Here is a 576,716-nt window from a genome sequence, read left to right on the forward strand (position 1 = left end):
GCGGCGTGTCTGATCGCCACCTCCATCCTTTCTTTCCACCCGCTAGCGGCGTGGAGGTCATTTGATAGCGCTAGGACGCTATCGATATCAATACGGTCCAAAAATCCCGTAAGGGACTCTAGTCCCGCACCTAAATCTGTCATACCTGCCCTGGGGGTGAGTTTTCTTGCTGCTGGTGCTGGTGGTTGCGGCCTTGCGGCCGCCGCAGCTCGAGCTGACTGGGTTCCCGGCAGGGGTTTGGCCCATGCCGAGACTAGTGGAGCCGGTGCCGGGCGCAGCGGCGCTGGCGGTGGCTGGGTGGCGGTTGTGGTACCGCGTGGTTCCGGGCGGGGGCGGTGCTGGTAGCGCTGATTGCGCTTAGCACCCCCGCGGTGCCTGCGCGGAGCTTTGGAGCATCCGCGATAGTTCGCGGGATGTCCTTCAGCCTTACACAGGCAGCAGGTTGGTGGGTCGGCCGAGTTGGCCGGTCTATCGCACTTAATTGTGCTGTGATCTCCATCACATTTGACGCATCGGGGGCGGGCGTAACAGTTACGCGCCGAATGTCCGTAGAGTTGGCAGTTGTGGCACTGCCCTACCTGTCCTTTCCTATGCGGGGTTTCTATTTTAATGCCGCTGAGCTGGCACAACGTTTTTACGTTGTATACTTTTTTGCCCTCCGGAGAGAGCTCAATTGATGCCATCAACAAGGGGATGGGTTGTTTTGTCCTAGAATTGGACATCCTGTAGACACTCCTCGCCGGAATGCCTTGTGCCTTAAGGTCTTCGAAGGCCAGGCCTGCGTCAACCTCAAGAGGGATGCCTCTGATGACAACCCTTAGCTGTTTGTCCTCCGGGAGAGCATAGGTGTGAAACCCTATGTTCTGTGCCCTGAGGTGCTTTGTAAGTTTACGGTAGTCGTCTACCGTACCTATGTTGATAATGATACCCTGCTGGGTATTTTTTGCCTTAAGGCAAGAAATTTTATTTCTGGCTATCCATTTGGATAGCTCATCCCATTTGCCCTTCTCCTGAAGGATAATGGGCGGAGGGGGTTTGGGACCCCTGGGTGCCTGTGGTTCGATTTCTTGCGGAGCCTTGCGCTCCGTCTGGGCCACTTTCTTAGGCGGCGATGCGCCTGGTGATGGGAGGACCGAGGTGTCCTCGGTTTCGCTTTTCTTGAGCGCACGTTTGCGCTTTTTAGTAACGAGGGTGAAGCCCTCGTCACCTGTCGAGTTAGCGTGTTGTTCGACCTCCATGTCGGAGCCGCTGGACTCTGACTCTGAGGTCGTTTTGGATCTCCCGTAGGAGGTGGAGGGCCGGCCCTGTGGGGTCGGACGGGTCTCTGGCCTGTGTGCGGCCCTTGGGTTTTTATCCGGCACTGCTGTGCCGTCGTCGGTTTCGCTTCCTAGGAAGCATTTATGCTTCGCTATGAAGCCTTCCCATAGTTTGGGGTGAGATTCCTGGAGGAAGCGGACTAGGTGCCTCCCTAGTTCCTCCATCTTGATGCTGTTGGATGGTTGCGTTAGTTAGTTACTCCCCGCCTAGCGGCAGGGAGAGAGAGTCTTTCCTCCCTCGGTAGCCTGCTCGCTTGCGCGGCAGCCACCAACGGGAGGTAAGGGCGTCGAATTGGTCTCCCAAGGGAGACGAAATAAATGGTGTACTTACCCCACTGGAACCCAGCGGCGTTTTCCACCTCAGCGTGGCACGTGCACACTCACACACTCGGGCGCTCTGAGCGCACCGTCGGCTGCGCGCACTTGCACAAGACACGACCGCCCGGCGGGCTGTCGCGTCGAACACTGAATCACACAACTACTCGTCGGTAACTTTGGCGGGCAGCATGGGCTGCCGGGGACTGCACTATGGGAGCGCACGTCCGTCCGCGTCGACTACCTGCGAGCGAGTCCCAAAAGAAATAGGAATAATATTAAAAACGATAGTGTATTGATAAGATGTGTGATATTGTATGTATTGTACAAAGTGAAGGTCGCCGGTAGCAGTGAGCGCAGTTCCAGTCATCGTGGCGATCTGTGGGGAAGGCTCATGCTTTACAGCGGGCGTCTATCAGGTGAAAAGAAGAAAGGTGTCTTGCGGCCATGATAAATTTTAAGTTTCTACTCTTATTGTGATTTTAACGATTTTTATATTCATTTAGATAATTCGAAACAAGATTTTTGTTGACAAAAGCACATTAAACATAATTCATTGTATTTTTTTCAAATTGTATATATTAAGATGTTTTATATTACTATACATTTACTTTCTATATCTAATAGATTTAAGCCTTACTTTGCGGAAGTCCATCCTAAGTAAGAAAAGGACTAATGTATAGCTACTTCCACTATGCAGCAGTAGTCGTGCAATGAAGTGTCAAACACCAAGTCCATTGCGAGACTCGGTGTTTGGCATTAATTGATGTAACATTACTCCTAAGAATGCCCCGTGGAGGAATGAAACACGCGTTGAGTGAATTAACGGTGGTAGTTGTGTAATTCGCATTGCTTGTCGCATGCGCATTTATCAGCGGGCTGGAAGGTAGTGCACTTTATAGCACGACTACTGCTGCATAGCGGAAGTAGCTATATATTAGTCCTTTTCTTATTTACTTTTTATTTGTTTCGCTTTGGGTGCGCGTTAGATGAGTAAGTATATTATATTTTTTCTTGTCTTTATTGAGCAATGAAGCATTTTTGCTAAGGTTAAATTACGGTTTACATAAAGAAGATGAACTGATTGACATATATACATACGTGTATCTACATGGTTCATTCATAAATATAATACCTTTTATAAAGTGAAGGAGCTTTGGCATCCCAACGACAACGACTGGGAAGTCCCATCGCAATCGCAAGTGCGCAATCGCAATCGCAATAGCAAGTGCGATCCTAAGTGGCGGGTCCGATTTCCAGGATACCGTTCTTTACAATAACATATATGCAATAAAGTATTGTCAGTTCCAGCATCCACTGCGTATCATAATAACACACTGAGAGCGCCTGCCAGGTGTGGCGATGATAGTATATCCACACATAAATATCTTTGGAGAAGGCCTATAGCCGTGTAGCTGTGTAGCCTAAGGCCGTGTAGTGAGCGTCTATGGTCTAAAACGACGACGATGATGTTGATAAAGTGATCGTTTTAAAACATGTTACATTATGTTCTTTATTTGAATAGAACAGCTCAATAAAATCTGGCAATACAAAGTCTGAAACAAATAGTACACAATAAAATATTTTTTGGAAATACGAGTAAAGGATTTAGAGCTTTTATTGAAAATGGAGTTTACATTCACCGCTTTAATCTTTTACCCCGTTAAAAATCAAGAAGAAGCTTTTCAAAAATAATAAAATAGAATAGAGAGATAGAATACTAGTTGACGGTTGTCAGAGTGAGTAAGGAAGTTTAATTGGCGTGTAATGACTTAAGCTTTTGTACCTTTTGTCCTCGAGACAAAATGAAAACAACGATGAGTTGCCCTTTGCTGTAAATCAAATTCGAAATTGAAGGAACATTTAACTATGTACATAATGTTGTACATAGTATAATTTAAATGTTGTTTGACCTATAAACAAACACATAACAGAATCATTATTTATACGACAACTTGTACGATGTTAATAACTTATGTATACTGCTGGTATATCTAAATAAATTATCAGTACGGTTAAAGAACGAAAATAAACATTGATTTAATACCGCAAAATTTACGTATTCAAAAGTCTTTGTAATAATTTCAGAAAAATTTGAATCTATATGAGTGATATCAATTGAATAAATAGGTTCGCCGTTAAAGCTTTCCGGGGAAGCTTTAGGTAATGGTCATTGCCAGCGCTGTGATCGCTTCAGCGTTCGCAGTACCATGGACAAGGGCAGCAAAACGATTACGGTCGCTGAATGTGAGCTGTTTTAATTCAAAACAATGGTCACGGCAGTCCTTTCATGATCTGTGAGAAGGCTGGCCGTTGAGGCATGCGCGGACGGTCGGTCGATACCGGGTGACGTCAGTGGGAGACGGGCCTCAGTCAGGCGCCGCAAGCCGCAGCGCGAACATGTGGCTGCAATGCTTGGCTACTACGGTGCTCATCGCCGCCGTCACTTCCCGCGAGGTCTTCACCAACTCGTTCCTGGTCCGCTTCAAGCGCTCCATCCGTCACGACGAGGCGCATGATGTAGCACGTAACCATGGCTTCGATAATCTTGGACCGGTAAGTTACCACGTGGATTTTCGTAAACAACCACCGGCTCGCGCTCATATTCGCCGATATTATGATTTATGGCGGCACCACTGAATCCGATCAAATATCGTCCTTAAATCATGATGTGGTGATTCATTTCCGGTATTATTAATAGATAAACTTGAGACAGAGCGCCATACGAACATAAGGCTTCTCGCTTCGAAACTTTCGATTAAGTTTTCACTTATATTAAAACTTTATTATGAAATGGCAAAAATTAAACATTTTCAATATATGAAGAAGTTCGCTTTATTTATATAATTTTGGCTTAAATTTAGAATTAGTTTCAAATTAACAATAATTGGAGCTAATCAATTTCTGCCAATTTCGAAAGATATTAAATAACATATTGATATAACTCGGTTATTGTAAAAAAAAACATCTACATATTTTGGATGAATTTTTTTTGGACACAGAAAGGAATTTGTGTAAATAAATCTATTTTTCAAGACGCTACACAATAGCAGAAAATCAGTAGACCGTAGGCATCAAAGTTTTTCTTTTTACGGGTGCCGTCGGTAGAAAAATGACTGAATTAATGAAATATATATCGTCATATCGAAGACAAGGAACGCAGACGAGGCGTTGTGGAGAATTTTGAATTTCATGTGAATAATTTTAACGCGATATTATTCAAAACTGAAATGATAAATTATCGTTTGAATACATTCATTCTTTGACCTCAGACTTTCTGTTATATCTTAATATCTTTCATACTTTTTCTATGAGTTATGTATTCCGTAATCAGCTCATGTTAAAACAAAACAAAAGCTGCTGTTCGATATCTTCGTCATGCGTGTTAATACGTACATCATTTCAGTCGTAGAATATCAACTGGACACAGGCGTCTTTAGTTTTCCGATATGACCGGTTGAAAGCGGCCTGCATTCAACGTCTAGTCATATATTATAATGCTGGATAATTACTACATTTCTATTTATTATGGAACGACGTAAGCCAACAGGATTATGATGTAAAGGTAGCGGTTGGTTGTATCATAAAGTTACTTTATAACAATATTTCCCACGTATAAGTGAGATTATTTTTTGGCGTCGAGTACATTTATATATATTCAATTATAGTAATTATCAAAACCATTAATACTAAAAAGTCGTTCTACTATTCAAGCTTTTGCCTTCAATTTTTAAATTTTACTTCCATAAATTATGTTAATATTTATATCATATTTACACTGATGTTAAATATAAATATAAACTAGATATTAGTGAAAATGTTTACATCATAATTTAAAATCTAAGCTGAGATATAAATAATTTGATACTAATCGTTAACTTTTAAGAAGAAAATCATTCATTAAATATTCGTAATAGGGTTATAATTTTTCTTTTCTATTTTCCATTATATTTTACATTTCGAACGCAGTAAAACTTAGCATAGCAACTTTGTCTGTTTATTCGAAGATTCGCTATGTTTCATTGCGGTTATTTACATACTCGTATTTGCGCAATGAGCTTTGAGATTTATTATTATACTATCAACATATTAAATTAAATAAACGATATTGATCATTCACCGTTGTGTAAAAGTAAGATTAAAAACTCAGTTATGGTCTTAAAAATATAAAAATTAAAGGTTTACGAAAATTTTAAATTAATCATACCTTAATGTAATATTACCAGCAAAGCTTTTTGCAAAGGTTGATTTCCTTACATTGCCGTAACACAATCATTTGACTACCATGAAAGGTTAAGAATACGATGGCCGTACCTTAAGATATTAATTATATACAATAAAATGTAAGAAACGGTAGTAAAAATTTAAATAAAGAATAAAGAATATAAATAATGGCTTGACACACCTAAAAATTAATATTAGAAATGACAAATTTATAAATAAATTTGAAACAAACTTAAATAACTGTTATTACGAAAAAATTGCTATTTTAAAGAGAAAGTACTCATGAAATTTATCAATAAAGTTTTGAACAGTGTGTTGGCATTTGTTTTGTTTGATAACGGTGAATATTACGACAGATTTCGAGTTAATTATTATCCATTGAGTACAAATCGGAACACGGCTCCATTAAAACATGAAAATAAATAAAACATCGTTTGGGGACAAAGCAATTAATGGTATCACATACTGTATTCGCGTAAAAGATCTTCCGACCTTATTCAGACGAGATGTATCCAAAATGTCATCTTAATGATTGATGGGATGATTGTTTATACAAGGAAAAACTTTAAAGAGGCGAATTTAGAACTCATTTTCTGTCAAATAAAGTACGATACACCCCATTCAAAAAATATTGATTTGAGAAATAACAAATAGCTTAATGATGATACAGGAAGAAAAAGCAGTTTCAAAATTCGAATATACACATATTAAAATTAATTATTGTTAGGTGTAGAAGTTATTGGCCTGTCGCATTCCAATAGAAAAAATAAATTTATTTATCATATTTGAGAGCCATTACTTTATACGGAATGTTTGGAAATAGGTGTTGCTGCGTGCTTTAAAGTTATTTTGCTGACAGTGAGCACCTTCCAATCAAACACCTTACATTATCTTTAAATATATTTATTCCAAATTATAAAATCGATTTAATCCGTCAACTTTACTGAATAGCCGCGCCTCCGTTTATCTAATATAACAAGATGTCAACTGTGACCAATTGGATATAAATTTAGATAACTAATCAGTGACGACGAGATATCGTTCAAATTTGCACAAAAAAAAATGTTGACGATAAAGTTAACTGCGAATACAAGAAAACGCAAACCAAATCAATTACGTAATAGTTTGTAATGATACTTGACAATAAAATGCATAAATAAAAATATATATCTTTAGCCATCATCAATTCAATTGTGGAACATTTTCAGCTAGACATAAAGCTCTATCACAGATTTTATAAAGGACCGCTTACAACCGACCTGAATTCAGGATCTTCAAGCGGCCTAATTAAGGTCCCTGGTTCATAGTCTCCACCCCAAAACCTTGAAGCCTCAGTCCGTCTGTTCTGCGCGTTATGGCCTACCTACTTCCAATTCAGCATGCCAACGATGAGCTATCTGTTAATTTAGTTCGTCTTCGGATCCTCATTCCTGATTTGAATTCGTAGCGAAACGTGTTGGTAAACATCTAATAATGTACAGAGTGATTTGATATAGGTGTTCATACACCTAAAACACTTAAAAGGAGCCAGTGTGTAGTCCATTTGTAAGCGAGCTATTAATCTATTTATCCTCACTTCCAATCCACCTATATATAGTGATCAAATTTGATTCTTTGAAATATGTTACATGATTTTTTTTTTCATCATGCGATAGGCTAATGTCTTCAGGAAGTACAATATCTGCAGCGACAGACAGTAAAGAATAATAAATTTTAGTTTTAAAAAAAATTCTTATCAAATTATCATTAGGCTATTCATTGTTTCTGAAACTATTGATATTTGGATAGAATACACCATACATTAATTGACTATATATATGCTATAAATTCACCCCTTCAAAGCTTTTACATCACGGTATGGCATATATAAATAGTACCTAAGCCAACGCTGTTACACTCTTAAATTTTTGTTAGGCTATCGTACTTTATATATTCATCTCACAGAGTGTTTCTGAAATTATGGAATCTTTACGAGAAAAATAGAGTGGTTGCTTACAGCCTCTGCCATTTGTATTCATAGATACATTCGCAAAGTTTATAGGAGAAAGTTGTGTAAGATTAACAAAACATTTCTTTATCTTATTTACAAACATGAAAGGTTTTTTTGTAATTATGTAATTTTAGTAACTTATATATAAAGAAAATCACCGCGCTATCATCGGAGTCTAGATATTATCACAGCTGACAGTTGTGACATTTGTTTTAAAATAAATCAATTGAAGGTTAAACTGAGAAATTTTAACAGGTAATTAAAATGAATTAAGAACCTGAAATAAGAGCTTTAAATATAGTTTCTTTTGTTTTTCAGGTAACTATCTTGCCTAACAAAATAATATTAATGATTAAGTGTCGTAGCACATTTTAACTTATAAAAACGATAAAAAAAAGTTTAAAAAAACGAATTTTCAAAACCTTCCCGGAGATGTACCTAATAATTTTCAAAATTTCCACGGCGAATGGATGTATGGTTTTTGAATGTGTCGTGTTGACAGACAGATAGTGGACGTTAATTTTTACACATAAAGATAAATATTTCTTTGGGGTTTTAGGTGAGTTATAAAAATGTTTTTCCTTCAAAGGTGGACTAGACTAACGAATACAGTAACGTTTTTCTTTTTTAATAATTCACTTCTTTATTGGAACATTTTGTTATCGAATTTTTGCGACGGTGAAATATTTTTGAATTGCATCATTATTATACTGTTAAGATTAAACTCTTAAATGTTTTATACTCGATGTATAATAATCATACTAATTATAGTTAAATTGTGCTATAAACCATTTAACACAATTAGTGAAACAATTAAAGCTTACTTCCACAGACAGAAATACTTAACCAATATGTTGAAGAACCCATTTAAAATTTCTACAGCGATGAATTCAATTAATCAATGTTCTTTTACTTGAACAAAATATGACTTAAGCTGCGTTACAAAAAAGTGATTACTATTGTAGATCCCTTAAAAGTACTATTAAAGATCTAGCTAAAGATTACCAAAAAAAATTAAAAAATTCTTAATTAAAAATATCTTTATTAAAGGGAGAATTTATATACGCTTTTGAATCGCCGATTATTTTAACATTCTATCTAGTAAGCTACCACTAGTTTGGAATGCTAATTTATTGAGAAGAGTCGACCAGAAACACAATGCTCTTTTAAATAAAATTTCAACAAGTTCCTTACAAGATTCTTTATTTAATAAACTAGTTTTAATTTCATATTTAAAACTAAGAAAACGAAGGTTTGATATATCTTGTGGAACATAAATATATATAAACACGGACTCATAACGGACTTGTTAACTTTTTGAAGACGAAATTAAGACGTTACGAATTTATTTTATTTTGAAGTGTTTATCATCTGTGTTACTACAACTATTTTTCATATATGACTTTAATTTACGGCGCATTAATAATATGTCATTGAAAATATATTGCGAAAATATAAAGGAATTGCCTGTTCATTATTATAAAACTTTTGTTATTTAATAATAACTACTATTATAAAAAAATATGTAACCTGAAAATTTTCAATAATTTTGTTATCTTTTTCTTAAAAATATTTTGTCTTTAACTCCTTTGCGTTTTTAGTAGCATACCAAAAACATGTAATTGATTATGTTTTAAAAATCTGCTATTCGTTTTACAACACTACAATATAGTGATTTGTAACTAATGGTGCGTTGTTTTAAACATAACTTTTATTTTGGATTTTAATGCTACATTATGGAAACACGTCGTTTTATTATTACTTTTTATATTTTACTTTCATTTGTCATAAGCAATAAACTTTAATTATATATGTTATAATGATTTCAATAAATATAAATACAAGAAATTTTTGTTTGCAGAAATTGCTATAAATTGCTTATGAAATCAATAAAGTAGAATAAAAAAGATATATAGATAATAAAAACATATAAAACAAATATTAGCCATTTGTAATGACGCAGAAAGACAATAATTATCCAAAATGGCATCACGCTGGTAGAAATGATTCCAGCTTCATTATTTTGTAACGTTTGATCAGATAATTACTATATTTATGCTTATTGCGCAGTGGTAGTCTAGATATACAGAGTGATTGATGTAAAAGCTTTAAGGAGACTTTTACACCTACATATTTCCAATCGCCCTGTATAAAACACTGAGAAACAAAAACTGGAGCAACAGATGTTAAACAATAATTAATTTTAATATATACTAGCTCGAATTTTAGAAACACTTTTTCTTATTATATTGTCATTACATTATTTATGATTTCTGAAACCATTGATATTTTGACAGGGGCTACATATGAATCACTAGCAAATTGGCTATACATTGAATGCTCTTATAATTTTCATAACTTTTTTAAAATGTCTTTAAAATGATTTACATGCATGTATGTGTATCGTAAGAAATCTGGCATGATTTATTTTACTTGGCCGTTTCACATCAGTGGCAATTTTGTCGTTTCAGCCTATAGTGCCCACTGCAAGTCAAAGTCCGCCCCCGAGGATATATATGGGGGGTATACAATAATCGCCTCGCTTGGCATGCGAGTTGGTGATCGCAGTGCGGTGTTATAGCACAAAGAGCACGCCGGTCGTCATCCTCTGGAAACTTGTTTTAGGACCAGTGACAATCCTATATAATTAATGCAAAAAGTGTTATTTATATAAAATTGTATTCCAGGGATCTTACCCGCAACAGTTCAAGTATTCCAACGGTAGGCTACAACTGGACGTTAAAATGTTGTAATATATAAATGAAGGATCTTTCTCACTATCAAATTTGACAAGATATATTATGTTTAACTTATTTATGATTATATGTTTTGTAAATAAAGTTAGGTTATATTTTTCATGTACTTATATGAAAAGTCTATTGAAACATAGATTGTGGCGGCGAACCTGTCTTTATATATGCGAGTGAGTTTTATTTCGAAACATTCGTCGACATCAGTGGGCATTGCGTGATAAGTCGACTTTATCCCTGACATTGATAAGGCAGTTTTACAATTGGGTAGTTACTACGTGAAATGCGGGATGGTTCACTGTACTCACAATTTTGGCTGTTAATGCTAGAAAACGTATTTAAGTACAAACATTTGTGGCCCCCTTAATAGATTCAACTTTCTATTTTATAACTTCTAAGGATTATATAAATAATTGGTGATATTGTTTTGTACAAATGACTGTCACAAATCAAACATAATACATTTTCAAGTATCGTTCAAAAATAAAACTAAAATCGTCAAATATTGACAAAATAAATGGTGGTATTTGTTACATTTACACTTACGAAGTAACTTGAGAAAATGGCCATTTGGGCGGAATCTAAACTTAATATATCTAATTAGAAATAAATTCCTTTACTGACAAATCACATAGGTAAATTGTTATACTGTATAGTAACTAAAAGCACAAAGATACCATTACATGACATTTTATTTATGAAATCTACATTCTACAGATATTAGCGTCTGTGCCTTTGTTTTTACAATTACATTTAATATTTACGCATCTTTTTGCACACGTTTCTGCGTGTCACAGTAAATTAGTCTAGTCTCTTAAACTATTGTCTAACTTAAATCTTAAACTATTTAAAACTAAATTGAAGTAAAGTGATTATTATTGTTTTTTTTTTAATAATTGGTGTCTTATTTGTTTTTTACCTCGCTCTAAAAATATCCAGTTTTGAACATAAAGGATCGTGCGTGCACTTCCTCATCTGTATACCATATTGCCATCCTCGGGTTTGTATGCTAGTATCTGTGCGGTCGTTATATCTCTTCCGTGTAATGACGCGAGTTTGTATGACGCAGTATTGCTATCACTGCATGATGGACATTGTTTTACTGCCCGATGGTGTCTATTGTTCAATGAATAATGTTCTTTAGCCTCGGTCTTCATTCCCTGAGCCACTTGGATGATGAGCGTCCTTCCATGAGATTTTAGATCCTTGATATTTTTATTACTGTAACACTATATGCAAAAGATTAAAGTAGAAAAAACTAGGATAATAACCAGTCAGACCCAAACCTCTGCACTGTGCGTTAAATATTTAATTGTACCCAAAGCGCCGTAAAGCAGTTTTCGTCGATTCCAATCGGACAAAAAATAAAGTTTTTCTTAAAAAATTCCTTCTTTTTTGAAATATGCTTATTTGTTCTGGGCCTTAATTTTTTAACGGATATGTTATTATAGTCAATCTTTTTCCCACAACGTACTAACTGTGAATTACATATAAAAAAATTAAAAATCAAAATGTCATATGAATATTTTTTTATTTGTAACGGCGCCTAAGTGGCAGTAACATGACACGGTTTACGTCATTAGGCTTTTAAAAAGTTGCAGGGTGCCCCACTCACACTAGCAAAAGTTGCCGCATAATAGATGGCTTGCAACTACGTGACCTAAATACGCGACTCGGTACGCAAATGTATGAATATATGTGTTTGACACAATAATTATTAGGTCATGATTAACGCGTGTTATTCCGGAAGTAATAATTTTTTTATCTGCTTATAAGTGTGTCGTAAGGGACTCACTTTTATGTGTAACACATTCAAAACAATGTAATTTATATTTTTATCAATCAACTAATTGTCTTTTAAAATCAAAATATTAATAGGGTTGTAACAGCCGTAAAATAATATAACTTAAAAGTCTAAACTAAAAAACTTGTTCCAAATATATAAGTAACACTACTAAAAATTTTTAATTCGTCATTTGAAACACTCGAAAATAATATATAACAACTTTAAGATTACAGCAAACAGTACGTGATAGGCAATATGAAACTGGTGGTAGTTCTTGCGAATGACTGTATGGCTTATTTTGTTTCTGTATTCTTTTTCAATGCCGTTTACCTTTATTGATAAGAGTCGCGCTCTTCCTACATAGCCTTGATTGTAGATTCGACGAGTTTCCACAGGTCTCTATGACACTTTTTTTCTTTTTTTAATATGAGACTTGTCTCCACAAACAGAGACCGTCCATCGGGTAGGTGACGAACTCTGGAACCAGGTCCTTCTACTTTTCCTACGACAACCAGCTCATCGATACTCTACGGTTGCATCCGAATGATGTGACGGAAGTAACAGATGGTGACTTTATACTTGACTTGATCGAGAACAGTTTATTTTCTTCTGTTTTTGTTTTAATTTTTATGCAAAAATAAGTGTAAATATTCTTCGCTTTTTACATTGATGAACTTATAATACACACGTAGGCAAAAAGGCGAAACGATCTAAAAAGCCAAGATAACTCTTCCGCACCCTACGACAACGATAAATGACAGCATTACGTATGGCCGCCGTGTGGACGCTTGTATAACTGGTAATAATTAACCAAAGATATAAGTTTTGTTTCTGACCGGCGAATAATACATCAAGGAACTACAGCATTTCAGTACAAAACAAACCTCTTTTTATTGTTAAGAAATAAACCCATCAAATAGATTTCACAAATATCTGAAAACTTTTATAAATAGAAAAATCAATTAGGATTACGTTATTATCGTTTGTTAAAGTCACCTTGAAAAATTCAATTTAACCTTCTTAAGATGTTCATCAGTTAAATGATTGATTATATATTTTCTTCAGAAAAAGATTTCAGTTGTCTAGACATCTTCAATCATTGTTTTCTAACTCGTATAAGAATCGAGAGATATAGCTCAAGTGACTTGAAAAATAAAGATAAGTGAGTTAGTTTTGCAGACGGTCTAACATACATTTATAAAAACAGATATGTTGACTATATAAAGAAAATACAGAAGAATACACAATCGTAGAGAAAAGAGTTTTTAATAAGGATTTCACATTAATATTGTAAAATTTACATTCATTATTATCTGTAATAATTTCACTTTCACACAATATATACAAAATCTTTATTACGTATTTTAAAAATAAATTGAATTAAATTTTCCTTAACATTTATATAGCCTCAAATATTTTGGACTAGTAATTACGTACTGTCAAAATTACTCTTAAACTGTAAACCGATATGAAAAAAAAATTGAATTTTTTTTTCATATCGGTTTACATTTTAAGAGTAATTTTTTTTCATATCGGTTTACAGTTTTTTTAATATGAACTGTGTGCATTTGACAGTTCGCATTTAACTTCACGCGTTTCAGGTTACACACCCCATATTTATTTTTTCGTTTAATACACTACTTTTGACAAAATAACTAAATTCGTCGTTCGGAAATATGCTACGTTATTTATATTATTTAATTTTTTTTTTTTTTGGAAGCATCCTATCAGATACTTTGGCGGTAGAAAGTCTTTCTGGATACTTAGCTATTTTTGGTAATAAAATACAATAATGAGAATAATAAACATATATCATCGAATTTTTATGTAATAACTAATAGATTCGCCAACGACATAAATATACAATTTTCTCCACTACATCGTGGTAATAGTGGTTTTATTGCTGAATAGAGCACACATATTTTACTCAGCATTTGTTCGTTCATAATAACCCGGCGAAAGCGTTGTAGACATTTATCATTGAGTTACGACGTGCCATCTCTTAGCTTTGTGAATTCTACATCAATATGCTTTTGGTTTCTGAATGAGTTTGCTTTTTATATTTAGATCGCGTTCTTTTATTTTTATCTACGTCACATTACGATCTTGAATTAACTTTTGTGATTATAATTTTGCTGTGATAATTAAAGTTATATAGAGTTCCTATTTCCAGTCACCCTGTACAATAACTGTTTACTTTATTTATTTGCTTACATTTTGAAAAACTTATATGTAAAAATAGTCGTCGTATTAGCCTATACGCGCCTTCTGCAAGGTATAGTCCTCCCCCATAAATATCAATCGGGTTAGACCATAATCGCCACGCATGGCAGGTGGGTTGGCAATCGCAGCGCGGTATTATAGTATGCAGAATACGCTGCCTCCTTCTAGAAATTTGTTTGTGAGAAGTAACAATTTATAATTAATGAACAAAGTATGAATTATATGCTTCGATCCTAAAATCGCATGTCTTAGTTATCTTAAAGTACTATTCATATTAAATGTTTAGGATATAATATCATTATCTATATTTTAGAAACAGAGAAAGAAAAACAGAGGAAAGAATGATCAACCGCTTTTTGCTTTTAAAATTCGAATTATGTGTTAACATAAAATTGTATTGAAAAACCATTTTAAACGAGAAATTGAACAAGCAATTTTTAAATATTTTCCTATAAATTCAAACAGCGTAATACTCTGACCATAAACCGTAGCCAGCTGAAGTGGCAATATGCGATCTCGTAAACCTGATAACTGTAAGTGAAGAGAGGTACCGAGTTCAAAAGGGAAACGTATAGTGTAATAGAAACATAAAAATGCATTAAAACTATGCAATTTAAAATAAGTACTTTCACTTTACTGGTTTTAATTTTATAACAGAAATTCAGGGCAATTGGTTATAGATATAGAGGTTTTTTGAGGCGATTGGTTACAGATATAGATATCGAGATATATAGATATAGAGCTTCTAAGGAATGAATCTGTGAATACGAATGCGCATTTGTTAGCAAAAAGCTTTATAGATTTTACATCCGTTTCCGACAGCCCTTTATATAGCTCATGTACTGACATTTATTGTGTAGAAAGCGGTATCCAAAAATCATTATACCAAAATAAATTAGCCTGTCTCATTTCAATAGTTTCAAAGTGATTACTTTATACAGGTTGATTAAAAAGAGGTGTAAAAACTTTAAAGGTTTTTGATGACAAATGCGCTAAACGCCTTTATTGTTTTCACATCTATAACCTATCACCCGATTTATATATAAGAATAATGTTGATGTAGATATTTTAGGTTCCACATCTTTCTCAAGGCTCCATGGAACATTCTCGTGTAATCAATTTTAACATCTTTTTTTAAGAAATGTGCTGTAATAATTGGCAATATAATTTAATTGTATATACATAGTTCGGTAAATGAAAAAGAAGAGAAAAAACGATATTAAAACATTTGAATTGACATGAAATATAGAAGACCTTTGTGAAATTGTTCAAAAGTGGAATAATACACAACGGCTTTCCTCAACAACGAAAATATATTGCTTTTTGGTGTACAAATTAATGGACAAGTTTCGTAGAGAATCAACATTTGTTATGTTAACATTCACCATTATTTATATAGTTTGACGTTTTTCTGAAAGTAACTGATTTTATGTATAAAAGTTATAGAGTAGGAAGTATTTAATAAATTCGTAGCAATTAAATCGCATAAACAGTGCTTTTTAATTTATATGTATTTATTTCGCAGTAACTTGATTATAAACAATATTGTAACATGTATCAAAATATGTTTAAAATAACTATAAGAATTAGTTTGTGAAATGCCTTCTAAATTTTATTAAATTCATGTGCTTATTACAGAAAACATATACATAATCGATATTTATTCGATTCGATTAATGAATTAATATTTTTAGAAATATTTTCTTATTGTTTTTTAATCTGTATATAAATATTAGTACCACATGCATAAGAAAGAGATAACTACTGAATAATACAATACAAGTACTTGATATGCTACACAAACGAAAATAGTCTATGGAAAAATTAGAAATTTATTTTGCGCCACAGAATAATTTCCATTATTACTCCACGTTACAATTTGGTGAATGTGGCCATACATATTATATCTGATATATTTTTCCGAATTCCTGTTTAGAACCTAAGCCTTATTACTACATATAGATATACATAGGGTAATGTCACTGATATTATTTGTAACGAATCTTGGTATATCTACAGCTAATTTGCTATTATCGTTTCAGTCGTAGTACTATCCAAATCGTATTAACGTTATTATTAATATTAATATTACAAGAATTTAATAAACATTGAAAATGCCTCTAATTATTTTACCGTTGCAAAGGCTAAAAATTAGTGGGGGTTAAAACGCAGCTTTGAATTCCATTTTTAAAATCCGTATTGAATACATGGATTTTCAAATAGAATTTGTTTTATAACAAATAATCATATCTCTATCACAATGCGTGACAATAACGTTAAATCCAAATTCGTGACGTCATTATCGAAACAGCTCCGCCATTTTGCTAAACAATCGACATCACCTGTATGTGTTAGACGTGACGTCATTCCGATATCATATATAATTATTCATAGTTGCACATATTTTTAATTGTTAATGATAGAACAAAGTTGGTGAAAAACACTATCACATATTATGGTTACAGCATATTGATTATAGCCTTGTATTGGTCTCTAAAATCATGCTCAAAACATCTCTTATTTAAAATTTATATTATTATTCGTACTTTAAAACTTGAAACGAAAGATTATTCTAGGAAAACTTTGAAAATTTAATAATAAACTGTTGATTACATAACGTGCTTTCAAGAAAGTTTTAACAATACAAATATATAATTTACCAATTTTGAAAGTATACTTTGATTATTTACTTATAATGATTACTTGTATATGTCATGACAAGAATGCCAGAAGAGCCCTCGTTTATGGAAACTAGAATAAAATTTAGCTCCCTGTTATGTCTTGTATTGTTGTGTGTATCTTGTAGTGTTGTATCTTTGTGAACATTTTTATATATATAATTATTTATATATATATATATATATATATATATATATATATATAAGTGGTATCTAGTAATAGATAATTCAATTGTTAAAACTATCCACTATTCATTCCTAAGCTTTAATATCACTTATGTAAACAACAATAAACTCTTAATTCATTGGGTATATTGGGTATATTGGTTCGATATACCATAATTGTCAGGGCAGGCGTGCTGTGTAGTATGATGATACGTAGAAGATTCTGGTAACTAATTTCTTTATTGCCTTATACAACACCTACGCGAGGAAATATGATAAGGTTATTATTCTTTGCCGGGTTCGCAAGGTAAAACGGCGTAGAAAGCCCTTCCTAGGTGGACTAAAGCCATAGTTAAAGTTGAGAGAAGTCGGGCAACGCAAGAGCGATCTTTGTGGCGAGCCTTACAGTGGGAGTCCATCGGCTGAAAAGAAGACGAAGAACACTTTTTGATTTTATTATATTTTGATTGAAAGTTAAAAAAATTACTAGTTTAGCCTAAAGAAACATGTAACAAGCTTGTTTATCTTATGCTTATCCAATAGTGTCTCTTGGGGCTAATGTTTTAATTTTCATATTTTAATTATTATTTTTATGACCATAATTAAAGATGTAATACAAACATTTCTCGTATAAAATTTATCAACAGGTTTATAAAATATCTGTTCTATTAATATATCAGATCCAATTCACATGAGTTAAAACACATATTCAAAGCTGTACAGACTTGTCATTTTCTATTCATTAACTTTGTTAGTCTACGCATCACACCGGGAACTAGAAACGCACGTTACTAAAGTAGGTCGCCAAGAGCTTTCAGATTTTTTGATTGCAATTAAATGGTATCTAAGAGATCATAACTATATAATCACTTTAATAATGTTTCTACTTTTGTCACAAGGCTGTATTCAAATTAAGAACGCAGTACATAATTCAGTGAGTGTAATGAAATTAATAAATGTCTCACTATATTATATATAGACAATATATTATTAATAAATTAATTTAATAGTACTATAAAATATATGTTTAACAATATATTTAGAAAATAAGACTATTATATGATAGTTTTAATATTGTTTTTATGTATATTTTCGAATAGAAGAATGAACGATTTCCAGTTTATACACAATACGTATTTCAAGCTGTCGAAAACAAAGTCTGCGATAGGAAAGTTATTCATCGTCATGTTTCTATGCTAAAATTACGACTTGGACCCTTTGTTTTGTGTGGCAAACAAGCTCATAAAGCGGCCTCGTACTCGTTCATATAACATGACATATATATACATACCAATACATGCTCTATACACACTAATCCCGTGACCTACATCCTAAGTCCGTGACTGTCTTGTATTAGACGAGACATATAGCATCGATAAAACATATAAATATTTTTCGTTTACTTAATACTGTTTTGGTGAATGATTTTGAATTGTGTTAAACTATGTTATATATAATAATTATTTTTTAAAACAGTGTCACTAATAATAAAAGACTAAACATTCATAAGACAAAAACGATATCAAGTGCCCATTTCATGCCCACCCCAATATCTATCGTTGGGTGGAAGTTTTAGATTAGTACCTATATCTACTACATCACAATCAAACTAAGTAACTCCCACTTCGAGAAACAGGTCAATTGTCAAATCTATTATAAATCGATATTATACCTTACCTCTCTATCAGTCAACCCAATTAATAATAACCGAATGAATCTAAATATTATATGAATATCTCAACAAATCCACTTAGTAAAAGGGAATTCAACTCTGACATTTTACAAAGTGTATGTGCATAAATATATATTGTTGTTTTTTAAAAGATGTATTGTTGTGGAGTTTCTTCCTGCTTCTTCTCCACAACACTTAACAGCTAGCGAAGCAAAATCAAAAAAAAATAATATAAAAAAGTTGACGATTCATAAGAGTCCTATCAAATGTTCCAATGTCGATTAAATAAATTTAAATATGTAAATTCATACAGGATTAACGTTCCCCGTGAAAAAAAAAACAACATTTAATTAAATACAAAATAAACAAAGTTTGTTTATTTTACTTTAAAATATCACTAAGCTAAGAAAAAGGTTTTTTCTTTCGTTGGCGTGTTGCGTGAATGTTATCCGAGTAGAGCTTAATTAAAGGGGGATAAAATTGCTTGTTAATTAAGAAAAAAAACTGTTCTCGTTTTCCTTTTTTTAAGTAATTTCCTGTGACATTACATAAACCTTTTGTAAATAAGAATTTAAAGTTTTAAAATGGAAACGCTTTTTGTGATATCACATTATTTGTAATAAATTTAAAATAGGAAGTTTTTTATTTCGTTTTAGTCTTATAACATGTCTTCAAAATCATGACACCGTTACATATTTTCATATATATAAAAATTTCACAATAAATAACATTACTACGAAAGTAAAGACATTAGATCGATTACACCGATCTAAAAGTTGTATCAAACATGTTCTCTTTATATCTTAGAATGAGACGTAACAAGATATTTTACATTTGACCTTTAGAGTCCAGACAGCAGAGATCAGGTACAATATTATTTCCAAATCAATAAACATGATCTAAGTTTACAAGTATAGAATAATAAATCAAAAGTTATCTAAATTGTTGTCATGTCAAATTTGATAAAGCTATTTGTAAAACGTAAACCAGTCATTATGTATTTGAGAATCAATTCAACGCTGTAAAAAATTATTACTTTACGGTACTCGTAATAGAATTGGGCCTGGGTTATTTATTGTTATAAAATTTATTCTAAGAGCACTAATAATGTTTGCGAAGATAAATCTTTTTTGTTACACCAAAAGTATGCCTTCTTAAGTCGTTCTTAATAATGAGGGTCTTGGACTCTTTTCACTAGCTACTGCTGGATGATGTCATGTTATCAATCCCGACTGGTGCCTAGTGTGATGTAGATCTGATTGGACCTGATAGGCCACGTCTATGGTGCTCCGATCCTGGGGGCAACCCCTACATTCGCCGGCAACCATCATTTTCCGAATTGTCTCTCGTCTTATTGGTAACACGTTCAAAGTATTCAAACACACTTCGCGCCGTCTTGAGAGCCAGACACAAGCTTGATTCTCCGGACGAAAGGACGACATTTAGATAAGCTAAGTAAAATTAATACAAAAATCAACCAGCCATATCGGAAAAAAAGTCGGCTCTGTTATAGTTATAATAGGGGACGCCAAACCCAATCATATTAGACCAGAGCGTTGCTAGCGTGTCTTACACCATTTCTTCGTGTAGCGTTAACGCTTTCCGAATTGATAGTAATATCAAACCAGGAATTATAAAGGAACAATATAAATTCAATCCCCATCCATCCAGGTACAAACCGAGGTTACTCAATGGAACGTCCACGTAAGCAATGTATAGGACTTAACTGCGTCCCAATTATGTAATACAGTAGAACGTAACCGCTCTATCCCAAGCTACCGAGCGTGCCCTCTAGACTCGATACCTATAAAAGAGGGTTACAATAAGCGTCATCTGTTCCGTACCTTCTTGAACCCGCGGGAACGGGTCATATGCTACTTTTGTAGCAGTGTAGCCCAATGTCAGCACTGTCGTCATAAATCATAACTCAAAAGCGCCAATTCATCTGCCGCATTGAGAATCTACGTCTCAGTACTAAGGTATACATAAAAAAAAATGAAGAAATCGATGTGCACAAGTTTGATTATCTGTATAAGTAAAATTTATATTAATTTATGTAAAAAAAAAGACAACCCTACGAAAAAGACAAATTGTTCAAAGCCATTAGGTAAATCGCCTTCTAAGCATTATTACGTCCATTTCGTAAGCACAAAACACCTGTTTTATGACGTCGTGTAGAAGTATTTAACGTCTGAAAACGTTTCGATAAGAAATTACGAGCAACCCTTGCCATCTGAGCAATTAGCAACATTCGCATTAGAGTTAATGTTAATGACTATTTGTACTTGAAGATCCCGAGACCTAACTAAATATTAGCTAACATTTCATTAAGTAGTAAAGTCTATTAGAGAAACTTTATATACCAATTTACAAATATTATACCGATTTATTTTGTATTAATAAATCAAGTACAATTTGTGTTTTAATAAAATCCCCAGTCATACTTCATTTTAGGTTTTAATGTTTATGTTATATCATCGCCATCATTTCTACCGTAGAACATCCACCATTTTTGGTTAACGTCCGACACTGCGCTTTAAAGTCCGTGATTTCCACTTGAGTCTTAAAACCCCGGCGTATAATATTTTCACGAAGGCAATAAACGTCATAAATCCATTAGAACGTGTATCCAAATTATAGTTTTGTAACGACTGCAGAGGTTTTATATTACAGCAAGAAAATTGCCAATGTAATTCCAAACTTTCAAATTTAAAATTATTACACACTAGCATGTCATTGACGATTATAAAAGCCAACGCTTGGGGCATTCTAGGTCAGTCTACATCCTGAAGAGAAGTCAAAAACAAGTAGACTCATAATAGTGGGAAAGAGAGTAATAGAGTAATAATAGTAGAGATAATGCTGAGTGAGAACCGTAGAGAAAGAGCTGCTGTTAGAGAGCAGAATCACTGCCAGTTTCGTTGCCTAAACTCTAGAAAATTAAAAGGCTTTTTTTTATTGAGGCTGCGTTCCCCTATCCCCAACCTGCGATCGTGCCAATATTTACCGTGATTATTGTTATTTTCTAAATAGCGAATACTAAATTAATTCAAAGCAAACTAAGCACGTAGCCAGCTGAACAATTAGTTTGCTTTCGGTTGGATAAATATACATTCATTTGTATGCAAATACTCGAGATAATTGAAAAGGCTATGCGCAGAACTTTGCTGCGAGATCGAAATATAAATGAGATCCGCAGAAGAAACAAAGTCACATCGTCAGTGTAATGGATGGCCGTAGGGACCGAAAGGTTCTCCGAGTGGCGATCATAAGCCGGTAAACGTAGCGTGGGTAGGCCTCTCATAAGGTAGACAGACGACCTAGTAAAGGTAGTGGTTACAGCAGTAACCAGACCTGAGAAGAATAGGCGAAAGGAATAACGCGAGACTAAATAATCGACAAGGATGCTTGCCAATGTTACGACTTTACAGTAAAGTTTTTCCCATATCTACTCAGACACTGTTCCCGTTGGGAATCCAAGAACCTAACCATCCTACACTTTGCGGAAACCTTAATAAACAACTGTTCAACTTACCCGAACCTCAAGAAAAAATCTATTTCAGAATCCTTTGACGATCTAGACCGGTACAATGTCATAATCTACAAGGCATTTAACAGCCACTTAAAAAAATTAAGAAATGCAATGTATAAATAAATGTAGAATTAATAATAGCCATAAATTTTAACTGTTTTTACCCATAGGAAAAATTATATATAATGAAAGGATGTCGACAGCAATCGACAAGTAGTACTACCAGTTATGGCGGTCTTTTAGGAAAACCTTTGCCTTGCAGTGGGCATCTATCGGCTGATATTATGATGGTAACTAGAGATAATAGTAATTAATAATACTTTCTCCTTATAAATATACAAAACATGTAATTTCATACCTTGACACACAGAGATAAAAGCGTATCATTATTTTTATTGTTATTAGTTCACATGTTAATGCCAAAGTACTTTATTCAATTCTAATTTTACTTTCAAGATGTTATGAATAAGAATCTGATGATTAAAATAATTTCAATGGTAGGAAAGTCGTGTACGAAAAATCAACGCTTAAATTTAAGTATCCTCAAAGAAACTGAATCTCATAAAAAGTTACACAAAGAAAACTCCGGGAGTAAATAATTTTATGCGATATATCAGGTTACTCTCCCGAATTACTTCTCCAAACAAATATTAATAGCCATCATAAGAGGCAACATCATTCTTACGACGGGAGAGAAACAGTTTTTCTTTTTAATTTTATAACCATCGAATGTATATACGTAAACACTAAAAAAACTAAAAACAAGTTAAAGCATTGTATTCTTATTTCTGTAAGTTCATATATAGGACACTATAATAACTAAGGGATGTTTTTTTTATTTAAAAAGCTCGTCTGTACATCGTAAAGTTTGTTTGAATTTGAACAAATTTTAACGTAGTAGAATGTCATAAAATCACAAAGAGTATAAAAGTTAAAAAAGTTAAAAACAGTTATTAAAAATAAAGAAAATACTCACTAACGGCCAATAAAGTTATTAAAATTATCTGTATTTTTAATGTGAACTAATGAACGCTTGTTTCATAACAATCTTCTTGTGATTCCACGTGCTCAGCTCCGTAATTAATTTACGCCGGCTTTGATAGTCCCAAGTACATTTATTAAGGTTTAATGAAGGACCCAAACTTGTTAGTGAAGTGGCTTTTATGAATTATTAACGCCTTGTTGTGCCACCGTGCTATTATTTTTACAAGATGTTTTTAGTCCATGCCTTGCTTATTGTTGAATAGAGTTACAGCGATCTACGAAGTACATAGATATTATTTATCGACACTTAACTTAAAGAAACAAAATATAGTTACTATCCAGAGAATTATAATTAAAAAAGAAATTCTGTTAGTTTCACATCTGAGCTACGTCATGAACGCGTTATTTCTCTAGTCAAAACTTCAAACCTGGTTTTACACAACTGCTTTATTTAGAAAATAATTCTAATAGCATACCAAAGTACAATGACTTATTTTATACGCAATTTTGTATAAGAGGAACGCCACCGCAACAGGACGTCGCCTCAAGAAATTGGAACACTTTATGATATTACATTTACTTCACACAACAGTCTTTCATTTTAGTTAGGTTAGAGAAAATCTTTACTCCTAAAAATCTTTCTGGTACATTCACATTTCACTTCGGCGGTAACACAAAAGCAAATTTATTGCAAACTTGATGCCGTAAACATTTACTTTTATAGCGAATCATGGACGTGTACAATTTAATATACTCACGCAATGATTTAATCGCCAATGGCGTAAGGGAAAACAAATTTTATTACAACGCCATAAAGTTCAAGTGGCTGTTATTTTTACAACAGATACATAGCTAAATTGAAACATTTTACTGGGATCGCTTCTTACATCTAATAAATACAATTTGAGTAAAATTTCAATGTCGATGTCTAAATAGAAAATAATTGCAATAGACTTTCGTATTTTCTGATTTTTAAATGGTAACTACATTAATCCGGGTAAATTTTATCATCTCCTATCGACATTTAAAAAAAATATCAAACATTGTTTGTTTGTCAAAAATTTTCACTTTAAATTACTTTTTCATTGAGATTTCATTTTTGGCATTTAATCACTTTCACTTTCAATAACTTGGGGATGATTTGCTCGCCTCCAGCTGTTTTGTTAATGAAACATGTAATTTTAAATTCTTTGAAAAAATATATAGTCTCGCGTGATTTTTTTATTAATTATAATTTGTATCGCTATGGTGTTTTGCCCACAATGTGTTTTTTCGTGTTTACTGAGCGTAGACAGTCGAGAGAGGGTTTGCTGTTATTTGATACGGAACTTTCTTCTTCCAGCTGCTTACACGATTGTCTTTTATTATATATAATTTTTCCTATGGGTAAAATCAGTTGAAATTTATGACTATTATTAATTCTACATTTATTTATACATTGCATTTCTTAGTTTTTTTTAAGTCGCTGTTAAATGCCTTGTGGGTTATAACAATGTGCCGGTCTAGATCGTCAAAGGATTCTGAAGTAGACTTTTTCTTGAGGTCCGGGTAAGTTGAACGGCTGTTTATTAAGGTTTCCGCAAAGTGTCGGATGGTTAGGTGTTTGGATTCCCAACGGAAACAGTATCTGAGTAGATATGGGAAAGTCTTTACTGTAAAGTCGTAACATTGGCAAGCATCCTTGTCGATTATTTAGTCTCGCCTTATTTCTTTCGCCTATTCTTCTCATGTCTGAGGCATCAGGCATTGATTTTTTATTAATGTGCAAACACGTGGTAGACTCATTTTCAAGAGAGTAAGATACGTCACATATGTTTAATCAATTTTAATACTGAAATCATTACACCTGGTCTATGTATAATATCGATACAATATCTTTATAATTAACTTTCCTTTTTATTGTAGAAATTTCCATGCAACAATTGTACGAGGTACTTGAACATATATACAGCGGAGTTGCAATAATTAATATTAATTTTATTACGCAGCGCCTATGTGCAAAAGACTTAGAAGCAGTAAAAATTTTAAAAACATATATATATATATATATATATATTTATATATATATATATATGTATTATATAGGTCTTGTCGCTAAAAGCGTTCCCTTCCAGATAATCATAGTAAAGAATCACTACTAAAGAAATCTGAGTGTTTGGATGCACCTACTGATATGCATATGGTAAATAAATATTTAGATATAAAACTCATTAAATGTTGTATAAAATAAATGTAGAATTCGTACAAATAAATTTCCAGTCAAATATAAGTTAGGAGTATTCAAGACAATAGTTAATAGGTTTTTTTCTAGGCAAGCATGTACCATCATAATCATCGTCATCGCTTAACATTAGGCGAGACAGAGGTCAAATAGCCCATAAACAATAGGAAAAAGGAATATTGCCGAAAATCATGTCTTGAAATACGACTGTTCATGCATTTTATTTAATTTCTTTTAACTTTTTCGTTTTTATTTATAGATTTTTGTGTTCCATTAAGCTTTTGTAAATTTAACTTGCATAAGAAATACTAGTTAATTCTATTGTTCGTGATAAAATGTTTTCATGCGAAAAACTCGAAATATTTCTGGACTTTTACCGGGTACCTTTATTATTACTGTACAATATCATTATATATGGTACAAAAAATATTTTTTGTCATTCAAGTCAACAAAATTAGATGAATAAATCCAACGCAATTGTTTACAAGAAAAAGAAAAGTCCAATTTTTTTATTTCGCTATAATTTATTCTAAATACCCGACTCTTACAGTTATTGTTTATGCTGTAAACAAAGCGAAATAATGGTTATTGTTCATAACAACTTTTACGGACTGCTTTAAAGTCTAAAATACTAAAAGCTTATCCAAGATTTATACATATAGTTAAATTAGATTTTGAAAATATACGGAGCGCAGCGTTTTGAAAGTAACGACTGAGTGTACATCTGTTATACAGGGTGATTGATCATTGGTGCAAAAACTTTAAATGGGTGAATGTATTGTCCATTTGCTGTCAATATATGTTAAGCCCTATCCTAAAATCAATGGTTTTAGAAATAATATATCACATAACAATAACATAGTAAGAAAACTCCATCGAAATTAATTATTATTATCTATCTCTGTAGACTTTGTGCTACCACAAGGCATTAGCCTGTTGCATTGCAATAGAAAAAAATATTTAGAGTTGTTTTGAGTGATCACAAGTTGATAGGAAATAGGTGTAAAAGATTTAAAACTTATTGCTGACAAATAAGCTAAACTAAAGCAAACAAAAATATAACGGAAAGAATCAGCTTAAATAATTTTTACTCATTTTATATTTCTACTTATATTTTGTATATATTTAAGTAATAACGACACGCTTAGTCTAAACATTTTAACGGCTAAAGTACATAAGCAGGATTAATTTAAATTACCTTTTTTATTCAAACGAAACCCCTAATCATTAAACAAACGAAATTAAGAGACAGCGGGTCCGAAAGAGATAAAAGAGAAAACAAATCATCCAATTATAATTAAAAAACAGCTCCTTAACTTCATCAAATTGAAAACAACAAAATATGCTAGAAGTATGTAATCTGATGAAATTATTTTTTTATAAATTTTAGCGTATGGCCTTGCTCACTTTTTGAACTTTGTCCATCAAGGCATGTAGATTAAAAATTCTGTAAATTCAAATAAGCATTCACAGGCACTTTTAGATCGTCGACTATATTAACCATGTAAATGTGTCAAAACACTAAGTTTCCTACATTTTGATCAACTAAAAACTCTTGAATGGCTATAATAAGATATAATCAATAACATATTTTCATTTGTAGACCTTGATTTATTGGAGATTCTTACCAAAGTCTGCTCGAAAGAATAAATATATGTTTCATTATTGTAATGAAGATTTAAAACTAAGAAATGGAAGGCTTAGTAAAAGAATATTTACTCTTCTCTTTAAGGCACCCACGTTTGTTGTCATTCGGAAACAAGTACGCAAACTATTTCACTCCTTAGCTATACTCATTTGAAAGGGCGCTTTGTTCGCATACGAGGAATGTCTGCCCCAACGGAATGATCCCAATAACTCAACCTAAAATATAAACTTACAAACAACTTAGTAAAATTAAATCACTTGCCGGCCGCTCTTGAAGTGGATAACACAGACCAGCGCAATGGAGGAGGTCCACTCTCAAGTTTGACAGATGAAGTTATTAAATTCGTCAGAATACGTTGGACGCAAGCAACTTCATTCCGATCCTTTTGCAAAAATAGTCCAGCAGTGGATATCCGGCTGATGTGGCGTTAAATGATGAAGATGATGAACGAACTCCACCAAGTCTATCGCATTAGATCCTGCGCTTTGTACAATGACAGAAACTAACCCAACTAACATACACAATAGATGTAATAATTCTGTGAGGACTTCAAGCTTCCGTTAGATTGCTTTTGGTTCAGAGAGAATGATTCTGTGTTTGGCACTAATCGGTGTAACATAACTCCTAAAGATGCCCCGTGGAGGGGTGAAACACGTGTTGAGTGGTTTGGCGGTGACGGTTGTGTGATTCGCATTGTTTGCCGCATACGCATTTATCAGCGGGCTGGCGGGCGGTGCACTTTATTGCACGACTACCACTGCATGTGCGAAAGTGGCTAAATATTGGTCCTTTTCTTACTTAGGGTGGACTTCCGCGAGGTAACGCCTGAATCCATTAAACAAATAAATAGAGTAATACGTTGTAGATGTAAAGCTTTAAAGGAGTAGATGTTTGGTCATTTATCAGCAAAAAGATTTAAAGTTTTTTACACCTATTTCTAATTTACACGGGATAGAATGATCACTTTGAAATATGTGACATTAATTTATTATTTAGTATTTTTAATTTAACTTGTGGCAGTAGAAAGTCTACAGGATCAGAAAGAGAACAGTAATTGATTCTAATATATACACGTAGCAATCCAATTTTTGAAAACATTTTTTATTACATTTTCATAAGGTTATATATAATATCTTTATAAGCTTTTGAAATTTGTTTGAAATTGGTAGAAAAAGAGCTATACGTTCACCCCTTTAAAGTTTTAATACCTATAAACAATCATCCTGTATTACAATAGTACATGTATTTTGGTTTGATATAAATAATTATTCAATAAAGAAAATTTATTATTTATCAAGGTAATACAAATATCTACACATTTATCGTTCAAACTCTCCGCGATGAAATATTCAATAAACTTGTTTAGTTGTGGAAAAACCCTTGACCATTACACGAACTAGCGAACGTCGTTACACTTGACTTAACCTAATCCAATATGAAAGGCTATTACGGAACTCTTAAAGTAGTTCGATGGTAAACTTGACCCCATATTTCACGGTCAAGCGACGGCGTTCAAGTAATCTTCGCAGACCTTTGTTCATGGTCACTAACGTGACTTTGGCGGAAGAAAGGTTATTGGTTTTATATTTACATTTATATAAAGAAAGTTGTAATAGACGAAAGCATTCCAATGAACAAAGTTATGTAGCCATTTATAAGCATGTTTCGTAAACTAACTTTAAAACAATGGAAGCTACTGGTGGTGACCCCCCTTTAAGCGTAGTCTTTAGCCGTAAACTGCTATGTTCTGTAAGTTCTGTAAATAGATACTTAATGATTACACGATTATATTCAAAGTTGCTACAATGAGATAATTTCGAAAAATATGCAGTTCCGTAATTTCATTTACTTATTCAAACTATAATGGAAAGAATGCTATAAAGGCCCAATTTGATAGAAACGTTCTAATCTGAGGAGATCCTATGAAATACTCAGACGAGTTTTTACCATGGTCATTGTTATCAATGTTCTCGAGTGCCCACCATGAGCCAGTACACGAGGCGTGGGTAGGCCTAAGTGGACCAACGACCTAGGTTAGGTCGCGAGAAATCGCTGGATATGGGCAGTGCAAGACCGATCATCGTGACGATATTTGAAGAAAACCTATCCTTGCAGTGGGCGTCCATCAACTGAAAAAAGAAGTAAATGATACATGCACAATTCAGTCCAAAAGGCATTTATCTGCCCCGCTTTATATTTACCGCAGAATATTTATAATTAATATAAATAGATTTGAAAGCGAACACTAGTAAAGAGATCGAATTCTATTTTCAACAGGGAACAAAAGAAAGAGGTCGCTTCGGAAAAGTCTTATTGTTATTGCCTATAAACGCTATAGGCGCCTGTATTTTTATTTAGTGATACCAAAAAAAAAATATCAAAAACATCTACAATTACTTCGCAAATTAAAAATATACGTTTGTGTACCTCATAGCATAGTATAGAGTACATGCGTAAAAATCACTAGATTAAATGCAATAATTTTATTATTTATATCTTATTAAATAAATGTTCTTGTGTATTTCTGTTTTGTTACTTATTAGATGATTTTACAGGATGTTGTTAACAAACATATACTGTAAACATTTTACTTTAATGTTAAAGTCCATGTCACAACTCTTAATAAGTAACTGTTTGTTTATCGAATAAATAAAGGTTATCAATAAAGCAATTTAGAATAAATTTTATATAAGAATATACAATAAATTAATAGTCGTCGTAGTTTCAACCCGTAAACGCCCACTGCAAGGCATAGGTCTCCCCCAAAAATAACTATTTGGGGGAATATACCGAAATCATTGGCAGTCTGGTTGGCATTCGCAGAATGGTATTATTGTACGCATAAGACACTGCTTCCCACCATCTGGAAACTTATTTGTAGGCAGTGGCAGTCCCATCGAAGCCCATGATTGTAAATCTCAGTCCACGATCAGTATTATCGTTTATTTATTCATTCAGTTTTTGATCGACTTACGATCATTTAAAGTTACTACTTGTGTACGTCATGGGAAAAATGACTGGAGAACAAAATTTGATAGAAATATGAAGGATATGGATGGATGGATGGATGGATTTTTTTTGCTAGATTTATTTCATGAATTTATTACAAGACAATTTAGAGTCCTTAGATGTATTATAATACACACAATTGTCCACAAAACTGTTACTAATTTCATAAAACCTAGAGAACGATATAACTAGCTTATATCGTTCTCTAGTTATTAATTCTTGGTATAAATTCTAGGTATTAATTCTTTGTTTACCTTACGTCCTTCGATATGTTTTTAAATATGTTAATGTTATTATGTATATAGACCGGATTGTCGTATATATATCGACTATGTACCGTCTAATTTTTTTCTTCGTTATTTTTTTCTGTAATAGATACTGTAGATTGCAATTTATAATTCAGGTGCTGAGTTCAGACACGGAATGGCATTTCGCGCATCGCGGGCTGCCCCACGCACGCCCTCGTCGCTCCATCGCTCACACACGCCTACTCAAGCAACATCCACTGGTGAGCACTTTCAACATGTATATATCATCGAGGAATCAAATATGTTTCACTTTCAATAGCATAACTATCAAGTACCTAATGTCACGCATCGCATATATTTCAAAGAGCATTTTATTAAAATATTATGGGGACCGGAAAATAATGTCGTTAATATTTTAAAGAAAAGCCGATTGATTTTTACCGCTCCAACATTGTAAAATTTGTATGTTTATATTTGTATATTTGTATTGTAATATATGGTAAAAAATTGTTGATAACGAAGATGAAGATATTGTTGATAAGAAATAAAAATTTGTTAAAAATATAGTTGTGTCAATTTAACTAAATAAAGATACATAACATTCCGGTCCCCTTAATATTTAAAAGATTTATATGAGTATTATTATTGGAAATCCTGTTATTTGTACCTTACAAAAATTTGTGGACAATTTGAATTTATGATTTTTTTACTCCAAAACGCACACAACGCAAGCTAACTACATATTTACTTACGTACGTTACATATGAAGGTACCACTTATCATTTGAATCCTTGGCTAATAAATAAATTATCCCCTACATTAAAATGGATACCAACCCAACAAAATATTAAGTCTAAATCAAAATTAAATGTCCTTTAGCAACAAGTTTTTTCTCTGATTTATCGACATATATATGAATGCAATATTTAACTAGTGTATGTCGATATAAAACATACATATATCATTACTATTTACCCGATTCAGAACATAAATGTCACCGGAAGAAGCTGGGTGTAGGCCGCTTCAAACCGGTCCATTTAAATGATATACCTCCACTAGACCGATTCAGAAAGTTGTTGACAACATCTGCGCGTTTTTAAATGCTTTTTTCGTGAAATTTTAAATTTGGTTCTGTAAACATGACAAAGATATAAATTAAAATTACTAACTTACGACACTGTCAAATCGATTTCCGCGTCCTATTTTAAAATAGCAACTTAATTAACAGGTCCACACAGCAGTGCAGCAAACTGGCTTCAAGCGAGTCAAGCGAGGGTTTCGTCTCCTGAGAGTACCAGAACCTGTCCCAGCTGCTGAACCTCGTGATCCATACTTTCCATTGCAATGGTATTTGAAGAACACCGGACAAAATGGAGGCAAACCAAAGTTAGACTTGAATGTAGAAGCGGCGTGGGCGCAGGGATATACGGGAGTAAATGTTACCACTGCCATTATGGATGACGGTATGTATTGGTGTAAGAGAATCAAATAAAATACTGTATGTATATGGCTCCTTTATTTTGTATTATGTATGTAAACAATTTGTTCAGTTAATATTTTTAGCGAAAAACCTAATTCATATAAAACCATATTTACGAATAAGTAATTAAATGGGTAATTTTGTTACAATGTTCTATTTTTTTTAAAATTTTAATATTTTAACTCGTAACTACGCATCGACATCTACTGTACTATATATAATAGATAATTTCGTTCCATAAGAAACTTTATAGATATATACAACTAATATCACAAATTACAATAAAAGTAGATGCGTCCTTTAACACCATACTATGATGGTCAACCAGCCTGCTAAGCGTGGCGATTATGATACATCTCTTCAAGAATCATGAACGCACAAACATATTAGTAAATAAAAATAACATTTCTGTTTTAGGTGTCGATTATATGCATCCAGACCTGAAGTACAACTACGTAAGTAATTAGATTATTTATATTCCGGGAGGCGTTAATAAAATCTGTGTATTATTATCACCTCGTCGCGAAACCTGGTTACTTCTCTGTGGAATGGATTATGGAAATGTTTTATTCATGACCCTAGCGCCGTGTTATACTCAAAAGCTCTCCGAGTAATTTTCGGGAAAAAAACTTTATGAGTTAAATTTAATTCAAGTTAATAAAAATCTTGTTTACGTTGTCAATATAAATACAAAACCAGTTTTAATATTTAATTAAGTAATTTCCTTATGCACATTAACAATAAAACTATATATTTATTATCAAAAGTTTTAAATGACATTGTATAAATTTGAACATTTAGTGTAGGTGTATAGAGCTCTGGTCATAATTCTGCTTGCCTATAAGTAAACATTTATAAATAAATAAAACAAGACAAAAATAATCGACATTATATTAATTATAAACCAGACAATATAAAGTAAAACTGTATATTTATAATAATCCCTTTTAGTTCTTCTTTGTATATAAATTCATTACATTATTGCATTAGTAGCGAACTAACATGGCGCCTAACTAAAAAGAGTTAGATATAATTTACAAAGTTCGTCGTATGTTATTTTCATTAAATAAACATTCATTAGCAAATATCAACAAACTTGTTAATGGAATCTATGTTAACATTGCCATTACATGAGTTATTCCCTTTTGCAATTAATTAATCTTGTTAATTGGGTCTGAGTACGAGGTAATCTAATCGTACTCTTTCATATACAAAGATGCCTTTGACATTTGTCATTGAACGGTATTTCAATTATATCTGTAAACGTGCTTTGATTTGTAATATCAATAGTCTTCAGTCTATTTTTGAATACTTTTACAAAAATTTGTTCAGGAGTTGGTCAAAAAAGTCTTATCACAGATAGTATAAACATGCGATAAAATCTCTATGAATTTACTCTATTAATTTTACTATTTGTATCTGGCTGGTTATAATGACATAAAAAAAGCAATTTTAAAAAAAAGAAAAAAGTATATCGTGGTATTGCAGTGTAGAAAATATGCCGATTACACCACATGAGTGTACTTTCGATAACGGTCTTTAGTAGCAGATTTATGTCGCGTATTATATAAGTATATTGTAGATTAAGATTTATTATTATTTTCCATTAGCCTATGGCAATATTAAGCTTATAGCAACATGCTTATTATTATTTTTTACTTATTTTTTACAAAGATATTACAAACATGATTATGTTAGCTGTTGTGGTTATGATGGTGTAATACCATCCACAAAACTTTTGCAGAATATTTATCGGTACGGTAAAATCTACAATAAAAAATAAAATACGTAAGTATTTTTGATGCATTAATAAAACATTCATTTTGTTGTTTTTTTTTTGCTTTAATTTTTATCTAAAGTTAATATATCCAAATTAGTAAAATTGATAATAATAAGCTTACTTTCATTTTTAAATAATACATTTTTGTACGGATCCGTAGCGTGAAACTTCATACTGTAGATAAAAGAATTAAGTGGTCTCTTGAAGTCGAGTTACCGGGATTTTTATTCTCCATATTATACCCCAAGAAGCACTCTTAAAGTTTAAGAAAGATTTTTAACTTCCTTGAAGTATAACCGCTAAAAAGCTTTATAAAGAATTGCGCCGTCAAGAATTGTCTATAAAAGGCTTTGTACTTTCCATGCGTATGTTTTTTGTTTCAAAGCATTTATTTACTTTTTATTGTACATCAATAAACATACAAAATCATACGTAAAAAAAAATTAAGTACAAAAGGCGCTTTTGTTTCAAATTTCTTCAATAAAACCATACAACGTATTACTCTTTAATCCTGATTTTTTTTCTGGTATTCGCAATAGTATTCGCTGGATTATATATCTATGTTATCACATAAATAAACCACAAAGTCGGTTTATACTTGTAAATATAATATGCCAAGGTTTAATGAGTATTACTTAGTAGACTTAAAAAGCTAATTACATACCTTCTAAATAGTTATTTATATAAATCGTTCCTGACAAAGCTGTTGAATCAAATAAAGTCAAGTTTGTTAGATAACAGATTATTAAAAAAATATATTTAATAACTTGGTAATATTTATCAGGCATCTATGTATGTATATTGATTCCTATGCATGATAATATGATAGGAAGTAAAGAATCGCTATATTCCGCTACACAAGTTGAGAAAAAAGTTTAGAACATTGCATTAGTACATAATTTTGTATTTACTTCTAAATAAATTTAAAACAATGTCATGAATGGAGATATAAATAGACTGTGATCTAGAGTTCGGTTTTATGCAGATCGGTGGTAGATTATTGACTATACTCATAGACTGAATAAGTTCTACAGATATTTGACGCTAAAATAAAAATTAAAGATAAAATTAAAGAAAAGAAGATATTTACGTAGACGACTTACTAACAGCTTTTTTAACAGAATAACAAAGCGCATCCTAACTCTACCCGCTGAACGACACTAACATCTGCTTTTATAAGCGATGTTCTCACAACAATTTTTTTCTGATGAGGTAGCCCAGCGGTAGAGAACTAAGACTTGCGATCGTACGTCACGGGTTTGATTACTGGGATACAATCTTGCATTAATTGCATTAATTATGTATGATTGCCACTGTCTACAAGCAAGTTTCTTGAGGATGGGTGGTAGCGTCCTCTGCGTGTCGTAATACCACAGTGCGATCGTCAACCCGCAAGCCAAGCGCAGCAATTATGGTATATCAACCTATAAATATTTGGGTTTACCTTTTGAGTGAGTCTACTGGCTGAAACAATGACGATATCATGCAAGAGAACCTGCACTTAACTACGTAATATTAAAATAACACAATGTATTAAATTTATTAGCCTAGATATAATTTGTAAAATATATCCGGACGCTTTCAAGTGAGGGTGGAGAATTAATAAATCAATTTGTTTCAGAACGCAGAAGCTTCGTACGATTTTAGCAGCAATGATCCATACCCTTATCCGCGGTACACTGACGACTGGTTCAACAGGTAACGCTTTGATTAACAACCAAAAGCAATCTCCAGGCTTAATTTTTAATTACAGCCGCGCTTAAAACGGCGCGAGTCCAATTGGGCGTGGAATTAATCAATTAATTATGTAACGAACTTCGAAGCTTTTTATAATTTACAGTGATAGAATCAAAATTTTAGATTTAAAATATTCATTTACAAGCATTTTATTTTGCATAAAGTCTTATTTAACTATCAAGATTAAAATATTTTTTTCAGTGTCAATAGTTTAATTTCTAAAATAACTTTCTTTAACTTCTCAGTTTTTATATTTGAAGTAAGGAAGCGAATTAATCTGAAAAAATAAAATTATTTTCTTAAAAAACTTAATTTTGTTACATATTATCCACATGTAAAAACGAAACTAAAGTTAAGAAGTCGATATCACAGATATGCATTGACGTTATTTTATTAAATCAAAAGAGAAGATAATTTTAAATTGAATTTTTAAGTACAGATGGAATAATAAAAAACTTGTGAAGCATATCATTGCTACCGCAGACCGTGTCATAGTCATTTCAGTTTTAGGGCATTCACTGCTGTAATAGACTTCCCCACAGATTTGTAATTGGTACGGGTAGAAGCGGTCTGCATCTACCCTTCAATGACCATTAAAAGTCTGTCTACCATGTGGATAAAAGAGATACGTTTCATTTGTCAGTCCGTCTCCACACCTTAAAACCCCAGCGATCATCTGTTCTGCAGTCCTGCCCACTACTTATTATGAGTTGTAGTATAAAAATATCTGATGACAAAATTATTTAAGATAGCGTTAAAAGTATACATTTGTTTGTTTGTTATTTGATACAAAAAGATCGATTTAAACTACTATTAAATCTTCTATAAAAAGTGTGAATGGAATGTCTCTGGATATCAACGTATTTGCTACATAAAGAGCTTAACATTGCGACAGTATAATACACCCAATGTATTCAAAGAATTTTATTCGTGCATCTTAAAACGTTGAAAGCGCTCAAGTTATGTACATACATGAATTCTACATCTCCATCTTTACTTTGGAATAATTTCAGACGGAATAAATTTTAAGACTTACATTCACTCGCAATTTTTTGGATTTCAAACGTATTATTTGTGTTATACACAAATGTATAACAGACATCTGGTGTAGATTATCATCAAATGTCATAATACTATTTTACATTTACACAAGAAAAATTACTTACTCAATAAAAAAACGATACTTTTCACAAAACAAACATTCACGCGTAAAAAATAACTTAATTAAAATTTAAAATAAAAATAGAGCCCATTAATCGAATTAATCACCTATGCACTTAAAATATAAATAAAGATAAATAACATTTGTACTAACCAAAAACTTCGCGACAGTATTTCAACTTGTAATCTTGACACTTACCACCGATTTTCGTACAGTGAAGCTATGCTATTTTCGTTTCAGTATTATATAATTATATATATATATATATATATATATATATATATATATATATATATATATATATATATATATATATATATATATATATATATATATATATATACATTTACGTGTATGTATATACATATATGTTATTAATTATTTCTAAAACTATTGATTTATGAATGTGACATACATTAATTTATTTACCATTTCCTCCTTCTACACTGAAAAAGTTGATCATAGTGCTATAATAACCATGTCTTAGGAAAGAGGAGCGAAGTAGTGGTCAAAGAAAAAAGATCATAAGCTGCGTCGGGCGTTAACTTACAGCGATTTCAGTTGGAAACATTCATATACCAGAACATTTTTACAAGTTTCTTATTACGTTGTATTTTTTGTAGCCACGGAACACGTTGCGCGGGCGAGGTATCCGCAGCACGTGACAATGGCGTGTGCGGCGTCGGTGTAGCTTATCACTCCAAAGTTGCTGGTGAGTACCATCTTTCACAAATAAGCGACGCCAATGAATGTACTGCGAGTGTTGCGGAATTATAGACGCTAGTTGAGTTTACAAAAAAAAACAATTTTCAGAGGGGAATCTTTTGTGCACAAAATAGACATTGAATTAACTACGAGGGAAGGGTTATCACCGACAGTACTTTGAAGAGACGTAACTGTTCCCGCCAAAGGCGCGGCTCAGGACAAGACTGGTGCTACACTGACATCACGCTTTTCTATACCAACACCAGAGTTCTTTTATTGCTGCCCTTCTCGGGTTCCAATTGTTAACGATGATCATAGGGTTACAACTCTCACGTACCAGAATTTAACAAAAGACAAATAGACAGATCCAATGCTACGGAACTCACAATTGTACGTCACTAACATAGATAATAAATTTCAATAAAAAATCTTTATCATTGCATAATTTATGTACTTGTGTAACTATAATGGAAATAAGAAAAAGAATAACCAGACATTAATAAAAAATACTCTTTTACAAATGATGGACGTGGTAAATATTAATTCTTAACTATAAATAAAAAAATAATGCCTATTCCCTATGGTCATGGACCTTACCGATTTTATTCATCTTTTTTATAAGTATACTGGTAACTTGTGAAAACTCATAGGGATAAAGAGAGATAAAATAAGAATAATAAAAGATATAAAGAGAGAAAGATTATAATATGCTAAAAAAATCTTTCGATAATATTATATACCTATAAATCATTGTGCAATCAAAATGTCGCGTAAGCTGCCCTTATAGATCACAATATTATTTTATTTAATTCAGATTTAATTTAAAATAAAGTTACTACTCTGAAATATCGAATATTAATTTTATTATTGGAATGCGACAGCGCAATTATTTCTGACAGTGTTAAGTCCTTCTGAACAGCTAATAATTCATAACCGTACTAAAGAACTAGATTTTTGAGCTTATTTTAGTCTATCTAATAACAAAATTTTAAGTTAAGTATGTAAAAATTAATAAAAATTAAATTTACTTGTATATATGAAGTAAGTCGTTTAAACCTCTGTGAAATCGTCTATGAAAACAAATCTAAGATGAATAAAACTTAAACTATACGATTATTTTTCTAAGTGTCAAGTTAATATTTTAAAAACTTAGAAGCTCTGCGATGGGCGAACATAGATCTTGTGGGCAGCGATGAACCATGTGGTCGCTGATCTAAAGTTGATACAAGGCAGTTGGCTCTTAGGAAAGCGGGAGACGTTATAAATACTTCTCCGATATGTAATTGGAACAAAAATAACTCTATTTGTTATAAACTAATATATTAGAAAGTAAACTACTTGAATATCAAATTTAATCTCAAGTACATATATATATTATTTTTCATTTTCTACTTATTTATTCTTACAAAGTCACACGCGACAATAACTTGATACTTTTCATAGTTCGTAATAGCTAACTTTTAAATCACGCTTTTACAAGAATATTGATGTACACTCAATACAGCCACCGTAGCATTAACTTATGCTCTGATGAACCGAATGATTGGCTTTATTAGAATTTTTTTATATTAATATACCTTGTTAACGACAAATTTCTGAATTCTACTTTTATTTAAGTTAGAAATGAATCCTCGAATAACTTTTGCAATCTTATAAATAACTTTCAAAATTACTTAATATATATAATAAAGGTTCAAAAAACAATAGACATTTGTTGCCGCTGTCCCACTTGTTGTTTCAAACAATAGAAAATCTAGTCTTATTTAAGTCTAAAGCTTGCTGAATAAACACAATAAACTAAAAATATGGAGTCAACATTACCGGGACTTGAAATTCTTATAATGTTAATATTATGCTATTATGCTTTCCTCTACGATTTTGCTTTATAACTGTTATAAATATTCTTGCAATACAAATCTCAACAGGTGTTTTTTTTACATTTCATACTATTGCATAGGACTGAATAAGGATCTGAGAATAGAAAGGTATACACCCGCGGAAAGAATATTATAAAAGGACGAAAGGATACCGTTTGTTGTGGTCTGTTGTGGTGGTATTCTTTTTCTCATTTTGAAATCGTGTTAAACAAGATATTATTAAAAGCGTGCCGTTGCTCTGAGCTGGAGGGCTAACATTTATGCGACGTGTGTAACGTTTGTTGTGGTATTTATAAAACCTCAAAAGGTAGAACGTTTTTTAAAATATTATATTAAATATTTATATTTTTAATATAAAATTTATGTAAATATAAACGAGATTTACATCATGTTTACTTGTAGTGCAGATTTTCTATACCTGCGCCATATTGATAAATATAACACTGTTTATCTAATATACCATAGTATATTTCAATTGAATATATTATCTCATATCGATACACAAAAAGCCAATACATAACGTAGTATCAGATAAAACACTTTCACAGTTAAAAGCTTGATATGTTAAAACAGGTATCAGAATGCTGGACCAGCCGTACATGACGGATTTGATAGAGGCAAACTCCATGGGGCACGAACCTCACAAGATTCATATATATAGTGCGTCTTGGGGACCAACGGATGATGGAAGGACAGTTGATGGACCTAGAAATGCTACCATGAGGGCTATTGTACGAGGCGTTAATGAGGTAATTTCTTCTACATTAACTTTTTATTATATTTCTTTTTGTACAATGTTAAAAAGGCTAATGACGGCGACGAAGAAGTAGTAACCTAACAGCGACGAGAGCATATAAAAATTGATAACATTTTTACTTGTTTCTTTTCCTAACTTTCACTGCTGGCTAATTCCAATAGACATTTGCTGATACCATCAGAGCGAGAGGGCAGGGCTCAGGAGTGCTTGGCTAAAAACCTCGTTTAAAGTATCGAAGCTCGAAAATTCCTCTGAGAAATCCCGGTTAGGGCTGCTACATGCCACAATTTCAACAGATTGGGACGCCAGTTTTTATTGGTCCTAACAGCCAAAGCCAAAAAAAAATGTCCATTCTCGAAGATTTTTGTACCAGGTTACTCCATAAGATGCCCACGTAAACGATCTAAGAATCCCAATCTGGTAACAATGCATGTACCAAGTTAATTCAATCCTCTTAACGCCAGTGAAATCTGTAAATACTAAAAAGACAATAACGTAGATTCAAAAAAGTTTAAAAGTGCTTATACACATTTTTAAAATCTGTTGTACTCATTATAATTTATAACATAAAAACTGAGTGTCTGACTTTTGGAGTCTAGACCAGTTATTTAATTTAGAAATATATTAGATATAAATCTTCGACAATATTCACATTCATAAAATCACTTTTCTGATAATATCGTTTAAAATAATATTTCCTTCGTTCAATATTCTTTTTATCTAACGGATAATGTGTATAGCCTTTCACTGATGTTTGCCGTAGAAAATACACCGTTCGACTAGATTCCATTATCCATTGAGTGGTTTTGCTCGAAATGAAAACGAGTAATTCTATTGATATTTACATAAACTATGAACATTAAACCCGAAGTACCTTTGTTAAAATATTATAGACCTAATTTTCCGTTGTTATTTTGTCTACTTTGATTATTATTCTCTCTTCTTCTGATTATTATTCAGCATGATTAAATAAAACACTTAGAACATAATTCAACTAAATATATATTTTTACTCTAGCAGTATGTTACTCTAGCCGTTGTATCGTACGCCGAGTACACTAATGTGTAATTATTAATATGATACATTTAACCGGCAATAAAAATATACATTAATCAACCTATACGCAACAAAAGACGAAACTCCTGATTGTAACCTTGACAACGCCCTTATGTGCTGGGAACTGACATCCTATGCTTGTTCTTGCTTACTAAATCAGCAGGTTTCAAGTGACAGTGGCGAAGGCACTTAACCTGGAAGTCTTCACAATAACTAAGCTTAAAAATTCCTTTGAATTCTCAACTTAGGATTTTTTAATTACTTTATTAAATTAGGAGGTCGCCTAACTTTTGGATCACCTAGAACGCTCTTTGCAATAATATGTACAGACAGTTTATGTAATTACGTTTTAAACATTTAATCCTCGGTTAGAATATTTAATACATTTTTATGTTTTACTTATTTCCATCTGATTTTAATTTATGAATTGAAGCAAGAATCCCATTAAAATATTCAATCGACGCAAGATTTATTGTTAGCTCGCTCCCAGATCCCAGACTGACGCTTAATTTATTTTTTTCATCTAAAGAAGCTTTACGAAGCGGAGAAAATTATGTTTGCGAGTAGAAAATGAAAATGTCTAAAATGTCTGTGAAAATTTGTACAATTATGTTTTTTAAATATTCTTTAGTTAAATTTTTGATAAAAAAAAAATCCGTATTATAGAATATGTTATAAATATGAATATTTTCATCATCAAAGTTGCAAGTGTTGCAATCCGACAAAGTGTCTGGAAATCAATAATGCTGAACAATTTTGTAAGACTTTTTATTTACACACAACAGTTTAACTCGTCGTCAGTACTTTGGAGGGGTCCAAGATCTCTACAACGCACTTGTTCCAGAGTTGTATCAATTCCATAATATCATATATGTTTCTGACATTTTGTTGGATAGTGTATATTCTGAATATATTTTTGGATTTTCGTCGTTTTTATCATTTCAATCCATAGAGGCCCACTGCAAAGCACCTCTGCACCCAAAAACATCTATGCAATAATCGTTACGCTTGGTAGGCGCGTTGACAATCGTGATGTTGTATTATGGTACACTGAGGACGCTGATGCCCATTCTCTAGAAACTTGTTTGTGATTAGTGGCAATCCTAAACAATTAATGCACAAAGTGTGGCTTATATAAGATTGTTTCTCTACTGCTGCACGTAAAAATAGAAATACATTGCAATTTTTAGTTTACCATTTTTTTCAATTTATAATCAAGTTTAGTTCATACTTCTTAACTAATGTGTCATTGTACATAACATTTATTTACAATAGGCATAATTACTACTAACCACTGACTAGTTTTTTTCGTACTTTTAGTTATTTTTCAAGATACCATTTTCATATACATAATTCTATTACTTTATTTTATTAAATTAAATACAGTAAATAAATTACATAGCGCAGACAACCGCGCAGAAAACAATGTATATCTTGTACATTGTTTTGTCAATATTTGACCTAATTCTGAAGATCTTTCTAAAATTATACTACAGCTCCGTTAAAGAAGACGATAAATCTTATACTTATAACGTCGTTCTTATGTATCACATAATATGATGTAAACAAAATTTATTAATTCTTTTTATTAATATTTCTTTTAAAATATCAATATGTGCGCGCTTATTTAAAACAATTATTATGTTATACATAACAACATTTATTACTTAATTTATTTTAAACATTACAATTAGAATTGAAAATTTACAAAAATATCTTCATTTAAGTAAATAAATTTCTGGAAGCAACTGGGTTTAGCTTCAGGCATTATGAACTATATATCATGTACTTTTGCAACATCTTACACCAAATAAAACTGCTTTGATGCACTTTTTTATATTCCTATCTAAAGATTTCTTTGTGTAAATCAACTAATAATAATTTTTCTATCTATGTAATTAACAAATATAAAGAAGCATTTGATATTTTATTACATAACTCGGTGTAGCAGGTAAACAATCAACGTTTTCTATTAAAACATTCTATCAGACTTGCAAAATATAAAGAATGGGAAGTTAACGTACAAAATTTTTCACAACATAGAAATAATTATTATATACCGTAGTTCTCGTTGTTGATCAATAGATGGTGCTAGAAGTAAATGTTAGTCAATCTTGACACATTCAAAACGTCACGAAGAAAGACACATGACACATTAGTCATTTTATGGTTCATACACTTTTAGTTATTATGACTGATTTTGAGTCGAATAATCGTCATTTATGAGAACTGTTCATTTTTTTAATCTATTCAAACAAAACGTGACAGTATATTATAAATATAACAGAGAGGGCGCTAGTGTAAATCCTTATACAATGAAAATACCTCATTGTTATATCTGACCGCGATTAATGCGGTAACCACAGTCTATTGTGGAGGGAATCCAGCGAAAGAGAATCGTTTGGCCCGAGGTTTACGCAACTAATGTGTGTACGCGAAAATACGTCTCGCTCCGTATAAACAAAGGAATTATTCGGCGAATATTCCCTTTATTAAATCCCGACTCGATATCAAAATGAATGACTCATTTAACATTCTATGTATAACAATAATTTTGCCCTGTACCGATATATACCTGTATATATACCGCTACTCGTTTTATTACGAGAGCTTTCATTTACGTCACACGTTTTGTTTTATGCGTGTACTTAATTAGGTAAATGCAGTATATTTTCCTAAAATAATAGTTTGTTTAAATTTAATATTTTGAATTTCGTGAATCGATTAAAAATAAACTTCACAAGAAAATGAAATATATACTATAATATTATAATATAACCTCAAACAAAAACGGACATAAAATTTTGCTATTTTAAAATTAACCTTATTATTATTAGTTATTTAGTAAATATACAAAGGAATAATTTGTATTGAACAACATTTATTTTTGTTATCACTACGCGATTAAAAAATTACGATTTTTATAATTACGCTTTTATTCAACGTTGGAACACCTGCCATAGTTATTTATACAAAACAACGCCTAACAAACTTTCCTCCTTTTACAATACATCGAGATAAAAGTATTCTTTTGTTTATTCTCTCACAAATAAAAGAGGTCGGCGGAACGAAGGATAATATTTAATATAATCCCTTGAGATCTCTACAAACAATGAGTTATTTCTTGTGCCTTAGGCAATTCGAATACAAAACAATAAAATTGACTTTAGTGTTTATTTATTGTTCATAAAATAACAAACATTTTCGACTTAATAACTTGACAGCTAATTATACTTACTTAATAGACAAATAACAATTGAATAGAAATATTAATATTTAAACGCTTGGCATGAGTCGAGAGCCCTACCACTATACGTATACAAAAACCTAAATTTTCTTGAACAGCTGAAAAATATTCTATGTAGGTGTCAATGCAAAACCATGTACCATATCAATTACTAAATTTTTCAGAACAATAAAATTATGTGCAATTTAAGATTTGTCGCAAAAATCAAACTTCACATGGACTCATCCAACATGGTTTCAAGACCTTTGATGCGATGATGAATGAAGCTAAAAGATACAAACAGTGATTACCTTTTAAGTTATCTTTTGTAAGTTAGTTAAACACAAAATTATGCAACATCAATCTTCTTAATGTCGACTTCTTACAAAAGTCAGCGACAAAGAGGGCTTTTATAATTTGTACTGTAATAAATTTTCTTCAAAATGTAAGGTTTCTGACAGTTTCTTTTAAGGAAATACATGGTTTGTATGACAGAATTATCGTCATGATTAAATTTTTTACAATAACTACTCAAAAACATTAATTTAATGTGTATCCAACATACATCTACAAACAAAAACATTTTCTTGGGCGCCCCGTAGAGAGAGCATAGCTCCGTTCACGTAACATACGAGTACTTGATGAAGCGCGTTTAAAAATCGCTACGCACGTCACAAATTAATATATGTGAAGTTGCATTTCATTCTTTACCAAAATGAAATATTTTGGAGTAATACTTTTATATAAAAATTGATTTATTGTGAGTATATTGTTATCAGGGTCGTAACGGACTGGGTAATATCTACGTTTGGGCCAGTGGTGATGGCGGTGAAGACGATGATTGCAACTGTGATGGATATGCAGCATCCATGTGGACGGTGTCTATTAATAGGTATTTTAACGTAATTTTCTTAGATCACAGGCCATTGTAATTTGCTCAAAGGTATCCATACCTCATGAAGTTTTTCTTCGTCATTTTCGAGCAGAGGTAATGTATTCACTCTTAATCATCTTTACCATTTCAGCACTAGACGTCTTGTGCGGCGTACACATTCTCAGTATCACTCATCATTAATAATATGTTTTTTATTTCATATATAAAGTGCTCTAAATCGAACGAGCTATGTAAAACCATAACTCATGTACCGCTTGACTACAACGGTGTTATATAAATTAAAATTATTGTGTCGTATCGTGCATTCTTAGTAACGAATGATACACTTTGCAGTGCTATAAACGACGGCCAGAACGCTCACTACGACGAATCCTGCTCTTCCACCTTAGCAAGTACTTTCAGCAACGGTGCACGAGACCCCAGCACTGGAGTAGCCACCACAGACTTGTACGGAAAATGTACTGCAACACACTCCGGCACTTCAGCTGCCGCGCCGGAAGCCGCAGGCGTTTTTGCTCTGGCTCTTCATGCAAAGTACATAATTATTCTTTACTAGTCTTGTAGTGTTAATAATAGTCATTTATTAATTTTATAATCCGCATAGGATCACATATAATAAACTACTTGTATATGTCACGAAACAAAATCCAGAAAAGTTCAGTTTGATAAAGACTAGATTGACATTCCTAATAATGACATCTTTCAACTTGAAGCTACAAGGATTCCAAAAGAGCGCTGATCTGCCACATGTCCTTACTAAACTCAAACGGATTTTTTGTGGTCCCCATCCTAATGTCTTTAATAAAGTTAATATTTATGTAGACTTCTTTACGATATATGTTTATAAAAAATCACCATAAGTATTTCTAAGCTTAAAACACAAAAACAGCTTGATTAAATCGGCTAATCTTTTGTTATATTTTCATCAAATCCCGACGAAATTTTTTATGAAGAAAAAAATGAAAAAATTCCAAGAAAAAAAAAGAATTTCGTTTTTCATACTAGCCATATAATAAATAAAACATCTATCTATCGATTCCAAATACAATTTGGCTACAACCAAAACTAAATAAAATATATTTGTTGATTGCAATGAAAATATCATGTCATCAAGTCATTCAGTGTACGAAATAAAATTAAAAACTTAATTTTGTATTATAAGTAATCATTATTTAATGTTCAAAAGTCTACTATAGATAAAGGCTGTTTTTCTTAATGTTTCGAATTCAAAAAATATCAAAACGTTTTATTCAGCTTCTAACAAGTGGAATGGTAAGCAATTTCTTTTATGACGTAAAATTAATAACCTTTTTGTTTTAGCCCGAGTCTCACTTGGCGTGATATACAACACTTAACCGTTCTTACGTCAAAGAGGAATTCTTTATATGACGCAAAGGTAGGCAATAAACGTGTGATATATTTAAAAGCATAGAACTATTACCTATTTAATTGTTCAGTAAAAATCACAGCTGTAGAAAAAATTGTACGAATGTAACATTTGTATAATAAAAATTAAAATTAATTTGGTTTTTCTTTATAAAACCATTTGACAGTACAATTACAGATTTTAAGCAAAAATGCATCTGAAGATTAATTTTAAAAAATCTATCATGCAAACCTATACAGTAGACTTTTTGTTATAAGCAGTCGTCCCATAGTGACCAAGAACCAGCAGACGCGGCGTAAATCAGCCGCAGAGTCAGGAAGTGTGAACTATTGTGGCGATCTTTGGAGAAGGCATATGCCTTGCAGTGGAAGTCTATCGGCTGATGTGTCGATGATAAATATTTCTGAATAGTATTACTAATTATGTAGCATGAGTATGTACTTAAACACACATATATGTACCTATAAAATCCTCGTAATTTAAATGCAAGTTTCAAAGCAAATACAATTATAATTTTGAATATATGAAACATTAATCAACGTTAGAGTCAATTTAATGCAATATATTACGATAATTCATCGTCGCGTGTCACGCTTTTATATTTTAGTTTCTGTTTTAGGGTCGTTTTCATTGGACAATGAATGGAGTGGGGCTTGAATTTAACCATTTGTTTGGTTTTGGCGTTCTTGATGCGGGTGCCATGACAGCTTTAGCGGCGAACTGGAGGTCCGTGCCTCCGCGGTACCACTGCGAAGCTGGCTCCATAAATACTCACACGTGTGTATATTAATGATCTATTATAAAAGATATCAAAGCTCATAGCTAAGTCAGTTGTGCTCGTAAAGTTACATATTTACATTAACACGTTCACTGCGGGCCCAATTTTGAAGAACTTTCAGCTGGTGCGGCTGAGGTCGAATCAGCCTCAAGTTGAACTTCCTAGTAGTGCGGTTGAGGCCTTTTCTGCCTCATGTTCATCAATATTTTTTTACAATATTGAGTCAATGCTTCGCAGACATAAAGAAAGCTATATTTGTCTTTGTCATACCTCATACGGTTGAGTGTAAACAGCCGCCGCACTAGAGAGAAAACACGAGTTTTACGCGCCGCACCAGTGCAAAGTCTACCATGAGGCTGAATCGACCTCAAGCCGCAGTGAACGTGTTAAGCACTTTATGCTAAAGTTTTATTGTAGATACACCACCACAGCACAATATTGTCTTGATGGGCTATTTGCTACTACAGGGCTATTTGCACAAATAATTTAATCATTATACCACGTCCATACGCTTATTAAACTGTAAAAAATTGTTCGAAATTCAAATGTTCAAGTAGAGAATTTGTCCGTGTTTTGCAAGCGTTTGTATTTAATACGATCGAAGGTCAAATAAAAAGGCTTTTTCAAAACATACACGTTTATAATATTTTATTTTTAAGTCACGTTATGTTACAGGAAATCTTAAAATAAGAATATACGTTAATAACAGATATATAGAACATCTTAATTTCAATTAGGTATAATAAAATACTATCCTAATTGAAGCTACAAGCATAGCAAAAAAAAATAAAACAAAGACAATACATGATAAAAATACATGGTAAATAATTGTAACTGTGTTATAGACAAGAGTTTTCTTCTGAATGCTCTGGTAATGTCGTGTAAAATGTCAAAAACAAGCAGTCTACGTCAACTTTAAAAATTATTTACATTCCGTCGCTCATTAAGTTATGTTTTATGAAGTTCAAGGCAATTCAGAAGTTTTTGACGTAATGTCAAGCTAATTGAAAGGTTAATAGATCTCCAGTGTAACAATGTGGCTTATTTGGGAAACACTGTGCCTGTTCATATGAACTTCTGTTACGATACCAGATGCCTTATGTACGCTTGGAAACGCTTTTGGTCTATACAATCGAGTGTCGATTTTTATTTACAAAGAACAGGGAATTATCTTGCCTATTCAAAACATACATCGCATTAGTATACGTGTGGTAGTTTTATTTGTAAAATAAAGCCAAAAGTTTTTGTGTGGGTTTGGAGTGCAAAATCAATTGCAATGTTTGTCGACGTGACATTAGACTGTTGATGGTTATCTACGGTTTAAGTAAGATGGGAAATAATTAAAACATTGGTATCCAATAGAGAAATCCCGTCGGACGGTAGCGTGACCCTTCGAATCGAGACAGCGGCGTGCGCAGGCACCGGCAGCGAAGTGCGTTACTTGGAACATGTTCAGGCTGTTGTCAGCGCTAACGCCAGCCGCCGCGGTGATCTGGAGTTCTTCCTCACCAGCCCCATGGGAACCAGGTACTAGCGTCGACTTCGGAATTCCAGAGTTTCAAGACTCTTATCATTTTACGACTGTTTTATAGTTTTATTTAGTTCGTAAACTTTTATGTAACCTTATAGAGATGAAGATCATATATATTCTCCGATAGACGATCCGCCTTTATTGTATATGCCATTCTTACAATAAGAATGGCATATACAACGTCATAATATAATTATAATAAAAAATAAATAATATATCAATAGTTGAAATAGATATTGCATAAATATATCATAAAATCCTATTAAAACATACTACGCATCGCAACATTTTTGTAAGACGTATTACGAATTAAGACCTATTACTTAAAATTTAATGAAGAAGAAAAAAAAATATCTGAAAATATATATTTCTTTATAACTAAGACCACAAGAAAATTAGTCACTTTAAAATGAAAGACAACTCGTGCACAGAATTTTCTTACATTCTAAATTTCACTATAACAATTCACACGTTGTCATAAATTTTATATTAGGTCCATGATCCTGAGTAGGCGAGCCAATGACGACGACTCCAAGGACGGATTCACTAAATGGCCTTTTATGACAACGCACACATGGGGCGAATATCCACAAGGAACTTGGATGTTGGAGGTAATTAATTATACTTTTATTACATTAAATCCACATTCACGGAAGTGATTTATTACTTTAGTAATTAATTTTGTAACAGTTATGATAATTTGTGTTTTATCATTGTATATCTGTAACGATCTTAAGCCGTCATCGTCATCATTTCTTTCGCTCAACCTCCTCTAATGGACGTAGACCTACATTGACTCCCAAAAGCGTCTTCCGGTCTTATCAAATTAGTCTGTCCACCTTGTGGCCAAGTGTTTTACTCTGCGCTTGCCAGTCCGTAGTCTCTACAATTTTAACTTGCCAATCCGCTATGTTATGCCGGTTACAATACTTCGTTTTACGAATCTCCTTATTCCTGATTCGATCTCGTATAGCAATTGAGCATAACCTTTTACAAGGCTCCTTAAGCTTTCCAATGAGTCCCGAAACGAGAGAAAACGTTTCAGTGCTATAAATCAACACTTGTATCTGCAAGTTTTATTATTAAATTAAACAGTATTAATGGATGAAAATCTTAAGATAATTTTAAATTACGTGTTTCAGAATAATAAGAGATTCTCTGAAATTCGTGGCTAAACGTATAATTCTCTATTATGATTTTTGTGCAAGCTTTTCTAATTTCGGAAAGTTTTGACGATCCGTGCATGGTTGTGTTGCGCGCTTTTGAAATGGCGTCAGTTCAGCGAGTAGCTGACCGTTCTCTATCCCTTTAATTTTCTACATTGCTTATAACTATAAGCCTTTTCAGATTTTACGAGCTCGTTCTTGCAATGTGACTGACGATTTTACGCAGACTAAAGTGAGGTCCTAGTTTTAAGATCTTTGGGAAAAGTCAAATTAGTGCAGCGCCCTGTCCACGAAATTTTTATCATTTAGCGCCAACACTTAAAACTCGTCTACGCTTTGCCTTGTACGAGATTTGATAAGAGATAAGCATTTGTAACTTCAATATATTTCATTACAAAAGGCGAGATTCAATGGAGGTTCGGGACCCAGTTCAGCATCAGGTTGGCTGCGAGGCTGGTCACTAGTGCTCCATGGAACCCGAGCTCCCCCTTACGCGCAACTCCAACCGCAGGACCCCAACTCCAAGCTTGCCGTGGTGAAGAAAGCTCACGAAGACAACGCTCTTAGCAAATAAATTAAACAGTTTCCAAATTAGATTTATTTGCCAAATACTTACTATTTAGGCAAACAAATTTAATTTCATTGACATAATTCTGCTATACTAAGGAACTAGAAAATATTAAATACGGATATAAAAGACTCTTGAATATGAAAAATTTACGTTAATGGAATATGTCTCAGTATTTATTCGTATTTTCAAAAAATAATAGTAACACATAAGCTTGAGATGTAATATCTCAGAACAAAATATAACTAACTTATTTCTAGTTCCAATAGAAAAGTGAATACTTCTGTATGAATTTCCTGTTCTCTGATAGAAATTCTCATTATTTGAATATATATTCACAATTTTTACCTAAATATTTTCATTTATTATTTTAATACTTTACTGTTGAATTTAATGTAACAAAATTAAAATTCACTTGTTTAAAACACACAAAGGAAATTGTTTAAAAGAAACTCAAAAACATTTGCCTTTGCCGATTCTGTTCAATGCTTCGCGCAAATATTATATCACGATAAATTATAACTTATGAACAATATTTTATTGAGAGTACATATATACTTCTTATTATGTGAAACGATTTCAATTTCTTCCTATTTGAAAAACAGTTATTTAAAATTATTCTTATTACATTTTTTGTTACAATTTACATCATAATCATAAAACATTGATAACTAGTATTACTAAATGAAAACAAAATATCTTTTCAGTAGTATAACTAAAAAGACATCTTGTTTTTATTTAACGTGTAATGCACTGTTTCATATAACTAAAAGTATTACGGGTAATTGCGGAACATTTTTTTTTAATTTTCAATCAAATCTAGTCATTGTTATTTATTTCACTGATTATTTTGTATTTTTAAATGAAAGTAAAAAGTGCAAATAGCAGTAGTCTTTTATTTAATATAATTACGTATGAATTTTGTTCATCTTCTTCAATTAAATTAATATTATTCGTTCAGAAAACATATCATATAACGAAACACCCAAAAACGAGAGAACCAATGATTGCCTATGTTTATTATATAATATTACGAAGTTGAGCAAGATTTATAATTAGATTTTTTAAATATTTTTAATTTTATATTTTAACAATTTGCCCAAAATATTGAGTATAGCATTCATATATAAAAAGAAATATTAATAAAAATAAATCGTAAATAAATTGATGTTTTTGAATATGGCCAAATATTAAGCGGTCTTAAATGTAAGTTTATAATAATACCCTCATGTTACTATGCTAAAAATGTTTTATTCCATAAGAATACAAATATATTAACCGATGATAAAGCCTTCGAACGGACTTAATTCGCCCAGCTGGATTAGGTCCGTGCGAGTACACTATCTTAAATGCATATAAATGTGCGTATAAGGTACAACAATCGAAAATTATATATGTATTTCTAATATAGTCATGAAAAGGTATTAAAAATATTGTATTAGGCTTAGAAGGATTTATATCAAATAAGCCTAAACTATTTTCTTAACAATAAAACATGATTTTATCTTTGATCGCATACATACGTTTTTTAATATCATACTCTTCACAACTATTTTTTATTTGAAAAATCAACTCGATAATCTTACATTTCGTTTCCATTATATCGCTTATTTACATATAATATAGATGTTAAGTACATAAACATATTTATAGAGAAAATTCTTATATGTATTATTATAGAAAATATAATGTGATTTGATGTTGTATTTGAATTAAATGACGTTTTTATAATTGATATTCCTTCCCAAAAATATTTTACTATAGGTTTCATATTGTCATTATCCAAAAAAAACAGGTGTTAATTTAAAATAAAAACAGTTTTTTACTAAAAAAAATGTTTTGGTAAATTAATAATAATTTTTTACATGAACACTAATGTAAACATTAACAAACTAGCCAAACAACTCTAAACACAAACCTTATCGTGCAAACAAATGAAAATAGAAAATATATTAATTACAAATCTCTGGCTTTTGGCAGTTTATTAATTTCTTTAGTTATCCATAAAAGATAACAAAAGATATGATAACAATTTTAATTCGAAAATACGGTTCAAAATTATGTGTATGTGTAATCTAAGGAGATTCATTACGTAAAAAAAGTAGTCAGCAAATATACTATGAAATAAACTACAAAATTAATAAAAACAAAATTAATATGAATCAAAACTTAGGAAAAGTTCATACCGGTTTTTTCTTATCTACCAACAAACACCCTGTATATTATCATTAGAAAATATTTATATCAGGGTCTAAATAAAGTAACAATCCGTAGCAGAAAAATAAGCAAACATTATATGACATATTATTCATGTTCCATAAAAACATCATCAAAAAAAAACTCTTAAAAATAAACTTTTCGATACATGGAGATTCAATATTAAAAGCTTATTCAAAATTTGAAACAACTCGGTAGTTATTTTTTATGGAAAAATCATCAGAACACTCATTTGCGCAGACAACATAATAGAACTAAACTGAATATTTCACTAAATGTTTAACACATTGAAAAAGGAAATAACCACTTCGCATCCAAATTTTTGTACTAAGAAGCAACAAGATAAGCGTGACTTCCTTAATTATTAGTGATACTGTCCGCTTAGCGAGATGAAACCTAAAATAGTGACGTCGTCGTCGAGAAATGTCATAGCCAACTTGCTCTTGTCGACTGAAACCAATGCGGCGTTCCTTATTCACTACTCCATTACACGGTTGCAGTCACAATAACCGTTTGCACTGTAGTATCAACATTCCGTCAACGTCAACGGCGCATCGAAAAAGGGAATTCCACAGAAATTTAAATCTTTATTCACATCGGTATTATATGAGCACCAGTACATCATCGTCAGCAGTGCAACGAAAAGGGGAATTCCACAGAAATAAAATTGTTCATTTACATCGGTATAAATACGGGCGACGCTCGAAGCACTTGGTGTTGTTACTACTTCAAGACCTACCGGCCCTGGGAAGAATCCCACAACACATATCTATAGTCCTAGCGATCGACCACGCAGCTCGTCGTTAAACCTCATACAGTCTTAACTAGTTACTAAAGGAACACGAAATTATTTACAATTTGTTTTTAAGCTGTTTGAGACGTAACTTAAGACCTTGTTGTGAATGTGCTCTTTGATTAAACAATTGGTCAAAGCTTAAAATCATACATAGCGTGGCTCAACTTAGCTGATGAAGAAAGTATAGCGTAACGCCAAGATATTCAGCTGAAGAAGAATTGCAGACAGTACAGCGTCTTACAACAGCTGATCTCTACCCTGTAGCTCATATTGGCTCCATATAAAATATTTAAGCTCAGAAATGACGTTTCGAGAAAAGATAAGTTTTTATTATCATTTCAACCGTAGGACTTAGGCCTTCGCCGCAGATCACCAGCGTCTACCGTTTGGAAGGAAGTCCTATGCTGCGCTAGTCGGATTTAAGAAATTATGTAAACTGTCTATGATTATAAACTTTTTTTTTTAAATACAGGCTGTAACAGGATAACCTTCATGTATTTTAGAAGGTAAAATTTTGACAAAATAAATACATATACGTGTCAATCTGGAGCAGGTACAATAATGGCTTATTTAATTACGTCGTAAAATAATTTTATTATACTACAGAAAATGCACACAATATTACAGTTATAAAGAGACAATTACATTATTCAAGTATCTTTTTTATATTAACTATAGATTATGGTTAATATAAGAGTTCTTCGAGATCACTCAACATAGTGTAGTGATGTCGTGATCACACTAAAATACTGATTTTTAATAATTATCTAGTGAAGCATTTACACTCAAACTAGCTACAAAATAATAGTAATGGAATGAAAAGAAAAACATCTAAAGTAAATGTGGTACACACAGTGTAACTATAGTAAAATGTAATTCGCTATGTATTCTCTACCAGCTGCTCAAACGTTGGAATTAGCATACCTATATTACTCATAAAAATATATAAAAATAAAATTACGCAAAAAATATGTTCTCGTTCTTTTTTGTTCATTTAACAAATGTTTTTTGAAACGTAGTTTAAATGTTTCTCTTTTTATCAGATGTTATAGATGTTGATTGGTTATAGCTTTGGAGGGGTGATTGAGAAATTCATTTGGCAGCAAAAAGTATTAAACCTTCTTCTAAAAATCTTGTATAAAGTGATCATTTTACAAGAAAAAAAATATGAATTACGACAGACCAGTAGCTTCTAGCAGTACGTAGTCTGTTAGAATAGATAGTAAACAATAAATAATTTTAATACGTAGTAGCTCGAATTTTGAAAATATCGTTTTATTTATTACTTATAAAACCATTAATTTTGAATAGGTATTACATTGGCAGCAAAGGAATTATACTTTCAACTCTTTAATGCTTTTACACACATGAGCAATCGGCCTGTCTGCCTATCAATGACTGTTCACGAACTTAAAGCATCCTCTAAACTTTAGAGGACTTGAGATGTCAAATCGAGTAGGTCAGGGCATGTCTTAAACATAATTTATTGTACAATCACGCTGGTTTGTAAATATTTATCAGCCCGAATATCAAACTTGCTATATTTAATAGTGAAAGGTTAATTTTTTTTTTGTTTCTTGTCCTATTTTTTGGAAAAAAAAATTATTGCTTAAATTAGAGGGATGTTTAAAACCTAAATTACTTAAGATTAAATTTAAAATAAAAATTGATAAACTTTCAATTTTTTTTTCCAGAGATTGTCGACTATGGTATTAAAATTATATACATTATTTTAATATATATTATGTAAATAATTATTAGAAGTAAGTACATCTTTAGTTAAACATTTAGCTTTACTAAATCGAATATGGAAAGAAAAAATTACGAACCGTTTGTAAATAGACCAGAATAATCTTCATCCAGCAATTGTTTCGCCTTGAAAAAGACAGGAAGAAGTTTACATTAGTGATTAAACTCCTAAATTATAGAGATATTTAATAGGGAAAGCGACGAAGAAAGTGCGAAATATGTAAAGTTCACAAAAATTATTATTAAAAAAGGTATTTCTTATTTTCTTACAAATATCATTGATTAAAAGTAAAGTCTGTTATGTTTAAACTAAAGTAATTATAATATTCATTAGCACTGCAGAAATAAATTTTAACAAAGCACTGAGTCTCTAAACTGTAGTGTTCCATTTCCATTGAACTTAAATTAGCATTTTAACAGTAAATTTACATAGAAATGAGTTTTATACTGGAGAGTGAAAATTAATTCTGGCGTGTTCAGTTTGTTTATTCGGGGAAATGAAACGGAGGTAAACTTTAAAATGTTTTATGTATGTTTGGCGCTTATAGTATTTGATTTTTAAAAGGAGTGACCAAGGTCTTTTATAGTACGACGCATATTTCACAATTTAAACTTTTTTTGCGCGCAGTTATAGAATATTAATTAAATTTAAAAAGTTTTATGTTAATTTTATTTTAACTCACATTAGGTTCATTTAAAACATATTATTAAAATGAATCTGTTTTGAATTTAAATATTAAAAATTGAACACATCTATTTTAATTCTCTTGATAAATCCATAAAATTTTGTTAAATAATTAATGACAATTAATACTGATTGGTAATTGGTTTTAACGAATTTTAAAGTGGAATCAATTAATTGATGTAAGTATTCACGTTATTTTAAATATAGAAATAATGTTTCAAATAATCGAAGTCAAAAATAATTCATCAAAAAGCCGCAAGTTATTTACGAAGCCACCGATTTATAATATAACAATAACAAACTATACCTTAAAAATAAAAATATAAATGTCCTACAATAATATTTTTCATAAAAACGTACTTATTCACTCGAGCTTTAGGCGGATTGCGAGGGATTAGAGATTTTCATATTGCACGATCCTGGCACCTGTCCCACGCCTTATCTACGTCTATATGATTACGTACTACGTCTATATAATACGTGGTAGTCGGACATGTGTTCTTTCTTTATGTCGTTTACGTAATATATACAGCTTATCACGTTATTTACTAGAAAATATAAGTGTCAGTTGTAATTTGTACATTTGTACATTCCCATGATATGACAAGACTTTCTTTTCATAACCTATACAAATAGTCGTTGTAAAAATCTCTGAGTGAAAATTAATATTAATTAATAAATTAATTTTCATTTTTAAGGTTTCTTAAGTGTATTTTATAACTCTTGTTAACGCAGAAGTTTCAAAAACAAATAACAAACATATTTAAACTTGTTGATTCAATGTAATAATTGCTCTACTGGAACGGCTTTATATCGAAATTAGTAAGTTAATAGCACTTAGTAGTCCTATAGCTGTCTAGCAGGAAACTGCGAGAAACTTTTACCCTATCGTTTCCGCCTGTACTAGCTTTACAATTTAATTGACACGCTCGGAGAAGTCTACTAAAAGCCTTTCATTGAGTACACTCTAATTTACATTAAAGTTAAAATTAAACTTAAATTATAAGTTATTTTCAAAAAACGTAACGCAATTTTAAACTTTTAAGTTTAAAAGTTAAAATTTAAAAAAACTTAATTTAATATTAAAGAAAAGTAAAAAAAAAGTTACAAAATATTAATCACTATTATTATTAATTTAAAACTTCTTGATTTGTTAGGTATACTATAACAATAAAAATATATACATATAATGGTCATTAATATCCAGAAATTAGTAACAATACGCAGCGGGTTTCTATTAATAAAGAGAAAACGTTTTTAATTCTCAGAGGACTCTTCTTAGGCACGTGATAAGTGTTGACAGGCGACTGACATTTGAGGGACATTCCCTTTACTCTTGGGTCTTGAGACGTCACAAAATCCATTACCAAGTCGTTTCAGGCGCGCCTTGAATATTCATTGACAATGGTGCCATGATTTTATTTTATAGAAATGTATATATACAATAACCCATCTCATAAATAACCTACCCGCAGAAATTTTAAATAAATTCACACAAAAAATATTAAACTCTTCAAATTACTTATTTTTGAATATTTAACAAAATGTATGCATCAGTTTGTGTGTAAATATAGGTGTATATAAATATATAAATATTAGATACATTTGTGTGTGTTACAAAACGTTACCTTTAATTTTCGACGCAATCAAGATTAAGAGTATTAAAAAAATCCGTGATGAAATCACTATATTTTTTGACTACATGAACCTTATCGCGTATACGCATCAAATTTAATAGCAACAATAAAAAATTTAACAGCAATATAGACGCATTAAATCACGGCAAATGCGAAATTGATTCTACAATTCGATCGTAAATTTAGCACGATATATCCAATCATTGAAATGTAAATATCACACGCTCGTAGAAATGTTTACGAGAAATGTCGTTCTATTCATGTGTGTTTCCTTTTCAAATGGCTACGATTCAATGGAACCGTACGTAGTCGGCGGTGACTATACGACAATCTCTTATTTCCCCCATTCTGTATTCCTGAACATAGAATGTGGATCAAGTTGGATTTGTGGTTCCTCGATACTGAATCAAATGATTCTTCTGACTGCAGCGCATTGCGTCTCTGATTGCAACAGGCAATGGAATATAGAAGGATATGCAGGCCATGAAGACCTTAGTAAGGTAGACGATCTTTGTTTACCTTATATATTTTATGATCATCATCATATCAGCCGATATATTCACACGCCCATACAAAGGCCTCACACATACGAGCAATTCTTTTACGTCGGTGATCTTGATGGTTTATCTGATGCTCCAAACATTTTCCATTGCTTTTAAGCCAAATTTATTTACTATACGGTAACTAAACATTAAAACCCATGAGATCAATCTGCATACCAATTTCTTATAATGGACAAAACATTTGCAAGTTTTATTTTATACTAGCTTTTCCCCGATTACATACGAAATTAAAGAACACCTCCTCTGCCCTGCTTGAATGTGAAATTTCGATAAATCCGTTGTTAGCTGACTTCTATAACGGGAACCGGAAAGTAATGTCGTTTTTGTAGACATATTTTACAAAAAAAATGTATTGATTTTTACCGCACTAGCCTTAAAATTGATACTAGATGGTAAAAGGTTGATGATAACGAAGGTGAATATATTGTTGATTAGATATAAAAACTTGTAAAAATTCAGTTGTGTATTAAGCTTAAGAAAGCGACATTATTTTCCGGTCCCCCTAATAATTAGTAAAAGAATGAGTAAAAATATTCCTTCTAAATTTCAAGTCTCTAATCCTGATGGTTCCAGAGTTTATAGTTAGAAGTCAGTAAATATTGTGTATATAAATATTAAGAGTTATTAGTTTTCTTCTTTAACCATAGCAAGACATTATAACGAGTTACGCGCAAAACGTTAAACGTTAACTCGTATAGTATTCGGAAAGGAACAGTCTATCGTTAGAAGGTAATGGAGTATTTATTTGTTGGAGAAAACAAGAAACATTGACACCTTACAAGAAGTAAAACGGTAGTTAGGTCTAGCTCTTATCTACTATGCAACGTCAGATCAGAGACAACCATTTCATTTACCTTTGAAATAAATATTAATTTACGAAATACGTTCACGTAACGATTAGTTAGGATCATCAACTTTTGCTGATGAATTAGAAGGACATATCGGAACGAGTTTGGGAGAGATCTGATCCTGCTTAAAGTTGGATTCGACGAGGTTGTGGCACCAAGCATCTCGTGCCGTGAACCCAATTCGAGTATCTTAAGGTTATCCCCTGCCTACCGTGATATTCGACTAAAACAAGTATCGGTTCTTGTGGATGGGGGCCTTAATTCAAAGCGCACCCTAGGAGGACGGCAGCGCGATGGTCTCGTGTTGCAGTGCAGCGTCGATGCTCAGTGAAATCCAGCTCTAAAGTTTCTCCATAGAGATGTTCGTTCGTACTCTGAATATCGAGCTGCTTGGACTTTAGCTACGACCCGGAGAGCAGGCTATTTAAAGGTTTTCCTACCGTTACAAAAAAACGTTTATTTCCTTTAAGGTAGTTGTCATGAGACCGGTTAAGAAATTTGTAATCCACGAACAATACAATGAGCGATCGATGATTAATGACATCGGACTCTTATGCCTTGACAATGAACTACCTTTGGGTAAATATATCCAACGAGTGACAATAAAAAGGTCCCACACTTACGAATTAGCAAGTGTTGCGGGTTGGGGCGTCATAAACGTGAGTGCCTTTTAATTTTTCTTATATAGATTTAATACCTTAGAGTAATAAACATATATATATTGCATAATTCCCATAACATAGCTAACAGCATTTGTCTATAACATAAAAGAAATAGCTTCAAGTTGTTTTACCTGTTGGTAAGTCAAACTCTACTCATAACAATGTTTTCAAATACAATTCAGATAGAATTCTTCGCAGCTCACGCAACTAACTTAACAGGTAACACGTGAGAACTTGACACAAGGCAACAGGTTTTACAATAATACCGAAACCGTTGTACTGCACCAAAGGTGTTTGCGGCAAAACGGGAGGGATATCGGCTGCTCCATTCTACTAGGCCCCTACCTCGCCCCGCTTTATGTTGCAGTACAGTGGTTTCAGTAACACTATATAGCCTACTATACAAAATAATTCCTCAAACTATGAAGTCTTCAAAATAAGAACATAATTAATGTATAATTAGGTTTCAAAAAGACCTATCATTAACCTCTTGCTATTCTGGAAACATCCTATTGCTACCCAAGCTTCTCGGAGGAAACGAGCCGTAATCTATAAGGGTATTATGCCGATTAATGAATATGAAAGATTAATAACAATTTTAGTCCTGAATAGAGCAGCGCAGTGGACATCCTACAGCTGAATTGATGATAACTAAGTCGATTTTGATTATTTATTTTTTACGAAGTGTGCACCTGCTGAGGGATCAGATCAGATAATATAAAGAATTCCAATGCTGCCTGTCTAAATAACGGTCTTATATAAAAGGATACACGCTGTCTTATCAATGGTCTAAAATAAAAAGGTACACGCACATCTTAACATTATTATCGAACCCAAAATTAAATTTGATTAAGATATGTAGGTAAACGGATTGTTGATCTGACTTTTATTTTTACTGTCCTAGCGAAAGTTGTGATGGCCTGTCAACATTATAATGAATGTTAACTTCCTTTCCTTTAATTTTTAGTGAATAAGGTTACTTAAACTTTCCAGAGGCTCACGAATACAGAAACAATGGTGCTAAAGAGAGCAAAACAACGGTTGATGACTCGACGATCATGCGCACGATATGGTTACCTAGATAAAGGTATGATGTGCGCCCGAAGCCCTGAAAAAAACACCAGTCCGGCTTCGTGAGTAACCGTGCATCTATATTTATTTCCAGAACGTTTTAGGTTATCAAATAAAATTTATACGCAGAAGGTATTTCCTCATAAACTTACTAACCGTAGATAACACCGAACCTTTTTACTGTTTCGTTGAGGACATAGAAATCCACGAACTAAAAAGGCCGTGGCATATATTGCAGACACAGTGGATATCATATAACACCAACCACATATTGCCATTTTATATCTGAAGATATTAGAAAAATATTGGTAGATTTTTACTGAGTAAGTAGATGTTGTTCATCAGAGAACTTTTCAAAATTCAAGAAAAATGTATTCCTGAATGGAATTGAGGAGGGTTTATCTATCGCCGTAGGGAAAAACCATGACTTATAATCGGTACGCTAGCCACTACTGCAGTTCTTTTTCTTTTTTGCAGCCAATAGATGCCTACTGCAAGGCGCCTAGAAGACGCACCAAAGGTCGGCATGATGACCGGTCCAGCGCTACCCGCATCCAGCGAATTCCCGTCTAATCTTAACTATGTCGTCAGTCCAATTAGTGGAGGCCTACCCATTGTGTCTATGCACCAGCGGTCACCACTCGAAAACCTTTCCACCCCAACCGCCATCAGTTGCGATAGGCTCCGCCTACTATAACTTCTAACAATATTATTGTTAATACTCCTCATCACGTTTTAATTACAAGAATAGATGTAGAGCATACAAGAACAATCAATATTTAATGGAATCAGGCGTTACCTTGCGGAAGTCCATCCTAAGTAAGAAAAGGACCAATATTTAGCCACTTCCGTACATGCAGTGGCTAAATATGGGTCCTTTTCTTACTTAAGAACAATCAACATAAGAGCACGGGACCGTACCGTGTAAGCGATGATTGCAGACTGACAATTTTCCCTTGTGTAAACGTATTTTTAGTGCGTCATTAGTAATTTTTTTTTTAATATTAACTCATTCCGACGTATACAGTATCTCAATGTTAAAATTAAAATCATTTACGATGTTTAATTATTAACATTTGTATTTCAGAGGTGATTCGGGTAGTGCGCTAATCACAAAGGACATGCAACAAATCGGATTGGTATCTTTTATATTCTCAGAGTATCCAAACACGCCGATCTACACAAATGTTTCTTACTATTATAATTGGATTAAGAGAAATTCTCGCAAGTTACATTGTAATTAAATATAGAGTAATGTAATTGTAATTAAATAATAGAAAATAAAAATTCACAACTATCTGAACATTTTATTTACTGAAGATGTCATTTCCCAGCATTCCAAGACTTCTCCGAGATCCACCGTGTTGAAGTGAGGTGATCAGGTACGATGCTCAGAACTGATCCAACCCACAGCTATAGAGAGGCTTCCTAGCAATGCTTTGACTTTGACCTTCACCGACTAGACTCCTCTCCCTGCCTAGCAAAAATTTAAACAATCCTACTAATGATGCATTAGAAGTCCGTCCCAGAAATGTGCTGATATTTGCTTTTGACAGGCTTAAATCCTTCGACAGGTAATAGAGAGATTTCCATTTTATATACATTCACTGCCTCACTGTCTTTCTAATATTACGAAGATTGATATATTTTCCTACAAAAATACCAATTAAAGATTTTTATTTAATAGATATTATACACTACCTGTCTTCTGCCCTTTACTTTTTTTGGCCCTGGCTGTCACTGCTGCCCATATTTAGGAGGCTCGGTATCATACATTCTACTATTTTACCGAATTGGAAAGCCGCTCAGCTCTTAGGTCACATCGATGGACGCTTCATGTAGTGACAAGGAGTTTAAGGGCCCCACAGGGGACCTCGGCCTGAGCTAACTCGTCTATAATACCCGCTTAGCATTCCGACACAAGAGCATCCTAGAAGTCCGAACCTCAGCTTGGTCGGTTAAATTAAATTTGAAGCCTCTGAGCCTTATCGTTCCGGAGAACGTTGTTGTGACCATTTAGTGCAAATGTGGAATACTTCCTTATATAAAGATTTTGTTTCTTTGTTAGTGACCTCGTTATGTTATAATTCAAATTATATTAGAAAGTGATGTTGAGATTTGGTATTGTAGGTGAGCTTTAGAAATGATCTTGTTAATTCTTTATTAGCAACTGATCGAGTAATGTTTCAGCTCGAACGGGGATTTTGGGATCAGAATACTAAACTCGTAGTGATCATTCAAGCTAAGGTCCGTCGGAGATCCTGGGCGTTACACGAATCTCTGGTCTAAGTTACTTAAGCGCTTGATAAAACCGAATCCATTAGATCTAAAGGCTATGTTCATGATATTGTCACTCATATTGTACTCGTATAGTTTATTATCTCTAAAACCATAAGGCTTATTAGGAAGTTGAAATTGGCTAAAGTAAGTATCAACTAAAGAAGGATTTTTCGAAATTCCATCCGCAAAGGATTTGAGAGAGCGTTCATTAATAATAATACAAATATTCTACCTGTATATCCTCCCTATATTTCTAACTCTAATAGGTATAAAACACAGCCAGAATTTTATTTACGTATTAAAAATTACCTAAAAAATGATTTTTTTGAAATTACGTTCACAAAAGGCGCCACCCGAAGCAGGCGGGAAATATAATTATATGTAAAACGATAAATTATTTTAACTAAACCCCAATCTTAACGAAATAAATAGTAATAATTTACTAGAGAAAGCAAAGGTTAAAAATACTCCGCCAATATTTCATTTGGCCTAACCTTGTCAAGGTTCAGCCATTATGACGGTAGAGAGCATGACTTGTATAAATAATTTGTACAGTGAAGTAATGAAAGAACTATAATCACAGAGTATATATCGTTATATTACGAAAAGGTTGATGTCATACAAATTCAATTACGCTTGTCTCTAGCCCAATTAACTGCGTTATTAGTCTGTTGCGTTAAATTAGCTAATTAGCCATAAACAGGCAAAATCATAACAATGTTCAAACGGTGAAAGCTATCAAAATAATATGTACCGTTTAAAGATTTTTTATATTTTTGCAATTATCTTATTTTTGTACCAAATAAAATATTGTGAAAATACAAAAATGGAACCTTTTGTAGTTAATGGTGAATTTGCAAAAATACGTACCTACCCACATTGTGTATTTATATTCGTCGATTGTGACGGAAAATGGATTTGCGGATCGTCCGTTTTAAACCAAAGAATACTCATAACAGCAGCGCATTGTTTGTATGGTTGCAGAAAACAACCCAGAATAGATGCCTTTGCAGGTCACGAAGATATTAGAAAGGTAAATATAGATACAAGTAATAATCAAGATCAAAAGTTTGATTCAGGAACGTTTCTTTCTTCTAGCATATTTTTGTTGTTAGCCACGAAAGATCGATAATACTTTAAACACAAAAAGTATAATCTTTAATTAACAAAATTTTTTTCATAAAAGTTTTGGCTAAAGGAAACGGTATCTACTATTCGTTAGAACTTAAGTGGCATACGAAAGACACAGCAGATATTAGCATTAGAATGATAATAAATTCACAACTATCTACAAAGATGATCGTTCCAGGCTATAAAATTAGTTAAATATACGGTGAAAAGTACTAGATTTTTACAAAAAATTGTTTATATAATACACGGAAATTTTATGGGTTATGAAAAATTATATTAAACATCAGTTTTTAGATTTTTAAAAAAGTTTCATCGTCTATCAATGAACTGTTGCATCTTGTAAAACAATTGTGAAAAGCATTGGCCCACTTTTCGATTAGGACGTCCGTTCCACGAATTTATCAAAGGCTTTATACCGTGAAACCATAAAGCGGGATTTTTTTTTCGTAATAAATGAAATCCGCATCGTGCAAAGTCGAGACAGTATCCTAATAGACAATTCTACACGAGCCCTCTTCCAATACTTAGTTGACCATTCGGCCAAATGTGCTTACGCGTTGTCATACTTCATGGATGTTGTTCACCTTAATTAACAAGAGTAAAAAAGCAAACGCTAGTGTACCACTCTGTTGTTGCTTTTTTTCTTGTTTATGTAGGGAGTTTCTCTATCCTAATTTAAATAAAACTTTTTTCTGTGAAGTAAACTGCAGTTCCATACGAAAAACTTATATTAAAAAAAATTACATGGCTATATTTATAAATAACACTATACACCTTCAGAAATAATGCCGCAAACCAGTTCCCACAGATGCATAGCGTATGAATTGCTCGAAGCGACGTTTATGAACGGAGTGTCCTATTACGAAGTTGCTAGAAACACATGAAGGCGAGTCGTACAACATCTTTATTTCTTCGCTCAAGTATGCCGTCCGTTGGGTATCACATGTAGCAATTGTACCATTACACGAAACTTCTAGAGTGCAGCCAGTCCAACCAAAGAACGAGGCGATCACCTTTCTCCCAACGCTTCTCTTTTCTTGATTTTTGTAGACAATTCTTCTCTAGAAAATAGCCATTATGAATATTGTATTCGTATATCGTGTATATCATAATAATAGATAATCCGTCTCCTGTGGCAATATAAAACATAGTTCATTACCACCATATTTTAAGCGTCAAAATATGATGTATCCATTTAGCACAAAACTTCTTAACGTCTAAAGGATTGCACAAAATGTTTTGAATATATCTCGTACCAATTTCTAAACTTGTCCAAATTTGATGGTAACTCGCATTAGTGGGACTGTATCATGTGTCACACAAATTCAGAAGTCCGTTTCCAGAAGTCGTTGTTGAATAAGTTATCTTACACAAATCATCACTGAGATTAATGCAGAAAATTAATTTTTAAGTTTTTATTTTTACTATTACCATGATTTTTAGTATTATGTGAGGTATATACGGTAGTCATACTGAAAATAACAACTTAACTTCCTAATTAACTGTTTTTAAAAAAATAATTATTATTGTAGGTGACAGTAAAAAGAAGAGTAAACAGTATATTAATTCACGAAAAATACAATAACAGATACGTAAGAAACGACATAGGGTTAATACTGCTCAAAGATGATTTACCTTTGGGCAATAAAATAAAAAGAGTAATAATAACAAAACAAAGTAGCCATGGACTTTACGCAGTAGTTGCAGGATGGGGATTAGTAAACGTAAGTTAAAAGAAAATAAACGATTTTAGTACTTAGTTATATTGTAATAAGGACTGTGAGAGCCGAAAGTTTCTCAAGTGCCGACCACGAGTCGGTAGATTCGGCGTTGGTAGGCCGCCCACTGGGTGGACCAACAACATTGTCAAGGTATGGAGAAATCGCTGAATGGGAGCAGCGTTTAACCGGTCATTTTGGATCTTTGGCGAGGTCTATACCTTGCAATGGGTGTATAGACGCCGATAGCGGCTGACAAGATGATTATTATAAAACGTATAAAAATTTTCGAACGTATAGATATAAATATTAAATTAATACCAATATAGTCGCTTAACCAACAATGACTAGATATCGTCTTTTAAGGGTGTAGTGTATAGCAACTGTTACTTTAGAAATGGAGGAATAGAGGGTTATACATGCTCACTTAAATGTTTATTTATAATTATTCAAAGTTAAACAAATTATGCATTAAGTAGATTAAAAAAGTGAAAAAATGAAATTCAGTAATACAAAAATGAGTATTTTAATTAAATAGTGAAAAATATTTTTCAGGATCAAACAAAGGAGGGTACTGATATTTTAAAATCAGCTAAACAGAAAGTAAGATCCTTTAGTACTTGCAATAAAGTCGGTACGCTGGTACCCGGTATGATGTGTGCTGGAAGCCTTCAAGTTAACCAACCAAGGCCGAGTCAGTAAGTTCTGTGAATTTTCTTAACAAGTTTTTTTGGCATAATTCATAGAATATTCAAACAAAAGCAGAACCCATGTCACCTGTCAAATAAAACTACGACTTCACGAGTTAGAAAGGAAAGGGGTGTTTTAAGATACCTGTCAAAATAACTTTGCCCGAATTGAAAAAAAAATCCCTCATAAAACGTAATTACACAAAAAAAAAAACAAAATATTCACAAGTGACTATTTTTTAACTTTAATCAAAATTGCTTATTGACTGAATTAGAATTATTTTAGACACATTTCATACAATACACAGCACAAACCTTTTACAATTTATTTAACTGAAGCGCTGCGGTCGATTTATCACGTTTATAGTAACTCCATACTATAAACTTGTACGAATATTTGAACAAATGGTCAGTGTACGTGCTTGGCGGACCACAATTGAAAATTATATTGCGAAATTTTTCATTATTAAAATGTAGTTATATACATTAATATTTAAACCTACTAACAGATTCGGTTTTTTCATAATTTATTTCTTATGATACATTGCTACTAAAACAAAAGATAGCTATTTGTTTCTATTAATAATTTTGTTTTCATATAAAAATAAAAAGCGTATGATTAATTTAAAAAAAAACATTTCATACCTTTATTTTACTAAGTAAATTAACTGCTATGAAATGTACATATGAAAATAATTAAAGAAATGTTTCATTTTTTTTGTTCAAAAAATTAAATATTAATCTTTTTTTCACAGAGGCGACTCCGGAAGTGCTTTGATCACAGCAAACTATCGGCAGATTGGCATAGTCTCATTTCGTTACCCAACATACCCTGGCCTTGTTGTTTACTCTAACATCTCCTATTACTACAACTGGATAAAAGATAGATCTCGATTATTGTATTGTGGAAAAAAAGTTAATAAAAAGTAAATAATATATGAACTCAGATCAGTAAAATTATGTAACATGTACAATTTAATTTCTACAAGATTCTAGAAAATATATTTTCCAGTTCACGGGAAAAAAGGTTTTACCACCTCTGCCATTCATTTAATCAAATGAAATATCTTAAAAGGCTGTATTTAATATTATACAATGGTTCACCACTCAAGAACTTTTATAGCCTAAAGGTTCTCAAGTGGAGACTACAAACCAGTGAGAGCCGTGTAGAATGTTCATCAGCATGGTGCAAAGATAACCTTGCTAAGTTCAACATAAGACACTGAATGCAGGCTGCTTTCAACCAATCATATTGGAAATCTATGTGGGAGACCTATATCCTGCAGGGGGCATCTTTTGGTGAAAATTATGATAATGATAATTCTGTAAAAATACTATGAGGTTATTAAATATAACAATAGAATTATATCTCTAATGTTATAATTTAATACACTCTATCAATATTAAATTAATACTACTCATGCAATAAAAGATTTAATATTTACATTATTTTTATTAATGTAACAATATTTTTGTCTTTTATGAAATGATTTACTTTTTTCACAATATTATGAAACCTGTACCAAAGTTATATTTTAAATCAGTTATCCATATAATTTTGTCTCTTCTTCATAAACTACTGGAATCAATTTGTTGATGTTGTACTGGATCCAGTTGCGGAGACAGTTTCACTCTCCATTGCATGAGACGGAGGATGTTCAAGAACATTATCAATTAGTCCATAACTCTTTGCTTCTGTGGGAGACATGAAACAATCACGTTCCATTGAAGACTGAACTTTTTCTAATTTTAATCCTGTATGCCTTACATATAAACCATTAATTTGAGCTTTGAGCTTCAGTATTTCTTCAGCTTGAATTTGGATATCAGTTGCTTGCCCTCTAACTCCACCTGAAGGTTGATGAATCATAATACGAGAGTTTGGAAGTGCATGACGCATGCCTGGAGCTCCTGCAGCCAGTAATAGAGAAGCCATACTACACGCCTGCCCTACACACCATGTAGCTACAGGCGGAGTTATATATTGCATTGTATCATATATTCCTAATCCAGCGGTAACAGCACCACCAGGAGAATTAATATAAAGATGTACAGGTTTTTTGCTTGATTCCGACTGAAGGAAAAGAAGTTGTGCTACAACTAAAGAACTAATTTCATCATTAATTGGCCCCATTAAACAAATAATTCGTTCACGAAGAAGTCTTGAATAAATGTCGTATGCTCTTTCACCTCTCCCTGTTTGCTCCACTACGATTGGTATCATTCCGAGTCGTATGGTTTGAGTTGAACTTATGGACCGAATATTTAAATTTAATGTATTAATATTTACTATTTTGGCGAGGTGGCGAAAATTATTCAAAGCCATTTTGTACAAGTCGTTAAAGATTTGCGGATTTTAACGAAAATTTTTTTTGCTTAAACTTAACCTCTTCTTATCCAGTTTTCTCATTAACTTTTTCAAATGCTACATAGAGGTTCTTTCCTTTATGAATTATTTCTTGAGAAATATATAAAATAAAATTTATAACACTTTATTATTCATCTCAGTCTAATTTTTATAGTTTTGACAGTTGTCAATTATGATGTTAGACCGACTTTGTTTTTTTTTTATCAAGTTTTCGTATGACAAGAAGATCATTTAATCTTTAGTAGCACGAAGTAATCCTTCAATCCTGAGTACAAAATTGTTTAAACATAGTGATGATTTTATTGAATATTAGTCTAATTATTTTATAATTTGATTATTTGTTAACTAATTTTTCAATCGAACTTCTTTCGAAAATGTAAAAAAGTAATTAAACAGCCCGCAATCTTATCTACGAGTTTGCTTTAAATTAATTAAAACTTAAAATAAAAAATATACAAGCGGCATAAATGTCTTTAAAAACGGGTATTAAAATTTGTCTGCATTCAGGAAAAAAATTAACTCAATTTTAAGATAATATTATTTTATAAAACCATATAGCGTAGCTTAAAAGTTGAACAAATAAATGTAATAACATAGATGATTTTTTTAGTTGATAATTCAAATCATGATCTATGTAAGGGTTAACTTGCAGAATATAAAGATATCTGCAAAATTTTGTCTTAAAGGGGAATATGGCCATCGTTTGCATGTTCATTAGTTTTCTTATGAGATTTCCATTAACATTTTAATGTTAATGTATCTTTTTGTACCACAATATATTTAGAAAATAAAAGCGTACATCCAAATTGATTCATAAAAACAATTTGGCGATGAACTAAATATGCAGAAAGTTTCGCAAACAACAAAAACAAATTATTGGTCTAGAAATGTCAAAACAGGCGCACATACACAATATATTTTCTTTTTGTATTTGAGAAAGCTTACATTTAGTTTTATTTTAGTTATTTGTCTTGATCACGCCTGTTATGTTTATGGGAGAACTAGTCTTCTGAGACAAATATTCTTATACTAGCTAAAGTTTAAAAATATTTTAATATTGGATTTTTATTAATAAATGGGAATAACATTCATAACTTATACAAATTAATTTCAATGCAACTCGCAAATTACATTTGTCTTCATTTGCTTCAAAAAAAGAAAAACTATAAACTTACAACATAGATACAGTGTGTTTTTTATGCAATATTCATAATTAATATTTTCTGTATAGGTAAAATGGGTAATAATTAGCAAGGCAATTTAATCAATCAACATTTTGTATTTCCATTAATATAATTTTATAACAATCATAGTAATAATTAGACACTGTAAGAAAAGCTTAATAGCATATAATATTGACATAATTCTACATAGTACATGATGAATCTGGTATGGCATAAAAAATCAAAAATAAAATCCCATAGTATCATTATTAAATAATCAATGGTTCATATCATATACCTCAATACCCAAGATTAAAAAAATCTTATAAAACATGCGTCAATCATGTCTTAGGCTGAACTTTTCTTAACCTTAATTTTAATAATGCTTCTTGTCTCTTTTTTTCAATAACAGTTTTAATATCTGCTGTTTCATTACTCTTTCTATTAATACTTGTATTTCTATTCACAAGTGGAATATCACATTTAGTTTGAATAGAATTATTTTTATTTAAATTAAAAGCTTTATCGCTAGGAACTTTAGGCTGAAATTTACATTTACTGGTTGTGACAGTTTCTTGTTTTCCAGAATGTATTGTAGATTGCGTTACAGTAAAAGGTAATTGTCTTTTGGCCAACAACTTTTCTCGAGCCAACTGGTGTTTTTTCTTAATTTCTTCAGGAGTACACCGTATTGGTGAATCTCCGGGATCTAAAACAGTACCAAATTATATATTAAGTTATGGATTATGCAAAGGTAAAATTAAAAGCCTTTCTTTGTAAATTTAGGAACATCTACAATTATATAGAAAATTGTACTAGGTAAAAAGGCGAGAGAAAGTGAGAGAGAGACTACAGAATGGCAAGTTCAAAAACATGGCATACAGGATGCTTTCAACTAGTCCTTCTAGAAGCCATTGCAGGAGGCCAATGTCCAGCAGTGGCTGTCTTATGGCTCAAATGCCGATGATAATCCATAATTACATATATTCAAATTACAAAGTTTAAACTATGGTTAATTTTTCACAATTAGTAAATATAAATATTACTTTGCTAATCTTATCCATTTACTAATATTATTGCAGTGGTGAACACCACAAATTAATATTTATACTTTGAGTTTACGTATAAACAAAATGTGTTTAGTTTCCCAGCTTGTAAAATTGATGTTGTTAAAAAATCTATAAAAACGTAATCTAATTATATTGTTATTTACCTTCATGGCCATTTTTGTTTATTGGCATAGAACTGTATCTCCCAAGGGTCATCCCACTTGATGATGGTTTGTCAATATCTTTTAATGATGGAGATTCAGGCATAGAACTATATCGTCCAAATATAGATTTTGAAAAAGGACTCTGACCATCCATGGTAATTTCTGTTTGTTTTTTGACTTTATTCGTTTCTCTAACAGGTGTCTTTGTTTTAGTAGGCATCTGAGTTAGCCTTTCTAATGCACTATCATTTAAATTTTCCACAAACATATCGAATGAGTCATTATTGAGTGATGGAGATTGACATTTTTTAACTCTTTTAGGACAAGGAGAATCTAATTTTATGCTATTTAGTATTGCATCCATTGAGTCATTGTCCATTTTAAAATTTAATGATGGATTTATACATTTAGGTTTACAATGAGAAACATCAGTGTTAACTGTTTTAGGAACATCATGTTTAAATATATTCTCTTCTACCATCTGAGTTGCTTTCAATAAACATTCATTCATGGAATCATCTGACTCTAAACCATTGTCTGGTTCAGGTTTAGTAAATTTTGAACTTAAAACATTTTTTCGCAGACAACTATTACTTTTTATGCCACATTTAGGTGAAAACTCCAATGAATCATTAAATACATCATCTTCAATAGCTTCTATATCTTTTAAAGCATTTTTTTCTGTTTTATTACTTATGATCTCTTGTAAATTCTGATTTAATTCTAACAGTTCTTGAAACAGTTCATTTTTCTTCTGAGTAACCTTAAGAGTCTTTCGTTTGGGTAATGGTTTTTCTAATATTTTAGGTCTTAAGGATTTCTTTGATCTTCTACTCAATGGTGTTGTATTCTTAGACCGTCTTTTGTTTGATGCTGATTTTGGAGTATAATGATTCCATATGACATCAGTTTCTCCTTCTGTACCATCTTGTGTACATAAAAATGGTACTGGACTTGCAGCGTCAGAATCACATAGTGAATCACTGTCCCTTGATGGCGAATCAATTCTATGTTCTGGCGTTGAGCATAACACTGAAAAAAGTATATATTTCGAGTCAAAGTTATGTTTGGCTTTAAAGCAATGAAACCAAGCCTAACCCAAGCAGGTTGACGCAGAACACATTTTAGATTAAGCGTAACAAAGCAGAATATCATTCAAATTCATTCCTTACTGTTACTTAGAAACATTTTATTACTGTTAAATTAAAAACATTTACGAAGTTTTTCACAATAATTTAAAAACGACAACATAGTTACATTTTCTGCATAATTAATATAATTTACCTTTGTTTTTGTTTTTGGACACAACCATTTCAGCGGCGGAAACAACTCGTTTACTACTCATAAATGATTTTTAAAATGATTCAAGAAAGAAGATGATTATACCTACACCTGTAACAATAACTGCTACATAGCATCAAAATTATTATATATACCATTTAAAAACAATAGCTATGTGTTTAATAATAACACGGTACGTATGCAAAAAAGTTGTCAGCAATTTGAAGTTCATTCAATACATCATTTGTCAGAATGACACTAGTCTATGTTCTTTGATGATGCTGAATTGTCAAATTCATTATAAGCGTACAGCCAAAATTCATGGTTATAATTCAATAAAAACACAAATACAAACTTTCGTCAAACAAATATTTTTCTTTACTTAATTTCCAATGAAACGAGTCACGTCTTTTTTATATCATATTTAAATGCTATAACAAGATTACATAATATTTTAGGTTTTTTCGTGGTTGTTAGGGTTACTATTTGCTTAGTGGCATTAATAAGTTCCGTAGATTGGGGTTGACCGAGTACTAATGACGCCTAGCCCTAACTTAGGTTGAGGGATCTATGAATGTCTATTCTAGCCATTACACAGAGATATTTTACTAAATTAAAAGAATGCGAAACTCTTAAAGCCGCTAAGGCGGACGCTTCATAAAGTGAATAGATAGGGGGTCAAACCCGGCTCGACCAGTCACTATTATGCAGTTTAAAATATTTAATTTTGTCATGTTTTGTTTTTGGGTATTTTAAGTCCATTTTTGTCCATACAAGCTTGCGAGTAGGTAATAACTCTACGGCTGTCATTTGGTCGGGCAGCCACAAGCTAACTCGACTCTATGGTCAGTCAGACTACGGACAGCTTTGTATTCGGTCGTGTGATTTATTATTTTTGCTGTTGTCGCGATGCTTTATCGGAAGTGACACTTTTATAGTGTAAAGTGTATAAGAACTTGTGCAAAATGCTCGCAGACGGGGAAATTGTTGGCGACGGATCATGGAATCTCACGATCTATGTGACGGATCTGAACGAGAAGAGGACTATGGTCGTAAAAGGAGACATGCACATCGGCGGGGTAATGCTAAAACTTACAGAAAGCTTCGGTAAGTAAACTTTAAATAATATATACCTGTGTAATGTTACACTTATCTTTACTTACTTAAATGCCTACGAAAGTATTATTGTATTTTTCAATGTTACTTCAGTGCTGAGTCACGTTTTCCATTTATGGAGATTTCAGTGTAGTTATACGTTTATTAATTTAAATTGTTATGTCAAAGTATCTAACACATGTTTCCATGAATCTTAAGGTATCATGATAACTTAAGGTTAAACAAAGAACAAGGTCATTAAAATTAAAAGGCTCAATTACTTTGAAGAAATTTGTCTAAAATTCTTACCATACATGTTTTAATAAAGGGGACTTTTTTGAAGATTGCTTATATAATGTGTCAATATTAATATTATAATAAAAACAGGCATAATTTTACTATAATTTAATTTTTACATCAATGTTTTGTATATTGAACATTTTTAAAATAATACCATCTCAATTTCAATTTACCTTTTTTCTCAAACCATTTCAATCTAAATCAGTTAATGAGAATATTAAAATTTTCCCATCATTACTAAGTATTTAATGCACAAATTTTGTTGTCTTCATTCTAATAAATTGCTAAGCATGTTCAATATAGAAATGTGAAGAGAAGTTTGAAGAATAATATTATTGAGCTTAATTTTTAGACTAATTTTCATTTGATCACTATTAGAGTATAGTAATGGATTTGTTTGTTATATTTTTAAAAATGCTGAGAAATGATTGGACCATTCCTATCTATGGTGTTAATAAAAAAATCTAAGTTTTAAGTTTTTGCCAGAGCTGATATGTTTGTGTGAGTTGATGGTCTGATGATGAGAGCATATGAAATGAATATACACCTGCCTTGTGGAGATTCTTAAAGAGAATTTAATTGGTAGTTATCTATTATTAGCTCCTGAGTTTCAAAGCGAAAAATAGCTTTTGGCAAATATACATCTGATTACCCAAACTCTGATTACATGTGTATTTTTTGAATGTGACATATGTACTATTAAAATATAGGGTGATACAATGTAAAGCAGTTTCTATGCAATGTTTTCATAGTTCCTAGTTGATCAGACATTAAAAGCAGTTCTGTAATTTTATGGTAATGTGAAGTAAAATGCCTGAATCTTTGCAAATACTATGTAAAATAAAGTTTAACCTATCATAGGTATCATATAATTATATAATTTATCATAAGTTGTTCTAGCCACAGATTTTGATATGTATAGTACAACAATAAAGATAAATACTATCATTACTTGAGTAAATTCCAACTTTAGACACTCCTGTTACAATCCTTACTCATTTTTCTATTTGACAATGTCATAAGAATTACTCAATAATTTTTTTTTTCAAAACTTGTATATACTGGAAATAAAATTATAAACAAAGTACAGAAAAATGATTGATGTAATTTAACAGAAAAAAAAAACCAGGATTGAATATAGAATTCGCCACGTCATTTGCGTCAAATTTTAAATAAAGTCCACACATCGCATACCAAATCGAAGCGATCTATTTTGTTATGTAATATTGTTATACTGATTCATATACGATTTAGAATTTGTTTATGTTTACTTAAACATTTTTAAAATTATCACCTACGCGTATCGTGTACCGGCGAGATAACTTTCAAAATGGCGGCTATATTCGCCCACTGTCATGAATTAATCAGTTGACCGATCATTCTGCATTCTGTGATGGCCGATAATATTGAAAAAATGTTGTATGTCTATAGCTGTTTAATATTGATATATTAGGTATTCTTGTTATAATCGTATACTTTTTTATATTCTATCGGATTACTTATTTCTGTTTTTTTTTTTTATTTATTTATTGACACGTTCGATTTCTGTAAAATGTGAATGTATAAAGTATAAGGTACAATACATATTAACGTATAACAAGTTCAAGTATCAGTGTGTTTTACCAAAACAGCGGACGATTTATATTATATAAAATAGCTATGTGAATGACAAAGAGCGCATAGATCGGACATAACTTAAAATAATCATTCCGCGGCAGACTACTGAATAATACAACTATGTTATCTCATTAAATGTCGTTACGCTAGTCGACAGTACTCGCAAACATTACGTACAATGTCTCTTTATTTAAATCGTCGATAAGATATTACTATTTGCACTTATGTAACGTTTTTCGGTTTCTCTAGATTAGTATTCGGAATGTCTTCTTATCACTATTCTCCTTCAAATGACTTCGATTGTTTTTAAAATTTTATTAATAGGTAATATATTATCATAAGACTATTTTTACTATTAACAAGGCGTTTAAATATTATTGAATTTTCGTTTTACCGTAATACATTATACTTGATAGTAAAAGTTACGAATCAACTAGGCATAGTCTAGTCCATATATGTTTAGGAATGTCGTACTTACTTTCAAAAGATCTTGGTGGAAATCGCTGTCACTAGTAAAATTGTTTTCATGTATTACTTACGTATATATGAGAGTGACAAATTAAAGATTAAATGTTTTTATTTCTTCGATTGAATTTGACTTCCATAAGATTTCTTTATTGTATGGATGTTACGTTCGTAGATGCAGGCATGTCAAGTGTGGCTTCCGGCGCCCCCTCTCGACCGGCGCTGATAACGTTATCATCCGCTCATTGTTCCTCCACGTTGACGAGCCAATCGCACTGTGGGCCGTTGACACGCCTGTATTTTTAGCACTTAAATATGTTCTTATTCGCCTATCCTTCTTGCAGACAACATATTTCAACATTTTAGAATCTTTTAATGAAGTTTTACAATTGATGTTATTAAATATGTTGGTATTTTTAAATTTAAAGTAAGTCACTTTGTTTTTAGGTCGAGATATTTAAAAAAAAATGAAAAACCGTTGAATTGTATTTAGTGTTGCCATTAACTCGATATTTCATTTAAAAAGTGACTTATACCACTTTCAAAATAAACGGCACAATTCTGGGTATAGTCGTTGGCATTTTTGACCCCGAGTCGAGAATTTCCATGCTGCGGTTGCCAAATATTATAAGATACAAAACTTTACATACTAGTAAGTGAGTAGTGTTTGTATAATATTTCGAGGTAGCAGAAATAAGCATTGGCTTATACCACAAAACAGCTATTAAGAGAGAACTCCGCTCACAGCAGAGAAATATAATATTATGTTAGAAAAAAAATATAATAAATATATTTTAGTTGTCGATATTCATTAAGTAATTATTTGATGCAGTCTTCAGCCTTAATTTTATCGATACGAAAACCAATTAATGTATGGTACACCCTATCTAAAAATCTTTATTAGAAATAATTAATAACGTAACGATAATATAATAGGAGAAGGCGTTTGCAAAATTCAAATAAAAATATGTTAAAATGAATTATTGTTTACCGTTTGTCCCTAGTCTTTGTACTGACAGAAATTATGGGCCTACTTCATTTGAATGCCTGCTTTTACATATAGCCAATCATCCGGTATGTTTAGTACTTAAATTAAAAATAAAGTTATTTACCATACAAGTTTGTCCACGAACGTTGTAAATTCCATTTTTGTTAGGTTTACGTTGAGTCGGTATAAAGAAAAGGCTTGTTTAAGACGAGACGAGACAAGACCAAAGGCGTACCGACACAAGCCGGATTTTAATGCTGAATGCTATTAATCCTTGCTTGACTTTTTGATTGAGGTCGGGTAAAATCTTAATGTGATGAATACCTCAATACCATAAATAAAACAATAAGAGAACTAAAGTTATCAACACACTATTGAAAGTGAAAGTTTGTTTTTTGTTGTATATTGTTTCCATAGTTTATTTACTATATATAATGACAATGTACACTTATTGGAGATGCATTATAATGCATTTAAAATGATCGATGATCTTACTTGATAAATTTCGGCTAAATTTAGGTCCATGTGATAATCTCTTTAATTATTTATATTAGATTAAACTCTTTATTGCGGTCTATTCACGATGATGTTAAATATATTTATAACGTAATATAATATATTATATTTTTAACAAAAAGGTCGAGATTACACCTCAGTCGCTAATGCTATTAAATTTAGTATATATTATTATATTATAATCTTCATTGCAATATGCAAACACGCATAATTCCGTTTGCATTTTTTTTGCCGTACTGTATATGATTCCTTTCATTGTATTATGATTTTTATCGACGCAAATACAAAATTGTTTTAGTGTCATGAAGAAATAGTATTGTTGATAATGTAGACTATATTTATTATATAGAGGGTAGATCGGTACAGAAATATTAATTATAGATATCATCATAGTTACTTCAGCTCTACGATGTCCATTACTGGACATAGCCTCCCCCATAGTCTTCAAATAGGAGCGATTGAAGCCACTATCCAGAGTCTTCTGACGACCTTTATATGTATATCCTTTAATTTTATAATTCAATATCTCGTATGATACAGTACGTGGCATGGTGGGTGTACCTCTCGCATTATTGCTTTTTGCGAATCATAAACGACCTAAAAGGCTACGAAGCTCATAAATGCTCGGCCTATTCTCTGGCAGCGCTGGGCAGGTTGGAAACTGTCGCCAACTAGGGATCGGTGCCGGACGCTAACGGTCGCGCGCATTCCCCTGCCCCTCCCACTCCCACCACCGGCCGCCTAACTTTGTTAATTGCTTATGCGAAAGCCCCTATCTATGCTAAGTTGACTTAAAACTTGCAGTTATACTGACATACTACTGCAACAATATTTTTATTTAACAACAATACACTGGCGATAAAATTTATAATTAATAATAAAAAATGAAACGTATATGTAAGAAGCTATGCAAGTTAAAATGTTAAGCTTTAGTAACAAGACGATTAAAGATTTGCACTTTATTGATTTTTTGTTCACATCACTGGAATGAACCGCTGCAAAATGTCCACGTAGTTGGCATTCCATATCATCATCATTACAGCGTCGTACTGCTGGACACAGCTCTATCCCATAGATTTACGATAAGACCCGGTTGGAAACATATCCAGCGTATTCTGACGATGTAAACAAGGTCGTCTGTTCAACTCATATGTGAACGTCCTACTCTGAATTTGGCGATCCGTGCTCCCTACCCTAAAACCTTAATGCTCCAGGGGCCATCTGTAATGAGCTGTGTTTATAAAAACGAGTTTTTTTTTGTCAAAATATTGTTATATTAGATAGCTTATTATTGTTGAAGTTAATCATGTATAAGTTAATCAACTGTTTCAACGTTCACCCTCTCCATACGTGTTTTATTAAGTAGTTTGCAATGCAAATTTATCAGCGTACGGGTGCTAATAAGACGTTCATACGTCATTGGCTGCATGCGATAGACGTCTTCCCGATAAGCACTTACGCACTTACAGGCCCATCGTGACCTACTCTGATGGAAGAGCTGCACATTCGCCTTATGTTCAGTTACGATTGGTACTTAAATATGTGAAGTATAAAAACGCTGAGAGGGTTTATTCTGAACCTCTATTTTAGTAATTATGATCAAATAAACCCACTCAGGAATTCTTGACCGTCTAGCCTTTAGCTCGCTTAGGTAGACCCTCCATGTTGCTAATAGCTCGAAGGCTTAAGCTATCATCAATAACGTTTCACAATATCTATACTAGGTCACTATAGTCGGATTTTGTCTGATTCTTTCACATATTTTATTTTTGGTACCAGTATTACCGGTTTCCTCACGAAGTTGTGAAATTTTCCTTCCCTGTTTACTCGTAGTGGCTATAGATTATTCATAAAAAGTATGCGTCTCCGTTCGAAATTTAATTTCTGAACCACTAACATTGCTCCGTCACTATTTCCAGTTTCTCATTTCAGCTTGTAAATTAGCGAGAAAGTCGTGTCAATGGTTTTTTAATTAATTACCTTTGGCTATATTATATATATCTTTAAAAAGAATTTGCTTTAAGTATTAATACGTTATCTCGTTATAATATCAGGTTAAAATGTAATAGATTAATAATTATATATATATATACATACACACACACCCATATATATACTTGTTTATTTTATATTTTGAGTATATATATTTATATACATATATACTCAATAAACAAGTAATTATTGAACAATGCAAACATAATATAAAAATTCCCTTACGTTCACAATACACTGTCCATGACTAAGTTATTCAATCTAGCTATAGTGGTAAAGTGACGAATGATTATTGCGTAAAATTATTGTAATTGAATTAAAAAGTAATGCGGTTCTATTACAAGTAGGTAATTACCCAATGTGCCTAGTTTTACATGTTATTCATTGTGATTAAGTATTTGTCATCACAAATTGTACACTTGGGGCTGGACTATCACGGCTGTCCAGATGGCATTTGCAGATTCTGTAGGTTCGAGGTGGCAAGGCTGAGGTGTCTAGCCTAAGAAGGCAGCGAACTCGAAGGTTCCTGGAAGAGCTTCAGCTTGGGCCGCTACTACTATTTCACCAGATTAGAAGGTCGACGAACTCTTTGACTGACGCACCATGGAGTCACTAGGCTCAAGGGACTCCACCTAGAGATTTCGGCTTAAGCTGTCACGCGTTGGTAAAATAATATACCTAAATTAATTTCTATATATTTAAAACAAGTCGTACAAATATATTAATCCATATAAAAAGGTTATTTTAAGTATTGCGCATAAAAGTGCAAAATAACTGTTACTTATTGTTCTCCGATGACCCATTACAAATACGATTTTAAAATACACTCATCGTGTAATATCTAAGATTTATCATGTAATAAAATTAAAAAGTTATTAAATTAAAACTTGAAAAAAATCTTATTACAGTGTGAAGGAATCTTTGATAATGAAGCTTGGATATGAATTGTTGTACTACTAAATTAAGGACACTGTGAAAGTGATAAAAACCCGTCTGATTTTATTATAGGCTTTTAGATCAGAGCGCTTGTAACTTTAAATTGAAAGATTCCATTAGTTAATGTGATTTTAGTTTCTATCAAATTGGGCTCTCCTGGCATTCATATAACAATCACATGAATAAGACGTTTGCGTATGAAATTGTGGTATCTATAACGTTTGAATTAATGAAATAAAAACTGGCAAATTCCATTTTTATACCATATTCATCATAAAGTGATCACTCTGAAATATGTAACATTATTTTTTATATACAATAATTAATAATTCTAGCAATACAAAGTCTACAGGGGTAGATAGTGAATGATCATCGATGTAACTGGAATACGATCATAAATATGTAGCTCACGAACCTTTGTTTCTGTGAGCTCAGTTTTAATGAAGCTACACAAAGCCTTAATCGGCTAGCAGCAGAAATTCAATCTCATAAAATCTGTATAGTGAATAATAATTAATTTTAAAATATAATAATTCGAATTTTGAAAACGCTTTTTATGTACTACTTTGTTTACTATTTCTGAAACCATTGGTTTTTGAATAGGTTGTATTAAATATTAATTGACAGTAAATGTGTTTATACATTCACCCCTTTAGAGATTTAACCATAACCCTCCTATATTTATATAATATCACATGATTATGTAATTAAAATGCAGCGCAGGAAGTTAGCGCGTGCAATCTGGTCTGTTTTGGTTGCGTTAGTAGCTGTAACATGTCATATTTGGAGCAGTATATTCCGTTTACAAAAGCAACGGAAACTGAGAGTGCTGGGTATTATTATTCCGCGTCGACTCCGTTCGCCAGTTTTCAATTGAGTGGCAGGTATTATGTAAACCGTTCTCCAAACAATTGGTATTAAAAACACGTAACATGATATCGGAACAGCGGTACGGCTAGTTTTAATATAAGTTGTAAAAGATGTTTTTATTTTTAAAGTTAGACATTCATAAAATTATTCGTGTAGAGTATAAAAAAATTGTTAAATTATTTACTAGATATCTTATCTTGTCAGGTCAAATAGCGTATAAAGTCAGGTAGTGGGTAAACCTTGAAAATTCATTTAAAAAATCACATGAATTTTTTCCACTGTATGATGTTTGTTCTATACCATAGCTTCAAGTCTTTATTATATAATTTTGTTTTTATGCTTCACACTACAACAATTAAAATAAACAACTCACAATGAAGGCCTGATTCTGTAAGAATAGTAGTAACTTCAACTGAATATAAAACTACGTGATATAATTTTTTTTAATTAATTTTCTGGGTCTAGTCATTTATCCTGACATTTGAATTCGGCTTGACGTTGATTAATGGGAAACACTATGTTAAAAGACAAATAGGTAGTGTTTTTTTGCTATTTGCCCATTATATACTCTCTAAATGTGTTGCAACCTAATTTTAAGTGCTTTTCAAATACATTGTTACAAGACGATCAGGGCGTTCACCCAAAAAGCCATATGCTCTGCCAATATTAAACAGGGTTACAGATATTTTAAATTGTTTAAAAACTTTGCGTAGGGTAAATTATAACTAAAAATAGTTATAATCTTCAGACAAGATTTTTCTCTCATTAATCTAGTAATTACGTAAATCATCAGCTATGTATAATCCACCTAAAAAGCCTCTTGCAAGACACTAGACATCTTAAATATTTTATGTGATATTGTCTCATTAAATGCGAAACAATGTATAAATGTAATCAAAATGTGTTTTATTATTCTTGCTTATCCCGTTAGGCGCTGAATAATAGTGAATTAATTTTATAATTCTAGAACATTCGAAGCACGCGTTCTCTGAATAATAAAAGATATGGGTCTCTTTATAACTAAAACGAATGCAGATTGTCCGTACTCGTAGCTTATATCATAACAATGTTACTCTTTTAGAATTTAATAAGCTCAATTCTCTTTGTATTATATCGGGATTAGCAACCTAAACACGGCCATAATGTTATAATATTAGATTCTATTATGGTTTGTACTCGAATTCATTCTCGCGGACATCATAATCAAGGCTGACTTATATCATCATAAATGACGCATAAATTGATTTACAGTAACATAACATTATACTGAATGCCTATATTATATTTACATTATTCAATTCAAAATACATTAAGGTTATCCAATTAGTGGAAATCAAATTATTATTTTAATATAATTCGTTTCAAATCATTACACCGATATTAAAAATGAATTTGAAACATAGAACAATGGTTATAAAAGTGCCGTTACATTATAAAATTTATTAGACGAAAAATACCCTAAACTAAATAAACTTGTATACAGGGTGATTAGTTATATAAGCTTTTACACGCATTTAAATTCAGTAATGCAATAGGCCAATAACTTCTGGCAATGCGGTCTATAGGGACTGATAGTAAACAATAATAATTTAAATAATCCGAACTTTTAATAACGCTTTTTCTTACTACATTACTATAAAGTTATTCATTATTTCTGAAACAATTGAATTTTGGATAGGTTAATAAATAGACATTGTTTAATAACTAATGAGCTATACATTCAGACATTTAAAACTTTTAAATCTATAACCAATCATCCTGTATTAGTAGGACAGTTCTTCAAATACAATTTACATTATAATGTGTCCAGTACTGAAAGAACGAAACACAGAAAACAGTATAAAGAATAACAGAAATCAAAAGACAGAGCAGTCCAGAAGATTTAACTCTGTCATATTATACAGTCCTTTGTGTGTGTGGGTGTGCAGTAATGTGTGTATGTGATAATAGTGTCATGTCAGTCGATATACGCCCACTGCAAGGCTTAGACGCTATGAGGGGATTTACCATAATCGCCACGCATAGCTGGCGGATTGGTGATCGTAGTGTGGCTAGAGGCTTATTTGTGTGCAGTGACAATCCTTTATAATAAATGCACAAAGTGTGAATTACATAAGATTATACAATCGCAAGTCTATGTCATCTATCGCTGGGTTACCATTGCTCATGTACGTATGAATGAATAAACGATATTTTTAAAGTAATACAATTTAATGTTCCAAGCCACATTTGCCAGTAAGGTCGATGATTCAAGTTCGCGGATGACTCCTTAGCGGTCATGCGCGATTCCCGCGACCGGTTTCTGACATGGCCGTAGGTGACGTCACTGAAGGCGAGGGTATTAATACATTTATGGTAATAAACTTGACTCCGCGATTCCTGTAATTCTTACTAAGCATTCAAAGACACTACATAAAACATTTTTTTTTAATTCTTCCTTGACTGGTTTATAGGTATAAAAAGGTTTGAAATTATTATTGTTGTTAATTTACTGTAAATCCTAGCTAATGTCAATGATTTCAGACAATTAAACTAATGATAATATAGCAAGAAACGGCGTTTTCAAAATTCGAATTACCAACATATTAAAATTAATTATTGTTATCTACCTGTCTCTGCAGACTTGGTACAGTCAGAATTTATTAACCTATCGCATTTCAAAGAAATTTCAGAATGATCTGATGATGATTGGAAATGAAATAAAAACTATAGAGATTTTTCAGATAAATGAGCTACACATTCATCCCTGTAAATCTTTAACCTACAAGCAATCATCCTGTACGGTTAATTATCATGTTACTTGTTTATATTGTTAAATAAAATTTTGAAAAAGATCAAATATTGTTCATAAATTACAAAACAATGCCAAATAATACTCTTACTGGCTATAATGATCGTAAAATCGATTAAAACATGATTTGAAGACGTTACACTATCTTGATGTGCCAGACTCGAACTTATCAAAACTGCTTTTTAAAAGCGACAGAAGTATCCATAAAGTTTTTTATCATGATATTATATTTGCATTTATTAATGTAACAGTAATATTGTAAAGCCATAAAAATTGATTCTATAATAGATTTTATAAATTAAAAAAAAAACATTTTAATTTTCGATCGTAATAATAATCGGGCAATTTAACTTTGCCTTCAATGATTATAATTAGAAAATTAATGTTATTAACGGGATTTTCTTTTGGAAAAAAACTTATAGTAAAGCAGAAAATCTTTTACAAAATATAGACGTAAAATAAAGTGAAGTATATAATATAATTAAATTTAGTGTTTTTGTTAACATCGTTAACTTCAAATTAAAACTAACCTTTTAGGCCGGCCTAGGTTGCAAGTGATGTCACTGGAATAGCTGATGTAACAAATTAAACAACATTAACTGAAGGTCAAACGGAGTATAGTGTTCCTTTATGTCGTATTTTCCAGCCTTTTTAAACCTTTTTAGTTGAAAAAGGGAAGTGTTAAATATTCGTCGCTTTAATGTAAAGATCTTTTACGACATTATACAAAAAAGAAATTTAAAATTTAAGATATATTTAATCTGTAAAGGTTGCCAAGGTTGGAAAAATTGCTATTATATACTCGTGCTTATGGTGTACGTCTGAAGTTAGACTTTATTGACGTCTGTCAATAATTTTAGAATTTATATAGTTAGAATGTGATATGAGTATTGCTACTCAAATTATTGGAAACCATACTATATTGATATATAATACTAATGTACATAGTATACCTGTCTACCTATAGGTGTGACGTAGTAACATTGTGATCAAAACTCTTTCAAATAATAATGATTAAAAAAAGCGAAAAGGTCGCCATATGTTCTTAATCAATGATTTACTTTTAATTTCAAGTATATTTTAATATATGCAACAAATGATGCTTTTGACTAAAACGTCAAGAATATATGTTTCATTCAGTACAATTTTGAGAAAGGTTACCGGACGGTAAAAGGACTTACTCCAGTCGAACCACAGTTTGTATACCAAAGTCAGTGGTTCTCTCAACTCATAAAGCTGTCGTCTATAATTTTTTTTATTAGTCGTAGTACACATGTAAACAAAACAGTAATGTGTAATATATTTCAATGATAGCTTGCTGCATACAAATAAAATAAATATTTTATAATTATCAATTATTATTAGTCGTTTTGCCGAATAATATAGTAAGGTAATAACTCGATCGTGCCGAGAAATTTCGTAGCTGAGCGCCGATTTCGATTTGAATATCTATTTATAAAATTCTGACTTCACCGATGGGTCCCGTTTCTTACGGCACGCACCGTCTCAACCGTACTACTCGTGTTGATATTTTGCCAAATAAACAAACCGTTTCTATTTTAATGTGTATTGGTAAACTTTAGATCATTAGAGATTATTTAATAAATAACTTAGATTTCTTTTCAAACATCTAAATACGATTTAAAAAGTATGATAATTTTAGAATTGCTATTCAATATTTGTCGCAAAAAGCCTTTGTCAATCCTCGCTTCTTCTTACGTCGTATTCCTCACTACTGATGGTCTTAACCGTTTTGGGAAGCGGTGTACGTTGCTTCAGCTACTGTGGCTCGGATCAGCGCATAGGGCTGCGACTTTGTGGTCGCTGTCGATCCATTTTTCCAGCGATCAAAAGTTTTTTTTTAAAGCTGTTACCGTTTTCCTATGTGACCAAAAAAGACAAAAACCCACCATAACTAATATAACGTTAGCAAAGGTCAAACGGTTGGTTTTTGTTTGTAATAGTAAAAAAAGCTTTAAAAAATAGGAACAATATTATTCAAAAGCTTCATTTCAGGTCAAGGTAAAACTGCGGAGCGAATGAATCTCGCTTGTTTTATTTGCTGTGCCATTAGTCGTAATTGTTTTTGCCGTCACGTTCTTTGTCCGTGGTAACCGTCTGCGCTTTATTATTTGATCGTTTTCTTAAACGGCTTTTCCTTTTTACAATCGCCTTGTTGTCTTTGATCGGATTGGATGAAACGTTTTTCATACAACGCTTATAAATTTTTGTAAATCCATTAATATCACTGGATATATTTAACACGAAATATTAGTGTCAAATTTAATTTGTGTCCTACCCGCAATTAATTTATCATTTTCCTTATATAGGGTAATTTTTTATACCTGAAAATGTTTTATAGGGATTAGTTTTTAGCTCATTGGCTGTCAATTAATGTATGGTACGCCTATACAAAAATCAATAATTTAATTATAACATAGGTAAAAAAACGTATAGAAATTTAGAATTACTACATATTAAAATTATCGTTTACTATCTAGGTTGTATTGGTAAAAGTTATAAGCCTACGTCGTAATAGAGTTTCAGTAATCACTTGATACAGGTTTGATTGATTATAGGTGTAAAAGCTATAAAGTTTTTTTCTAATAAATGAGTTATAAATTCAGTTAAGTAAAAAAGGACCAATATTAAGCCACTTCTGTACATGCAATGCATGTGCGGAAGTGGCTAAATATTGGTCCTTTTTCTTAAGATGGACTTCCGCAAAATAAAGCCTGATTCCATTAAATATAAATTCAGTTCTCTAAAAGTATTTACACCTAGTTATATGACCTCATATTCTATATAACGAAAAATCGTATTTTAACTATTTCTAGAAGGTAAACTATATCTAGTATATAAAGGTTACTTCAAGTTAAACCCGCTGTGTCCTGTAAACTAGTTGTCCTTATTTTGTTTATATTCGGTGTTGTTCGGTCCTGTTAACCTTTACGGCTTTTACAGCTTTATCAAAGGTCTCATGGATCCGGAATCTGCAAACTTAAAAGTTACCCATTCCTTTTCTTTTATAATATTTTTCTTGCTTATGTACATATTGGGTAAATATTATGTCATACGACGCATAAACTTTTTCGGTTGGTCATTGAACAAGGTCAAAACCGTACGTGAAGTTTTTTTTTGGCAGTGCCTGACGTCATCGTCGTCCGTGGCATAGATTGAGAGGCTATATCTTATGTTTTCGTTAACGTGGATAACGAAAAAAATCAGGTCAAATTACACGGAACTTGTTGGATAATTATGTCGTGTAATTTTTTAAAACGAGTCTTTATGACCAATTGCTAAGAACAGATGATATAAGAAAATTATGCTAATAATTACGTGTAAAACGGAATAGTAATTCCAGTATTGGAAACATTAAGAAAATTGTTCTGTTTTTCCATGGTCGTGATGACGAATTAAAATAATGCCGAAATAGAGGCGATAAAAGTCCAAAAATATAATAATTAGTTATTAGGAATAAACGTAGATATACATAAAGCATTTTAATATATTAAAGCAAATGTGATTATATATTTATGCATGGAGGTAAAGCATTAGTGATTAGTTTTTTCCTTGTTTGTAACTGAATTGGTTATTGTATATTGGTATAACTATTATTTTTGAATAATACTTCAACGTTATAAAATCTCATACATTATACTCGAATATAATATGTTAATATTTTCATAAAGACTGCAATATAGCGCTAAGCTAACATTGAGCTGTGCAAAAAAATTAAGATATGTGGCTTACATAGGCCGTTTTTCTTGTAGTGCATATCGATCAGTGGTATCCCAGCGGTACAGGAGTGAGACTAGTGACCATCGGTCGCGTTTGATTCCCGGAATGCAATCTTATACAATTCACACTTTATGCATTAATTAAAAAAAATTGCCACTGCTCAAAAACAAGTTTGCAGAGGATGGGCATCATAATACCATGCTGCAATCGCCTACCCACTTGCCAAGCGTGGGGATTAGGGTATATCTCCCCGTTGATATTTTTGGGGGAAGCTAATGCCTTGCAGTGAGCGTCGATGGACTTAAACGGCTTACGGGTATGTGTAAGAGTTTGTAGACTTTAAATCAGAATGGGATATCCACCCAAAAAGTGGACAAACGCCTTTATTAATAATGTCAGGTGCTATTGGAAACCTTGACAGAGGTCACACTGAATATGATCCATGAACTACACCTATTCGTGTAATTTCGATAGCAGTCAATATGCCAATCGAACAAGATTTCGGATCCACTTAGTATATTAACTTTGAACCCTTTGCATTTTTTAACCGTTATTAGTGGTAGGTTACCAAGAGTCTGATGATTTCAACGTGTTTGATTACTATTTATATTAACAAAGTAAAAATCTCCTCATTACTCAGTGTTTAAAGTTTAAAAATGAATTAGAGCATATGTTAACCTCAATCTCTATCATACATGTAATTTGATTTATATTGGATGAAAATTGTATCAACAATAGATTTCTATTCCATTCATTAGTGCAGCACAAAGGACTTTGTGTTACCACAGCCGTAACCATAGCAAGCAAACTGTACAGAGAAAATAACTCATTGCGTTGGTGCAATACGTTTTTAATCCTAGCGCCATTTGAACAAACAATGGAAGCCGTTTTAATATTTCGATTATTGTTGTATTCCATTTCTATGTTTTTGACTTTATACTGCCAGAAGTTATTGGCCAATATTTCAAATGTCTAAGTGATGATTTCATACGGGGTGACTGTAAATATGCGTAAAAGCTTTAAAGTTTTTACGTCTATAACCTATCACCCTGTATTTACATTGTTTAGTATAACATATTAAGCTATTTTTTTCGGAAATAATGCCCATATTCAGGAAATACATGTTATTATAATGAAGTGTGACCGTATCGATTTCATTCATTATCTGATACGGTGTTTGTATCTTTGCTTATTTTAGATTACGATATAATAAACGTTTTCAAATAAAGGTCGTTGTATTTCCTGTCAGATTTCTTGCTGTTGGGTTTACAAGTGTTTCTGATGGTCGCTGATGCAAGACGTCCTTGTATGCTTTATGATCATCAATCATCATCTGGACATGGGCCTCCTGCATTGATTCTTAATACTGGACGCAGCCGGCATGTATCCAGTGTCTTACGTGCTTGTTTTCGATATAATCAAGTTATGAAGTATTAAAACTTCATTTGATAGAAACCTTGTCAAAATTCGAGGTAAATATAATATATATAAGACGAGTGAATCACTTGATATATGCCTGTTAGCTAATATATGAATAGAAATTATTCTTTTAAGTTGTCTCAGGCACCCTCGAACTGGAGTACTAAACGCGTAGCAAGTAACGGCTCAAGCGGATATTGCCTTTGAGACCCATAGGTCTTTAATCATCTCATAGAGCGTTCGAGGGACTCTCAATCCGGTGGAACACTGAATGTCACTGTATAGTTGCATTAGCATAATTACTACCAAAAGAGGTTTAAATTAGCGGAAACAATAAATGCCAGGAAGCGATGCTCTTAACTTGTGGTAGGCGTATAGGTGATTATTAACTATGTAAAGTAAAAATATTCTACTTTCCGCTTCTGGAATTGAAGGTTTAATATATAGTTAGGTATTTTAATATAAAAGATCTCTATTAAAATAACGATTCTCAATTAATAATTGTAAATAACGCTTATGAGAAAATACCTTCTTTATCATAAAACTTCTTTTTCCAAGTAGGCATTTTTTATTGTCTACAGGTGAAGCAGGTCAATACCTGTGTCTCGTTTGTAATTAAGCTAAGATGACGTCTACAATGGTACATGTTGTCTAGAAGATACCTATCCACTCTTAACATGAAGAGTCCCGAGTTATAGCCAGCTAGAAATAGCGACGCCGATTTGCTGGTTAAGGGATTTCTAATTTTTAAGGAGGTCGTGTATATGTACGTCTTGATTTATTTTAAACTTTTAAATTCAGTTTATAGAATACCAATAAACTGGTAATTCTTCGCTTATGCTCAAAGTTCTGAAACCTCTTGGTTGGTCTGGGTATGGAGCCTAAAGCTTGAAGCTGGTATCTCAGCGATCCGTTCCACAGATGGCTGTTTTCTACACAAGACCAGACCCATTTTACTTTTAAATCGTCAAATATTTTAACATTATAAATAGTAACCGGTAGGTTAATTACGCCGGTAGTAACCGGATCGGAATGCTGATATGCTGAGAAGAGCCGGACAGAAAGTTAACAGTTCTTTTAAAAGAAAGTTAACGATTTTTGATGTGTACATTATGAACTCGACTTCGTAGATGACTCAGAGGACAACACATTTTGATCGACTAAAAACTCTTGAATGCAGATTTATGTAATAATATATTTTTAATTTTAGCTAAGAAAAGGACAGTCTAAGATATCTCGTGGAACTTCAATATATATGCTTACTTTCAGACCCATAAAGGATTTTTTAACGTTGTTATGATTACAATATTTTATTATAATGAGTACCTTAAAAAATTAAGTTTCATTGGAAGATCACACAAATAAGTAAATACGTCAGTGATATCAACTCACAAGAATTCTCAAACCAGAAAATTTTCAGAAAAAGCCCAATTAAAATCGTACAAGAGGAAAATGTTTAAATAAGTACACACTTCGAAAATAAGTTTGCGGTTGTTGAATGTAATAAATAAATGTTACGTTACTGAATAATTGGCATTTTTTGCAAAGTTGTAAAAAAAAGCTACCTGCTTTGTGCTCCCATATCCCCAATGTTTATAGTAATGAAAAAAATATACCGATCATGCCTCACATCATTTTTACGCGAAGCGTGTCTGGCTCTGGCCTGTGTGATCCAGATTTGTATATTTTTAGTCTGCACGTATTAATCAAACATGGCGTCGACAGTTCATTCCATAAATAGAAGTTTTAATATCAGGATGTTATCATTCATGCACAGTAAAATAAATAAGTTTCGATTAATAATGAATAATATAGGGATGTTGTTCTTTTATACTTTAATAAAAATCACAAAGAAAAGAAAATATTAATTGACTTTTTCATAAATAAATATCAATAAAATAATAACCCGTCTGTATGATTGCCCGCATGAGATGTGTATCTCCAATATTAATAATTTTAATTCATATCAATAACAAAAATATAGCTTGACTGTTTCAATTGACAGCTCTGCTCCTTAGTTGGTTGTCCTATATTTTGTGGGTTGTCCCCTCTAATTATAGTCAAAGGGGTTTGTTCAGAAAATACCGATGGAGCTCCAACGGATCGAATTTTACGGATGGAGTTAGTTACATTTGCTGGGTACCGCGGTGAATGTATGACCATGGTGTCAGGTTATTTCCCACCGACTGTGACTCGGCGTTAACCTTTTACAGTAAGGTATGGTCTTTCCAGCCCAAACCTCCTTTCGCATCCGGGCTTCAGACTCAACTCAGGCATCGACAACCCTAATAGTTTAAATTACATGACGTGTTTAGTCCGTTTAAAGTCATCGTAGACTCACTAATAATGAACAATGTACACATTAAAAGCCGTGGGTGGTCCAACTTACGATGAAAAAATGATATAATGATGAATGTTGTAGTCAACATTACCCGTTAAAATGATTTTCTCGAAAAAAGACATGGCAACGACTTTTACAGATTCTGAATGCGCTTCATAATTTTAATCCGCACCATTTTGTACCTTAAGTACTGATGTTAAAGTGCTGATAAGGATTAGAAGTGCATTTATCAGCAATATGTACGTTCTGAGTGCCGGTTCCCACGCGAAAATAATTTCTGATGGCGGCGAATGGAGGGATAAATATTTAAACAAGCTTGTGTGAGATGCTTTATGAAAGCTTACATATCAATTAAAAAAATATAATGGTAAACTTACAAAACCATATACAGACTCGATTTATTAACTCTGTTTGGGTAACCGGGTGTTTGGAAATATGTTTAAAAATATTAAGATTCGTCTTAATTTAACTTTTGTGTAGCTCATTTGCTGTCATTTAATATAATGGTACACCCTATCCAAAATTATTCCAGAGATAAATAATAACGTAATGATAATATTAAAAAAATAACTTTAGTAAAATTCTGATTACTACATACTATATACATATTAAAATTAATTTTGCGTTACTATTTGTCTCTATAGACTACGTACAGTCAAAAGTTATCTGTTTGTCCTCATTCCAATATAAAAAGAAATCGTAACATATTTTTTTAAATTGATTAGTTTGTACAGGGTCATAGGAAATACGTCTAAAAGCTTGAAAGCTTTTTATTACTGATCTATACATTTACCACTTTAAAGCTTTTGCACCTAAAACCAATCGCCCTGAACAACAATGACATTAATTTTTATATTAAAAGAATGGTGATTTTTTAGCAAATTCGGAAATAAAGCAATTAATAATAGAATTTGGTGAGAGAGATTTTTTATGTAATGTTTCGTCACAAAACAGTACGGAATTATAGGTACTTGGCGTATTGCCATATTTAATAGTATATATAAATTCTGTTGTTTTAAGAAATTAATTTAAAAATGCGATCAACGTGACATAACTTATTTTTTAGTTCACAAAATAATTGCAGGAGCAGTTAAAAATACATAGTACTTAGTTTCAGGTACGTTAAAATAGAAACCTGCTTGATTTGAACACGACTTGTATAAAGAATGCAGGACAGCTATGACCTTATGGTGTAATAATTTAATTAATTTTAACAACCTCAATCGCAGACGTCGTATTCGGTGGCATATGGTGGGCACCGCGCTATGTCGCGTCCAAAATAGACTATCGGCTATTTATACGCGGCGCGTATCCGCCTTGAGCACGCGCACCGAACGCGACCGCCGGCCTGTGGCGCCGACGGTCTTCGGACGCTTTCTTAGCTATATATCAATGAGAATTATATCGCTAATTGACATTCCATTGATGTATCTACCATTGAGTCATGCTATTACTTATAATGGCGTCAGATTATTTATTATTGCAACGTAGTTGGTCTACCCACAGAGGTGACTTAGGGCCGTTGATAAAATACGTTCATTCTGAGGTGGAGGGGTGTCAAAATACCTAAACACCTATTGTAGATATCTCAAAAATTTTAAGAAACCTTTGAACTTTTGAATAATAAATAAAATATTTCTTTTGATTTTTTAGATATAATTTATTTATTTAATAATAATTCCGGTATTATGAATAAATCAAATTATGTACATAACTATTATTTTCAGAATAGAAGGCCAACTTTAATGACGTAAAATTTCTATGAAGGTTTACATTTACGTTTAAATAACATGTAAGGAGACCAAGTAGTGTTATTGTAGGACAATAGAAAGAACTATTGGATGTTCCGTTACAGTTTGAATGTAATTAATAATTCAATTTTGTAATTACAGAATGTCTACCTTTTTCTTCAGGCATTTTAGTTGAAAACAAATTAATAATTTCTTATGCGACTTCTTTACCATTTATGTACATTGTTTATAAATACATCATAATAAGAAACAACAATATAGGGAATCAACGTTTTGTTTGTCTGTTCAGTTAATTTTTTTAATACTATATTAGAAATTATTACGAAGTTACAAGGGTGATGATTAAGACTTTACCATGTATCGAAACCTAAGAAGGACGGTATAAACATGTTTAAATCACTTATGATTTTGGTGGAAAACTTTTTTTTTGGTACAATGTACGTACGCTGCGTTCAGAAACATGCGGCAATATAAAAATGGCGGGTAGTCAATTTAATAGAAAGCTTATTCACGGAACCGGAAACATTTCATCAATCACGCTCACGCTGAACTAAAAAGGCAATGGTCTCTCATTATGTACGGCCCACGCCTTAACCCATTTTTTCATTTTCTGTATTATAGTGATTTTTCATACTGTTAATGTTCCAAATAAAATAAAACAAAACATGCTTATATTTTGGATATGTTTTCGCACAGGCGAAGCTTATTTTTATGAATAAATGTGAACTCGGAAATGAGTTGTTGGGCGCAAATTTTAAGAGCGGGTCGATTAGCTATAATTTTTTTTCTCTTAATTTCTTTAAGGCACGAGAAACGTGTTATGTCTAAACAAAACAGGCGTAGACAGAGCATCACGACAAATATTAGAGGGACCGATAGATCTTAAGTTAAATTCACACGACTATATTTTTAACAAGATTTTATTTTTTATCAACAATATTTTCACTTTCGTTATCAACAACCTTTTGCCATCTAGTATACATACTTTATTGCTGGAGCGGTAAAAATCAATCGGTTTTTCTGTAAAATATGTCGATGGAAACGACATTACTTTCTGGTCCCCCTAATATATAATTAAAATTTGTTTTAAGAATTAGTTTTGTCGGTAATGGTTGTTTATTAATAAATAAATAGTGATTATATTTATCACTATTAAATAAGTTTTTTTATTAATTTTCGATAGGAAACCTTACAGGCCCATATCTTTTGACATAACGAAATCCTTCGAGGCAAGTAAATTAGTTTTGGCCATACTAAATTTAGTTTAAAAATTTTTATGTAATAAATTCAAAGTATTATGTTAGATATTCCTTTTTCACACTGATTACCGTTTGAAAATTAAAGAACAGTACATTATATATATTTGTAAATAATACAAAACTACACTATTTACACGCAACAATTCTTAATTTCAATTTATCTTGAAGTTAAAGGAATGTAGACAATGTTAACTTACTGATTATTTCTTTAAGGTATTATCAACATCTGAAAACTTTGTGTAAACGCCGCTTTACAATTGATTCTTATGAAAAATGTGTGGAGGAAGCTTAAGTCTAGCAATGGACGTCCTAAGGCTACCGTGATTTTTTTTATCGCTTATAAGCAAAGCATTTGACGTCTATCTCGCCTGATGTTAAGCGATGACGAGGTCTACCATGCTGACACTCAATGCTGATGATTTTAAAGCTTTGAAAAACGTTCCAATGGCGTTACCTAAAGTAACCAGAAAAATAAAATCTAGGAAGGGCATTACGGACATGTTAAATTTGTTCATGGCTACACAAACAGTAGGAGACGCGCCCACGTTGATGTAATTTTAAAGTAATGACGCCATAATACACCAATTTGATGGTAAGACATTATTAATGCTAAAAATTTTAATATGATTAACAATAAAATATATATTTTTTGTAAAAATATGATTTCTTGCCAAAAAGTTGATAACTTAGTAGGATATTTAATACAGACAGGCCAAAGCCTTTAAATATAAATGTATTAGAGATTCGAATATATTCGTATTATATATAAATATATATATTAAAATACCTTTTTTACACCTATTTTCAATCACCAAGCATAAAGTGAAGAACCTGAAGCGGTAAGCCAGTAACTCCTGGTAGTACAAAGTCATAGACTATATAGCTATATATATATATATATATATATATAAGCTAATAACTATCTAGTTATAAATAATTTCATACGTAGTAATTCGAATTATTAAAACGGTTTTGGTTATTATATTATTATAAGATTATTTATTATTTCTGAAACCATTGATTCTTGGATAAAGTGTGCCATACGTTGACAGCAGATTCACGTTATATGTTCACTCCTTTAAAGCTTTTACATCTATAACACTTCATCCTGTTTAACACCGAACAATTGGTATCTGTGGGCGCTTTAGTAAAAAATAGCCGACAGTTTTTGCTACTATCAATATTATACTTTATGAATGGCTCGTGGGCGAAGCGAAGACATCTTAACCCATATGGTTACGTTGATATTCATAAAATATGGCAATGAGTCATAAGAACATAGCTGGATGATGACTCATGTCTGCACTTTCCTCGCTTTGCAGTTATGAACCTTCTTATATTTAGAAATTAATTTTAAAAAGCATGTTTTGTCTTTGAATTACAAAAATCGACGCTGTGATTTTTTTTATAAAACAAATATTTTTATTAGAATTATCCACATGACGTTAATTAAAATCGTTCAGTTTCATACCGGTCATATTGTCAAACTAGGGGGCAGGTCTATGTCCAGCAGTTCTGTGGCTGAAACGATGTGATGATTTCAATTTATAATACTGGTAATGTAAATGTTGCTAAAATAGGCAACCACGCAGATAATAATATATTAGAACTCATTTTTTACACATTATAAAGTAGCCTTTAAATATTATAGCAGTTATTACACGTCCAAAACTATATGCTCTATTTGTCATTGTAAAAGTAGATTAAACGAATGATTTTCGTAAATATTCAAATTCATTTTTGTTAAAAGAAAAAACAGTTTAAAATTCTCAGGACTAAAGACTTATGACTAAAGCTGGAAGCTGCTATATGTGCTAACGCAGGCAGCTTTCAACTGGTCCTATAAGAAATCTTTAGAGGAGGACTATGTCTAGAAGTGGACATCTAGCGGCTGAAATGATAATGAAAGCTGTCTTAGAAAATGGTTACGTTAAAACTCTTAGCGAAGTGGGTAAAACAGCATTTCTGATGGTATTCTTTAATGGTATCTAGATAAAATAATGATTATTTAAACAATGTCTTATCATTTGTGTTCGATAAACTACATATCAGACCTTAAAATTATAGGTGTAGAGTTTAAAATTAATGAGTGTATTTTTGTTTTAGTTTACACGATAAAATTGTATGCTTGAAATATTACTGGAATAAATTCTTCCATTTCTACGTAGCACAAAATATAAATATCGTTTAGCGGTTAGTAAATATTCGAGCTGTTAAATCAATTTCACAAATGAATCGCAAACTGGGTCACGGTCCGTCGTGAACCTCTTTGGCTCGCTTCGTCTAACCTTTGTTCTCAATGTTTACATGACATCATGTGTTTATGACAGCGTTTATTTTAAACTCACAATTATTTAATTTTGAAGGCCGCGCTTTTTACAATTTTAATTAAATTAAAACATTGGCTTAAATTTGGATCATACGTGTTAACGAAATACATTGCAATTAGCGTCTATTACAATTTCAGAGTTTTCCGAAAACGATATTAACAAATTTGACCACCATATTCACTATAAAAAGAAGTGGCCGAACAAAATATATTTCAACAATAACAAATCACTGCCGTATGCAGTTAAGTAAAGAATTAAATGGAATGGTTGTTTTTTTTTCTATTACTTATTAATAGTAATAAGTACAGTAACCAGGGACAGGGGCTTCTATCAGCTGATATGATTCGTATGACACTAAAATCCTTCAAGTAATTATTGATAAGCCAGACGGTAATACTATTTTTGAATAAAACACAACATTGATTTGAGGTAGATTTCACAATCTCTTGCGATGGAAATCTATATTTAAAGATATACTTCTTACTAACGAAAACAAAAATATGTATTTTGATTTTAATGTATTTATTTCTTATTAGTCTGCATTGATCTAAAATTTATAAGAGAAAATAAATTACATAAATTCCATGAGGTAATTTACAAGCGGTACCTTTATAAATCGCCACCGTGAATAAGTTTTTATTAAGTAATTCGTTCAACTACGTGCCGTCTATCAGGTTTCATTTCGAGCGCATTAAGGCCTGTATCTATTAAAGCGGAGACTGCCGAACATACGGCCGCGCAATTTGGGGTCTGATTAAAGCAGATGTTCACGTTGTCGGCGTATTATGCTTTGTGAGTAATAAAAGATTTCTCACAACAAAAGACTTACTATTCGTACACGGCTCATATGTTCGCCATAAATGAAATGTAAGTAAAATTTAAAATCGAACTATATCTAATATATAAAATTCTCGTGTCACGGTGTTCGAACTTGAACTCCTCCGAAACGGCTTGACCGATTTTTACCAAATTTTACATGCGTATTCAGTATGTCTGAGAATCGGCTACTATCTATTTTCCATTCCACTAAGTGATAAGGGTGGTCCACCCCTAAATTTTATTTTTAATTTTTTTAGACAATTTTTTGGTTTTTATTTTATTATGATACAGCATACAAAAATACATACAAACCTAAATTTTCACCCCTCTACGATCAACTCTTTATCTTACATTTGTTAATTAAAAACTTTAATTTTTTTTGCAAAACAACGTTTGCGGGATCAGCTAGTATGTATATATATTTAACTAGCATATTTCGTGGAAACATGGTCCCCCACTCTGAACCTCATTGGCAAGCTTACAGTCGCTCGTGTCGCAGAGATCAAATGCGGAGATTCGTAGTCGAACGAAAATAACCGGCCTAGCGGATTGGTAAGTTAATGTGGCACATAGCGCACAGAACAGATAACCGCTGCGACTTTAAAGTTTTGGAGCGGAGACCACGAACCGACCAGCACAGCCCATGTCCTCCCCCCCCCCCAAGAAAGACAGATTAACTTGTTAAGGTTCTTAGAAAGTAGGAAGCTGTATGGCATCATCATCATATTAGCCGTAGGTTGTCCACTGTTGGACATGGACCTCCGACATAAATTTCCAAAAGTACGAGTTAGTAGCGGCTTGCATCCACCTTGTAAATAGCCTATAAATATTGTGTATTGTACGTGCTTGATTACTATAAAGAGATCTAAAGTAAATGCCGGACTAACAGCATTTGATAATTACATGAAAAAGTAAAGAATTTTTACACTTTTACCCTTTTGGGAGTAATATTTATATAAATATTAATTTTAATTGATCCTTTCGTTTCGCACCAGTGTGCATGTGGCCTTTGGGCACGCTTTAATCTTGCTACGTAAGCGATCGATCATTAGTCTGCCCTTATTTTTTGATCGGCCAAGCAATTTACTGCGTCGCGTAACTTAATCACCAATGAGTATTTCGATTGACACGCACCAATTGCTGAATAGATTTAAGTAACTGCTTTCTTGGAATTGATAACAAAACTAGCTTGTTCGTTGTATGGAAAATTAGAAAAATCTGTACTCCACCAAAGCCTGTAGAGTCCCAATGCAAAATTGACGTAACAATTTCTTTTCCTATCTTTCTAAAATGGCTTTATGTATGTATATATACCTTCTTTTTTGTGTTATGTAGATATGTAATAATGTCAAACAAGTATCTGCAATGTTAATTTTTGTAGTGTTACCTAAACCGCTGTATTGCTCCTTAGGGGTATGCGAACGGGGTGTCGGGTTGGAATGTCTGCCGCTCTGTTCCGTCAATTCCCTGTCAAAGCTCGCATTGGTCCTCACTTCGTCTCATTTTCCCAAAACGTGCTACAGCGGTTTCGGTGGAACTTGATGTTACGATAATACGGCTATAACGATTTTAATAACTAATTTATTAAGCATATTTTTGTATAAATGACTTCTACGTGACTAAGCATTTAGAATGAACTGTGTGGAAAATATTTTACTGGAAAACTGGCTTTTAATCAGTTTTTAAAGTTATATTTTTGCAAATGTTTTAATTGCACTTTATTGGTTAACACCATTGCAAAACCAGCAAAGGCTAACGAAAGCGCTGTATCAGTTCCTATAAAAAGTGCATTCATTGAATTAACTTCAAGCTCCGAGTGTTTCACTTAACTGGCGCCAACATAGAATGTATAATTGAACCGCATGCGACGAACAATGGCATCTGTACTGTACGAACAGCTGTTGGGCATATTAAAATTATAAATGGATTGACGTCACAGTGCACTCGCCGGGCCATTCGGTTGCACGCAAACACAGCTGTGATTAATTATGCGATGCGTAAGAAAAAAAATTACGTCTATTCACGTACTCGTCACGCCTAAAACTGTCACGACATGTGCTTACATATCTACGTTTTAGGAAGCAAACACTCGATGACCAGTACCAATGAACTATAGACGACTAGTTAGTCACTAATTCATATTCAACGTATATTTGTTTTTAAGAAGATTACTTTGTGTTTTAGTTGTTTTTGATATGGAATATAGAATAGTTTAACATAATCGGTCAGGGAAAGAAGTTTTTACGAAAATTTTATTATGAGCTACTTTTTATCGCGTTAAAATGATTGAAAAAATTCGTAACATACTAGGATTTTATTGCAAAAAAAGTAAACGAACTCAATGCTTACTAGCTCTGATTGCGCAGTTACCAATGAAGTAAGCGCAATTTTTTTGAAAAAAAATATTAAATATCAATAGTTCCGATGTTAATGAAGAATTAAAAATTGTCTGTATAACAGTTTTGATTCATTAAAAAAAAGAAATGCTTAGGTCCCACACAAGCTGATTGAAAGAAACTAGTAAATCGTCTACTCGTTTGTGATTCTTTATTGAGAGATAATTGCACCAATATACGCATATAGTTAATGTAAATAAACTTAAAAAATATATCACGAATTTTCAAATAAAATTAAAAACCTTTTTAGGGGTCTGCTATTATGTAGGGAATAGTTTATTAGTAGTAGGTTTTAGTCTGCATACGTGTTCCAATGGTGTAATTTACAATTTGAATCCCGTTTTATGTTTTAAAAGGTAAAAAACTTCAATGCGGGCGAGCGAATTATACGACCCGCATAAAACGTTGAACACAAAAAAGAATCACTTGCCGAGAAATTTATTTTTTTAATGAAAAATACGTAAAAAGGTGGTCAATGTTCATCATTGCGATTTTTAATCATCTTTATTTATTGAACCGACGGCAAAGGGTCGTGGGAAGTTATTGCTTACGGGCAGCACAAAACCGGTCATCAGCGATCTTTGGGGGAGGCCTATACTTTGCAATAGGCGCCTATTGGCTGACATGATTGTAGATTTTTATGAACAAAACTATGTTCAAAGCAATTTCATTCTATTTCCTCCATTTAATTAATTTCTAAGTATATATCAGTTGTGTTAAACTCAAGATATTACTTGCAATTTTATTTCGTATTTTCATGTATACCTATATATGTAACAGTGCAAAATTTTTGCAAAGTAATATTATAGAAGCCTCCATATATATAAACTTTAGACCATGGTGTATAGACACTTATCACCGTTTCTCAAGCTTTTTGGGCCATGGCGCAAAAAAGCCTTTTTTAAATTCTTATGCCCCCTTATGTAACCTCATTATTTTATATTAAAGAGAAAGGATTAAAAGCGTGTCGAGACCATTTACAATATGCCCCCCTTATCAATCAAATTGCCCCCAATGTGGGACGTGGGCCCCACGTTGGAAAACACTGCTTTAGATGGATATAGATGATTGTTATTATCGGAAATATGTTTGAATAAACAATTGTTTTTACAACACGTCATTTTACTGTATCAAAATGTATTACTATCATAATGTAGAAGTTATGAGTAAACGTATTTAATTTTTGATGTCGCTAAATGTGAATATTACGACGGGCCACTTTACAGAGTTTCACAGCAGCTCGCGAAGACCTATGCAACAATGCAGCCAAAGGTTAACGACTTGATTGGACAAGATGGCGATAAACGAACGTGCTAAGTGTACGATGATAGCTTTCCTCCCACTCACGGCGAGAACCAAATTTTCCTCTTAGAATGAATGATGGGAACCAAAATTCACGTAGATATTTTTTAATAAAATATTCTACAACTAGTTCTGCCTTTTGTGTGTGTAATTCCATAAAATATCTTGATTATTTTTAAAATTCAAAAAATATAGTCTGGCCAAGTTGACCTCATCAAAGTTCCTAAGAATGGAAATTGGTAATATTCGTTCTTAGCTAATATCTACACGGTTAAAGGAATGTTCTTAACAAGTTTCATGTCTTTAAGAGTTACAGTTTCAGGTAAATTCGTGATGAGTAGACATATGTGGAAATTTCTGTTTATATAAGCAGAGATACGGATATGTACTATTACATATTTACCTAAAATGCAAGGATTGGTATGTTATGGAAAAACTTTTGACAAGCCAATCGCGAATTGGTATGACATTGACTTGTGCGAGTATTCATATACTCACATAAGCATATAACTAGACGGCAAACTAAATCTACTTGTGTGTACAAGTAGGAATTCTTTGTTTTCATTATATATATAGAAACTATTTATGATTATGAAACTATTTAAAAGTATCCTAGGATGTACAATAAAGAATATTAAAAACTCGTAAAAGAGTTCTTTTTGTTAATCTAATTTTCTAGTATTAATAACTTATTGAATTTTATTAACAAAATTTCTTAGCCAAAAATAATTTAAATCGTATATACATTCTAATATAGATTTTTAACAATGGTCACGATTTTTATGATGTTAATCTACAAAAACAATACAATACTATTTTACATAGCCGTCTGGAAGCTTGTTGGACATCAAAATGTATGTTTTATTTTATCTTGTATCTGTACGTGTAATATACTCTTACGTATATAAAAAAAATTAATCCGAATACTCACTGACGTGAGACGTCGTGTTAGTGAGGCCATTACAAGTTTATGGTGCGTTTTTTTCGTCCTAAAAACAAGTTTGCTAAGCAGTGTTGCCTAACGAGAGGCAAGCCTCGTTACACTTTCGTGAGAAAAACACCGTGTCGACACCCGATACGCTTAAGATAAGATACATTATCAACATTAAGAAGTTATTCGGCGTGCTACTTTCAAACCGGACCGATCTTAGAGCAGCATCAGCAGCCGAATGTTTACTTAACCCAGATATAACGGTGAATTGTCTATGCGTGCACAATGCAAGCTTCGCACAATTTATTGTATACATATCTATCAACTGATAATTGATTTATGACATAAAAACGAGGCCTTAACTAACCTGTGAAATATTTACATTGCACATATGTACCAAAACCTTTTATCAATAATACGTTCACCGACTACGTCATCATGTCAACCGATCAACGCCCACTTCAAGGCCCGTGTCTTCTCCAAATATCACCGCGGTCTTGCGCTGTCCGCATCCTCCTGGTGATAATTCACAAAGTATATAAAGATCCTACTTTCAATATCCCTACGTCTATACCATTGTTTCCTAGTGTATTGGCCACGTCCCACAGATGGCAATTCGAAAGTTGATTCGACACGAGTTTAACCCTTTAACCAAAACTAAAACTCTAAAACCTTAGCTCAAAAAAAGTATGCAACGAGGCATGCCATCAGGATCACACGGGCGTTCAAGACCATATCCACCACAGCCGCTCTAGCACTCGCAGAACTCACCCCACTCGACCTCAAAGTTCGGGAGGTGCAGGCACTGGAACTCACAAAACTTACCGGCGTCTCTCATCTTGTACCTTGTGTTACAGCTCTAGAACGCCCTACACCGCCACACAAATTATTGCACCCCGCTACCAGAGTATCCATTTCTGTCCTTTCCCCCTCTAATAACGAAAACATATGATATTTGAGGAACGAGGTGAAGAAAGAAAGGAAGGAAATTAGTATGTAAAGAAATGCTAGAATATTATAGAACGCAGAAGAGGAAAGTTAGATCAATATGTCGAATAAAAGAAGAGGAATGAAATAAAAAATTATGTGAAAAGAAATGTTTTAAAAAAATTTGAATGCTCTCCCATCAGATTATGGGAGGGCCATAATCAGACGGTAGATTACGAGAGGTCCCTTGTAACGGGGGTCATTAAATTGAAGAAAAACAAACTGTAGCCAATCCGCTGAGCTATATCGTTTGAATATAGCAAAGAACGAATAGATCACCCGGAGCTCTTTAGCAGTGGTAAACTTATCACTCGATATCATTTATTTTTAATATGGGATTGTATCATGATGAGGCCCTGTACTCATTGTCGATGAACAAAGACAAAAAATCAATATAAAATCTCACGTACTACACTTTATCACATCTCGTATCTTATTTGCGGAGCACTTTGATTGTGTAAACCTAGTTAACCTGAATTCAGAACAAATTCCTTGCGGTCCGGATCGCGCTGTTAATTTATGACACTATAAACCTGGCGCTATATTAATACTTTGGATACGTTATAAAAAAATTAAGGACTAGGACGACGTGATATTGTTATTTTAACATATTATATTCTGTATCAACTCCTGCGAAATACTTCGCACGTTTAAAAGTTATTAGTAAGCCGCATTCAAGTAGGAAAAATATTAATGAATAAAATGAAAAATAAATAACGTATATCAAAGTGATTATTTATTTACAATAATTAACGGTTACTTGTTCAAAATAACAATTAATTTTATATAGATAATGTGATTACATACAGGGTGTTCAGTAGCAGAATTCGGATTGCAAATTCAAATTTTTCCGTAACCGTTAGGCCGGAGAGGAACAGTGCTAGCATGTTATACGTGCGGGTATTTTAGTCACAACGTCGCATTAGACGGGAAAACATCGGGCGTTCGCAATCGATTTTAAAGGCCAATTGATTTGCGTGCAATTATGCGTATGCGCAATTATGCTAGTTTTGTTTTCAGTATTATATTCGATGATTACCTGATGCTCCAAGTGAAGAACGTATTCGTTCGTGGATGCAGACGTTCCGAGCAACAGTATCAAAAACAAAAACCCCGCGGCCTATTCTGCTATTGGACACACTGTATACTGTAGTAATTTATGCTACACGATATTTTTTGTAATAAACCACATCGTGCATTGTTTGTTTTACTTGACGTATCGAAATACCTAACAGGTAGAGACAAGCGTTTTAATTTACTCTGTTTTCCGTGAAAAAGAGAAGTTGTTACTATTTTTCTCCGCAATTTTCTCTTTTATTAAAAATTAGAGGTTATAATTTTTATTAGTTGCTGAGTTATTGACTTATTATTGACTTATGAGTTTATCGACTTATTCTCGTGTATTTAATTTTTAAAATATTTTATTACACAATCACCGTGAATTGGATGATTTTTTAACCGGCACATGAATAGATCGCTAGCGGTAGCCCGCCTCAATTGATAATTGGTAGCATTGTTAATTGTGCCACGGTCGGCGTCCCGACAGTGAACGTTTGCTTCGTCTGCCACTTTATTACTGGGTATTCATTATACAAAGACCCACTATGTTTTATACCGGTGCGAGATTGAAAATCTATGCCGAATCTTTTATAAGAGTGACTTGTAACAATGTAGGTAGTTATTTCATGTGCCTATTGTGAGACTAATTGACTACATGAGTCCAGTGGGGTCTTTTGAATGTTTCATATTTTCAAGATTTTTAGTCGCATAATATACCGGACCGTCGGCAGTAAACCGTGTTTCAAATGGCAGAGCACTAAGAGCGTTTATCCTAGGCCTCTTGACATTACTTTGCGTTGTAATAGGTTAATTATTTTGTCAAATCAATCCAGGGCATGTGTTCCTAATGGGAGCGTTATAAAATACCTCTTATTTTAATTAAAATATGACTTACCGAATAAAAGGTTAATCTTATTATTGTGTAAATATTATATTAAATGGGGCAACGGATATTTTTTTTAAAAATGATGGCTAAAGTCTGTAAAACCATAGCAACAGGTTTTGCTGATCATTCTAAGATCTGTTAATGAGTACGTTTTAAAATTTATTTTAAAAAGAGGACCCTTAGCCGGGCGCAATAGATAAATAGTTAATATGCATTAACGTAATTGGACGTTATTTAGACATTTTTATGTTAAAATAACTTCCTTAATGGATTAGTTTTGAATAAGTTTAATCAAATTTGGATCAGTTAGATTATCTTTACTAATAGCAAAGTTGTCGTTCTATTTAATTTAAAACAAATTTACATAACATGCATGCAAGATAACCGTAGTGTTTACTAAAGTCGTTATAAACGCCCACCCTCTGATAAGCGTTAGATATTATAATTCAAACAATACCTCAATAAGTTACTTTCATAATATATCTGATGGCAGCTGGGGTGCGTGTGACCCATGAGCGGTTGTTGCCCTTATAAACATGTTTGTTGAAGTTATTAAAAAGTCACAAAAATATTTGTAACTTACATTTATGTAGAGGCAAAAGAGATTTCGAAGACACCATAGCAACTGGCCAGTCAGTGAATGGTACCTTGCATTCATAACAATGAAATGTAACAGCCTTTAATAAAATAACCACGCAAATGTCATAAGTTGTATTGATCTTAATTAGAATATGTATGTTAGTACCGGCAATAAATTTTCGGTGTAAATTGTATACATGAACGCAATAGATTTTACCAAAACTTTATTTTATGTAAAACTATTCACGATATGTTAAAATAAACGCCGTACACATTTGGGCCGTTTATTTTGAAATTGGCATGTCATTTTTTTTAAAAAAATCAAGTTAATGGCAACATTAAATACAATTGAACGGTGTCTTTTCATTATTTAAAAATATCTCGACTTAAAAACAAAGTCTCTTATGCCAATTTCAACATAAACGGCTTATATTTAGACTATACTAATTAAATCGGAACAGGACTTTGGTTTTGGATTTTTAGCAAAAAAAAAATGATTTTTATTTAGTTACATTATTACATATTTTGTCTGCTTTATCATCGTCACAGCTTTTGCAATTGGATTGAAATTTAATATATGTTTATTTCTCATCAGTGGTATCCCAGAGGTAAAGTTCGATTTCCGAGTTAAAATCTCTTATATTTTACACTTTGTACATAATCAAAAGAAATCGTAAATAAATTGCCACAGGTCACAAAAAACCTTATCTACGTACTATAAAACTAAACCTCGAGCGCCAAACCGCTTGCCTAGCCTATTATATCGCTTATGGTATATCCCCCCAAAAATGTCTGGGGGAAATCTAAGCATTGTAATGCCCTATGAGTTGCAAAGACAATGTGTATACACTAAAAGTGCATATATTGATAAGATAACTGATGTATTATTTGTTCAAGAGTTATCTTACTTCGCTGTCGTACCATTCTCCAGGTAATTCATTATTGTGTTTCAAATCTAATGATTACAAATGTCTTCTTGTTTTTCTACTAATTGTCGTTAGCGTGCCGCGAATAGCATTATATACTATTTCCCAACTTACTGCCTCATCTTACTCAATATGCCAGTCACTAAACACCAGTTGAACAGCAGAACAGTTGCAATACAATACCGGTATTAAATACGCAATCATTCGTCTTCTGACTATTGACGTACACTTTCACTAATCGCCCACAAGTTCTTGCAATTCGACTCTTGATGACATTGTAAATTATGATAATGGCTATTGTTATAATTAAAATATAATCTGCTATTTAATCAACTTATGTTTGGAACACGTGGTCGTGAATAGAAACATTGGTTTGAATTATAATAAAGATGTTAATTGTATTAAAAACTTGTTGCTCCATCAAACTTCATGCTGAGAAATGTTACTGGCATGACGCAATCCAAAACAAAAACAATTTAGGACGGGTTATCAGAAAGATCAAATTATTGATTTAATGTATTGTAAAAAATTATGAATATTAATTTTTTATTTTGTACACTATAAGGCTACAAAGTTAATTTTTTCATTGTATTGCTTTATGATACAAGATATTACATCTCAATACGCCATTTTTTTGTTTTGATTGACGAAAAATGTTTGACAATTACGAAAAAGAAAAACAAGCCGTATTGCTCGTATATATTTTTACGCGATATATATATATATATATATATATATATATATATATATATATATATATATATATGTATAAATGAATTATGTAGAATATTTTAAGAAACAAACTTCCCAAGAAATATCATACTATCTTGTGAGTGAGTATTTTTATGAAGCGATTTGTTCTAATGTTTATTTTTTGTTTTCAGGTAAAGGTAAGACTGATCCAGTTTTAAAACCAACGATTCGTTCTCGGTGAGTGTGGGAATTGTTCGTTTCTCGTAACAAAACAGTTGTAATGGCCTTGGCAGAGGTAATATAAAACCTTTATATGTGTGTGTAGCAACTAGGTGTAACTGAGTAGTTTTCGGAAAATCATTCTTAAGTTTTACTGATAAAATATAGAATTGTTTGTGTATTATATGTAATAAACATAGGTGTACTATTTCATGTCGTTTACCAAGAAATCGGAAATTAGTTACTCAATACTATTACAATTATTTTTTCGCTTACAAGATTTAAGTGTGAATCTTTTTGAACACATAATTAAATAATATTTTACTACTACTTTGATTTTTTTTATTACAAGTGATCACAATGAATCCTCTCAACCTCCCTTACAAGTGAAATTTCGTGAAATCAGTTCTTAGCTGTCTTCTTCTCGGCGAAAGGAATATTTCTATTAAATATCGAGTGTCAAAGTCTTTGTTCTAGAAGTATCGTGATGAGTTAGTACTTAGTTGGAATCTATAGTTATAGGCTAAGCCGAATATGTCCCGGTATTCTTAATTTAAACATTAAAACTTTTTTTTCTTTTTAATTCTGACATCGTTTTGATTCTTTGTAAATATGTCTTAAACTTATCTCTTTGCATTTACCCGGTGCCTACCATGATTCATCTTCCTAACTGGTAAATCTGTATGTTCTTTTAGTTGTTATTAAAATTAAGTAACATACGATAAGGTATATAAGATATACTTAAATATATTACGTCTCATTAAACGTCACTGCATGGACGTCGTGTAACGACATTTATAGAATAATTTATTTGCACCTGTATTAAATAATTGATAGACAATAAAAGCCAACATTCCTTTCACCACCTCGGGCAATACAAACAGCTTGTTATCTAATCTCAACAGTCGCCGGTGGTGAGTGCGATTTAGTAACACGGCTGTTTATTGACAATGGGAGCATGAATGGACCTAAGAACGGCCCTTTATTTAATGTTAGTGGTATTTTCGCTTTTTGCTAATTTTAATATACATCTATAAACATGAACGGAACATGTTAAAGACTATAAGACATGTTGAGCCCGGGACTATTCGTAGAAAGATTTACATATTCATGTTAAAACAGCTAGTTAAGAATTACAATTCTATGTTCAGGTAAAGGTTGCCCGGTGAGAGATTTAGTATAGAAATGCAAGAATGCGATTAACTGAACTCAACGACACTAATAATTGAATGTTTTTGAGTTTGTTGATTATTACAGTATTCGTATGTACATTTGTTCTTAGAAGCGTACGGATTCGTACAACTTAGTGGCCCTATAATATTACCGCGTAGAAATACTAGGCTAAGAAATTAAAATTATAAGAAAGGTTTACAAATTTCTGTGTCAAACTGGTAAATAAATCCCTGGCGAAGTTTATCGTACAAAAACATTTAGATTTCTTATTTCCTTATATGTATATATATTATGCTATATATATTTTAAGAAATTAAAAAATACTATGAATTATATATTATTATACTATTTATATAATCCAAACTGTTAAGCACTGTAATGTTATAATGGATTTTATTTACTTCATAAATAATTGCAAGTCATGGTCATAATTTCAGCCATAAGAAGCCCGTTGTTGGACATAGACTCGTAGATTTACATTAGGACAAGTTGGTAGCTGCATTCAGCGTCTTCCAGCGATTTTAACAATATTGTCTACCTTTTGTTCTTATGGTTCGTCGTCTCCAATACAGAACCCCAAGATCTTAGCGACCATCAATTCTGCGAACTATGCGAACTGCCCGTCGTCAACTAAACAATTCGCCAATTGCAAGATTTAGTACAAAAGTTCACGTTCTTCTCGATATAATCAAACATACCGAACGTAGCAATTTACGGTGAAAATTGGGACCAATTATGTATATTTACATATTACTTATTTCAATGTATTAACTTTTCGAAAGTGCCTAGTAAAGAATACGTATGTCACTTATGTCACTTTCCATCTCACAAATTCTTTATGAATACGTCTGGTTTCGTCATCAACCGTATCAAAACAAAATTCGTCTTCACAAGAGCGAGAGTTCATTTGTGGAATCCATTTTTACAAGGGTTCATACAAAATCACGTTACAAAAATTCTTCTGATGCTCTTACGCTTGCCATGTCTCAACTGATGTAAGCACTGTTAGAGTACCACACTACACTAAAATAAGAATATTCCAATGTCTTATCTCTGTTATGGTATGTAATTTCATACATTGTATAAGACACCTTCGATAGTTAAAGAACTTTTCCTAGAACCAATAGTGAGACTGTTGTTTGTAGATAACAAAATCTAACATATACACCGAGTGTCGCCTCTCACTCGCCTCTCGTCCGTTAAAGGTTAAAACCTTTGGCGGATTCCTTACTTCTCTATTTATTAAAGATCTATCAAAATAATAATTATAATAAAATGTTTTCTTGTGTAATATGAGAAGCAATAGTAAAAGTAAATCTATGTAGTCCAAAGTACAATACGAAATATTCTACCATAAATTAGCAGTAAATAAACCATTTAGCCTGAGAAACATAATCGTCGTCAAACATCACGACATGTCGACATTATTTAATGCGTTGATATGCGGCAAACCGTTCTCCTAACACGCGAACCCTGTATAATGGCATCCATCCTGTACACGTGCCTGGGGACGATTAGATGACGGTAATTATAATAATTTGTTTTCATATTTCAACACTGCGTTCACGTGTGCCTTTGTTCACACACGCAATGAACGGTGCTATTATAAACGCATAGAGAAAACGTGCTGTGATTATATATAAAATACTTGTGTATACAGGTCGATTTGTTTATAAATGTAAGTTTTAAAGGGGTGAATGTTTAACTCATTGGCTTACCTTATCCAAAAGTCTATGGTTTCAGAAATAAAAAAGTAGCGATAAACAAAGCGTCTTCAAATCGGATTACTACGTCTTATTAATTATTGTTTAAATATCTGTTCTTGACTTTGTACTGCCGGAAGTTATTGAGCTGTCACATTCCAAAAGAAGAAAAAAATCAATATAATATTAGGACCTTGAATAAGTTCTCGCTGTTTTTTTTTTTCAAAAAAAAAAATTTAAAGTACAATGCTTACAATGACATTACTCAAAGTATTGTCTATCAATAGAGACTACTTTCTCCCATCTCTCTGGTAGCAATTGAATCCCCTGTCGATAAAATGACTCATCTTTCGAGGCAATCCATGAATCAAGCCATTTTTCGGCTTCTTCAAAAAAATGGAAGCGCTGCTCGCTTAAACCGTGCGCCATCGACCGAAACAAGTGGTAATCGGAGGGGGCTATGTCCGGTGAATACGGCGGGTGGGGTAGAACTTCCCATTGAAGTGTTTCCAGGTAAGTTTTGACTGGTTTTGCCACATGTGGCCGAGCATTATCATGTAATAAAATCACTTTGTCGTGTCTCTGCTCGTATAGTGGCCGCTTTTCTTTCAGAGCGCGACTCAAACGCATCAACTGAAGTCGATAGCGAGCTCCCGTGATAGTTTCATTAGGTTTAAGCAGCTCATAATAAATTACGCCCCGCTGATCCCACCAAATGCAGAGAAGAAGCTTAGAACCATGGATATATGGTTTAGGCGACGATGTTGATGCGTGACCCGGCATACCCCACGATTTTATTCGCTTTGGATTGTCGTAGTGAATCCACTTTTCATCTCCAGTGACGATACGGTGCAGAAAACCTTTCCTCTTTTGTCGTTGAAGCAACTATTCACACATGAGAAAACGTCGCTCTACGTCTCTCGGCTTCAACTCATACGGCACCCAATGTCCTTGCTTTTGGATCATTCCTAACGCTTTTAAACGTTTTGAAACTGTTGACGCATCTACTTGTAACGTTTTCCCAAGCTCTACTAACGTCTGACATGGATCTTCTTCAAGCAATGCCTCCAATTCTTTGTCTTTAAATTTTGTCGGTGCTACAAATCGCTCTTTTTCTTCAAGGTCAAAATCATTACTTTTGAAGCGCCTAAACCAGTCTGCACGTTGTATTCGACAAAGCATTGTCACCATATGTCTCAACGAGAATTCTGTGTGCTTCTGCTGCAGATTTTTTCTGAATAAAGCAGTGCAATAAAATTCCCCGCAAAAACACTTTATTTGGCACAAAAGTACACATTTTCACAAAAGGCAAATAAATATGTAGTTGACACTGTGGTAAACTCTATTCTACTATAATTTGAGGTTACATATAGAACTACTTTGGTGATTTGTTACAGTACGAAATTCCAGGCACAGAGTGCCGCAACGCCATCTTTCAAAAAACAGCGAGAACTTATTCAAGGTCCTAATAAATTTTAAGTGGTCATTTAACTAGTGACTGGAAATAGGCACAAATGAGATATAGACTCAACCTTTTAACACCAATAATCAATCATTATGTATAGTATGACAAATCATTAAAGCAATTTAAAATGAAATTTTTAATTTTTATTTAGTTAAGGCCTCCATCTCATCTTTATAAGATAGAAGATAGATAGAGACGAAGGGACTATAGTAAAGACTATAGTCCCTTCGTCTCGAGAATCATTGCTAATTAGCCGTTGAGTTTAAAGTATGTCTTTAAGTGGTCACTGAGAACTTGACTTTATTTTGAAAGCTTGTATAGGTAAAGTTGCTGTAGTGTTATTTTGAAAGAAAACCTTATAATAAAAATAATAGTGAAATGATTGATTAGTTGACCATTATATCTAAATTAGTCATACTGAATTAATTAACCTTCGAACGGAATTATGATTAATTTATTGGGTTTATTCTCAACATTGGACAATTTACAGTGACCACTTTTGTACTTCATGAGTAGAATACCAAATGAATCTAATTTGATAAAAATTAGAAGCAGATTGAGCTCCCCTATATTTCATCTCTCTATTAAGAGAGTTCTGTAATCTATAGATACAATATAACTAAATTGATACACATTTCCAATCGTGTCATGGTCTGAGAAGAGCCCACCCACGTGCCCCTTGTAAGAGATGTAACCAATATTCATTAGCCTTATTTTAATTGCGTTTAAAGTTCAAAGCGATTGGACTCTTAGTAAACTTATCTGATACAACTTTATAGATCCTCAATGAGCAACCTTGCGGTATAGTACAGACCGCAGAGAAGGCAACATTGTACCGATTTTATTAGACCAATCGCTCACTGCAATATTTCCGCGAACCGGTATCTGCCGACACAACCTTATTGGTGAAATTACACTTGATATTAAATAATCAACTCTGTAATAACAGTGATTAAGGTTCATTTTAATAGTTTGTTCTATTATTAGTCGATAAATAACGTCAGAAGTTATAAACGTTACATCGACTTGATTACGTCTATGATTTTCCGGTAATATTATGACATCAAGATTTACATCTGTGTCGTATTAAGTCCTAATATCACAAATGTTTATTTCGGAAAATAACGAATTGACGAGTATTTATTGTACAATTTATTATCTATAACTATTTTTATTTATTTTATTTATTTAATAGTTTATTGTACACAATAAAAACACTAAAGTAACAATACAAATATAACTGACACAACAGGCACTACTTATTTCTAACCAGAAATTTCTTTCGGTAGGCCTACGGAAGGAGATTCATAAAAAGTAAGGCAGACACAACGTGCACAATAATTAAATTGAAATATTTACAATAAATACGAATTTTGACCATAATTACATACTTAACATGAACATAAATGTATACTTACATATTATATACTTACATAAATAAGCATAATAAATAATATATATACATAATATAAGCATAAATACATATATAACATATATAACTAAAAATATTATATATACTAAACAACTAGCGATAAATAGTGCTCTTTGACTCCCTTTTTAAATACAGGTAATGATGGACAATCACGTACTTCGTAGGGGAGAGCGTTCCATAATCTTGCGGCATGGACAGTGAAGGAATAGGAAAAGAAATCAGAGTGATGGGTGGGGATGGCCAGTGACGTCCTTACGTTCGAACGACAAGGTTTGTCCTGGGCCCGGGAGAAGTGGAAGAGGTTACGGAGATAAGAAGGAGCAGAGGGATTGTATAGGATGTTATAGAGAGTAGAAAGAACATGAGCGTTCCTACGGTGACGAATTGGAAGCCACTTGAGTTTTTATTGTGTATAGATTACTACTTTGCATAGAAGATTTACGGTGAGATTTATGAGAAGAAATCTTAGATCAGTGTGTGTTGCCAGTAATAAGACACAAATCTGACACATGGTCGCTTGCGATGGGCCTTAAAAGAAGGCTCGAAGTTACTCAGAGAGCAATAGTGGGGGTGAACGAATTAGAAACGAGGAAATCCGCAGATGAGCTATGTATACGTATTTTTCATCTGAAGCGGTAGTAGGTGTGGCACATTGTCCGTTCAAGTAATGGCCATAGGAGCTAAAAGGTTTTCGAGTGACTACCATGAGGCGGTAGGACGCAGTGTTGTTAGGCCGCCTGCTAGGTGGACCAACGGAATACTCAACGTACAGTAAGGATGTGGGTATCTCAAACTAGTCATGGAAGGCCTGTGTCTTGTAGTGGGCGTCTTTCAGCTGAAATTAGGTTAGAAAACTAGCTCTTAAAACCAATATCAAATACATGCATATTATATATGCATATCATACAAAAAAAGTTACGATCTTTGCAAAATTATGGCTCTTTTAATATATGCAGAATCGATACACTGAACATGCATTTTTAAAATCATAACATAAATAGACGTAACCGGCTTCGACGAAGTGAGGCCGTCTACCAACTTAGTTTATTTTAACGATCATCCGCAGCGCCCTGCGTCGCATATTAAGGCGTGCATTATGTCTATACACCTACGTTCTTTGATCTTTACCAAAGAAATATACAAATAGGATTATTTGAAGTTATAAGCTTAACTCGGTTATCTAGTTTTTTTTGGTTTAGTATAATTATGTAGTGAAAAAAAAAAACGTTGCTGTTGGCTTTTGGCCGATGTTATCGTAATCTATAGGGGAGAACTATGTCCACCAGTGGCACCCTACGGTTGAAATGATGATGAAATAAGTGATCGCTATATCTCTGAAACAATAAAGCTTGGAGATTTTAATTTCAGCAGAAATATTCCTTTCCGAATAGGGGTCAGTCGAGAACGAATTTTACTAAATTACACCTGCAAAAGGGGTTGAAGTGCTTTTGTTAAAAAATGAAATTTTTAAATTGTCTTGAAGGCACATAGGTGTATAAATCGTAGCCAGAATTGTTTTTGGCATGTGCAAATCTCTCTATACACATACACAGGCAGTTGCTGAAAGTGATTGATAAAATCAAATAATTTCTTCATAGCTTCAATTTTCAAGGAGTGGTAAAAATTTATAATTTTTATACACATAAGTACAAAGAAATATCATAACAAAACATGTCCGTATGAAAGGCATTACTTTAAAATAATTCTAGTACACATTGCAATGAGGAATATACAATATTAATAATCTTTCCTAAAGATATACGTTAAAAGAATGATTCAAGATTATTTATATGTTGTCGTTTAAAAAGTAAAGAGCTTTTGCAACGTTATACGTAAAAAGGTAGTACATGTTTTGCGATAAAACGCAGTACAAGATCAAGCTTGAGAAGCGATTTTCTTAGTTTTTTTAAACGTTGCTGCAATAAGCTCAGTAAAAACGTATTTACTTCATATAACGCTAGTAGAAGGAATGTCCAAGTTATTTAACTTTTTTCAATCGCAGAACAGCGATTTGTTTTTCATTTCATTAGACTTGTTGTTAGTTGTTTATCTGATTTTGCTCAACTTGCAAAGTCTGGTCTTGTTGGTCTTGGTCGGTTCGTTTCCAGCAATTAATTCCATGTTATTTACGTTCCATTGCGAGCATAGCACTTATTTCACAGTTATTAAGAGCAATAAGGTATGCTTTAGAGCAGATACATACCCGCATACCTCCCTAATTGATCTCGCTCTTACCGGTTTCGCGCCTTTCCTGGCGCTGCGATGAATGCAGCGTGAAATAAAAGTATTCGCGAAATTTTTGAAACATTTTTATCGCATCAAAAATTGAGTTTCATGCGCACCTAATTATTAAAAACGTCATATTGCCGGTGTCAAACAAGATGTACGTAATTTTTTGAGAAAATGACGTTTTAAAAATTTATATAATAATTAATGTACCAGGTAAATTTTCGTTTTTAAAAACTATACCTACATATTTTTACAATTATTGACCATACTATAATAAAAATACAACTTGTGGATATTATTTCACCTTGCTAAGGTTGTCGGAAGACGTTGGTTCAGGCTACTTGATACTTGATTTACTCGGCTTTTGGTAAGTCCAGGGGGAGGCCTATGCCATGAAAACCATAGAGGGGACTATGAAAAGAATATTTTTCTATGATTTCGCATCAGCACTGACGAGATCCATAGAATAAAGAAAGTAATCGTTATAGCTCAGCGGATGGATGAGTTAAAGTTATAGTGGGCAGGCTCCATAGCTAGAAAAACGGAGGGCCTCAAGGAGGAACGAAGATCGGGATGTGCAGCGTAAAACCTCCACAAGGTAGGCAAACGATTAAGGTCCTTTATTGTCTAAGATATAATGAGACCTTAGGAAATTTTATTTTTCTTTATCTAATGCCATAAAGCAAATCTTATTATTATTTGATTTTTCTTCAATTTTTTGTTATAAAATTTTATTGATATAAATATTCAACTATAATCGTGCATTTCTTCTTATTTGTTAATTTTAAATAAAATAAATAACTATTAAAGAATTTTAATAAACGTCAAAGTGATGTATAACTCTTATCAGCCATGACTGACGCCGCGTCGCATACGAGGAAAACGGATTTGACCGTATAAGGAATAATAAACACTCGATTTAATTGTGACTATGCGCTATGATTGACAACGTAGCTTATGTCGAGTAGATTATGCGCATTGTATGCATAAATAATATATAACTTAAAGTAGAAATTTATCACGGCGATCAAGTTAGTTCATCAATAATCTCGTGAACGTATAAGACAAAACATTATTTTTTTAATATTGTACTTGCCGCCACGGTCGACTTGTATTCTCAAATTTTACTGGCCTATCGTAGTTCAGAAGATAAATAAATAAATTTACATTTCAGATTGACGATTTGAGATCAAAATATGGGTAGGTTTTGTCTCAATAATAAACAAATATTTAAAACAATAAGTTTTCTATTTCTTACACCGCAAATCATTAGTAATAATTTAAATATATTTTGAATGTAATGTTCTAAGTTATACATTTTTTTTTCATTACCCAATAATACGCACTTTCATGGTTTTGATCGACGACAAATGTTTGACTTATGTTTTAATTTAGTTTATGGTTAATACGGCTGCTTTGTACCTTATGACTGCCAAGTCAACTATACATTCGCTACTTTACAGCATTTGCACTTATAACCAATCGCCAGGTATAAATCCACTTCTCGGTATAGTTTATAATATCTGAAGATAAGGTGAGTGTAATGCCAGCTGTATTATTACACACGCTGAAAACAATTTAACTAATCTGCACCCGAGAAGTTGCTTTACACAAATCAGGTGGTGTGAGGCGGCGGAAACCGTAGGCGAGTTTAGAGTTGGCGCCCACGACTCGATTACATCACTTGCCCACACTACACTACACCTATACCATACTATTTTGTTTACTAGTAATTCCATCCAACTTAATTTTACTTGCAGATTTTCCGTTCATTGCGTATATTATAGATTGATACAGACGAGAAATACTTGAATGTTCATATACATATTAATAATCTGTCTTTAAGTTGTGGGTCAATTATATATTTATTCACTGTTTTTACTACTTGTGTAATGGACCTAATGCCTTTAGGCATTCTTTCCTAGTCAACCCAAGCTAGTGCAGAGATAACTAATAGAGATATTTGTAAATTTTATCGATAGATTAATATATAACAGTAGCGCGTAGGACAGATGGCCGCTGGAGCCTTAAGGTTCTTGGGTGAAGACCATGGACTGTTAAGCGCAGCGCAGGCACTCACGAGTTAAACGAGTTTGTTAAGATCGTGGATGTCGGTCGCATCCAACTGGTCTTATTGGAAATTTATGGAAAAGCCCTATGCCCTATAAAGTTTTCACTAAAGACATATTTTTGACAACGACGAAATAAGCTGAAATACGGATTATATCAAACTTACGTAAAAACACATAAAAAAGTAATTTACGTGAAGCAACAACAATTTTCTTACTATGTGTAGCGGAGGTGGTCAAACTGCAGCTCTTGGAACGATTACTTTTGGCTCCGATTGATTGTCGAATTTATTTGTCCGGTCCTGCGAAATAGAAACATATCACTGGTGTGAATAATTAATATTATTTTTCCACTATAAAATTAGCGAATTCCAAACACCGATCATAATTAATTTAATGACGTCTTAAATAGCTAGAGTGCTGTCATATACGTGTGCCATTATAACTAAATTCAATACAAACATATTTTTTCTCTTTTGTTTAAATAATTTCAATAAAAATGATTTAAAAAAAATATTCTTTTGCATGTTTTATATGCACATTCAATGGCGGCTCGCAAAAAAAATTCAAATTTCGAAAAGTGGCTCGCACTTCCAATTTAATTTTAACCTTAATAATGTCTGTAAAAGTGTTCAGATATTTATAATTATGTTACCTATTTAAATTTTAAAGCCGCTTGCGTTGGACATAAATGCAGTTCAAAATATATTGTTAAATGCACGAGCGCGAAGGCCTGCAATCAAAGATATCATATCTAGATCGTAATGACCAAATGGCGATGGTATCTGCAGATCTTATCTCGGTAAGCCGACTTAGACGCAGAACATACTTTCAACATCTTATAACTGGTACTACAGTTGTATTATGTAAAATGAACATGTTTAATAATCCTTTGTGTTGTTACTTTACAGATTACAAATGTAATATAATTACAGATTATAACAACAAACTGTTAATTGAATTGATAAGTCTAAAACAGGAATTCCTTTGGCCACTTTACGTGACCCTGATCTAAAATGATTAAATTATTATAAAAACGTCTACGAAAACAATTAATATAATAATAAAAATAAGGTATAATAATATAAGAACGTAGATTAAAATATATAGGAAAATTTTATGTATAAATATTCAGTAAATTTTTTATTGACAGAATAATGTCCTGATAACAGTAAACAGTATTGAACAAATACATTCATATATGCTCAAATCTGCCGGAATAGTTAATAATACATCCGCAAGAGCATTGAATATAAATTAACAATATTAATATTAGCCATGCGCAAAAGCGCGCGCATCTTGCCATTTCTTCAACCAATACAAATTACCGAAGACTAAACAAAATACACAGAACGGACGCGGTAATATTTGCTCCCGTTTGTTTTACGACACTCGCCTTGTGATTTATTTACTTTGCGTACAGATAGCGGTACTGTTTAATTACTTTGTCTGTTTTATATTTACTCTGTACGGCGTGGGGCCGGTAGCGGAGCGTGATGTTGGCCACTCAGTTTTAGTGGATATTAGGAATGCGAGGCGAGCTAAATGCTAATAGTAACAATGCTGACCTCATTCAATTACCAAAACTTCCTGTTATGTAAACGATAAACGGGTCGAAGTACTGCGATCTATCAATAGCGCTTGTGCATTGTACGTGTAATTAAAACACAGGCTCGATAGGTTATATAATACATAACATGGAGTAGGTTTCTCGGTATTTGAGTTGATGAATTTTCATTATGGCAAATAAAAATTGATAGACTATCGGAAAAAATGTCTACTTGTGGGATTGTACATATGGAATAGGATACCCTGATTTCTTCACAATGTTTTATTGAACCTGTAAAAAAGATAAATTAATGAAAATTATATGTATGCATATTTTTATGTATTTCATCCACAAACTTCGCCTTGTATTGCACCTTGCGAGAAGTATCGACCGGTCATAGAAAAATGAATATTAAAAAAACTATTTTATCAAATCGTAGTGCGTTGCTAAATGTGCCCATAATCGGTACTCCTATGTTATCTTACCTGTATTCATTTTAAGCGAAATCAATTAAAACAACCCTCTTACTTTTTTTCTATGGTTTTTGCTTGGTAATAACTATATAATTTTCAGTGTGCGATTTTAAGATTTACAATTTTCAGCTACAGTTCCAGGGTACCACTTCTTCTATTGTTATTAAACAGACCAAAGCGTATAAATGTGGATGAAAAGGACACACATTAACAAAGAAAAATCAACACTACGCAAAAATTTATTTATATATGTTACAGAGAATTTTAAAATAAATATTTAGTTACTTATGTATGGTGTCACTGCATCTCCCAGCCGACGCTACAGCCATCTGCCGACAGATTATTTCCGTCTTGTCCTACATAACTGTCGATAAACCGGAGAATAACTACCCAATTAGTTGGAGAAACTTACGAAACAATAATTTAGTAACTTTAAAAATATTTAAAAACGGTATCGTAAGTATCGGAAAATTTTATAGTAATTTATTGTCACAAACAATAATTGTTTTAATGGGATTATGACATGTAGGGATTGTTTTTGAAATCATTCATATAATGTTTAACTTTAAGATTCAGTGTATATATAGATATCATTATTTCTCGGGTATCATTTACTTGTTTTAAATATACAGAATGTGGTAAGTAACCATTACAAAGCGTACACTGTTGTAAAATCCACTATTAACATTCTCGGAGACTACAAAAAATTATAATGTAACTTCGGCTTCTGTTTCCCGGGAACTCGAGGTCTTCGATTCCATATCGTACGCACAGGGTTTCCAGGCTTTGAGTTTCGCCATATATGTACATATATGATCACATAAAATATATATGTATATAAGAAAGGACTACGTATGTGTAAAAAGCTTATTGCTTTTTATTTTCAAAAGTTTTAATATATTTTGTTGATTAGGTATCCATTTCGGGTTATAAACAACGCAAACTACGCGCTATCAAAGTCACAGGCCAGTCGCGGTCTAATAAAAAAACAAACAAAACGTATTTTGGTGTGATCAGGTTAACATTCATTCTATTTTGCATATTATAAGACTCATAATAATTTAATGACATTTTCTATATAATGCTTTATTAGTACATGACATTTTTTTGTTGCATTACATACCAAAAAGCCTGTTAATAGTTTTTATTTTCATAAAACGAAAAGAAAAGCTTTCGGCCCACAAGAACCTCCTTCATGGTTTAATTAAAGTATGGAAGAAATAGCTAAATTTGTCCAGGCGTTCCCTAGTTTTCAAAGTTAACGTCAAAATAGTTTTATTATAAAATCATTACAATCATTTACAATCGTCAGCTTAAAATTAAGTTGAGATGAATTAATAAGAAACTTAGTGGGGGTTTGTAATTTTTTTTGATGATTGTCGTAACAAAAAAAGTTGTTTCCTTAAAATTAGAATAATTAATATCCAAACATGTTTATTGTGGACATCTCGCACATTCGGAGATGCATTTTCATTTATACAGATAGATAAACGTGTACGTAATGACCACTCCGTTTTATGGAAGGACTGTGAAATAATCCAGTTCTTAATTATATGCAACATTGTCCGAGATTAGTCCACGCGTGCTTGGAAACCCCACGAGTTCAGAGCCGGCCATATGCATAGAGTACTAAATCAAGCAACGGTTAGCATTGCGGCCGTGTGTTGACGCCCCTTTAAAGGACAACAGCCCATGTAGGGAGTAACAGGAGGCACCGCTGGAATAATTAATTATTATCAAGGCAACAATTTTCATTATATAAGAGCTCGTTAAAATCATTGCATACTCTGCAACTACTTGATGTACTTAACCCGATGACTGTTTTAAATTAATTTTAGGATTTTGTTTTAACGTCCATAATGCATAAAATGATTACTTTGAAAATTCAGTACAAAACGATATGTTTTTAAATCTAAGGAGAAACAGCAAGCATTAAGCAAAAAAATAGATTGTCATCAAGTATAAGGTATAAAATAATTGAAAATAAAACTGAAAAATTACCAAAAATTATTGAGGAAATATTTTTATCTATATGATATAGTAATTCAGTTTTTACTTCGATTAATGTTACACAGATACAACAATTGTTATTGTCTTCATTATACGGCCTGTTTTGTTGGGTAGGCGTTAATTTGTTTATTATATCAAAACATTGGTAGATGTATCTATAAGTTAAAACCAAACGATTTATTATATGAATAGATTGTTTGATTGAATTTAATATTTGATTAATTTGATTACAATAGCAATACTTAAATTTTTGTATTTTATAGAATTGGTTTAGTTAAATTAGTAATTTGCGATGTAAGTTGTAAAGTGTGTCTATTACAAGTTTTTGAGATTTGCGATAGTTTTAGTTAAACTGTACTTACAAATAAGACCAAAGCTAAAAATTTATACGTCATTACGCTTACATCGAAAAACACAAGGTGTGCAATTACTAGTAATACAAAACAGTATGTTTTTACTCCATAAATCAGTTGAATTTCCTTTTTCTTTTTATAACATTACTCAATAAAAGTGTATGATAATATAGGGTCATTATATTACAATGTTGCTTGACGCAAAGTTATAAGTGAGGTTAGTTGTTTGTGGATAGAATATAATAATACTAGATAATTGAAAGTTCAACGTTTTTTCGACCGCATATATTTATTTCGCGTATTCGTCTAAATTCAAATCACGTTACACCTTCGCGTGCCGTGTACGTGATCTCGTAGTATAATAATCATAAAATTAGCATAGCAATTAAACTCCAAGTAACAATATATTTATAATAGGATTTAAGAATTTTGTTATTCAGACAAAATAACGTTTTACTTCAACAAGATTATATGCGGACATTATTTATATTCTAAAAGTGATATCGATGTCTTATTACAAATTATTTTATTATTCCAATGTTAAAACTTGCTATTGGAGATCGGGTTAATTTTTTACATATAGTTTGAATTTTGCTGTAAAATCTCCGATTTCTAATATCTAGTCAACAGAAGACATTTTTAAAAACGTAACATTTTAAAGATAATAAGGAAAAGAAAATATGAGGAATGTAAAAATGGCGACGGAAAGTGTGTCGCTTATGGATTTAAAAGTATTAGTAAGTAATATAAAATTAATTCAAGTATTTTCAGATAGAAATATTTAAAAATAGTAATCTCGTTCTATCTGTTACGGATAAAACTGTGGCCAATTTCAAATATATATTGAAATTTATTTTTTTATTCATTAATTAGTTCGCACCGCCAACAAGGGAGAAGTCTGCCTTGCTGTGGACGTTTATCGTTAAAAAAGAGAAGAGAAGTAAGCATTAAAAGAATTAAATGAAGAAGAAAAAATTAGACTAGATATAAACAAGGAAGTTCCTCAAGTAAAAGACATAGCGTACTCAAATTTGTAGTAATCATTATTTCGTACCCTATTGCACACTAATGTCAATTAGTATATGTATATATATCTAAAAAAAATAACTTTAACTATTGATAAAATTGTCATAAAGTTGGTATAAATAAATGGAAATTATGGATTATTATCAATATGAACAGGTTCATAATATGTTTGATTATTTATTAATTACTTTGAGACACATCGGGTAATAAACTCTTGAGAATATTTAAACACAGTTCAGTAACATCAGTATGCGAGATAACAAAACACTAATATTACACGACGAGAGAGTACTACAATCCGCAGTTACGAACGCTGCTATCGTTGTCTATGTCACCGGCTGTCACTCAATCTTGGAAATATGAAACACACCAGCTGTGTGGAAAGTTTTAACAACATGAAAATTTGAAGCATAAGGCGGTGGGTAAAAGAGCTTTAAAGGGTTGAATGTATAAGCAGTATTCACGCTCGGTGTTGCCAGCCACACATCATTTAAGTTAAATCATTCTGACGCGTTCGAATTTCAATTAGAACGGAACGGACGCCATCAGTTATGTGATCGCTGTCATTATAAAATCATGAATATTATAAATTGAACGGATACTTGTTCTGGAAGTAATTCTTCCCCGCTTGCTAACCGACTAAATAAGTATATATATGTATATATAAAATATAACTAACTTAGGAATATATTATAGTTCCTTTTACAATTATAACAATAATGTAAATGAAGGAAAAGAAAGAGATTTTTACTAAGAAAGTAAGACGAATCATCGCTTTTAAATCATTTTTTTTTGTATCTGTTGAAATATGTTGAGAATCAATGTGACACATGTAACACGACAATCATTAATAACGTAGACATATTGTTTTATGACTGCAGTCGCTATATGCGAATGCGAAGTGCCGTGATTTAACATATATTAACAATAATCGCTTATTATTGTTAATCCAGTGCGGTTTCTTTGTCTTATCGGTACCACGTACATTATATTTTCTAGGCTTTAGCCGCGCGACAAAATTAATACAATGCACAATTTGTTTGTAAATCAAAATCAAAATGTCAGTCTATACCTGTCTCTTGTAAGCTACGGATGAATTACCTTGCTTTTACGTTGAATGTTCCTGTTTAATCTACATGACATTTTTTGTATTAATTTTTGTTTTATCTGTAATTTGACACAAGATGTAAGTATCACAAGATGTCTTCTCATTGAGTTTCAATCGTTGTTGATTGATACCTACTATAGTTACCTGTTCCTATACCAATGTATGGTTATAAGAGCGCTTTATTAACTTGGCGTATATAATATATATTGTTGTAAGAAAATTACTGAAAAAGTATATTAAGTATAAAGTAGATACAAGCGGTCTCTGTGAACTCCATCAACAAATCATTTAAAATTCACGCCATCCTTACACGGTTGAAATTCCTTTCACCCGCCATAAGCGTTTCGCTGTAACTTTTATTGTGCGAACAGCCAAGGAATGTTACAACCTGTCGGTCTCATTGTTTCCAGTCAACTATTACTTAGGAGTCTTCAAGACAAGAGTGAATAGATTTTTTTATAAGCAAGCATGTACCATTATAGACCATCGCTTAACATCAGGCGAGACAGGCGTCAAATGCTTAGCCTATAAACAATAAAAAAATTAAATCAATAATTTATTTATTTTATGAACCTTATAATGTATGTAAGTAATATTTTTTCTAATGTAAAAACTAAGTAAAATACGAATAAGTATATTTATCAAAGTGATATGTACATATACTTAGTTGTGATTTGTATTTATTTAGACCATAGATAAAAGCCGTAAAAGTATTTATATTGAATCTAATCGATGTAATAAAAGCACGCAATACGTTATAAATCACCGATGCACGAACTTTCGGCTATCGCACTTTTTACGAAATATTCGATCGTAAAATAGTAAAAGCGCAGTAACATTTCACTTTACGGTCCGCCGTAAAGTGTTGCCGTTAAAATGTCACGACGCGAGTTAGTGGGCTGATTGGCTGACGAGTTTAAAGTTCGTGTCGCCGCTGGTGGCCGTCGTCCGGATATTTAACGATTGTCACAACACCGGCTAGTTTGCCGTGTTTATCGCACGATCCTACAATAAATATAATCGTTTTGTCTTCGGTATATCGTTCTCTGTACCTAAGACGACATACTTTATTGATTAGTCGATACAAAATATAAACAAGTTTCGTAATTATAAGTAATTTGTATGTATAAAAGAAAGTAGTAGCGTTACACCATTTTAATACAAGAATAAGTTGAACAATTCTTATCGTTTTTAACTTTTTGCATTTGTCATTGTTCGAAAAGAGCCTATAAACAACTCAGGCGTAACAAGAATGTCCGGATCCACAAATCCACGTTTATACTTGATGCAAAGGTCTCCTTTTCACACATTCAATAACCTTTGCTTACAAACAATAGTTAAAATTTTTTTTTTACAAAAATTTGCATCTAGTTGAGTCTTTTCCCTTAATAATTATTACACTGCGTTAGAGGGATCGGAAAGTAACGTTGTTTCTGTGTACGTAGTTTACAGAAAAACCGACTGGTTTGTTACCGCTTCGGCGTTAAAATTTGTATATTAGATGGCCAAAGGTTGTTGATAACGAAGGTGAATATATTGTTGATTAGAAATAAAAACTTGTTGAAAATGTAGTCGTGTGAAACTTAAGAAAGCGACGTTACTTTCCGGTCCCCCCCAACATATCCAGTAACAGTATTTCGGTGAAATAACCGTACACGAGCGCTGTTTCTGGCGTGATCGATAACGAAAGATTTTTAGAGCAATGAGCTCACGGCTCAAACCACCGAAATGATTAGACGGTATAATTATTTAGTGCGGCAATGCCCCTCGACGTCTATGACTCACGACCCCGAAAGAGAAATGTTTGTTATTGAGATCGTAGCATTGAAATCTCGAGTTTTGTTTTTATTTAACTACAAAACCCATTACAAAGATGTTTTAACGAAGCAATGACGTCATGTTTAGTGAAGTTTTTTTCTTGTCGCGGCGGAAATCTGACAGGATGTACGCTATGTTTTGATCTTTTTGTCAAATAAATTGTAATACAAATATACTTTTATAACCAGAGCGAAAAAGTATTTGCTATGAAAAATTCTGTTAATACATTTATAAATAAAAGTAAAAAATGTTTAGATGAAACGATGAATGAATGTTATGTATATTTTGTTATAGTGTTGATTGGTTATAGGTATAAAAGCTTTATGGGAGCTTATTTGCTGTCAATTAAATTATGATTCACCTGTCCAGAAATAATAATACGTAAGGATAACATGGAAAAAAATATAAATATTTTAAAGCGATAAGCTTCATACAGGATGATTGGAAGTATGTGTAGAAACCTTAAAAGCATTTTACTGACAAATGAGCTATACATGTATTAGCTATTACACATAACCAAACATCCTGTGCACTGTGCCCAGTTATTGTATTTATGATGACTTATACTAATATTTCTATTACAGAGTTCAAAAAAGACTGGTCAGACCACGCCCTGTGGTGGCCAACGCGTAACAAATGGCTGTCACGGCCGAAGCACACCCTCGATCAGTACGGGGTCCATGCGGACGCTGCTCTCCACTTCACACCCATGCACAAACCCCTGAGGATCCAGCTCCCAGACCTGAGATACATAGATTGCAAGATCGACTTCTCCATAGACACCTTCAGCGCTGTCGTTCAGCTTTGTAAAAATCTTGGTGAGTTGGACATTTAGTCGTATAAACTTCGAATATCAAAATTTATGTACATCGAGTTATTTTATGTACTATATATAATATTTTGTAAGAAGTAATATCCGGAGAATATATCTTAAAGCATAAAAGAACGAAAACTTTGTCATATTACTCAGTTTAATTTAATTTTTTTATTTTTGGTCGGTTACATGAAAAAACATGACTATTTAAATGTAAATGGAATTCATTTTTACAAGAAGACATTTTTACTTCTTATTAATAATTGCTATTGACGAATAACATGTTTAACTTAAACATGTAGAATATGCAAAACATTTAGATAGTTCAAATGCAAAATATCTTTATTGAAGTATGGATGTACACGCAATTTTGATTCGTTATTTGTTTTTTAACATTATAAAACGTCAGTGTACTCCATCAATGAGTAAGCTATCATCGGCTCGAAATGCTGATATACCGAAAAAAGACAACCAGAAACAGTTGTTCTTTTTATTAAAATATAAAGACCTTTGATGTATACGTTACAATATTGATCCTGGTAATAAATCAACTAACCAAGTTTTGCACATTTCGATCAAATAAAAACTCCTGAATGCAATAATAAAATTTATGTAATGATATACTTATAATTTTAGATTTAAAGATAAGAAAAAGAGAGATCTGAGATATCTATTATCTTTATTACGTGTAAATGTGTATTATACTAGACCCAAGGAGGATTTGTTAACTTTTCGAAGACAAGTTTTAATGAAGTATCATTAATTCCAATTTCATATTATAATCAAATATTTCATTGTAATTGTTAAAATCTACGTTAAAAGCACAATTTACTGTACATATTGTCGCTTAATTATTTCATCTGTAAAAATTGCCAAATAAAATATTTAAAATCGAAAGGCGATATTATTTATAATTGTATAAAAAAATATCGCTATTCGATATAAACAGTTTTTGTAGTTAGTCTGAATTTGTTTTTGTTATAATGTGTCGTGAAAGTAGTGAATAATATGCAAATTGTCACGAAAAATTTTTTTTCTTCAGGTATAAGACATCCAGAAGAATTGTCGCTGTACTACCCACTCGAACCTTCCCACCTGAAGCAGAATTATCAGAACTTGAAAGAGGCGAAGAGGATAAAGTCTTCGCAGCCACCGGACACCAACACTTTCATAGCGGCGACACGGGGGTCGTCCAACAGCCTGGACAGATCCAACGGCCACTGCCCAGCCACACCGCCGCCGCCCAGGTCGCTCTCTGCCACACCGGTCGCTTCCAATCATGTAAGAATCTCAAGACAACCGATCTACAGAGTAAAATATGTAACAGATTACCGATTAGCAGGTAGCGTCCCGAGCCGAGGTTCTTAAAAAATCCTTGAGCTTCGCTACCTAAAATGAGGTTTTGGGCGAAGCGCCCTTTGCGTCCTGCTCCTCGAACCCATTAACAACGTAAAAAAAACTTATACAAAAAACTTTAAAGCATCAAATCTTTTAAATTGTGCACTACCTCAATGACAGATTTAAACTGCTCCTGTTCTTTTTCCGCGGCCCCCAGCTCACCGCGCTTTTCTAAGTCGCAGCGAGCCGGAGGCTATAGAAGGAACTCCAACATCGTTAAAAAGAGGATTATTAAAACAAACAAGAATTTTATAGATCTATAAGACATGACTCCTAGGTCTTTTCAAACTGTTTCGTTATTAAGTGTCACCATCAACATGTCAGCCGATAAACACCCACTGCATAACAGATCGCCATAATGATCGATAGCAACCAGCAACTTTCTCGGGATTTTTATTATGCCGTCGATCCACCTAGTGTCGGGCTTACTCACGCCACGTCTACCTGCACAAGCAGTGCTAAGAATCAAAAAGGTTAAATAGTTAATATATTTTTATATTGTATTATCTTTCAGAACGGTACAATCCGTCGCTATGGCGGCCACATCTACAGTACACAGAGCGATGGGTCTAGCGACGGCGGGTATTGTGGCACGCCGCCGCGCGCCTCCTCGCTCGACGCACTAGACGCGCTCGCCGAGCTCTCACTGGCAGACTCGCCGCTGGTACCAGACTCGCAATCCAAGGAGTCACTGCTCACCCCGAAATCTCTGATGGAACGTGCTAGAATGAATGTGGGGTAAGTTAAGGTCTACGTAATAAGTATTTGTTGTCAGTCTCAAAAAGTCGTAACTAAAAAACTACATGTCAAAATAGCATGGTTTTAAAGACTTACTTTAAATTCAAGTTCAATATTTCTTAACACAATTAGATCTCTAGTTATCGTCAAGTTGGGTCTACCTGTTCGGATGAAATATCACAGACCTTAAAACAACAGGCGAAAGAAACTCAACCAGACTACGTATTTTAAATAATTAGGGGTTACATAATCTAATAAACTTTCAAATAACCTGGAAGCGAGACAATCGTTCTTTGAAAAATATATTTAAACTTTTCTGTATATTTTTTCGGTCCTATTGTAAAATATACATTACCTATAGAAAAATTTGTTAACTCGATGAATTCAAGTCTGAGACCTGATTTCGGAAGAATCGAATCGTTATTTCAGAAAAAAAAATATTTTTGTATAGGATTACATTAATTGTTACTATCACTTTAAAGATTAATGGAATCAGGCGTTAATTTGCGGAAGTCCATCCTAAGTAAGAAAAGAGTGTTTCACTCTGTGTTGGGCACTAATCGGTGTAACATAGCTTCTGAAGATGCCCCGTGGAGGGGTGAAACACGTCTTGAGTGATTTTACGGTGGCAGTTGTGTAGTTCGCGTTGTTTGCCACATATGCATTTGTCAGCGGACTGGCGGGCGGTGCACTTTGTTGCACGATTACCACTACATGTGCGGAAGTGGATAAATATTGGACCTTTTCTTAATGACTTCAAAACTTTCACATCTATAACCATTGACCCTGTATACTTGTACACCTGTTATATGTATATATATAATAAAATTTAATTTAAAATATAAAAAACTACATAACTAACATACAAAAAAAGAACCAACGATAATGTAATACCTGAAGTAAAATAAATGATAATCACACAACAATGTGTGTAGATTTTTCTAGAAGTTTTTTATTTGCAGATGGCTGGACTCTTCGCTGTCCATCATGGAGCAGTACGTGCGCGAGTGGGACACGCTGCAGCTACGCTTCAAGTTCTACTCGTTCTTCGATCTGACACCTCGCGCACATGATGCGCCCAGGCTGAACCAGCTCTACCAGCAAGCTCGCTGGCAGATCCTTAACCAGGAAGTCCACTGTACTGAGGAGGAGATGCTGTTGTTTGCCGCTTTACAGGTTAATATTTAACCAACTAAATATTATAGAATGACATTAAATAGTTAAAAGAAATAACTTTAAATATATATTCCTTCAAAAAGTAAAAAAAGATAATTTGTTTACACCAGAGTTCCCCAACTTTTTTGTGTCGTAGACCCCTTGCCATGTTTTTCCGTGTTGGGTAGACCCCTACTTACCTGATATTGATTTCCTGTAAATTTCTCACTGTAGTGAAGTTAAAAAATGTATTACGACCACAAAGCGAATACCAACATCCTATAACTTACACAATTTTATAAACATATATAATAAATTTTTTACTTCATAGGTACTTTTATAAATAATGTAAATGTTTTGATATTATAAGATAGTATGATGTAAGTAAATAGGTACTATCAGTGTATGTGTTGAGATCCACTATTGTGGACCCCCATTTTCATTTCATGTACCCCCAAATTTTTTTTTGCTGACCGTAGACCCCTTGCAGGTTGTCATAGACCCCTAGGGGTCGATATAGATCACTTTTGGAATCACTGATTTACACAATGTACGATGTATGCACTATTTATTATATTCCTTAGAAACCCCATGAAGTTTTTTGTTGACTCCTGGTTAGAACACCCGGGGCCTAACTTTTGTCCATTTTGAAAAAATTGGTGAACATATCTTTGAGTTTCTAATGATAATAAATATAATTTTCAGTTACAAATAGAACTGCAGACGTTGGCGGGTGGCAGTGTCGAGGCTGCAGACGGTGCACAAAGCGCCAACAATACGGCGCCTGAGGACGAGATAGACGCGGCTCTCAGCCAACTGCAAGAGCAGCTGGAAGGTGGCCCTCCAGCGCGTCAAGACATCACCCATGTGCCTGAGCTCGCAGACCACCTTAAATATCTCAGGTTGGTTGAACTGAGACAACCACACAGTCAACTAGTCATTACCCTAAGCTTCTTTTTAGTAAATTGTTTAAAAGAGAGATCCAAGCGTCTTATCATAGATGAAGAAGAAAATAATTAACTTGGCTAGCCGGAACTGAGATAATCATCAACGTTAATCAACTGCCCTACATAGACAGGAAAAACCTGTTCCAAATTTAGTGTTTTCATTGTCATTTTGCCCACAGAATGTTCACTGCTGGACATAGGCCTCCTCCATAGATTTCAAAAAAGACCAGCTAAATGCGGTCTACATAGAAGCTGCTTCCAAAGACCCATCAAAAATACCTTAGACCCAACAAATTGGGATCAATGAGCCATGAAGAGGGTAATGCAGGAATAAGGAGGTCCTTAGTTAAACAAAAATAAAAATTGCTCAGCAGATTGGAACATTGAAGGGACAGTAGGCAGACTATTTGAACCTTAAGTTTCTGAAGTGTAGACATAGACCTTGGACTAGCAAATGTAGTGTAAGACCTCCATTGATGGGTGGACGGTAGTGGACTTTTAGCAATTTTGTTGTCTTCAATATTTAAGATTTTAATCACTTTTCATTTATTAATTTTTGTCTTTTTAAATAAAAGCTTATTGTTTTCCATTACAATTCCGTTCGATTCGCGGCGTACTACAAAGCAAGTGTAACAACGAATACTGTTACTTCGCGTAAGACTTCCCCTTAGTTATCCGACTGTAATTGACTAACATTTGACTAATAATTTACATAGTACAAAATGATTACTTTCAATCATACTTTTTACTTAATTTAATTGTCATATGTGTGTGAAGTTTTTAATGTTATTGAGAGGAATAGAGATCATGAAACCAATGATTTATCACAAGCACCTTCTTCATATTTTTCTCATTAAATGATATTGTTTTGTACATTAACAGATCGACTTGCCACAACTTTTTGGATATGCTAACATATGTTTGTAATTTATAAATAGACTGAAATCTATATGTATTCATTACTATATATATATTCATTTTATGTTTTATGTGAAAGTAGTATATAAGTAGTAAGTATTATATAAAGATAGTTTGAAATATAAAATATTTTTATTACTATAACATTTTAATACTTCATTTGTCAAATTATATTATTATGCTTACAAGGTCATTTACCAGCAAAAAATGTATAAAGTAAATATTTGTTACACTCGGAAATATGACATTTTTCTTTCTATTGTGACAGGAATAAACAATAATTATTTTCTACGATTTTCTTATTGTCATTTATTATTACCAAAAGCAAAGAATTTTTGAATAGGGTGTACCATATTTTAATTGACAGCAAATGAGCTATACACCTTTAAAGCTTGCTTCTACATCTATAATCAATCATTCCGTTTGTACTCATTGCAGACCAAAGCGCTTTACGCTGAAGGCATACAAGCGCGGGTGGGTTTCGTGTCGCGACGGAGTGCTTCGCGTTCACTCGTCGAGCGACGCTGCGGCTCGTGGCGAGCCACCCTCCTATGCTGTAGAGTTACGAGGAGCAGAGGTAATTACAGAAGTTGTAGCCAATTATTTACACCTGGACACACTTTCCCACTTTAAATAATTTCAAATCATCACTTTGTATTTCCAGATAACACCAGAAGAGACCAATATAGGACCTCTCCTTGCAGTAATATTCCATACCTTCAAAAATTCTGCACACAACTGCAACTAATTGTCGGTTTTATTCTATGTTTCTAAAAATCAAACCTAAACTGTGTTATTCTCGTCATATCGCGCGTGCGATCACGAGCTATTTCTGAGAATTATAAAGAAGTCAATAGTAAAATATTACACTTTTGTTCACAAGACGTTACTTGATTTATGTGTATTACACTATATGCATATTATTTCATGTTTTAGGAGTATATACTGCTATGTACTGCTTACAGATATAAAAATGATATCACTGAACGTAATATTTTTAAATTTAGGTAACACCAGACGCACATCCCGCATCAGGCAGATACAGCATCAAATTGGAGGTGCCCGCCGAAGACTCAATGAACGAGATGTGGCTCAAGTGCGATGATGTAAGCCAAATTTTTATTTCTCATATTCTGTTGCCGATTTCTTGTAAAGAGAAGGGAAAATGTGTTACAAGAAGCAAACATTATTTGAGAATATGAAATATTTTAAATCTATTATTTCTGTGTGGTAATGGTGTAGACTGAAGAATATTACTAAAGGGTAATGATACATGTTTTTTATTGCGCAGGAGGAACAATACGCAAAGTGGGTGGCGGCGTGTCGTCTAGGCGCCCGCGGTCGCTCGTTGGCTGACGCAGCGTTCGCGAGCGAAGCGGCTGCGGTCCGCAGCCTACTGCAGCTGCAACGCCCGCAGCCCGGCGCCGCTCTTCAGCAGCACAGCGTACCACACCTGGACCACTTGCAGCCCGAGAACTTCCTTGCGCCTCGATTCCTCAAGAAACTGAAGGGCAAGGTAACTGACGCCGTTTATCAGATCCACATTGGTCTATGATATTTAATTAAATATATTTCTTTCGAAATGTAGCTAAACACCTCAGAGATAGAACTTTGAAGATAACTTTTACATATAAAATATTTCTGTAAATAAATAAAAATATATTTAAATAACTGAATGGCCCTAAGTGATGTAATAAATAAATGTATTTTAGTTTAAATAAATAGTTTATTGAAGCGCCTATTTTCGCCAATAAACTGTCTGTACTTTGGTTTTTTCAATTACACATGTACAAAATAAATTAAAAAATTAAAGTAATCACTTGTTTATGTGATGAGAAAAATGCCAGAAGAGCCCAATTTGATATAAACTGGGATCAGATTGAACTTGATAAGACATCCTTAAACACAAGACAAAAGACAGCCCTAAACAAACTCACACTTTATTATTGAGGTTTCTTTTACAATACAGTAGTTAAAGTGATTCATTCCCAAGCTTTATCACTTTTTTTACATTATAATAGGATTTCTAAAAAAGTTTTGTTTTATGAGATTTTAAAAGTTAAGAAGAATTTAGTACAAGATAATTTAAACACATTACATAAGAGTGCATTGTAATATCGGACAAAGTCCACAAATTGTCGCCTATCATATAGTCATAGACAATGGACAAATATTTATTCTTTCAATTAGGACCACGAACCGGTAGACGTGGAGTGGGTAGCCCCCCACCATGTGGACCAACGATATAGTAAAGGTCGCGGGAAGTTACTCGTTGCAAGTGCACGACCATTCATCGTGTCGATCTTTGGCAGGGGTATGCCTTGCCGTGAGCGTCTATGGGCTGATATTATGATGAAATACTTTCAAAAAAATTGTATATTTAAATATGAACGCACAATCGACTTCATGAACTGGGTTTAAAAATTATATTAATATTTATACCTACAATCTTTCACCTAATAAATAAATATATTCAACTACTAATGTACAAATTCATTTATACAGTTCACACAGCGTGTGCTGGAAAGCCATGCTAACGTCAAAGAGCTGCCGTTACTCGAAGCAAAGCTGCAATACATCAAAACTTGGCAGAATCTACCAGACTACGGGCAAACGCTGTTCGTGGTCCGATTCATGGGCCACCGCAAAGATGAGATTATTAGCATTGCCAACAACCGCATTATGCGTCTGGACCCCAACACAGGCGACCACATTAAGACATGGCGGTATAGTACTATGAAGGTAAGATTATTTCAATTAACCAATTATGTTCTTTATTAAAGTTTTTGGTTAGTTTGTTTATTATTATCTTTATGAAAGAGATTTATGGTGAACTATGTCCAATTGTTGATGTCCCATGGCTAAAATGAAGATGAAAGTATTCCATTTAGGACAAGTTTTTCCTATCTATGTAGGGCAGCAAGATCATCTCTGTTCTATATAACAGAGTTATCATAATTAAAAAGACAAAATGGTTAATGATATCTTCATCTATGATCATGTACATGTCTCTTTTTGTAGTCACTTCTAAGTCCTCTTCCATAAATAGAAAGAGACCATTAATACTATTATAGTTACCAATATATATATTTATTATTATATGTTATTTAGAGAAATCTTTGTATAATTGTGTAGATTATTATATTTCCGTGTTTGGTCTTTATGCTTGGATGCAAGTTTCTGTTCATTTAAAAAGCTTGTAATTAATACAGTGTTTAATGTAACCATATTATAAGCATTAGGAAATTTTGTTAAAATTTTATTAAATTATATGATTTCAGGCTTGGAATGTAAATTGGGAAATAAAACACATGATGGTACAATTTGAAGAGGGCAACATCATCTTCTCTGTGCAGTCAGCTGATTGCAAAGTCGTCCATGAATTTATAGGAGGTTACATTTTCCTGTCAATGCGATCTAAAGACGCAAACCAGACGCTCGACGAAGAATTATTCCATAAACTTACAGGCGGTTGGACGTAAAACTACCAAATGTATACAATAAAAAAAATTATTAATCAGAGAGTATTCTACAACAACCGCTACACTTTTGTGCCTTCTACTATTACACAAAAATATAATTATCTATGAACTTACGATAAAATATATGTATTTTTTTAATAACTTATGGGTTTACGTTATCTTCATTCGTTCAAATTTTTTACGTAAAATTTACAACAAAAATAACTTAAGTATATCACGTCTAATATGTATTTTTATACTAAATTGCGTTAAATATAATAATATTAGATTTTAAGTTAGTGCTTCCAATAACTATTTTAATCTCTTAGACACTTGTACATGCCAAATATACAAATGCCACACAAAATTTTATAGCAGATTGCTTTTAACGCCTTAATGAAATACAGTCAATTTTAAATAGACATAAGTTGAAATTTAATAAAAACGAAATGTGCTTTTTGTAGTTATATAAATTAATGATTACATAATTAGCTATTTAAGGTTAATGTGTATGCTATTAATACTGTTGCAATTTTAGTATTTATCAAATGTATCAATTATTTATAATTATTATTAAAGGACATTTATCTATCACATTAAAAATGGCTTCCCTCTTTCAGAATTTATTTTATTTTACCAAGTTTTGATACATGCAAAACGCAACAATGAAATTTACTTCACACTAAGAGTTTATCTGTTTGGTGCTTTAATATTTTAAAATTTTGACGTAAAATGTTTGGTGGCCTTGATATATGACAAATGCTATGTTATGGTTTACACATTGTAAATAACATTTACTTTAAGTTATGTTAAACCAGTGTTTAATGAATAATTATAGATTTGGATTTATCTAGTTTAATGTCTCTTGGGTGTTGAATGTTTATTTTCAAATATGTTCTTTTATAATGGTCGACTTACTAGTCTGTCGAAATTGCATGAAATGCTGACAATGGTTTAATTCAAGTAATCTGTATATCTATTAACAATTATTTGCCTTATTATGAAATGAAATTATTGTACAAAATGTATGTACACTTATAAAATTTGTATGTTTGTAAATGGATGATGAAATAAATGTAAATTAATAACAAATAATATATTATTTTATTTGTTAATACTCAAGAGGAAAAACAACGGGCCTCATAAGAAGCCTCAAAGTTACCTAGAGAGCAGTGGAGAGGAGTTTCGAATCGGAAATGTAGAGAGTTGTTCATCTCAAGCAGTAGTGAGCTCGTGCAACGTTGCTCCTGCACACTGGGGCCGAAATGTTCTCGACTGGCAACCTCGATAGGTAGGCCCCCGACTAGGTTAATCGACGACATAGCTATGGATGCAGGAAATCGCTGGATGCTGACAGTGCAACACCAGTCATGGTAGCAATCTTTGGGAGAGGCCTAAGCCTTACAGTTGGCGTCTATCAGCTGAAAAGAAGAAAAAGAAGCGGAAAACTAAAGGAGATAACAATTAAATTACAACTTAAGTATAACATTTATTTTAAAGTGATCATTACACTTATTAAGTATTTTTGTACTTTCTCATGCGGAACTACATCATCTCAGGATAACACAACAAGTAACGCATGTGGTAATCTGCTATAGACTTTTCTAAGGGAGGTGCATTTGTCACCAGAGTGCAACAACCTGCAGTTTCATTTACCCTCATAGGACCTTCGGTTTGTAAGAACAAAACTTTAGGCAATTGTTCAGTATCAATATGTTCTTCAACTGACAAAATATCAGTTTGTTTAAATAATTTGTTATTTTGAGTAAATGCCAAAAGACGGCCATCTGAAATGTAAATCAATCATTTAATGTGTTGGCAGAGGCAACACTGTGTGCATTTATATGCCTATTATTAAAAAACACCCAATATCCCATAGCTGCAAAAATAAAAATCTTTAACATATACATCCTGAGAGAATGGGAAGAATGTTAGTTTTCACTGGGTGAAAGCGCACGCATGGAGGGAGAGATATGAGAGGGCGGATCAACTGGCCAAAGACACGGCCCTGAAGTGCAAAAGAAGACCGGATTACGAGGAATGCCCTATCTCATTTGTCAAGGGACAGCTTAGAATGGGAACGCTTGACGAATGAAATAGGAAATTTTTCCCAGACGCCATCTCAGTCTACCGCGTGCTCTGCAGTGTCGAGGTAGACGCGGTCTTGGTCCAGCTTTATACGGGGCATGGGGGGTTCTCTGAGTACCTTCACCGGTTTAACCTCGAGGAGAACCCTTCGTGCTTCTGTGAACCGAATGTCGGCCAGACCATGGTCCACCTTGTGGCCAACTGCTCCGCGTTCGGAAGAGTCCGAGTCGGCTCCGAATGCCGGTTAGGCACTAAGATCTGCGAAGACGCTATAGCCTCGCATGTCGAGAATGATGAGATGCGACCTGAGTTTCTTAGGCTATGTAGAAAAATTATGATGAACGTAATAAAAAGAAATAAAGAGTCAATAATCTAAGAAAAACGTAAATAAAATAAAAGTAAAGTAAGCAAAATAATAAAAAGTATAAAATAAAAGCATGGACTGGTCACATAATGTGAGATGATTAGTGAACACAGTCCAGCACAGCCAACACCTAGAGGCAACATAATAAGGAAAACAGGTAGATCATACAGATGTCGATCTGGTGGCCTTAAAAGAGTTGCAGGGCCATTGTGGACATGCATGCATTGAGACAGGCAGATGGAAGCAATTGGGGGAAGCCTATGCTATTTAAAACAAAATCATTGAAAAACTCTGCAAATGTTAAAATAATATATAGCAAAAGAGAATAAATAAATAAACATTCAATATATGAAGCCTCTTTTGACCGAGTAGAGATGAGATCAGTAATTAAAAACTAAAAGGATTATGGTTCTATAATGAAAAGATTAATATTTACATACCTAAGTTACACATAACTGTCGGTAAATTGATAAAACAGGTAACAAATTGCAGCTGACCATGCTCATTTGGTTTAAACTTATACAGTTCGCAGAAATAATTTTGTGTACAGTAAATATAGCCTTTATATGACACCATACATTTTATTCTCATCTCGACCCGTGCCACTGCATTCCACCGATCAGTATCACCAGTATCTTCATATTTGTATATGTGTTTGTGACCAGCAGTGTATACCTCACTCTCGTGACTACAGATAGCGGGATCTTGTATTGCATCTGGAAGTTTTGCAATATTCCTAAAAGTCTTCTCTCTGAGGTTGTATATTATAGCTGTGTCTAATACTACCCTGAAAATTAAAAATTACCTCAAAGTAATTTTTTAGTTTTACCAATTCAGGAAAGCTTATAAACTAATCATAAATTTTTAAACTTAAGTAGCAATGCTACTGTTCAGATAGCACACTCACTTTTTCCTATCTATATATTATGTAAGATTAATGCCTCTGAATGTGAGCAGGTGAAATGTTGCATGGAACAAATGGCTATTTAAGGTTCTGGAATGGAAACTGGGCCGGCAAGCACAGCTAATGTGATCTACCTATACAGTGGACAAGCAATCAAAAGCTGATAAGGTCATGAAAGATGCTGGATGCAGGCTGCTGCCCTCCAGTATAACTTGAAATCTATGGGGATACCCATGTCAAGTAATGTCCATCCTGCAGCTTTGATGACTGCCTTCAACAACTGCTATGGTTTCCAAAGATGTTTGATTGTTTGTTTGACACATGTCTAATTGATAGTTAAATAATATAATCATAGCTTAGATTAATAGGTTATTTTTATTGTTTATACCTTGTTGACTTGATATGACATGATAAATTCACCTACTATTTTTTACCAAAAAAATATATTGCTTTTAATGAAGTATAAAATATTAGCAAAAATTGGTTGCACAGTATAAATGCTACAATAAACATACATGGTTTAGTACTGGTTAAAAATTGTTAATTGTAAAGAATCATCACGTTGCACTTAATGTAATGTAAAACACAAAATCAGAATATAAACAGAGATTAAGAAATTTTATAAATAAAATGTAACTAACCTAAACCCACCTACGCCTCCAATAATGTACAATGAATCCCCCACTACCACAACACTTCCATGTCTCCTGTATGGCAACTGGACTCCATGCCTATTCCACTCTTTTCTCAATGTATCATAAACTTTAACATCTCTCATAAACACCCCTGTACCTTTACCATACTCTCCACATACAACAATTAGTTTTGTCCCATTATATGATGTTACATTCCATCCCCATAAATTTTTCTCAACTAACTCTAACCATTTTTCAAAGCCTACATTTGGTCTATATGTATACATGTAATGAGGCGATTCATCTGCCAATGGTTCTTTAATGGTCATTGGAACTGATGATGTAAAATACAATTTTCTTGTTTTGCTCTCTTTAACTAGAGAATAACATTCATTGTAAATTCTTTTACTAAACTTTTCACATAACTGGTCTCTTTGTTCTAGCAAAACCTGTTCTGATAATACATGACCAGAAACTAGTAAATCATGGAGACAAGCAACTACCTTTAATGGGAGGCTGTTCATATAATCTACCATTGATGACTTCATTTCTACAAAATCAGCTGCTGACAATCTAGTTAAATCTAAGCACCCCAGAACAACCATCAAGGCATCTGCACCAGTTTCATTATTGAGCACCCATTCCAAACCAAATTTAAATACATCTATCTCACACCCTGTATCCAAATATGGATGGGAAAGATACCAGAATAATTTTTTTATTGATTTTATAAAACAAGTCTTCATAGATTTAAATGAGAATAAACCAAATGCAGCAGAAAATTGTTCTAATTTAACATAAGAAGCATTTTCTGCAATAATTAATGTGTCCATCCAATTATAAACAGACAACTGCAAGTCCAATGTGTATTCTATCTGTTTGATCAGTTCTGATAGTTGAAGAAAATTTGCTGCCATTGCCAATTCGCTAACTATAGGATGAGTGTGTTCTGTTAAATCTATTAAACCAATATTCATGTATTGAAGAATAATTCTCATTATACTTGGCGACAAAACCTATAAGATAGCAACATAAACATATAAAAACATATTAACAGAAAATAAAAAAATTACTTAAATAGCTACAGTAAACAAAGCATCTTCTATTTATATGAAAAGTAAATAATCATAAAGAATTGTTAAAATTCGATAGTGATAAAATTTTCAGACATCCCGACAATGAATAAATATTAACGACCTTTCCTCTTTAGTCACTAGATTTTGAGCTGGGTAATCAAATATATTTTAAGTAAAGAAATATCCTTACATCTATTACAATTTGGCGTTGATCATTTTCTATATAATTCCCACTAAACATTGCTCTAAAGTAATCACTATATTCACATAATAGTTCCTTGTTTACAATAAACTCTTCTCCGCGAATCAATAGTGAAATATCATCATCCATTATTAATAAATACAACAAAAATCTGATTCAAATCTTGCACGGTTTTTTGAATTCTCATCTGTCACCAACAGCTGTTAATCAATAGACAAAATAATATATTAATTTGTAGTACAAAACTAAGAGAACAATTTTGTTGACCCGCTAAATCTGTAAATAGTGTACTAATCTCTCTTTCGAGTAATTAATTACATTTATCATAATCTAAATCTTTTCCTATAAAGTATAAGTAGTGTCTTTTTTTTAAAAAAAACTGATGACATAAAATGACATAAAAGTTTATGAGACATGTTTTAGAGTCTATTTAAAAATTATAAATTTGTTCACAGCAGTTCTTTTTTCAGTCCGTTAATTTTAAATGAATAGCAGGACACAAATTTTTATAATTATGTAATATTTATATAATGATATTTATTAAAAAAATCAAATAAATTGAGGAAAATAAAATACCTGCTTAAGTGAAGTCTTGACAAAGTAGTTACATACTCTTTGCAATCTCTAGTCTTTATTTATAAATGGAGGGAAACTTCAGTTTAGACTTTGACAACATAAACTTGTGAAAGTTGTCGAAATTATTTAAACTGAAACGAAACATCAGCTCTTGTCTACTTGTTTATTCTTAATTTCAATGATTAATTAATAAAAGATATGACAGCAACAGCCTCAGCTGCAACTGCTTCTGTTGACGAAGATTTGGATGAATGCGGTCCACAACTTATTCATAAATTAGAAGTAATGTTTCTTTCTTTCTATTATGTTTTTATTATTGTCATTACTTATAAAAAAAATTGCTTATTTTCAAATCAGGGCAATGGAATTACTTCAGGAGATATTAAAAAATTGGAAGAAGCTGGCTATCATACCATTGAGTCGGTTGCCTATGCTCCGAAGAAATGGTTAATTACTATAAAGGGTATTTCTGAAGCAAAAGCTGACAAAATACTAGCCGAAGCTTCAAAGCTTGTACCCATGGGCTTCACAACAGCTACGGAATTTCACCAGAAAAGGTTAGTATTAACATTATAAAAAGTAAATGAAAACTTGTTAACTTTAACTGTCTTTACGATATTAAATTATTTTACACCCTAGTCACTCATGGTTTATGATGGTTCTGTTTATTATAGTCTTGATGGCTGAGAACTTAAAAAACGTCAAATTTAAAATTACCTTAAGATATTCATCAATTTTATGAAATGTTAAATTATTTAGTATAATGTAAATAATAGTTGATTGAAATACCTATTAAGTTTTAAATAATTTTGGATCAAATTATATCATTACATAGGTGCCATCTCTACCTATTACATACATTTTTTACATTCGATTTTTTTTATATGTTGTAAACTCTACTGACTACTACTCTTAACAACTTATCCTAGTCCTTAGAGTTTATGACTTCTTGGGGTTTATTATTTTTTACAATGTCATATCATTCCTCTTGATTTGTGGATTTTGTCACATACAAATTAAGGGTTTAAGTGATCACTTGATTTGTCTATGGTAAAGTGTAACATTTTCTTGATCTTAACTCATTTAATCTACTCCAGAAAGCCTTTTCATAGAGGCTTCCTATGCATAACATAGTTAAAGTAAGTTAAAAATACAAGAAATTGATTACTAAGGGTTGTTGCTTAATCTTACGTTCAATTAGAATAGAGATATGTATACATAAGTTATTGAGGCAAGATAATTGTTATAATTTCGTAATAAGCTAGGTTTTCTGCCAATATCAATGTATCAGTTTATACATGGAAAGTTTCCATATGTAGTCTGCTAAATTTTTATTTTATTTTACCTCTCCATTTTGGATAAATGCACTCTTCGCCACAATGCCTTTATTCCGGTATCCTATATTATAAAAAATATACAAACCTCATTATTATTAATCAGAGTGGTTTGTTTCATAATAGGATTCTAGATGATGTAAGATTCTTAAGAAGTTATTTTAACAAATACCTGATTAAGCATTATTCTACTAAGCATGTAGTGTCTAATTTCCTTTATGCATAGCTATAACTGTTAGCAAAATAAACAACACATTATTGAACTAAAGTAAACCAATAATTTTATGATCATTATTTTTGTCATTATTATGGTCCAATTAGCAGGCTATGATTATGTATAGTACAAAAACAATTTTTTGTACCTCTGTTCTCTTAAAAATAGCAATATTAAGTTATTAAATTGAAAATATAAAAATTTTTGGAATGCATATTATTCAATAAAATCTATGGTTTTTTGTTATCTCAATAAATGGATTCTTATTATTATAATTACCTGAGACAAAAAGTTGGAGTAAAGTAATTGACTACCCTAAACATATCATTGCCTATGTAATGATTTGTTTATGTAAAGCCTTCATTCCAAAACACAATATAAGGATGTTCATAGTTGACAGCTCATTTTCAAATATTCATTTTATAATAACACAGTGAAATGTATTTTTAATGGCATTATAATCTAATTTTAGAGCAGAAATCATTCAACTGACAACAGGATCCAAAGATCTTGACAGATTGTTAGGCGGTGGCATAGAGACTGGGTCAATCACTGAAATATTTGGTGAATTCAGAACTGGGAAAACACAGTTATGTCACACATTAGCTGTGACTTGCCAGGTAATTTTTTTTTTGTATGTAATATTTTTTATACTCAATAAAAATCCATAACTATCATTAAATTTTTTGTTTATTTATTCACATAGGATCACTTATAATTACCACTTGAAAACTAGTGTTAACAAAATAAACATTAAGCATAGTTAGTTGCACTTAGGGGTAACATTTATTTTTTCAGTATATATAGTAAAAACAACTATTTAAGTGTCAGTATTAGTCAGTACAAGCTACTATTAATAACAGAGTGCTACCCAAAAATAATGTGGTTCAGTATATTAGTTCAAATCATTTTGAGATGCATGGATGTTGAACCTAAGAACTTGGAGCTAAATGCTGTGCTTAACAATAACTTAACAAACTACCTTAACTTAACAAGTACCAATGGTGTAGTTATCTCACTTCGTTCCACATTTGAACTCAAATTGTGATCTGTTGGGTGAGATATTGAGAACCATTAAAAGGGGATTATGGTCATGTCTATATTCAGCCACACTTTGCGTCTGTCCGAATAGTGGTCTCTCACTTTGGCCAAGCTCACAGCGCCTTAACAAGTCATGGCAACGCCTACGTTTCTATCATTAATGTCATCATGGTGATGGCAGCCGATAGACGCCCACTGCCATAGCCCTCCCTCAAAAATCGCCACGATAACCGGCTTTGTACTGCCCGTATACCGCTACTTCTCGGGATCTTGATTATGTCGAACCTCCATCTAGGAAGGCCACTACTACCAATGTCGCTTTTACATGTTTATGATCGGCACTCGAGAACCTGTCGGCCCCAACAGCTGTCCATTGTATGAGCAATATTCTTTGCCTACTGCCACTTCAGCCGAATTCGTCGTGGTACGTTGATGATCTTAGTTCTTTTGCGGTTTTTCTCTTTTCTATTCGACATAATTAAGAATGAGGTGGAGATCCGTAGACGTACGAAAGTAACGATATAACCCAGCAGATTAGTAAGTTGAATTGAGGGAAGAACATTCGGGAAACTACAAACTGGTAAACGCAGCTTAAGACCGCCTCCAAAAGGTACTTTTGGAAAACTATAGGATAAAGACCTGTGTCGTACAGGGAATATCAAGTGACAGATCAAGGCGAATCATTCCGTGCAATATGTGACAAAGCGAGCTAAGAGCTTATGGCCTTTCAAATTTTCCGGAATATCTCATAACAGTATGAGTGGAGGCTCCCACGGAGAACTTTTAGCTTAGTTGCAATCACCAGAGAAAACTATTTTAAGAAGTCTTAAGTGAAGTTTCCTCAGAGTTTGGCCACGTTAAACCCATCTATCCCACCCTATCAAAACCGTCAATCCCAACAGGCAAACGATATTTGTCATTGACCATAAAAAGCAGCATAGTCTCGTCATAGATCTTTCTAACAGAAATAGTATTCCACAGTTACCAATCGAGCAGTCGGGTGGTGAAGGGAAATGTATGTATATAGATACAGAAGGCACATTTAGACCAGAGCGCTTGCTGGCCGTTGCACAGCGCTATGGAATGGAGGGTGCTGCTGTGCTTGACAATGTAGCCTATGCCAGAGCATACAACACGGATCATCAGACTCAACTTCTTGTCCAGGCTTGTGCTATGATGGCGGAATCAAGGTAACATTTTTCATTTTTATCATCAATATGTGATAAGTAAGAAAAGTTCCAATATATAGCCACTTCCGCACATGCAGTCGTAGTAGTAGATGGACTTCTGCAAAATAATGCCTGATTCCATTAAATAATATGTTAGAATTAATAGGTTATAATCATGGACTTAATTTGTCTAAAACACTAATCTGTAATAATAATAATAAACTTAGATATAAAAAAGTACATCAGATAAATAGTTACCTATTAAAATATTATTATATCAAAAACAGTGAAATATGGTATAAGTCTCTCCGTCTTATATGTTAAGTACAGTGTTTTTCAGACAATTTTAGTTGAAAAAGTTACAATACACATTTTAATATATATGTAAATTATTTCTTAGTTGTATACTCTGTACAAAGCAGCCATGGCCATAAGTATAGTTGCTTGGCTCTTTTTACAGTTTCAATGTCAAATATCCTATGTAAAAATTTAAAGATGCTTCCATGAACATATGGATGCTTTCTACCTTGGACAACAGCTGTCTCCATAACTTATTATTTCTTTAACTATTAAAAAAAATTATGTGATTGATTGTTGAGAGGTATTGTTTAATCTTGAGCTCTTGTAGATTAGATATGTAAGTCTTCATAGACTTTAAATTAATTCCTTGAAAAAATGCCATATAAATTGTTCATGTTTTTAGGTATTCCTTGTTGATAGTTGACAGTGCAACAGCTTTGTATAGAACAGATTATTCTGGCCGAGGGGAGTTGAACTCCAGACAACTGCATCTTGGCCGCTTCATGAGAATGTTGCTACGCTTAGCTGATGAGGTATCTTCTAAATATATTTTAAATTAGATAAATTGTCTTGTTATGGAAAGTATTTTTGTATTGTTAACCTTTAACTGTGGACGCGCGGTCTCACAGACCGCTTGCAGTTTGTAATTTTTGTGTTTACCCCTTTCCCTTTGCTCCCCGCATTTGATGCTCTCGGTAGCTTTAGTTTTAGCGCCGAAACGTATGATGAGATAAGAGATTGTGTCGGCGGACACAAATTAGGTGAGTTATTTTACTTTATACTTTAACCGCGGTCTGTCGGACCGCACGTCCACGTTTCCTGCGTAAATAATCTAAACGGTGATTTTGTTTAATTCGATCGTTTTATGTTATTTTCTTTCAAAATATCAAAGAATATTGAACTAGAAGATGGCCTATGATCATTTTATATCGCATTCTTGACTTGTGTGGTATAAATGCTCATGTACCACACAATGAGCATCAGAGCAAAAAAATAAAAAGAAGAGTATTCCTAAAAAAATGGCACGATCTTTAGTCATATATGCATGCGGAACGAATAATAAAAGGAGACGAGCAATAAAACCAAATATATCAAACGAATTGAAAATGAAAATGAGGCGAGTTTTAGGCGCAGATATGCTCCTAGATGAACCCCCTAGCCAGGAGAGTGATTCATTAAAACGAAAAACATGTCGTCTTTGTCCACCAAAACCAAAGAGAAAGTCCAATTACACTTGTATAGATTGTAGGCAGGTCATATGTTTACAGTGTTCCAAACCCTTGTGCAAGGACTGCCAATAATTTTAAACAATTGGACCAATGTCAAAATTTTTTTATTTGAATTTGAGAAGACTTTTATTCGTTTTTATTTTAGGTTAAACCTTAGATTTATAGTTTTGATTGTTATTTTTTCTAAAAAGTTTTATTCGTTCGAGTTTTACGTCCTACAATTGATCTCTAGTAAATGTATGCCAAAAAGTGTATTTAATTGTTATTATGCTTTATTTTATTTACAAATAAAGAAAGATTGATTAAAAGCATCGAAATTATTTAAATTTAATATACATAAAAAACAATAAATACAAAAGTGTACAAATAAAATTAACATTTACGTAATATTTGGACTTCAGAACATAGCGGTCCGAGAGACCGCGCGTCCGTGGTAGTGTGACAAAAAAATGACGTCCATAGTTAAAGGTTAAATTCCTAGATTTCAGGATAAATATTTATTACCTGTTATTTATCTATTCTATTATCTTTTCTTTATTCATTTTTTGTTGAAGTGCTATTTTACTTATTTACTTAAAGTTTTCATGGCATTTTCCACGTTTGTGACATAGACATAGACATATGCTAACTGTGTATGCCATGTAGACAGGTAAATTTCCCAAAATACTTGTTTATTTTTTAAATATATTTGATATTATATTAAAATTCTTTGTGGATATACAAAGTAGTAAAAATATCTAATTATATTCCTACACAGATAAATTTTCTTGATTTCAGTTTGGCGTCGCAGTTATAATAACAAACCAAGTTGTAGCGCAAGTCGACGCTGTGGGAGTATTCAATGCTGACACCAAGAAACCAATAGGGGGCCATATCATCGCACACGCTTCCACCACACGCCTCTACCTCAGGAAAGGAAGGGGAGACAATAGGGTGTGCAAGATATATGACAGTCCCTGTTTACCGGAGACAGAAGCTATGTTTGCAATCAGTACTGAAGGGATTACTGATGCTAAAGAATAAAGGCTGATGTTAAGCAAATGTTGGTGGCCATATTTTGAAGATTATTCTTTAATAACATTTCCTATGTACAAATGACGATTTATATAATACTGTCATATCATACCCAGTGTCTTTCATAAAAAACTTTTCTGCTTATTTTCGAAAACAAATGATATGTATGTATTTAGTATAAGACGTATGTATTAAATGTATTTAGAATAATTATTAGTATGTATTTTTTGTATTGTAATAAGAAAAATAGTTGAACAGTGCATTTTAAGTCTAAATTAACATCTGGTATGTAAAATGAATAAAAAAGTTCAATTTAAGTTTAGTCTTTTTATAAATAAAGATTTAAATTTATTCATTTCTTTTGTAAGCAGCACACATTAGTAATTACTTTAATGACGTTTTAATCGTTTATATATACAAAATTACGGTCATACAGATATACATAAAATGAGATTAGATACCTATATCGTACAAAATATAAAATAAACGTAAGAAATAACTAAATCGATAGTCGTGGAATAAATAATATGCTTAGATGGTTCTAGAACTATTTTTATTTTTTGATGGCTGACCTCTTCACTGTCTATCATAGAGCAGTAAGAGCGCGAGATGGAGACGCTGCAGCTGCTTTCCAAGCTGTACTTATTCTTCGATTTGATACACAGGCCAAAAAATTCTAGCAGTACAAAGTCTACAGAGACTGATACTTGTTTTAAACAATTATTAATTTCATTAAACCTAGTCTGGCCATATTTCTGTTACAAAGAAAATATCCGATAAAAAAAGTTTTATTGTTAAGTTTTATGTGATTATGTAGAGTTAAAAAGATATGTTAACGTACTAAACTAGTAATTCAAAGTCTCCACCCTTAGCTTTAACGGTCGGGCCAAGCGTCGATGGATTTACGAACGGTTTCCATTGGAAACTTGATCGCTGCTGCCTCCAAAGATTTCTTGGGCGACTCAATATCATCATCTTAGGCAGGCCAAGTCCTCTAGCACAGACCACGATTCATAGTCCAAAGGGTATAAGTCCGGACTAGCCGAAGGTCAATCATCAGCCCTTATGAAGTCGGGAACATTTTGCTCAAGCCAAATTTTGGGTAATGCGCGCCGTATGACCCGGAGCTGATTCCTGTTGGAATGTTCACACTTCATTTTTGAATATGATGTTGAGAGGTTTAATTACCACTTCTAATACGGTATCTTTATACACTTTGGCTGAAGTTTTCACTCCTTTTTTCGCAAAAATGGAGTTTGGGATCCCTTGGTGGGAGACACCCCATTAAATCATGACGTATGCTGAATGATCGCTGAATTTTGGCCACTACCTCGGATGCTTCTTTAGAATACTCTGTGCATACACTCGATCATTTTATTTGTTGTAGTGCTCCTCGATTGTAAAAATTTTTTCATCGGTAAAGAGAATTTTTCTGTTTTTCGAAGTAATAGCTGTTTTGATCTTTTGACTCTCTTATGTTTTAGTGCCTGCTTTAAGTTATGTCCTGTGTATCTGCGATAAGCCCCTAGACCTAAGTTTCGTTTGATATTCCGTGAGTGCTTGCGTTGGGACTCTCGTTTCTTTGGAAAGAATTTTCAGCTTCCTTATGAGATTTCTACGAATTCTGGCCATGATTGCATTAACGGCCTGGTTTGTTCGAATAGACCGTGGTCGGCCGGATCTCTCACGGTCATCAACCGACATAGTTACTGTCTTTCAATGTATCAAAAATGTCGGCTGGCTCCTTACCTACTTTGTACAGTGCAGTTACTGCAACCCTATTCCCCCCTTTAGTGCCCCACTCCAATTTCAAAACAAAAAACATACAACCGCCATTAGGCGGAAAAGGAGTCTATTTTTTAACGTAACATTAGTTCGAAATTCAAATTAATGATTTTTTTAATGTATGGAAACAACTAGTAATAGAATTTATGGCTATGCTAGGTATAGTAAATTTGAAAACACTGTTTTACTAATTTATTAATGGGTTATTTAATATTTCTCACCTAGAACATCTTTGGCCGATGACTTGACTATTCTTTTTCGATGTTGCTGTAATTTTATACAAAAAAAAATCAATATAGCAGAGGCAGGGAATATTTTATTAACATTTCAATTAAAACAAGCAGTTCAACACTAAAACACCCCATTATGTAAAAATAATAAATAATTCTAAGATAAAAATCCATCTCACCTTAACATAAACGATTAATATATCTCTTCTCCTATTCTACAATCAACTTTCACATATAGCAATGATACAATAGAATAAAGGCATTCACGGTGAATTACTTTATGACATTGCTTATCTTTTCAGTCTTTGATTGTATTTTTAGAATTTAAGACCCATATACATTATTTATTGCTTCTAAACACCAAGCGGATGAAATCTTTCGGTCTTATAATTTTTCTTTTTTATTTATGAGACATAGATTTGATTAAAAAAAATAACCTCAATAAATAAATCATCAGGTTTATGCTTTTAAAAAAATATTTTAGTACTACCGAAATCGTGGTACCGCGCCTTAGGTATGCGCACGGCGCGGGGGAAGGAGTAATACAGATTCGCTCTGGTGATAATTCCTTCCACTCTTGCTCTTTTTTCCTTAGCCTTTACCTCTCTGCGCTTTCCTGAAGGTACTGCGGTTGCGGTAGTCTAAATAACCTATTGAATTTTTAACCTTTTGTTTTTTTTTTAAATTTTAACCTTTAATTTATTATCATTAATATCAACCGTACCGTCACGTCGTCTCACTTTTAAGAGTTCGCGAGATGTAGATGGTTAGTATGCATCCTTTCCTCGAGTTTAAAACCTACAATAATCAAAAATATGCATAGGAGTCTTAAATACTACTTAACGAATCCTAAAACTCTTCTTATTGCTTTCAGTTTACAATAGATAACGTTAATGGAATTTATTAATGTATTTCTTAAGATATATTGTTCATTAATATATATGATTTGTAAATATAAATACATGTTTAGTCAATTATATTAAAATTCCAAATAATTCATTGCTGGTACTTATAAATAATACATTGTATATAAAACAAAGTCATTGATTATAAAATAATTAGAGAATTTTTAAAATAGTTATAATTCTAGAACTTACACCAATCCCTTTCCGTGCAATTTATTGTTTCTTTCGAAGGTGGCGTAAAGCCTTCTTTTATTCTTGGGGTCTCTTCTTCTACTTTTGGGTCCTGGTGTCTAGAGTTATGTCAGGTCATTGTCATGTCATGTCTTCTAAGTTTTGTCAGTAAAGTTCTCTCTTGTGTCACAATGCAATTAATTTCAATTGTACTTTTTTAATTATAACTGTAGGGTTGATAAAGCGCGTTCATGACATGTCACAGGTAGGTCAAGAAAACGATCATCATTAATAAAAGTAACTCAGATTTTTTCTTTTTTTAAATAGCATAGGTCGCAGAAAGTTTAACATGGTGTGGCAATGATGAAGAGGAGGGGTGGATGAAGTTTTTGGCGTAGTATTTTACAACTGCCTCTCTATATATAAATTACACTTCGAAATACTAAACGGTATTTGTCAAAAAAAAAATTAACTATATATTACTAATGTTAATAATTATTTATTGATTCATTTTTTACTTTTTACCTATTTTTGTTTAGACCCAATAGTGGACAAAATGATACATAGCATCAAAAAGGATTCTCTTACGTCTGAAGCAAACAAAATAAAATAAATTACTTTACATAAGTTTTACATTGCTCAATACTAGAATCTGAAAAAAGATTATTCTTGAATGTTTCAAATAAAAAAAAAACAAAACCGAAAGAGATATAACAAGGATATTAATGAAGAAGAAACATGAAAAATTTAACTAAAGATTTGCTGACAATTACCTAAATCAGGTGTGGTCAATTTATATTAAGGATCTACTTTATATCTTAATAGTGTATGATCCGAGGAATTTGACATAAAACAAAGAAAACTGTTTTACAAGGTGCAATTTCTGCTTTTACTTTATATTTTAAGTAGAATTAAAATTCAAATTAAATGCTGTCACTGAACATAATTAATATTGATTAATAATAAAAATTTAATTAAAAAAAGAGGTATATGGTATTTAACAAATAATATTCAAGCAGGCTCAGCCATGTTCTACAATGAATTGAATTGTAACTGAGATACATTCATACAATGCCTCCGATGATAAGTAGACAGAGATAATAGTATGACATAAGCACATAATGAGAATGCCATTCAATAATTGTTAGACAGTTCCACGGTACATATAATTCCACATTTGTCATTGAAAGCGATACACTAATTGGGCACCTCACATAGCTCAGACGCAACCAGAGAGTCTTGATGTTTGTCATAGGAAAAGTAGAGGAAGAGTCCAAGAAGGTTAATAGTTGGCACAAAGTACAGCAAGTCATAGAAACCTGTGAAGTCATTTTAACTCGACCAGGGTGCGCGACCTTCAGCAATGAAGATAAACAAATCTTGGTTGTCTAAACAATTAATATGAAAATAAGGAAATTTGTATGTAATACATTGAAAATCATGTACCTTTATATTCCTACACATTTGTTCACACCTAAATTAAAAATAAATTATATTATACACCTATTATATACTGTAGAGATTGGATACTTGAATGCATATTTACTTCAATTTAAAGCGTTAGCTTAGTACAGAAAGAGCTTTTATATCTAAAAAGTCCCAAGCGAATGGGAGTCGGATGAATATAACTACCAGTGATGATTTTAAAAATAATTTCCTTTGTTAATCCATCTATGAGTAATATTAAAGCCGTCTCTATGATATCCTAGCGTAAAAAATACTTTAAGTAAATATGTGTCTGATTATCCCATCCCTGATTAAGAGGCACTATCATACATTCCTTTAACAATTGTCACTTGTTAATGATTTCTATTGTCATAACTGTAATTTAATTATAACGAAAGCTTTCTGAATTATAAATTTTAAATATTTTGTTGGAATATACTATACTATTTGACTTTTGTAATTAAGCTCATGATTATCTAACTGCATTTAGGCTATCATCATATTATTATTATAAAAACTATAAACCTTTATTATACTAATGTTCTAAAGCTATCATTACAGAAAAACATTAGCTAATTCTAATATTTTTTAGTAATCTTTTTCACGATTTATTTTTAAACGTTATACAAATGCAAAATGAAATGAATTTATTGTTGTTATCGTCACATTACGAAAAAAAAAACATTTTTTCTTTTGACAATAAATACATTGGGAGTATTCAGGAATTTGATTCTTCTTACATGTATTAAAGAAACCTTGTACTTACTATTTCTCATTAAAAAATGAAATTTATTTGAGTGCTTATATGTACAAATTATTCATTTATTATAATACCTACAACATTGCTATGAACATTAATAAGATAATTGTAATTTTTATAGCAATTTATTGCTTTACATGTAGTGTGGTGGTGCTAAATAAGGTATACTCAATATCTCCTTATAAAGACACAAAATTACACACCCATATCCTACATATTTATGTTGCTTAACCCCTAAAGCCAGTGGTTGCTATTGATTAATATAATTTAATGTATACTAATAGAGCTGTAATTGAAATAGCATGTAAGGCAAAGTAATGTTTAGTTCTTACAATTTCGGTTCAATGACACTAGGCCCGGGAAAGTCCGCTTCAGCTGGAGTGTGCATAGTGGGCGAAGATAAACTGCCGTCGCGCTCTAGGCGTTCATGTTCTCGAGTAACTAATGCAAGTAGCTCCTCCTGAAATACATAACAATATTGATTTTGATTGTTTCTTGCATATGCATGCGTCATTTACAGTGACAACTTGTGTATGTTACAACTTAAAGCTTCACGACCGTTTTTTTTGACGACTCTTTAATGATATCTTTACGTAGTAGATAAATTCATTCCAAAGCTTTATTATATTTATTATCATTAAAAAAATCTTTCACAATATAACAGGATTTTATACAAGTGTATGTTAACACATTCCGTTCCATGTGGGGTATATATTACCCTCTCTGCACTATCCCTGTATGCAATTCTTATTGAAAACAAAGATTCTAAAAAAATTATCATTGGGTTGAATACAGACAGCTTCATATATAAGGAGTTCACTGTAGCAAGACAGTCATTTTCTTTGACTGTCTTATGTCAACTCCGCTAAACAGGAAACATATTGTCGTTCAGTTACAGCAATTACTGTTTGATTTACTGTTCTAAAGCTAGTGTTTATTTAGTTCAGTTTATTCTCTTTTGAAGGTCAACAAAGTCAACTGCAAATTGCCTTTATTATTGTAAATAAATTTGATAGTAACTATATTAAACATATTTGAATGAAGATGCATTATTTTTGAAAAATTTATTACAATGGCCAAGCAGGAGCTTGTAACATGCCTGGTGAGTAAATGTTAGACCTCATAGCTGTGAAAACTATTCATTAAAACCTAAATTTATTGTTTTTTTGTACAATCAATATTAAAATTTATAACTTTTCTGCTAGTTATAACTTTGCAGTATTGAAAAAGGCAAATGTGTTTATGGATTGGGCTGTGAACATAGATTTTTACAAGATTGGGAACCCGAGCTTTTCATTCACTTGGACACTACATGTATTGTCAAATTGCAAGTCTGAGTCTTATACTCCTAGGCTACCACTGCATTTTGCTACTTTAATTTAGACTTTAATTTTTGGTATATATGTGCATACTATTAGAATAAAGAATAAAAATACCTTAACATGTACATTAATATTTACTCCACCTTCATGATATAAATTACCTGAAACTATTTTAAGTAGACAGTTGAAAATTTATTGTTAGTTTTATTTAAATAATTCTTACCCCCCATCCCAAACGCTGAGCGAGATCTCGACATCCGTCATCACAGTCCCCTAGCTGAGCCACATCCCTCACAGAATCTTCGTCCAATTGTAGACCACCACCAGACAGTCCCCAAAGACGTAAAAGTGGTGAACGAACACCTGCTTTCTCACGGTTGATAAGTAGCCGGGGACACCAATCAGGTACCCTGGAATTTAGTGTAACAATTGACTTAATATCCAGAAATGCTATTATTCAAGATTTAGAACATATGTTTATAATTGTGGGGGTACTGTCCGTTAGTGATTACTGAAACTATTCATTGGGGCTGTGTTGGCCCCAATGTGTATCCATATTGATTCAGTTTATAATTGTATGTTTAATTTTGTTCTTATTCACATTAATATACCTAAAACACAATGGATCCACCACCCACACATCATATCTAAATATGTAAGGTAAGCTAAAATTACATTTTTTAACTAAGTTGAACTAATAGTTGTTTATACATTTTGTTAATTCTTGCAAACATCTCCAAACCTATATATATTTTTTAATTTGCATTAAACAATACAAATAAATATTCTTAAAAATGTTTTTTTATATACTTACATGTCTATTAAAGATGCAAATGGCTGTACTTCTAGTGATGACCCCATTATAATAAGCATATCACATTTCTGGAAATCTTCTTGAAGGCACTGCTGGAATCTATCTGGTAGGCTCTCACCGAAGAATACAATGTCTGGTTTTATAATACCTGGGCATTCCGTGCATATTGGTATTTGATCAGCAAATATAATCTCTGAAAACAATAGTGTTACTTAATGAAATAGATTTTAGTAGTTCCCATTAGCCTGGCACAAATCGCACAACTAACAAGAAATCTATTTTTCCTAAAATTTCCTTGATTTATATAAATCAAAACGAATTTCTAATTACACAATAATTTAAGCATTAATGGAAAAGTAATGATGTCTTTTTAAAACATTAATTATATCAATTGTACTACGAATCTGTCATCATCAGATTAATTATTCCGATAAGTATATACATGTACTTAAGTAATGGCTTATAAGGAAAATCAGTTTTATTTCAAAAAAATATCAGGAAATTGGCTAGTGACATAAATAACTACTCCAGTTTGTTTTTTTAACACTTATTTGCCCCTTAGACTACTAACCCATGTGATGATAAGCAACATTGTGGTCAAAGATGAAGCACACAGATTCAGAAGGTACCTATTCACTCTGCCCCTGAAGAGAACTGGGTTATATATATCAAAAAATGAGGAAGCCGGCAGATCATACTCGGGCTGTAAGGGTAGTAGTGCCCCTTGGCTGCAGAAAGCAGCCCATTACCCACATAACTGGACCTGTGCTTAATACAAATTAAGCAACTGTCCTAATGTGATATACCCTGGAACTCAAAGTGGTTTTCCATAGATGGAACTGGAACACCTTGAAAGAGAGAAGACAGACACGTTTTGGCAGAGAAAAACAGGCTATCATTTTCCCAGCTTTGCACTTAATGAGGTTGTTATCCCACCAGCCAGACTAAGACTCAAGAACCTAATTTATCCACTCTACAACTGTTCTGTCATCTGCATACCCAAAAATATTGAGCTTAAGTAAATCAATAGTATGCAGCAAGAATGGAGTTGTGAAGAGAACTGACCCCGGGGTTCCTTCGCAGTAATAGCCAATTGATCAGACATGCAGCCAGTAATCCTTACCTCAGACAGTCCAAGCACAACAGCAGAAATATATTATAAATAAAAGTTAAACAGTATTTCCAATGATGGCATTAAAGGTGGTCATATCACTAGAAGCAATCTCTAACAGAAATTTAAATATTATGCCATTTGAGTATCATTGTTTTTTCAAACAAGGAAATGTGGGGTAACCATGTATGTTGTTAACACATCGTAATAAATTAAATGAAAACCTTTGACATATTCTAGAGAGTATTCCTTCCTGCAGTCTAAACAATGTGAAGTGTAAAATGTTCCATGGGCCTCCACAATTTTATTTTCTGGCAATCCAGCAACTCTCTCCAATGTGTCTATGTTCTGTGTGTAGTGACGGAGTAGCAGCCCTGCAAATAACTTGATTATTATTATTGATATAAATTTACGAAATTAATGAATAAACAAAAGGTTGACAGTTCTCATACTTTAGCTTACTTCTGGATATATAAATTCAGTACACAACAGAGAGGATAGTTTAATGTATTTCAGCTTAGATTCAACATTTAGTTTTATTTATATTTAATAATACAACATTCTCAGGTTTACAAAACATAACACAGAAGTTTCATAACAAATGTACAAAAAAATCTTTACATTTCTCTCCTTAAGAAAGCATGTATGCAAACATGACCATTAATAAGTAAATTGTCTTTTTTAGTTAATTACTATTTATGATGTGAATTTATTAATGAAAAATAAAATAGATTGTACCTTTTTCATGCAACAATCTGATGAAATAATGTGAAATGGTTGGCTTAAAACTTCCTGGGTATAATTCCTTAGCCAAAGTAAAGAATGGTTTAGGATTATCCCTAAAGAAATTGATTTCAAATATAGCTTGAGGTTCAGGAAGGTTGTACTTCTGCAGATTATGATATAATCCTGTTTCAGGGCTGCGAAAATCAGGGATTCCTGCCGCTAAAATTACACAATAATTTTAATAATAAAAAAATGCATACTCAGTATATATATACTCAGTATATATATACTGAGTATGCATTACACTGCAATAAATTATAATACAAGACGCCGCCGTAAATTAGCAAGACATCTACTACTAGTGCCCACTATTTATTGAAAATGATCAATGTTATTTAAAAGTAAATGATAAACAAAAAATATACCTACATGTTGATATTCCTGCTCCAGAAAGAGTTATAATGTTCTTGCATTTTTCACTTTTAATCCATTTTACGATACCATCTAATGAAACTTCTTCTAATACTTGATCGACTGGAGAAGAAGATTCAGGGGGCTCGTAAAAACCAAGTTTCTGTGCTAAATAACGGCGAATAGAATCTACATCCAAATCACGGATCCTAGAACCTAAGCTTTCGAGTGGATTTGGCGGGAGGGATTCGACGGAAGGTTCGGCTTCTGCAATATATTTTTATAATAAAATTTAAACAGTCATTTTAAATTTGAACACCTTTATTATAATATTTCTTACCGTCACTATTCCCTGGTGGTGAGTTAGCTGACATTTTTGATAAATATCGCAAATTTATAAAATTGCGACTCCAAACCTTTGTCCAGTTCTGCCACCGTCTATTTGACAGATAAATGACGCGCATTCTTAAAAATAGCTATGGAAAAATTTTGGTAAATACGCAAATTGAATAGATTGTACATTTAAGCTAATTTAAATAAGTTGCTCAGTAATAAAATACTATTCAAGTTAAAACATATGTATTTATATAATACTAAACATAGATAAGTTAAAATTATTACGACGTTAAATATATTTATTTATTCAAATATTACTTTATTAGTTAATAAAAGAATTTGGAAATTACAAACACTGTATATACTTCATAATGGTATTTTAAAGATTGTTTACGTTAATAGCACTTATAAGAGTAAGAACTGATTATTGTTAACTTGCAGAAGAATCGATTTTCAGCAATCAGTTAGCTTTAATCGATACATCGTTAAATTAATTAACATAGTCGCATATTTAAAAAAAAATATATAATTGAAAATGTTATATCATTTTTCACTATTATAATTCACATACTAGTGTGATATTATATAATTAGGCATAGTTTGTTTCTTAAATGTGCGTTTATTATTCATGAAAGAACATGCAAAAACGTTTATGTAGTTAGCTTGTTGCCAGTGGTTTTGAAAATAAAAAGTCTTTTAAACACATTTTTAATAAAATAAAATTTTAAGGGTAAATAAATCGGAAAAGTCATTAATCTATTAAGTATGTAAGATACACGAAGGATAAATCAAACTGATTTATCATTCGAAATTTAAAATGTTATCGGTGTCTTTTTATTGTTTAATGAATCAGTAACACCTTTATAATTGTTCAATGCTATGATTATTATATATCATGTGTCACAGGTCACAGCATTAAATGTATTGAGTGATTTTTTCAAACTCAGGCAGATGCAGTACGGTTCAACAGAATTTTTTTTGTAAAGTTATTATATACTAACTTGTTTCTAGAAGTTTATAATTTGCCTACGCACAATTTCTGAATGCTTTATCTTAAAATAACAATTTTTAAAAAATTATAGATGTTGAACATGTTTCTCAGAAAACATATACTAATAAAGTAATGATATTTTTTTATTATTCATTTAAATTAAATTGTACAATAATTTTGTTTGTTTTATTAAATGCTCATTTTATGGTAAATAAACCTCTCACAAAACTAAACACGAACCAATTAATAATGCGAATTAAAAATTTAATACAAAAAAAATAAACGATTTCGAAAATACTGATTATGGACAAGCCCATTAAAATTCCAGCAACTCCACCAACATTACCTGCAAAATAAATTATGATGAAGAGGATGTATATGCTTAATAAAGAGTTCACTACATTTATTACACAGATTTTTCCTTAGTGGAATGAAACATTTATGTTGATTGTTTATGTATAGCTCATTTTTCAGTAAAAAGCTTCAGAGCTGTGAAAGCTTTCTCTATCTTTATTTTCATTCATCCTTTATAAAGTGATCACTCTTAAATATGTTACATTAATTTATATTTTCTATCAGAATTAACCCTTAATCAAATATTGGGAAATTATTTCCCACATGCCACTACTGTAATTTTTTTGTTTTATTTCGTTTTTGGCAACTCTAATCAGTACCAACCTTAGAGAAAAATAATCGTACAGAATTTTTTAATTTTATTTATTTGCAACATTTTGTCTTAAGGCGCGAACTGTCATTGTATGTCAATGTCAAAAACACAGTTTGAAATATTTTGTGAAAAAAACCGTTTCAAACGGAAGATTTAAAAGTTTTTGAAGAAAAAAATCTGGTAAGTGCATAAACACAATAATCTTGTAAACTAGACTTGTTTTCTGAATGTTTCTTACGGTTTTTGGGCTCGCAGCATTGATATTTGTTGTATTTTCTTAGGTTTAATTACGTGGGAAATTATTTCCCATTGTTTGTTCCTGCATTTGAAAAATACCAATTTCTATATATACAATAAATAATTTGTCTGTTGCACTATATAAGTACCTAAACAGGTATAGTTACTTATAATTTTATCTAACTTACACAAAATTGTCAGCGAGTAACTCATATATGGAGCTTTCTCGAGAGTTATGACTGCGTTTGTGTGATTTCTCACTTGATTTTTATAACTTTTATATTTTAGAACTATTTGTACTGCTCAGACTACCAAGTTAGTTTAGACTTCCTTTTATTTGTTTTAGCTATTTAAATATGGACGCTAAAAAGTTACAAAAAGTTCTACCAAAGAAAAAATTGGAGGAGGTGGTGCAAAATTTAGACAACTTGTCTGATTTATCAGCCTCAGATTCTGAAGATGACTCATGCTATGTCAATAGCATTCATTCTCCATCCGATACTTACCTCAATCAGCTTGGCGATAACCTAATTGAACAACGTCTTGAATATATCATCGGCTTCGAATCGAATGAAGATAAACAAGTAACGCCTACTATACAAGCCCAACAGATTTCAACGGATGCCTTACTGACAGCCTTAGGAGAAACATCTCATATCACAAACTCACCAACAACAGACAGTCCTTTGCTAAATTACTTAGATACAGAAAATGACGAATGTAATATACAACTTCAAGACATTCACGCATTTGAAGTTCAGCAAGACTTAAATGTCATTGACGTTCCCATGGAAGAGTTTTTGGCAGATGATGAACAGACTGAAACTAACAACGAAATACGCAGAGATCGTTCTAAGCCAAGAGTATGGGAGACAAAATCCGAAACCCATGATATTCCCGTTTTTGAAAAACGTTTTAAACCCAAGGCGAATGACACGCACAAAACTTCACCACTAAGTATTTTTGAACGGCTTTTTCCTGATGAACTGATTGTTATAATTGTGGAACAAACAAATAGATACGCATATCAGAAAAATAGCAACAATTGGCAACCAGTAACTCAACAAGATATTAAGGCGTATCTAGGAGTTTTAATCCTCATGGGCTTAAATCCTCTGCCGGACATGGAACTGTACTGGTCTTCAGATCCTTTTTATTACAACAAGGAAATTGCCCAGGTTTTCCCAATCATAAGATTTAAAAAAATTACGGAAAATATCCACTTAAATGATAATGAAATGGAACCACCAAGAGGCTCTTCTGAATACGACAAATTATATAAACTGAGACCCCTCCTCACAGAACTGAACAAGGTTTATCAGAGAGAAGCATTTAATTCTGAAGTACAATCAATTGATGAATGTATGGTGAAGTTTAAAGGTCGAAGTTCGTTAAAGCAATATATGCCGAAAAAGCCCATCAAGAGAGGATTTAAAGTCTGGGCAAGGTGCGATGCAAAAACCGGGTACTTGTACCAATTTGAAGTTTATACTGGAAAAGGCGACAGCACGGAAAATGAAGGATTAGGATACAATGTTGTCATGAAACTCTGCAGTAGTGTACCAAAAAATACTTTAGTCGCATTTGATAACTTTTTTACAAGTTGTAATCTTATGGAAGATCTTTATGATAAAAAGATTTATGCAGTAGGGACAGTCAGATGCAATAAAAAAGATCTACCTGATATAATAAAGAAAAAGCAACCAAAACCATTGCGATTGGAAAAACATCAGTTTGCAGCTGTTACTGCAGAGCCAATCACAGCCATTAAATGGCTTGATACGAAAGAAGTCGCTATACTTACGACAGCCCATCAGCCACTAGATACAATGCTTGTAAAGAGGACCCAAAAGGATGGTTCTAGAGCAGACATTCTTTGCCCGAAAGCAATTGCTTCGTATACACTTAGCATGGGTGGAGTTGATCTATTCGATCATTTTAGATCATCGTATCCAATAAGCCGTAAATCTCGAAAATACTGGATGAGACTTTTCTTTTTTTTGTTCGATCATCCATAATAAATGCATATATTACCTACAACTATACACATGTTGCGACCCTTCACGGACACCGAGAATTTAGGTTACGCTTAGCACGTGCCCTAATAGATAATCACACAACACGGAAAGGTAAAGCACAAACAGGTGTACTTTTTAAAAAAGATAAGAAAGGGGGTAGGTTTGGCGTGCCAGACGAAATTCGTTTATTGAATGTGGGCATACACTTGCCAGAAGAGACTAATACTTACAAAAGGTGTCGCTTTTGCAGTACCAAACAGAAAGAACAGAGAACAAAAATACAATGTTCCACCTGTGGAGTAGCTTTGTGTGCTAAAAATTGCTTTGAAGCAATTTTTACCTTTCACGCTGTTCCACCTCAATAATATTATTCTTCTTAGTAATTAAGTTTCAGTTTATATTAAAACTATATATCATTCCTAACGTTGTTGTTTCATTTTATAACTTTATTCACTCATATTACAGTATTTTTTTTCAATTTTATTATATAAGACAAAAAAGAAACAAGTAAAGTAGGAGCAACTTACATGTATAGAACTTGTAGTAAAAATATATCAAAAGTTGAGGGCTATTCCGGATAATGGGAAATAATTTCCCACTTAATTATATTTTGCTTTGAAATACCGGATACTGGGAAATAATTTCCCACTGCAAAACCTCCATTTCCCCCCTTTTTATAAAAAAAAGGAGTTGTTTTTCGAAATCTACGGCACCCACTTACCTAAAAGCCGTGACCAGATTTCAAATTACTCGAAAAATAAAGTTTGTTTGATTAAGGGTTAATTACATTTGGCTAATTACATCTGGCAGTCGGATTCGTAAAGGGACTGATGTTAGCAATATAAAATTTCAATATGTTGTAAATTTTGAAAATATTCAATATTCTTACAATTTTGTCATAGGTTATTTATTTCTGAAAGCATTGATTTAGATAATGTATACTATACGTTAATTCACAACAAAAGTGCTATACATGCACTCCTTTAAAGCTTTCACACCAACATTAATTTTACGTTTAAAAAATTATAGGTAAAATTGGTGATTGTTTATATTCGAAAAAATGATAATTTTATATTGCGTGCGTTCAAATTGTAAATAATACCATTTTGTTGCCACAGCAATATGTGGCTAGCTGATGTTATTACAAATTGTTAACAATTTACTTACTAACTAGTTCATACCAGTACGCGACTACATCCAAGCGGTCTAAGGTGCCATAAAACGTGGAGTGGTATATGGACACGTAACATTTATTTGTCATGTTTATACTGGCTCTGCGAACAAAAGAAATTTGCATGGCGATATTTAACTGTCATTATATAATAGTAATATTTATTGACTTCCGCGTTAAATATTTTTTGCTATTTGCCTGTAGACTTACAATTTCACTGGATTTGAGATAGCAGAACCTAAAGACGCGTAAGGTTGTCCCTCTTTAAGCTCAACAGCTCTCTTAGAAGCCTTCGTTATTTATATTATTAAAGAATACTAACGTTATTATTTTTTTATCAATTTATCCTATAATCTAAGATATCGTGTAAGAAAAAATTGACGTGATGGACAAGGAAGTTGTATAGACAGACGCATTCGAAGCTATCATAGCTTTGACTGTGGGCAGACCACATAATACGTAGAAGAGATGGCGGCTGGAGTCCTATGACTCTGAAGTAGAGACAACGCACCGAAAAGCATGCGCAGGATGTTCACACTCAAGTTCTCACCCAAACCGCTATTGCTTTCGAAAGTAGTAATAAACGAATCGAGAAATAACCTGCCAGGTTATAGTAACCGAAATAGTCGTAGAAAACTGGGCAGTGACTTGGGTAGAGACTAACTATCAAAAAATTAAATCACTAATGGAACTGCCCATTTGATAGTTCGCTATGAACTTCACGCATTTGATAGTTCATTCGGTAATTTGTTTTAAGATTAAAATTGCAAATTTATGTTATCGTTTAACAGCTGTATTGTAATTTTTTAAATGACAAAATTAATCAATGTATTTATCATTTAATCAATAAATAAAATTTATCCGCAAATAAGTTTCGATCCTTCTTTTAGAACGTGTAAAAATTTAAAGACAACTACCGAGGGAGGTTTTTATTCCAAAGTAGGACGTTTTGGACAAGAGAAGATGAAAAAACGAAGTTAGAGTTATAGAACGAACAAATTAGTTAAAGATTATTAAATGGTTAATATATAAGTATTATTCATAGATGTAAGAGGTTTATAATGACGAATATATAGTTCATTAGCTTACAATTAATGTATGGTACACCCTATCCAAAAATTAATGGTTTCAGAAATTATTAATAACCTAATATATTACACATTTATATTAATCATTGTTTACTATCTGTCCCTGTAGGCTTTATATTCCTAGAAGTTATTAAGCTATTGTAATTTTTATGTAGTATAATTTTTCTCGACGAAGATCCGGTGAAGAACAAGTTGAGTCGATTTGTTGACGATATGCATTCAGGTATCGATTTCATTTACTATTATCTATGACAGGGATAAAGGATTTAACAAGCAAAGAGGCCATATAGCAGAACGCAAGGCGCTGGTTACCGCCGCGGAAAATTATAACGATATAAGAAGAACTTACGAAATTGGAAATTTTTGAATTCCCGTCTTAAGTCCTTTTAACGGAATTTTGATTGTTTTAGCTATGTGCTTTGTAAACTCGCAGTCAACCAAGCAATGAGGGCATCGTAATGAATCCAGTAGCTCTATTTCAAGTTCGTTATTATTTTCCATGCCCTTGGGAAACATGGAAAAAAATTTATCTGAAAAAAAAAATAATGTCACTATTAGTATTTTCTACTATTAGTTTTACTTAAAATTCGTAGCTAGTATATTCGTAGAAAGTTTTAATTTGAGAGTGGCTGAGACATTAAAAAATAAATTTTAGTGCTATCAAAACCACTGTGTGAGGTGGGGGCCCAGAAAAAAGAGCATGAGATGATTGCCCCCCTCTCGCCGTGTGCATAACAAGGACGCGGTACAGCGGTTTCGGTAGCACTTTAATAAATTGAAACTATATTTACCTTTATACTTATCAAGGCATGGTAGATCGAATAATGTACAAGTCGGCATTTCAGAAATGTGTGGTAGAAAGTACGGTATGCATCTGCAGAGAGCTTGTACGGCTTTCACTCGACAATTAATGATGCAGGCACTGTATGAGTATGTGTCATTGAAATTAATTCTTCTTTCGTCACGAAAGAGACAATTTCGCTGTTTTGGTTACAAAAAAAATATTATATCGTTATAATTATCTCTACAAATCCCATAAAATATGTAATTACTTACAGTTCTGTAATTATATTTGCGAACTTCTTGTGTAGCGACCTGTTTAACGGAGTTAAGTTTAAGCAAGGTTGCGGTATTGGGTTCGGCAAGGCGAAGAATCACTCTATCTCCACTCGGGTCGGCAAAATGTGTAGAATCATACACAAGTATCTACAAAAATGTTTTTTTTTTAAATTGAATTCGTAACAGAATTATTATATTTAAAATATGATAAACAATACATTAAACTTAATTTAAATTAAATAACTTACATACACATTTCCAAGTATTAATTTGAAAAAAAAAACACCAATTAAATACTATTAATAATACTGAACTAAATTATAAATAAATTGTTTATTTATTAATCTATGCAATGGATAATTATGTTGTTTGATGCTCGAAAACCAAATGTATTTTTTTTAATATGTTCGATATTATAAGCGTATATTTATAATATAATTATATCGTAAGTTTTGTACTGTATCAATTTGTGAAAACTTTTAAACCTTTAAGTATTGATATTGATTATTTTCACTTATAAGTATTTTATATTCTGATAATTTTATTAAATATACGGTAATGATTGTTGTTTTTCTTTAGGCTTAGTTATAAAAACACCTTTGTAAAAAATTGTGTGTGCAATTGCAACTTCGATTGCTGGACATATGCCTTCAAAGATTTCTTTCTAAAGTCTTTAACAACGGCTTTGCTTGTTATGAGCTCCTATAAAGGCACGAATCCTATTTCTCATTTTTGTTTGAGTTTTTAGAAATGCTCTGATTTTAAAAAGGTTGTCTGTTGTGTTGACGGTGCAGGTTGTCGTCCTGTACTACGCTGTCAGTCGTCTACGGATCATTCCTGACACCACTTCTTGACATCGGTGGTATTTGAAGTCTCTAATATTTTTTTTCTAAAGATGACGCTTCACAGTTTAACAGAGCACGTAGAATCCCTAATGTTTACAGTAGCGTGCTTATATTGGCGGCGAATTGTATGTTACTATAAAATATATGTTTAAAATGTTTTTGACAATTATAAATTAGTTCAGTTAACGACTTTACCTCCAATCCATGTACAATGCGTGTTGTGTAAGCGTAGTCCTCAATCAATGGGTCTATAACTAAATTTAGGCCGAAGCTCGTGCCGGGTCGAGTTTGGCGTTTCACTTCTGTGACGCTTCTATTTAACCTGGAATATTAAATGCACTTATTTTACCACAAGTATAGTGTAACAACTTAATAAATAAAATCTATATGTAACTTAATAAATAAAACTTATCTAATATTTTTTATATAACATGAAGTTATTTTCTTGTTTTTATTTTTAATTTCGGTAATCGTTTTAGCCAATAAACCCCTACAGCAAGGTATAAACTACTACCGAAGATATCTATGGGAGAATATACCATAATCGCCACGTTTGGCAAGCGGATTGGCGATCGCAGTCTGGTATTATGATACGCAAAGAGCGCCGCTGCCCATCCACTGTAAACTTGTTAGTGTGCAGTGCAAATATAAGATGGTATCCCGGGATCGAACTCGCGACTTACTATCGAAATTCTCACTCCTCTACCGCTCAGCTACCACTTTCAACTATATTTATATTTTCTATATAATGACTTAGATATTTTCTTATTTTTATTTTTAATTTTCGTATTACGATTTACTCATTTTAGTGCCTGCAAATGAATATTCCTACTGAGTAATCTGTGCACCAGAATATACCTACTTGTGAAATATGTATTTATGTGTAAATTTTAAATATAATATATTGCTAAAGAATTATAATATGAATTAACACGCTGGGTTGTAGAAAATATAGAGAACCAAATCTTTTCGCACTTCGCAAATGTATACTAAATACTTATGTACACATTTTATACATTTCATTACATTTACATGTACAAATAGATGTAATAGTTAAAAATAATTCAATTGTAATGTAATCCTTTTAGTAAATGTCGCGTAAGTCGTGTAATATCGTGTAATATGCATTACATCACATCAAAGCCCAACACAGAGACGATGGAGGCTATGGGATACAATAGAAATTTTCATGTGAGACTTTAAAAGAAACGTGTCAAAGTTAGGTTCGTTACATCACAATTAACATTTTATAACAGTTGTGGCATTAATATTATTTTTCTTACGCTTCTGCTGCGGTGAGAGAAAGAACATTATTAAAGGTACAACAGTGACCTCTAACTGTGCGGTGAACTTCAAAAATGCTGTCACAGTCCACATGTTCGCCGTCCCAGGAGCATTCCAGCAACATTTCCTCGCAGCGCGGGGCCAGCTAATATAGATGTTAGAAGAAATAAAGTTACGTATTAACAAGAAGAATGTTTTAGATTTATAATTAGATGTGAGTGTAATTTGAATTAAAAAGTATCTAATAGAATCAGGGCTTACCTCGCGGAAGTCCATCCTAACTAAGAAAGGAACTAATACAGAGCTACTTCCGATATGCAGCAGTAGTCGAGCAATGAAATGCACCGCATAATGTTTGCATGCCGGTTGGGCAAACAGATTGGCGAGGACTCAATTGCCTGATGCCAATGAATGATGATGGAGATAGAACTACGTTCCTCGAATAGGACGAGGACGATAGTGGCAAATATAATAAACAGAAACAAAAGCCAAAATTAAGAATCTTGTTCAAAGTCGTATAAACAAATAAAAACTAGGAAGTAATAATTTAAAAATATATAGGAAAACGAATGATAATAATACATATGTAGTAAAAGTAAAAAACTGCGATGAAATGTGATTAACCAAAAAGACTAAACTACGTAATACTACTACTAAAATAAGTTAGTAATTTAATAAAATTAAAGAAAGTGTAATAATTGAGGAACGAGGTGTAGAAATATTGGCATCGAAAAAAAGGGAAAATTGGTATGAAATGGAACGGTAGAAGAATTGTAGAATGCAAGAAGAAGAAAGAAAGATCTTAAGAGGAATGATAGAAGTGCTCGAAAATAAAAAAAAAATAAAAAATTGACCCTGTCCCAAAAATCGGAAAGGGGTATAAAAGGTCCCCAATAGCAGGGGCCACTACATATGAAAAAAACTTAATGTTTGCCAGCCTTTGATGTTTGGTATTGCAAACCATGGAGTGGTATGCGTAGCAACGTTTACTCACACCATGGAGAGGACACTGGATGCAGGCGGTATTTTAGAAAATATATGGGGGAGGCTTATAGGTAGTAGACGTCCTATGGCTGACATAACAATAGTAAAATAAAACATAAGAAATTAATGAAGTGTCTTGCTATTGTTTTGGGCGTCTAATTTCCCTATCATTAAGCTATGTCATTGACTTTTATATCAAATTTATCATCATACTTTTTTACCTCTTTCAGTTTTTCCATTTTATTTGGTTTACAATCTTCACGCCTATCGCCTCACTTTCTCCACCACAATGATTTTTATCAGAGTTGTTGTTTACAATTTAGTCCAGTTTCATAAATCTGAGATCTTTTTTTTTAAAAAAGTTATACAAGAATGTATAACTATTGTTTAACTTATCTAAGAGTCGATTTGGCGACTCTGTGAGTCTGAGCTAGTAGATCCAGAGCTCACGCAATAACCATCCGATGTCCCTCACATTGTTGTGTTTCTTGGAAGGGACGTCGGAAGTTTACATAGTCCTGCAGACCGCTTATTCGGCTAAGGTAAGTCTAAGAAATAAATATAATTTTTTGCATAGCTTGCGCATTATTCTGCAATAAGTCATCTGGTAATTTTATAACTATCTTGTTTCTATACTCATTTCTATCCTTGTTATTTTTTTATTTATTATTTATTTATATTGCTTAGCGCATATCTTTACTCGAACTTATAACATTTTATTTATTATTCACCTCAACACTCTCAGTTTACACAGTTTTACAATATTGAGGAGAGGAAGCGATGGTGCAACCTTTCGTCAAAAAATAAAATAAAAATAGTCGTATCAAATTGTAAGTCTTACAAAGCGCCAAGAATTAAATACATCTTAAATAATGAGATACATTTTATACTCGGTGCAAAAATTACCGTTCTTATAATTATAACTTACTATTAATATATGTGATTGCAATATTGCTAGGAATATAAACTGCGTTTTATTTGTGCTTTAATAAACAAAATAAACTAGCAAAATGTTTAATTATTATTCTATAGTCAATATTTCAACCATTGCGTATACAGGATGATTAGTTATAGGTTTAAAGGAGTGAAATCTAAATATCAATTGTTTCAAAAATAAAAAATAATGTAATGGTAGTATAGTAATAAAGCATATTAACAATTCGAATTACACGTATTAATATTAGTTATTGTTTACTATTTATTTGGTTATCATTATGTTTTGGTGATATAATATACGCTTAAAAGATTTAAAGCGGTGAATGGTAGCTAATATGTTACTAGCGGTGCTACTGTTAATACAAAAAGATCTTACCTCCTTCATTGTGTCAGTGATCTTATCGGCAGAGAGTTTTGTGTCGTCTGCGTAAAGGTATTTTTGATTTTCACCTCCTTCTCCTCTAGTAAAATCGATTAGCCTACCTAGATTCCACATACTTTTTTTAGTAAAATTCTTTGAAAATAACCCTTTGAATCTGAAAATTATAAGATTTTAAATAAACATTTCGTAAACATTGAATAAACGTAATTTCTTTTTGAAATTATAATGTAGAGTAAAAGATGTCGCTCGTTGCAAGACATATCCTTCCTTCAAAGATCGCTACAGTGACCATTCTTTCGGTGTCCGCATTTAGTGACTTTCCGCGACATTGACAATATCGTCACTTAAATAAAAAATAAAAGTAATTAAAATTAACTAAGAGATCAGATACAGTATCCGGCGGTAAATATTGCACATCAGCCTTTGGAAAGAGACATTAGCCCATTGTCTCTTTTCAAAGGTCTATGTCCAATATTTATCACCGGGTATTGTATATAATCATTACGACATCGAATCTTTACACTTCAGATTCACAATTATTTTTTTTAATAATTTTTTTTTAAGTTAAAAAGCCCTGGCCTTGACCCAAGGTCCAGAATCGACGGTCAGTCGACATGCACGTACATTATCGTATCATATTTAAACCGTTCCGAAATTGTTCATCGCTGATTGACTATAATTATATAAATTTACGCGTGAGCAGAACAGGTTTCGTTGTTGCTCCCTGGTAACATATGGGTTCCAGTCCGAAAGCATATTGCAAAATATATTTGATTTTATTTTATATCATTTATTCTTTACGTTGTTTAAACTTCAATGACATTACCGGAGGCATCATCCAAAGGTATATATACAATGCTTGTTATGCAGAGAATGCTGCTGTCCATCCTCTAGAAACTTATTTATGAGTCACGGCAATTCTATATAATTAATGCACTAAGTGTAAATTATATATAGGACTGTATTCTAGGAATTGAACCCGTGACCTACGATCACACACCTCAGTCCTCTACTGGTGGGTTACCACTGCTGATCTTGCGTATATTATGTGTTATGAGTTCCTCATAGGATTATAGGATGATTAACAATAAGACCGGACCAAGGGTGTATGCTAATACTAGCCATGCATAGCATGCGAATGAGAGGCTGCGATTTTTTTATTTCAATGGTGCACCGGAGATGTTATTTGAAATCCCCATTGAATTCTTTTTAGCTGGCTCTTATGATAACCACGGAGAGAGAGTATATTCTATAAGTCTATACCATTAATCGATACAATCATAACATACGCACATCTATATAAGTCTTCGTTGATTTTTTAATCAACACAAGGAACACTTAAAATAACACTAATATTAGAAGAAATAATAACAGTAGTGCCTCGGTGTAGGTGCAGAAATCTTAATTGTACATTGGAAAGTCCGTAGATGACGCTACTTGTGGAGAAGCGTGTCTTTTTTTATTTGGCCACTGTTATTGGAATCTTATACACAAACTCCCGTATTTGATTTTGGGACTGGGCATTTACATTTTTTTAAATAATTTTTTTCACTTACTTTTTTATAATTACATATCATCTAACTTTCCTCTTCTTTTATTCTACATTTCTCTAACATGCCTCTACATACTCATTTCCTTTCATGCATCGCCTTTCTTCCTTCACCTCGTTCCTCAAAAATCACAGGCTTAGGTAATTATCACATTTTTTCGCTTTTAGCTTTATTTTTATACTATACTAGCTGATCCCGCAAACGTTGCTTTGCAAACAAAACTTAAAGTTTTTAATTAACAAATAAAAAATAAGGGTTGATCGTAGAGGGGTGAAAATTTAGGGATGTATGTATTTTTGTATGCTGTATCATAAAAAAATAAAAACAAAAAATTTTGACAAAAAATTAAATTTTTTTTTAGGGTGAAAAACCCTTATCACTTAGGGGTATGGAAAATAGATAGTAGCCGATTCTCAGACCTACTGAATACGAATATAAAATTTGGAAAAAATCAGTCAAGCCGTTTCGGAGAAGTTCAAGTTCGAACACCGTGACACGAGAATTTTATATATTAGACTAGCTGATCCCGCAAACGTTATTTTGCAAAAAAAATATTTTTAATTTTCAATTTAAAAATAAGGGTTGATCGTAGAGGGGTGAATATTTAGGGTTGTATGTATTTTTGTATGTTGTATCATAAAAAAATAAAAACAAAAAATTTTGTCAAAAAAAAAATTAAGGGTGAACAACCCTTATCACTTAGGGGTATGAAAAATAGATAGTAGCCGATTCTCAGACCTACTAAATACGCATATAAAATTTGGTAAAAATCGGTCAAGCCGTTTCAGAGGAGTTCAAGTTCGAACACCGTGACACGAGAATTTTATATATTAGATTATCTTGTATTCTTATTTATTATACTTATTTAATACAGGCTACGATTTACATTACTTCTATTTCATTTATATCTCCCTATTTTGTTTGTGATTCATATTTTTCATTTGTTTTGAATGCGTCTTATTTATTTAATCACAGCAGTAGTATGTTACACAATTAATATAAATTTTACAGGATGTATATACTATTTATTTACTTTTTTCAATGGAAAAGTATATATTGTAATGACAATAACTTTCAAAAAATAAACTCATTTTACAAAAATAACTTAAAAAAACTTTTTTGTTGAATACGGGGTTTTGACAGAGAATAGAATACTCGTATTATAACTAAACTATGATTTCAAAAGCATATTGGGATTCTGCATTAGTGAAATTAATTATTATTGCTGAATTAAAAACCGGTAGAAACTTTATACTTGTACGGACGATACTATTGTATGTTGGGTATAATTGTATCAATTAATTCTTGCGATGTCAATAATCTATTTTTTTTTATTATTTCGAACAAAATACAAAATTATTTCTGAAAAAAAAATTATAATTACGTTGTCATACTGTTTTATTTATTGCCTCTATAAGAAAAAAAATGCTTGATAGGCTAAATATGTCTACATTAGAGTAATTAAAAAAAATAATTATTTGTACTCTCGTCGTGTTTTGCTAATTAAATATTTATATTTGTTTATATGCCTTGGTTAATGACGGCGTTATAAATTGTTATATAAAAGAGTATTTTTCACTTACAGCTTCATCTCGAGTGCCTTTAAAGCTTTTTTGCTTAATCTGTTTACATTGCAGACGGCGATCGCGGGAAAGTCTATCTCTGTTATTGGGTACGACGAAGTCTCCATAGTCACTATAAACGGGTTGAAGAGACTCTCAAACCATAGATAATAGCAAAAATAGATAAACATTCCAAACGTAGCCCCGGAAAGGAATATCCATGCAACTCTATAATTAAAAACAAAATAATGCTATTAATTACGATCTACTGTTATAAAAATTCATAACACATTTTATTAAAATGTTATAAATAATAAATGTTATAAATACAAAATATTTTAAATAATTTATAAAATCATTATCATCACGTCAGCTAGACGTTCATTGCAAGGCATCTGCCCGCATCCAGCGATCCGCGACTTTAACAATGTCGGCGGGAAAGGAGGAAAGGGATATTCTGGGTTATGGAAACGAGGTAGGTTTCCTACCTAACACGCTGATCTATGGTCCTCAGAGTCGCTGAAGCTAATAGGTGCCTTTAGCAATCTTTAGCCCTTGCGAAGGCACTGCTTCTTGTGGGGAATATTTCTCCGGAGGATCTTCACAAGGGGCGCCTATAGGCTGACAGCGCTGTCTCTGAGCGGGATCTATTCTTTGTCGATACCATTCAGCTGTCTTGCGACCGAGGGACCGGAAAGATCTTGTCCTATGTGATCTTACAGGACAAGACTCATTTGAAAAACTTTATGTTGAGGTATGTTGAAAAGAAGCCCAATTCTACTAAAATTACACTCTTCTGTGATAAGTGTAATTGACTCAAAGTAATAATAATGACAATGAAGGAATATCCATCAGGATTTTGTTGCCAGATATACCTCAAATGGTATTCATTCCTCCTTTATAAAGAGTGGTGTTATATAATGTACACAAATTACGTGTTCTCTATTTGTCTGTGATGATTTGTAGTCGGTAAGACAGAAGATGAAGATATAGGGGAGGGGGGGTCTATGTCCAGTTGTGGACATCCTAGGGCTGAAATGATGACGATAAGATTTATGATGTTTACTCTGCGTATACGCTTTATGCATATAGTTAAGAATACCAATACATCATCTGAAATATTGACCCCGCGGCAATGCATCTAGGAAAGATAATAGATGGCGCTTTAAGGACAAACAAGACAATCAACCATGCAGTTTTATTAAAATGAAATACTGTAGCGAGCTCTTCGAAGAAATTTTTTAGCTTTTCGGTGTAGCTTAAGCTAAATATTTCAAATGATTTCAGTAAAACCTTTTTGAATTCAAACTGACGTTGGCTATAAAACAGCAAGACTTTGACATGATTAATACTCTTATGTTTTATTTCGACTACCTTCAACTAACTAGGGGCACAAAAGTTATTTTTTTATTTAAATTAAAATTTAGTCTTCTTGAACCAGCGTTTATTTAAACACTGCAAACAATTACATCTAATTAGTCAGGTAAAATCAGTCATTAAAAATATTCCGTTACCTCTCTATTAATGGAGCATTAGACTTTTTCATCTTCTTCACTCCTGTGATAGAGCAATTGCTTATAAATTCTCTGTAGCATTTATTAAAAATGTCGCGGAATATATTTTCATCATTATCATTTTTACGTCGACGGATTTTTCTCCTATTGTATTCATGCCACTTCATCTCGTCTCTCGACATTTTTAAAATCGTTTAGAACCAATATGGACTCTTCTGGAAATTAATAGATGTGCTGAAAGCCATGCAGCGACAACTGACGATTTCATCGAGTATTTGTTAAAATTTGTGGGGACCAACAAGAAAAAGAGAACAAGTAAAATCACTATTTGCAATAAACCTTTTTTCGTTATTTTCTTAATATTTCTAGAAGTTAATTAAAACAACTATAGTTTTGGATTACTTTAAATTTTCTACATGAACATTAAACGAAATTGATTGTCGTCGAAAGGACCGTCGAGGCGATCTTTGGGAAAAGCCTAAATATATGTATATATACACATATATGTACATATATATATATATATATATATGTATGTATAAGCGTCAAAAGAGCTTATTACTGACATAATTTTATTACGTCGATAAATTTAAAAAGGAAGAAAATTTCAAATGATTAAAAAAAATATATTACTGATACCATATAGTAAAAGTATTCGTTTACTAATGCGTGTTAGTATCTTTTCTAGTGAAGGTCGAATATATATTTCTTCAGTGGTGTCTGAAATAATGTTATACATATGGATTCTATTTTTACGAAATTATACGTGAATGTGAAAATATAAATTACATACCGAACCCTCATAAGGTATTGCATGCTTCAATGCAATTTCAATTTTATAAATATATAATGAAATAATTACCGTTGTGTGTTTACTCACATGATTAAAAAAAATCCACCACACTTTTACTAAAAACAATTAAATATGAACTTCATAGATTGTACATAATTATTGAAAAAATTAAATTTTTCAAAATTAAAATTATCATTTATTAACAAAAACTTTACTTGCTGTTTCAATAAGGACGATCGCACCTTTTTAATTTAAATTGCAAGCGAATGCACTTAAAATTGCATGCATACTTTATTAAGAAATTGTCTTGTCTATAAAAACTATTGCAGTCGATTAAGCCATTCATAACGTTCTAAAAAGAAGAAAAAAAACGTTGTATATAAATATTATCGACATGTAAATTTTTATGAGACACATGATCGTTTTATTATGCTGGTAAAAAAGAGACAAATTTTAAGTAGGATAAAATGTTTTTTTTTTTACTTTTAAATAGTTTATTTTTTCAATTCTTTCAACCTGCCAATGTATGGAACATTTTAAAAACTTCAACGTTTTGTCATGACCTAAGTATTAGCATGGGTACTTCTGCAGGCAAATAAAAAAGTTTACTACTGTGTAATGGTTCCAACGGGGCACTAGTTAAGGGAAATACAATCTAATGTTTCAAGATGATGAGTATAATCGGACTACTATGGGTATCTATTTATATCTATCTATATATAGATAAAGCATATTATTTACCAAGAGGCAGTTTTGCGAAGCTTATGGTATTTTTAAAAATAAATTATAGCGTGAAAATTAAATAATTCTTTTCCTTTGCATTTATCTAATGACAATTTTCAGTAAATGAAATCGGTAGAAAACTATTTAATTAATAAAAGATTGGACTATAAAGGTTTTAATTTTTTCTATTGGTGCATCAGTAACGTAATGTAATCATTTCATTTTTAGAATATTTCATTGCAGGAATAATAACAATAATTTCAAGGCAATTTATAAAATAAGTCATAAAATGCTTTATCAGTATCGTCAAGTAACAAAGATTGTGAAATTCTCAAATTAATAAAATTTACAGATCTAAAATGATAATTATTAAATCAGGTAATATTACTTTTTTAATCTACAATAATTTTTTAATTATTTATAGCACGAGTTGTGAACAAAAACTATTTTCAAAGTTAGTTCTACAGTAACTTCAACAACAATTTGTTTAGACAGTTTAAAGACCGTCATAAAGACTCCTTATCATTTAGAAATAATCTTGTGAGACTTAATTTTACTGCATTAAATGTCAATTTTTCAAAACAATTCTGTTTAGGTATAAATGTAACCATTTAATTTCTTTGACATCATCCAATATACAGATTAGAATGGGAATCTAAAGATTTTGTTCACATATGTAGTAAATTAGTAAGAAAATATAAACAAGTTTCAATTTCGAATAATTCATTCGTGTTTTATTAAAAAATTTAACATTTTTTCACTAATAATATTTTTGTTATTTCCTTTTTTTAATTTTGAGTGGTCAATATATATTATCTATTCCTAATTATTTAAAAATACAGCAATAATAGCCAATGAATATGATTTATTATTATTATACTGTTCTTGATGTTTTACAAACTCTGTCAGAAAAACTTGTATTAGTTTTACTCTTTGTTCACAGATGTCGCTATTATAAGCAAACTATCCTTAGACGACTTCTGTTGAATGTATTTCATTTATGATTTAAAACTTTTATAAAACTTCGACAAGAAACTACATATAAGTTGATTAGAAAATTCTTGGACTATTTTTAGCTTGGGTGTTATTATAAAAAACTTTTATTTACTATTATGTACTATACTGGTTTTAAAAAAGTAATTTTTAATGCCTTTGTTATAAATAGGGGCGTAAAGAGAATTTATTGTAAACAAGCGATGGAGTATGTTTATATTTCTACATCATAGACGTAAAAGCATAGTGACGTTTAGCGCCATTTTTAAAAATTTAGGCACATTCATGTTTGGATATTGCTTTTGCACCATCTATTATTATATTATAATCTTTCACTTTTCAGTCGATAGACGTGCACTGAAAAGTATGCCGTCAAAGTAAGCGTCTAGCGGCTTGTGGTCGCTCGAGAATCTTTCGGTCCCAAAAGCCATCAGTTGCACGAGGGATGGGCCCCACCCCCCGCCACTTTAGACGAACATTTCCTCGAATTACGTCAACAAATTAAGTTTTATTTGTCTTTAGTTGATCACCGGTTCATGTTATTAATACCATCACCATCTGCATACATCGCGTATGGAAAAGATGATGGTGTTAGTAACGATGATATTTGTTTTAATATTACCCAAAGAATTTGTTTTTGTCCCAAATAATATTAAACAAATATATAAACATGCTGAAATTATAAAATTGTTTTAACTTATCGTAGTCGATATTTTTTGAATGGGGACTAGCTAGTAAACACGTATTGTTAGATAACGCTCACAACCTATGAATAGTAAAACAAGTAAACAATGGACGTCTGTTGTTCAGTTTATTTATATTTGAGTAACACACCGCCTAATTTGTTAACGCCACTATGTAAGTGAGACGTGCAGATATCAGTCCCTAACGATCTCTCGGCATTAGACATCGATTTTATTTCAGACGTAAAGGACGGGAAGAATTTGTTATCTGTATATAATACTTGTTAGTATTTAAGTCTGTCATCGGCACAGTCGTTAAAAGTCTATAGCTAATATATAATCTGGGCTAAACAGATATATTTTTTTAATTTATTCATTTTTTGAATTGCATGATTTTGAAATGGAAAATCCCTCGTCCGTCATTTCAGAGCTCCTTTTTTCCTTTTGGAACCGATTTTGTTATACAGAATTTAATCGCGTATTAGAATATTTATTTATATCATAAATGCAGTTGATTTATGACTATCTCTTTTCGAACAAAAATGTGATGAATGCATGTTTTTTTTAATTATTTTCCATGTTTACGAACTTGTCATTTTTTTCCCAAAATTGTTATTACATTCAACTACACAATTTTGATTAAATTTGTTTAAAATATACTACTTCGTTATTTCAGTTTCGTAAGCTGCTTCTTTAAACTTTCTTTCTCTTCAGGCAACCACATTTAAATATACCACAAATTTTTAATTTAAAATTTATTATTTTCAACATTTTTACTACATCCATAATGAAGGAAACAGCAGTGTTTACGAATTTTTTCGTAAAAAATACACAATAAATGTGAGTAATAAAAATTCAAGTTGTAATGATTTTCGAAAACAATAAGCTTTAGTGTAAAATATGGTAGACGTGTATATATCTGTTTCAACACGAAAGCTCTGCTTAATTATGTATAATACAGATTTGAGATTGTGTGTTTAGTATTAATTTTTATAATGATTACATGTTTTAGGATTAAACTATACAAATAAGGTACAATGGGATTCTCTTACTAAGCAAATAACATCTATAATTCGTTTATTAAGCGCCCACTCGTCCACTGCGTCAAGTAGCGCGGGTTCGATGCCCCGGACGGTACGAATATTCGTTTGATTCACAAACAGCCGTCAGCAAGCAGTTAGATTGGATAGAATTTGTAATAGCAGTGAAACTTGAGGTTCCTTCTTTACTTCAAATTTCACGAATAACTTTTGTTTTGTATGCAATTCAAGATGCTGTTTACGTAGATATTAGTCGATGCTTGTGCCAGCAAGTGAAATTAATAGTTGATTTGACTGACATATTGCCAAAGAAAAAATACACACACCGTTATATCGTCATTAATTTTTAAATCATTAATCACAAACTTAAGATTGCTATTATAATATTTATTTAATAATAACCAAAACAAACGGAATATCTAAGATATCTTGTGGAACTATATTTTATATGCGTGAAGGATTTTTTAACTTTGTAATAACGAAATTTAGGCGGACAGTGCTTATTTTTATTTCTTATATTTATCACGTACCTGTCAAAATTTTTATATAAATACCTATTTAAATTTTGCCGATAAATATTTTGCACTCCAATATTTATTTATATTAAAAATAGTATTAAAAAAATGAAAGCGTAAAATCTTTAAAAGGGTAATTGTACAGCTTATTTGGCAGCAAAAATATTTGAAGCTTTTTATTTAAACACATATTTCTAATCGACCAGTATAAAGAGATGATTCTGGAATATGTTACATTATTTTTTTTATTGCAATGTTACAGGCCAGTAACTTCTGGCAGTACAAAGGCAAAATGACAATTTTTTATATGCAATCATCAGAATTTTGAAATAGCTTTTTCTGACTATTATTATTACGTTATTTATTGTTTCTAAAACCAAAGATTTTTGCAGAGGGTGAACCATAACATTAATTGATGGCAAATGAACGCTTTCACTTTTACAACCAATTCTGTGTAATAAAAGTAACATTCCAAAAAGAAGTTCCCGAGCTATATACCTACATTATGAAAGTATGGCTAACCGCCTTCACCGCTCTGTTGGTAAGAACCTGAATTATGAGCATAAAAAATGGTTTGTAAATACGCGAATAAAGTACTCCACCCTTCAACTTATACGGATTCCCACAATACGAGAGAGAAAATATAAGGTGTGGATTTTGCGCAGAATAACTTATCCCGATCGACACTTTGTAATACTTTTCTAGACAAAAGAGCGTAAACAATATACAGTAGTGATGTGGCGTATCGATAAAATGCAAGGCGAAGCGCGAAAAATGTAATGACATGCGTTTTATGCATAAAACCCTTTACAGCCGCAATAGATTTAGGCAAAATTACTTTTGATTTTATCGATAAAGAGTTTATTGTGAAAGGTAGACACTAGTTGCCGTGGGCTTATGTGCGTGATGGTTTGTTTCTGCCGTTCAGTGGGAGTGTACTTTATAGCTAGTAAAGATTGTAGAGTCTTTATGAATACACATATATTTTGTTTATGCTTTATTTATAAGTAACCCTGCCTATTTATGTTTAAAGTATTAAACTAACAATGTTTAATTTTCGTTTCGATTTTTCGAAAGTAGAAGTGAAGAAGTATTAGTAACTAATTTGTTCCATTACTTTTAAATTTGACGAAAGAATAAAATCAATGGGAAATTTTGACGACAATTTAAAAATAATTATCTTTGTTTTTTAACATGAATGCTACTTACGAGATTAAATATATATATATATATATATATATATATATATATATATGTATATTTTATGTATTAGTTATGTTTTATATGTAAGGTATTATATTTATACATATATATGGATATATATATATATATACATATATATATATATATATATATATATATATACAAAGATAGACTCATAATTGGGGCAAGGTCCGTATCAAAAAATCTTCCTATTTTCGTTTGGTGGCAGGGAGTTTGATGTGAAGATCATCAACAGTAAAGGTAAAAATGGAGGAAAACGTTTTACGATAAAAGATTTACGACGTCCACCAACTCTCTTTGGGCCCAGTTGGTTTAGAGTCCGTGTTATATTTTTTGATGGAGTTATATGATATAATTCTCGGAATGTTATTATAGTTTTTGCTAATATTGTATAAAGAATGACGAATTATATTTCAATGAAATGTGTTAAAAGTTTTGGAAGGGAGTTACTCATAGGTCGCATTATTTATTTAATGTTACTTAATAGTACTAGATTATAAAAAGCCGTTATCTACCTCGTACTTCATTAAGAGTAGTCACGCTATACAGGTATACTATGCTTTGTATAATACACACAAAGTAAACAAGTCATTTTTTGTATCTAAATCCTTATAGAAATTATAAGAAAATAATCGCAAGTAAAAACTATTATAATGGAATCATTATTCACGTACTTTTATCAAGGTCTCAATTGAATTGATTATTATTTCATTTCAATTGTTCGATTGTTTGATTTTCACAAACGCCTGAATATTTACAGTATAAAGGGATTGACGTGTAATAACTAAATTCAATGACAATTATTATTTAATAGAAATGGTGTTGATGGAAACAATGCATAGAGTATTATTTCGCATAACTTTTAATCAGAGTGTAGGTAATTACGAAATGTCCTCCTCTTTAACAATGGTACAAAAAGTACCATCGGTTATTTCTTACGGGTTTTGTTAATAATTGTCTCTTATAATAATATAAATAAATGTCATCGAGTAGGAGGGAGTTAGTAGCTGACTGTACACTCCTTAGAAGAAACATGATATACATATACAATTATAAAAATTGTAACTTGTCTTCACTCCGTAGTAAATATGTATATTTATCTATATATGTATGATTTAAAATCATCTTTTTTTTTAAATATTGCACAAGGTTTTACGTTTTCAACAATTATGCATTAAAAATTGTTATTCTTCATTATGTAAGCCGATAGGCTCCCGTAGCGAGGCCGAGACACAGCGAGGCCTAGACACAGGGAGGCCTAGACACAGCGAGGCCTAGACACAGCGTGGCCGAGACACTGCGAGCCAAATCACCACGATAACCAATGTTACGCTGCCGTTCTCCATCGTCTTTCCACAACCCATCTGGTGGAGGCGCGTCTTCCGGCTCGTGGTCGATGCTTGAAAATCTTTCGAAAAAATAAAATGTTATGCAAATCAACTTTAATCTAAAAAATAAATTATCTTACTGTATGGTAAAGAATAGTAGATTATTATGGAACATTTCGTATATTGTGACTTTGTTAATATAATTATTATCAAAACCTTCCTAAGATTTTCAACAATAACCATAATATCACTTAGCAAAGTACATCTTTATGTGCTTTATCGGCGCAATGAGTGGGCGGTCATCTCGCTGGCAGCGTACTAAAGGTTGCAGGTTCGTATTCTATTCAGCCCCATGTTATTCATACAGATAAGAATTTATATTTTATCGGTCTTGACATTATAAGGAATGACAAATTTTATATATTTTTCGTTGAGTTATAGCTCGTTACTTTTAAGTTACTTAAGATTGTACGTCAGTTTGGTCTGGTTGTAAAACTTGGTGTGTTGTTAGAGAGTCGTGTTTACGTTGAATAGAGTTCCTAAAATCCTTCATAGGGCGACTGTCCTAGTTTTATTTGTAATTTTAATAGTTTCATCTGTAAGTTGAAAGATAGTCATAATCTAGTTCAATTTGATAATAGTTTCTATCAAATTAGGCTCTTCTCACATTCTACTCTTGACATACAAAAATGAACGCTACAGTTTATTCAGTGGAAAATAATGTTTATAAATAAATAAAAAATATATTATTTCTACAAACTTCGCAGGACTGCTAGATGGCAGGCCCCGAAACTGGTATTAATGCATGCGATGTAACGCCCAGAACAGTGGTTCCTGAAGATGCCCTCGAGCTCAATTACGTAAACGACGTATACCCTAAGCGCCTTCCACGGTCTGTCTGATTCAGAGCGCGGAACCTATAAACATTGTCTTTTAGCAATAGTGTGTAGACTGAAAATATGTTAATATAGATGTAAAAAGAAGACGGGGGAAGGGCGATTACTTAATACTTAATCGGGTTGGCCTCAATATGAAAGTTAAAGCCTTAATAAGTTTATATACAATGCTCCTAGATAAACATAGAAGTTACCTCATGTTGGTAGTTCATTTATGGTTACGATGGTACGCATTGCCTGCATTGATGATCGGATACATCTTCAAAATAAGAAAATTAGAAGACGGGGAAAGGGTAAAGTGATGGTGTCCTCAAAATAGAACAAGTTCACGGATAATACCCTTATAAACCAGATACAGACACCGAAAAGGTTTTATTGTTATTTTTAATATCAATGCGATTATATTCACTTGGCTTAAATAATTTAATTCGCATCAATTAGATTTAAATATATCTATCGGATATAATTTTAAGATGAAATAAAACCCTAAAACCTCGAAGGCGTTAACCACAACTTAGCGTTATTCGAGTATCCATTATATGTAATACACAGCGCTACATTTACATTGCAATCCGAGGCAGGTGTGACTTATAAAGTAATGCAACAATACGTAAAATTTAATAAAGAAATTATATGAGCTGTTATATTGCAAATAAATAAGAAAATTGGTGTTTTAGCAATAATAATGCCCAACTTGGGCAATATTATTTAGCATTATGTATATTTTTTTTTTGTACACGTGTCTGACGGAACTTAAAAAAGGATTTTTTTTTAAATTACCCAATGTGGGCAATATTATTTAGCATCATACTCGTCATTTTTTGTACACGTGCCTGACGGAACTTAAAAAGGGATTTTTTATTGCATTATTAATCTAACATATCAATTTAAAACAAATTGCGCAATCAATTTCAAGTAAACAGTAGTATAACTACAAACTTAATATTAAAATATTATCTATTTAATGTGTGAAAGAAATGAATGTGCTTTTATGTGTATTTACGTATTTTTTGTAATGGCCTCGTTTTTAGAGGCATTTCGTTCCCTCCGCTTTGTGATGTTATAATTTAGAGTTAATGTATATGTATATATATATATATATATATATATATATATATATATATATATCTTTTTCCTTTCTTCGCAATTTTTTTTTCACTTTCCTTAGGTACTTCCCTTTTTTTTTTCATCGTTTTCTGATCTTTCACACATCACCTTTTCCCCCTCACCTTCATTCCTAGTAATGTTTGGTTTTTATCACAGCATCTTTTAATTTTGTTTTTTTTTTTACAGTAAAATTTGCAATTTATTTCTGTACTTTTACTTTTATTTATTTTATTGATTATTTTGTTTGTTATTTTGATACTTTATTTTGTTTTGTGTACTTGTTAACGTATTTCATTAAGAATAAACTTAAATTGGGGTCCGTATTATTTTGACAAAAATTATAGAAAATATAGTGTGACTTTTTGATAAAATTAATCTGCTATATTCCTTTTTAGTTTCCGACACCGTGACGGGATATTGTGTAAGAAATTTATCATGTGTGAAATGTACTTGACATTACTTCATATGTTCCTGAAGTAGTTAGATTAAGATATATATTATTTATATTCGGTAGTGTAGCCGTTAGCCTCGGATATCGCTAGTTCGTGCGCTAAAACCTTAAGGATAAAATTACCGTTTTTTACAAGGGTAAATAAACAAATAGGAAAGAGGAAAATATTTTTCATCTGGCACGAAATTGATCATATTTATTAATCTTTGTTAATTTGTGACCATTAAATAAATTTAGTTGAATATTTTACGCTTTGTACATACTGGATAAGATATCCTCGTTTAAAAATGGTGGACAGTGAAATTACAGGCCCTCTTAGTTCTACTCTTTATCACGTAATAAAATTTAATTATCTCGGAGTATTTTTCAACTAATTTTCGGAATGTTTTGTTAATTCGAATATAGTTATTTACATATAATTAATTAGTGGAGTTTGTTTTACTCACATGGGCCGAATTTTAAATTAATTTTTATTTTTATAGGGGACAATGGCAGAGGAGACCCTGTATATGGTGTTAATACGACTTGTAATATTACAATGTTGACTGACCTTTGTCGTTAGATATTTTAATTAAGCCTTAAATGCATATTTATGCTAATTGAATACATACAGTTATATTCGTTTATTTCTTTAAAAACTGTGTGAGTCTGTTTTTAACACATCGTGCTACATTTTTCCCGAGCGTCACACAGACCTATCGCGTAGTTGGCCAAGTGCACCTGGACACGGTACCGGTCCAGATGTTAATGGGCACGGGGGATTCCCAAAGCACCTACATCGGTTTAAGCTCAAGAAAAGTCTCTCGTGCATCTGTTAACTGGGAGTAGACCAGTCCGTGCTGCATCTGGTTACCGTCTGTCCCCATTTTCGAAGCAAAGAACGGAACTGGAAATGAAGGAAGCTACAAAGGATTAAGGCTGAAAATATTGCCACCTGGTTTGGCGACGAAAAGAGACATCCTCCGTTTCTGAAGAATAAAACAAATTAGGAAGGGTAACGTGATTGTGTTTTAGAAGGTAATCATTATATTAAACAAGTAATAGAAAATAATGAAAAAAAAATGAAACAGTATATAAATAGAACAGATAACATTGCCTGTAAAATGCCTATGTGGCCGCCATTCGAAAAGAAATTAAAATAATAATCCATATCTATTAAGCAAATTCAACTAAAATATTTTAACAGATAAACGTTGAATTTGTTCAATTAAAAAAAGTAAGTAAGTAGAAAAAATATCGGGCTTTTTATGTAGCATTCCACCTAGAAAAGGCGATCAAATAAGTAAAAAAAAAAAATTAAAGGCATCCTAACCGAAAGCAAAATATTGCAATGAATATAGCACCTAGAATCATATCGTGAATTTTAAAAGATTCCGGTAATAACCTAAGTCTAAGTCATAGTTTGAAATTGAATAGGGGTAAAATTAAAATATTTTAAGCGTTACGCAAGATAGGGACGCAGTAAAAAAATATTAGTGTCATAATCATCATCATCATGTAAGCCGATAGGTGCCCACTGCAAGGCATTGGCCTTCCCAGAAGATCGCCTCGGTGACCCGTCTAGTGCTGCTTGCATCTAGTGACTTCCCGTGATCTTGACTATGTATGTAGACAGTCCACCTAGTGCGGGCCACTAGGACGCCACTAGACTTTCGATCCCAACAGCCCTCGTGTCGGGTGCACGAGCGATATGACAGCCCACTGCCAATTCATACAAACAATTCTTCGAACTACGTCGGTGATTTTAATTCTTTTGCGGAATTCCTAGTTTATGCAAAGCTCTCTGGGTGTTCTTTTTTAATAGACAAATTTTCTACTGTGCATTGTTTCAATAAGCAGATTGACCGGTTCCACGTTCAAAGCTCTATAAAGGCTTCTCATTTAGTCAGCTGACTACATCGTGGACATTGATCGTATTTGGTAATGGTTAAGTAGGATTTTAGCTATCAAGGAGTGACTGAGCTTTATTTTTGTGAAAAAATTAAGACACCGGCACAAATATTAATATACCGTCTCAATAGATACTATTTTAGTAAAGGTGGAGGACTCTTAACAAAACCTTGTTTGGTAACCAAGTCAGCTCAACACTAGGCCATAAAACTCGATCTCCATAAGCGTGGTTGAAACGTTTAGGGCTTCACCAGAGTTTAAGGCTGACCGTCACCTAGTCCTTAATCTACTGGATCATGATTTATGGTGTCACTTTAGTTTGGCATGCAATGAATGCATTGGAAATTTGAAGCCCTAGAAACTATTAATAATATTAGCAGTGACGAATTTTCCATTAAAAAGAGCGTCTGGTAACATTGAAAATTGGACTCAACGTTTAAAGAACATAGATAGAAGAAGAAGAAGATATTAATTAGTAAACTAAATTAAAATCACGAAAATGTAGCTATTAAAAAAAATAAGGTTTTTCCTTTTTACAATATTTATGGTAAGATGTATGTTTGCAGATTAAATATTCATTTAAATAATAAATATCAATAGTTACTTATTAGTTAAATAATAATAAGTTATTAAGCTTATATTATTACGATAGTAAGTTAATAGAAAACTTGTTATATCTCAGCAGAAGTTACTAAAATAAAACTTATTCTGCTTATATGCATTATGCGTGAATACGTAATTTTATTTTTCTGGATAGAGTCAACAAGAGCTATACAAATTATTTCAGCAGTAAAGATTACTACTATACTTTCAAATTAAAATATTCGGACTGTGCAAAATGATTGTGAAAAAAAAATCATTGGCAATGTATAAAACAAACACACGTGTGGTGATTGTATACATTAGTCGTTACTCACACACTAAGACGTCTATCACGGGTCGTGCACACATGCAGGTGGTCTTGTGGATACGATATTGTTGCATCAGTGTGATCGGTGTTGCACGCGATCGGATGGAAGTGCAACACGAAGGGGCATTTATTCATGAGCTCTGTCTATTTGTAATAAATAAAGTATTATTTTATATTCCTTAGAAAGATTTTGTTCATAATTTTATTATATTATATGTCTAGATGACTGATAAATTTGATTATACAATTAACTACTTATAAAATATTAGTATATAATATTATAACATTAAAATTTATTAAAATGATCAATGTTTTTAATTTATAACCGTTTCTTCTATTTTATATACAAAAAAATAATTTTAACGCTAAGCTATATTTTAAAGTATCAAATGTTTATGAAATATAAAATAGAAAAAATAAGACAAATAAATAAATTTTCAGTTTGGTTTCCATTGTTTACGATTAAAAGGTTTTCAATATAAATAAAATTGTCGACAAAACCTCTTTTAATGTGGCGATAATTGTCTGGATTATTTTACCGGATTCGGAAAAATGTAGAGCAGCATGCGTGCTTTCGTCGTTTCAGCCCATAAACGCCCACTGCAGGACATAAACTTCCACCAAAGATATCTTTGGGAAGATATACGATAATCGCAGTGCTTGGCGGGTGGGTTTGTAATCGCAATGTGGTATTATGGTACGCAGAGTACGCTGCTGCCCAACCCTCTGGAAACTTGTTTACGAGTAGTAACAATTCCATATAATTAATGCACAAAGTGTAAATTGTACAAGATTGAATCTCGGAAATCAAGCCCGCGACCTATCATCGCAAGGCTCAGCGTAATACCGCTGGGCTACTGCTGCTCTGGCACTAATTTTTTTTGATCTAATCTATTAGCAGTCAACTGCTACCCGAGTGCCATTTGCAGATTCCATGGGTAAAAGGGGGCAGGGTGCTTAGGGCTCTTAATCTAAAACCTCTTTTAAGGTAGTTCGGGGGCTCCCTGGGTAGCAGAGGCTCAGGACAAACTATAATTTCACCGGATTCCGAAAAACGTAAAGCTGCATTCATTCTTTGCACAGCAATAAATGCAGGCGCATAGCGAAGTGGGGAGCCGGGCGGGGTGGAGGGGCGGCGGGCGGCCGCGGCCGGCGGCAGTCGCATCGTGGCCGCGCGTCGCGCTGTGTGTGCGAGCGATTGTTACGGGAAGACGGCGCAACGCCATCCCGCCATGGTGTCCGTAAGCGCGTGGAGGCGCCGGTCGCACGCCGAAAGCGATGATCGTACGGAGCCCGGTGCCACCAGCTCGGGAGTACCCCGCGCGCCACCCAACTGCGCTCGCTGCCGGAACCACCGCCTCAAGGTCGAGCTGAAGGGCCACAAACGCTACTGCAAGTACCGGTACTGCAACTGCGAGAAGTGTCGTCTGACGGCAGACAGGCAACGGGTGATGGCAATGCAGACTGCTTTACGACGCGCCCAAGCGCAAGACGAAGCGCGGGCGAGAGCCCTGGAGCTAGGCCAGCAGCCACCGGGGATCGAGCTGGAACGTCCCGAACCGCCTATAGTGAAGGCACCTAGGAGCCCTGCAGTCCCGGCGCCTCCGCCTCCGCGCTCCATGGGATCTTCCAGCAGTGATTCCGTTCCCGGTTCGCCGGGTGTATCGCCTTTCGCGCCACCACCACCTTCGGTGCCGCAACCGCCAACCATGCCGCCTCTGCTGCCACCTCAACAGCCTGGTTAGTATCGTAGCCAAAGTGCTTAGTTGTGTCTTCCACTATGCTCGTGCGCATACAGTCGCAACGCATATTTCTGCGTATGAATTAAATGACGCTCGCAGATATGATAACAAAAATGTTGTCGATATTAATATTAATCTTGGTTACCTTGTGCTAACTCCGGTGTAAGCGGATCGAATGTGAATAGCATGGCTTAGCAAATATTAGGTAGTCGTGAGTTACTATGCAGAATTATTATCTTCGTCTCTGTTTGATCTAAGATGCAGTTAGGTCTTGTTGGTTACTAGGCCATTTTTCAAATAAATGCCATTTTTTAACATAATTCAATAGATATAAATAATACAAATTACCACTATTTACAATGAACGAAATACAGTATTATTGACTGCACCTTTGCGTATAATTTTTTTTTTCAAAAGTTAAATTAAGAATTTAACTATTTATTTTTCAATATTTTATTTAGTATATTTATTTAATAATTTAATTCCAAACGTTTTCACGTTTCCCGACTGGGAATACGCATAATTTTTATTAAAAAGTAAATTATCACGTATAATTTTTAATAAGATAACACTCCTGATTAAGGTCATCTGTGTCAATGTTGTAGAGATTTGAATTTTGATTTTATACCGTATTTTATTATTTCTGATATGAACGTAGTATGCGTTGGATATTCATTAACAGTTTCTGTAATTAAAAACAGTAAGTAAAATTAATTATAATATATTTGTTATTTACAAAATTTTAATCGTTTATTCGTAACAAAAATACCTAAAACGCTCCTTCTGACAGACATATATATTTGTAGTTGTATAATCTGTGCTTGGGTAAATATAATGTAATATATTTGAAAACAAAATGGAGGGATGTTTAACAAGAAGGCTAAAATTAAGCACAGGAAGTTAACAAGTATAATATGTAAATGTGATAAATTTTATTGAATCTTAAGCTTATTATTATTGAATCGATATCGGTAAATAACTATGAATTTCATGTCTAATAGGCGTAAGCTGTAGCCGTCGGTAGAATCTGTCGTAAGATGTAAAACGCTCCTTCTGACAGACATATATATTTGTAGTTGTATAATCTGTGCTTGGGTAAATATAATGTAATATATTTGAAAACAAAATGGAGGGATGTTTAACAAGAAGGCTAAAATTAAGCACAGGAAGTTAACAAGTATAATATGTAAATGTGATAAATTTTATTGAATCTTAAGCTTATTATTATTGAATCGATATCGGTAAATAACTATGAATTTCATGTCTAATAGGCGTAAGCTGTAGCCGTCGGTAGAATCTGTCGTAAGATGTGAAACATTTGAGGGGTTATAAAACGTAATTGAGTTTAGTTGTTTTGAAACAATTTAAATTTCCATGATTGTTAATTAATATATAATTATTATAAATAGACATTCAGTAATTTGAGAAAAATATCAAAATTATTCAGTTAAATAAAACGATTATTTATTCTTTTAACTTCTCAATACGTGTTATACAGTTAACGAATTTTAAAATTTTGCTTTTTATTAAGATTAGATACATATTGTAAAATATTTACTGATAAGAATCACAATTATAATTTATTTATGAATGTCCACCATATTTAATTATACTTATAAGTGTAACACGAACGTCTTGTGCAAAGGCAAAAACTATTAGATTTTTTATATTCAATAATTTTGCCGCAATTATGCGAATTAAAGAAAATTGACATGGCGGGAATTATATTCGTGTAGATTTTCATTCGGTTGTTGTTTTAAAAGAAATTTTCTTTAAAAAATCTGTTATTTTGGAATTTTAAAAATTTTAATGTAGTAGTAATGAAACAAACAATTGATATTCGACAGCTATTTATTTCCAACTTTAGGACAAATTCTAATTCAAATATTCTTGATTCGTCATATCATGGATCATCACTTCTTGTTGACTACAAGTCTACCAAATTTTATGCATAACTAAAAAACAGAAATAGGTTATTAAATAAGAAAAAATATGCATTTAATTTTATCGAAATGACTATTTACTTTTCGTATAATAATAAGTAGATAATAAAATCTCAAAAAGATTTGGTACCAAAAAAATAGTATAACATAGTTTAAACTCGTTTTTAATGAATAAACTAAAGGAATCATAGTAATACTATAATATCTGTCGGGCACCTGAATGCTACAAAAGTATTTTTTTTTGACGTTCACCCAAGCCAGGGTCACTATCCGGAGCTCTATTTTTCTCGCGTTCAGTTATCTCTGTAAAAGTGTAAAGGCCAACGGGCTAACAATCAAATTCAGGACACGTTCATTAAAAAAAAATTATATTTTCGAATTATTGTTTTAGTTGCTCTGAATATTTTTTGGCACGTTAAATATATAGGTGTAAAATTTTTAAATGGGTGAATGTATAGTTCATTTTTCGCCAAATAAAATAATTATTCTGAAATATATTACTTTAACTTATTTTTTCTGTAGGAATACGATAGGCCTATTGGACTTCTAGCATTACAAAGTCTGCAGGGACAGGCAGTTAACAATAATTAATTTTAAAATGTAGTAATCGAAATTTTGAAAACACTTTTTGTTATTTTAATCTTCTGGAACTAATAATTTTTGGATATACATTAATTGGTAATTAATAAGCTAAACATTCACCCTTTAATGTTTTTTTTACATCTTTATATAATCATTCCGTAAAATGGTTACGGAACCATAAAGTGTATTACAAAAATTGGCGCCATTTTCGTTATCTTCTGTGTTATTTGTCTTGTCATTTTGGCAGTAAAAACGTACAAAAGTTACGGAGGGTCAGTTACAACGCTCGGCTTTCGTGCTCTTATCGAAAATATGTGAATAAAAAATATATACATCTGTTGATAACAACATATTTTCAATTAAGAATGAAATTATTTAGTTTACGCAATCGTTTGTTTGTCGAGTGAGATCATATTATGTTGTTTTTAAACCAGTTTAAATGTTAATATTATATTTACATTTATATTGATGATTAAGACGCTGGAAGCTTAAACTTGTTGGACTATTCCTTATTTATTGTAATAGATTAACTTATTTTCCCTTTAGCATTAATAGATAATAACGAAATTGACACTGTCTTGTAGTCCAATGCTATACAGTAAACCGGTCGTGGCGGAAGCCCCTGAAAGCCTTCGACAATTCCTCAAGTCTGATACAACGGTTTTGGTAGCACTATTCTTCTCGAAGATATGAAATTAAATTAATAAAAAAAAATTAATCCAGTCTTAATTTCATCTAAGGAACTTGGTCAAGACCACTTTACAGTATCTAGGCTTTGGGAGTCTCGTTGAGTTGTTTAGACGGTCTATGGAGAACCTGAAGGCAAGACCTCCGATAAGGGACAACGGTTTAGAAGTTTTGGTTTTAGGGTGTCCAAAAGATCAGCACCGTGGCGCAGTCGATTTCTTTAAATTGGAAGAAATTAATTTTTATATATGTACAATAGAAATACATGGATTATCGTATAAAATAAAGAGCATTTACATTATCGAAACAGAGTAAGAAATTATTTGGTTTTTTCGCATTTTTACGCTAAAATGTATATAAGTAAATAATAAAGGAAAAAAAACAAAAACATTCTAATGAATATAGTAATGTCATAATACATATATCACACAGGTTCCTGGCGGCTTTCAAAGTTTAAAGTTAAACCCTTCTTATTAGTTATTTTTATTGTTTATTTCAATAGTATGTCTTTAATGTAACATTCTGTAAATGTATTTTATACAAGAAAAATGACAGATGTGTCCAAAAATTTATTTTTTCAAAAAACAAACTTAAAACAAAAGTTTTTATATCAGCTTAACTTTATAGAATTTTTAAATTTTATGGGGGTAAGTGATATTGGTTTTTATTATTACAAATGTACTTTTTTTAAGTCACATCGGTAAATGATTATTACGTTAGGATATTCGTAGTGTAGTGATCAATAAAGAATTGAGTTGAGGAATTATCGAGGCCGGGATTTTCTTTGATTATACCAGGGCGGCTGGTTTTACATACCAAAAATTTTCCCGACGGCTCCGTTACAATTCACGACGTTGGACTATCGTGTTTTTTGTGTGTTTTGTGAACGTTCTTTCGTTCTTCTCAACTTATTTATATCCTGCGTTGCCTTCCTTCCCTCATTCTTATTCTTAGATCACAGATTATTACAGTATAACAGTTTATTTGACTCGTACTACTTTATGTTAATTCTTTGTATCCTACAAAAATGCACGTAACTTTCGTAGAACCTTTTAGTGATATCTACAGAACCCCAGGGTGCCGCGGAACATATTTTAAGAATCACCGGGCTAGGATTACGTCCTGCAGTGGACGTCCAACGCTGGGAATGATGTTGATGACGATGTACTTAATATTGTGACAAAATAAAATAAAGATGTTGAGTTATATGTACCAAGTAAGAAATGGACCAAGATTTAGCCAATTCCGCACATCCAGTGGTAGTCGTGCAACAAAGTGCACCGCCCGCCAGCCCGCTGTTAAATTCGATCCGATTAGTACCAAACACAGAGTCTGTGTTTAGCACTAATCGGGTCGGTGTAGCATAAGGTGTAACATAACTCCTGAAGATGCCCTGTGGAGGGGTGAAACAAGTGTTGAGTGATTTAACGGTGGTAGTTGTGTAATTCGCATTATTTGCCGCATGCGCATTTATCAGCCAGTCCTTTTCTTACTTCGGATGGACTTCCGCAAAAAAAACGCCTTATTCCATTAAATTATATGTACCACATTTAATAAACATCATCTAACTGATCCATATGAAATCACTTAAGCATCGGACGAGGCATGTTATAGCAAGTGAAATGTTATATCCGAACACGGTATTATGATAAGAAATGTATGAAAAGAATAGTAGCATATATTCTCAGCGCGCTTGTTACTCCACAGCACTGTGTTCATCGCTAGCTTTGGTTTAGAGTTTCTTTGGCAAATCTGGATTAGGTTACAAATTAGATGACCGCTGAGCTGTATGTGAGACGCTGTCGTGCCGTCGATGCGCTGAAGGCGATAATAGACGCCTCTGAATTTACAAAATGAAAAACTTAAGTAATTGATTAAAAAGAATGATATAATTAAAACAAGTATTATACATTTGGCGTTAAAGAACAGTCCCCAGAGCGAATTATTTAACCCTTAATTAGGCGCATGGGGTCAGGGCCACTTGAAATTCAAAAAATAATGGCTTACAGTCTTCAGAGCGTACTAATGCTCTTTCTAGCTTCCTCACTCCCCCCGGGGTACGCGAATTAGTCACATTTAGAACATTAACTCTTGTGTATGTATCACTGTCCTTTAGAGAGCTGACCCCATGCGCCTAGTTACGTTTCATTTTTTGGCGAAGGTAAGTTTTTACTTTTGTGGTTTTTTTGTGTTTATATTAGTATATTGTTTACTGTTTATCTTTATATGTGTGTATTTTGATACGGTATGATTTGTTTATGTATTTTTGAGTTTTTTTCTATGCTTTTTCTTTAGTTTTTTTTTTTATTGAAATGCCTAACGACAAACAAGTATTGCAACGGCTGGATGAAGTGCTTGATGTCGCTGGTTCGGATTCGGAAGACGAACTTTAAACGATGCTGTCATTGATAGTGCTCATAATCCAGAAAGCGAAATTGAGGAGTCTGAACATATCCATAAGGTAATTACTTTTTATCTCGACATACTTAGAGAAATGGCCCGAAAGTGAAATGGTGTAAAGTACCACCATCGAACGCAGTAAAGACCCGAGCACAAAATATTATTTTACATTTACCTGGAGTATAAACATATCTGGCATCAACGCATTTGTCATACACAAAGCGAATACTGACAAGACTTTGACATATACAAGACGGATTTTCTTGAAGAAAATAGCTGCGGCACTTGTGGAAGATCACCAAAAACGTCGCATACAACTACGTGCTGTACCAGCGACAACAAAGAAACGGCTCCATGAAGTTTATAATGTGAACAAGGCGGTTTATCAATCGACAGTTAAGCGCGGGCGCTGTTCATCATGTCCTAGAAAGGACGACAAAAGGTGCCAACAAAATGTTTCAAGTGTCGTAAATTTATTTGTCAGCAACACTCAAGGACTTGCTGCGTTGGATGTAGAACAGAAGATTCCGCTGATCAGGCTGAATAAACTTTATTTCTTAAGTTGATCTCGGCTATGCCAAAAAAATAGTTTAAAGAGAGGTTTACTGTTTTTGTCTTTTTTTTAAATATTTTTAATGTCACAGTAAGTATTTGTTTCTTAAAGTTGAATATATTAAAGAACTTTATAATTTACTATAGAAATCCGTTAAGTTTTATTCCTTTTTGATACTCCTTTCCCAATGTTTTTTTGGGGTCATTTAAGACCCCATGCGCCTAATTGTGTGATTTTTTTAATGCGCCTAATTAAGGGTTAAATATCGGGAGTGTTGGAATTTTAAACATATTTATACAGGATGTTTGGTTATATACAGATACAAAAGATTTAAAGTGGTATCAGCTCAGTTGTCAGCTAGGAGTTTTTATGCTTTTACATTAATTTCCAATCATCCTATATAAAGTGATCATTCTGAAATATATTACTTTAGTTTATTTTTTTCTATTGTAATATCTTCTGACAATACTGTCTGTAGGGACATATAGTAAACAATAATTATTTTTAATATATTAATGCTTATTCTGAAGAAGCTTTTTATACTTCATTACATTGTTCATTATTTCTATTGTACCACACTTTAACACCTATAACCACAATCATCCTGTATAGGTAAATTTAATTCATTGTCCATTTTATATCATTATGTATTTGTGGTGTATAATTTTAATATAACTTGAAAAGAAGCTAGATGAATGATTTATTTAACGTATATAATATTCATAAATATATAAATACTATTATATAATATAAATACATACAAAAGATTAAAAACTGATATGCCATGCCCATATTAAAAATCGAGCTAGGGTTTTTTGAAACACAAAGTCCTGCAAGTCGTTAATGAAACTGTCGCCATTTCTTCTTGAATGTTTAGATTTAATTTAGCCAATGTTTTTAAAGAGTTATATTACAAGTCTCTTTTGATGTGAGAATATAAAAAAATCACAAGGCGAAAAATCTGGACTTCGTGGTGGCCACCTGACATTTCTTGACAACAATTCTCTACGATCTCCTTGACATTTGTGTGACATTGTTCATTATCTTACAGAAACTAAGTCATGGAGTTGTATTCATTCGGCTCCTAAAGTTGTATGACTTTTATTATGGCTCATTTAGTGGCAATGTTAGATTTGCAGAGAAGACATTATCATACAACCACTCATAACAAAAGTCCGGGCACAGCTGCGTGATACACCAGCTGATAATCGGCTGTTAGTATTAACATTGTATGTGACTTTATCGTAATTTTTTTTATAAAATTTAATCTCTGATTAAACGACCTTTAAAGTAGAACGCACGAAACGGGAGCGCGCGTCAAACGACGCGCTGCGTGTCGTGCGATAGAAACATTGCAATTTGTTTCAATATAAACATACAAATGTTATCAAACTCACCTCTGTTGACAGACAGTCCGTTATCAGTTGCAACTTTGATTACAGCCATTATATCTGTACTGATGTAACACGCTGAAGATAAATTATCGCGTTGCCTAGTGCCGGTTTCGCGGTCTCATTGAGTGTATTAGGTTTTTCTTTTAATATTAATTCTAATTTTTATCACAGTGTTTAGTTCACAAAAATTTTTTTTGTTTTGCTAATCGCAGACAATTGAGGGAGTCAAATATTGAAATGTAAAAATTGTTACCACAATCATTCCCCGTCGCGATTGCTATACACAGTTAAATCCGTGTCCAAATTGACATTTACTTAAATATATTTTTAGAGTAATGGTGGCGGCTTCAAAATCTTCTTAATAAATTATCTAACAAAACGAAACTATTGTAGTCTTGTACGCATAAACAGGTGTGATGAGCAATTTGCAAAAGCAATATAAAAGTATTATTATCCGTCTCATTAGTAGATTCACAAACCTGGAATATTTCTGTACAAAAAGCTTTCCATAATATGACAATCATTATTACCGTACCTACAGAAAAATTTTCGTCTTAACATATAATTTTTGTGATGCTATACATATAGGATGATTGGTTATGGTCGTAAAAGCTTTAAAGGGCAGAAGGTATTGCCCATTTTGTTAGCGAAAATCTTTAAAATTTTTGCACTTATTTACAATCTCTCTATATAAAGTAATCACTTCTGGCAGTACAAAGTCCGCGGGGACAGATAATAAAAAAAGATTTAATGTTAATATTTAGTTATTCGAATTTTGAAAACGCTCATTATTATCATTATGTTATTTACTGTTTGGCTATCTGCATTGGCCAATAATGTAAGCAACATCAATGCGTTCGCTGTCAGTACATTGACTGCTAATAAAATATTTTATATTAATTAAAGATAACGAGATCATTACTTATAATAAGTGTGCTCATAGGCTATACATTTTTTCCCTGTTGCCAATTACACAGCGAAGATCCTTCGAAAAAAAAAACTTAATTGGTTGCACGAAACCTTGGTCATATATTTTTTAGTCTTAAAGATTTATTATCGGAGTTATTATTTTATTAAAATATAGGAACGGTTTAGTGTGCGTACATCAAAATGGTTGTTTACGTGATAAACGCAGTTTCGAGTTATGGAGGGAAAAAAAACGTGGCGACGCCCAATGGGGCAATATCGTCCATCCTTACTGTTGTAATAGCTTCATTATTTCCCTGTCTCGCTTACTCCTTGAGACTGTGGTCGGCGTGGGGTGAGGCAACGCGATGGGCAGGCTCACAAGGGAGCGCTTTGAGAGGGGGTGAAATAAAGTTAAGCCTAAAGTAGGCGGTATGTAAATGCCCGTAAATAACATAGAGCTCGGGCGATATCGTCTATGTGCTTCTAACGCCTTCGTAACCACAGATTTGCCTTTTCATTCATTTTAACTACTAACTCTACATTTTTATAACTGTCATTATTTTTAATTTTTTTAATGTAATATGTAGAATATTATTATAATGGTTTTAAAATTAAACAGATCGGTTGTTCAATTTTAAGCAAAATATTCGAATGGATGACATGTTTTTTTTGTTAAAGTAAAAACGCGTATACATGTCAATTACGTATTTACATCAGAATCACATAAAGTTACGAATAATAACAGGTCTTTAGAGTATAAGACAACGATATTAGTGATGATGATACGACAACTTATCACAATTCTTGACAAATATACGTAAAAAAGAGTTTTCGTATGATCTTTCAAATTTACTAGCATTTTGCGTAATAATGATCTTAATATAAATTTTAATAATACAATTCAATTCATGATTAAGCCTTCATCGTCGTCGTGTCAGCCAGATTTTTGGAAATGGAACCGGTGTGAAAGTTTGTGAACCAATTTACTTTACAGTGTAAAATTTGTTTTTATGTATATTACGTTGAACTATGTGAAATATGAAATAGCCTACGAAGTTTGTAGATTATCTGCTACGAATTTAACGCAGGAAGAGTGAAATTTAAGTTTATTTTTTATTTTTATTATAAATAGGCTGTGGGATTCAAAGCGAAAATTAAATAAGGTTTACATTAGCTTCGTATAATATAGTACAAAATAAAATATGTTAGTTTCTAGGCAGTCGGGAACATAATAATGTTAGCTTATATCTAAACGTTCAGAAACAGAAAAAAACGTTATTAAACTGCTCTTCAAATAATAATAAAAAATACACGAATAATATATCTTAAATTAACTGAGGTTAAGATTTTATATTTTCCTTGCAGTGATATTATAGCAAAAAATAAAGAAATTCTAAGACTGCAGAACCATAAAGTTTGCAATAACTAATGCGTGAATTGGATATCGAAACTATATCCTGTACTTTCACGGCAGAGCTGTGTATAGTTCCGCTGGTAGTGTCGGTGGTAAACTACAACTTCCTTTGTGAAACAAAATTTATTTTATATAGCGGACGAGAGCGTCCGGGCGTCAATTATAACTCAATACAGGGAAGGCCCTGACAATAAAAATCCGGAAAAGGAATTGTCCATAGCAAGGCAGATTATTAAGACGGTACTTGCTACCGAAAAAAGTAAGATGATCGCTACATGTTCGCCTGTGCATTTAAGTCTCTCATTGACGCTCATTTTTATTTCCACTCTTAAAACTTGTTTAATTAAAATTGATGGGAGAATATTTATAAATTATACAGGTTGTTTTATTTTTAAAAGTAAAAAAACAAGTTTATTTTTAAAGTGATTTCATCGTTAATTAAGCAATGCTCAGTTGTCACAAAATTGTGGTATTTTAAGTAAAGGCTTTATCTTTAAGTGCGTAATTTTATTTCGTTGTTTAAATTTAAATGAATGTTTCTTACTACAAAATTTTTAGCAACTTTTAAGTAAAAGTTTTTTCCTGCGAATCATTTTCTTGTTGTTATAAGCTTTGGAACGTTTCATGTGTTGAGACGAAAGCCTTATATTGGACCGGACTTACTGCAGGGTCGAAGTGGCAGGGCTCAGGGGGCGCATTAGATTAAAGAGTGCTGAACTAAAAGGCCGCCGAACTCTTAGATCGCTTTAACGGATGCTCCACAGGACCTGTTCTCTGAAAGATGTATGGGTCGTAGTTGTAAATATTTACTGCTTGGCATGTTCTCTGCCTTGTTATAATTTTTGTTACATTTTTTAAAAAGTTTTGTGACGAATGGAAAAGTTACCAATACATACTACCCTTGCTCGTATGACTTATAACAAGCCATATTGCTTAGCTAATAAGTTACTGTCTTGTTCTTCATAATCCATATAAAATTTATCATAAACCATGTAAAGCTTATTTACATTAAAATTGTTAATATATTTGAGTTACAATTTATTTCCATAAAACAAAAAACAAAAATTACAAATAAATTTATGCATTGTACAGACTACATTGATATGAATGTGGAGAAACAAAATATTTAGTAGATCCCCTTGTCTATGGTAACAATTTACTCGTGTTACGGACATTAGAGGTAGTACCTACATTAGGTAATACTTTAATAATATATTAATTGTTTGTATTTGTGCTATAAGGGAAGTAATAAATTTTTCCGTATTGCAATCTATAATTGATATAAAATCTCAATTGAAGTGTTAACAATTTTATATTTGTATTAATTACAATCAAAAAAGTTGTGTAGTTGATAATTTAGAGCTTATACTTTATTGAGTATTGGGCCCAGCGGTAGAGGAGCGACACTTGTGATCATAGGTCACTTTGTATATTAATTATATTGGATTGTCACTTCTTACAAACAAGGTTCCAGAGGATGAGCTGCAGCGTTCGCTGCGTACCATAATACCACACTGCGATCGCCAAACCGCCTGCCAGGCGTAGCGGTTATGGTATATCTCTTTATGACAAACCTATAGCAGGCCTTGCAGTGGGCGTCTATGGGCTGAAACAACAACTTGAAACATATGAACAAGTTTATTGAAAAGTACATAAATACTGTTAAAAAGGATATAGATCGTTTTTATGTAAGTAAACACTCAAAGAAAATATAGCAAAATGCAACGTCTTAACTGAGCTTTCAATTCCTTAAATAATTGATTAAGCGGTTCGAACTGTGGGAACTTTGGTTACGAGTTTTAGCTAAAAACCTTCAGCGCTGTGCCATTTCAAACCTGGTGAATCTGTTAATACCAACAACAGCATTTCTCAAAGAGAAAAAAAATACCAATAAGCCAAAAGTAAGATGGCGTTTATATTTGAAAAACGAAAGGTCAGTGGACGCATGGTGGGCTGAGCATGCGCATACGCACGGAATGTGTCGCAAAAAACAATCGGCTCAATCGATACCGATGTTGGGCGATAACGCACTGCCTAATGACAGCCTGGGTGGTCGTTATTGCGCCTTTATGCAGCGTCACATAGCCTCACGTATGAATCTTCTTCGCATTACATTGACAGCGCGTAACAAATGTCCTTCGGTTTTCGGAATCGTAGACACTCATATCATTTATGAATACTGAATATTTTTGACGAAAAGATAATAACTAAGCATTTTTTCAATATATATACAATAATTTTTACAAAACAGTGTTTCTATTAGGAGCTTAAAATCTACTAAATACGTATTATATCTTTCAATGTATTCAATGAATGTCAGTCAGTGAGTTTTGGAAGTTTTAATTTAATACAATTATAAAAAACCAGTGTTGTAAAATTTAATTGAGAATGAATTTGTGATCTTTTTAAAGATATAAGCAAAACTTAGGTTTTTTTATTTTTTTATCGGCCTCGCTTCTTCTTTCCACCCCTATTTGTGTGAGAACAGGGATTTTATTTTTCTCTTCTTAATTTTATCTCATACCATTTTTATTACCGTACTCTTCTTCCATGCATCATATTATCTATCTTTCCGTTCTTACACTCTACAATTCTATCAATCTTTCTCTTCTATTCTATCCCATTCATCCATCCTCATCCTGCAAAACTTACCTTAGGTACCAGCGTTTTTGCGGTAATATAAATATTTTTATATTACTGCTATATGTTTCATACCTTCTGTAAAAGTGTAACTTTTACGTATTAAATATCGATGTAGTGGTCTACGAGCGGCAGAGTCTTCCAATTAAAAAAAAAATTAGGTCTGGTTTGATTTTGAAGAATTGCTTTACGAAATCACGGTTTTATGGTATTCACCGAATAGAGTTAATATCACAACTTGTTCAGCCTTTTACATTAATTAGTCATAAATAATTAAATGCGTTAATATGCTGCATCTGTAATTTGAAACTCGCTAGCCGTAAAGATGAGAATGTTTTTGTCTAGCCTACGACTTGGCGTGTGTTATTATAGAACAGATTCCTCTTTTAAATATTATTTGATTAAGTTGACAGTTAATTTTGCATGGCACATTGTTACATCTTATTTTATCTGTGGTTTCATTGTATTTCTTGGAACATGTGACTTTTGTCATCTGATGACATTATGAAAAAACAATACATTAATTGTTAATTGAACTTTATTTAAAATAGGGCACGTTTGACCGGTAATCAAATTGTAGAACGTCCACATATAAGGTTGACAGGTGACAGGCGGGATCCGCGGTATTGGAAAACTATGGGGGAAGCTCATGTTCAGCAGTGGACTTTTTAACGGCCACTAATCGGTCACTTTCCATTGCATATAAAAATATTATTATAAGAGCGCTATATTTTCAATGTCCTTTGAAAAAAAAATAGTTTTAGATATTGCAATCTTAAAACAAATAAATACGTTGTAAATTATCGACCAGTTAAAATTACCTAGTTTTGATATATCTTTATATAGTAATCACTTAATCGTGTATTTGGAATGGGTTGATTTAGTCACTGCTCATTAACGAAGAATGAAAATGTACCAAAGAATCCTCTGTGTCTTAAAATTCAACATGAGAGCGTTTTATTGAATACTCGATCAAACGAAATAGATCGATGAATTTGGACATTATATTTTGTTGCACCGACGACATAATTAAGGTCGCTGGAAGTCTTAGGAAGTAGGCAGCGCAAAATCGTGGCGATCTTTGGTGGAGGCTTAAGTTTATTTAGTCTGCATAGCGGAAGTAGCTATATATTTCTCCCTTTTTTACTTAGGATAGACTTCCGCAAAGTAACGTCTGAATCTATTAGATGCTTAAGTGTACGTCTGTCTGCTGAACTAATACGCGATATCTAAAACCTGAAGCGCTTTTTGCTAAAGAGATCTACCAACTCTTAATAGAGTATTAAAAATTCCTTAATTTAAACCGTTATAAAGAATTGAGGACAAATTTTAATGGTATTATTTTATTAGCAATACATTCCACTTTAATTACAACGACGTCCAACCGAAGCCAGCTGGTTTAATAATTACTTTGACAGTATTTATGTTTTGTTACTATATTTGTGATAAAATATAGCTAAGTGTTTAATTTATTTACGTCTTAAATAATTAATTGCATTAAAATATCTTTGGTTAGATGTCTTGCAGAATTGTAATTTTGTCCTTATTTAACCGTTTTTATTTAGCAAAATAGAGTTTATAGACAGAGTACTATATTGTAAATTATACACGGGTTTGATAGTAACAATATTACCAGTTAAATGTGTTGACTTATTAAAGATATTCATTAAAACATAAATTTGTTAATCGATGTTGAAATATCCTTATTAAAAGTTGTGTTAAAGTTATAATCTAATAAGTGAAATTTTGAGTGCTGTTATTGCTTGTTATAAAACTTGGTATTGCTATACCTCTGTACTTTTCAACAACACTTTCGTTTACTAACCTGAAGCATAATTTTATTAAGATTTTTTATTCACATATGGTTCTAGTTCCAAAAAAATTATCGACAATATTCTTTATATGCGGATATAATTCGCGAGGAAAATATTATGAACTAACCCGTCCGAAGCCATCTTTGATGGTGCAAGTACTTATTTCTATGAAGATCATAGACTTAACATCTCAAAACCGAGATTAAATTTTAAATCCGAAAACAATTTAATATAATTCCACAATCATTGATTAAAGTTTATTTTCAACTCTATTTCAACACGTTGAGTGCCACATCAGTCACCGTTGACTGACCGTATAAAATATGATAAAAAAGGTAAAAATTTAACATTTTACAGAAAGTTTTAATGGATTTTATTGAAACAAAGTAAACATAAAAATGGTTATCCCTCGCATGCGTCACAAAATGTTATAACCTGTTTAGTCAAATGTCGTGCTGTTTTTCTGTACGCATTTTCTTTATAGCACGATTTGCAATATTTTCACACTGGCCACTCGGCCAGGTTTTATCAGCAGATTGTGTCGTTTTTCGCTGTTTGCATTGCTGCTAGATGGATCGTTGACTTCCTTGCAATTTCTTCAGTAAATCGCCAATTTCTCTCTGAATTCCGTAATTCTAATTCTTTGTCGTTATATTTTTGAATAAAAATTAAACTATTTAGGACTGCAGTATTTAGTGAAAGTTCAATAGCCAGTTTCCTATACCACTTCTGATCTGATCAGATAAGTCCGAAGAACCCCTTCCTCTGTTATAGTTCACTATATTTTTGGCGGCCGGACGGGGAAGTCTTTTTAAAACAGCGTGGCACTCGACATAAGTAGTTATATAGTTAGTGATACTATGTTCAGGAAATCTCTTAAACATGTTTCTTATTAGCATACCATAGATTCATGCGGGTGTGAGGACAATCAAATATAGTGCTCGGTGCTGATGATATACAGGTTTAAGGAGTCCTCATTGAAATTAATTGGTATTCACAGAGGAAGAAATCACTGCTCTCGTAATCCTCTAATGAGTGTCAGAGAGAAAATAAATCTTAAAACAAAAGACGTACATGGTCGCTTCAAGAAATTTGTGAACATCCTGAAGTCTATTCTAATTTAGACAGATGCTTATTAAATGATTCTTCCAATTTTTTTATTTTATTTTGAGCTTTTACTGAATTGCTACTGGCTACTACTGCATTAAACTTTCACTCCACCTTACAACGGTGACGTATTGATCGATTCCTTTATATTCAATTGAAATGAAAACTTTTTCTTGATCACCCGGGGCGATAGCACGATTTATAAAGCATTGTTGCATTCTTGTGGTAATTCGATTGCTCGTTATACAGTATTAATGAAGCCAATGTGCCAACTGCCAGGTAATAAAATTTTTATTGATCCAAACGAGATGACAAGGTACCGCGCGGTCTGCCTCACTCCAGAGACGTCACACACAAAATTCGATACCAATATTTTACAGTAAGACATCTTAAAAATACTTATAATCTGCGGTAAAATTCGGTTAAAATTAGTAAGTTTAGAGTACGTCTTCCACTGCTTGTCACAGTAGGCCTATCCCATAAATTTCCAATAAGTCAGAAAAGGACCAATATTTAGCCACTTCCGCCGATTTGACGGTGGCAGTTGTGTGATTCGCATTGTTTGCCGCATACGCATTTATTAACGGGCTGGCGGGCGGTGCACTTTGTTGCACGACTACTACTGCATATGCGGAAGTGGTTAAATATTGGCCCTTTTCTTACTTAGGACTTCCGCAAGGTAACGCCTGATTCCATTAAATATTACAATAAGTCGATGGCTGAAATGATGGCGATGGCGATGATGAAGTGTTTATTATTAACTTTGTTGCACTTAAAAAAAAAATCTGGTATGATTTAGAAAAGTATGATTAATTATTTTTATAAAGTAAATTGACAAGATAATTAAAGTGTTGATTTTCTGCCCAATCCATTGTAAAGTCGTATGCCGCTCTTGCAAATTTTATATATAAAAAACATGGCGCTTTGGTAAAGAAAGATCTCGGCATATTTATATCTTTGAATTTGGTTGTTACTAATCTTTTTAATTAGTTAATTATTTAATTAACATCCGGCTTATAAGTACTATTAAAGCTAGATCACTTCATATACTTTATAAATATATCTGTAGTTCGTAAACTCAACTGGCAGCGTTGCAAGGGTACAAGTTTTACGACGCTTCTGAATTTCGGGCAGTAGCTCAAAAGGCTAAGCGCTGCGTGGAGCGAGTGTTAGCGATGCTTATACTCTGCTATGTCATATATATTAGAAGAAAACGCTGGAAATAGTCCGCTTTGTAACGGTCCTATTGCAAATCAATGTGGGATCCCTATGTACAGCAGTGGACGTCTTACGGCTCAATGATTATAATGATATAATGTCACTAAATAGGTTTAATGTAATTATTTACACTGTTCAACAACAATTCTTTAAGTTGCTAAGATTTCTCATAGATATTTATAAGTGATTATTGTGAATTTTTGAATGGTTAAAAAACAGGTTAACAAAACATTTACATTTTTTGAATTAGATACTTTTAAATATGACTTTTAATATATATAGTATAATTAAATTAAAATTTAGAGTACTTTACGTTTTAATATACATTTTTTTTGTAAGGTAAGCCATAAGAAATGGAAAAACGAATAGGACATTAAAGTAATAGTAAGTGATGCATTACAATAAAGTAGGAATTGCGTATATGTAAAATATGTTTGAAATAATTGAAAGAGATTAGTAGCAATGTAATTAGCAGATAAACTGATCGACAAACATTTAAACTAATCAATAAGTTTTTACAATATTAAAACGTGTTAGATATTTTAAATTCTTATTAAATAAAGGTCTACCCAATAACGCTTAAATTCGCACCACACCGTTACGTCTCTGCATCCGTAGCTCCATCAAACGCGAACGTGGGGTACAACAACCCGTTGTTCTGCATAAACTAAAACTAACCTAATATTAGCTAATATTAAGACTCAACTTTACTTAAACATCTTTGATTAATTATTTTTTACATTCCTTAAGAAATCTAATTATTTTTAAAAGAACTAGAGAAATTAAATTCATACAAAATTTGTTTGCAAAATATTCTGAGGTAATGTGCCTTCATCAGTACAGGTAAAGGACTTCCGTAGATATAACTGAAGGGCGTTACAATTCTTTATTAATTAACAATTAATATAAAAATGTTTAATTAACACAAGTCCAATAAATTTAAAGGATACGTAGTGTTTTGTCAATTTATTATTACATCTGTGCTTGTATATTTTATTCCTAATATTTAGGTAACCTATTTAACTATTTAAATGTAATTTAAAATTTATTTATTGCATTGCGTATTTGTAATGGGCTCTGTAATGACATGATGCATTGAAATGTATTCAAAATAAATATAAATTGCTTATTCAACATGCTGCTTCCACGCAAACACGGATTTGCTGTAAAATCGGAAGACGCTGGCGTTTTGCCAATACATTGTATTTTCCCGTTTCTATAAAGTCGTAAATGCATACTAAAACTTTTATTTTAGACTCTATGTATATTTAAGTTTAGGATCGAAATCAAGTGTTTACTGACTTATATTGTCGTAGAGTTATACTACGGCAAAGCCTTCGTAGATAACTACCGTGAAATAGCAGCCTACAAATGAAGTGCGTGAAGCGATTGAAGGAAATTGAGCCTAATTACTGGTAATTTGGAGGCATTCTATCTCACCTAGCAATAGCTACGTTATTAGAACATCCTTGTCAATAATATGAAACGTGCTTTCGTCTACTTTCTAGCACCTTGGTCATCATCATCAGCTATAAGTGTGGTTGTAGCATACAAACATACATAAATAAATATACATACATATATATACATGTATGTATGACACTGGACGCAGCCTTCCCCTCAGATTTGCAATAGAACAAATCGGAAACGGCTTGCGTCCATGGTCTTCCGACGAAGTTAACAAGCACATCTGTCCACTGTGTGGGCGGCGCCCTATACTAAAACTTGTCAGTCCGTGATCTCTGCTCTAGAATCTTAAGGCTCTAGTGGCCAGCTGTTTTGCGCGCTATATGGTCTACCTATTGCCACTTCAAGTTCTCAATCCGCCACTTACTCTATTGTTACAAAGACTTCATCTAGTTCCACACAAAACTTTGATCTGTTCTAAAGAGGTTACGCATCTTTGTAATATTTTTTTAAATGTTGTAATTTATATAGATATACATTAATATTAGGTATTAACTTATTATTAATACATAGCTTTATATATAAATAATGTTTTGTGGCTTTTTAGAAACGACATTATAAAACGTAATAAAACACAAATAACACGGGACTATATAATCCGATTATCTTTTCTATTAAAAATAACAATTTATTGATGAAAATCGCCGCCATAGGTTATTACGACGAAAATATCTCGGGCTAAATTAAAGTCGTCAATTTGCAACCGACTCGGAACGGGTCGTTAAATTTACGATTTGAAAAAAAAAAACGTTGGAGACGCCACCTTGCACTTTTACTTAGTTATTCTTAATGCCAACGGTCTGGATGTTTTTATGTTTCGGATTTGTGCCCTTATTTTGGGGCTTTAGGTTACTGGGGCATTGAGCTGAGCGGTCAATTCAGTATTAGTGAAGTGACAATATTTCTTACATTTTAACGTTTCGCTTTTTGAATATGACTTTTTTAACGAAAACCAAAGTTACTTTTTACATCCGAGTATTTTACAGTTTTCTTGAGAAAAAAAAATTAGTAACGCACGTGTCAGTACTATTGACACCATACGTCCATTAAAAAAAAATTACTCTGTTGTTATTTACATGAGATTAATTTTGTAATTTTTACTAAGCAACTCAATGTTGCCAGTTTTTTTTTTTTTTTTAAGAAAAAGTGTTATTTGGACCTTGTGTTTAACCGGAATGTGACAGAGTAGTTCGAATTGATTTCGTAACAATCGTGTACGTTTGTATTTCAAATAAATAAATGTTCTTCGCCACCCCTATGTTACCTATGTCCATTAAACTATAATACATAAGGTGTACAAAAAAAATTATTGCCATTCGATGTCCAGAAGTTACAAATCAAACCGAAATATATTGGTTATAAAAGTGCAACAAGTATGCGAAATGTACACTGGCTTTGGATGTGTATACCCACTTGGTTTTATAGGCCATAAACGGACTTTACGAGCGTCAGGGAAATACCATCCGGCTAAAAGGGTTTGGGCGCTATACCGCCTTATATATAGTGCTGGACGTTAATTAAAAAAAGTCTGCGATCCATACAAAGGTTGCCTACGCTCTTCCAACATTTCGTTAAAAAAATCTATACATATCAGAGTACAGTCTATTTTTAATAGTAATAATAATGTTTCTAAGATAATATTAGTTTTGAACTCTTGTAATCGTGGGAGTTACCATTACGAAGCTTATATATATATATATATATATATATATATATATATATATATAATGAAATCAGACGTTACCTTGCGTAGTCCATCCCAAGTGAGAAAAGGACCAACATTTAGACACTTCCGCACATGCAGTGTTAGTCGTGCAACAAAGTGCACCGCCCGCCAGCCCGCTGATAAATGCGTATGCGACAAACAATGCGAATCACATAACCGCCACCGTCAAATAACTCAACACTTGTTTCACCCCTCCACGGGGCATCTTCAGGAGTTATGTTATACCGATTAGTGCCACTAACTACTAACTTTTAAACATGATAGTTCTACTTCTTCTTTTCAGATGATAGACGTTCACTGCAAGGCTTGAGCCTTTTCCAAGATCGCTACCATCTAACGAAACCTAGACTGTCATCGGTGTACCCAGTGGGAGGGCACCGTTGAGCCTTTACCAACTCGTGGTCGCCTCTTGAAAACATTTGAGCCCCGAACGCCGTGGCCAATATTTCTTAATTATAACATAAAATATATGTAATGACATCATTTGGTTTATGAATAAAAAGAGACAATTTTATTATAATGAATATATAATTACGAAACAAAAATATAACAAAGTTCGACATTGTTGCACGTGCACCTGGTGGTAAATGTAACGTTCTATATTCAAAATCGCAGGTTTACACTCACTATTTAAAAACCGGTGCATTTATTTTACTGTACTCCAAGTACTCTCTATGTTTTATCTTATGTACGTTTAACTTGAATCGATTAAATTTTAAACTATATTAAACAGCACATAGCAGTTGTAATAATTAAATATCCAACAGTAATTATCGTTGACGAGTTGACGCCTAGTTCTTCATTTTCACGAGGTCCCACGGTCTATAAGGAATTTAAGGTCTATTGTCACAGCGTTGATGCTGTAAGCCCTAAGGCTTTTATAGCTTCATCGGAATTTAGTTCACGGAACGGAAGTGTCCTTGAACCTAAACATATTATCATAGATAAATTAAAAGAATCGTTTTCGAATTTTTCAAAAAACATTTCTTAACGTTTTGCTATAAGATTTTGAGTATCGCTAAAATTGCTTATTTTTATTACCTAAGTATTTCTTACAAATGACCTATTCAATTTTATAAGCTTATTTCAGTTAGGTACTTCGATGACACGGCAAAGCTTTGATCGATTCAAAGCACGATAGCCCACAAATCAATGACCCGTCACAGACAAAAGTCTATTCATAATGGATGTTCAGAGTTCTAAATCAAGTCGGAGTGACGTTTGATGTTTCATTAATCATTTCGGAAAACCTTCCTTGGTATAAACGCTGCGAATGACATGATTTCGTATTTAAATAAGAAATTACTTTTAACCACTACAGTTTAGCTAGTGAAAATTGCTTCCTTGTATTTATAATCAACTGAAATATTTCGTGAAAGTCTAAATGCATTTATGATAAATAATGTAAATGAATATATTTGTACAATTGACCTAACAGAGATAAGTAAGAAAAGAATGAGGCTATATATATTTATGTGAATGTGTGCGTGTGTGTGTATTCTCCGTCGGTATCTGTGTTCTTTTAAATTTCCAAAAGAGTCCCTATGTGAAAGGTTATTTATAATATCTCTAATTGTATTACAAACTATAATATGCAGGTCTGAATATTTCATTGGATACTACCTGATATTTGTACCGTCTATCAATTAGATCTTTTCTCGTATTATACTTCAAAGTAGGTTCATAAATAAATCTTAATTACATTAATCTTGTCAGTAAGTACATATAGCATTAGTTTAACTTACTTTTCTTAAAGTTGAGATAAAAAGAATATCGGAATTGAAAAGTTTAGTGATGGAAAATTCCACTAGAAATAATGTTATAAAAATAACAAAAACAATTCATTAAAGAAAAACGAAGTAAAAGCTTATCACGTTAATACTTTATATTTAATTTTAAGAAGGTAAAACGCTATGATTTGGTTGGTATACTACTAGAATTAGCTATTCTCTATAAAATAAATTTCGTTTTAACAAAAATGTAAGAAAAAAACCAGTCATTTTCATACCTATAAGAGTTGTTTGAAACAAGTTCCCTTTTATTACTACACGCTTGCTTGACCATTATTATTGGTGCAATTTGGTGAAATTTGTTTATTGTTGACCTCCTAGGTATATTCCTACTAAATTCTCTAACCTTTATGGTTGCAGAGGTATTGTGATGATGTCAGTACATAAGCACTCTTTGTAAAACTTCAAAGAATAAAGGTTAAACGCAGCTGATGTTCGAAAAAATTTCAGTTGGTGAGTTTTAAAAAATAGAGATAGTAATTGTTTTTATTGTAATACATGTACTTTAAGTAAACTATAATAAGATCGTGGACAGAGAATTGAAACAATAAATGTTTATTAGCACTAATCGCCACATTAAATAAAGCACTGTCAATTATAGACTTTGTTCAATGGAACCGGCCGTTAGCTGCAACGTCCGGATAGAGCGGTGCTGTGCTGGTGAGAACCGGATCTTGAAAGCCTTCGCGATAATCAGAAGGATAAGAGGCGAACGGCTAACTCTTGTGATAACAGCGATTGTTTCCTTGTCACACGTGTTGTTTAATAAAGAACATGCGATATGGCTGCTCGTTGTATAGTTGCATATGTTTTGTTTGTATTTTGTCGCAGTATCTCTTCAGTTAACAGTTTATTGGCGATAGCGATCAAGGTTCCCGGGTTCAATCTTCGACCGGTACTTTGTGTAAATTATACGACAAACTGTACAGTGTGATTGGATTGATAGGATTTGCCAGCAAAAAGCTTTTACGCCTATTTTGAATCACCGCAGAAAGTGATAAGTCTAAAATTTTCGTAAAAGTTCGTAATAAAATCTAAATCATTATATATTCTCAGTGAGATAGTTATAAGGTAACAACTGTAATTAATTTTATATTTCTAAGCTTCTAAGTTTGTACTTTCTTACTGCCTTTTGTTACTGTCTATCTCCAATAAAGTAAATAAAGTAAATATGTTACGTTGATTTATTTATATTGAAATACGATAAGCGACGGATAGATAATAAACAATAGTTAATTTGAATATGTATGTACAATAGTTTTGAAGGCGCTTTTTCTTACTATATTATTATTAAGTTATTTATTATTTGACAACAAATGCTGTATTGCTATGCATTCAAATTTTTAAAGCTTTTATCCCTATAAACAATTAACATAACATATATACAACTGTTTACTTAAGGTTTGGAAAAATAAGTATTTCGCTCAAGATAACTGTTGTAAATTTCATTTTCACCATTCCATAAATATTCGGTATGATAGGATTCGGTATGACAGGATGATAGGATTCAAAATATAACAGGTTAAAGGAAACGTCTGTAGTGCATTGACGTTCTGTTTCTCTGATCAGAGTCCTTTCTCTACCTAATCAAATTTTATTAGATCTTGCAAATACTGCTTTGGAAGCTCGTTCCAGAAAGAGGTAATCTGCTTTAGACAGCATTAAACCTGCTGTCTTCAGCGGGTTACAGAGAGATTTCGCTGTTATACCTCGCTCCTACAACATAACCTTTGACCAAAAGACCGGAACCTCTCTCTAAGAGGGGTCGTCTTCAGTAGTTGCACTATATAAAGACAGCAGAAAGTATATTTTAACTTTTAGTTACGCAATTATACAATTCATTTAAATACTTGCAATGTTTTGTGTTATATTTGCAGGTAATTTAAAAAAAACACCCAAAATGTATATAGTTTTTTTTAAGTCTTGGATTCAAACCTGCGATCAGTTTCGCTAGCCTAGACACATGTATCCCGTACACAGATAACAGCCATCGCTTTTATCGATTTAAGTGTACTTGTATAAAATGCAATAAATCGAAATAACCTTATCAAAGTGCATTTTATTACACAGCAGTGAGGCTATTAGTTGCTAATTAAAATATATTATTGCAGTTCCACGAACTCTCCTAAAATAAAAACATTAATTTTATCCGGTTACTATTGCGAAAACTGTTGAGTTAATATTGCTAGCTTAGGCTGTAGCGTTTATTGCATTATCATACTAATCTAAAACTATATAAGTCAAATATAAATAAGAGTTATTCCATAGTTAGTACAAGTAATTTCTAGACCGATTTGCCTAGGTTCTCAAGATAAGATCGGATCAAAAATATAATATTTTTATCCATTATCGGGCTTCATGATAATAAATTTATATGTTGCGGTGTATTACTTGTTTTATCCTCGCCACAACAATGGCCTATCCGTAAGTGTAATTATATGGATTTGCATAAGCATTTATGACAAGCGTCAGACAAACGACTGTTATCTACAATAAAAAGTTCTCATTTTAACACCAACAGAGTTCCCTTTTGTACGGGTTGTTTCCAACCATTAAATTCATCGCTGCCACTCTCCGCAGCAGTAAACGTCAGCGACGGAACGCGGCGAGTCCGCGCCGAAGTTTTGTTATCGGCGCGAGTTTAAGTTGGCCGCGCGAATACACCGCCCTCGCGTGCACGGGATAACCGGCCGAGCGAGCGCCCGCCCGCGCTCTCTCCGCCAGACGATCGTAAACCGCCGTACGTATAACGCGAAAAAAATCAAACACAAACACCTCATACTTATAATTATGTACACAAGAAATAAAACGCGCCTTTATTACGGCCGGGTTTATTCATTTTATGACCTCCCCGTATCGCATTGGATAGATGTCAGTGAAGCCTAGACGTCGTAAATAAGTATGAAATATGATAATTGAGAAATTCTTCAATATATTACGATTTAAACATTGATGATCGCTTGGCGTTTTGTGGGCCCATAACTCGGCTCGTTCGCGGAATCCGCGCTCGCCGTCTCGCTCCCGCGTCCGTCTCGTTGCCTCGCGTCTCGCGTCTCGCCTGTTTACATGTCATGCGACAGCCCTTTGCGGACTAATATTTAGTTTCAAGTAGTCCAGGTACAATGTGTTTTGTTCATTAGGCTTAAGTATTGTGTAACGATCAGAGAGTCGATGACCTTTGATCAATACTTGTTAAGGCAATTTGTTTTCTATGAACTTGAATCCTGACATTACCATAAAAAACAAAAATCTGTTCGGAAATGTAACTCGAAACTTCAGTAAAATGGTGTTAAATTTGGATTATGATAATTGTTAACACAGAATGCGATTTTAGTTTCGTTATTGGGACAGTGATCGGATTAATGTTGGCAGCAGCTAATCCTGTTACATCTTTGAACTTGTGCGCACGTTCATGGTTTCAACAACACATTAAAATAGTACTCAAACACTAATATTTTCAATATACGAGGTAATTGGTTATTGTTGTAAAAGCTTTGATGGCTGAATGCATAGTTCATTTGTTCTATTAATGTATGGTACACCATCATAACCTTTCCTCAAGTCTTGAGAAATAATACATCACATAATGATATTATAGTAAGATATAGGTCTTTTTTAAATTAGGATTATTATTTATAAAAATTTAGTTAATGTACACGAAAGTCACTGGCCTGTCGCAATCCTATAGAAATAATAAATAAATGTAACATATTTCAGAGGTGTAATTCTTTAAAGTTTTTATACGTATATTTTGAATATGTGGAGCCTGATTCCATTAAATATTTGTACGTATTATTAATCACACTTACAGGATAAAGTAAAAAATTCTGTTTATGTACGCGTGGAAATTGAACCTGAAAATATGATTGCATCCGCCTCGCCGTTTTGGCGCCAAATGTCTGTCTGTCTGCTGAAGTCGTCTGGAGTGAGTTCAAAGTTTCGAATCCAAGATTTTAATTAAACAAGCGGTTGCGTACTTTTCTCATTTGCAACATTAAGTCATAGTTACGATAAGCAGTTGTAATTAAAGTTTTATAGTCATGTTCGCAATTAGCGGGGGACACGGTGTGCGATGTACGGCTGCGTTTTACTGTCGGAGCAAATTACTTGTGACCTAATAATTGCGTGGATTGATTAAATTTGAAACTAATGTTGCTTTGTTACGGTTTCAATCGTGTTTTTATTTTTACTTTGCGAATTAAATAATGTACAACTATATTGTGAATCTGTACTGTAGTTGAATTGTTTTAAATATCTATCATAAAGAGTTTATTAAAATTACATTCTGAAAAATTATGTTCTTCTAACAATTGTTTATACAATTCACTTGAATGATAAGTGTTGACAATGAAAAAAAGTTATTTTAGAATCTAGAACAAGCTTCAAATGGTAAATTATTTCTCTTTTTTAATGAGTAACACAAAAATTGGCTTGGATGAAATATACTTTAAAAAAACGACTATGAAACTAATGTAAATAGCAATTTAGGTGTTGTAGGACCAACATTACGTCATCGTCAACGGCGCATCGAAAAGGGAATCCCATAAAAACGACGAAATAAATTGTTCATTTCAATCGGTATAAATACGGGCGAATCTTGAATGAATATACACACTTTTACTTAGGACTTCGTGTTGTCACTACCACAAGACCTACCAGTCCCAGAAAGAACCCCACAGTATTAAACAAAATTGTACAAACATTGCACTGGGAACAAAATATTAAACTTTATTCCACATCGACAGAACACGTGTTTTATTAGATTTTTTAATTATTGCTTGTCTTGATTTTTTACACAGCTTCGTCTATAAGGCTACAAATAAAATAGTAGCGTGGGTATCACTGTATTCTAATTTGAAAGGAGTGTGCGCGGTAAATGACGTCTTAAAAGTTGATGAAATAAGATGTTCATTAATTGGACTAAAATTCCTTGTAGTGTGTCATGGCATAAAATTTACTTGGTATAAACTCCTTCCTTGTTGATCACCTTATATAAAATATCTTTCAACACACCCTGTATATTTTTTCATTTAAAAAAAACTTTGGATACTTAACGTTTTATGAAGATTTTTCGCCGCGTTCATACAACACGGTATGTAATGTAAGTTGTAAATGTTTTACATGATAACTGTTAATCATAGGCTTTAATTGAAGGTAATGTAGGCTTCGTGTACACACTAAGTCGGTGTTAGTTAACATTTCAGCCGTTGTACTTATTTATTCTATGATTATTGCTTATTATTCAGTAATCATTTCATATTATTATTGGGAGAATTAAAGAAAGTTTTAGTAAATAGTTATTAAACCGCATAAAAGTTACTACTACTCATTATTTTGTAATTTTTGTCAAATTATCACCATCTCCATGATTTCTCCATCCCAGAGATTTGTGATAGTAAATTCTTGACGAATTCTTAGCTATTGTTGATGTATGTTACAATCTCATATTAAATCAACTAACTTCGAGGTTCTTGATTTTAGACGTAATATTAACCACCGCCACTTTTGCATTTTTTTAACTACTATTTTTGCCTGAAAATGTATATCTTTTTCATAGATTGTGTGGTAAATTTGACATTTTGCATAAAATGTTAAAATTGTTAATACCGTGTTTTACTGTCCGAAGTATTGAAAACACAATTTAATTTTCATGTTTAATTCGTTTTACACGCAATACTTTAATTTACGCAATTATCTCCAATTACTGTACATATTAAAGATAATAGCAAAAATCCTGATTCAATCGCCTGCGCCCGACCACTTCACAGTGTCCGCTTATGCTGGCAAAAAGGTTGTATGCCTCTGAATTTGATTAAAAATAATGTTTAGTCCCGAGCGAAAGTTTCTTAGGGAACCCTTGAGCTCAGGAATTTGTAAAGAGGTAGGGGAGAGTCTGAGCTAAGCAGCGTCTTTAGCTCTCTGCCACCTGAAACTGAAACTGGTAAGGCATTTATACCAAAGAACAGTAAGGTTCTATTTTTACTATTTTTATAATTTTCGCACACGTTTTGTGAATCCTAACTGTTGTTAATGTCAGTAATTTGTGTAAAACCGCTGATAGTAGTAATTTATTTGATATAAAATATGTTAGAGACGTAATAAGAAGGTATTGGGTACATCGAGTTTTAAGTTGAGGGGTCGCCTATGGTGCTCGGAGTTGACGACACGCGTAGCTGGTAAAGAGGCTTCCTTTCAATGAATTGGTGTTCACCTTCACCAATTAAAAAGTAGTTGGTGTCGGTGAACAATCTTTCCCCATCTAAACAAATTTTAAATGATAATGCTGCTTTTGAAGTTCGAAAGGACTAAAATATGACAAAAATGGAAAAATAGATGGTAGAGTAATGGCAAGGAAATTGACAGAGCGTGTTAAAACCACTGTAACCATTTTAAATTAAGTAAATTTTAAATCAAATAAATTTTCTGAAATTCCTTAAAATAGAGTAAGTTGATTAAGTTCCGAATAAAGCTACTCCTATGTGACCCTAAGTATTAAACAGTTAACTGTGATAAGAATATGATAAGGATTTTAAAGTTTTTTTTTTCATATAATGTAATTATTGTTTATTATTAAAGGTATAACAATTAATGTTGAGATGTTTTAAAATCTGTAAAACACCGCCTAAGTCGCTGTATCGACAGGCAACAAAGCTTTAGAGCACGCATCAAGCTATTTTACAATGCAAGAGTAGACACCGGATTTTGATGGAATTGGACGAACTCAATTACCTTCCAAATAGGTTACTACTGTTGCGCAGTGGGTCAGTGCCGTGGTAATTGTGGTGGGACAGGCCGCACAAATCCCAACGCCGTACTGCTAACGAGAAACTGATTTAAACTTCTACGCCGCAAAGTTCAATCTCCTCTACAACATCGTATCTTGGAGATATGATTATAACGTAACACTGATATACTGTGACACGGCTGCTGAAATTAGATAGGGTTTGCGTTTAGGGACAATTAGAATCGAAAAGGTTCGTCTAATTCGATTGTTTTATTTCAGACGTAAACTAATTTGATTTAAGGCTTAAATGTACAATATTTATAAGTGAAAAAAGAAATATGAAATTTCCAACTCACTTATATTTATCGAAAGATTCACTATAATGGATTACAATACTATAAGGTGCTTAGACTGCCGAAGGTCTACATAAATCTCTGATATTTAATGGAATCAGGCGTTACCTTGCGGAAGTCCATCCTAAGTAAGAAAAGTCGTGCAACAAAGTGCCCGCCAGCCCGCCGCCATCATGACTCTGTGTTTGGCACTAATCGGTGTAACATAACTCCTGAAGATGCCCCGTAGAGTGGTGAAACATGTGCTGAGTGATTTGACGGTGGCGGTTGTGTAATTCGCATTGTTTGCCGCATACGCATTTATCAGTGAGCTGGCGGGCGGTGCACTTGCACGACTACCACTGCATGTGCGGAAGTGGCTAAATATTGGTCCTTTTCTTACTTAAGTCACTGATATCTTTTCTAACTTCAGGCCTCATTGGCATGCATTTCTCGTGATTTCTCTACGAGATGGGACATGCGGAATAGTAAGTTGAAGTAGCAGCGGGCAGCCTACATAGCGCTTAATTACTAGACCAAGGACTGACATGCGCTGAAGCTGGATGCAGACAATGTCCAACTGTTCCTATTAGAAATTTATGTGGCAGGCCAACGTCCGGAATACTACAGCTGCAACGATGATAATGATTAAGCGATCGAACTCTGTCGGTAAAAATACTATATGATCGCCCTCTTGCAATGCTTTTTACTTTTCCGATAAATGAGCACCTGTATTGCGGTAGGTCGATTTAATTACACTCGCCTAATTAAATTAAAATGATATCATTTAATAATCGCTTAAGCTGTAAGGAACAACAACGGTGGCTCTAAATTTTGTGGGTCACAAATGTCTTCGTAATTTTATTACGTTTTTATTACTTATGTTCCGGGCTGCCGCTTCTTCGACGCTGTTTACGAAATATACGTAGAAACTTATAATTTATTTACAGTTATTAATTTAAACCTGCGGCTTTTGTGTATCGTTTCATAATGTATTTATAGTTTCCTTGTCAACAACATACCAGGGAATTATTTAGTTCTTTAGTGAAATAGATTATAAATTTAATAATAATTATGGCTTTTGCCGACACTTAACAAATAGCAATCACATTAGACAGCCTTATTCAATTATGATTTTGGCATATATATCGTCGTTTCAGCCCGTAGACTCCCGCTACAAAGCTAGGTTTGTTCCAAAGAAATCTATGGGGGGATAAACCATAATCGCCAACCCACCTGGACGATCGCAGTGTGGTATTATGGCTCCCAGATGACACTGCTGTCCATCCTCTAAATACTTGTTAGTGAGCAGTGGCAATCCTATGTAATTATTCCACAAAGAGTGAATTGTATCAGATTGTATTCCGGGTATCGAACCCGCTACTATTGCTAGTCTCAGACCTCTACCACCGGGCTACATATGCTCAACAACTGCATCAGAGTAGATAAAATAAGACACTCCCTTGTTATGGCCAAAAATATATGAAGGTTACGGAAGCAAGGTCGTTTCAATGATATCTAAAGCTATAACTAAAGTGTTAACGTTTATTTAAATATTTATTAATAATATTTACTGTGTAAATTTACCTTAAAGGATGGGATATTTTTATATTCTATGCTGGCATGAGTGAGGCGTTGGATAGTAGATAACTATGTATGCTTATACACTGGAGCGCCGGAAGAAGTTATAGAAAATTCTAAAAAAAGGAAGCTCGGTAGTGCACGCCCTGTAATAAACAGAAGACAGAAAATTTCTCTTACTCTAAAACGGCGATTTCGTAGTAGTAAATACGTACTTCATAGGTTTTACTTCTAGTTTTCTCCAACTTGACCACGAAAAGTTTTAAATTTCTGGGAGGAAAAATTATGTCATTATTGCGATCATGAACTTATCAAATGCTTAATCAAGAGTTAAACACCTGCAATTTGCGTCAGGATAACTTTATTGATAAAAGTAATTTGTTTATTTCTCCTCATATTAATTAAGTAAAATTTACTGATTATTTGTGTTATTATCAGATTGCTTTGAAGTATCGACACGTTACATATAAAGAAGCTAGGACAGGAAAGCGTTTAAATCAGTGATTCCCAAAGTGGTCTATATCGACCCCTAGGGGTCTATGACAACCTGCAAGGGGTCTACGTCAGCGAAAAAAAATTTGGGGGTCCACAATAATGTATCTCAACACATACACTGATAGTACCTATTTACCTACATCATACTATCTTATAATATCAAAACATTTACATTATTTATAAAAGTACCTATGAAGAAAAAAGTTTATTGCTTATGTTATTTTATTTATAGTTTATTTTATGTTTATTTAATGTTACGTATTTTTTACATAACAGATACAAAATTTTATTTTGAGTAGTTTTAATTTAAATTCAATTAATAAATGTATAAATTAACATGTGTTTTTACTTAAGTTTTTAACATTAAACTTCACTACAGTGAGAAATTTTTAGGAAATCAATATCAGGTTAGTAGGGGGTCTATCCAACACGGAAAAACATGGCAAGGGGTCTACGACACAAAAAAGTTTGGGGAACTCTGGTTTAAATTTATGGTTTGTGTAAACTTTAGCGCCGAAAGTAATGTATATATTTTTGTTTTAATAAACACAACAAATAGATAAAAACAGGTTTAATGTGCGTATTTGCTGTCAATAAATGTATGATACACCCTATTCAAAAGTTAATGATTTGTAGACATAACGATAATATAGTAAAAAAAAGGATTTTCCAAATTCGGGTCAGGTGAAATTAAATTTACTTATTGTGTACTGTCTCTATGTATTCCTATAAAAATTGTAACGTGTTTCAGAGTGGTTGGAATTGCATGTAGAAGTTTGAAATCTGTGTGAAACAAAATGAGATTTATATTCACCCTTTTAAAGTTTTTACTGTTTATTAACAATCATCCTGTATAAGTTTAATAATTTAATGTCTGTTGGTAAAAAAAGGCATCGGAAAGATTTTATAGACGGTTAATATTTTTTAATTTATTTCTGTTTTGTATTGCGAACCATTTACAATTAATATTACGGTTATAGGCCACAGTAATGATTTTATTTTTATGATAATGCGTTATAGATTAATTCAAACATAATACCATGGTGCAATTAAAAATGTATTAAATATGTTTAGATGTTAAAATTATGAGAGCGATTATTGTGGTCGTAAATAGGTCGTAAAATAATTATATCGATTAATTGTTTCACAAAGTACAACACTAGGAGAGTGGAAGCATCACTGTTATTCTTTCTTGTCGTCCGGATTAATGCATTTTATCACCGGCTCACGACTTTTATGTCGCATTTGCATATTTTTATGGTTTTCTGGCGGTGAAATTAAAGTATTATAAAACCGATGCGACTCTTTGCGATACAGACGTAGCTCGTAAAATATTGTCGGTGCTCGTAAAGCGGCTTTAATAAAAACTGTTCGAGCAAAAACACGAGTTGCGAACCCGTTTAGCGTTATCGATAGAGCGCGGAAAGCCTCTAGGGCGCCTCGGTTTGAATTTCATTGCTGTAAGGGTTGCGGATGCTTTAATGACCCGGATTAAGTAATGGGAGGAAAAAGCGTTTTCATATCTCGTAGCAAGCCCTTGTAAATGTATTATTCCGGTTATTGCTGGGCTGTCTCGTCGTTAACGTGCCCAAACTGAGGTCACTCGTGTGGCCTAGTCATTTCATAGATCGTCTGCGAAAACATTCAAAGATCACGCGGCCATCCAATTCGGTGAAAGAGTAGTATGTAGCGGTCCGAGCATAAGCTTCCCAGATAATCCTGGAGCTTTACTATCTTAAAAGGCGGTTTAGGCTAGTCGCCCTTTGCGCTTTGCCACTACGAAAACACAGACCGAAAGAAGACCCGTTTCATAGCGGAAGTAGCTATATATTAGTTCCTTTCTTACTAAAGACCCGTTCTGTTTTTTAGATAAACAAATTTTTTTAGATAAACTTTTCCACTAAGAGTTAAGTATTAATAAGATGAATAATGATTTTAGTTATTCACACTCTGATATACGCACGGGCGTCAGCTACATTACACTTTACCTGGGTCAAAAACCACACAGGCGTCGGCGGTAACGAGGCAGCCGACTTGGCAGCAAAGAGCGCTACCGCAATACACTCAACACCGGCTTATGTTTACTTCCCAATGAGTTTCGTGAAGAGCGCAATACGCGCTGAACACAACCGCATTTGGTAGGCTAAATACGAGAGCTCGGCTCAGGGTCGACATACCATAGGACTCCCTTCGAAACTCACCGACACAAACAAACTGCGAAAACTCATCAAGAAATCTTTCCATCTCACACAACTACTGAGCGGGCACGGGTACTGCAAGCAGTACCTGCACAACGGTGCAGGGTAAAACGTTAAATAATCGATACTGAAACTTGCCCACGTGACGACTCCACAGTACAGACTTTTCATCACTTACTTAGACATTGCTCCCGATTCGAATCCAAAAGACGTAACCATGTGACCTTATGTGAAAACCTTAATATACCTCCGTTCAACTTACCGGACATTATCAAGAAAAAATCTACAGCAGAATCTTTTGATGAGCTGGCCTGGCATATTGTCCTAAATCTCAAGGCATTTAACGGTCTGTAGCGCTTGAGCAGCGACTTTAAATAAAATAATGTACCAACTTATATATAATTACACAAATAAGAATTAATAAAAAAAATACTATGCTCGTTTAAAATGGTCGAATGCATAGATGTCCGATATCGCGTATATTGAGATTGTTGTAAATCTGCAGCGCGTGAACTGTTAACCGAGTGAAGTTTAAAGCGATATGAAAAACATGCGGGGTTTATTGGGAAATTTTCTCAAATCGTCCAAGTTTCTTTGCAATTTTCGTAAGACCAAAAAGTGTAACCAAACTTATTAAAAAGATTAGGCGGTGACATAGAAAAATAGGAATTCATTTTATACATACATGTTTAATTTAGTGCCACTCATTTTTGGTATTATTATTTCACATTTGATATTCGATTATTTGAAAAGGGGAATAGACAAAATTAAAAAAGTTCTTTATGCATATATTATATTATGACCGTTAGTATGATAGCTTTTGTACTGATCGCTCCAAACTTAGTCGGAAAGCGGTCTGATATAACAATAAATAAACTTGTGCTTGAAGCTAATGCGTGGAAATCTTATTTATCGTCTATAATCGAAGCGAATGACGGCATTATAAAATAATTTCATTATACAATAACATAGAACCTCCAACTCGTATTGTCACTTTCTTGGTCGGAATATAATAAAAAAATCTTGTTTAAATTGCTCGCAGTCAACTAAAATTGATTATACAATAGGCAGTACTAACTCGATTTAGCAATGAATTTGCCATATTTGCTGATTGGCACATTGAGAGTTGGTTGCGATCTGCAAAAAGTCTACTTTAATGCTAAGCAGGATCCACCGCAATGGCATAAGCATTCTGGAGGCAATTGCTAATAGGCAAGGTAGTCCACTTATACGGGTATTAATTAACAGAACGCAATCTGTTTTTGTAACAAGTACTATCTACGCACATGTTTTTTTTTATAGAAGGGTTTTGTTGATTGCTAAATAAAAATGAAAGTTGCGGCCCACGACGACTGTTTTGTGGCGATACAGTAGCGATACTGAGGAGCATCTGAATCGTTACTGTAGCGCGTTTGAAATGCGACTAAGACGCGCTAGTAGTAGGGATTTTTTAGTTTACTGCATGCCTGACATCATCGCTTCAAACAGCCTAAAGTATATTTCATAATAAATATGAAGCATAAGAGAGATGTTTTTAAAACAATAGTTAATCGTCCATAAAAATAGATATAATTGTATCCAATGAACTAAATCCATAATTCGATAACAGTTACCAATCGCGTCGAAGCTCGACCACTCATGACTCGGAATGATTTACGCGTCCCTTGTGATATATATAACTTATATTTTATATAGCTATGTAGAGCTTATGTCGAAACTATCAAAGTATAATAAGTAATGTAATGTACCGAATTACTTACTTACTTATTCTCTATTTATGTTGTTGTTGTTAGCCTGAGGGCTTTTACAGCTTCATCGGACCCTTCTGCTCCGTGAACTTAAAATACCGAATTGAAGCTTACAAAGAAACCTTACGACTTTATCCAATAAATTTCTTTCTTTATTATTATATTTAAAAGATATTTAGATCCTTAAAAAGAATTTTATGTTAAATTCGTAGAGTAGGACACCAAACAGGTTCACATAGCTGTCCGCTAAAACTTTAGAACTTGGCGGCTTACTAAACCGATAGATTATGTAAGGGCCGGCTGTTTAAAATCGAGTACAGACTCCTGAGGATCACTCGATGTTTGTAATTTTAAAGAGGTCTAAGTTTAAGTGCCTTTAACACGACCATCAAACCTGTTGAAGTTATACCAACGGGTAAACAGCTATTGTCAATGACAAAAAAGACATCGCTTGCTCAAGATTTTCCGTAGAAACCACAGAAAACAGAGCCATAACACCCGTAACATGATGAGATCGCTCAAGAATAGGTACGTAACACATTTTTGCCAAAACAATTAACATAATAAGACAGAAAATCTGTTTGTTTGTTACAATTTTTTTTGTTATGCAGTTTCGTAAAATGACTATTCTAAAGAATTTTTTAAGAGAAAGCGATTACTGCATATGATCTATTTGACGGCAAAATGGCGGACAGTGATATCTTTGATATATGCCAACTAGCACGAATCCGATTACCACAGTAATAAAAATGTTCTTTAAGTGTTATTAAGTTTTTTATCCGTTCATTAGTGTAAATCATTTCGAATGGAAAAGTTTTGTTTTGCGTTTCATGTGCATTAGTTGTGTATTCATTTATTCTTATTTATCGTGCAATGGTAGCCCAGGGATAGAGCATGGGGACTTGTGATTGTAGGTTCGATTCCCGTAACACAAAAAAATTTATTTCTAATATATAAAATTCTCGTGTCACGGTGTTCGAACTTGAACTCCTCCGAAACGGCTTGACCGATTTTTACCAAATTTCATATGCGTATTCAGTAGGTCTGAGAATCGGCTACTATCTATTTTCCATACCCCTTAGTGATAAGGGTGGTCCACACCTAAATTTTTTTTTTAAATTTTTAGACAAATTTTTTTGTTTTTATATTTTTATGATACAACATAGAAAAATACACACAACCTTAAATTTTTACCCCTCTACGATCAACCCTTATTTTTAATGTGTTAATTAAAAACTTTAGTTTTTGTTTGCAAAACAACGTTTGCGGGATCAGCTAGTAAAAATATATAATTCTCACTTTGTTCATTAATTATATAGGATTGCCACTGCTCACAGACAACATTCTAAAGGATGGGCAGCAGCGTCCTCTGCGTATCATAATATCACACTGCGATCGCTGACCTTCTTGACAAGTGTGGCGGTTATGGTCTATCCCTCCATAGATATTTTTGAGAGATTTTTATTTTCAGTGACCCCTAGTGTACGTCATGAAAAATAATGTCACAACACAATTTTATAATGAGATTGGTTCCTATATAATGGCATCTTTCAGCATAAAGCTACGAAGATTAAAAACGCGCTGTGTGAAAAGAACGCACAACATTCGGAAACTTTTTTTGTGGTCCCTTTACTTTGAAATGTACACTTATTTTATTATTAAATATACAAAGATACCTTGACACAATAGCAGAGCTATTCATTGCTAAGCTCTATTATTATTTAAAAAAAAATCTTTAACACTATTAATTGATAACTTTTAAGGAAGAATCTTCATTTTAACCATCCTATTGTTTTTCAGTTCATGATAATTGCGTCTATAGTTCTGTTTAACAAACTACTTTATAACAGCAGATAGTTGAGATAAGATCGTCCATCATTCTCATATTTTTGACTTAAAAAGATTTTTTTTATGTTTCATGATTTACAGTAAAGTGTAAACGAATTAATAGCTGGTAAGGTTTTTATAAGAAATTTTGAAAGTTTCTTTTAGGACTCCAACGTGAGGTTGTTTTGGCGAATATCATTGCCGCCTTTAAGTCCACATCTTAATGAGATAGTTTTTATTTTTCTTTCCACTTCTAAGCGAACAAAAACTTCTATGACATCGAACCGTTTACATATTTTACAAATTTGAGTTAAGTGACTAATCTACTTCTCGCATGTTATCGTCGCGTCTCTATCAGCCGGCGTAATGTTTGTATTTAATATAAAGTATAGTTTAAGTTTAGTCACGGATAAAGTAGGCACTTTAGTCAGAAGTGCCCACTTATTATAAGACGGAAAAGAAAACAATCACACGTGTAAAGAGCTCGACTGTGAGTTTGTTATGGTTTGACATACAATAATGACTTTAATAAAACCGGGTGTACAAAAATATTTTTTTTTAATTTTACTACGAAATTTTAAATTTTTTCAGTGAAAAAAGTATTTACTGAAACATTTTCAAAACAACGTAAAATAACCTTCCTCTAACGTTTCTATTGTAAAGTTTTATTAATATATTTTTTTATTATCGTCTTCACACTACATTTTTATAATTACCTTTGTAAATATATGTAATTTATTTAGGATTATTTGAAAAATAAAATATTTTAATAAAATAAAAGGAATTTTAAATTGAAGTAACACATGTGACCATAAAATGCCAGTTGCTGCAAGTTGAATATAGCCCGCAGTAGATGCGTCCTTCGAGATTCCTCGTAGCGTATATTGAATGTGTGAAACTTGTAATTTTTAACGAACACGTCTACCGGGCCGTAAGGCGCAGTGCGCATGCAAATCGTAAATCGTCACGAACGATTCTTGAAAAACGATGTCTCGATTAAACACAATAGAAATTCATGCTATGGCCTGACGAATACGTATTTGAAGCCAACGGATGCAGCTGGGCGTAATGTAGCCAAATCACTTACTTCTTATGGATGCCTTATTAAAGTATTGTTTTTGCATCAATTACGTATGTACGTGCTAAGTACGCAGGTCCGGCCGTTCGTCTCCGCCGCGTCCGGTGTCGAATTCGTGTAATAGTTTCATAGAAATGCTTATCGGGCTTCCTCATCACGATTAGTTCCTTTCAAACAAACTAATGCCTGTATATTATAGCGAAATGTTCGGGCTTATCAGTAACCAAAGATTATTTAGTTACAAAAATTTATATTGAGGAAGTGTTAGATAAAAACCTTAATATATTATAATTAGATTAGTTTTCTCGTTAAGAAAAAAAATTGACGTCGAACCGAAAAGAGGTTAAAAACAATTGGAAAAAAATTACAAATCATTCTGTTTTTAAAGAGTTCATTCATTAAGCAGTCTGTACTTAGTTTTTTTTTACTTTTTGTGTATGTTGAACAATGAAAAATATTGCGCCACCATAAAATCTTATTCTACCTTGTATGATGTAGAAAAACTCAATAGGTGAAACAAAGACAACCAAATAGATGAAATTCAGAGATATTTCAATGTAAAGTCAGGCATGTATACTATAGAACGATGTATGAATTAGCATAGTCAGGAGGGACAATCGCTGTAATTTCTCGTCGGAATTGTATCGAAAAGCTTCGCGGAATTGTTTAGTATGATAATGGGCACACATCGGCGCATACACATGCGCGTTGATCGGTCGCGGGGCAACATGAACAAACGCTGTGATCGGAATCAATATGCATGCGGCGAGGTGGCAGCTTTAATGCCACATTTTCGCTTCAGCTTTTTCGTTGGCCGAATCAATGGAATAAAAACCTTGCTAATTGTCAAATACTTATATCATAATCATTATTCCAGCCGTAATTAATCCATCCACAGCTGGACATAAACCTCTCCTATAGACTTTTAATAGAACCGGTAAGATTTTATTATATTAACAAATGAGGAAGTTTTAAGTTCGTTGACCAGTTAAAAAGCATGAAAATCCATCGAGAAAATGTTTTTTAATTCAAAAAGTATTCGATTTGAATATTTATTTTTTATGGTGACACTGAAAGCTTTTGGACCTGTTTATAAGTTACATTAAACAACAATAATTTTAATATTTAAAAATAAAAATCATAACTTTTCTTTTACATAATTCTGTTATTATTTTTTACAAATTTTAAAATTTTACAACGAATTTTAAAATTTTCAGTTATTGTGGATTTAATACGTGAAAATTATCACTTTCTGGATAAATAATCTAATTTTCTGTGTTTGTTTTCATGTTATGATTCTTGGAATTAGTTTTTAATTTTGTAACCTAAATAATATGTTTGATACAGTTTTTGAATAGAAATAAGTCCAAACAATCAATGTAGGAGCAAGTTAATGGGTCCGTACTGTGAAAACTACAGATGTTAACACATTTTGCCACATCTGTATAAACACATATATGGATATAAAATTTTCGCCTTAGATCATTATTACGAACCAATGAAATAAGTTATGGTGTGTTTGGTATTAATTGGAAGTATTGTAATTGTTGCCGAGGCCTTTTACTTCTTTATTGACCACTTTTGTTCACATAGTAACGAAGTGGGCCGAAAAGTGACCCCCCCACTAGGTAGACCGACAACATAGGTTAGGTTAGTTAGACTAATATTTAGCTACTTCCGCGCATGCACAGAGTCAGAGTCAGAGACTCTGACACAGAGACTTTGTGTTTGGCACTAATCGGTGTAACATAACACCTGAAGATGCCCCGTGGAGGGGTGAAACACGTGTTGAGTCAATTAACGGTGGCCGTTGTGTAATTCGCATTGTTTGCCGCATACGCATTTATCAGCGGGCTGGCGGGCGGTGCACTTTGTTGCATGACTACCACTGCATGTGCGGAAGTAGCTAAATATTGGCCCTTTTCTTTTTTAAAATGGACTTCCGCAAGGTAACGCTTGATTCCATTAAATATGTATTAGGTTGCAGGAAGTCGGATACGGGCAGCGCGAGACTAATCATCTGAGCGATCTTTGGGCTACTTGGTATATTCTCTGGTTCTTTGATCGTTCCTAAAATTAATATTAGTAAAATTCTTAATGAATCAAAGCTTTGATTAGCTTATTTACAAGACATTCAAATTGAAGAATGCATGTTTTGTATTTTAGGAATTATACAATTGTTTTTGTTATAATTATAAATAGTTTAGTAAGCAAGATTGGTACGTATTCCATGTTTCACGCACTTTGCAGTATAAAATAAGAAACGATTTTCACTATAAGGATCTCCATTGCGAAGCGTACTAATAAAATCTTATTCACTTTAATAGCCAACGCTGAATTGTGTTATGAAGTCAATTGTACGTGGTATTCAGTGTTAGTTAACTTGTTAAGATTTATCTCTCGTCTCCCGCCAGTGTCGCATGCTATCTTATTGCCCTTGTGCACTACAAAGACGCGTTTGTTTTGATGTAGACAAACTTTGTTCATAAAACACAAACCAAATATATAATTTTAAAGAAACGTATAGAATTTTTCATTTATTTCCTAATCTTAAAAATATTTTTTTAAATTAAATATTAGAAATGATAAGTTTTCTTTTTTAGGTTTTAATATTTTTAGTATTTTTCTTCTTTCACTGTATGTCTCTGGTATCCAATACATTGCTGGCTTTTACCTTGTTCAACCAGTCTATTTCTGCAATATCCAAAAAAATCATTTCTCGACCTTTTTGCTATGGCTGACCCACTTTAGTTGTGCCAGTTGGACCAATTCGTTTCGTTGAACATCCATATACCTTTACAGCGTGTGATGTGCACAGCCTATCGCCACTTTTATCGCAGAGCTTAAATAAAAGTGTCCTGAATAAGATGAAAATAGAATATAGTAAATATTGGTAAAAAAAGTTAAGGTTGAGTGGTCATTCTTCGATAACTTTGTGTTAAATTTATATTTACTGCTCACAAACGTTAAAGACATATTTTGCAAACTAATGTAATTTATCTATTTAATTTTATATTTTTTATTGTACACGTTAGAATATATTAAAATGTTTATACAATAATGAACAAAAAAGTACAATTGGCGGTTTTATCATACAAGGCAATCTCTTACAGACAACCAGCAGCGATAAATGATTCCATAATAGAACGGCCTGTGTGGTAAAAGATATGGCAAACGAAAAAGTATGCGCCGGCATTTCTAATTTCAGATTCTCTAATGATCTCAAAGACCTCTCATGTGTATCATAAAGAAATTGAAACCTTGATTTGAGATAAGAGGGAGTAAGCGGATTCAAAAGAATATTAAAGAGTATATAAAGAATGTGAGAATACCGGCGAAGTCTTATGGGTAACCAATTGGATTTAGCTTGAAATTCCGATACATCTTCATATTTTCGGAGTCCAAATATGAAACGGATTTAGAAGTTTTCAAAGCGTTCAAGTTTATTTAGTTGGTCTTCAGTGAGGTCTGGATAGCTGACATTTGCATAATCACATCAAATATGTGATTGAAAAATGAAAAGACTTCAGCTTGGGCTATCGTTTCCTACGCGTTTATTATTCTGATTCGAAGATGCCCGAGAGAGAAGAACCACGATTCGATCCGTTGCTGTTAAAGAATTGTCGGAAGAATTTATAAAGCTATCAACTATCACTTCAAAAAGCTTAACAGCTGATAAAAAGTTATCACTAGCAGCTGTTTTGTTGTTTATCTGTGTTATTTTTTTTAATATGCATTTTGCTATCCACAACGATCTCTTTACAGTTACCGCTAATGTGCGTCATGAAGAGAATGCTAGGAACTTCCATTTTAATAAATACTTAAGAATCAGATTAAGCTCTTCTGTGATGTTTGGCATTCTTAATGGAACGTGGGTTCCAACCGCGCTTTGATCTGGGAAGAGCGTGCAAAAACCCAAGGGAATTTTAGTAGTCGCTTTTACACTATCCTTGATACCATTAATCAATTCGCAAGCTTTTTTCGCTTAAAAATCCTACACGCTATTATCATTTTATTATTTATCATTTTGGATTTTCAAAGTTTGTTTCACGTACTTCTTGATTTTATTGCATGGTAATTCAGAAACCTTACAAGGAAGTATTTTTTACACACGGAAAGTTGATGCTGTATTTTTTCACAAATTCTTTTATAATCAAGACTATTATTTATTGCAGTTATTTTTATACAATTTAAACGAAAATGTATTTTTAAACTGATTTAAAATAGACACTTTCCAAGCGTCTTGATTGTGTCACATGCATTGACTAACGTATACATATGTACTTTTTTGCAGAATAAATATTAATACATTAAAGTATTTTATACCAACGTTTATTTATACAACGAATTATTATTATTTCTATTTTTATTCAGTGTAGGCTAACTTTATTTTTATTTATTTATTGTATAGTTTCTTGCAACGAAAGCTTCAAGTATTAAAATAGTACTCCATGACAGTCATGTCAATCATAACTCTAGTATGGAAATCCTACGAGAAAGTTGACACTGTGTGATTTTTTGTTAAATTATCTCAAAAGTAAAGTCTTCCGTAACTCTACGAAAACACTTGTTGAATTAAAGAAATGCATTTGCTTATAACTAGCACGCGTGTTTTTTAAAATTCTCTTTTCGTTTAGAAGAATGTTTCTGAAGATCTGGAAGACATCTTGACGATATAATTTTCAAAGCATAAATTACATTCCTTCCTTGACTTTATGGACCACCTATAAGTCCTGTTCTAATAGAATCATAGATGAGGTTTGTGTACATATAATTTTAAAGTGCAAATCCAAGTTGCAAACGCTAAGCTCTGTGGTTCTCGGAACGGACTTATAGTTTTAATGTCTATTGCTATCGGTTATAGTTTATTGCGCTGACGCAATTATGTCATTTCCTGTACAACGTCAGCGTTCCGCAGTGGATGCTGGCGCATGAGAAAACGCTCGGATATTTATAAATAAAACTTTTTTTTTAACTTTACGCTTATGTGTTGACTTTATAAAAGATTATTAAGTAACAATCATGTTAAAAATACGCTACGTAGACGGCTGTTTTATTCTGTATTAGCGACTACCAGACCGGTCGTTGTGATGATTTTTAGGTGATGCAGGAATTGCAGTGGGCGTCTATCAGCTTACATGATCATAATAATGATAGAGTAAAGCTTATAAGTTATCACTACTTCGTTAACATATAAATTTCTTTTGTAATGAATCTGCTATTCTTTTATATTGTTTACTATTAGTAGTATGTCTATTTTGTATGACACCTTTAAGAGAAAGAAAGCGTTGTTATCAATATAATTTGAAAATTTCGTTCAAGGGGCGTCATAATTATTGCCGATTTCGGTAACCACAGTTTGACTAAATAAATTCATTTTCATCAATGTCACCGGCAAGTTCAATGGCAGCATTGTTGAAAGCGTCAAATGAAGCACTTAGAGAAAATGGAATATGGTAATCAATCGCAAATAAAACTTATTGTAGTGATACATAATACGATTAGATAATCGGTGGCATCACTGATTGTCTCCTTCATAAACAATAGTATTACAATGCGTCCTCGCGTCACTATAGCGCTGTTTATAAATATTTTTGTTAATTTCACTACTACTCTCGTGTATCACTCATCTTGTTTACGACCTGGTACATCAGTCAGTACAAACCTCACCGGTTATTGATAATGATCTCATAAAATTTAATTCAGACTGCTGAGAAAATCGCCTCACAGTACCTCAAGATGTCCTAATAAACATTACCCTATTTTCTGCCATTTGTCAAAGGAGTTATAATTTAATTCTTGTATTCCTATCGATAAATTACACAAAAATAATGAACAGTAATTAAATTAGAGATAATACCTGAACAAAGGTAAGTTTTTAAAATTGATTCGCAGAGGCCGAAAATTAGTTGCCAAAAGAGCCATATTGTTTTATTATTACTTGCGAAGCATATTTTCTTTCAAAGACAGTAAAGGGCTAGTAATAAAAGAAAATATAGTATATGCTCTTTTCCCTTATTAACCAAGACTGTCTAATGATTGTTTGGAAGATCATGTTTTATTATAAAATCGCCCTCTGTGTTTCATTTCTTGTTTATTTGACCTAATTTGTTTTTTGTCTTCTTGACGTACAATAAAGATTAAACAAATAAATGTTCATCGCTCCATGATTCCGTCCTCTCATGCGATTCACACGGTCTTTCTAAACGCTTTAAGAACTTAACGTTTTATTATTCCAACGTAATATAAAATGAACCGAGCCCACGTTCCCGGGAGAGCCTTGAAACTAGAGGTCTAACTAATTAAGAGGTCTAAGCTATATTAACTTCGGCCACTTTACATTAGGTACTATGTCATTTGAAAGAAATTATGCTGCTAGCCGACTTTGTGCAGCGTTATCGGAATTGAACAGGCGGAAACAGGACGTCGCCAAGAAAGACGCTAGGTGAAGCTATTAATTTTCAAACATTCAAATAATATTACTGATTAAAAAAAATCAAAATAGCATGTCTAAGTTACATCGCATACATCATCTGTAGGATTCTTCACCGTTGATGATAATAATTACAATTGGTAATTTATTACTTGTGTAACATTTAATAACAAGAAGAAAGAAAGTAACCGACGTAGCTCTAAGAATTGCCTGTCTGAAATGGCAGTAGCCAAGGCACAGCGCTCGTGCAAACGCTACTTGTTGTCGCTGGAAGGCTTTTAAGTCCGTACAGGTATGCCACCACTATGTGGACCCATGACAGTTAACATCGCGAGAAGACGGTGAATGCGGGCAGCGAGTGATCGCTTATTGTGGCAATCTTTGGAGGAGGCTTATGCCTTGTACCGAACGTTTATCTGATGATGATCTGTCGATGATGATGATGAAAATTTTACATGTTAGTTCGTAAAGGAGAGCAGGCGTGATTCTAAACAAAAGCTAAATAAGGAACCCTTCAGTATGTGGAAGCCTTGTAATATTAGTTTAACTGCAGTCTTATCTCTCAACCTTTGGTCCACGTTAAAACAGATTGTATGATAATTGGCGCAAATATACAAAGTTGTACCCACACTTTGCTTGTCAAGTGTGAACCGAGAAACTGACAAGACATCCATACTTTTGTGCACGTCACATTCGCTTTGGTTACCCCTACCACTGTGATTGGTTAATTGAGAGGAGTGAAAATTAATCTTGTCAACGTTGAAATCGTGAAAGTACTTGGATTACACAAAAATGCACTAAAATTTATTTATTAATAATGCTGTTAGATCGATAATGAGTAAGTATTTAATCTTCGGACATTTGGAATGTTTTAAACTTAAAATATATTTTATCATAATTAAAAATATTTATTTTTATTTCGTAATTTACCAAATGTATAAATCTTTATTAATTAATGTGTCCTTGGTGGTCGTTTTAGTTTTGAAAAGGAATTTCTAACCTAAAACAGTGATATTGTAACATACCTAAATTTTATTTAATATCTGTTACTAGTAAAATTTTTAATATTGTCGTTTAAATATCATTTTAAAATTTATGTCTTTATGTTATTTTGTGCAAAATATTCCAAAACTATATGGAGTGTTGCCAAACGTTTTAATTTCCATCGAGAGTACAGTGTCTTATTATTAAAAAGAGAATTTGTGTCGTCACACAGCATGTTTAAATATGAAATAAAGATAAATAAAAATATGGAAACTTTATGGAGTATAACTTTAACTCTATATATAATCGTAAAAAACAGTTTTTTTTCTGTTTCTTCACTCTTATTTATATAAGTAAACACTTTAAAGCTTAAGTCTACTCGATAATGAGGCTCGGGAATTTAGTCCGCTACTATCCATTTTATTATTTTTTTTCTGCAAATATGTGTGTTTATAGTGTAATTGACACCTGTTTTATGTTCCTATGCAGTATTTTTCATAAATAATTATTATGTTTTTTACAAAATTGTATAAATTAGTAATAAACTTCAATAATTATGGCTCTTTATATTCCTGAACATAATTAAAAATAAATTCACATAACCATTACTTATAAATTTTATCAAAAAAATATGCAATTTATCGTAAAATAAAAACGCAGTCGCAAAACAGCCCATTAGTAGGGGACACGGCGTGGGGAGTCATTTTCATAGCGGCAATAAAAGTTTTTCATTGACCCCGTCGACTCTAACTGCGGTATAGGTTTAAGTTAACTTTATCTTGGTTTAACGGCACCAAGCCTCGTATATTTAACCATTAACTTTCATATCCATTGATATCGGTTGTATGTTGTATTAAGGTAAATCACTATAAAGCGTGTGCGAATTGTAAATTTATCGAGGTGCTTTAAGTGTCTGAATATTTATGTCTAAGAAATTATTGTTTCCTGATTAAAATCTTCGTTTATTACTTTATCAACTTTACAAGATAGAGTTGGTTATTTTTACTATTTTAGTTAAGGAAATTGTTTTAAAATTAGCGCAAAGTGTTCTCTATGGTTATGCCTAGTTTTTGTATACGACTTTTGACTGATTTTGAAGACGTACTTATCATTACCCAGAACTCGCCTGATAGAGTTAAAATAGTACTCTTTTAACCGAAATTTTTTAAGGAAATGTCAGAGACATGATAATGGTATCATCCAATGCAAAGAAAGCGTTTACCATACAAATGTTTAAATTATGTTCAATAGTTACAACATGGTAATAACATTAATATTTCATTTAGAAAAACATCTTTACTATAAGAGAGATCATATATTCTATAAATTCAACGTTACCTGATTTACAATAGTTTTAGTTTTGTTTTCATTAAAATTTTCAGTCCATATAATTAATACAACGGCAAAGTTTTTTGATTCTACGACCTACACAACATGTTTATTAGAGTTTTTCTATCTTTTTCTTTTAAAAGTGTCATCTTTTTACGAAGTTCGGCGACCATAAGAGCTATCTTAATTTTTGTAATCGCGGCTCTGAAGATCGAACGGATTCTTTTTAAACCACTGGCTTAAGTGTTTCAGTCAGGAAATTATTTTTCTACAAATATACAATATGCTTACTGTGAATTTTTCCCGGTGCGATTGTTACTTCTCATTTTAATGAATAGGTATGCGGCGGCCCGAGCCATGGCGCCCCCGAAAGCCTTCAAGTTTCGTTACCTTAAAAGATATCTTATGATTGACGTCCTCCGTGTCCTTCCGCCTCAAGCATATATATATATATATATATTTGTAATCAGTGATTTTTTTATAGCATTCCGTCTTCCTTCAGCCTACAATTTTAAGTAATGTCTTATTAGATATACGCGAGTATTGTAAATGATATAAATCTAATTTATTACAGAATTATAATGCAGTTCATGAATTTTTAAAACATCGTTTAAAATAAACCACGAAGTAATTTGTTGTAGATTAGTTCATTTTGTCCATTATTTTATTACTTTGTCTTGTCAATTTGTTATTTACGTTCGCCTTGTTTGTGATTTATAACTATGTTTAATAATTATCTTCCAAACATATCTCTTTCGAAAGAGATTAGTTTTTTATTTAACCACTTCTGTTTCTCCTGTTTAATTTTTAGTTACAAAATGATTACTGGGTTAGTTTTTTTTCAGTGAATTTACAAGATTATGTCTTTTAAGAGTTTATACCTTTACTGAACTACCATTTCCATCCTTTTTTTGACTGAAACTCGATCAGTCATCCCTTGTCTTAACTATTTTCGCTTTCAACATGAGTCATATCGTTTCGTTTCTTCTTTAAAGAAATAGGCCAGTTTGAACGTATTCTGTACTTTTAATAATGTACTTACATTGCTATAAAACTGGATTTAGTTTTATGCTGCTAGAAAAATCTGCGAAGATTAGTTTTCATGTCATACTCTTGTTTTACGAGGAAACAAAGTACTGAAGATACAAGTGTTTTATGCTAGAACTCTCTAGAATATTAAAAGCGTTTCAATTGTATTATTAAAGAAACAATGTTTCTGTATTGATTGGCCATATCAGATAAACCGTTTAACAGCTTTTTCGCTATAAAAATATATATTACGTAATCATGATTACGTTTTAGTCTGTGACATTTAAAAAAAAAAGAAAGAAAAAAAAAAGCCAAAAATGGATTAGGTCAAAAATGCAATGCGAACGTATAAATTATTCCATATCAGGCACATGGTAATTACATTCTTAATATAAATGCACGAAATATCCAGGAATCGATAGATTTATATTTAAATGAATTTCCTTTGCCAATATAAATCGATTACCTTATATGGTAGAGTTTGTATATAGAGAGTCGTTTGTGCGTACTCCCTACGTCCGCTGAGGCGTGGCGGCCCCGCTCTCTGCTTCTCCGAGGGTCTTAAACCTAATGGAAGTTTGCGTTGTGGCTTTTTATTTCACACGTTATTAGCCCTTACGGCGTTGTGTATAGAAGCTACATTCGCTTCGATGTGTTTAAATACGAGTTCCTAGCTGCATAATGTGCGCAATGGGAGGGGCTTTAGCCGCTGACAGTTATTAATGATTCCTAGCGATAGCTCGGCCCCGAGCGTCATGCTCGTACGTGGGGCCGGTCGTTCCTGCGCATCGCTCTCCTCGTCGCTTTCTTTTGTTTGGATATAACAATCACCTTTTTTCGTAACATATAACAGTTATCATTGTTTTCCAGTTTTTTCTAGTATAAATGTCAATTATTCTCTATACTACTATAGTTGACAGAAAGCAGAGATGCATAAACTTAACATTTACTGTATGTCATCGTCGGTAAAGAAAATGCACATGTTGAATATTAGGTTGAAGTGATAAATCCATAAAAAGGTTTAAGGTCTTTGTATAGGATGGCAGCATATTGAATCTTTTTGTTGACACAGTTAATTGAGGTAATGCAATTATTTTTCTAACAGATTACAGTAGGATCATGACGTACTTAATTTTTTTAAAACAGATACGGATTTCAAAAATTTTAAAAATGCCACTAATTTTTTGAAATGTGCGTATGTATTTCACAAAAGGCATTGTTAACGATTGACAGTGGAAAGGGGGGTTTGTATTTAATTAAGTTCGACGCAAAATGTAATTTATTTAAGTCTTACACAACAAGGTTTTGATTTCTTTACATAAATGTGATTAGTTATCGTGTTAAATATTTATTAATGGTTTAAGGTATATATAACCGAGAGTAAAAGAAAACGTTTAGATAAAAGTTTTATTTAAGTCACCAGTCGTGAGCATGAAACGGCAATTAAAATAAAGCTAAAGCCGCCATTTTGAAAAATCAGTCACGCCTCATTCACACCGTACAGTGTTGCTTATCGCTGTTCACGAAGTCGCGCGCTTAAAGGCACGTAAAAATTTAATATTAACTGCGGTTGAATCGACTCATACACCTCAGGTACAAATCAACGTTTAGTGATTTGTACCTCTGTAAGTTAAGTATGCATTTACTTACTTGCATTGTACAATTATTGAGGTGTTAACCGTAAAACCTTCCGACAATTGTTTACGGTCCGATGATGTCATTTGCAGTTACGTTCTTCGAAATAATAACTCGTGTGCATGGCCTTATTCATATAACGCCGTTAAAGATTTATTTTAATTTAGTGAAAATCACCTTAAATTTTTTTATACATAAAAGTTTATTGGATGAATGGAATCGAAAGATATAGGTGGAAGTAAAAAATTAAAGTCAGAATTAGCTTGATTATGAGATCCTCTTTTAAAAATAACAAACTAAGAAACTTTATGTAGAACTTAATCTTATTTTTATTTTAAGGAAACGTAAAGTAAAAAGGTATAAATAAAATTAAGTAAATAGCTATTTATTAATTATACGGAAGAACCAATAGAACAGTGAAACAGATTGCCATAGAATGTCTTATTTTGAAAACAATAAATAAAAATATATAACCAAGCCATGCATTTAATGTAATAAAACACAAATTGCATTTTAATTCTTGACATAATCCCGAGTAGTCTGTGTGTTCATTGGTATATTATATATTTGTTGTCTAACTCAGAACATAAAAGCTTAACCGTTTTTAAAATTGCTTCGCACATCAACTAAAAGTTCACTTCAAAACCTAACATAGTACACTATAGTAATACTCAGTAATCTGCTAAATATAGTTTATTTATCTTGTTCTGATGAATAATATATATTTACATATAGTAATCTGATAAAAAATTTTTAGCAGTAAAATATATTAGAAAATTATTTATAACTTTCTAAACATCGTGAGGATCGAACACTGTCACTGGCTCTAGATTCACATTAAAGCGATAACTTTGTAAAACTAAAACAGATGATTGAAAAAAATCAATCAAAAAGGATGAACAAGAGAACACAGATCTGTATCGTGAACAGATCAAGATCTTGTTACTGTTTACTAGACAGTTTGCAACAAGCCACAAGAAAAATAGGAGCTATGTTAATAATACTTAGAAGAAAATCTAAAATGATAATTAATTGGATTGCGGAAGTTACAACCTTCGCCTGCAAATACTAAAGAAAAGTTTTTTTTTTATATTTATTGATTGTGTGCAGAACAAGCAAGCAAACAGTTGCCTAAAAAACCTAGAGAGCTATACTCATGATCTTTCTACGAGATGGATTTAGAATTTAGGATTTCCGTAGACGGACTAAAGTAATTGACACAGCCCTGCAGATGGGCAAGTTGAAATGGCAATGGACGGGCCACAAAGCGCGCATAAGAGATGGCCATTAGGGCCTTAATGTTCTAGACCGGAGACCACAGACCGGCGAACATAGGTCGAACCATAAGGTGGGAGACGATCTTTACGTAGGAAGATTAGCATGCATGAAATCTATGCTATGGGAAGCGGTGGACGGCCTGCGGCTGAAAAGATGTGAACGTTAAGATAAAGCTAAAGAAATTTAATAAATGGCGAGTTCTAAATCCCTAACAGATTATCGTCCTAGATTTTGCTAGTTCATCGAGAAACGTTGCGCCTGCGCTTTTAGGTGTTTAGGCAGTTAGCTTACGGGGGCACGGCGGTGTTATCGCAGGCCGGCGTCCACTTCCTGTGCCGCCCGCGCCCGGTCACGTAGCTCGCACAACGGACAATGTTAGAGTTTTTGTGTTCGCGCCGATTGTTCGGTGTGAACGAGGCCTTGTCTCGATATCGCACCGGACGTGTCCCGTCATAGGTTATACGCGCGCGCCCGCACGTACAGTGTTTTTGTAACGGATGTGTTACTGGAATTATGCAATATTTGAAATTTTAATGTTAATAAACAACTTTCGGTTAACATAAACCGATCGGATGCTGCGATGCTTCGCCAGCGTTGCCAACAATGTAGCGCTCGGGACTAAAGTATTGCGCCGCTCAGCGCTCGTCATCTGGGATATAAAGTGGAACGTTTCACTTGCTTAGTACGATCACGCGCTACAACCTACTTTAAACTAGAATACGGTAATAAAATATCCTTCTATTTGACGGCGAAAATAGTTCTTACAAAAACGAGATAACCTAAGCTTGAGTTTATAAAAACGATACCTTGATTATTAGTGTTAACTAACTATGGCTTGTATCATCTCTTAATATGCTATTTTGAGATATTCTATCGTTTTTTTTATGATAGAACTTGTTAAACCCGTTGCGTTTTGACGACAAACATAATCTGTGCTGTGGTCTACTTTTAAATATCATCTAGCTTTATTTTTTATTAAACGTTTCCAATCAGGAACATAAATTTATTATTCATATTAAGTAACTTCATAAATATACCAATATCAGAAATATATCGAAGTCAATTGTTAATTAAGTAATCTAACTAAGCATTAAAATAACAGAGATAAATAAATAAAAACAAAACAAATGCCGGTTTAGAAATAAAAATTTTGATTAAAATAATATTTAGGTCCATCTTAAAGCAGGTAACACTAAGATCCGGCTCTATTGTACGCGTTGCACATTCGCACAGCCTCACATCCTTACTGGTCATTCTAACATTCGGATACTTTGTAAACGCAATTAAATAGGGAATTATGGGCGTCGTGAAGAGATCATAAATTACCCGTAACGTTTCGATACAAGGACGCTGTTTACGAGCCGAGGTAATGGCCAATACTAGGATTACTAAGTCTAGAAACTTCTACGCGACGGTGCGAAGGTCCGTGCTTCAATTGAGTGCGCCTGTCAAATAAATCACATACGTAAATATGTTCATCTGTATTTATTGCAGCTGATTTATATCATATTTGTTTCTTTTATACTAAACAATAATAAAGACAGCGGTCATCTAGTGAAAGATGGACATAATGAGAGACTCGTATCGATTGGTGGTCCAAATTGGGACCCACTCTTAAAAGCCGTTTCAGCGCCTTAGATATAAACGCTATAATAACATTACATACTTCAATTGTCAATGAATAGATTAAAAATCTGTTCAAATTTATTAGAAATATTAATTAGGCACTTTTGTATGATCATAATTAATAATTTAAAAGAAAAGTTTAGATTTTTTTTATATTTCTCCAAAACTTTCTTTTTCTTTTGACTGTTGCCTCACAGCGTGTATAAAAATGTATTGTATATTCCTAAAAAACATTACCGATTTTCAACGTATATGATATAACATATAATATAAATATAAATACCAGAAGATGCGTACACAATGCATATGCTTTTTCAAGAGGATCTGAATTATTTTTAATTCCTTTTTTTTATTTTTAAGTCCTTTTGCTAAATTAAAAATACTGTGTCATAAATCGTTTAATGATTACTACACTGTAATTGACTTCATAGAAGACAGCATCTTGGAAACGTTGTGTTCGCATCCGGGCTATTTAAATTTGTAATTGTATATTACTGAATAATAATATGGAGTCTAATTGATTTCCTTTCGCCTGTTCTTTTTAGATCTTAATCATTTATCATCCGAAAAGATGGTAGATTCAATTTGACGTCAATAAGCCATCTAATTATACGAATGTTGAATAATTTTTTTTACATATTTGTAAAAATGTAGTTTTACATTTTTTCATATTTAGTTAAATTAATGTATTTTGACTGTTATCTACTTATGTATAAACTAAATAATATTTCGGATTTATAATTATTAATTTTTTTTCGTGAAACTTAAAGGAGTACGTAATGTGTTTGGCATAAAACTTATTACTGACCAATCAACATTTTAAATTATAAAGCTCAGAGATCAAGTGATTATGTAAGAAAAGTACCAATGTTTTTGTTACACCGATTAACGGTGTAACAAAACTCCAGAAGATGCCCCGTGGAGGGGTGAAACAAGTGGTTGAGTGATTTAGCGATGGTAGTTGTGTAATTCGCATTGTTTGCCGCATTTATCAGCGGGCTGGCGGGCAGTGCACTTTGTTGCACGACTACCACTGCATGTGTGGAAGTGGCTAAATATTAGTCCTTTTTTTTACTTAGGATGGACTTCCGCAAAATAACGCCTTATTCCATTAAAAAACAAGTGATTATTTCAATTGTTTATATTAGAGAAATGTAGTGAAATTATTACCTATGTAGGGGTTATGGCCGCAGAATTTGAATGCGATCGAGATAGTTATCAACTTTATAACGATGGCAGGGATAATTAAGTATACAAACATTTGAAACAATTACAAGCCCTCCGTATTATTGCGCCGAAGCTCTTAATTGCGGCGTCAGCTCTCTTACGTCTGTAATTATATGAAATGTCGGTACAAATTGCTGCACTTAAAATCAACAGCTTGGGAAAAAGGAACGCCTTGAGACATTCAACGGCCAATCTAGTAAATAAAACTTTAATATCACGCTTGCAGAGCGTTGGTGTTTTAATAACATTGTTTATATCTATTTATCTTTCTCATTCTCATATATTGGTAACGTAAAAAAACTTCTTAACTAAGCTACATAGATACAAATTTGGGGTGTATGCCTATACCCTGCCTTGTGAAATCAATTTGAAACAAAGAAAAATGTAAATTAAAAATGTAAATCGGTGACAGTAAAATAGATTTGAAGTTTTGCGTTATTGTAAAACTATTTTATGTTTTTTATGTGTATTATTTTAAGTTATGAAATATTGATTTTCTAAGCCTTTTGTATATTAAAAAAACACGTTTTACTTACGTAAGAAAAACATAATAATAACCTTAGAGAAAATATTTATTATAAGAGGTTAACACGTAAAATTTCACGGTAATCGGTACGGAACACTCTATTGAAAATTGACACTATTCATTTCTAATTTAGCTGTATTGTAATATTGCTATTTTGATATCTATTGATATCTATTTATAATTTACTACCAAAAATATAAAAATTAAAATTATTTTTAATTTTTTTTTATTACTAAATGTGCTATCGTAAAATTGTGATTGATGTAGATGCCTCTACGCTGGCATAGAAATGTTTTGTGTAATAATTTAACTTTAAATTGGTTGAAGAAATTCGTAGATCCTATTTAATAATGAAGTTTAGGCTATTAAAGAGCGATATGACACAAGCAGCGCTTTCTATTTAAAAGAAGAAAAAAAAAACATTTGTATTCGTATCCATGCACGGCTGTTGTAGCAAACTACAGTGAGAGGCAGAGCTGGCTACGCGTTCGAGCTTATGTAGGCGTTAGAGCAAAAAAAAGTGGTTCTATATTCAAAGTTGGCTCGCCGACCAATCGCGAGTGCCGTAGGCGTGGCGGCGCGGCGCCATTGGTCGGACGGCCCATCTCACAATTATAGTGTTACAACGGTTTTCAATCGTTACCCGGCTTGTTTTATGGCGGACTTTTTGTTTTGGTGTCACTTGGTGTTGCCATTAATTAGTTTTATTTGAGCCGACAACAAACTTTTTTTTACAGCATTAATATTTAATATCTAGCTCACAGCAGCAAAAACCTATTGTATTCGCCCATTATTCAATCGAATCATTTTAAAAACAGCGTTATTGATGAGAAATATACATTATGTTCATGTAACATAAGTCATTCCGAAATATATTTTTTTTCGTAATATATCGTGTTATGTGGTTAACATAAAATTTAATTGTATAAATTTAAAATCATTTAAAAAAAAGAGTTTCCAATCGATAGGCTGCCCATGTATAATAGCACATTAAGTTTTTTCGTAACGATTAAAATAATAAACAATATATTATAACTGTTATAAAAAATTCCATCATTAAATATCTTTTTTTGTGAAACACACTTGGCACCACACACACTTGGCACCACTGCTATTTTAATGATAAATAATAAAAAGCTATAACACCTTCAATTACATGCAGGTATGGACTTATATAGCGATCTGGGAAAAGCTCAACATTTTCACTATACGTTTCATGACGTTAGATGGTATGACTTGAGAACCTAGTTACTTTTATAGCTGTCTTACCTAGTTTATTAAGAATTTACTTTCTTTTTACTTAAGCTGTGACAAAAAAGACGCTGTTCATGAGTTTGAAGATATTCACGTTAAAAATCATTGTTAAAACAGTTCTTCTATAAGTAATTGTGTTTACCGTGGGCACACTTTTACACTGTGGGCATAAACTTATAGGGACCGGCCTTATAATACAGCAAGAAATCAGTTACGTTTTTTTAACTGGATCGTAGCGCAGTCTTTACTTGTTAGCATTTTACGGCAAGAAAATCTGGATCGTGGAACGAAAATTAGGTTATCTTCCATTTAAAGGTTAATGTTTATGAGTAAACCCGCTTACATACAAAGGAAATAAACTTATTATTGTAAAATATGGCAAAATTTTTGCCTTACTATCATCTAGGAGTAGTGCTTTGTCACTAGCGTTAAAAAGTTTATGGCGCCACTTGGAACGGTATTATAATTATTGTTAGCTTACTAGCAGTCAGTATGATGTAGGAATGACGAGAAAACGATGTGGAAATAATCTAGAACGTTCTGTATCTTGGTTTATGTGAATTTATTAAAATTAAAGATGAGTATTAATCGAAAATGGTACTAATTATGAACAATATTACTAGTGTAAAAATAGAGTTTTATCGATAAGAGAGATCTCTTACAGACATCTATATGGAAACAATTCTAGAAGTTTTGGTGATACATACCGTCTTGAGTGACAAAGTATCACAAAAAGTAGGAAAGTCCATGGTCTCTTTGAAGTGAGGTTTGTGTAAAGTCTAACTGTGTTTATGTGAATTTCTTGCTTTAAAACCAAAAATGTAGTAGATTATATTATTAAATTATGGTATTTTTTGTCCATATGTACGTGTATGTACAAAACTCTGTTTTAAATTGAAATAAACACTTTAAATTACTATTGCTCAGAGGTTCTTTCTTTTTAAATTCATCCGACATCAAATAAATCAAATTATAATGTTTTCTTTCACGGATTCCACTGATTGATATGGCTTGTACGTAACTGATTTCATGTAGATTTGCATATGAACTGTATGGTTTCATACAAGAGTTCATGTCCTACTAGGTTTTGTCTATTTTATTTAATATTTTTTTATTGTACACTCTAGGATACATTTAAATAGTTTCACAATGATAGACAAAAAAGTACAATAGGCAGTCTTATCACACAAGGCAATCTTTTACAGACAGCCATAGCATATAGTTAACATATATACAAACATATATACATTAACATACATAGACATACATATGCAACCACCATCATACTTACGTATATTCAACCGAAAATTTAGTTTAGTTCATTCTTACGACAATTAGACAGATCTGAGCCCTACTTTGATGACACCTCTCTTCAGTCGAACACGGTAAATAACCGTAATAGAACCTTTGGCATTTATGTCTTTTTACGTTTTTGATTAAATTTGTAATCAATTCGACAAACTTTAATGTCTCTTTTCAGCCCCGTTTCAGGTAGCTCTACTGTTTGGAGAATTGAGAGCAATAATTTATTGAGTTTTTAGTGACAGTTTTAATTAGAACTGTCCATCGTGTTGGAGAGTGTCCACGAAATCGCTTGCATTCCACTTTGCCTGACATCATCAAACGTTCTTGAATTTTAAAATTCGTGTAACACAACCTCTCTTTTGAGTTCTTTGAGGATCGAAACGTTGGTTCAGTACTTGTTCCACAGGATCTGAACATCCGTCTTCAGCACCACATTTTCAGTGCAATCTAGAATCCTCAGCGTCCATGTCTCAGCTTCCTCTAGAAAGTTTGTAAAAGCTTCTCATCTCTTTAACTTATTGTAATAAGTTAAGGCCATTCAATAATTCGCTCGGCAAACTGTCCGCGTGCTTTATCTCTGTGATTCACTGCGTATATTTTACGACTTTTTGCGGTAAATTATTTGTTCATGTTAGTGAAGTATTTGTATATTTTTAAGAAGCTTTTCTTAAATATAAATTTATTAAATATGCATGAAGTTTGTTTTAATGAATTTGTAACGAAATACGTGTATTTAATTAAAACAAGCATGGAGTGCGCACGTAATCCCATTTTTAAAAAAAAATCTCATAAAATTAGATTTTGTATTGATATATTTTCGGCTCTTAGATGATATCTTGGTTACCAACCACTTCAGTAAATACCGAGGGTAATGCTTATATTTAATTCCACAACGTAGACGTAAGTCGGTTACGGTTAGTCGTAACGGAATATTAAGAAGGAAAATATTCCGTTACCAAAAAGAGTACAAAATCGTTAGCATTTTCAAGTTATTCCTGGCAAGAAAAGGACCAATATTTAGCCACTTTCGCACATGCAGTGGTAGTCGTGCAACAAAGTGCACCGCCCGTCAGTCCGCTGATAAATGCGCATGTGGCTAACAATGCGAATTACACAACTACCACCGTTAAATCACTCAACACGTGTTTTACCCCTTCGCGGGGCATCTTCAGGAGTTATGTTATACCGATTAGTGCCAAACACAGAGTATTATATATTCCTTGTGTTTGAAGTTTTAATTACAAATGCTTACGACCTAATCAGTTTCAAGACAACTATGGCTTGTTTCAATAAGTACACGCCGATTCCTTATTTTTTATATCAGTAGTAGATTTCTGTAGTCGAGCAGTAAACCGCCGATACAAAGTTGCAGCCGACCCCTACAATGCAGTCACGATTCGCTTCGGTAATCGCTTATGTACTTTACAAGAGGCTAAAACACGTAAAATACATGCACTTAGAAGTAAGTGGGCGAAGTATCAATCGAATCGTCTAAAATGCGGCCGTTTGCGCTCCGCCACGTACGTATTCTCACGATGGTAAATAAAAAGAACGACTATTGCCGGCCTCGAGTACGTCTAAACAGTGCGCTGTGCGCGTGACGATGTGTGACCAAGTGTCCTTTGGATGCGAAATAGGTTTTTTACTGTCGACGGCTCTGTTCACAGACAAAGGGAAGTCGTAAAACAGATAAGTGCCCGCGGTGATGCGCGACCTTCTTACAGCGCTGTATTTATGGTCGCTAGTGATGTGCCCCGGTCTCGATTGTTCTTTAAGCCTCCTTTATGACAGAAGTGCCTGTTGATTTCTTGATTATTTTTCGCTTACTTATATTTTAGTATAAAAAGTCTGAATAATATAATCATGGTGGTGTCGGGGTGTCAACGCAGTAAACGGGTAGTAGCAGGGAGCTGCTCTTAACCTGAATATATCGCCTTCAAGTCGTCATTGACGGGTCATAATGTAACGGGTGGTTGTTAATTGTAGGTATAGTAGATTTAATGGGGTGAATGTATAGCTTATTTTATGTCAACTTATGTATGGTACATACTATCTAAAAATTAATGATTTCAAAAGTAATGAACATCGCAACTATAATAAAGTAAGAAAAAACGTTTTTGTAATTCTGATTACTAAGTAATATAAAATTATAATTAATTTTAGTAGTAAACATTAATACGTTTACTATGTGTTCCTGCCTTAGCATTGCCGAAAGTTATTGGCCCATCACATTCTAAAAGAAAACAAAATTAGTGTGACTTATTTAAGGATTATTACTTTATGCAAGATTATTGGAAATAGGTTTAAAAGATATAACGCTTTTTACTGTCAAATCCCTTGATACATCTATCATACAACTCTTACAAACTACCGCCCTGTATAAATTTTTGGTGCCCTGGTTTTTCAAACAGAATGTAGAGTAACTTCTTTTCTAAATATAACTGTCAAATAGTTAATTAAATAAATTTCAAATTGGTGACAAACCATTTCCATAGATGGCGTTGTGTAAAAAGACGATAAAAGTCTACAACGCGATGATAAGATTATTCTTATGTGAAAATTTTATTTTAACTACTTTCGGGAGTGTAGACGATCGATTACCCTCGATATCTCTTAGACCTTCAAATTGGTCTAAAAGGTTCCAAAAGTATCTTTCGGGTTTTGTTACTGTAAAGAGTTCTAAGTATTGTATACGTCTCTGCGACTTTAAATCATTATCAATCAGTTCAAAAGATAAAGGAAAAAGCTTAAAGCCGGATTTGAAACAGCACTTAAGAGATATGTAGTCCACTATTAAAGAAAAATCTGAATACAATAACGGTCTTAGACCAGCTGAGAGTAAAAACTAATCCGTCCCCGATATGGTGAATTAAAAGCATAATTATCTTAATTACCTTTAACGATCTGTGAAGTTTAACTCTTCAATGTTATCAATTATTGTTAATTAATTCAGTAATCGCTTTACGTAGTTACTGTATATATCAGTAATATTGCATAACTGGTAGGTTAATTATAAAAAAATACAGAGATCCTTCTTCAGTGGTTTTTAACGAACTTGAGTAGTATGAAATGGATGTGGTATATACATGTTGTACATTGCTAGTTCAGGACTATGAATTAAAATTAAGATAACCTAAAAAGTTAAATTAAATTCAGTTAACCATTATGATTGTGACAATATTATATTGTGCTAATTATAACTAATTATAAACCTTAACGAAATCGCTAGAAAACTCAGTCTAATTTCATACATTTCAAGACTTCAATAATGATTTAATTTTTCATCATTATTATGTCAGATGATCAAAGATCAACACTATGATCGGACATACGGCTGACCGTCGGTTTTACGTGACCTTGAATATCGTATACCATGGTTGCACAGACTTATTAAGACTAGGGGCCATTTGGGTAAATCATGAACTAAAGGCGGGCCGGCCGCCAGAAGTATAAGTAATTAATTTTTTTTGGTTTTATTCTGGAATAGAATTCAATATTTTTCGAATGTACGAGGGTATAATTTTTGCTGTCGGCGGGCCACCAGAATTCGACCGGCGAGTTGTAGTAATATTATCCATTTTAATGTATTTTATTTACATTGTCTTAAATTATACTCACAAAAGTTTTTTTTTTCAAAAAAGAAACGTATGTCAACGTGGACATACATTAAACAATGATTACAGAAAAATGATATACTGTTATATAAATTATTCCCTACTGCCTTGTGTTTATGCAAAAAAACGTGCAAAAAACTGACATGTTACATTAAACAGTACTATTTTACATGCAAGCATGTATTATGAAGCCAGGATAATGGCAAGCAATAAAATGTTTCTGCTTAACATTTTCATGTTAACGTATCTTTTTACAATCTCATTGACATTTAAATTGTTTTTAAATATTTATAGGAAATAAGTAAAGGTTCATTATTCGCGATTAGTCAAATCATAATGAATATTTATGTTTAATAATCAAATTACATACGATTTTAAATAAAATAAATTTTATTTTTAAATTTGCGAACACGCAGTATCCCTCTTGTTAAAATTTCGTGACATTTTATGTATAGTTTTAGCGAAATAATTACAATGAAGTTAAAAAGATAAAATATTATTTTATGTAATAACATTTCGGAATGAAAAACATGTTTAATTTCTTAATTTTTTATTAATCATCCTATATTTAAAAATACACTCTTATTTAATTGCAAAGCGATTACGCATATGTACATTTAACCTATACTGATCATATAAATCGTGTATTATTTGTTCAGCAATACCACGAGATGCTTTAAGATGCGAAGCTTTAAGGTTTTATTTATAAAATTAGCCGAAACAAGAGCCCAATTAGATACAAATTAGAATCAGGCTTAATTCCCCTGTACACGCTCTTATATTAAAAGAGCCCACAACAAACTCAAAGGACGAGGATATTTTTCCCGGACGCCATTTCAGCCTACCGCGTGCTCCGCAGTGTCGAGATGGATACGGTCTTGGCCCAGCTCTTCACGGGTCACGGGGGGTTCTCTGAGTACCTTCACAGGTTCAAGCTCAAGGAGGACCCCTCGTGCTTCTGTGAACCGGGCGTGGGCCAGACCGTGGTCCACCTTGTGGCCCACTGTCTGGCGTTCGGAAGACTGCGCGCAGATTCTGAATGCCGGATGGGCAAAAAGATAGGGGAAAGGAATATCTCGGCCATCATGCAAGACGAAGGGGAGAGAGAATGCTTCCTCAGCTACTGCAGGAAGGTGGTAATAAATGCAATAGGTAAAAATAAAACAAACACTAAAATATAGAAATAAAAGGAATATAGTAGTACCAAAATAGTGCAATAAATAGTATAATATAAGATGATAATTACAAAGAAAATACGTGTTAAATATTTGAACAATAAATGTAATGTTGCAAAATAAAATAGTAAGGAAACCTATAATGTAGTGGTTGAGAATGGATGTATGGCTAATGGAATGAAAGAGAAAGACTGGGAAAATTGTAGAATGAAAGAAACAGTACGACAGATAAGATGATACATGAAAGAGAAGAATGATAATAATAAAAAATATGAATAAATTACTAGAAATAAAAAGTCCCTGTCCCACACGAGATAGGGGAACGAACTTATTCGATAAATCACAAATATGAGGAGTCCATTGTAAATTTGCATCTAAGGTTAGTCTATTACCTCGTCATTGACTTGTGCAATGGTTACAGTATTTTTTAATTTTTATTAACTTTACGAACTTAGTATTTCTCAAGTACAGATATAGGTAGGAGAGGAGAGGTGATAGAACCGTTTACCGGTTTTCTAACAACCTCTCTTACTGGTTTACTATAGTTAAACTTTCGTATGAAAATCCTTTTAAAGGATTTATACAATGCATCATAGTGGCTAAATTTAACCTATGACTTCCATCAGAATGTTTGTATTTTCTTAATGTTTTTTGCATATAGCAGATAAGGTCTTACGAGATTCATTCAACTAGTTTCGGGAAAAAATGATAAGGGCTATAAATAGGAGATGTGTTTAGTCTGCGTTTTGTGACAAGTTATGTTCCCAGTAAACATTCGGCGTTGGAAGTCGGCACGCCGGCTCTCGTCCGCTATAAATTGCAATTAATAGTTTACGTTATCGTTTGACGAAAACAAACACGGTCCGCACTTGAGCGACGCCGTTCGCAGAAGCGATTACTTGTGAAGAGATTTCAGTTCCGCTTCGCGCCTGCTGTTTATCTGTTTGTAAATAAAGAAAATGTCCCACGTTTCATCAGGGTCAATATATATGTCCATATAATTAAAAATAAATCCAAATGTGTTGCTAACCACAAAACTGGATACCAACTAATATATAATTAACTAAAACTTACAAATTTTATTGTTAATATGTATAAATTTTAGCTGTATTTACCCATAAGAGAAAGTTGTGTAAGAAAAATTGTAAAAATTATTAAACGCTGTCGTGCCTCGCAGCTGGGAGAAGAAAGATCCGTATCAAACAGCGGCAACCCTCTCTCAACTGTCTGCGCTTAGTAAAAGCAAAAAAAATATTGTAAAAAAAACATCAGCGATACAAATTAGAATCAATAAAAAAATACTATGCTTGTTTAAAATGGTCGAATGCATAGATGTACGAGATCTCGTATATTGAGATTAATAAAAAAAAAAACCACAAAACTGGACAGCTCTTCGTTCGTGTCTTATCGGCCACTTGTTAACCCTAGTTCCATATTTCTATTACAATACACAACCATTACTACTACTCTACTCCTGAAGGCTATTTTTTTTTGCTTTAGGACACCAAGAAGGTTCTTATGAAAAAACAAAAATTTCATTCAAATAAGTAAAATAATACACTTTCTTTGCCAAAAAAACTGCAGAGTAAATAAAATTAGTTGCCATAAAAGATCAGGCAAATCATATAATTACAACAAATTGCAATGTTTGACTTAGACAAACTAAGTTTTGTTTATTATTTAAGACATTAATGAAATGCTCACAGGAAATACGTTTTATTTATTTATTTTTTTACATCGAACTGTGCTAGGCTAATAGAATTTTTCAGTACAAAGTCTGTTAATGCATCCATCTATTACTTTGATTAGACCGTTATCCCTAAAAATTCGTTTATTGTAGGTAACCACAAAATTACTCCCCAGGGGGATTTTTTACTTCTCGACTACAAAGCAATCTTTGGGGGAGGCCTAAACCGTGTCGTGGCCGTCTATTGGATGACATAATGATGATATTCTTTTTAGTATACTACTGTGTGTGTGTTTGTTTTAATAGTGTGTTACATTGTGTACAGTTTGTGTTACTAGTTTAGACTGTATATACTGTTAATGACGTAATCATTTTTGTTCTTTGCAGCGGTCTCCCTTGAAACATTGGTAGAGAACTGTCATAGACTACTAGAGAAGTTCCACTATTCGTGGGAGATGATGCCCCTGGTGCTGGCGATCCTTAATTACGCGGGTAGCGACTTGGACGAGGCGTCGCGAAAGATCGATGAAGGTATGTACAATTTATACACTCTTTCATTCCTATGGACACTTAAATATTTTGCATTGCGAACGATACTACAATGCATCAGGCGAAAGTATATAACTTTTTCATTTATTTGTTTGATTTTTTTTTGTGTATATTTATTTATCAATATTATTTTAATTTACCAAAATAATAGATTTAAAACTTTAAGATAGGTTTTAAAATACAAGAGATACGTCAAGGTAAATATATTTGTAAATAAAATATATTTACGTATCTCTAATGTTTCTCTTTTTAGTTTTAAAGACTAACTATTCAAGTGGTTTGGGTAAAGTGCCAAAAATCAATGTTGCCAGACTTTATAAAGGTTATCTGTTTAAAAATTTATTTTAACTCATAAATTTTATTACCATCATGTAATATTCTAATATTTATAATTCCGTTATTTATTCTTAATAAGTTAATAATTTTTTCTATTTTTCCGATAAGTAGTTTTTAACGAATATTCAAAATCGTTATGAAGTACTAAGCATTATTAGACTCGTGAAATGTATTATCTTATATCTAGTAGGTATTGCACGGTCCTGTGGAAAAAAAATTATAATGTTTATTTATATCATTTCAATTTACAATTTTTTTATATATTTTGTATTCTTAATTACAACTACTTCTAAAACTGAGTTCGTTCGTTCGCACTAACGCAACTTTACTATCAACGTTTTTTAAAAAGTATATTTTAAATATTACTTAAATTCGAACAAACTCAGTTTTTCAGCTATTAAGCGAATTGTAATTTTTTTAATTTGTTAAAATGGAAATCCTTTGCTATTGATAACTTAAATATTAAACAAAAAATTGGAAGCTGTTTTCGTTAGATTTTTAATAAATACATAAGGCATATATTGTTAGTTTCGAATACAGATGTTTAAATAATATTCTGTCATCAGTTATTTTTTTTTATTTATGAAACTTAATGGCGCTGTATGGTGCCTATAAGAAAATTAGGAAAAACAATTTTTTACGGTTACATCGCTGACTAACGGTGTATCTTGTAATCGTGTTAATTCTTATAATTTAGTTTCTTATCCTAGATTTTCTGAATTTCTTCCCAAAGAAATAGACTATAAACTAATTATATAATAACTTATTCTTTATTTAAGTATTTAAATATAGAATAAGTTGTTATAGAATAAGTATTTCCAGTATTTAAATGACTAAACTAACGAAAATAGCAGAACTTAAACTCTGCTATTTTCGTTACGAATTGTAACAAACCTAGAATTTTGTAGGTTCAAAGACCATCTCATGTAGAGATATTGTCGTATCATATAAGACCTGTGTCTTGCAGTGGTTGTCAATTAACCGATATTGTGATGATGACTCTGATGAAAGACCATCGTACGCGTATATTTAGACATATATTAATTTTCTAGTACTATGTCTCCTTTGTGGGAATTGCGGCCTTTGTCGTTCCAAGTTTGTTATTGATACGACTTACTCGTTTTCCCTGTTTAATCTTTTATGAATTCTGCTATCTCTGCAGTAAAAAAGTTTTTAAAGATTTTTTCATGATCTAGATTTTTTTAAAACAAAATTATCGTCGGAAACGTCGTTAAAAAGCGTTTCTATTTTGAAACAATTACGATAATAAGGTAAAAGAGAACACACGATCTAAGCGACCTTTATGACAATACGCACTAATTAGTAGTATTTACAATTAAGAATGTTGATAAATAGAAATTTTCCATGGATACCGGTCTTAACAATTTTTAATTTTTTTATTTCAACAAGGCGCTTGGTCTTTTATTTGTCACGAGTTGTAAAGTTTATTCACGTTTACTGTCCGAGAATTTTTACGCCGGAACTCAAATTGCGGGCTAAAATAACTTTTAATTTGCAAAGCTGACGACTGCTATGCCAAATGGCACAATTAATATTGTTTTTGCCAGTGGACCGAACCGCCGGCTATGTTACTTGCGTTTTATTAATGAAATTAAGTGTTTAATGAATGATATGCGCTCTGCATTACTTAGTGTGGGGCTTCCATATTTGTACCTAGCGGTGACCGTCTTACATCGTACTCGGTCAATTTTTTAAAATACCTGCAGAAACAAATAGAAATATAATAATTAGTATCAGACACTGAGTCATTAAGTAGACTCATTAGTATGTGTTCTAAAATGGAATTGTTCCATAACTTAAGTTGCGCCGGCACCCAAGTCTACATTTTAGAATTATTAGTCTTTAAATACAGGGGTGTAACACGACGGTAGATCAAAATTGCCTGGGTGTTGGTAACAAAAATACCTATCCCTTTCACGTTCGGCTAATATTTCAGAATTTGAAATTTTATAACTATATGATTCGTTCAAAACTTTTCAATGTAACTGTTAGGTCTACGCTCGTGTTTTTTAACTCAAACCAGCTAAATACCAGGCCATTTGTATCACGTAACAATATCCAAACTATATTATTAGTGAAAGAATTTTTAAGCCAATAACACAACAGTTTTACCAAATTTCTTTATTTGCAATAATACAGCTCTGACTAAACGATGTTGGTTTATGACTCTTACTAACGTATATAAAAAAAAAAGAAATTAGGCTCTTTAGTTTTAATTATATTCCGTTGTACATTCGAGATTATAGTTTGAAAATTTATTCTTAATATTGGTAATTTGATATTATTAAAACAGATAAAAGATTTATAGTAGATGTTAAACATAATGAACGCATTTTTCTCTGCGTCTCTTTGTAATATAAAATGTTAATATATACCTATTAGTAATTTCACGATATCAAGAATATAAAACACAATAGCAAATGATTTTCATTTTCAACATGAAGTTTGTTGGTTTGATAGAAAAAACTGTGCGATACAATCTCCGATAAAAGGTTAATTTTTTAACTCTGTATAATTTGATGATATTTCGGTTACAAGCAGTTTTTTCTTTCAAATAAAATGCCCGCGATGCAATGAAAACCGCAAATGTTTGTCCGCAGGGAAGATGATCGTCAACGAGTACGCCAAGAAACACAATTTAAGCGTCTTTGACGGCGTAGAGCTCCGGAACTCGACACGCCAGTACGGACTTTAATACAGTAATATTAGTTGTTCTAAAACACACACACACACACATACTCACACAACCCGAACACACTTACAAACCTTACATAACATGGACCGCGTTGACAGGCCATATATATATACACTTAAAATTCCCTTTAAATTAGCCAATGGAGTAATTTAGAATTTTTATAGAACAAATATAAAAACACATAATTGTTTTTTGAACAGTTCTATTATTCGCTGATAAGTATTAAATTTAAAAATGTATTCATTTTGTAAATATCTTTAACATGTTTTTGAGCAAAAAACTATGCAAATAAATATATAACATTGATTATAATTGTTTAATAATACGCAGACAATTTTTTAACTAGAACGTTGTCTATCAGAATCTTTTAACGATAACAAAAACGTAATTAAAAAAAAAAAAGTCACCATTAAATTAACACGTGTAGAGATAAATCTGGGAAAACAGTGGACACGTTGAGATATGACAGTGCACGAAAGTTTACATTTAGTGCGTTCAAATTTAGAATTCGACTGTTCGCAATCATAAAACCGTTGCAAAGATCAAACATGAACATGACAGTCATTACCAACATTCAAACTTGACGTTTATGTTAGTGGCTCCTCGCGAATTGGCTGTCGCGTCTAATTATAACAATTAACAACTGGTTGGTAATATTTTATTAATATTATTACATATTACGAAGACAAATATCAACTATCTTCCACGGTTATTTCAAATAAAATTACAAAGCATTTTAAGACGTCGACGGTCATACACATTTTACAAATTGAGAACGAAAATGTATTTGCCGCCCGTAGTAGTATTAAATTAATAAATACCTTTTTTAGTCTTACTTATACCGGTGCCGTTCGAGGGGTTTTGCAAAAGTTTGCAAACCTCTTTTAAGGTAACAAAGTTCGACAGCTATCTAGGAAACCTCGGGCCGCCATATTGTATAGTTTCACTGGTTGGGAGGCCGCCGACCTTTTAGATCACTTAGGTGGACGCTTCATGGAATAATTAGGCACAAGAACCTCCTTAAGGCTTTCTTGACTCTGGCTGTCACTGGCCGAAAATGCCCAATTAACATATTCTGACTTAAGAGCATCCGAAAGCGCTGGACCTCGATCTTGGCTGGTTGCTACTATCTGGATGACATTACTACTATTTTGTGAAATGTTTGCGCTGGGAGAAATGGTGGAGTAAATTTCAGCAATGATTTTATCTAGACTTAGTGTTCAAGCGCACAGTCACCGCTTGAAGTACCCTGGGGTTTTCCGGTGAATACTTTAACTTGCCGAACCTTAATTTCTATGGGAGCTCTTGAAGGCAGGGGCTATCTCAAACACGGTGAAGTTGTAAATATGCATCTTTTATTCATATCAGTAACTGATGTGAAATGAAATTGTTTTACTAAAATAGATCATTTTAGTCTAACTAAAAGATTTTTTATAACGATAGTATAGAATGTTTTTTATAAGTTATCGATATATTTTAGATATGTCACTGTGTTTTGTTTTTTTCGCAAGTACAGTCGACTAGTAACTGCTTTAAATGACACAATAATACATTCAGAGATATGCACATTATAAATGTGAGGCGTAATGCATTGAATATTTATGACAGGCGGTTATGTAAATTAAGTCTTTTATAAATTATGATTGAAACATTGTATGATCACTATCGTGGAATATTAGCGATGGTTATTATTAGTATTTGAAAAGCTGATTGAGATGTATAAATAACACTGCATAAAACATCATAAAAAATAATTTAAATTACGTGTGTATTGAAATTATGGATCAAGAGATTATACATATCTTTTTGACTGTATATATAAAATGTTACTAGCAGTTTTGAAGTGTCATGAAGTATCTATTTTAAATGTACGGGGCAAACGCATTTTCGGTTCTCGCAGCGGCTTCGCGCCGACACTGTTGCAGATAAATTAATCACGATTCGCACCGCAACACACACGAGCCTGTCGAGAGCGACAGCGAATTCACACCAAACAGTACAGAATACAATCTAACCAGTAGTGATTTCCACTTTGCAGTGACCGGACGAAGGTGGAGAGATTCGAAATATAAATGAATTACAAATTAGTGACTCGACACCAATTCCATTCGAGCGTTGAGGAATAGTGTTGTGCCTGTGCGTGATATCGATGTTTTTTTATTTAGTGTTGTTTTCTTTTTTGTAGGAAAATGCTGAGCGAAATTAATATAAGTGGTGTACTATCGACGTCGATGAAGTTATTTTGCGAATGATACTTTGTTTTACAAGTGCGGTGTTTTGTGTGGACGCGTGCTGTGCGATGCTGCTTATTGCGAATTACATCGGACTATGTCGCTGTTACATCACCGGACTCAGGTGAGCCGAACCTTTGCTAATGTATAGTTTTTTTGTTTCTTACAAACTGGCTTAAAATTCTATATTTTATTTTTTATCTTTTTATATTTGTATCAAACGAAAACAAATTATTGCTTATTTTCGGTAAAATTCTTTTATGGAGGGACCTAAAATTCAATAGATCTTGTAACTACGTCTATTTACATAAATTGTTTTTTCTAATGAAACAAGAAAATAAATATGTAGTCTTTTGGATAGGCTTTGCAAAATACTTTTGAAAAGTTGATACATTAATACACGGTACTTTTATATATATATATAGAGAAACCTGGCAAGAACTTTTTTTTCTGTTAAAGTCGCTTATTTGTTACGTAAAAATCAATATGATACTTACCCCAGGCAGATTTTTCTCCTTTATAATCTTTCTCGCATTCTTTGGGATCGAAATTTAAAATTACTTCGATTAATAAAAAAAATATGTCTGTTAAAGGATGTCATGTTGATTGATGGCCCGTACCTCATTAATAGCGTCCATACTAGGAGATTTTGTACAAATTAATGTTAGTATCGTATCGTACATTATACGATCAGGTGTAGCTTCACGGAACGCTGCGCAAATGTTGCATTCGTGTAACGGCAGTCTGTAGCACAAACCGACTACTACGACATAAGTAGACCGTTGTACACAATCGTCAAATGCTCGTATCTTCGACAAACTTTGAAATACATAAATTCATATTGTTGTTTAGAAGAAAGGAAATTGATATTTATAGGCTAAATTAAAGAGCGTCTTTTAAAATACAAATTTTTGTGAAACATTGCGTCTGCGTCAGACATTTTAAGAGAAGCAACAACATAGTAATTAATTCATATTATTAATTTATATGTTCTCTTTAGTAACCTACATAAGAGAAATGTTTGCGTCGATTTTCTAATAATAATTCCATTAGTCATAGTGGCAAAATATATACCGAGTACTCGTAATAATAATTTAGGAGACGTTTTCGTAGTTGACTGTTGTTTCGTCATGGATATTTGTTGATGAAAAAGCCATATTAATTTAGAGAGCTGCCAAAATCACTGTATGCCTTAAATATGCGCAAGGTAAGATGGGGTAGAGTATCGGCTGTTCTTTTAGTTTGTCGTTAAAATTCACATCGGCGAAGGATCTTTGATCATGATCTTTTATCTTTGGCTCCCCTCTCTCGGCGCTACCCTAAGGAGTGATACATCGGTTTCGGATGCACTATAATTAATAATCTTATTAACTTTTCGAGGGAAGTTACCTAACAATCCACTAATCCGTACTTGGAACATAGTTCATTACTGCCCGTCAAATAGAGACTCGGATGATATGTCAGAACAATACGAATCAATAATTCATTATAAACTGATTCAAATGCGATTTAAGTTTGAAATGAACAAAAAAAATTGCCGGTTCGCATTTACAGCTTTGCCGCTTTTAAGCAGACGGACTTCAGCTATACTTCTTTACGGTAAATTGACGTGTTTTCTAGGAGCCTTGATGCGCTATGTTAAATAATCCACTGCATTGGGAGGTTTTAAAAGGTCAAGGACGTTCCTTGGTGTTTATGGGCCGCTAGAAGAGGTTTCGTGTGCTACCACTCGCTACGCATTTAGCTTTCAGATTTTAGAGTGCTACACGATACGGCTGAAACTACGCTCCATCGGTTATTAGTTCATCCAGTTTGTAACATATGTACTAGATCAAGAATGAACAACACTCGCTTGCCACCCGTTAAACATGTTTATATGGCGAAACAAGTATTTCTAAAATTGAATATGTTTCATTGATTATCTCTTATCTTTATACGTTTATTATTATTCATACTTCATTAATCATTATTCCGACTTATATTCATTTTGTATCGGAAAAATAATAAATATTTTCATAATAAATTTCAAGTAACTTAGTTTTTCTATTTTTGTTTGTTTTTACAATTTGCATTAGGATTTGTACGTGGAATTTCTATTTTTTTTATTTTAATGTTTATTATAAATGATTTTATGTGCGGCTAGCCAAAAAAAATAATTTGAATTGTCCCTTGCTTAAAAAGATTGCTTACCACTGTATTAGATAATTATTATATCTGATACAAAATCCTTCTAACTTCTAACAACAGCGACCTTTAACCAAAAATAACGCCTTTAGTACCATCTCAACGCATAATATTCATGATTTTTTTAATCAACGAGTCTGTGTCGAGATGGTTGATTGATTATTGGTGAAAAATTTTAAAGCAGTGAACGTTTAGTTTTTTGTCAGCAAAAATCTTTACAGGTTTTTCACTTCTTCCTAATCAATTTGCTTAAAGCAATCACTGAGAAATGTATGTAGGAGAAAAATACTTATCGAGCAACATTAGGACAGTGAGCGTTGACATTAACAGGAGAGGATGTCACGGGGACTGTCACATTTTCGATTTACCACGAATATACGAGTGTTTCTGTTTAATTAAAGTTCTTGGTTTAAATCAGATGTTTTCACTGCTACATATAATTATTTTAATTTTTCCAATAACTCAAAAAGATAGTAAACAATATAATTAATATTAATATGTAATGTTTCGGATTTAGAAACGTTTATTCTCACTAAATGATTAATACGTTATTCGCTATTTCTGAAACTTTTTTCGGATAGGGTTGGCTATACATTGATTGACCGCAAATGAACTATAAAGGTTAGCCAATTTAAAGCTTTGAGACCTATAACCAATCCTGAACAAGGCAAGAATTCTATTCTTTTACTCCTCGCAGGATTCGATCTTAACTTTTACTTCTGTATATTATAATTTAGTTCACAACGTGTAATATAGATCCGTGGGTATCATGTTATTTTATTTTAGTAAATCGACTAAATTACTAGAGTTACTATGAGAAAACGATATTTTGAAATCAGTAGTTAAGTTTAAGTTTGTGATGTATAACATAGTTAAATATTAAGAATTTGACAAAAGAATTTAGTTAAAAGTATCAATTTATCTAATCTGTGTGAGGTGGTAATATTATATGAGAAGTAAAATAGTATTTATAGCGGTTTGGGTGAATCACGTAATAAATTTTAGCAGAAACTTATGCACTAAGGCCAAAAGTTTTGCATTTAAATATTTTATCTTCGCACGGGACTATAAATTGTGCGTCAGATAAAGTCTAGAGCGCTTTTTATATTCGACGGCGGGCCGCGTCGGACCTAAGAACTATTTTAAAGCTGGCGCAATAAACGGAGTTTTTATCACTTTTCCGTTTATAATATTTTATTCGTCGACTCCAAAGCCTTCGCGTATATAACTTCGGACGTTTATAATATGCAATTATGGATTGTAAAAACGTTAAGCGGAATCTTCTTAATGGCCACCGTTATAAAAGAAGCCGGGTCTGTAATGAGCGCCTTGTAGGCAAATTGTATTTTACTCGTAGATTCCTCGAAGTGCAATAAAATTTTTGCAATTATGTTTCGGGTTTGTTTTATATCGCTCTCCTTTTTCGAAGTCTTCAATTGAGACTTTTTCAGTTCACTTAATGTTAAAAATATTTTCACCTGTGATAAGTCCCTAACAACGATTACTAAACATTGAATTTAGACATTTATTTAATCTTTCATTCGAATTTCTCAGTGAGTATCTTCAAATGTGGGATTAAATGAATAAACTTTATTTTAAAAAAAGCTTAACTATGCTACTTTCAGTTGAATGTAGCTTATGATTGTCTTCTTATTTTTCGATTTACAGAAATTTCACACAAGGTTAAATAAACATTACGCTGTGTCTTTCATTTTTATTTTTATTTCTTTCATTTTTTCACTTTTATATTGTGCTTGCAATAGAATTGTATAGATTGGCGGCTAAGCAAGTTTGTGTAATAATCAACCGTTGTTAGCGGACTATTTTGTATATATTTATCTATTTTATATATGGTACATAACTTTGACTTTTATTAACTAAATTTTAAAAAATGTTCACTGTTTTGTATTCTTATGAATTACACATACGTGTAGGGGTGAAGTTTTGATCCGTTAAGACAATATAAAAGTAATGGTTATAAGATATAGCACCCCGAGGTAAGCGCTCTCTGTGCTCCACTCCTTCAAGCCGGCAAAACCTAATGTCAAATGTCAATATGACAACTGTCAATATGTTATTTTAAATTTTGATTTTAATAGATTTTTTATCTGTTATATTAGGTTTTAAAAAACGTATATCAATAAAATTCCGAAAACTTATTAGATACAATAAGAATTTAAATTTTCATGAATTTCCTTAAACATTTCTGAAAAAAAAAAAAGAAAGAGAACACATTATATATTATAATCGACAATAACTATATCTGTTTATTAAAAGTCATTTCAAACTTTTGTTAAACAATAAGTTTATGTACTTTTTCCTGTAGTCATAAAATATGCCCACACCTAGCGATATCTGTTAGACACCTCCATTGCTAAAAGGTTTTTTTTCGCGTTTATGGTCCCTTTAGCTTTTAAAATAAAGTTCACTTTTGCGCGGCAGGAAGGCGCACACAGGCGGGCATAATAAAAACATCGTAGCTCATTTTCAATTACGGTTGGACGCGTCGTAAAACGTTAAAACCATGTATCTACCAATAGAGCATCGCCGGTGAACATTACTCTAAATTATAATTTCACTTCTCTGGTTTTTTACAACCGCAAAGCAGATTACCCGTATCCCGTATGCGTTAGAAACGCTTTGTTTTCTGCACTGTGGACAAAGTATTGTGTTCATTTAAAATAAATAAACGCACTCGGCAGGAGGTCTTCTGTCTATGGGTGGCACATTACGACTGTTTCACGAGGTGAGGGCGAGCTTACTTACTATACTGGTAAAGTGTAGTTTTTTGTATATGCTTATTATTTGTCGTTATATAAATATGCGATATTTATTTATTTATATATTTATTTTAGGGAACACAGTGACAAAATAAATGTTTCCGCATAAGGACATAGTAACAGAATATGTAATTTATTCTTTATCAGTTTTCACTATTATTTACATCTTTCCAAATAGCAAACCTTTATAAAAAAAAAGTAATCGAACGTCAAATTTTCACATGTCATTGGTTCATTCAGCCATGAATAATTCTGACATGAACAAGATCGTATCTCGTGCGTGGCCCGGCGTTTGCGCCATCACGCAATCCTCTCTCATAATCAACAACCATAAACGCCAAAAAATAACTTAAACGCAAAGCTTATATCGGATGTTTTTTAATCTGTGAAAAATATAAATATTATTATTATTTTTTTAAATAAAATATATAATTCTATTCTGTTTTTACTTGAGAAGTATCACTGCTTACATATACGTGGTTTGTGAATTATATAGTCTTTGTAAGGAATTTATGCTTTGTGTTACGAAACAAAGCTTTATCCTGCACGTAGGCCCAGTTTTCTCATAGTATATTCTTTTTTTTAATGACCCCCGCTATTGGGGGCCTCTCGTACCCCTATCTGATTTTTAGGACAGGGACCTTTTTTTACAAATATTTTTTCACAAAGTTTTTTATTTCCATAATCATCTGTCATTCATCTTATTATCTTTTATTCTTTTCTCTCTATCATGTTATATTTCTTTTCTTTTATGCCCTTTTACTCTACTCTTCTTTATTTCATCCTCTTATTTTGTTTTACAAATCTTATTTACTAGGTATGTTATCACAGTTGTTTACTTATAGTTATTATTTATTTTACTTCAGTCTTTTTTGTTTTCTTTTACCTTGTTTTGTTTTTTTGTATTGCTTGTGTTATTATTGTTTTGCAATACTTGAGGAATTCGTTCCTAGTTACACTTTCGCCTATCAGGGAGGCTATTGACTCCTCCCTGATTTGAACCCCAGACCGGCACTCGAAGCCGAACCGGAGTCCCCCGAATGCGGGACACCGGGCCACAAGGTGGATCACGGTCTGGTCCACGCCCGGTTCACAGAAGCACGAGGGGTCCTCCTTGAGCTTAAACCTATGAAGGTACTCAGAGAACCCCCCGTGCCCCGTGAAGAGCTGGGCCGAGACCGCGTCCACCTCGATGCTGCGGAGCACGCGGTAGGCTGAGACGGCGTCCGGGAAAAACATCCTCGTTACCGAAGCCGTCGTTCCTTCCACATACCTCCTGTTCCATTCGTCGAGCGACTCCAGTCTCAGTTGCCGCTTGACGAATGAAACAGGGCATCTCTCGTACTCTGGTCGTCTTTTACTCTTCAGGGCCGCTTCCTTGGCCAGCTGGTCCGCCCTCTCGTTCCCCTCCATCCCCGCGTGCGCTTTCACCCAGAACAACCTTACATCCTTCCCTTTTTCTCTCGCTTTCATTACATTCTCCTTCATTCTTAACGCTAAGGGATGGAGGGTGTCCGATCTTGCGACAGTTTCGAGAGCGGACCGCGAGTCGCTCAGTACGACGCAGACTTGCGCCGACTCGCCGGCCGCGTACCCTGTTGCCTCAGCTAGAGCCAGCAGCTCTGCCTGGTATACGGTGCAGAAGTTGCCCAACTTGAGTTTCTTCGTGTATGACTCTACGGCGCCCCGCTTGACGCAGAACGCCGCACCCACCTTATCCTCTATGCGGCTGCCGTCGGTATAAATTACCAGATCGGCAGCCGCGGTGGCAAGTCGGACTTCCTCCGCACTTTCCCCCAGACAGGAGAACTTCACACCAACTTGACCAGACGGGTGTGGTAGTCTCAGGTAGCTGACCGGTACCTCCAGGTCTCGGTCCTTTACCACCTGCCGGGAATGACCCTTTCTTATTTCAAATAAGCGGGCTGCTTCTTGGACCCGAAGGTCCAGGGGAAGCAACCCGGCAAGTATAAGGGCCGAGTGCAGGGACGCGGTCCTGTGGGTCCTCGCGATCTTCTGCGCGAAGCCCCGCTGGACCGCGCCCAACTGCCTGCGGACCAGCAGCTTCCTAGCCGCCGGCGCCCATGCACTCGCTGCATACAAAATCGTCGGCTCCAGCACCGCCAGATACATCGCTTTGATCACCTCCGAGTTCAGACCCCAAGATACCTTCGCAGCCCTGCACAGCTGACGATAGAGGCCCTGTGCCTTCTTGCTCACGTTCTTCACGTGACTGTTGAACGTGAGCCTATCGTCAATTGTGAGGCCTAGTATCCGGACCTCCCCAGTCCGGCCAAGCGGCTCGCCGCCCATGCTCAGTAATGGGTAGTCGAACTTCTGCTTGTTGGTTAGCACCATCACCTTGGTTTTGTGTGGTGCGAACCTCAGCTTGTTCCTAACTCCCCATTCATGAACATGGGCGAGAACGGCATTGGCCCGACTCGAGATGTCCTGGGCCTTCTGCCCCGAGAAGACCAGCACGACGTCATCTGCGAACGCCTGGCTGTGTGTCCCGGTCTTTACCACCTCCTCCAAGAGAGGGTTGATGAGGAGGGTCCAGAAGGTTGGGCCGCCTACGGATCCCTGCACGCACCCCTTGGTGGTCTCTCTGGCCCACTCTGCCCCCGCGTACCGTACGGACACCTTGCGATCGCTAAAATAGCTGTCGGCAAGGCGCCGCAGATTCACGGGGCAGCGAGTTTCTGCCAGTCTGCACCGTATAGCAGGCCACCAGGCGTTATCGAAGGCTCCCTCTATGTCCAATGATACCAGCACTGCGATCTCCTTCTCCTTCAACCGAGTTCGCAGATGCTGGATCAGGACATACAGGGAGTCCTCGGTACACCTCTGCGGCATAAAGCCGTATTGGTGGCTGCTGACATACGGCGCAGTGTACCACCGGATCCTACGGACCATCATTTTCTCTAGGACCTTGCCGAGAATCGGCAAGAGTCCGATGGGCCTGTAGGATTTCGGGTGCGTGTAGTCCTCCTTGTCCGGCTTCCGCAACGCTACGACCACTGCCTCCTTCCATCTCGTGGGGAAGTGGGAAAGCGCGAGACACCGATTGGAGAGCGCGAGGTACAGAACGGGGTCCACGGCGACGGCCGCACGGCAGATGTCCGCGGTGAGTCCGTCAGAGCCAGGTGCCTTCTTGGCATTGAAGGTCGATACGGACCATCGGAGCTCCTCCATCGTAAACGGGGGATCGCATGTTCCATCATGGTCCCCCGAGTTGACTTCATCGGCTTTAGCTCTTACAGTTCTGTGGTCCGCATTGTCCTTCCCGGGGTCGTCCTCCGGGAAGAAAACCTCCGCCAGCAACCTGGCTGATCCCGCTGCGTCCAGCACTTTACCTGACTGGACGAGGGGGACGTCCTCTCGCCTCACCTCCGTGCGACGCATCACACGGTGGATCCCGTCCCACATGGTCTCGCGATCCTTTCTCTCGCAGAAACGCTTCCAGCTATGGGTCTGAGCGCGCCTCGCCTCGAGGCGGTATGCCTCCTTCGCGTCGCAGTACTCGCGCCAGACCAGCTCCTTACGAGCCGGCCTCGCGGCCCTGATCCTTCTCTTCTTCCTCAAGACATCTGCCTTGAGGAGAGAGAGCTGTTCGGACCACCAGGGCAATTCCGTCCTCTTCCGCTTGGAGGCCTTCGGCAGGACCAACTGGCAAGCGTCCCTCACGGTTTCCACGTACCGACCGACCATGCTGTCCAACGCCCCCTCCTCGGTGATTTGATTCACCTCGGCAGACGTCAGGCAGCGATCCGATAGCAGCCGGGCGACAGTTCGATGGAACTCGCCCCAGTCTGCCCTACGGGTAGTGTACTGCCGTGTGGTCCGCTTGACATCCGTGCCTCGGGACTTGTCAAGCTTCAGATTGAACACAATTGCCCTGTGATCCGACGAGGATATGTCGTCCACGAGGCTCCAGCCCACCGCTCGGTCGAGCAGGGTGGTCGAGCAAGCAGTAATGTCGACGCGACTGGAGTAGTGCTTACCGCCCCGATACGTATCAAACGTCGGCTCAGACCCCTGGTTCATCACGTGCACCCCCAGTTGGTCGAGGGCGGCTGCGATCTCCACTCCCCTTCGGTTCGTGGACCGGCTACCCCACCAGGTGTTATGCGCATTGACGTCGCCACCCAGCACCACGTTGGCAGTCCCCAAGCCCTCCACGCCCGAGCCGATCCGGTCCAGGTATGGTCCGACGGGCGTATTAGGCTCCAGGTAGACGGACACCACCCCTATCTCCCAAGCCCCAGTCCTCAGCCTGGCCACGGCAACGTTGCTAGACGTGAGTTGGGGACCTCATAGTATATTCAGGTGTCTTCTAGATTTTTCCAATCGAACATTTGTGAGCATGACGCAATTCAATTTACACAAAGTCGGCGTTTACTACAGGCTCATGTTTTTAACCACAAGACTCGTCATCATCAGTCAATAGACGCTCACGGCAAGGTATAAACCTCCCCCGTAGATCACAACAATAACTGGTCTTATTGTGTCTGCTTTCTTACTTCCGCGACCTTGACTCACCACATGACTACCGTCTTGCGAAACCAGAAAGATATCAATCGCATAATTAGTAAATTAATGAAATTTGAATTTCGAATGCAATTCATGTTATCCGTTAATAGCAATAAAATAACAGACAATGACATTTACAAAACAGAAGCGTGCCAACTAGTGCCACCTACTAATCTTTAGAAGGTTATCATTGCTATTATATAATTAATATTCCCCATTACATTTATTTATATATGTCAAGAACGTGACGTAGTTCCGAGCTGCGGGAATTTTCCATTTATGTTCAGAAATTTAAAATAAATGTAAGCGATGAGGTCTAAGTTTATCTCGCAATGCGTTCGCGCCACGTGTGACACCTCTATCGTCGGGGTTAATAATTATATACTTAGCGGTCATAGACATTGCGTATAATGTAACAAGTGTTTTGGTACGATTTCAGAGGCTTTGATTTTGTTACAGGATGATTTGTTATTGTTGTAAAACCTATGAAGCTGGGAATGTAAGCTCATTTGTTGTCAATGTATAGTACATCCTAACCAAACATCAATAGTTTCGTAAATCATTCGTAAAAAGCGCTTTCAAAATTGGATTACTACATGAATTAATTATTGTTTATGTTTGTCACATTTCAATAGAAAAAATAAATTAATGTAACATATTTAAGAGTGATCATTTTACACAGGGTGATTGGAAATAGTTATAAATGCTTCAAATCCTTTTGATAATCGTAAGATTCTTATATTTTCTTTTTTGATCAGCGTCTGAGATATGTAGAATTTTATCTAATGGTTACCAATTCGTCTTATATAACACGTAATTAATTCAATTTAGAATTTATTTTAATTCAATCTGTAATTTTCGAGTTCTAAAATATTGTTCACATTTTCTAAATAAGCCAATATATACGAACAAAGAACTGTTATTTGTTAGAGATTTTTCACTACGTGCAATTTTTTTTAAGTTTATGCTTATAATGGATATACTGTGAAGTTATAATTTTGTAGTGCATATACATTAGTCGGTATAATAAATAGAATATTAATGTTTCCAATAAATAAATAAACATGAATGCTTTTTATCGTCGTCTCTTAAGTCATTAGAGCATTAAGCAGTTGTTCGACAACAGTTTTCCTAACTTTTTATAACTTTAATTACAAGTCTTTCTCTATAAGTTCAATTTATTGTTACTTTTTCTTAAGTAGTTTAATTTTGCGACAATTATACTGTGTTGATTGGTATCGTAACGGTTAATGAGCGGTGCGACTTTTACTTTAATTAGGTTAACGTTTTGTTTCCATTTTTAGTGTTTGTAATTGGTGACTTGTTATGACATTTACTGCGACGGCTAGATGTAAAGACACCTCGTTGTATTGACGGAAGTCTTTAAGTATATTAATTTAAACTATGTGACTATTGCTTTCCATGACCCTGTGGTCTTCATGTCCACTCTTTTGTCATATACGTAGATGATACTACGAATTAAGACGCTCACTTAGATCAACACTGCAAGGCATAATCCTCACTTAAAGATATCTATGAGGAGATATACCATAATCGCCACGCTTAGTGGATTGGGAATCGAAGGGTGTATATTATGGTAAGTAGTGGACGCTGCTGATTGTCCTTTGGAATCTTGTTCATGACCAGTGGTAATGCTATATAATTAATGCACAAGTGTGAATAATATGAGATTTTATCCCAGGACCGACGATCGCAAACCAACCTACTACCACGGGGCTACCTCTGCTCATCTATATTTATATAAAAATAAAGCAAGTTAAAATTATTGTAAATATAATGTAAGGTAAAATTGCATTTGATACTTATCATTAATTTAATATACAGTGTTATTAATCTAATATACGTATTTATTAGCAAAATACTACGCATATCCAATCTTTGAAACCACTTCCAGTCTCCAAAAATGACTAACTCGGATATATTTGCATTGAATTAAATGCAGGTGTTGCACATTTGGGCAATTAGGTGGGTGTAGTCCGTGGTTGGTTTATATTGTAACCTCTATTATCGGTTCTATTTCAATAAATAAATAAATAAAAATGCGAAATTAATGTAGTATACTCCTATTCACACCAGGCCCGTAAAGTTAACTCATATCCTCTCTGAATAGAAGCTTGTGTTCCAGCAGTGAGAATATTACGATATTTTAATTTTCTTTCTCTGTTTCCTTATTTTTTCCGAGGAAAGTGCGATCCAAATTAGTTTTATGTTTTATACCGTAATATGTTTTATACCTTGTTTATTATATATATATATATATATATATATATATATATATATATATATATATATATATATTAAACAAAAGAAGTGAAGTATGCTATAAGCATCTCAAGTGGTCTATATTAAAATTAATGCGACAATTTGGAATTCCATATGCAATTAAATTACCTATAATAAAAATATATTTACTATATTTAATCGATTATAAATAGTATAATATTACACCTATTCAAAATCATGTTTGTATAATCAATTTACAGTTTTTTTGCACGAAATTAAAAGTAAATTAAAATTCTTGATATTACAGTTAATTCTAAATTTCTGATTCAAAAACGCGCGGATAACATTTCTTATTGACGTCAAGATGTGCATACCAGCCGTTTGAATTATAAATGCCACAGAACTGATAATGTTTAGATACATATTTAAAAAAACATTAAATGTAATACAATCAGCAAAAAGTTTGTTATATAATTGAAAGTTATATGTGCCAACCCTAAAGACGAGTATGCTACTCACGGCGGTATAACTCTATTATATCCCCGACTTTTCGCAATTTATTTGCAGTTACTGATAATGCTACGCACGCATATACACCGCGTCGGATCCTCTCAGTTTCATTAACGGGTAATGCAAGAGATAAATAGATTTAAGTTATTACTTGTATCAGTTGATTCGAGATAGAGATTATAATTTGTTTGTATATTATTTCTTTAAGAGACATTTCTAGCATACAGAGCAAGTTATTGAGAAGTGTTAAAATATTCCACATTGCAGTCTTATTCCGGTATTGACAAGGACTATTTGCTAACTTTGTTGCTGTTGTCTGTCCCTCTCTCTCCTTATGTTTTGTCCTAATGCTATATTGAGAGAGAGGTTTTAACGACGAACGCTCGCGAACAGCTTCAAGGGCTCAAGCGCTTTCATTGCTTATTTTACGCTGTGACTAATTTTACGCCGGCACTCTTAAGCAGGGTTGTCAAGTTTAATACGATTATTTTAAAATCTTATGCAAAGAAATGTATTTTTTATTTATTTAACACTGTAAGTGGTTATACAAAGTGATTATTTATTGGTGTAATTATTTTGAAGAATTGAATGTATAACTCATTTGTCTGCAATAAAATATAAAGTGATCACTTTAAATTTGTTACATAAGTTTTTTTTTAATTAAACGCGATTCGCCAATGACTTGTGGCACATTATGTCTGCAGGAGATGGTATTAAACAATTATTAATTTTAATATGCAGTAATTTGAATTTTGAATGGACGAGAGGGAGAAACATCAAAAAGACTTTAAAAGTACTACCAAAAACTCTGTAAATAAATGTTCTAACTCCGAGCTACATGGCGACGTATAGCAAGGGCGGGGCAGCAGAGCTGACCAGGGTACTAACACTCTGACAAGAGTACGACTAAAAAGAATGCGAATTTTAGAAAAGCTTTACGTTACTATATTTACATAGACTGAATCTTGATTTTTGAATAGGGTGCACCATTAATTGACAGCAAATGTCACACACAACCTCTTTAAAACTTTTACACCTACTGTTTTGTATGAAATGATATAAACATTGAAGTCTTGATTATGAAAACATGTTAACGTATTAACAAGTCTAGATAAAAGGTCAGATCAATGTTTTAATATTAATTAAATTAGTTTTTATAAAATTAATATTTTTATTACAAATTATAATTTATTCGTAGGTAACGAATAAAAATAGATATCTTGTTTTAAACTACCGGACAACTAATTAGATGACATAGCTGAGTTGTAATTTGTAGTTTTATTTATATTTTATTTAATATTACATATTAAAATTAAATATATTTTGGCGCAACCCTACGACAATTAGCAAAACTCAATATAGGTGTTCGGAGAAGTTGTGTATTACTGAGAAATTTTATAACAGCTATTCGGACGTTTTATGTTAAAGAATAAGTACCCGCCTATTTAATATGATCTAGAAAATAAGTAAGTCGCAAGATGACAAGACTCGGCGCGATGCTCTGATGCTATATGCCTTGCATAGCGGTGCTCTGTTGGACATAAAAATGGAACATTCTCGGTGGAATAACTGTTATACAAATAAGATAAAGTTATAAACATTTATGTTTCTATTATTGTACTAGTATCCGAAGTATAAGTTATTTAAGACGCAATACAGATAACTAAAGCGATTTGTAGGAAATGCTATCAAATATGAAACGTATAATCTTTTAATGGATAGTAAGTAGAATGGAAATGTAGTGTACCCTGCAATGTTGGGAACTTATTGAAGCCCTTAGGTGTTTTTATTGCGATAAGTTCAAACAGATTTGAATGCGAAATACTTCACATAGACACATTTTTTTTAAATGCGCTATCAATAATAAAAAATTAATATTAAAAAATACAAGGGGATTGAAAAGTAATGCCGCTTTCTTAAATTCAATTCAAATGACTACATATTTAACAAGATTTTATTTCTTATCAACAATATATTCACCATTGTTATTAACAACTTTTCCATCCACATTTTCCAACAACATGCCATCTAGTATACAAATTTTCAATGCCGGAGCGTAAAAATCAATCGGTTTTTCTGTAAAATATTTTGACAGAAATAACGTTACTTTACAGCCCCCCTGATATTTACTTAAATTTATCGAACTTACGTTAAAATACTTGAAAAAAATTTTATAAATTTTTTGAGCAACAAAATGTTTTTGTGTTTTGGGATATAAATTACAAAGTAAACGTTTGTCATTATCTTCACTATTTAAACTGTAGAACGTTCCCCCCTTGATACTGGCGTTCCATTTCTTATCAAGCTTCACTAGTCCTAGTTTTTTTGTTGGACACTAATGTTCACTTCAGAATCTTACCCTTTGGTCCCAGCAGCCACCTGTTCTGCGCTCTTTATAGCCTCTCTGCTGTTATTTCAACTTGCCAATCCGCGGAGCTATAACGGTTAGTTTCATTCGTCTATTGATCTTAATTGTAAATCAGCTTCCAAAGTCAAATCATTTAACTTGGTCGTCATTATTTCGTTCAGTTTTAAATTTCAAAACAACATTAAACAAATCTTGACCAAGGTAGGACTTAATACAAATGAACGTCATAAATAAAACGGGTGCCACACGTTTTAATCGTATATCTTGAATGCTCATTTAAAATATCGTTTAAATACGCAATGATAGTAAACGCATGAAGAACGTGGATATTGATACGCCTTCTCCCGCCGCCGGCTCGATGCAATAAAACTGCAACAAACTTTCAACTACATACGCTAAATAGACTATAATTATGTCAAAACTAGTTTAGCTTGCAATGCAATAGTCTGCACTAGTGATATTCACGATTGGATTTTCATGTTAAGTTTGTTAAAGAGTTAAATAAATTTTTTAAATTATGATATAACACGATTTTCGAGTTGCGTGGAATATTAAGCTTATCGAACCTGTCTGTTATACCGTGTGATTTCTTTGTATTATTATACAATAAGTTTAAGTTGGTGGTCGACCTTGTAGTACTGTATTGGATGGAGGCTGCTTACAATTAAAAAGTTTATGATAAAATGTAATAAGTTCATTAAACAAAAATTTGTAACAAATTCCTATTAAAGTCATAATAAAGCTTTGGAATTAGTGTGTTACTGCTTTAATAATAAAAAAATAAATGCTTAAAAATATATGTGTAACCTGAAATTTGTATAAATTAATAATACATTATGATGATTTGAATTAACAAAATTTAGCGGTGTTATTAAAGTGGATGCAATATTAGCAGTGATACGCTATATCAGTTACATATAAATCGCTCAAGATTAATGCAGAATAATTTCTATGTAAATTGAACGCTTACAGCATTGGCTAATAAAACCACTGGGTTGATGACAGGTAAAATATGTACGTCTTGAGATATATATATATATATACATATATATATATATATATATATATATATGTATATGGGCTGTGTTAAGTATGTGTCGGATTATAAATAATAGCAAGCGATTGGACTGTTAAAGCGATATATGCAACGTGACAGCCTAAATCGGCGAACTCCGACGCTATTCCGAGCTCATGCTAGGAAAAAGGATCAGCGAGGACAGCATCGCCTCACTAATAAACAGTGACGACGAAAATAGTACAGGTCGGGTAAGAAATTAAAGGAATAGGAGGAAAAGTAAAACACTAATGTGAAATAAATAAAGAGAAAAAATAAATAAAAAGAAAGTTGTGTAAATAAGTAAATATCGTTTAATTGTGAAATTGAAATAAAGGATATTATAAATTCTAAATAAGATTGTAATGACCTGTCCCATAAATACGAAAGGGGAGAGTGAGAGGCTCCCAATAGCGGTGACAATAAAAGAACCCCCCCCCCCCTCAAAAGTGTCGCATATTTAAAAAAAGAATGCCTTCTTCAACGCGCTAAGTGCATGTCTCTTTTCCAATCTATTGGAGTAGGTTACATAATGACCCGAAATGTAATTAGCGTGTTTATAGTGCTATTTATAGACTCTGTACTTCACCTCTTTGTAAGCGCAGCTAGGTGAGCGCAGAGAAAAATAGAACAAGAGCGCCGCCGCCGCGAACATTCATAGCGGATTAACATAATGGAGCGGCCGATATTCCCTCCCGTCTAGCCATGTGCATACCCACAGTGGTACAGCGGTTTCGGTAGCGCTATAAATATATAGGTTTACTTAGCGTACGTTAAGCACTTTGCAAACTGAAATCTGGTAATAGAGTATAAAATCTAGTACAATTCAATTATGAATGGGGTGTTAAATTTTTATCAAGTCCTTTGGAGTAAATTTAGAAATTAACATAAATTTAAACATTACTTTAAAAGTGTTTAATTTATTCGTTCCCCCACATTGAATGACTCCAATGCGCATCTGAGATTAGGCACGATTTAAGTTTTACTATGGTTTCTTTAAACAATTGTAATTTGTTTAATATCAAAGATATTTTTACTTTTTCACGCCATTCATTTCTGCCAGGATGTATTTAAAAGGTTTTTTTTTTCATTTTATGTTATACTTAGTATAAATCGAATTACGAACGTGTCACAGAAGTCGTTCAAATCTTTACATTGTGATGGATCATAAAATATATATTTCTATTGTTTTTAATAAAAAATATTTTGTTACATTCTAATGATAATGCTAATATGAAATGCTGTTATAAACAACAATTACAATTAGTCATAAATAGCAACAAAAATAACTGACATTGCTAACACTTATTGACAATGTTCGCCATAGATTATGTAAGAATTCACAATGAATTTTTTTGAACGGATATTGATTGAGTTGCGTTAGATTTAATGTGTATGCAATAGTTTTTTACCACACATGGAAAATGATACGTTTACCTTTATTGGACGAACTGTATTTAAAAATATAAATAATTGTCATTGTTTGTATAAAAAAATATTTAATAAAATGAGAATTTTTCTCTATCTTGGCTAGATCCTGTAGGTGTATTAAACTTACAGGTTTTAAGCTATTTATCAGGGGTGGCCAAGCTCCTTGATAGTTGGTGGAATAATATTTAATATTCATACAAGTAATTTTTTCGATTTTCCAGGAGATGAGATAGTTAATGTAAGTTTAAATATTGAAATAATTCGACAACCAATTGGAGCAAAAATAATCGTTTAAAACGCATGAGACTGGCGAGCTGTAGCTAATAATAATAAGAGAATAGATAAAGCAGGAAAGAGAATAGAGGATAGTGAAGGACGGCCATCGTTTTTCTAATAATTACCATAATAACACTACAAGCGAAGTTGGTTATGAAATAATAATGTCGATAGTATTCATAGTTTTTTTTTTAATCTACTGATACTTTATAAAACATTGGAGTATTGAAATGTGTTAACTGTGATAGATTCCAGACAGTTTAACCATACAGGGAAAACGCCAGTTCAATTATTGTCCGGACATGTGCTAATGAATTCTAACGCTGGACAGGGGAGTGTTTAATAATACTTGTCAAACGCATTGTCACCCTACACATAAATTATATGGAAACGGTAGCTTTTTTATATTGATGAGACATTTCATATTCATTAGATATTAAACACGAGTTTTATGAAAAAAAATGTGTTTGTAAATTTTTGCAAGATTTGTTATATATTTAACACCTTTAATTTTTCCGTTCATTTTTATGTACAAAATTTATATAAATGTTCGTAGAGTAGTATTAGACAAGCATTTTATTTATTATATTTATTAACACTTTTATACACCATACTCAATAATAAGATAAATAAAAGAAACTATACGATTTTTTAAATGCTGAAAGCGATTTAGCGCATCTAATTGGTTTTGCTGGCTCATTCTATAACCTGAGAGCGACAACAGTAAAAGATTTCTACAATAGAATAAGTCAATAGTCAATTTAAAGTTCTTCGATGATCTAAGCAACTTATCATGTGAGTGTATAAGAAAAGAAATCTAGATTTAAGAGGGTTACAGAAAATATTACAGAGAAGAGAAAGTATGCGGAAAAATTTACGATTTAAGTGAAGTGTTTTATTTATATAAAGCACAGATTTGTGTGAGTTGTAACATTCACAATGCTATAAACTGTAGAAAAATAGTAAACAGATTTCTTAAACCATAAATCATATAGAATATATGATATCCACTAATTAGCACTGGGTCTCCTAGGTGAATAATCCGTGCAGTGAGAGAATACCTCTGTCCTACTGGCGGAAACATAACTGGTCTTATTCTATTATAGTTGTAACTACAGGAAATTAAATGTATTACTTATATGCATAACAACTTAACACCAGGTGTGATCGCATCAAGTTGTACTTTGTAATGATTAAAAAATGAATAGGCACAGAAGGCTTACCAGAGTCGGTTCTACCATTGTAACGTGTTGCGGGGGCTTATATGTTAAGTTACTAATAGGCTTAAGTATTCTGTCATTTTAAGCTGCTTCGCTTCTTTACATATGTTGAAATCGTATTGTATTGTACAGTATCTGTGGTGGTACAAGTGTAAATTGAAAAAATCCTACCGATAAGTTGGAAGATGAAAAGACCAAAATTCCCTTTATTTACAAATTATAATTAGATTCATTTACGCTGATACCTGGGCGTATATTGATCGCTCCGTTCCGTCGGCACGTCGTCAAATGCGCTTAAATAAATAAAAAAAAAAATTGTACAAGATTTTTAACACAGGAAAATCGACAATTGATTTTGGATTGTGTTGTGTGTACATTTTATATATGTTCGCGAAGATGACGTAATATATATTTGCAGTAATATACATATATATATATATATGCGCGCGCGCGCGCGCGCGCGTGTGTGTGTGTGTATGTGTGTGTGTGTCAGTATTATCTGTGTCTGTTAGGAAATTAGTACATACATATTAGTTACAGAGTAAAAATACGCTTATAAATAATAAATTACTACACGCGAGGGTGTAGTTAAAAATTTAAAATATATGTTTACTTTGGTACTTCCAGTATATGATAACAAATGTACCGAAAGGATTATGTGGCTGTGGATACTGCAATTTTTTGCATATAAACTTATTGAACCCACAGTCTTATTTGTGGAGTACTTGCTAATGTGTTTTACCAAGCTTAAAAACTAAGCTTAAATATTTCAGTTATCGTGTTAAAAATGACATAGATTCAGGCACATTTAAGATTATCTTCATTACGATGATGCTCCTCTGATGAAAATAGGCCCATCCGGCGTCTCTCTGCGACCTTAAATGTCCCATGCCGCGCTTACTGATCTTTGGTTTTCACTCTAAAGCCTTAAAGTCCCGGCAGCCACCGGTACTGCCCTCTATGTCGCCCGCCTACTGCAACTTGAACTTGCCAATCCGCTGGTGTGTGCCGGAAATCTTTCGTCCTAGCTAAAAAAAAAATAGAAAGTAACATTAACAAAATATATGTAGTGTATTGTTAATTTCCGGACATAAGTTTGTACCAAACTTCAAAACAGAAAATTAAACAAACGTTTGCTGGCGAAGTTGGAGCAACAGTTGTTTCCCCGGAGAATATGTTTACGAAAGGCAGTTACATTTGCGGCTTGCGACTCTGCCGTGTATACTTGTGTACGATATAAAGTTTTCAGCTATCGTCCAGTTTATTCGAGTGTATCTGACCATAAAAGGGTCGGATCTGGTCAAGTAATTTTGTCACTGCAAAACGTGCGGTTTCGTCAATGCAAAGTTTTGGAAACCGAAACCGCAATTACACAGAGTGTTCGGAAAACAATTAGCACGTCGGAGCCGCCGATAACCGTCCCGTTTGGGGACTCGTTTCTTTAATTAACATCCGGAACTTTTGCCTTGTTAACGTGTTTACAACACTTGAATAATTGAGTACTTATGATTTGTCGTATGTAAACAATTCCAAAAGTTGTTAAAAAAGGAATCGATACTAAAGGTCGTACATTTTTACACTCGACGATTCTGGCTGAGTATCGCGTACCCGAGACTGGCGTTTCGATCTAAGTCACCCACAATATTAACAAAATCAGTACTACTTTTATTATTAGTAGTTTGCCATCTTTAGGTTTAAGCTTTGTAAGTCATCAGATACTGGCAAAAGAATGTGCATTTAAGAATTTTCCTATGGAAAACTGTTTCAGGAATATTCTCTGTAAGTCTATAGAGACAGGACAATTATTTCTAGCAGTATTAAATGTGCAGGGATAATAAATTTTAATATGTAGCAAAACAAATTTTGAAAACATTTTATCGTACTATATTATAATTAAGTTATTATTTCAAAATCATTGATTTTCGGACAAGACGTCTCGTATATTAATCGACAGCAAATGACAAATGACATTCAGCCATTTAAGGCTTTTACACTCATCACCAATTACCCTGTATGTACGTCATATATAAATGAGTTATACATTATCTTAACAGGTGGATTTGTTATTGTTCAATTTACCTATACATTGCGTAATATAGTTGAAATTATTTAATTACATTCTTTGAGGTTAAATCACTTGTCAATTGCTCATAATTAACATCGTAAAGTCGCGATTTATGTGGCTATAAAACCTATAAAGACGTATAGTATTTTATAGCGCTCATGTAAGGATATCGTATAAATATTATCTTGTTCATTTTGAATACACAGAGGAAATGTCTGGACATGGTTCTGTTAACTGGTTCTGACCATATGTTGCAATAACCTTGGTTTCAAGAGCCTTAGATAGAACGTTAAATAAGACGATGCAACTGATGGACGTAAACCAAAGATACACCTTGTGACAACAGTGTTCAGACATGTGAATTAATAAATTGTCATTATTTCAAAATATCAAATCTATGTGTACATACACACTAAATTTGTATAGTAACCAACCTAGATTTGCGTGCTTTTTTGTGTTTGGAAGCGGCCTGCAACCTTAACAAGGTTGTTTGTTTTCCTTCAAGGTGGATGTCCTATTGTGTCCCATGTGATTTTCACCCCAGATCTTTAAGCCTCAGTACCTATCAGTTCTGCGCGCTATGTGGTCTGCCCATATTAATAAATACAGATAATTAATAATATAAAGATGCTACTGATTATGACCTGATGTCAACTGCGGTCTTCAAATAAAAAATTCTGATTATGGTACCCAGCGTATTACCTAGTACTATTTTTTTATTATACTATTAACATGAACCGGAACAGGTATTTCCTAAACAGAAGTCACGATAAACAGCATAACAGGTCTACCTGTCTATCCGCTAACATATTCAGTTCAATACTGATGCGGAATAATCATTTGCTGAATTAGGTAACGGAATTGTTCAAATTATGAAGACCTGCACCGGACTAAAATGACCAAGGAAGATTGAATCACAGATATCCCGATCCAGAAGGCATTGCGGTGGGACGTTTTAAAGTTTAAAATGCAGTCATAAAGCTAAGACGATACACGGGTCTTCGGGAGTCCGGCAGTAAAACGAGCTACGTCCGATATCGCGGATTCCTTCGGATCCTATCAAAAGTTTTATTGCGACAACGCTTTGTCCCTCTCGCACGTACGCGGTTATAAAGAGACGACGCCATGCATTATCTTTTTCAGGAATTCATTGTCGTTGCAAGTTTTATGTGTCTTGTGGAGCGTCGCATATTTTTATTGCTCGCTGCGGATTGAAAAGCTCCCGTGCGGCTGCTTGCTCCGGCTTTCTAAGGAAATACTATAAAACCAATCGTAAATCTAACTATTTCCTTTATGTTATTCGATTTTCGAGTAAACAAACTGACTGCCTGTATTATCCGGAAATTAGCTGGAGACATCTCTCCAGATAATATATGCAGCAGAAACCACTTGATAGCATTGTTTTTTTACAATAGGAGACCAGCTAAGCGTTGCTCCCAAACAATGATTTGCTTGAAATACAAAACTCTGTGCTGCATCGCTTTCGCTCACTTTGTTTACAATACGCCTTATAAATCCTCTCAAGTGATTAATTACTTTTGCAACTTGAAGTAAATAAGTAATCCTTTTTGATCTTTAGCCTCTTGCAAATAATATATATTTAAATATGAAAGGTATACTACCTGTTATATTATTACTAAAGCCAGTAAAACTAATATCGACGTCTTCCTCTTTTTTTGATTATAAACCAATTATTATTTCATCGTGGCTTATATAAATGCTATCAATAAGTGATAGTTAAATTAGTGTTTGGTGTATTTTTTTAATAAATACATTTTATTTTCAATTTTTTTCTTACAGAAGTGATACCACGTCTCAAAAAAAATTTTTTTGGCGCAAATCAATTAAATATACATAGATCATTAAACGCCTTATTAAATTCTAAAGTTGTACCCAAAATTTGGTTTATGCATGAGTTATGTTTTCGTGAGGCCTGTTAGAACCATAGCTTCGTAAGCAATACAATCTTAAACATTTACCGGTCTTATTGAATATCTGTTGGCAGCCCTGTATTTAGCTGTGGTTGTCGTATGTTTAACGCGCTATAGGCGACAAATCAACAAATTTCATAATACACTCGCGCAAATAATTTAACGAAAATGACTATCGAATCCGATTTATATATAAATGTTTTATACGAGTCACCCCAAGTTCGTCTCGTTACGACGTATTACACACATTGAGATGTTTTCAAGCATTATTTATTTTGTAGCCGGTTATTTGTTTTTTTCTACAGACCTATAAAACAATTTAAACGAATGAGATGAGTATTTTTATTTCCTAGTATCCATAATGATTTATAATCAACTTATAATAAACAATTATTAACAATATAAATGGTTAGTAATAAGACAATTAACAGTTTTTATTACTAAACTGTATCGTTTATATGTATAAAACTGTAGTGTTGAGTGATAATTAGTATGTACATAGGTAATTTATTTGTCTATATATGACGTCTTATGTAGGTGAAGGAAATTATAACAAAGGACATCAGAAAAAAAGGTTTTTAATCAAGTGTTAGAGATGTTCGTAAAATTTTCTTTAATTTTGGCTATGGTAACTGTTTCGTAAGAAAAAGTTTACCTGGTAATAACACTCTATTACAAAAAACAAACACAGTTATAATACTTATGAGGTTTTGTGAGCCAAACTGAAATATTTCAGAATAAAATTAAAAATTCGTTTAGAAATGATTAAGCTAATGATGGCGTCTTCTTACTTCTTAATTTTTCATCAAATGGACAAACAACTTTTATATTTAGATATTGTAACATTTTATAAGTTAAAACCCTGGATAATAAGACTGAAAGCCTATGAAAAAAAAAGGTTGTAGAATGCTGAAAAGATAAGACCAGAGTGACAATATTTAAAATTGCATTCTAAAGTAATGAAAAACGCAGCCATTGTGAAATTTACGTGCAATTCCTGCAAGCGGAATCTCGTAAATATATTCCGGGCTATAAAAACGAGACGCATTCGGTTATAAGATTTTTACACCGACCTCGTAACAAGGCTACTGTTTATTTACGGTATAGATTCCCTAGGAATTGCACCCTTTTTATTATCTTTAGCCTGCAGCGCTTTTCGTAGTTCATAAAATAGTTTTATAGATTTCTGTGTTAACCACTTCTGTATTTTTGATCAAAGTTTAAATTAAGGTTTAATAAAAACTAAATGCTACGGCTGACTCCTACTGTCGAAAGTTAAAAGAAAGTTTTGCCTGCAGTAGTTCAAAAAAAAATTACATATTTCAATGTGACCTCATTTACTAACTAAATGTGTGTTCTGTTTTATTCACCTGACTCTAAAAATTATGTTGGCTTTGATTTAATTTTGATGTCTAGGCAGCGTCAGATGTTTTAATTTACTACTCTGTGGTACATAGAAAAGAAAAGTGATGCGTTTAATACTTTCCTTGAATTTTTTTATTGTTTCTTTACAAAAACCGACAGTTAGTTATAAAATAATGTCTTTGGCATACAAGACTTTAGTTGTAAGGTGGTTATATTTCCATTTTTGTGCACGTTGTTCCAAGGTACACGTTGTTACACTGGCTCTTTTTTTTTTTCTAGGAACAGATGTGTAATTTATCTCTTTAATTTATATGAGGATAAGTTGTTTTTATAGCTTTTATTTTAGAACCATCGTCGTTCCTTAAGCGAAAATTTGAAAATAACAGTACTTGAATGGGTCGAACCATACTCGAGTTGGTGCTTAACAATGCATTTAGCGATTAATTTTTATTTGATGTTGTGAATTTTACAAAAAACGTGAATTTTTGAAGAGCTTCTATCATCCTCAGAGACAAACTTCACTTTTCAACTGAACTATAATTTATTTTATTACACCTGATTTTAAATACAAAATAATGGTATTTTTATTTCGATTCAATAGAGGTTATGTACCCGAAGAAGTCTCCTGTGACCATTGGCACTCGCGCTATATCGTTTCTAACGTTGACACACTTCGCCGAAATGATTTCGAGTTTGGAGTCCGGGCACTTTAATTAAACTAAGGTGCGCGTCATGAACGTTAAATGTAGACGGGGGCGGCCATTGTAAATTCCTCCAGCGTTTCAGTTTCATGGCTTTAGTTGGAAAACGCCGTCGGACTTTTATGGGCAATTTCGGTTCAGACGTTTTGTTATATTACCAATGCTTTTAAGGTGCTGCACCTCGCTCCGGTAAACATATGTGTAGTTTTACGAGGCACTAGTTTATGGAAAATGTGTAGTAATGCCTGCAGAAGCGTTAACTGTACCTATGGAATGAGCAGTCCGTCTTCCCCGCGGCCAAATGGGCCTATTGAAAATTTTGCACACGCCGCTCTTGCTTCTCCGTGCGGGAAGTCAATGTTGACGGGTGATTCGGTTCATTGCTCTATCTGCAGCTTGTAAGCGAAAACTTTATATTCTTTGACTTCCATGCGAGCCCATACTTTAGAAAAAGCTTAATATGTTAGTACTTTTTGCACCTACCTCATCCCACAAGATAAAAAATCTTTTAGAGTTGTCTGTAGACATTCCGTTCATCGTTTTAAGAAAAACACATGTATTGGTAAACATGTTTCAGTTATAAAAATACATATTGGTAACAGGTATTTTAGGTGTAGGTTCTAAACATTAGATACAATCCACATACAATCAGTATTATTGAAGGAATCTAAGGGAAAGCCTACGTTCAGCAGTACGTCTACCTCTTTAATGGTGTAAATATTTTTTTTATATTGTTGTGCTCAATAATTATTATATAGTATATCACTTACAGCACCTTAACAATCGAAAAGTGTTATAAGTAATATAATTATTGGAATATAAGATATACCGTCTGACGAGACACACCTAGTAGATTGAAGTTTAAAACCCCCGTAACATCTCAATCAATTTGAGCTAATGTACCCAAATTATTTTTATTAAGTTTGATATAAATAATGTTGATTTTGTCCTCGCGGAGTCGTAGTGACCGATTGTCATGAATCATATCTACTTGACATACTAGAAGCGTGGCTGGTTTCTTCCGCCACTTCTTCTTCCAGTGCCGGAAATTCGAAAAGAGTCAGCGCTGAGAGAAGAGGTCATAGCAAACGACCAATTCGTGGTTCGGCCTGCGGGGGCCCTTGTGTCGGAATGCTTAGCGGGAATTATCGATAAGTGACAGCCCAAACTGAGATCTCCTCGTGGTTCCCTTAAGAAATTTATAGAGCGTCAAGCGAAGCGATCTGAGTTTGGCGACCTCCCATTTCGGTAAAAAGGAAGTAGTCCGCATCAAGGATCCTCCGGGAACCCTCGAGCTTCGTTTCTGAAATAGGGGTCATAGGTCAGGTGCTTTCTTCGCCCTGCTTTTTCGAACCCACAGAACGCATAGGCAACAGAAAGTCCAATAAAAAATAAAACATCTAATTAGGTAATAGTATGCTATTGAGATGTTTTATCTAATTTTATGGTTTACCTTGGTAAGATTCAGTAAGCAAAATTCATAAAAACTTACACTTGAGTAACAAAACCGCTTTGACTGTTTCATATTTAGTTCACCACCTTTACACTCTAAAAAATAATAGTTGAGAAATCTTCTAAATAATATAACTTTCAATAATACACAAAATTTTAAGAAAAATCCTTTAATTAATAAAGAGTTTGGTTTTAGTCTAATACTTGAAATGTGTATAAAATGTTATATTTGAAAGTAATGTTTTTAATTAAGAGATAAATATTACACAGAGTTTATATTTGTTCACATTTTAAAACTAACACTAAAGATATAAATAATAAAATGAAAGTGTTGAAGTGTAAATGTGCGGCGAACTCGTTGAACACTATGTGAGTGTTACATTCAACGCTTGCTGAGAAATATAGCCATAAAACCGTTTCTATGGCCGTACCTGTTGTAATTTTTCCAGCTCCGTACAGTTCACATAGCGTTGTATCATTCCCAATTAGTCTCTCAAAGTACACCGTGCGGTGAAGACGTCATAAATAGAACTTTACGAGTGGCTCGGATGGCGTCTAATAAACTTGCGTTTAGTGCGGACTTCGCACAGTTTAAGGCCGACTTGGCGTCCGCGGAACAATTACTCTCTGCAAGGTGCCAGTTGCACAGTCCCGCCAGTCGTATCTCTCGAATTTGTATTCTGTTTACTTTTTAAATCACAAACATAACTTTGCTGCATTCCGATTCGCTTTAAAGAAAACTTTATTAAAACAAAACTATTGTATAACATGTTCAGACATCTTGATACGGCTTTTATTACGTTATAAATGATGATATCCATTATTAAATGTATTCATTGCTGACAGACATAAATCCGACGTTGTTCTCGTAAAAGATTTTGTTCGTATTAGGAATTCAACGCTTACCATCCATATCACGTAACAGGTTGTGTTGCAGGCCGATGAACGACCTCGTAAGGAACAGCTTAACTGGACGCATTTTCAAGAACTAATCAAAGCACGTAGTTAGCTAAAAAGTCACGCGCCCGCATCGAGCAAACACTAGGCCATAAACTCGCCCGGCTTTACTGCCATCGAATTCGCTCGAAACGTGGCTAGGAAACGAGCGTTTTTAAAGGCTTAAAGGCTAACTTCTTTTATTACTGCGCGCAGTTCGAGCAGTAAAGGCGGGCTTTACTGCCTGCGAGCGGTGGAGTAATTAATAAGTTTTAATTAGTCATCCAGAAACACTTCCTGTGCTTGGACGCACAAATGCAATTCGTCCTTTTCAATCAAACTATTTAAACTCTCACTGATTATTGAAAATTAATTTTGTTTCTTCTTTATTCACTGATACCTCGACCTTTTCAAGAATTTTTTACCGTGATTCTTTTAGTAAACCGTATATTTATTTCTATAATTATATTTTATATTTTTGACATCACGATGTAAATTGGAAACAAATGAAGGAGAAGATACAAAAGAAAAGTAGTTCAAACTGTTAAATTAACCAGTCTTGATAGAGAGTGCTCAAACAAAGTCAATAATATAGATTTATTATATCAGCCTATATTTTAAACAGCCTTTATTATTTAGTTGCATTATGCAGCAACTGCTAGGTATGCCTTGCCGGAACTAATAAGAATAAATAAATATTTACGATTAGCTAAATATTTATCAGATGGGAAAAACGTTAGTATATTGTTTTAAAATTAGACACATGTTTTATTTCTATTACATGTGCCGTTTTGTTTCATGACTTTTTACCATTATAAAGGTGCAATTGGTGTAGAAATAACGGGTATTTGATAAATAAAACGCATCTTGACAGTCTTCTCTTAGTGTTAACTTGACCCTGCTTAATGTATTCTGAAGAGATGGTAATAGATAAAACTCTGAAGTTGCAAGGTCATGCTTATTATATCATATGTATTATCGCCTGCCTATTAAATTTTTGCTGAGCGGTTAAAGATATGCGTGGCCTAGCGTTATAATTATATAAGACCACACTTCTATTGATTATTTAAGTCGATTTTCTCCCAGTTACTTTAATTTTCTGTGCTCTAATTTTCTTCACTTGTATAGAGATATAAATAGATGATTATGCCCATCGGTAAAAGCTTATAATAAACAATTCGATTCCAATTCAACCATACACACAGTATCGCTTTATAGCGAGTCAACGATGGTTTTACCGCAGCCTGTGAAGTCTGTCCGATCTTCGATAACGACCTTCTTCGCATGTTCTTATAATATTTGATTCATTCTTCATCAATCCTTTTAAAAACGGTTCCATTTATGTATTAATAAATAATAAAAGAATGAGTACACGGTTCCATAGGTTTCGTTCAGTGTGCTCTTGTGGTATTTGAATATTACACTGTTATGTATATCCAGCTTATTCCAAATGAGTCAAAACTGTTTTAGTATTCATTTTGAATTATTTATCTAAATAGTAAGTAATGATATTCCGATCTACGTTTTCAAAAATGGGGACCATTTTATATGTAACTGAAAACGCTTAAAATCACTTTGTGCTACTCTACCTAACATTGCATTAAGTTTTTCACATATTATATATACTCCCTTATTTTGATCAAAAGAAAAACAAATTAAAAATATATAATAAAATATTTTTAATGACACTAAACAACCTGTTAAATTAATAAAATTCTTCACAAATGAAGAAAATACTTTTCCATCTGCTTAGTAATTATTTATTTCTTTCACTTATTACTTATTACAAGTTATACTCAATACAGTAGGACGTTTCATTACAGTAAATTAAGTACAACCAAATAAATGTAACTATATTATTTTAAGTAAAAGCAAGCTACACCATATAAAACATTTGACAGGCAAATAGATTGACATAATCGGATGTCGTTTACAAGTCATCAATCACTATCATTATTTCAGTCGTAGGAAGTTCCCTGGTTTAGATACGCCCCTCCCATAGATTTTCAGTAAGAAAATAGAACAGGGAAATTGCCCGCATTCTTCTTTTTCCGACGACTTTAATCAATCTTGCTTAATTAAATGACATTGCATTGTCACAATATTCCTGCGTCCATGTGTGTAAACAATGTTAGGACAAATTATCATAGAGATATAACTCGCTTGTTAACGGACGCATTTAGCCGGTAGTTGTACAATAAAACGAAATTAGAATCGAAACACGTGTAGATTTGGCTGCAAATCATTTGATCCGCGAGTTGGAATAGTGCTACTTCGAATGAGAAAGTCGTAAACCGTCGGACGGACTGCACCGTTTTGTGCTGAATCGATATTAGTATAGTTTAGATCGCTTCAGTTCCTATCTATGAACAAAGTTGCATTGCTTTTGGAAATGAGGTTTGTAATCTATACGTAATACGAGTCTTATTTCACCGATATGCTGTCCCTTTCTATTTAAATTTTTAAATGATTTCATTTGAATTTCGAAGTACAAAGTTCTCTGCCATCTTAATGGCAAAATCAAATGCGAGTAGATTATTTTACTGATTAGAATCTTGTCTCCAGTTATTGTTAAATAGGTAAAGGATTGTAAATCTATGGTGGTCACAACGGGGTTAACATATCTTAACAAGCCTAAATATCCAGATTTAAAATAATCATATAAAAAAGGAACAATAGTAAATAGATAAGCAGTTTATTCATTCATTACCATGTAACAATAAAATTCTTATGCATTTTTAATATACAAAAATATCTTCTTTTAAATATAGATTTTTGTAGGCAGATCTTGTTAAGGTAGTTGAAAGACGCTTGATGTCTTATTGGAACTTTATGTGGTAGGTTAATGTCCAGCAGTGATATTAATTAGCATAATCGTGTCGCCTGTCTGTAAACATTATAAAGTTGTGTCTCAATAGTAATCTGTTACAGCAAGAAATATTCATTGTTCAACTGAAAACATTGTTTACGAGCAAAAAATAAAAAAGAAACTTATGTCGTGGAAATTGCCGCGCAAACGTATTCACCATCGCGACGCGAAAATTTGCATTACCTGACATGCACGCATTACGTAGGAATAAGAGGGCGCCACGTGCACACAATGTGAGGCGACCTTGACCGTGTCAGTTCACCGACTGATTCAGAAATAGAAGCTGCGATTTCGTCTATCTCTAGTTGTGCAATATGCCTATTGTGAAATTCACTAACTATATATGATGAAACCGTCTTAAGTATCGTAGTTATCTAAAAATGCGTAGAATGTTTATAAACCAAAATAGTGGTACTGCAGTTCAATTCACTGAAAACAGAACTTTTTCGAACTTTTCCGGAATATCAGATTTTTCTTTAATTTTTTTTAAATTTACTTTTTACGTTAAATTTTTATTTATTTACCATAACTAAAATTTATTGACGGACATTAAAATTACGTCGTCATTTCTCAGTTTTTCAGTAGAAAGGCAGTAAACAATATGCAGCGAAATAATATTCTCGAAAGGTTTTGTTGAATCTTTACAAAGGCCTTTTTAAGTTAAATAAAAAATGCAGTCTTGTACTCGCTTAGTTCCCTTGTAATATTATTATATTACAGAGCAATGGTAGCCCAGCAATAGAAGATTGCTGCTTGCGATCATAGGTCACGGATTCGATTCCTAGGGTACAATCTTATATCATTCTCACTTTGTCTATTAATTATATAAGATTGTTACAACTCACAAAGAAGTTTCCAGAAGATGGACAGAAGCGTTTTCTTCGTACCATAAATACCACACAGCGTCAGCAGGTCTATCTCCCTATCTTTGGCGGGGGCCTATGATTTGCAGAGGACGTCTATCGGGCGAAGAACAGTTATTATAACAAAGGCAAATAATTCCGTAGACTTCTATTTTTTTTTAATTCCTTGACGTAAATGATAATTTAGTAATAGCCTTTAATGGTTCCATTGTTGCAAATTGATTTATATGATGCGTTTGTTTTGAAAATACTTCCTCCTCGGAGCTACTCTGAGTGAACTTCCTTTGTTTCGAACGGTTTCTGTACAATGCAAGTGTGGCGAACTTTTTTATTTCATGTACAGCAGGTCTTTAGTGTTTTGTAATTGATATAAATACTTTAATTTCTTTTTATTGTCTCATCATTTATGAAACTAAATATTAGTTGACTAGTTATTCTAAGTAGAAATTGCTATATTTCTTTATATTGTTACAAAGCACGAGATACAGAACCCTCTAAACAATAAAAACGGAACCGTAGGATCAAAAAGTGCCGTAAACATGCGTGACCTTGAAGTTATTTATAGATTTTTGTGTACGGTTCTCGTAAGTACTATCCCTAACTTACTAGAACCTTATCCGTAGTATAAATAGGTGTACTCCTCACGTCGACAGTTCAGTGTTGTTTTTATAGGGTATAAGCTAAGGTATAAGGATATAAGATATAATAATAAGATATTAGATATAATAAGGTATGAGATTAAGATCTGCGATCAGTGATACAAAGTGACTTTTTGGTAAGTTGTTTGGACAGTGATTTCTTAAGCGATTTGGAAAAGTAGTTTGGACTAAGTCAAAGTTTACATTTTGGTTTTGTTTTATTAATACTAGGATCTTAAACTACAATCTTCCTTACACCACCCGATTACTAAAGTGTATCGCGTATAATTAATTTCAGCATAGGATGATTCATTTCTCAATTAAATTATAGAATATGTTTATGCATATAATATATTTAATTGTGTTTAAAAATACATTAATCTATGACGTCACTTTAACATGGGCATCGTTACCTTTCGTCTTGTTTATAATTAAGTTAATATATATAATAATTTAAGGTAATATTGTTGTTAAGGTTGGCATAATTATGGCCTGAGCTGTGTTCATCTATAATAAATTTGCACAATGTACAACATTAAAAAAACTAAACGAGAAGGTGAATAACATATTGACGTAATTCTCGAAGTTAAATATGCAAATGAGTTACAAGATAAAAAAATAAGACTATTAAACAACAGAAATATAAACAGTTGCAAAAACAAAATTAATCACCACACAGCGACACTAGAATTATCTTTTCAAAAGTATTTCAATCATATGTCTTTATTGTTTTATAATTATTTCATACCGAAAATGTATAAAGTATGTTGTAATGAATAACTTCTAGCAAACGTAATAATATTTAAGAATTTTGTTGTAAATTAAATGTATTCATTTATCGTATCATACATACAGAAACACAGCAAAACAACAACACCGTATCTATTATATTGCTCAGTTTATGTTACAAACAAAACTAAATAAACCTTTAATGTTTCAATGCGCGTGTTGACCCTAACCTTCCGCAATACACTGCAATCGTTCGTTCAACTCCCCTGACTTCATATTTGTAATCAAGGTCCACTTTTTCCGTAGCAAAAGTACACTTTTGTAATAGAAAAGTACATAGTGATGATTGTGAAAACAATTTCCACAATAGGAAGGTTGTTATTAAATATAAAATTATAAAAGATCATTTCGCATTTAATTAAAAGTAATTGTACCTTTTTTGTAATGAAGGTTTATTCGATTATAATTCCTAGAAACTTTATGTTCATCAAGTTTATAATTAATATAAAATTTAAAAAATCTATATTAAAGGTTACTCGAGATAGGTGAAAAAACTTGTATAACATATGTCACAGTTCAGTTGTTAAATAAATATTAAGGGGACTGGAAAATACGATTGATTTTTACCGCTCCGACATTGAAAATTTGTATCCTAGATGCCAAAAGGTTGTTGATAACGAAGGTGAATATATTGTTGATTAGAAATTAAAATTTGTTAAAAATGTAGTCGTGTGATTTTAACCTAAGAAAGCGACTTTACTTACCATAAAAACAATGTTTTCAGAAATATTAAACAGCGTAATGGTAATGTATTAAAAAAAGCGTTTTTAAAATTTTAATTACTACTTATTAAAAAAAAATTAACTACCTGTCTCAACAGACTTGGTACTTACAGAAGTTATTTACCACCAATAGAAAAAAAAGTAATGTGACTTATTTCAAAGTGATCACTTTATATAGGTACATTTTAAAATAAGAAAGCGGTGAATGTATCGCTCACCTAGAACCACTGCAGCTTATTTGGACCTCAATTTAATGCAGAAATATCCGAGTTGGTCATTACAGAGGACTCTAAAAGTGCTTTCAAGAATTGTTAAACTTGTAATTTAAATTTATATGATCACTATAGATATCACCATATCCACGGGACATAAATAAGTGTTAAAGTACCATTAAAAGCTTTCACACCTATTTACACATTTTTTGCATGAAAGAGACGAGCTTTATTAACAAGATAAGATCGCATTTACCTTACCACGTGTCATCGCGTTCTTCCGTAAGTGCCTCTTCAATGAGGCGAAACAGGTGCTCGTTAGAGGCGATTCCCATTGTGGTAAGCAAAAAACATTTCACATTTGATTAAACCGGGTTAACAACCGAACAGCCATTAACTGATATGTTTAACCGTTGACTACAGCGAGTAATGTTGATAGGCGCATTTACAAAATTATTGCATCGCGTGTTATTGGTTATTTTTTACCGCGCTATGTATACTTTGCCAAAGAACGTAAAGTCAATAGTTTTTGCTTGGCAGCCTTAGTGAATACAAATGCATATTGATGTATTTAACAATGTGTTTTTAACATCATTAGAAATTAAACAAGACAGATATGAAAGTAAGACGATGTCTAAATAGTCGAATGGGGAATCTAACCTTTCGGCGCGTCCACCTCCTAAGAGTTACACTGTGAGTGATGGAGGGAATTTCGAATGGATTTTCTCTAAGAATAGTCTTCAATATATTATTAAATCTGTCAGCTATCTTAGTTAGCTTCCATGACAATGTTGCCGAAGACGCAGTAAATGCAGCTTTTGGAATATATGCAGGGCGGTTTTGCCTAAAGATTTGCCGTTATCCAAATACAGTCTAGTGGAACCGGGTAATATGAGACCACAACAATGGCACTAATTAGATATATTATCCAGCGATGGACATGTGACTGACAACACTAACATTGATATAACATACTATTTTCCAATCGCATTGAACACATTAACCGCTATGATAGTGATTGATACATATACTTTAGGAGTGTAGTGCAGAAGATGAACGTCATTAGAGTTACTTAATTTGAAGACACCCTAGAAAATTTCAGCTTAAGGCGTTTCATCATATGCAATATTATGGATTGGATGATGTTGATGGGCGTGTTGTACGTACAAGCAGTTGCCAGTAAAATCTCGTTCTTGTATACATATTTATAAATTTTAATTTATTTATTAACACTTTTGTACACCATAGACAATATATAGAGAAATAAAAAAAAACAATTCATATGGTACAAGAAGCAGTCTTATCGCTTGAAGCAATCTCTACCAGACAACGTTTGGATGGAGATGAGAGGCATGAAGTAGAGGGCAGTTTAGGGTATACGCACATACAAACACACATACAGACACATACAAGAATACTTACATATACATATATACACATATACATCATAGCTATATACATATATATATATAAATATTCATGTTGGAAAGGTATTACTTAAATATGAATAATAAAGAGATGTTACACAATATCCTATTTACTTATTACAACTTCATAAACTTACCTTGTCACTTTCGTTTTCTTGACGTTAAACTGTCAAGTCGATGTAATGTCACGAGAAATAAAGAGTGAAAAGATTTTTACGCAGCTAACAATGAAGTAAAGACATGTGTTCGGGATCGCCGCCTTTATGTTTGACAATCCTGCATACATACGTTATTCGACATTAAATTACTGTACTATTAAATATTTGTATATATATATTGTTTTAAAAATATGTTATGAAATAACAATCACATCATGCGTACTTATACGAATGTAAATATTTTGGCAGAGACTAATGAATGCATCGTATGTAGGTATAGAAATCGATTTTATAACAATATCGAATATGATTTATTATTATCTTTTACGTCACTGAAGTACTTGAACCCTGCTGTAAATGCCAACTAGTAAACAGTTGACTGTGGCGACCACAAGCCGATAGACACGCATGGGTAGGCCACCCACAAGATGGATCGACGACATAGTTAAATACGAGAAAAGTAGCTGAATGCGGGCAGCGACTATACCTTGCAATAGACGTCAGTTTTTGTTAACTATAAATACACAATTATTGCGTATTTTAACTGTATAAAAAGACTAATAATACATCTATTATATTCATATTTAATTATTATATTTCTTTGATTATATTTGTTTGGCGATTCATGTTTACGGGCGAAACTATAACGTGTGTTTCTATTAATATTTTTTTCTTTTTTATTTATAATTTCGTCCTAACTTTTATTTTTTTTATTATAATTCAACATAAAAACATATTTTTGACTTTCTTCTACGTTGCTTCCTCATGGCCAGTTTCTGATTTAATTGTTATATAGGCTGTTCTATTTACTGAAAGTTTTAAGGAGCCGTGCACAGTATTGCCTGCTTTTGAAATTGCTTCAGCACAGCGAGTAGGTGAACATCCTCTGGTTCTTTTACCCTCCACATTGCCGACAACTATTAGCTTCTCTAGATTATTTCAGTTTCTCGGTGCAATTTGGCCTTGTTTACAGTATGCCAAAGTCGTCGAGGTTTGTCCGGATACTTGATCTAATTGCAAACCTATGTCCAAATTTACTTGTATGTAATTTTAATATTATATGTTTACAATCATATTATAGTAGTAAGCGATTCAAAAAACACGCGGGTAATCTACTAGCAAATTATGTAAAACCAACTTGACGATCGCGCCAAAAAAAGGATTATAGGTAGCGCAGCTCGAAAGCTCCCTGGAGAGCCTATCTACGTGCTACCTTTTCACCGGATGTGAATAATCTGACTGCGGTATCATAGCGTTCTCGCTTTTAATTCCCGCTTCGCTCGTATATTACAAGGTCCGCGGCGTCGTGTGAAATCGCAACTTTGTTACTATGTCTGCAATGTCAAGGTCGACGCGACAATGTTGGCGGATGTCGAACCGGCCGACGCCAGTTGACACGCGTTCCGATCAAAACATTATGTAATGCAAGGTGGCCGACCGTCGCTAGCGTTCATACAATGTGGCTTCGCGTCAGCTGCGTACCGCGACCTTGAGACATTGGCCGACTTTTAACTTTAACTTCCGAGTTACGATGTCTTGCTTAACATTGTTAAACAATGTTGTTTCTGATTGAGACTGTAGTATCAAGGATACTTTCGCATATTTATCAAAACGTTATGTATTCATAACTGGAAAAAGGTAAATATAATTCTAGGTCAGAGATAAATAATGCAACTGTATAGTACAAGCATCTCAAAATTTCAAGAGATATGACTCTTCTATCTGGCACACATAACGAGCAGCATGTACAGTAAATGACTTGCTTAGAACTTGTACATATTTTGAAATTCCTTACTACTGACACTCTGACGAAGTTAGAAGCAGTACAAAAAGAGGAAGCGCTCTTTTAAATCAAAGTAGTAGTTTTGTGAAATAAAGTATAGTAATGCAGTAAAAGTATTAAAGTTTTATGGAAGGTGTATATTAAACCACTTGATTTATTTTATAAACAGGTTTTACTAAGAAGTCAGTTAAAATATAATTTGAAATAGTTTTTACCGTGTTTACCTTTAAATGGTAGTTACCTTTTATCTGCAAAAAGCTATAAAGCTTTCACGCCTATATCTAATTAGCCTATATTCCTAAATGTCATTAAAACAGCTGTTGAATAAGGTTTAGTAGTATTGTAACTTTATTCGGTGAGTTCCGTATTCCATTATTGTTAATAATAAAGACAATAAAAAGCAATACATTACTCGTCATTTTTATCGGCCACATATAAATTCTAATTAAAATCATTAATTTATTAACACAAATAACATTGGTCTATTAGCATATCTTATTTTTGCTTCATACCTATATTTATCAGAACAACAGCGTTAAAGAAAAATATGTTTGTATTATAAAAGTTCGTTATTGATTGCAGTTTGGAGATATTTTATCAAAACTGCTATTGCTTTCTATTATACGTGTTTGATGTATTACTACATAAATATCAAGCTGAAATTAGGATTTCTATAACAATTAGTAATTAATTTTTATGAAAAAATTGACGTATGAAATTTACAATGTTTTAAACGATTACATTGATGTAAATAACTAGGTTGTGTAGCTTTGACTTTTTGTGGGTGGCATTCGTATACGAGTCTTTATTTGTTTTAAATAGGCATATCCACATTGAAAACATTAGTTTAGATTAGCTTCGAACATCTTGGTACAAATTTCAATATGTTTACTCAAAGGAGGCGCACACAGCGAATAATGTACTAACTAATATCTATATATATTAATAAATGAATGAAAGACGAATAATTTAGAGATCCACAGAAGGCCTACATAGTATAAAGTAATACATACCCTGATCTTCTTCATATTTTTGTAAGCATTCGAAACTTGCATGCTCAAGTTTACGAGGTAAAGGATAAACGCATTCCAGATGCGGCGTTGACGCCTAATGCTAAGAATCATAATAAAGCGCGCATCATTAATTTATTTACAATGGACGCAGAATAAGGATCCTACAGTGCATAACAGTCTGCTTGCATAGAAACCTCAAGTACTTCAGCCACATTGCACGAAAGAGCCAGTCTAATAGCTGTTGCGCTTATACTCCCCGCGCAAGCGCAATTTTTAAAGAGCGCAAAATAACCTTGCACAGCTCATTAAATATTTCATAAAATATTAGGGGACCGGAAAGTAATGTTTCTGTCGACATATTTTTCAGAAATTCCGATTGATTTTACCGCTCCGGCTTTGTAAAATTTGTATACTAGACGACAAAAGGTTGTTGATAACGAATATGAATATATTGTTGATTAGAAATAAAAACTATTTAAAAATTTAGTCGTTTGATTTTAAATTCAGAAAGCTATATTACTTTCCGGTGCCCCTAATAGAACAGTCTGAACAGAAACGATTACGATGCCAGACATATTTGGCCACAACTATCAGTCAAAAGAATACGACTAAGATGACTAATAAATAAAAAGATTTACTCTGTTACAATGACAGTGTAGAAAAAAGTAAATAATCTACGAAAATAATGTCAAAGACCGAAATATCTGCATTATATTGATTGTAAGTTTGGCAAGGGTAATTATAGCAAGTAACCTACATTTATGTTTTAAAGTAAATATACACGGTGACATGAATTTGCTAGAATTATTAATACAACTCGATTTCCCGTTTACCTCACCACTACCCATAACTTTATAAACTTTCTATAAATTCGCAATATACTCCACGAATGCAGCTCGGCTCTCAGTAGATTAACGACTTAGAAAATGGAGAAAAGGATCTTTTTTTAATTACAGTAATTAATAGATGGAGGTTTCTTCCACTAAGGGAACATGATCTCTAAAGAAGGCTTTATAGTTTCTTCTTGGCTTATTCACCGATCATTAATACTCCGTTTATAGAGTCGATACGTCTTTATACCCATGGAGGTATCTCTCTTAAAATACCGCCACGGTTTTTACTTCTACATACTGATTTTTAATTGACATTTTTTTTCTTTTTCCTAGCTTTATTTTATGTCTTAATTGTTCGCTCCAATTTAGTTATTTTTATTTTAAAAAAGCCTTTATTTGTCATTTTCGTGCAGATATTATTGTGGCAATGCATAGAAGTATATATGACATCATATAATATATATGACAATCTTGTCTAGTACGTTCAAAGATATATTAATAAATATAGCACAAGCAATAAAGATAAGCTTGTTATATCTTTCTCCGGGCTTCGTAAGTAGTAACTCTTTTGTGGGCAACTGTGTACGATAATCCTATACTCTCCCATATAATGTCTCTGAATTATTATATAATAAATTTATGTAACGAAATCTTTTTGAAAAAAATCTGGGGAACGAATTACTCCACTACTATAGAACGTATTATGTGGACTTATTATGATCACAAAATAAAAAAATCTGTCTAGAATTTTCTGTGAACTATTATGAAATGTAGCTATTATGAAATAGCTTAAATCTAATGTTAAAGCTATTTGAGGTCAATCACGTCAATAAGTCAAGTTGTTGATATGCGGAATTTTCTGGAACGCAGAATTCAATCAGAGGCATCACTTTGATATATGCATCCCTATAATATCTTTGTAACAAGTCAAAGATCACAATGTACTATATAATTTAATCAACCCGTAAATAACCCAGTAGTACTCTATTTATTCTGATTAAAAATAAATCAAAGCAAAAAGAGGTAGTTTGAGAGCAGAACAAATATAAAAATAACATCAAGAATTAAGTTTCGTTTTAAAACCGCATAAACTTGAAAAAGAAAATAAAATGTAGCTAACATTACAAACAGAATGGACTTGCAAAAAGTTTTCTTTCTTGTTATTAATAGAGTTTTGAGAATAGTATTTCTAACAGAAAACATGGTATCACAGATTATATTAAAGTTTGATCTTATTACATTACTGTCTTTAATCTGTAATGAAGAATGTTGGATTACATTGCTTCTGCAAAATGGTAATTAAATACATTTTTTATTACCTTACCGGCTACCAGGGTAGAAAACTAAAAGATTTTTTTTGTGAGAATAGTTCCAATAAATTCGTTCGATCGTTAAAACAATGTTTTTTATAGTCGTTTCACTGCGCACTGATGCAACGCAATGCATTTATCGAGTCGTCAGTGTCAAGGTTGCTTACATTGTTGCAGTATGACGAACCTATAAGGAAATATAAACAGTCGATATCATTTCTAATTTCTGTTGCATTTAAAATGGAAAACATGTTATATGTGTCGGCGTGACCGCAAAAACTGTTTTAATAGGGGGTTCATAATATGTAAATGTATTGTAATGATATGTAAAAACTAAGTCCAATGTGGACGAATTAGTAAGATGCTTACTGGTTGGTATAGATGATATCTGGTAAAATCTCTGATAACGTCGTTACGCTGTTAGTCGAACATAAGAAAATTACCTAAAACGACATTTAATGAATGTGTTATAATCAGCGAATGTTAATCAGAGTTGATGACGTCACACTTTTTCTCCTATCTATAGATTTTCGACAGTTATAATCTTTGAAAAAAAATATTTTTTCGCTTCTGCCTCTGTTATTTATTTCACACAAATACTTACGGTCGTTGAATTGTTTTTGAAATGAGAGAGTAATTCCATGATCAATATCTTTACTTTTCATTTAATTTTTTTATGTGTAAATAACTTTTGTAATATTCTAACAAAATGAACATAAAGTGCTTGATTTCATCGTTTTAGATAGTCTAAAGTGTCATAGATAATTATTGGAATTATTAAAAACAATTGTGTAATTTTGAAATATAAATAAACATGGTTGCTTTAATTTACGTCCGTAAAAGACCTTTTAAGTTTGTTGGTATAGTAAATAAAGTTATATTTATCGCGGTAATACTTTGGTCATTAAAATTAATGATTCTTCTTTTAAATGTTATACGCCCACTGTAAAACATAGACAACTATATAAACTAAACATTAATAATTCATAAAACGCAACTGAATTCTGCAAGAAACTCAGCTATCAATGCGTCTAAGAATTTCTTATATAACGGAATATTATGCTTCAATAACTTACAAATATTACTTCCTAACATTGAAATAGATTATGTATTGAAGTACATAACCATACTCTGTGGTACTTTAAATTCTAAGTGTCGAATATGTCATATTTTTGTAATGATTACAATTGGATTCACTATCTCTGCTTTGTTAATTTCGTATGCAAAAAAAAGCTATACTTATAAGCTTTTTTTGAACAGTTTTTATTATAAATTAATCATTTCGTAATTATATCTGAAAGCGATACTTAATCTGATTTTTTAAATTTCTTTACTAGACATTCGTTAAATGAACAACATGTACGAGTAGCTATTCATTGCTGCTTTTAGATTTGAAACCTTATAAGTGACAATAATTTGTTTAATCGCTTATTGTATAGTCTGTGGCATTTGAACCTAACAGTATAATTGCGTTAGTACTAAAGTAGTTTAGGTAGAGACGACGTGTTCTTTCATGTATATTATTTAAATTCACATTGTCAAGTTAAAACTTATTTATATTAATGAAAACATATGTGATTGAAATTTTCAAGAAACATAATTATTAATTTTAATTTAATACTCGTTATTGTACATGATAAATCAATATCATCTTGTCAGCTAATAGACACTCGCCGCAAAGCATAAGCTTTCCTAGAAGATCACAGGATGACCTGTCTTGAGCTTTCCGCGTCCAGCGATATGCCGGTACCTTGTCGTTACGTACGTTAAATTCACACAATTACATTTTTAACAAGTACTTATTTCTAATTAAACAATATATTCTCCTTCGTTATCAACAACCTTTTGCCATTTAGTATACAAATTTTCAATGCCGGAGCGGTAAAAATTAATCGGTTTCCCTATGAAATATGTCGACAGAAACTGCAATACTACAGTCCCGCTAATACATAACATTAAAAAACATAATTGGGCTTCAACATTACATATACGAGAACTGCACTATGTTTGTTAGATACAGTTGAAATCAGAAATTATCCAACATATGTCATTGGTAACTGGTAGTAAGGTAAGAATGCGTTTACATGTATGTGTTGATTGAAAGGTGCGGGCGCTTTCTCTTGATCTTATGTTGGTTATTCCTGTTTACGCTACGGCTTCCTGTTTTATTAGATTGATTCCTAATTAATCCGAAATGTGGCATGTCCATGTACTGATTCGTGTGTGTGACTATTTATGTTTCCAACTTTGTCCTTGTAATTAGAAAATCAGGACGACACTTTTCACATTTTTACTTACGCATCCTTTATATCAGTCGCATGCTATTCCATCTCTTAAGTAATTTATAAGTATTGATGCATATAAGAGGCATCTGTCCATTTTACATTTTAACCAGAGTGCATTTAACATCGCTGTATCATTCTTCTTGGTGATCAAAGCATCGCTGATAAAAGTAATTGTCAATCCCTGATAGGACTTATGAGTTTTTATACTAGGTGTTTTCAACTCAGGCACCCACTTCAAGGCATAGGCCTCCCTCAAAGACATTTATGGAGGCATATATCGTAATCGCCATGCTTAGCAAGCGAGTTGACGATCAGATTCCCATGCTCTGGAAACTTGTTTGTGCGCAGTGCCAATCCTATATAAGTTTGAATTACATACGATTGTATCCCAGGAATCGAACCCACGATCTATGATCACAAGTCTCAATCCTCTACCGCAACGCTACCTCTGCGCGATAATTATACTCCATGTTTTACTTATTAGAATAGTATATTTTTTTATGCAGTTAGGACGTTGCATTCAGCGATATAATGTAAAAGGTTATCTTTCAATGCACGACCTTGTAACTCGCTTACACGTGGAAGTGTATGTTTAAATAGAAGCACTTGTAAATAGAATAGTTTTTTTTTATTCCATTTGTAACGTACGTTGTTCTTGTGACGTTTTATATACGATTCTTGGTACCAGTAGTCAGGTTGGTAACAGCTACATACTTTGATGTTAACTTTTTTTAAGCGTTGTTAAGTAAATTTTAAAAAAGTCGGTGTATCACTTTATTAAGTAACCTGAACATGATCTTTACTGCACCGGCAAGTGCAGCATAGGACATCCACCCACAAGGTGGACAGACGACCTTTTCAAGGTCGTCAGAAGAACCTTCATACAGGCCGCTTCCGACCGATTCTATTCGAAATCTGTGGGGTAGGATTATTTCCAATAGTCGACGTCTTACGGCTGTTGTAATTATAATCATTATTATATTTTTCGAAATGTTTGAGAAAAATTATAACTTTTATCTTTTGATGTTTGCGGTTAAAAATTATTAATATGCATTTTATTTATTCTATAGTGGCGTATATAAATGTATAAAATATTTAGTCGTTTATTACGTTATTAAAAGTTACATATTTAAAAATAATAAATAGCCGTCTATTTTTAGATTTAGTTATTCCTTGCCCCATTTTTACTACTCAAAGACGATTTTGATCAACACATCATTTTTATTTAAAACATTTTAAGATACGTAAAATTTAAATTATAAAGAATTTTAAACATAGCACTGCCAATACAGCGTACACAATGATTTGTATAATACGCGCTTGCAGCATTCGGCATATAATTAGAAATGACCTTCTTGAACTAAGCCTTTGACTCGTAACTGTCACCGCCTCATCTATTTACATCCACACATTTATAAGCCAGATTTATTATTTGTTCTAGATTTATTAGAATCTTTTATATATTTTAATTATTTTGATGATCAGGCCCTCGGCGTAAAATTAATTTGAGATTTGGTATCTCTTTTTTTTCAATATTTATACAAACTAAGTTGCCTGATAACAATAACCGAACTAGTCGAGGTTCAGTCCTGACGGGCACCACTCTCGAAATGGAATATTAAACGCGAATTAAGTGACTTTACAAGGTGGACATGCGAACTTGTTTAGGTCGTCGAGAGACGCTGGACGCAGGCTGTTTTCATCGACATCTATAGTGGAAACCTGTGTCCAGCTGTGGACATGCTACAGCTGAAATGATGAAGTTACCTAAGAGTTCAGCGGTCTCCATGAATTGAGATCAACCGGAGGGCTGTTCCAGAAGCTCAAGGCGGTCTCAATCATAATAAGAAATAAGAGATTAAGGGCACCTAACATTATCGCTTTGTAACCTCAATACGTGAAATCTGTTAATATAAATAATGCAAACAAAACTTCCGTCCATAAAACATTAACCGCCACTTACACTTCTGTTATTGGTCATCGAAGACTAGATCATCATTACTATCATCAACTTTTTCGTTAATATGTATCCACTTCTTAAATCTTCCTTCTTTGATTCTCTTCTACTGGCCCTAATAAAAATATATATAATAAAGTAGAATAGTTAAATATATATTAAATAAAATATGTCTTAAAGATCCATTTAGAAACTAAACCTTTTGAACTGCTTCGTTCTTAACCTGGCTTTAATCCCAAGAGCACCCATCTCCATCCGCCACAGCAAGTCCTACCAGCGAACTGACATTTTCCAGAATTTTCATTTTATCACCGAAAAAAACGTTACCGATTTCAGTCAAGTAATTTCTATAAATATTTCTTTTATAAATTAAAAAAATTCTGATTATGATCTACGTTCTTTAGTTTCGCAAGAAAGTATTCTTAAAATCACTTGGCGTTAATAAGACTGAATTTTTAAGGTATTTGATATTTATCACCAAAGGAATAACAAACTAAATAAACTACTTCGAGAAAGATACTATGAAATAAGACGCTATCAAATTTGGCATAAATTATGTCACAATACTACACAAGACTCTTTTTATACGCATTGAAAAATACTTTGCAATCGCAGCTGCCGCTATTAGGTCTATTTAATTATCGGGACGTAAAGTCGCAAGTCATTCGCAAAGGCGACGTGCGTATTATGACGATGTTGCATACTGTATCGTCTAGTAACAACAGATTATGTATGGCTCGCGTAAGTACGGAATGAGGTAATTAAATTGAAAGTCAACTTTCAAAGTGAACAAATGCATTTGATGATTTGTCACTAAATTAGCGGGGAGTTAAATGTTTTTTCATTCGTTTAGTTTTCATCTGAGTTCTCAGGCAGCACTGCGTTATGGAGAGTGTATATATGACGCGTAGTTCATCTTATTTCTAGGTTACAAGTGTAAAAGATTTTTTCTGGCAAATGGGCGGTACATTCTCCGATCACACGATTTTCATGTATGAACCAAATGACTCATCACGATATCTTCGGAACTATGAAGCGTAGAGACTTGAATTTAAGTAGAAATATTTCTTTCGTTAAGAAAATGTCAGCTAAGAATTACGAAATTCCACGCAGAAAGTGAACTTGAGAGTTCATTTAGAGAACATTTAGTTCGCGAAGCAGACGGGAAACAGCTATTAGTAAGTTAATTGGCTAAAATCATGTATAAAGTTAAACTAAATTTAGATTTTTAATTCTATATTATGTTAACTTTTAATTAATCAAATGACTAACAAGTCGCTATAAATATAATAATTGCGAGCTAGATGTCAGCCTATAACTATTCAGCTACACGTTGCCAAGGGAGTCCGCCGTTATTCTTAGCTCCCGTAGTCGGAAAGAGTTTCTGGATTTGAATAGGTACTGGCATTTCTTATCATAACTTGTTCGATTCGTATTGTTATAACATAATTCCGTCTCAAGAATAAAACCTTTTTTAGATGTATTTTTTTGTACTTAACACGTTCTGGTACCTTGCTGTGTCACAAAACTATTCGAATATCAATATATTCATGTACATACATGTCATATACATACATATACATATTACATATCGTGTTCTTTTTTTCAATTTGCGTGTGGCGCTCACGATTATTATACAGTTTTTTTTTTAAATAGTACAATACAAAATCATAATGTTACAATAACACACGATATTTTTAAATGGTGGTAACATAAGGACGTTAATTTGAATTTGGAATATTTTTTTTCACACTAAAAGAGTTTAATTTTCAAAATAAATCATAAGTCGCCAGAGTTACACTCATAACAACTTGTTTTCGTGAGTGTTATGATATCTGTTAACTTGTTTAAATGAGCTAGTATGCGGTACTATTGTGTACTAATCGTGTTCGCTTTAAGTACTAGTAATCGAAACAGAAATAGCTAGACGACAGACGATCGACGTTCGTAACAACTATTTAAATTATTGGATCGTGGCTAACACGCTTAGGCTAGTTACACACACACACCTGTTAAATAAAAAAGGTTGATGTCCATAACAATCGCTTTCCTACATTATTATTTTCAAAGACCATTTTATTTCATTTCAATTGTAGTTATAAGCAACAGCAACAATTAAACACAAACTTTACAGTAAATCTTAGAAATTTTTTTATACGCAGGTTTTTACTATTACAAAATTATAAAAAGTTAAATAATTTCGTATATTATCATTGACAAAAACATCTGGGGCATAATAATTTATCTCCTTTTCTAATATTCCTGTAGATGTATAACAAAAAATCAGATTAATTTCCTTTCTAAGCTGATTAATGTTTTCACATGACATTTACCTGTCCTAAAGGCGAAGTGTTACGTTTTAGTGGTCGCAATATCATTTACTTTTTTTCACATTGAATATTAATAATAATAATTTTAACTCTAATTTATAATATTTTAATATCCTAGAACAAATATTTTTACTTGTCGTCGTTTCAACGACTAGACTCCACTACAAGGCAAAGGCCCTTAAGATATCTATGGCTGGATATACCATAATCGCCACGCTTGTCAGGCGGATGAGCGATTGCAGTATAGTAGTATAAACAGGTTTGTGAGCAGAAGCAATCCTATACAATTAATACACAAAATGTGAATTAAATATAAGATTGTATCTAGGGAATCGAATACACGACCTTACGATCGCAAGTCACAGTTTTCTATCGCTAGGTTACCACTACGCAACATAATTTGATTTCATAACAGATTTAAGAATTAAAATTTCCTTATATTGGTATATTTTTTGTTTTATAGTTTAAAAAGTAGATACCCAGTTTTTCAGTTAAGAACAAATTATGCAAAATGTATGTTAAAAGCGTCGATTTACTTTCGTACATCGGAGCACGTCTCCTCCCATCTGATCCTGCCTTAAGTGCAATTTCATTCCAGTTCGTCGCGGCGCTATCATAATGCGTTTAGAAAGTTCAAAACTAATTCTTTACACGCGCTTCTCTTGTCTCACACAATCTTCGCGTATGTTAATTTAATTACGCATTACGTTACAACGCTGATTGTATTTGATTATACAAACAAGATAATAATATGCCTGCATTTATATTAACTTTGTGTGTTGATTTTTCGCAATTGTTCTTTTATGCGTTTGACCTGCTAAAAGAATTGAGATCTAATGGGGCGGTCAAAAATGTTTTTTTTTTTTTAATATAAAATATCATACATATGTATTTCGTGGAAATTTAAAAAATTAGGAGAATTCACGGACGTTAATAGAGCTGGACTCGTATATTCCAGTTATTTTCATAGCGATCTGTATAACGATATTTTAACATAGGTTAGTGCCGCGTATGTTAATTATACTTTACAAAAAAATGCTGTACGGGTTATTTGTTTATAACTTAAAAGATGTTTTTAAATTAATTGACATTTAAACAGACTTCGCAGTACATTCTTATTAACAAATTATTTATGCGCCATAATTTAAAATCCTGTATAAAAATGACAGACATACGATAAATACAAAAAAAAATAAACTCGTAACAGCTCAATTTCGTTTTCAAAACGTTAACAAATCCTTCATGGGTCCTAGTGTATATGTAACAAAGTTCAACGATATATCTTAGACTTTCGTTTTCTTAGTTTTAAAATTAAATGTATATCATATATTAAATGTTACTATAGTATTCAAAGGTTTTTATTTGATCGCAATGTGATGCAATTAGTTTGTTGATTCATTTAAATGGTTGATATTGTAATGTAAACAACAAACATTGTTAAATCATTCATCATCATTAAAAAGAGCTATTGTTAAGTTTCTGGCCGGCTCTTCGCTGCAGACCAACGCTCTCTGCTCGTGGTAGCTTACTACTTATAATGTTAAAATAAAAGATGATTTAAAAGCGCATGTAAATGCGTTCTTGAATAAAAATATTTTGAATTTGTATTTGAATCACAATTCTATAACTTTGATATTGAAGATGATACATCTTGTAGCCATAAACATGTAAATGTTGAGCGTTTAAAACATCTCATTTTCTCCAATATGTTATCACTCGGGTGTTACTTAAAATGATTATGTTGGTACTACGTTTTGCGTTAAGAAGTAAACAGTAGACTGTTGCGTCGCTTATGTAGCCCTATCAAGGACACGTATTCATCCTACGTAACTACTTTTTGATAAGCTGTGGGCTGTTTGAATAAACTATTTACTGTTTACATTGAATGCAAAAATAGATTTTTTAAAAACGTTGCGAATTTTTCTGTAGTACTCACAAACTAATTTCAAGATACATTCGCATTATCCCACACACAATATCTCCAAACAATCTCACTATAACAGAAAATAACTATTTTTAACTTGAAATCAACTTAAATTGCTCTTAAACTTACATTGAACTTACATTTGTATTCTTTGCCGCTTCAGGTATTATGCTGTCTTAGCCGTTTTACATTTCAGGGCTGGATTCTTTACTCATCTATTTTTGCCTGCGCCGGTTACGTTGCTCACAGAGATACTCCGTAACATGAGGCGCGAATTAATACCTGTACTCTTACCCACACAGACAGGAACCAACTTCTTCTGAATAAGTGCTGTGTATTTCAAATATATTTACAGCGGATCTTGTCTAGAATTGCGCCGAATATGATTCAGGCTTAAGACATTCTTTTTACGCAACCCTTGCTACATCTGAAATGTGGCATCCACCAGCTGCGAAACGCAGTAGATATTCTGTAGGTTCATCTTAAGAACGCTCGCCGCAGTAAGGCCGAGTTTGTCTGCGTTGGTTATAACCGGCAAATATAAAACCAGTAGGTTTGGAAAACCTAATTTCCATGTTTCCTTTCATTGAAGTAAAATGTATTATATCAGCTGTCTCTTTTCTCCGTATAGTCACTGTAAAGGTCAACATCTTAATTTACTTCATTATTCTATACTCATAAAGGCTGATAACGGCTCCCCGCGTGCTTTACTTATTTCTTGCGTATTCACACCTGTTACTGTTCTGTCAGGGATTGAGTCCAGCTTATATTTCCCATGAACCTTTATCACAAGAATTGTTCAATTATTTTAAGGTAATAATTATAAGGTAATGAAGTATTATACAAAATATTTCGCTCTCGGTAATTATTTTGAACTTCCTCTAATAGTATAATCATCATGTCAGGTAATAGAATAGCTTATATGATTAGTTAAGTTATTTATAGCTATTCTAGACTAAAACAATAACTGTACAGATTTCGATTATGACGAATTTAACTTAATCCAGAAACTTAAAGTAAACTTACGTTCAGGCTGATGCCTCTTAAATAAATATTTATTAAGGCCAATATAGACTAGCTTGGCCGCACCCTGAGACACTCGGACACCGTACAATTCTACAAAGTTAACTGTGTATAATTAGCTAATTAGTGAACAAGCTACCGCGTTACGCTGCCATTCTGCATCAAGAAAAGTAGGTCTACGATCCTAAGTCTATGAATATTTACCTGAGTTCTTTGCAAGCTATATCCGTCGCGTCAAAGTTTTATTTAATTTTCGTTACTTATATAATATAAAAACTGTGAATCCGTAGCGACTTTTGTACATATTCTTGAGACTACTGGTCTCAGATGGCTGAAACTATCCATGATAAGGAAAGATTACGATAGCATTTTAAGCATTGTTTTATTGAGTAGATATTTAAAATGTGTAAGAAAAGGAAAGCCCATTCATGTTTCGGAAAAATGTTGCTTATGTCATAGACCGTACTGATGTCTCCAAAGTCTTAGATAACAACTTCAAACAATTCCTTTCACCAATAATTTGGTATTAGATTTTAGAATATTTTGGTCACATTATGTGAAGAAATGAGAGAGTAAATTGTTAAAGATTAAGAAATCATGCTGGTTTAAGATGTACAGATCCAGTAAAAGCCGTGCGCTAGGTGCCTTCGAGAGACCACCATTGCTACCACCATGATCACCTTTACTCTGCGAAGAACATTCGACTTTAAGAACGAGATGTCGTTGAACCTAATGCGCGGTACAACTGTATTAGCGTGAATAAGGAACAGACTATCCATTTTTTAAATAGCACAGTTCTAGAGGGACAGTGATGTGCTCCGAATGGAGTTCCAAAAGTGGTGGTCTTCTTCGGAGCTGATGCCCTGGAGCAAAGAGTTGGTTTCGTGGGTAGACAACCCTGATCACCCTGTCTTCCCTAGATGGCAGACGGTGTATCTTTTGTATCCCGAAGATTTCGCTGCCAAAACCAAAAAAAAAATCCCTAATAATTCCTACTAGAACACTAATCTTTAAGCATTACTATTATTAGACTGTTTAGAGATACATTATAGCGATAATGACTTAGATTTTTTTTTATAAAACTCCATGGCTTACTTTGTTTTCTTACGAGTCAACTACCTTAAACATATCTTGTGTTTAAACAAGGATTGTCTTTAAAACCGTTGGCTTTAATTGATAAGTGAATGCGATACGTAAACTCAATAAATTACATTTGCTATCAATATAGACGTCAGACAAGAGATTAATAATTGAGTTACTTAAATTACATACTTGTTTTGATTTCTTTAGCAACTGCCCGGTTACGTTGTATTGTTTATTAAATCCGTGTTACAATTTCACGATACTTTAATAACTGTAGAATAGGAATTCCGTACGTATCCAGTGTTGTAAAAATATTTGAATTTAGTTTAATATCAATTTCATTGACCGACGAAGTATGAGTCGCCAAAATGATTTATAATATTATCTATCACTCTTCAGGCATAAGTCTATTTTACTTAAGATTACAGACGGAAATCTCCCACTCGAGACCAGTATAAATTATTTAGTGTGAATTAATTATCTATTTAATTTTCAATTTTCTTAACCATAGGTGATCAGCGGTGATCCTGTTTTGGGATAATAGGTTAAACTTTGAAAATTGCGAAAATATAGATCATTTGTTGACAAGGAAAAGCTTTTTCAAAGTTCCGATTGCTACATGTTAAAATAAATGTTTTACTGTCCCTGCAGACGTTATACTACTAAAAGTTATTGGCCTGGCGTATTTCGGAAGAGTTTCATAGTGATCACTTTTTACAGGTACATTGGAAATATGGTATAAAATCTTTAAAGCTTTTTGCTGACAAATGTGCAATACATTCATCCCTTAACTAATTATTATTTATAACTGTAACTAATAATTCTATATAGCGTGATAAATAATTAAAAAAAATTAAAATGAAATGTTAAATTTTGCAATTACAGTTTTTATTTCATGTTTAGGTACGCTTTTACACCTATAACAAAACCTGTTATATATTTATGACAGCATAAACGAAACACCCTATATATTAATAATATATGTATTATAGAAATCTTCTAGAACAAAAAGTGTCGATGATTCTTGCTCCAACGACTTAAGAAACCATATGAAACGCAAACTTGTATAGAAATCCTACTAAAATGTAAAAAAAATAGGTGGATATATTAATAAAACTTGAAAATTATTTTAATAATCAAAAAATCATGAGTGTTATTTATTGAAATGAAATAGAAAAATGGGCTCTTCTCAGATCAGGGCGCATTTGAAATCATGTAGGGGTAACATCAATATATAGGATGTTAGGTTATGTGTATAAAAGATTTAAAGGCGTGAATATTGTTTAGATTATGTTTTAGTTAAGCATATTTTTGATTATGGTAATTTTTAGTTCAAGATGACAACTTAGTGAAAAAGAGTCGAAGGACGGTACGCGTGTCTGTGTCTGTGTCTAAGGATGATAATTTAATAAACATTTTAATTAGATTTGCTTCAATTTTTTTTTTCAAATCACATGACATTGATAGTCTATTAGTCGAGTTATGGTTTAATCGCCCGATAGTTTAAACAAACCTAACATTGTTCGAATTGATTTCAATTGGACATCGCTATCGCAAAGTTAATCATTTATCCATAAAAAATAACAAACACAATGTCCCTACATTGTATTATAATAAGTTCTTTATTTTTATTACATAACTTGCTCACATTTAATCTGTACGAGTTACAGTGCGGTCGTTGTTCATATGAATAAGTTATTTGACTCCGGTTATCTTAGTAGATACACACGTAGGTATAAACGCGCCGTTGTTTGTTACATTTTGACTAACTGGTTACCACTATTCAATGTCTAGAAATATAGTAACGTTTAAAAATCAATCTGTAACTTTCTTTAATCATTATACAATTGTTTTTACATTTTATAATGATGTAAGTCTGATAAAAAAATTCTTCACGCAATAATAATTAAATAAGAATGTAAAAATATAAAAGGTCGAGACCCTTAAAGATGACAAAGTCGCTGCAGGCTATAAAGACCAAGAAGAAACAGACATTACGTTTAAAAAGCAAACTTAACCGTAAAGTTGGATTTAAATAGATAAGTTTTATTTATAAACTTATAGGCTGTGTTATCATCTGCATCAGATCAGTAAATTAAAAGCGCATGGAAGCAGTTTTTATTGATTTTACGCAGACGAAATTAAATTCAGGTTTAACTAAAGTAGTAAAATAACAAGACACTTTTAATGGACAAATTTAAAAGGTATACATTATCATCTTTTCGGAAACTGTACGCATCCAGTGTCTTTCGACGACCTCAAAAAGGTTTTTCACCTTGTCTGTCCTACTTTGCGATTGTAGGTCTGTAATCACCTCATCAGAAACATAAGGGTCACCAGCTGCTATCTGTTTTACGAGCTATATAGCCTGCCCAGTACCATTTTAACTTGCATTTTAACGCTATATATATTTACACATATATACAGCGTATATATATATATATATATGTATATGTTTTTCGTTGGATATGGATATTCTCATTCGTCATCCGATCTCATGGAGAAACTCCGAGCGTACCCTCTCTCAATAGCTCGTTGTGCGTCTGCGAACTTGTCAATGATGCTTGCCCGTACCGCCGTAAATCATTACTAGTAACGCACATTGGTCCTAGATCTTCATCTTAAGGCACTGAGTAGTTTCTAGAACGCTGACCAGCTGAGTTTGATTTGACGATACACCTCTTTATCAAAGTTGGATTCATATAGTTTGACTGTTTATTTTATGCATCATACTATTATTATAGTTTTTTCTGTTCTCTGAAACGTTATTTAATGTCAAAAGCACCAATTCTAGCGATGGATAGTTTCGTCTTTATTATCCACATATATGACATAAATTGATCATAGTGTGGGATTCTTCCTAGGGCCGGTAGGTCTTGAGTTATTAACACGAAGTCCGAACTAGAAGTGTGTATCATTCGAGTTTCGTCCGTATTTATATCGCCGTTACTGAACAATTTTATTTGTGTGGAAATCCCCTTTTCGTTTTGTTATTTTTGTAATGTTGCCCCTACAAGAGATATAAGGTCAATTTTCGAGATATAATTTGTTATAAATATCTTTGTGAGTGTTATTCTCTATATTTTATTAAATATTTGGCCTTGCCTCGAGGAATATCCTAAACAAATATCTAATTTGTTATTAAAATATATATATTTATAAATGTCATGCAGTCTTTATTTATAAATTGTTAATATAAACCACCTGTACACAATCATTTAAAAGTCACTCGTTTCATGCCATGAATACTTGAGGTTATATGCTTTATACCATTTCTATTAAAAGCCGTAAAAATAGTCTGGAAGAAAAATAACAAAAATAAGCTAATGCTAAAAGAAAATCTATGTACACTAATTCGAAATTTTTAATGAAAAAAACTTATTTTTATATTAAATATCATATATAATTTAAAAGGTATTGTTAAAAAAGACTACAAACTCATCATTAATGTGAACGTGATTTTCTGAAATCGATCTTTTCTGTAGGCTGCTTTATTGTAAATGTCTATTTGATTTTAAAATTATAGACATTTTTAACGGTACCTTGCCTTATGGCAATTTGTAAATAGTACTCCGTTCCTTGTCACATTTCGAATTTACGAGTCAAAAAGCCGATTCGGTCTGAATAATTTATATTTATATTATTTATAACAGAACACGCTGTATATATATGTAATCTACATTCCGTCACATATTTGACTGTTGCTATGAAAGTTTTTTCACGACGACACGTGTCGTGACCGGCGCAGTCGGTAGCAAGGCATGCAACCATATGTTAACCGATTATGTTCTTTAAACGTTACACGAGTAACCCCCGCGCTGTGCTTACAGAGCGTTACAATTTAATTAAAATGTAAATGAATAATAATATTTTAAAAGAGTTCGAGATTATTTTTTTGTTTTAGTTGTAATAAATCTGTTTTTGATAGCAAAGTTACCATAGTAATAATAATAGTAGTAATATTCATGAAAAAAAAACTGCTTGTAGAACTAATACATTGATCCTGACGGAACACAGAGTGTCCACTCACTCGCCTTTTCGCAATATGAACAAAGCAATTCTTTAAGTTTTTCGTATAGCCAGGAACAGCTGTGATGGTTCGAAAAAAACTTTTCATCATTGTAAAGGTAGATCAGACAAACCTGGCTACATGGCTGCAGCCCCACGCGTTAGTCTGATCAGGTTCGAACCACCTTCAACACCATCACAGTAGAAGCAATACACATCGCCGATCGGCACAGAAGGCGTTACTTAGTGAGAGACAAAGCATGAAATAAATAAAAAACTATTAACAATATCTTTAATGTACTTCAGTAGCTTTAAAGAACTTAAAGATATCTGACGAGAGCGAAAACGTTCAAAACATCTGAGGGCATGACCGGGGATTTCCCTTCTTTGGGGATTTTCCTACTAGGTTCTAATTATTTATTTGAAGAACAAAAAAAGAAGAGAAGTAACCCCTTTAATAATTTTATTATAAAGATGTATCTATTTTTAAAATATTATTTAAAAAAATAATAGCATAGAAGCCAGGTACATTTAAACGATGCTGTATATTATTTTCATCGATCTAATATAATAAATAAATATGTAAATAGCAGTTAGATACTGTCTCCAAAGACGTGACCCGATAGCGGTCAAAGCACGCGACGATGTCTGTGATGATCATGGTTGTCAATTTCAATTGTTTTATATCTCTTCTGTTTTATTATTAAAATTTTATACAATGCATTAATTCTATAAGCAGTTTTTAACCAAAATTTCTACAGTACCGGTACCTATTACATTTTTACTACCAAAAATAGTTTTGTTATTATCAAAACAAAAAAATAATCATGACTCTATTCCATTAAATATCCTACAAAGATTTGGTACAACAATATATTGCCCATATTATAGTTTGACAAAATAATAATAAATAAAATACCATGGAGCACAAATAACTGTCTGAATCTGTTGATTCCTCTTAGGATGCCGTTACGAAACCTCTCTTTATATATAGGGCAGCTATATTTCATTCTAGTATTTTGTCTCTTTTAGTATTTCACTTTTATAACATACACAAATGATAGTTATAAATGATCTAAAAACGTTACATTGCTTTGTAATAAATTATAAAAGGATTGTTAATAATGTCACACCGGCACAGACGAAATCAGTATAACATATATGTCCATCCGTTGATCGATTGTAACAATTACTGCTCATTAAAACCGTTGCACGCGTACGGCTTCGCCATTGTTACCAATTCTTTCATAATTTATTCTATAAATAACATAACAATTTTTGGTTGGTTTAGGATAAAATAGAATAAAATTTCTTTAGTCCTCGTGTCATTTTCTAGAATTATTTAAAAATAATCAGATTATTATTATAGCTTTGTATGTATAGCTTACTTCTTTATCATCCATGCTTTACAATTAAAATACTACTAAATTAATAATAACAATTCCATACTATGATTGTCTGTAAGATATTGCCTTTGGTGATATGACTGCCCATTGTACTATTTTTCCGCTATTATGAATCTTTCTTTTCTGATGTGTACATTAAGTAAAAATAAATAAAAACAATCGCGAAATAAATTAGAACACCTAAAGAGGTGTACATAATGATACAGCACCATTACAATATCTCACTAAATGATAAAACTACACAACAGTCTTCTGTTGCGAAAGCTCTATCTTCGTGCCGTACGTCAATTTAAAAGTGATTCCTGCGACGAGTTTAAAGTGTGCAAACTTTTAATTTGCAATTGCATGTAATGGAGCGAAAACGCACCGTTTGGAGAATTATTTTCAAAGTCTGTGTACATCTACCGCTTCTGAGTTTTATTTTTCAGGTCCAAAAAAAGAAGATAAACAAAAACAGAATTTCCTTTCAACTAACTCTATAAGAGTTCCTACTTAGTTCTATTTTTATTTTAATATTCTGTGTGAGGTTTTAAAAATTTAATCTTTAGTTGTATAGATCATAAGTTTAATTTATTAGATCGTAGTGTAAAAGAGATCGCAATTTTTTCAGCGATTAACTTGGAGTTTTTGTACAAAGGAACAAATAAATAGGGATAGTATTAATATTACTACAAAAAGTAATGGTTGAAAAAATATACTAATAAATTTTATTTATTTGTAAATGAGTTTAAATTTTAGAGCAATTTCACCAATGTATGTATAATATTATGACTAACATCCCAATCTGTTTTAACAAAAAATAACATTTGAGGTTCGAAATACTTTCAAATATTTATATGATTCTCCTAAAATACATAAATGATTGTTGATGACTTGAATAATTTTAAGAAATAATTGTTTTGAGAATCATTGAATAAATTATATTGAAGCGAATTAGATTTTGAAATGTACAATGCACTTTCTATTGCGTAATTAACGGAAGCAATGTGTCAATAAACAATTAATCTTGCTGTAATAAAACCTTATCAGTCTACTTCGTACTTGGTTTTCTACCGCGGAAGGAGAAAACAAAGTATCAAGACCCGCCGAGCACTTCTCGCTCTTCGCCGCATTTCTCGAACCTAAAGGAGGTTAAGTGCAATGTCAGATGTCAGTTTATATTGGACGCAACTGAGTGCATATTGGAGAATAAATACATTCAGTCATAGTTCGGCGCGTGGTAGGTACGTATCAATAACTTGGCACCGTCGGGGACTCAACATTCGCATTATGCAATTACCTTTTTATAGCGAAATGTCTTATTAACAAGAAATCGCTTCATTAAAATTGCATTGTATTTACTTGATATTGAATGCATTTTTGTTCGATTGGATTTCGATTGCGTTTGTGAGAGTGAAGAGAAAATAGATACTTCGATCGTGGTACTACGTATAAGATTTAAATATAGACCGTACGGCGACATTGTAGGCGACTCGATAGTCTGCGGTCGTACATTTTATAGTTCATTACTTCCTTATTTTGTTGATATTAATACCGATAATTGCCCTATTCAGTGACGCTAGGGCTGTGAGGCCTTTGTGTACTTCTTCACCTGTTTATTGGATGGGAAAATATATAAATTTTGTATTTATTACAAATTACTAATATATAAGCTATGTATGTCAGTCATGCTATAATTTATTTCCATCATGGAAAATAGACGCCCAGTGCAAGGCATAGGCCTCCACAAAAGATCACTACGGCGGTCCATCCAGCGACTACCCGCGACCTTGACCATGTCTTTAATCCACCTTGGGGGGGGGGGGAGGTTACCCACAATTAACGAAAAATTTTTATGTTCTTTCCTTTATTCTTACACTTATATCATCTCTGTTCATTAAACGTACACGACACATAGTGGATATTTATTTTTAATACGATAACAACCGCATAGATTTTATCGATAATCATACATTTTATTTGCATCGTTATTTCAAATGTATAGATAGATATTTATATATATATATTATGATATGTTTATAAATTAAAAATTATTTATACAATAAAGGGTACCCATTACTTTATATTTAAGATGTTTTTATGTGATTATTTTCCTTTTCAATTTCATTTTACTTTTTTTTATTTTATTTTGGTTCTATGATATTACTTGGTTCACCTACCTTTATTAATTTATCTCCTCACCGCCTATGGGTTAACTGGTAGAAAATGACTTCGACATTAAGTTCGCCGTTATACATAAAATACGTAAAAAAAATTTATAAATAAAATAATTAAGGATAAATGAAGTTAATTAAATATATATAAATAAGCATTTTTTTACACGCAATACTATTTTTATTCTACAATATTAATGCTACCTAGGGTGCCATAGTATTTCTTTTTTTAAGCGTTTATTTTTTCTGCTCTTAGCTGCCAGTATAATGTTACAATAGGTCTTCGTAGCAACTTATTTCCAGTCAGTGCGTTGTTTGCTTTATGAAAACTCGTTCACTCCGTCACCTCCGACGTACTCTATCCGAGCACAAGTTTTAAACATCAGCGAAAAATTATACACCTCGCCTTTGCTTGGAGTAATCGAATACGTGACTTACTTTGTTTGCGCTTAATTGACTTAAACAAAAGCCTTTTTGGAAGGTGCTTTTGTAGTATAACTATCGAGTGATTTTTTTATTTTTCTTGTGTATAGTGCTTATATTGCTTAAGCTGCGTCTAATTGCCAATTACGTGAAGGTTTTTTTTTAGTAAAAACCGAGGTTCAGTTAAAATAAATATACAATAAACAATTTATTGGCTAAACTTATCTCAGAACAAAAAGCTTTGAGAAGCTTTATTTATTATTGACCGTCTATTAATCAGAGATATGTTCGGGCGTACTGATATCTTTTAAATATCCACCGTCATTAGTTTTAATAAGATTTAAAAGAATATTAATCGTAAATTCTGAAAGTCGCTGGCTGGCATCTCAAGATTGGAAAACGTCGCGATCTTTGGAGGAGGCTTGGGCCTCGCAGTGGACAGACAGATGATGATGAATCGTAAATTAAAATAGAATCGCCGTTCGAAAACTGGACAAACTGATTTTGGCTGTAAATAAAACAGCGGGCGTTTCAAACCGACACAGTAAAATGCAACGTCTCTGGTTTAAGCAGACGAGTGAACCCTCGAGTTTCGTTACCTATTAATATAATTATTATATTTACATAAATATATAGGTATAATTTATAGCTCACGGATGTACATATATATGTCATTTGAAGGTGAGATTCAAATTCTTGAATTCTTTATTTAATAAACGGTCGATTACCTCTTTTTTACGTCAAATTGAATCTTCTAATAGTTTAAAACAAATGCCTCAGACCTGGTAAGTGAAAGAAAGTCAGGGCTATGTAATAGACTATTTAGATGGTGCTTAGTGTAATAAATATTATTATTGTTTGTTAAAGTAATATATAAGTATAATGCTGCCTTCGCGAACTTACGTAAATTGCCAGCGGTGTTGTAAAAGCTAGCGCAACGATAGTGCAGTGCAATAGTTACTTAGTGTGGATGGTGGTTCGCAGCTCACTGGGTGGTGCACCAGTGGCGGTTGTACGAGCGGTCGCTGTGCTCGCTGCTGGAGTTGCAGGCGCGCAAGGGTGCGTACTGCTGCTCGCCGCGGTACGTGCTGGCGCCGGAGTACGGGCCGCACCTGCTGCCGCTGCAGCTCACCACACAGCGCCACTCGCCGCCGCCCGCGCACTTGTAGCGCTGCGACCGCGCGCCGGACCAGGTGCGTGCCCTCACATACACCTACCGAATAGAATAGTGCACCAGCGATTATAATTTACGTTGGTAAACATATACTTACAGAACAACGGTATACTAAGTAAGAAAATAACTCGCGATATTCTACAGACAGATGTTTTATCAAATAGACACGAGAGCTGCTTGATAAGTCCGTGATATTTTTTTAATAAAAAAATTGTTATCGGTAAATTAGCGTTTTATTTTTCAACATAGGTTATGTTAGATCATTTCATTTAGGCAGTCGTTTTTCGATTTTTTTATTTCTTCCAAATAAAGGCTTTCATTGAAGCTATCAAAATAAATGTTTATTTTAAATATGATCTCTTCGTTATATACCTTTTTCTAGATACCTTTTTGATTTTCCAAATATTCATATAAAATGTTATGTACGCGCTCAGATGTGATGTCTTCAGCCTCAGCCAAATCGTCCTTTATTATTCTATAAAATTTATAGCAGATTTCTGGCATGATGACCTCTTTGGGCGACTTCTACGTCAGAGTCACTTCTGCTACAATGTAACTTAGTTAACCACTTCTTAACCATTAATATTAATAGTGCAGAACTCCCTTAACATTTACCAAGTTTTTCCTTGGTTTCAGTGATGGTTTTTCTTACGTAAAAAATTGCTTAATCAACATACAACTTCACTTTATTTTTGTTGTCTGCTCTTAATAGCTATCAAACACGAACTAAATGACGCAGCTTGCTTGTAGCCTTGATAGACAGTTTGTTGTTTAAAAAAAACAGAGGAACTACAGGGGAAATTTAAAAAGTCACGGAGCGAGCTATATGATATGCCCTCGTATAATCAATAGGTTCCAAATGGAATATATGCAACGTATAGTCACGTGAGCAGTGGTAGCTCAGGCAGAGGACTGAGATTTGCGATCGTATGTTGCAGGTTCGATTCACAGGATAAAATTTAATATATTTAAATAGGATTGTGTAAAAACAACTTTCTATACGACGGGCACGCATCCTCTGCGTACATAATACAAACTGCAATCGCCAATCCGTCTTCCTGGCGATTATGGTGTATTCCCCTACAAGTATCTTTAAGGAAACCTATACCTTACAGTGGGCATCTATGGATGGACGCGATGACGACAGACAAGTACTTAATACAACAGTGCTATAATATGCTAGTGCTTAACAAGCATTTTATTTAAATTTTATAACATAGCTTCATTGCAATGTTCAGTATTTCTACGAGATCGAATAAGTAGGTCGATTGACAAACGAAAGTATATAACTTAACGGATTGGCAAGTTGGAGTAGCAATGGTTAAGCCATACGTAGCCGTCATGACATACCGAACAGATAGGCTCTGGGACCTTAAGGTTTGGAGATAAAGAAGACAGGCAACATCGTAAGGTCGTCGAAAGAAGCTGAATGTGGGCCGTTATCAAATGGTTCTATTGCAAATTTATGGAGAAGGCCTTTGTCCAGCTTGTGGACGTTGTCTAGTTGAAATAACGTCTGACATAGCCACTATTTACAACATACGGTGAAGAAAAATACCATAGAGAAACGGGTATGTTATATGACTATACTCTTTGTCTATCAATCCGTGTCACGTACGACTTGTAACCTCTGATAGAATATTGTCCCCGTAGTGAAAATTTTAAGATTATTTTTCATAATGGTATCCAACTTAACAGGCCAATGGTTATCAAAAAGTAGCAAAGAAAATATACAAAAAGATGTCTTTGTTAGCAATTAAATCCATGTCCGTAATTAAATAGTAAAGTTCTAATATCGTTGAAGCATCAAGTTATCAGGCTCCTGGGTGGTGCTAAGTTGATAAAATTATCTTTATACTGTAATGGAAAATGTGAATAGAAATTAAGTATCAACACATAAGTTAAGACATAAGGAACAGTATTGCCGGTTTAAGATGTGTTGTGAAAGTCATACAAAATTAACGGGCAGGTGTAATTTATATATTTGTATATTAGTTATTAAACTACAGGTATGATTTTTTCATACATCTACATACGCGGTAGCTGACGTATTTATTTATATTGATATCTATCCGTTAGGTCATCACGCGGAAATTTATTATTTATTTGTCCCGCCAACAGCAGAACGTTTTTACATAAGTTTCCGATAACGTTGGACAAATTTTAAGTATATTTGAGTATAGGCTAGCCTAGTTAAAGCTAATTGCTTTTAAGTCAACGTTAAAAGATGTAAAAAGGGCTCAAACGAATCAGGCTAAAATTAACAATGTTTAATTATTATAAACGAGACATCTAGGGCTTACAATACCGAACTAAAATCTAAATACCGGTACGTAATATTTGAAATTTGAAATATCGCGATACCGGTATTAAAACCGGTATTATTAATAAAATTCTACTAGATATATTTTTACTTACCTCAGTTGTTATATTGACTTGTTAACAAATAATATATGAAATCCAATAAATATTGTTCAGAAATGAGTAGATATTATTTATTTTATTACATAGAAAGTAGGAGTAGATAAATACAAGAAAACGTGCAAGTAAAAAAATAAAATATAAGTAAAACATATTAAATTCTATTACAATTTTCATATCGGCTCGTATCGCATTATATGATTAAAGAAGCAAAAATATAATTTAATTAAAAGTATTTATGAAATAATAATAATAACTTGTATTTGGTTTATTAAAGTATGCTCTTAAAACATAAACAATCAATCGTTTCATTATCAAGCGAGGACCGAACTTTCGTACAAATATATATATAACCAGTCGCCGAAAAAGCACTTTCTGACTACACTTGTCGGCACTATTGTCATTAAGAAATCATAAAAATTTTGTTAATACGTTCGTTTCGTTCCTGTTTTTTCAAAAAAAGTAATTTCATCTTTTATTCTTTACTGCAGACCTGGAATTTTTTAGTTAATTACTTGTAATTAATTAATATTATTTCAAATTCTATTTATATTGTGCCTAAATTTAATTTTTATCAACTAATGTAATTCCCAAATACCGGTATTTTTACATAAATACCGGTTTCTAATAACGGACAAAAATCGTACGGGATTCTGGTATTCGGAATCCCGATATTGTAAGCCTTAAAGACAACGTAATATTTGAAATTAGAACTAATGTGATTTATGCCTTGTATATACATAGCAGCATTTAAATATATGGCAACATTTATAGTGTTTTGCGAAAATTCATAGAATACTCACCCTTCCATAGGTTAGGATTTTACAAGTCCGTATATAGGAATTTAAAAAAATATCTTTATACTAGAGGCTGTGAATAGAATCACATTTTAGTCACTAACACTTATGAATATTTAAGATACTCCATTCTACATGTTTCTATAGATTTTTATCTATGATTTATGGGTTTTGTCTAATTTGAAAAGACACCAGTCATTTACAGTGACATTATAAATATCTTTAGTACATCTCTGACTTACCTCTGAGGAAATAGATCTGATAGCTTCTTTATGCACCGTTCCGCGATCCTCATGAATCCGCAAAGACCTCGCGACACCCACGGGCCCTCGCATACATCTCGCAATCTAACATCTCGTCCCCACTTTCCCAATATAATAACACGACGTTTACTGTTTAACATATTCTCGAAGCAATCGCCACTTACCTGCCGGAATACACACTCAGCGCTTCATCTTAACGATGCCATCAATTCAGCGGAGAGCCGCAATGATAGGGTATAAAGCCTTTCCAGTGATAACTATAAAGTGAAACGCAGCTCTGTAAACACCCGTTTCGTCCGGCGTTATAACCCATAAAGGAGCAAGAATAATTCTCTATTGCGTATCGATTTTCATATGTGACAGTTTTCTTTAAATAAAGCAATTATATGTATTATATATATTAATAAAACATTGATTGCAGCTTCTGTTAAACGAAAATTTGTAATATAGTGTATGTGTACCTCGGACTCAACAATTTAGTGCAGATATATCCGAGTTGAACATTTTTGGAGACTAGAAATACTTTCGATGACCCATCTTTAATATTTGTACAGTATAATGTACGTATAAAATGAATTATTATTTGCAGATTTTTATTATCATTATATTGAAAGACGCTGAATATTTTCAACCAGCGCTATAAGGGAGGCCTATTGGATATATGCCCCCCTTATAGGCTCGTAGAAGATCCTACCTTCTACGACTGAAAAGTATGAATAAAATATTTTTGTAACAACACAGATTCTAGTTAGATTTACTTTAGTAAGCGAAGTAACATGTATGGTAACTTTTTTATACTGTTAAATAAACTATTGAATATTCTTGCACTAACGCCTGGCGTAACATACATATACGTATGTATGAACATAGCACTTCCTGCCTATTTCCTATTAACCCGGCTTCCAAGCGCACTTCGTAGTACTTGCCCCCTATAATAAAACTACCGGTGCAATAATGGCTATCCCGTACCTTCCCGCCCACGTTCCCGGGAGGGAGGGAGACGGAATTTTATAGCGGCCAGCCATTTTTCCAAACAAAAAGTTTTATCGCACGGCACTCGTAAACCATAAGCAGACTCATGCCGAGAAAACTTTAAAAGCGATTCTTTTTTATATTTAGTTTAATTAAAATTTTGCGCCGATCCACACTGGATCCACCTGCAAAATGCACACGTAGAAACGTCTTATAAAAAACAAAAAAATTGGTGTAGTCCAAAAAAGTGTTTAGCATTGAATGTAAGAGGATCCGCGAGATTTTATATTTCATAACCTTGGGAACCACAATGTATTTGACAAGGGATATATTAACATCATCACCATTTCGGTCGTAGTTCACTGCTGGACATAGCCTCCGTTATAGATTTTTAATACGGTCAGTTGACCCGCATCTAGAATCTTCTAACGATCTTAAAATGGTCGCTTTTCCAAAGCGGGCGGCACCTGAAACCATAAGTGCTGCGCGCTATGCTCTGCCGTTTAATATGACATACTATTAAATTTACTTCTGGTATATAAATAAAAATGTTTTGATGTTAATGTATCAGAGACCCATATAGACATGCATTAAAATATTACTTTACTATTTAATGGATTTTATTATCTTATTTATATTCAAGGGCAAGAAATAAAGTACACAAAGGAGTTTAATAGTGTTTGTCCAATGACCTACCACAAGGCGAGACCCATTTAAAAATGGAACACTGGTACCAGACGCTCGTAAAACGAAGCCTTGAGTGCTTGCATTTCTTTATATCGACAGAAAAGAATAAACGTCATTTGCTAATTTACGGCATACTTTGCATAAATTGATTAGTTATGTTCAGATTATAAATCCAAAGAAAGAGGTTTAAATTTCTTGTCTATTTACCGTGTTACGTATATAAACTTTTAGACGAAAATTCAGACGACGAACTTTGCTCAAATCAAATATTAGCTTCATGTATAACATCTTTTTTTCATTAGCGACTCAAAGATAAGTTAAAAAAGGTAATTAAAGTATAACAATTTTTTTTTCAGAGATGAAAATTTTTGTATGAATATAATGATCTCGGTTTAGATTGTTATTCTTTAAAGAGAAGTAGGATAACGATTTATTGTGTTATGAGTCGATTAGAATAAAATTAATCATTAGTAAAATCGCGGGTAGTCGCTGGAAGCGTGCAGCAGTATGCTTGCAGCGGATTGTGATAAAACAACAATTGCTATTATTATTGTTCACTAGGGTGATGAGAATATTTTTAATCCTAACATTTTAACCAACCAATCACGTTACAGTATGAATAAATAATTGCAATTTATGTGCATTATATTTGGCACAGCAGACAATGAATTTTTGGATCGGAAATATACCTAACCTTTGTGTGACTTTTACGTCGAAATAATCCGCTAATTTACCTCCAGCTGTAGAATTCCCAGTTATAAATATCGATGATGAAACACTGTCACCTCACTAGTTGTAATGCGTCTGCGGATCGTAAAATTTCGCGCGTAAACGTCGCTTTTGACATAAGTTAGCATCTGCAGCGCTGCATAGAATTTATGTTGTGAATCGTCTAACAATAAGCTTAACAGGAAAAGTTATATTTTCCATAGCCTTTGAGTTAAATTAAAAAAAAAAACTTGAACACCTTTGTGCGTTCAAATATGTAAAATTAAGGCGGTTCAAATAAAACCTTTTTCCGTTGTTTCTTTTTTTCATAAGGAACGCCAACGACAGAACATAATGTACATTTTCGAAAGTTTTATGTTTGTGCAAAAATAAGTGTTTGCTTATTTGAAGCGTACTCAACTGTGGATATCCTATAACTAAGTGTTTATAAATAAATATAGAATAACACGAGAGTACTTTAATAAATAATAAAACACGCTACAGATAATCGATATAAAATTATTTTTAAATATAACAATGTAAGGTAACAGAGCATCTTATGTTACATCTGATATCATTAAATGTTGGATGTATAGTTTTTGTTATATATTTTTTTGGTTATTAAACCAATTATTTATAGCATCACCGTAACTAGATCGATGTTATTCTCTTTAAATGAAGACAAGTTTTATACACCAGAATGACGATATAATGTTTATAAAAAGTTTTGTTTAACGTCATAAAATTTTGATACATAATTAATGTGTGCCTGATATCTATGTGTATTTCACACAATTAGTACTTGTGCGTGTACGTGTGTGTACATGTGTGCATGCGCGTTCATGCGTGTATGTGTGTGTGTGTGTTATATGCGGAATAGATTTATCGAGCGATCTATTATGAGTGGACAAAATAAAAACATACCGCACACGATAATAGACTTGCTCTATGTAATATAAAATCAAGATTGATACCCGGGCGCCCGTCCCGGATCGTAAAACGTTTCAACCTAAAATAAGTTATAAAATATTCATTTAAATACATTTGTTTAAGGATGCGCTACAATACTTATTCATGGAATGCTTCTAATTTTTTGCTTCTGTTTTAATGCAAATAGGATAAATGTTAACTTTCTTTTATCATCTACTAAAGTGTCCTTCGTATTTTAGTAGCAAGTAAGTAGTAATTTAAACTTATGAAATATAACTTTGAAATGGCAATGGTACATCGCTCGTGCAACTGAAGGCTGTTGGGGTCGAAAGGTTCTCGAGGCAACCACGAGTCAGAAGATGCGTCGCAAAAAGACAGTTGATGCGGCAGTGCAGGATCGTTCATCGTGGCGATCTTTGAGGTAGGCTTATGCCTCGCTGTGAGCACCTATCGGCTGACATGATAATAATAAAACATGTTACAAAAAAACTTCTTGAATTTTTGCAATTACAGACGTCTTACTATGTGAGAGTCGATAATTGAACTTAATAGCGACAATGAACATACATAACTGTTATTACTACAGACATTGACGAATCGCGTCTCAAACTAACAAGCGCTTTTTGTCGACTAGAGATAAAACATTTTCTATTTGTCCGTTGCCATTTATAGAAGGCCGCCGCATATTAATATATTTTTTTTATATACACGATCTCTCCGAGTATATACCAACAACTGCCTTGAACTTAATAAAGAAATTTCGTAGACAGACCAGATGGACTGGATACAGACAGCTTTTTATTAAAAGGTCTTATTAAAAATCTATGGGAGAGACCTATCTCTAACAGTGGACATGTTATGTCTGAAATGATGACAGTGAAGGCAGATCATACGTCTTTATCTTTGGCTAGTAGAACCAGCAACTAACTGGCGTTATCACCATGTATCTGGTAGATTTTCTCCCTACTCGTTATAGAAGTGTCTATATTTTCTTTCGCCATATTTACCCAGCGCTTACGGTTTTAGAAGTAAGAGTCACATAAAATACATTGACATGAATACGAGCGTAGAAATTCCCCATATAATTCGATATTAGCAACCGACAGAATACAACTCCACTAACAGAAACGTAAACGACGTCTGCTGCCTGATACCGTCTTCGCGAACGTGGGCGATCCGAAGTAGGATCAGTATCTTAAATTGCCGAGTGGTCCACACTGCCCTCCAATCTATACTCTACGTCAACACATTTTACATTAACACAATCCAGTAAACCTTGTTTTCACCTCGGTCGGAGTGTCATATATAAGCTCTGAACATGATACTTAATTACTTTATTTTTTTAGTATAGTTTACGGACCCTTCCGCTCCGTGAACTCTTGCCAAAGAAACTGTAAAAGCTTTAGGGCGAACAGTACGAACATCTATCAAAACAATACAATGCAAACGATAGATCAGCAGTGCCGCGCTTTCGGACTCCTTCCAATTTTAAGGTTATCGTGTGACAGTGAAAACCGAGATTGCATTTGCCTCTACTTTGTAAGAGTTAGGCTTTTTAAAGGTAAAGGCTTTGTAAGGGTTGACCTTTCTAGCTTCTTGTTTTTCTCAAACTAATTCTTAAATGTTAACAGAGAATCCATTTCTTCATCATTATCATTTCATCCGTACAACGTCCACTATTGTACAGAGCCCAACAGTTAGATTAAGTGTTTCCCGTCGATCATAACAAGGTCGACTGTCTATCCCGAGGATTGACTGCGCTGAGCTTGCATGTTCGTGGTCTCCAGTCCGGAATTTTAAGACCTCGGGAGAATTCAATTACGCCTAACGAAGTGAGAAGTAGAACTAAGTGTAATTAAACATTAAATAAATGAAGCCTTTTATTTAGTTAATTTAAATTTAAAAGTTCAGTAATTTTCTTCTTTGTTTTAAATTCCTCTTGAGGCGTAGGTCTTTTCTAACTTATTTGATATAACCGTCTTTTGTCTTGTTTAATCAATCCTTTCCTGAGATTTTTCAAAAATATCGCCCCTCATCTTTTGCAAGACCGCCCAACTGTTCTTGTTGGTAATGTTACATCCGGCATAAATCCTATTTACTCTACATTCCGACAATCGTGCACCCAGCGTTTCCTCGCCAACGCAACCATCATGTCGAAACATATTTCATCCATCCTTCGCACCAATCGGTTGCAATATTATTTCTAATTATTTTATTTATTCTAAGACTTTTTAACGGAGACTCAACGTTTGGTTGAAGCGTTAAGGGTTGAAATAAAAATAGCCGGTACGTCTCTTTTCAGTACAAACTTTTGTTCGCGAATTTATTCTAAAAAAAATTGTGTAAAAGTGTGTGTTGGGTTCGTAGAGCACGTGTAAAAGAAAGTGAGATTCATAGTTGCGTACTGTTCGTGCTGTAGCAGTACCCCGTTACTTCAACGACACAACGAAACGACACAACGTACGCGACAAAAAACTATTTACGATAATCGTCATCGCTGTCGCATTCCAGGGGGCATCTTTGTATTATTGTATTCTTATATCGCGTGACATTTTGTTCATTATTATTCTTATGTATTTAGATTTCGTATCCCGTGTTTTATTTAATTAACATGGCTAAACGTAGATCCCGACACAACTGTAACAATACCGAATGGGCTAAATGTCAAACGGAGTTGGTGCCAAGGGACGCGAAAAGAGAAAGAGGACGACCAAGTTAAAGTTGGAATAAAACCTTTAGCTAGAGATGGGGACCCCGCGTGAGGCACGAAAGCGTGATAGGTGGAGGGGTTTATAAGAGGCCTGCGCCTAAGTGGCGGCTACTAGTTAGTAGCAGAAATAAAGACTATTTTATTTTTATAAACCATCCCGCAAATTAGAAATACGTGAAGGACTTGTAACAGAAATGCATTTATCTATCTTATTAAATTTCATAAAACCCTCCGATGGGCGTAGGGAAACACTAAACTCATTTCTCGTAATCTATAACGCCTAATAACGCCTATGAATTAGCATCCGAAATCCAAAAGGATATTCTCTTCAAATAAATACTCTGCCAATTGCAGGGCAAAACGGAAATAGTTTGCTCTATAAAGACTTTTTTAAAAGCAAATTTAAAACAAATTACCTAGGATATAAAACCTTTCAGACTGTAGAGGTATGAAGGCGTGAGAAAAACATCATTATGATGTAAAGCGTGTGACCATGCTTCCCGATAAGGATAAATAAGATCAGAGTAAGTCTTGTTTGAGATAGTTTGGTGAAAAAATTACAACGTTTTTTATTATTATTTCGTATTGGCTAATACTTAAAGTAAAGAATATGTTCACCAAATCAACTCGGGCCCTGATATATTCTTTCTCAATATATATTATATTCTTTTCCAATTGGCGGATATATTCAATTCCAATTTTAATCCTAATAGACACAATATATATTACACCCCCTGTTCAAACTCCTACATGTCATATATGCCATCAGTAACGAATTGAAAAATCGGATAATCTAATATATAAAATTCTCATGTCACGGTGTTCGAACTTGAACTCCTCTAAAATGGCTTGACCGATTTTTACCAAATTTTATATCCGTATTCAGTAGGTCTGAGAATCGGCTACTATCTATTTTCCATACCCCTAAGTGATGAGGGTGGTCCACCCCTAAATTTTTTATTTAATTTTTTATACAATTTTTTTGGTTTTTATTTTATTATGATACAGCATACAAAAATACATACAACCCTAAATTTTCACCCCTCTACGATCAACCCTTATCTTACATCTGTTAATTAAAAACTTTAATTTTTTTGCAAAACAACGTTTGCGGGATCAGCTAGTCTTGAATATATAATAACATGTTCTAAGACCTCTTACGATTATTACTATTGATAATTACTACTAAAATATTGACATTATTCTTAAAATTAAACAAAACCAAGCTAGTAAAGCTATGGACTAATTCACCCTTATTTTAATTATACAATTGTTGATTTTAATATTATAAAGGTAAGTCTAATATAAATTTTATCCTAAATACCTTAGAAGCGTCCCTGCTCACCCTATAAATGATTGTGATAGTTTACACTGGTTTTATGTTTATTTGTGTTGTTTATTGTTCTACGATCACAAATCAATAATAAACTTTCATATGATTTATAAGAGAATAATAGCTATAATTTCAAATGATTTTTAATAAAGAAAACTATAACGACGACCGATAAACCTTGTGATAAAATATTAGAAGGTCCATATTAACATACCACATTGACACTGACCGGCAAGGTAAGCGATGACGTCCCCCACGAGGTGGATAGGCGACCTTGCTAAAGTCACCGGAGGACGGAGTGCAGACCGCTTCTACTATCTTGGGGGAAGCCTATATCTAGTAGAATTGTACTATAGCTGATGTACTATAAATGATAATGATTAGGATAAAAGCTTTTCCTTAGAATACAATAAGAACCGGAAATCTCCACCCGGAAGACTGCTAACTTTATGATTACTTAGTTTTACGTGAAAAAAGGAATTTATTTTCAAATAGTAGACTATGCTACGAGGTCAAGCACCTTCTCAGACAAATAGAGATTGCTGGTCATTTATTAAAAACATGTACACCTGTCAAAGATCGGGACCGGCGAACCTCAATTGCAAATTATACCACCTGGCTATTTAAGGCAACTCCCACTTTAAATTCTCAAATACCCGTGGAGGTAAACGTACCTCAACAGACTATTAAAAAGAGGCACTTTTTATTTTTAATTTTTCAACTCAATTATCAATTAAGCTTGAAGGACTTCAGGATTTATACGAAAAAACTTGCAATGAACGTAAATCTCCGGGTAGTTTTTTGTTACTGTGGCCGTTTGGAAGGTGGCTATCATAAAGTAAAGTTTTTCCTTTATTTTATATCCAACTTTGTGGATACTTATCTGATGGCTTCTTAAAAGGCCACTAACTGGACACCTGACGCCATTAAATATTATTGATCGGACCTCACACTTTGAGATGTGGAGAGAAACTTAACAATTAAATAGCGTTTGGTATGAATTTTGTTAGCTTCCAGCGAAAGTGTATATTTTGCATAGATAAACTATTAAACGATAAATTTAACTCACGATCGTTCTAGTTTCACTGGCCATTTAGAAAGTGACAGCTAAAAAAAGTTTTTTTTTCTGTTGTTCAACTAAATATTGACACTTTAAAGATAACTTTTAAAAAGTTGATTAACTGCATCTCGCAATCGGATATAATATGGCCGCTACCGCCCCAGCACTAGCCCATTAAGTCCTAGGTCACTTATCGTGAACATTTCTTTTTCTATTGCATTTCTACGGCTATTGTCTTCGAAAGTAGCCTTGAGTAAAACTTTTTATGTGATATTATTTCCTACAAAAAGATCATTATTTTTTCTGTAAGCGCTGGAATGGAATACGAAACTTAAAACTCACCTCATAAACTTAAATACCTGAATTAAATTATCTTTAATCACATTATTCACACCTCCGTCGTCACATAAACGTCCAAGTTTGTTTTGTTTTTCTTTCACTGTATATCGCTTTATTCTTATTGCCGACCGAATACAATCGTGGGGCTTCCAATGAAAATTAATAGTTTACGTCTTTTTCATTTACTTAAGGTAGATCGTGACTGCCATAGTTATTTTAAAACAATCGATTGTCCTAGATCAGTGATGACAGATCGAAGGCTAAATTATAACTTTTAAAGACGTTTAACACGCAATTAAATTGAATAATTTGAATAAAATGTCTTTTCCGAGAAATTAAAATCAATTATGTTTTATAAGAATATTCCGAAAGAATTGGCGAAATAAGAATATAAAGAATTTGCGCTTGACACTAGTAACTGCAACACTAAGATGACATCTTTATTATGTATCAAATTATAGAGAGTTTCAAAAAAAAAAAAAAACACAATCAAGCTATATTCCATTTTCTTAATTTGATTTTTTGAATATAGAAGAATTAATTTTCCATTTATAAAATTCTCTCTAAAATTTAACAAGGTAACAAGTTTACACCAGGATAGGTAGCTTAGAAGTCTCTTTGTAAGAGTTCAGACGTGGGCAGTGTCACCGCCGCATCTATTTTAGTCTCCAAATGCTCGAACGTTCTTGTATTCCGGTTTAACAGGGGTCGTAACTAGGGAAATTACTCTGCTAATTAGACCGTACCATCTGTTTCGAGATGACGAATACGGTAGAGTTTCGTGTTCGTCCCGACAGGTGAAGGAAGATCCTTTTAAGTTTTAGTGAGAAGGCAATAAGCCTTTCCTTAAATGTAACATACAGTTTTTGTGCCTATGTCTTGTTTTAAATTTAACCTGTATCTTTTTGTCGTAGACTGTTTTCCTAGATTTGTCCTTATCTGTTCCAAATTCTTGAATAAAGTCGTTAATAGACTGCATACAAAATCGTCAAGTTTTTAGTTAGATTTGTATATACCGAAGTTCTAAAATTTAAAAGACATTTTTGTCGTAAAAAGGTTTTCAATTTGATGTTTTTTACAAATGCATTAATTTCTATTATTATCCATCCACCATTTTTTTTTGTTTTGCAAATTTGGCTGTCACAATTATGTATACCTTTGGATTCGAGTGCACAAGTAATTATGGATTATAATTACATCCAACTTTAGAAAAATTAAAAAAAAATAATAGTACAGTCAAAGGAAAATAGGGCGCTGATTTCCACCTAGTAAGGCTTCGGGAGGCTCGAGCGTTTGTCGCTTGAAAGTCGGCCAACGCAGCCGCTTAGCAGATTAGTGCGTCTCCGGCTTGCCGGCCGGCGATAAATCCGACCGAAGCGCCCCCTTGCATCGCTCGATATTATGAGTAACCAGTTGCTTAAACCAGAGTAGTACCTTCCAGTGCAGCTCCTTGGTAAAGGAGATGCCTAAATAGGTAGTTTCGTATTAATATTGTCCATAATTTATAAGGCTTTTATGCTGGAATCTGTATTCTTAAACGGCTTTTATTTCTATCGCCAAAGACAAAATGTAAAATTCACAATGATAGTATGAAAAAGTAAAAAAAACATTTCTATGTGAGAAGCGCCAGCTTGATGCTGTAACATATTTTGCATTTTAAAATACTCATTTTGGCAAAAGGGATATTATTTATGGTTAAAAATTAATGTATGATTTATAATATAGATATTAACGGTTGATAACATACTTTACGGGTAACTAAAATTATTTTAATAATCTCTGTAAGCGTGGGAAAGTCCTCATTAAAATGGACTAATAACGCCAATAGAAGTAAAACTTATTACTGCATATTCTTAGTGATTAGAGTATTCTTAACAGTAAAAAAATAAAAAATATAAGTCTCTAGTACCATATGAATTGTTTCCTTATTTTTCTTCTATTTATTGTCTATGGTGTACAAAAAGTGTTTATTAATAAAAATAAAATAACTAAGTGTAATGAACAAGTCGGAGAACACTGGATGCACGCTTTCAAACAGTCTTATGGGAAATATGAGTCCTGCGATGGATGTTTTACGGCTAAAATGATAAAAAAAGTAATATAATATACGTATATTACAGTTTCTTCACATAATGCTACCTACAATGAGACTCTTAACTTTTTGTGACAAAAATGGAACAAAGCGTTTCGAAGAAAGTTTAATTCAACGATTATTAAGGAACTTGATTAAATTTTTAATATCATTTCAAGCGTAGCAATTAGCCATGGTCTATTGCAAAGCAATTACTCACGGCGAGTTAAAACAACACCATTGCTGTTGTCAGTTTCCATTATAATGTCATCATTTATCTATTACCATCTAGATAAACAGTTCGCCATTTAACTTGTCTATTAGCTTTAAACCATCTTTAATATTTATTGTAAATGGTGTCATAAATCATCATCAGACCGCCTACTTTATTACGTAGATAAGTTTCGAATTATTAATACGGATACAACGTAGTAATGTATATCGAATAAAATGACAAAAATGGAGGTCTACCTTTGTTATATTAAACGTCTTACTCTTGATTGCGGGCTGACTTTGTAAGCCCGGCAGAAATTATAGGGCACGATGTTTACAACGTGTGAACGTGTATTCACCCTCCGCGGATATACATGGAAGAAGATACATTGATAGTTTCATCTGCGTTTCGTTTGCCGTAATCCCCGACATTATTGGCGTAATTTGTGGAATTGATTCACTTTCGAAGGCACGCTCGTAAATTATGCCATAACTAGCTCCGCCGCCGGGCATCGCTCGGCCATATATTATGTTAATGCTCAGCCGAGTCTCAAACGCGAAATAACATATTTTTTACATACGCACTTTAATAATATGGCGTGATAATATGAAGGTTGTATGAAGACCGGCTGCGGGTGCCTTTTTTGAATTATGGCGGATTGATAAGTCGCGGCGCAAGCAAACTTTGTTCGGCTGACTTTTAACTTAAGCCGCGAATAAATGTCTTTATTTTTTGTGTACTCAATCAAGTTACAGTAGCCTTTACAATTTAATTTCATATTTGTGTTACAATCGTATTAAAAATAATGCAATCATTACATTCTTCCTAATTTGATGGACGATTTGAACCAATTAATAATTAACATAAGTATAGTACCTTTGGAAATAGACACGAGGCTAAAGCTTTATCTTTCGAGAATGTTCTAGCTTCTATTGCGATCGAGAGAGCCAGGTCTTTTCCCACTTAACTAAAGCTGAACAAGTATTCATAGTGCATATAGTCGTAATAAAATAAATGAAACATTTTGGACTTCATTTATTAATTTTCTTGGATCTACTATTACAACACTAATAAGTTAAAAGAAATGTATTATTTTCATAAGCTAATTAGTTATCAAGAAGTACATATTTGAAAATAAATTCCATTTTTCACGGTACTACAAAGTCTGTGGGTATTGCTGAAAACAAATATAAATAACGGATATAATAAAAATTATTAAAAATAGAATAAAAATCAAGTCGTATCGCTGTGAAATGTTTGATAAGCAAACCTTTACCAACAATGTTGGGCGCGTAATGCCCGGTGATTACGGACCTCCGCCAACGTGTAATTTTTGTCGGAAGTTTTGAAATTTTTATTTATCGTCCGCGACTCACGATCCGATTATGCCAATTATTTCTAATTGAAGGGAACCGACCTAAGTTGTTATGTCATTAGTTCAATGCTTAATGTGTAAGTAACAATTAAAACCAGTATGTTGCGTCAATGTAAAGTGCACCTCTGAATTATCGTTCATCACCCATTCATTTATTTCAATTTATTTTTATTATTTTATGCCTTTTTTTAATACACTCTGTATATAATTTATATGTAAAATTATGAACGTGTTTTAACATATTTTATACCGCATTACGAAGTAAGTGGAGGTATTTAAAATGCTGATGCAACCTTGTGCGGAAATAAATAATCTAGTAGACTTTTTCGTCTCTAAAGTTTCTACTATTCTATTTATTGCGGATGGCGAAGTAACATGAAAAACAGATGACAGCTGGGCCTTTAAGGTTTTGGAGTGGAGGACACAGAGTGGCAAGCGCAGAATGTCTACTCGCAATGAGACGACCTTATTAAGGTTGATAGACACTGGATGCAGGCCGTTTGCAAAAAAGGTTCTATTGGAAATCTATGGATTATATGCTCGAAGATTATGACCTCCACCGGACGTTTTTATTTAGCTGAAATTATAGTAATGATAATTCTATTTATTATATTAACTAATAAATACGATTGCGAAATTGTAGTGTTGTAAATGAAATGTCTCATTTATTACACTACTAAATGAATTATTCGCATAGATCGGTAATAACTATGGGATCCAAAAGCAACTATTTGTTTAACTAAACATGACGCACAACTCTGAAAGCTTTCTTGACGACATTTTTACAAATTTTGACACTTTATTTTAATTTTCTTATAAGACTTACTACGCAACAAATTTCTTTGGTATTAAGTATGACACATAACTTAATATTAGAACAAGACATAACATTTTTATTAAATAAACGAAGATATTTAAATTAAAAATAAACAATAATAGAGATAATGGTGTAAGTATAATGTTACTCCTTAGTACGTAAGAATCAGAAGTAGTATTATTTTAAAGTAAAGAACATATATTAAACATTCTTTACAGACAGAACAACGCCTCGGCAGTCAGCGTCTGCGAATTGAGAGTTTGAGGTCATACGTTTGAGTTCCGGTCGAGACAGTAGTGTGACATTTGAATCAATTATTAGAACACATAACTATTTATATTTACGGGTAATTAAAGTATGGTATTGATGTTTACTGCGTTTGTATTTCCTCATACCGTACATATGACAAACGTATTTGTGTTTGTGTGTAAATGCTGCTGTGTGCATGAATGCACGTGAATATGTAAATACGCACTTATCTCTAGAAAATTCGTGCCCGACCTGCCACGCAATACATGTTGCAAGTTTTATATATATTAGACGGTCATTGATGTAACAATAAACGATGTTTAAAATGTTATATCACAAGAATATCATCAGATAAATTTTTAAAAGTATTTCAAACGGCACCGTAAATAATACTGCGTATATATCGGTTGTAAGGTAGAATACATGCTATCAAATATAGGCCGTAATCGTCTTGCACTTTGTACTACAGAGTGATGAGTTATATGTATAAAAGCTTTAAAGGCGTGAATGTATAGCCAATTTGTGGCTATGTATCCTAAAACCAATGATTTCAGAAAGAATAAACAATATAATAATATTAGATAAAGAAAAACCGTTTTCAAAATTTAGATTACACGTTAAACCTATTATTAATGCTTATGATCTTTGTAGACTTTGTACTGCTATAATTTATTTGCGTGTCGCATTCCATTAAAAAATTAATGTAACATATTTCTCAGTGATCACTTTATTCAGTGTGAATGAAAGAAGGTGTAAAAGGTGTTAAGCTTTTTCTGACGAATGATTTTCACCACTTTAAAGTTTTTACACCGATAACCAATGAGTAATTTATTACACAGTGTTTACACTGCATAATAAATGAAGAAGCTTCTCGAGTCGAGGTTACAGAACGGGTGCTAGCTCCTAGTTAGTCATTCTGCCATCAAACATGGTGCAGCTGTCAACGGTCAGTCATCTATGACAGGCGTGTGAATGACGCGTGCTCATTTTTTGTGACACGACAATTTTTTTATCTTGGAAGATCCAAGATAAAAAAAATATGTTTCAAATGTTTGTCTCATAACTGTTGATTATTAATATTACGATCGAATCAGAAATATAGAGATCCGAAAAAATAATAGGTAGTATAGTAGGCTAGGTAACGCCTGATTCCATTAAATATCCGAAAAAAAAAATCAAGAGTACCGATGTAGTTCGAAGAATTGCTCATCTGCAGAAGAACATCGCTCGTGCAATCGAGCCGTTTGGTTCGAAAGGTTATTAAGGCTGCCATGAGCCAGTAGACGCGGCGTGAGTTTGCTTCACTTTAGGTGGACCGACAACATAGTTAAAGTCACGGCAAATCTGCAGCATCAATCATCGTAGAAATCTTTGGACGAAACCAAAAACTTGCAGCGGACGTCTACCGGCTAAAAAAAAAGAAGAATGAAATTACCTACTTGAAACATTTAACAATGGATTTACTAACAATTAGTCCTCGTATTTTTGTGAGACATTGATCTAAGCATTAAATAATATCAAAGAAACAAAAGGAAATGCTAACAGATGAATTTAAGTGAGCTTGCTTGTCGTTAAAATACATAATAACATAGTACATCTGATTTAAAAAAAAAAAAACAATATCAAATTTGTACCAAAAATGTCACAAAGTTATCTTGAATATGTTATTTCGTTTTTCTATTTGTGTTTTCTAATTTCATGACCCAGTGTCCTTTCATTTACATTTATTTTCTTAGTTATTTGAGCATATTTTCTGGCCTGCCCTTAATGTCAATGAAATGTGTCAAACAAATATCTAAAAGCAAGTCGTTAGTTTTAGGATATTGTTTTTAATAATTTAAATGCCTTTAAAGATAAGGAATAACTTGATTTTGATTGCTTGATTTGATTTAATATTTTCGAGTCTGTAACTTTTAAAATTATGATACGACTTTGCAAAATTTTTACACCCCGAGCTCAAAAGATTTGTGATCATATAATGATATCGGTATGACCAAGTATTTACACTTATACGAAACGTTCAAGTCTATTAGTTGAATTTACATTCTAGCTCTCGGCATCTCATTTAATTTACATAACGCTTTCGACAATTCGTTTTAATTGGCGGCTGAATTTTTTTCGCAATTCTTGCATTTAGTTAACCGTTTAAAATACTGGTTCGTACGAATCTAAAATAGTTCAATGTAATTTAAAAAAAAAAACTACATTATATTGCAACTAAAATAATCACATAAAACGTTTTATTTGACATACATATATTAAAAGCCGAATTTTCATTTTAAATTATGAACAACAAGAGATAAGTATAAAGAGAACGTAACACACTTCGAAGCGAATATTTCTAAACCGCATTCAAGTATATCTGCGATAGGCATAGTAACAACTTAACTACTACTAATTATATTATTACTAAACGCTAAAGAGTTATTTCTAGTTAGACATCGATGCTATTACTGATAATAATCCGCAATGGGGTATCAGAATCCCAGAGTTATCGAGTTAAGATAATTTGCTAAATAATATGCAGGTGGATATTGAGGGCGTCTTTTTTAACTCAAAGCAATATAATATGTAGTTATTTCATGTATTTCCACACAGTACCTGTGACGCTTCGCACAGCATACCGCGTAATACACAACAGAATCAAACGCTACTCACCACACCACAACTCCTGATTTTAGGGGGCGGCCGCCCGCTCCGTAACCGCGAACAGCGTGGGCGAACCGAGGTTGGATCCAGAATCCTTCTTGTCTCGCCTGTGGTCCACGCTGCCGTTCCAAGCCGCAAACACATCAACTCTACGCAGCTCTACTCAGGTAGAGCGCTTTACTACGCAAACGACTTCGTGCAAGTGAAACAGATTTAGCTTAGTTTATTTTTAAGCTTTTTTAAGCTCACGGACCCTTCTGCTCAGTGAACTCAGTTTCGAAGAAGCTGTAAACGCCTCAGGCTAATAGCATCAACCTTAACCGAAAATAATTTCATGTGTTTATTACATTTGACAAGGTTATGTTTTTTAATATAATTAATGACAGCGGAAGAATGAATGTAGACAGTCTTATCTAGTGTTAGAGTTCGACGAAACTGTCATAAACCTAAAGAACAACAACTGAACAACAACAACGCCGAATTTTACCCAGTAAATATGAAAGAATCAAAAAAATGTGCAATTTGTATGGATTTTTTATCATGAACTTGAATAATTGTCTGATTTATTTGTTTATTACTTAACTTAGTACAACCTAACCAACATGTATTACTATAGATTTACACCTATGTACTGACTCATCACGATATCTTTTTAACCTTAAGGTTGAGAGACTTGAAAATTGGTGAAAATATTCCTCTTGTCTTGTAGAAGTTAGCGAAGACGGATTTTATAACATTTTTTCCATAAGAAGTTCATTTATTAAGACCACGAAACGGACAGAGGACTGTCAGCAACATAAATATCATCATGTCAGCTGAAATACGTCTGCTTACTCCTCTCCCAAAAAACGCTACATTGACTGGTCTTTAGCGAGTTGTATCTATTGACTACCCGCGATCTTGATTATTTCGTTACTTATTACGGTTGTACCATGTTTAGCTATAATTGTGGCGGTGAAAAATTAAAATATAGGACAAAATATGCCTTGACGATATCTATGTAAAAAATAAATATTGTTATACTATTTTTTAATTATTTTCTTGTTTTCAATTCTCATTCCTTCGGCGTAAATTTAGGAGCGGAAATCACGTGTTACGACACTTCGTTGTTTAATCGATTGTAAAGTAAACACAAATGTTTTCTAATGAAAATGATAAAGAACTAATTGGGTATACAATCAAACGCTGTTCTCGATTCTTGATGTGCGGGTAAAAAAACCGAGTGCGGATGCCATTCCTGCGGCCCGATTCGGCGAGGCCGGTGCAGCGTGCAACATTGTTGCCCGCTAAGTTGGCGCAATGCATAAGCTAAACCGTTTTACGTAATTTCTCTTCCATTTTTACAGACAATATTCTTTAAAACGCAAAATAATTTTTAATCGTTTCCAACACATTTAAGGATTGTTACTCATATTTTCCATCGATAGATTCGGTTAGATTAGATTCAAACACAGACTTCGATAGTATCAAGATAAATTCTAAATTCAAAGATAAATATTTTTATTTATAAAAAAAATATAAGTAGTTCTTGTATATAATCATTCAATAGTAATTAATAGTACAAGTCTGTGTTCAAGATTTAATAGCGCTCTAAACGACTACAGTCTAGATTTTCTTATTTTAATATTCAACTAATTCTTACTGAATTTTACCAAAAATATTTACAGCATCCTGAAAAGTTAATTATATAACATTGAAGTGACGTTTGGTCCTCAGATGTAAGATCAAAGACTCGTTTAGACGTTTTATACATTTTTATAGATTGATATAGATTGATTTACCTTTTCTTACATTAACACTATTTATAAATATATAACAATATTGACTAAGAAGCAGATATTTATTTAGAAAAAATCCTACCATTTTGTAGAAAGCTCCGTATTCCTGGCCACTACTGCTACAATACTTTTTAGAGTTAAATGGTTCTTACGCGTTTGAAATTCGAACGCCGATTTAAATTCGGACGACAGAAGTGAAATAGTCGCTGCCATTTCGTTCGCAATTGTAAATAGCCCCCGTAAATATGCAATATACGTGGTGTATTACATATTTACGTAGACTATCGATCACTCCTGGCTTTCATTTTCTTCCCTATCGAAGAAGGAACAATTATTTGCACGGGTCTCTCAACACAAGCCGCATAACACGTATATCCTTATAAATATTTTCAATAAAAAGGTTGTACCGCCTGTTTTCAATATTATTTCGGTTATCTGTCTACAGGCCAAAATTTTTGAATATATGTTTTTTTAATTTTCATACCTTAAGCACACGTCATTTGCACATGTCTGACCATGTGGTTTATGACCGGAACATTAATGTCGCGATCGTTGTGTACACCGGGCTCTATTTAAAAATTGTACTCCTGAAGAAGCAGTTGGAGGCGCACATCGCTCTTGCAACTGGTGACCGTTGGGGCTGAAGAGTTTTCGATAGGGATCGTAGGTGGACCAAACGACATAGTCAAGGCCCCGGGAAGTCGCTGGAAGCGGGCTTTCAACAGCAGATCTTTGGAGAAGGCATATCAATATTCCTACCAAATTTATAGTCTCTATGCCTTATGGAACTCTAACAGATCCTCAACAAAAATATTCCAAGTAAGAAAAGGACCAATATTTAGCCACTTCCGCACATGCAGTGGTAGTCGTGCAACAAAGTGCATCGCCCGCCAGCCCGCTGATAAATGCGTATGCGGCAAACAATGCGAATCACACAACCGCCACCACCAAATTACTCAACACGTGTTTCACCCCTCCACGGGGCATCTTCAGGAAATATGTTACACCGATTAGTGCCAAACACAGAGTGTAGCATATTGGTCCTTTTCTTACTTAGGATGGACTTCCGCAAGGTAACGCCTGATTCCATTGAATATTAAAGATCTTCCACGTCAGAAAGGTGTTTTTTTTGTATAAGCATTAAAAATATAAAAGCAGTGTCTTTCGTGACATGAACCAAAGTGGATAATGCAATCGCAATGGCGGGTAACAGGTGGCAGTGCCGCGTATAAGCGTAGTCAGCGGAGCAGTGTGTCGGCGCTGTACGCCGCACAATTATCAACTGTTCGATTCCGCTGATCAGAACGGGAAGAAAACATTAAACTTGTCCCATCGTATCTGTAATCTACATCTACATTGGCTCGTATAAAATGTGAGCCGACTACACTTACATTTTACTAAAGGCAATATATTTTAAAATGGTTTCCACGAAATATACATGGTGATTAGTTATAGATGTGAAAGATAAACGTATCGCTCATTTGTCAGCAAAATTATTTTAAGCTCTTACACCTATTTCCAATCACCCTGTATAGAGTAATCACTGTGAAATATGTAATACTAATTTAATTTTTTGTATTGCCAATATCTTTTAACAATACAAAGTCTACAGGGCCAGATAGTAAACGACAATTAGCTTTAATATTTAGTAATTCGAATTTTGAAATAATTTTTCTTAATATATTAACTTTACTTTATTTATTATTTTTTGAAAGTATTGTTTTCTGTATACTGTGTACTATAGATTTATTTACGGCAAATGGGCTATACAATCACCCTATCAAAGCTTTGCCAAATATACTCATTTTAACTTATATAAAAGATGATTAATCATCCTTTATATAAGTTTTGCATTGTTAAAAAACTTTTTAATTTTTTTTTTATTCTAAAGGTTAATATCGACTTTAAATTATAAATTGCTACAACGCCAGAGATACCACGTAAAATTATTAATAGGCTACTACGAGATAGTTTTTAAACACTTTTAATGATTGAGGCTTTTTCGTTTTGTATTTTAAATATATGATATGAAAGCGTAGCATATGTTGGACGATAAATGTCCATAAATATCTATCATGTTTTTTACCCCAGAATCTAGTATAACGAAATAAAACTATATATAAGGTTGTCTTTCGTCCGTCTCCGCTCAGAATCTTAAGGCCCCAGCGGCTATCTGTTTTTGTGCGCTACGTTGCCTGCTAACTGTCACTTTAACTATGTAATGTAATGTTAACTATGTAATTTTGTATTACCGTGTAATGAAGCTATAAAGTTTATTAAAAAGACTTATAAGAAATCTTATTACAGCGTGTATCATATACGTATTTTAATCCATGAAATACTTCAGAATGAATTGCTCTGCTGTATTCAAGATATTTATAAAGTGACGGCAAAATTAAAATTAGTTTCTTGTTGGCTTTTATCAGATCATAGTGCGTTTGGAACACTCGTAACTTCACGTTGAAGAATAGCATTATAGTGGCTCAATTTGATTTAATTTTTATGAAGAAATCAATGATGTTTATATATAAATGTGTCATGGGTATAGAGTAGCAATTAACATGGAATGTACAATCCTAGAAAATATTTCAGGCAGGCTTTCCTCTTAGAAACTATTCCTCTTAGAAATCGATGAGTTAGGCATATGGCCAGCATTCAACGTATATAATTTTGCTAAATACTGCTACAAAAATAAACGATTATTAGTTGGTGCTTATTTGCAATGTTTATAAACTATTATATCAACCCCTCTACTAAGAAGTCTTACATTTTTTCGTCTGGTTAGAAAACAATGGAAGCACAGTTTAATAGTTAATTACTTTTTAATTGGGCGCTTGTTTTTACGTAGGTCCAATTTATTTTACGATTCGTCAATTACGGTCAGTATACTTTGTACCGTCTCGTACTGTTCATATATCTCAGTTAAAAACGTTAAATCTGCCAGTAAGCGCGCTAACGTCTGCCGTCACGGCGGCCAAGCGGCGGGTATCGCTTGAGTGCCCATTGTATGTGAATTAATTTATTCTAATGGTCTTACTTAACTGCAGAGGCCCGTGTTGAGGCGTGGAATCGCTTACCGGCCCCGCTTTTTGCCTCCGTCTCTCCTAACGTTCTATAAGAGCCCTGATATTGAAATTCCTTCTTTAGAACACTAAAGCATAAGGAGGTTTTAAACATCGACAATGTTTACGCGAAACTATGGCCTTCAGTTTTTCTTTTTAGCACTTATATTCAAAGACATGTACGGCGTGTGTGTTCTGACTTGAAGAGTTAAAATGTCTTAAAGAATCGATATTTATCTTTAATTAACATACATCTCTCTGTAAGGGTTTTTCTTAATTCCTATCAAACGCTTTCTATTAATACTACAAATTAACTAATTAACTAGTTACAAGCATGATTGCTTAGAACAACAAAATATATTGTATAATAAAGTTTTGTAAAATTGACTTTTAAAAAAAAAATTCGACTAAATTTTTTTTACAAAATATCATCAGCCAGTAAAACTTCGTACGAAAGTTTTTAATTAGTCTATGTATAAACGCATTTTTTCCAAAATAAGTACTAGACTTAAAAAATAGTGTTGTACACAAGGTAGAAGCTAGGCATTGTTCATAGTGCCACTATAAATAAAGTCGAGCTTGTCATTGTCTGTAGAAAGCATTAAAAGTTTTATATATATTTCCAACCATAAAATTTATAATATTAATTTATTTTTTCCATTGGAATACGACAGGCAAATAACGTCTGGCAGTATAAAATCTGCAGGTGCAGATAATAAACAACAATTAATATTAATATGTAATAATCCGAACTCCGAACCAAAATTTACTGCAAAACGGTATTAAAGCGACGATTAAAACTAGCGCTGGTGGCGCTCATGCTCTTTTTCCTCGCTAGGCTTTCCTAAGGGACGGTACAGCGGTTTCGGTACCGCTACAATGAGCTGTACCTTTTCATATTTCAGAACGTACATATGGTGTAACGCAGATATGTTTACTGTAAAATTCTATATTGCGCTCCCCAATTATGGGAGGACCGGGTGTATCAGATCAATTTCTAAATGTCCTCAATGCTATATATTGTTGCGAATAAAAATTCAAAAAAAGATTTTCTATTCTGAATGAAAATTGGAAGAACATCCGGAAGATCTCTCCCCGAAACTAAAAAAAAGTTCCATCTCGCATGCCAATAAAAAAACGATAAATAAATGTTATTCTGTATCAACATGTAATCACATATATAAAACTATTGTCATAAATAATAACTTCGCAACCATTTTAAAATAACTCTCACGAACGATTTTTTTCTTTAAAAATATCGCTATAAAGTCAACAATTTATGTAATATGCATAAAAATTACATATGCATTTAAAAAGATAAAATTATTTTTTAATGAAACTGACCTGTTTTAACAATAAAAAAAACTGGACAGTTTGCTGCAATTTAAAAAATGCTTTGTAATGTGAAAAATGCATCTTGGACGCGTGTCCCGCTTCAGTCAATTCAATTTGTTTTATTCTATTATGAAACGAAGCTTTTGTACTCGATATTCAATAGTTATAATTCTCTTAAATTGATCGATGGCCTCCATACGTACGAAATTAAAAAAAATATTATTAAATGTATTATTCATTATCGTTTCCGCGATGCCTAAAAGAGGTAATTTTTGAGTGTTTCATTTTACGGTTCGTACCAACATCATAATTACAAGTCAAAGTCCGATATGTTATAACATAACAATGCAATTATGGCTTTTCTATTAACTACCATTAATTCAAAAATATTTTAGGCTTATAGTAACTCAACGCGTCATAGAATAAGATGTCTATCCATTGTAGTTTTCTATGAAATCAAATTAGAAATGAGGAGATACGTGGATGAAAGTTGTATGACTGCTGGGACATTAAGGTTTTGAAGTGGAGACCACGTACCGGCAAGCCCATCGTTGGACGTCCACCCAAAAGATGGACAGAGTCGTCGGAAGACCGCTCACAGCCGGACCGAATTGAAATCTACTGGGGAAGCTACAGCAGTGGACGTTCTATGGATGAAATGATGATAATGATGATCTTTAAAACCTAGCCGCCCATAGTTCACTTGAAAGTCACTAAAGATCACAATTTTCCTTTTTTACAAAAATAAACCATCGTAGCGCTCATCACTTTGTTCATAAGTGATTAGGGTGTAGCAGACGGGTCTATTTTAACGCGTATAATATTTAAGGGGGCATATTTTACGGAAAAACCGATTAATTACGACATTGAAAATTTGTATACTAGATGGCAAAAGGTTGTTGATAAGGAAGCTAATTATATTGTCGAAGTAAAAGTTGTAGAAATAAAAACATGATAAAAATGTAGTCGTGTGAACTTAACCTAAAAAAAAATATTACTCCTCGGTCCTTCCCAATATGTACCTATATATATATATATTTATATATATATATATATATTTATATATATATATATATATTTATATATATATATATATATATATATATATATATATATATGTATCATTATTAATATATACTATAGTTATTCAGTTAATATGACATGACCGTGCGCACTAAACACCACAGGCCGACAGAAGACTAGCGCCCCTTAGTCCGTCCACGGTTCTTTACTGAATAGGCGTGCTTGCACACTTACATAAAAGCACACGCATACACGTTCCATTCGGAATACCTGAGAAATGTTTTTCAGAATTTCTTCATAAAGAAATAGTGAATGAATGAATGAAAAATTCTTGTTTTTGTTAAACAAGAATTTGTTTTTGAATGTTAACAAGTAAATTACTGTAATTTTGTGTACAATAAATATATTTGTATCATTTAAAATAATACACGTGGAAATGATTGTAAAATAGTTTTATACGCTTGAAAATCTACATTCGCTTCTCAAACAGAACACAAGTAAACGCTACGAGCGGTTTATGACTTAACAATCAATACAAAATATAAGAACGAAAATTGGTTGTGTAATAATGATGTATAGAGAATTAAATTTTCTTTGCTTCTCCTGTATTCTCATGACTGGCTATGCTCGTGTGCTCGAACCGCAAACGGCACAATGCGAAACGTCGATAAAAAAAAATAATAATTGCATTTGAAATGCTTACTTCAGTTCAACGGATGAATTATTGCTTTCTACCCTTTAGGAAATTATACAAAGGAATTACGTCTGACCAAACTCGTTTTTGTGCTAAGGCCAATATGCCAGATGTCATTTTATCTTACTAACAATATGTTTCCAATACTCCTCTCCAATATAGAGACTAGTTAAATGGACAAATGAAATTTATAAAATACGCACAGATTATACGATTAAAAATAAACCTCACAGCGCCTGAATTTCGTCTTCAAAAAGTTAAAAAATCCTTCATGGGTTAAGTATGTATAATAGTTCCACAAGATATCTTATACCTACGTTTTCTTAGTTTTAAATCAAAAATCTTACTATAGCAAGAGTTTTTAGTTGTTTGAAATGTATCGCAATTGTTGACTCATTTAAATTATTAGATTATTAAATAGTTAATATTGTAATGTAAACATAAAACGTTGTTAAATATTATTTAAAAGAGCACTTGTTGAGTTTCTGGCCGGTTCCTCTCAGCAGATTAGCATTACGAAACGGTGGAGGCTTACTACTTATAATGTTTAGAAAAATCGACGATTCAAAAGTACATGTAAATTCCTGCTTGGATAGAGATATTTAAGGTTTCATTTGATTATACCGTACAAGCGTCGAATCGGCTATACTCGCTTGTATTAATTTTGTCTGTTCTCTCAAACTCTACTGGTCTCTTCTGAGTGTTTAGCCTGACAAATGCCGCCGCGATAGGTACTTTTGGCGCAAACACTACTATCTCACATTGGGACATCGTGGCTGATGGAATTATATGTAACTGGTAGTTAGATGTACCTAAAGAGTAGTACAGCGGTTCTGGTCTAATGATGTTGAAAAATGCTGCTTATTCTGCTATGGAAACTGCCGTACCGCATACTATATTGTGGCCAGGATGCTAAGGAATGAAAAGCATGAGCGCCGTCGCCCTGATTTTTGACTGACAGATGTCTCAATAACAATCACAATTGTCTCCAATACTCCCTTACTTATTCTCTTTTGATGTTGTGGCTGTTAGCCGAAGGGCCTTTTATAGTTTCATCGGAGCTGAGTTCACGGAGTGGAAGGTTCTGTGAACTTAAAAATAAAAAAGCCGGTCGGGCGCGTACCATTTGCATGACGTTCGCACGAAGTAAAGCGCTTCACCGTAGTAAAGCTGTGTAGTGTTTGTGTTGGTGTTGTGTATGGGGCTTGGGGCGGCAGCGTAGACCACAGGCAGCCGAGCAGGGATCCGGATCCAACTTCGGTTCTCCCACGCTGTTCGCGGTTAGGGAGCGGGCGGACGCTCCCTAAAAGCGAGTGTTGTGGTGTGGTCAGTGTTTGGTCCTGTTGTGTATAACCCGGTGTCCTGTGCGCAGTGTCGCCGGTGCAGTGGCGATTCTCTCTCTGTCTCGCTCCGCGCATACTGTGGTTTCGGCATAACTATATAACCGTACCATCCCTAATTAAATAGCAGCAAAATCCAGCACCCACATTCGAGAGAAAACCATTTTGTTAATATATTTTTTAAATGGAATACATGTCATTAGATTGTTTCCACATATCATATTACGTGTTACGGCAATACAAAGACCGTGCTGTTAATAAGACTGCATTTTAGCTTGACAATAGCGACCGATTAAGTCGAAGATCCGTTCTCCCAGGTACCTCAAGGTGAAACACGCGACATATTTACTTCTCTTCACATTGTCTCTTAATTATATTAATGTAATAATTATTACACTTTCAGTACGAACATAACGAATCAGGTTGCCCTATTATATATCTTTATACAATTTTTATAACATCTTATAAAATCCCCATCCAGCCATAAAAAGAACCTTACAATCAAAGATTTTTTAGTAGTATTTTTTAAAATATTAACATTTTAAATATTACAGACCAGGTATTCGTTAATTTTTATTTAAATTAGCATTTTTCATTGTTTTAAAAATCGGAACAGTTTCATCTTTACTAAAAGAATATTTCAACCCTCAACAAAAATTTTACTCAGCACAATCGTTCGTCATCTTTTTTGCTCGATAAAAAATTAAGTCACAGCTGTCAATCAAACATAAACGAAAAACTATCAAAGGGACACTGTAAGTTTATTGCGTCTCGCCTAATTCAAACGTTGTTAAGTTTCGAAAGCCCTCGACATTACGTTCGGAAATTTATTCATTTTTAACGCGCGTCGTCGCTCTGAGTTCGGGCATGGCACGCAAGCTAGCTGTATCGAAAAGACCCAAAGAAACGTTCAATGTTCCCTTTCAAAGCAGGATTAGTTCTAACAGCGAACTTGTTTCAAATGCTCTGTCATTCTTTGATTGTTTTATAGCTGTACTTGTTTTTGTATCCGGAATAACAGATTTTTAAACGGAATCTTTATGATATTATTATGCTATTTAGCAAGAAGCTGTTTAGGTAGATAATATTTATGTAAGTAAGCATTACTATAGTGTAAAGATCAATATTAAATAACAATTAAATTTCTCTTTTTTCTTATGTATCATTCATCACCTTCCTTAATCTTCGCTCTTAGATCACAGGTAAATTTCTCATCACAGTATAGACTCGTTATTTATTTGCATTTATTTCTAGTTTTTTTTTTTTAAATTTCATATTTACAATTTTTAGCTGCCAACATTTTTTTTCTAACAATATTTACAATTTTACTTGCTTTAGGTTCTTGCTCGGCCCCTATACTCCTCTTGAGTCTTGTTTTTATTTACTGCATATTGCATTACCTTTCTACAAAAATCTGAGACCGATGCGCGCAGTTGGTTATCGCCCATTAGGTAGGCGATGTTATCTATTTCTACTTTTGCTCCCATCTCTAACTCGAAATCAGAGCGGAGCCCTCCAAACATAGGACAGCGATAAGGTGCATGGTCTGGTACCGTCTAGTAAACTGTATTTTTCGTAAACTTTATAGAAACCACTTGTAACCGTAAAAGCCTTAAAATTTGTCAAGGCAATTTTTGGGCGGACCAACTCCGACAAAAAACATAAAATTTTTGGCGGGAACCAAATTTGATTAAATAATTGTTGAGGTCTTATCTTCACAACAAACCACATCAATAAACCGCGTCTCCTTTTTTTTTAATATTATTAACATGAACAATCCTGACTAGGCTCTGCGTCAAAATAAAAATAAAAAAGGCAATTATTTCGTAATGCATGTTCTGAAAGTGTTAAATGATTTTCTTGTAATAATTTCATTGATATTAACTGTTTAAAGACTTCTCCTTTATTCATATAATTATCCAAATAGCATTATTTAAATTGACCACTTGCGACCACTATACCATGAGATGAAAGATGGAAAAGCCCAATTTAATTAAAACAAGAATCAAAATGAGCGCCTCTATAACGGCACCTTTCCAATTAAAACTACGATATTTCCTAACACGCTTTGATCAGTCAAAAGCCAGCAACAAACTCAGATGTTTTTTTTCTTGTGGTAACTTTTATAACATTCTCAATATAGTAGTAGAGTAATTCGTTGTCTAATTAAAAAAAAAATGTCTCGAATTGTAGATTTTTACAAGCTTTTATTTAATAAATTTCTTAAAATTTTTAGCATGATAATTACATGGGAATATATAATATAATATCGTACGTAGTGACCTATAAAAGAGTAAATAAATTTATAAAGTGAAAAGTTATAACATGCTTATGTTTATTTCTAGGGTTAATCGATTTACAGCAAACAAACGAAACTCGTTTTAAAGAGAAACGCATCAAAGCACCACTAGACTGGTGTAATTATCAAAGAGCGTTGCATCACAACAGGCTGGACCGCAGCCATGCGAAAGCCTTATAATGAGAAAAAATTTAAACAAATTCAATGGTTGATACAAAACGACAACTTAAAAAGCAATGTTTCAGTTGCTAATTAATATTGAAGTCCATTCAGAAAGTTAAGGTTTACATCTCTGAGGCTTATTCCGTCTCGGCTTAAAGTCCGCGCATTAAAAAGAAACCAGTTTCGGCCTGCTTCAAACAATGACTACCGAAAGTTATTAAGTTACATCTCACGCGGCAATATTACACATCCAATTTGATTTACGAGCGGTGAACACAGTTCTGGAACTACGCGTTACACGTGACAGCTCGTAAACGCCTGTCCCCCGGTTTTAATATCCAACATTTAATAATCACAAAGAGAGCGAACTTAAACTTGGGTGGCTGTTTGAAACGAAGTAACTAATTCAAAGCGTGACCGTTCCTCAATCTGTTCTAGTTGACGTACTAGTTATGTTTCATCGGGGATAACTTTACTTTTTCTTAAATAAGTTAATACAACATCAATAATTATACTTAATCGTGGATTTACACATATTTTTCTAAAACGGACATTTTTCCTTTCTTTTCAAAATTCTTTCCAAAAATGTTACGAATTAAAATTAACTGAAAACTGAAGTAATAATTTGTTAACCAATTATCATCGAAATTTCATTTCAAATTCTATTAAGATCAGTCTATAAATGTTCTAATTTTTTAATCTTATTCACAATAAATAAGTTATAAATACTAAATAGGGAATTTATCTTTCAGCACATGCGGTGCAATTTGGAAGCGAATGAAAAAAAAGATATAAATTCAGTAAACATAAAATTTATTCTTAGTAAGAAATGTATATAGTATATGATTAAAGTAATTAAATGTGACTATAAAAGAAAATCGTCAATTTTTGGTTTTTTGTACCTGCTTTCATTTCAAACATAATATAATATGAAGTCCTCTTTTGTTTTATACATATATATATATAGTATTAGCAGTATTGTATACATTTTTTAAAATTTATATATATTTTTTTTTATTTGGATAAACGAGACCTATTAAACTTTCGGACAAATTTACCGAATATGAAAGGAGATACCCCTCATTTCTTTGTCCGGAGGATGTATGAATTATTAAAATGTGTTGACTTTTAGGGTGCCAGCCTTTAGTAGAGCGTCGATAAAAATTAACGAGCCATACTTTTTATGAGTAAGTCTTTTTGCTGCCGGGCCACATACGATGCGAATTTCATTATGTTAGATATTTCACCTCTTTATTTGCTTTTGTTCAGACTGCGTTTGTATGCATTAAGATACACTAGATTGAATAAAAAATGTACTTTTTTTATATTTCACAAGCTATAGAGAGGACAATGCGCGAGATTTCTCTACGAGATCGAATAGACGGAAGTTATCGACATAGCCCAACGCATTGGCAGTTGAAATGGGCAGGCCACATGGCGCACAGAATAGATGGCCACTCGAACCGGAAAGGGCAATGTGGAACGTCCCCCCACAAGGTGGACAGACAACCTAGTTGAGGTCATCGGAAGACTTTGGTTGCAGGCTTCGAACTGATTCTATTGGAAACTTGGGAGGGAGTAGATATCCTGCGGCTAAAATTATAATGATGTTTCCACGTCTCCAGGTGGTGTAAATATCGTGTTTCGGTTTAAGAGTAGCGTGTTGATGAAATTATAGATTTAAAATAAAGTGGTTTGTTATGTCTCGAGGCAACGGACGCAAAGTTTGCTGTGAGAAGAATTTTTGTTTTAAAAATCGTAAATGGCGACATCTTATTGTTATGGCTTTCGTGCTTCACGTACGATCATAGTATATCTCGAATTATCAAAAATATACTAAGAAACTTTATTATATTTTATAATTTTTTACCTGTAAAATTCTGATACACATATGATTGTCAATCCATAAAAATAAGTTTTTAATAAGTAAAATTGTACAATACATCACCTAATAGATATTTTGGATACCATTGGAACATAACGAAAGATCTATATAACAAAAGAGTATAAACAATTTTTGTACACGTAAATTGGAACATATTTAAAAAAAATAGTTGATCGTCACCATCATTTCAGCTGTAGTACCTCCACTGCTGGACGTAAGCGTGCCCTGTATTATTTTCAATAACACCCACTGGAACCGCCATATATAAGACGACCATTAACAAGGTCGATAAGACCTTGTGGATGGACGTCTGATGCTATATTTACCGGTCTGTGTGTCCCTACTTCACGCGGAATCTTGAAGCCGTAGCGGCCATCTGTTCTGTTCACTCTATGGCCTATCAACTGCCACTTCAACTTTCGATTTGTCTGTGATTTTCTGCAGAACAACTATCCATAATCTAAATCACTAGCATGTTACCTTTAAATCTGTTTAAGTCTTGAACACACAATATAATAATCCATCTTTTCGGCCGCTTGCCATTACAGCCTTATTAAAAGCATTGCCATTGTCCACAGGCTGGTCAGTCGCACCTTACGATTTACAGAGCCGTCACTACATTGAAAGCGTCGTAAATACAATTTCGATCGCATCGATACGCTCCGGATGTTAGCGAGTAAACATGAATTTAAATCAACGGAAAACGATGGAGCAGCAGCCTTAGAGCGCGTGCACACATCGTACCGGGTGAAATGCCGATTATGTGTAATTCACTGTATGAAAACATTTTATTACTTTCGGAAAAAAAATGTGTTTAAAACTATCTCACTTCTACTAGTCGATAATCATAGTCAAATGATATATTGATATACATATATTAGTTAACACAAAATATATTATTTTGTACTATCTCGTAATATAAGTCCGCCATTACACGAATTGTAAAAAGAGTAAAACAAAACATTGCACAAATTTAAACATATTTGCTTCTTATAGGTGAACATAGTAGTGGCACTTAAATAAACTATTTAATTAATAAAAACAAAAAGCACGCTATCAAAACCCACGTTAAAATAATAATAAACATCACAAAGTAATAGAGCCAAATAATTTAATTTCATTAATCTCATTTAATAACGTTCTAAATACAACAACACTGACATGTCAGTAGCAAACAGTTTCAGACTAAACAGTCAAGACGGAAGAATTGGCTGGAACTCTTCAACTCTATGTGTTGGCGTTGTAATGTTCTGTCCGTTACCCGTTCTATGAAGGGAAAAAGCGAGTGTTTGTGGTCAGCTCTTAAACACTTTTCGACCAGTATTATATTCTTTTGACTAAGCAATGTTCATTAATAGATGGAATCCAACCTAAATTCGTTTCTATGAAACATTACGTACGGACTATTCTGATTATTTACTCGTATATTATTAGTGGGATAGATAAGCTAGTTGATGTCGTCGGAAACACTGGATTCAGGTCGATTCCATCCGGTTCTAATGGAAATCTTTGTGCAGGTGAAGTAGCCGGAGTCTATTTGTTTATTTAGAAAAGTACACCAGAAGCAAAGGCATTAAAATAGTACAATTAAACGTTGTAGCAATTAATAATAAAATCATTCAATTTTATATTATTCTAGCTATGTGTAAATGTGGTTTTTTTTTTTGGAATTTCCCAGCGAACTTTTTCGATTACAGACTAATATTGTTAATGATAAAATGATATTGTTATGGTGAAAACACTGAATGCTATTTTCAATCGGTTCCATTAGAAATATAGATTGGAGACCTAAGTCAAGCTGTAGACCTATTCCGTCATATTTGATTGTTTTTTTTATTTAAAAGTTGGGTATGTTATATTATTATTGTATGTTTTTTTTGCATAACAATAAGATATTTATTTAGATATATGATTGTTAAAAATATTACCTATACCGCAAGAGAGGCCAATGTGATAAGAGATATGGTGAGGCCTAGTTGGAGGAAGTCTTATTTTCCCAATAATTATGATGATGTAGTGAGATGTTCCATTGCGTTTCTCAATAATATGGCGACACGAAAATGCTGCAAAAGGGTCGAGTGTGGCCCGCGGCTACGTAAGGACGAAGCCGTATCCTCGGTCGCTCTCCGGCTCGCATGATTGTTTTGGAAATAATCGCAGCGGCGCGGTCACGCGTGCGTGATTTTAGCGTAAACAAACAGCCGCCCCCGCGCCGCGCCTCGCCCCACAAAAGAAACCATTTGTCGTGCACTCGCGCCGCGTGCGCCGCGAATTAACTGCTCCTTTCTTTCAACTTTGGCGTATTTCGCACACGTATTCAAACATAAGACGCATGTAAAAAATAAGGACCGCTAGCACAACGTATGAGTCGCTCAGAATATCACAGTAAATTTAAACCTTGCCACTAGTTTTACGACTTGCTATATTCGACTACATTTATGACATTTTCTGATTTTAGATGACCAATGCATTTATAGGTAGAGGGTAAGTCAAACATTTAATTTCAGTAGTGAACTAAAAGATAACTTGTTGTGGTAAGGCACAATGCATACATACAATACGATGGCATTGTTCGCTTCAAAATAATGTCACTACTATTATGATAAAACTTACTTCTAATTTATTGAAACTCTTAATTCATAACGAATTTGAGGATTTATAAATAATTTCAACCAGTTACAATGGCTAGTTGTAACATTCGATGTTCTTCGCAAATAATATCAGTGTGAAAATGCTATTGTGAGTAGTCATATTTTTTCGATCTTGCAAGGAAACAACAGTATACTCTTAACTCTTAAATTTTGAAAGTAGTGATAGCCCAGCGATAAAGCACTTAGACTTGCGATCGTAGGTAACGTGTTCGATTCCCGCGACGTAATCTTATGTAATTCTTTTTTTTTCTTGTACCTTTAACTTTTTGGGATCAGGGACTTTATAATAATTTTTTTTTCAGTCATTTCTTTATTTATCACTCTTTTTCACACGTCACAATATCTTTCATTTTTTACTTTTGTTCAGCACAATATCTTTCGTTTTGCTCTTTTATACCTTTTTTTCTTTCTCGCCTTTCTTCCATCATCTTCTTACTCTAAAGTGGCTAGGTACATTTTATTTATTTTTATTCTTTAATTTTATCTTACATGTATTTTATCTTTATTTTCACATTTTTTTAACTTTCTTAATTCTTTATTAAACATTTCTTTTTCTATTTTTTACTATTAGTTAACAATTTATTTTATGCAGAGTTTATTAATATATGTTTTATTATTATTGTATATATTATTTGTGTTCTATTTTGAATTTATTATAATTATGTAATTCACACTTTGTGCGTTCGATATATGTTTCCTTCTATTTACGAACAAGTTTTCAGACAATAGGCATCAGCTTCTTTTACGTATTATAATATCACACTGCGAACCTCCACCTTTCTGCCAAGTGTGGCAATAATAGTATATCAGATATCTTTGGGGAGGCATATCCTTACAGCATGCGTCTATAAGCTGAAACAACGACGAGGATAATTTTTAAACTGTCGGGACGTAGTGACTTACTTTGATGTATGTGTAAATGTTTTATCTTAAGGTTTCTTAAATCAAATACGTATTGTTGCTTGTAGTGAGTTATTCTTACAGATTCTCTGAACTTCTCTGCCTTAAAATCATAATTTGATGTCAACTGAAATAGATTTTGGTTGTTGTTTGATTCTAAATTTGCTATAATTTGTTAAAATTTGTATCCATTACAAGAGCATATATTTTTCAGAAATATTTAAGAAGACAGTTTAATTGGAGATACAGCTTTAATATATCTTTACTGTTATCATAAAATTAATTTTATGAATACCGGTTGAACTGAAATGTTGCAATATTAAAAATAGCAGTTAATAGATGTGCATTTTTCGGTTCCTTATATGCTACCGTTTATTGAGGCTCGATCAGTAAAAGGACAAAGTTTATCCCCGGGCGACTGGGCCCGGACAGTGGTTATTACCTTGCAGTGGCTAGTAACTTTAAACAACTTACAGTCGATCGTCTCGTAAATCAGCTATCGCTGTTTAAACCACTTGACGCCATAAATCCCGGAAACGTACTTACCGGGTAATAGATCTTGTTATTGGCTTTTTAATAACTGAAGCAGCTTCGAGACGAATATAGATGGCAGAACATGGTGAGCGGCTGCCAGATCGAGATTCTTTATTCTAATTTTCCTACTAAGACTACACTGGTGTTATGTTACTGAAAATATAGAAAATAAATAGTTATTTCATTTGTTTTCAAAAATTTCATTGAGTTAATATGAGTGTTAATTTTATATTTTTATATAAAATAAACACAAATTACTTTTAGAAATAAATTTATTTCTATCACATACTAAAGAATAAGATCGATAAGATAATTGAAATAGTCAAAAATTAATGTAAATGGATAATTAAAAATATGCTGTGAATACGCAGTTATCACCAATCCGGTCAAATAATGAGCCGATTTTTTGACACGACATCCATTGCAGCCCAAGTAGAATTTATATATTCCCCGAAACCGAGCAAGACGCAACTAAAGCTTCTTTGTAGTGACGTTTGAGTACTCCCCGGCTCGAGTCGCTCAATGCTACCGTTTCGCAGGATTGATGGTCCGCCAAGCTGTTAGATCGCCTAGGGGAATACTCCCATGACTCGAGTAAGGCTGTTATTAATAACGTTTAGTATTCAGACTAGAAGGCGCCCGAGTGGGCTGAACCTCTACTTGTTCAGCTGAAGCTCAAAAAACTTCAGCTACGCTCCTATCAATTTAGATAGAGACGTAGTCACTACACAGAGTCTAAACGACCTAAGATCTTGGCAGTCTTTAGATTCGATGGAATATGTAATGTATGTGGGAGCAATTGAGCTTAATTAGTGTAAAACCCTACAGGCTAAACGCCATGTTCTGTTAAAACCTGATAAAGCTTTAAGTGCCTAAGAACGAAAGCAATTATTCAAAAAGTGAATAAGACAAGTATACACAAACTAATTAGCATAAAAGAGATTTATATGATTCTGTTATATATAGTTAGGAAATTAAGATAATTAAAGCTTAATTTTTTAAACATAATTAACACTTGAGCTGGATTTTGTAACTTTGTTATGCAACCTAGTACAATGTAAGCAGTAACTAGAGTCGTAGAGTCGATCACACTCATTGGAATAAACTAATTTCCTCATATATTCCACGATCCAAATTTTTTAAGGAATCATTTAGAAAACGTGTTTTGTATTCCATATTTACTTTCCATGGACGCTGGGCTTACATTCTTTTAACAGAAATAAATAAGCATTCATTGTTTGCTAAGCAATTAGCAAACAATGACTTTGTAGTAAAAGGGCCATTGAGTTCAATGTCTCGAATAAATTGTTTTGAAAAATATATTTAGTTTCCAGAATAAGCCTGAATATTATTGATGCATAGTGCTGTAATAAAAATTTGAGGTACCTTATGGAATCGATACGACACGCGGTTTCAAGTGTTTTCGAACTAAACTCCAAAATACTCACCTGTAGGACGTTAAGCGTAAATTCTATCGTACTAATATTTTATTTCTATACACTTATACAATTTTTTTCTCGCGTCATATTCAACGTACAGTGCCGTGGATACAATATAAATTTCAGCCATAACAAAAAAAGGAGAGACGTTGGTATATACTTTCTATACCTCTAGTTATTCCAATACCTCATTTCAAACAAAGTACATAATACTTCCGTTCAAATATTTTATGGTTGAAATAGATACCGTGGTCTCCGTCAAGAACTCTACAAACAAGACCTAACAAGTTATTCCGGTACGTATTTATTTACGTTAAAAAAATTAAATTTGCTAACATCACACTTTCCAATTTGAATCAATGATTAGTGATCATTACGAGTTGAATAATAATAACTTATATTAATTTAAGTTAATTTTGACAATACTGTCGGTACTTATTTTAAATAAAATATTTACGGTTGGAATTAGCTGGAAAGCCACAAGGTAGACAGATGATCTTGGTCTTCGGGAGATACTGGATACGGGCCGCTTTCAACTTGTCCTATTAGTAATGTATGGGTAGGTCCAGTAGTGGACGTCACACGATTGTAATGACGATGATCCTTTTTTGAAAATTTTCTCATTGTAACTTTTCAACGGTTTACAAATTGAAGAGACCATAGAGAGTCCTAGATGTATTAAACTGATCTGAAATATGTATGACATCCACTAGGTTTAAATGATGAATTACGATCTGTGCTGTCGTGAGAAATGGTCCTATTGTAATCTATAAAGCAGGCCTGGATCAAGCAGTGCAAGTTCTACGGTTGTAATAATGCTGTAATTAACCCCTGTATTTGGTACTTTATTAATTTGAAATCATAGTATTAATTGTTGCACAAAATATTAAAACACCTGTGCAACGCTCGCAATATCGCCGTGCAATAACGCGCGCTCTCGCTTCTTCCTCGTATATTGAGTTATAAGACGATTTTAGAAACACCCACCCTCGTAGAGTCCACCATAAAACTAAGCATATGCAGCGTTTACGGGCAAACTTTATGCGACTTCGTATAACTTGCGTATTATCAGAGCGTTTCGCCTGATTAAACTGCACCAAGCGAACTAATATAATCCGGTTAAATTAAACAGCATCGAAAACTGGTGATGCGGCGTATGCAAACTGGGGTATTAATTTAAAGTGGTTTATTTCACGATTTTTATGAGTACGTCTTCTGATTGGCTGTTAGTCGGGTAAGTCCCGTTTTACGATCGGCTCGCCCTAAAGCCGGTACTAAAATTTCTACAGACGCTTCAATGAGGATTTTAGTTGGTTATTAGCGAATTAGTATCTACTAAGCCGCATCTAATTTTCGTGACAAATTTAGTGATTTTGTATTTTATAAAGTTACAACACGATTGTAAACTACTGAAGCATTATGAATATAAATAGGAGCGTATAATAAGTAATCAAATATAAGGTTAAAAAGTAAACAAAAATGTGAAAAATTTGTACGTTAGAAAAAAGTTTCACCCATTGGGCGGCAGAGACTCCGATGGGTCACAATAAAAAATGTAGATGGGAAGAAGGGCAAGACTTGTTTAATATGTCCCTAAGATTTCACTGATGAAAAGGATAAGGTTACGTCTCATTAGACAGTTCATATTTGCACTCAAGTGCTTCAATTGTGTATATGTATGTATATATAAATGTATGTTAACCCACATTTTGCATAAAGACGTCGAAAAATCACTTTGTAATAATATTCTCACATCCACGTCTCCTGAGAAATTCTCCGCGCCGACTAAATTCCCAATAGATGTTTTTAAAACTAACAACATTAACTTTCTTTTAAGACACTTACATTTATATTTTTATTGATTTTGAGTTTAGGTACCTACTTCTTAAGTAACTATGTAAAATATGCATAAAATAAAAATAATATATATGTGTATATATATATATATATGTATATATATATACACATATATATTTAAACGTTATATTTAACTGACTAAACATAACGTTTAAATAGTATTTATTTATACACTTTGTCATCTAATTTTTCCTCTTTTTTCACTGTTGGTATTTCTTGAAGTTGTATTTGCCGCCATCAAATCCTTTTATTCAGGTAAGTAAGCTCAAAGTTTGTCTCGACTTGTGCTATAACAGATGTCAACCTCTTAGATAAGTTTAGTCAACATTTGGTCGTGCTTTTGTAAAGGTTGCAAGAGACTGGATTCGGCATTAACCAAAAAATCGATTTGTCATCAACGATACAAAAATATTATCCGACTAAATAGTGTCAGGGCTGAAAAACAATGTTTTGGTTTAAAGAAGAATTTTATTTGTCATGCTTATCTTAAATTATGGCCCCAAAAAATGGAACACGTGTAGCGCTTCGAACACACATTAAAGCTTTTTTTTTCTTGAGGTATTAAAATACAAACGGTGAATTCCCAACATGGCCGTGTTGATACCTACAAGGTCTGCCAGTTTTTACCACTGACACCTTTTGATAAAATCTCAGACTGTCCGATATGTGATTCATGTTACATTTTTTAATTATTATTTTTATTTTTTTTACAATCCTGAATTTGGTATGCTATAATTACATACATTCCGATACAAATAAAAACGTTTTCCTGAGTTCCATCAAGTGTTACTGAACTTAAAACTCGAAACGACTCGACCAATTCAACAAAAGATAGAAAGGTTTATAAAATTATAAAGGTTTAATTTTTTTCCATATTAATATCACTTGTCTCCAGCTGTATAACATTTGACGCTAATTAAAACCAATAGAGGCATGATTGAATGTAACCTAATAAAACATTTCTGTATTCTAATGCATTGCTATTAAAATATAATCACATTTGTTACTAAAGTCATGCACTATGCAAAATAGAAAACTTGTTGTTGTAAATAATCTGTGTGTGAAATTAAATCAATATAGTGACCATTTGAAATACGTTTTGTTTATTTGTAATTTTTTTATTTGAATATAAATTATATTATCATTATTTAAAAAAAATCTATAATTAAATCATGGGGACGACAAACCTATGTGAGAAGCCAAAGATTTTACATTGAGTATAGAATAAAATTAATTAGATGTTCCTATAAAGAAACCCGGTCTTGATAAATAACGTGTTCACCAGTAATATTCGTATGCGTTATCCTCTCTTACGACGTATTAATGTTTAATGTGTATTTCCATATACCATAAACATGCCGATATGAACAAGGTGTTTACCGTTTTACGAAACTATTGGCTACATCCATGCCTCATTGAGCGGGTGTGAGCTTGTCAACGAGGTATAAAGTTAGAGACGAATTCAGTGCCGTATGTCGTCACTCGATTCGCCTGTAATTTTATACAAAAAACTTAGATTATAACAATATCATAAATGAACAGCATTTTTAAAAAATATTTGCGGATACACGATACAAACTAGAAAGATATTTTCAGAAAAATTTTATATCATACAATTTTTAATACAAGAGACAAATATATTAGTCATAAATAACCATAAAATAACCATAATCAACTTAATGACAAATACTGCTCTTTATTATATATATTCTATGACTGAGTACTATACATATATACTGTGGTCTCTAGAAAATATGCTATATAAAATATAAAATTAATTAAAAAACTATTTATACTTTTCGTATATACGAGACATTGTTGTCTAAGCAATATCTCGTATTTTAAAATAAATATTAAGTTTTAAAATGTATCTAGAAGGTTCTGGAACAATTAGGAGTTGTAATTTTAAAGAAATATCATTAGTGTTTCGTTCGTATATTTACCATCTATTACTACATACGTGCCAATTCCCGTCAGATAACGCGCGTGAAGATCCGAACGGTGTTTAGATGATCCAATAAGTGTCAGCATCGTAAACGTTCGCCAACATTCTCAAGCGTGTTTACAGAGTCTCTCAAACATTTGCACCGTTTTATGTAAATCATGTGCCCAGTTACACAGGTATTATTAAACATAATTGTCAGTTATTTGAGAAACATCGTCTAATATTACTAATAGGACAATCGAAGAAAATTGTGGAAACATATGTTGTTGTATTAAATTATAGGGAAACAATGTAAAACAATCGTATCTTTAGTTCAACACGGTGTACTTACAAAACATTTCGATTCACGGGCGCCCTGCGCCGCGTTAAACTGGCTGGCGCACCGACCACTACTAACTACTACTTTGGTGACAAAGAATAACAACAAACCTTTTTGAACTCTCAAACATAGAATATAGTGATACATTTTGCATATAGCTTCATTAGGCTTGAGGAAACAAAAAGTCCCTTTCGTTGAAATAATTATTGTATAATATTTTTTAATAAACTGGACGAAGCTATTGTGACATACGTACAGTGTCAATTCTGTTTCTCTCTCTTATTGTAATGCCGTAAAATAAACAATGAACAGTGATTATATCCTTTATTTGCAAATATAAGATATGATCTACATATAATATTCAACACTTTTCGCAGTACTTTGTCTCTTTATAAGAACTAAGTTCGTGGATTTTCTCGGAATTCTAGGCTTCGACACCTTCCTTTAGCTCAGTGAGCCTAATTTTATAGAAACCATAATTAGATCGATTGTAATGCCATCGTATTTTTTAAATCTACACAGATTTCAAACGCGCCTAGATCTATGAATAGCCCACAACACACTTTTTTAAGAGGACATTAGAAATATACTTTATAAACTAAAACAGCAATTAACACGAAAACATTATCACCAAAAAATCGCACATTGATATAGTTTTTTTAACAAGATTTTATTTGATTAACTTTTTGCCCGCTGTTCTTTCCACGTTCTTTTAGATCTTCTGCCGGATTGGTAGGCCATAAATGTTGAATTTGAACTATAGGAGCCTAGCGGTAAAGAACTGAGACTGTGACTGAGGTCACGGGTTAGATTCCCGTGATGCAATCTTATATAATTCACTTTTTGTGCATTAATTATATAGGATCATCACTGCCCAAAAGCTATTATATGTTAGGGGTATCGGAAAGTAATGTTGTTTCTGCGGATGTCGATATTTGATTATCATTTGTTATCTCATTACGTACTTGAAAGAGGTATACTAGATGGCTAAAGGTTGTTGATAACGAAGGCATATTGTTGATTTAAAATAAAAATGTAGTCGTGTGAATGTAACTTAAGAAAGCGACATTACTTTCCGGTCCCCCTAATAGCTCCAGTGGATGGGCAGTAGTGTCCTCTGCGTACCATAATACCACACGGCGATTACCATCCCGATGATTATGATATGTACACCATAAATATCTTAGAAGGAGGCCAATGCCTTGCAGTTGGCGCCTATCAGCTGAAAAGAGAAAGGTATTAAGTCGAGTGACCGAACGCATCTGAGATGGAGACCTCAGTTTTGACTGTTACTCTAGACGCATTTACCACTCCAGGGTTAAATTTTAATTTAATATCTGTTTATGACCATAAAATATCTAATTATGACAAGTGATTATAATTTAAGAACTACCAATGTACATATGTTAATAAAACAGGTTTTTTTTTAACACGTATCATTCTTTGTCATTTAAGCCGTGTAGCTGTAGATGTATAGTATGTAGTTCGAAACAATTAAAAAGTATACACAATTTTAGAGAGGACAAGCTATTTGCGCTATATGTGTTGTGTGTTTGTGCTAATATGAAACGAGAGCCTAATTTCGACCAATAGAATGAATTAGTATACCCTATTCATCATCATTGCGTCGGAAACCGTTTACATGTTAAAGTGAATAGCGTTAGAGTATAGTCGTAGTGAGTCACGACCGGGGCCGATCGTAAAGCGTGGAGCGTTAAAAAGTTTCGCTCTCAAGCTCTCCCGGCACAAAGAGAGTCGTAAATTACGCGTCTGACGCCATATTTTAACGACATCTCGGAAGCCGTTATCAATATTCTGATTCATATGGGATTAGACTTAGGTATTGGTATGATACCCAAAATGTCTAACGACGATTGACTCTTTGATTATATCGTAGATACTAAATTTGTGACATAACTTCAGCCACTCTCTTTTTGGTTGACAGTTAATTTTTAAAATAATCATGTCTTGCTATATACACAGGCTTATGTGTTTGTATATCTAATATTATTGTCATCTTAATCCTTAACACATTCGCTGCGTCAAAGTTTCCAGAGATTGCTATTTGGATTTTATTCGTCGTATAAAACAAGTCATAGGGTCTTTCAGATACCGTAACGCAATGTACGTGTTAACATGAATGTGAATGGCGTTAGACTGGTTGGGAATGACGACAATAGGATGCTATATTTATCTGCTTTAATGTTAATGACTTTGTTTATTAAATTAAAAAAAAAAGAAGTTTCGGTAATTTTCTTAATTACTTTCAGAATTTTTTTTTCTCTTATCTCTCTAAAGTAGTGATTTTTTAAAACTACGAAATTAAAAACCAAATTTTGGTGAATAAATATAGTTTAACTCATTTAAATAAGTACTATTTGTTTATTTTTCTATTGTGTTGCGACAAGCCTATAACAGATAGTACGAAGTCAAAGCAGCTGGTTTTTAATAGTCGAAAGTTTATAAGTCAACTCATTTAGAAAACACTGAAGACTATGTGTCCACTACTTGATCTACGACGTAGTTAAGACCGCGAGAAGTCGCGGGATGCTAGCAGCTCCAGACCGATCATCGTGGCGATCTTTGTGGGAGGCCTAAGTTTTGTAGTGAACGTGTATCGGCTGAAAAGAAACAGAAGAAGACTATTTTGAAGATGGTTATCGTTTTTCACATATAAACAGTTGAATTCGCATATTTAAAAATCATATAAAAAGAACTAGTGGTAGTAGTAGTGGGAGGCACCGCGTGTTTCCGTTTTGTAATTGCCGCCACTCGAGGCAACTTGCGACGATTATAATGTAACTCGAAATATCATCCGTTACAACTCGTGACGCTCTAATAATGTTCACGTCACTTGTACATTGATAGATAATTTATATCATTTATGTTATTAGTACACGTAAAATTGGATAACACTAAAATATTCTACGCATGATAATCAGTAGCAACCCAGCGGTAAAGAATTATGACATGCAATCGTAGGTCGCGGGTTCAATTTCCGATTGCTCACAAACAAGTTTTTAAAGAACGGGCGGCAGTGTCATCTGCGTACCATAATACCATGACTGCGATCTTCAACCTGCGTGCCAAGCGTGGCGATAATGTTATACCCCTCATAGATATATTTAGGCGTGACCTATGCCATGCAGCTGTCTGAGCTAAAACGAAATCTTACGGATACTATAGTAAAACAAATTTATCTGTACTTTTTGTATCGTTTCTATTCTACATGATTTACTATTATTATTCGATACAGTTGAATTTTGCCAACTTTTTCTTACTAGATTCGGGCAGGGCCGTAATTGGTAAACGCAGAGTATATAGACCGCTTCCAACCGATTCCATAAAAAATCTATGGGATAGACCTATGTCCAACAATGGACATGCTGCAGTTGAAATGATAGTGATGAAGATGTGTATTCTATTAATAATATAATAAATAATATTCTAATGATCATTGTTAGGACCTGCCTGAAAAAATAAAACGGATTCAGATTTTTTAGTAGTGTCGCAAATATTATTGGATTAACATAAACAAAATTCAAACCGCATATTAAAAATAAATTGACGGAAAATGCTTATGTCAATAAACAAATATTTAAACGATAGCAATCCTTGTTACTCATGTCGTCTGATTATTAGACTATATATATATAAATCTGTAATGATAAACTTTATTAAAAGACGCGTTGCTGTGGAGTTTCTTCCTCGTCCTTCTTCACAACTACCCTGCGAAGCAGGATAGAGTCAAAATAAAGTATATTAAAAAATAAATAGATCTTAAGTTGACGATAAATAAGAGTTCTGTTAAAAGTTCCAATGTTGAATAAACGAATTTTATATTTATATTTACCCTATATCTTCACATCTAGTTTTGTTTTGTTTTAGCTAATTTCAACCGATCGAGGTTTTCTCGCGGGGTCCATCCGTTCAGTCACTCTATGGAGGGTCTATCTTACGACCTAGTAGCTCGGTGGCCTCCCAATCCGGTGATGATGAGACACTCGTTTTTTATCTGTCTGGATCTGGAGATTCCGTGGGCTTTAGGCATCCTGCGTAGTTTACTGTAAAGAGATAAAGCGCCTTTAACTCGGTAGAGTTATAAATGCCGACAGGCAAATAGCGTTAATCCGTAAGACAACAATCTACACCCACCGTCTTGAGAGTTGAAATGGTACGTTTAATTAGTTTGGTAATCATTACACGGAACACAATATTATACACGAAAGTGCTTATTCGGAGAAATATTTAGGCGGCTCGGTAATCTAACTAAATTACTTTTAGCTCAGAGCTGTATCGATATTATTAATTCAGCCTTAGGATGTCCACTGCTGATAGATCTTCTCTATAGCTTTCCAATTATACCAGTCGGAAGAGTTTAATCGTGCGCTTAATGTGTAGTCAATAAAGATAATTATCATATATGTAAACAAATTAGTTTACTATTTTGAATTGTGCCGCGCTTATTTAATGTCGGTAAAGAAGTGGTTGTTTAATCTTGACACTTCATAGATGGCGCTGCGTCCATTGTGGTCGCCGGTCGGTAAAGCAGATGGTATTTGAGGTGTCAAAGTGATTTTTTAAAAAATTGTAGAATAAACTTTTGAAAGGAAACTACATATCAAGTTATTATTTATATTGTCTTTAAATATATTTAATTAATAGATACTGGTTAATTATAACAGCAAATAATGCTTAAGTTTTGATTGTTTTAACAGCGAAAAAAAACTGCCATAGCGACTTTTAATTCAAAACCAAAAGTAAAAAACCAACGGTCTAGAATTTAATTATCTAACAAATTATGTTTTAAAAAGGCCGCTTCATTATTATCCATGTGAAGTGCTGACGAAGTATTTAGTACTTGGCACGGGGAATTAGTATGACATTTATCCTAATTAATCAAGATAATTGCTTCTAGAACTGCGACAATAAACGGTTAAATATATCGGTGGCAATATCCGTTTCTGGACACGTGCAACTCGACTTCACGGTACATTTTATGTACTGAATAATATATTATATCTGACTTATCAGAAATTTATTCAAAAAATTATGACGTAATAAATATGAACAATTTGTATTGTAAGTAACTTAATTATATATTTTATAGTATCATCATTTGTCAAAAGAAACGTCTCCAACGAATCGCCAAAAAAAAGTAGTCGTAAAATATTTTTTTTGTTTGTAACAAATATTAAAAGTATTTTTGTATCTTTTTGTTTTGGTTGACATGTTAAAGAAACCTTTTTTATAATTTCTTGTAACATCGCGTTATGCTGGATATTTATTCAATTGTTTAATAACCATTCATCCTCGTTCAAACTCACACTGAAGACCAGGCTCTCCGGAAAATGTTACCAAAAAGTATTTAGTTATTATGGTCACTTCAGACAACCAGATAACTAAACAGCTGGTTGTGAGGAAGTTAGACGGCACAAAATTACTGGACTTAATTACTGCCTTAAGGAAAGCGGAGAGTAGGGCGGCATGGAAAGAGATCATCATCGGTTGCATCAAAGCCTTTCAAGGTAGACACAGCCTTCAGAAATGAAAAAAGAGTAAACAAATTGGTGACAATAATAGGAAATCAAATTTTAATTGGATTAACTTCAATGCGCAATAGATTACAGTGATATGTGTATAGATGTACAATATTGTTATATTGTCACAAAAATTGCAAATAAACATTTATTTACTTACAAATCAGACCATATACGCAGTGCCCTTTAAGAATTATGTCTGATTGTTATATATATATATATATATATATCTTTTTTGATGCTCTTTGCAATTAAAAATCATTTGATAGGAGATGTTGCAATTACATAAAATCAACTAGACAACTAGCTGCCAATGTTCATCTGCGGAGTTCTTTTTTTGTAATTGGCAAAGAATGCGCAAGAGGTGCTGTAATTGACTCTTTCGTTTTACTCTTACATATAAGAAATCAGTATGATTTTTTTCGAAATGCGACTAACCACCCAATTGACATTACACACACCATTACATAATTTTATAGTACAAAATAAATAAATAAGTAATAATTAGAAATTTATTGTATTTTTCCTTTGACTAATGTTTGTACTTTTATTGATACAACTATTATGGCATGAAAACAGGCTATCAAACCTGAAAAATTGCGTATTAATACTCGTACATATATAAGCGGTATGATGTGTTATGTCTTTGAACACGTAAATAATGAACTAGTAATTTAACTGCATAACACATATATCTGATAAATTTTTATTTTAGCAAAATGTTAAAATTTTATTACAACATGGAATCAAGTCCGGACTTCTTGGACAAATTACATAAAAAAAGAAACTATTAATTAACAGAAAAAACAATGACGTGATTTACAAGCTATTTTATTATGTATAAGTTTTTTTAATTAGCTATGCATATATATGCTAATACCAATCTATAAGCAGCTAGCAGCGAATAATCAATTTCCCCTATTTACACTGTTTGTATGTACATCTAACACATCACAAAATTATGCTAAGTATCATACACCCTGTATATGTATGTTAGGATTATGATGGATAAACTGGTTTTTTTTTCTTTGAATGTTAGAACATTTCGAGTTTTAGCTGAAACTGAGATCTTCTATTTCAGATCCACATTTACAGATGTATCAAATGCTATCTTAAGAGCTTGGAGGTCTACAGATCCAATGGATTGTGGACTTCCGAAGCAGTACTCGAACTTTTACAGTGGAAAGATTCAAATAACCATCTTCAGCACTCTACCAACGTACATTGGTTGAAGCTGACAAAAAAATAAGCAAAGAAACATATAAAGTATAATAGGTAAAAGAGCACTTCCTTAGGCCTCTAAAATAAGACATTGTGTAGCATTCCTAATTTATTTATATTATGTAATACCTTTTCCACACACACGCGCGCACACGCACACACACACACACATACACATATATATATAATATATGTAAAAATATACATGTGCCTGTGTATAGTGATGTGTGCATTTACTTATATGTACACCTTAAACTGCCCTCTCAACTCCATCTAAAGGTTGGCAAAAAGACCACGTACCTCTATATGGTTTCTTTTTTATTTTAGTTATTATCTATGGTGTACAAAAAAGTGTAAATAAATAAGTTGTTTAATTAATGCCATTACAGTCGTACAACCTACTAAACAGTACTCTTGTATCATTGCATATCTAATATACTGTGACTCCTCACCTAATTATATATAATAGCGAACGTTTTAAACATAGAAATCGTCGACGAAGTTCTAATTAAAAGTATTACAAAACACTTGATATTTATTAAAGTGGGCAAAAACTTTCACTAAATAAAAACCTCTAATCTAATTTTCTTTTAAACGATGAATTTGCAATTACAACTAGTGTTTACTTTAATGCTTAAATGCGTTTCTAATATATTCACCTACAAGGATGAAAATACCTTTATAAAGGTAAACTCTGTTAATAGAAACTAAATGGCTGGTTATTAGCGCCTTCCAACAATGAATGGTAATTGATATAGAGAGGCCTTCATTGTAGGTAATAGCATGAATAATGGATGACCATTATAACTATACACTTACATATCATTATACTTCATTACTATCTTTCCAAGTACTAGAAAAGTATGAAAATAATTTAATTTAATGTTATTTTATTGTACACATAAGGATACATTTAAACAGTTCACAATAATATACAAAAAAGTAAAAAAGGCGCTTTTATCACACAGGGCAATCTCTTACAGAATATCATAGTATGGAAAAAGTAGAAGTACTAATAATGGGTAGTTGATGTGTACAAAACATACGTAATTACAAACATACGTACATACATATGTATATAACATATACATTTATAATAAATAAGGTATAGTACATATTATAAATATAATACAATAATTAATAAAAACATCAAAGTGATTTCTTATGAAGAATCTATGTTGTATGCTTTTAAAACAGTTCAAACACATTTCTAAATGTTAACAACTTCGTTCTAGCCGGATTTGAACTCTCGACTTATGTATCCCACTACTTTTTCTATCAGACATTAACATTTACTGGTACATACTATTGTTGAACCGGAGTATTTACATTCCAGCTGTCAAAGCGAGACAGTGGAGATTTTTAGACACCGGTAAGTGAATTAATTAAACATCCCATCACACTTTCTTCGTGATACAAAGTTAAGTAATAAAAACACAACTTTTTTAGTCTGGGTCAACACTGTTGCCTTATAACGTAATTCAGCTCGATGACACCCTGATCAAACTTTGACCTGGAGTAAGAACCCTTACATAGCTTCTTCGAAATGAGTTCACGGAAACAGACATGCGGTCTGCGAACTAAAATAGCCTCCCCCCTCCCCACGTAGGGGTCCACGAACTATATATATTACATATACAGATTAGAGACAGCATTCTTGTGACTTTCTCTTTAAAAATAGTCCTTTTCGTAACGTTTTTTTTTCACATCACTAACGAGTAAGAGCCCATTTTTTATATTATATTTTTCAAATTGGGTATACTTATAAAGCAAATAACCATTAAATTTTGGATACCGTCTCGTCAGGTCTTCGATCAGTATCGAATTTGTAATAGATCACACACGACCTTTTTTTCCATCGACGTGCGTGATCGAAAAATTTCGCAAGTCGCCTGTGTGTTTCTCGGAAATTATGCGGCCCGTTTCTTATTGTTCGTCGGTTTTAATTAATAAAACAAAATCACAAAAATGATTTATAAAATCATCAAATTTAGTACGAATCGGATGATTGTCCTATTCTTATTATGAATGTTTACAAATAAAATACTTACAATAGGTTTTCTAGAGGTCATCAAACTTTGATTGTATTTATATGTTATGAAAAGGCGAGAAAAATAATTTAGAAACTTGCTTTAAAAGTGAACAGCCTTTGAAGAATAATTTGTGTCTGTGGGAGTAATGAACTTATGTGAAACATTTTATTTCACTTTAAACTTCGTAAAATTCAAACATCAATCTAATATGGATTGGTGTTTGAATTGATTCAACTAATTGATTGAGGATTACCGAAAATTCTTGGCATCAATTATTCGCCAAATTAAAAAAAGACTGTCTAGAGAAGTATAACAAGAGAGTTTAATTTTTAATTTATAAATTCTGTAAACATACTTTAAACTTTTATTTGTATGTTTTCAGTAATTATAAATTCTAACATTACAGGTTTGTATTATAAAGAAGCTTGGCCATCCGTGTTATTTTTAATGCCCTGATTTACACTGCCCAAGTGGCATTTACATCATCCGTGAGAACGTTTTTTTATAAATTGGTGGTATTATTTAAAATCCACGATACGTCTAGAAAGATAACTGAATTAGTTAATTTATAAATTTAAAAATCGAAGTGTTGATATATGTATGGTATATGTGTGTACCTAAGCGAGTGCGTGACCTAAGTACGGAATACGAGTTACGGGAGCCGTTTATATATATACAACATATAAACATACCGGTTTTCATCTGAACCCGGAGGTAACTAAATCCTCCAAACCACGGACCGTTGCGGAGCTACCATCAAGCGTTTAGGAATTACATGATCGGCGCCTTAAATTAAAAATTTTTGGACAAACTTACCGGTCGTTTTATTTTGAATACATGGCTATTGAAGTAAAGGGCCGCGCTAATCGAACTGACACGACGCCGCATGGCAACCTGTGTTGCAACTTTAGAATACTTTTACGAGAGGGAAAAAAGTTGTCGTCGCGGCCGCACTCGGGACTCGGTTTATTTGTGGATTATAATAAACTTAGTTTGTAATTGATTTTAATACTAATCTCGCAGGTAACACTGATTATATTATCATATTCGTTATTCAGATTAGTTAATCAATAAAAAAAATGTTTAGAAATCTTTCATTGGCATATTTTTAAAATGTCAAAGGACATGAGTGTGCTAAGAGTTACCACACTGTAAATGACTTCATAGACATCTTATTTATATCTTATTCCGCTGAGTTTCTTCCGCCTATTCTTCTCAGTTCTGAGGCATTTCTTCTGAGCATTTAGTCGATTCTATTTTACGTTAATAGATGTAATACATCGAATGTTGAAAAAAGTTTATTTGAATTTAAATCAAGTGGAAACTTCTGTATTCGATTACTTTAAATAGATTTAGATTATTATATTGATTCAATATTTTCACCTTTCGCGCAATCTTTGAATTTACGGTAAGTGTAAATGTAATTTATTGAACTTAATAGAATATGTCGCCATCGTCGACGTCATTTTAGCTTAAAAACGCCCACTGCAAGGCCTCTTCCAAAGATATCTATGTTGGCGATCGCGGTGTAATTCATCTGTGGTTGGCGATCGCAGTGTGTTATTATGGCACGCAAAGAACTGTGCTGTCCATCCTTTGATTTTTTTTGTGAGCAGTAGTAATGCTAAATAAATACTGCACAGATTTTATATCATATGTAATAGTTTATCCCGGGAATGAAAACCACGACCTACGATCGCTAATCTCAGTCATCTATCACTGGGCTACCAGTGCTCCTATAGAATATGATAAGAAGAAAAGAGAAAGAAGATAATAAAAACTCAGTAAAAGTCACAAGTCGACACTTGACGCAAATCCAAAATATTTTAAATGACTGCCTAAGAATGCTTCAATAAAATTTATAATTTTCTCTTATATAAATCTTAAGAATAGGTATGTCGTAAAATTTTATGCTATCGATAATTGATAAGAAAAAATAGCTAAGACGGAGGAACAAGTCGGTGTCGAGTGCGGCCCTGTCGGAACGGGTTCGCAACATTGTTGCCGCGGAGTAATTGTTTTATTAGTTTCTTTTGCTCTTGCAACTGTACGATCCGGTCCGATATGCCGCTGCGCTACATTGGCCCAGTGACCGAGATCGACAGCTTCTACCATGTGCTGCGACGGATGCAAACGCCAACATCATCATTTCCACATAGATCATCTTTGTCGCAAGATGTCTTCAGATTTAGAAATTCAATAACAAACCTTGAATTTTTGAGACGGTAAATATATAGTATAAATCATAAAATACACTAAAATGGTTCTAAGTTTACTCTTTTAGAGCAATCTTAAAATAACCAAATTATTAGATTCTATATATTATACAATTCAAATACGCAAACAGCTCTATCAGTAAGCAGTTTTATTACAAAAAATTTCCATAAAATTATTTATTAAAAAATAAATAAAATATTGCCTATTATTGTTGGAGCGACTACAATGATATATGAACATACGAGGTAAACGCTTATAAAAAAATGTACATTTCTGTAAGTGGACGTTTCAACTTCTAGATAAGACACTGCTTATTACTTCTGGATGTGACAGAACATTATATTTATTTTTGTAAGACAAATTACTATTATTAATTCTACTACTACAAACTATCTAATTAGTAAATACATCTTATGATGTATTTCCCGTTAGTTAACCCTTTCGCTGCGGAACGCCTAAAAATGAATTACTCTCTCAGTAATTTATTCATGATAGGGGCAAAATATATGTTTTTGATTTGTATTTGGTTATGTGAAAAAATATCCGCACCGGAAGCGTATGCTATCGCGTTGGTAACAAACAAATTAATGACAATGATCATGCAATTACTGACACGATTTTGTAAAACAAATGTATTCTGTTCGCGGAGAGAAAGCGTCTATAGCCGAACGCCTGAAGGCGCTGTTGACTGATAGAAAAGTGTCCATAGTCGAGCGCCAAAAGGCGCTGTTCGCAGAGAAAGGGTTAAAATATTGTGAAATACAAACTGCCATATTGTAGTTGGTAAGCGATTTCTTAGTGTTTGTATATATGTGACATCGTTATCTGAAACTTACAAAAAAAAGTCACGCGTCACGACACTTACATTAGAGTGGTTTGTATTGAAAGATTTCAAATATACGCAGCGAGTTTCAAGAAAGACCGTTCGGTTAGTTATTTTCTCTGGATATTCAATACTGTTCACGACACCGGCCTTTACATTTTTTTTTTACATTTTGTTTAAATTCGGTATTGTTAGCTTCTGTTAAAATTGGGCTATCAGGTGTATCGGCATATACATGCGTGACTGTTAAACACACATTTTGTAATTGTTCAAGATGGATCAATGTTTGTGAGTTCTATTATAGGTATAAATAAAAACATGTCGACGAAGACAGACTGTCATTTGAACCGCTGAAGCTTTCAAATCTGTTAAGAAATAGTTACGTTGTTTGAATATAGAATAGACTTTCAAAAGCTTTATTGTTTTGTATATTTATTGTCAAAATTGTTAATAATGTCGTCATAACTTACATCGCTTTTTAATATATTAATACTAGATGTCCCTCGATGTGACTCATTCTATCTTTTATAGGAGTGGACATAAAATAAATTCTTGTTAATTTTTAACATAGCAAAAAAATATTATGGCCAACGTATAAGAACAATAGTAAATTATGCATTTTTACGAAAGCCCTTCAATTTGGAATTGTGTTTGATTTATTCGTAGCTGACCTCGACTTAGCTAAAGAGATATATTCTTACCACATTGCAATATAACCACATGCTTCCAAAGATTATGTAATGAGTCAGTACATCGGTAGAAATAATATATACATGCGTATATATACGTACAGAAAGAGAGAGTTTTATGCCCTTTGACCCTATCTGCATTGGAGACGGGAGCTTAGTGTAGTAATAAGATACGGCTTTGTTCACCATTTGTCACTTCCAGTGCTCTTATAGAGACGACGCATGCGTGTTATTAAACAAATGTCCACGACAACGAACTCGCCACTATTTAAAGGTCACAGAGCGTTATTAAAATACTTCCATACGTTCATAATTAATGTAAATTAAAATGTATATATACTTCACAAAATACATGTACGTGGCATGCAAGTTTTTTTTTTCATCAATTCTTATCGACTGATATCCTGAAATTATTACATACACGATTTCCAGGTTAATTATTGCTGTTGATAAGAAACAAAAATATTATACTTGTTTATTCGAAATATCAAGTAAAGACTTACAAAGCAAGAAGGTTCTCGTAATTGTTAGTTATATAGTTATGCACATCACAGTGCTATTATGTCATTGTTACTTCAGCCCATAGACGCCCACTGCAAGGAATAGACCTGGCAAAGGTATCTTATGGGGGGATAAACCATAATCGCCACGATCACAGTCAGATATTATGTTATGCAGAGGACGCTGCCACCTATTTTCTGGAAACTTGTTTATTGCAATCATATGTGATCAAAGCACAAAGTGTGAATTATATAAGATTGTGTCCCGGGAACTGAACTAGCAACCTACGATTTCAAGTCTCAGTCTCCTACGGCTGTCTAACCACTGCTCAGTACTCCGTTTGCAATTGTTTAATGTAATGCACTACAGATAACAATTAATTATTGCTTACTATCTGCTCTTGTAGAATTTGTACTGTCAGAAGTTATTATCCTGTCACAATCCAGTAGAGTTTCAGACATGGTTGCACAGACTTATTAAGACTAGGGGCCACTCGGGCAAATCAAGAACTGATGGCGGGCCGGCCGCCAGAAATATAGGTAATTAAAGACAATAAAGAATTAATAATAACTTGGTCGTTTTGAATTCAATATTTTTTAAATGTACAGGAGTATTAGTTTTGCTGTCGGCGGGCCACCAGTATTCGACCGGCGGGCCGCGGTCTGTGCATCCATGGTTTAAGACTTCACACAAGAAATAGATGTTAAAGCTTTACTGATATATGGGCGCTACATTCCTCCCGCATACCTTTTACACCTATTCGTAATATGCCTGTTAAATTTTATCGACTATTATTAAAGAGATTTCTTATAAAATAACTCATAAAGAATAACAGTGCATTCGGATTGGTTTGTTGTAGATTAAATATAAATATCAATTATGTCAAAATATATCAAACAATCGAGTGTAATTATTTACAATTAGTTTATATTTATGTATATATTCAATTTATTAAATTACTTATTAAAACGTTAGTTTAACTTTTATGTTAAAAACAATAATTCTATGATAAGTTATTTGTATTTTAATAAGAAATTGATTTAATTAAATTAAATTGTTACGTATATAAAAATGTCAAGAAACGATAACTTAGGTGATAAATTTAAAGCCATATAATAATTTTGCCTAGCGTTCCTTTTTTCATTATTAGCATTTTGATGTTGCACAGCTGCACAGCTGCACAGCTGTTTAGCTGTGACAGTTCTGATTATAATAGATAAAAGCGTTGTTTCTTTCACCACTTCTCCCAGTGCTTTCTGAGTAGCTAGTAATGATATTAGCTAGGCGATAACAATCTACCATGTCGAGGTTCGGTTCTCTCGGAAGCCCTTGTGTCGGAATGCTAAACGGGTATTGTCGACGAGTATAAACCCAAACCGAGATCCCCTTGAGTGGGGCTTATGCCTAAACACTTCACGAAGCTTCCGATGTTGCGATCTAAGAGGTCGACGGCCTCCCAATGCGAACCCACAGAAACTGCAAATGCCACTTGATCGGTTGTGAAAGTCCTGACAAAAAATATCTTAACTAACAAGCAAACATCTCGGCTAATAACATGGTTGGCTAATTAATCTTCAGTTGTTGCAATAAATTCAATTATATTCAGCAATATTCAATGCTGTTAACTTTTACAGTTTCGTCTAAATATAGACCGGGGCCAACGAACTAAAAGTACAAAAGATGTAGTCGCAATATCGTGTGGTCGAATTTTGTATTTTAGTTGTTCTCTTTTTGAAATTAAACTTTTTTTATTTCCAGGCGGCGCCCGAACCCACCGAACCACTGCCGGTCCCGCGCGCTGCTGACGGCGCCGACACGTGAGCGAACCTTCGCTCCCCGGCTCGAGTGGGAACACCACCCGTGAAGTGTGAATTCCGGACTACAATACCATAGTGCTAGATCTGTATAGACTTATTGATCTTTGTATATATGTTAAGTGTACTTTACGGGACTTTGTACCTAATTGTTTTAATTTTTTTTCTATGTTTAAAACTAAGTCGAATTACACAAATAGAGATAAGAGACGTGTAAATGCGTATATCGATACCTGATACTATTTTATCTAGAAAGGTCGGTAAGTATAAAATCGCACTAGCAGATGTGATTTAAATAGCATCGTGTATAAAACATCGTGTCCAACAAAATACAATTTCAACCTTGTACTATATACTACATGTTCGCTTTTTCATTGCACTCGTGATATAAAAGTGAAACGGTGACAAGAAGAATGTCACTCTGACCTGTTTAAATATCCAAACCCAGCTCTATATACACTTACGTATATGTATGTGATGAATCTTCATAAATATTTTTTTGGGATTTTCTTACGATTGAATCAGTCGACTCATTGACATTTTTTTAATACATTGTATAATTTTTATAATGTTATATGTATTATAATAGACAATTCCTACAAAACTATTTCGATTTAAATTAGTAACATACTACTAGCATATTCCTGCTACTTTTATAACACCAGGGAAACATTTTTCACCGCGTATTCTGTCTTATTGTGTCTTGACCCATATTCAAAATAAAATAAAATTAGTAGTTTTTTAACCAAAGCATTTTTGTACGATAATATTAAAAACAACGATATTTAAATCAGTGCATTAACTGTAGTATCTACGTCATGAGTTGTGGGTAAATTATAGACACATTAAAATTATTTGTGTGAAGCGTAATGCGTTTACAGAATGATTTTTTTTTTCAAGCAAGGATGTAATCTAGGCTGAAATTAAAGATAAACTTAAATGAACATTTAGAAAAGCCTCGACAATGTTACTACATACATCATATAAAATTAGGCTTAACACTTTTCTGCAATTTGTGTCATTTAGAGAAGTTATATCATCACACGAATCAATTGTATGTTGTTGTACGAATGTTGATTGAATTTACAAACTAAATTTATAATTACACTATATTGTACCTAATAATATATTAGAAACTAATGAATTAGAAGTTTAAAATGGTTGAAAACTAATAATTGATAACTTGTTTTTTAAAATATTTGCTACAATTTACTCCAAACAATCAGTATAGCGTAAAGTATCTGGCAACACTGTTAAGGGACTCTTTACGCAGTCGCAGCCGGGAGGAGCGTCTGCGGTCCCGCCCTCCTGTAATTCGATATAAAACAACGTTATTTTGTGGTTATCCACTCAACTATGACTACAATATCAACTTACTTTTCCATTTTTTTAATATAATTCAAAAAATGACATCTCTGATGTTTTCAAATCTAACAAATTTCGTAAGTTTTCTGTAATAGTTTGGATCGTATTCACATTTATAACTACGTCCATGTCTTAACCATTAGACTCTAATAGATAACTAAATGAAATATTTCTAGAACGTTGAAAATAAATGTTGAGATTAATCAAATAACGTATCCGCCCTTGATCATTCTATAGTATTTTATTACAGATGTAAGATAAAATACATCTTACTCGTTGAAATGTTTTTCTTTAATATTTAAAAAGAACAGAACAGATGGCCCCGGAGTTTTAAGGTTCTGAGTGGAGGCGAACAAGGAAGATCGATTCTATTGGACATCTCCAGAAGAGACCTACGTCTAACAGAAGACGTCTTATACTTGAAATAATGGTGATGATAATTTAAAAAGAAACGCTAAGAGTTATGAAACTGTTAAATTCATTTGTGAGGAGGATATAGACTAAAATCGTTAATTCCATCCATTTTTTGTTGTCTGCAATATACACACATTGTGATAATTCTAAATTGTTTTAAAAAAAAATCGATCTCAAAAATAAAGTATAGTTTGATTAAGAAAAAATGTTATTGTATTTAAAATTAAAATTATTCATTAAAAGTTATTGGCACTGTTCGATTTGTATTTAGCTGTAGTTACGATGTCTAAAAAATTTACTAGTCAAAACTGCAACTATTTTAAATGGTCTAATATTCTCAAAAACAATATGCGATGTTAAGAGCTAGCACAGATAATAATAAAGTTTTTAATTTTACGAAAACTGGGAGGAAATATTAAATACGTCCCTTTTCGAAAATCTACCGTCTCGCCACCACGTGCCCTCCCTCTGTGTTGAAATATAATTTTTGAAGGTTTATTGAAGTTACGTGAATTAATATATATCTTAAGAATGTAAATATGTTGTATATAAAATTAAAATAGTAGCTGTTAGGGGCAAGGTTTTTTATTATGTAAAATTAAATGTCCATACTATTTAAAAATAATTGTACTTCGCGTTAATTATACATTAATTATTATCTGGATATTTAGCGAATAATATTTAAAAACAAATTTATTCTGTATATTGAACAATTTTGATCTACTAAGTAGATTTCAGTCTTTAAAATTTCCATTAATATCTAAGCGTATATCTATATCGCTTAATGATTTCATATTATCAAACTGTTTATTCGTATTTGAGATAAACTTTACAAAATAAATGGAATTTTTCTAAGAATTGAATATAATTTTTTTATGAAATTTAATACATAATCCTTTTAGTAGTTATAAATCGTTAATGAATCCTAATATTTTTAAGAACTAAGTAGCGTTTAGGTAGTATAGTGGCGTCACATTTATGAATAATGTTGTAAAGATTATGAAGTAATCTTTAGCGTAGCACACTTCCGCCCTACGTCATGAGGCATCACATCAGCGTATTAAAACATAAATCGTCTCAACCTATATCAATTTGTAAGCGCGAGAAAATACATCGCGGTTATAATAAAAAAGCCAAAGTTCTTTAATTATCGTATAGCCGCTTATTTGTAACGTAAATGTTTACTGTTGCAGGTGCTTCTGTCACAAAAAAAGTGCAAAAAACATTATATCTTCCAAAGAGGTTTTATAAGACCGGTGGATATAGATTAACGGGCATTCTATAAAAGACGTTATAAAAGAAATTAACCGTGAACAAGTGTCCACGATTTCTTTTATAACGAATCGGGTTGGCTTAAATTTTTCAGGTATTGTTATATGTATATGTAACTCCAGTAGTAATTTTTAAGAGTCAGTAACAGCACATTATTAAACGTAAGCGACAATCCATCACATTCTATAGCTAACAAATTAAAATGTTCTAATTAAGTTAGATATAAGTTAAGCGATACGTTACGAGTGAAGGTTGAATGGGTCGGTTTTCCGAACCTCGGTCGTATCGTTTGCACTGAATAGAAACTACAAATTAATTTTAATGAAATCCATCTTTTTTTTCAATTTTGTTAATGTCACGTTGTTTTGGTTACATCTGCCTATGTGTTACGGATACATTAGATTTATTTATTGTGACATATTCTACAATTAAGTCGGCATAGCTGAAAGAGTACAGTCTCAGTACAGAGTTATGTATATTGTAACAAAGATTATATAACAGTATAGTAAGAGCTGTAATAAAAAAATCCTGATGTACTTTAAAAAAATATTTGTAATTTTCTTTTATCTGTAACACTTAGGTTTTTTTGTTTGACGAGAAATTTTATTATTTTTGTTTGTTATAATATTCTAGTAGGAGAAATGTTTATTTTTAAGCGCCTTGTTTTAATCAATATTTAACACTGGTAGCTTTATTCAACATTATTACATTACAATTAATTGAATTGTTTCATTCACACTTTATATGAATTTATTCTAAAATTATGAAAAGTTTAAATCAAGGCACACCAAAATCGAGAGTAAGTTGTAAGAAGGTTTCTTATCTTTTTTTGTTTTCATAACCCGCTAGTGTTTGTCCAATTTTCAGTAGTGAATGTGACATTTAAGAATTATTAATAATTGTCAAATAAACGATTTCATTGACAGCCATATTGTATTATTTTACTTTATCAAGTTGCATTGATTTATCAGTACTTGCCTAAGAACCTTGTAAATCAGGATTCGATTCAAAGTTATATAAAATAAACCGTGCGATACTTTGATGTCACGTCGTGTGTTCAATATTTATTTGAAAATGATAAATATGTACGCCTAGCAGAATGCGATAGATATTTTATTTCGAAATTGCTTATTGAAAACGTATACACAAATCTTAACTTTAGATAACCTCTCAGAGCTTTTGATTCATCATTTATGCTCTAAAACAAAATAAAATAAAACTCAGAAGGTTCTAGAAGCTAATCAGCGTCTCCTATTAGCAAAGTACCCTATCCCCCACACTTCACTCTGCTCTCAATCTCGGATATTTCCTTACAGTAATCAATTAAATTTTTGACTACCTCTCCAAAATCTAAGACTACATATATATTAGACTCTTATTAGTTCGGACTAGGAAATTTAACAAAACTAAAGAACTTCCAAACCGTGAACTGTTTTGCTTTGGAACAAAACACTCCCGCACTCATCAAGTGCACCTGGTGACTTAGAACATACTAACAAACAAATTCAAAACAAAAAAAATTGAACACTACACGGGAGCTATCTTCCACGACCTAGCTAAAGACAGCCAAAATTTGGCATACCCGACTGATACACAAGTTATAAAAGTACGACGAAATAAAAGACTCGCAAAGATCAAATCTTTACGTATCACGTCCAGGGATTATGATCACAATAGCATCCCGTTCGACTGGAGTAACACAGCGGTCTGAGTTTGAACCAGTTCTTCATACTTTCTACAAAAACGATATTCAAGAGTAGAGTCCTAGCCCTATTTCCAGTCGTAACCTGCCTTTACACATTAGGAATAAAACACGTGTTAGAACGACATCTTTAGGCCGAAGCCGACATTTTATGAAGCTGATTCCTGAAATGGAGAATTGAATACGGGCTGGTTTCAACCATAAGCAAAAGTAATTTTCTCCTCTCATAGGAAAACTTCACCAACCTTTGTTACAGTCAGTTAAAGGAAGATTTTCATACTACAAGACCAACTTTACTTAATAAAAGGAGTAAAATTGTCTTTTTCAGATAAAATTTCAACAATCGATAGTTTGATAATGATGCAAGTCAGTGAAATCCTTAGCGTATGCTTCAGCGCGTACCATTCACTGACTGCTTGGTACATGATCAGAACAGATTATTGTGTTACAAGACGTCATGCGATCCTCATTACGTACGAAATGAAAACTATAATAAAGACCTAGTGATACTCGTCTTAGACAATTTCTTTGAAAAGGCATACATCTCGCTGTTAACTGAAGCCACTTACAACCCGTTCCACTTCCCTTAATAACACAGCGTACTTTTCTATTATACGATATACCTAATAGAGGCGTTGAAAAGGGTGTTTTGCGTCCCTTCCGCATTATATATGTTAGTTATGAAAATTCTGGTCATCCATTAACAGTATCCGGTCGACTCATGATTTGTCACTTTAATCCTACCGAGGTTCCTTCTAGAAGGCTATTACTCTATACCCAATCACTCTATACAACCTCTTCAAACGGGCTACAAGCTTGAACCCTAAAATAAAAACGAAATGACCTACATCGAGCTGAAGGACTGTTAGTTAGATATTTGGTTAACACCTTGCAACTTCATTTTTTTTTGTTTTCCTTTAACTTCAAAAGTGTGGATAGCTTTATTATTTTTTAATATAGTGATCTTAGATAAATAAGGATGCAGAGTAATGTTTTATACCGCCATCTAGTGAGCATATTGTAAAATAAATACCGTTTCAGGCATAAAGATTACTTATAAGGTTAAGAGTATTATAACTTGTACACAAGATGGCGCAATTTCAATTAATTATTTAAAAATATTTATTAAGGTGTGTTTAGTTTTATTAAATGTTATTTGATTATCCGAAATTACATACACTTAAATTTTGAAAATTGTAATAATATTATTTATCCGTAATTAAATATTTTAAAAATTATTAATATTTTAACAACTGGCAATAAATTTATTATACTTCATTTCGACATTTAGTAACTACTTTTGAACACATTTGATATTAATGTTTGAAAAAATTTTAAGTTTAAAAATGTATCCTGTGCTATTCTAAATTAAAATTGAAGGATATTATTTAAATATTGAATTACTGTTATATTTAATTTTGACACATTTATTAATACGTTATAAAAAAAAGGAAAATTATTAAATCATGAACAAATTTAATGTTGACGAGAGGATCGCAGAGTATGAAGGATTTATTAACAATGTATTAAAAGAAGATCTTCGGCAGTTGGAGATTCAATTACAAAACATAAACTCTGAGATTTCAGATCTTATTCAGCAAAAGCATTCTTTAAAAGTATTAACAGACGAGAAATTGCATCCTAATGGTTTTAAATCCCAAGTCAATCTTGGTTGCGAATTCTATATGGAGGCAGCTGTGACCGACACATCAAAACTATTAATGGATATTGGATTAAATCATTTTTTAGAATTTACTGTTAGTGAAGCTAATAAATATATTGATGCAAGAATAAAGGCATATGAAATCAAAGCAGAAGAAATTAGAAATAAGAGTGTACAAACTAAAGCGCACATAAAACTAATGTTGTTTGGTGTTGGTGAATTGAAAAATACAAAAGACAGCAAAAAAAGTTGATGCAAACAGAACCGACAATCCAAAAGTAATATTAACTTGTGTTGTAAAAAGATAATTTAAAATATTTCTGTATGTTTATACATGTATTCAATAACTCTACTTTAAAAAAAAAATGTTTGGCCCTAACTCGGATCTTACATTTATATAATTTCAAAAAGAATTTATAAATTTATGATTCCTTCACATACTCAAAAAGATTTCTATTTGTGAAGAGATCATACACTTTTCATCATGCTGCATCTATATATTTCAACATGTCTTGCATATTGTTCCAACATTTCAGTTGCAGGATTGTGTCTGCTGATCATAGGCCTCTGCCACAGATTTCCAAATAAACTGAAAATGTCTCACTAATTTTTGGTTGATTGAAAGTCATTCTTTGCCAACAGATTCCATGGATCAGGGATAGTGTGTTAAAAATGCCTAACCTTAATCTCCATTTTAGTATCTAACCCGGAGGCTCTAAGAGCTTTGGCTAACATATATTCATTACCAGATTTGTTATCACAGATGTAGATGTTATAACATAGATTTCCAGCCTTTTGGCTGTTTTTACTGTTGTTTATGCCAAGATGTTAAGACAAACTTTTTAGATGGGGTACATATGTTTTTTCAAGAGATATTTCCTAAAATTGTTACCATTTGCCTTTCAATCCTATACTGACCCTAGAAAAAGATCTAGTGCTCATTAAATGGCATATGCTACAAAAATCAAATTTTCAATAATTAAATATGATGTGATGTAGTTTGTGTTATAATAATATTAATATAGCATAATACAGTCTTTCAACTTACATACATCAGCACCTGCCGAGGAGATAGATAAATGTCAAGTAGAAGTAATCTCAAATATGTTGTGTGCATCTTGATTAACCGTCCTGCTTTTCTCGTACCTCTGGTGTTTAATAACATTTTCATGCAGATTATAAGTTATCATAGCTTAACATGTTATTGGTCTATTATTTATAAGCGAAAATACATAATTGTTACATTTCAAAAGTTTTACTAAGTTAAACACTGGTTGTCTAATTTTGTTTTCAAAGATGTAAATGTATAAGGGTGGAGCAGGTTGTATTTAAAATAATTACCTTTCAATTGTTAATCCAGTAGATTGAGATCTTTGAAATTTTTCATGTATCAATGTGCTTGAATTAGTGTAGCTTAGATTTTGCCTTCTGTTCCTTGTGTAAGCAATTTTGATATTTAAACCACAACAGATATACCTTACACAAATGTCTTTACTGTATTTATGTATACTATTAACTTGTTTATAGATATTTAATTTGATATGAGGTATTTTATTCAATAGGTATACATTTTTTATCAGTGGCGTACCTAGAACTTTTGCCGCCCGGGGCGATCTCCAGTTTGCCGTCCTTTCTATTATATGTCAATCAAATAGTGGTTTTTGATTTAAAAAAATATTGATATATCACTTCAAAGTAATCATATAAACTTTTCAAAAGAAATGACATTTATAAACTGACATCAAAAAATTTTAGTTAGGAAAAATTGCCGAACAAAGTCGTAAAGATCCTTTTTTACTAATTCAACGAATGAATACAATAAAATAAAATTATTATCTTGTTCTTGAATTAGAATCCAAAATTTACACTAAAATGCATTTATATACACCGAGGAATAATATTCGAAATCATAAAGTTAATAATAATTTATATAAATCAAATATTAAACTTATAATAATCATTTATTATTCAAAAAAGAAAATAAATATGAAATGAATAAGTTGCTTTTTACAACTATAAGTAAATATAAAAAATGCCGCCCCAAGGCAAGTGCCGCCCGGTGCGGACCGCACCCACCGCCCCCCCCTAGGTACGCCACTGTTTTTTATGTTTACTGATAATTTTATGAAACTAACTGTACAAAATATTATAGCAAATAAATTTTGGAAACAATTTAGGTTTGTTTCTAATGCTCTGTACTACTTAACAGGCTTAAGGAGTTGTTAAATAAAATATATTTTAATGTGAAATGCCTTTTATTTGTTATTGTTAAATATGCTCATTTGCGGCTTTATTTATCTAATGCTTATGTTATTATTTCAACATTTAAATATTTCTTCCATTGGTAATATTGTCAAGTTATAGCCTGACAACTTGACAATATTACCATTTACCATTTTTTTATCAATCATTATTTTTTTTTTCCTGTTACCTAATATACTTGGTGGTAATAAATAAGGTGCAAAGGAAATGAGGCGATGAATGAACGGAAGTAAGGAAAAGCTAGATATTGTAGAATGTAAGTAGAAGAAAGATAGATTATTTGAAGAATGGCTGAAGAGTATGGAAATGAAAAAGAAAGTTAAAAAAAAATAAAAAAATTACAAACTTCCCTATCTCATATATAAGACAGGGAAACCAGACGCCTTCAATAGCGGAGGCCAAAAAAATATACTTAATGGAAAGTTCTTATGCAAAAAAAAACAATTTCTGTACTGGCTTGCGATGAGTGTTTTTCGCATCGATTTTGTAATACAGCATTTTTTATGACTCTCGTCGCGTGTCCGTGTTGGAAAAACATCAACATCAATTATTTATTACAGTTTATTATATTATTCAAAGATGTAAGGGGTTAATCCATGATTGCCACGCTTAGCAGGCAGGTGATAGCAGTACGGTGTTACGGTACGCGGAAAACACCTCAGGCCATGTGGAGACATGTTTGTGAGCAGTAGCAATCTTGGTTCGCGAAACCACCATGTTTCTGTGAACTCGTTTGGACGAAGTTGTAACAGCCCGCAAGGCTATCAGCGTCAACTTGAACAGAGTGTGAATTATTTAAGATTTCATCTCGGGCATCGAAGCCGCGACGATAACAAGTTGCTAGTCCTCTACCGCTGAACTACCACTGCACGTCAGCACGAATGGTTTTTTTAGAAACAAATTTTATTAAATAATCTCAGCGTACGTCGAAGGTTCTATATGTTCTGGATTGTTATTTATTACAATAAATAAACATGATGTTTTAGTTAAAGTCACTGGCAAGCCGGAATGCCTTTTGAAGCAAAATCTACGTAATAACTCGTAGTACCTTTTTAGATCGGTACATTTGTAAATAATATATACGTAAAAACGAATCTGAAATATACAAAATCGTGGCTTGTCCAAAAATAAAGGTTTAAAAATCTCTTACTTCTCTATGTATTCCGACATTTATAATAAGCGTTCTTTTTGAAAGGAAAATAAACTGTTATCTTTAGAATTCATAGATACTTTTATAGATACGTATCCTTAAGAATTCTGAAAGCGCGTTGCACTTTCTGCCGATATACCTTTCTCCTGAGTGCTAGCTAATTCCCAAATTTTCATCTTTTGTTTTGCCAAAATTAGGCCATATGATTAAAAATAAAATGATCTTTGTCTTAAATAAACATACTCATTGTAATCGAGATACAAAAATACGAATTTGAGAGAATTACATATCACTTAGTAATTTTATTCTTGTGCCCGGACTATTAAAATAATAACTGACTGGGCTATTATAATATAAACGTAGTACTATAAATCCTTTTGATTAAACGGAAAAGAAGCCGAACTAATTCAATTATGAATTCCCGACGAAGCGTGGTATAGACAATAACGCTGCAATGACACTCTGCGACCAAATTGCCCCTAACGAATGATCTCGATGCTAATTTTATTCAAGTCCTTTCCGAGTAAATAGGTAATCTCCCCGTCGCATCTTCGAGAACAATATTCAAATTACCCCTAATAATTCCCTTACTAAAGGCTTACGACAGCAACTTTTCGGCTGATTGCAATTCTCAAGAACATGAATGAATTTTTGAGATCACTCAAGATTGTATAATTGATGCTCCAACCTAACCAGGTTATTAACCAATTTTCTTCTTGTGCTCTATTGCAAGGAAAATTAGAAAACGAGTGTACTGAAGGGCACTTACGAGGCAAGTGAACAGTATGTTTACGTATCCACTTTATAACACCTTCGATCTCGATGAAGAAAAGTCTACACACTTGCAGGATTGTTTATATCTTCGTCTGTATTAAAATTGAGCACTTGGTAAACTGATTAAAATGAAAAAAATAAGTATGTTTCAAAACACATAATTTAATTTTTTTTTAAGATCGAATTGTCTCTGCTGTACAATTGGCGTTTGCAAATTTCGTGTGTTCAAGACGGTAAAGCGCTTACCTTAAGACCTTTGTTATGGCAGCGAAGCTCGACAGCTCCTGGAAGATCCTCGGCTCGGGCCCCTACATACTATTATTTTACCGGATTGCGACGCCGGCAAGCTTATAGATCTCTTCGGTAGACGCTTGATGAAGTGACTAAGCTGACAGGTCCCCACGAGGCCACATATCTATTAGGATACCTTCCATTACAAGAGTCTCCGAGAAGGCCGAGTCTCGACTTGTTCCGTTGCTATTGCTTGGCTAATATCACTATTACCACTTCAGAAAGCGTTAGCGCTCTAGCAATGCTTCTATATAGTATGATAGGAATTGGTGTCCCTGTGATATACGATCCGATCTTGTTTCCGACGAGGTCGGTTAGTTAGCGAATGGCGACGATGACGGCGTGCAGTGTATATGGCTTGTCCTGTTGTTGTCGCGTTGTCCGTTTAAAATTCCATCCAATCGTTTTAATTTGTGACAAATTTTCGATTTTGTAATGCTCTCTTAGTGCCTAGTCACCTCGTATATAGTTTTGAAACTAAATAATGTATAACAGTTGATTCAAATCGACGAAAAAGGAATGCAGTGCCGTTTGGTTGCGGAAACCAGTCAGCTGAGATAAGGACTTGATTAAAATTACATGAGTGCCACTGCATTTTATTACTGAAGGCCACAATTTGCCTCAATGGCATTTACAGATTTCGAGGTTTAATGGTGGTAAGTATAAGAGCGCATGGCCTTAACCTTGGTTTATTAAACAAGTTCGAAGGTTCCTTTTGGAGCCTTCGTTCGGGCCCTTTTATAATAACCGGATTGAACTGTGGGATTCTTCTTAGGGCGGGTAGGTCTTGGGTACATTCATTCATGCTTCGCCCGTATTTATGTCGATGTAAATTAAAAATTACATTTCAATTGAATTCCCCTTTTTGATGCGCCGCTGACGATGACGAATTGTTGCTTTTACAGAACCATCGCATTATTTAATTTTGTTGTGGAGACTACGGGCCGACAAGCGCAGCATGTAAGTCCCACCCATTATTCAGATAAATCAACTCTTCAGTTCCTTATCTCTTTCTAATAAATCTGTTGATGGATTTGTAAACAAAACCATACACAGTACGCACATAATGCTGTATCGAGGCGACTTTTAGTCTTGCTACATTTTTGTGTAGACGCCTAAGATGGATTGTATTTACGTGATGATTAAATAATCCATTATAAATTACTTAATTGTAACTCATTTTAACATTTACATCTTTAAGAAAAACTAGTATAAATTTATAATAACGCCATCTGTTCGATACAGTGTACATCAAATGCAGAATATATGCACTGTAGACACCATAAGTGTACGTATAATAGTACAGTAGCAATCATTTATTTCTAGATGTCGCTTTTACCATATTAATGTAAAAAATTTTGAATAACACTAGTTCTCTCAATATTTATTTTTTAAGTAAAAACAATAACAATGACCTATGTTTATTGGTTTAAAAGTTTTTAAATTTAGATTGAAGAAATCAAATTTTATAGTGTATAGTTTTACATTTATTTATTTTTCTAGTGAACGTTCATTAAAAAAGTATGGTTTGGCAGTTACATTTAAATTAGTATGACGTGAACGAATTCTTCCAGTTTCTATTTCAACTTTGAAATTTCTTTGAAATGGAATTTTTTTAAATAAAGCATTTAATGTTAAAAGGGGAGACAATACTACTTTTTTATATTTTCAACGTGTTCATCAATAAACCTTTGCTACATGTGTTCTTTTCAAGTTTTATGTAAGTGTAATCGGACTTGAAAGAAAATATATTTAACAGTTTTTCGGTATCATTAATAAGGAGTCTGAAAGGAAAAATAAAACACCAAAATCAAATAAAAGCTTAGCTTTATTACTCGTTATATCCACGAAGAAACATCCCTCATTGCCATGGTATCAACAATCTCCGTGCTAACCTTGCTAGTTTACAGATACACCTTATGTTTCACCGTAGTTCAGTATTCGACCCAAAAATTTTGATTTATTAACAGATTTTAGAACCGCCAATTGCATGCCAATGTTAAAACGGAATCAACCCGTCCCACCGAGTGCGAGTGCTCGGTGGCTTGTTAAATTTTGTTTGCAATGTTTTTATTTCTTTTCACAATAAACCCACATTATCTCTAATACATCAACAGTGGTTAGATCCTAAACATTCACGGACAAAGACACACGCTCGTAAATTATAAGCATTATGACAATGTGATATTATATTAAATGTATAAGTATTGTTCTAGTATTAAGAACCGTAATAATTAATGCGTAGTTAGGTTAGGTTAGTTTGCGTGACATTAGGTATGACTCGTCTGAGGCCCACAGATTACAATAGTGACCCGCTAGCAGCCATTCTTAGACAAATACCGAGGAATCGTTTACATTATCATTATTTCCCACTTTTCACCTTAAAATTGCCTTTAAATTTATCTTTTTACATCCAGAACCATATAAACATCTTTTAGTCATTTATAATATTTTTTTTATCTATATAACCGGTGGACCGCAGCGCCGCCCCGCGCCCGCGCCGGAAAACTTTTTATTTACAAATGGTTAATGCCCCTAAACGTTTAATATCCGATACTATTCTTAAAATTAAATACAAAAAACGTATGACATCCTAAAATTACCTAACTCCCATTTTTGTCATCGCTATAATTTATGAAATTTTGATCTTTACACCAACGATTTAGAAATATTCAATACAAAAATACTCTTTTGAATAAAATTTTTTACAAGACTCATTTATATCGTCGGCGCGGTAGCGAGGCGGCGTGGCGGGCACCGCGAAAGAAAAGCTTTGAGCCTCGTAACCTTAACATCATGAAATTTGTACTAAATATATCGAAACAAGCGGACGCGGGCCCAAGTTACTTAGCCGAAATGCGAGGACATCGAAAGGAACGCCTAAATACTAAATCTTTTCAGATTTCAATGGGCTCCGCGCAGGGGCGTCGCCCGTAAATTGTAATTTTGAATTTGAAACCTTCGTCGATAATTTTATCACCGGCGCCGCGTCCGCTCGCTGTCATTTACAAATATAGCATACGGGCCGAGGCCAAAACAACGCAACAACACATCCTAACGTACAAACACACAAGAGTACAAAATGAACGCGTACTGTCACGAGTGAAGACCACAAGGATATTGAAAATATTCTTTTATCCATTACTGGCTGCTTTGGAATACAAAACGACAAGCGTCGGCCTGTCTTACCTAACATTACTGGTAAGCGTCGGCAGTTTTCGTTTCGAGACTCTAGTAGTGTGTCCGTGCTCCATTGGACATTTCATTTATCAAATGTCATTAACGAACGGTACTTATCTTGTAACTAACTAATTTTCAGCATTTCACTTATTTGAATTTCTCACATATAGAAAAGTTGATACAGCTATTTGGTACATCTAAATGTCTTCTAACTTCCAAAACCAAACACTACGTACAATAGAGTCTATTACAATTTCGAAAATTTAGGAACCATAATACCCAAACGTGAAACCAAATATATTCTACATATATTGATTTTTTTTTTGTTTATAATTTTGAAAAATAATTAGATATTTTTGATTTCATTTTACATCGACAATTCAATCATTTCATAGACGGATTCGAAAACACTAAAAAGGAAACGTTAGATACAATCTTAAAGAACACAAATAAAGTAAACCCGCAACTCGCACAGATCGCGGGTACAATAAGGAGTGAGGTCGTCAAAAGGACATCATTAACCTACAATAAGATACATATAGTTACAAACATGAGCTCTTGCAGTCAACACCGAATTTTGTACTTTCTCAGCGGGTTAGCCCCGGGTGCTGTGGACTAAACATTTCGATGTTTCAAACTTGAGTCTTTACAATAATTTAGAAAAATTGTCAACCGATAACTTACAAACGAACGTACGATCGAAGAAAACGAGAGTCGGCTCGGTCCTCATATCCATTGTGGTCTTGTAGCGGCTGCAGTCCGCACGGCGTGCACCGCGTGCACGGCATGCACGGCGTGCACGGCATGCGCAGTCATTCACTCAAGTATTAATTCCGGACGAAAATACAATTGTTCTGTCGCAAGAAAAAAAAACTGATAATTGTTCCTTTATTATAACCTTGTCTGCAAAACTGTAAAACGAGAACTTAACGGCTCTGAGTATCTGCAAATAACGGCGTGTCGGTTGAATCTGTTGATGGGAAATCAATACATTGCTATTGTAATATGTGTTGTAGCCTGCATTAACATTACTATTTGATAATCGACGAAGAAATCTATTCGGAGAGATCGGAATAACGGATTCATTATTTACTATACAAGGAATTAATGTGACCGACGGAGTCGCGCAGCCGGGAGCGCGCGAGTCGCTGACGTCTAGCACGCGGTCGGCGCTGGCCAGCGGACCCGATGGTGAGCACGCTGTCGGTGCTGGCCAGCGCACCCGACAGTTTGGCTGCGACGGCCGGCCGCGCGGCACCCGCGTCCGGTACGAACGAAACAGATAACATCGTAACACAACACAATCGTCAACACAACGCGGAATGGTGCTCGTTCACGAATAAGCCCAGCGGCGACTGCTACGTACCGGCGAGATCACGCTACTCGCGGAAACTTAACCCGGCCTATTGTCGTGTGGGTGGGTGTGGCGGCGCCGAAGCGCACAAGACGAAATTTCGAACTTAAAACCCGTGCGCCGAAAGGGAAAGAGGCTGCGGTTTGATCCTGTGTCCATGTCACAAAGGTTCCGTATCTCTTGATCTCACGACTAACCTGAACGCTATTCTAAGCACACCAGTCGACGCCTGGTCCATCCTAAACTGAGGTACTCTTATATTACCGTAATAGTTCAAATGGTTACAAATGAAACGATAACAAAGTGTAATACCAAAGGAAAAATGCTTACACTTGCTTAGCTAGGCCGGCCGACCGCCCCGCGCGGGGAGAACTGGGAACTAAAGATGGAGTAACCGTTGCAACGTCGCAAAACAACTCGCGAGAACATTTCTTTTGTGCCTTAATCAAATGCCATAGCGCTAAGATAGTTTACACGTCGACTCGTAATTAAATTATGGTAGTATTTACAACTCGCTATATATCTCTGTACACTATCCTACCTTACGTTTAGTCTATGAGAGAAGCGAAAGTATTCCATACGTCCTGTGGAACTGAGGATGTAAACTGAAGGTTTGTTGCCGCGTTGCGGGGTGGCCGGTCGGCTTCTACGTTATAACAGATACAGCGAGAGCGCGGCGACGGCCCCGGCCTTCGCCCCCCGGCCGGGCTCCGCCGCCGCGCTGCCTACGTCTACCAATCAAACTAATTATTCTTCTATAGTATAATAGTAAGTGTATGTATACTGGCTGTCCGATACGCGAGCCGCGCGCGGGGGAGTGCTGACGTCACACGCCTTGAGATTCCTATTGAGGGCCTTTTGTTAAATTTACTTTTCACGTAAAAAATCAACATATTCTTTTTGAAGGCACTTCTGTTCGGACGAGGTGGCCCCGTTTTGGTGAGTTTGTTTATAGCCAAAGTGTTACTGAGGTTTGAGGGTACGGTTGTTTCTGGTCTATTGTCGTGTTGCCTTCAACTATTGCGCCTGTTGCGTGTGTGTTTGTGTTTGTGTGTGCGGGTCGTGTGACGTCAGCGTGCGAAGCGATGGCACTGTCCGCTGTCATTATGAACGATTCCGGGCAAGAAACTATTTTTTAGAAATCTGAAAACGTATCCTGTAGTGTATAATAGTGATTACATTAAAGTTAAAACTGTTAAGACATCGTTAAAAACGGTTTACGTTGTTTGGTTATATGTGGTTACATTGTGACAGTCGCGGCGCCACGTTCGCTTCGCAGCGGCGCGTACGAGGTGATCTATGCGCTGCCCGCGCGCGGCTTCCGGTATAGTATTATCTAATAAATAAACTTAACCCTATGTCCAGGTCCGGACCAAATGAAACTCTTTTGCCGAACTCTGCCGAAACTTTAAAATACAAACAAGGATGTTTACATTAATCCAAAATGAAGATGTTTACAGCTTTTCGAATTTTGTAGTCTGTTTAACGTTTATTTCTATTGGAAACACTGCACGAACTTATAACCGGCTATCAGTATAAAAATAACGTTTAAAATTCTTTGTCTGTGGATCGAAAAATAACCCTGCTCTATTGCACTAATGTCTATGGTTAACGTTAATTATTCCTAAAATAATTACGACGAGGTAAAGGTTGACAATTTTCGGCCACACGAGGCGTGCCAACGAACACAAATGTAACATAAAAGGACATCTATATGTCGGTAAACGAAAGTGCTCTAAAGGAGAAGGATATAAAGGTAAACAAAAAATCAAACAAAAACAACGAAACATTTAAAACTTAAGCAGTTAATATATTAATCGATTTTTTTCCTTAAAGAATAAATCAATAAATGATTTTAAGATATACAACTATAAAAACCATTTTAAGATAATACTTAATAATATAATAATAATTATATATAGCGAAATATATTATGTGCAGAAATAAAATTCTAGGTGACTTAAAATTTTCTCTTACTCGTATAACCTAAGGAATTTGCTAGCCGAGCGCGCGGCGCCCACGCCGCTGACCTCAACGTACAAACTTTAATAATTTTATTTAACTTCTTTTATTAATAATTTTGAATCTGAAGGCCTAAATGCGAGTGTCGTAAAATTTTGGTGTGCGAAACGTTATCGTCCAATCTTTTTCTCTTTTTTTTTTTTCTCTTTTTTTAATTAATAATTAATAATCGTTTTTGTTCTCCCGTAAATTTCGTTGGTCGTGGCATTGTGCGCGTCGAGGCGACGTGGCTCACTCGAGCTGTTCGAGAAAGTTCGGCGACTTGAAGTACTCGGGCACGGGATCATCGAGGCGCGAGATCACTTTGTAGATGGACTTCTTCCAGCTCTGCTCGGTATCCTTCCCGCCCTGGATTGCGCGGAAGAACTCGCGCAAGGTCTGCTCCACCACGTATCTGAAGTTCGGCGGCACCTACAAATCACACAACTGGCTGTTAGTACATTGACACCGATAACAAACATTACCTACAACTCTGCGTTTATAATCCAGCCGGATTAAATCTAGAGATACAGTAGGGGCAACATTACGTCATCGTCACCTGCGAATCGAATAGGGGAATTCCACAGAAATAACATTGTTCATTTACGTCGATGTAAATACGTACTTTACCTTTTAATATAAATTCTGGTTATATATTTTTATCGAATTAGAAATGACGATAACCACAGAGAAACGATAATAGCCGACGGAATCAAACAGATTGGTTGTGGGGTGGAGACCACGGAACGGAAAGCGTGGTGTTCACCCACAAGGTAAACAGACAACCTTGTTAAGTTCGTTGGAAGATGCTTGATGATGTTACTTTTTTATTAGTTTACTTTTATCCTATGTTTGTATCGGTTTCTTCGGTTTATGGGAATAATGTGTACAAATGAATTAAGCTCACCTCAATGTGGTTGTTTCTGTTGTAGTGGAGATTGAGAACCCTGTAAAGTTCGGAATCGCCCGCCACGTGCAGGTCGTCCGCGGCCTTCAGACCTTCGCTGATTGCCTGCCGTGCGTACTTCTCCATCTGGATGTAGTAGAACTCCCTGGAAACAACGAGATAAAGCATTGTTAGAGAAGTCAAGTTATAGAATTCGGTCGTTAATTATATTGAAGTGACTATTCAAAATTACGTGCAAACGCCATTTTGAATTTGAATTAACATGCAAAAAGTAAAAAAAAAAACTAATAAGGCATCTAAAGTACAAATTTGTATATTATATCTAAACAAAACAATGTAAAGAGTTTAAATGATGTTTAAATTTATTTTCTGACAAATTGTATGATATTGTAGTCCTTCCACGAATATGCTTTTGAAATTTCTGAACATAAACAATTCAGTTTAAAAATCAAAGGCATCGATAATTTTAATTTTTACAAGTCTATCGTTACATTTGTTACAGAATAAAACTACTCCCAGATCACCAATTTATAAAAGTGAAACTTATGACAAGGAATCTTCGTAAGATATGTTTTTATTAACATTTATATCACATGTATACATATACAATTAAATAAAAATTTATTATTTTGAAAAAGCTTCGCTAAGTACTTTTGAGACTTCAAGACATTATAGTTTACGAGTTAAATATGTATTTAGATGTAATATTATTGGACCTAGTTTTCGCCATATAAAAGAACCTGGCCAGGAACTCGATAGTTATTCCTTTAAAGGCAAATTTTAAATTTTTTTCGTTACATAAATTTTAGATTTTTCACTTGAAAATCAACCTGATGCTTCAGTCATACAATGTTGCTTTATTGATCAATCTTTCGTTAACATAAGCTTTAAATTTTTTCACGGATTGATATAAATTGATTGAGAGATTTAGTTACAGAAGCGTATACCTTATACTGGGTGTTACAACATTATTTTTCATTGTTATATATAATGAAAGATGGCCGCTTTTTTTAAAACTTATGTAATGCAGATATTCACAGGCCGACCTAATCGTCTCATAAACAAGTAATGTATTTAGAAACCAGTAAGTGGTGATGGTAATGGCAGATGCGACGACAGCGAACAGGGCTCGCCGTCAGCCCCCGCAGTGCCGAGATGGCGCGCTCGTATAACGATCTCAATAAACATATTGACGTTTCCAATGCACGCACGATGCGACACTCGACGGCACAATAGCAAACATAAAAAGCACTCGGGCGCCGACGGGGGCGGGAAAGGATTTGATTAGCCATTTTCGCTCACTCCGCTTGGCGTTTCGCATCGGCGCGCCATCTTCGCTTCGCTTCGCTTACGAGTGCGGGCGGATCGAGAGTCTCGCGGGGCTAATTACTTACGAGTTCGCATTCAGACGGGCTAATTCAGTTTTTCGCGTTTCCACCGGTGACGCGTTGGCTGAGCGGGAATTGTTGCAGTTCTTTTAGGGTTCGTTATTATTGCTTACCTTTTTTATTTCACTGACAACCCGTCGCGAAAAAGATTCCAAGTGCTAGTCTCTAAAGGCACTTGGGATCAATGATAATTTGAAGACACACTTTTTTAAGCAATAATCACTATAATACCATTTCTTTTCAAATATCGTAATGACGTACATATTTCATATAACCGACACGTTAAGAGGCAATGTAGATAATGAAAATACTAAAAGTCAATGCGAAGGTTTTTGGCTTAGTTATTTCATATTTCTTAAAGGAGAAGAGAGAATTTATATGGAGATAGATATAAATTATTCCAACTAATTAATATTTTGTACAAAATTTATATGACAAATTGGTAAAAGAATTTTGAAAAGTTTAACATCGTTCCATTTACTACACTATTATTATTAAAAAATGATTTAATTTATTAAAGAGAGAGTTTATATATTAATTTTAATTTTTATGAGAAAATTCTATAAAGTATCTGTAGGTTAAAAACACGATTTGTACTAAAACCTTTGCTAAATTTTCATAAAACGAAGATTTTAAAAACTAAAAAGTGTGAATGAAGTCAGGGATAAACCTTGTTCCTTTTTTAAATGTTTACACAGAAATCCGCGGAACTGCCAATCATGTAACAGGCAGTATCAATCGGGGATGATCTCGGAGCGCGAGTGGCGCTCACGCCCGCACGCCGGGGGCCTCTATTATTTTTTAATTGGCACTCGGCGCGAGATCGCAGCCTTACTAATTGAGTAAGTAAATGAAGTGTCTAAATAATTAGATGTCTTTTTAGCTAGTGCGAGAGTCGACGCCGCTCGGTGCATACGTGCGATGGGTGGCGCACGAGCCGCTTTCATCCAATTAAAAGTTGTCCGACTACCTACAACCACAACCAAGGAATGTGCGCACACACGCCGCGATTGAACGATTTATGCCGGGAATTTGTTATTCAATCTATTTACACGTCATTTTTAACATTGTAATCAAACAACGAAACTGTCAGTCTTTAAATAATTATTGATTTTCCGTCCCCGCATATCAATTGTCGTAATTTATAAATGAAAATATTTGATCGTATTTTTGAACTGCTAAAATCTATATATTTTACACCTACATGAATTACCTTTTTGGTCACACCATAACTTGTAAAAGACTTTTTCCGATTTAATTCTTAATTTTTACACGTTTCCTAATACTAGCTGGTTGTTAAGGAAATATAAGTGAAAAAAAATCTTTTTTTTTAAATTCGATGACTAATATTCTTATTTCTAACTTTTAGAGTCTAACAATTCATGTACTGTAAATTTATATAGTCGTTTAACTTCTTCGGTTAGTATTTATCGATTGCAACATAATTTATATTTTCTATTGAAATGCGACATGCCAATAACAACTGGCAGTACTCTAACTCCGTCGGGACCTGTAGTTTTATATAAAATATAATTTACATAGACGTCCTAAAGATCACATTATAAATTGTTAGGTTATAAATAATCGCATTAAATAGGTTTTATCGAGTATCCAAGGAAGTGGGTAGATAAGTACCTACAATTAAGGGATTTTCCCCAGTTTTATTATTGTGACAAGTTTAAATAAATTTACCCACGTTGCATTGATATTTCTTTCTGTTCATTAGCATTACACTCGACACGATCATCGTCGGACCGTTAGCGTCCATAAGCGATACCAGATGTCGCAATTAACTGTGTAACACTTGCTTCGAAATGGCCGTTCAAGTGTCATTCATGAGTGGTCTTGAAGATATTTTATGTTACATTATCAATACGTGTGAAGCTGTAATGAACATCTTAATAATTGTTTTAATATACATTAAAATAACTATGTTTTATACAAGTACATTACTGCTTATAGATTAAAAAATGTGAAATTGATGAATTGTGCATAGTCTGCGAAATTTTATATGTCAAATATATAAATTGTTTTTAAATTATTCTAAAAAATATATCATCTTTATATGGATGGACACCTTTAAAAGTATTTTATAGATAACGCTGGCGGACAAATATGATGTGTTCAGGCACAAAACAATTTTGTATAATGTTATGTAAATAGTTCAAACCTGTAAGATGTATGCAATAAAGTTGTAATTATATATCGTATGCCTTCCAAAAACTTGCAATATTAGACAAAAATAGCAAATTTAATATTGAATAATCTGGACAATTTTATTTTAATGTACTAAAGGAAACAAAAGGTATAATATACACAGAAACATAGTACAAATTATAGACAACCTGAAAGAAGAAGATCCATAGTTAAACAAAAGTACTGTACGTAGTCCTGAGGTTTCTGGGGTTAAGAAAGGGTCAAGTTCTAGGGTTGAGAATTCTAGTTGAAGGTTTTGTAGGCGAGGCATAACATGGGACATCCGGCCTCAAGGTGGACAGACGAATTTGTTAAGATCGTTCGAAGACGCTGGATTCAGAAACCTTCCACTCGGTCCTATTAGATATTTAAGGGGGAGTCACACGTGACTATAATTAACAACATATACTAAAAAAGATTGTAATATCTAAAAGAAATTCTAATTTTATTGTTGTACTTATGTTACCCTAGAACAAAGCTTTAAAGATATAGTCCTAATTTGATAATGGAAACTTTGTAAATGATGACAATTTTTGGCCAAAATCTCGTATCAGACACGTGTAGATTTTTTTAAACAGTAATGAAGGGATTAGAACCTTCCACAGCAACAGATTTAAGTATTATCGAATGTTTTTTTTATGCAAAATAGAAAATATGGAAAAAAAAGTATGAAAAGAATTTTTATATATATAAAGATAAAATGATGTGAATACGTGTATGTGCAGATAAAAAATTCATTAAGGTTCGACATGCGACGTGGATGTGCTAGTTTTCTTATTTTTTATCTAGCCGCCGTACAAAAGCAACGTTATTTGTAAGCAATCAGCGTTCACCGCCTGACGTATGCGCCGCGCCATGCGGGCGTCGGATTCGGGCGAAAAAAAAGAAACCGCGAAGAAAAAATCTAGCTCAAGCCGCGTGCCACCGTGTACTGCGAAACGTAGTTCACTAATTAGAATTATCGACGGCAAATAACGACAGCCTGCATACCGTTCAACCCATCTAAAGTTCATTGGTCTCTATTGTAAAACACTAAAAAGAGGAGCAAAGGTAACCGATATTTTTAACCATTATAAGCTGGACTACGTTTACTTTTGCATCTGTCTCGAAAAGAATGTTGAATTTAAAATATATTTTAAATTTGCTGCTCCGATGGACTTTCAACTGTCAAACTTTTTGGTTTGTGGTAGTTCAATAATAAAAAAATAATCCTAATTGACTGACGACTTTGACATTTATTGATTTTTATCATCGAATAAACTATGATTAGTTACAAAATAACGAATCTATTTCGTATACTATAAGACTGGTAATGTAATGTGAACGAAATATTTTGTTTTATACCGTCTTACTTTTGGTTTTGATTGGCGTCAAATATTTGACAAGGATAAGAAAGAGTATTCATTTACTATGTGATACGGAAAGTATTTTTTTCACTAATTTTCTTTGAATATTTCTATTTTTTTCTCTTCATAACAACCTTCCTCGCGCTTTAACGGTTGTATTAAAAAATAGCAGAACTGGTCGAGCTTTTTCCAGTTTTGAAATACGATTATCGATATATTTATTATAAAATAAATAAATAAATTTAGGTACAAGTAAAACCGTTACAGTGTGAATCAGCTGTTGCCATTGTTCCCGCATACACCGAAGCGTATTTTGGCAATAGCTAGTGTAAAAGCAATCAATATTTTACCTTTCGTAATAGTAATAAGATTAAAAATCATTTGCAGTTTCTAATAGTATAAACGAAAAACATTGTATTACGTTCCGTTTAAAATTGGCAGCTACTGCTGATGTAATAAAGTATAAAATACTATGACAAACAAACGTTATTGTTTCCCATTCTTAAGATTTCGCATCTTGCGTCTACCTGGGGCCCAACGTCTTGGATGTCATTGTTCGGGTGCAGTTGGAGTTTTTGCAGTTTCTTACGGCAAAGTTCACACAATGCAGCGATGTGGCGGTTTGTGGGAGAGTTTACTGCCACCAGTTTATTCGGTATTCTTTTAAATGTTACCATTTGTATTTAGAACAATGAAGTATAAAATACGTAAAGAAATCTTTTTTTTTTATTTCGCTCACGGCTTTCTAGGTGGCCTGTATTTTTATATATAGGACAAGTTATATCAAATAATAGATGCTAATTATGATGCATATTACGAGTACTTTTATTGAAAAAAACCTTGTAATTCAAAATAGATTTATATTAAGAATAATGCCATGAACATATGTTATTTTTTAAGTTATATCCGTCACATATAATGTAGATTCCTAAAGTGTCAATAGATAACTACTGAGCATGGGTATTATTATTTATTTATTTTTATATTACCATATTCATTAATGAACACTGCAATTGTTGATGACAGAAGAGAATGTTTTCTAAAATGGTTAAATAAAATAATACAAATTAATATAAATTTATTTTAATGCTCGGCTACATTTCGTACGTTAAATTCTCTTTCTTTTCGTTTATAATTGTAAGGACGATATTACAAAGGAGAATTCGAAATCTTGTTCGTAAATACTCTATACCATTCCCCCTTAAGAAACCTTTCGATTCCCGTGTGAAACCGAAGAAACATAGACTCAAGAATATATTAGAAATGGAATGAATAAAAACATGTGCTTGCAATAACAAAAATTTGTATAATTAATGATTATAATTATTAGTAGAGTTATTAGAAAATCTCAAATTTTTTGTTGTTAATAAAAAAAAATGTAATATGTAAAAGATTTCCTCCTATTATTTGTCGCGATACATTTGGAAATATAAAACTTAGAGATTTGAAATTACAAGATATACGAAATATCATTTACAATAAGAGGTTGAGAGTGTGTTCATAAATAAATTTTAAAAATTGTTCTTTATGTTGTAATCAAGACTTTGTTTTTTAATTAATAACTTACAAACATTAAAGTAAATAGGATTAATTAATCTATATTTCTCACGAATTGAAATTTGGGTTATGACAGTTCTTAAAGTTCAAAGCTCTTCAATGCATACGGAGTCGGGATAAGACGTTCCAGAGGGGTTACATTTTTTTTCTACCGGCTTCTTCCCTTCATTGTTGACGCGGACGGTGCAAAAGAGAAATCTCATTGTACTGAACCCGATTGGTGACTTCGCAAGCGCAGGGACGCTTGTATATTATCATAAGTTTAGCAAATACAACGAAGTTCTTATAAAATATCGTTGGCTGTGAGGCCGGTTAGAATGATAATCTAAGTCGAGATAACTTTACGCCAGATGAGATGCCAAGTTAAGAATAACTTAAACCACAGAAGTGGAACGTGCTCTCGAGCAACTTAAAAGCTTGGTATCGTTTCAAGCTAGACTTCTAAGAGTACCCCCTGAATTTAGTAACTGTAAAGAAGTTAAGACTAAGCGCCTTCAGCGCTCTGCTAGCTCAAACCTAGTGATGCCAACTAACATCTCTTGTTACTGATAAAAAAGTGACACGTTATTCTGAAGCGGACTATATAGATATACATATATACATATAATAGCTAGTATTTTTATTTATTTCATCATGATATCCACGTGGGCCTTCGCCATAGATTACTTAAAGGAAAGAATGAAAGCGTTCTGCATCCTCGCGAAGGTCGTCTCCCCACCTTGTGGGCGGACGTCCTTTATTTACTTTTTACTCTACAACGGGACATTAAATCTCTTGTAATATGAAGAAGGAAGGAAGAAATATTAAGCATGAAGATCAGTTTTATCGCTTCGTTCTTCCAGATAATCATTGGATGGAATAGATAGAGCGAGTGATCAACAAGCGATAGAAGTTCTTGGAAATGGATTTACTATGAATGTACCAATACTTTTAATATTAAAACAACCTCCAACTAAATAAAAAAGTTTCTTCTATTACTATTCTTTTTTTTCTAATGAGCTTTAGATACTATATGCTTGTACAGCAATTATCAATAACAATTGTATTAATATATTCCTTAGTTTTGACTTACGGCGTTCAAATGATAGGGGCTGGCGTGCCGTTATGTGATAACAGTTCTGAGAACGGTATGTGGCTTGGATTTTTGTTGTACGATGTTATTTCATACGTCGATGTCGAACTTAGATTGTAGGTTAATAATTTTATATATTAAGAATCTTATTTGGGTTTAGATACTGTTCAATATGTAATACATATAACATTGTAGCTTTTTGATACGAACATTTGGTTAGTGTAGAATACGCTTTAAGAAAGTAATAACTTATCTTTGGTATTTAAATATGTTAACGAATGATTTTAAACTGGTGAATGTGAACGTGACATTATAACATACTACGATCGTATTTGACAATGGGCGTGACTTAGCAAGGTGACAACGGTAAGTGTTATTTTTAAAGTAATTAAACTATAGCTGCACATTGTAAATCGCAGTAATTATTCATTATTATTGATCCTAAGTTCCTACCTTTTTAATTATACAATAAATAAATATAAATTCACTCTTTATAAAAGTAAATATGTCCGAATCTTCCAAAAGTCCAAATAGCAGATAAATCTGGCGACGACATAATCTTGTTATGATAATACAATTTGCGAAATGAAAAAAATTAGCAAGATTGTTGTTTGCTAAAAGTAAATTTAGCACGTTAAATTATTACGGTTAGCGTAATAGTCTAACAGTGGGTGATCCGATGCGGGCTTACGTGCCGTTGTCTCGTAGTGCGGAAGAACTCGCACTTCAGAATAACTTAGCTTTTAATTGTTTTTATACGCTATGTTACCTGAACTGAAAAAAAAAATACAGTGCTGCCACTCTATATTTAGACACAAGGAGGGTGGAAGTTACAGGCTGGAAACGTTGTTATGTTTTTTTTTTTTCAGAAATATTTTTATCGTTGCTAGAGAAATGTATGTTTAATACGCGTCAAATTTCATTAGACTTTTTAAATAAATTAGTGTTTAAACATTATTGACGTCGATGTTGAACAATGGTGTCGTCTGTCTGTAGTTTTCGATCAAACTAACATATTTGTTTTATATTCAGCTGTGAGTACACGAATGATGAAATATCCGTTAGTAGACTGACCTCGGCTCTATTTGATATTTCCGTCGCCTTCGTCCTTTTTTTCATATTTTAACGTATGGCAGAATTGACAAGATAAATAGCAGCTTACGTTATGCAAAGTAAATGATAATTTTATTTACGCTTATTATATAAGTACATGGTATTGTGGTTAACAAAGAATTTCACTTATACAGACGTGTTGATAAAAAGATGTTTAGAGTTTTACGTACGTAAATGATGAACAAAGGTTCACAAATCGGGCTTATTATAAACAAAGGTTGCACTCGTTTTAGGATAATCATAATAACAATAGGTTTTTTGTGGTTTTAATAGAAGAGCTGATGTTTCAGTTTTGTTTATATTTACATTTGCATTTGAAATGTGGAGCTAATCGTGAACAATAAAGCGTTTAATACATTCGGCAGCCAAACAGCTCATAAACGCGCGTGTAGTTCGCGTCCGAAAAAATAGTTTCCAGACATTTCCCACTGACTTCCCCAAGCATACTCATTTCGATCGTTGCCAAATACAATGGTTATTAAAACCTGATGCACGCCGGAGTCGTTCAAATGATACGGGGGAGGTATTACGCGCTATGTACAGCGGGCGTGCATGCGCTATGTACGCACGGGCAGCCGTCGCGCCGCTGTGTGAGTGGGTGGACGCCGTCCGGCTTTCCAGAAGTACGGGAGAATGAGCCGACACGGGCTGCGGCGGATAGAGCGCGAAAACGTTACAGAGTACGCGAACAAAAAATTCCAAGCCGCTAATAAAAAATTACAATTCAATTTTCAAGTTACATAATCTCTGTTTAAAACGATTAATTAATTCTATAAAATGAAAAAAGAAACAAGAAAATATACACAAAGATGTGATAATAATATAATTGAATAATGCTATCACTTAAGTTTTTTTTTCCCGTCCGGTGTCAGATCGGTAAAGTCCAGTGGAATGCAGCCTCTGTATTTTTTTCAGTCTGTGCGAAAGTTGCACGGCGCCGCGCACACATGCACACGGCGATGCACACAGGCGAATGTAAAAGCGAGTAAACTAATACCGGGCCGGATTAATGCTTCAGTTAGTGAAAAAACTTTTTTTTCAGACTGCGCCGTCCGGCGCAGGGCCGCACTCGAGCAGACACTACGAGTAAATTATTATATCATTGAACGTACAGGAAATTTCCTTGAAAATAATGCGTAGCGATATTTTTTAATTGAATGTATTTACTTAGACCAGTAATTATTTAACGTGTTAATATATAATTTACCTATGGTTATATATCATAATATATTTTATTTATTTACCCTTTTTATCACTTGTGTAACTGAACTAGGACCGAACGAGTAATATTAAATCTCTATCGTATGGATAGGAGGAATTAATAATAATATGCTATTTTAAAGATGAATCTTATCGTCAATATTTCAACTGTATACCATCCACGGCAGAACATAAGCCTCTTCAATAGATTTTAAATAAGACCAATTGAAAGAGGCTTATCTTTCGATGCCTTTATAACGGGTAACACACATTCCAATACTTATTAAATATTGTCATGTCATATAATATATTAAAGAACTAGGCAAAGAAAAGTCGTCGTGACTTCACTTTTTACTTTGATTTTTAAAAGACATTTTTGGTTCAATTTAATATGCGATATCGTAGCAACGCGTCCGAAGGTAGTCTAACAGTGTTGCTCACGACATGCGGGTCGCAGACGGTTATCTGCGCCTCCATACTCAACACTCGGGCAAGTAACTTTCTCGCAAATAATTCGCCCTTATCTTGTAACGGAAAATACGAAATCGAAGCACCGACATACAACGTAACACGGACAATAACCTGACTTATTTTAGTTTACAACTTTATGATAAACTTTTAAAGAAATAGTATGTTATTTTCAATAATTTTTTGTTATCACAGTATAGATGCAATAACCATGTTATCGAAGCATACTTTATTTTTAAAGTATAAATTACACATATTGATGCTGAATTAATACATAAAATCTTTTGTTATCTGTGAAATAATAGACCTGGACAGTTTTTAAATGGAGAATCCGGTACGTGTAATCCTTTAAAAAACGACGTCGAAAATAAAAGCCAGTCCTAAAGATTCGATTACCGATCGCAAAAAGAAGCGGCCGAGTGCGGCCCTGCTTCATGACTCCCTCCTCACTGACCTGCCTCTGTCTTGTACCCCACGCTTCAAAAGTTCAACTCATTTGAGTGCTCGCGGAGATTTTATTACCCCCAACTATACTCAGTATTAAAATTTTTCAAAAAAAAAAAAGGGTTAAAGAGACGCGTGGACGTTTAAGGGTAGAGCCGCAACGCTGACCGGTTCACGGTTACTTGATTCCAGAATTAGTTCGCTAATTACTGTTTCGAGACAGTTTCAAAAATCGCGTTTAACGAGTTATTTATTTCTATTTTTTATCGTGCTCTGTCCGCCTCTTCTGAGCTAAGCGTAAATAGCTGTCTACTTAAAAGTGGCCCCCAAAAAGGTTCGTTATTTGCAACGGAGGTTCTTAACTGAAAAAAAATAGTTGAATCCTGAGTTATCTCGTGTTTCAAAGGGTTTTTTATGTTTATGCTAGAAATAATCTAATACCATTTTAATTAAATAAAATTAAAGAATTTTAACGTTTATGCATTATGAGATTATAGAGATCTTTTAAATAGGGCACTGGTTCTTATCCCCTTTTAATATCGGCGATACTTTTTAAAATTCTATTTACTTACATTTATCGTGACGATATTCGGATCAGTCTACACGGTTAATGGTACATGTAAAAGTTTTAAATGGTTGAATGTATAACTCAGACACTGTCAATTGATAAATAACGTAATGATATTACAGCAAGAAAAAATGGTTTTTAAAAATTCGGATTACTACATATTAAAATTAATTACTATTATTTGTATCTGCAGACTTTATACTGCCAGAAGTTATTGGCTAGTCGCATTCCGATACAAAAATTAAACTAATGCTACATATTTTAGAGCGATCATTTTTATACAAGTTTATTGAAAATTGAAAGCTTTTTGCTAAGAATATAAATATTACTTTAGCTGAGCAGATGATACTGAAGTAATTAATTATTTTTGCTAACGTTTCAATCGATTACATCCCAACAGAAAATTTGCGCGTAGATCGCGGATGTGGACCGTCAACACGTCGCGAAATCCCACCGCAAGCGGGCGGGTCGCGACGCGCCGGCAAGGAAGAAACAAAGCAGATTCGCGTATCAACCTAATACGCAATCCAGCGCAGCGAAATAAATTCCAAGCCGAGCGCCGTTGATCTCGTGTCTAACAATAATTACTTTAGTGATGCCGGTGGGCGTCATTGTCGCGGACCGACTGCTTGCGTTTTCACGTCCACTCGACTTATTTCCCCGGGGCTGTTGCCGGTGCTATTTATTACTAAGATTTCGCACGTGTCGCATTTCTACTTACATATCATAAGTATTTTTCGATTAATAACATCCCTATTTACCCGCCTATGAAATTATAGACAATGCGCCCGGCCTCGTAATATTTTAAAACACGCGTTCGCATATATTTACGTGGGCGGAATGTTTTTGCAATGGTTTTATGTTACATCACCTTTGGTTTTGTTAACACTGTTTGGATATTTTTTTAAATAAATCTGGAAATTACACACACACACACAACCATCATTTACAAGAATAACAAACATAACAAAACAAAATAAATGATAAAATTAACACCTTTCTTCGAAAATAAAAATGACGGATAAAAACCCATATATGAAATAGAAAATTACAGAATAAAACTCTTATAGAAGAAAAAAAAACATTCGAACCATGTACGTAGGTGTTCTCAATTTGAACATTTCGAAAGCACGCGGCGCGAGAGAAAGCGGGAAAAATAAAAATACGGGAAAAATTCCTTGTTATCGTGTGTTCCGTTTCGCACCTTAATTAATTATGTCTTAGGGCGGGTCAGAGTTGTCGTTTAGTTGTGGCACTCAGGTAATTTCCCATGTGCGTACAGCCTACGCCGCGCCTTTTTAGTTCCGCCTGTCGTTGTATGCGATTTCTTATGACATAACGTACGTCACTATTATAAATTTAAAAATTAAAAATCTGTTTACACGAACCAACCGAACTCAAGTTCGTCGTTTCAATTTATAGAATCCTAAATAGCAAGGCATAGGTCTCCCCTAAAGATATGCCATAATCGTCACGCTTGGCAGGCGGGTTGACAATCGCAGTGTGATTTTACGGCACGCAAAGGACGCTGTTGCCCATCTTCTTAAAATTTATTCGTGAGCAGTGGCAGTCCTATACAAGTTAAGTATAATTACATATAGATCCTAACCAATAAAAGCACAAATTTAATAATTTTAGGCGTCCTAGTGTCTCGGGGTAAGTAAAGATGGGTCAACTTAATCTGGATTGGCGTTCTTAAATATATACTCTAGAGAGATGAGTTTGATATTCTAAATTAAGTTAACGTGAAGTTTTTAGATTTAATTTTATTCATCATAATCGAGAACTAGAGCAATAGAAAAGAAATACAAGGCCGGATAAAACCAATTTAACTTATGTTATAAAATTCAGTAAAATAATAGCAAATATCTGATCAATGTAAATGTAATTCAATATTGTAATAAAAGCGTTTTAATGCAGTGTACAAAGAAGTAAACAAGGAAATTGCAATGGAATCTTTATGCACGAAGCCCTTGTAGAGTTCACTAACATTCATTAAGTCCATTGAAAATGAAGTCCTTATAAAACATCCAATTAAAATAATAAAATGTGACACAGTGTAGCGATATAGCCATATGTAGTTTGTCTTCGCTGCACGATCCGCCAGTATAAATTGATCCCGCGATACTTGCGCGAACAATTAATAGATATAAGAATAATGAAGTTTTAGAGATCTCTAGTGATTGGACGGGTAAGGACTTCAGTCGGAGGCAGATAAGAGCTTGCGCCAGCGCTGCTCAACTTCCGCTGTTGCTGATAGTGGTCACCGCTGCAGCGAAGACAGAACGAGGATAAAACAAGGACAAACCGCCATTGTAGATAAACACCGCGCCCGTTGTAAAAATATAACCTAAAGTTTTTTTTTTCTTCTCCTTTAGTTCGGTCGGTTTGCGTTTTCAAGCTCCACTTCGATATATTAAACAGTAACACGCAAATAATAAATTAATGCTCGAAAAATATATGTACGTCTTTCATAAAAAAAAATATTTTAAATAAGTTACTGTACTTCATATTTATTAAAGCTTTTGCATCCTTTCCCAATCATCCTGTGTAAAGCGATGTCTCTGAAAATCGTAAGTTTTTTAATAATTCCTAGCAATACAAAACCTGTACATATTGCGTATATCATTAATTACATAATCCTTTTCTTATAAAATAAAAGACAATGACCAGCACGTAATTGTGCCTTGTCTATGTTAGTTAAAAAAAAAAATAGAATCGCGTGACGTTCCCGCCCAAAACTCATGTCATTAGAGCAGTATTAAGTTTTTTAAAGGTGGCCAGTAATGAAAGAATGGCGCGCCCGCTCCTTCGAGACCACGGCAAGGCGTGCCGCATGACCTCGTATGACATATCTCGTTGGATTGTTAACATTAGTAAATTAAGGCTTGTCTGAAACGATGAATGAATTCCTTTTTTTATACGTTCAATAAAAGTAAAACATCTAATTAGCTTTATATGTTCATATATACAGCTTGTTCAACAAATAAACTTCAAGAAATAACGTCTCAAGGAATCTGTCTCATAAATTAAATCTGTGCCGAAATTTGGTTAGATACACGTAATGGCAAACCACAGAAAATATATTAAAAACTCTTTTTAAAAATTATTGCGTTTTGAAAAATGAAATAAATATTATTCACGCCTTGGTATTCTTTCCATTATTATGACTTTTCAGTAATCAATAAACAAAAATTCAAGACAATATTAAAAAAAACATAGTCAAACCGTATACTTCAGAATTAGGACTTCATCCAATTTAAACCAATTGAATGAATAAAAATTGTATGTGGTATAAATATTTATATTCATTAACTTTTGTAATTGGCAACTAGGAACTATCAGCTGATTTCGACTTGACATTGATTTATGGGCAATCCAGTACATATCAAAGTTCAATAATGTTATTTTGTAAAAGTAAAACGTTCTTAATGACGGTGAAAATGTGATTAAAAGTGCCCCTGGTAAAGGGTAATTAAAAAAACTTTACGCCCCATCGAAGACAAGATAAGGTCGGTGGTCGGAAGAAAGCTCCACTTTTGTAATTAAGCTTTTCATTAGTTGATGGATCGCTCTAGCACGCGTCGGCAGTGAAGACGACAATAACGGCTACGTGATTAGGCAAGCTGTTAGAGCTACATTCTTACAGCATAAGTAGCTACGTAGAGAAAAACATCTGCCTTTCACTAACTTCAACTTTGACTTTGGCTTTTTTCATTTACAAGAAATTTGTATGAAAAACTAGCTATCCTAACAGACTTTGTGCTATCCAAAGTGGTTTTGCTGTCGCAGTCCAATACATTAATAAATAGATGAAACGTAGTTCAATGTATAAAAATAATAAACAATAATTACAAAAATAAGTTCCCTATTTCGTACAAACAGTAATAATAAGAGTTTTTTTTAGAATGATATTTCTATTGTAATACATAAATGCATGCAATAATACATGCATTTCTATGCTAACTCGTCGTTTTTTTTGTTCTCTCTCCTGTCTGGACGAAAATAAAAAAGTAAGTAGTAATTGACTTATTGGTAGGAAAATTAATGAAGAATCTTCAAAGTGGAGAATAGGTTTAATATGATGTTACGAAACATTTTAAAACACACATAAGTAACTTCATAGATATGTAATATAAAGTATAAATAAATTAATATTTTTCTTGAGAATATTTTATGTAAATAACGTTATATATTGTTAATTAAGTCGTTTTTCTCATCGCAGTGCAAAACATTTATTCGTAGTTTTGCTTGGTTTATTTGATTATAAATTACCTTATAAAATGACAATTCAACTTTATTGTTTCTAAAGTACTTTCTATACGTCAGTGACTTAATCCCGCCGTTATGCCACACCTAAATAAAATATCCAATAAAAAAAATAATGTGTTATATCTTACGTGTTAACAATTAAAAGTTGTGTGGTGACCGCGCGCAGGACATGGTGGTAAAGAAGGCGTCTTCCTGGACGCTAGTGGGGCGCTCCTTCGCGTGCTTTAATTATATTATCAAGGAAGCCGCGAGCGGGGCCGCGGAAGGCTAATGTTTTATAATGGCCCGCGTACGGCAATGATATGTAAATATTCGGGCGCGCCCAACTATTAGCCGGGTCGCGTGCCCGCCGACATTCGGAGGTACACGCGCTCTCGGATTTACTGTCGAGGCGACATTTAGGTTACGTTAGTTACAGGGTACTCGGCGAAGGCGTGTGATGTCAGTCGCGTTTCATTTCATAAGAATTGAATAGCGAGACGTGTAATTAGCAAGCTTTTTAGAAGGAAAACTACTCATAAGCTTCCTCGAAAGGGTTGTATTAATTACTGGAGGTGCTCGTGTGAGCGTGGCGCGAAATAAATGGCCGGCCACTTGGCGCCCTAGCCTCGCCGGGCCTTATTAAAAATGTTAACACGTAAATTAGACCCCCGGCTCGGCAACGGTGTATTAGCCAACCAATTAAATTTTAGAGTCAGCGCGTACAATGACGCCACAAGGTGACTTCACACGCCGGGGATGATTACTGCCCCAGCCGCACTGTTTAGACGGTTTAAATAATTTTTCTACGCTCACACTTTGATAGCGTTTCGAGTGTTACGAAATAAAATTGCGTCGCTCAAGTTTTTTTTTTAATTACAAAAATTAAATATTGAACTTAATACGTACGGGGCGGGTTGGCACGGCGAGCTTAAAAGGCATATGAAAATTGCGATGTAAGGTTGGCAACATTTCCGTTTCCGACTGTGAGAGTCCTTACAGACGAGAGATTTTGTTCTCAGTTGAATTAATAAATGTTATTAAGTGCGTAATTAAATATGATGTAAAATGTTGCAGACATTTAATGAAAATCGCTGGTGCATCGTTGTCGCGTTATTTTATCTAGTCGAGCCGAGTGGCGCATTGTCGCCGGGTATAATGTCGACACGAGCGCTGGCACGTCTGCCGGCGAGCGGTTGCCCGGATTGTGCGCGGATTGTGCGCGGATTGTGCGCGGATTGTACGCGGATTGTACGCCTGTACCACCTGGCCGCGTGTGCGAGCGCTCAAAAAGCTCGCAGGCTCGGCTCGTCTAAGTGCGCGCCCTCATGCGACTAGTTGGATGTGTAAAAAGATTAATTGGAGTGTTGCCCGCGTTCTAACAATTTACGGCGCCTTCTGTGACGGGCCGGTCGCAGACCACTTCTGCGCAACTTAATTAAGCGAAATAACTTAAGCGAGTCACCGTTGCTAATTAGCGCCATCGTCGCATCGTCGCACCGTCGCCGCTGCGGCTAATTCTATGAGTGACTCTTTGTTTGCGGGCCTGCGTACTTCTTTGAGTTCGCGCGCCAAAAGAATTTGTCTTTGCATCGACTTTGAGTGAAGGATGTTTGTTTTGCCCCCGGAGACTTAAAAGACTCTCTGCGTTCGCGTCGAGAAACGTACCAGTGTTTGCGTTGGATTGAATTTTGTTGGCACATGAAATACTAAATAACGCTGTACGAACTCGAGGCCTTTGGTTGCCGTGCTAATTTTTGTCACATTTAAATTAATAGCAATGTTTCGCTTTCGAAACCTGCCAGTTTGCAAACATAATAAGAATGCTTTTCAATTGCAATTTGCGATAGCTTTTAGAAAAGGCGTCAGGGAAGAAAAGGCAAAAAGATTTTTTTAAAGGGCACAAGGAGCGCTCTCGACATCAGTGTTCTTGAGGCCTACACGAAAGTGGCCATTACTGAGCGAGCTTGTTCTTTTCCTTTGACGACCGACAAAGGTGTGAAATTTATTTTATAATAGCATTAAGATAATACAAGACGAAATAATAAAAAAATATTCCTTATTTATTAATTGTGTAGCTGGTAAAGTAATAACTTTCGTGTATTTAAGTATCCATTGAATGCGCTTCTTATCTTCATAACAAAAGAAAAAAAGACAAAAGCGTAATGAGGCCCGATGTATCCAGCTTCTGTGTTGCACTTAATTAAAAAAAAAGTTTGTACTTTTACGGCTGTAATTATCGACGTCGGTTATCGATGTTGCAAAGGCTATCGCGTTAGAACTTTTTAATCGTACTCTCGATTATTCCGCAGTAATTTTTGTTTATTTTAGTAAAATATTCATTAAACTAATCATGTTCTCAATGGCTCAAATCAATGGCTTATGATAAGGTCAGCAGCCAATACGATATCATTGGAGCAAATCGTTGATAAATATATAATATTTGTACGAAATTAAAATTAACTTTAATTATTTTAGCTAAAATTAAAAGTTAAGAATCGTTTAGTAAAATGTTTGTTATAATTTACAAAATAAATTTTTATTGGACATTTTGAATTATCATTTTCTTCAAAATCGATTTTCTTGATAATTTTAAAATGGCATTTATTATTGACGCGAGCGCCTCGCCTTGTAATTGCCTTTCGTGCGCCTCTGGAATGACCCCCTCCCAGTTCGCCCTTTCAGCACTATGTCCTTTCAGAGATGTTTATCGCGAAGGAAATGACCGCTTTCCGTTGTCCACAATGCGCCCATTAGGGGCACAATGCTAATGGACAAAGTTGAGGTAAGAAGAACCAACGCGTTACTGACGTCTTTTTCAAAATTAGTCGAAGAACTTGATGGTTCTCTTCAAAAAAGAACCCATAATAAAATTAAGTATATATATAATATTGTAAAATACCTAAAGGATCCCGTATTTCAAACGCAACACACACATACAGCCATACGAATAATGTTATCAAAGCTTTGTAAAAGCTTTCCCTTTATCTAAAAGATACGACTAGCTTGAGATATAAAATACGTCGATATTTTCAACTCGAGTGTTAGGCACACATGATAAGAGACTATTCTGTAATAGCTCGACAATTTTTCAAACGGTAAACTTGCCCTATGTGTTTGTTATGAAATAATAAAGGTATCGAACGTTTCAGAATAGGCCATGGCAAAGTGTAGATAGTAAAAGATGGGGAAGTGTGTTTATCAGAGGAGCACGCGGCTTATGGCAGGTGCCTCTTATCGCATGGCTTAGATAACGCGAAAATTAGTCGAGTACAAATCAATACCGAAGTGGATTTTTCCGTTACTTACCATATTGCAGTTTTTACAATTTAATTTAAAATTTCTATTACAAAGGACATTTTAATATAGAGGTACAAGCACTAGTTATGTTATTAAAGAAAAATTACTATTTACCGGATTCAAGTCAAATTAAAGACTAGACTGGTAATAGAATCTATTATGAACCAATTACGCGACGCTAGAACCACGCATTTCTTATATAAGTTGTGCTCTGGTATTCTGTTGGTACTAGAAACGATAATTATTGACCTTTTACTTTCGTATCAAGTCAGTATGTAGTGTAAGCAATTATGGTACTTCTCAGGTATTATTGATCGAGTAGACGTTATTAAGTGTTTCATTAAAAATTAACTAATTTAAGACGTTTATTTTGAGGTCGCTTGTGCTGGAAGGTTCTTGAGTGGCGACAACGAGCCTATAGCCATGAGCGGCATGGGTAGGTCTCCCAATAGATGGATAGACAATAAAGTCGTGTGAAGTGCGATCATTGCCACATCGATCATCGAGACGATCTTTGGAAGAGGCAAATGCCTTGCAGTGGGCATCAATTTTCTGATATGATGATTTGTGAACTATTTAACTTATGTAAAATTGAATTCCTTATATTGAATCAAGATCCGAAGACAATCCAAAGTTACCGATTGCCTAGTTGATTGACAAGTTGAACCAAGCATAGGATGGGCACCGTCAAGATGGACAGACGAACTTAAGATTGTCGAAAGTGTTATAGTTGGATTTGGGCGACTCTAAACTGTTCTAGTGGACGAAACCTATGTCTAGCAGTGGTCGTCATGACCAAAAAGATGAATTAAATAAAATAAAGTAACTTTTTCTAACGTTTAAAATAATAAATAAATAATTTTACGTTTAGAATAATAAATAAATGCACAACTAATATTTATTTTTATGTTGTGTATTTTTGAATAAGATTTATGGGACGCGGTACGCCCCCAGTGTGCTAATAGTTTTAGGGTTGCCTCAACCTACGATTAAAATTAGGAAATAGTGAATTAACACCCCTTTAACGAATTATTATCGGGTAACAGGATTACGACGCGAGAAGAAATCTTGATTGCCGTTAACTAATCTTATTACCTGCCAGTAAGAGAATAATCGGCTTTCCATAATTCATTAATAAATCATTATTTTTCAGGGTGATTGGTCGTAAATGTAAATACTTCTAAGGGGTATGGTTTACAGTTTTTACACTGTTTCTAATCATCCTGTATAAAGTGACCACTCTGAAAAATATTCCATTTTTTTTTAAATTAGAATGCCACAGGTCAGTAACTTCTAGCAGTACGAAGTCTGCGGGGCAGATAGAACTATAAAAAATTTTGTATGTAACAATCCGAATTTTGAAAAAGCTTTTTATTACCATTACGTTATTTATTATTTCTGACTCTATTGATTTTTATTTAGGTCTTTAAAGTTTTTACATCTATAACGAATCACCTCGTATGTAGTTGCAATATATAATTATAACTTTCAAATTGCGCTTTTTATTTAAATAAAGTAAGGACGTATTTGTAAAAACTGTTCGTCAAATTGACTGCACTAATTAGGTGTGACAATTATATTTACATAAGAGTGGGAAATTTAAGTTTGTGGTTTACTGTAGCATGTGATGTAACGTTTACCTTTCTGAAATGCGGTCAATGTGCATAATAAATTGATAAAACATTCTTAAACTTGGAGCGTTTAATTAGACTATAAACCGCAAAGTTGTACAATGTTACGATATAATATGCCAATAATTAATTTGTCGAATTATCGTTTTGTTGTATAAACTGTAAGTTTTGTGAAAAAGTTGGAGAGAATTAAAGTAATATCTAATTCTCTACAAGGCTTCACACCGCAGATCATCATCGCATGAGCCGATAGATACTCTGAGCAAGGCTTATGCCTTCCACTTCGTTTAGTTCGTACTTTGGCGTGGGTGCACATAAAGAGGGAGGTGACCTAATCCGTGTCTGCCGGCTAATGTTCGTCACACAAGAACATTTCGTCCAACGAACAATTCTTCACATCGCATTTCATAAGTAATGTTGCCAAGTTATTGATTAAATAAATTATTGCGAATAATGTAACTTAAAATTGAGCTGATATTAATCCAGATTCAGATTTTTGTCATGAGTTATAATAATTTTTTTTTTACGAACTTACTATCACTTTGACTTGAATAACTTACGTACAAAACATTTGACCCCAGTTTTTTTTTTTAATAGATCAATCTCAATTAATGTTCTCTTCATTGTACACATGAATTTGAGTGTATGAACTAAATTAATATTAACCTAGAGTCGGACGTTTATATCTTCAGTAATAATTTTGAGTGTTGATGTCAACTTATTAACAAATTGTCTATACTGACTTACCCCAAAATAATATATTGAGATATTAATGAAAAAAATAAATGGTTAAAAATAGAACTCACCGGAAGTTGGAGAACCATTTGACGAGCTGCGCCGTGTTGTTCTTGTTGAACTTGATGTCAGGGAAGTACATCTTTAGGACCGCCGAGCTTGGATACCGGACCCAGAAGAACATTAGCTTCGCTTTGCGGAGGTGCATCGGAGTCAATGTGGACGAGTGCAACGGAGTTATGGATTTCATTGGTAATACATGACAAGTAATTAAAGATTCAAATATAGAACACATTAAAAAAAAACTGATCAAATATACATAATACTGATCAAGATATAATATTTCAAAAGGTAAAACATATTCAATGGCAAATTATAAAGAATAAAAAATTACAAATCGCGATTATGTTAATGATTTCGTGCCATGATTGTTTTAATTGGAACTATATATGACCTAAACTCTTTAAAACTGCTTATTAACAGCGATAACAATAATGAAGTATCGATAAATAAATAGTGCTTTCTGTTTTGTTTTTATTACTTGAAAAAATTGAAACAACATATGAATTAATGTTTGTATGCAAGCACCTTTATCACTAGGCCACAATAACATGTATAAAGTAAGAAATTTAAAGAAGTGAGGGCAGTAGATATAAATCTGATTATATCCTACTATTACGTAGGCTCGCTGTGAAGCACCACAAGTCTTTATCCGTTTGCATCTAATCTTATAAAGTACCTTAGCCGATGTCTATAAATGCCTTTATAGTTTCATTAATCTGTCCCACTGTTCTTATAAACATTTATACTAATTAATTATTTTATTACGATAAAATTGTCAAAAAAAGTGAATCTTTCGTTCTGCTTGTGCATTATTTTTTCTCAAGACTACGGCAATTATCCTTCAGCGCGCTGTACGCTCTATATGTGATGGGGAGGTGTATATCGTAGAAACCGCAGCATTTGTCAGGTTTCCAGAGTCGTATAATGTCATCTACTAAGTAGGAAGCAGGCGGTGGCAGTCGTAAGGTTAAATACTACAGAAATAAGATACGTGTGGGCGTATGCATGTCACTATTTGACTTATGTAGTAAGAGCATTAAAGTCTACATACCTCCTTCGATTAAATCTATAAACGAATGCATTCAATGTATTTTTTATGTTTAGAATTGTAAATAAAATTGTGTATATTGTAAAAGGATATAGTAGGCTGCACTCCGTCGTAAGGAAGATCTGTAGAATTGCAGTCGGAGTGTGGATCTTGCGCGTCCATATGTTGCGGATGGTGAGGTCCGGCGGCGTTGTGAGCGCCGTGCCCATGGTGATGGCGGAGGTAGTCAGGCGACGGATGATGTGCTAGCAGAGCCGGGTGGAGTAATGCTGGCGGGTGTGGAAGTGGAGGGGAGTCCCTCTCGGGCGCAGGCGGCGATCGCGCCAGTCCTCCCCCCGCACCGAAAAATGGGGAATATGGCGAAAAGACTTGGCTCTCGTGTAGCGAAGGGTTCGGTATCGCCACAGAAGTAGGCAAAGCCATACCCCCCGGGAAAGGACGAGGTGACGGTGACTCCGGCGACTGCCCCACGCCCTCCCCCAGGATCCGGCTCACGGTGCGCGGCGTAATCCTGGTGTCCGTAACCTTGTGCCGCTTCTTTTTTGGTGTCACGACGAGGCTAAGGGCCTCGTTCTGTTCAGGATTGGGTTCCCTTTCGTAGTGTCCGTTCATAGGGCCGTAGAGGGGACCAAGTTTCGGCGGCGTCTGGAACATTCCTGTGGGAGGGCGGACGTGAGCACCGTGGCCAGGCCCGCTCGCTTCGCCGTGCAGCGGGAACGCCGCACCCGGCGCTCGCGGGCCATTCATTTGGCTCATCAACAACTGATTGTGTGTCATGAAAGGAACGCCATTGGGTGCGCTCGGATGATGCACCGGAGTGTTACCTGCCATCTGTCCGGACGATCTCTCTTGTTTCAGCGTTGGCGATTTCCTCTCGATCAGGCGCGTGGCTCGCATCAGATCCTTATTCAGCTGTTCCGCTGCAGCGGCCGCCGCTTCCGACTGTTTGCCCATGATTCGTCGCTGGTGCACAAACCGAGTTACTATGGAGTCAATCAGCGTTGCCAGAGAAGCAGAGATTTCATTTTTAAGTACTTCGGCCAGCCCCTCTAAATCTGCGCCCGATACGGGACCGACGGAGCCGGCGTTGCTACGCAGAGCGTCAAGACGGTCAGCCAGCTCAGAGGACATGGGAGGCTTCGGAGTCGGTCCCATTTGTCTCTGCTGCGGCGAGTGCTGGTTGGACTGGGGCCTCTGCTGCTGGCTACTTTGTTGATGCTCGGCCACTTCTTTCATCCGCGCCTCTTGCTCCAAAAACAGTTTCTGGCTAACATTGATCGCGTACATTGCTGCGGCGTTATTGAGATGTTGGTGCGGATGAGGCGGGTGCATGTGGTCGCTCGGAGGTAAGTGAGGTATCAGAGGCAAAGCACCATTAAAACTAGGAGGAAGGTGAGGATGCGGCCCGTGCCCGTGCATTTTCGCAGACATCATCTTGTTCATCACTTGGGTGAGCATGTTGGGCGCGACACTGTTTGGTATTGGAGGAGGCACTTCCTTCGCGGGCGAGAGGGGTTCCGATTTTGGTACGGGGTCTTCCGTCTGTTCCACATCACTGGACGCACCGTCATTGTCTATAGTCTCGGACTCCTGTCCCATACGATTGCACAGTTGCAAGTATTTCTCTTGCATTTCAGCTAATTGTTCTTGCATAGTCCTTAACTGCGATTTTAAAGCATTCTTTTCTACTAACTTTTGTTGTATGGGCCGCTCGCCGTCGTCGTCGGAGTCGTCGGTGACGGTGTGCGTGCTGCCCGCACGAGCGTGCACAGCGCCGTAGCGCTCGGCCGCACCGTCGTGTTGCTGCGGGTGGTAGAGCTTGCGTTTTTTGCAACCGTTGACTTGCGGTTGCGCCGGCTGTGGCGCGGGACTGGAGCGCATGGTGGACACGATGTTCTCAACGCGCGCGCGTTTGGCGTCGAGCGGTCGCGGCGAGGCGCGCTGCGCGTCGCTGTCGCGGTCCTCGGGTTCACACTTGGGCGCGAGCAGCGCGTCGTGGGCGGGCTGCGCGGGCGACGCCGAGGCGCGTGAGTCGGCGGCTGCGTCGAGCGCCAGCAGCGCGTCGTCGAGGTCTGGGCGCGAGTCGCGCGAGGCGGGCCGGTCGGGCCGGTCAGGCGAGCGCTTCTCCTTGGGTTCGTTGTTGTTGTCCGCGAGCACGTTGTTGTTGTCGGGCGAGAGACGCAGCAGCTCCTTTTTGCGGGACTGCAGGATGTCGCGCAGCACGCGGTGTGCTATGTCGCCGGCAGGCGCGTCGTCGTTGCTGTCGTCGGGGCGCGGTGCGCGTCCCAGCAGTTCGTTGAGCATCTCGGCGGGCGCGTAGCCAGGCCCGAACAGGCCGAAGTGCTGGCGGCCGTCGAAGATGGCGCCGTAAAGTCCGCCACTCATGTGTGCGGCGCGCGCGGGCGTTCCGTTCGTCGCGAGGGTCGAGTAAGAATTGCGCGGCTCGCCGGCGTCCACGCGCTGTCTGACGCGCTTGTGTTTCTTGAGCAGTCTATCGGAGTAGGGCGCGCGCTCGGCCTCCTCCTCCGATGACATCATAGGCGCGGCGGGCCGCGATTGGACGACCGGGCGGCGGGCAGGGCCCCGCGCTGGCGCCGGAGCGCCCGTTCTGCAACGAGAGGGGATTGCACACCTGCCCGTGCGCTGCCGTCGAGCGCACGGGCCTGTGACATTTCGAATTAAGTGCTAGCTACGTCAACAAGCAACTTTCCGTTAAACTTTACGCATTTAATATCTTATGTCCCTTTTTAGATAATTACTTATTAAGGTTACAAGTATTTTTGTTATAAAAAAATGTTGTGGACGAAATAAGTAACGACTTTAATTAATAAATTTTCAAATAAATTGATATTATTCATTTAAACATCACAACATCTTTAATTAATAAATAATAATTGTTTACTAAGTAGGAAAGAAACTTTAAGAATAATCTTTAAGAATTTAAAACAAGAATCTTACAAGACGTTTGTAATCTAAGAAGAAAAAAGTCTTGTATTACAAAAATCTTATTCGAGAAATATTTACTAGTTAAACGTGCTCACTTTTCTATAATAAGAAATGTGATGACGGGTATGGGTGAAGACTTATCAAAAAATGTATTTAAGTTTTAGAAATAGACTATCTTACTTGACCGTATTTCTTTAGGTTAGCACATCAACAATTTGAATTCCGATAATGTTTTCTCTATTATTTGCTGCTTATATAGCATTACCAGATAAACAAAATTCTTTTTGTTCCGCCTTTAAAATTAACTTACGCATACATAAAATATTATTAACATTTATAATAAACATATTAGATGACATTAAGACAAATACTTGAATCATTTAATTTTTTTTTTGAAAGACTCAAATTATAAGCTATCTCTGATTCAACCAGGCAGGTAGTACGGTAGATAAAACTATGTGACATCGCATCTAACAAAGGCCTCGTATGTACCAACGGCATTAATTCCTTTTGGAGCGTGACTCCGTATTCAGGGAGGACAATGAGTCTAAAAATGTCAGAAATAATTCTGTGAGACACGCGGTGGTTGTGCGCAGGTCCATTACACGATATTAAAACTGATCGAACAGTTCACAGATTCATCTTCTTAGAGACCGTTTATTTTATCTGTTTGTGCTATAAGCGTAACCAGAGTTTCGTCTGTCACTTCTCCTTGTGTTAAAGTTTTAGAAGAAGTAATGCTAGCAGTAATTCTTCTGAAAATACGAATCTTAATTGAAGCTGAGCTACTGACGTCATCTTCTATGGTGTGCGGAATTGTAGCTGACGAAGCCTTAAATTAAGTCCGCAGTAGGGATTTGAGAAAGGATTGTTTAATAGTTGTGAATGCTTGGTTTCCTAGACCCATTACTCGTACGTGACGATTGTCGGGGAGTCCCCGCGTTAGGTCAAGAGGTCGAGAAGCACTAGGCATTTGCACTACGTACGAGTCTTATCTCCTAAAGAAGTATGAGATAAGAAGATATTATAAACAGTATCATACAATCATTGACGATGATGATATGGCTCCACTCTTAGGTAAACGTTCTACGGAATTTCATCCGTAAAAGTGGGTTGGGGACGTTCATTCAGTTCGCGTCGACAGACTGCCAGTTTTTTCTAAATTAAGGTAATTTATTTCACAGAAACACATAAAGTTTATTAAAATGATTATATTTATATAAACAGGAAATAGTTTAATCAATGGAACCGCAACCTTTTCGATTTTCAAATTTTAAGTTCGAAGCTTCGTAGACGCGGGCGCAATGGAGCCGCGCACGCGTCGCGTCTCTGCCAACTTCCGGCCGCAATTTGCAGCACACAATGAGATACTATCAATAGCGGATGACTTCCGATGTCCACGCCAGCCTGCGGAGTCACGCCTCGCTTCCTCCGACCGCCCAGGTAGACCTGGCTCTATCGTATCATTGAGATTTCTAGTCTATTTGCGTTAAGATCACAAGGCTAACTACGCTGTAATCAATCAAATCTTTAATTAATATAATAACGTAATTAAAATGATTGTTTTCCAATCCCGATATTGCTCTTGATTAGGGTATGGCTAGATCAAAATTAGGTAGCCAGGTTGGTGAACAAACTGTATTTTCAAAAGTATTATTTTCTTCTAGCATAGGCTAAAAAAACAAATGATATACCAAATTTTGAACCCAAAGAGTCTTACGATACGAAAAATAATTTGTTTACCACACGATACGTAAAAATTGGATGTACTGGGTGAAGGCGTCTGGCTTTCCGGCCGTTGTTTAATATTAAAAAAGAGTCATGTATCGTCATTCCATGCGACACGGAACAATTCCGATAATTACCGCATCATGAATAAGCAATGCGTTGTCAAACTGTAACCAGCGGACTTCGACCGCGGTAGTGCGGGGCGCTTTAGTACCATCGACTGTGATTATACCATACCTTGATATAATTGATATCGAATTTGTAATCCTTATATAATCACGGAGAATTGACTAAATTAATTTAAAGTCGTACGTGGAAAAGATCTATTTCATCTTTAACATACAAGCTGCCAAGATCGTACTGTCAAAGGTCTGCCTGAAATCTATTTCGAAGAGAGAAAACCATTTATTGATTATATATCTCTATATATAATTAGCAGTTAGGAATAAAAATTTTATTGATTTATTTTTTATTGGAATGCTTTATGGTACACGATATTTTTTCAATGTTCACGCACAAATACGTTTTATTTTGATTTGACAGCGTGTGTTTTTATTTACTCTGAGATCTGTTCAGTTATTCGTCAGAAGTAATTTTTTTTTTATTATTTTGTGCCTTAATGCAAATATTTAGAAAAAGGTTCACTTAATTTTATAGAGTTCCCGAGTTTTGAACTCGACAATTCATTTGACAATTTATTTTTATTTCAATACAGATATAGATTGAATCAATGTTATAAGCAACAAAGATTTAAAAGAATTTTCAATATTTTCTAGTTTGGCAAATTAATAAGTTACAGTAAGTCCAAATCATTCGATATGTAGAGTATTTTACTTAAAAAAAATGACTTCAACATTTTGCTATGGGAATTTTAAATTAGTTTTTACTTTATTTTTCAAAATTTATCCACGACGTATTAATAAAACAGTTGTTTTATTAGAAAAAATAGGTTAAAACTGAATATGGAACAGATGAAAATTTCTCCAAGAAAAAAAAATAAAGAAAAAGTATCCGTGGGGTGTAAAGCGGCCTCGTTTCGGGCACTACAGGCATGTGATGCCGACACGACCTGTTGATTTCCATCCATATCGCACGGCTAGGGGCGCACGCACCCCTGCTCAGGTGTTGTCGATGTTGCCAAGTATTACCATAACGGAAATAATTACAACTGGTAACACAGCAATTCTTGATATTGTTCTTTCGCCCACCTGTTGTTCAGTACACGCTATTCATATATGAGTTACATTCCTTATAAGATGTTTATTCCACTTAGAAATCCATCGGGAACTAAAAAAAATACGTAACATTTTCTATTTAATACTAAATAAATGCCTACACTACTTCGAATGTCGCAACCCTGACTGCGTCTGGTGACAGGGAACTTAACTAATCATGCTCTTCTTAACAAACATCTGTTTACTTTCAGTGTTACGGACAGTCCTTTTTGCAAGGCATCCTGGAAGAGGAAGAGACTACTGTTCACGTACAACTCAACTCGGATCTCTGTGTGCCTCCCCGAGAACACTGGTGACATTAAGTGTTTAATGGAATATCTCAAGGAGTTAAATATGGCTCACGCCAATGCCAAATAAGCGCAGACCCGTTGTGTTGCGAAAATCAAGCCGCAGAGACAAGACAAGACAATATTGAATAAAATATAAAGAATAATTAAATATTTGATACGGAATTTATACAAGAATTATATTTTAATTTAAAGAAACTTTAAAAAAATATTTCACCAGTCGCCATCAGAGTTAAGAAGATTATATAGGTGATCAATATACGCGAAATTTGTATCATACTGATTTTAAGATGGCAAATAGGTTATATATAATAAGGAGAAATTGCAAGAAATTGTAAAAAAAATACTTTTCGAAAGAATCAACATTGAGAACCCAGTAATGAAATATGTGTAAATACTTATTTAAAGGTACGTTATATTAATGTCTTGATTATTCGAAAGTGCTTAGCAAAGTCTACTCGAAAGAATAAATATTTGTTTTGTTTCAGAAAGAAAATAATGTCGATACTCTTCGACATACTATGCGTTCGTCACTTACTCGTGTCGCTTCCAGGCGGCGTCTAATTTTTACGGAAATGTTTCCTTCCCGTCTCCACAGTAGAGCACGCGAGCGAGTTTCATAAACATAAAAAATACATCGATGTAAACAAGCCCTATGCACTTGTAACGAAGTTAGTGCTAGCGGTGCGTTTGTAACATACTTTTTGATTTTCAAACTCAAATTGTAGGTCTTTTTCGTTAGAAGTTGAGGCAAAGGGCTTGTATGAAAATGGTAGAGTACGTAGCGTGAGTTATTTTTGTAAATTAGAATTAACGCTTGTGTTCCGGTGAAGGACGGTATAGTTGCGAAATTAAGGTTACATTGAGTTGAGTTAGTTTGTTACAGTTCGCGCTGGAGAGGTTATATTAATCTTGATGTGCCCGGGGCAATAAGCAACTTGTGTAAAAGTTTGCTTGAAATATTTCAATAATGCTTCGTTGCTGCGGTGAACGGTCGCAGCTAAACTAAAGTGATGATTTAGTTTTTTTTATCTATATTGTACATAAGCCACGAATAGAAATAGAATAGTCATGTATTTTAAGTGGGGTTCTTCTCACTATTGGAGTTCCAATTGATTTTAGTTTTAATCAAGTTAGATTCCGTAATCTTCTCATTAAGTACACAAGTGACTTTGAAAACGATACAAAATGTAAATTGATATTTATAAACAATAAGTATCGTATAATAAAGTTGTTGAACTATTCGAAATTTGAATCGATCAGTTAAAATAATAAGACTACGAGATACAGATCGTAATGACCATATGGTACCAGTGGCGGTCATTTTCTACACACAACCCTCCGGCACAAGGGAAGTGCGCTGTATAGGAATGCGTGGGAAAGCATTGCACCCTTTGCAATTATACTTTATATTATCTATTCTTTTGCGTTTACAATTTAAACGGTGACTTATGGTCATTTTGGCCATATGTTGCGTTTAACACGCTATACCTCTATCACTAAGAATGTATGTGAAAGTTTCTTTTATGCTGTTTATAGATACACAAACTATTTTTTTAAATAAAGAATTGTGTATCACATAATATTTACTAATTATTATCAAAAGATAAACAGTAATGTAATAGTAGAAATGTGTTTTCTCCGTTGACGCCCATTGCCCGTTAGGATGAGCGATATGGTATCGCTAACCACATGGCCATGTAACTCTGTCATAAGAAATATTAATAAAAAGTCCTTCTTTAAACCCGGAAAACTATTGCAATTTATTAAAAGTTTGTTAAGTTGCTTGAAGTTTATTTTAACAAGCAGTTGTTTTAATTTTGTTGCTATTAAAAATGTAAATGATAAAATGTTTATAAATTCCTTGTGATTTTTATAAATAACTTAGTTATATACGTTATTAAAATAAGAATTAAGAGTTCTATTGTGATATCACGGGATAGTGTTATATAAGTAAAATCAGTTGATAACTTTAAAACATTAAGAGCGTGAGTACTTCGTGGATTTTGATATTTAACTAAATGTAACCAAGATTAAAATGACTTTACGTGATATAAAGAGGTACTAAGCATTTTTCTTTTGATAAGTGTCCTATGCATTCATATTATAGCTTAACGTGAATATGCTGCTGTGGTTAGAAGACCGGCCATTGTGACGATCTTTGAGGTCTTGTGGAGTTTGATGGAAGTTTATGCCTTGTAGTGGGCGAAAATAAAATGGTGAGAAGTTATAAAGGCCGCTAATATTCCTAGGGCATTCCTCAATGTCATTTGGTATATTTGAAATACTACTGCTACTTCAAATTTATAATAGTTTTTAAATATATTACTAGCAAAGATGTTGACGTTTTAAAATCAAAATGGCGACCGCATAACATAGAAGGTTGCAACGAAGATATGCATGTGGATCGCGATAGGTCGTTCGCTTCGCGTGACGTTTGTATCGACGCCCAACAAATATGTCATGATAATTGTTTCTATTTTTATTGATCGATATTATACTTTATATTTTACTTCGCTATTTAATATAATATTTTTAATTAAGGAAAATTTTTACAAGATTGTCAAATAATGTATTTACATGCACTTTTGAACCGTCAATTCATAATTGTTCCTTTATATATATATATATATATATATATATATATATAAAAGATACGACCTATATAATGACTCATCACGATATCTCTGGAAATGTAAAGCTTGGAAATTTAAAATTTGTTAAGAATATTTGTTTTGTCATCTAGAAATCAGCTTAGTACGGAATCTAAGAAATTTATCCGCAAGGGTTTGAGACGATCTTTATTATAAAAATGCATATTTTTAAAATGCAGTCCTTGAAGTATGTCTCTTTTATGTACATATATTTTTTTCAAGGATTTTATGAAATTACACATGTATCACGCAGGGCGGGCCACACGAAGAAAGCAGTATTTTGTTTATATACAGAAATATATATATATGGCATAGATATTCACAGGAATGATAACATGAATTATGAGGTATTAGTTTCATGATACTGGAACGAATCTGTCTGCTTTATGAAGGTTTAGATTTGAAAACATTATTACGATATCACAAAATTTATTACGGTGGATCGTATTGTTAACAGCCTATATTTTTATGACCAGAGAAATTAATGTACTTTTAGAAAAAAATAATATTAAGGTATTTTTATACTACCGTGATTTTCAAATTCCAATTTATTATGATATGGAATGATTATAACAGATATTTAATGTTAATTGTGAGGGAAATATAAAGAAAATATATTCAGTAAAGGGTGAAGTCGGGCAATCAACATGCATAAATGATGAAGCTCGCATAGCGTGCTTTCTGGGCCATTACTGCGCTTCTATGAAAAAGGACATTTCGACCTTATCGGTGGATATCACGAGAATAAAAAACTGGCGATAGCATCGTCGCGGGACTACGTAGGGCTGTCCCTCGTACATAAAAATAGAGTCATACATCGGACATAATTTTACCATAAACACTAATAGCAACAAATGATATTATAAAATTAGGAGTTCGTGGAAAAAGCCCTTTATACATAAATGTACTATTTACTTTGTTAATTAAAATAGTAAATAAATAATAAAAATCTAGATTCAGTAGTAAAAAGTTAACATCTACTAAAAAAAATTAAATTTATATTTAAAATCCGTTAATATTTTTTTAGGTGGAGTAGCAACCCTAGCGTCGTGTGTTGGAAGACAGGCACTTATTAGTCGTCATTATCTACAGCGCGGTATCGCTGGTGACATATGGCCAATATTGGACACGACCGTTCATATCTGCGATGGCGACATGCGAGAGGACGCCACGCTACTGGCCTTTGTGTGGGGCGAAAAGCCTTGATGACTCTTTGTTTGAATTTATAAGTTTACATTAAAAGCTTTGTTTGATTTTTCACTATCGATAAAAGACAGCCTTAATATATAACTCCGTTGGATTTTATTTTCAAAACACATCCTACATTTCCTTTCAAAACGAAGAAAATGCATAATTAATTAATTTAATTTAGACATTTATATATTTAGAATAGAACATTGTTTCGTGTGTTTTAAATACGAAAACAAAGTAAAATAAGTTTCGCGTGAAAAGAATAAAATGTCAAGTGCTAAGATAATATTATAGCATTTAATAATTTTTAGTTGATCGATATATGTTGAACTTGGTTTGTTGACTCAGATGGTTGATATTATAATGTATATATGAAAAATTGTTAAATATCATTTAAAAAGTGCAACTGTGGAGTTAAAATATGTATAAAAGAAATTGTTTTTGCTATTCAATTATTGCATAGTTGTGCTTAGTTCATTTCGTGTGTTATCTTATTAAGTGTAAAAATAATTGATTTATGCACATCAAGTTGATATTTAAACACGTGTATAGTTTAATTACAATTCTTTAGGTAGATGTGACTAATGTGAAGCTGAATGTGACAAAGTTGCGAAACGCTTTGCCTCGGTCTTATCGCGGCCGGCCTGTGCTGCGCAGAAAACTGATAAACAATATCTGGTTGCATTTAACGCCAACGTTCAAGTTACGAGTATATGACGGTATAGCAACAGCGGTTTGATGAGGTTTTTTTAATCGTCTCGTTTTTGGGGCCACTCGCATTACCGTGTCGTGGGTGGACAGGGATGTATTTTTATTATAATAATTATTTCACTAGACTTTTTGTTTCTTTCATTGCAATCGCTTATTCTTGCTTGCTCTTCCTAACCTTGATTTCCATCCATGTATTGCCACGTTTTAATCGCCATCTCCCCAGAATACTACGGGTTACTATTTTAGTTTATTCCTTATTTTTGCTTTTGGTTTATTTTATAATTTATTTTTTTAAAATGTATACCTTTAATTCATACCACAGATTTTTCAATTTTACTTTTCCTCCTTTTATTGCGTACCGGACTTATTTGTTTCTTTTTATATTCTCGCCTATCACCTTCCAGCAGTACTTCAAGAAGATCTGGCGACTTCCCTCTTGTTTTACCGATGAGGCGATGTTACCCTCCTCTATTTTTTCTGCTAACCGTAATAAGCATTCCGTTCCCGTCGCCCCAGAACGATAGGCTGGTGCCAATCAAATGTTTTTATTTTGTCTTACGATTTTTTTCACGAAATTTGAAACATCAGCGTGACAAAACTTACAAAGGTTATTAAGACGCTGCAATAAATAAGAAAAAATGTGTATTAAAAGTTAGCTATTTTGTCACGAAAGCTATTATATACAAATTTATTTTGTAAAAAATAAAAATAAACTTTCACCTACATGTTAATTATTTATAAATAATATTATATTATGTATAAATAATAAAATAAATGTTCTTTTTGTATTCTAAAAACCATAGACGCATCATATTGTAAGAAAAGCTTTGAGTTGGTAGACGAAAATAATGATGGAATATTATTGATCATTGTAGATATTAGAATTTAAATAGCTACGAGAATCGTGGTCAACAGTAATTAAAAAAAAATATGTCCTGTTCGTCTGCCAGTGTTCAAAAAAAATATTGAAGATTATCATAAATATTTCTGCGACACTTGTCTAGTTGTAAATGTCTTTTTGAACCGTGACCGTCCCTTGTTTGGGCCACCGCTGTGTAACAACAGCGTAACATCTGGCGCTCTTCTTATCATCACCAGAAACACCAGTTATTGTTGCGAAGTAAAACATTGCATTTTATCTCGTTTTATATTATTCATGTTTCCGTCCTAAGTTTACGCGGTCATTAGGGACTTGAAATATCAATTTTACGGTTCGGCTTGGAAGAATAACGTTTTTTTTCTGCATCCTGCTGATAAGCCACGTGTTTGTTAACATTTAGTTTTATTAATATGTTTTTTGTGGTGATTATTTTATTACTGTCGACCCGAAATGATTATGTATTGACCTCTTAATTTTTTTATTTATAACGTTGGAAGCTGACCATTTTCAATTGGTCCTATTGAAAATCTATGAGGGAGTCCTATGTCCAGCTATGAACGACCTGTGGCTGAAATTTTGATGGTGAATACAGTTAAATATGGCGTGTGAAGATGATAATGATTGACATTTATTCACATTTCCATACCATGTGCTGATGACGGATTATAAGTGTCAATGATAATTGATAAAGGATTTTGGCTTCGTAGCAGAGAATAATTGTGTAATACAAAATAGTGTTATAAAAATATATAATTATTGTAACAAAAACAAAATATTGGAATGAAAAACTTTAAATGTTATTTCTTGGTCATAGAAAACTTTGTTTCTTTTGTTGTTTTTAAAAATATATTATCTTAAGTTTGTTAACAAATGATAATTAAGTGTCATTTAAAATTATAAATTTATTTTTATTGATTATACTTTAATAAAGTACCTGTTAAGATAATATGTGTATTTATGATAATTTAAACATTGCACAAAATTTACTTGAAATGAAGAAGAGAAACAAGTAACTTTTTAGTTACTAATCGTCGTATAAACAATTTATATTTAGTTCCGAAAATAATAAATAATTGATGTCGTTTCTGTCATTCTTTATCAAAACTGTCTGTGGTGATTGTAAAGCTGGGAGCGTATTAAAGCAATTGGCTCAATAGAGACATCCTAGCCCGTCGAGACGGTTCGTCAAAACATCCCGTGGCCACTAGCTTGCACCGACTGCGTTTTAACCGTTGGTTACTTCCACGTCGGACCGCGATCAAATTGCTTCTTCCTCCAAGTGGCGAAGTAAAGCGGCATACTTATGTACCTCGGAACCCAATATTTGTTTTTCTTTTAGACATTTCAATCATGTAACACCAATATATTTGCATGTAGATGTTCGGAATTGAATTTAAATTTGTTAATGTCATTCAGACTGATTAAATTTAAAATTTCCTTTTTTTTCTAGGATACGTAAAACACGATTATGGAGTCCATGACATGACTACCTCATGGATTAGCCTATGTTATAAATAACCTATCAAAATAATTCGAGTTTTAATTTCTCTTTTGATTTGATTAACTTGTTTAATAATATGTGTAACAAATCTTTGTGTTAGGATATAAAACTATATTAAAATTGTTTTTTTTTTAAACATTTACTGCTCCTATACGCACGGGATAAATTTTTTTATTGTTTTCAAAGACCAATATTTGCCCATAGCTTTTTTGAAATAACATTTAAATTTGACTCAGTTAATGTAACCTATTGAAAAATGATTAAATTCAAAAATTACAATTTTTAATATTCAAAATTTTGGTTATTACTTTTTAAACTAGATTTTTATTAAATTTAATTGAAATAAATTACTTATATTAATTTTTAAAAATGTAATTACAAACTATTTGATTTGATTTATTAGTGACCATTACCTGATGTAGGTCTGGAATACCTTTCTTTTCATGAAAATAAAATCTGTTGTTTTCAAAATAAGGTAATATTCTTTTTTAGCTTTTCATGTACTAGAATGCAGAATGTAGATAAATAAAAAGATATCGATGTTGTCATGTATAATGAAAGTAGAAAAATCATAATTAGTTTTGTATAATTGTAGTGATGCGGTACCAGGGCAGCATGAGCGAGCGGTGTGCGCGGAGCCTCAGCGGCGCAGAGATTGACTGGAGTCCCGTCGGTAAGCGGTGCGCGTGCAAGATTGTTTCCTCGTTAGCCCGGCCAATTGAGCAGGCGGTTCCGCTCCTTGCTGCGGAACCCCGGCCCTAATAGCTAAATTGCCCGTTCGAGTGCGTGCAAGTTTGTCAGCGCTCCGTCCAAATACAAAGCGGTTATGAACGATAATTACATGTCATATTACGTATGGAGACGTCGAGACACAAACGAAACTGTTTTGTTTATTTTTCAAACACAAAGTTCTAGAACATTTATGTGCGTATTTGTCTTTTTGTATTTTTTTGACAGTTGAGATATGAGATAGCGACTGTTGGGATAAACTTGGAGAGAGCTCTAGAGGACATCACAATTCTTTGTGTTTCTGAGGAACAATGAAATTATATAATTCTGACAGTGTACCGATACCTAGTGTACCTATATCCCAGAACCGACGGTACCGTCTCAAAAATAGGTTTTCGGAAAGTGTTACTTTAAATATTTAACTCAAACAATTTATAATACACGTTATAAAAATGTAAATTAATGATTTCACATTTTTTTAACAGAACTACACTTAGAAGTTGTAGCTCCAAACAACGATGATTATGTAGAGAAAAATTCAATAACATTACATGCTAATAGTTTCGTTATTCTAAATCAAACTTGAACGTGTTATGTATGGTTGAAATTGTTGTTAATTTCTTTATTTAAAGCATATAAATGAATCAATAATGTGAAAACTGGTGACATACAAACGTGCTTTTTATTTCACTACGTTTTTTTCTTTTTTTGAATTTTTTTTAACAAGATTTTATTTCTAATCAACAATATATTCACCTTCGTTATGAACAACCTTTTGCCTTCTGGTATACAAATGTTCAATTAAATAAATCCGGAGCAATAAAAATTAATCGGATTTTCTTTTGATAATATTTAATTCAATAGATTTTTCGATAATTATATTATTTTTTACACTTCAGCAAAGATACATATCTATTTAAAATTGTCTCTATAAAGTAATGTACCCAAATTTTGGTTTATTTTTGGTAGGAAATCCTTGTAAAAATAGTAATTATTATTTTTATTATCCGACCGGAAGTGGTCAGTTTTTGGTTATCATAGTGCTAGTTAAATTCTCATGCGGTTCATGTATTTGAGTACTGAGTTAGGAGAAGATATGAGTGGAAATTGATGGCTAAAATCATGTACAGCCGATCAGATAGTGGTTATTTGATAAAGTGGCTACTGCTGCCGGTCAAATATTTCACACTATATTTTACTATAACAGATATTGGAGGTATTCTTCCATTTACTAGTACAACCTCTAAAACAGTCGTGACCATTCCTTGTAAACCTTATATGGGAGCAATATGAGTGAATTTGTTGTGTCTCGACGAAAATTATGCTTTACTTTATTGACCATGAAACGAAATCGGACGATATTAAACAATACATAGAAAAATCACCGTCTATCATCTGCAAAAAGTGAAGTTGTGAGGAATATTCAAAGATTGCTTTTATCACATTTTAACGAGCGGACTAAATCTAATTGAACTAAAAAACGTTTTATCTACTAAAAATTCATCATGGTTAGACGATGAGTTTAGAGTACGATTCGATGAAGAACCTATACTACACCTGCGACATCTGGAGAACGTGGGCGACTATCAAAGACTTATGGAGGCTTGTTAGATAAATAAAAAAACGATGAATACGCAGTTAATTCAAGAATATGGACTCGAGTATGTACATAAAGCATACGTTCGAGGGTTGAAGTTTGAAGGAGAACTTAAAGCGTCTGTTGTTGCCATGATCCGATATTCTGACAGAGATGAAAAAAGATAATAAGGAAAAAATTATTCCATGTGACTCATAATGCAAATAATTTTAATGTTGATGAAGCTTTTCTTTTTTAAACTTTATCGCCTATAACAAACCACTCAGTATTAATTCTAAAAATAAGAAAATGTTGATAAGAACAGTTAAGGTTCGAAACAAATTCTTTAAAGCTATATTAAAAAGGGCTTTTACAAAAGCTCCTTATTAACACAGCTTTAAAGAAGAATTCCGTGTCACAGCGTCGCTCTACATAATTGCATAACGCGCAACTAAACACGAAGCTTCCACATTACAGAACTTGCAGCAAACGACTTCTTGAGGCCAAAAAGACTCCTGGCCGCCTTCCAAAGTATATCGAAGTCGACCGCTGATCCTACATAGGGTTTGTGACACACCGAGTTCAAATTTGTAAATTATCTTTGTCTAAATCTAATTTTGTTAGACTATTTGTACTACAAAATGTTTCCGCTACCTTTTTAAAAGGTCTTAAATAAATCATTAACTGTTTCATATTTTTTTTAAATCTGTTAGACTTTGTGCCTAGTGCAGAACTGTCCTAATGTGACGTACCATATTTTGTCAATATGGAATCACAGATATAATAGTGAAGCTTTTGTGTTTCAAAATATTTTATAGTATTTTACTATTATGCTTGGGTAATAGCTATTCTTGTTCGATTACTTATTGATACACAAAGGGTTATTGGTGTAAAAGGATGAATATAAAGAACATTCAGCCTTAAACATTTATACTTATTTCCAATTAGCCTTTATAAAGTGATCAATCTGAAATATGTTACATTGTTTTTTTATATTGGAATGCGATAGGCTAATAACTTGCAGCAGTAAAGTCTGCGGGGACAAATAGTAAACAGTAATTGATTTTAATACTTCGATTTCGAATTTAGAAAACGCTTTTCTGACAATATTATAACTACATTTTTTTAAATGTTGGTTATAAAAAATATTGTGTGCCATATATTATTTGACAGCAAATGAACTATATATAATATTTTTTTAAAGTTCTTATATCTATAATCAAATATCTTATTTTAATATTTGTTTTGTTTCCTAAAGGCATGTGTGTATCGGACGCAGACTTTGAGGTTACGAATGACCCCGGTTCAGGCTCGGGTCGCGACTGCATGCATATGTAACGGGATAAGTTTCCTTGCAGTTTTAATGGCGGTTGTTCATAAGTGTAATATCTGGTAATAACCGTCTAGCGGACGGAGCTCGGGGCTGGATGCCTTTGGGGTGTTTACTGCCTCCGTCGCATCGCGCCTGAGGAATGAGGGTTAAGGTAATAACATTTAAAGTTAGTAACAGCAAACTTTATAAGAAAATACCTGCTTACCTTTTACTATCGGAGAAGTATTGTACAAAAAGTGTATAAAATCGTGTATTAAGTCAATAGAATAAAACTTCAGCATCATCACATTTTTAAAGACCTTTAAATATGATGTTAGAAGGGTGGAAAAGTGATCTTGGACCCTAGAACGAATATCAGTAATCTCTGATGTACAGATCACACGATGTTTTTTGCATTCTGAAATGTTTCGTAGGGTTAAGCGAGAAAGCGAGACGGTAAGACTTACAGTAAACTAAGACCTGACAAGTAACTGGAGTGGACATCTTGTATCTACGAGAGAACTTGCAGATCCAGAGCTCATGAACAAGTATGTGTACCAGGCCTCGCTGATCAAGGAAGCTATGAAACGGGAATCGAAGGCAAAATTACTTTATACCAAGTGCAAAGATATTGTTGTAAAAGATTTAAAACTTTTGCACCTTTATTGAATACTCCTATACATGTAAAGCTGCAAATACAACCTAATATGTACCTGTATTTATAATTTTTACGTAAAGAAAATTTAATTACTAATATCTCGTGTGTTACTTTTTAAACCATTTAAAGTTGAAGTAGTACGTGACCCCAAGCCAGGGGTTTTTAGGCAGAAAAATTAAAATGGTTTAAAATACATCCTAGTGAATATCTGAGGGTGTTGAAGTATGAATAAATATAAATAAACTTTATAAAAGTAAATGAAACCTCCTTGCAGAGTTAAAATTACAAGGATGCCCATCATCCATTTAATCCAAGCGTTTTAATACCGCATGAACTAAGTATACGTGAGCGGGTTATAAAAAAAAAAGTTTTTATTAAAGTAAATGGCCGCAATTAGACGTAATGCGTTAATTTAGACGTTTCTTGTTGAAACTGAAAAACATGTGTTCTAATTAATTCACGCGCCACACCTCGCCGGCAAATTTATTTATAGAGCGCCGACGGAAGTGCCAACTGGTCGCCGGACTAATTGGGCGATAGCTCGGCACGGTCAGGTAATTATTGGTATAATCTTAATAGATACGACCTCGTGTTCTGGGCGCATCATTAACGTTTGCTCTACTACTCCCAAAAAATTTAACTATTTTCATTCTCAAAAAAGAATAGAGAGAGAGATTTAAAAAAATAATATAAAGACTACGCAATCGACGTAGCTTGAAGAATTCCCTGTCTGATTGAACTGTTAGCGTGCTGATGGGAGTTCCCGAGTGACTTTCTCGAGCCATTGAACGCAGCGTGGGTAGGTTTCCCAATAGGTGGACCAACGACTTATTCAAGGTCGTCTCGTGGCCATGTTTGGGGGAGGCCTATGCCCAGTAGTGGGAGTCTATCGACGGACATGATGTTGATGATAGAGACACTCAAATACAATATTTCGTACAGTTGAATAGTAGTAAGTATATGCAACAATTTCCCTGAATACCCAAATCAGAAGAAAAAGTTTAAATTCAGGATATATTACTATGATATAGCACAGCGGTTTAGCAAATTAAAGTGCCAATAGGTAAGCTACATCGCGCGCAGAACAGATAGCTTCTAGGGCCTTAAGATTCTGAAGTTAAGGCCAAGTACTGGTACCCAAAAAGTGAACAAACGATCTTAATGAGGTCAGAAGATGCTAGATGAAGGTCGCCTCCAATCGGTCTTTTTGGAAATCTATGGGAGAGGTCTATTTCCAGCTATGAGCGTTCTACGGCTAAAATTATGATGACATAGGCATTAATAACAACCAATAGTGACTTATTCTTTTGTATAAAGTGTTGTCTAATGTATTAAATATTATATAATATTTGACTTTGAGGAAAGGATGTAAAAAAAATATTTTGAGCACTTCAAAATAAATTTTTAATTAGATTTCCATATAAAAAATATTAAATTGCGTTCAAGAACATAGTTAAGTCGATAAATAATAATTAATTTCGTTAAATAATCTAACAAGATTCAACAGCGGTCGTATTTCGTACTGATTAATTATTTTGATCCCTGACGACCTCGGACGTGGTCTGTTCCACAAACGCGTCCGTCTACAGTCTTGCGGCTTAATCACTCATTAAGGATATATCCTTTTTACCAATTAATATGCGCACTCGTTTCACGCCAGTTTTGCGTGGATACGGTTTCACATTTGACTAACGACGCGCCCACGATCCTATGGTAAAAAAAAAAACATATAACGTACATTTTATGACGGCTATCAAAACAGAAAAAATTGTGAATAAATATTTTTCCTTATAGACACGTGCGTTTTATTAAGTAATTTTATGTTTAAATATGTATTCTGATATATAACACAGTTAGGTTTTTAGAAATATTTTTATATTTATTGTTCGTGATTTATTTCAAACGGATTTTTAATAGATGTTTATATAAATACGTAACTATATAGTTCGAATAAGGAATGAAGGGATGCGTAGACGAACTAAAATAACCGAAATTAGCATACCCATTGGCAGAGCAGATGACAGTATTAAGGAGAAGCAGGATAGACAGTGCAGGCCTCCTGTCGGTTTTATTAGAAATCTATGGTAAAGGTATACGTCACACGACTGAATGATGTTGATGTAAAAAAAATATGTGCATTGCCACATATATCGTAAAACGCATTTGAGAATGGCTCCACTAATTCGACAATTTTTTTTCTATTTTCCTAAAAACTCTGAAATGATAAATACATTACTTTCTTGAGTAAATTAAGGCACCTGTGCTTAACCATACAACATTTGACGTTATCTTAAGAAAAACGAGATGTGTTAGAATTATCTCAGATTTGTTAGACATTAAATAATTTGATAGTTATCGCTCTGAATCACATACTTTTTTTGTATTGAACTCGGAGAGACAGTTCGAAGTCTATTAGTTATCTATATATAGTAAATAAAATATATCTTGATTCGTATAATTGTTGATTTGTTCCGACCTTGGACAATTCAGTACATCTCTGTAGTGCATGTCGTCAATGTCGCAATGTGTGAACGTGCAGCGACAATTAGCGGGTTGCGTTTAAGTAGGAAGCGTGCGCGGATGTGACACTATGGATTTAACCTTTGCCGCATCCTATACCGTCTTGGTTTCAACGCGGCGCCCCAATTGGGACCAGGATTAATTGATGACTCATTGTTTTGTTGCCAATTCGCAAGTCTCCAGCCGTTTAACACTGCAATTATCTTTGGAGTGCCTATTTGGTAATCAAGAGTCGGATGTCGGATGTCATCTCCTTTTGTTGTCTCTAATTTTTTCGTTGCAATCACAATCGCAAAGTTTTCGCGATTACTTTAGTGAGAATTCTTTAAGGCTGATAAACGTTTCGGTGCTTGAGATTTTGTGTTTTAATAACCCTGGACTCCGTAAAAGACAAAGTGTTTGTGGCAGCGACAATTGAACTTCGAATTCGCGATCTAAAACTCCATGTTGATTGTTATTTTTTTTAATCACTAGCTTTCTCTACAGTCTTTGTTTTTTATTACAACCTTAGACATTTCTTTCTGTTTCTTTATACTCGGATTGACTTAACTTGCCTTTTATTATCTTGGTGAATTGAATCCTAAACTTCTTAACAAAAATTAATTAAATCGAATGAAATACTTGCGGTGGGAGTGACGTGTGATATATTAACGTTTTGCAATATTAAGTCACGTAACAAATTTAGTATGTTCTTTATTTGTCGCAACATTTATATAATAAAGGAATTCATTCAAAGTTTCTTTTTTGGCTTTTTAGTTCGAAATGCAACACTGCCTTATAACGACTCAAATATCAAACGTTCGATAATTAAGCGTGGTTTAATCCCATTTTTGGTAAAATTTGCAACTAGCGCGGTTTTAAAAACGATTGCTTTAAAAATTCCTCAGAGATTTTATTCTAAAAAAAATTCGAGTTTCATATAATATGTCCCATAACTTATTATAAGAATTCATATGTATTTAAATCAGTTTTTTTACTTTAAAAATTATAGACGGGGCTTCAAAAAGCTATATGTTAGGAATGATAGTACAGGATGATAGTTATAGAGGTAAAACCTTAAAAAGGAGTGAATGCACAGCTCATTTCCAGTCAGTCAATGCACGGTACATCCTATACAACAATTAAAGGTTACAGAAATAATAAATAACGTAATTGTAACTTACTCATAGTAAGAAATAAATTTCTAATTTGATTTTTAATATATATGTATTAAAATTAATTATTGTTTATTACCTGTTGACTTTATACTGATAGAAATTAAGACCAGTCACATTTTATTACAAAAAAATTATGCTACATGTATCAGTGTGATCAATTTAAACAGGCTGATAGTAAATAGTTTTAATGGCTTCAAAGCTTTTCGCTGACAAATGAGCTATAGCTACCAACCTGTATAATACGTATAATATGCGAACAATTCTTTAATTAAACGTGTATCCCAATATCCAGTCTCTGGACCTTATTGTATGTCGGATCTTGCAGTTAAATTAGATTTAAACAGTATTTAAATATAATGTGAAATTGAACTCTAGGTATTAAATCTATAAAATATAACAGAGGCACAAAGTAAGACGGAGCAAGTTCACTAAGTTATGAAACCAAGCTCTTACCTTATCTAGAAGACACTATTTAACTCCGGACGGAAGTTATTACAGTACATCTAATACATTTCAGTAAACTCCGTTTAAGATCATTGTCTTCTGAATGTGTTTGCAAATTTAATCAAGATGTTAATGTAATTGTAAAGTTTTAGTGCATACATTACTAGGATACGCTTGTCTGGTGTATTCATTGCGAGCCATCTCATTGCTGTAAGCTGTTTTTATATGTAGTTTTGACAATAATAGTGTTAAAACTTGTAAGTGAATTTTTTTAATGTTAATTCGACTATGAATGTTTAATGAAACATTTTAAATAATTTATGACATTGTACTATTGATGACTTACGGCACTGAAACGTTGTCTCTGATACTTTGAGCCTCATGGACTGAGCTATGCTCTGGATTTTTCTACGAGATCAGATTAGAAATGAGGAGATCCATAGACGAACGTAAGTAATCGGTACAGTCACGCATATTGGCATGTTCAAATGGCAGTATTCTTGCCACATAGCGCGCAGAACAGATGGCCACTGGGTCCATAAGATTTTTTTATGACTCCCGTTATTGCAGATTTGGGGACGAGGCATTTACATTTCTTTTCACATACTTTTTTTTCACAATTTCTTTATTCTTGTTTTATTTGACATATGATCTAGCTTTACTCTTATTTCATTCTATAATTCTCTAGCATTCCTCTACATAGTAATTTCCTTTCATGCATCGCCTCTCTTTCTTCACCACGTTCCTCAAATATTACAGGTTTAGGTGATTATCACGTTTCTTCGCTTTTAGTTTTATATTTATGCTATACTATTAGTTATTTCTATACTTATTTAATACGGGTTATCACAGATACGATTTTTAATTAAAATAAACTACTTCTGTTATAATTATATTTCCTTATTTTATTTGTGATTTATATTATTTTTGTTTCGATTACCTCCTATTCATTTAATTACTTACCTGATCTGTTTTAAGGCTCTAGAGTGAAGACAACGGCAAGCGAAGCCTGAGACTTCTAACTACAAGATAGACATGACCTCGTTAAGGCTGTTGTAAGTCGTTGAATGCAGGTTGTTTCCAGCCGGTTTTATTGGATAACTCTGGTGAGGCCTATGTCCAGCAATGGACGTTCTACCGGCAAAATGATGATGATATTGAAATATTATACTCTTAGAAAATACGTTACCTACTGCTTTACAAAGTGTTGAACAAAGGTAACAAGTAGGTTTTACAGATCCATTAACTCCTTATTATCTAAGATCACAATAGCCTCAAACGCTTCCGAGCTGCAAGCTCTGATCAAGATAAAGACTTTAAGCTTTTAACTACGGAAACAATTGCTTGAGTAAAATTAGATTTTGTGTTAACCTGCCTGGCTAGACAAGATCAAGTTTTCGTAGTTGTTTAATATTAATTAAATTTAATATAGTAACTTTTTTAATGTTTAATTTTTAGAGATAAACATGCTCCTAGAATATTCAAAACAAAAAAGTTTTTTTATAAAGCACAAGATGGATGACGTCGAGAGGAGTCTACCGCCTGTTCGGACGACAAATATTTTAGACCTGTAAAGAGCAGAGATAATAGCCCAGAGACAAATAATATATTCCCACGATGTACCACGAGCTGTAGTAGTCCAGCGGTAGCGAACTGAGCCTCGCGATTTTATTTCGCGGGTTCGGTTCCCCAGTACAATCTTATATTAATTCAAACTTTGCGTATTAATAATATAGGATTGCCACTGCTCACAAATTAGTGTCCAGAGGACAGCAATGTCCTCTAATATCACATTGTGGTCGCCAACACGCCTGCCAAGCGTGTTGATTATGATTTATTCCCCATATATACATCTTTGGGAAAGGCATAAGTTTTACAGTGGGCGTCTTTTCGCTGAAACGACGAATATATTGCACGCATAATGCAAGCCGCTGCCAACCGGCCCTCTTGGAAATCTATGGAGGTGACACTGGAAGTCCAATGGCTGAAATAATGATGGTACATAGTAAGACGCGTACATTACGTATGTTGTATACAGATTCTAATTTATAAGGTGACAGTTTGAAGTTGTTATTTTGCAATACCAATATTTTTAATAATAATGTATGACTAATATACTTAATAATTCTTAGATAGATTGAATGGCCAGCAAATAACATTGCATATGTTGCATTTATAATTTTATCAAGAAAACAATTGCAAAGGGTAAAGGAGGTCTTTTTCAGATTCAACAGTGTGCTCAGGGACAGTCGAAATGGAATCCTAGCTGTATCTTTACCGTGTTTATATAATTTAGAGCATATTATGTAAATATTTTTTTTACGGTAACAACGAATTTGTAAAATATGAAAATAACTCTCGCAAAGCTTATTTAAATGAGTAAAAAAGTAATAAAAATGTGCTAAAAGCACTGGCCATTGATCCCCAGTGACACGAACTAATAAAAATGCGCATCTCAAGATAGCATTAGCGGGGAGACGGCCGAGAGGTCGCCAGTCGAGGCGCGAGGCGGACTCAAAGAGCGAAGAATTCAGTTCATTACCGTCTTACGGGCTTCTTGTCGGCTAGTGATGTGCCCCACTTTACATTTAGTATCGATTCGATACCGTTAAAGTGTCGATAAAAGAATTCTTATTCTATAAGATTATATCGGTCTCCATTTTGGTTTTTTATCAATTTATACCAGTCCGGTTTCGTCAACACAGAGCGAATATTTGAGTGTAATTAACAAAATAATTACAAACAGAATAAATAATTACGAATAATTGCGAACGGTTGGACGATTGTAGTCAAGTACCGACTTGTATAAAATATAAAAAGTGCACAGTTTTTAAACTAGTAACGGTACGATAAATATTTTTCGCTATCCCTTGAAAATATCGTTGGTAAATTTATTGCAGTTCATAATAGTGATGTTCAAGGAGCCATAAAGTTACACATAAACGTTTAAAAAGTTTATTAGGCGATTACACAGGCAGCCATTGCACACACTTCAATCTTAACGGCAAATCAACTTTCCATTCGACTTTACATCCTCTGACGATCAAAGGGTTTGCTTATACTTGTACAGTTTCATATATATTTCTTCGTGCACTTTGAAAACTTGTGGAAGGCTTCAACTCTCGTATACGTTAAGGAACGTGCTTCATAAGTCCCGGCGAACGCTAGCAAGGATTGATGTTATTATTCTTACGTATTCAATACGTCATTTAATTCATATAGCACAGTTGTTATATTAATAATCTAAATACAATACTTTGTATATAAACTAATTAGATTAAGGTAAAAATTTGCAATGTTGAAGCGATTTCACGTTTTTAATTATTAAATAAAAAATTCTTTAAACAAACTTTTAATAAGCAGCCTAAAAATACCCGCCGAAAAATTTGGAACAGATTCTCCATTTAAAACTACTGACATTTAATGGCATTCGAAATCTTAATGTAAAAATTTAAAATGAATCCGAACGAACGTCAAAAAGCATAAACGTCACAAGTGAGAAAAAACGAAAACTCTGTAAGATAACGTGGATAAGTTTAAAAAAATATAAAAAAAAAATCCATCGCAGCCGCAAGCCGAAAGTCACTCGAACTATCATTGCAGTAGCGAGCGGAACAAACTACCGCCAAGTGTGTCGATTTTCAGCGTCCTCGAGTAGTCTAGAAAAAAAATATTCTCGAGTCGCAAGTTCAGTGGGGGTGGGGGTGGGGGGCTACCCTTTTTCCGCGGACCTCCTTAACTGCTGGCAGCGGACAAAAAGAATGAATGGATCCGCCCCTTAACGAATACACCGAGCGGCATAATTCATACTTAGGAAAGTGCAAGGAGTTGACATGGTTTTTTTACTTTTTTTTAATTGCATAGACTCCAGTCACGATTTGTCGAAATTCTCGCGGAACAACTGATGGATAAATTCGGCTTCATGTCTCTGCTTTAGAAATAATTATGTATTCATTTTTATAAACACTCAAACTTTCGAAGCTTCTGTAATACTCTCTAGTTATTGTTTAATAAATTGATCTATTTCATGTTACCAGAATACACGTGAATTATTAAAATATTGGTTCTTTTCGATTCGTAATACATACAAAAACAGTGACAAATTTAGTTCAGAGAATAGAAAAAGGGACAAAAAGTATACACGGAAGCGACAACTTTTAATATTTAAGTTGTCGACTCCATGCATTTTACTAGTAATAAATATGTATAATGAAGAGATACAGGTGGAAAAGTCATAAGTAAACAATCGTGGGGTGTTCTTAGTGAATTAGTTTATTTCATAATACGGCCGAGAGAAGGTTTTCCAACAATGCGTTACTTATTAACTAACAGCGAAAAAGAACTTTTTTTTCTGTATGGAAAATGTGGCTCGACAATTATTTATTGTGAATCAGACTTGGTTTACTGCAGTCATTATATTTGTTAGATTTTCTTAGCGAGCATACGTTAGTGTGGAATTTATGTACTTATACATGACTAATTTAACTCTATCAGATTTTTATTATGTTAACTAATATTAAGAACATTTGTAAATGTTTTATTAACTTGCTTAGCACAAACGATGCTGTGATACTTGTAATTAGACTGTAGTCGGTCCACCCACTACTTACCCACGCCGCGACAACCGTCTAGTGGTCACCTCACGAGATTTTCGGCTCCAACGGTCAATGGTCATCACGGCGATCTTGGCAGAAGGCCTATACTTTGCAGTGGGCGTCTATCGACAGACATGGTGATGATTTGTAACTTCACGAAAGTCTCAAAAATCATTAATAATTATATAAGTAAACTTTCTCGGGTAAATAAAATTGTGATTTGATCAACATGCAAGTTTAACGTTTTAAAGTAAGCTGTACAATAATTATATTTCTATTTAATATAGGAAATTAGTTTTTGTTACGATCGCTTGCAGTCAATCGAGCGCACTTGCCCAAACAAACGAGGCACGGAAGGCAACCTCGGAAGTTAAGATGCGTCGGTTGCCACGTATAATTTTTTCCACTCCCTTTCAATTCACCCCCTATCGCCCCCTCTCCTCAACCCTTCCGTCTGTCAATCTTAACTACAAGGCGGGAGCTCAGTATTACAGGGTTCAGTAGTGGGCCTACATTTTTTTATATTATTTTCGCCGCGATTTTAATAGGGAGTCGGTAATTCTGAGAATCGATGACTTGCGTTCGACGCTGCGGTCTTTAATGACTGCCACTACTCGTTGATTATATTTCTTTAGTTTCATTTTACTCACTTCTTCAGTTAAAAAACAAGTTTGCAAACATTCACTCTGTTTTATTATTCTAAAGTAAAATCTACCTGAGAATAATGAAAAATATTTCTGTAAATTTTCCGCGTCACAGATTATAAATGTTATTAAACCTACAATTTAATTAATATTTTTTTTAAATAAAAGAGAAATAATTTAATAACATAATTATGTATTATATTTCGATATATTTTATTTCAGTGTAAACATTCTAACCATGCATGATGACATCGTAAGATATATAAAATTCACAAAAAATACCATCTTTAGTTACTTTTTTTTAAAAAATGTTAGAGAATAAAAGAGCAGAAATTGAAACAAAGATTAGTACGATTATTAATAACGAGAGGCGAGCTACTGCATTACACAAAGTTTCTTACAAAGCCGAGTGACCAATCTGGAGTCATAGCCGACAGTTCCGGCGTTAATCAAGGTATTGTGGCGGCTGTTTGATGCCTGAGTGGAAATGGAAAGACCAGACAGGCCAGGGGGAAGAAATAAAAAAAAATAACTTCAACTTGCATACACGCATAAGTAGTAGAGTGTCGCAGGCACTAAGCGCAACTCGGCAATTCTCGAGTTGTCGGAAAACTTTATTACAAGTCTCTCGTTTCATTTATTTATTTGATTAAGCTTTAATTATGAATGATAAAATTGATCTTTAACTTTGACAAGATAATCCCGTGAAGGGTCAAAAGCATTAAATTTACTAAAATAATATATTTAGTTATTTTATTCCTATGACAGATCATCTCACAGAGATCATCTAATAAAACGTCAGATAATCTAACAGAGATTTAAACTTGTTTATTCCAATGTATCAATTAATAGTTTAATAAATTATACATGTTATAAAAACAAGATTAAAAAGTAAAGAAATACGCCATTTCGCAAAATGTCCGATTGCATCTTCCGCATTGACTGCAACACAAAGCTCAAGATGCATCAGGAAAGGGGTCCCCTACGATCCACTACGCTGTACAAACTTACAACAGATAAGGGCCTCAAGTACCCCCCAAAAGGGGTAAGACAGACCCCCCAAGTCTGCCTAGACTTTAGTGGAAGAAAAAATAATGCGGGAAAAGGACGGCGTCAGGCGATTTCGCCGATTCGTCTGTGGCTTGACTTTCCGCTACGAATTACGTACAGTTTAATTTGTCATAATACTTCTTAACGGAGTTTTACGTATTTGCTTTATTTTTATTTTTAATATGTCTTGAAGATATATTTACATTTTTTACATATATAATGTAACTAAATTGAAATGCCACGTTTAGTTGCAAATACTGTTTTGTTGAAATTTTTTAAACTAACTTTAAAACTAAAGTATTCAAATTACTTTTTTTATTTCAACTTTATCTAAAAGAAACAAAATATCAATTCGATGACCATTTAATATAACTTATTTTTTTAAGGCGGATGCGTAAGTTATTTAAGTAAGTTAAGACAGACAAAAGGCAGAAAATAGATATAAATGTTTTAAAAGCAGCAAAGCGTTGTGAGTCGGTCTCAAGCAGAGGCGCGGGCCGCTCTGATTGCTTCCCACACTTGTACCCGATATCGCGTTACATTCGCATTGTCCTGCCTTGTTTTGTGCGTATCTAAATCTTACTACGGCGTAAGCAACCGCTAAGTACAGTCGTCGGCATATAAACGGTCACCGATATATTTCACTTGTACTAATAACATCGAATAGTATATTTATACATATAAATTAGTTAGTCTTTATAAAACAATGTTTGGATAGTTTCGTTTCATTTTATATGTTTTTTATAATTTATTCACTAATAGTTGTAAAAACCTCGAAAATATGTGACATAAGAACATCATATGTTTATATCTTCTATATATATATTGAAAATCGTGTGTAAAGAATGTTAAAAAACATCATTAATTCGTGTATGTATGATAAAATAATTAGCGAGAATATCATGTTTGAAAGAAATAGCTACATCGGACGTATCGAGGCGGAGGTGTGTGCCGGCGAGTGTACCCAGACGGTTGGTTACCCCGCGCACGGGATGAACTTGATACATGACATTGTCTGCCCTCTTCACGCACCTCGCTGCTACTCCTTTTGTTACAGTTTTCTGTAGACCGCTTTCTTGGTTTCTTTTTAGGGTTCCCCGTTGTTAGTGCGAAACCATTTGTGCTCTTGTAATTATTATTCATCGTTGTTTAGAAAACACTTCTTTATTCTTCTAAACGCTGTACAAAATAATTTATACAGATATACAGGATGTTAAGTTATATATTTAAAAGCTTAAAAGGGATTAATGTACAGATTAATAAAGCTTTTACACTTATTTACAAATAAAAACGTATTTTTGATGTAAAAATATGATAGGCATTTAGTAAACAATAAATAATAGTAATCCGAATTTTTAAAAGGCTTTTCTTCCCGTATTTTCAATATGTTATTTAATTTTTCTGCCATTCATTTTTGGATAGAGTGTACCGCACTAATTGACGCCACATATAAATATAAAAACGGGATTTCTTGCTGTGTTTAAACAGTTTTTCTTGCATGATTTTTATCTCGAGCAAATTTTACTCTGTGGTTACGAATGCGGTGTTTATTTGCCGCCAAAAAGCATTACGTAGAAATCGGGTTTTAGGTTAGGATTGCGATGACAAAGGAAATGTTACGCTGAATTTAGATTTCGGACCCTAGGTACCATGACATATACAGTATTGAGCCGACTTTATCTCTTATCAGCAAATGAAACAATGAAACAAATATTTATTATTTAGATTTAAGTTTCACTATGCATCGAAAAGTTAAGACATTGATAATAAGTACATTCAAATATGATTCAGTATGTTGATTCTAGGAAGAAAAACCTGGAAAGAAACTCGATAGTTACCTCTTTCAATATTACAAATTCTTCCTCGTATAAATCTTAGGCTTTATTGGCCAATCTTGATTTATGTAAACTTTTTTTGATAATTTTAAAATTTCTTCAAGAATTTTATTATAGAAGGTTAAAACTAATACCCTAAAAGGTTGAAACAACTTTATGTAAATATATCAAATGTGCGTATTTTCCGGTTTGTCATCTTATATTGTAAGTTATGTATATACGAAAGTTCTAGAATAGTTGTAGGAAAAAAAAAAAAGTTAACAGCTATAAAAACACTCCGCTGTTTAACTAGCGTGTCTCAAGTCAACGCGACAAATGAGGGGTGAGCAGGCTTAATGAATAATTAATGCACACACTTTTCGCGCCAATTATAATTACATAAGGAAAGCAATTATGGAGCCCGCGACTAGGCGTTCGCATAAGCCAGAATTTGCATATGAACGACGTATGCCACTCACTTACACATAAAAATATTTGGACCCTTAATGATTCGAGTCCATATAATTAAGACATGAGTACAGATGTTAGTTATTGATTCAATTAACCATATTAATTTTAACAGTAATAACTCGCAGTCCAGACCGAGTTTTGTGACGTCTTGCCCTCACTTACTCAACAGACCTAAAAGATTAGCGGCCTCAAATCTATGATAGCATCTACTATAATAACCGAAGTTTAGTTTCACGAGGTAAACTTCAAGTTTAATTACAAAAATGAGGTCTGGGCAATCTGTCTTTAGCGCTCGGCCATCTTATAAAGCTGTTAATGCTAACGTCATTATTTTACAACGATAGAATAAAAATAAAATTATTTGTATTTTGCAATGTATATAACTCTAAAATCTAAGTCGAAAACAAACAATCGATTATTATTATAATACGTAAAGAAAAATTACCCACAAAAATAATGTTTTACAGGATTAAAACATTTAACTTTTAAGTACGACCAATTTAATGTTCAGTTATAATAATTATTACAGCGTATTTAACACAATAGATACATACGAGAATGAATAGTAAACAGTTTTATGTATTGGAAGAAAAAAAAAATAAACAAAGAAGTGAATGTGAAAACATTTTTAGCCGATCAACCCCCGCGGCTTCTCGTCTCCGTTTGAGTAACTTGGCGGGAGAGACTGCAGGGTTTCAGGTGCAGAAATATCCACCTGATCTTTATAAAGGCGGGGATTTATTTTCACGCCTCATTTAACCTTGTGTCACAGTAATGGAAGCTGTTGATAGAATATTGATATTTGTGAAGGCAGTGCGATAATATTAGTGGAATTATTAAAAAGTTCTAAGGTACGATTTTTAAGCATTGTTAATTACTTGCTATTACTAAGTTAAATATTATTAACAAAACTTACGTACATAATTACTTAGTTGACATAACCTATTTTTATAATTATTTCTGTCATTTTCATACTTATTTATTTTCATCTAATCTATATGAATATAACTTGCATGTCACTATATTTTTCAATTAACAATATTTCAAACAGTTTTTTTTGTCTTCAAATCATTTAAGGAAAAATAAACCCCGATTACCTACAATTTTTTTTTAATTTAGTATAGAATAATACGATTTGTACGTATTATTTTACAAATATAAAACATATAAATCTAATACATCGATGGAATTATAAATTCGTGAAATACGCATTTCAAACACATTACGTCTCGTATGGACGTGATGTTGATTTTACCACCTGGATAATAAATTACACACTTAATAAATTCCATCAGAACAGGCGAAATATACTAAGCGGGACTGTATATATACATAGAAATATCATTTTAATGTTGCACTATCTTCTATGATGTGTATTTACAGTGCAGTAAACTTCATCACATAGACTTTCTTTAACAATTTGTTTGATTTATTATGTGATCGATATGGAGCATCATTTTACAATTACGTAAAAGTATGAAAGAATTTAAAATACGAAAAAAGCCTCATTTAGCGTCATAGAACAAATTATTAACACTGGCCATATATCCCAAAAGCACGCGGTGGACAATGGCAGCGCACGCGCAGGTCACGGGCGGTGCGCGGCGACCGGAAGTTTCTCCGGACGTCGAGATTGTGCCCCGAGCCCCTGATTCCTTCCGGTGATTCCAATGGACGCACTTCCAAAACTTAAGGCCCAAACTAAAGCTGATAGCGGTAAGTTGCAGGTAAGTTCATACTTATAACGATACAAACGTTTTAAAATAAAAATAAAAAGCTTTTGTTTAATCGATATGTATTATCAACTCCCTAGTTCTATTAAAAATAAACAAAAATTAATCGCCAAACGTACTGCAAAGCGTAAAACTCGAACACGACTCGACTAATTAGACCATTTTCTTCGTATTTACGTTTGAAAAGAATATATAAAACTGCGTGGAAATTACTGTGAACACATTTTTTCATACAAATCACAAAGTAAACTGAAACAATACCACTACATTGCAATCAAAATGTGTATAAAATCTTGCGCGACATGAAAATTAAAATGAAATCTTCTAACTAATTAATGAATATTATTAATTTAAATCAATAATTACGGATGATACTCCGGCCTCTCACTCTGGGACTCATTAACAAGCTGATAGTCGCTCAACGACACATGGAGAGGGCTATGTTCAAAATTTCTTAACGATATCGAATCAGGAATGCGGATATACGTAGGCCAACGAAATTAAATCGACATAGCCCAGTAAATTGTCAATTTGAAGTGACATAAGGCAGGCCAGACCACTCCAGAACCTCAACGATCCAGCATCTTTAAGGTTCTGGAGTGGAGATCGTGAAAGGTAACCCACAAGGTGGACAGACGACCGTGTTAAGGTCATCAGAAGACGTTGGATGTAAGAGGCTTCCAACCGGTCCCATTGGAAATTTTTGGGGAGGCCTTTTTTCCTTCCGCTGAAATGATGATGATGGATAATTAAAGTGATCAACTTAAAAAACGATCTTAGACTGCCTTAGGCGAATACGAAGTTTGTATGGAGAAGCTAGTTGTTTTTTGTAAATTAAATATGTTTATGCAGCGGGAGTGATGTTAGCGGAATCGCTGGCGCTTATGGCTTATGTCACGATTTAAGGTCGTCGCTCCCTGATCTTTAGCATGGAACGATTGGCGGTGATCTTTTTTTCATTGAGCGTGTTGTCGCGCCCCGGTCCGTGACTCACCACAATATATCGCACGCAAACAAGATGATTTCTTTGCATGATTTAAATCGTTGGACATTTATGAATTTGACCCGATATCTGAATTTGAATGATTCCTACATCCGTGGTAAATTTTGTGTCATAATGCGGTGATATAAAATAAATAAGGGAACAAAATATATTCATTTTTATACTTGTCCAAACAAATGAGTTAAAAATATCTTAATTCAAATAGGACTTTCCACATGTACTTCCATAGGCTATTAGACATGTAGTTCTGAATCATTAATTATTTTGAAAAGGAGTAGTCTGTTGAGAAGAAAAGGCCAAAAACTCAGCAGTAGCTTTTTATATGAAGTTTTGACAATGTTTGACGTGTACATTATTATACCAATCCCGCAAAGAAATCATCAAAGTTCCACGCATTTAGATCGATTAAAAACCATCGAACGCTAAAATAAGATTTGTTAAATAACATACTTATAATTTTGCATTTAAAACAAAAAAAAAATTAAAGTGGAAGCTCGAAAATATCTTGTGAAACTTGTATATGTGATTATATGTATAAACAAAGTCAAAAATAAAATTTAATTATAGAGAAAGTATTATAAAATGTCCAAGAAAAAAAAGGTAATCGAAAGAATTTTTAAAATAAAAAAAAATACTTATTAGCTTTGATACTTCATTGTTATTGATTCCTCGTTATAAAGAAAAGAGGTCATAAGTGGCGATATGACACCTGTGTTGGCGGGAATTTCTCACGGCGCGAGCGCACTTCTCACGCGCTCGCCTTACACTTCCTTCCGCTGCCCGCCACGACCACCGCACCGCGACCCTTCGTCTGGACACACCCGTTCGGATACGTGACATTGCACCGCATATTATCTTTTTATAAATTTATACATAGCTTTCTTTCTTAATTAGTCGTAGATTCGAAGTTAAAAAGAAAACATTTTGTAAATAAATTTCTATTTATTATCATCATTTGATTAATCCCTGCAAGGTATAAGTATCTCCCAGAAATCGCCACGGTCATGCGCCGCCCGAATCCGGCGACTTCCCGCAATCTGGACTATGACATCATTTATTAAATATTAATATTTTATAATTAATATCTCAAAATTTTTAAATTAATAAAAATTGATCTTTTATAAAATTCGAACACTTAGGCCCTGATATATTTTTTAAAAAACTTCATTATCAGTCTTATTGGTGTCATATATAATATTGTTAATTCACAGTAAAGGCTGAAAAGACCTGTTTATAGATGGCATAGTATAAGCTACAGATGTAATATATTTTTAGAAACTATCGTTTCTTTTTATATATTGTGATAAAAAACGTTTCAGTAACATTTATGAATATTGTTTTTGAAGCAAGTAAAATTTAAGTGAATGTATGCTCAGCGAGTATCCGAAAGCGTCTCCCTCAAGGGTCACTCGGCGGTTGTAAGTGACACGCTAAGGGCGATAATCGTTTGGCGTCCCGGCGGCATGGGAACTACTGCTTCCGGACTCTGCCCCTTATCTGCTTAAGTGACAAATCTTTTTTTGATTGTGAGAACTTAGAGTCCGGACGTGGAGGAAAGCCATCGACGGGTTGAGGGCGGACGCAGATTTTGCGGTCGAGGATACGTGTTGAGTGAGTTTCTTTTCGCACGGTCGCCGCTTGCGCTTGGAGATACGGTACATTGATCACGTGTATTTTGTGGTTAGTTACAATTGTGTTATTAATGGTAGTTTAAAATATTTGCGTGTTTATTATAATTTGTTATAACCTCTTCATATTAGCCGATAGACGCCCATTGCAATGCATAGGCCTTCCTCAAAGATCAGTACTATGACTGGTTTTGCGGCGCTCTCATCTAGTGACTTTCCGCTATGTTATGTTGTTAGTCCACTTAGTGGGCCTTACCGTCGTCGTATCTACTGGTTCATAGTTGCCACTCGAAAACCTTTCGGACCCAAAGTCCCTCGGTTGCACGAGCGATTGGTTCTGCTTACCGTCATTTTAGACATATAATATCTGATATTGCTATTATTTTTTTAAGATGGGTTAATTTTGATCAATTTTGCGAACTTACTAAGCTGTCATAGTAATAAAAGTCATATAGTCTGCAGAAAACATGGTCGCTGGGGCTTTAAGTTTTAAGGTTTCGGGAGTGGAAACTATGTACTGTCAAACGCAACTTGACACGTCCACCCACAAAGTGGACAATTGCTTTGTTACCTCTTCCAACCTTTCTTGTTGGATGTCTATGGGGTTGACCTATGCCATTGGACGTCATATGTCTGAAATTATGAGATTTTATTACATCATTGTATCTTGAAGAATGAAGTAAAAGTACACATTTCTAACTCGAGATTTGTGTATATTCAAAAAGCTAATGCCTTGTCAGTTTTATAGGACATAAGTTTTTTTTTATATAAAACAAGGTATTATTTGTACTTTTCTCACAGAATGATAAGGACTAATAGGATAATGGAAATGTTACGTGCCAGGAGATGACATCAAATCTAACCGGTAAGTAGAAAACTTATAAATAAAACTTAAATTATTTTGTTTACAATATTAAATTTAAAAATTAATTTAACACATGATAATCGAATGAAGAACATGATTTTTTATTTCAAAATTGTTTGTATATTTACGCTGTTTACTATCGAATGAATAAATTACATATATTATCGTTTTTTAGTACAGAAATAAGTAAAAAACACTGGAACAGGCTATTTAAGTTAAATTTTAAGTTGATAGCAGTTAACCGAACGCAAATAATTTAAAAAGAAATGTCGTTTTATAAGAAAAAAAGTTTTTGTTTATTATTAAGTTATTATAAGTCGAGTTGAAACAGCTTAAGCAACGATAACATACATTAGCGTGGTTCAAAGGCCCGTTAATCAGGAGCGAGCAAACGACCGACTTGGCACTTTTGTCTTGTGCGTTTTCTTCGAGCATTAAGCGTTCTTTTGTCGCGGTTAAGGACTCCATTGTCGTCGGGTCTCACGGGGGCCCGTCTTGAGAGCAAACAGGTCGCGGGACACCTCATTGTTTCAATGTTTCATTGTTTAACTAGGCTCAAGTTCCCATGGGAGAGCGAAGGATACTCGGGACGTGGTGTTAAGTCCTCCGGGAATGGTCGCCGCCGGCATCCTGTCCGGGTATCAAATCCGGGCAAGGAAGTAAGTGCTTTAGTACTATTTAATTAAAAATTACGTCATTATAACAGACATACTCAAAAGCGGTTCGACTTCTTTTACATATTTTCGTTAAGACACACGAAAGGTTACTGAGATAAGAAAAGGAAAAAATGCAAGAATGACGTTAAAGAAATCTATATAAGTAATAGTATAATAAGGGTCTGTCTGTCTGTACTAAATTATTAGGTATATCCCTAGGATAAATTTTGAATAATTGTTGTTTTTTTATCAGTGTATGTTAAAGGTTTTTATTCAAATTTTTAATTTGATTCATAATAAAGCAATGCGTGAACGCGTACATCTATTTATTTTTTTAATAAATATCTAGTTATTAATAAATAAATAAATGAAAAATCGTAAAGAATTTGTCTCTAGCTGACAAACGACGTTGATCAAAAGCAATCAAAGGCGTGCTAGGATGTAAATAAAATATATCGAGAACCAAAAAACATTACAATAGAAATACAATCACATCATTAATAAAGTCTTGTGCCTTATGAAATATAAAATTTACTTTTGTAAGTTATGCTTATTATTATTAAATAAATAAATGATCACTATGAAATATGTAATGTTTATTTTTTTCTATTAGACAGACTAAAAATATATAACAGTACAATTGACGAAGCAGCTATTAGGAAATGAAATTATTCTTAAGATACATTTAGTAAAAGCTTTCTATTATACTATCACAATTGTTTTATATTTGTATTTAAAATTTAATCTTACGTCAAATGAGCGTTCATTAAATTTAAATATTTCACCGCTGAGACAATTTTCTAAAGGATGTTTAAAATTGTGAGAATAAAGATAATAATGGTGAAAATTTTGTTCATAAAGATCGCGTGTCCTTACGCCGTTGAAAGAGATGTATTGTTCAATGCTTTGGTGCAATGAAGTATCTAACATAAATATTAGTGAATTTAAGTTTTTGTAAGCAAATTTATTATATGCAATTTATATCTTTCATCCTTTATTTACCTTTTGTAAGAGGTAAATAAAGAGTGATATAATAAAAATATTATTTTGTAATATATATCAGTTAATGCCGATAAACTTAATTTTTCCAAAAAGTTTTGAGAAAGTTAATTTTTTTTTAATAAATAAAACGTATTTTTAGTATTTACAACATTAATCGTATTCTTTTAGTCTGCCAAACTATATAAAACCTTTGAAGGTTAATGTGATTTTCCTATTTTCGTCGCAATTTTTCCACTTTTTCTATCCGTATAGATCTTCCGGAGACGAAGATGCGGTAAAAATAACATTTTGCAATCTATTTTTGTGTACCTAAAAATAAAGATAGATTTGAAAACACGAATATCCACGTAAACATTTTTTTAAAACTCCTAAATAAATGTATGAAAGCATAACAATTATTATCTACCAATTAAAATTTTCCTCTATTATTGAAGTAGTAAGATAAAATTTGAAGTTAATTTCTTACGAAGTCTATTAAAACGTTATACTCCGACCGCAACCGCTGTACCGCGTGTAGTTAGCTGTACACGCTTAACCGTTGTCAGTGAAACAGTTGAACATCTAAGCAGTATTAATGAGTGAACAACGGCTAGGCAAGCTGTCGTGGCGTACCGGCTGGCATCTGTCGCGTCACGCCCACGTGGGCAGCGTTTCGTTTGCTTTGTATACTTGACTCAGAATCCTTTTTTTACAAAGAAATTAATATAACGCGGTCATTTTATAGTAATACGATTTGCTCGAAACAATGCAAGATTTAAATGCGGAAATTCGATAGATACAGGCAGCCTAGCACCATTACCTAGCAATCTTTAAAAGGATGATTGAAAGAAATTTGAGAAATGTCGATGAGTAATACAGAGGAATATTGAAAGTAACGTCATAAGCCGAGACTATCTAAAACCGTCCAGCTTAGATACTGTAAGATAGTCTAGGTAAAATGCGCCTTTAGCGATCTACCATCTTACAAACGATGAAGCCGTGGACGCCTATGCGTAATGCTAAATCCTGCAACTGATGACAAGAGAATAATGCGTTATACAGGTTGATTGGTTACCGTTATAAAAGTTTTAAAGGGATGAATATATAGCTCATTTACTTACAATTATTGTTGTTCTTATTGAGAAACTTCTATTATTATTATTATTTTTAATTCTATTACATTTTTTAAGGTCTTACAGCAGATATAAATATTTATATAATATAATTCCTACTCAAGCTATATTATCACTTAAAAATCTTTAGCGTTGTAATAATTTAATTTTAATAGTGTGGTTTTGATAAACTTTTTAAATATATTGCACGATAGTTCTGAGGATTTTTAATTTAAAATTTTATCGCTGGATTACATATGATTAATGTTAGGCTATATTATTGTATTGTTTTTATTTATCGCCGATCTGGTTTAGCTAAGTTTGGGAAATTTGAATGAGAAATCTTCTTGAGACGCGTTATCTTGCATGTCTCATTAATAGAATAGTTTCCTTATTCCCTGGGGTTATTTATTTGGTCAGTCATTGATAAATTGTTTTATATGAATCAATTAAAAATTGCTTCGAGTATCATAGCGCCATATGCTCAAACGTTACCATGTGTGCAATGAAATAGCAATTTTCTTGCATCGTAAACAAACCATCTTCAATAAATGGACTCTATACGAGGGTAGGAAGGTTTCAAATCAAACAACTGTAAATAGACAAATAGAAAATGACTTCGCACCGATATCCGATCGGTTTCCAGTGTATGCCCATTCCAATTAAACAACAGTGTCTTAAAGGAAGCCAAGGATTCCGGAAGCGATAGGTGTCGTGAGTAGACAGTTTTCGATTCCGTCATCTTGGACTGATCGATTCCAGTTTTTATGTCTTTTCCGGTATAGAATGTCTCGGTCTTGAGTTTGCTAGAGGCATTGTAAATTAGGGGTATTGATGTATTTTACCGTCTATTGGTTATGACGTGTATGTACTCAGTTTCTATGCGGGATTACATTTCAAGAAGCATTAAATTTTTGTCTTTAAGCCTTCTTTGTATTTAAACGCAAATATAGTTAAATTCTTTACTGCTATAAAATCTTTGTAAGTTCATACAAATACCGTGATAAAAGGACTGTTTTGTGTTTAGGTTTATACTTTTATAAGATTGTGGTGAAAATTAAAAAAAGATTTGAAATTTAATGCGGAATAAATATTAAGAAAACAAAAAATTATAAGGAAAACTAAAATAAAATGAAAAATTCTAATAGACAGAAATGATTTTTAGAAGAAGATATAGAAAATTCTCGATATACGTATGCGACAGTGATAATGCCGAGTCAAAAAACTAATGTATAAAAAGCACAAAAAAAAAAGACGGATGTGTTTATAAATGATTGTATAACAGTGTGTTGCGGTCTTAATGCGACAGTCGCGGAAGGATGCCTTCGAAGAAATTGATATTCGGACCCCGGGCGACTATTAGAGCGTCTGTCTTCCGGTTTTAGAGTTAGTGGCGCGTGCCCTTAATTGCTTCATTTGTATCGATAATATGTAATCAGTATATCGAATGCTTTCAAAATACAGCCCCGAATTTTACTATACGTTCCGCTCTATCGGCCGATATATCTTCAAAACGGACTAGTAATTACGGATTGTTTGCCGTTGCAACAATCAAGCAAATAGAGGCGAAACGTAAATGCATAGCAAACAACGCTTTATGCGAAACAAAATCGAATAAAACACATCATTTTACACCTAAACGAATTATCTATCGAGATTTTAAGCCGCGCCGGCACCGGTGCGTCCGCTTATTCAAACAAAATACCGTCCAATCACGATTTTGTGAATTTGAAATTTGTTAAAGCCGTGCACTACAGAAAACCAATACCGCGGGCACATAGACGTATGTATATCGGAACTACGCACAGGCTAAGCAAAGCCGCGCGCGTGTGGGTGCGCCGCACACAGGCGCGCGCGGCCACTCACACAATGCGATATTGCAAATGGGCTAGTCGAATGTATTCGTTCGCCCGCCGGCTAGCCGGGGGTGGGGGAGGGGGAAGATGCGTTTTTGTGCAGAGACCTACTGCTAGCTACGTTTACGGCTAAATATAAGTGCGTAACCGATAACGGCTTTAAAACGGCTGCCCTTGTGTGCGTGCGGCGTTCTCGGATCGGTTTTTATCCGAAATTTCCATACGCGTGCTCGTGCGTATTACATCTTTTGGGCCTGTCAGAATGGCCGGGGCGCTTTTAAAAATAAACGAGTCGGTAATACGGGCGCAGACTAAGTGGCTCGGCCCGTCGTCCTCGGAGTTAACCACACCTGAGCGGCGACTATCACGGCCGGGTTCACACTTCTTTCAGCGTTCGAACTCGCCCGGATGGAAAGTTACATCAAAGGGCGCCGCTGACTTCAATCCTTGTGGGTGGCTGAAAAATATACGAAATTTTGGTTCATCGACCACACGGCCGATAGCAGGCCCCATAGGCGTCAACGATTAACATTCCATCCTGAACGTTTTATGCATAGTTTAATGCATTAAACGAATCCTTGATTTGTAACAACAGCCTCTAGTTTTCTTAGTTGCGAAGCGCTAATTATAACTGATACTATAGCGGACCGCGACAACATTACGATGCGGTTTGTCATGGTTTTGTTTAATGAAAACGTCGGCTAACTAACCTCACGTCAGAGTTGCCATCAATTTATTTAGATTAGCCGGTTACACCGCCGCATCTCGCAGGCTCGGCACCATTTAGGTACACGACACGTATACAAAGCAAAACTGGCAATGTCCACTCCTCTTACGAAACACGAATTTTCACGCACACATGGCCGCACCAGTTTTACCGTACATTGGTGCTTGTATAAAATTTATGGCGCACACTTTTGCAGCAGCCCGTAGCGCATAGATCTGCGGGCCGGAGGGACGGAGCTGGTCAGCCATTTCGTGTCGACTAGATTTATAACCCGTGTGCGTGGCTTAACTAAGAACATATTTGCGTCCGCGAAACGATTACAATACCTCATTACTTGCTAATCGCCCCGCACTCCCGCAATGTAAACAGTCGCTCGAGGGTAAAAAAAAAAGTTGACTGCTATCGAACGTTGAAAATTCGCGCAGGGATCAACAACGAGATTCGAAAATGGTGGACGGTAGTTGAATATATAGTCGGTAACGCAACCTTTGGGGGCATTATTTCAAAATGCACGTTAGGTGGAGGCGGGTGGGGTCAGCCGGGCTGTTTGTCTATCGCCGCGTTTTACCATTCACCGGGTGAATTTTCCGAAGCCCACTGCGCTTCCGACTCCCACCGTGCCCCCTTTGAGCCGTGCTCTCTGTATTTTTATTAACGGAATTATAGTCTGAATGAGCGGACCGTACCTACTTATATTGATTAGGTTATACCTGGAATAAAGAGTTTTCTTTGTAACATTACGTACATATTACGTTGCAATCGTTGAAGATACAGCGAATGTTTATTAACTAAGTGCCTATTATTCTTAAAATAATCATTGACATATTTCCTTGATAAATTTGTATAATCATTTTATTTTTGTTTTGTGAGATACGGCGCATGAACATTATACATACAATAGACTACTTTTCTTATTTTTTACTGTTACCAATAAAAAATTGAATGCGCTTTACATAATCGGTTTTATATGCTTTTTATTTAGAATAATAAAATTAAAAAAAATATCAAGAATGAAGGTCACGGGAAGTCATTGTATACGAGGATCGTAAGACCTGTATTTGCGGTGAATTTAGTGGCAGGCCAATGCCTTGCTCTGTGCATCTATAAGCTGATATGATGATGAAATAAAAATAAAATTGTAAACTGCGGGGCGTTGAAATAGCTACTAGCATGCATAACATGTACGTTATGTTAAAATCAAAACAGCGCAACAATACGACAAAGAACGGATTGTTAATTAGTCCTACTCATTCTACTTGATCTTCAAAGAAATCTGAGCGCCGTCTGTGTTTGTATAAAAACTTTTATAATTAAGTATGCATATAAAAAGACAAGGAACTGGGTCACGGAAAGTCAACTAGAACACGACTTATATAACTGAAGCTTGACTTTGGTCAGTGAAGTTTACGATTGTGTTGAGCATTATACCTAAATGTTTTTTTTTTAATAAAAACTGCAGACGCTATGTGCATGGAAGACCTAAAATAAAGTAAAGTCATAAAAGAAAAAGGGTTAAGCTTCAAAAACTGATATTTAACAAAAGGATTTGTTTCCGAACTTCACTGATAGAGACGGCGGGCGCCGCGAGGCTTAGGCGCTGATCAGAAACTCATAACTGACACGTCAGTTTTATCGGAATAGGAAGTTGGGCCATGAAACGATGTAAAAAGAGCTTTACATTCTTTTTTTCTTTAAATGCACACCGATCATTGTTCCTAACAGCTAAAGTTCTATTTTTAAAAAATTAAACTTTATTAACTTTCATAAAGCCAAGTTGTGGTATAAGGAACTATTTTTTTTACAAACACGAATATGGAATTCGCTCACTTCAATCCCCAAAGGCGACCAGTCTTTATATAAAAAAATTAAAGTTATGAAAACGTATATATAGATAAATTAAGTATAGCATGAACTACTTAAGCATCCCGGTTTTTTTTTATTTAATTCAGCGGTATAAAAAACAAGTTGATTGTTTGAGGCGTATTGTTTTCCATAGCCCGTGTAAGCATAACGCCTCAAATTCACATAACGGCCGTGCATTGATACGCGATAGCATCGCTTTCGACGCAGCGTTCGATATTCAAAACTGCGTTGTTCTTGATTAATGTTTCGCTTTATCGATATTTCCTCTACGTACGTTCGTACTTACTCGAAAACATTTTAGAATTAGCTTTACCGGTTTTTTTCTTTTTTTTTATCGATTTCTACGAAATTATTCTGCTTAAATTTACGCGAATATTACTCATGAAATAAAAGTATTTTTGGCAAGTTTATTTTTTAAGTTTATCATTTTTTAAGCTTCCACGGTTCGGATGTTCGGTACATTAGACCTCCATATGTCATAGTTATTTTGACTGTAATTATTGTTGATAAAAATAAACCACGAAATAATCCATTATACATTACCTTAATTTCATATATATATGTAAATTGCTTTGATTGTAAAATGAATTAAAAATCAAAATTCAAAAAAGATTCCTTAATCAAAATTAAGTATAAAAGTAATAGAGTTCATTCGAGGCATGGACAAATCGAGTTTTTTGTAGGCATCAACTGCTATTGCAAGCAACACTGGCCGGTAAGTCAACAGGGCCGACGCACCGCGAAAATTCGTCAGCTCAAATATTCACAACTTTTCCGAACGGAGGGGTCCGACGAAAACTCACCGGACAAGCGACGTTGTACACTTTGTGTTTTCCTATGCAACGTTTTTATACTAAGATGTAATAAAAGGACATGTTTTTTTTTTCAACAAAAAACAATGTGTTAAAAGAACAAACTAATAAATATATATTTGTAATTAGAATGTATTCATATATGTTAGTTAACTATATTTATTTCGGACACTATGTTGACACTGTGTTTATTTCGGAGTAATTCGGAGTTGTTTTTTGTTAAATACCATTCGCTTAAATAAAAAAAATCATTTTAAATAAAAGAGTTACTTGATGACGTCTTAGTTTATGTACTTCGTATTCCTTTTTTAAAATTACGATATAATGGTTTATTAATTATATTCTTTTATGAATGTTTTATAAATCTTTGAATAGAACACTTATAAGATGTTGCCATCATCGTCGTCATTTCAACCCATAGACGTCTACTGCAAGGCATAGGCCTCTCATAAATATCTAAGAAGGGATATACCAATACAATAATATTGTGATGCGCAGATGACTATAGTAATAAAATAAGGTCTTGGCGATTTTCGTGTAGGCCGTATAGAACAAGTTCGAGATCTAGTCAAGCTGTCCCAAAAATTAACGTCAAACGTCAGTCTATTGTACTGTAGTTATAAAATTAAATATTATTCAAAAATTAATTGAATTATTTGCGTCCTATGGTAATATTTTCTACAAATTTACGATAACTACAAAAATTTATTTCTAAAATAATTGTTTTACTTTATTATAACCGTTAGTAAGCTTTCTGTATATGACAAATTACATTGCAAAGGCTCAATTTTAAAAGAACATAAAGCTTTCAAACCATAAACCGCAAATCTATTACATGAAATTGTTACTATTCGTTCCAATTTTAACGACCATGCTACATATAATGTAAATATTTTGTAATACAAAATTATGTGTTATTAGAAATCATTTGGTCGCACATATGCGGTTATTTATTTATAATTTACAAAAGTATGGAATAAATAAATGTCGTTCATAAGACGTTATGCAATTTGTAGTAAGATAAATTTATGTTAAAATTATGATTAACAAAATCGGTAGTAATATTTACCATATTCAACTAATCATAAGTTATTTAATGACCTAAAACCTAAAAACTTTAAGCGCTATTCCCTAAAATCTTTGATGGAAGTGAAGTATGACGTTGGAATTCAGTTTTATCAAATAAATCACGCACCGGCTACGACTGATTATTGGAAAATTCATGCGCTGTCCACCCCGCCAGCCGGCAGACGGAATAGGGATGGAAATACGAAATAACGAATTTTAAACTGCATAGAGTAGGGACTGCTTGCGAACCGGATATACTGAGTGAATTTACAATGTACATCACTATTTTTAACTTTAATTTTTCGGAAAGTTGCTTGCGACTTATTGTATTATATTATTAGCTTACCATTAATGTGTTTTTATACACTTATCCGGCGTAAAAATTGCCCGTGGCTCTCCGATGGTTCTGTAAAAGAAAAATTATTTTTTAATAATTTTCAACAGTGAAATAAATTAAAAAATTCATTTTAAAATATCTTAATGCAAATAGATATTTACACGCACTTTTTATTAAAAGGTCAATGTAGTCTGTAAGAAGGCTACCACGGACTCGGAATGCTGATCTGCTGAGAAAAGCCGGTCAGAAACTCAACAGTTACTCTTTTTTAACATAAATTATCTGATTATAGTGTTCAGTTTTGTAGAAATAACAATGTACAAAGATTTAGATTTGATAGACACCAGAATTAAATTGATTTTACCTTCAATGAAATTATCATTATCGTCATTCTTTCACTAGTAATATGTTCGCTACCGGTGCCTTCCCCATAAATTTCCCGCCAGCAAATATTAAAAAAAAATATTAATCGAACATTCAATCAAAATATCATAAAACGATTACTTTTGTGTTAAAAAATTACAACAACGTAATAGAGTCAAGCTTTCATTTTTTATTGTTTAGCATCAATAGCTGTGATAATTCCGATCATAGTAGATGCGTTGCCGGAGTTTCATCTACCACTTCTTCAGCGCTAACGTTTTCCGAAGTGGTTGTAGTATAACCAGGCAATAACTACCGATCTAGTGGAGGAACAGTCCTCTAAGGCGCCGTGGGGTTCCTTGAGCCCGATCACTCCATGAAGCATTCGCTAGGAGCTATCGAGTTTCTCTACCGAGGTCTTATGCTAGGCGCTTTCTGCACCGTACCGGTTCGTACCCACTTAATCTGCAAATACCACTTGGGCAGCCGCGAAAGTCAAAAAGAAAAAAAAAACATTGATAGAAGTTATTTCTTCACACAGAATAGCTTCTAGGTAATAGGGACGTTCAGGCGCTTATCGATAAAGTGTACAACGGAGTTATCGACAGGATCTATAGGGGTCGCCACGTGCGGGGCCACCCGGCGTGCGCGCGTGCCCCTCGATCGATACGTCTCGGAGTTTTTAAGTCTTGCCATACCGCCAATCGGCACCCGTATGACAGCTAAATGTTTATTATATTTTTAATAAAAGTACGATCAAGATGTTGATTACCGAGGATTTGACTATCGTGGGTTGATTAAAAACGCTTATTGGTTTCGAATTTGTGACGTAAAACGAACTAAGGACTAAACAATAGTTATTTATCTTCCATATAAATAAAAATGAATCTCGGAAACGGCTCGTCCAATTTCGCTTATTTACCTTTTCATATTTTCGATTAAGATCGAGGAAGGTTCTTTATAAACAGAAAGAAATAGTAAAAACGGAATGCTACACAGATGGTTTTGTCAAGTGATAACCCAAATAGAGACCTCCTCGAGGTCCGTCTAAGCGGCCTCCCAATCCAGTGAAATTGCAGCATGTAGCGACCCGTGAACCTGCAATAACCACTTGGGAAGTAAACTAAGCTAGGTCAAAAAAAAACCTAATCAAATTATTAGTAGTAGATGTTTGTTTTTAAGACATTAAAACAATGAATAATGTGATTACTTTGAAACCGGATTATTAAGTTAATTTTTGATAGGATAAAATGTTGGAAATATAGATGAGAATAAACTTAATTTAAAAATTAAAAGCGGCATCAATGTGTTAACACAATACTTATTTTCTCCTTGTTACAGATTGATATGTTAGTAGTTTTCTTCGTTTATTAAATAACAAAGCAAAGTTGTTGATACATCGAATTTAACAAAGAATTCGGTAATGTCTGTATAACACGCCTGTAAATTACACAGATGCGATTCAAGTCTCCATACAAAGTCCAGGTGTCGTGGGGGCGTGCGTAGCTTCCTATTGATATTATATTGAGCGTTTAGTGGTCTTCGAGAGGCTAATTGTCAGGTAAAGAATGAAGGCAACCCTCGTGGAGCGGAAGCGATTTGTTAACGCGCTGCAGTCTACGAAGTGGCCGATTTCGGAACAAATTTATTACTCAAGCGAACACTTAAACTACCGGTTGTGATTTATTGCAACTACCTTATCTACGTGTAACGTTCTTATACTCAATCTATTCAATCATTGGCATCACGATTGTTTATTTTTAAGCAAAAGAAAGTAATAATAATAATCATTTATGATATCAAAATCTTAACATTGTATTGTTTCTATTTATTTAAATATCTAAACAGCTTTCTCATATCTTTCTCGTTGTTAGTCTCGTCTTTAATACCCTTGCGTCAGGATCCATAGAGACATTTGATAAAAAATAGATAAATAAAAAAATGTAAAAGATTTTTTCTTTTTATTTCTATATACTGCGAAATATATAACTCATATCGGTGCGTGATTTGTTTTGCCGCAGGTTGTCTACACACGTCTATATGTTTTTTTGTTGTTTAGTATATTTGAATGCGTCATTTAATTATTTAGATTTTAAAGGCGATGAATGCTGTCGTCTGTAATACAGTAAATAACTATTATAGCTGTTAGCAAAATATTGAATATCTTAATTTAAAATATCTATATATACGGTACCGGGTAAAGGTTGTCTAAGTACTTGCAAGAGTTCTAAGGCGGCGTGATTAGTCGAATTATTGGAGTTATAACATGTACAACCTCGTATTTCTGTATAACATGATTATGTATAGGGTTCTATTAGGGGTTTTACATTAAAAGGAAACTATTTTAAACGAGTAATCTTGTTAAGTTTCCCACTTATTGTATCGTATGAGTTCAGTATGTTGGTCCTCGTTTCAACCCTCACAGTAAGGCCTAGGCCTATCTCAAAGATAGCCTTAATCCTACCGGCGTCCTATCTCTTCCCATGACTTTAACTATTCCATCGGTCCAACTAGTGTGGCTCCATCCACGGCGCGTCTACCATCTATTAACCGTATATATTAACAATTTAAAGTATAATCATTTATATAGGACTTAATAAATAATCGCAAAGAATGAAAAGTTAACGTATTTCGTGTCTTCGGAACTATTGGACAGATTAAATATCGGATAGCAACAGAAAAAAAAACCGATTAAGAGCGTCGTGCAGATGTGTTAATTCAATATTTTCATTTTTATTTTCGCTATATCGAGCAATAAAACTTCGCACAAATTTATTACCTTTTTATATTTGATCATTGATATATTAATTTTTAGAAACGACAAAATATGTCCGTACGTTCTACAGGACTTACTTAAAATAATCAAAGTGAACACTGTTTTTTAATTAATAATATTAGGGGAACCGGAAAGTAATGTCGTCTTTCGACATTTTACAGAAAAAACGATTGTTACCGCTCCGGCATTGAAAATTTATATACTAGATGGCAAAAGGTTGTTGATGTAGGTAAATATATTGTTGATTAGAAATAAAAACTTGTTAAAATACAGTCGTGTGAATTTAACTTAAGAAAGCGATATTACTTTCCGGTTCCCAAAATACTATGATCTAATTGGTCAAGGTGCCTTGCTAAAATAAGAGACAACTATGTCATTACTTCAGCAACTGTTACATTATTTTATTAAAACAAATTATAATACGGCTCTATTAACATATACACAACGAAAAATCAGAAACATGAAAATTAATTGACCTTTATCTCTATTGAGGAGCAAAATGCACTACTATATAGTGTTTAAAAATTATACATTGACGAAATAGATCATAAAGCACAAACCTTCGCGTTCGGGAAACTATGAAACGCCTTCTGATCTCAGAGTGCCTTAAAATAATGGTTCAATCAACTTACGGAGGTGAAATGTGGTCTCTCTTTACGAGTCGCATTGGCAAGTTCACAGTTGTTCAACGAGAGGACTATGCTTGGGTTTTAATTACGAAATCAAATCAGGAATGAGGTGATCTGTCGACAATTGAATTTAACCAGTATAAGCCAGCAGATTGGCAAGTAGAAATGGCTGTGACCACATAGCACGCAGAATAGATACCCGTTGGGGCTTTGAACTACACGAGTGGAGATCAAGGATCGACAAGAAATGCGTATGACATCTGCCCACTAGTTGGACAGACTACTATGTCCAGATGCTGACCGCTTCTAACCAGTCTTTTTGTAGATCTACGGGCAAGGCAAATTTCTAGCAGTGGCTGTAAAGATTATGATTGGCTTATTTTATTTAGCATTAAGCTGATAGTAAATGGTAGATCGCGGCCGAGATGATGGTGGTAATGATAAAGCGTGTTAATATAATAAATAAAATTATAAACTGTTAATAATAAATCGCGTTATTAGATGGAAAGCAAGATGCAAATAGCTGTAACGAGCTAGTTCGCAGCATGCGGGTGCTGGATGAAATTAAAGGAACGGGTCTTAGCCCCATCGACTATAATAGAGCTTTGAATGGTTCTACTTGGCCCAAATTACCAGTGCGTATACATGAGCCTTCCCGCATCCTTGACGTCCTGTGGGACACGCGTTGTGTGATTATTAAGCGGAACTTGCGACAAATATTACAAACGCTTAAGAGAACCGATTCAAAATCACAAAAACTTTTCACATTTTTTGTAAGATTCAATAGAGAGTTTTTTTTTACTGATACCAAAATTATTCGCTACCTATAAAATATGCAACATATTAAGTATTCTGAAATACATATTTAACGTATCACAAGCATAAATAGATATATAAAAGAGTAACTTTTTTAGCTAATGTAACCTGCTTGGTATTGTGACGTAATTGGTATGATGAACTCCTTTATTATTCAAATTATTTCCGTGCAGGGCGTAAAATTTAACCTTATATTCGAAACGTCTATTAACCCTTCATTTATCTCGTCAACGGATACCGCGATTCCAAACGTAACCTGTCAAAATATTATAAAAAAAAACCTATTGTGTAACTAAAGACGCATTCACACGCCCACTTGAAACGCCGGTGACGTCGCCGGATGTGACGTAAGAAGTCACCGAGTCTTGAATGGGGCACGCATACAAGTTTGTGTAATACGTACGTCTTACATTAGTAGAGAGACCATCCGGTTTGTCATATGAATACAGTCTCTAAACTTGTTATGCGTTGGCTAACTAACATATTTTTTAGTTCTTTTACATATTTATAAGGTTTGAATTATTATTTATAAGTTTTTTAGTTTACTAAAATCTTCAGTCCGACCTTGAAAAGTATCCGAAGTATTTTTTTTAATCATAACCATTTACGTTTATAAGGACAAGTCCCAATCGTTAATATTGTTAAAAAAAATAGTGAAAAAGTTTATATTTACAGTAAAAATACTCGCATCTTTTAATTGCAATGGTATATTATTAGTAAAGTTCGCATGAGAGGATTCCTAAGTAAAATACTTAAATTGTTATACGCATATACATCATAATGAGGTTCATTCAGACCGTTTCAAAAGGCTGTGTGCCCGCTAACATCGGAAAGTCCCACGAAATCCTGACGGGCAGGGACACTAGCTTGCGGCATGAATGAACGTACTCTGCTTACGCTGTAGTGAGACAGCCGGCATTGAGATTGACGGCCTACAGACCAACCGACAAACACGCCAGCGACATACGCCTAATTGAACAACGTCACCGCAATAGACGGGTGGCGAATTAAAACTCGCTGCCTACTTCTGTCTAATGAGAAACCATTCGCCGTTCCCGTCGTTCATATAGTCACACTTGACTGGGCCTAGAACAATTCGACCCGGACAGCGAGCGTCATTTCCGCATTTTTAATTCGACGTCACAATGAATGACAGGAGCATTGGCCCCGGCGCTAAAACTACACGTCGACCACTGATGTGTGTTATTCCTGCACCTTTTGATATCCCACTTTAAGCCATATTACAAGTCAATAATTCGTGGTATTCTTTGTAAAAATATGAAATGGGTGTCGGTATGGCGAGGGGCGCGGGCAGGTGTGTTACCAGATGTCTTGAACAAATTGCCATGCCATAAGGTACGGTGTGGACACACCCTTAGCGTTATTGGGCGCTTGGCGTGTGCCAAGCTTTAATTTTATGCTTGATTACTGGTGTTCGGGGGACCACTAATTAATGGTTGCGAGATGAATATCGACCGCTTTGAATGGAGCATTTATTTAATTTTAGAACGTGATGTTATTTTCTTAAATTAATCATATAATAGTGAGCCAGTAATTAGTAATTATATTGTTTAACTAAAATATCTCACATACATATAAATAATAACGTTTATTAGTACTTATTCAGTCAAACATTTGAAATTTATGTTGCCAAAAATTGTACAGTATCCGGCATTTGATATGGCACAAAATGTCCCTAGTTCTAGAGTAATTAAAATCCATCGCATTTATTATAAGATTTATAATTGTCGGGTGCTATAATAAAGTTCTAAATCAAAATCGTCTAAAATAATCTATCATAGGTTTAAACGTATAAAAACAATGTTACTAAATATAGTGGTAAACAAGAGAATAGCATAGGTCCAAAGGTTCGTCCTTTACATTACATTGAAGTTCTCAAAAGCTAAAAAATAGCCGCTTCTTTATTCTATTTTCGTTTACATTGTCTTCGGCAGCACTGTCCGGTCCATGTGTAATCAAAGGTGGGATAGAGGCTATCGCTGCGGCCTTTTTGATTTTAGTCCTTTGCCTGTGTTGCTACATATCACAATAATTGCTTTTCGTTTTATGTACAGACGATGTTTTAAACGATTTCTACGTTTTTTTTCTGATCGATAAACGCTGCGGAGATATTGCAATCAATGCAACGTATTGATTTTTTTTCTTAATTTTGCATGTACTTCTTTTTAAAACATTGTACACGAAAGAGCTTGTACAGCTGGCTAGCTGTGAGTTAGATTCTTTTCAAAAAGATTATTTTCAAAAACAGACGACGAAATTCATGTCAATCTTACCGTATGTTAAATCTAAGAATAAATTGTAATAAAAAATTTAAATTGTCTCAAAAAAAATCTAATTTTCCCAAAAACACGATTTTTATGAGATATGAGAATCATATTTCAAATGTTTAACTTTATTTATTAAGGAAATTTAATAAAATTATTTACAACAAATTACAATATTACATGCAAATACAAAGTTATTAAAAATTACAGGACAAATTGCAATTTTAGTGGAAAGCAACCACAACATACGCTAAGTAAATAAAATAAAAAAATTAATTAATTGACACTGGCCACAAATACCAAAAGTGTCGTCTTTTGAACGTGTTCCAAATTTGAAATTAACCGCCAAAGCGAGCGCGACGCCCTTCACGCACGCGCACTGCATGCAACCCCCGCGAAAGGTGCGCGCTTGAACATGGGGTCCACCCCTATTATCTTTAACATTTTGAAGTCTGTTTGCAAGATAAAGGAAAGGGGAGCCGGGGGGTGATTTTCTTTATTCTTCACCCGGATTTATTATTATTTTTTAGATATTATTACTGTGATTGCCAACGCGGCGCGTGCGCATGTGTCCCTAAGAGCGGCCCCTAACAGAAACGAACTGTACGTAACTTAATGCTCTTACTTGTTTTGTATTTACTTTTTCTATTGTTCGAGGATTATCGAGAGTTACATTAGCGGTTCCTTATGTGAGATGAGTTATTTGGTAATATTCATATTAATTTAATTTGCTTATACGAGATGACAATACTAACAATACATATTGTTCTTTAATAATGTATATTTAAAATAAGAACTGAATTTTTTGCTCTTGACCCATTTATTATACTGAACGATGATGAGCCAGTAAATGCAGCGTGGGCACTAGGAGAACCGAAGGAAGGTCGCGGGAAACTGTTGGATGCGGGCAGCATAAAACCGGCGTGATCATCGCGGTGATCATTTTCGGCCGAGCAGAGGCGGCCTATGCCTCCTAGAGGGTGTCCATCAGCTGATATGGTGATAATGAATCCAACTATAATAAGTCATACAAATATCTAACGATAAAAGGAAATCGCAGTTTAAATCGAGTAAATCCAAATGTACAATCAAAAATGTATCGTATCACTTAATTTTAAAGTCGTATTTATAGTAAAGTCTGTACTAAATTTTAACTTTCTTGATTCTTGCATGCTATTTGGAGTCTTATTTAAGTTGCTTGTAAGACGAATTATTCTTTCTATAGTAAGCAATAGCACGTGTTTGTCAAGATTGTATCGCTGCACATGCTGTTTGATCCGGCGATTTAATGTGATGTGTGGGCGTATCGAGTGTCATAAATGTGAACACCGTGGCGCCCAAGACAAACGTGTTTGTGTGCCAGGTGTAGGTTTTCGGTTGTTATTTTATGACAAAAAGTGTTACGCCGCTTCCGTGATGAATAAATTTTATACTAAGTACAACTCCTCTGGGCAGCGTTCGGGAAATACGATATATCTCGTGCAATGTTCATTATTCCTGAAAGACGAAAGTCTACGACTAATGTGTTACCGGTGATGACTTACAATGATAAGTGGCCACTCACTCTGGGTCTCGTTGACAAGCTCATAGTCGATAAAATGATATTTGTAGACTAACGAAAGTGACTGACATAGCCCAGAGATTTGGCAAGTTAAATTAGCAGTGCGGAGGCCGCATAGCGCGAAGAAACAATGGCCACAGAGACTTTAAGATTTAAGTGGAGATCACAGACCAGCATCCTAGTGTAAACGTATCGAAAGATGCTGGGCGCTACCAATCGTTTCTGAACTGAATACTACTGAATGCCTCTAGAGGAGGCATATGATCAGTAGGAGACATATTACGGCTGAAATTATAATGAATCGATGTTATTGATTTTAAAAAGAAGGTGTTAATGTTTTTAATTTCAATCAGTTCATTTTTGTCCAGTGTGTATTAACTCAGTCTTGTCTTCTCTCGTTATTTAGTTACTGTTAGATCATTTTTTTTATACAGAAGAAATTAAATCTACAACCTTGCGGAAAAATCATTTCCACTACACTTAAATCTTTGAAGAATCAACTGAGCGTGTATCGGGACAGTCGATTACATATCGATCGGACGTATAGTTTAGTTACAGAAAACGCACTCGGCAACACCACCGTAGAGCACAATGCTTACTTGCGCCCCTCACTTACGCGTACTTGGCACCTTTGACCCTGCGCCGGCGCAGCTGCGTACCAACTAAGATGGCTACCGGCAGGGGTGGCCGTCGATCGATAAAGTTTCGCTATACTGTTATCTTACTAATAATAAAACTAAAAATAGGAAGGGAACGCACACATTATCTTAAATCGATATTCATGTAACAAAAATGTTGGTAATCTCAACCTTCATGCTTTTTTTATTTAAAAAAAAAAACTTGTAAAAAAATCATAACAATTCTAAGATTTACAAAAAAAATAATTGCTCTACTTATTAACGATATTGAGAAAGTGATCATAAAAAAATTCGTCTGAAATTTTTCTTTTGTGTGTCTTCACAAAATAGGACCCTTTTGGAAATAAATTTAATTTGTAAGATGCCAATGTTAACTGCAGATGATTCTATGTGAACATATGAATAGACGAATAAATATTAATTATATTTTGTTACATACTAAAACGAAAATCGATTTCAGACCTGAGAAGAACAGACGAAAGAAACTCAGCGGGACTATGTAATTTTTATTTAAATCTAGTAAGGAAAGCTTTCTCTGCATTATCTTGGATTCTATTGTAAAACAATTTTACATTTTGCTAGTACGAAATCTGTCGACGTGTTTAGTACAAGCAAAAATACTTTTCATTTTGCCATCCTATTTATATATACTTTAATTTATAATATCTCAAGTTAAAAGTCTATAAGAAAAATAATACGATGTTGAATTAAAAAATCGATCATTCATCATACGCGAAACATCTTTTGGCGATTTCGGCGACCGCGCAGATGCGTTTTGCAGCCTCCGACCCGCCAATGTTATTTGAAGCACCTTTTTTATCGTCTCAATATTTACTATCTACAATGCAAATTAAACATAATACGATACGCATCTGGTATCAGTGTTACATTTGCAAATAATATTTAAAAAATTTTTTTTTTTTACAATTCATTGCCTTTATTATCACTGAATACTATCTTTACATTAAAACAACCTGTCATTTCGATTTAGAGTGTAAAAGTTTAAATTTGTTAAAGAATTTTTATCACCAAATCATCGTTTATTAATGTTTTGTTATTATACTCGTATATAAAGAATGAATTCTTTAGAAGACTGTTTACAGTTGTTAAAACAGTTTATTTTTTGTTTTTATGGCCTGCGCGTTATCAGCGGGCTGGCGGGCGGTGCGCTTTATTGCACAACTACTGCTACATAGCGGAAGTAGCTATATATTAGTCCTTTTCTTACTTAGGATGGACTTCCGCAAAGTAACGCCTGAATCCATTAGATGTTTATATGGCCGTCATCATCATCATTATTTCAGAAGTAGGACGTATACTGCTGGCAGCAGCCTTCGTCTAGCATTTTCTGACGGCCTTGAGAAAGTTGTTTGTCCACCTATAGATGTCCGTAGCGCGTGCTCCAACAGCAATCTCGTCTTTGCGCTAAATGATCAGATCACTGCAACATCAACTTGTTAATCCGCCGGCCTATATTGATTGTCAGGTATATCCGGTAGACCGAACATGTATTTTTGTCAATAGTCTTTTTCATATAACGTAGACTAATTTTCGAATAAAAACCTTTCGTCATTTGATGCTATTGCAATATTTGAACTTACAAATACGGGACAGTGCAATTTTTTTTAATTATATAAATTGATACGAAATAAATCTGCAATTCCTCAATGATCGCGATGTGATATTTGCAAAGCACTTTTCGACTAGAATTTTACTTTATTACGATTTTAAAAACTAGATTGGAAATACGGGCGCCGGTGAAGCGTTTTATATTTGTTTAATTGTTATGGCACAAGCTGTAAGATCAGCCGTGCAGTAATAGCGGGATTGCTCCGAACAATGCACCGTGCGCCCGGCCACGCGACATTTCGTCCCGGAATAGACGCAAAGGTGCACCCGACCCCTTTCTCCTTTCCTATTATTACACGTCACAATCGATGAATCGGCCATAGACGTATTTAATACAAGAGGGCCCCTACCATCGATTGCTTCTTCGCCAATACACAGCCGTCACTCACTTGAAAAATTACTTATTGTTTTATTTTAACTTGTTTGTATTTTGGGACACACAAATTATGTTAGCACAAACGTATAAAGACAATTTGGTTGGCTTTCGATTTAGTCAAGGTCGCGGAATCGTTGGGGGAGGGTTATGCTTTACACCGGATATCTATCTTCTGACACGATGATGGTGATGAAAAATTTCTACAAAAACTATGTCTAACAATATAGAAGAATGTTAGTAACTTATGAATTAACGAAAGATGTTCGCAAATCTTTAATTTTAATTGATTAATATAAATATAGTTTGTCCTTTTTGAAATTACAACCTAGCTTAACATTATACAAAAAAGTAAACATGTAATTAATAATGAAATTGGAGCAAAAACAATGTTACATATTCAGAAGTTCTTTTTTTGAAATAAGGTCACGGAGAAATTAAAAGGTCAAATAGCTTGAGACAATTGTCATAGGCTAAATCAATAGAAAAATCTAAAAAGGTTATCTTTGATTTCGATAAATCCAATAATATTTTTAAAGATTCAACTAAAACCAATATCAAAGGTATTGGAGTTTTTAATTTAAGGCAGCCATTCAAAGATATTTGCCAAAAAAAAATTTGAGACATGCGGGTCTTTAGCCATAGTGTAGCAAGGTGCGTCTTTCAACAAAGGGTGCTTCGGCGAAAGGTGCGAATCGTGAAGTAGGTCATGTCACGATTTTTTGTCGATCATCGTCATATGGTCATATGAATTATTATGGCACATGGTATGTCTTGATTCATGTTTTGTATTAAAGGAAAGGAAAAGAAATGAACATTATGTTAAGAAACACCGTAATGGGTTAACATCGAGACGCAGTAATATCAATTCAAAAATCTTTAAATTTTATAATATTGGAGACCTATTTTCCGTTCCTTATCATAATGGCATTACAATTTCTCCTTCATATCAGCTCCTATTTATATCTGTTAATGTTAATAAATCATAACAGAATAAAAATATAACTGTTTTAAACATAGCTGATAATTTTGATAAATAATTTGTGAGTGGAGAAAAATGATAAAAGGCGATGGTTGATTGACAATAATGCTTCTGGAGTGTTTTTATGATGGATTAAAGAAAGAAAAAGCATGATAGATACTGTGAAGGAAGAAAGAGGACAACAGTTAATAAAAAAATATATCAAGAACTTATTATCTGAAATTGTAACGTCCCTGTCCCACGCCCAACAGGGAGATCGATTAAAAAAATAGAAATGACTGTTCGTATCTTTAAGAAACAAACAAAATGTCCTGCCAAGATTGCGTAAATAATTAACAATTTCAATTCAACACAAAAAGTATAAACTTTCTTTATGTTTTACAAGACTTAGCTTTTCACATACAGAGTTTATACGAGTCAAGTACACAGTATGTTTTCTTTTTAACTCTGAAATATCAATGTGATTACGGGGTTTTAAATTGATAAGTTATAAATATGTTTTACATAAATTTTACGTAAATATTTTTCTCCTAGCCTTATGTATAATGCGCTTGATTTCATAACATCATCGTCATTACTATTATGATAGCCGATGGAAGCTCAAGACAAGGCATAGGACTCCCGGCAGCCCGGTTGCTCTGCCCGTATCCAGAGACTGCCCGCGACCATAGCTATGTTGTCTGTCTACCTAGTGATAGGTCTACCCACTCTGTGCCTATCGGCTCATGTTCGCTTCACTCCGAGCTCCGTAAGTGAGTTTAGCAAACGCCTGTACAAGTATATCATAATAAATAAGAAAAACCATTGAGAAAATCTAATAAAATTGCCATCAATGTAATTCATAAACTGATTGATTTTCTGAACGAAATTAAATAACACAAAATTTTGGAAAATTCACATCTAATATGTTTGTACCTATATATTATATGTATGTTGTAATGGTTTCCGATCAATCGTCGACGTGTAATGTTCGTAATGCATTTTTAAATCGCCGTCGGGTCTCTTTAATTGTTTTTCAAATTATTATCATGGCACCATGAGCTCGAGATGTTCCACAATTGGGCACCACCCTAACGTTGAACTTTCACACAATTATGCCAGTGTGCCACAATTTGCACGCCATAATCGATGGCGTCGAATCTGACCCTGTTATTTATTTGTAGCCCAACAAGGACCCTTGCACCCACAAAATACGTATTAGAATGCTACACAAATAGATCGTTTCGAGTAGCAAATCGCTTATGCGAGTGATGTTACCAAATTCTAATGTAACCCTCGCTGTGTTATAAGCTGACATCGTTTCATAGGTCCAAATAAAATGGCGTAATCCATGAATAAAATTTGCGAAAAATGGAACTTTAACCTTTATTATTTAAGCGATAAGGTATAGATCTAAATCAATGTAAAATAGATAGGGAGCGGATTCCCCATTCGGTTCTCATAGTACGCCATACGTTTGCTAAGTCTTGAGGGTCGACACCGAGAAATTCATAACATTTGGTGTTACACTTAATCACCACTTGAAGGCTTTTTAATAGGACAATTTGAATGACACGTATGAATAAATAAAGAGGATTAAAATGAACTATAAAAATCGATTAATTTCTATTCAGTTTTTAAAGTAAATATGACTTGAAAAATACTAGCATATTCATATCTCAATATGTGTGCTACATAAATGATTATGCCATTTATGGATAGTGGATACAATTGAAAAAAGTATTAAAAACATGAATCTTTCAGAATAAGTGTCATTTGTCGGTGAACGCGACCGACAGTCACCAATAAAATAACGTAAATCACGGTGCCCCTTTCAATTAAACTGCATACATTCAATACTCTATGTCCTAAATGTAAAAGACCAGCGGGAGCGACGCCAACAGCTTAATCATTAAATAATAATTTAAAAAGTGTGTACATATTATGTAATTATATCATATATTTACTTCTGGATATATATATAATATTTCTACAGAGATATATAAACATATAGAGCCTTAAATACACAAACGTAAATTTTATTTAATTTAATTAAATTTTACATTATTGCAGAGTAAATACATTCCGTTTATTGCAAACATTGTATTCAAATAATAAAAAAACCAAGACATCTTGTCATTTCTTTTATTATTTGTTATTGGGAAAAAATAGGATTTACAGTAATTTCGTGAGTGAAAATATTTGTTTGCTTTTGACTATTAGATACAGATATGAGTTAAACAGAGATATATGCTGTTTTATTTTAAAAGGCAAATCTCTTATCACTTGCACCAAACCCGGTCGTACGCAAGACAGGAAGCGGTGAGTACACAAGTTGCTCACAAAAGAGATGAGCGGAAAACATATAATTACGCTATCACATAACGGAACCGGAGCGTAGATATGTCGCGATACGCGAGCGAAGAAAGCCTCACAAGTGCCGCACTTGTTGTTTCCTTTGCCGATTCAACGGGGGCATGTTTTAATACGTATTCGTCAAGTGCAATGGGGACTCATAGTGTTTGTGCTTTTGTTATCTAATTAAATAGCACTTGATATTTACTTTTATATGCATTAAATTATTGTTACGTTGTTTACGTACATTTGATTGTAGCTTATTAAATAGATTTTCTTGCTAAGACAAAGTTACTTAGTATTCTTACACGACGACATTCCAAATCTCAAATATTATTGATTGAACTTAATTCGAGACATATTCACAGAACATGCCGTGAAATAATTAAATTCCGATATGAACGATATGGGTGTCGCAAACTTAATTTTCAGGGACTTTTAACTATTAATGTTAATTTCATAATATATTTTTCCTTGTTCAAGACCTATCAAGGTACAATGTACAATCAAGTTGATGTTTACCTATTTCTGGTACTCAGTGATCCTCTCCCCTTCACATTCATACAATTCATGTCCAATTTGCTCACTTCCAGAAAAAACAATGTTTACAGCCTAATCCGAAGGCTTTCGAACTTAGTTACTCAAAACGAGACTTAGTGACTTACCATAGCACAGGACGATAAGAGGCATCACAATTACAGAGTGATTTTTAATAAGTGTAAAAACTATAAAGAGGTTGAATGTATATGTATAGTTCATTTACTTTCAGTTAATGTATCCTACACCCTGTGCAAAAATCAATAACATATTATTATAGTAAGAAAAAGTATTTTCAAAATACGTATACTCATTTCAATTAAATTCGGATTATATGCCTGTCTTATTCCAATAAAAAATAGATCAATGTCACTAACATATATCAGATTGATAACTTTATACAGCGTGATTAGAAGATATAGATAGCTGTAAAGTTTTTTGCTAAGAAATTAACTATACATTCATTTATTCAAAGCTTTTACATTTATAACCAATCACTCTGTATATTATCTATTATTTCGCGTTTGACCAAAACAGAGGCTTGAGTTTCAACATAAAGCTTAATAAACAATATCTATACTGCAAACGTTGTAGTTATAATTCGATTGTAGCACGTAACAAAACCGCTGTGTAAGTTGGCCCTTATAGATGCAATTTGAACGCATTGGCTAATGGAATTATTACACCTGACCATAACAACGGGAAGTAAAGCATTAAGGTGCTTTTTACAACAATTCCATGCAATTTAGTTGTGTTTGTTGTGTACAGTCAAGTACGAATATGTACACTTCCAACCTATCGGTAGAATCTCACATATATGTTTCAATTGTTAAAATTTTTTATTTGTTTATGCCTTAATATAAATAATTATTTACGTGAATGTACTTATGTATGAGAAATTTACGACGCTTTAATGAAAATATATATTTACGCTTTATATTTAAACTTTTTTTTACAGAAAAATTGTATAGATAGTAAATAACGGAAATAAGTGTAATTTTAATTAATATGCTAACATTTCAGATTAAATTTACGAACCCTAAAAATTTTAGAGTACAGTCTAACTTTTTAATATTTTTAATTGTTAAATTTCAGAATTTTTAATTTAAATTTTCATGTTTTTGAAAGGTATCGGTACTTCTGCAAATACAAACTTCTTGCATAAGAAATTCTTTTAAATTGTTCTTATTTATCTTTTGCTCTATCATTATCATCACTATCATTTATCATTTCCGTCGTAGCATGTCTACGTCTAGACGTATACCATCCTGATTTATATCGTTCGAGATTTCTAATAGGACATGAAGGTAGCGATTTTTCTCTAACGTCTTCCGACGATCTTAACACACCTTAAAGAAGGTAATTAGTTTATGGTGTAAACGCTTTTAAGATCGTCTGCTTCTTTGTGTGTGGACGTCCTATTTGCGCCTGTCCAACCGTGGTGTCCAGAAACTTAAGGCCCCAGTGGCCATACCTTCTTTACGTTACTTAGCCTGTTCACTGTTAGTTCAACTTGCCAATCCTTAAGTAATTTAATCACTGAAATTTTATATGTTCTTTAATTGGTGAAACTAGATACAAAGCAAACATCTTAAATATAAGCATTGGTTGTTAGGTGTGTTACATACATACATCAATGCTACTTACAAGCTAATTAATCATATAATTGAGTAAAGCGTCGTCACAGCGTGGGGCGCTTCGGTGCGTGACTTAGGAACCGGAAATGGGACGCAGTATTGTGCTGCCTGTTTCCGTGAGCACGCTTGCTTCCGTTACTCGCTTAACACTTGCACCTATCTAAATTAGCGATCTTACATTACGCCTAATTTGCGATACATTTATTAGGATTAAAAAAGCATTTGATTGCCAAAAAAATATGGAATAATAATATATTTTAATTGCTACAGTAGAAAGCAATAAACGTATTATTAAATTAAAGATGTAATTGAAAAAAAATGTATTAAAAAAATAGATAAATTTTTCATTTAATCCGTTTTTCAGCCGGTCGTAAATAAGTGAAAAGTCCATCAAATGTGCCTGTTTTTTTTGTCGAAGATAGTGAAAAGGATAAGGTCGGTATCACACAATAAATGCATTGGCTGTACCACTCAGACAAAACAAAAACATAGGCCCGGTACACACGTCGCGAAGCGTCGTCAAATTGGAAACAAAAGGAGAAAAAATGGGATGGAATGAACAATCCCGAAACATGACTCAAAAGTGCATCGAGTATCTAAATTCGAGTATTCGTTTTGCCGCTAATATGGATATGAAAAAAAATATATCAATACCATTCGTTACCTTGAACATACAAGTGGATAGCAGTGGCATTGCCTTTGCCTAAATTTTTTTTTTCTTTCCTTGCAACTGTCATTGTTACATATGTGATCTGTATTTCTATTGTCTGTGATTTTTTTATAACATTGATTTTTAATGGTTCTTTTTTTGTTTTCAAGCCTTGTTCAAATTTTTACTTTTCGTGGAATTTTATTTGGCTGAGCCGTACATATTTGCACCAATTATTCTTCTTTTTAAAATATAGAGTTACAAATGTAAAAATGCACTTTGCATTTACACGTTATTTTTATATCAATTTTGATATTTTTAATATTGATGTTTATAATTAATCGATTTAGAAGATCAATATTATCAATTATTTGTCAATAATCACCAAACGGGAACTGTACAGTGTACAAGTATACTAAAATAGTTATAATTTACTCGTCGGAAGGCGTTATCTTCTTTTATTATGTGAGCCAATAGGAAAGATTCTACGATTTTAAAGTGTTGGGCGTAAACTTCGAAGACCCAGTTATTAAAGTTGTAATGTTACACAAAAATAAATGTTTCTGTTCTTTTCCATTTTATCTTTTAATACCTTTATAAATTTTAAAACTGCACTTGCTTACAAAAAGCTTGTGTTTAATTGCGTAAACCAATTTCTGGGAAGAGCTAAACTTAATTCCGTATAGTTATTATAATTCTTACGCAAGTATCGCTGATATAATAAGTTGATCCGTGTCCCCTCTTCATTATATAACGAAATAAAACGTGACAAATTTAAGTAATAAAATTTCGAAACTTCTTTGTCGCCCCGCACAAGTACCTGAGCCCCAGCACGAGAAAAAAATCAACTCGACGAAATCTGCGATTGTTGAAGCAGTCATTATATTTAATTAATAAAGTCGTACTCATCACGTGAAAGAGTAATTCTAAACCGAAATAGGTTAAACAAAGCGCTGCACGTAGCTCGCAGAGATGGGCCTCGCGGCACAAGCCATCCGTGGCTGAGCCAACCGGCTCAAACGAGCCAACCGGCTAATACGGCCGCATCTGCACCGTAATGAGCCACTCAAGTACACCCCTAACTTGTTTACATTGTTTCTTTATTGTGTTTTTTACCCGGCTCTTTCTTTCCTGACGATAACGAAATGATTTTTCCCCCGCAATAAAACCAAGTCTCGCGTCAGTCGGGTCTTTGTCTTTTACGCGATTTATTTTTAATTAGTCTAGGTCCGGATGAGCCCGGGCATCGCGTTGCCGGCTTTGATATGTGCCTCGCTGTGTCGTTTCGCGACGTGTGGGCGAAGATTTCGCGGCCTCTTTTTTTTCGCTTGTCTTTTAAACGGATCTTTTGAGCGAGGCTTGGCGGTTTAGCGGCGCGCGTTCCGTTTGTTCTATTTTCGAAATAATTTCGCGTTTGTTTTGCGTTGAAGCACGGCGGATCCGCCTTTGGAGCGGGCGGGCCGCGGATTAGTTAAGTTGCAATAGCAAAAAAATGTTTTTAATGCATCAAAATACGCTTCCCATTCATAAGGTAGAAGCATTGAACAATAGTGCACACGACCCAGCGAATAGTTTTCTTACAATAACATTTTTAATAAAGGCAAGCAATTACGAGCGCAACGTCACAATCCGCACGAGCTAAAGTTGGCCGGGCGGTACAGCTGGTAACAAAAGTGCTCGGCGGTACACTCGCCAACAAAGCGGCTAATCATTCCCATATGTGCGTGGCCCCGTTTTGCACATTGTCTGTACCCTGATTAAGAGGATTGTCTCCATCGTTCCTCGGATATTAAAAGCGTGTCTTCCCGATGCGCAAATAGGTCTAGGAATTGTTCGCACAGATGCACAATTTGCACTAGATAATGCGAGTAAAATGTGCCTCTATAGGGAAACTTTCGCGGCGCGGTTTTGTTTCTATTATTGCGAGCCTTTTTTGTGTTCCGGCTTTGCGTTTTTTTTCATGACGATCTTGTGATAATGCCTACGGTTACTGTTTAACGTCAGCGCTGGTTCGCTTTTCAGTTGTTTTTTTTTTTACTTTAGATATACGAAGTAATTATTTTTACGCTCTACATGTTAGTAATCGCGAATCTATTGTCTGTCGGTACGTGCGTTTTATCAAGCTGATGTAAGGCAAGTTCGGTTAGTGCAGAATGCGAAGCAGCGCTCGGGGTGCACACTTAACTTGAGGTTTTTTTTTGTGTTCCCAACATAATGGCACCGTAAGGGATTTGGATAACGAGAGATTTTTGATACTCTTAATGAACAAGTGCATTATACTCTATCTATCCAGTACATGGAACCAAAACAATGACGTTTGAAGGCAACAGCTATTTCGTCATTGCACAAAGGTGTTCCGCTTTCTGTCTGCGATAACAACGTCTTTGAATTTACGGTAATTATAATCTATCACATTCAAATGTATTTTGCGGAACGAATAGCAAATAAATCGGTTGAAGAACGTCCACTCACAAGGTACAAAGAAGGCTCTTGTTAAAGCCTTCAGAAGGCTCTGGATGCAAGACGTATTCAGGCTGTCCTATTGGAAGTCTATCGTGAAGGTCTATTCGACGTCCAGTGAACGTCTAAGGTCTGAAATAACGAAGATGATGATGTCAAACCATTAAAAAAATATCCAATTGCTGATTAATAATTGAAAATTGTTAAACTTATAACTTGATTTTAACTGTGAATAAAGAATTTATTTTATAGACTAAAAATTAAAACACATGAAGGAAGGCATCTGTATTTACGCAAGAATTATGTCAAAATAAACATTAAAAAGATAAATACCAAATGAAACGAAACTTTGCTCAGTCACTTTGGAGATACTTCAAAAGGACCCACAAGATGTCTTAAGGATATCTCTGTAAGATTACGCAAACAACGTAGGGTTGGTACAAACGGAAAGTATAATTTTTAGATTATATATTATTCTGCTACAGTATCTCATGGATTTAAATACTAGTTCGTAAGTAAAACTACCGGAATATTAAGATCAATTTATCTTTTATGTAATGACTCATGTAGCTGAGAATGAACATGTACAAACAGACGAATAATAACCGTTACTATATTATATTATGAACTCAATACATAAACTAATTACTGTAAAGGCAGACGTCTGATTCCAAATTAAGTTGTCTTTAAGATTAGGTTTAATTAAATTAATGACATCAAGAACTAGACTAGTGACGAGGACTTGACGTTAATCGGTAAATTATCGGCAAAAATACGCGATTCTTTCACCCGGCATATAATTTGGCACACCGGACCAAAACATAAAAAAAGTCTGGTTTTGCAGAGCGTTAAGTCTATCGCACATTGCTCTAACAGCTTGGAAATTTCGACAGACAATAATGAAACTAGAAACTAAAACTTCAAATATTTATTTTCCATTATCGACGTGCCAGCTCAATTGCCGGATACTGTACTTTGTGTTTTAATATTTTATGCAGAGATTATCTTAAGCAGATTTTTTTTACGGTAAAGTCGGTTGTATTTTTATAAACATTTCAAGATTTCCGATGAGATAAAATGGTAGCGGCCTGTGGTGACATATTGAATATATAGATCAGAAAAATGAGACATATTTTTAATAGTACGTATGGAGTAATCGGAAAAGTTTTATCATATTTAACGAGAAAAGGTTGGCAAGCAATGTTCATAGATATACAGTAATATAATTGCAAGTAACTAGATATACGTTAGACATCATTCGTAAACTTGTAAACGTTTTGTAATCAATAAATGTCCGTTGAAATAAACGTAACAAGTGTTGCGTGCGAGTAATACGGTGTACAAAGAATGCGGTGTAAACAAGCAAATAAACGTCGACGGGTTATCGCGTGAACCCTACCGTCCCCCGGCGTCTTAAGAAACGGTGGGTAAACGCCGACTTAATCGCTATGAGCCGCTGACACAAGAAAAGCGTTTAGCGGAAACATACAGAACATTCGTTGATCATTATAGACTGTCTAAGACACGTAGTATTTTAAAAAAAATATCTATGAAATAAAACTTATTTCATAATGACGATCTAACGATTTTTAGTAAGACTTAAGTGTTAAAAGTCCATATTCCATAATTATACCGAATAACTTTGTAATATTATATTAATATATCTCGGCATAGGCGATTCAATCCGTTAAAAATAAGTTTCATTTCATAAGTAACATTCGCGTAAATACAAGGAATTATATTTTATTTTTTTATGCTAAGAAATTGTCCATAGATATGTAAGCTATTTTAAATTATGTTCAGTATTATATTTGAGGAAAAACTTACATAATATAATAGGTTTTTTTCAATAGAGATTACCTTAATTTAGTGCTCCTATTAAAGAGCTACGTATAAATATATTATTTAAATTGCGAGCACATTGTTTTTCTCTTTTTGTTTTGCAATATATTTTTATATTTGTATATCTATGACGTATCTCAGAAATATATTCGTTAAACACTCAGATCGCTATCGCATTACTACTAAGGGTGTTCCTTAATTCTTAAGTGGTCTTTTCTGCTTGGGGGAGCGCGACATATGCCTATAAATGTTGGTCGATCACGACGTGGGAGGGTTAAGAATTAGTTATGTAATAGAAAATGTTTGTACGTGTTTATTTTGAAAATTTTTCATGTGATTTTTGTTAAATTCACTTCAGTCAAACGACTTTCACTGCTAGGTATAGACCTCTTCCATAAATTTTGAAGCATTTTTTGACAGTAACCTCAGCGGCCATCTGCTTATGCTAGCTCTAAACCAAGCAACTTTGTCCTCTTTAGTTCGTCTATAGATCTCCCGATTCCTCATTCAATCTCTTAGAAAAATCATAAGCATATCCCTCTCCAGTTGTTCCAGCTTGGCAATGAAGCCCGAAGTGAGAGACCAATGTTCTGTGTTGAACACACACTGGTTGCATATTTGTCTCTAGACACTTTAAAACATAAAAAATATGCAGATTTTTGTGTAAATAAATACATTTATAAAATATAACATAAGGTCTACGGGTATTGATAAGATAAAAATGTACCACAATATAAAAGGGTTACAAAAAAAAACTTGGCCGCAAAAAGTCAAATTTGCGGTTCGGAAGCCATTAAATCGAATCGAATAAAAAAGAAAATAAAAAAGGCGGCAAAAACACGTAAAAGCTGTTTAGCCGGTGGCTTGCAGTCACAGATAAAAACACCTTGATTTTGGCTCATCGTATCTTTTTTTTTCGCTTGCGAATGTTTGACTAAATATTGTTATAAATGAAAACATATGTTGGCAGACGCGTGCGCTTCCGATTTTTAAACACCTTTTCCGACATTGTAAATAATCGGTTTTTGTTGAAGTATTTCCGTTATCTTAAATAGCGTGAATATAATATTGCCGTGTGTTTACAATATTAAAACATTAAAAGTTATAAACGGATCAAACCGATTTTTATGAACATGCATTGCTTTGATAATCAAATCTTTAATTCGATAAACATTTGAATAGAAATCAATTAGAATTTTATGACTGGTATAAATAATAATGAAATGTTGTACTTAAATACAACCAATTAGTGAGTTACGGAAATTTCGTGAACAATTAGGTATGTGTCGACTTGAACCATTGTTATGGTGTTTATAGTATATAGTAGTGGCCAAGGTGTATTGCCAGTATTGACTTACGGCATTAAAACTTCGCTCAAAGATTAGAATCTACGAGAATGAATCAGGAATGAGGAGATGCGCAGATGAACGAAAATAGGGCAGGCCATGTAGCACGCAGAACAGACAGAACGATGACCTCAAGATTCTGGAGAGGATATCACAAACCGACAAGCGCAGCTTAGTTGAGTCGAAAATCTATGGAAAATGTCCAGCAATGGGCGTCCTACGGCTGAAATAATGATGATTGTCATCATCAGATGAAAGGTCTAAAAATCTTGTTACTTATAATTTTTTCTAACCAAAAATAGAATGTAAAATAATACCTATCGTATACCGTAATGTTACGGGTCCTAGGATATTTAACAAATATGAACTGTTAGTTATAATGGTATTGTTGATGTATCTTAACTTGAAATCTTTATCGCGGATAACATACGAACGTGTACCGCAACAATCTCATTCGTTATGTCGGTTACAGTTCAAATAAGGAAGATCATTCGTAATGAAAAGAAATGTTTGTTGACTATTAAATAATCCTTTACCAAACCGAGTATCGTATTTCGAAAGTTTGTAAGTCAAACAGGAAAATAGAGTGTGCGTCCGCAGGAGTCACTCGCCGGGTCGATGAACTTTGATTTTTTTTTGACATGTTGACGTAGGCGCTTATTATCTTTATGCCAGTGTCGCTGTATCGTGTTCGCATGATAGCGGCCATATTATGCTTCAGCCGTTAAGATAAATACATTCAGATGTCGTTATAAAATACAAAAATAGATTCAATTGAACTGTTTTAATCTAACATTATTTGAAAATTAACAGGTTTTTTTGTCATAGTCGTTATAGGAAATATATATCTAATAGTTAATTGATTTTGCTTTATAATCTTTTTGTTTCCAAGCATACGTACCTAGAGAAATATAGATTTACATGTAAATTATCTATATATTAATAATACACTTTTATTTACTCTTTTTTTTTCTAGAAACGTAAATGGATACGAACAAATCAACATTTTGAATATTCGTAATTAATTTTCATCTATTAATTTTTAAAAAATGAATCAAAACGACTCTATAGGTGTAAAACATTTTTATTACCGGAGAATAATTTAAAGTTTTATTAATGCAATTAAATCGATTCAATGACAGTTCAGGAAGAGAATAGATAGTAAATATATTATCGATATCTCATGCAATAATACATCGGTAGAAAGTTGATCCGAGTTATCAACGTCCGAAGCGATGGTGTGTGATGTAAATGTGCCAGATGGCTTGCGGAGGGTGGTCGAAGCCGTGTCTTATTTATCTGTGTATCTGTTTCTCTTTTTAAATTAAAAGTTAATAGACGATGATTTTTTTAATGAAAATGAGCATATATTTCGTTTTTTTTAAGTTAATTGGTGTGAAATAGAGAACATGTAATTTACAAGTCATCATCATTTTTATATATTTATCAGTCAATAGACGGTATAGGCTTTCCCTAAAGATCGCCATGATGGCTGATCTTGCACTGCAAATTTCTCAATGTATGAAGATAAAACTATTTTACATAAAACTATTAGCTTAGTTGTTACGCGTAAAAAATCAAATCCTAACGAATATATTCATCTAAAATGTAATCTTTTTAAAGAAAAAAGTCAGACCATAATTAAAATGGTAATTAAACAGTGTATGTAAGAAAAACTTAACACCTGTACTAAAATATAATACCTAATATATCTGATTGATTGGTCAAGTGTAAGTAAAAGAATGTGTTTACATGCGTCTATTTACTTCACGATTTGGCGCGTGTTTTGGAGTGATTCCTGTTCAAACTGCGCCTAGATTTATTTCGGATAATGATGGTGCAACTACTTTGAAAATCCGTCGGTAAAGAAACGGCAATTTCGCATCACTGAACTAAAGACGTCGATTAAGAAAAATAAATTCATTACTTGCAAGAAGTAGCCGCATGTAAACGAATTATTACATTTCTTTAAATATCGCCACCGGATACCTGGCCATTCGCTATGCTATTTTAACTTATTTTTTTCTATTGGAATACAACAGGTTAATAATTTCTTGCACCATAAAGTCTTACAAATATTTTGCAAACCCTTATTTATTATTTGTGAAACAATCTATTTTTAAATATGTTGTACCATATATTATTTGCAAATGAGCTATACATTCACCCTTTAAAGGTATAATCAAACACAATGTATACCAAAAAGTGTTTAGAATATTGCCGTGAATATTTTTATTAGCTGTGGTTGCGTTTATTTATTTTATTTATTTCTTCATTGTACATGCTAGGATACATTAAAATAGTTTCATAATAATAAACAAAAAAAAGTGCAACGGGCTGTCTTATCTCACGTGACAATCTCTTACAGACAACGATAGTATGGAAACAGTAGAAGTATAAATAATGGATGGGTAGTTAACATACATATATTGCGTTGCGGGTGTACGCTAATTATAACGTATAGATCTTTGAGCACACATGTAAAAGTTTGTTCCCTAAATCAATTACAAGTTCGTCTGACTTTCTCAAGCAAGAGAATCATCAACACCGCGGTTTAGATGGAATGTCTCCAATTAAACTCAGCGAAATCTTGAAATATTTAACAAATCAAATACTTTATGTAAATGGAGTAACTTAAAAAATTGTCACTTAATACATTGCATTTATTATAAACAAACAATTTTATGGTTTTTGTTTTGTATGTGATAAAGATGATATAAATAATTTTTGTCAATATTTATCTCGGTTCTTAATTTAAATAAAAGTTTTTGATATGTGAGTATATTACGTACTACTGGATGTATTCAATATTATTTTTAAAATTGATTCGCACATTCATATTTTAGGATCATTTACTGTGATCACGTGATCACAGAAAAGCCAAATTTGATAGAGAATAACTTTGATTGGGCTCCTCTTAAAGAAAACTATAAGCTACAAGGGTCCTAACTTCCGCTTATCTGAGAAGCACCCACAACAGACACTTCTTTTTGTAATCAGATTCACAATATCTTTGATATGATAGTAGAACAATTCATGCTCTATTATCACTTAAAATTAAAATTCTTTACTCTACGATAGAAATTTTACAAGTTATTTTCATCGAATTTTCAAATTTCGTCGTTTCAGCCCATAGAAGATATTTACGGGGGGGATATACCATAATCGCCAATATGGCAGGCAATTAATACACAAAGTATGAATTATATAAGGTTGTATCCCGGAAATTGAATCCGCGACAAACTATCGTAATTCTCGGGCATCTAACGCTGGGCTACCACGGCAAATTTGTTGACAGCTACATGTACTCATAAGTAACTAAATACTTATAAGTAACTCATTGGAACACCAAAAATTTTGTAAAGCTTATAAGTGCTTATATATAAATTGTATATGGGCTGTTTCTCCTATATGTAGTAATATTTTTGTGAACATAGGCCGGATCATGATATATTTAGACTTTATGCTGTCATAATACTTTCTTTATGATAATTCTCTCCAGTGTATCTCTAGTTCTCATTTTGCAGATTGTACGAACAGTAGTCTCTTTTGTAGCAAAAAGAATTATATCGATATAAGTAGCATTACTCCATACAAGTAAATCATTTATAGTAACAAGTTAGCTAATTTTTATACAAAATAAACGCTAAGCCGATGTTCATTCAATAAGTAAAGCTTAAAGTATAATGTACCTAAAACCTGCTTAGGCAATGTACACAAAGCCGTCACCAAAATTTCAGAAAGCGGTGCAAAGAATAGAAAGAAGTCCAGCAAAAGGCGAACAATTGAAAAAAAAAATAATTGCATATAATTAAATAGCCTTCGGAGATCTTGCAGACGCAGCCGGCACGCGTACGCATTAAAAAAGAACCGAAACAATAAACGCCATTAAACGCGAACAAAAGGAGTAAAAGCCAAGTCGGGGCACAATTAAAACAAGAAATAATAAGGAATCGTTATAATAAGTATTATTATAAAGAGACAGCTAGTAGGGGGGCCATGAGCGCACACCTGGCGGGACACGCGACCGCCGACCCTCTACGCTTCTGCCGATTTTGTTTATTTTTTTTTATTTAGAAAGAAATCCGCGGTGACTTGTGATGGTGGCGCACTGAAAATTTCTTTATGTTGATTGTTTAATTACGCAGCTTTTAAGCCCGAATGAGATTCTTTTTGTTTTAAACATTATTTAGACGTTTTGTCGCCAGTAATTAAACGACGACGGTAAGACGACGGTATCGTGCCAGTATTCAACCATAGAAACTATTTTGAGGGTTATTGACTTTTCATAAATTTGTTACAGTTGAAATTATACCTTGATATACACTTAATGGCTAGTCTTTATCCTTTTTCTTGTTTGCTATCCTTTGTGCAATTCGTAAGACAATGTCTCTTTATTCATTTTCAATTATTTTAATTTTTTTATCTTCAAAAATAGCTATAAGGATTTAACAGAAAGGAGGAATGTAAAGAAAGGAAATGAAACTAATAGCCGTTTTACAAAAGCAATTCGAAATAATTTTCACCGTCTGTGAAGCTTTTAGGAAAAAAAAAAAATACTTCCTCAAGAGGCGACCGCATACAAAAGAGGCAACTTGTGAAAAATGCAGAAGAAAAACAAAAGGAGAGCAAAGTTTTCACACTGTTTACAACACAATGAAGAAAGAAAAATACTGAGGAGCGTTGCTTCAATGACTTTTAAAGGTGAGTGCGAATGCATACCGCTTATTTGTATATGCGCAAACTAACTCATAACCTGCTTGATAAAGACCGCGTATAACTTATGTACGGACAAGTTAACAATTTAGGCCCATTGGAGTTGCATTCCTGAATATATTACAATGCGCATTGTTCCCCACACGCGCCCCTCATAAAGCCAGTAAGCCACCAACATCTGTCTTCGTTCAACACCTGGTCCAATCCAATTCCTTTCTGTTGTAAGTCACACTTACACTTCTTGTATTTATGAAAATTTTATGAATCATTTAAATGATATATACATTATTAATTTTAATGACTATAAAATATCACCAAACATTTTAAAAATTGAATTGTCACCCTACATTAATATTTTCTATATAAGACATAATAATATAACTAAGGAAATAAATGTATAGGTGTATACTTGATATGAATCTGACATTTAAATCGATTTTTTTTCCGATTTTACATCTAATGTACAGAATATTTTACTATTATACTTTACAGTCAAGGTGTATAGATTTAACACTTTGTAGTATCTAAATTTTCTCGAGTGGAAAAACTAAACCTAGCAATGTGATGGACAAATTATTTAGTCTATCTATAAGCATGAAATTTGGTTCGATAGGGAAATGATCAAGCAGTTAAAAAGGCATCCAATATTAATAATTTACTGGCTGTATGACTCTTTATATCTCAACTATCGATAAATAAATAACTTATAGGTACTAAAAATCCGATCACTTGTTCGATTTTTAAACCTTTTTATTTCTTTTTTTATTTTTTATTACTTAACCTTTGTTACGAATAATTATTATTACAAACTTAATGATTGTAATTCTATTATAGTTTATAGCCAATATAAGTGCGTTTACTTTATCCTTCTTGAGATGTATTTTTAATAATATGGTATTTAATAAGTAGTTCATAACATCACCATATAGAACACATCAAAAGATTTTAATATAATTTATGATCTGTGATTTAATATCTTGTATATTCGCGGTTGTGTGCGAGTGTATGCTCCATAATTTAAAGTGCAGATTAACCGTGAAGTGAATTTAGTTGAAGCGGCTTAGTAAAACATCCTGTCTCATTGAAATGTGTTTTAAAAAAAATTATTAATAAGTTAACCCGTGTACGTGTAAGCAAATTTAATTCATAGGCTGGCGTACTTGACGGCCGCGTTGCTTGGTATTGGAGGCCGATGCGTGACGGACCGCCATTGGCCGTTTCCGTTTCCTGGAGCACGATTAATTAAGTTTTTTTTTCCATTAATTTATAAGGATGTTTGAATAGAAGCGTCGTTATATATAATGCTTCGAATGAGTACATTCGCGAATTACATGTTCGCGTTTTCAGCGGATAGAAATTTGTCCCGTATATCTCTACGTTTTAGCTGTTAATTACGAACTTGATTACGTATAAACCAAAGTTTTTAACATATAAATATTATATAACAAAAAATAACATAGTAATGTATTAAAATACAACCCTGTATCACTACAAGGTGATTTGTAATACGTGTAAAAGGTTTAAAGAGTTGAACGTCTAGCTTATTTGTCAACAAAAAAGCTTTAAAGCTTTTCACCTACTTTAAATCACCATATATAAAGTTAAATAGTATTATATTGGAATGCGAATGGCCAATAACTTTTGGCAGTATTAAGTCTGCAGGGACTGACAGTAAATTATAATTAATTATAATATGTAGTAATTCGAATTTTGAAAAAACTTTTTTATTGTACTAAGATTACGTTATTATTTCTGAAGCCATTGATTTTTGAATAGTGTATTCTATACATTAATAAACACCAAATGAGCTACACATTCATCCTTTTAAAGTTTTTACACACAAGCAATCACACCTATACTAAAAATTAGCAAGAAAGTAATAGAAACAAGTTCATACCTAAGTTCAAAACATAAGTTGTACATACGACCGCATTTAATATACTTTTAGATATAATTGACCATGCCTTACATGTATGGAGACTGTGGAGTCATCTGTACCGTAAGCTCTTGAAAGTTCTTTGACAGTTACTTCTATAAAATCTCACTTAACACGGACCGCAATTTGCATTTAAAAGACGCAGTGCATATCTTGCTTATAAAAGTGACGTCCGGTAAATAAAAATAACCGTCGCCTTTGACGTTAAACATATTAATTCAGAAACTAGTGGCGTCTTTTCATGAAAGAGATATATATTGAAGAAAACGAAAATGAATCGCTAAGCAGTCGTGAGTTGGCGGTTTCGCACAAAAGAAAAGTGTTTCAACGCCGGCACGCTGTCGCAACTAGGAAATTGCTCACGAGACGTCGTAAATTGAATAGACACCGAGGTGCTGCGATGGGAACATACGGCAGGAAACTCGGCGCCGAAACGCTGCGCTTCGATTTATGAATAGGATTGTACGTTGTAAAGACTTAAATCTTAGTTTATTTTGGTCGATTATCTCATCTATTTAAAATATTATTTTATCAGTTGTATGTTTTTTTTTTGTATGACACGACGTAAAATATTAGAGGGACCAGAAAGTAATGTCGCTTTCTTAAGTTAAGTTAGCACGACTTCATTTTTAATAAGTTTTTATTTCTAATCAACAATATATTCACCTTCATTATCAACAACCTTTTGGCACCAACCTTTTCACAAATTTTGAATGACAGAGTGGTAAAAATCAATTGGTTTTTACGTAAAATATGTCTACAGAAACGATATCACTTTCCGATCCCCCTAAAAGTTTAATTTTCGCAAATATCTTGGTTGTAATATTCTGATTTGAAAACATTATACTATAGTTTATAAATAAGTGCTAGTCACAGCTTGAAGTAAGAGACGAGATAGTTCAGAATGCAATTTACAAGACGTACATGAGATATTTTAGAACAGACGGCTTTTGTCGCGCACGCTACAGTGAAGCCTTTAAGACGCTCCATCCATCATCTTAAAATGACCAGGTCAAAATCTTACTATCAGATGAATGCCGTATCAAAATATATTCGATATATGTGATGATGATGATAATAATAATCATCATATAAGCCAATAGACGCCCACTGCAGAGCAAAGGTCTCCATCAAAGATCGCTACGATGACTTGCACACATATCCAGAGACTCCCTGCAGACAAAAGTCATGTCGCCGCACCACCTTGTGAGGGTCATGCTTACGCCACATCTATCAGTTCGTGCTCGCAACTCGAGAACCTTTCAGGACAACGGTCATATAACGTTAATATTAATTCATTAAACTATTAAAAAACTATTTAATTCTTTTGTAACCAGTAAATGCATTTTTCCTGTATATTTTCTTACGCGCGTTTCCTAAGCTCCATTCGGCGTCAACGAACCGAAACCGTCCTCGTATGTTGTCACGAGTGTTGTAGGCACACATTTTCACGGCAACTTGGGTGCTAACACTTCACGCATCGTCACTTACGAATATAAAGGCGTGCTTAAAGAGTTTTAAAGTTTTCACATTAGGAGTCCCTGGAATAACGACGAGAAAGTAATTAGGAGAACTCCCTTAAGTTTCCCGCCACTTTTGATTATTTAGCGGGCAATTGATAGAGTGTTGTCTCACACTAATTATTCTGGATTACTTGCCCGGCGACTGAGGATCAACTCTTTGCCAATAACAATTACGTGACTTCGAACTATCAGCAGCTATAAGTCGGTCGCAGTTCCATAAATAAATAAATAAAACTTATTTCTCATTGAGGCAACGTTATATTCATAAAGAACGAATATATAGAAAAATAAGTATTCTATTTCTTACTCTGAAGTTATTTTTATGTTTACTTGCGTATTATATCCGTTGAAGACATCGATTGGCTTATATTCGAAAATATTTTACAGAGTTGTAAAATATACTTCGTATTTTTGACGTGCCAAATCAAATGCCTGGTATACATCTCGTTTTAAATAACAGATAGAAAAGAAAAGATTGTCTGAGAAAAGATCGCCTAGATATTTCATACAATTACCTTATTTTGAATCCTGTGTTAATTTATTACAATCAAAAGTATATATTATTATTAAAAATACTAATTCAAATAGCACAGTGCTAAGATTAACAAGGTGTGTGTATAACACTATCGTGACGTCACAACGCCCGTAGGCCGCATAAAGACAATTTTAAAAGGCTCGCAAAGGCTAAAAGACTTGGTAGGCGGCGTCCAAAGAGGTGCATCTGGCCCTCCATTAAAACTAAGAGGCCGGAAGCTTGAGTGAGATGCAGCGCGACTGCTAAATCGTCGGCTTAAGATAGCTCTTGTAATTAAAGTGACATAGGAAACCCAGCAGTCACTTTGTCGCAGTCTAGCTGTGCTTTCGTCGACGTTCCATGTCAGATTTAAATCTACTTCCGACTCGATTGATTATTTTTTTTTTTACATTATCGTCACAGCTCAGTTGGTAGTACGGAATTATTATTTTTTTATTTATAATCTGTTGTTACAATTGAAACGTCGTTCTTAATTATGTATTTCTAAATTCAAATTGTCTTTTAAAAATCAAACTTGTTGATGTTTTTCCTTACTATTCCCCTTGAAATCTGTTATATCCATTAAAACCTTCATAGTAGGTACCTTTATAAACTTATGAAAAAAATTGTAAGGCACAGACACAGATTTCTTATAATTTTCTGGGTACAGTCATGTCTTTGTAGTGCGTGTGTATTCGTTCTTATATACACATGATATTTTATAGGCATAAAAGCTTCAAAAAAAAGTAAGAAAAAGCGTTTTCACAATTCGGATTACTACTACGTATTAACATTAATTATTGTTTTCTATCTATTCCTGCGATCTTTGTACTGCCAAAATTTATTAGACTGACATTCCAATAGAGTTTCAGAGTTATTCCTTTATATAGAATGATTGGAAATAGGTGTAAAATCTTTAAAGCTTTTTACTGACGATATGGAGACACATATTTACGATTTTAAAGCCTATACATGTAATTTAAAATTCAAATTGTTTGTAAAATATCATACTTATTAAAAAGAATTAAAATTACATAAAATTATCAAAATTAAAGTAAATTATTATAAACGTAACAATCAGAAAAGGTATCAAAATTAAAAGAAACTTGTTTTGTAGTAAAAACCTGAAAAGTTGTAGTAACTAAACATAACTAATTTAATATATATGATATAATATTGTAATTTTAACACCAAAAAAATACTTCGTCGCTGTCTTTTCAGGCTATAGACAGGCAAGCACAGGCGTCCTCCCCCAAAGATATCTATGGGGGGATATAGCATAATCGCCACGCCAGTCGGTTGGTGATCGCAGTGTGGTATTATGGTACACAGAGTACGCTGCTGTCCATCATCTGGAAACTTGTTTGTAAACAGTTGCAATCCTATATAATTAATGCACAAAGCACACTGTGTTTATTATTCATATGCAATTGTATCTCAGGAATCGATCCCGCCATCTATAATAGCAAGTCTCAATCCTCTACCGCTGGGCTATATATGCAATAATATATAATAATTATATTAAGGAGATTGGATCAGGAATAAGGAGATCCATAGACAAATGAAAGTAAACCGATATAGTCTCGTGGACTGGCAAGTTGAATTGCCAGGCCACAATGGCCGCTGGGGCTATAAGGTTATGGAGAGCCATGAAGCGGTAAGCGCAGACAATCTTGTCCGGTCTTATTAGAGAAGTGAGCGTTCTACAGCTGAAATAATGATTTAAAAATTGTAATGTTTAAATTTGGATGCTGCGAGCTAGTTGATTAAAAAGGAAAACTCTATGAGTGGCAATTCGCTTCGGCACCTATCACGCTAGAATGTATTGGTACATGTTAATATTAAGCAATAAATTAATTTGAATCCGAGTATTTCTACACTATATGTACTGTAAAGGCTTTCATTTCAAACTGTAACGGCTTCTAACGAGTCACCTGGACTTTCCATACAAAGCTTAATTATATAAAATTAACCAAATTTTTAGGAGTTATGAATGTAATTATTAATTTTTAAACAACACATTGTCGTCATTATGACTAAATTTCAGAAGACACATAAGTAATAGTAAATCACTAATAGCTGGTGATAATATTGTCCCATCGATGGAGGCCCATGTCCATCAGTGGACGTTCTACAGCGGAAATAACAGGAGAATATTTATTAATAAACTAGAAAATCAAAATATAATTGTTCGCGAGTTTCACGGCTTGGTGAAAGGAATCCGTAGTCGTTTTTGAATTACAAAATATCCTGTGCAGCTCAGCTTTTGCGCTTTTTACTTTAGAACACTAGTTGCTATGGTAGCCGGTAGGTGATTTGACACATGGGTTCGGTTAAGCGTTGTCTTAAACGCAAAGTGTTCCAACAATCATATATGTATTATAAGTAAAGTAGTTAAAACTGATTGTGGTAATAAAATATTATTTAGAGTCAAAAGATATTTCCGACGAGCCAAATCAAATGCCCGTGAGCGATAATAAAAATAATTTATGAGTGCAATGAATTAATTTTGTAACGAAACAATAAACAATTTTTCATTTACGAATAATTCATGAATTAATATAAAAATCTCTCGCCTCCACTCGACGTATTTCCCTAATACCATCCATATTTACACTGGCATATTATACCGGCATCTAAAACCGAGCTCACAACGTCAAGATAAACCTCCCATCCAGGTAAGAGGCGAGCTCACAATAGCCCACTAACGAAATTAAAAGCACTGCATGCAACCTCATTTCGCGGAACCGCGCTCACGTCGAATCATTACTTAAACTGCATCTTTTTAAACGCTCTCAGGAGGCCTGAATGCGCGCGGTCCTTGAATCGGTCTAGAAAATAGAGAGAGAAAAAAAAATAAAAAGAAAGCGCACGCATCGCATTGTACGCAGACACGATGGAGAAGGATCTCATTAGGGAGCGTTCGGAACTCGAAACGCGAGTCACTGGATGTGGAAGCCGACCCTAACGCCAAGACAAATTTAAAGACGCCTTCCAAAATTAAATTTAAAAAAAAGAATGTTTAACATTCGAACGCGGAATTCAATAATTATTTAATTACGGAAGCGATAATTTTCTGAACTATTCACTGCCAGTGTTAAGGCAAAGTTTGACTGTCAATAGCACGTTGCGTAATACAGATTAAAAGTTGTAAAATTTTATTTCGTTTAATTAAAAACGCGAGTTTCTAAGAACGTACCTGCTTATATTGATAAGCTCTTTTGTTCGGAAGCGCGTGTGATTAAAGTAAAAGGGAGTTAACGTTAATGCACGTATAATCTGTCTCCCAGACCGCGGCTGCAGGATTAAAGAAATATTTTACATGGCTGCCAGGATGGGCTTATGTTATATTTTTTTAGGCTTACACGATTTATATAGTCTGTCGTCGTAAATATTGTATACGACATATCGATATAATTTTTGGAACCGGACTTTGACTATTGCCCCAGTGGTATTTGCAATTTTCGCGGTCAAAGGCAGTAGAGCGCATGTGACCTCGGCTTATGCTAATTATAAAGTTGTTTTTTTTTAACTTTACGCTAATATATTGTGATACAACTGGGTATTTTTATTTTACCGTTGGGTAGGTAGTGGCTGGAATGCCGCATCTGGAATTGGTAGCTCCGTGTTTCAGAATTAAGAACAGCGAGCAATGGCGTAGAATTCTTACCGATCATTACTGTGCGCGCGGGCTTTATAATGAAATATGTTTATACTTCCCCGGTTTTAGAACGCAACCGACCTTTGTAGGTCGACTCGGTCGTGTCTCTATCTAGTCTCTGAACTCGTTATTTGCTCTAAAAACTCGCGGCAGCAAGTCGTTGAATTTATCTGGAGGATGCATTCAAACGAAACAAGTTTTTGTGACGACATCCATTCTAGAAGCTTGGCTTTTCGTTCTCTCACTAACGTTTTTTCAACGAATCTTTTTTTTCGCACATAAATATTATGTACTATCTTAATTTGATTCAAATCAACCGCAAAGAAATTAAATTCGCGACATCTATACGACTTGCGTACTATTTTCCTTAAAAATATATAATTACATTTATTATTGATATGATATAAACTTACCTAAAGATAAATTATTCAGCAGATAAAAGCTCTCAATGTAGAGGTGTGTTTCTGAAAAATACAAATGTACACATAAATAAAAATTTATACGCATTTATAATAAAATCATTATAAATATAATAGAATGAAGAGTATTAAACTCATTAATTTCTACGTATTTTATTTATAAATGTCATGTAACGACGCTAGCTAGAAGACGCCATCTTATATTATGACACTGATAATCGTTTCTCCGACTAGAAGTGTCGAATAATTGAATTACATCACGAGCTGCTCGTGCAAGAGCCGTTACACAACATTCCAACTCATCTATAATCGACCAACTTATAACTTTGAAACAATACGCTCTGTTGGCACCGAATACTAACTTAAACCACGCCCTCCTACGTCTTAGGCCCTCCTTCGCCCCCACTACGGGCGTCTTACACTCACGCCCTCTTCCTTACGTCACAAGTCTCGGCAAACCTTATCCATACGAGCAATCTCCTTATAAGTCATGTGCGCCTGGTAAAATCGATACAAATGATGTTTGTCCGTTGCTTCTTCATTTTCATCTTTTTTATTTTTGCAGCGTTACCGTTTTTATACCTCCGTAGTAATTTATGAGGTCCTAGTACACTTGATAAGAAAGAATGATATATCCTTTTAGTATAAGCCAAAAATAAAATCAATTTAATTATTAATAAATGTAATTGTGGTTATCTAGAGAGACTAATATACAAAGCGACTCCTATTGACTTCTATTGTTTTAATTTACATAATTACGAAATAAAATCAAATAAACCTTAAAACGAACGAAGCGAGCCACCAACGTAAGTAACCAATCAAACAATAAAAGATTAAATTTTTTTTTTCTTTTATAAGAGACAGTTGATAAGATAGTTTTTCAACTTTTAACCGAGTTTTTAAAACAAACGTTTCGAAAATTATTTCAATTATAATATGTTCAATAATAGTAGCTCTTATGTTCATGCACTGAATATCTTATGTTTTTCGTTAAAATCATATTTAACAACGAAGTCAGTTTGAGTGTTTTGTTATTTATTTTTCTGTAACGGGATAAATTGTGTTAAATGTGGTACCGCTCATTACGGCACACGTGCGCATTGAAGTACTTGGAAGAAATTAAATAATTAATATATCCTTATTTTTTTTAAAAAAACTCATCTAAAGAGTGTGAATATATGATACAAGAGCACATATATTAGGGGGTCTGAAAAGTAATGTCGTTTCTGTCGATATGTTTTACAAAAAAAAACGATTTATTTGTTACCGCTCTGGCGTTGAAAATTTGTATACTAGATGGCAAAAGGTTGTTGATAACGAAGGTGAATGTATTGTTGATTAGAAATAAAAAGTCGTTAAAAATGTAGTCGTGTGAATTTAACTTAGGAAAGCGACATTACTTTTTGAGCCTCTTAATAACATCAAAGTTTTGTGCATAGTTATAATTGCATATGTATAAAATTGATATGATTTTATTTTAGAATTTACCTTGTCTAACATTTGTAATATACGTCTATGCATATGATTGAAAGGCTATCGATTTCTTTAGGGTTTTTTTTTATAAATATTTCATATATACTGTTTCTAATTGCCATTGAAAAATTTTAGATCGATATAAAATTCTATAGACGGCGACAACGATGCCGCAGCATGCGCTGGTCTGACTACAGGATCGGCTGCAGTCGCCAAAGTAATACAAACCACCAATGCCAGCACAGATTGCGTAACAGCGCGACCAAATTTCCAAAAAGGCCTCCATCCTCGCTATTAAAGGATGCGACGCGATGTGCCGTCTTAAATAATTTATAATATTAAATACTTTATCTCCTCCATACATCTTAGTTCATATAAGAAACTAGTGTAGAACTATTTCGAATTTCTAAGGCACCCTTGAATTAGAATCCTTACCTGATTCAGTTAAAGTCGATATCTCCTATCCTACCCTAACCTACTCTATGGAGAGTACGTCTAAGCCACTTTCGAAAATATAGCGATTTAAAAAATACCTTCTATTAGTTATTATAAAAAAAAATATTCAGCTCCCGGTGAAGCTATTTTCAAACGGACAAACAACATTTGTCTATATAAAAGAAATTGAACTGATCTACATATAAGTGTAAAAGTTATAAAGGGATGAATGTATAACTCATTTGCTGTTATTTAATGTGTAACACTCTATTAAAATATCAATGGTTTGAGCAATAATAAACTACATTATATAGTAAAAGCGTTTTCAAAATTATGATTACTAGAAATTAAAATAAATTATTGTATAACATCATAAAGGACGATTGGAAGTAATTGCAAACTCTATATGTGTAACGCTATAAAATAATATACTCTTTTAAATACTCTTTTAAAGCTCACACATATTCCCAATCACTCCGTATATATACAATTATTATTATAAAGAAAAGAACATAAAGATGAATAGGTACATATGAAAGAACTAATGGAAAAATTTGTAAAGTACTTTAAGTAATTCTAAGCACGTCTTAACCAATAACTTGCAAGTGCCGCCCACGTCTTACAACGCCCTCTTTCTTAGAAGTTTAGCCGGCGAACCCCACCCAACGCTAACGCACGCCCATCGTCTTAGAACCAACCAGAAACTTTATCCAAGAAGCCAATAAGTTTAGCCTATTCACCTAATTCAATGTTTTTCCTTAGTAAGAAACACAGTCGTTTCTTTTATAGCACTACTTATAAAAAAACTATAAACATAAACAAATCTTTTTTATCTTTAAATTATACGATGAATTACAACTCTAAATATTAATTTTCGTCTGTTATCAAAAGAACTTGAAGAAAATTACTTGTACACAATTCCTTTCTTAATCTACAAAAGATATATAAAATTAAAGTAATGAATAGCTTGAAAGTATATTAATTAAATTACTTCAAAAATTTATTACAAATAACACTGCAAGCGCCATCTATAACAAATATAAAACATTTTGTATGAAAGCGACATCTACATAATGAAGGAACATAACATGCGCTTGCGCATGGTTTTAAAGCGCCATCTGTATTACAAGTCGAAAAGTAAGATTGTAGTAATAGTTATTCAAACAAACAGATGGCGACATTAGCTGTTCAGAAATCAATACGACATCTACCTAGTTTTAGCTTCGGTAATAAATAAGCGAGTGTTCTCGGAAATCTATTGTTATTAAGAAAAAGGTTAAATTATCGCGGCGTCAGAAAATCAAGCAAATTAAAACATATCACAATGAATCTCAAAAGAAACAAAAATGTCTATACTCTTAAAACACACTAACTTAGAAATTATTTTTATAATTTTAATGGACGTTATAACATATATATTCAAATAATATTTATATTTTAGTTAATAACCTTAACTAATTCACTAAATACATCTATGTGTAAATACATCCGACAAATACCGAAGCGACGGTTACCTTCAAAATGCTAATTATTATTGAAAAAGAAAGATAAATAATATAATTGTCGAATAATTAATAGTAAATAATCTCTATGCGCAAAAACATTTATTAAAACCTTTAAAAATGATTTAAAAAGGTCTCTATAATTAACATATAAATAACAAAGCGCCTTTAAGAAAAAAATAGCAAATCTTACAGCAAAAATAAATGCTCGTTGAAATGACTAGTTACACGTTATTTATTTAAATTGACCGATTAATGCTTTAGTTTTTTTAGGGAAAAGACTTTAATTTAATTTTTTTAACATTCATACTTTTTACTATTGAGAGAATAATTCTCAGATGAAGTATCGCGACAAACAATATAATACGAAGGGATTTCTGTTTTTTATTATTATTCAACCACAATTATTAATAATAAAATAATTATAAACGCAATACTTTACGTACTTGCAACTTCGATTTCGAAGAAATGCTTTTGACTGTGCTAAAATTTTAGCAGGATTTAATTTTTTAGATTCTTTTGCTGTTTCGTCTGTTTCTTATAAAGCGCCTTCTCCTAGGCTTGATTTTCTTAAATATCTCAACCGGCGCCTAGTGAATATTTCGTGAAAGGAAGGTCTTAGATGTTTGTTTGACTAGACGACTAGTCTTTGTCGCTTTATTTTGTTTTTATCTTAAATTTAATACTTTCGATTTGTTTAAATATTTTCAATATGACACGTATTACGCATCGTCACGTTTTATTTAAAGAAAATATACGTAATAACGTGCATTGATCTGACTAGTGTAAAACTACAATTCCAATCGCTCAGAGGTAGAAAAGAACATTATGCTAAAATATTTTTATTCATTCTTGACAAAGACAATTGCAACTAATAAAACAAACGATTTTTTTCGATTCATATATTAATTACCACCGTAATAACACTTTTCTTTTAGTGTTATGCATTAACATCTGAAATAAAGAGTAAAATAAAGAAAAAACAAAGAGAACAAAAAACATTTATTAAAATACAAAAAATAAAAAAAATATTTCTACAAATAAATTGATAGTTTTATTAACATTACGTTGTACAAAATATGCCGTATAATACTAAGTAAAAAATATTTTTAACAGAAAAGTACAAACATAGGATGAAAAAAAAAAAACCATTTAAACAAAAGAACAAAAATTATTCAAGCACTACTACTAAAATTGTAATATTACAACCTTGGTCCAGACAAATTCCTGATTCTTCAGCACAAAGTGTCTCTGCACAACTCCTAATAACCTAATTAAGTACTTTCGGCAGTCAATCTTTACCCAAGTACGTCCAAGCTTCTTAACACTAATTCAACGCTTAGAATAATTAATTACTATATATCAATCGCTCACTCGATTATCGCTCGTTAGGAAAAATAAATTTTTAAATAAAAAATATTCTCGATAACGGCCAAAACGTTTTAATCTCTTTAAAAATGTAACCGACGTAAATATTAAAAAATTTAGCAAAACTTCTTACTGCCAACAGTTTAAGATTTTAAAAAATCGAGGGACTTTAGCCTAAAAATATGTTCGATTAGACGCGGTATTTTTTTTAATTAGTATGTTTTCTTGAATTTTGTTTTATTAAAATTAATAATCACAAGAGCACGAGGAACGTGTATTGCGCCGCGCGGCACGGCCGGCCGCCGCGACTTCAGACGGACGACTGAGACTGTCCGCGGCCCGCGCCGCCGTCCCCGCGCGCCACTCCCCCTCGACCACCCCACCCCGACTTCGTTACGAGCCACTTGTGATCGCCGTGCGATTTTTCCGCCTAAGACAAATTAGGCGGGCCCGAACCCGCTTTTCTTTTTCTCGAATATTTCCTTGGGCGTTTTCTTACGACTTGAGACGTTTCAGTGCACGCCTTTTGTTCTCGTATCATTTTAGGCATCACGTTTAACACCCTATTTACAAATCTTATTTAACAAGACTTGTAACGAATGCGCGTAGAGAAAATTATGAAGCGTTAAAAATGACCGCGCTGATGTTACGGCGGCGGGCTGTTTTATTTTTAAATGGCATTTAATCGTCACTCTCGCTTTCGACGATATCGAGGCCGAGTTAATTGTAAATAAAATTCAATCATTCGCAAAAAATCCCCGTAATCGACGGCCGACAATATCAATGAGAGATACGCGAGTGTTTAACGTACATTTATATGCATTTAAAAACGATTCCATTGACTGCATTTTTGTGTCCGACATTTTTACATCGAAAAGAGCGCGTTACGTCCGATACTTGTTGATAATCATTATTTACCTTTTTTTTTTGCACGACGCAACAAATGGACGGGCGTGACAATGACCCGGTGCGAATGTTTTCTCATGATGTAATTACATAATATGCTCGTGGTGCCCGGTCTTTTTTTATTTTAATTCGTCGCCATTGATTCGTCACCAGTGTGGAATTGGTTAACATTATAAATTATCTCTTATACATATCTGTACGCTCTGGTGCGCTATTACTGTTTTTTTTTTATTAAGAACCTGTCTTTGAGTTTTATTATTACTGGTACTATATTTTCTATCCTTCTCTTATAATCAAATAAGCACATGTAATTTTGATAACACCTCATCCACTGAATTACATTACTACTTTCTTTACTGTATTTATTTTACTCTTTATATAATTTACATATAAAAATTGCAATGATATTCTTAGGGATATATAAGTTACACACAAATCTGTACTTAGAACAAGGGATTAGATTGAATAATCAGCAGAAAATATCATATTTTTTATAAAGAACCGACGGCACAAACGGGCGTTAAAAATGTACAAAACGAATTTGATAATATTTTTATATGTATTTCAAAAATCTATTTTAAAACTGAGTATCTTCTCACACATATATGACATAAATCAAACAATCAAGCTAACATAAGTCGTAATATTTGATTATACTTAATTTGAGTTGTGAGTTTATAAAATCAACAGTTTTAAATAAAAATTACCTTTGTCGACTATTCTATCTATTATTTTCATATTATAATGTATTATTGATTTAAATGTGTTTTTTTAATTGATGACAGATTTAGATTATTTATTTATAACGTGGCAATAAATATGATAATTTAAATATAGTTAACACTAGAAAGACTGAATCTTAGCATATGCTTTGCAGTGATTATGACTGCCTCTGGGCAATATAGGTACAGTGCATACGTGTATCAGAAATAAAGAGTAAGGGAAGATATTAATAAATGCCTTTATACAAAAAATAAAGAGACATAAAACTTTTAGGGATTTGTACCCGTTTAAATATATATTTTTTTGTATCTGAAATTTAAAAACAGTCAAAATGACTGCTTCGGACAATCTACTACTAAAAGATTTTATTACTTTTATTGCCGTAATAATATATATATAAACGTAAAAATAATGAATAATTGGTAATGATGTAGTTAATGTATGTCTATAAAGCAAGAAAGCGCAATACAGGCAACTAATATTCTAATACATTATCTATCCGTAAAAAGAAAAATACTTATTACATTTACATAATTACATTAAAGAATAAAATTTTTAATTTAACGTAAAAAAATAAATACTAATGTAATCAAAGTATATTTTACCGAAATACACTTTAAAAATAGAATCTAAGGTTTTCTTTTTATTTTAATTCTGAATTATATTTACAGAAAAAAAAAAACATTCTCTATCTTTTTGTAATTAAAACTTAACCGATTTGTTTCATCGTGATATAATATGTTGTCGTAAGATCAATATTTTTATAATTACGTCAATCGGTATACATGATTTAGGTTCAGTCAGTTCTATTGTATTCACTGTTAGAAACAGAGTTTATATATAATAATTCTTTGTTTTTCATCTGAATACCTAACGTAGATTTAATGTAACGAAATTATCAAAACGAGATATTAAAATAGGTTCAGATATGTCTTGATTATAGTTATTTTTGAATAAATGGGTTAGTATTAACATACAAAATTACGTTTTCATAGTTACATGCGGTAAATATCAATTTAAAAAAAATAATATTATTTAATGACAGCGGCTTGTGCGACTTGAATCTTATTCAAGATATTTTTAATACAAAACTATTAGAGTATTTTTAAAAGAAATAGAAAATAAACTTTGACCATCCGGACCTATGGTTAATAAAGATCATTTAACGTCCGAATGTATATTGTTGTATTATAACACGGTCCATCTGCTCATGGAGAAAGTTCGTTGACCCTTCCTGCGATTTTTAACGAGACATCGATTTTTCAATCGAGTGGACACAGTCGCGTCACGGCTTAACGGGTCTTCTCATGTTTTTGGTGGACAATTAAATAATTTTTCTTTTAATTCAATACGTTAAAAATTATAACAAATATATCATTTCAATAATAAAGGAAAAAGACACTTTTTTCGTGTTAATTAAGAAGAAAAGTTTGATGACATAAACATTTACTCTAATAAAATCAAACTTCTGTACTATATTTAAATATGTTATCACGTGATTAATGGCTTACTTTATTACAATCTGTGATTTTTTAAATCTTTTATTCTATTTTAGTCTAAATATAAAGTTTTCACTTAGTAACTATGTATTACAACTGTTTTTTACTTCATTAAAACTGGACAAGGTGTATATAACAAAATTATTGTATAAACAAAAAAATAAAAACTAACTAAAAATAAAAAGACTTATAAATTTAAATTACATTAAAAACGTAAGTATACATGAACGCTCAAATTACCTGACTGAGGAAGAATGAAGATATACTTCTTTTATCTTCTAAGATGAGAACCGCGCGAAAAATACTAATAATTGCAGTTACAAAATATTTAAAATATACTTAAGCACCATAAATAACTAAATAAATCGGTCTTAGAGGCTAATTGAATAACTGTTTATACAAAGTTATACTAATAACACGGTCCAGAAAATACAAGTTCATTTCACTTCCATAAAATATTTGGTACACAAAAGTCTTAAAAAAGTCGATTCGGAACGTCGAAATATTGGCGGGATTTGGAAATTAAAATTAAACAAAAAAAATGAACGCACTGGAGGAACTTAACACCACTTACAGACTATGCGGCAAAACGAGCCGAATATTTACATTGAAGAAAAAAAAATGAGGTCAATCGGAGGTTACGGGCAACGCAGCCGGTCGGCGCGGGCCGCGACGGGATGTGGCGGCGCGTCCTCGGGCTGCCCTCGCCGCCCGCGCCGCTCCGCCCGCCCCGCGCGCCACCGCCGCCGCCGCCGCCGCCGCCGGCAGCCACGTGCGCGCACCCTCGAGCAGGACGCCTCATCGCGGAAACAACCAGCCGGACAGAGATGTAACTATTCTTTTTTCAATTTACTATATTTGCCTGATTTTTATTATTTTTTCGCATTTCGATATTTTATTTTTTAGTTGATGCGCTCCGCAACTCACCTGTTGTGCTTGACCCGTTTCGATCTGCCGACCGATCACATGATCGACGCTTTTCGATACCTTTTTTCGGTGTCGCACGTACTATTAACCATTTCGAGAAAGGCGCGAAATTTTTAATCCTCTTTTTTACGTTTCCGTCTACAATAGGATTGCTATCTATTCTGCCCTAAAACGAAACTTTTTTATATCTGTAGACATAACCTAGTTTTAGCATAATTTTATAAGTCATACTGTACTGGATGTTGCTTTGTCGATAATCATTGGTTATGTTTTACAATAGGTATTTATTATTTTAAAATCTATATGGGGCTAAAAGTTGATCATGAAAAATAATATACATTTATTTTCGTAAAAGACGCCATGTTCAGACAGTGTCGAATAGCGGAACTAAACGCGACGCTCGGCTAATGTCGCGACACTAGCGCTGTAACTTGGCGTCAATGCGAAGACTAAGCCGGTGGTTCATTTCAAGCGGGCCGCTTATTTTTTCTTTTTATTTTAATCGTAAAAGTGCAACGTTCACTTCGCCAAGCATTCAACGGCCATTTTCGTTCGCAGTTCCTTTTTCTTTTTCGTTTTCATTGGTTTTTTACAGACGTTTTGATCATGTCACAAAATTGCATGTAGGTTTTTTAATTTTAACTGACTCGCATCCGGTACCAGTACATAATTGTTTTAATTTTAACTCATTTCCGGGTCGATTTACCTTTTAGCTGAAAATACTATTAAATTTTTTGAAGTCATGACGAATTGTTTTCATACATTTTGTTTATTTTTTGTTTTCTATCTAATTATAAAAGATGGCGCTACGGGTTTCGATTCTGAATTTGTTGTTTTTTATTTTCCTTGAAAATGTTAGTCCGAGTGTTTTAAACTTTGATCTAACTTTTTAAAATTCTTTTTATATATGTGGTAATCCATCACATTACTGTACAACAGTTATATATGGATCTAAGTTATTACATAGTGAGTTTAATGTTGAAATATAGCACCGAATATATAACCGACGATTTTAATGATAAAGAAAAAAATACCTGCATATTTGTATTCTGTTTTGCTTAAGATTTTTGATTAATCATTTTTTTAATCTACCCTCATTCTGTCAAATACTTTATTCAATGAGTATATGGCTGCTATAGCCAGTCAGCAAGATAATTATAATATAAATATCAAACATTAGGCCAATTGGAGGATCTCTATCTTTGTATTAAAATCAGTTTTATTTTATTTTTAACTGTGCATAAAATGCGGAAATTTATGGATAAATAAATAAAGAGTAATATTGTTTAACAAATGTTTACTTTATGAAATCTATAAAAAACAGTTGTACCTATTTTCATTACCACAAATAAAAAATAGTAATAAAAAGACAATCTTAGTGAACGTCTTTCCGCAAAATTTGCATCGCAACAATTGATTTTTTTTGTCTGTTCAGGAACGCAGTCATTGTATGTGAGCGATGGGGGAGTACGCGGTAGTCAAGACGCACACGAGATAAAAGAGAATAGATTCAGACATTATATACAAGTAGCTAACTTAAATCAGCTTGAGTCATGCCAAATTGACATAGCTGGCTACCGGCGGCCGATCGGTGACTTATCTCCAAACACCGGAATCTCTGCTTACTATGTTAGCTATAAAAAGTACTTTGCCAAACATCTAAATTATTTTATAGGTCAAAGAGTCAATGTTACTTCAAATACCTTATGAGATCCGCATTGCAAAAAACATGTAGGTTAAACATCGTATCCACATGGTACAATAAAACAGATGCCTATGAAATATCTCCCGTTAGACACGTGGTAAAAAAAATGGATGGCAATGTATCATCAATTTGATAACGAACGACATGGGTCGTAACGAGCGACTTGCGACTGTGTCCAACCGTCGCTGAACATCGGAGCTTACACATTTAGACAGTTTGACTGTCAATCAGTGAGGATTATGGCTGTCGGATCGTGGCGCAAATGTAAGCTGGATTATTGTATTTGTTTATCGACGTTTCGTACATCGAGACCTTCCGTCACATCTGCAGGTGCTTGGTTCCGCAGCGGTGGTATTTTTTTGTATTTATTTATTTATTAATCTCGCATAATGAATTACATCATCTTATCAGCTAACATCCGGTGCTAGACGCTTTTCCATGCATTTCCAATCAACCCAGGAGCAACTTGCATACAAAGATTTCCGACGACCTTAACAAAGTCACCATTTCATCTCGTGAATGGATGTTCTAAGCTGCATAACATAATTTGATTCATAACTTAAACTTTAATAATAAATTTTTAATTTTTAATATCGGCGATTGGTTCATGGAGTTAAATTTTTATTATTAATTTTATTGTGTTGAAAGTTAAATGGAAGTTTTACATTGAGAACTACGCTGTTTGGTATTAACCTTAGATTTATATAGACCACATGGATATAATAAAAAAATATCGCGTATTTATTTCTGGAATGGCTACTCTTACAATCACCTCCAAATAAACGACTTCAGACTGTTCTAGGACAACGATATCAGAAATGAAGAATTAAAACTAATATCCGCAGTGATACCCTTTTCGAAGCGAAACCGCTCGCTTCTAAATTCTATTTTGTTCATAGACAGTCCAGTGTAATAGCAAAGGAAGTCCGTTATCTAGGATTCGTCCTGGATTATAAACTTAACTTTAGATCGCCCGTCGACGCTAAAAAGGCCGCCTCATCTGTTACTAAACAGTGTCACTCTATAAAGCTGTAAACAGACCCGTCCTTACATACCCAGCTCGCGCTTCACGAATGCAAATTAGCACATCATTATTTCAAGAATATTGTGAAGTGTAGTGCCAATAGCACTTACTGTTATATCTAAAACAAATATACATAAAGACAACACAGCTAAGCTGAATAATTACGACATAATTAATGAAATAACTAGGAATAAATTCATAGATAATTTAAATGCGGTGATGGTAGAAGTGAGAGGTACAACAGCGAAATCTATATATAAACTGCTGAAGTATTAAGACCTTTCAACAGTGAACATCTCATTTCTGGAATGAGGCTTGAAAGCAATAAAGGTAGCATCATTCAAAGTTTAGTTACGTACGGAAAGCGTCTAGTCGGTGAAGGTAAACGTCAATGCATCGAAAAGCGACTTCCATAATCCTGCTACATGGGTAATCAGCCTCGAGCAACGTTCCCAGCCCTTTTTCCTAGAATGCTACGGACCTGGTATCCACATCGTTAATCTTGGGAATACTGAGAAGTCTCTAATATTTATAATTGTCTCCCCCAGGAACCTAAACTATGAAGTCCCTCAAGATCTTTAGAAGCTTAGCACGCGACATGAAGTGTCTAGGCATAAGGGCCAAGAGGCGGCTTTGGTTTGGACTATCACTCGAAACGCGTTTTGCACTCCGATCGAGGGTCCAAGTGAACAAAGCCAACTTTTTGTAAGTAACAGCAACGTATCATGACTAAATAAAACGATGTGCTGCACATTTTTTTTTAAATTATGTGTACGTATAGCCGTGGGAAAGGCGTATTGATTAAAATTAAGTGGCCATCACTAATGTCCAGTTTATCGCTACTAAAGCTAATCTGATTGGCAAGTTGAAATGGCCTAATGATTCTGGAGTGGATATCAAGGACAGGCAAGCACAGCGTAGTATAGGACGTAGACCCTCAAGGTAGATTTTTCACTACGTGTCTTCACCTTTTTAGTAGTAGGACGTTCATTTGTGGACTTAGGCGTCATCCATAGATTTCCAATAAGACCAATTGGTAGCGGCTTGCATAAAGCTTTTTCTGACAACCTTAACAAGGTTGTCTGTAGGCAGATGTCCCATGCTGCGCTTGCTGATCATTGGTCTCTACTACAAAACCTTAAAGCTGAACTTGCTAATCTACTGGGTTATATCGGTAACTTTTGTTCAGCTACGAATCCTCTTATTTCTAATTAGATCTCGTAGCGAAATCCCGAGAATAGCTCTCTCTGTTTGGTTATGTGAGGGTGTAAATAACGAGGCACTGATGGCACAAGCAAGATTTGTCTCTTTGATTTCTGAAGATGCTTTTCCACTCTTAGTCTAACATAAGAAATTTCTATGAATCTGTGTCGTATTGGAAATGTCAGAGTTGCGAAATTCTAGCATATTAAAAATACTAATACGACAAATATATAACTGGAAAATCGATCATTTCAGACTGATATTTGTTAATTTCGTAAAAGTTTCACGAAATCATTTCAATTCAGTTATATCAGAGCACACGTGACGTTATATCTAAATGACTTCTGTGATATCCCCAAATAGTTTGAAATTATAGGGGAATTCTTTAATAAATTCTTCCAGAATATTTTTTAAGAAACTATTAATTAACGATATATGTTCGATAAAATTTTATACACACTTAATATACATATTTAGTGAACCCAATGTCACTCACAATACTTTAAAAAAAAAAAGGTGTCTTTGCGACACTAATTTTCGCTTCTATAAGCGTTATCCTCACTATTGTTTTTTCCAAGTTTTGCTCCCGTAATTTTAATGATTGCTTACAAATTGATATGTTCAAATCAGATATCGAGAGTGAATCTATTCTGTTCTAGATCGAAAGGTATAAAATGTCGAAGGGGTCAAATGCGACATTGTTTAAGATGTCATTAAACAGGTGTTTTACTGTACGCGTGACGCGGTGAGATTTGCACTAAAAAGTTGCTCGTAAAGTGCCGCAATTACTTATTTCAAATAAACCTTAACAACGGTAGATCCTTCGGGACGCACGTCTGCGCACTCTCGTTACAGTTCATGTATTCAATCCATTCCTTTTTAAACGTAAACTATTCTAGCGTTCATTTGAGAAAAGTCCGTATTACTGGTCAGATTGTAAACAGTATCTTTATATATAACATATATTACCTCGATTACGTCTGGCTTTCATTTTATTCTCCACGAAGAAGGTAAAAATACGTGCACGTCTTATCAAAACCCTCTAAAAGCGCATTCTACTTTTACACTGTGAATAACGCTAGTCCATAAAACAATATTGTCCAATGTTCGTATAAACTGACGGTTAGGTGTTTCAAAACCTTCCAGCGAATATATTAGATATTCGTTGTCTGGTACAAATCGCCTCGAGCGATAAGACCGCCTCTGGTTCTCTATATGAATTGTTTTTTTTTCTAGTTATTGTTTATGGTGTAAAAAAAAGAGTAAATAATTAAAAAAAATATTCCTTTTGTTTTGAATTGCCAAATCATTTTAAAACCACGTTATGCATTTCATTTTTAAATTGAGTCTCGGTTTCACTTGGCTCTATTCGACTCTCGATATTTTGTCCTGCTTGAAATATAAAACTATTAACTCTACATAAAAACCTATGTAACTGTCTATTACTAAAAACACCGCTTGAGATTACCAGGGGATTTAAAATAGCACTGGCTCTACTCGTTAAACAAGCCTCCACATTAGGCATTAATTTATGACAAAAAAGTTGACGCTCAACAATTGAGACCAAATTATGTTTTACTGATATAATAGTTTTTCAAGGCGCAGGTTTCTGTTTAATTTCGGAATTTTTAGGTTTTCACTATGAAAGTTTCAAAAAACGAAAGTTCCTTCATATTTTAACTATTATTTAATTTTATACTTTTTATTTTAACATAAAATGTAGTTTTAATTATTAAGATGTCGAAGCAAAAGCAAAGACCGTAATACGAATTCGACTTTGTCACGTAGATGCGACGCGCGAGGGCTCGTAAACTCCGTCCCCTTGTAATTTTAGTCGAAAAGTGCGTCGTAAAACTGTTGTCAATTCTTTCCTTAACTCGTACAGATTGACTTACCGTCGCGGTGGGAGACGCACATCAAACGGTTATTTGTCGACTACAGCTCTCACGAACGGAAGTTGTTCTTGCAACGGAAACGGTTTATCATAGATTCCTTTGCAATTTACCACAATGGCGTTCAAAAGCAGGTCGGTGAAGAAATAATAAAGTTTACTATTCAACCTCGACATAGGCTTTCTTCCTCGTAGATTTCGTGTTAAGCGTCTATCGACGATCATAACAAGGTCGTCTGTCCCTGTTTTACGGAAACATTCTACTCTCCGCTTTCTAGTTCGTGATCTCTCTCTCTATCTTACGTTTATTTTTTTCGGTCTGGATACACAGTTGCCTTATTGTGTAAGAAGTTTTAGGCTAAGTGCGCTCTAAGCCATCCATGGTACGAGCATGATTTTGTAAATATACCTTGGGCGGCAGTGTAAGCCATAAATGAGAAACTTTGCCTCTCACGTTAAAGACATATTTGTCTGTTCCATGAGTACATGCTATTTTTGCCACTGATTATCTGTATTGAAATTTACAGCTTCACCGGAATGAGTTGGCAGAGCGTCAAAGATTTTTATCCTGGACCTCTTAGTGAACTTAAAGTGACCAAGCTCAAGAAGTCACTCGTTAGCCCTGACCTGGGGGCTAATTAAAATACTCCAACGTACTGAAGGCCGTCAAGTTCTAAAGACGTTTAGGAGGATGCTCGATTATGTGACTGGACGCTTGAGGTTCTGAAACAGGGTGGAAAGAGTACCATAGGACGTCAACCCGTAAGGTGGACAAAGGAGACTGATAAGGTCTTGGCAAGACCCCGGATGCAGGTTGCTTCTAACTGGTCGTAATGTCCAGCAGTGGAACCTTCTGCTGAAATGATAACGATGTGATTCCAAGTGCCCCCTGGTCTAAAAAGAGCCCACAACAAACTCAGGCGGTTCTTTTTGAGGTTAGTAAATGTCTTTCGCGTTAAATGTACAATAGTACAGCAATTCATTCCTCAGTGTTATTTTCACGTAGAAATCTTCCACGTTATAATATATATTTTTTAAAGTTTTCGTTTAATATACTTTTTAATTTTGTTATATGATATTTTAGAGACGTTACATTGCAGTGTATTGTAAAACTGTACGGTATCCCATAAAAGATTTAATAAATTTACGAAGCCTGGAAAAAGGTTTAACAAGTTTATCTATCTATATTTCTGGTATTTACCGAGAAAATTCTGATAATTGATTAAGAGTGCTAACAAATAAGAAATTTTAAAATAATTACAAGAAGTCTTCAGCCAATATCCTTTACAACTTACGTTGATTATTTAATTAATTTTTCTTCGCCTAACAACTTCAATCACATTGGCTACAAATCACCTTCGGCCGCGTATCCTCGTAACGGCACCAGCCGTAAGGAGCAAACTTCTTTTTTATTGGCACACCTTTAACGCGGCTGTTTTTCGAACAACTTTGAATTTAGAACGCCGGTTTTATGCTTAGCACTCAAAACGAGCAATTTCTAACCCTGGAACATTCCGTATAAGGTCTAATTTCAAACGAGGGCTATTAAAATTTGAATGCCACCGATAAATAAAAACTTTTTATTCGTTATACAACTGTGTCGTATCTAACATTACTTGTCATTGCGATTTAAACCGTATCGCGTAAAGCATTGAAATCGTTTTTAAATTTTGCGATAAGATCAGATATGACGTAATAGTAACTAAACACCAAAGTCAGCTACATTTTGTTACAGAATCTGTGCTACGTCCTATTTAATGCGTTGGGTAGCAAACATTGTCTCTTATAATGTTGGGATAAAGCAAAGTCCGTTTATGACATCTGTGAGACCTTTGTGAAAACGAATCGAAGTTTTTATTTCTTGTTTTATTTTAAAGGCATCAATAAAAACATCGCACGGGAGCCGTCAACAGCAGACGACTATTTTCGTCTGAAAGGAAAATTATTCAAAAATTTTATCATTCCTTTCAAATTTCTATTTTAATTAAAAATATATCTATGAATACAGATTCAGAATTTTTGTTATTATTGCACATTACGTTTCATTAATAATTATAAATAATATTTTTAAAAAGTTTTAATACCGAGAAATGGACAACTTATCTCATTGGTTAAATAATTAGCAGGTAAGGATGCGTATACACAAGGGAAAGTTATCAATTTTCATCTGTTATTTGCATGGAGTGTTCTTTAAGTCTTTGTTTCTTTTAACTTTCGATTTTGCGTGTAGAGAGCGTAGAATCAAAAATTAATGCATTTAAAAGTACTTCTGCGATTTATATCAGGTTTTCCACGTTAAAATTTGAATTTGTGATACAAAATTTCCAATCCACTAAGTCATTATATTAAGACTTGGCGAGTAATACTTTAACAGAAAGTTGCGGAAAAGTACAAAAGTTCTTTTGTTCCAAGTAAAAGAAAAAGGGGGCAATATAATCCGCGAAATAAGTATAACGAACACTCTACAAAAGAACTTTGGAAAGGATTGCGGTTCTTCCAGTTTGAACTTACCATCAAATCGGTTTGCACAACGGTAAATATCGTGCATTTATAACGAGGGTATTAAAATTTTAATAAGTCTTCCTCCAACCCGTAGATTGTTGCAGTTACCTTAATTTTAATTGAAAAATGAAAAAAAAATTCATTTTGAATTAAGAACAATAACTTTTTTTGCAAAAAAATTAAGAACATATATAAGGAAATTTTAGGATATTAAATTACCGTAACATCAATAACGATTTTTGTCTTTGAGTCTTGCAATTTATAAATCATAATCATCGTCATTGCAATAGTAGTGTAGCAATATACAGGATGATTGGTTATAGGTGTGAAAACTTTAAAGAGTAATACATATATCTCATTTGCTGTCAATAAATGTATGGTTTAATATATTTATAAATTAATGGTTTCAGAAATAATAAATAGGGTAATGGAAATACAGTAAGAATAGCGTTCTTAAACTTCGAATTATGGTAAAATTAGTTATTGTTTATTACCTATTCTTAGCATCGTGCTGCCAGAAGTTATTGGCCAGTCGTACTTCAATAGAAAAACATAATTAATTTAATATATTTCACAGTGATCACTTTAAAGAAGGTTGTTGGAAATAAGTTTAAAAGCTGTAAAGCTTTTTAATTGCATAATATTTTATTTATTTTTGACATTGAAAATTGTTGTTTTTTATCTAAATGTTTAGAAATTTGTAGTTAAATTTTAAATATGAGTACGTGTTTAAACATTTTAACATCTGAATAGAAAAGTTTGTATTTTAAATTATACTTTCAACATCAACGAATTATTTTTCGGTAATAATTTACACATAATTAGTGTTTCTTTCTGTTTTTCAGAATTCTATTCTTAAGATGTTGGGTCACATTTGTTGGTAATTCTATCTTGTTAAAAATATTATTTAATGGTCAAATAAAATTTTATTTAAAAAAATACGTTTCTATATCTTCAAATGCGTGTGCGTAAAGTGTATAGATGCAAGAAAGTACCGCCTCTTAACATCGCGGTCTAGACTGCGTGAACTGGAGTCAAATTGTTTCCGAAACGCAACATCGGTATAAATCACTGCGCTGCGTAGATGGGTGCCTACATTAGCAGTGTCCGTGGGCAGTTCTGGCTAATTTATAGTCAACTTTCAATTTGGCAAACACATCCCGGGCCCGTAAATCTCCGGACAATTAAGTCTGTTTCTTGCGGCCGCTCGGGCCGCCGCCCTGTCCGGGTCTGGTCTGTTAGTTTAGATTTGATTTTGGAATGTATCGCCTTCTATCGTTTTAGTGTCGATCTTTTCGTTGTTGTTAAATGGCCAGTATTATTTCTGTACCTGTTTTTTTTTTTAAATAAAATGCCTAATACATTCATAATCTATTAAAATGTAATTAATAATAATTTAAAACCTTTATTAATACTGATCATGATAAATGATCGTTTTAAAAGATGCACACACAAATATTTGTCTGTAAATTATACAGAGAAAAACAAATAAGAAATGTCCTTAGGAAATTTAGAGTAATGCGCTTAAGTATTGTAACTTAAAAATATTAATTAATAATTTCTTAACAATGTTTTTTTAACATTAAGAATCTTAACATTAAGAATAGATAACGCGCCTGTATGCGAATTTGTAGAAATCATATGCGCTTAAAACAATTCCCGAAGACTTACATTAATGAATGAATGGGATCCACCATTACGTTTCACTTTCGACAATCACAACAAATTAAAAAGTCTCGTGTAAACATGCAGGCGTCGGCCTTGACACTGTACCCCGGCGATATAGCGACGGGCATTAACCCCGCACGAATCAATAACTCATTACTCTTTTATTTCGTTTAACGTTAAAAATAACGCGTTTTTTCGCGTTCCGCGCTCTGACCGCCCCAATTATCGGGTGAAGGTTGTTTTTCGTTAGGACGACAATGATTTTCTATATCACCGGACTGTCCTATTTATTTTAATCCAGATTAAGTCGATTTCGAAGAATAATTATTGATATATTAAAAAAATATATATAACACATTGAGGCTGTCAACCTAAGACGTAAAGGTTTATTACCGATTTAATAACTTTAAATATACCTCTTAAACTGAATCATACAAATGCTTATGATCATATTTTTGGTAGTACAAGTTGGCATACCAGTGATATAGTTCCCAGCATTTGATTTGACCAAATCGAAAATATCATTCGTTAAATATATTAATTCATTATATTTATGTATTTTTATAGACACAATTGTTTTAACTATCTACATACAGGGTGTCTAGTAGCAGATTTATGTTTTCAAAATCGACTTAAAATGTAATATTTATTTACATACCAAGCTGTTAAAGCACTGTGCGATAAGGACAAAGTTCAACAAAACCGAAGTCTGCACATTTCTGTAGTATGTCTTATTCTTGTTGTTGCGATGTGCCAATTCAAATGCCGTGCACTATACATACCTAGACAACCATGCGAAACTAAAAGAGTATAAATCATGTTGAGCGATACTACTGCAAATTATAAAACTGATTTTTAAAATGATAAATTATATAAAATATAAACTTACATAAACATTTTGGTTAGTTAACTTTTATTTAATTACGAAATATTTCGTGTATGGTGTTGTAAATAATTAAAACGGATAAGTTTAATTACGTGCATATAACAATTTCATAATAAATAATTTAAAAGATTAAAGCAACCAAAATCGGAGCATGGTTCTTCAAAATTCTTAATACCGCCTTGTCACCCTAGATGTTTCGCGAGCAATTATGACGTCACAGGGTGCGTGTGACGTAGGAGGCGTCGCGCGTACTCCGATATAATTGCATTAAAATGATTTCGTTAAATATTTACAAAATTACTTCATACAGTCCGCGAGCTGTCAAAAGGGCTTGGAAGTTACACTTTAAGCCTTTTAGGTAACACATCATTATAAAATGTTCTATATTAACGTTCTATTACATATTTTTATTTAAATAAAACTATTTTTGTTTTTTTTTTTAATCTCGTTCGGCCATATTTAGGTAGGTAGGGTCTTTTTATGGTGTTAAATCATTTTTCACATTCCTATTTTTATTTTCTTTCTCTACTTACATTCTTCACAGTTTCTTTTATTCATTGTCTCTATTTTTTGTCAGAATATCTTAAACTCTCCTGGCTTACTTGTCTCCTTATACACATGCCTTCCTTCCTTTTCTTCCGCTCCAAAAATGTTACAACAAATTACTTCTTTATATATGTACAGATTAAACTATTTATTTTAGTGGGCAGGTCAAATAACGCACAGTACAGTCTTCTGTACTGTACGTTATTTGACAATTTAGTTAATGGAACAGTTAATAGAACAATTTAATTTTTTATACGTAACATATGATAGTTAATAGTTTGTAATTAAAAGACAACCTGCGCACAATTACAATTGAGCTATTCACCTGAAGATATACCTTACCGGATTATTCAAAGGGCTTCTTTGAATCAGATAAATAAAATCTTCTATCTGATGGTAGAAATGATCTTCGCGTAGTATATAGAATAATATAATCATTAATGAAATTCTATTAAATTATTTTTATACAAACAAATTTAGCACACCATTTGATTTATGACACATCCGAATATAAAATGGACGCACAATGAATAGCTTTGCGACTTGATTGAAATTACACGGGGCTTTCAATCCAAATCACAAAATAGCGTCTATTGCCCGTAAAACAAATTCATTCGTGCACATTATTTTAAACGGAGGAACTTTGTTATATTTAGGTAATGAATAACATCGTATCAAAGCTGATTCGTTTTTTTTAACTGCTAAATTATTACGAAAAAATTACAGATAAAAGAAATTACGTCAAATATTCAACTAAATATGTCAACACAAGAATAATAGATGAAACTTGTTTCAATTGTAAATATAGCTAAATGTTTGGAAACACTTACCGTAAAAGTTTTAGCTTCGTAACAGTCTCGTTATAAGCTTCTTAAAAAAAGGTCCAGATCGTTGTACTCCAGGCGAGTCCAGTAAATCTTGATAAATAATATATCTTAAAAGTCTTACCTGTTTCTTCACATTACTTTCCTTCTCGTATGTAAACAATCGCGATGTGACATAATGTAAATATTAGGCGTGAAAATAGGAGGTCGAATCCATCTCTTAACTATCTATCTATCTATATATAACTATTTATTTTGTTTGGGGGATGTTCCTTAGAATGACTAGATTCAAGGGCCCTCAAGACGACGTTATTTCGTTTAATAAATATTTTTTGTATACAATCATAATTTTTTTTTTAAAATATTAAAATTATGGATGATAATTATACTCACATTGGAATTAAACCACAAATCAGTGCGCACTATAACAATTAAATTTTAATAACAACACTAAAACTAACAGAGCACCTGATCAGACCATAAATTTTCCACCCACAATATTGCACTTTACAATAATAGAAAACACACTTAAAATAATACAAAAGGAAAAACCGAATCCGTCGTGTGAAAATTTATCGAGTAACTGCTATTTCGTCTTGGCGTTAATTTAAAAATATCACTGGCAACATAGGATTATTTAAAAAAAGAATTCTAAATTTGGCGGGCGAATGCAAGGGGTGACCGCGCACTCGGCCCGCACGCGCGCCGGTCGGCAAGGAACTCAACGTCTTGGGGCGCACAAAAGACGTTACACGGGACCCTTCGGTCCCCTACGTTTGTTAGTTTGAATGGCGATAAGGGATACTTTAAAGTGGCCGTTAAAACAAATCAGCTGTTTATAATATTTTTTTTTTCATTTATACAATTTTTCAAAGTAACTATTCCTTTAACATTTCTAATACAACCATAAATTTACATAAATAGTTATTAAAAAATTGTGAAATTTTACTTTTTTTTACAGTGATTTTGCATTTAATTTTCTAATAAAGTAGTTTTCTAAGTACTAGTGATATTTATTATTTAAATAATATTACATCTCCGAGAAAAATAAGTTCTATCTTCGTAGACATAGGAGTTAAATTAACAAAGACGAGTAAAGTTAAATAAAATCGTTTAGAGTGTAAGCTTTCTTCGCCGACCCTGTTCGAACGAATAAAAGACGATAAGTACACAGGGCCGCACTCAATTGTTTCATAAAGATTAAACTACGTCGAATTATATTTGTTTATCTCTGTTGCCTAATTTAAAAGTTTCTTTAGATCTTTCAGATAATAAGTTCATTTGTTTGTTAAAATAATACACAATTTTCAAAATTTTCTGTGATATCCTTTTTTACTTACCGCTTAAGTAGTAATTTTCATTTTAACACCCTCATCAGTTAAAATAAGCTTACGTTTAATATACGCGACATGGTAGTAGGTGCTATCTCCATCTTCCGGGGTGACGTTTCTTTGTTTTCGGGTAAGGTTTCTGCGTATTCTTTTTCTTACTACTTTGATGGGCTATTTCGTGCGTGGGCGGCCTAATTTTTTTCCATTTTAAAGGTTTAATTATCGATAGCTCGGTATATAAACATTTGACTAGTGCCATTTAAACATCATACCTACTTTATGTAGTACTTTTAGTAGTACGAGTGTATAAAGTAGGTTTTAATAATAAATTTGCTCTAAAAAATTAAAGATACTTTTTTCGAACTTATTAGGAATCAAGGTATCCGTTTCTTAATATTATTTAAAAATTTTCCCCGAAACAAGTAACTCCGTATTTTTTTTTTTATATTATGTTCTCAGTTATGTGATTTGGAGGTCCTACGTAAATATATTATAATGAATTAAAAATAATACGTACTGAATTATTTTTAAAAATTTACAATTAATTGAATACTAATTAAAAATAAATCCTTTCTGTTTGTAAATACTTAACCAGCAGAATTTTCAATTCAAAACGATTATACTTATTTAGTTTTTAAAAATATCCTAAATATTATTGAATACGGCCCTGGATAGGAAGTATTGCACGGTGGCTTATTTTAACGGTCGTATCGTCGTGAAAGAGGATAAAAACATTTGGTTCAGTTTTATAAATATGTTCTATATTTACTTTAGGCGACGTTCAGAATTTTTCATTATAATTTATAAACTAATATTATATATAGACAGATAAGATTCAGTGATTTTAAAATCTTCAAATTTCTTTTTTTCCTGTCCATAAATTTGAGTTACGATTATTTTTATTTAAAACGAAAAACCTTATTATTACGATGAAATAGGTGAACAACGTTTTTATAACAAAAAAAGTGATTTTATAACAAGTGCGTTCGTTTTTAATACAAATCTCAGTATATAAATACAAAATTTTATAGCAATTGTTCCAATTGTCATCATTATAATATCAGCAGATAGACACCCACTGCAAGGTATAGGCTTCCCATAAATCGCCAATACTGGTCTTGCCTGCATCGAGCCAATTAATCAATTGTAATTAGAAGAAATTATTTACTAACCAATAATAAACCATAATTTTTTGGAGCATCTTTCATAATTTTAACTTCTGTGTCATTCAATTATAATACAAAAGGTTCCTAACCTCTGTTCATTGTGCGTTATGTTCCTTAAAAATTAAAGAGGTGCTTTCGAGTGAGACGGCTATAACGTATTTTTGGTGATGACGGAAAAAAATTCAAATTCGAAAAAAACGAATCAACTTTCATGTTTTATATTTAAAGATAGTTTTATAAAAGTGTGATTTACTAAAGTTTTGCTATTACAAGATACAACTAGAGTAACTGGAAATGTATACATGTTACTAAAGACAAATATAATTAATTTAAAAATTTAGCTAATATTTTTATATATTTTATTGCGGATCAACATTTTGTTTATTTATTTTTTAAGCTTAACGGTATCTTAAAAAAAAGAACAAAGGAATGCCTTATTCTACAAACGATTGTCATTTCAAACACACAACACGTCATCACAAACTTGTTTCCTTTTTACTATAAGACTATTTGGACAATTGTTTAATATCCGTATGGGCAATATTCATCAAGACAAATAAAATTAGAGCTGATATATTTTTTTAATATTCTACACTTTTTGTATAAACAAAAATGTTTTAATATTCAAAAGTTCGTTATTTTTAATAACCAACCTCCACCTGGTCTGCACGCATAGTGTACAAGACGCGTGCTGGACACACGAGCGGAAGTCTCCAATTTCCATAAACGTGCCACTACTTTGTGACCGTGTTTTTCTATAGCTAAACTCGACCTTATTGCTGTAGTAATAGAAATGTCTAGATAACGTTACGGTATTGTGAACAGCACGCGTCGTCTTGCTGTGTGATCACAAGAAACCAACAGGAAACGTCTTAACACGAGGGTGACAACCCTATTTCTGAGCTTTTGAAGTAATATAAAACTAATGCCAATGGAGCTTATCCATAACGCAAGCAAAAAGATTTGTATTAAATATGCTGCAAACATAAAAAAGCGTATTATCACTTTGCTTAAATGCTACTGGCCAGTGAAATTTCATGTCATAAACTAAAAAAAATTTTTCTCATTAAAATATTAGACTGACCTTTATACAGTTGATTAGTTATAGGTGTAAATACTTTAAATATATCTATGGTAGGCCATATCCAAAATCAATGGTGTTAAAAATAACAAGCAACGTAATGCGAAAAAAGTATTTTCAAAATTCGAATTACTACATATTAATATCAATAATTGTTTACTGTCCCTGTAATTCTGTCTGAAGTGATTGACCAGTCGCATTCCAATAAAAAAAAATGTGACATATTTTAAAGTGAACACTTTATACAGGCTGATTTTAAATAGGTCTGTATACCTTTTTGCGTATAAAAGAGTACTACATTCATTCCTTTACACCTATAACCAATCACTATGTATATTTATTATCTATTATCTCAACGCGTAAACATTTCATATTATGTTGAGAAGTAACAGTGAGGTTTTTTTATTTGTTTGCTATTCTATCATCACAAGATAGATTTAAAGCAAAATATTATAACTAATTGCGTGTTATAATGCCCAAAATTATATTAGTGATGTCGGCTTAGCTGACTTTACACATTTTTAAAAACTGTAGCTATTTTTCCAAAAATTGTTATTGGTTTGTTGAGAGCTATTTTCCAGCTAATATTAGTACGACTTTGGAAAGGGGTAGCTTCAGTAAAAATGGCGAAAAAACTCGAGCAGATATTCTATTATTAATGAGGGAATTTGAGTTTACTACGTATATCTCAGGAACATTTCAACGATGAAGTTGTAACTTATGACTTCCGTGCTGTGGATGTTTAAGACAGTGAATCATAAAACAATTTGTCCGCCAGGACACTATCTTGTCCGAGACTTAAGTTAGTTAAGCTATCAAGTTACGGGCCTATCGTCTCGGATTCATGGCGTTTATCACTTAAACGTTCTGTCGGGACACTCAGAACTTTATAAATGGAATTATTTGTCACAAACTTAATCTTGAACATTTCACATCTGTTTCTAGAAGAAATTGGTCTTATTTTTTTATACCATATTTACTATACCATATATACCATACTATTTTCGTAGTAGTGTTATTCGAGACTTTTTAACTAAGTATGTATCGAGCAAATAGATGAGGAAGTATATCTAACTTTGGACATCTTACGGCAGAAATAAGGATGGTGAGGATGCTAATGTAACAAACTTGCGAATAGCGCAGAATTATTATTGGTTCAGGCATTACGAGCATCATGGTGGGTTATATTACTGAACAGGAATTGTCTTGCAAAAACCTGTGCTACACTTTGTTTTATAGTGTCTATTATTTTATCGTATTTTTTTTTCATATTATAAACAGCGTTATATATTCTCTTCAAGAACGCTTAGCCCAAGTAATTCTTCTGCTTTAATATTTAATGGAATCAGGCGTTCCCTTGCGGAAGTCCATCCTAAGTAAGAAAAGAGTTGACTCTGTGTTTGGCACTAATCGGTGTAACATAACTCCTGAAGATGCCCCGTGGAGGGGTAAAATACATCTTGAGTGATTTGACGGTGGCGGTTGTGTAATTCGCATTGTTTGCAGCCTACGCATTTATTTATCAGCGGGCTGGCGGGCGGTGCACTTTGTTGCACGACTACCACTGCATGTGCGGAAGTGGCTAAATATAGGTCTTTTTCTTACTTATTCTTCTTCTTTTCAGCCGATTGACGACCACTGCAAGACATAGTCTCTCCCAAACCTCGCCACCATGACCGGTCGTGCGCTCGCCGCAATTAGCGACTTACCGTAACCTGTACTATGTAGTCTGTTCACCTTGTGGGGGGCCCACCCACGCCGCGTCTACCGGCTTGTGGCGGCCTCAGCTCAGTAATTACTTACAGCACTACACTACTCCGAATACTTCATGGGTAAACTTCTCCATAACTTAGAATAGTTAATCCTGAACTCAAAAAGAGAAGGTAATTTTTAACATTAATATTCATTTATGATCATTACTCCGAACTATACTAAAGGAGTGGTTTTTCGTAATAGACAGTTAAAGCTAATATTCTATGCAATCAATTTTGAACCGCCTTATCATTTGACGCACAAATTTTCTCTCATCTCTAAGAGTCTCTAACACTTTTAACTTGACGAAGCAATGGCGAAAGAGTTTAGCTATCGCTAGAGGGCTGCAATTCTTTAATCGTGTGGCGAAAAAAGATTTTTGTAAAGGATTTTAAATAATTACATTATAAGAATTATTAATGCGCAGTAATTTAATATTTTCTACTAGGAGGTCTTTACACGGTATGAGTCGTCCGATTATGCCTAAACTATACGATTCAATAGCTATTAATAATAAATAAAGGGATTGCCGTCATCGGATCTCATGATCAGAAGTGAAATAACACCTTTCAGTGGTGTAAGTTATCGTTGGCAACTGGCATTAGGATATTGGACGATTGTAAAGGTGACAGTAGTGCGTTGGTAATGGTAATGTAATGATAATAGCGCAGACAAAGTATGTTGCCCCTTCGCGGCTCAAACTCGTGATTCAAGATCGTCAATCTTGGTACTTACTCGCTAGGTCGATACTGCTTTTATACCCGTATTCTTTATTTAATTGTTTACTTATATTAATTTATTTACTATTTTCGTACGACTTTTACCTTAATTACATAAATAACAATAATAAAAATCAATATGGAGCGGCCATTTAAGTGTCACAAAAAGAAAAAATAAAGAAACTTTATTCCGTCGGCATCCTCAAATATACAATATTGTTATCGATGTCAAAAAATTCTATAAACGTTGACTTGTCGTTCATTAGCTAAAAATTTGCGAATAATATAGAATAAATATTATACTGTTGATAAAATATAAATAAATTAAGAGAAGATTTATAAAAAAAAATAATTCACCTATGAAATATATCTATGTATACATCTACATCATAATTTTCAATTCAGCATCTGACTAAAACGAAAGTTTTCTTGTAATATATTTTTAGGTAAGAAACAATAGTACCAAACGAGTGTAAGTCAAATTGACGCGAGTGAATGTTGAATAGTCTGCACGCTTGTATAAGAAAGCTGTTTTGTATTTGTAATACATAATGTAACAATATGAGTTTTAGTAAGTTGTTTCAAAAATGTATTTAGAATTCTATTTTATCTGTCAAATTTGTGTCTAATATATTACACGTAGACGTAGGTAAATGTGTATTGCGTTAGTTAGATTTTCGATTAGAGAAATTACAAAAGTTTGACGCTGTGTATTTTGTCGCGGCATTCATTTTTCACTAATACATTGCAATTTGCAATAAAAACCAATCAGTTTAAAAATGTTTGAGTAATACGATGGAACCAAACAGCCGCTAGCGAAATATCCGATGACATTTCTGCGCTTCGGTATTTTGAACTCTAAATCAATTTCCTTATTCATTTTTGGGTGTCTTTTAATCGAATGAAGTTTAATGGGATAAAGGTGTTAATTTAGTTCTAAGATAAACATTTCTATAAGTTCCTTACGGAGTTGCATTTTATTTTTATTTCTATGCCTATAATTTATGTATGTTAAATTCACACGCAGTTATTTTATTAATGAATCTTTTAGCACTAGAATGTTCGCTAGAAGACATCGGTTTCTCACACAGATTTCTAATAAAACTTTTTGTGAAAAATCTGTATGTAACGTCTTACGGCGACCTAAATAAGGTGGTCTCCACTGCAGAATCATAAGTTTCCAATGACTTCTGTTTTGCACGCTGTGTGGCGTGCCCACTGTTACTTCATCTTATCAATCCCCTGAGTTATCTCAGCTACTTTGTTTTGTATACGGATTTCCTTATTCCTGATTAGATGTAGTAGATAATGTATGAAGTAATTTGTTGACAAATATTAATCATTTACATTTAAAACTTCTTAATGAAAAGCAGTAGTAGTCCAGCCGTAAAGCACTGCGACTTGCGATCGAATCTTATACAATCCACACTTTGTGCATTAATGATTGCCACTGCTCACAAACAAGTTTCCAGACGATGGACAGCTGTGTTCTTTGCTTACCATAATATCACACTACGATCGCAAAACCGGCAGTCACGCTTAACGATTATGGTATATCCCCCGTAGACATCTCTGGTATAGGCCTGTGCATTGCAGTGGGCGTCTATGGGCTGAAACGTCGACGACCACGACGTTTAAAACATTAATAATAGTGTGAAATTTTTCTATAATGTAAATAAGGATATACTATATGCTAGTTAGCACTGCCAGTATTTCTTTTCTCAAATATTGTGGCAAATGCCTACACCTGGGGGAGGTCTACTCCTAAAGGACCCTATTTAGTTATAAGCCTCCTCCAGATTATTCCAAGTACATATAAATTCCGGAATACAGTCTCTTCATTTTTCGTATGGCAAGAAAAATTCTCTTTTTAAACCCTCTGTTTCGTTGACTGTAGTACTTACCACGAAGCATGCTCATTTTAACCTAAGTTCCTAGATGAGAGTGTCGTGATCATTGGTAATGCATATGGCTCAGTTAATTCTATTATTTATTCTATAGTTTTTCGTTTGCTTAAGTTTTTTTTTCTATTATTTATTAACAGGGTTTACTTTTTACATGCTTATTCTTAAATTTGCTTTTTAGGCTCTGATATTTGGGAATGCATGTTTTCGCTAATTCTTTGCCGTCTTAAAGCAATTGACAATTTTAGGTAGCCGACGCCTATCCTTGCGAAGGTCAACTTTGACAAGAATGCTTGTTATTATAATAATTTTATTTTGACCGAGATTTTACGTGTTTATGGTCTAGACAGTATTACGTAATAATTGCTGTACAAAAAACCTATATCAATATTTTTTTTAAAGACTTGCCTTTTCTATATCTAATCTGTGACAATATATTGAAACCTTTTGCCTTTTGATATTAATTGCGATTAATCATGCATGCTTTAATTATTAAGCCTACTCAAACAATTCAAAGAGATTTATAATAAAGGTCAAAAAACATTATAAGTTTTTTATAACGCAAATGTTACTTCTGTTCACGGTTTTTAAATTTTCAATCGTCTTAAGGACAACCCATCATTAAGACATAACCTGTCAATTTGGTTCCACCCGTGCTCAAATATTTAACAATCGAGGATTGTAAATGAAAAAATAAACTTAACCTGCTGTTGGATTTTTTGTACCAACCTGCCATTGCAGTTGTCGATTTTATTACATCTTTAAAAATTCATCTGTAATAACTCTTATTACGTTAGTTTTAGAATAAATTTTGTACAGATAGGGTGCACATGATAATCTTGCATAATTACAAATTACAAAGATACGGCTTCGGGTGTTTCTAGTTTATAATAGTAGAAAATAATAGGTAGTTTTCGATTACCGAACTGTAGGCTTAAGTTTGTTGTAATTTCTCCGTAGTTCCGTTTTAAACTTGTTTAATGATCATGTCATAACTTTGATTAGCCGTCGACTTGATGAGTTCGGCAGAAGGTACGAAAAAAAAGCAACGACATAGCAACGGAAAAAACAATTGAACAGTTTCTGTTTATGTCGTAATGTGGTAAAAAAAGATATTATAATAATCATGATAAACGATAATACAATTGAATTTTTGTCGTGTGTAGTAAAACAATTTGTTTTAATTGAACTAGAGAAAGAACACCGCAATTCTATTAGATTAGGCCATGCTTGCTCAAGTCGACTATAAATCTCAGGCACACTTAATTAAGGTCCAGTTGCTCTGAGATGGACATCGGCGGAGGGTCGGAGGGGACGCTTTACGACCGAAGAACTCCGTTACGATATTTGTCGACCTCTCCAAACATTCGACGAATATACAATTATTTGCCAAATGTTATATTTGGACGGTAAAGGTCATTGCGTGTTTTCTACGTCTAATAAGGATTTTTGTAGGTTTTATTTTTATATTGGAATTTTCATTTTTTAAATAGTATATAACAGTCAGAGTCGATGCCTTCGAGGGAGCTCACAAGCCTACTTACTAGAGAATAACTACGGCTTATTTATAAATTAAATTGAGGAAATTATTTTCGAGTCCTTTTTCGTTCAAAATTTGATACTTAGTATTAACTGCATGAGGAATATTATTTTTGCCTGTTCACAGAAGCAACTCACCAGCTCCAAGCAATGGTCTCTTCATACAAAGGGTCGTCGGTAGCCAAGTTCAGTTTCAGCATTATTGTTGAATTATTAAGACAAGTCGAAGCTTTTGTTTCCCATTATCCTTTATCGTGACATAGTGTGAATAAACTTTTATCATCTTGTTAATTGGCTGTCCACCAGGTTTTAAGCTGATTTTATGGATAGTAACCAAAGATCAAGCAAGTTAAAGTGATAGTGGACACGCCACAAATTGCTCAGGATAGATGACCACCTCAGGTTTTAAGGTTCTGCAGTGAAGTCTACCTATGAGGTGGACTGGTGTTAGGGTAGACAGAAGACGCTGGATGCAGGCAGTCCGCAACCATTTTTTAAAATTGTGGAAGTGGTTTCAATAAATTACTAATAGAATAATTAACAATCAGACCAGAGATTTTCTGTTTCATACACTTGCAAGTATTATCATCTCATCAGTATAAATACCGGGACATCCGTCTTACTTGGACTCAAATGTTTTAAATACTAAAGCTCAATCAATTCAAACCCTTCAATTCTTGATACTAATGCATCTGAATAATCGATTTCTGGTAATTGGTTAAAGCCTTATGAAACTAGCTAAACTAACTTTTGAAACTGTAAAGAAAAAAACTTATTTTTTTATATCAAATGTACCAGCGATGGCTTTTAATATTCGTAGGTGCGTTGATAATTCATTATTTAAGATTTAAGGTTTCAGGTTTCTTTTTAATTGAAGAAGAAGCAATGAAGAGCAAGCTGGTGGGTGTCACTCTAAACGTAAAACAAAAAGGTGGTACAGAAATTAGAGCAATGTGAAAGATGCCAGTGGCAGGACTCGAACGAATGGGACGGGCACTTTGCAAGAAAGCAATATAGGTGGTGGAAGAACCTGTTAGGAAGTTGGAAGGCACAGGAAAGGCCATAAATGCGATGGAGAGATGACATCATGAAGGTAGATGACAGCAACAGGACCTGATGAAGGAGATCTACACTACACATGTAGCCGAGAAAGCTGAAAAAGAAATGAATAAAAAATATGTATATGTATCTGAAACGGAAAAATGTAAATTTAAAAGGACAGTGTAAACATAATATTCACTTGCAGTTTCGCTAGCTTCAAAATTATTTACATTGTTATATTGGTACAATATCATATTTACTGAAATTTTACAAAACCCCTGATTTGATATATTATATTTAATAATATAAACTATAGTTACGAATATTTGTTTTAATTACCTTTACATAGTTTTTACATTCGTTTTCATTGTTATATTGATTGACAAATAACCGACCGACATATTGCAAAGACGTTTGTTAAAAAATGGCAATTCATTTTTCACAATTGTGAATAGTTAAAATGAAACAAGACTTCTTTTGGGAAGTTGGTTAATAGTTCAAAGTTGTTCTGTAAAAAATGTCCGTCTGTGGTGTAATACCAGGTACAATAATTGTGGGATTCATCATATTTTTCTAATTTTTATCAACATATTTATTAAAATTGATAGCTTCTGTGGATCATTTATAGTTTATAGTTACTACTTATGTATCTGGCATTCCTTGACTACAAATAAGTTGTTATAGGGTTACAAAAGCGCCTTGCTCTAAGAAGAGCCCACAATAAACTTGTCGGTTTTTTTAGAGATCCCTTTCCTGAGAAATATCTGAATATTTTTAATAAAGTTCCTTTCAGCAGATAGACGCTAGCGGGTTGGCGATCTCCATATGATACGCAGAGGACGCTGCTGCCTGTTCTCTGGAAATTGTTTGTGAGCTGTGGAAATCTTATATAATTAATGCACAAAGTGTAAATTACACAAGTTTGTATCTCAGGAATCGAACCCGTGACCGTTAGACGCAAATCTCAGTCGTTTTTGTTAGACTACCTCTGCTCGCTCACAATACAGTGGTTAGAGTAATTCAACCTTCATCAGTTAAAACATGTTTTTACAAAAATATATATTTTTTAACTATTGTTTGTTACATAGGAATACAACTTATGTCATGAGCAGATTCAGTTTGTTACCAATTGTTCGGATTAATTGTGATAATCTATTTATAAGTCTCAATTTATTTATAAGAGTTTATGTATAAAATACTATACAATAAAGATAAACTTACGGATAAGTGATTTTTATGTCATAAATAAAGCTGGCAACATGTACGAGTATAATTGCAGACATGAAGCGTTACAATAAGATGCTGTTACAGACTTTAGAATATACGCGTAAAATCTTGCAGTATTGTCGGTTTTTTTTTATTTTACTTCTTAGTAGCTTAGCAACTTTAATAAATACGCCATTTATACCTGTAAAAATGTATAATCTTGAGAACACTATCTGTATAGTGCTGCTGCGATAGCACTCTTTAAAAAAACTACCTAGACTATTTCTCTAATACATACGTTTTTTTTTTTTTTGACCTGTATTGCTGCCTAAGTGTCATTTCTAGTTCAGGGGGCAAAAAATTAAACCTCTTTAGATTGCGAAACTCAAAGAATACCTGGGGAGCCTCCGCCCAGGCTAGAAAGTCATTTGACTAAGAACTAATAATAAAGTAGAGTTGCATGCCTACAATGTTACGATTTCCTGCTTAGCTTAAAGCTGTATTGAGATTTGAAACACAACACAGTATTTATGATTATCATTCATCTTAAGATTATTTCTATATTCAACAATTAACAAATCACTGTTAAAAGACGTCCACTTGTTTTTATTAAAAACAGTGGGAATCCCACAATTTTCGAACCGAGTCGTACAAGTTTTTGTTCGACTTTTTTTCTCTGTGAAACAAAAACTAAGTTTTTTTTTAATCATGTACCCCCACGGTGAAGGAGTGAGGCTGAAAAATTGTCGACTGTTTCAACAACAGTGAATTCTTTCTTGGACTTAGAAATAATCGTAATATTTATTAATAGATTTCCTGACTTACGTTACCAGGTCAACGATTGCACATTATACGTTAGGATTAAAAAAACAACTATGTAATCGGCCGCTAAATAATGCCAATATCACAAAAAAAAAAATTAAAAATAAATTGTAATTTTTTTTTATGCATTCGATTTTTAAATACTTTTTTTAACATTATGGCTCTAATGATGTTATTTTGTTAATTTAAAATAATGAAGTGAACGCTTAAAGAGAACCAAATAAGATTAATTGTCTTAAACTGTTGTAGAGATTCGCTTACTATGATTTTCGACTTATTCAAATATTTTATTACGTGTTGGTTTGTTCTTCGCACTTTTATGAGGGTCTATGCAGGTGTTGATGAAAAGTAAAAATTCTACGGCCTCGATCCATTAGGACATCAGCAGTTATCAAATAAATAAAATATATAATAAACATAACCATTGTGCGCGCTGCGATCGATAAGTGACAGCACAGACTAAAGGAATACGTCAAAAATAGATATTTTTAATAAATTTAGACTTAAATTAATCTTATGTCAATAACGAAAAAATATTAAAATGCAGACTTAGTTTTGGAATTAACTACATGTTAGAGAATATTTCAGGAACGATTATCCAGTAACTTAGATTAAAAAATAATAAGATCCAGACTTCAACTCATTAAATGGCTTTGGATGTCAAGTTACGGTGTATAAACTAAGTCTATGACAAAGCAATCAATGTAAATTTACTTTCGTTAACCTCCGATGAAATCAGCGACTACTATATAATGACACTTTGTTATTACGTCACCTATTACTGTAAAGGAACGACAAAAGGATCAAGAATAATTGGACGCTGATAAGAACAGCTGTGCACCCTACCGTCTTCCGAGACAGCTGGCGTGTGTTAAGACGGACGTAGTAATAAAGCCAGGTTTAATAATGTGTAAAGGGAATACGTTCGAAGGGTAAACACAGGGTAAGTCGAGGTATTTGACTTTAAATAAAACAAGGTTGTTTTATTACTAAATTATAAATGATAAGTTTTTGAAGAAATCTTAATGATTTAACGAGTTTTGCGTTATTTTAAAAAAAAATGTATTTGCTCAACTTACATTTACTTTTATCTGTAGCTATTTATTATTTAACTAAGTGTTTGTTTTATATAATGATTTCATATCCATGCTGATAGTAACAGGCTTAGAAAACTTAGAAACAGCATGTCTTAGATTCCGTCAGGGCATTTCAAGACGGACACGACCTTCAGTAATGATTAAGAATCATAATTTTATTACTTACTATGGCGACAGTACGATTGTGATATATATGAATATAGAAAAGCTTGCATTATACATTTATTATACATGTTTTGTTACATAAATATTAAATATTACAATTCAGAACTTCATTTTCTATATGAAATTATAATAGAGAAACTGATATAGACAATCATTATAAACATCATCTGCTGATACAAACATTGAGATGATATTAGTTCCTGCAAACATAGCTTAAATATTCGGCAAGGGGATTCGACAGACGTTATCCTGTATAAATAATAAATAAACCTTATTTATTTATGATTCCTATTTAAAATACAGGAACAGACGAGATACCAGTGAAAAATAATGATTTTCGAAATTGCTGCAATAAACACGTGATGACTGTTCTTATAAATAATTTATCGACATTGCAAATGTATGCCGCAATAGTTATTGTATTTTAATCCATAACAAACTTCGAAAAGTGTTAGAAAATTAATGAAGAAATAATAAATATAATGTACTCATATTACGTCTACAATATGGTGTGGCCAAAAGAAAAATGTGTTAATTTATATATTTTATTTTATTTATTATAAAAAACCTAAAGCTTGTAATAGGAGAACCGGAAAGTAATGTCGCTTTCTTAAGTTAAATTCACACGACTACATTTTTAAACGAGTTTTTATTTCTTATCAACAATATATTCTTCTTCGTTGTCAACTACCTTTTGCCACCTAGCATACTTATTTTAAATGCCGGAGCGGTAAAAAATAATCGGTTTTTCTGTAAAATATGTCGACAGAAACGACATTACTTTCCGGTCCCCCTAATACATATACATTTATCATAGTAACAGAAGGACAATTACAACTTATCACTCAAACAAATCGGTATGGTCTAGACTTAAGATATTACAAATTGGTTATAAAAATAATTTCAAGTCTAAGATTTATAATAACTGGAAAAAGTCACAGCAATAAACACTTAACTGACAAAATTTTGGATCATACGAACCTTTGTACACATCGTACATGAAATACTTAATTATATTTAATGTTCGATGTGTATATTATAATCTATTCACTATTTAACTGAAAGGAAGAATGCGTCATTCATTATATTAAGTCTTACGAACACTATTAATATTGTTGAACTGCTGGTTCTTATAAGAAATGCATTACAGCGATAATTTGAATTTACATGGGGAATATTCAGTAACGTCGGATTTCTCACAAGATTGGCATCGCACGAATTTCCAATCCACCTAGAAACTTGAGACTATCGACCGTACCTTTCGCTAAAGACAAAAGATATGCTAAATCATGCGACTTCGCTCCTGAAGAGTGAGTTAGTGATGTTTTTTATAACGACTGAAATAATAAGGAATATGAGATTATGAGCGATATTGCATGAATCTCAGAAACTTCAGAATACTTTCAAACCTATCAATATAAACATTGTACTAAGACGAGATGACTGCGAATGAAAGAACAATATAGAACTTTGAAGGTTTTATGCTTTCAAATTGAAAAGATTCTCATTACAAATGCTTGAGATCCTTCTATCACAATGTTGTAAATAAGTGTATAAAAAGCATAGAGTCCAAAGTTATGCCCAAATCTTTTTTAGAATTTATTCTTACTAATTTTCATTAAGCGTGTTTTCGTAGTTTAGTGGACATGAATTGCGAGTGAAACTTCTACGTTTATTTATAATATTTCGGTACATTTATTTCTAACTAGTACATTATGCAATAATCGGACAATTTGGTGAGATCGGGTTGGAGAGCACTGGTATCAGCTTGAGTTATGACGCGGTGCAGTATTTTCGTACAGCATGATTTTTTTTAGTAAGTAAAGGATTCAGTTATACCGTTGATAATGATTCTTAATAGTAAGGGAGCGAGCAGCGACTTGAAGGACTCCGGACGTGACGATTGCTGCCCTAGATAAGTAAAATAATAACATATTGACATCTGTTATCGATATACGAACAAAATCACCTGAGGATGTTTCGTCTGATACCTGCAGCTAAAAGTTGCGTAGTAGGAGTACGTTAATTCCATCGAATGATTCATAATAATCTGCCGACCTGTTTTAGTCCAGATATTGGATGTAATGGGTATTCGCAGCACGAGGAGGTTGAAAGTGGTTGAGCAGCCGTTATGGAAACCATGTTAGTATTCGCTGAAAGTATGTTTAAGGCTGGAGAATAGCGTCTTGGATTTCAAATGGAGTTTTAAGTTTATACTTACACAAGATAGATATGGTAATTTCCTTATTAGTCATTTACTGTTTGTAGAACAGTTTGCTCATCTGTACTCTATCTATAAAATAAGCTGCCTCTCTAATGCTATAAATAAACGTGAGAGATTAATTAAAAATCTCGCTTTATATTACCGCTATGAAGTCGCGTACCAGCGTAAAGCGATCTTTGATGCTTTGGAAAAAACCTACAACGTTGAGGTATACTATCGAACTAATAAGAATTTCTTACATATAACAAAAATTTAAAACTGAATCTTAAAATAGTCCGCAGCCTGTAAGAATGGATCTTATAATGTTATAGTAAAATTTATATTCGTCTGCGCTAGGAATTGGACATTTCAACAATGTTTATTGCTTATAAGTATTATTTATAAGTTAGTGGATGGCTCGCGTCACATTATTCCCCGGTTCTTCCGGAATATTTGACTATATAAAAACATGAGTATCGTGAAGACGCGGAACCAATACCACTCGTAGTAGGTGCCGTTTCTTGCAAAGCAATAGCTCCGGAAACATTTAATCGTACAAAATCATTGATCGTAGGTGCTGCTACATACAAAACAATCACACTCGACACATTTAGAGGTCAAGACATCGTACAAAACATTTCACAGCCTTTCGAAAAACATCAAAGGTGATTCCTTGATAATAAAAGCATTGCTGGAGTTTCTCCCATCACTTTTTCTCCAACACGAATGCTTTTTGAAGTGCTAGTATTGTTAGGCAGGTCATGACAACCGACCAAGTCGAAGTTCGGCCCCAGGCGTGCCCTTGAGACGGAATGCGACGGAAACGATAAAATATTTGAACTGCTATAACCGAAACCAAAATTTTATAAAACATACAGTTTGTAATGTTTCTCACACTGAGACATAACATTTAAAGTCTATAATAAAGTTCCAGTTCAGGTTGACGGATACCATATGTCATAATGATCTGGATCAACAATAATCCCTGTGATATTCACAGCTAGTTTTATCATCTTGTTTTAAAGCAACATTTCTGAGAGAAATATACATAATGTTCACCAGCGTTAATAATTGAACCGGGTACCCTTCAAGGCAAAGCACTGCCCTACACACTAAGCTACTACTGATATAAATTGTTAATGATAGATCCAAATGATTATCCCGACTTAGTGTGAGGGTTTAAGAGATACCTTTCAAAGTTAGTTTATATGGAAATGTTATAGCCCATCTAATGTATCAGGTTGCCCCGGTGATTTTGTAAGATGTCTTCTAAGGGAGTTATCTATTGTCCCATCTTCTTAGACTATTATCTTATTAACGTTGTATCTTAAAAGATACAACGTCAGAGCGATTACGTACGTTATCAGAGGGTAGAACAAAGGAATTATTTAAACAGGTGACAAGGACTTATTTTTTTCACATGGTTTGTGCAACCACGGCCGTTGGGGCCGAAAAGTTCTCGTATGGAGATCACGAGTTAGTAAACGAGGTGAGATTAGGCCCCCACTAGAGGGATTGATGGAAGAGCCAACGTCACTGATCTTTGATGGGGCGAGTGCCCATGCCTTGCAGACGTCCATTGGCTGATATGATGATGATAACAATGATGGTCGAAATTTAAAGTTGGTTCAAATTCAACGTTCTAAATGCTACGTATGCCGTGTCTATAGTTTATTTCATGTTTTTAGTTTAATGTTATTTCCTAAGAAAAAAATATTTAAAAATCACACAACTAAATTGAAGAAGTACCATGACCTAATCAAAAAAATAACTAGGAAATAAATAATGGTCAAAATGTATGCAATGAAGGTAGGAGTGAGAGGTATAACAATGATATTTATTACCCTGCTGATGGATTTAGGCATGTCTAGAACTAACATCAGGTCATTTCTGGAGGAGGCTTCTAGAGCAGCAATGGTAGTATTATACTTGGGTAGGGAGGATGTCCGGTTAATGAATAATCGATCTATTTTGGGACTGGACTTTCTCTGCTGCTCTATTGGCACTTACAGATTTTAGGCGAGGCGTAGAAAGCGACCAACGTAAGATCTCTTTAAAGGTAGCGAAGTTCGAGTGCTCCTGAGAGAGTTTCGGCTCTGGATGCTACATATTTCTACTTTCCTTAAATATGTTGGCGTTTACCTTCACCGCCCAAACTCCTCTGTCTACCTCATCAAATTTTGATAATTCTACCAATGCTGATTGGAAGCATGTCTCCGAAATTAATGATGTTCGCTCTTGATAGGCATAATTGCTTCAGCTGATTACAGAAGGTCGCTGTTATATCTCTCGCTCCTAGGCTTTAGAGAGACATACATTTTTTTGGTAATTGTTATTTCATATCTTAAGGCGGAAGAAAAATCCGCGAAGCGCTTAATTTCATATTACAAAACCTGTAAAGCGCATAACTATTGTGAGTAGGCTGTTCCCTTTTCAAAATCAGTTAATTTTTTTGTTACTTATAACTAAAGTAATAATTTTAGATTTTTTTTTGTTTCAAAAGTCATTAATTGAGAAAAAATATCAAGCTCACTAAATGTAAATAGGATAATCTCAATAGCCAAAGCAACCATAATGAAAATGCTATTGATAGTCATTTGCCTTGATATATACGCTTCAATTGTTTAAAATTCTAAAGTAAATATTTAAAAAGAGCTTCATTTAAGTTGTATTATTGCACAGAAAAGAAATCTTTTGTACTCATTTATTTAACGAATAAACATGTAATTTGTAGGAATTATATCTCTATACAAGTAATCAAACTATTGATTCAAGTGATACGAATAAATGCTCTATAACATTTGTAGCTGTTGTCACCTGGTACAGCGTACGAAACGATAGGTTAATATTTTATGGCGCGCTAAATTGAGTTCTATCGTTTTATATAAATGGATCAAATTTGAAAGAATTCAATTATCGCAATTAAAGTTCTTTTTCGTTATGACCTGTTGTTATATAACCTAACTATCAAAGGTTATAAAACGATATAATAAAACTTTTTAGTTTAATTATTTTTTCGAACGAAGTCCAATTTTACAATTAGAAAAAAATTTTTGAACTTTTAGTATTCGTCGTCGATATAAAGTAGCTGTCTTATGTCCGCTGCTAGATATAAGCCGTTTACAAAGATTTCCAATTCGGCTGGAAGATGCCTGGATCCAGTGTCTTTCCACGATTTTCCTTCAATAATTCATTTGTTAATATCAGCCGATAGGGACCTGATGCGAGGCAGAGGTCTTCCTTAAGGATTGCCTCAATGATCGGTCTTCATGACGTGGTCGTCTCTTGTTAACTTTTCGGCCCCTAAGGACCCGCCTACTGTCACTACAGAGGAGCTATTCTACAAGCTGCGAACAGCAAATCTGTGACTTTAGTCCGTCTGCGGATCTCCTGATTCGATCTCGCAGAGAAGCTTCAAGTACAGTACTCTCCATTGCCTTTTAGGAGACCTTGACCATCGTAAACGACCACTTCTCGGTTCCATGACATCACTGACAAAACACATTACTCAGAGACTTTCGTCTTCAGACATTTCGACAACTTTACATCATATTATTCACATCATCATCATACATCATAGAATAAATATGCTTATACTTTAGATACATATCCTGACAGTAAAAATCTATCGAGCCGAGGTTCGATTTTCGGGTATTTTAAAATTTTAATTCTAAACGTGTATTGAAAGACAATTTAAGCGCATGTTCCTGCTCTGTGGACCTTATGCCTAGTTGGACCAGAGTTCGGCAAACGTTTAAAATAATCGGTCTAAGAGGTTCCAGATAAAGTTGAGCTTTATTAGTAAATAAATTATTTCTCTAGCTTTTTATTGTACTTTATCTCAATCATCAGGATTCAGTCACAGGACGTCTATTGCAGGACAGCTTTAACTGAAACCTAAAAGTTATAAAAAACTTATACCGTACTAATAGAGCAGTTTTTATATTATTTACTCCTTTTTATTTCCCTTTAGATATGTACATGCCTGTAAACAAAAGATAAATAATTTTAGTGGCCAGAGCAGCACCAGTTCTAAGATAAATATACGAATTTAAAAAACAAAAGTTATAAATAATTTCTAGGTAAACTGTTAAATATTGAAAGCGTATTTCATAAACCTATTAACAATTATTATGAGAAAAACTTACTCTAATTCAGAACTAATATAATATTTTGTATTCTTCCTAACTAAACGTCAGTCCTATCCTAATGAAGGAGATGAAGAATGTTTATCGTAACCATATAATACTCTTGAATTCGTTATTAATTTCCTTTCGGTGCATGTGCATTTTTTATTTTTATTTAATAACCAAAAAATGTTTATTTATAATTTATTTAAAAAATTTTTACCAGCAAGACTCACATACTTTAAATAGTCTAAATTTACAAGTAAAATCAGGGCCAACAAGGAGTTTTTACGGGTTTTTTAATATAACATTACAAAAGGGCTGCAATCTATAACAAGTAGATAATATTTAGTAATAAAATTCAAAGTAGCTTAAAAGTAAACGTTGTATTTAGACACTATCATATAACAAATTAATAATATTATTTCAAAGGAGCTGCCTGTAATGATTGCTATAGGTAAATAATTTCAATAAAATACAATACTATATTAATAAAACAAAAAATATCAGCAGTGTTTCTTCGAAGAAATGAATGTGCAATATGTTGGCTTTTGGATCACACAGGCAAGTTTACATTAATAACGTAGGATTTGAAAGAAAAATGGTCATTTTACATACTTGATTTGCGATTTGACAACAATTTGACAGTTTGTTTTCATAGGAATAACCTTCACCACGAAGCGGTGGATGCGGTGTGGGCCATGCCATAGTTATTTTTCGAATGATTGCGTAAGTATAGTGTAGTTTCACTCTTACTTACAATTTAAAGCAATGCACTTCTAACACAGAACTCGGTACAACTTTTGTCTAATAAAAGTCAACTTGCTACAAATTTAGATAGTTCAGGTCGTTTTTATGAATGAATGTTTCGTAGATTCCGGAACCGAGTTCCCTAGCACGAAGCAGTGAATGCTTTGCCAAGTGATGATTAGACATACGCTGTGCCTGAAAAATAATGAGTGACAATGCATTGTGCTACAGTGCATGCAGTATTTTGTATATTTCATAGTTTAGGTGGAGGAAAGATAGAATTTCATATAATTGTAATTTTCATTTCAAGCTTATAATGTGAAAATAATATATAATTTACATAAATGTTCACACATAAATGCATACTCGTGTATGTATATATATCTGTCATTTATAAATATTAGTATATATACGTATATGTACGTGTACTTATAAGTATACGTATATACTTATACAATACTAAGACGTAATCTCTTTGATCCAAATAGTATTGTGTCTGGCTGATTTTAAAGTTATAAAAAGGTGACATTTAGGGTAAAACACGATCTCACTGAAAGAAACCTAATGAACTGTGTACTTATATCTGACTGTTTTATTATCAATCTGGTTTTATTGTGTATATTGAGAAGATAGAGTCTAATGAAAAGTGAATTAAAGGAATGTGCGAAATAGGTCGTGATCGAAGATTGGTCAAACTTCACAGACTGCGGCAAAACCTGGGTTAACTCGTGAAAAAGAGATGTCGCCATAAAGGAATAAGAAGAGAATTATTTATTATGAATGAGCTTTAAACGACGGGCAAAACCGTCGCTTCGGATTTCTACTAAAAGCAAATAAATATGTAAAAGTAAATAAAATAAAAAGTTGGGAGATAACGGTCAGAATTAATCAACAGGAGAGGTATGAGAATTTAGCCGGGAGGTGATATTTCAATTGTTTATCATATGATATAGCACTATCCTTGTACCTTCAGATATCCACTAGTTATCTTCACGAGACTTTCTGTACTGCTTATTACGATTTTTAAATCAGAAATCTTTTTCTACATCCTTGGCATTACGTCGCTATCTATAAGATGGCAAAAACTCATCGAACGAATTGCCATCTATATAGTGCAGTTAAAAGTAATTAAACCTACTATAAAAGTATTAAATTTCAAATTTTCGTATAAAATTGATGGAACTCGATGTGATATTGGTGGGGTAAACCCACCAATATTAGTATACTAAACTACTATAGTAATACAATTTTAGTATATGTATGATATATAATATAACCCAGTAAATAAACCTAACTTAAAATGAAAACAAAACTTAAAGGCATTTTTGCATATTTGCTAAATTACAATGCGTAATCAAACATAAATTACTGTTATTGTTTAAAATCGCAAGACAACTCGTGTATAATAAAACAGAACAAAAATTTTACTAAATGTTTATTTGGTCAATATTTGAACTGTTTTAATTATTGCATTCATTCTACAGACGTCGTGCGTCAAATCTCCCATTTGGTGAGTATAAAATGGTTGGCTGAAGTTGCTTCTTCATCAGTTCGGTTCCAACTCTCATCAACATGAGAGCAACAGCCTTCGTGATCCTATACTGCGCTTTGCAGGTGAGTTTTTTTAGATTTCTTTATGAGTTACACTTATGTAATCATATATTTGTTTATTATATCACACTTAATGTACAACATTTATGAAGCGTACTTTCGAAACTCGACCTAAATATTAAATGGTTATATTTTCACATAGTAAAAAAACAGCATATTTTGAGATATATCATGATTAATATTTAAAATTTTTAAAAAAATAAAATACACCACGCAATTAAGTCAAAATAAAAAATTTCCTAAGTATTCCTAAATAATGCGATGGTTTAAGCATTCGAAGTACGAAGTTAAAAAAGAAATACATAAAATTGATCATCAGTTCCTTATGTAATATTCTAGGTATTTACTAAATTACATTTTTTCAACAGTATGCAGCTGCAGATATCAATGCAGTATTAAATGAAGATATGTCCCGTTTCTTAGCGGGTAATAAAAATTTTCAAGAAACGACAGAAACAAAATCCGATGAAGTGATAAACAAAAATGGTACAGTAGTTGAACGATTGACAACAAAGAAGAAATTTGTAGATAAATCAGGCCAAAAACACAATAAGTCAGGCGAAAGGATAATAAAGACTTTTGTAATCGAGACTGATTCGGATGGCGAGGAGACTATATATGAGACTGATGTAGTCGAAACTACGGTACCGCAAGTATCGGTGTCAGCACCTAGTTCAAGTGCGACTGCGAACACTGCATTGCGAGCAAGTAAAGCTACATTTATACCAAAAACATCTAATGGATATGAAGTCTATGAATCAACAGAGACGCTGGCACCATATGGTGCTCAACAACCAACTATCATAATCAATGGCGAACGATCTAGAGCAGGTTCAACAGTGTTAAGCGCAACTGCCGCTTCTGCATCTAGTGCAGGCAACTCTGGCATTAGAAATGGATTCAATAAACTCGCTGATAGTGGCTTCAGTAGTTATGGATATGGTGCTGCAAATTCTGGTGCTGCCGCCGCAGCCCCAGCTGCAGCAGGAGCCGCAGCAGCAACTGAAGCAGCCGCTACCGCATCCGATTCTGCGTCTGGTGCCGATAACTTTGGAGTTGGAAACGGATTCAATGGCTACGGTGTCAACGGCCTCAGTGGATATGGAAATCTGGTTGAAGAATCCAGTGCCGCTGCCGCAGCAGCAGCCGCTGCAGCAGCCGCCGCAGCCGCAGCTGCTGCTCATGGTGTTGGATCGTACGGACGAAATGGAGGAATTAACTTAAGCAATCAAGGAGGACCTAGTACATCGACTACCGCCACTTCATCAGCTGCCGCTTCCGCATCCGGTTCCGGCGCCTCTGGCGTTGCACCTGAATTCTACGAAATCGATATCAATGGCTTCAGTGGATATGGAAATGGCGCCGGAGAATCTGGTGCCGCTTCCGCAGCAGCAGCCGCCGCAGCAGCTTCCGCGTCTGGTACCGGTAACTCTGGAGTTGGAAACGGACTCAATGGCTACGGTATCAACGGCCTCAGTGGGTATGGAAACGGCGCTGGAGAATCTGGTGCCGCTGCCGCAGCAGCAGCCGCCGCAGCAGCTTCTGCGTCTGGTGCCGGTAACTCTGGAGTTGGAAACGGATTCAATGGCTACGGTATCAACGGCCTCGGTGGATATGGAAACGGCGCTGGAGAATCTGGTGCCGCTGCCGCAGCAGCAGCCGCCGCAGCAGCAGCCGCCGCAGCAGCTTCTGCGTCTGGTGCCGGTAACTCTGGAGTTGGAAACGGACTCAATGGCTACGGTATCAACGGCTTCAGTGGATATGGAAATGGCGCCGGAGAATCTGATGCCGCTGCCGCAGCAGCAGCCGCCGCAGCAGCTTCTGCGTCTGGTGCCGGTAACTCTGGAGTTGGAAATGGACTCAATGGCTACGGTGTCAACGGCCTCAGTGGATATGGAAATGTGGCTGAAGAATCCAGTGCCGCCGCCGCAGCAGCAGCCGCTGCAGCAGCCGCCGCAGCCGCAGCTGCTGATGATGTTGTTGGATCGTACGCACGAAATGTAGGAAATAACTTAGGCAATCAAAGAGGATCTGGCTCATCCGCTACCGCCACTTCATCAGCTGCCGCTTCTGCCTCCAGTTCCGGCGCCTCTGGCGCTGCACCTGAATTCTATGAAATCGACATTAATGGCTTCAGTGGATATGGAAACGGCGCTGGAGAATCTGGTGCCGCTGCCGCAGCAGCAGCCGCCGCAGCAGCTTCTGCGTCTGGTGCCGGTAACTCTGGAGTTGGAAACGGACTCAATGGCTACGGTATCAACGGCCTCAGTAGATATGGAAACGGCGCTGGAGAATCTGGTGCCGCTGCCGCAGCAGCAGCCGCCGCAGCAGCTTCTGCGTCTGGTGCCGGTAACTCTGGAGTTGGAAACGGATTCAATGGCTACGGTATCAACGGCCTCAGTGGATATGGAAACGGCGCCGGAGAATCTGGTGCCGCTGCCGCAGCAGCAGCCGCCGCAGCAGCTTCTGCGTCTGGTGCCGGTAACTCTGGAGTTGGAAACGGATTCAATGGCTACGGTATCAACGGCCTCGGTGGATATGGAAACGGCGCTGGAGAATCTGGTGCCGCTGCCGCAGCAGCAGCCGCCGCAGCAGCAGCCGCCGCAGCAGCTTCTGCGTCTGGTGCCGGTAACTCTGGAGTTGGAAACGGATTCAATGGCTACGGAATCAACGGCCTCGGTGGATATGGAAACGGCGCTGGAGAATCAGGTGCCGCTGCCGCAGCAGCAGCCGCCGCAGCAGCTTCTGCGTCTGGTGCCGATAACTCTGGAGTTAGAAACGGACTCAATGGCTACGGTATCAACGGCCTCAGTGGATATGGAAACGGCGCTGAAGATTCTGGTGCAGCTGCCGCAGCAGCAGCCGCCGCAGCAGCCGCTGCAGCCGCAGCTGCTGCTGATGGTGTTGGATCGTACGGACGAAATGGAGGAAATAACTTAAGCAATCAAGGAGGATCTAGTACATCCACTACCGTCACTTCATCAGCTGCCGCTTCCGCATCCGGTTCCGGTGCCTCTGGCGTTACACCTGAATTCTATGAAATCGATATCAACGGCTTCAGTGGATATGTAAATGGCGCAGGAGAATCTGGTGCCGCTGCCGCAGCAGCAGCCGCCGCAGCAGCTTCCGCGTCTGATGCCGGTAACTCTGGAGTTGGAAACGGATTCAATGGCTACAGTGTCAACGGCCTCGGTGGATATGGAAACGGCGCTGGAGAATCTGGTGCAAATGCCTTTGATTCCGTCTTCGCACCATACGGCCGTCAATATAACAACATTATTATAAAAGAAGAAGAATCAGGACTTAGCACAGCAGCCAGCTCTACAGTTGCTACAGACTTTTCTTCAGGAAACAGAAATCCGACTGCCCTAGGTAGAGGAAGTGAAATTGCAGAAGCGGAAGCAATCGCTGCAGCAGCGGCAGCAGCAGCCGCCGCATCAGCCGCCGCAGCAGCTTCCGCGTCTGGTGCCGGTAGCTCTGGAGTTGGAAAAGGAATCAATGGCTACGGTATCAACGGCCTCGGTGGATATGGAAACGGCGCTGGAGAATCTGATGCCGCTGCCGCAGCAGCAGCCGCCGCAGCAGCTTCTGCGTCTGGTGCCGGTAACTCTGGAGTTGGAAACGGATTCAATGGCTACGGTATCAACGGCCTCGGTGGATATGGAAACGGCGCTGGAGAATCTGGTGCCGCTGCCGCAGCAGCAGCCGCCGCAGCAGCTTCTGCGTCTAGTGCCGGTAACTCTGGTGTTGGAAATGGACTCAATGGCTACGGTATTAACGGCCTCAGTGGATATGGAAACGGCGCTGGAGAATCTGGTGCAGCTGCCGCAGCAGCAGCCGCCGCAGCAGCTTCTGCGTCTGGTGCCGGTAACTCTGGAGTTGGAAACGGATTCAATGTCTACGGTGTTAACGGCCTCAGTGGATATGGAAATGGTGCTGGAGTATCCGGTGCAAATGCCTTTGATTCCGTCTTCGCACCATACGGCCGTCAATATAACAACATTATTATAAAAGAAGAAGAATCAGGACTTAGCACAGCAGCCAGCTCTGCAGTTGCTACAGACTTTTCTTCAGGAAACAGAAATCCGACTGCCCTAGGTAGAGGAAGTGAAATTGCAGAAGCGGAAGCAATCGCTGCAGCAGCGGCAGCAGCAGCCGCCGCATCAGCCGCCACAGCAGCTTCCGCGTCTGGTGCCGGTAGCTCTGGAGTTGGAAACGGAATCAATGGCTACGGTATCAACGGCCTCGGTGGATATGGAAACGGCGCTGGAGAATCTGATGCCGCTGCCGCAGCAGCAGCCGCCGCAGCAGCTTCTGCGTCTGGTGCCGGTAACTCTGGAGTTGGAAACGGATTCAATGGCTACGGTATCAACGGCCTCGGTGGATATGGAAACGGCGCTGGAGAATCTGGTGCCGCTGCCGCCGCAGCCGCCGCAGCAGCTTCCGCGTCTGGTACCGGTAACTCTGGAGTTGGAAACGGACTCAATGGCTACGGTATCAACGGCCTCAGTGGGTATGGAAACGGCGCTGGAGAATCTGGTGCCGCTGCCGCAGCAGCAGCCACCGCAGCAGCTTCTGCGTCTGGTGCCGGTAACTCTGGAGTTGGAAACGGACTCAATGGCTACGGTATCAACGGCCTCGGTGGATATGGAAACGGCGCTGGAGAATCTGATGCCGCTGCCGCAGCAGCAGCCGCCGCAGCAGCTTCTGCGTCTGGTGCCGGTAACTCTGGAGTTGGAAACGGACTCAATGGCTACGGTATCAACGGCTTCAGTGGATATGGAAATGGCGCCGGAGAATCTGATGCCGCTGCCGCAGCAGCAGCCGCCGCAGCAGCTTCTGCGTCTGGTGCCGGTAACTCTGGAGTTGGAAACGGACTCAATGGCTACGGTGTCAACGGCCTCAGTGGATATGGAAATGTGGCTGAAGAATCCAGTGCCGCCGCCGCAGCAGCAGCCGCTGCAGCAGCCGCCGCAGCCGCAGCTGCTGATGATGTTGTTGGATCGTACGTACGAAGAGGAGGAAATAACTTAGTCAATCAAAGAGGATCTGGCTCATCCGCTACCGCCACTTCATCAGCTGCCGCTTCTGCATCCAGTTCCGGCGCCTCTGGCGCTGCACCTGAATTTTATGAAATCGACATTAATGGCTTCAGTGGATATGGAAACGGCGCTGGAGAATCTGGTGCCGCTGCCGCAGCAGCAGCCGCCGCAGCAGCTTCCGCGTCTGGTGCCGGTAACTCTGGAGTTGGAAACGGACTCAATGGCTACGGTATCAACGGCCTCGGCGGATATGGAAACGGCGCAGGAGAATCTGGTGCCGCTGCCGCAGCAGCAGCCGCCGCAGCAGCTTCTGCGTCTGGTGCCGGTAACTCTGGAGTTGGAAACGGATTCAATGGCTACGGTATCAACGGCCTCGGTAGATATGGAAACGGCGCCGGAGAATCTGGTGCCGCTGCCGCAGCAGCAGCCGCCGCAGCAGCTTCCGCGTCTGATGCCGGTAACTCTGGAGTTGGAAACGGATTCAATGGCTACGGTGTCAACGGCCTCAGTGGATATGGAAACGGCGCTGGAGAATCTGGTGCCGCTGCCGCAGCAGCAGCCGCCGCAGCAGCTTCTGCGTCTGGTGCCGGTAACTCTGGAGTTGGAAACGGATTCAATGGCTACGGTGTCAACGGCCTCAGTGGATATGGAAATGTAGCTGAAGAATCTAGTGCCGCCGCCGCAGCAGCCGCTGCAGCGGCCGCCGCAGCCGCAGCTGCTGATGATGTTGTTGGATCGTACGTACGAAGTGGAGGAAATAACTTAGGCAATCAAAGAGGATCTGGCTCATCCGCTACCGCCACTTCATCAGCTGCCGCTTCTGCATCCAGTTCCGGCGCCTCTGGCGCTGCACCTGAATTTTATGAAATCGACATTAATGGCTTCAGTGGATATGGAAACGGCGCTGGAGAATCTGGTGCCGCTGCCGCAGCAGCAGCCGCCGCAGCAGCTTCTGCGTCTGGTGCCGGTAACTCTGGAGTTGGAAACGGACTCAATGGCTACGGTATCAACGGCCTCAGTGGATATGGAAACGGCGCTGGAGAATCTGGTGCCGCTGCCGCAGCAGCAGCCGCCGCAGCAGCTTCTGCGTCTGGTGCCGGTAACTCTGGAGTTGGAAACGGATTCAATGGCTACGGTATCAACGGCCTCGGTGGATATGGAAACGGCGCCGGAGAATCTGGTGCCGCTGCCGCAGCAGCAGCCGCCGCAGCAGCTTCTGCGTCTGGTGCCGGTAACTCTGGTGTTGGAAATGGACTCAATGGCTACGGTATTAACGGCCTCAGTGGATATGGAAACGGCGCTGGAGAATCTGGTGCAGCTGCCGCAGCAGCAGCCGCCGCAGCAGCTTCTGCGTCTGGTGCCGGTAACTCTGGAGTTGGAAACGGATTCAATGTCTACGGTGTTAACGGCCTCAGTGGATATAGAAATGGTGCTGGAGTATCCGGTGCAAATGCCTTTGATTCCGTCTTCGCACCATACGGCCGTCAATATAACAACATTATTATAAAAGAAGAAGAATCAGGACTTAGCACAGCAGCCAGCTCTGCAGTTGCTACAGAATTTTCTGCAGGAAACAGAAATCCGACTGCCCTAGGTAGAGGAAGTGAAATTGCAGAAGCGGAAGCAATCGCTGCAGCAGCGGCAGCAGCAGCCGCCGCATCAGCCGCCGCAGCAGCTTCCGCGTCTGGTGCCGGTAGCTCTGGAGTTGGAAACGGAATCAATGGCTACGGTATCAACGGCCTCGGTGGATATGGAAACGGCGCTGGAGAATCTGATGCCGCTGCCGCAGCAGCAGCCGCCGCAGCAGCTTCTGCGTCTGGTGCCGGTAACTCTGGAGTTGGAAACGGACTCAATGGCTACGGTGTCAACGGCCTCAGTGGATATGGAAATGTGGCTGAAGAATCCAGTGCCGCCGCCGCAGCAGCAGCCGCTGCAGCAGCCGCCGCAGCCGCAGCTGCTGATGATGTTGTTGGATCGTACGCACGAAATGGAGGAAATAACTTTGGCAATCAAAGAGGATCTGGCTCATCCGCTACCGCCACTTCATCAGCTGCCGCTTCTGCATCCAGTTCCGGCGCCTCTGGCGCTGCACCTGAATTCTATGAAATCGACATTAATGGCTTCAGTGGATATGGAAACGGCGCTGGAGAATCTGGTGCCGCTGCCGCAGCAGCAGCCGCCGCAGCAGCTTCTGCGTCTGGTGCCGGTAACTCTGGAGTTGGAAACGGACTCAATGGCTACGGTATCAACGGCCTCGGCGGATATGGAAACGGCGCAGGAGAATCTGGTGCCGCTGCCGCAGCAGCAGCCGCAGCAGCTTCTGCGTCTGGTGCCGCTAACTCTGGAGTTGGAAACGGATTCAATGGCTACGGTAACAACGGCCTCGGTGGATATGGAAACGGCGCCGGAGAATCTGGTGCCGCTGCCGCAGCAGCAGCCGCCGCAGCAGCTTCCGCGTCTGATGCCGGTAACTCTGGAGTTGAAAACGGATTCAATGGCTACGGTATCAACGGCCTCAGTGGATATGGAAATGTGGCTGAAGAATCCAGTGCCGCCGCCGCAGCAGCCGCCGCTGCAGCAGCCGCCGCAGCCGCAGCTGCTGATGATGTTGTTGGATCGTACGCACGAAATGGAGGAAATAACTTTGGCAATCAAAGAGGATCTGGCTCATCCGCTACCGCCACTTCATCAGCTGCCGCTTCTGCATCCAGTTCCGGCGCCTCTGGCGCTGCACCTGAATTTTATGAAATCGACAGTAATGGCTTCAGTGGATATGGAAACGGTGCTGGAGAATCTGGTGCCGCTGCCGCAGCAGCAGCCGCCGCAGCAGCTTCCGCGTCTGGTGCCGGTAACTCTGGAGTTGGAAACGGACTCAATGGCTACGGTATCAACGGCCTCGGCGGATATGGAAACGGCGCAGGAGAATCTGGTGCCGCTGCCGCAGCAGCAGCCGCCGCAGCAGCCTTTTCGTCTGGTGCCGGTAACTCTGGAGTTGGAAACGGATTCAATGGCTACGGTATCAACGGCCTCGGTGGATATGGAAACGGCGCCGGAGAATCTGGTGCCGCTGCCGCAGCAGCAGCCACCGCAGCAGCTTCCGCGTCTGATGCCGGTAACTCTGGAGTTGGAAACGGATTCAATGGCTACGGTGTCAACGGCCTCAGTGGATATGGAAACAGCGCTGGAGAATCTGGTGCCGCTGCCGCAGCAGCAGCCGCCGCAGCAGCTTCTGCGTCTGGTGCCGGTAACTCTGGAATTGGAAACGGATTCAATGGCTACGGTGTCAACGGCCTCAGTGGATATGGAAATGTAGCTGAAGAATCTAGTGCCGCCGCCGCAGCAGCCGCTGCAGCAGCCGCCGCAGCCGCAGCTGCTGATGATGTTGTTGGATCGTACGTACGAAGTGGAGGAAATAACTTAGGCAATCAAAGAGGATCTGGCTCATCCGCTACCGCCACTTCATCAGCTGCCGCTTCTGCATCCAGTTCCGGCGCCTCTGGCGCTGCACCTGAATTTTATGAAATCGACATTAATGGCTTCAGTGGATATGGAAACGGCGCTGGAGAATCTGGTGCCGCTGCCGCAGCAGCAGCCGCCGCAGCAGCTTCTGCGTCTGGTGCCGGTAACTCTGGAGTTGGAAACGGACTCAATGGCTACGGTATCAACGGCCTCAGTGGATATGGAAACGGCGCTGGAGAATCTGGTGCCGCTGCCGCAGCAGCAGCCGCCGCAGCAGCTTCTGCGTCTGGTGCCGGTAACTCTGGAGTTGGAAACGGATTCAATGGCTACGGTATCAACGGCCTCGGTGGATATGGAAACGGCGCCGGAGAATCTGGTGCCGCTGCCGCAGCAGCAGCCGCCGCAGCAGCTTCCGCGTCTGATACCGGTAACTCTGGAGTTGGAAACGGATTCAATGGCTACGGTGTCAACGGCCTCAGTGGATATGGAAACGGCGCTGGAGAATCTGGTGCCGCTGCCGCAGCAGCAGCCGCCGCAGCAGCTTCTGCGTCTGGTGCCGGTAACTCTGGAGTTGGAAACGGATTCAATGGCTACGGTATCAACGGCCTCGGTGGATATGGAAACGGCGCTGGAGAATCTGGTGCCGCTGCCGCAGCAGCAGCCGCCGCAGCAGCTTCTGCGTCTGGTGCCGGTAACTCTGGAGTTGGAAACGGATTCAATGGCTACGGTGTCAACGGCCTCAGTGGATATGGAAATGTAGCTGAAGAATCCAGTGCCGCCGCCGCAGCAGCAGCCGCTGCAGCAGCCGCCGCAGCCGCAGCTGCTGATGATGTTGTTGGATCGTACGCACGAAATGTAGGAAATAACTTAGGCAATCAAAGAGGATCTGGCTCATCCGCTACCGCCACTTCATCAGCTGCCGCTTCTGCATCCAGTTCCGGCGCCTCTGGCGCTGCACCTGAATTTTATGAAATCGACATTAATGGCTTCAGTGGATATGGAAACGGCGCTGGAGAATCTGGTGCCGCTGCCGCAGCAGCAGCCGCCGCAGCAGCTTCTGCGTCTGGTGCCGGTAATTCTGGAGTTGGAAACGGACTCAATGGCTACGGTATCAACGGCCTCGGCGGATATGGAAACGGCGCAGGAGAATCTGGTGCCGCTGCCGCAGCAGCAGCCGCCGCAGCAGCTTCTGCGTCTGGTGCCGGTAACTCTGGAGTTGGAAACGGATTCAATGGCTACGGTAACAACGGCCTCGGTGGATATGGAAACGGCGCCGGAGAATCTGGTACCGCTGCCGCAGCAGCAGCCGCCGCAGCAGCTTCCGCGTCTGATGCCGGTAACTCTGGAGTTGGAAACGGATTCAATGGCTACGGTATCAACGGCCTCGGTGGATATGGAAACGGCGCCGGAGAATCTGGTGCCGCTGCCGCAGCAGCAGCCGCCGCAGCAGCTTCTGCGTCTGGTGCCGGTAACTCTGGAGTTGGAAACGGATTCAATGGCTACGGTATCAACGGCCTCGGTGGATATGGAAACGGCGCCAGAGAATCTGGTGCCGCTGCCGCAGCAGCAGCCGCCGCAGCAGCTTCTGCGTCTGGTGCCGGTAACTCTGGTGTTGGAAACGGACTCAATGGCTACGGTATTAACGGCCTCAGTGGATATGGAAACGGCGCTGGAGAATCTGGTGCAGCTGCCGCAGCAGCAGCCGCCGCAGCAGCTTCTACGTCTGGTGCTGGTAACTCTGGAGTTGGAAACGGATTCAATGTCTACGGTGTTAACGGCCTCAGTGGATATGGAAATGGTGCTGGAGTATCCGGTGCAAATGCCTTTGATTCCGTCTTCGCACCATACGGCCGTCAATATAACAACATTATTATAAAAGAAGAAGAATCAGGACTTAGCACAGCAGCCAGCTCTGCAGTTGCTACAGACTTTTCTTCAGGAAACAGAAATCCGACTGCCCTAGGTAGAGGAAGTGAAATTGCAGAAGCGGAAGCAATCGCTGCAGCAGCGGCAGCAGCAGCCGCCGCATCAGCCGCCGCAGCAGCTTCCGCGTCTGGTGCCGGTAGCTCTGGAGTTGGAAACGGAATCAATGGCTACGGTATCAACGGCCTCGGTGGATATGGAAACGGCGCTGGAGAATCTGATGCCGCTGCCGCAGCAGCAGCCGCCGCAGCAGCTTCTGCGTCTGGTGCCGGTAACTCTGGAGTTGGAAACGGACTCAATGGCTACGGTGTCAACGGCCTCAGTGGATATGGAAATGTGGCTGAAGAATCCAGTGCCGCCGCCGCAGCAGCAGCCGCTGCAGCAGCCGCCGCAGCCGCAGCTGCTGATGATGTTGTTGGATCGTACGTACGAAGTGGAGGAAATAACTTAGGCAATCAAAGAGGATCTGGCTCATCCGCTACCGCTACTTCATCAGCTGCCGCTTCTGCATCCAGTTCCGGCGCCTCTGGCGCTGCACCTGAATTTTATGAAATCGACATTAATGGCTTCAGTGGATATGGAAACGGCGCTGGAGAATCTGGTGCCGCTGCGGCAGCAGCAGCCGCCGCAGCAGCTTCCGCGTCTGGTGCCGGTAACTCTGGAGTTGGAAACGGACTCAATGGCTACGGTATCAACGGCCTCGGCGGATATGGAAACGGCGCAGGAGAATCTGGTGCCGCTGCCGCAGCAGCAGCCGCCGCAGCAGCTTCTGCGTCTGGTGCCGGTAACTCTGGAGTTGGAAACGGATTCAATGGCTACGGTGTCAACGGCCTCAGTGGATATGGAAATGTGGCTGAAGAATCCAGTGCCGCCGCCGCAGCAGCAGCCGCTGCAGCAGCCGCCGCAGCCGCAGCTGCTGATGATGTTGTTGGATCGTACGCACGAAATGGAGGAAATAACTTTGGCAATCAAAGAGGATCTGGCTCATCCGCTACCGCCACTTCATCAGCTGCCGCTTCTGCATCCGGTTCCGGCGCCTCTGGCTTTGCACCTGAATTCTATGAAATCGATATCAATGGCTTCAGTGGATATGGAAATGGCGCTGGAGAATCTGATGCCGCTGCCGCAGCAGCAGCCGCTGCAGCAGCTTCTGCGTCTGGTGCCGGTAACTCTGGAGTTGGAAACGGACTCAATGGCTACGGTATCAACGGCCTCAGTGGATATGGAAACGGCGCCGGAGAATCTGGTGCCGCTGCCGCAGCAGCAGCCGCCGCAGCAGCTTCCGCGTCTGATACCGGTAACTCTGGAGTTGGAAACGGATTCAATGGCTACGGTGTCAACGGCCTCAGTGGATATGGAAACGGCGCTGGAGAATCTGGTGCCGCTGCCGCAGCAGCAGCCGCCGCAGCAGCTTCTGCGTCTGGTGCCGGTAACTCTGGAGTTGGAAACGGACTCAATGGCTACGGTATCAACGGCCTCAGTGGATATGGAAACGGCGCTGGAGAATCTGGTGCCGCTGCCGCAGCAGCAGCCGCCGCAGCAGCCTTTTCGTCTGGTGCCGGTAACTCTGGAGTTGGAAACGGATTCAATGGCTACGGTATCAACGGCCTCGGTGGATATGGAAACGGCGCCGGAGAATCTGGTGCCGCTGCCGCAGCAGCAGCCACCGCAGCAGCTTCCGCGTCTGATGCCGGTAACTCTGGAGTTGGAAACGGATTCAATGGCTACGGTGTCAACGGCCTCAGTGGATATGGAAACGGCGCTGGAGAATCTGGTGCCGCTGCCGCAGCAGCAGCCGCCGCAGCAGCTTCTGCGTCTGGTGCCGGTAACTCTGGAATTGGAAACGGATTCAATGGCTACGGTGTCAACGGCCTCAGTGGATATGGAAATGTAGCTGAAGAATCTAGTGCCGCCGCCGCAGCAGCCGCTGCAGCAGCCGCCGCAGCCGCAGCTGCTGATGATGTTGTTGGATCGTACGTACGAAGTGGAGGAAATAACTTAGGCAATCAAAGAGGATCTGGCTCATCCGCTACCGCCACTTCATCAGCTGCCGCTTCTGCATCCAGTTCCGGCGCCTCTGGCGCTGCACCTGAATTTTATGAAATCGACATTAATGGCTTCAGTGGATATGGAAACGGCGCTGGAGAATCTGGTGCCGCTGCCGCAGCAGCAGCCGCCGCAGCAGCTTCTGCGTCTGGTGCCGGTAACTCTGGAGTTGGAAACGGACTCAATGGCTACGGTATCAACGGCCTCAGTGGATATGGAAACGGCGCTGGAGAATCTGGTGCCGCTGCCGCAGCAGCAGCCGCCGCAGCAGCTTCTGCGTCTGGTGCCGGTAACTCTGGAGTTGGAAACGGATTCAATGGCTACGGTATCAACGGCCTCGGTGGATATGGAAACGGCGCCGGAGAATCTGGTGCCGCTGCCGCAGCAGCAGCCGCCGCAGCAGCTTCCGCGTCTGATACCGGTAACTCTGGAGTTGGAAACGGATTCAATGGCTACGGTGTCAACGGCCTCAGTGGATATGGAAACGGCGCTGGAGAATCTGGTGCCGCTGCCGCAGCAGCAGCCGCCGCAGCAGCTTCTGCGTCTGGTGCCGGTAACTCTGGAGTTGGAAACGGATTCAATGGCTACGGTATCAACGGCCTCGGTGGATATGGAAACGGCGCTGGAGAATCTGGTGCCGCTGCCGCAGCAGCAGCCGCCGCAGCAGCTTCTGCGTCTGGTGCCGGTAACTCTGGAGTTGGAAACGGATTCAATGGCTACGGTGTCAACGGCCTCAGTGGATATGGAAATGTAGCTGAAGAATCCAGTGCCGCCGCCGCAGCAGCAGCCGCTGCAGCAGCCGCCGCAGCCGCAGCTGCTGATGATGTTGTTGGATCGTACGCACGAAATGTAGGAAATAACTTAGGCAATCAAAGAGGATCTGGCTCATCCGCTACCGCCACTTCATCAGCTGCCGCTTCTGCTTCCAGTTCCGGCGCCTCTGGCGCTGCACCTGAATTCTATGAAATCGACATTAATGGCTTCAGTGGATATGGAAATGGCGCAGGAGAATCTGGTGCCGCTGCCGCAGCAGCAGCCGCCGCAGCAGCTTCTGCGTCTGGTGCTGGTAACTCTGGAGTTGGAAACGGACTCAATGGCTACGGTATCAACGGCCTCGGTGGATATAGAAACGGCGCTGGAGAATCTGGTGCCGCTGCCGCAGCAGCAGCCGCCGCAGCAGCTTCTGCGTCTGGTGCCGGTAACTCTGGAGTTGGAAACGGATTCAATGGCTACGGTATCAACGGCCTCGGTGGATATGGAAACGGCGCTGGAGAATCTGGTGCCGCTGCCGCAGCAGCAGCCGCCGCAGCAGCTTCTGCGTCTGGTGCCGGTAACTCTGGAGTTGGAAACGGATTCATTGGCTACGGTGTCAACGGCCTCAGTGGATATGGAAATGTGGCTGAAGAATCCAGTGCCGCCGCCGCAGCAGCAGCCGCTGCAGCAGCCGCCGCAGCCGCAGCTGCTGATGATGTTGTTGGATCGTACGCACGAAATGGAGGAAATAACTTAGGCAATCAAAGAGGATCTGGCTCATCCGCTACCGCCACTTCATCAGCTGCCGCTTCTGCATCCAGTTCCGGCGCCTCTGGCGCTGCACCTGAATTCTATGAAATCGACATTAATGGCTTCAGTGGATATGGAAATGGCGCAGGAGAATCTGGTGCCGCTGCCGCAGCAGCAGCCGCCGCAGCAGCTTCTGCGTCTGGTGCCGGTAGCTCTGGAGTTGGAAACGGACTCAATGGCTACGGTATCAACGGCCTCGGTGGATATGAAAACGGCGCTGGAGAATCTGGTGCCGCTGCCGCAGCAGCAGCCGCCGCAGCAGCTTCTGCGTCTGGTGCGGGTAACTCTGGAGTTGGAAACAGATTCAATGGCGACAGTTTCAACGGCCTCAGTGGATATGGAAATGTGGCTGAAGAATCCAGTGCCGCCGCCGCAGCAGCAGCCGCTGCAGCAGCCGCCGCAGCCGCAGCTGCTGATGATGTTGTTAGATCGTACGCACGAAGTGGAGGAAATAACTTAGGCAATCAAAGAGGATCTGGCTCATCCGCTACCGCCACTTCATCAGCTGCCGCTTCTGTATCCAGTTCAGGCGCCTCTGGCGCTGCACCTGAATTCTATGAAATCGACATTAATGGCTTCAGTGGATATGGAAATGTTGCCGGAGAATCTGGTACTACTACCGCATCCGCAGCAGCCGCCGCAGCTGCTGACTCAACTTCAGCTGGTTCCTCTCTTGTTTCAAATTACGGCCAAACGTCATCTGGCGCTGATGCTGCAGTGGCTATTGCTTCAGATAACACTGTTGGATTTAAAACGGTTAACACTTTTGCTCCATATGTTTACCAAGAGAAACCCTCGCCGTTAATTATTATCAATAAAAGCTCCTCTGTAACTGGAGATGTGACTGGTAGAAGACGTACTGGCGTTCGTAGAACTTGTCAACTCACTCGTAAACAGTTTGTTGTTAAGATTGGACGACGCGGGGCACCTTGCCCGACTTGCTATTAGTGATTTTGTGTAATTTTGTTTTTACGGGATACATTTTGATTGATATCGATTAAATAAACACGAGCATTTAGAAATCATCTTTTTATTTAATATATTATAATAACCTCTGACGAATATTATTGTTAGACTTGCCTGGAAAGATGTATTTTCTATGTATGACGGTAATGGCATTAACGGTAACAAAATTATTAAATTATTTCTATCTATATATTTTCACACATGCGTTTTACACTTTTATTCGTATGTTCCACGGTAGTCCTTGCGAGTTTTGGAAAAATGGTTATGGTTGTACTAGCTAGCTAATATATGTTTAGTTTGTAGCGGAGTTACTGGAATCGGAATTACCAAGCTGATTTCAGTAGGTTCCACGATAATACCAACTCATAGCAAAATAGCAAAAGAAAAAAAAGAACAAAAATAAAATCTAATATTATTCTTTTACTAATCAGAAATTGTAATGATTTTTTACAAAAAATAATTATTTTTGTGAATTGTTATTGGTATAGTAATTAAAATTATTTATTAGTATTAAATCAAGGAGAACATAAATTTGTACCATTTCGTCTGAGTAATATGGCTCATGTTAGGAACAATATAATAAAACAAACCATAACACACAAACCATATAACCAGGGAAGAATGTTTGAGGAAGGTATGTGTTTTACTTTTGCTTTTATTATATTGCGTCGTCTGATATATATTTGATTTTACTATTATACTTTTTTAAATAATATTAGCGATATTGATGTTTAAAAATAATTATCCTGATTTATATAAGGAGCAAGAACAGTCTTTAACTTGTGTGATTTTTGAAACCTGATTACTTTTTAGAGATAGTCGTCATTCAACGTCTGTTCGTGTGTTAAGATTCACTTTGTGTTATGTATTGATTTAGAAATGAAGCTACGTGCGATCACTTTAAAGGTATATTGGACACTGGTCTGCTACATACATACGCAGTAATAGTTATAACGCTGTTGCCTTAATGATGTATGGTCGACGTTATACATAGGTCGAACAACGCCCTCAATCAGACAGGATTTAAATGCTGTCATTCTTAATGCGGTTAGTTATCTATAAAAGGACTCTCGCCATTAATAATAGCAAATATAAAAGATAATTAATGTCATGGTTATTTGTTTAATTTTTTTTTCAGAATGTTGTTATACTAGTTTCAAACTGTGTTACCCCGGTGACAGACTTCGAGTAAGAATACGTGCTTATAGCTCGGCGTCCTAAATCGTCTCTTTGTCACTTTAAGTGCGCGTACTTTAAACTCGCCTACCCAAGTACGTCTGCGATCCAACAGTATTGAATTTGGCTAGCAGTTTGTCTCGGCTCGTACGTTTGGCAACACAGCGAGCCGCGAGCCGTCGTATTGTTTAAGGATCTGAAGCGGCTGCACCTGTGATACGTTGGGATTTTTTCTTTATCATTTCACATTCTTCTTCTTTCATTTTTATTTCAGTATAATATTGTTATAAAATCCTAATATTATACAATTATATTAACATTTTTTTTTAAAACATACGTATAGGATGTTATGCAACCAATGGACGAAATGATATAAATAGTAATATCCCTTAACGGCCGAGAGGCGACTCTCAGTCGCTACGGTGTTCCGCGTGGCAGGACGAGTGGCGAGTGAGAGGCCACACTCGGTGTTTATGTTAAATTTTGTTATCTTCAAACAACAGGGTCCCATTATTGGTTCTGGGAAAGGTTCCTTAGCTATCGATGGTATCTTATACAATGTATGAAATTACATACCATAACAGTGATAAAATATGAAACATTCTTCGATGAGCGTAATATTGGTACAAAGTCACAAAGAATTAATTGTGGTTGTTTTTTACGGTGATTCAATTATAGGGATAATACAACTTAGCAATGTGAAAGAATATTCAATAGACAACATTCCATTTTTTGCTAACACTTTTACAAGAGATCGAATTCTCCAAATTTTTTGTATGTTGCATGCACATATGGTATCTGTACGAGATAGCAACAACAGAACACGCTTCCAGTTCATCATTGCTTATCTCGATTATATAAATTCAAAACATGGATTATTTTACACCCAGCGAAGAAAATTGTGTCGAAGAATCTGTTGTGAAATTCAAGGGTCAAATTTCATTTATCACATACTACCCACGGAAACCGACCAAATGGAACATTAGAATTTATACACTGACAGATTCCAATACTGGTTATATTTGCAGTACTTTACCTTATTATGGCAGCATTATGACGGTTAAATTATAACCTTACAGTTTCTACAAGGATTCCCTTACACTGGCATGATACTATACAATGATGCTAGATAAAATTCCAAGCGCTCGAGGGCACCACATGTTTACCGACCGATATTATACTAGTTGCATGTTAGTTAATAATTTTAGTAAAAATAAAGTTTCCAAGGTCTAAATATAGATAAAAAATCGAAACAGATCATTTTATTATATTACGTAAGTCACACAACGCATTCGCATAAATCGCTTCGTCTTGCCACCTCATCCGGTCGAAAAAGTAGTCGTTCGTTAAAGGATATACATGGGCTATATTCAATGTAGACGAGTCTACTAAACTATTTTATATTTTTGTTCTGTTTGATATTCTGCAGCGAATGAGCTGGATGAATGAATCTGTAGATTAACACGACACCCGTTGGTGTCAGAGGGCAGCCCATATAGCGCGCAGAACTGAAGTCCGTCGGGCTTTAAGGTTCTGGAGTGGAGGCCACTGATCCGTAAGCACAGCGTGGGACATCTACCCACAAGTAGGACATACGACTTTTTTAAGTTTATCGAAAGAAGCTGAATGCAGGCCTCTTTCGACCTGTTCTATGGGGATCTATGGAGTAGGCTTGTGACCAACAAGCGGACGTACTACGGTTGGAAAGATGATGATGGTGATAATAAAGACATAGAAAAACATATTTATTTATTTAATATTCTTTATTGTACACGTACTAAGACTTTATTGTACAACATACTAAGCTTAGTATCCTTTTTTTTTGGTTTCGGATGGGAAATCCGGACGTTCAAGATGCCCAGCCTCTGGGAGGAGGACAGGGGTATGTGGGATTCCTACCCACTAAAACCCCCCCGGTGATCACCCTCTGTACTATACGCCCCAGTATGGCGCAGAGGTATCTCCCGGTCAGGGATCGCCACGCGCTATTCCCTCGAGCCGTGCTATTTCTTCGATAGCCCGTCCCGGAGTATGCGTGTATACGCTACCCCCGAAACCCTCGCGGTGCTATCACGACAGTTCGAGACTATGTCGAACCATCGTGATAGCGCCTCAGAGTCGCCTAAGCTAGTGGGAAACTCCCGCGACTCCGAAGGCCCCGTTTATGGTAGGAGAGCACCATTCACCGGAGGGCCGTCCTAGACCATGACGGTCTCACAGAAAGAGGCCACGGCCCTCCACGCCGATGACCCGGTCAGCATCGCCGACACGACTGCTGGCAAGGAAATGTCCTGTCTAGTCTCGTCCGCCAGGATCCGCTGCTCCGACTGCCACGTCAGACAGTCCGCGAGCGTGTGCGAGGCGGAATCCTGTGCGGAAGCTTAGTATCTACTTCAACTAGTATCACGACAAATTCAAATTTTGCAAAAATTAAAAATCCTGATATTATTATTTTCTAGTTAAATACATCAAAAGGGTTTTGCTTTAATTTTAAAATTAAAGACTAATCATATCTAATTTCATTACCAAATTGGTGACTAAAAACTTAGATAACAACAAATAGCTAAATAAATACCACACAAGTTAAATTTGAAAATAATCTTTAAACGTTAACTAGAAAAAATTCTACTTTAGTACTAAGAACAATTGCGGATACACCAAAAGAGTGCAATTATCATTTTAAGTTGAAAGTTGTAATTATAGACAAGCTATGTTTGATATTAGTTTGTATCAAATTGAGCTCTTCTGACATTTTTACAATTGTTTTAAAGTTAAAAATTATATATAAATGCAAGTACGAATAACGAATGAAATAAATTGAATTATAGTAACGTATAACATGAGATAAAACCTGTATGTTACTTCGAACGTCGCCGATAGATGGCGTTAGTGGTAGATTGCTTGGCGCTATCGTTTTTCTTACGGTAGTCACATACAAGAGCCGCGGACCGTTGTCTTAGTATGCACTCGGCGCTCCTAGCCGCCCTTAAAGCAGAATTTAATTAATCTCCGCCCCCGTTACGACGTCAGAATATGTACCTCTCATCGAGCCCTGTTAGTCTCGAGGAACAAATCATTCACCATTCGCATGACTCGGCGGCCGCACCCGGAGAGGCCCGTGTCACTCCTGACCGCCGAGCAGACCTCGCTCCGCTCCACGTACAGTACACCTCATTCACTACACTATACACATACACGGGTATAGTCTATCCGCGTGTGCGCGTCTTCGTTGTAACTGGGGTACGATCACCTGCGTAAATTTTTTTAGTCCGCGGACCTCTTTCCGTTCCGTTTCCATGGGTTCAATTTCGATGAAGCTGCACAAAGCCTAGATCGGCTAGCAGCATAACTTCAAATACATCAAATTGCAAAGTCTTGTATATTTAACGGATCTCTCTTAGGTGACTATTTGGTCAAAAAGAACTCGTTGTTCAGGTTTTCTCTTACTCATTTGCGACGTACTGCCACACTCCTCTGCGACCTAGAACGTTCCTCTACCACCTGAGATATGGATTCAGCTATAGATCCTCAGAGAAAAGGTACACGCCTCCCTCCGCCAACTGAATAGATATAATTTATTTAATACAATACGAAGTTTTTTTATTTATTACGTCGTGGAGATTTCCGAATCCGTGAGGCTTGAAATCGAAGAAGCTGTAGAGAACACAATAGCTAACAGCGCTACAATACATTAACCTTTTAAAGCATTTACTATTTATTTCCAATCATCCTATATATTGAGTAATAAGTGAAACACTTGTATCATAAAATAATAGCTGTGAAAAAGTTCTTATTGAAAAACTTTTTATCAAAAAATTTTCTAGCTCCGTCGTATTCATTCAATATTAATGATCGTTCCACTTTTTTTTTAAAAGCAAAGGCGACATCCAATTGCAGTTTGTTTATAAACATGTATAAAAATTACATTTGAAATTAGTCCATAGAACGTGTTTTTAAAGTTAGGATAAATTTTTATTAAATCTTTTCCTAAAGTAGAATTTTCTGTTATCATATTTAATTTTCAAATAGAATTAGTTGTTACTCCGAACTTTAGTAAAAGTTATCACTAGAAGAACTATTTTAGATTTTGTTAATTCAAAAAAGGAAGCGTATCTATCATGACCCATACCAATGGTCTTTTCAACATATAAATCCCCACAAAGGCTGTGTGTCCTAGATATCCTTTATACGTATTTAAACAAGTAAAATATAAAATTGTCTTTTTTCAATAGTAAAGTATTTTTCTAGCAATAATTTTAACTGAAGCTCGAAGCGGTAACTAGTTTTGATTGACAATCAAATAATAAATTGTAGTTTTAAGAGACGTTTAGTTAAAATTTGGTTTAACTATAAATACATTATAACGAAAAATTGAGCAGATCAATCAGTTTCAACTTTCATTGGTTCGTTCATATCAGAAAGACGCTAACTATAAGACGCTAGGTGCATCCAGTGACTCCTGATTTGTCATTTATTTATTATTTATTCCTAAAATTTAATATTAAAGTTATGTAATAGAGTTCCGGAAGTGTTATAACATGTGGATATGACCCTGGAACTTGTAACTATAATGCGTTATGTATATTAATTTATATTTACCTTTATTTATTTATTGTCCACTTTTATTTACCAAAAAGATCTGTTCTGTAATGTAACTTAATACAACTTGATAGTATTAAATTAAGTTGAAGGATCACAAGGGTTGCAAACTCGCTCTTTTCTGAGAAAAAGGAGATCCCACAACTAACTCTGTGTAACTCTGTCGGTTTCTTTTCCTCCTGCAATGGTATCCTACAAGTCAAAATACGTGGCTACGAGAGTTGCTAGGAGATCCTGAATTAAGAGTCACAATAAGATCACACAACAAAAAAGTCCTTAATAAAGAAGTTAAAGTATTTCATTCCAAAGCCATATTAGCGAACAAACTTTATGCTGTGATTTATTATGGTTTTTGTTTAATAAACTTTTCAAATGCAAATGTAATCAGCATTATAATTAACAGGCGTTACATGGTCGTTAATTGTAAAAGCGAGCACAGTTTCCTACCAAGGACTTAATATATTTTGATGAAGCTACAACATATAATGTTTAGTCTATGCTATAAAATTCTGTTAATAAATATTGTATTAGGGGGACCAGAAAGTAATGTCGTTTCTGTTAACATATTTTACAGAAAAACCGTTTGATTTTTACCGCTCTGGTATTAAAAATTTCTATAATAAATGGCAAAAGGTTGTTGATAACGAAAGTGAATATGTTTTTGATAAGAAATAAACTCTTGTTAAGAATGTAGTTGTGTAAAGTAGTACTTAAATAAGCGACATTACTTTCCGGTACCCCTAATACTATTATGAAAAATGTAAGGGTGACGACATGAAGAGATATGCAATTAATATTAAAATGATTTATTTGGTACAAAATGTATGAATAAAAAATAAAGCATTCTCTTTTTAACTTTGGTTTGATTATTTAATGAAACCATGAAAAGTGTAATTTTTGTGAGAGGTTTCGAAAGTAGGATATGTTCACGTAACCGTTAAAAGAAGAAAAGAAAAAAGTGAACTAAGTAAAGACAAACATCTCATACAGCTAGGTATCCCGATGAATGGGCTGATAACCTATCTAGCTTTTACAGCTTCACCGGACTAAGGGCTCGGATTCGTTATCCACGAGTTAGTAAATTAAAAAAAAAAAAACTTTGGTGAGATGTGACGTCTGACGAACTGTATTGACTAAAACTCCAACTCAGTTCTTTGCGGAAAGAGTAAACCATGAAATGACAATTTGTTACAATAATTTTTTTACTGTATATTTGGGTATTGATTTAGAAATACAATAGATGTATCAAAAAGGAACGGATGTAAATTCGAATTATTTCAATGGTAAATTAGATTAATTTACGACGTGTCAACATCCATGATCAAATATTGAAAATTAATAAAACGCGATTACGTGCGATGTCTCAGGATACCGAAGAACCGGTCGGAGTCTGTGCGACCCTTCACCGGAGATGACCCCTTATTATCCTATCACATTTGTATCAAAATGCTAATAAATACAAATTTATGTGAGAAATCGTAAGTGACCGTTGGCCTTACGGTTTTGTTGAATACACTTCGTTCGAGATGTTCGCTCTGAACGGGTCATCGGTGCTGAGTCAAGCAGTATTGTATTGTGGTTGGTGTATGAACAAGTTAATTACTGAAAGTTTTTGACTCAAGATTGCACTTATACTTAATCGGAATACGAGAAAGTCGTCTAAAGGTTCGTATTACACTATATTTATTATTTTTATCACATTTATACCTATATGATTTTTTGATATAATAAATTATTTTCATATATTAATTGATCAATTTACGTATGTATCTTCTTATAATCATTTATTTATCTTGGTTACGTCATGAGAAAGATAATAAAAGAGCCTATGTATGCTTATAGACACTTGAAACAGATTGAATTCTCCTGTTAATCATCCTTCCAAACGCGCTGACCTCAGAAGAACCCATAACAAATTCAGACTGGTTATTTTTTTGCGTTTGCTTTTACAATTTCTTTGATAAATAATAGTAGTTAAAGCAATTAGTCCCCAGACTCTATTATCACCAAAAAATTCTTCGCATTCCAATAAGATTTGATACGAGTTTTTGTTTATAATCTCCTTAAATTTATAACGATATAATTTAAAGACTTCACATGGATGTGTATTGTAATTCATTCAACAAAAATTCGTCAGACAGATGCAAGATTTGACTTATAGGGCACAGTGTACTTGATCTTGGGGATACTGGTATGTCTCGGTGTTAATATCAAAACGAGTGCGGACCTAAGCACTTCGCAAGTACCTTCTCTTTGCGAAATTTAGTCTTCGTTTTATTTATGATGACAGCCCTGTGCTTTTATGTCCTTGAACCTTTTTCAACTGCCTTCTATGACAGGCAGGCGCTTAATAACCCGAGCCTATACATTGATCGATAACTTTAGCTTGCGCCATATGTGCAAGTTAATGCCCTCAGTTTTATTTAAATATGAACTATCTTTTTATCAAATACTCTCTTACAAAAAGACCATGTTTTTTTTTCGTAAATTGTGAACTTAGGTTTCATTTTAAGAAAACATATCATTGGGCATGTCGTTCTTAATAGCCGCTACTCTAGCACTATATCTGAAGCTAAGAAATAATTTTAGTAATAACATTCAATAGAGATGATGCACGATAATGCACTTGCCGGCTGTAATGATATAGGTACGTCAAAACAACAGGTGAAGTCAATGTTTGTATTTGTTTTCTTAAAAAAAAAATTATTACAATTATTAAGTACAAATGAAATGGAAGATAAAAACTAATCGCTAAAGATGGGTATTCCACGCTAGAAACAATCTCATATGATAATGTTTATAAAAATAACACACTAATTAAACAAAATAATGAACAAAAGAGACATGAAAAAAAATCATTGGTAAAAAAATCAAAATGGCGGCATAGTGATCGTCAAGGGGTGGGCATTTTAAATGTTCATTCTCTAACACACGCGCAATAGTCAGTGCGATGACGCGACGGGGGTGGACTGCCCTCTACTATCGCTCAACTTCTAACTCATACTACAATGCCAGCAATTTTAATTTGACCCATCCCGTTCACCTCTCGATATATAAAACGTAGAGTAATTCGAGAGAAGCGTCCGCAAACGCACCGGTCGATGTAAAATGGCCTCGCATACGGACGGGAACTAAACCCACACATACACGAGCAAAGGGGCGCGTTCGTTGTAGGCATAAAATTCGGAAATATAGGCAGATAGGCACTACTCCTCTGAGAACCGCAAATGAGATAGCCGGCGAAGTGGAACCAATGCGCTATTTCGCTGTATTTATTTTGACTAGCACACGCGCAAATCGTTTGAAAATGTTAAAATGTTGAGCTTTTTCGATAATTATGCAGCTGTAACTAAATACCGGTTCGACCGCTGTTATATTATAAAAACCGATTGACAAACGCGATTGGTTACGCGTTTGTTAGGCCGTGACAATAGTATGGACATTTAATTGCTAATAAAGTTTCGGATAAAATTCGATTCGAAATTTTAGTGGTCAAGTATACATATTAGTTGTTTTTGTAGAATATTCTCGTCGCGGAAAATAAATTTAATTACACTTACTGGTTAATTGACTTCTGTAATTTACGACGACATTCATTGTTAAAATATTTTAACCGAATCTCGCATAAGGATCAAATCCATCTTGTAAGACATTTATACAACAACGGAAACTTGACAAAGGGTACATATTATTTAAAACACTGGAAAACAGAATTGGTATGAGATGAAATATCAATACGAATCTATTGCCTAAAAAGCTAAACTATGTATCACGTTAAATGATAAAATATAAAAATTGTTACTGAACAATGCTTTATAGGTCATAAAATCTGTATTAGTTGCTTATAGGTAATTTTTTATTCGTTTACTTGTAAATTCGATAAAATAGGATAACATCATAGACATTTCAATTTAAGTATTATAAGCGTTCACGCAATCGACGGCCGAGTGGCGACCACAAAGAGGCATACAGGTCGCCATAGTCAAGATTGCCTGAAGATGTCAGATGCGGGAAGCGTAAAACCGGTCACCGTGGCGTTCTATGGGGAGACGTATACCTTGCAGTGGACGCCTATCGCCTAATATGATGATCATTATAAACAGTTTTTATTATTTATTTGTCACAAGATTTTATTTTTTCAATATACTTAGGTATTCATGGGATCTGGTGGCATATTTTCGTTTTCTAACTTAAATAAAGTGTTTTCATAAATAGTTTTAATTAAAGCATTAAACGATAGAATAGAAATACGAAATTTATTTTTTATAGAGCCATTCAAATGTCTTTTGTCGAGTGCGTATCTGTGCACTTTTCGAAACGGAGTCTTATGTTCTGCGTCATACGCTGCAGTAAACTTTTTTAATTGAGCTGATGATTCTAGATGAATATTTTATTTTTATTTCACATGAGTTCGTGGTTGTCATTTTAAATTCCCTCATTAATCATAGAAGTCATTCGAGTGATCTTAGTAGCCACGCGATATTACCAAAGCAATTGATCAGTTTTTGGGGTAAGCTTTCGGAAGCAAATTCTTTAATACTCTGTGTGTCCGTATGTGCAGTCGCATCATGCTGTTGCATCTGTGTGTGTGGTAGAAAAAGGAATCCCTAATCATGCGTCGATAATGTTCACTATAGAAATTCATCCTGGCGTCCAGCATTTCTGAAAAAGTGTCCTATTACCCCATTGGTGGATAAAGCACACCAATCAAATTAAAGCTTAGAGTAATGCAATGATTTTCAGTCGATGGTTGCGGGTTCTTAGAGACCAGTAACGGTAGTTTTGCTTGTTGTTGTGCCACCAAATGGGATTTACTTTGCGACAACGGTCCAATACGGTTTCTTTAATTTAAAATTTTCGCGTTATTAAAGCCACATTTCTTATAATTCTCCAACAATTTTAATTTTGAGTGAATAGAACTCTAGAACCTTTTTTGAAACTTTATGAAGAGTCGCTCTTGGACTTCCCAGAACGGCTGCTCTATTCCGTATTGAAAATCGTGGATTTTCACGAAAACTGTTTGCAATACTTTCAATGTTTTCGTTATTGACTTTTTGATGATTGACTGTGGGACGATCAAAGCTAAAGCAGTTGCACGGAATCTCGGCACCCAGATACGAATTAAATTTACATTCTGTTCATCACTTACGCGGCGACTATAGAAGTGTAAATAAAACGATCGACGACCCGTTAAATAAGAAGCCTTACTCTTAACAAAATTCTTGTACTGCGAACGCGAGATGTTCACTCGACCATTGCAATATCGTGACTGAGAAATCAGTGATTCCAACTGCACCTAATCAAAGGTTGAATTATTGTATTAGAACATAAAGCTACTTCTTGGCACACTGTACTTATCGACGGTTCAGATTGTGGCAATGTGTAACAGTCATTGTGGATATCTTTGAGGACTATGCCTTGCAGTGGGCGTCTTTATGTTTGAAAGAAAAAAACTTGTTATATACAGTAGCAATAATAGTTTTTCACTTGAAAAATAGATATATAAATATTTTTTTACAAATGTCCAAGCGCTGATTTGTAAAACATAGTTTTTAGATATATTTGATAGATAAATATTTAAGACTTCATGACACCGAAATTTTAGCTATGTTGTCTTTCGATATTGAAAACCACATACACATACACAAGTACAATAAATATGCATATATGTACATAGCCTAAATCTATACTCGTATAGTAAGTTTCTAAAGTTAATAAACTTGTATTATAGCGTTAAAAAACTTTATAGATTTTTTTTAATCTAATCACACACACACTTATTTAGTAAGCCACGATTGTTTTCATGCTTTTACATAAATTAAAGATAATAAAATAGGTAGGAAAAAAAAGAAAAAAGTTCATGACCTCACGCATCGGAACGTAACGCAAAATGTTACGTTACGTAAACTAGGTGGTAGCGATTTTTGGCGCAGTTCTCAATATATCACGTCGGTTGCAGAACGTCACGCGTGATGCACACACGCGCCTTTCCCACTCACACACACGCACGGCGTCATCGTCAAGCGGTAGTATGGTCGGGGAAAAAAGAAATAAGACCAAATAAAAAAAAAAACAATTCTGACAACCTTAACCACTTGTATTAAAGTTTAAGAAATATAGGATCTAAGTGAGTTATATTAATGAAGTATGGATCGAAAACGATGAAACAAATATTTATTTTTGTGAATAGATTACACCTTATGTAATCTTTAATATAATAGTATACTTTATTGACCAATCTTGCCCGGAAATAAGTTATGAATTTTCTCCAGAATAAATGTAAAGCTTTGTAAAGCAATGATATCGCCGCTCCGCCGAATAAAATGATAAGTCCGAAAATGTAAGTATTTAGGACAATCGAAATACTAAATATTGGTTATATCTTAGAAGTTTTGGCTACGTAACAGTGACCATATTTATAAGAACATAATTGTATCTATTCCTAGCATACAGAATAGGTGTAAGGCTTTTACTTATATCGTATAATCTTTTTATTCTTATTTGTACTTTACCTTGTTCATTTATAGAAAAATAAAATAACTTTGCCTATGACCGCCATTTTTAGACAGATATTATGAAAAATATTGACAAGGTGTATTGGAACTTTTTTTGGGAAAACTGGAAGGTTATAAATCTTTAAAAAACTGATAAAAGAGATAACGATAGTTATTTTATTCGGCGAGAGCGATAATAAATACACAGCGGGTTCGTTTCCCGGCTAGTGTACATTGCTTGTAAATATCATATATTCCAGGATAATAATCCAAAATAAATGTGACATTCAAGTTTTTGGGTTTGTGTCGACCACGGTCGTATTCAGTTTCTTAAGGGCTAAGTACGGTAATATAGGTTAAAGACCACATCCATATTCTTCAGCATTCCGATGCAGAAGCGGCCTGTGTGTTGCGTTTACCCACAACCTTAACAAGGTCATCTGTTCACGTTGTAGCTGGATGTCCTGCCTCGCTTTCAGCCTGCTCTTCTGCGGACTACCCATTACTACATGAACTTGGCAATCGACGCCAAAAGCAGAAAGATCAAATTTCACGTAAACAACAATTTAATGAAATAATATACAACGTAATATTTTAACTTTTTTGGCTGAAGAAAGATTGCGGGGAGAAAAAAAGAACTACTACAAGAGAGATTATCACAATAATACTTTCTCTTCCGACTCTGAGTTTACATTGAGCAAATTAAATCTCAGTTTCTGGCTATCGAATATAATATACTAAAAATAAAAATAATAAACTAATATTAGTGTACGAAATAGAAAACTTTCGTTGTTTATTATTAAATAAATAAATAACTTGACCTCTCCGAAAGTCGTTTTCTTTATTTTTTCTGTTTGCTGGAAATTCACTTGCTAGTAACTTTGTACTATGTCTGTCGGAGCCGCTAGTAAGTAATAAAAAGCATTACATAAATTAGTTGTAGTTAGTTCATACCTTTTTCGTATTTTCGGCAGTATTAGAAGAGATTCATTACTAAGGGTTTTCATACTTATCGGTTTTGGAGGTCATTTCTTGGAGACTACAGTTATCCAGATGGACGATTTAAGACGGAAGTGTATTCATCTTGCATGGGTTTGAGTTAACGTATATATAATAACATCCCACAAGATATGTTAGTCCTAATCTATTCATAACTTTAAATGTAAAATTAAAAATAAATGATTAAATAAGTCTTGTCATAGCACTCGGAAGTTTTTAGGCGATCGATATATCTGGGATATGGTGTGTTGACTTATTTACATGGTTGACATTAAAGTGTACAGTAAAAAGATGTTTAATTTCATTTAAACAGAGCAAGTATTAAGTTATTGAAAGGCTATTCGCAGTTGATCATCATACCGTGCTGGTTGTAGCCTAAATTGTTAAATAATCAACTATTCAAAGGTGCATGTAAATAATGCCTGTTTGATTAAAAATAAATCGAATTTGAAATTGAATTTATTAAAACTTAAAGTTATAAGAAAAAAAAAAACCTTTTTTTTCTATTTTTAATTTTGATCTGCGGACGGTACCCCCCTAGCGGGCATTTTCCGAAGTGTGAGCGGAGCGCGTTATTAGTCCGCCTGCGCCACGCCGGGGTAGGTTTTCACAATTTTGAGTTGAGCGTAGTCGCACAATGCGCCGTGTCATTTTCTATGATTAATAGTGGCGCGTCAGCGGCGAGGTGTCGCTTTACGTTGGTCACTGTTCGAATTGCAATCGCACAGTGTGTACACGGCCTTATCTATAATATTTGACAACTTATTTTAATCTTACATCTCAAACAAGACGCAAAACGATTCTTTACTTATCCAAAAAAAAAATATTAATTGGTAGTCAAACACTAAATACATGGGCAAAACAATGAATTTGTGTTGATACTGATCTACTAAAATTATATAAGATGTATAAAACAATGTGTTAAAAGCCTCAAAGATGTTATAGCATTGGTCGACATTAAACAGTATAAAAAAATTAAAGAAATCGCGTTCGATAAGATTAGATTGATGATGCATGATATATGTATTTAAAAATGTATTCCTTTCAAACATATGTTAGTCAAATTACAACCAACAATACAGCATAGTAACGTGTTTGATCCTACTGAATATGTTTCAATTCACGCAAAGGACCTTCGTAGCTATAGCAAATACTATATTTGTATTGAGTTCCGACAAGTATTCTTGTCAATTTAAGATGGCACTGATTTATTCCATAAATGCAATTAAAATTATTATTTAATACTGCTGTTTATTTTTTAATACCATCCGACAAAATTATGACGTTCAATGAAATATGCTGAATCAATCAAAATTTTTTACAAAAACCTTATTTTTTAAATAGTAAATATATTTTTTAGTCTGTCCAAACTGATAAATAACTTATTCTCAACTTAAGCATCGACTGTTAATTTATTAAAATAGTTTTAATAGTAAACAATTAAAGCTTTTTGAGAAATAAGTATGCTTTTTAAATGAATGTGCGGTGTGTTTTTTGGTCTTAATATTTCATAACTTAAAATAATTATCTTTCAATGTGTACTACTACACCTATTAATAAAATAAAATTTAATTTTCTATGCACAATTATTTTTGCTTTTAATTTGAAGTACAGACTATGATTGACTATTACAATTCGGCTTAAAATACACTATCAGTCTATAAACTGCTGGTATTTTTAGTTTTACTATTAATGTATATTTACTTATGTGACAAACTATGTGAATTAAATTAAAATAAAACGAGTAATGGAAAAAGGCATGGTCGGCGGTTCATTACGGGAAGGCAAAATATTCGAGCGCCAATCGCGTTCATAATCAATCGTTAATCAACTAATACACGGACATACGTAGCTATGGGCTATAAATAAGCACGTCAAATTTCCCACAAAACCTACGCGGGCGCCATACTAAAAAGCTTTGTAGGCCTAAAAACGTGGATTTCGGCCATCATTCGAACCCCCCTCTTTTTGTGGGAGGGGGCTCGACCTGCACTATCCCCTGACGCCACTTGACGACCACGGCGCTAGAATATTAATGTTCGCGCTTAATTGAATTTATGTCTCATTGATACTATTTTAATATTGTTTCAACTCGCATTCGCATCTTCGTACGGGATTAAAATAAGTCTCAGCGGAAAATGAGTGAATAAACTTTTAGATTCGATAAACATTTACGCAAGCTACAAACATATTATTATATATGATTACTTTTCGTTAAATCCAACTGTAATTAATTACAACCAGTTTCATCTTCTATAAGGTTCACACAAACCAGTTTGATATGGTTACTCAAACGTCACTTATCTCGGCTAGACCTAACGAAGAAAACATTTCAATATATACTTGACTTTTCTTGATTTATATACTTGACTTTTCTTGAATCGAATTATTGGTCCGTAGCTTGCTACATTTATTGAAATCTTTATTTGTATAACTACATTCGACTAACTACTTCTATGTCAGTTATAAAAGTGATAATAATTCCATAATTAAATTCGTCTATGATTTGAAACTATCCAGAAGTTCCTCGGTACATATTACCTCTCATCCTAAGTCTCCCCGATTGCTAAAGGGACTACCAATCGGAATCCCCGCGCCGACCAATATCCTGGACGCCGTCGTCTAATTACTGACCTTAAAATTAATTCCCCAGCCGTAAATAATGTCGGGCGGTGCGCCGTTACAATGTTATCTTAACAAATTGACGCTCGCTTAGAGAGAGACAAAACCGTCCGACGTCCGAATTTTACAATTTTGCCCGGCTGTGTTTTGCTGTTTACGGCAGGGCGGCAACTCGGGGTTGAGGGCTCATAGTGCCGATGGGGGGAAAAGGAGAAAGTGGGCGAAAACTCGTGGCACTTAGATATATATGAGCTACGCTAGTCGTGGGTAAATCCACGTTTAAGAATATATTAAATTGATTATTCCGAAGTCGTCCTTGAATTTAAAGTAAAATAAAAATAAAAATTGCTATTACTAACAGTGACAATTTATAATTAGTAACAATTATCACTTAAAAGTTTAATGACATAATTTTGTCTATTTATATATATCATTACGAATATGAGTATTGAACATTACATATAGTTACTCTACACTCTTTTTTCTGCTTTAGATTTTATAAATAGTATTAAAGGAAAGTTAAATTTTTTAACAAACAGAACCAAAGTTTATTACGTTTTTATATAAAGAGTTAGCATTTTTTGTCATAAAAAGTTGATAGATAATTTATGGTCTTTTTCAATGTCTTGTCACGGTACAAATATTCTAGTGCGGTCTAAAATAATTAAATAATTTAAATCAATAACAAATTGATTCGTTAATTGTGACTTGTGAACATTGGTCCGTTGAATTTTCCAGCGAATTGATCCTTGATTCGAAATTCAAATACATTTAACTTTAGCTTTATAATAGTGTTCGTTGGAAATTTTAATAAGGACATTCCCAAGGACATTAAGGACGGCAAGCCGCAGAGCTCCCGGGCCGTCAAATCAAATGTGTTCATCCCGACGATCCCGCGTTGTTTAGTACGGTCGCCATTTGTCGCCGACAGCTCTATTTAATATTCTATTTTACTCGTACGATAAGATTAAAGTATGTAATTTCTTGTGCCCAAGCGGGGTGCGGGGAGGCGCGCTGGATAACAGCCAGGGCTGCGAAATGTTTATATTACTTGATTTATATTTTTAGTCACTTTAACGACGAGACTAGTAAATGACTGAGTAATGTAAAGTAGAGAGAGAGAGAGAAGTAAAGACAAGTAAAAACTCTATTACAAGTAATGCTCTTCTCGGCAATTTTAAACATAGAATAAGTTTGTAATCGGCTTCAAAATACAAAAGCCTAAGTGGTTTTTTAATTGGGATAAAATTAGTAACACCCGTGTGGTAATTGTGTACAGTTTTAAAATACACTTCTGTGTATTGTCTTTGAATTGTTATGTATTAAATACAAGTTTGTTAAACAAAAATTTGTAGTGTGAACGATTTTTAAATGGTAATAAACTTAGGAATGGCTTGATCAGCTACTGTAGAAAGTGATCACTGAAAACACCCACTTGAGTTTGCTGTGGGCTCTTCTTTGATCAGGGCTTGTTACCTTCGTAGCTTTTTTTAAGGATTCCAACATAGGAGAGCTCCATCTGATTAGGCTCTTTACGCATTTTTTCTAACTCCAATTGAAGCCTACTTTAAAAAAGGTAATTTGAATTGGTATTTCAGTAACGTCATTTGATAATCTAAATAAATCAATTATAAAGTTATAAATAAAGTGGCGTATTAATAATATAGGGACTCCATATGTGATAGTTTTTTATTATAATATTAAGTTAAATCTTTTCTGAACACGGTAACCCTCCATCAATAGCCGTAAGAAGTGTCCCCAGCGCGGGTCCTAGCCGCAGACCGCTCGACGGACCTATAATAAAACCCTCCAAACCTCCCCCTGGACAGACACGTCCCACCCACACTAAGATGACGCCCGCCCCTTCATTATGTAACTGCAATTGCGGCTGAATTGTCAAAAATGGCTTCACGTCCCAACCTTCGCTCGCCTAGCATCGAGAAATTCTCGAATGCTCCGTACTAAACGGTCAATGTATGTAAGGCAATCGTTATAGATGACGTAGTTTGTGCGACAGCTTTGGCTTTGCAGAATGGGACGACTTTCGTACGTAGGGAATTCGTGACTGGCCTAGCAATTCAGCTATTACCGGGTCTTGCATGTCGCCGAGTTTTACGTGGCTTAAGGTGCCAATTTGCACCCTAAAAGCCATTAAATATTTATGAAGTTCACGGAAATTACATTCATTTATATTAAATGAACATATTTTTATAGTTCATATACATTAAGTCTTTTAAAAGGATAATTAATTTGATTCCTTTATTGTTTTAATATATCGGGTGATTAGTTAGATGTAAATGAGTTTATGAATAAGCTCATGTGTTAGCAAAAAGCTTTAAGGCTTTTACACCTATTTAAAATCACGCCGTATGAATTGATTAATTTGAAATCTGGCAAATATTTTTTTTTATTGTAATGCGAGTTCAATAACATTTAGCTGTTCAAAGTCTGCACGCACAGATAGTAGACAATAATTAATTTGAAAATATAGTAATCCGTATTTTGAAAAGTTTTTTTATGATTATATTATCATTACGTTATTTGCTATTTTAGGAAATATTGATTTTTGGATAGAGCGTACAATCTGTTAATTGACTGCAAATGATTTCTATACTCAACCCATTATAGCTTTTACACTTTCTTAAGATACTTAAAATCGGCGTTCATTTTGAATCAACGGTCAACATGTAGAAATATGATTTTTAAATGTCACTAAATATCTGATATACTCACTGGTTTCTTCACGACAAAATATTTATTGAAGATTAATTGAATATTTATTCATTATTGGTAAAGTATTTTACTATATCTATAGCGATATTAATATCTGAAACCCAATAATTTCTAGGCAATTTTCATTATCAGAGGCAGACTTTATCGCAATAGTCATATTTATTCACTATCTTATTTTATATATTAAGATGACCACGAACTAAACAATAGGTATTTAGATCCTTTATCTTCAATAACATTTTAGTGAAATTATTTACAAAATTGTAGCTTCGGTAAAATAAAATCTGTCTATTTTTAAGAATACCGGATTATTCTATATAACAATGACAAATATGGCTAGGGCTTTTAAAACTCGTTTGTCCCGATCTATCTAGAATCCAAATAGTTTTCTACAGAAAATCGCATGTATTTACAATACTGACTGATTCAATAAAGTCGAAATAAATGTTAAAAAGTTAAAAGTAATTAAATGAATTTTATTACGTATATAATGTTTCATAATATCTGAACACAAAGCGTACATGCCGATATCAAATATTCTAAATTCAAATTACAAAAGGAGCATGACAAACGAAAACTAACCCCACATAATCTTACTCAGCAACGGTTGTCGGGCCCCGAAAATAATCTAAAACCACCCTCGCGATTTTCTTTCATCCCTCCCCCCGAGGGGTCAAGTCACCCTTAAGATCGATGGTGGGGAGATCCGACTTTGCGATAAGGGTGAAAGGGCCCGTCCTAAATTAAGGCCACCCTTTGTGCGTCTCAGATGGGTTCGAACTCCGCGCCTTGCACTGACGGCTTTTATAATTAATTTGCTAGTTTGGGCCTTAGTTTAACGAGGGCGAGCGAAATTTATTCAAATGAATTCCTCGCGAGCGAATTTTCGATGAGTTTCCATTATGTACTCTTTACATGCATCGTACATACAGTTTCTCGTGTCCAGACTTGAACCGCATTGTAGACTTTTCATTTGGCCGACGCTGTTTACATAGGTTCTCTTTGCAATTTAAAACTAGCGTTCCTTTAAATCTATCGTAGAAGATACCCAACTCTATGAATCTCTTGAAGCATCTCCTTTTAGCACCGATCGATGTTTCATATTTATACATGTTTAAGAATGGCAGTAGAAAAACATCCGTACACCTATTTTTATCGTTTGCGACGAAGTATTCTTATAGATCTGAGGTTTCAATGACGCTATAGATAATAAAATACTTTGATAATAATGTGTAATCCTATGTTGTGAAAGAATCAGTGTAAATATGAATTTTCTTATATTTAATAATAATAATTCCACATGATTCAAAATGAACGCCGATTTTATGTGTCTTTAAAAAAGATGAAGCAATCATATGTAGAATGATTGTTTTACGTGTACTTTAAACGACAAAATCGCAGATATAACTATTCTGTACGAAAAACTAAGAAGCAAGAACGTCGATAAAACGGCGTGAGGCTTATAAGTTTCGAAAAACTAGAAACTAAGGTGAATAAATTTATATAACCGAACATTTGTGATCAAATTTTACTACATCACTAAACTTATGATAAGTAAACCTAAGTCATAGAAAACTATGCCTATTTTGTTGCAATCGTTTTTTTTCATTAGTAAAAAGCAGTGGTTGCCTAGCGGTAGAAGACTGATACTTGTGATCGTAGTCTGTGAATTCGATTCCCGAGACACAATCTGATATAATTCACACTTTTTGCATTAATTATATAAGACTGCCACTACTCACGAGTTTCCAGATGATGGGCAGCAGTGTCCTTTACGTACCATAATACAACACTCCTATTGCCAACCCGCATGCTAAACATGGCTATTATAGCATATCGCTCCATAGATATCTTTTGGTGCCTTGCAGCGAGCGCCTATTGGTTTAAGTGACAACTAATAAATAAATAATTATAAACCAGAGAGCGGTACATGCTATTTGTATTTATAGGTATATATATCTATATAATTATTTAAGTATTTGCACAGTAGGCATTTTATATTCACATAACTTGTTTTGACGTCGCAACATACGGATATGCTAGAAGCAAATCTTCGAAGGCGAATGAGAACCCTCTAGAATATTCTATTAACAACGTGACGTACGTTACGTGCCTCTTTGTAAGCCTTGAAGCTAATACTGTAACAACGCCAAGTCCCCGGCTTATGTAGTTAATCTAACATAACTTCACCTGTCCTGTTCCCCTGCCATCTTTGGGCAGGCTGTTGTGAAGTGACATTTCATCTGTTACGTAATCTGTGATAACCTGTCAAAAGGTAGTTGCTGTCATCACAACGTACTTGTTGGATAAGCTCTGTCCTTAATACACCTACTAATAAATTGATGACAAAATGTATAATATATTATTATAAAGAAAATCTATAGGGAATTGTAAATTGTGGTTAATGGATGGATTCATTTTAATCCATCATTAACAAAGATTTATTATGAATGAAAATAGTAATCCGATAACTCCCTCTACGAAAATAATTTTCAACGTCTGTCTTGAGCTGTGTCGATTTTTACTTATTTTTTAACATTTACATTGTTTTATGAATATTTTTTAGTTCATAATCTGTTGATATACTGTAGATTCACACTTAAATATATCAAAGATACATAGTTTTATTTCAAATTGTGGTATATTGGAATACATTAAAATTTAATAATTCTTCGAGGATTACGTGTTCCAATAAGCCGAGAATGATTGGGAGATAATGCAAAAAGGGTTTAGGTTACCTTATTGTATCCCTTTTGGAGCATAAGAAAGGATAAATAAATCAATTATCTTTGTTAATACGGAATTGTACCTAAATTGCTGTCAGTTTGTAAAATTAATTTAGTTTGTGTCATATAAATAATTTTATATAATATAACAATATTATATTAAGTATTAAGGTATTATATACATATATAATTTTATGATTTAAATTCTTGTAAGTAGATATGTTTTGTACGCTTGTAGTCGCTAACTCAGTAATCATGGATAAAATTTGTAGGGATCAATTGATTTTATTATGAATTAAAGATACCTTTAAACTTTATTCAAAAGAATTTTCGATCGCGAGAATTTGTTAATATTAATCCCGTTTTTACCAAAATCGTGTAAAACCAAATATGAGCAACTTTTATAAATTTATTGTAATCATCATTTCCATTTAAAAAAAATCCTGCCTTCGTGATAATAGCAATTCATGTTTTCCTTTATCTCCTTTAAGCGAATCTTTTTTCTAGTCTTCTTCTAGTGAAGTTGCGTCATTTCGCGGTGACGTCAAATCGTCGACATGACCATTTTTTGGTTCCACTGTTTTCATAACCTATATGGTCGTATGAGAGTTTTTTCTCTTAATATGAAACCATTCGCAAAGAAAAAATTGAACATTTCGATTTTAAAACCCAGCAATAAGGTTAAACAAGTAGAGACCGAAGAATATTTTTCAATCAGTATTTCACGCTTTCAAATATTCAAATTAGAAAACTTTATATTAAGAAAAAAATATATTAAGAAATAATGATGTAATACCCTTACGTGTACATATATTGAAACAAACCTTAAAATAAAAACAATTTTAAAATGTAGGAAAAATGAAAAGAATTTCATATATTTTTTTACATTTAATCTATTATAGTTACAATAGAATTTATAAATCGGTAATGATCCATTACAGTTTTCGTAAAAGCGCTAGTCATTGTCTGTAGTACATAGTTCGTGCGACGTGGGCAAAACGCACACGAGATATTAGAGAACTTTGCGCGTTACGTTTGTCTACCTCTCCAGACTTACCGCTCACATAATTCTGAAGGCATATCTCTGGGCCTATGTCTAAAAGTGACCACTTTAGATGAGCAAGTCTGCGGAGTACCTCATTCCTAATTTGATCACGCAGTTTGCTGCGTTTGCTCCGAGCATAGACCTTTCCATCGCTCTTTATGTAACCTTGGGTCTTCTTAGGTCCATCGTAAATAATCACTCTTAAGATCTATAAATCGTAAATGGTAACTTAATCAGTGTATGTTAAAAATCTTCGTCTTCG

At 34.1% G+C, this 576,716-nt stretch overlaps 14 protein-coding genes across 16 annotated transcripts; 8 read left to right on the plus strand and 6 right to left on the minus strand.

Annotated features, from left to right (window-relative positions):
- The first annotated feature begins 3,841 nt into the window (after positions 1-3,841).
- On the plus strand, positions 3,842-50,933 carry amon (amontillado). Its single transcript, XM_068763286.1, has 15 exons — positions 3,842-3,878; positions 3,937-4,187; positions 30,917-31,021; positions 31,990-32,224; positions 32,659-32,696; positions 35,643-35,719; positions 37,544-37,632; positions 40,076-40,251; positions 45,321-45,433; positions 45,770-45,970; positions 46,757-46,832; positions 47,443-47,600; positions 48,964-49,128; positions 49,626-49,743; positions 50,699-50,933. Exons 1-15 carry the CDS (start codon positions 3,842-3,844, stop codon positions 50,870-50,872), a joined length of 2,013 nt encoding a protein of 670 aa, XP_068619387.1. The 3' UTR covers positions 50,873-50,933.
- Positions 50,934-58,243: 7,310 nt separating this feature from the next.
- LOC137920055 (chymotrypsin-like) lies at positions 58,244-62,338 on the plus strand. The gene is made up of 4 exons (XM_068763287.1): positions 58,244-58,450; positions 59,832-60,020; positions 61,017-61,156; positions 62,182-62,338. Exons 1-4 carry the CDS (start codon positions 58,244-58,246, stop codon positions 62,336-62,338), a joined length of 693 nt encoding a protein of 230 aa, XP_068619388.1.
- A 1,862-nt stretch (positions 62,339-64,200) lies between these two features.
- LOC137920074 (clotting factor G beta subunit-like) lies at positions 64,201-67,916 on the plus strand. Its single transcript, XM_068763305.1, has 4 exons — positions 64,201-64,407; positions 66,038-66,229; positions 66,779-66,921; positions 67,668-67,916. The coding sequence occupies exons 1-4, from the start codon at positions 64,201-64,203 to the stop codon at positions 67,840-67,842; spliced, it is 717 nt and encodes a 238-aa protein (XP_068619406.1). The 3' UTR covers positions 67,843-67,916.
- Positions 67,917-68,372: 456 nt separating this feature from the next.
- Positions 68,373-69,420, minus strand: ClpP (Caseinolytic protease proteolytic subunit). The gene has a single exon (XM_068763109.1). It carries the CDS (start codon positions 69,236-69,238, stop codon positions 68,498-68,500), a length of 741 nt encoding a protein of 246 aa, XP_068619210.1. The 5' UTR covers positions 69,239-69,420; the 3' UTR covers positions 68,373-68,497.
- Positions 69,421-70,650: 1,230 nt separating this feature from the next.
- LOC137919902 (uncharacterized) lies at positions 70,651-73,144 on the minus strand. The gene is made up of 3 exons (XM_068763123.1): positions 72,941-73,144; positions 71,657-72,688; positions 70,651-71,152 (listed from the first exon to the last, which is right to left on the minus strand). Exons 1-3 carry the CDS (start codon positions 72,999-73,001, stop codon positions 70,785-70,787), a joined length of 1,461 nt encoding a protein of 486 aa, XP_068619224.1. The 5' UTR covers positions 73,002-73,144; the 3' UTR covers positions 70,651-70,784.
- A 643-nt stretch (positions 73,145-73,787) lies between these two features.
- Fit1 (Fermitin 1) lies at positions 73,788-137,065 on the plus strand. The gene is made up of 11 exons (XM_068762783.1): positions 73,788-74,048; positions 127,136-127,371; positions 128,410-128,648; positions 129,280-129,503; positions 130,466-130,679; positions 131,364-131,560; positions 132,962-133,100; positions 133,531-133,629; positions 133,815-134,039; positions 135,029-135,265; positions 135,805-137,065. The coding sequence occupies exons 1-11, from the start codon at positions 73,903-73,905 to the stop codon at positions 136,003-136,005; spliced, it is 2,157 nt and encodes a 718-aa protein (XP_068618884.1). The 5' UTR covers positions 73,788-73,902; the 3' UTR covers positions 136,006-137,065.
- Positions 137,066-137,449: 384 nt separating this feature from the next.
- On the minus strand, positions 137,450-141,543 carry LOC137919855 (kelch-like protein 8). The gene is made up of 4 exons (XM_068763066.1): positions 141,242-141,543; positions 139,982-140,991; positions 138,877-139,223; positions 137,450-137,771 (listed from the first exon to the last, which is right to left on the minus strand). Exons 1-4 carry the CDS (start codon positions 141,380-141,382, stop codon positions 137,530-137,532), a joined length of 1,740 nt encoding a protein of 579 aa, XP_068619167.1. The 5' UTR covers positions 141,383-141,543; the 3' UTR covers positions 137,450-137,529.
- A 363-nt stretch (positions 141,544-141,906) lies between these two features.
- Positions 141,907-148,405, plus strand: spn-A (RAD51 recombinase homolog spn-A). Its single transcript, XM_068763034.1, has 6 exons — positions 141,907-142,111; positions 142,187-142,386; positions 143,850-143,997; positions 145,400-145,608; positions 146,291-146,420; positions 147,894-148,405. Exons 1-6 carry the CDS (start codon positions 142,028-142,030, stop codon positions 148,137-148,139), a joined length of 1,017 nt encoding a protein of 338 aa, XP_068619135.1. The 5' UTR covers positions 141,907-142,027; the 3' UTR covers positions 148,140-148,405.
- A 3,902-nt stretch (positions 148,406-152,307) lies between these two features.
- On the minus strand, positions 152,308-158,306 carry Sirt2 (Sirtuin 2). Its single transcript, XM_068762908.1, has 7 exons — positions 158,152-158,306; positions 157,830-158,078; positions 157,413-157,619; positions 156,899-157,048; positions 155,564-155,756; positions 154,973-155,159; positions 152,308-153,887 (listed from the first exon to the last, which is right to left on the minus strand). Exons 1-7 carry the CDS (start codon positions 158,273-158,275, stop codon positions 153,756-153,758), a joined length of 1,242 nt encoding a protein of 413 aa, XP_068619009.1. The 5' UTR covers positions 158,276-158,306; the 3' UTR covers positions 152,308-153,755.
- Positions 158,307-159,335: 1,029 nt separating this feature from the next.
- Positions 159,336-174,617, minus strand: LOC137920056 (sodium channel protein Nach-like). Its single transcript, XM_068763288.1, has 10 exons — positions 174,436-174,617; positions 172,943-173,149; positions 169,804-169,963; positions 167,507-167,652; positions 166,419-166,545; positions 165,376-165,525; positions 165,111-165,300; positions 164,669-164,849; positions 163,228-163,334; positions 159,336-159,484 (listed from the first exon to the last, which is right to left on the minus strand). Exons 1-10 carry the CDS (start codon positions 174,615-174,617, stop codon positions 159,336-159,338), a joined length of 1,599 nt encoding a protein of 532 aa, XP_068619389.1.
- A 13,567-nt stretch (positions 174,618-188,184) lies between these two features.
- Positions 188,185-374,867, plus strand: dsx (doublesex). 3 transcript variants are annotated; one of them, XR_011106745.1, is made up of 5 exons: positions 188,185-188,728; positions 251,847-251,990; positions 254,966-255,047; positions 257,246-257,415; positions 316,535-316,622. XR_011106745.1 is itself a non-coding variant. In XM_068763151.1 (4 exons), exons 1-3 carry the CDS (start codon positions 188,221-188,223, stop codon positions 316,717-316,719), a joined length of 837 nt encoding a protein of 278 aa, XP_068619252.1. In that variant the 5' UTR covers positions 188,185-188,220; the 3' UTR covers positions 316,720-316,743; positions 374,325-374,867. The 3 variants fall into 3 exon arrangements, 2 of the variants coding, with proteins under 2 accessions (XP_068619252.1, XP_068619253.1); XM_068763151.1 differs by lacking the exons at positions 254,966-255,047; positions 257,246-257,415 and adding an exon at positions 374,325-374,867 and having other exon boundaries at positions 316,535-316,743; XM_068763152.1 differs by lacking the exon at positions 316,535-316,622 and having other exon boundaries at positions 254,966-255,064; positions 257,246-257,302.
- Positions 374,868-380,460: 5,593 nt separating this feature from the next.
- Positions 380,461-381,708, plus strand: Uxt (Uxt prefoldin-like subunit). The gene has a single exon (XM_068763160.1). It carries the CDS (start codon positions 380,600-380,602, stop codon positions 381,047-381,049), a length of 450 nt encoding a protein of 149 aa, XP_068619261.1. The 5' UTR covers positions 380,461-380,599; the 3' UTR covers positions 381,050-381,708.
- A 9,904-nt stretch (positions 381,709-391,612) lies between these two features.
- On the minus strand, positions 391,613-417,633 carry pros (prospero). The gene is made up of 4 exons (XM_068763317.1): positions 415,189-417,633; positions 414,056-414,210; positions 392,716-392,860; positions 391,613-392,240 (listed from the first exon to the last, which is right to left on the minus strand). The coding sequence occupies exons 1-4, from the start codon at positions 417,631-417,633 to the stop codon at positions 392,061-392,063; spliced, it is 2,925 nt and encodes a 974-aa protein (XP_068619418.1). The 3' UTR covers positions 391,613-392,060.
- A 122,784-nt stretch (positions 417,634-540,417) lies between these two features.
- On the plus strand, positions 540,418-554,042 carry LOC137920057 (fibroin heavy chain-like). Its single transcript, XM_068763289.1, has 5 exons — positions 540,418-541,048; positions 541,123-542,283; positions 542,512-542,583; positions 542,632-547,674; positions 547,837-554,042. Exons 1-5 carry the CDS (start codon positions 540,418-540,420, stop codon positions 554,040-554,042), a joined length of 13,113 nt encoding a protein of 4,370 aa, XP_068619390.1.
- Positions 554,043-576,716: the final 22,674 nt, after the last annotated feature.

This window comes from Battus philenor, unplaced genomic scaffold (genome assembly GCF_028537555.1).
Source record: "Battus philenor isolate CCGP_79_NKW_IND1 unplaced genomic scaffold, ilBatPhil1.0.hap1 SCAF_17, whole genome shotgun sequence".
Classification (NCBI taxonomy): Eukaryota; Metazoa; Arthropoda; class Insecta; order Lepidoptera; family Papilionidae; genus Battus; species Battus philenor.

Bases quoted from the DNA above. Each gene is read 5' to 3' on its own strand.
- amon (XM_068763286.1), top strand. From the start codon at position 3,842: ATGGACAAGGGCAGCAAAACGATTACGGTCGCTGAAT. The intron at 40,252-45,320 runs GTAATTTCTTCT...TATTGTTATCAG, and splicing joins TTGTACGAGGCGTTAATGAG to GGTCGTAACGGACTGGGTAA. The intron at 46,833-47,442 runs GTAGGCAATAAA...TTTCTGTTTTAG, and splicing joins ATTCTTTATATGACGCAAAG to GGTCGTTTTCATTGGACAAT.
- LOC137920055 (XM_068763287.1), top strand. From the start codon at position 58,244: ATGGAACCGTACGTAGTCGGCGGTGACTATACGACAATCTCTTATTTC. The intron at 58,451-59,831 runs GTAGACGATCTT...ATTTCCTTTAAG, and splicing joins GCCATGAAGACCTTAGTAAG to GTAGTTGTCATGAGACCGGT. The intron at 61,157-62,181 runs GTGAGTAACCGT...TTTGTATTTCAG, and splicing joins AAAAACACCAGTCCGGCTTC to AGGTGATTCGGGTAGTGCGC.
- LOC137920074 (XM_068763305.1), top strand. From the start codon at position 64,201: ATGGAACCTTTTGTAGTTAATGGTGAATTTGCAAAAATACGTACCTAC. The intron at 66,230-66,778 runs GTAAGTTAAAAG...AATATTTTTCAG, and splicing joins CAGGATGGGGATTAGTAAAC to GATCAAACAAAGGAGGGTAC. The intron at 66,922-67,667 runs GTAAGTTCTGTG...TTTTTTTCACAG, and splicing joins AACCAACCAAGGCCGAGTCA to AGGCGACTCCGGAAGTGCTT.
- ClpP (XM_068763109.1), bottom strand. From the start codon at position 69,238: ATGGCTTTGAATAATTTTCGCCACCTCGCCAAAATAGTAAATATTAAT.
- LOC137919902 (XM_068763123.1), bottom strand. From the start codon at position 73,001: ATGAGTAGTAAACGAGTTGTTTCCGCCGCTGAAATGGTTGTGTCCAAA. The intron at 72,689-72,940 runs GTAAATTATATT...TACTTTTTTCAG, and splicing joins GTCCAAAAACAAAAACAAAG to TGTTATGCTCAACGCCAGAA. The intron at 71,153-71,656 runs GTAAATAACAAT...GTACTGTTTTAG, and splicing joins AAACAAAAATGGCCATGAAG to ATCCCGGAGATTCACCAATA.
- Fit1 (XM_068762783.1), top strand. From the start codon at position 73,903: ATGCTCGCAGACGGGGAAATTGTTGGCGACGGATCATGGAATCTCACG. The intron at 128,649-129,279 runs GTAAGAATCTCA...ATTATCTTTCAG, and splicing joins CACCGGTCGCTTCCAATCAT to AACGGTACAATCCGTCGCTA. The intron at 129,504-130,465 runs GTAAGTTAAGGT...TTTTATTTGCAG, and splicing joins CGTGCTAGAATGAATGTGGG to ATGGCTGGACTCTTCGCTGT.
- LOC137919855 (XM_068763066.1), bottom strand. From the start codon at position 141,382: ATGGATGATGATATTTCACTATTGATTCGCGGAGAAGAGTTTATTGTA. The intron at 139,224-139,981 runs GTTAGTTACATT...TTTAATTTTCAG, and splicing joins GGAGGCGTAGGTGGGTTTAG to GGTAGTATTAGACACAGCTA. The intron at 137,772-138,876 runs GTATGTAAATAT...TTTACATTTCAG, and splicing joins GACAGTTATGTGTAACTTAG to ATGGCCGTCTTTTGGCATTT.
- spn-A (XM_068763034.1), top strand. From the start codon at position 142,028: ATGACAGCAACAGCCTCAGCTGCAACTGCTTCTGTTGACGAAGATTTG. The intron at 142,387-143,849 runs GTTAGTATTAAC...ATCTAATTTTAG, and splicing joins ACGGAATTTCACCAGAAAAG to AGCAGAAATCATTCAACTGA. The intron at 146,421-147,893 runs GTATCTTCTAAA...TCTTGATTTCAG, and splicing joins TGCTACGCTTAGCTGATGAG to TTTGGCGTCGCAGTTATAAT.
- Sirt2 (XM_068762908.1), bottom strand. From the start codon at position 158,275: ATGCGCGTCATTTATCTGTCAAATAGACGGTGGCAGAACTGGACAAAG. The intron at 157,620-157,829 runs GTAGGTATATTT...GTGTAATTTTAG, and splicing joins TGGAGCAGGAATATCAACAT to CGGCAGGAATCCCTGATTTT. The intron at 155,160-155,563 runs GTAAGTATATAA...ACTAAATTCCAG, and splicing joins TTTGCATCTTTAATAGACAT to GGTACCTGATTGGTGTCCCC.
- LOC137920056 (XM_068763288.1), bottom strand. From the start codon at position 174,617: ATGTCGAGAGACGAGATGAAGTGGCATGAATACAATAGGAGAAAAATC. The intron at 165,301-165,375 runs GTAAGTAATTAC...TAACCAAAACAG, and splicing joins GCAAATATAATTACAGAACT to CGAAATTGTCTCTTTCGTGA. The intron at 163,335-164,668 runs GTAAGTTCTTCT...TTTTGTTCGCAG, and splicing joins ATTCAAAAATTTCCAATTTC to AGCCAGTATAAACATGACAA.
- dsx (XM_068763151.1), top strand. From the start codon at position 188,221: ATGGTGTCCGTAAGCGCGTGGAGGCGCCGGTCGCACGCCGAAAGCGAT. The intron at 188,729-251,846 runs GTTAGTATCGTA...TGTTCTTTGCAG, and splicing joins GCTGCCACCTCAACAGCCTG to CGGTCTCCCTTGAAACATTG. The intron at 251,991-316,534 runs GTATGTACAATT...GGTGGTTCGCAG, and splicing joins GTCGCGAAAGATCGATGAAG to CTCACTGGGTGGTGCACCAG.
- Uxt (XM_068763160.1), top strand. From the start codon at position 380,600: ATGAACAAATTTAATGTTGACGAGAGGATCGCAGAGTATGAAGGATTT.
- pros (XM_068763317.1), bottom strand. From the start codon at position 417,633: ATGATGTCATCGGAGGAGGAGGCCGAGCGCGCGCCCTACTCCGATAGA. The intron at 392,861-414,055 runs GTGAGTTCTATT...CGTTGTTTCCAG, and splicing joins AAATGGTTCTCCAACTTCCG to GGAGTTCTACTACATCCAGA. The intron at 392,241-392,715 runs GTGAGCTTAATT...TGTGATTTGTAG, and splicing joins ACAGAAACAACCACATTGAG to GTGCCGCCGAACTTCAGATA.
- LOC137920057 (XM_068763289.1), top strand. From the start codon at position 540,418: ATGGCGCCGGAGAATCTGGTGCCGCTTCCGCAGCAGCAGCCGCCGCAG. The intron at 542,284-542,511 runs GTGCAAATGCCT...CAGCCGCCGCAG, and splicing joins AAACGGCGCTGGAGAATCTG to CAGCTTCCGCGTCTGGTGCC. The intron at 542,584-542,631 runs GTGGATATGGAA...CTGCCGCAGCAG, and splicing joins CTACGGTATCAACGGCCTCG to CAGCCGCCGCAGCAGCTTCT.